Source organism: Leucoraja erinacea, chromosome 32 (assembly GCF_028641065.1).
Source record: "Leucoraja erinacea ecotype New England chromosome 32, Leri_hhj_1, whole genome shotgun sequence".
NCBI lineage: Eukaryota > Metazoa > Chordata > Chondrichthyes > Rajiformes > Rajidae > Leucoraja > Leucoraja erinaceus.
In genome coordinates, this window is record NC_073408.1 from 13,857,997 (window position 1) to 14,428,019 (window position 570,023).

General features: G+C 40.9%; 8 protein-coding genes and 1 long non-coding RNA gene across 13 annotated transcripts; 5 read left to right on the plus strand and 4 right to left on the minus strand.

Annotated features, from left to right (window-relative positions):
* The first annotated feature begins 51,887 nt into the window (after positions 1 to 51,887).
* LOC129712396 (galactosylgalactosylxylosylprotein 3-beta-glucuronosyltransferase 1-like) lies at positions 51,888 to 208,068 on the plus strand. Its single transcript, XM_055660794.1, has 6 exons — positions 51,888 to 52,263; positions 170,379 to 170,520; positions 172,076 to 172,590; positions 185,489 to 185,785; positions 199,576 to 199,670; positions 202,086 to 208,068. Exons 2-5 carry the CDS (start codon positions 170,409 to 170,411, stop codon positions 199,660 to 199,662), a joined length of 1,011 nt encoding a protein of 336 aa, XP_055516769.1. The 5' UTR covers positions 51,888 to 52,263; positions 170,379 to 170,408; the 3' UTR covers positions 199,663 to 199,670; positions 202,086 to 208,068.
* Positions 208,069 to 215,383: 7,315 nt separating this feature from the next.
* LOC129712398 (beta-galactosidase-1-like protein 2) lies at positions 215,384 to 255,620 on the minus strand. Its single transcript, XM_055660795.1, has 19 exons — positions 255,365 to 255,620; positions 242,679 to 242,876; positions 241,790 to 241,858; positions 239,529 to 239,624; positions 237,787 to 237,895; positions 236,450 to 236,542; positions 234,820 to 234,901; positions 234,065 to 234,126; positions 232,856 to 232,937; positions 231,029 to 231,166; positions 230,333 to 230,413; positions 228,743 to 228,849; positions 225,969 to 226,115; positions 224,992 to 225,063; positions 223,378 to 223,456; positions 222,091 to 222,178; positions 220,274 to 220,385; positions 217,661 to 217,777; positions 215,384 to 216,072 (listed from the first exon to the last, which is right to left on the minus strand). Exons 1-19 carry the CDS (start codon positions 255,487 to 255,489, stop codon positions 215,989 to 215,991), a joined length of 1,941 nt encoding a protein of 646 aa, XP_055516770.1. The 5' UTR covers positions 255,490 to 255,620; the 3' UTR covers positions 215,384 to 215,988.
* Positions 255,621 to 271,393: 15,773 nt separating this feature from the next.
* Positions 271,394 to 313,601, plus strand: jhy (junctional cadherin complex regulator). 5 transcript variants are annotated; one of them, XM_055660798.1, is made up of 10 exons: positions 271,394 to 271,495; positions 273,320 to 273,571; positions 275,184 to 275,727; positions 282,876 to 283,944; positions 298,498 to 298,617; positions 299,680 to 300,473; positions 303,995 to 304,286; positions 311,397 to 311,487; positions 312,163 to 312,299; positions 313,214 to 313,601. In XM_055660798.1, exons 3-10 carry the CDS (start codon positions 275,363 to 275,365, stop codon positions 313,424 to 313,426), a joined length of 3,081 nt encoding a protein of 1,026 aa, XP_055516773.1. In that variant the 5' UTR covers positions 271,394 to 271,495; positions 273,320 to 273,571; positions 275,184 to 275,362; the 3' UTR covers positions 313,427 to 313,601. The 5 variants fall into 5 exon arrangements, with proteins under 5 accessions (XP_055516773.1, XP_055516771.1, XP_055516772.1 ...); XM_055660796.1 differs by having other exon boundaries at positions 271,452 to 271,559; XM_055660797.1 differs by lacking the exon at positions 271,394 to 271,495 and adding an exon at positions 271,497 to 271,522.
* A 14,253-nt stretch (positions 313,602 to 327,854) lies between these two features.
* Positions 327,855 to 335,378, minus strand: bsx (brain-specific homeobox). The gene is made up of 3 exons (XM_055660463.1): positions 334,092 to 335,378; positions 330,580 to 330,773; positions 327,855 to 328,625 (listed from the first exon to the last, which is right to left on the minus strand). Exons 1-3 carry the CDS (start codon positions 334,351 to 334,353, stop codon positions 328,368 to 328,370), a joined length of 714 nt encoding a protein of 237 aa, XP_055516438.1. The 5' UTR covers positions 334,354 to 335,378; the 3' UTR covers positions 327,855 to 328,367.
* Positions 335,379 to 345,350: 9,972 nt separating this feature from the next.
* Positions 345,351 to 356,069, minus strand: lim2.1 (lens intrinsic membrane protein 2.1). The gene is made up of 4 exons (XM_055660802.1): positions 353,261 to 356,069; positions 351,136 to 351,285; positions 350,907 to 351,041; positions 345,351 to 347,963 (listed from the first exon to the last, which is right to left on the minus strand). Exons 1-4 carry the CDS (start codon positions 353,433 to 353,435, stop codon positions 347,902 to 347,904), a joined length of 522 nt encoding a protein of 173 aa, XP_055516777.1. The 5' UTR covers positions 353,436 to 356,069; the 3' UTR covers positions 345,351 to 347,901.
* Positions 356,070 to 418,531: 62,462 nt separating this feature from the next.
* LOC129712401 (cystathionine beta-synthase-like) lies at positions 418,532 to 430,971 on the plus strand. The gene is made up of 6 exons (XM_055660803.1): positions 418,532 to 422,535; positions 423,164 to 423,233; positions 425,639 to 425,730; positions 427,569 to 427,694; positions 428,561 to 428,645; positions 430,061 to 430,971. Exons 1-6 carry the CDS (start codon positions 422,395 to 422,397, stop codon positions 430,198 to 430,200), a joined length of 654 nt encoding a protein of 217 aa, XP_055516778.1. The 5' UTR covers positions 418,532 to 422,394; the 3' UTR covers positions 430,201 to 430,971.
* A 631-nt stretch (positions 430,972 to 431,602) lies between these two features.
* Positions 431,603 to 435,018, plus strand: LOC129712221 (cystathionine beta-synthase-like). Its single transcript, XM_055660478.1, has 5 exons — positions 431,603 to 431,652; positions 431,950 to 432,018; positions 433,056 to 433,190; positions 434,297 to 434,450; positions 434,992 to 435,018. The coding sequence occupies exons 1-5, from the start codon at positions 431,603 to 431,605 to the stop codon at positions 435,016 to 435,018; spliced, it is 435 nt and encodes a 144-aa protein (XP_055516453.1).
* A 14,679-nt stretch (positions 435,019 to 449,697) lies between these two features.
* Positions 449,698 to 496,520, minus strand: LOC129712402 (sialic acid-binding Ig-like lectin 13). The gene is made up of 10 exons (XM_055660804.1): positions 496,118 to 496,520; positions 494,274 to 494,621; positions 492,377 to 492,667; positions 490,173 to 490,490; positions 469,584 to 469,682; positions 460,604 to 460,631; positions 459,224 to 459,267; positions 454,224 to 454,283; positions 454,048 to 454,145; positions 449,698 to 450,539 (listed from the first exon to the last, which is right to left on the minus strand). The coding sequence occupies exons 1-10, from the start codon at positions 496,164 to 496,166 to the stop codon at positions 450,402 to 450,404; spliced, it is 1,473 nt and encodes a 490-aa protein (XP_055516779.1). The 5' UTR covers positions 496,167 to 496,520; the 3' UTR covers positions 449,698 to 450,401.
* Positions 496,521 to 518,561: 22,041 nt separating this feature from the next.
* LOC129712207 (uncharacterized) lies at positions 518,562 to 526,132 on the plus strand. The gene is made up of 3 exons (XR_008726012.1): positions 518,562 to 522,072; positions 523,156 to 523,180; positions 524,822 to 526,132. It is a non-coding gene; the product is annotated as an uncharacterized LOC129712207 (long non-coding RNA).
* Positions 526,133 to 570,023: the final 43,891 nt, after the last annotated feature.

Genomic DNA, 570,023 nt, shown 5'->3' on the forward strand with positions numbered 1-570,023 from the left:
GAGTCTCTTGTCTCTTTTCACACAAAGGAAGTGATGTCAGTGTAAAGTTAAGACTTCATCTACCAAGCCACTGTTACTCTAAACAGAGCCATGCACTGATATATCAGAAACAGGCGAATTGATGCAGATGAGGCTCTTGTCTTGTGTTTATATCTCACCGTCTACTTGAGGCACAGCCTAGTAGTTATATCGTACAGAAATTAGCCAGCTTTGTCAATGATGTTACCAATACCACTCGAGTCCGGAAGTGGCGGCGCTGGGAACGGCTGCGGCTCACCTGCAGTCCGTTTGTCTTTTACTTTTTTGTGTTGTTTTTTTTCGTTTTGTCTAGTTATGTTTTTGGTTTTTAGGCTGTGTTTATGTGGGGGTGGGCGGGGGGGTGAAACGGGGGCTGCTGTCACTCCCTTCGGGGGAATACGACCTTTTTGTTGTATCCCCCTTCTCTGCCTCCGTCTACGCTGAGGCCTAGCGGAGCCGGCGACCTCGGGACTCTGGAGGCAGCTGACAGGACTCGTCCTGGGCTCGCTACCGGCCCAGCCCGAGATGGAACGGTGCTCCTGTGAGAGCGGCATGGTGAGGGGCTGGAGTGGCCCAGCCCGAGGGAGGAACGGCACTCCCGCTGGAGTGGCCCAGCCCGAGGGAGGAACGGCACTCCCGCTGGAGTGGCCCAGCCTGAGGGAGGAACGGCACTCCCGCTGGAGTGGCCCAGCCCGAGGGAGGAATGGCACTCCCGTCGGAGTGGCCCAGCCGGAGGGTGGAACGGTACTCACGTGAGGGCGATCCGGTCCGGGGGCTGGGACGGTGCTCCGGTGGCTGGGGCGACGTTCTGGCGGCGATGTCCAGAGTCCTGGGTTCAGCCGCGGGCCGGCGGCTGCGTGTGCTGGACTGGAGGTGCGGCGGCTTCGACCACCCCGGGCCGCAGTGTTTGAACCGGCCCGTTCGCAGGGTTCGGTGAGCTGCGGGACTGTTTGTACCATCGCCCGGTGGGGTATCGCCTCAGCGCAGAGGGAGAAGAGGGAAGAGACTGCAGCCCTAAGATTTTTGCCTCCACCACAGTGAGGAGGTGTTTGGAGGACTCACTGTGGTGGATGTTAATTTGTGTTTATTGTTGTTTATTATTGTATCATTGTATGTATGACTGCAGGCACGAAATTTCGTTCAGACCATAAGGTCTGAATGACAATAAAGGAATTCAATCAATCAATCAATCAATTGTAGTAATGAGCACAGAAGACTTCCACTCAAGAGAACATACTTTCAATTGTTCAAAATGCTGAATCATAAGCAGAAGGGGGGTAATAGGTGATAATCAGTAAGGAGTTTCCTTATTTGTATATCCTGATGCCATTTGACTTTATGCAAGGATTATAATCAATGATGAGGACTCTCAAGCTTACTCCCTCTCAACTCTATGCAATCACTCTTAGCCCTCTTAATGACCGGTCATAATCAGGGATTGCAGTGGAGATGGTCTGAGTGGTGGCTGAAAGGTAGTATCTGTATCTGATTATATCAGGCTGTTATTTTCTAGTTCATGAGTTACAGTCCCTCATTCTGGTCAGAATGATTTTGATGGAATTGCAAGCATAGTCATCGTCTAGTCATAGAGTCATAGACTAATCATAGTCACACAGCATGGAAACAGACCCTTCAGCCCAACATCCCCATGCCGAACAAGATGCATCATCTTAGCTAGTCCCACCTGACAGATTTTGGCCCATATCCCTCTAAACCTTTCCGATCCATATACCCGTCCAAGTTGGACGGGTATGTTGTTATGTAACTGCCTCAACTACTTCCTCTGGCAGCTCATTCCACATATCCACCACCCTTTAGGTGAAAAGGTTGCCTCTCAGGTTTCCACTAAATCTTTCCCCTCACCTTAAAATCTATGTCCTCTGATATGATTCCCCTACTCTGGGAAAAGACTCTGCATTCACCCTATCTATTCCTCTCATGATTTTATTAACTTCTATAAAATTAATCATCGGCCTCCTGTTCAAACTCTCCCTATAGCTCAGGCCCTCAAGTCCTAGCGACATCTTTGCAAATCTTCTCTGCACTTTTTCCAGTTAATCAATATCCTTCCTGTAGCAGGGAGGCCAAAACTGAGCACAATACCCCACAAGCAGCTCACCAACGCCATGTACAATCAACCCGAAACGCGAGTCTGAAGAAGGGTCGCAACCCATTCCTTCTCTCCAGAGATGCTGCCTGTCCCACAGAGTTACTTCAGCATTTTGTATCTACCTTTGATTTAAACTAGCATCTGCAGTTCTTTCCTACAACATTCTGTTGTGTCTCTGTTTTGTTCAACTGACATGTTTAGCTTAATTCTGCATCCGATTTTATTCTTGTTGTAGATTATTGTAGCAGCTGAATAATCTATTACCACTGAACATCGACACCACTGAACATCTTGTTCATCATTCAGGTTACAGTTAATGGTGTGTAAATTACTGTGATCATGGAGCTAAAAACAGGCCAGTCTGAGTACGACCAGTAGAGATAAAAGATGATTATGGCCTGGATGGGTCCTGATCACAGCAGAGAGGTTTATAAGTTATTATCATTTTTTTTCCATTTATTTTAACTAAAAATAATTGAAATTCTACATCCACCACTATGGCATTAGAATGCATTAGAATGCGTGTCTTTGGATTATTAGCGATTACATCATTTGTGTATAAATCCAATAATATTATCATGATACCACTTTATCCCCCTTTTGAAGTTAACTCCTTTACAGCACTGTAGATACGTACTCTGCCAGCAACATAGAATGAAATATTCAAGCAACAAATTAGAGTTATACTGCAGGCTGCTTTTGAAAACCAACTGAAGATGAAATAACTCATTTGGCAGAGTTAGGGCTCTTTAATGTGGATAGAGTGCTACAGAAGCAAAGTTCATTTCATGCCATTAAAATTCCTCTTTGATTCATTGAAATAATTTTAAGCTTGGCTCTATTATAGACAATAGGCAACAGACAATAGACAATAGGTACAGGAGTAGGCCATTCGGCTCTTTGAGCCATTCACTGTGATCATGGCTGATCATCCACAATCAGTACCCCATTCCTGCCTTCTCCCCATACCCCTTGACTCCGCTATCTTTCAGAGCTCTATCTAACTCTCTCTTTAAAGCATCCAGAGAATCGGCCTCCACTGCCTTCTGAGGCAGAGAATTCCACAGATTCACAACTCTCTGGGTGAGAAGGTTTTTCCTCATCTCCATTCTAAAACGGCCTACCCCTTATTATCAGTCTGCAGCTATTAAAAGCTTGTATCCAAGACTATATGTTAAAGTAGATGTCAGAGCACACTGTTTAGACCTTTAATTGTTGGATATATGTCAGCTTTAGCAACATTTCCAGAATATTGCATTCACCTTTGCTGGGATGTTGAAATCACTAATAATGTCCAAAAGATTTGTCAAGAATGAATTACTCTAATGGTCATTTCTGTCAATGCAGTTTTCATACTGGCTGCATTCAGCCAATTGAAAACACTGGGTGTTGCCAAGTAGACACATAATAAATGTTCAAGGGCATTAAAAGACAGATTACTCCCCTGTGCCAGTAAGTTGTCTCTAATGTTAACAGCAAAATAAACACTAACATCGGTACAGGACCTGAAAAATACCATATTGTACAGCAGCCAAAGTAATTTTCATGCCATTAATGGTAATGTACCACACAATAGAGATTATAATCTAGCTGAGTTGACAACATCCATCTGCATGAGATGATGGTGCGGCTTTGATGTTGTCCTGCTTGAAGAGGGGAATGTTCCATCTGTGGTTGCATTTCTTGCTGTGGATGACTAGACCTATCCTTGGCAGCAGACCAACAGCTGCCACAGGTGAAGTTGTCTCTGCCTTGGCTTGGTTGGATTGGAGAGTGTATTGCTGTTGCCATTGATCATTTTGTGGCGTTGGCACCAGGCGTCCAGGCTCTTGAACCATATGCTGTTGTGGTGCTTCAAACCCACCTGGAGGTCTTTTCATGTGGACAAGCTTACATGATTCATTTCATCACAGATGTTAAGAGCAGCAGGGCTGCGTGTGCTGCAGGGGATTGCAAGTAATGATGGCACATTGGCACAACAGGAGATGTTGGTGCAGCACACTTCAATCTGGCTTCCAGTGCTGCCTCGGTGGAGTTTGCCCATTCTCCCTCTAACCGTACAGATTTCCTCCAGGTGTCTGGTTTCCTCCAGCATCACAAGATGTTCCGGTTGGTACACTAATTGGCTGCTGAAAATAAATCCTACTGTTGGTGAGTGGCAGGAAAATCACAGTGAGATAATAGGCTTGTGAAGAAGGATAGGGTACTGGGATTTAAGTGTAGATTAGGACTGATGATATTGCTCTGAGATATTATTGTTGGGCAAGTTGCCCTCTTGATCTATCTTAAGAATATGCTGTTGTGCAGATCCCAACAGCTAGCAATAAAAGTTTTGCTATTCAAGTAAATTTACAAAAGCGAACTAAATACTAAATGTAACAATATGATCAATATAAACCATGGAACACACAGAATAATTGATACTGGCTTCACATACTGAAACTCTGCTATAATTACCCCAGATTTCACGAGCAAAGAAAAGCAGGTGTGTACTTTCCTAGACTGAATTATGCATAATTGCATGTCTTTCTCAAGATATACGATGGTCGATAATTTTGCTGGGGTATGTGGCTTCTCTTTCTACTAATCATTCTACTACACTGGGAGAAAAGAGCACAGGGTCACAGTTATCAGGAATTGAAGTTGAAGACAGACTTGCACCAGTCACTCTTGTTTCTTTGCAGATGTTGGTGCAATTGCTAAATACGGTATTTTTCTACTATTTTCAGTTTTAATGTTATAGTAACTGAGTTGTTCTGCAACTGAACAAATCCTTGATTAATAAAAGGATTAAACCACACTTGTAGTTCCAGTTGGCGTATCATAAAAATGTATATAGACATTGGAAAGGCTGTCAATTAACTGTTTATTTAGTCACAATGAAAGTGTTGTGTTTATCAACCTAGCAGCAATTTACCAATTTCTAAAAGAACACCAAGGGGGGTTAACACTTTGAAATGGTAACCACCATGATCTTAATCCTTTGAAACCACGTTTTTTAATTTAAAATGTTACAAAAAATGTTTATCTTGAAGCTTAATGGCACACATTATGCTTCTTATATCTTTATTTGTTTGCGTGTGTTTGAGTGCTTTTCCAAAAGCAAATAGATTTTAATCTCTGTCCACATTCTCTAACAAACTCAAATCAAATTTGTGAGCCACGTTTCCCACCCACAGTCATGCTGACTATCCCTAATCATTTCTGGCCTTTCCACATGCTGTGGATTTTATCCCCTTCAGTACCTTTGCCACCAATGATGTTGAGCTTACTGACCTGTAGTTCCCCCCTTGTTCTTAGAGCCTATTGTAAATAGTGGCACAGCAATAATCACCTTCCAGCACCTCAACCATGGCTAAAGATGATGGAAGTATCTCTGTCAGGGCTCCTGCAATGTCTTCCTTAGTTTCCCACAATATCTCAGGATATTCAGGGATTTATCCACCTTTATATACAAAGGATATAAAGGTGGATAAGACTATTAGCACCTCTTCTTTTGTGCAGAAAAGAACTGTAGATGCTGGTTTAAGGACAGGCAGCATCTCTGGAGAGAAAGCACGAGTGACGTTTCGGGTCACCCATTCCTTCTCTCCAGAGATGCTGCCTGACCCGCTGAGTTACTCCAGCATTTTGTAACTACCCTCTCCTTATGTTATGTGCAAATGTTCCAAGACATTACTACTCCTTACGTTTAATTCCTTAACCAGAAAATACAGGCAATGAATATTCATTTAAAACCTTGCCCATCTCCTGTGGCTCCACATATAGTTAACCACATTAATACTTAAAAAGCTCTTCCCCCGCCCCCCCCTTGTCAGCTTTTTGCTCTTAATATACTTGTAGAATCTTTTAGGATTCTTCTTTACTTTAATTAGCCAAACCCAAATCTCATATCCTCCTTCTGTCCTCTTAATTTCAGGTATCTGAATTTAAAATCTAGCAAAATCCTTTGAGGACTACAGAAGTTGTAGGAATACATTTAAGAGGGAATATCGAGCTAGCTACCATAGAGAGTGGTTGAAGTGAATTGCAAAAGATGCTTTTTAGGAGAGGCTGCAGAGTCAAAATAGATTTAGACGAGGCCAGATAGTAGGAGGTTCATGGAACATGAAAGCTGATATTGACTGAACGGAGTGGTTTGGCACCATGCACCCTCACTGTTTCACTCATTTTTAGACTGCGTGTGTTGAATTTGCAGCTCTGCACTATCTCAGGTGATCCTCAGTTGAATTCCTCTTTTGAGCCTTCTTCAAACAGGCTATCTTTAGCATTATGTGAGGTGGCTGATGTACTAAAGGTGTGATCTGCTCCAGCACTAATGTCAGTGAGTGAAAGCTCTTTCTTTCATTCCCTGAAAGGCGCGCTCAATGCCTGTGCACTCTCAGTGCTTTCTTCAATCTCCAGAACACTATTAGTCATGACAAATATCCCCATTCTCCCCATGTGAGGCATAAATGATTCACAGGCCTCGTTTTACACTCCAGGCTGAATTCTGCTCCTGTGCAAATTGCCATTTTCTTTATTTGTTGAACTAAAAATATGCATTTATACTCTGGCCTCTAAGTTTAAATTTGACAACCATTACGTCCCACAATGTGGCTGTTGTTGTCTTGGCTTTTTTTTAAATTCTACTTCAAAACCAGTACGGTTTTAAGAGTGTTCAAGAAGGAACTGCAGATGCTGGAAGATTGAAGGTACACAAAATTGCTGGAGAAACTCAGCGGGTGCAGCAGCATCTATGGAGCGAAGAAAATAGGCGACGTTTCGGGCCGAAACCCTTCTTCAGACTGATGGGGGGTGGGAGGGGAGAAGGAAGGAAAAAGGGGAGGAGGAGGAGCCCGAGGGCGGGGGGATGGGAGGAGACAGCTCGAGGGTTAAGGAAGGGGAGGAGACAGCAAGGGCTAGCAAAATTGGGAGAATTCAACATTCATGCCATCAGGATGCAAGCTGCTCAGGCGGAATATGAGGTGCTGTTCCTCCAATTTCCGGTGTTGCTCACTCTGGCAATGGAGGAGACCCAGGACAGAGAGGTCGGATTGGGAATGGGAGGGGGAGTTGAAGTGCTGAGCCACCGGGAGTTCAGGTAGGTTATTGCGGACTGAGCGGAGGTGTTCGGCGAAACGATCGCCCAACCGCCGCTTAGTCAGTCGGGGTTGTTGAAGCTCCTGTGGTTGGAGCTCCCGAAGTCGGTCCCTAACCAGGGACCGCAAGCTCCACGATGTTAAGTCTGCAGGCTCCTGCTCTTGGAGCTCCTGAGGTCGATCCCCAGCCAAAGGCCGCCAACTCCACGACGTTAGGCCGCAGTGCGGACGGAGACACGATACGGAAAAAAGTTGCATCTCTGTCGAGGAAAGAGATTTAAAAGGTTTCCCCCATGCTCCACATAATACAAAACTAAATGTATACTAAAACATACATTTAACAGCAGATTAAAAACAACAAAGAGAGACGAGGCAGCCATTGTTCGGCGCCACCTCTTGTCACTTTATCTAAAGCAGCTCCACTGTTGATTAGCTCTTTCTTTTTCTTTTTACGTGAAACAGTCTGCTGTGTTGTACACCAACATCCATTTTTATCTTTCATTCCTGTATTTATTGAGGTGTTCTACTTCCAATTTCCATGAAACCTGTGCTATCATTTTCTGATGTTACAGATCAAACAGCATTTTCTTCCAGGAATGAGCAACATAATATTCCTTTTCACCTCAAGTTTTTGAAATGTCTGATCCTTCTGACACTATGCATAATAAAAATGTCTGAGAGACTCCAGTGGTTTTTAGCTGCCAGGTTCACCTTTCTGATCCTTTCTGATTTTAAGGTAAACAAAAATGCTGGAGAAACTCAGGGGGTGAGGCAGCATCTGAGGAGCGAAGGAATAGGTGACGTTTCGGGTTGAGACCCTTCTTCAGACTGTGGGTGGGGGGGGCGGGGGGGGGGGGGAGAAGAAGAAACGAAGAGGCGGAGGCTTTGGGAAAGCTGGGAATGGGAGCGGAAAGAGAGAGAAAGCAAGGGCTACCTGAAATTGGAGAAGTCAATGTTCATACCGCTGGGGTGTAAACTACCCAAGTGAAATATGATGTGCTGCTCCTCCAATTTGTGGTGGGACTCAATCTGACCATGGAGGGGGCTAGGGACAGAAAGGTCGGATTTGAAATGGGAGGGGGAGTTGAAGTGCTGAGCCACCGGGAGATCACGTTGGTTATTGCGAACTGAGCGGAGGTGTTGGCTGAAACGACCGCCAAGCCTATGCTTGGTCTCACAGATGTAGAGCAGCTGACACCTAGAGCACCGGATGCAATAGATGAGGTTGGAGGAGGTGCAGGTGAACCTCTGCCGCACCTGGAAAGAATGCTTAGGTCCTTGGATGGAGTCAAGGGGGGTAAAGCACCAAGTATAGCATTTCCTGCAGTTTCAAAGGAAAATACCAGGTGGTTTAGATGGGAAGGGACGAATTGACCAGGGAGTTATGGAGGGAGCGATCTCTGCGGAAAGCCAAAGGAGGCGGAGATGGAAAGATGTGGCCAGTGGTGGGATCCTGTTGGAGGTGGCGAAAATTTTGGAGGATTATCTGTTGTGGATTTTAAGGTATCAATAAATGCAATTATAGAACGTTGCTTTCATCGCCTGCATATCTGGTGTGTAAGCATGATATCTTTGTAGGCCTTTCTGTAAGTTCATAATAAAGTACACAGCCTTGTTTGAAGCTTCAGTAAAGTTCTTGTTATCCTATGGACTTTATTGTACGTACCAGCATTACAAATATGGTCCAAGATTCAGCCCAAAATACTAATGATGACAAGGATAGTCCTCAGCTCCACCATGAATCAGCATTGTTGGGGGGGAAATCTTGAGTGAAGCCAATGCTGTTGCATCTCCAGATGATCTTTTCTTCATTGTGCTCATCATAGGACTGCAGATAAACTTCATGCCTGCAAGGTAGAAGTAGCAGAAATAGCAAAAGAGCAGCCACAGTGTGGAAACTGCTGAGAACAGGTTCAGTGGGTGGATTTGAGTACCCCTGTAGTAGGCCAGCTCAGGGAGTAAGGAGAATTACAGGCATCAGCAGTCACTCTTAAAACCGGGGGGATGGGAGGAGACAGCTCGGGGGTTAAGGAAGGGGAGGAGACAGCAAGGGCTAGCAAAATTGGGAGAATTCAACATTCATGCCATAACTAAGTGGTGCTGAATCTATTTCTCATCTAATTTGACCAACGCAATGTTCTCCAGAAAGGGTTCCCATATTCCACCGACTATTCACAGGAATCCTTTCAACTGGTTATGACCTGAATTTCACTAAGTTCTGCTTAGACATAACACTTGTACTTGCTAATAGTTCAGCAATGTTTCCCATTAAAACACACATTTGTTTCCAATCCCTTTATCAACCTCCTTCCCTCTCTCTTAACTTCTTCCAGTCTCACACCCAACCCTCAACAATATCCATGCTCCACAATTTCTGCCATCTTGCTGATCCCAAATTTTCATTGTTCCACCATTGATAGATGTGCCTTCAAGTCACAAGATCAGCCCCAAGATAAGATCAGCGTTTAGCTTTTGGATAGGCATATGGATTTGCAATGAATGGAGGAATATGCATTACACAAGTAGATAAGAGATGGCCTTGGTGTCATGTTCGGCACAGACAAAGTGGGTAACAGGGTCTGTTGTGGTGCTCTACTGTTCTATGTTAAATCAGAAATTTCACATTAATGCCTTATCAACTGTTAACTTTACACATCTCATCTCAATGGTTTTGGCCTTCCCAATATCTATTTCTATTGTATTATTTTCTTTCCGTACTAATGTTTTTGTGAAGTGTTTTGGATCATTTCATCATGCTGAAAGTGCAATATAAATATTTGATATTGTGTTACCTAAACTTGTCATTTTTTATCTCTGCTAGCATCGCAGTTAATTGTTGGCAGGTTCAGGACATACGCCGCTTGTGGTAGAAAACATGAGAATTGTTAACAAAGACTAGACTTTGATTAGCGGAGATTTTATGCTGAGTATTATTTTACAAACAACTGCCAGTCCATTTTAGCCGCATCATGACTCAAAAGAAGCAACAAAGTGGATCTTGTTTGTAAACGTGAATGTCCATCATTGGCACAAGAAGCCATGCCCTCAAAATAGCGTAAAAGTTCAAATTAAAATAGAACAAATCAAACTTCAACAGATGAAGATAAAAGAGAAACAAAAAGTGTTCCCAGGAAATTACTGTGCAGGCATTCAAAATGTCCTTTTTAGAATTGGGAAACGATTGAATAATTTCCATGTAGTTTCAATTTCTGAGTATACATTCTCTTTGCAGAGGATTACAGTCATGGGTTTGAGTAAAAAAGTCTTCAATAAACAAAGTACTGTGGTAATTATAATGGGCATTTGACCCACTGAATCATGAGTCGGATATCTTTAAATGGTGTGATGACAATTGCAGAAAAGAAATGAATAGCAATGTCTGGCAATAATTCTGAAGACAAAAGCCCATCCACTATATCTGGTTAAATTTAACTGCAACTTGCATAGCTGTCAGAAGCAATCTGTTTAGCAGGAGTAATGCTGAGCGGACTAACGGAAGCCACATCGATTTATGCCAGGGGCTGCACATCCACGTTCAGAGATAATCAGAGATTAGATACCAGAAATAACCTCCTGAGAGTTTTGAAGATTCTCTGGCAATGGATGCCTGCATGGAAAGCACCTTGTGCCTAAATCAGTCTGCAGAAGGCAACTATCTGAATTCACATTCAATTATGTTTGGTGAAAAGAAATGACCATATTGTGGAGAAAAAAATGCTATGCTAAGAATATTGCAGTGATCATGTGAAGTTGTATTTCTAGAAGCACCGGCATTGAGGAAGAAGATGAGACACTAAATTAGGCCAAAATGCAAATAGTAATAACAAGATCATCAAGTTCTATAGTGTTCCCTTTATGCAATGAAAGGTGCAATTAAATTACTAATTCACGTTCTCACATTTAAAAAAATCCATATAGCTATTAAAACTTTACATAATTAAGAAATTGCAAACGCTGTTTAAACCAAGCTTTCATGTCGTCTTTAAATTATTTTTTATTATTATTTTCATCAGGTACTGAAAGTCTCTGAAGTTTTATCTGTGTTTAAAAAGAATATGTAGAGCAGTGGATGAGAGATTGTCATATCAACTGAGATCTCCAGTCAGGCTGATGCCTTAATGGGTCTTGGGTTCAATAAAAAGTCTGGATAATTGCAATCCAAGTTCCCAGTGGCTTGGGCCGACAGCACAAACCTGACACTAAATGGCTATCACACTCAGAGGCCGCAAGATGACGGGTAAGGGAAATGAAAAACAGGAAACCTTTGCTATAACTGACCTAGAAATGCTTGATGCTAATACTAAGTGACATTCCATAGCACAGCCATAGGCTCAAGGGGATAAAAAGTCACTTTTTTTTTTTGCAAGTGGAATCTCAGACCAGATTGTCAGGAAAATGGTCATTAGAAAAGAAATATCACGTTTAAAGATTTCTTTAAACAACCAAAAAATGGTTTAGCTTGATCATCAATTTCAATTCCTTGCCAATCCACATTATGGAAACTTGCTCAGCTAAAATAAAAATAAACACCTCTTCATCCTCATAATAATATTGGCTCCAATTAACAAACTAAATTTCACAAGTGAAGCAAATTGATAATCTTAATTATTGCTCCAATTTGCCATAATGTCTCTCCAATTGCATAAGTATAAAAGATAAGCACGAGTAAAAACTGGAGCGTATCAAGCAATTGGCAGAATAGGCAGATGAAACTATCTTTGGTGTAGAAGGCAGCGCAATGGAGCATAACCTTGAACCTCATTCTTCACACCAGGCATAATGGAAATCTAATTAACTACAATCTAAATTGAATGGTGGAATAGGCCTGAGGTGCTAATGGACTCCTCCCCTTCTTATGTTTCCAAATTCTAAAAATAAGCCATGCCTAATCGTTGAGACTTTTTAAATATTGACAACTGAAAGCAATGGAAGAGAAATATGAAAATAATATGGTGCAGTCTGCTGTATTCACTTGGAATAGTCTAGAGGATCTACAGTATTCCCACATTGCCTCACAGCGCCAGAGACCCAGTTCGATTCTAAGCTCAGGTGCTTGTCTGTCAGGAGTTTGCACATTTTCCCTGTGACTGCATGGGTTTCCTCGGGGTGCATCAGTTCCCTCCTACATCCCAAATGCGTGAGGGTTTTTGATTCATTGGCATTTGTAAGTTCCCCCAAAAGTGCAGAGAATGGATGAGAAGGTGTGAAAATGCAGAACTAGTGTGAACAGGTTATCGATGGTCAAATGCTGTATCATTCAATCAATTAATCAATCAAAGTTAATTATCACATTAATCTCAGTCTTCAGATCAACATACAAAGCTTTGCAGGATTTATTTATTTTCTCCAGCTTCTCTGGATGGTTGGTAGCCACTGCCATTTGCTGCATTCACGTTAATTGTCAGTTCAATACATTTCAACATGTGGCATGGGTAAATGTTGATTTGAACTAAACTGAGAAAACAAAGTTGAAACGCAAACTCAACATGCTCTCTATGTGGGAAAAACAGGAAACTAAGTTCAAGGTCAGATCAGTCCCGTGAGGAAGACTCTGAAGATGATTGTTCCTGCAGGATCTTTGGAGTGAATGAAACAGGAAAAATGTATTAAAATAGCACTGATCTGCATGAGGTCATTTCAAACCTAATCACGGAAATAAACAGCAGAAGAAAAGTTTACTGGATAGACAAACGACAAAATCGGAATTATAGTAAACCCTTGTTTTAACAGAGCCCTTCATAATGGATTTGGTTTATAGCAGCAAGACCTGCCGACGCCACACCCAGATCGTACTGCTTACAGCCCTGGTTTCTGACACCACCCCAAGATCATTTATCTCTTTGTGTAGGAAAGAACTGCAGATGATGATTTAAATCAAAGGTAGACACAAAATGCTGGAGTAATTCAGCAGGTGAGGCAGCATCTATGGAGAGAAGGAATGGGAGACTTTTTGGATCGAGACCCTTCTTCAGACTGATAGGGGTGGGGGGGAGAAGGAAGGAAAAAGGTAGGAGGAGGAGCCCGAGGGCGGGGGGATGGGGGGAGACAGCTCGAGGGTTAAGGAAGGGGAGGAACAGCATCTCATATTCCGCCTGGGCAGCTTGCGTCCTGATGGCATGAACGTTGAATTCTCCCAATTTTGCTAGCCCTTGCTGTCTCCTCCCCTTCCTTAACCCTCGAGCTGTCTCCTCCCATCCCCCCACCCTCGGGCTCCTCCTCCTCCCTTTTTTTCCTTCCTTCTCCCCCCCACCCCCCATCAGTCTGAAGAAGGGTTTCAGCCCGAAACGTCGCCTATTTCCTTCACTCTATAGATGCTGCTGCACCCGCTGAGTTTCTCCAGCAATTTTGTGTACCTTCGATCTTCCAGCATCTGTAGTTCCTTCTTGAACACGTGGATAGGACAGGTTTGGAGGGATATGGACCAAGCGCAGGCAGGTGGGACTACTGTAGCTGGGACATGTTGGCCAGTGTGGACAAGTTGGGCTGAAGGGCCTGTTTCCACACTTACTCTATGAATCCATGATACTGTGAGGAAAGCCACGCAAACAGCCAGTACCCGTTGTCAGTATCAAACTCGAGTGCCTGGCACTGTAAGGCAGCAGCTCTACCATTACACCACAGTGCCACCATTGTGCAGTCAACGATTGCGATTTCAATGTTTTGCCAGGCCCGATTGTAAAGGCATGCCACATAATTGTGAGGCTACAGATGTGAGAACGTCTCCACTCCCTATGTAATGAATAAAAAAAAACAAGCAACAAAAATTTGTGGCTACATTCTCAAAATATACTACCAGTGTGCAAAGCATTTTCTCATGAGCACTAGAATGTAAAGTCTACTCATTGTGATTAATGGCAAATTTCTGCATGTAAATAATATACGCATGCACAACTTTAACCTCTAAACTGGGATGGAAAGAGCCTGCAGAGTATGCATGATTATTGACAAAAACTCCATTAGTTGGTGTCATGACTACTAAACTGTGATAATTACGTGAAAGATCTGTTTATTTTTCATTCATTTCTACCTCAAATAGGTAGATGCGTATCTTGATGTTCATATCACACTGTTAATGCAAAGTCCTAATATCTTTCCTTCTGTTAGAATAATATATCTGGTAAGTATACATTTGTTAACCATTCATTACAAGAACTATTATTTCTTGCTATTTTCTGCATTATGCCCTGTCCCACTTAGGAAACCTGAACGGAAACCTCTGGAGACTTTGCGCCCCAGCCAAGGTTTCCGTGCGGTTCCTGGAGGTTTTTGTCAGTCTCCCTACCTGCTTCCACTACCTGCAACCTCTGGCAATCACCTGCAACCTCCGGGAACCGCACGGAACCCCTGGGTGGGGCGCAAAGTCTCCAGAGGTTTCCGTTCAGGTTTCCTAAGTGGGACAGGGGCATTATACTTTAGAGTAAACTTGAGCAATGCCAAAGTTACCAATGATGTGTGTTGCCCAAGATATTCCATGGGCATGTTTCCTCAGCTTATAATTTAGGTCGAGTTTTAAATCCAGCAGATTTTACTTGAAAATTGCTTCTGGCTCTGGTTGTCCCCAAAATTGACGATATTTGTACTTGCTCCCACATATTGAGCTTCTTTTATCACGTGTTTGAAGTGAAGACATGACAACTCTGCACGTTAAAATTCAGCTGTTGTACAGCCATCGCAATATGCATCCTCAAAGTCATATGTTGCATTCTGATATGGGGCAGGAAGAGATCAATGATCCCTTGCTCCAGCAACACCACTCAGTCATGCTTTGAAGCTTAGTTTTAGATTAGTTTAGAGATACCGCGTGGAAACAGGCCCTTCAGCCCACCGAGTCCGCACCGACCAGCGATCCCTGCACACTAACGCTGCCCAACACACACTAGGGCCAATTTACACTTATACCTATCCAATTTACCTACATACCTGTATGTTTTTGGAGTGTGGGAGGAAACCGAAGATCTCGGAGAAAACCCACACAGGTCATGGGGAGAACGTACAAACTCTGTACAGACAGCACCCGTAGTCGGAATCAAACCCAGGTCTACGGCAGTGCAAGCACTGTAAGGCAGCAACTGTACCACTGCGCCACCATGCCGGAAAGCCTGGAAACAAACGGAGGTGTTACTGCACTGAATGTCAAGTTTACAAGTGAGTTTGGCCCAAGTGTGATCAATGAACCCACCATTGTAAATAGAAAAGTAAAAGGTGAGCATTTCTTCAAACGACAGTGATAATTCCCTATTAGTTGCAATGGATTCCATCTGAAAAATTAATGTTAAGGAATTGTTAATATTTTCTTACTGTTTTGAATGGACCAAATAAATTCCTGATGTCATCCAAACCCGACCACCGCATTTCACCGTGATCTATGTTTCCATCCTCTTATGAATGCACAGTTGAGGGTATGAACTTTGAAAAAACAAAACTGACGATTTATTGGAGGGACTATTGACAACATTTGTAATGAGTGAACACTTCTTTTAACTTGCAGACACAGAATGGTCCACAATTACACAAATCATTTACTCATTGGAATCAATAACAGTAATGTGGCGGTTATGGTAAGTAGAACTTTAGCAAGGTTGGCAGGGTATCTTTAGAATGAGACATCCTTACTGTCTTTCTGCTATATTGAGATTAGCTAAAATATAATTGGAAGCATAATCTGTGTTTATGATTACCCTAGTTAAATTTTCCTGCCAAAAAGTCTCAAAGAGCATTTGAAGAAAATACAGCCAAGCAGGGAGCATTAGGGGGTTTTTTGTGTAATAATTAAGATGACAAATTGAAGAGGTGGAATTAATTTCCCAGCAATTATAACCAATGCAAATGTTCTGTTCATTCTGTCTTAGTAAGGTTGATTTACAGTGTCAAATAACAATGCTGCTAGTCATGCACACTACTTATTAAAATGCATGAATATTAAAGGAAGAAAAACTACTTGCTGTAGCTCAAATTACAGTAGAGTCAGTTCTACCATCACTTCTGCTACTGTTCTCTATTGCAAATGCTGTGACTCCCTGCAAATCCAATTATTTGCATTCTACATACCACTGGCTTGCTTTGTTTCTATAAACTGTTTTCGCTGAACACGATATATTCTCCTCGACATCACGAGTCCATTTTGCAAAATGCATCTGATCAGACCACAAGCATAACCTTGGGCTTCTGGTTTCTTGTCACTTTAATCCCCACTTTGAAGCTGAATTTCTAACCAGTTCCAATGAAGCTCAGCGTAAGCTCGCGGAGCAGCACCGTGTCTTTCATCTGATGCAGTACTGTGTCCAACAATTTCAGATCAGTTTCCTGCTATTCCCATTGACAGTTCCTCCAGCCCCATCCGATGTTTCTCTTCTGTCCGGTTTTCTTTGCAGTATCATTTCTATTAGACAGAAGCAGAAAAAAATGACAGACTAGACAGCATTCTATGACAACAGAAGCAAAGTTTCCTTTTAGGGTGATGGCCTTTCAACTGACTGTCACTGATTTATAACACTAACTCCATCTTTCATTCCATTGATGATGCCTGAGCAGTTATTGCCAACATCATAATTTCATCTTTGAATCGCCATAAACATTGCCTTTTTGCTCTTTCCTCTCCCCTCTCTTTCTCAGAACCTTAATACCTATTTTACTTTCAGCTATTCACCCAGTCCTGATGTCCTTTCATCTATCAGAAATATTAAGTCTTTTTTTCCTTCCTAATCCTGATCTGATCTGATCTGATCTGATCTAGTCACAGCATTTTCTGGTGTCAGTTTATGGATTATTCTGATGCAATGATAATACTGGCAAACTGGGCGTCATACCTGTAGACATTTTTCCAACAAAAATGCACAATTGTTTTCTCTTAATTCCATAATTTGTATTAATTGCCACACACCTTATTTTAAAACATTCGAGAGAATCAGTTGCACGGTTATGGAGAAATAAGAAGGGAGTGTTGGCGCGGACGTGTTTGCACAAGAGGGAGATTACATAGTCTCTTGGCATGACTGTATGGCATCTCTCTCTGTTATAATAAGTCAGTTAGTCAGCATACATTCACTTTCAACTAAATGGTGCCATTTACCCAATACTTTACCAACATTCTGAATTTTATGTTTTTTTGAGATGAAGAATTAAAAATGCAAAGTGTAAAAATAAGACTTTACGGAAAAAAGGACACTAAGTTTTGGAGTAACTCAGCGGGTCAGTTAGCATCCCTGGCAAACATGGGCTGGTGACGTTTCGGGTTGGGACCCTTCCTCAGACCGGGTAAGTGTTGCGTAAACGCACGTAGTTGTGGTCCGAGTCAGAACATGGTCATCGAACAGGAAAGCAGCAGGAATCACACAGGGGGAAGGGTTTTGGGGGGGGGGGGGGGGGGGTAAGGGAGGGTCTCACAGAACTCTCCTGTTGGAGAGAGAGAGAATAACTTTTTCAAAGTAGGCATGCCTTGAGGAGATTTCACAGTGGAGCAGTCAAAATAATAGAAACAAGGAACTGCAAGTGCTACTTTATTAGAAAAAGATACAATATGTCAGTAGGTCAGTAGGTCAGGCAGCATCCCTTGGAGACCATGGATAGATGATGTTTCAGTTTGGGACCCTTCCTCAGATTAAAAATACCATCTTCTTTATATTTTCGTTATGAATGCAAGCTAGAGAGTTCAACGGTTAGAGTCAGTGATGGTGTTAATAAAGTCACCAAAATGTTTTTAAAAAATAACAAGGGCGGCACACTGGTGGGGCGCTAGATTTGTTGCCTTACACCGCCAGACACACGGATTCGATCTTGATTACGGGCGCTGTCTGTAGAGCTTGTGCCTTCTCCTTGTGACTACACAGGTTTTCTCTGGGTGCTTCAGTTTTCTACTACATTCCAAAGACATACAGGTCGGTAGATCAATTGGCTTCTGTGGATTGTAAATTGTCCTTGGTGCACGGGGTGATTGCTGCTCAGCGCGTAGTTGGCAGGCCGAAGGGTCTGTTTCCATGCTGTATCTCTCATCTAAAGTTTCTGATATCCACCAGGGAAGAAAATCTGTCTTCTACTCCAGCTGGTCTATGAGTGACTCTCCACCTATCAATGTATTCAGGTTTTAACCAACCACTGAATAACGTGGAAACGCAATTAGGGATAGATAGTCATTTTTATTCCTTCTGACTTAAATCTACATCTCGCCTACAATTAAATAAAATAAAAATAATGTAAAATTGGATGGCAATGACCACTGATATTCTGCACCACTTTCGTAGAGGAAAGGAATCTTGATGTTTATGTTCCAGTTCCAGTTTCTTCCAGCACAGGACTCAAAAGCAGGAATTTAGGAAGAATGCCAAACTTTCGTGTATATGGTCTCGATCTGGGAAATAAGATCAGCAAGTGAAAAGAACGGTTAATTCATTTTTGAATTTTTGTTCAATTCAAAGTGATCTTTATTCAGTAAAAAAGCTTTGACTCTGCCCTCCGGTATTATACAGGCGAAGAAACTTTCTGCAGTTGAAAGTAAAATAATATCAAATTATCTGCACAAGTCAGCAATATTCAATGCCTAATGAGGCATAATAAGATAAATATTCTTAAAAGATTCCCTTGAGCCATTGATTTTTTTTAATTCTTCATCTCTTAAGAAAAACATAAAATTCAGAATATTGATGTGGGATTAAGTAATTAGGTGAATGGCCGGCATTAGTTAAAAGTGAATATATAATGTCTAGCTTATTTATTATGCCAAGGGGCTGTGCCAACTTCCTCTCGAGCGATCGTGTCAGTGCCATCCAGCGACTCCCTACCCACCCTTCTCCTTATTTCGCCACCACTGTGAACTTATTCTCACTCACCTTTCGAAATAAGGCGTATGGTCAGTAATACAAATGACAGAGTATTTGACAGAAATACAATTTAGAGTATTGTATTCAGCTCTGGGCACCATGTTATAGGAAAGATGGTGTCAAGTTGGAAATGGTACAGAGAAGGTAGACACAAAATGCTGGAGTAACGCAGCACGACAGGCAGCATCTTTGGAGAGAAGGAATGGGTGACGTTTCAGGTTGAGACCCTTCTTCAGACAGACAAGGGTCAGAGAAGATATACGAAGATGTTGTCAGGACTTGAGGGTCTGAGCTATAGGGGGAGTTTGAGCAGGCTGGGACTCTTATTCCTTGGAACACAAAATTATGAGAGGTGATCATATAAAAATGTATAAAATCATGAGAGGAATAGATCGGGTAAATGCACAGAGTGTCTTGCCAAGAGTAGGGGAATTGAGAACCAAGGGACATAAGCTTAAGGAAAGGGCAAAATATTTAATAGGTATTTGACGGGTAACTTTTTCACACACCCTGGTGGATGTATGGGACAGGCTGCCAGAGGAGGTAGTTGAGAATGGGAATATTGGAATGTTTAAGACAGGTACCTGATAGGATAGGTTTAGAGGGATACGGGCCAAACGCAGGCAGGTGGAACTAGTGTGACTGGGACATGTTGGTCAAGTTGGGCTGTTTCCATGCTGTATGTGTCGATTACTCCATGACAGGATTTAAAAACTGCATTTGTGGATTTTAACTTTGTTTCTGAATTCAGCTCCATTGCTTTCACAGTGTAGTATAATTTTGGAAGGGAAGTACAAGGCTCAGAGCTGCTAAATCAACCATTTAGCAAAAGTGACAGAGGATACAAATTCTACCCCATTTGCTTAGCCCTTGATTTCCATTCATTAATATGACAGACTCTGTAATCTCTAGATACATTCCCAACCAGCCATGCTGTCTCCCAAAATTGTCCCTTTAAATGTGATTAGGATTATTTGGGGATTTGAACTCATCTGGAAATGAACCTGATTTATGAACTATCCTATCATTGTGCACATGGTTATTAATAAGGAAGGAGAGTTTTCTACTGCACATTAAGTGTAGCAATGAGGAACTACATTGACCATATTTTTGTGTCTTGTGAGCAGAGGAATTCATAGTCCACTTTGTTAAACTATTAATAATTTTTATGTTTCCTTGCTCTTTTGGATAATCTCGCTTTCAGTTTTTTTTAATCATTTATTGCAACATTTCAAATATATATTCAGCCACGATCTTCTTGAATTGTGGAGCAATGCAAGAGGCTGTATGGGCTATTTCATCTATTTTTGTGTTCTGTTGAACTTGAAACTTGCTACACAAGGTGAAGAAGGGTCCTGACCTGAAACATCGCATATCCATGTTCTCCAGGGATGCTGCGTGACCCACTGGGTTATTCCAGCACTTTACATCTTCTTTTGTAAACCTGCAAATCTTTGTTTTCACGTGAGGTGAACGCTATAGATTCATTTTAGGTGAAGCGTGGATGGTACTTCATGAACCTAAAGATATGCAGACAGACTGAGATTGGGAAGGGAGATAGACAAGAGTGCTGGAGAAACTCAGCGGGTGAGGCAGCATCTATGGAGCAAAGGAAATAGGCAACATTTCGGGCCAAAACCCTCCTTCAGACATGGGATCACAATGAATGGTATGGACCAGTGGGACAAATGGCCTTCCTCTATTTTGTAAATTACATATCACCTCACTAACCCATGATGTGCAAACACTCAGTTGCAAGTAATTAACATTGCTTATCTGATTAAAGCTGGTATCAGAAACCCAGCCCAGAGAGCTTCAACTGTACAGACCTTAGATTCTAATTGTTTTAATCTTGTCATAGACACAGAAAATAGAAAGGAGTAGGCCATTGGCCCTTCGAGCCAGCACCACAATTCAATATGATCATGGCTGATCATCCAAAATCAGTACCCTGTTCCTACTTTCTCCCCATATCCCTTGATTCCGTTAGCCCTAAGAGCCACATCCAACTCTCTATTGAAAACATCCAGTGAATTGGCCTCCACTGCCTTCTGTGGCAGATCATTGCACAGATTCACAACTCTCAGGGTGAAAAAGTTTTTCCTCATCTCAGTCCTAAATGGCCTACCCCTTATTCTTAAACTGTGACCCCTGGTTCTGGACTCTCCCAACATAGGGAACATTTTTCCTGTATCTAGCCTGTCTAATTCCTTAAGAATTTTATATAATCATTTATTCCAGAGAGATTTTTCAAAGACCACTGTCTTCTGGAGTCCACCCATGGGACGATTTCTATAATGGAATGGAATAGAATGGAATTGAATACTTTATTGTCACAGGTGACAAGGCACAGTGAAATTATTTGCTTGCATACCCAAGGTTACAAATAGTGGCCACCTACTGCACTGACAATAATGTAGTCCAGGTATCCCTGAATCACAGATTCTAATCTCAGCCCTTACCCACCCTTCAGTGGGAGTGCAGAGACGGTTCACCAGACTGATTCCTGGGATGTCAGGACTGTCTTATGAAGAAAGACTTGGATTATACTCTCTAGAATTTAGGAGATTGAGAGGGGATCTTATAGAAACTTACAAAATTCTTAAGGGGTTGGACAGGCTAGATGCAGGAAGATTGTTCCCGATGTTAGGGAAGTCCAGGACAAGGGGTCACAGCTTAAGGATAAGGGGGAAATCCTTTAAAACCGAGATGAGAAGAACTTTTTTCACACAGAGAGTGGTGAATCTCTGCAACTCTCTGCCACAGAGGGTAGTTGAGGCCAGTTCATTGGCTATATTTAAGAGGGAGTTAGATGTGGCCCTTGTGGCTAAGGGGATCAGGGGGTATGGAGAGAAGGCAGGTACGGGATACTGAGTTGGATGATCAGCCATGATCATATTGAATGGCGGTGCAGGCTCGAAGGGCCGAATGGCCTACTCCTGCACCTAATTTCTATGTTTCTATGTTTCTATGTTTCATCCCTCACCCTCCCAAAGAAGGGTTTTACATTTGCCGGCAAGGATAATTGCTTTCCTTTTGTCTTCCGGAGGGAAAAAGGTAACAACTCTCATCTGTTTGTTTGAATTTTATAAAATTTGCATTTCAATGGTTCGATCAAATGGCTCAACACAGCAGAGGACTGAAGATGGTGATTTTTCCTGACCTGATCCATTAGCTGTAAAAAGGGCAGTTGTGTTGTACTGAGGCCTTTTAAAACAGAGTGACCCATGAGACACTGGCTTTGTCTTCTGACGATCATTGAACGATAGGTTAATTATGGTTCTTTTCTTCATTGATCACATCATTTATCATTATCAAAAAAGTTAACCAAAGATGACTGATCTGTGGTTGGAAATGTGGCAATTAATTCTCACAGTGTTCATTATCCGAGTGATGTGTTTTTTTTGGTTTGGAGATACAGCGTGGAAACAGGCACTTTGGCACATCGAGTCTACACTGTCCAGCGATCCCCTCACATTAACACTATAAGGACACAAACTAGGGACAATTTACATTTACACCAAGCCAATTAACCTACAAACCTGTGGGTCTTTGGAGTGTGGGAGGAAACTGTAGCACCCGGAGAAAACCCACGCAGTTCATGGGGAGAATATACAAACTCTGTACAGACAGCAGCCAGATCAAACCCGGGTCTCTGGTGCTGTAAAGCAGCAACACTACTGCTGTGCCACCGTGCTGCCCCTGGCACCAATTGTTCTTGACTAAGGGTTACAATAATCTTTCCTGTTATCCTTCTACTCATTCAATTATTGGGATCTCTCTTTCATTCTCTTTCCACCTTCCTGATTGACTCACATGTAATCTGGCAAAATAGAAAGAGTCATGCCTGAGTTGGTTTTGTGAAAAAGTATGCAGCCAGCGATTCTTCTGCTCCTGGCTACTGTGTTGAAGCCAATCTTTCCTCAACCCTCCCACCAATAAGATCTAAATGCTCATGTATAGTGACACTTGTACTGAACTGTATACACAAATGAAGGTCACTGTACCTCAGTACATGTGACAAATAAAGTACCACACCATACCATGAAGTACCATATGATACCATAAAATACCATACCATAGAAACATAGAAATTAGGTGCAGGAGTAGGCCATTCGGCCCTTCGAGCCTCCACCGCCATTCAATATGATCATGGCTGATCATCCAACTCAGTATCCTGTACCTGCCTTCTCTCCATACCCCCTGATCCCTTTAGCCACAAGGGCCACATCTAACTCCCTCTTAAATATAGCCAATGAACTGGCCTCGACTACACTCTGCGGAAGAGAGTTCCAGAGATTCACCACTCTCTGTGTGATAAAAGTTCATACCATACCATAAAGTACCACACCATACCATAAAATATTATACCATACCATAAAGTACCACACCATACCTTCAGCGGCTTAAGCCCTGCTACATGGAATTCACTTTTTGTTCGAATCTTCGATGGGTGGCACAGTGATGCGGTGGTAGTGTTGCTGCCTTACAGCACCAGAGACCCAGTTTCAATCCTGACTACAGATGCAGTCTGCACAGAGTTTACATGTTCTCCCTGTAACCGTGTGGGTTTTCTCCGAGTGCTCCGGTTTCCTCCCACATTCCAAAGGTGTACAGGTTTATAGGTTAATGGGATATAGTCAAATTTTAAAATTGTCCCTAGTGTGTAGGATCGCTGGTCAGCGTGGACTCGGTGAGCCAAAGGGCCTGTTTCCACGCAGCATCTCTAAACTAAACTAAGCTAAACTCTCCCGAAATCACTCATCACATTGTAATACATTTGATTGCAAATGAGGATGTTTGTGTGAATCAAGTTGGAAACAAAATTGAGTTCAGTTGCGAAAGGCAACATAGCTAAATAGTCTCAAGAAACATGTGTTGCTAATTGACAGCAGAAACACCACCACAAATAGTACAGCCTTGACTGTTGAAATGTGTCATTAAAGTGACATTCCATGCTGGGTTCAGTACCATGATAAAATATACTCTTTCTCAAAAATCTGCACAAAGTTTAGCTAGTTGGGAGGGAGCCTAAAGGCATTACCTGACCTGCAGTCACTATGACAACAAGAAATGGGACACTGCCTTCCACGTGGTATGTTAATTGTGATGGTAGATCAGAAGCAAAAATGAAACGGTTTTGCCTCTGATAAATTCTCTGTTGGATTTATTAATACTGTGCACGAAAGAAGAGAGGGATTTTATTTTAAATTGTTAGCTACTTTAGTTTAGTTTAGAGATACAGCACGGAAACAAGCCCTTCGGCCCACCGGCTCCATGCCGACCAGCGATCCCCACATATTAACGCTATCCTACACACACTAGGATCAATTTTTACATTTACCAAGCCAATTTACCTACATAACTGTACATCTTTGGAGAGTGGGTGAAAACTGAAGATCTCGGAGAAAACCCACGCAGGTCACGGGGAAAACGTACAAACTCCGTACAGACAGCACCCGTAGTCAGGATCGAACCCAGGTCTGTGCCGCTGCAAGTTCTGCAAGGCAGCAACTCTACCGCTGCACCACCGTGCTGCCCTTCTCTGGGCTCCGTGCAATGTAATCCAGTGTGCATCTACATCTATGAGACAAGCTAGGCTTGAAAGTGTCTCTTAAATGAAAAATCATTTTTGCTAATCTGTGCGCCAGCATTCCTAATCGATGCCTGAAAAAATGGTTGACGTCCGCAAATTTTTGGCATATTAGAGAGGCTAGATATATTGAAATTATTTCTCAGACAGTGGTTATCCAACAAGTCAAAGATTCCCCAGTGATTAAAATCCTGCAGACTTTTCAGTCATAGATCTGATTGTCAGTTGTATCAGAGGTAGAGTGGTTAGTTACTTCTGCAAGAAAATGTGTGATTCATTTGATCTACAGTTCCATGGCCAGCAATCTATTTTCCAGTCTTATATTTGGGTGCTAATTAGCAGTTGCATGATAAGTTATATCCATGTTCAAAAGTAATAAAAAGTGTTACAGTGCTTTTACACAGAGGTGGAGTACAAAAATATCTTTGTGTAGGAAGAAACTGAAGATGCGGGTTTAAACTGAAGCTAGACACAAAATGCTGGAGTAACTCAGCATACTCCAGCATTTTGTGTCTAACAAAAATATCTTTGTTCCATAACATTTTCCAGCTTTTGATATTATCAGTTTTACAAAATACTGTCCTTTTACTTATTATGTTATTATATTTTTTTCCTATTCCATTAGTGTACATTGTACTTTTGTTTATATCATTTCAGATTCTACCACAATCTTGCACCATTCTGCTGTTTTGCACTTGTTGTGGTATTTAGTGTGTTTATCATTACTCAGTGAAGTTAATGTGAACAAGAAATTTCATTGCATCTTGGTGTATATAGAAACAAAGAAAAATAGGTGCAGGAGTAGGCCATTCGGCTCTTCGAACCAGCACCGCCATTCAATATAATCATGGCTGATCATCTAAAATCAGTACCATGTTCCTGTTTTTACCCCATATCCCTTGACTCCTTTAGCCCAAAGAAGTAAACCTAACTCTCTCTTGAAAACACCAATGAATTGGCCTCCACTGCCTTCTGTGGTACAGTTCCCAGTCTCAGCTCCAGTCCAGGGGGGTGGCCGGAGACGTCAGGACCAACGGGCCAGCGACCCCCAGGCCCACTGCAAGCACGGAGATCCCAGAGACCCACAGCCAGCAGCAACTCCAGCCCAGCCCCGCTCCAACTCCAGGGGAACACGTAGGGGCAGAAGCGGATGGTGTGCAAGGTACGTCTTTCTTGTTCTTGGGGTGGCGCAGCTCGGGCTGTGGGCAAACTGCCACTTGTCGCCGTAGCGGCCCATCGGGGAGAGGATTCCTCTGGAGTTGGAGGGGGAGGGGGGTATTGTGCTGTTTGATCGCCACCTACTATCCCAGGGACAGGGAGACACAGCGGCTTTTTAGACTGGTGGGCAATCACTTCCAAAGTTCTGCCCACACAGTCAGTACACCTCTCCTACACTGCATTTCATACAAACATTTATTCTGCAAGAAAAAAACTACATTGAAGACTCAAACTCGCGACCGAGTAACTGCCGGGATCAAGGCGCAAACTCGCGACCTTGCGGATATGAGCCGAGCTCTCTACCATTTAGCCAGCCATTAAAATCTACGCGAAAAAATTTCCATTCCGAAGACCGACAAATTCTGAATTACGAAAAGTGTCTGGTCCCAAGACTTTCGGATAAAAGGTTGTGCACCTGTATTTATACTTATGCATTTTAAATATGTATGTCATGTTTTATACTTTAGCAATATAACAGTGTATTTTATCATGCCAAGAAAGTTTTTTAATTGAAATTGATTGACAGTAGAGAGAGGGAGAGAGAGAGAGAGAGAGAGAAGGGGGGCGGTGGAGAGAGAGAGAGAGATAAGGACATTAAGGGCAAATAGAATGGAGATAAGGACATTTTCTATAGCCAGAGGTTGGTGAATCTGTGAATGGGGATTTAGGGGAGGGCACCAGTAAATGGGGAATTTGTGGGAGGGCACCAGTAAATGGGGAATTAAGGGAGGGCACCAGTAAATGGGGAATTAGGGGAGGGCACCAGTAAATGGGGAATTAGGGGAGGGCACCAGTAAATGGGGAATTAGGGGAGGGCACCAGTAAATGGGGAATTAGAGGGAGGGCACCAGTAAATGGGGAATTAGGGGAGGGCACCAGTAAATGGGGATTTCGGGAGGGGCACCAGTAAAAAAGAGGTTGGGCAGACTTTATTGTGGAAGTGGTGTGCCTCAATCAGTATATGAAACTGAGAATAAACGTTGTGGGGTGTATAAAATCACAAGGGGAATAGGGTAAATATATATAGGCTTTTTCAAACATTGGGGAATCAAGAAACGGAGATCATTGTTTGAAGAGGAAAAAAAAACTTTATAAATCAGAGTATTGAGTATAGAAGCTGGGATGTAATGCTTAAATTGTACAAGGCATTGATGAGACCAAATCTGGAGTATGGTGTACAATTTTGGTCGCCCAATTATAGGAAGGATGTCAACAAAATAGAGAGAGTACAGAGGAGATTTACTAGAATGTTGCCTGGGTTTCAACAACTAAGTTACAGAGATAGGTTGAATAAGTTAGGTCTTTATTCTCTGGAGCGCAGAAGGTTAAGGTTAACTTGATAGAGGTCTTTAAAATGATGAGAGGGATAGACAGAGTTGATGTGGACAAGCTTTTCCCTTTGAGAATAGGGAAGATTCAAACAAGAGGACATGACTTCAGAATTAAGGGACAGAAGTTTAGGGGTAATATGAGGGGGAACTTCTTTACTCAGAGAGTGGTAGCGATGTGGAATGAGCTTCCAGTGGAAGTGGTGGAGGCAGGTTCGTTGGTATCATTTAAAAATAAATTGGATAGGCATATGGATGAGAAGGGAATGGAGGGTTATGGTATGAGTGCAGGCAGGTGGGACTAAGGGGGAAAAAGTTGTTCGGCACGGACTTGTAGGGCCGAGATGGCCTGTTTCCGTGCTGTAATTGTTATATAGTTATATAGTTATAATATATGGCAATAAATTCATCTGAATCTTAGGATTCAGTAACTTTGTTTTGTGGCCTTCTGAGGTTATGTTGCCAATTTGACTTATTGAGGTTTCAGAAGATTAGTTAAGCAAGATTTCCCCTTCGTAAATCCATGCTGACTTGGACCGATCCTGTTACTGCTATTCCATTGCGCTGATATTACATCTTTAATGATTGACTCTAGCATCTTCCCCACCACCGATGTTAGGCTAACTGGTCTATAATTACCTGCTTTCCCTCTCTCTCCCTTTTTAAAAAGTGGGACAACATTAGCTACCCTTCAATCCGCAGGAACTGACCCAGTATCTATAGAACATTGGAAAATTATCTCCAATGCATCCACGATTTCTAGAGCCACCTCCTTGAGTACCCTTAATACATCTGGGAGATTGTTTCTGTTTTCCTTAGTGAAGACAGAACCAAAGTACCCGTTCAACTCGTCTGCCATTTCCTTGTTCCCCATAATAAATTCACCTGTTTCTGTCTAGAAGGGCTCCAAATGTGTCTTAAATAATCTTTTCCTTTTCACATACCTAAAGAAGCTTTTACTCTCCTCCTTCATATTCTTGGCTAGCTTCGTACTTCATTTTCTCTCCCCCTATTGCCATTTTAGTTACCTTCTGTTGTTCTTTAAAAATTATCCAATCCTCTGGCTTCCCGCTCATCTTTGCTATGTTATACGTCTTCTCTTTTAGTTTTATAATGTCCGTGACTTGTCTTGTCAGCCACGGTCGCCTCTTACTCCCCTTATAATATTTCCTCCTCTTTGGAATGAAATGATCCTGGATCTTCTAGGTTATTCCCAGAAATTCCTGCCATTGCTGTTCCACCATCATCCCTGCTAGGGTCCGTTTCCAGTCAACTTTGGCCAGCTCCTCCCTTATGCCTCCATAATCCCCTTTGTTCAACTGCAATACTGACACTTGTGATTTACCTTCTCCCTCTCAAATTGCAGATTAAAATGTATCATATTATGGTCACTACCTCCAAATGTTTCCTTTACCTTGAATTCCCTGATCAAATCCAGTTCATTACACAACATTAAATCCAGAATTGCCTACTTCCTGGTAGGCTCCAGCACAAGCTGCTCTAAGAATCCTTCTCGGAGGCACTCTACAAACTCCCTTTCTTGGGGTCCATTATCACCCTGATTTTCCAAGTCTACCTGCATATTGAAATCTCCCAAACCACCATAGCATTACCTTAGTTACATACCAATTTTAACTCCTTATGCAACTTGCACCCTATATCCAGGGTGGGGGCCTGTAAATAACTCCCATTAGGGTCTTTTTGTCCTTACAATTTCTCAGTTCTATCCACAATGACTACATCATCTGATTCTAAGTCACCACTCGCTAAGGACTGAATTTCATGCCTTACCAACAGAGCTACCCCACCCCCACTGCATTTGATGTCACTACCAGAACTGATCTTAGAAATCAGTAAATACTGTTCATCTGAGATAGGGCTATTAGAAATATGGATGCTGCATAGAGCCTTCACAAGATGATATCATGTTTAAACTGTGATTTAACTCTAAATCTGTATCATCACTTTTATCTCTTGCAACACACTCAGCACTCCTTATCTTTGCAAAATGATAGTGCTTGAATTGTTAATTATACAAGTCAACTGCTTTTCTAAGAGATTCTCCACACTTAATCCTTCAGGAACTTCGTGTCCTAAATTCTCTAATCAACAACTTCAGAAAGCTATTGTGGATCCTGCTGAGAATATTGTGATTTTCAAAGACAATTCTGCAGGATTCCTTGTAAATCAAATCTTTATCTCAAAACCATAAACTTGTCCATTCAATGCAGTAGCTAGAATGCTATATCATTTATATTAGTTAGTATAATTAGTAGGCCAGCATAGTGATCAATCTTTAAGTCTCATAATTGCAATAAAATGCTTCGTACAATGTAAGTAGCACATCCAACATAACTCGACAATATCATAGCTAAAGCAAGCTGACTTTGACATCAGGTGCCAACTGAGGAAGCAAGCAAGCAAGTTTATTTATATAGCACATTTGAGCAACAAGGAAATTCAAAGTGCTTTACACAAAGCATTAAAGAGCAATTAAAAGCAATTAAAACAGTCATTAAAAAGAATAGCAAATAAAAACAAGCTAAAATAGAATAAGACAAGTATAAAATACAAGAATAAAAGTTACGGTGCCGTGTAAGAAATGAATAAATATTTAATTTAATTAAAGGCAGCGTCAACCAGAACAGTCTTCAGCCCTGATTTAAATGAACTGAGAGTTGGAGCGGACCTGCATTTTTCTGGAAGTTTGTTCCATATATGTGGTGCATAAAAACTAAATGCTGCTTCTCCATGTTTAGTTCTGACTCCGGGGACCGAAAGCAGACTTGTCACAGATGATCTCAGAGGTGTGGATGGTTCACATTGTAGCAGAAGATCAGAAATGTATTTTGCCCCGAGACCATTCAGTGTTTTATAAACCAACAGTAATATTTTGAAATCAATTATTTGATAGACTGGAAGCCTTTGTAAAGACCTCAAAACTGGAGTGATGTGATCCACTTTCTTGGTCTTAGAGAGGACTCGGGCAACAGCATTCTGAATCAGCTGCAGCTGTCTAATCGATTTATTAGGGAGACCAGTGAAGACAGCATTACATTAGTCAAGTCTACTGAGGATAAATGCATGGACAACTTTTTCCAAATCCTGCTGAACCATAAGTCCTTTAACCCTTGATATATTCTTATGTTGATAGTAGGCTGACTCTGTAATTGTCTTAAAGTGGCTGTTGAAGTTCTGGTCTGTTCATGACTACACCAAGAGTTCTGGCTTTGTCCGTGGTTTTTAACATTGCCGATTGAAGCTGAGCACTGACTTTTAATCGTTCTTCTTTGGCTCCAAAAACAACGACCTCAATTTTGTTTTTGTTTAATTGAAGAAGGTTTTGGCACATCCAATCGTTGAATTGTTCGATGCACTTACTCCATAGTCGTATTGGACCATAGTCCCCTGGTGATATGGTTATGTAAATTTGTGTGTCGTCTGCATAATTATGGTAACTTATTTTGTTGTTTTCCATGTTTAAGAAAGAACTGCAGATGATCTCGACCTGAAACGTCACCTATTCCTTCGCCCATCAGTCTGAAGAAGGGTCTCGACCCAAAAATGTCACCTATTCCTTCGCTCCATAGATGCTGCCTCAACCACTGAGTTTCTCCAGCGTTTTTGTCTACCTTTGTTGTTTTCCATAATCTGAGCCAGTACGAGCATGTAGATGTTAAACAGAAGAAGCTCCACCCTGGGGAACTCCGCGTGTCATATTTGTCCGCTGTGATGTGTAATTACCTATAGACACAAAGTAGTCGCTGTTCTTTAAGTAGGATTCAAACCAGTTTAGTACTGTGCCAGAAAGTCCAACCCAGTTTTCCAATCGATCTAGTAATATTGTGTCCAACGCAGCACTGAGATCCAGTAATACTAAAGACTGAAATGTTGCCACTGTTTGTATTTAAGTGGATGTCATTGAAGACATTAACAAGAGCAGTCTCAGTGCTGTGGTGTGGTCGAAAACCTGACTGGAAGACATCAAAACAGTTGTTTAGTGAAAAGAAGTTGTTATGTTGTTGAAAAACAGCTTGTTCAATGATTTTACTCAAAAATGGAAGGTTTGATATGGGCCTGTAATTGCACATTAGTGACGTGTCTAGATTGTTCTTTTTTAAGAGTGGCTTGATGACTGCAGTTTTCAGGGCCTTTGGGAAGACACTTGAGAGAAGAGACGTGTTTACGATTTGTAGAAGATCTGAGGCCAAATAATTAAAAACATTTTTGAAAAAGCCTGTTGGCAGCAGAAGGACGCCTCACATGCATTGTGCAAATCACCTTATGTGATTGTGTTTTTTTTTGCATTGTTGCTATTTTTAAGCTATAGTTTAGTAATATTGTCTGCTAATAATATGTGGACCATATGATTTGTGTGATCTCAGCTCCATTCTGTGAAATCATAACTTAATAAATCTATCCTATGACATTTGGGTCTTAGCTAGGTTTCTATTTACACACATAAACCATCCATAAGCCATAACAAAATGCCTAAAGGTCAAAAAGTGGAGACACTTTTAAGAAGTCAGACAACGTTTAATAAAGTTTAGCGGGCATTTTACCTACCGGTCAGTTTTCCTTGGTCCTGAAAACTCCAGCGAGCCAATTAAAATGCCCGGTCAATGAAGGAGATTGCTTACGGCTGCCCTCAACTGCCTGTAACTATGTAGCGACCCCACTCCACTGCACTACGAGTTAAAAAGAACCAGGCCGACCAACTTTTACTCAGGGAAAATGTTTCAACATGCTGAAAGATTTTCCGCGACCTAGCTGAGGCCCGGGTATTTGGGAACTTCCCTCGGGCATGAAGGAGAGTTCCAGTGACCTCATAGGACCTCCGAGGACCACGTGTCGACCATGTTGCGAGTTTGAGTCAAGGGCAAACTCGTCAAAACTCGCAAATTAGGTCACCGCAGTGGGACAGCCCTTAAAAGTGCAACATATAGAGTGGTCAGCTTTGGGCTGAGAAAGACTATCAGTAAGATGATTTTGTTCCTTACGGATTTGTGTATAAAGGACAGAATTTTAATAGATCGTTGAGGGAAGATTTCTTCTCGTGTCTATTTTATCTGCATTGATTTTTTTTTTAAAGATGATCTTTTCAGCTTTCTTCTGCTGGAACTGGTATTGTTAAACTCTTTGTGTTTTTAAGGTTATTACCTGAAGAAGGACAATTAGAGGTTTTGCAATAGAAATGTCTTCTTTTGTAGCACATTTGATGTGAAAAAGATATCCAAAATTCTTCATAGCAACATTATTGGACTAAAGGTGCACTAAGAGATATTATTATCTCCTACACAAGGAGATACCAGAGCAAATCATAAGAGGTTTGGTCAAAGCGGCTGGTACTAAAGGCTGCTTTGATGTGAAATAAATCTCGAAGCAGATAGCAACTGAACAAAAATTCATCCATTGGTTAGTTCAAGTAAAAAATAAACATTTTCAGGCTTAAACTACTTGTCTTCAAAAGAGCAACAATAATGCCTTAAAGGAAGGCAATACTGGATGAAAGTGAAGATTAAGTACCAAAGGGTACTTATTCCATTGCCAAGAAATATAAATTATATTTATGTGTGAATGTTAATCCTGGCTAAATTGGAGAGGCTTGGACTTCAAAATGGGGTAAAAGCTTCAGGGCTGCTGGGAGATTTGGTCAATTTGGAATTGCTCTCTGCAGAGCTGGGACAAACTGGGGAGTGGTGCCAGTGCGTCTAGAGCTTAGATACAATTTGCAAGCAAAGAATAAGAACATCTGTAGACCCTGTCGATTAGGTGCAAAATGCATAGAATGGATTGGATGGCTGCAAACCATGTAAATAATTGTAAATAATGTTGCAAAGTTTAACTTTGCCAAGTGTTGATTGGATGGGGTATTGAGCATTGTCTGGGTTTCCTGTAGATCAGGGTTTTTATGGTGGCTTCCTTGAGAAATCATGTTTAAATACAATGTAGCAATGTTGCAAAATTTTGAGATTTAAAAAATCAAGTCTGCAATTTATCTCATCAGATAAAGCATAACAATAAGTTTAATTTGACACCTAATTCACTTTCATATCTCAAGTAATAAAAAAGTTATGGCCATTTTCATACTCGGAAATTAGCATCTTGTTCCCTATTGATTTTCTATGGACATAACAAAAAAGCTGTGATCGAGGACAGTCAAAAGCCCATAACCTTCTTAAAAATTAAGAGAACTGAATGAAATTTTCAGTTATCATAGATTGAACCATTCTGAAACAAATATAAAATAATCTTACTTGGAGGACCTGAAATTAAAGCATATAATTAGTTAGTTACCCAATTGTAACTAATTTCAAACTTCAATTACTAGATCTAAACATCTATCAATTTCTTAATAAATGATTAACATTTTAAAATAGCCTAAGTGTCCAAATAATATTCACAAATAATTCACAATAAAACATGATTTTTAAATCTCATTTACATCAATTTATAGGCCAAATGGAAGGAATTTAGTGTTCAATTGCTGTAAATTAAAGTCAATTTAAATCGGCTTACTAGTGGGTTCCTGTGAACGCGCTGGTTTAGAACGTTCACATTGCGCTAGATTTGTGCCCTCAAATGCCCAGAAAAATACTGCGGGATATAAAGAGCCCAAAATGAGCTACTCGCTATAGTAAACTTTATATACAGGGTTCTTAAGAAGCCCCTTTTAATGTAAAAATAAGGTACATACCTTTAATTGTTTGCTTTATAAAACCCTGGGGCTGCGAGAGGTTGCGGGTTGAGAGAGTGGTTTTTAAACTACTATAACTATTATACAAGGCCATAAAAACTAATAATACCTTTTGCGACGGGGTCTTCCAGCGATTTTCCGTTAATGATTTACTAGGCTGAACATTTTCGATTGCAACAGCCTAGTAAAAATCGCGTTTTAAACCCGCCCCCTCTAAACAGCGCCAAAATCACGCACACGGGGTGGGGCAGATACTCAGACACGATTCAGGTAGGTTTTGTAACATACCTATACAATGTATTGAGCTGTTGTATTATTGGGTTAGGGAAATGTCTGTTATGTATGGGGTTAATTGATATTTGTAATTGGGTTATTAAGAGACCATTCCCATGTGGTTCGGTCTCTCGAGGTCCCGGGACATATAAAAGTCTGCTACTATGAGGTTCAGCGTCGATGTTCTGGGAGAGCGCTTGGGACTGCATAAACTGCTGGAGTGTCTCTGTCTGAGTGAGCCCTGGGGGGCTTGAACAGGCAGATACGAGGATCGAACCCGCGGTGGGATAGGTACAGTAGTTGAACTGTAATGCGCTTTTGTTAAAATAAAATGTAGTTGTTTCAAGTGCTTGATTCAGTATTTTTACTGTAACTAGACTGGGGGGAAGCTTAGAAACAAGCAATTTACATGTTGAATTTAGAGATTAGTGCTCGACAGAGCAGAATGTAAAGGTCTAGGGCTCAACGGAAGGGCAAGGATAATCATTCTACTCTAATAGAAATAGGAAAAAATGTTGTTCTGACAATGGACGCAAGAATTGAATTCTGCATCTTTGTGATCTAATCAGGCCCCTTTAATGCTATTATCTTCATATCTTTTGGAGATCTAATATTGGCGAGATTAATGGACATATGAGCTTTAAAAACTGATTGAATGCCATTATGAACCTTGGAATAAGGGTAAATATCCACCCCTACCTCTACAGTAGTTTTGTAAAATTGGATTGCTTATCCTTAATGAAATGACTGATAATAATACTACTCAAAATTGTTATGATGAAAATCAACTCCTGCAGATTGCTACCTAGCTGTTGAAATTAAAAATCCCTCCAACCAACTGGGAACTAAACCAACGGAGAAATGCAATTGAAACACATTCGTACTTAGTTGAGAGACACAGGCAGCAAAATCAAATTATCTAGAGGTGGAAATGGCAATTAAGTAACTTGACAAAATATCAAAGGAAACCAGCAGGTTGGGAGTTCCTCAGAGAAAGCCATGCACCATTTACTTGGATTCTTCATTCGAAAATAATTGTAATTCAATTGCCTAAATGCTGCAGAGCCATGTTGCCCTATAACCTAACTGCACAGGAGTCTATCTGCAGACAATTATGCTGGGGGCTGGCATTCTAATCCTTTGCCATGTCGGCCTGATATAAGATCTGAGAACACAATAACTAAAAAATAGAAGCTGGTATAGGCTTACAAGACTGTGTGCCTGCTCTATCGTTCAATAAGATTATATTACCTCAGCACTACCCATATTCATTAATTTCCTTAGTTTATAGAAATCTATCCATCTCTGCCTTTAATATGTGCAATGACTAATGCCCCTGTCCCACTTAGGAAACCTGAACGGAAACCTCTGGAGACTTTGCGCCTCACCCAAGGTTTCCGTGTGGTTGCCGGAGGTTACAGGTGGTTGCCGGTAGTGGAAGCAGGTAGGGAGACTGACAAAAACCTCAGGGAACCTCCAGGAACCGCACAGAAACCTTGGGTGGGGCACAAAGTCTCCAGAGGTTTCAGTTCAGGTTTCCTAAGTGGGACAGGGGCATAAATCCTCTTATATAGTGTTCCAAAGGTTCAACACTCCTTGAGTGAAGAAAGTCCTCTATATCTGTCCTTATTGGTAGGCCGCATTATTTTGAAACTGAGATCCCTGGTTCTTGAATCTCAGCTGAAGGGTGCACTATTCCCACATCTGTGCTGCCAAGCCCTATTTGAATTTTGCCTTTTTTGAGGATTATTTCCACTCATTCTTCTAAGCTGCCAAGAGTACAGATCCCATCTATTTTCTTCTCCTCAGACAACACACTTGCTCTCCCAGGAATAATCTTGATCACATTTTCAGCAGTCAAGTAAGCAGACAAGGGGAAGGCAAATTATTGTAATTTTAATGCTTTTAGTTATTGCTTTGATTTTACTGTGCTGCAATTAACATTGAAGTAAATAACTTGAAAAAATACTCAATTAAGTAATCATTATTTGCATCAAAAGGATTTTAAATACATCCAGTTTTCAGGAGTCAATGACAATAGTTATAATCCCTCAGAGACATGACTAGTTGTAAGTGTGTCCCTAAGTATTACCAAGTTGATATTTTGGGCTGGAGCCCCTTTTCTCCAGTATCTGAGACATGAGATACTGGGCAGATTAAGGCAGGCAGCACGGTGGTGCAATGGTAGAGTTACAGCCATACAGCGCCAGAGTCCCAGGTTCGATCCTGACTATGGGTGCTGTCTTCCCATGACCTGCACGGGTATTCTTCGGGAGCTCCGGTTTCCTCCCACACTCCAAAAATGCAGGTTAATTGGCTTGGTGGAGGATAGTGTTAGTGTGCGCAGATCGCTGGTCGGTGTGGACTCGGTGGGCTGAAGGGCTTGTTTTCAGGCTGTATTTCTAAACCAAATTAAACATGCTCACCATCTAGAGCTCACCACCTGAATAGAGGGTGTGATGAGCCAACACTATGTGCTCTCTGTGTCCACCCCAGGTATGTGGAGGCCTGCAGGACTCTCAGGCGGTGATTCCCGAAAGCAGACCTGGTCCAGGAAGGTTAATCCCACCAGTTAGCATTTAGGAATATGCATTCATGTGAACAATTCTCTCAATTTTACTGATTGGAGTCTTTCAGAAAATGTGTTGTGAAATATAAAAAAGTAGAGGAAAAGTTGCTGAACTACTTTATATACAAAGTATAAACCTCTTCCATTGGAATTAACTCAATTGTTTAATAGCACTTCTTAAGCAGCAGGACTTTGATCCAAAATATTGATCATTCATTTTCTTCCACATTTGCTGCTTGACCTGCTGAGTTCCTCCAACAGATTGTTTATTGTTCCAATTCCAATTATAGCTAATTTGATTTAAAATATTATGGGATAATGATAGTGGACGACAGATAGCACAATGGGCTAAGAGTTCGGCTGGCAACCGGAAGGTAGCCGGTTCAAATCCCGCTTGGAGTGCATACTGTCGTTGTGTCCTTGGGCAAGACACTTCACCCACCTTTGCCTGTAATGGAATGTTACGGCGGCAGGCGCGGGCACACCGCGACGCCCTGTGTCTCCCTTTCAAGGGAGATGCTAAAATGCATTTCGTTGTCTCTGTACTGTACACTGACAATGACAATAAATTGAATCATCATCATATTGCAAGACCATTGTTGTTTGAATATTCTCATGCATTTGTTTAAATATCTCCTTGGCCCTACCCTTGATAAAGTCCACATAACATGCTCTAGCGCACATCTCTGAGAACTCTGAGCCCACTCTGCTCACTTGCACTTATTCAATTGTCACCACTCTACCACAGGGCACCAGGTCTTCAGCTGCCTGAGCTCTCAATCTCTAACACAATGATACTAAAACTGAACACTGGAGAACCAGAGGACATAGGCTTAAGGTGAGGGGGGAAGATTTAACAGGAACCTGAGAGATAAGCTTTTTACACAAAGGGTGAAGGGTGTATGGAATGAGCTGCTGGAGGAGGTAGTTGAAGCAGGTACTATCGTAACATTTAAGAAACATTTACACAGGTACATGGATAGAACAGGTTGAAAGGAATGTGGGCCAAACGCAGGCAGGTGGAACTAGTGTAGATGGCACATGTTGGTCGGTGTATGCAAGTCTGGCCGACGGTCCTGTTTCCACACTATATGATTCTATGACACTGGACACAGAAAGAGAACAAGTTAAGGGCCTGTCCCACTTGGCCGTCATTTACACGACAGGCCGGTAGTGACTGTCGCGCGTGTCATCATGCATTCGCACAGCCGTCTGGAGTGCGTGACGTCATCTGAATACCTAGTTTATGATATTTACCCAGTTTATGATATTTATGGTGATTTACTAAAATGTTCCAGTTTCTTGAGTGGTGACAGCAATTGGAAAAACTGCAGATGTAATGCCCCCTATTCAAAAAAAGAGCTGAATGGAAAGTAGCAAGCTGCAGGCCAAATTAATCTGTGGAAAGGAACTACAGATGCTGGTTTAAATTGAAGATAGACACAAAATGCAGGAGTAACTCAGCAGGACCGGCAGCATCTCTGGAGAGAAGGAATGGATGATGTTTCAGTCTGAAGTAGGGTCTCGACCCGAAACGTCACCCACTCGACCCGAAACGTCACCCTGTCCCACTTGGCCATCATATACGCAACAGGCCGGTGGCGCGCAAAGATTTCGTGCAGCATGAAATCCTGGCTCGCTGCGCGATACCGCGTGTAGCTCCACACTCCTCCACGCCGCTCCATGCGCCCGTCCCGTGCTACCCACATGCTACCCACACGCTACCAGGTTGCGTAAATGGCGCACAAATGACGGCCAAGTGGGACAGGCCCTTTAATGGTTTAAGATGGTTCATCAGAACTCCTAAATCACTCTCTTCCTTGTCTTCCAGCAATAACTTGCCCTATGAAGATACTTCTTAAAACTAATGAAGCATATTAAACTCTGTTTCTTTCTCTACAATGTTGCCTGTACTGCTGAATATTTGTAGCATTTCCTTTATTATCTCTTCAACATCATTTCTAGTCATTTTGTGCTAGAAAATGAAATTCACCTCTCTTTGGTAGGCTAAATGCGTATAATGTGTAGCACATGTCCAATTGAATAACCTTAAATTCCAGTCGGAAATTATAGTTTTCACTCCTATTCATTTGTTAATCTCAGCTTGTGCATTTCCTCATAGCAGCAGCTTGCAAAGTTTCCAATGGCTATATCATTACCAAAGATCCTGTAGCAAGCAAGGTAGCCCACTCGACGAAAAAGACGTAGTACGGTCATGGGCAGATTCATGGGTAATTTTCGGCCCCATTTCCGTAACCGGCTTCCGTCTCCGCACCAAAGATCCCATAGCGGAGCAAAGATACTAGTGCGGAGATGGAAGCCAGTTACGGAAACATCCTCGTAAAAATAAAAGTTCTTTGGTAAAAATCTTCTCCTCATTTTCAGAATTATAATCTATTAACACAAACTGTTCCCCCGCAACGTTGATTACACTGCGAGTCGGGTCGGGTCGGGTCGGGTCGGGTCGGGTCGGGTCGGGTCGGGTCGGGTCGGGTCACTGAAATGGATGAAAAAAAGGCCCACTTTCCGCTCCGTTGCGTACTACATGTCAGCCCATTGCATTTAGCAGGAGTGGTCTATATTGCTCCACTATAGGATCTTTGATCATTACTGCAATGCTTGCTAGGAAGTTAGTCAGATCTTTATCTATGCTCAAATGGAGTCACAATGAACTGCCGATACTGGAATCTTGAGCAAAACACAAAGTGCTGGAGTAAAGCAACAGGCCAGGCAGCACATTTGTGGAGGGAATACATTGGCAACGTTTCAGATTAGGTCTCTTCTTCAGGACCCTCCTCAGATGCTGCCTGACCCGCTGAGTACTGCAGCATTTTGCGTTTCACTTTTCGTGTCTCTCGTTGATGGCAGTGCAGTAGTGTAGAATTTGCCATGGAAGTCAATTTGCTGCAGGGTTCGTCATTAGTTTTTATTATTAATTCAGAAAACGTCAGGAGTTCATGCTTTTCCTCCAGTTTCTGGTGCTCAGGCAGATGTGAGCATTGTGCACGTTAATGATATCACGTTGGTAAGCAATGCTGTGGAAATGGTTGCTGTGCTGAGGTGCACCAGGAAGTATCCGGTCCATTTTCACAAGAGGTGGGATATTCATCAGTAATCAGCTTTATTGTGTCAAAAAAAGATGCTGATGGGCCCAGTGTGTCGGACACTTTTCCTTGGATCAAATCTGACTGTGAATTGTCCAGTGATATTTTACTTCCTCAGAAACACTTGGTAAATGGAATTGCCTTCAGATTTTTAATCCTCTATTAGTTTTATGTCAGTATCCCACTAATCATGTTTCATTTTTGTTCTAATTGCAGACATAGTGATAGAACCTAATTGTGATTATACACCTCTACCTTTGGAGGTGTATAAAATCACCTGAAGCGTAGTAGGGTTGAATACACATGGCCTTTTTTCCCTGGGTTAGAAAGTCAAGATCTAAAGGTCATAGCTTTAAGATGAGAGGGGTATGATTTAATAGGAGTCTAGGGGGCAGCATTCAAAACATTTAATAGAATGCTTCAATCAAGTCGTATGGTTTAGAATTCCCTCAGTCTCCCCTACATCTTCTTTAAATCAGAGCTTGAATATTCAGCAGTATACTAAGAGAGGAGTCCATTGAACAAGCTTTGAACACCGAATTAATATTGCTTGGTTGCAAATTGTGCTTGTAAGGCATCTGTGCCATTATGCGGAACATTTTTGCAATGTTAAAGGCATTATCAGGATTAAATATGCCATTCTTATTTTATTGTGAACGTGTGCCTTCGAGGCATTCTTCGAGCTTTCTTCTCCCACTACAATCAGTCTGAAGAAGCATTCCGACCCAAAACATCATTTGTTCATGTTCTCCAGCAATGCTACCTGACCCGGGTGTCGGGGATGATGCCGGGTTTGGTGGTGACCACACTAGCACTCGCAGTAGGGTGAACTCACATGATATGTTTTATTCATGGTAACAAGAAAGTCCAACTCCACATGAGGGCGCTGTCCCTTATCGTCAGGGTGCATGCGCTGTGGTGCTGGCGATCTCAGGCTTGTCCTGGCAGTCCAGTCCTGGTCTTGAATGAGGAGGCGTGGTGATCCCAGGCATCTCCCTACAGTTAACCCTTGCCTCGAGTGGAGGTGCTGGCTGTCCCAGGCATATCCTGGCAGCTCAGCTTTGGGGTTTGAAGTGTTGACGCTCTGGGTTATCTGGGTGGCTGAGTCTTTGACCTCTATGTGTGAGAGCAGTCCCATGTCATCCGTGAGCAGGAAGAGGCACTGGCATGTCAGGCTTACCCCGGCCAATTAGTCTCTGGCTCACAATATCTGTGCCAAACATGATGCTCAAGTAAATTATTCCCTTCTGCCTGCACATGATCCATATCCCTCCATCCTTGCATCTTAATGTGCCTATCTGAAAAAACTCTTAATCACCACTATCATATCTGCCTCCACCACCACTCCTGGCAGCATATTCCAGGTACCTACCACTTTCTGTGTAAAAATAATACCATATGTATCTCCTGTAAATAATGATCAAAGCAACTGGGAACAACATTGCATTTCTCCCCCCAGTCTACTATCAATCAGTTGATCCATTGGTGAAATTTTAACTGGGAAGAAATAGGACCATGCAGAATAATTACATTGACTACTCCAACAAGACCTTAATCTGCCTCATACCTCCTTCTGCCCCCTTGAGATATGAATGGAGATGGGATGAAAGGTTGAAGACCCATCAGCTCTCTGGATGTAGTTCAGTTGTTGAAGCCTTTTTTGTGGAGGCCCTGTATCTTGCCTTATCTTTGCGAGGTTTCTATTTTTGCCTGGGCCTCTCGAACCTCAGGAAGCTCAGCGTCTTGGACAATACAACTCACCCCCTCCATGACACACTCGTCACCCTGAGGAGCACCTTCAGCATCAGACTGGTTCCACCAAGGTGTAGTGCAGAATGCCACAGGAGCTCCTTCTTCCCTGTAGCTATCAAACTGTACACCTCCTCCCCCTTTTGTCGTGGGGTAGACTGACTCCCATACCCACAAATCTTTGCACATCCCCTGTCCTTTGCATCATCACTTTAATCACATTTCATGTATCTTGTGTTTTATGACTGTTGGCATATCAATTTCCCTCCTGGGATCAATAAAGTTCTACTGTATCATATCGTATCATACCATACTGTATTGTATCGTATCGGTATCGTCTCATATCGTAGCATATCGTATTGTATCGTGGAAGAGTGGAATCACTTGAATCTGTAAGGAAAGGGCTTTAATACCACCGCCTGGTGATTAGTAAGAAACAATGTATTTTCCATCCCATCTCCACCTAATGTCCTCCATCCGAACCTCAGCTCCTTCCATCCGAAATGTTTCTCTGACCATGGTCTATTCTGTGGTCTATTCCAGTGCCTTCTCTTGCCCAACAAGCAACCCAGCCTATCAGTCTGGTTCTCTGGGTGGAAACTAACAGAAAAGTGATTGAGAGCAAAAAAAATCTGTGTCTACAAAAAGATCATCTTTGGTCATAACTTCTCCAAACCACGCTCGTTGTTTGCTGGCAATGTTGTGGGTTTAATTGTTGCAGAGCACTTCTGTAGCTCAATGCCTGTCTGCCTGTGTAAATTCAGGTTCCCAAATGGCAGCACTCAAGCAAAGCATGCAGTTTGATGATTTAGGTGCTCACCTTCACACTCCTGATCCTTTTACATGAAAGCAAGATCTCTGAATCCTTGAATCCTCATTCTTTTCCATTGTACCAGCTGTAATGAACACAGCAGAAGCTTGCATCTTACAGTCCCTTTTAGAACAGGTGAGAACCTGTAATTCATGTCAACTATACAAGAACTTTGTTTGTTTCACAAAGAATATTTTGATACTGATGCAAGGACTGAATTTTTAAATAAGTATATCCAGAAAATTCAAGGACGTGTGCAGAAAAAAGAAGAAACATTCAGGCTCAAGACTGCAATTTGCAAAATATGGGATAAAAATGTTCATTAAAATATCTCTCCACTGAAAAGCCATTCTTAATTTTAATTCTTTAGCATTGCATTCTTTTATTGAAGTCAATAATGATGGCAAAGTGGCGCAACTAGTAGAATTGTTGCCTCGCAGTGCCCGAGACACCCGGGTTCGATCCTGACTCAGGCGTTATCTGCGTGGAGTTTCCTGCGGGTCACACATTCGCAAAGATGTGCGGGTTTGCAGGTTAATTGGCCTCAGTAAATTGCCCCTAATGTGTGGATGAGGAAGTGGGATAACATGATACTGGTGTGAACCACTGATTGTTGATCGGCGTGGACTCGTGGAGCCAAAGGGCCTGTTTCGATGCTGTAACTTACACTGCTGTTTCAACTTATTCCAACTTCATTTCCAACTTATGAACTCAAATGGGCACCAAAGCATCTTTTGTGCATACTTCATTGATTGCTTGGTACGTGTACCCATTTTCATGCCTTTTCTAGCTTTATTATCTGATTACCTGTCAGGGTCCACCACAGGTGACAATCAACCAACTTATCTTCACATCATACATACCCATAAGGCCACGAGAGATAGGAGCAGACTTAGGCCATTCAGTCTATCAAGTCTACACCAACATTCAATTATGGATGATCTATTTTTGTATCTCAACCTCTTTTTCCTCCCTTCTCCCCATAATCTTTGATGCTGTTCCTAACCAAGAATCAACCTCTGCCATACTAATGTCCAATGCAATGGCCTCCACAGCCATCTGTGGCCATGAGTTGCATGGATTCCCCACCTTCATTGGAGTGAGCGTTTGGGTGATCAGCAGGAAGGATTGGGATGGATTTGATAATAATAATAATAATACATTTTATTTATTGGGCGCCTTTCAGACATCTCAATGACACCTTACATAGGTTAACAGGAATATAAACATATAATCAGAATAAAATAAATAATAAAGACATCACAGAAACACAAATTAAAAACAGAATTCAGTCCAAAAACAAAAAATCAAATGTGAAGAGAGAGCAGCGGCAACTAAAGCGCGCCAGCGTCCACTCTCCCTTCACGGCAGCCATCTTGGACAAAGACTAACAGGATTACCATACAGACAAAAAATCATCCCCCCAACAATGCATACCACTGTGGGGGAAGGCACAATGTCCAGTCCCCAACCCCAAGTTCACCCCAAAGTTAGGCCTATTGAGGCCACCGTAATTGCCTCTACAGAGGCCCGATGTTCCTGGCCGTTCTCACCGGATGGTGTTGCCCTGGCGTCGGGAGAGTCCTCTCAGTGGCTGGGCCACCTGGAACGGCCGCTTTCTAGCTGGAGACCGCGGCTTCCGAAGCCGACAAGGCCGCGCCGGTCTGGAGCTCCCAGGCTCCCTGTTGAAATCGGCGCCGCCCGCTCCGCTCCGCAGACCCGCAGCCCGGAGGTGTTGAACACGGCGGTCACAGCTCACCGGAGCTCCAGCGCGTCGATCCAGCGCGGTGACCCAGGCAAGGCATCGCCCGCTCCACTCCACGATAGCGCTCCAGCGCTGTGCCACCACCGAGGCCGAGGTGCTGGGCGGTCCCCGCCAGGAAACGGCGCTCCAAGCCCGCTGGTAGGCCGCGAGGACGGGTCGACGGGCAGCCCGGAGAAAAAGCTGCCTCACCGACCAGGTAGGGACCTAGAAGTAAAATTGACCCCTGCCCCCCATATTAAAAAGTCCATATCTCCAAACATCACTAAACAGGACTCACTAAAAACTTTTTAAAAAAGCGAATTAAAACGGACGACTGCTGGCTAGCAGCCGTTCCCCAAGATGGCTCCTCCTCTCAAGATGGCTCCTCCTCTCAAGATGGCTCCTCCGCTGCTATTGGGCTGCAGGCATCTTCCGCTGGGTGGAAACACGGCATTTCCCTATACCTTCATAAATTCATAAGTGATAGTGGCAGAATTAGGCTATTCGGCCCATCAAGTATACTCCGCCATTCAATCACAGCTGATCTATCTTTTTCTCTCAACTTCCCATTCTCCTGCCTCTCCCCAAAACCCCTGACACCCATACTATTCGAGAATCTATCAATCTCTGGCTTAAAAAAATATCAATTGATTTGGACTCCACAAACTTCTGTGACAATGACTTCCACTGATTCACCTCTAACTAAATAAATTCCTCCTCATCTCCTAATGAAAGGTATGTCCTTTTATTCTGAGGCTATGGCCTCTGGTCTTAGTATCTCCCACTAGTGGAAACATCCTCCTCACATTCACTCTTTCCAGGCCTTTCACTGTTCAACTTATTTTGCTACCCTCAGCTGTAACAATCAAGGTCTGTGTCAAGCCTGGTAGACTCATTCACTGAATACGGAATCAAAGGATATGGGGAGAAAGCAGGAACGGGGTACTGTATTAGGATGATCAGTCATGATCATATTGAACGGTGCTGGCTCAAAGGGCCGAATGACCTGCTCTTGCATATATTTTCTATGGTTCTATGTGTCTATTAATCAGTAAGGCTGGCTACCAACCCCTCTTCCCACCCTTCTCGCTCTCCTGTCGCTGCTGTTTCTGTGCTCCTCTTGCACACACTGTTTTTTGTTCATTTCCAAACACCCCGTTAATGAACTGTTCTCAGGGGGAACAGCACCCTGCCCTAACCTGGAGACCTGCAGTATACTGATATTTCCATTAATGCCGTTCTGACAACTTTTATTCCAAACTAGTGAAATCAATTGCTGTGCAATTTTGTTGCAAACAGAGGCATTAAATTGCGCACTAAATGAAACAGCTTAATCAAAAACAATAGGATGCAAATGTAGAGTGTGCTTGTTTCAACTAATTGACTGTAGCCATTTCAATCAAGCATTTTATCCATAACATGGGTCCTAATTTTATACTACTACAGATTAAGAAAAAATGGCTACAAGCCAATTCAATAATTATCAATTTTACATTTCATTTGGTTACAGGTAGAAAAATCACAGCATATGCAATGTCACCTAGAAAAATCTCAACAGATGCTTCTTATATTAGTAAAGATTATAATCATGCAGAGATACAGCATGGAAACAGGCCCTTTGGCCCATTGAGTCCATGTTGACCATCAACCACCCATTCACATTTATCCTGCACTAATCTCATTTTTTTTTAAAAATATCATTGGATTTAATTAGTGTTATCTGGAGACATTCTAACTTAAACATTAAATGGTTTGGCTATTAAGAAAATTATGTTCACTTTCCAGCAAATTTATTATCCAGAGATGTAAGAGACTGCAGATGCTGGAAAGTGGAGCAAAACAAATTGCTGGAGGATGCAGGGTCTTAACACAAAACGTTGACTATTCATTTGCCTCCATAGATGATGCATAATCCACAAAATTCCTCCAGAGGTTTGTATTTAGCTCCATACTTATTTTTCAAATAGTATTAGTGATATTGTTTATTTGAATTATTGGACAAATATGTTTCCAGAAGAATAATAGGAACCTGAGGGTGGAGGGGTGGGGGGTGCATGGAACGAGCTGCAGGAGGAGGTAGTTGAGGCAGCTACTATCACAACGTCTAATCAACATTTGTACAGATGCAGGACATGCCCCTGTTCCTATACCTCCTCCATCATCCCATCCAGGACCCCAGCAGCCCTCCCAGGTGAGGCAGAGGATCACTTGCACTTCCTCTAACTTAATCTACTGCATCCTGTGTTCCCAATGTGACCTCCTGCACAACAGCGAGATCAAATGTAGACTTGACAACCATTTCACTGAATATTTGAGCTCAGTCCTCCAAAGCTCACTGGTTCTCCAGTTGTTAACCATTTAAACTCTGCTTCCTATTCCCACATGGATCTTTCTGTCCTGGGCCTCCTCCATTGCCAGAGTGAGGCCATTTGTACTCTAAAGGAACAGCACCTCCTATTCTACCTGGGTAGCCAACAACCAAATGGTATGACCAATTTTATGTAACTAAACCTCCCTCCCCTCCCATCCCTTGTTCCCCACATCTTTTCACCTCCAATCCCCACTCTCCCATCTGCCCCACCAGGACTTGAACCTATTTTGCTCCTACACCTCCCCTTCGACTTACATTCTTTCCTCTAACTTCACAATTTGCATCTCTTCAATCCTTTTGTCTCTTTTAAACTCTGACATTTGTCCAACCATCTGTCAACCTATAACCTGCCAGGCTTTGTCTTGCTCCTCCTCTCTTCAGCTTCCCCGGCCATAGAATCAGTCTGAAGATGGGTCCAGACTAGAAAGGTCACCTATCCATGTCCTCTAAAGATGCAGCCGGACACATTGAGTTAATCCAGCACTTTTTGTCCTTTTTAAAAATGTTATGTTAAGATTCATTTTTACTTAATAATAATAATAATAATAAACTTTATTACGGACTTGAAATCCAGACAAGGGGCAACATTACATAAAAAATGCATTGCATATTAAATATCATAAACTACATATAAAATCTTGGTATATCACTTATAAAAACATCATAATTTATATATTTTTTAAAACACAATACATGTTAAAAATCCAGATTAAAAGAATGATCAATGTCCTACAACGAGACAACGATACCAGTGTCTCCACAGCTGGGATTCGTAGCGTGTAGTGCTAACCCTTATGTTTGACAAGGCCACAATAAGCACATTTTAGAGTCAAAGTACTGACTCCTGCAGCCACAAACATATTACTGGCACTACACCATCTAGGTTGCCTTAGCAGTGTTCTCATGGCATCGTTATATGCCACCTTTAGTCTCTGCATACTTGTCTTTCCATAGTTCGACCACAGGTGCGCAGTGTAGAGTGGTGTGCAGTATGCTCTAAATAACGACACCTTCACCACATCTGCACACGCACCAAATTTACTTAGAGAATGCGGAGAAGATTTATGAGGATGTTGCCAACAGTTGAGGGCCTGAGCCAGAAGGAGTGGTTGGGCAGGCTAAGACTTTATTCCTTGGAGCACAGGAGGATGAGGGGTGATCTGATAAGGTGCGTGTGATCATGAGGGGAATAGATAGGGTAGAGTCATTTACCAAGAGTAGGGAAACAACAACCAGTGGACATTGATTGAAGATGAGAGACAAAAGATTTAATAGGAATCTAGGTGCAACTTTTCCACGTAGAGTGTGGTGGGTTTTGGAACAAGCTGCCAGAGAAAGTAGTTGCAGTGGGTATAATAACACCATTTAAAATATATTTGGACAGGTACATTGATAGGAAAGGTTTAGAGGGATATGGACCCAAATGCGAGCTGATGGGACTACTGCAGTGGGGCATCTTGGTTGTCATGGGCAAGTATGGCCAAAGGGCCTGTTTCTATGCTGTTTGATTCTATGAATCCATGACTCTTTTCCTTTCCTGCTTTCCCTCATACCTTTTCCCTTGAGGTGTTTATGTAATTCACTCCTAAATGAAAAAAAAAATAATTCCAATCCCTCTTTTCTGAGTTGATAAACAATTATAAATTGACAAAAATACTACAGAAATAAACATTTGTGATTTAGCCTCTTATAACTTTGCATGTCTTTGTCAAAATCCCCTTGACCTTTCCTGAACCTCTAACACAGCTCCAATTATTTAAATCGCACATCATAACTATATCCTCTTATTCCTGATATCATCTTAATTAATCCTTGCTACAGCTTTTTCATGGCACCATTGTCCGTTCTACAAAAGGGTGCACAAATCTAGCCACCTAACTATCAACTATTCTGGACAGGTTTATCGTCACCTTCAAACATTTGTATTAATTATTCCTATCTGTAAGCACAGGAGCACATTTGCACTTTGCTGGGCCATAATATGAGACAAAGGTGGCATTATTCTCAATGAGGCTAAATCATGATGTAGAAATGAAGCTTTGACAGCCTCAGTGGAGGCTAATTTATAGATTATTGGGTCCTTGCATAATGCTATCAGGGTGACACACAGCATAATGACAATGCTGGAAGCATCAAATAGCCAAACTTAATTAAAAAAACAACAGCATAAACATTGGCAAAGCATTTCTGTTACCTGATGTGGAACCAAATCTTTTAGGCCAAGCATCTTCTGAATTCATTCTCCAGTCTGAATTGCTTGTGTTTGTATTAGTTAGGCAAACAAGAAGGGTTCACAGGTAAATACAAAGTGCTAGAGAACTCAGCGGGTCAGGCAGCATCTCTGGAGAGATACTCTGTAGATCCCTGGAGAGATCTTCTCCAGAGACGCTGCCTCACCCACTGATTACTCTGGCACTTTGTGTCTATCTGTGGTATAAACCAGCCTTGTTTCTACAAGATGGGTCCACAGCCCTGATTATCCTGTGATTTCAGTCTCTGAGGCTGATGTCAAACCTTGGTTCAAGTGGGTGAATTCACACAAAGCATCTGGGCAAAACGGCATACCTGATTGAATAATGAAGATCAGTGTAGACCTACTGTTTGGAGTCCTCAATGACATCGTGAACTTCTTGTGTAGGATGGAACTGCAGATACTGGTTTAAATCGAAGGTAGACACAAAATGCTGGATGGGACAGGTAGCATCTCCAGAGAGAAGGAATGGGTGATGTTTCGGGTTGAAACCCTTCTTCAGACCTCTTAACCTCATTAACCTCTTGCTCCTGCAGTCTGAGTTCCCAGCTCATCAGAAGGACATGTTTTATACCAGTGCCCATGAAAAGCAGGGTGATCTGCCTCAATGATTGTTATCTGGTAGTGCTTACATCCACTGTAATGAGGTGCTTTGAGAGGATGGTTATGGCATGAACCAACTCCCACCTCAGAAAAGACCTGGATCCGCTTCATGTTATTATCATCATAGCAGGTCAACAGCAGATGCTACATCACTGACTTTCCACTGGTATATTGGATAACATTTGGATAACAGGAAGATGTTCGTCAGGCTGCTGTTCATCAATTATGGCTCGGAATTCCACTCAACCATCCCCTTCGAAGTCATCGTCAAGCTCCAAGACCTGGACCTCGGTACCCCTCTTTGCAGCTGGAAATGGATCCTTGACATCCTCGCCAGCAGACCACAATTAGTGCAGATCAAACACAACATCTCCTTCTCACTGGCCATCAACACAGGCGAACCTCAGGGCTGTATGTTCAGCCCTCTGCTCTACTCTCTTTCCATCAATGACTACGTGACAAAGCCCAGCTCCAGTGCCATCTGACAACAACACCGATTTTGGCCAAATCACAGGTGGTAAAGAGACACCATACAGCAGGGAAATAGAACATTTGGTCACGTGTTGCCACAACAACAAACTCTTGCCCCACAGTGCCGGCTAAAACTATTTGTTGACTTTCAATGGGGAATCTGGAGACCATGATGTGGTTTTCACTGGTGGGTCAGCGGTGGAGAGGGGTAATCAAATTCTTGGATGATTTGACGTCTTAAATGTGATCATGAATAAATGCTTTTATAGCCCAAGGAGTTTGAAGAGATGCAGCATGTCCCTGAAAACTCTAACAAACCTCGAGGGATGCACAAACCTCGAGAATGTATCCTGACTGGTTGTATCATGAACCGGTGTGGCAATTCCAATTCACAGAAACTCAAGAGGTTGTAGAGAGTGTAGGAAGGAACTACAGATGCTGGTTTAATCCGAAGATAGACAAAAGATGCTGGAGTATCTCAGCGGGACAGTACTGCCTCTCTAGCTGAGTTACTCTAGCATTTTGCGCCTATTTGTAGAGAGTGGTGGATTCGGCCCGGTCCATCATGGGCACAGCCCTCTCCATAATTGTAAGCATCTATGTGAGGCACTGCCTTAAGAAGGCAGCATCTATAATCATGCTTGTGTATTGTACATGGCAAGATCTTCACTACATCTTTACTTCACTGTACTTGTGCATATGACAACAAACTCAACTTGGCCTGGCCTTGCCCTCTTTTCGTTGCTACCACTGGGCAGGAGGTACACCACCTGGTGTCACCAACCAGCAGGTTCAGGAACAGCTACTTCCTAAAACCATCAGGATCTTGAACTGACCTGCACAAGCCTATCCCTCCCTCAGCAACGGAACACCACAGACCGCCTCTTGCACTACCATGCACTGGTTTTTTTAATTATGTTTTTGCACTAAAGTCTTGTTTGCGCACAATCTTTTTATTTTCACTGTCTTGTAACATTTATGGGTAATTTATGTTTATGTATTATCTGAGTCAATGTGCCTGCAATGATGCTGAAAGCACGATTTTCATTATACCTGTATCCCACCGTACTCTTGTAGATGACAATGAACTGAACTCAACTTGACTTGACTTGGATTTCAGCATCCGAATCTGGAAATAATTCATTTGGGTTCCTGTGCAGAGCACTATCCAATGACCCCTACTGGCCAGAATGTGAGCGAGATAGACTACGCACTGGTTTCAGGTGGAATATTCCTTTGTGTCCTAAACTTCACACATCGCCACATAAACACACATGAAAAATTTACTCCCTCTCCCACTAACTGTCGTATACACACCCTACGTACATCATTATCCAGAGCAGCTGAGATGATTGATTCATATGATGCCAGGAGATTGTCATATCAGCGACTTCAGGAAAGGAAAGAAGAAAATTGAACCAAATATATTAAAATTTTACTGACTGTGAGAAAAACCACGGAATCAATTCCATGCATGAGGTAGGGAGAAATAAAGAGAGAGAGAGAGAGAGAGAGAGAGAGAGAGAGAGAGAGAGAGAGAGAGAGAGAGAGAGAGAGAGAGAGAGAGAGAGAGAGAGAGAGAGAGAGAGAGAGAGAGAGAGAGAGAGAGAGAGAGAGAGACAGAGAGAGAGAGACACAAGAGAGAAAGCCTGAGATTGTTAGATCTATTAGAGTTTAAGTTTTATTATCTTAAAAGTGTGAATCAAACTCATCTATGGCATTGTGAGCATTCCTAATGTTCAGATTTTATATGCTGTTACAGCTAATCTCAAATATCTGTATCGATGTAATTTAGTACATAAGCATTGAAAGCAATTATGTGCATAAAGCATTTTCCTTTATTCATTTATTTTCAATTTATCTTAAATTTACGCCATTTAAGAAAAATCAAAAGCAGTTAAGCAGCAGCATCAGACATCTCATTGTTGCCTCTATAAGAATGAAGCACATTTTGTGGATTTATATTGTAACTAGCTGGACTATTTCCTGTTAGGTGGCAGAAACCATTCTTTCTCGGGGATAATTGAGAAAGACTTCCAGTGATTTGCATGCAGCTGTTACGGCGAGGGTACCAGCAACCCACCCTGGGTAGCTGTATCCTGTGGTACGGACCGTTCGCAGTACAAGTCCCAAGCCCCCGTGGGGGTGGGCTCACAGGGTACCAGGACTAGCTTCTCCATTCAAAAACACACAGATGTTACTCCACGCTTCAGATCATTTTGCTGCTACTGGGCAGGCTCATTTGCAGAGCTGGCTGGAAGGAACTGTAGGTTGGTTGGGTTTATGTAGAGCTGTTACTCATGGGCTGCATTAACTTGGGGGACTGACAGCAGCTGCAGGATTAGATAAAGGGATGCTTTGAATTCTGCTTCTATGCTTAAAGAAAGGATTATGACTGAATGGAAGTCAGCTAACAGCATGTGGAGGAAATCTCAGACCATTCACTCTCCAGACCTAAGGTAACTCAATCTCTTTCAAAGTCTGCATGATTTGTTTACTCCTTGTGTAGCTTCAGAGCAGTGCTATTAGATGCTTAAATAACTCTTTCAGTCAAATGTCTGCTGTATATATTGCTACAGATATGTATTTTGTGCGTACAGAGCTCAGCGCTAATCCTTAACTCTTTGAGGACAGAATGCCGATGTCTCATTTTTATTTTAGAAGCAGAGAACACACCTTTGAGACATTGCTCATGTTGAGATCTGTGTAAAATTTACCGTGTTCCTTAATATAGAACAAAGAAAAAATAAACGTGGAGTGTACCTTGGAGGGACCCTCTGATTACAATTGATGCTTGAACACAGTGGGAAAATTGCTACTTGTGGATATTAAAATATTCCAGCGTCTATTTTAGACAAGGCACCGAAACAAGTGCTAATTCTGCCATTCCTGGCTTTCATGTGGGATTGCAAACTTGAAATGTACTGAGAATTAAGCCTCAGTGTGAGCCGCAGTGTCTTGTTTAGTATGGAAAGGCACACAGACTGAAAACAAGAGCTTCCTTTCAGCTGGAGATCCCTTCTATTCACTGATTTTAATGGGCAGCAAGGGATTTGCCATGGTTTCCTCATGCTAAAGCCACGAATACCCAAGTTGCAGCACCAAATATCTTTGACTTATTGTTTTATGTCTTCTCTCCGTTAGAAGCCTTTCTCAAGACCGATTGAAATGATTAACAGCAGGTTTAACCGTTTCAGCACCATATTTTCTGCTGCAACTTTCCGAAACAGATATGGATCAATCTGGAAATTACCGGCAACCTGGGGGCGCTTTGTGATTCTCCTGTGTTAAAAATCGATCCAAAATCGTCAGTGTGATTTTCGAGGTTATTTTCTGCACCTTTTTTGGTTTAACCCTCTGAATGGGGAAACCAATGCACTTAGTTGCTTCAAAGCATCTGCATCGTGAACAGATTAAAGCAGTGATTGAGATATATTGTGGTATGAGGGTGCAAAGCATCTGGATAGTCTTAATTGCCAGTAGCCAGTGACACAATTATCAGCCTTGACCTGATATGTGGTGTAATGGAGACATTATGGGCAGCTGCCACCCATAATGTTCAAGTCATGGTTGAATATCTATTTGTTGAATTTTGCTGCTGCATCTTGAGTTTTTTTTCAGTGCAGCGGTAGTACTTCCCAATTGATCAACTTTGCCCATAGGATGCTGTGTGTATAATAACAAGACACATAAGGTGTCACTGTGAGGTTAGGTTCTCATTGTTCCGTTGATTATTTTTGCATTAGGCACACTGCACACTGAACATTGTTTAAACAATAAAGGTATTTTTATTTGATTAAGGAATGAATGAACCAGTAATGGCTTGGCACATATCCTGTGGTGTTTGGTTCATTGAAAGTTGATAGCAGGGTAAGTAAGAAGATACATAGGCAGAAGTCTCTGGCAATATTTAATAACTATAGAGATACATAACAGCTAAAACAATATTGTCTTTGTACTAGGGACTCTGGACAATTAGCTCAATCAGCACAGCAGCAGACACAGTTATTATGCAGCGTATATTGTGTCTACATTAAGCATTTCATTTGTGTTCCGTGACTAACATACACCTGAAGTTACAATAAATGATTTTAACAACAATAACTATTTTTATAACTAGTGATAAAAGATTGCTACATTCTTGATTCATTTTTAAGAAATACCATTCATAAAATAATTGGTCACAAGTCATTTTCTACCAACATATTAACAATCGATTGAATTTTTACACAATGCATTGAATAGCAATGAATGAAAAACATCTAATATAAATGCATAATATTACCACGTCAAAATCTCAAGAGACACAAGCATCTTTCTCTATATAGGAAAGAACTGCAGATGCTGATTTAAATCGAAGGTAGACACAAAATGCTGGAGTAACTCACCGGGACAGGCAGCATCTCGGGATGGCCTTTCGGGTCGAGACCCTTCTTCAGAGATTATTCTTCTGAAGAAGGGTCGCCACCCGAAATGTCACCCATTTCTTCTTTCCCGAAATGCTGCCTGTCCCGGTGAGTTCCTCCAGCATTTTGTGTCTACCAAGAATTTTTTTTCTGCAGTTGAATATTGAATTGCAAATGTAACCCATAAATTGCAATTAAAGATATTTAAGTGTTTAAAATGAAGGAAAAAAGTATTGCCAGTTCTTGGAGCTACCAAAGTTAAACAGTTCAGAGACATCAGCACACAAATATCAGTTTCCTGTTTTTACTTTGTTACTCTTTTATGTGTATTATTGGTCAAGAAGGTTCTATTAGTTCGCTTGCAAAGGAGGAATAAGTTCAGAAACAATGACTTTAAATATAATACAATATACCTCCTGGACATCCCAGAGATGCATAGCCTTCTATAATTATAAACTATGTATGGCTCAGTGATGTTATATAGATTTAAAGAAAATCTACATCAAAGAAATCTTCAGCTGTGAGCGTACAGGCATCATAGTAGCATCTCATCATTTTATCGTAGAAATTTATGGCAAATAGCCAGTGATCAGTTTGTTCTTTTGTTGCATAGTTACAATTCCACAAGCCTAGTCAGATACTCAATGCAGACTATGCTGCATTTTGTTAATGCTGGAAATTACCGTAATTACCTTGAACTGTTCATTGATCCTTAGTTCTTCAGGTCAAGGATTTAAACCTTGGTTTGAAGAATATTATTAACTTTGATTCAACTTCCATTGCTACGCAATGTAATGTTTCCATTAATTTTCCATTTCATGCTATTTTACTTCAGACGTTGCGGCATGTTTACAGATATCACCGCACTTCCTCTCATTGTATTCTTTACTAAGCCTTACAAGCTGCTGTTGCTCTCCTCTTATGATGCTACTGGCATGTGCTGTCTCCAGCTCGATGTGAATGGGTGGACCCACACCTCATCCAGATGGACATTCTGGGCACATGCACCCTGTCTGCAAGACAACAAATTTGATCAACACTGGCAGTGCACCATGGGCTGCTTTGGAGATAAATTAGAGTTCCGTTTTACACTGTTACTTGTGACATCAATGTAAAGGAACATTGAGAAAAGTGTGATGCCACCCCATAGTCAACGTCAGAGAAGATAGGCACAAAATGCTGTTGTAATTCAGTGGGACAGGCAGCATCTCTGGATAGAACGAATAGGTGACATTTTGGGTCGAGACCCTACAACATCAGGATGGAGTTGGGTCCAGTCTATTGATCAGATTCATTCCCCTATATAGTCTTAAGTCATAGAGTCATGAGAGGGTCACAATATGAACCCAGATCCATCCCTAATTAACTGTGAGCCATGCACCTATTTTTAAATGATGCTCTGCACTGTGAAGAAGTGCCAAAAAATGTTGCTAATTTTCCACTCCATAGTTTTGAACAACATTTACTGAAATCAATTAAAATATTGGTAAAAGTTGTATTTAATTTGCAAAATACTCAGCAATGCTTCCTTTACTATGTCAAGATTTGGAAGTAGAATAATGTATTGGCTTCCTTCTTCACGAACGTGTTCTACCAATTTGTTTCGCTAAATTACTGATAAAGTAAGAATGGGCGTTGGTTCCATTTTTGCAAGATCTGATTTGCAAATTATTTAATATGTAGCGATGATTTGCTTGGCATAAAGTTTTGATTGCTTCTGGCTGTTCTACTTAGTTTTAGATCATGTAATGGAGTTAATAGAATAATTTACTGAATAATCTTGCATTGTACATTTCTTATTTTCTCATTTTTTATCACCAGATTTCCTCCATTTTTTTCATTTGCTGACGCCATTGAACGCTTGCTTTCAGCAAGTGTGTGATCTCAAGCATTCAGATCATTGCTACTCAAGAGTTGGGTGACACCTCTCACATAATAAACTGAAGTGAACCGTTTCTTCAACCCACTACAAACCATTGCGTCTTGTGTACTCCCAGTGATGGTGCAATTTTTATCTCCCTGCTGCTCTGTTTGAGCAGGTCTGCTTTATCCAAGCATATCTCACATGCCAAGCAAACTCCATTTAGTGTAGGAAGGAACTGCAGATGCAGGTTTAAACCAAATGTCCTTGAGGTGGAGTGTCACCTTTTGGACCTCTGCAGTTCCTCTAGTGCAGGTAATCCCATTGTGCTGTAGCAGTTTCAGGAATTAGACCCAACAAACTATGTATTTCAAGTAACAATGGTATGGAGCTTGAAGGGAAACCAAAGATAGACACAAAAAGATGGAGTAACTCAACGGGTCAGACAGCATCTCTGGGGAAAAGGAATAGGTGACGTTTCTGGTTGGAACCCTTCTTCTGACCATGTTTACCATGACCTGACTACCTTTATCCTTCTTGGTGGTTGAGGTTGAGGGTGTGAGATTACCTGTAGGAGTAACAACAGTGCAAATTGTAGATTTCTTTAGACAGAGAGTTCAGTTTCTGACCTGATTGTGACCTTCACGTGAAAAGTTGAGTGCCTATTCATAACCAAAGGCAATAACAAATTTGCACTCTTCACACCATCTCCTTTTAAAATGCATACCTTTTAAAAATATCTATCTCCTGTGAGCATGGTGGCATCCTTGTGAAGTTATTGGGCCAGCATCTAGACGCATAAACTATTGATCCATGATGTGAGTTTAAATAATTTGCAGCTGGGGAATTTAAACTCAATTAATTTAAGCTCAATTAATTAAATAAACAGTTAGATTCGGTAATAGTGACCATGAAAATGCAGGATTATAGAAACTCATCTGGTTCACCCATCCTCATCAGGTAAGGAAAACTACCATCCTTACCTGATCTTGCCTATGTTATATGTTTAGTTTAGAGATACAATATGGAAACAACCCTTCAGCCCATCGAGTCCACGGCAACCATTTCTCATCAGTTCTATCATATCGTACATTTTCATCCACTCCCTGCACATAACGGGCAGTTTTACAGCAGCCAATTGAACCATAAACCCACATGTTTTGGAATGTGTGAGGAGACCGGAACCTCTGGAGGAAACCCATGCGGTCTCAGGGAAAACGTGCATACTCCACACAGACTGCTGGTGAGGTCAGAATCAAACCAGGGTCTCTAGGTCAGCTGTTCTACCAGCTATGCCACTGCGATTGTAGATCTACTGACATGGTTGAAATGATCTGACAATTCATTCAGTTCTGGCGGGCAACTAGGAAAGTCCGAATAAAGGTCTCAACCCAAAGCATCACCTGTCCCTTTTCTCCAGAGATGATGCCTGACCCATTACTCCAGCACTTTGTGTCTATCTTAGGAGAGATTAATAATTGATGATTTTGCTGATGTGAACAAATAACAGATTCATTGGAGTGTTGCTGAGACTATAGTCACAAACCTGAAACCAGTCAGAGCCAAGTAGTTCTATTTATCTTCCTATTTGTTAGGACATTGTTCTGAATCGACAACAGGATAAGAGTTGTCTGAGGGTGAGATTTACATCCCTTGGTACTTGGTAAGGTCCACAACTGGTTCAATACTTAACATTTGTTGCTGGTTACTAATCAGCATAGCTTAAGGACAAAAATCCATATATGTCCCACCACTAGAAGTTAAGGGATTTGGTGCAGAAACAGGCCCTTCGGCCCACCGAGTCCATGCCGACCAGTGATTACCCCGTATATTTGCACTATCCTGCACACTAGGGATAATTTACCAAAGCCCGTTAATCTGCAATCCTGTACATCTTTGGAATGTGGGAGGAAACCAGAGCACACTGGGAAACCCCACACGGTCACGGGGAGAACATACAAACTCCGTACAGGCAGCAACCCTAGTCAGGATGAAACCCGGATCTCTGGCGCTGTAAAGGGCCTGTCCCACTTGGGCATTATTTGCGCATCATTTACGTGATATCATTTACGCGTCATGCGCACGTCGTAGCGTGCATTACGCGCGCATGGCGCGTGGTGAGACGTGGTGGCACAGACAGTACCGCGCCGTCACTCGCGGCGCCCCAGGATTTTGGGATTCACAAAATCTTCGCACGCCACCTGCGTGATGCGCAAATGACGCCCAAGTGGGACAGGCCCTTAAGGTAGCAACTCTACCGCTGTGCCACTGTCCCGCCCAATTAGCCAAAGCACCAGCTGGAAAGGTTGGATGTTGCTGAATGACAACTCGGGTTTGAATGGAGCAAGGTTCCTCCCACAGTCAAATACTTTGGAAACAACAATTGTTTGTATTGTTGGCTGTTTTTATTGCTGTAATACACAGGGTATTTCTCACTTTGGCACTGAAGCTTTTAAGAAGATAGTCTGGAAATTTAGTCAAAGAGAACATTTTAGGGCATTTTAAAGGAGGAACTAGATGCAGGGGCAAAGACATTCCTGAGCTTGGGTGCATTGTAGCATGGCCACTAATGGAGTGGTTAAAATTGGTGGTGAGCAAGGAATGGAAAAAAGGAAGAGTGCTAATATGTCATAGGGTAATTGATCTAGAGAAGGTAAGAAAGATGAGAGTATACAAAGCCAGGAAGGACTTGAAAGGTATTACTCAACAAGGAGCTAGCAATCAGTGTACATGTGTCTAAGTGGGTGAATTAAATGGTGATAGAGAATGGAAGTTGATCAGGAGAACACTGGAATGATCAACTCTTAACGTGATGATGGAGAAAGGCAGTCTTAGTAACACCACCAAATACATGCTCAAACCTTACCTCAGGGATAAAAATGAAATAATTTGGTGTGGCGGACATTAACCAAGGGATAATGGGTCATGGACAAAGTTTCTCCCTCTCGATCTTAATTGGGAAGAAAGACTTGTTTATTCAACAATGGATGTCAGAGAAAATATCTGGCGATACCAAGATACAAAGAGGTGACCATGCAGTGGAGCCATGTGCAATCAGCATACATATTGAGACTATGTGTTTTCAAGCAATCTTTTCAATGAGAAGAGGACTGGGTCAAGTATAAAGTCCTGAAAGATTGGGAGGGGAAGATAGACCATTGCAGATGATTCACTGAACAACAATGCGGATAGCTAAGGTGCACATGGACAATAGGGGAGAAGAATGAAATGGATAATATGATCATTGATGACAAAGGTTGCTACAGACAACTTGGCATGGACAAAACTAGATTGCTTCCTCCTGTCTTAGTCTCACAAGCTATAACTTATGACTTTGGCAATAGGTTTTTTAGGGGTTTAGCCAGGGCGGAAATCTGACTGGGTTGAAGGGATGAACCATTTATGAATAGCTTTACCTATCTTCTTGCTTCACTATTTCCCCAACTACTTTTGTGGTTTTTTGTTTAGTTTAGAGGAACAGCGTGGAAAGAGGCCCTTCAGCCCACCGAGTCCACGCCGACCAGCGATCCCCATACACTCATGCTATTCTACACATATTAGGGACAATTTACAATTATACCAAGCAAATCAACCTTTAAACCCGTATGTCTTAGGAGTGTGGGAGGAAACCGGAGATCCTGGGAAAAACCCACACAAATCACGGGGAGAATGTACAAACTCCTGTAGTCAGGATCAAACCGGCGTCTCTGGCACTGTAAGGCGGCAATTCTACCACTGTGCCACGCTGTGATGTCTCGCATAGGGTAAATCGGTGTAGATCTGGGAAGCTCCAGTACGCTCCGACCTAGTAATTATAGTTGGCAACAAATGTGTAATTAATTTAGGCACTATATTCAACAGTGACTACTCTTTTAATGAATTCATTAGATATAAAGCACATTAGGAACTCCTGAGGTTACAAAAGAAGATGATATATGAATGCATATCTTTATGCTCTTGATTTTTGCAATTGTCTTCCTGCCACCAATATGATATATGCAGCCAGTCTTCAATAACACCACAAAGATTGCATGGAGGACTTTGGCTAAAATTGGAAATGTGTTTGATCCAGAAGCTGCCAGGTTCAAATCCCACTCAAGAGACTTGAATACAAAAATTTAGGTGGGTACTCTAATGTAGCACTGTCTAAGGAAGTGCATATTATAACGATACTACTTTGGTTGAAGGGATCAAGTGTTGTTCTGAAAAGCTGCATTTTTTTTCTCATTTTATCTACAAAAATGGTAAGGCAGATTAGTGTTTTGAACAGGATCAATAAAAGAAAAACAAAGTTGGAATGAAAAGGAAAATATACAAGTTGGTTTAATTATTACAATGCCATTGTCACTTTCCAGGTCTTATCAATTGTAAGAAGGATACTTGTAACAAAATTGTATTGTAAATGGTTCTCTCTGAGTGTCTCAGGAGAATTAGCGCAGAGAGGAAATTCATCTTATTGTAATTGTAATGCCCTTTGTAAGACCTCCCACTACCTGCAACCTCCATCAACCACCTGCAACCTCCGGCAACCACCTTCAACTAGCATCGCAACCGGCTTCGACTAAAAAATTACCGATTTTTAAAACGGCAAACTATTTTTAGTCGCGGCCGGTTTTGAATTTTTTGAAATAATCGCCGGAACACAGAAGAAGCAGAAACCACTTTCGACCATTAGGGAGACTGACAAAAATCTCCGGGAACCACACGGAAACCTTGGGTGGAGCGCAAAGTCTCCAGAGGTTTCCATTCAGGTTTCCTAAGTGGGACAGGGGCATAATAAGGATAGCTTAATTAGTTGAATTACTTTTTCAAGTATTCCTTTAACTTAAATCTCTTAAAATAACATATAATGTGGATGTACGAATTTAAGTGAAAGTATTGAGCGACACAGCATTGAGAAGTAGCTGCTGTTATCCATTCGTGTAACCAAAACCTGGAAATCAAACCTAATTTCAATGTTTTATTGCAAACCTCTGACAGATTGAGTGTCGTGCAGTGTAATACAGAGCTTCTTTGCAGAAGAGAAAGGATATTGTCAAGAAATGTAATATGTGGGCATCTGAAAATATTCCTGTGGGAGTTTGCACTGCTTCTGAACGTAATTGATGATAATGTCGAATTTAGCCTATCCCCACATTAGAACAAAGAACACTGCAAACTGCACAATTCCATCACCAGGCAGAATTTCAAGTGGGTCTACAGAGCAGAAAGATCACCGTGACGTGTGGTGAATTTTGTTACGGAGATCATGACAGGACTCCAAAATTCATTCATTCTAAGTTTCTTTTGGCTTCAAAAATAAAAATACTAGAACAACTGCTTTCAGTATTTAGCCCATGCACTGAGATCAATGCTTTATTTTACCAGCTAAACTGTTGTAAACAGTACCATTTAATATTTAGTTGCTTGTAATACCAAAAAGTGCATCTTATAAAACGTTCATACTGCATGTGGCCTTGGTTTCAACAATTAAAATGTTCATGTGATGCTTAGAAATTTGTGCATAGCTTTATTCACGTTGGAACAATAACAGTGCGGTTCTGTAATTGTAACAGACAAGTTGCTTATATTAGACTTGCTTGCAACAGAAGGGACTTTAGCAGAACTGATTAAGTCTATGTCACCAGCAAATGAGAACCAGACATCAGCAACTCCAGCAGAGCAGAAAGGAATTCAAAGGCACGGTTCCCACAATATGAAAACAGTTTCCAGGTATGGTTAATTATATCAATTCGCAGAGTGGTGAATCTCTGGAACTCTCTGCCACAGAGGGTAGTTGAGGCCAGTTCATTGGCTATATTTAAGAGGGAGTTAGATGTGGCCCTTGTGGCCAAGGGGATCAGAGGGTATGGAGAGAAGGCAGGTACGGGATACTGAGTTGATGATCAGCCATGATCATATTGAATGGCGGTGCAGGCTCGAAGGACCGAATGGCCTACTCCTGCACCTAATTTCTATGTTTCTATGCAACTGTTTGCATCTCTGTCACGAGTCAGTAAGACTGTTGACCCAATTATTAGAAATTATCTTTGCTCCTTTGGATAATGCTTTGGATAGGTGATTAAGGTTTGCCAACCCAAAACTTACAGATTGTTTATTGTCATTTAGCATCTTAGTGGCCATACAATAAAGTTAGTGTATTTAATATTGAGTAGTATTTGTCTTTACTCATTCAGTAGTCAATAGCCGATAGGTGCAGGGGTAGGCCATTCAGCCCTTCGAGCCAGCACCGCCATTCAATGTGATCATGGCCGATCATTCCCAATCAATACCCCGTTCCTGCCTTCTTCCCATATCCCCAGACTTTTTAAATATTTATTTTATTAGAAGCAATTGTACAAAGTGAAAGTAATCGACATCACAGTTATACAATTTTCGCTTCCATTTTAACATTTTATAAACTAATAACTAAATCGGAAAAAAAGGAAAAGGAAAAAAGGGAAAGAAAGAAGAAAAGAAAAAGAAAAGAAAGAATTTCGAGAAAGACACGAAAAAGAAAAAAGGAAAACCCCAGAACTAACGGAGAAGTGAAAGAAATGGAGATATAATAATAATAATAATAATAATAAATTTTATTTATGGGCGCCTTTCAAGAGTCTCAAGGACACCTTATGGACACCTCAAGGACACCTAAAGGATATATCTCACTACCCTTCCATACGCCCGCTCACCCGATCCTAGTGTCGGTTTTGATTCCGCTATCTTTAAGAGCCCTATCTAGCTCTCTCTTGAAAGCATCCAGAGAACCTGCCTCCACCGCCCTCTGAGGCAGAGAATTCCACAGACTCTTGCCCGGAGTCAAATATATATGGTTTTGAATTTGATCACCAAGACGTTCAGATAAAATCCAGATGGATGTAGTGTTGGGGGAGCGCTGCATGATCAGAGATGCTGCCTTTCAGATGAAGAGTTAAGCTCAGATCCCATCTGAAGAGAGGACATGAAAGATTCACGGTTTTGATAAAGAGCATGAGAGTTCTTCCTCACTTCCTAGCCAATGTTCATCACTCAATCGGCATCATTAAATCAGAAGACCTGATTATTTTCCTGTCACCTTTGACAGATTCCTCCATTTAGTATAGTCATACAGCATAGAAACAGGCCCTTCGGCCCAACTTGCCCATGCCGGCTGAAATGCCTCATCTACACTAGTCCGGCCATTTCACCCATATCCCTCTAAACCTTTCCTACCCATGTACCTGTCTTTTAAATGTTTAAATCTTTCTCAACTACCCCTTCTGGTAGCTCATTCCATATACTCACCACCCTCTGTGTGAAAGCATTGCCCCTCAAGTTCTCATTAAATATTTCCGCTTTCACTTTAAACCTTTGTCCTCTGGTTCTTGATTTCTCTACTCTGAGTATCTGCCCTATCTATTCCCATGTGATCTTAAGGGCCTGGGCCACTTGGGCTTCATTTGCGCATCACTCAGGCGGCACGCGAAGATTTTGTGAATCCCAAAATCCTGGGGCGCTGCATGCGACCGTGCGTCACTGCCTACGCCACCACGTCTCACCATGCAGGCGTACCGCACGCCATGCGCACGTCACGACGCGTAAATGATGTCGCTTCTTGCGTCATGATGCGTAAATGATGTTGCGTAAATGACGCGCAAATAACGCCCAAGTGGGACAGGCCCTTAACACACCTCTGCAGGATCACCCATCATCCTCCTGGGCTCCAAGGAATAAAGTCCTTCCTTTCCCAATCTCTCCCTGTAGCTCAGACCCTCAAGTCCTGGCAACATCCTCGTAAATCTTCTCTGCACTCTTTCCAACTTACTGTTCTGTTTCCTTCATTATAACAGTACAAAGGAGAAGTACTTCCTGTGGTCATGAAAGACACGACATATGTGAATGTCTTTCTTTTTTTAATAGCATGCTGGCCAGTGAGCTGAGGGGCCAGGCTCATCAGAAAGGCACAGGTTTGATCCTCATTGTGTTGTGACTCATCTGTCCCAGCATGGATAGAACTAGGCACTATTCAATTAGCCATCTTGCCCCAGGAAAGAAATGGTTCATTCATCCATGAGTTACTCTCAGGATCTATTATATTAATGGATTTTATTGCTGCAGGGGAATTAATGATGAAGGCAGGATGCTGCTTTGATAATACTTCTGATCCTTTATTTGGGGAATATTGCGACCATATCTTAAGAAGAGGATCTTTTGGAGTGGGAGACTGATGGATGTCATCTTTCAGAGCATTTGACTGATGGGTGTTCGTGTTACACGGAGAGATGTGGGATCCGTCATGTTAGACTGGAAGGCCAGGGTTTTCTCAGACTGTTACAAGAGAGACACATGGTCTTTTGAGGTGTGCAGGGAGGAACTGCGGATGGTGGTTTGTACCGATGATAGACACAGTTCTGCCGTAAAGGGGCTGTCCCACTTTCACGACCTAATTCACAACCTTTTTTACTCGTGGACATTTTTCATCAGTCTAGAAAAAGCCGCGACCTACTTGATGCCACGAGTACTTACGACTAGCGTCACGACCTGCTACGACCTACCTACGACCTTCTACGACCCCGTGTCGACCATGCTGCGAGTGTGAGTCAAGGGCAAACTCGGCAGAGGTCGTGAATTTAGGTCGTGAAGTGGGACAGGCCCTTTACTCAGTGGGTCAGGCAGCAGCTATGAAGAAAAAGGATGGGTGACATTTTGGATCGGAACCCTTCTTCAGATCGAAGACCTTCTTCAGGTCTTTTAAAATGTTAGATTATTGGGGGGTTTGGCCATCAGTGTTACACTGAGAGAGATGTTGTCAATCAGTGTGTAGTACAGGGAGAGAGGTCCTTCGGAGTGTTTCACTCCAAAGATATTGCACTTCACGGTGAAAGATAAAAGTTAGCTCCTTAAAAGTGGCCAAACAGGTGGTAAGGGCATTGAGTACAGAAGTTGAAAACTCATGTTACCGCTGGACAAAACTTTGTTTTGGCCACATTTGGAAGATTGTGTGCAGTACTGATCACTGCATTGCAGGATGGATGAGGAGGCTTCAGTGGAGATACTGGATGCTGTCTGGATGAGAGAGCATTAGCTATCAAGATAGGTAGGACAAACTTGGATTGTTTTCTATGGAGTATTGGAGTCTAAGGATTGACCCAATAGGAAAAAATAAAATTCTGAGAGGTACAGATAGGATAGGAAAATATGGAGGGCGTAGCTTTAAGGTGAAAGGGAGAAAAGTTGATGGGGATTTACAAGACAAGTTTTTTTACTCAGAGAATGGTGGGTGCCTGGAATGTGCATCAGGGGTGGTGGTGGAAGCGGGTGAAATAGCATCATTTTTTAGTCATTTAGACAAGGAAAGATGTTGATATTTTTCAGGCAGATGGGGTTAGTGTAATTTGGCGTTATGGTCAGCAACATACATCAAGGGCCAAAGGGCATGTTCCTTTGCAATATCTCAGTATTATAAAGGACTGGTATGAGGTAACATGTATTTGAGGGTTTTGTCAGATTTTATTACAGTTAAATGGTATAAGGGAATTAATTTAGTTTCTCTTTAAGTGTATGGAATATATCAGGGTGGTGTATTGAGGGAAATAGGTACAGTGCCCTCCATAATGTTTGGGACAAAGACCCATCATTTATTTATTTGCCTCTGTACTCCACAATTTGCGATTGGTAATAGAAAAAAAAAATCACATGTGGTTAAAGTGCACATTGTCAGATTTTGTTAAGGCCATTTTTATACATTTTGGTTTCACTGTGTAGAAATTACAGCTGTGTTTATACATAGTCCCCCAATTTCAGGATACCATAGGCGTCAGCTTCACAGATTTTAATGATAATTTTGATTAAGTTACACATTTAATGATTGCATCCATTCACCCAAAATGTTGGCGATAATTAACCATCCCTGTTACACTGGGTGAGAATGGAAAATAGGATTTTTTTTAATGATTATTGTTACATGCTGTTGAATTTACTGGGGGGGGAATCTGATTCCCACTATACGGTGTTTCAATATTTAAAAAAATCAGTATGATATTAATTGAAAACATCAGGATAGAGGGCAGTCATAGCAGACTGGAGCAGGTGTAACTACCCTTGGTTTCATTAACAGGGCTGTATTTGAATGATAATATGATGAAAAGCTAGTCTGTCCTTGTTCAGATGCAGCAGAAGTAACTGCTGAGAGACAAAGGGCTGCTCTGTCTATTCCCATTGTTTCAAGTCACTTAATAGACCTTTTGGTGCACTTGCTTTTCTCCAAATAGCTTTCAATCCCTTCCCTCCCACAAAATCCATCCGACCACCCCCCCCCCCCCCCTTCCCCCTCCCCCCTTCCCCCTCCCCACCCACACCCTCTTGCTCACGCGCTTCTTCTGCTGAGGTAACGACTATGGCTGAGATCCTTGTGAGATGACTACTGATATCCTTTCTCAGCCTTGCAACCGTGATTATGCCTTTATCGATGCCACGATGGATGAGAACTGAAAAGCCTACAAAGCCATACACACTCTCTGCAGCTCTGTTATTATATGCTGCATTCGGGTTTCCTAATATTATCAGGGGAATGGTTAGTTATTTATGTAATTTATCCCCTTTAATGCCAAAATTACGATAGCAAGGGTAATGCTACCACGAATCAGCAATCCATTTCTTCCCAACTGGGAATTAATGCCACAGATTTCATATAGTTTATACACAAGAACACACAACATTGACAGGCTGGTAGAAAACTCATCAGACCTGCCCCACAGCATGAATGATGCATCATCAATATACTCCCCCCCCCCCCCCCCCCCCCCCCCCCCCCCCCCCCCCCCCCCTCCCTGCAGCTATCCCAGGAGAGATAAGGAATGAAATAATAAAAAAAGGCTGACAATTGAAAATAAAATCTGCAAGATCCACGTTGTGTTTATGTTGCTACTGTAATTTCAAAGGGGGTTGGATGATATTGAAAATGACTTCTAGAAAACCCAAAGCCATCTTTCTGGTGTAATAGAGCTTCATCCAATCTATTACATAATCTATTGACAAAGATTCACACTGAGTAGAAAATGAAAACTCAGGACATCACATCTATAATTTCTCCATCTGTAATCCAATGGCAGATTTGATTTTGATTTATTCTAACATTTACATGAAATACACTCATCTTCTGAACAATGGACACGTAATCTGAGAATTTAAAAGGAACACATGAAGGTAGTAGCGGTCAGATAGACTTGAGGTTTGTCAGTATCGGTGCCGAACTAATTGTTATCGCCCGACGTTACTGAGGGGCAATGTGCAGATGAACAAAAGGACAGTACCAAGGATGGATGAATTGAGAGGCCACATGCAAACTGGAGGAACAGCACCACATGCTATGCTAGGGTAGTTTATAACCCAACATTAAATTTGAATATCAAATGTTCCATTTTTAGGTTCCCCTATCTTCCCTGTGTCCCACTTGGATCAGTACCCATTTCTCCTTTTCCCCTTCCCCCATCGCTTTCCACATATATTCCTTCCTCTGTCTTCACTTTTTCTGAGCCTCCTATCCTTATCTTCTTCTCACACATTTGTTGTCTTTTCATCCCTGGCCTTTCTCCAACCATCTGCCAATCAAACATCCCCCTTGACTGTATCCATCTGACTCATAGATAGACACAAAATGCTGGAATAACTCAGCGAGACAGGTAGCATCTCTGGAGGGAAGGAATGGGTGACGTTTTGGGAAGAGACCCTTCTTCAGACATCTGTCTCGTGCTAGGCTTTGCCTTGCTCCACCTCTCTACCAGCTTTCTCCTCCCTACTACAATCAGTCTGAAAAAGAGTCCTGACCCAAAACGTCACCTAGCCATGGTCTCCTGAGATGCTGCCTGGCCTGCTGAGATTCCAGCAATGTGGGTCTTTTTTGGGAATACCAGATATATTGCTGGAAGAGGAAAAAGAGAAGCATCACAAGACGATTGAAAATGGAAACGGGTATGTACTAGAAATATTTGGGGAAAATGTCTTCCAAAGGACATGGGAGGTGATGAGATCCCATAAATGCCTTTACCTTTCTTTACATAGAGAATATGGCTTTGGAACTTGCCTTTGGCAAAGACTTGATGCATTGCTGCTGTGCAATTTCCGTGTTATACACCCTGCAGCCACATTTTCTAATTGACATTTTTATTAAAATTGCTCCAAGTCCTCAGTTCTATTGCACTACCACAGGTCCTCCACCCAGTACCGAGCATCTCCATGCATTGTCTCTGAACATAGTTATAGCAAGAGAATGTACTGTACCACTGTCATGAAATTTCTTCGACAGAATATGTATTAGTATTTGTGAATTATCAGTTTCGCATTAGTTGGCTTGGGATGTACATTCAATAGAGCCACTGGACGTCTGGGGCTGTATAGACTGAGCTGTGGAATGAATTAAGTATGGCATATGTATGTGATTAAAGTTGGAAGTACCTTGAGTTCTGGAATGATTTTAATGTTGGACAGGAATATAAAGTCACACCAGGATGAGATTTTTTACACTATTATATTGATGGATTTGGGGACCAAGAACATCAATGAGCTTGGTGTGATTGGTATGTGGGCCAACATTGAGGAAGCAATGGCTTCGATATTATTAGTACATTTGTGGGAAGATGCTGGAAAATTAATCTGCATGCACAGTATGACTTAAATCTGGAGGGTGAAAAGAAGTTGGCTGTTTAGCAAATAAATAGCGAGACACAGTGGTGGTAAAAATGTATTTTCTAGCTGGTCTTCGGAGCAGTTGGAATTAGTAGATAGGCTTAGGATCAACTGGCCTGAGATGGTATCGGAGGTGGGATCACCACTGATCAGAAACGTATCAGGACCAGACATACTCTACTGTTGTTACCAGAGCAGATCAAAAGCTTAGTATCCCCATGGAAACTGACTCGCCTTCTGATGGCCAAACGTTTTTCTACCTATTATAAGATACAAATATGGAGCAAGATGAAATATTCCTCACTTGCCCGAATGGGTGCAGCTCTAAAGATTTGAGGCTTAACACTATCCACTAAAACAAAGCAAACCAATGAAAGTATCAACTACTCAAAGGTTCATTTCCTCCACCATCAAGGCATACAGGTTGCAGTGTGTTCCATCTACAATTTGCATTGTAGTTACTCCTACTGCCTCCACTTCTACCACCGAGAAGGATAAAGGTAGTTGGGTCATGGGAATCAGGGTCTGATGATGGGTTCCAATCTGAAACGTCATCTGTTCCTTTTCTCCAAAGATGCTGCCTGACCAGCTATGTTACTACAGCATTTAGTGTCTATCTTAGGTTTACCTTCAAGCTTCATACCATTCTAATTTGAAATACATCTGTTTGTTGGGTCTAATTCCTGAAACTCCCTTTCCCACAGCACAATGGGAGTACCTACACTAAAGGAACTGCAGAGGTCCGATAGATGACACACCATCTTCTCCTCCAGGACATTCATCGATGGCCGTTAAATGCTGGCCTAGCCAACAACATCCAAATTCAGAGAAAAGATTTTTAAAAAGAACACAAAGTCAAGATAATTGAGTTTGAAGCTGTGATTCTTGAAGAGTTTGGGATGATTGTTTAATTAGAGTGGCTGCAGAAGGATTAGAATTTGATATAGAATTAAGAGCTAGTCATAGAATAGTGAGGAAATAGGCCCTTCAGCCCAACTTGCCCACACCAGCCAACATGTCCCAGCGACACAAGTCCCACCTGATGGTCTGAAGAAGGGATTCGGCCTGAAACGTTGCCTATTTCCTTCGCTCCATAGATGCTGCCTCACCAGCTGAGTTTCTCCAGCACTTTTGTATACCTTCGATTTTCCAGCATCTGCAGTTCCTTCTTAAACACGTCCCACCTGTCTGCGTTTGATCAAAATCCTTCCAAACCTCCAATCCATCTACCCGTCTAAGTTGTGAGAAAGTGTTTGAAATAGCCTCGTTTGGTGTCACAGTTCTGTTTAGTTTAATTTGGAGATACAGCATGAAAACAGGCCCTTCGGCCCACTGAGTCCGCACCTACCGACGATCACCCATACACTGGTTCTAGTCCTATACACTAGGCGCAGTTTACAGAAGCCAGTTAACCTACACACCTGCACATCTCTGGGATGTGGGAGGAAACTGGAACACCCAGAGAAAACCCACGTGGTCACAGGGCGAATGTACAAGCTCCATCCCGACAGCGCCCATCATGGTAATCCCACGTAAGACTGCAAAGTCAGGATGATTATAGTTAGAAGAGTTTCTATCGAATTAAAAGTTAAAGGATGGCACGAGGTTGATGTTAGAGGACAAGACGAAAGGAGATGGAGTTTGATTCCAGGTGGTTTTAATCAGTGCAGATGTTGAACAGGCAAATCAGTACAAACGTGTATTTTCCATATTATTGTCGAACCTCTAATTTCACAGATGTGTGACATAAACGGATTGCTGGATTTCAATGTTTCAAGAAGAATTATTAAAGGACTGACCAGGATATTTCTTGGGATTATTGTAGGATGTGCGATGTGGGACGTTTGGCATAAATCTTGTTCATTTGTGGAGAACGAACTGCCACATTTCCCAAGGTGTAGTTCCAACAGGCAGGAGCAACTCTGAGGAAAATACCAATTGATGATAAATAGAAATATTAGTTATCACTCTTCTTGAGGTACAACCCAATAGTTTTACTTTTGTAGCAAATACCACAAAGGTTTGAGTCGATAATATCTGAAAAATGAAATTATTTTGTTTCCCTCGAAGAATAGAATTTCAATAGATTTGATTCAGCAGCAAATCACAGAATCTCAACAAGAAATTCTGACATAAGATCATTGAAAAATGCATTAATTGGACACTTACCAAGTTCCTATGGGATCCTTGCCAATTTTCAGCTGAAAATATGGCATTAGATTCAAAAAATCGTAACAAAATTCCAGACGTCTGTGTTTTTGGCATATTAATGAGTTTATAGCCTTTTTCCTTCTTTATGTCCTGTTGAGAGATATTATATTTCCAAGTTGGGAATGATAAGCAGATACTCTGTAATACTGGTAAATCCTTGCATTGCCCACTATGAAGAGTCTGAGAGCTAACTGAAAATGTAAGCAGAAGGCACAGAACTGAGAACTATTCATGCCTCATCAAATATTGACACTGGTGTAACACTGCAAAATGTGGCATTGGATGCAGAGGCAGAGGGTGACACACTCGCAGTGTATTCCCATTATCTGTATTGCATTTTGCAAGATTAGAAACTTTTCTGCCAACAGTGATAATTTTATGGTACACAAAAATGCTGGAGAAACTCAGCGGGTGCAGCAGCATCTATGGAGCGAAGGAAATAGGCGACGTTTCGGGCCGAAACCCTTCTTCAGACTGAATAGATAATATAACAGCTTCATAACATAGACATGTGGGCAACATCAGGCCATTCATACCTGCTCCAACACTCAACACAAACATGCCCATCTCATATTTTCTCACTCTCCCTGGAGGCCTTTTGAATCTGGATGAATGTATCTCTCCTTCCTAAATATGTTCATGACTCAGGGCAGAGAATGCCAAAGGCCCATCACTCTCTGAATGAAGAAATGTTAGTCCTAAATTTCTCAAAGCCATTATTCTTTTTTTTTTCCCCACTTGAGTTAGAAAAAAATAATCGCATGCATCCAATCCGTATAGTCCTGTAGCCCTGTAAAAATCTTGTAAGTTTAACTTTTTAGATCCACTATTATTCATCTTCACTCCAGTAAATGCAGACCTAGCCAACCAATCATTCCTTATGCCACCACAGGAATAACTAACAGTTACTGGGTGCTAGATTTGCCACTGATGTAACATGCTTCAAATAGTATCTTATCCTCCACCTTCACCTCATTAAATATCAATGACGTAAACAGCGCTGCCATCTGAGACAACAACAATCTTCCAAATTCAAAAACAGCAATCTTCCAATTCCTCTCAAAACTCCACCTTAGAAAGCTCACACTTTGGCAAATATGTTCTCGATTGCTCAATCTTTTCCATTTGATAATTCTAACATTGAGAAGCAACTATAAGGTGTCAGCTGTGTCTATGAATTACAACAATAGTGATTGTCACCCATTCTTGATTATGACTACCTGTGATAGTGGAATCAATGGACACACACAAGGCAAGGTGTTGCTTTTGCTTGTCCGAAGCTGGCGAAGGTGCTGCAATGATATTCTGTTGACCATACTGCTTCTTTCATGGCAGAAAACCAAGTTTGCTTATCGTGGAGTGTACCTTTCTGCTTTTTTTTAATAAGCCTGGCAGTATGTTTATTCTGCTTGAATCACTTATTGCAGTGGAGTTGGCCAATTCTCCTGCCAGCTTTCTCCAGTTCACTGTATAGTTCTGCCTTAGCCAGTCGATTATTGTCTGTATGTAATGGCTGACCCAGATTATTTGCCTCCATGCTAGAATGGCTTTCAGACTTGGCATGGTGGCTGCACCATTGTTGCTGAATATGTTTGACCAGTTCATTTGCATTGTATGCTACATGGTGCTAGCGACGGCAGTTATGTTTCTTGCTATAGCAGTAATAGAGGGGGCATGTTACTACTGAGCACCACAGGTGACTCTTCCACAAGATTGAGCATTAAACTCATGCAATATGAAGCGAGTACCACATTGTTGAGCATTTTGGACTAGATATACATCTGTGCTCTATCGTGAATATTAAAAAAATTCAACACTATTTCAAAGATCAGCAAAGCAGTAATCCCTAGTCAAAAGTCATCCACTCACTATTATTAAAAGCTGATCATGTCATGTTCACTGTTATCTGTAGTGACTTGCTACGCACAAATTGGCCTCTTCACTTTCTATACTTCAATAGTCTCTATCCTTAAAAAGAGTGTATCATTGACTGAAAAATGCTCTGACATCATAAAAGGGACATGAAACATGCTATATAAATGCTCTTCTATGAGGGGGATAGTAAAGGCCTTGAACAAATGAGGTATTGTACCAGTTCACAAATAAACTGGCTATCAATCTCCCAAAGGAAACACTCTTCAAACTTTTTATCTAGGTGAAATTGGATGTCTATGGTGAATTGACAGCACATCACGTTACAACTTGCAGCAAGTTGTTCAGACAGCTCTCTGTGGAAATAATATAGATAACTCACACAAGGAGGACAATAAGTTGCTTAAGATTCTAACTAGCTTTGAATTGCAGGAATCCGGATTGATTGAGTAGCCATTAGATTCCCTGACACAATTTCTGCGCCCTCTATATTCTTCATTGGAAATAAATCCACAAGTCACTGGTGAAAGATGAGTCTGACCCCTGACTTTTATTGCAATCATCTGCATCAAAGTTGAACCCTATGGGGGTAAATTTCTCCAGAGGCTGTACTGTCCTTCCACTGTACACTATATTCCTTTTTCTTATGAACTTCAACGGCACCTCCATTAAAATGAAGGAATTTCCTGTGGAAATACAACCCTTTTGACTTTGCCAACATCCAAATGCCCAGCATACATTAAGTCGATATCCAAACTGAGTAGAGATATGTATTTGATTTTCAAATGAAAGAAGCATACCATGAAAACGTGCCACTTTGATTTTGCAAATATACTAATGTCTAACATGTCGTTAACCCAAGCCCCAACCAAGTCAGGATAGATATTCTACCTTCAGATGAATGGAGCCAAACCATCTGTCCCTAATACCACGTCCATTTCTACATACAAAATATGTCAATATTTGCCTCCTAACAAAGACAATGAAGCAGCAACACACTCGGCAATAATCTGCAGTGCCCCAATGTATCAACTGGAGCTTTCAGTGTTATCTGTCTGAAAGCATGAATACGAGATAATTTCAGAACATTCCTAATCGCCAGTATAAAATGGAAATGGAAGAATTTCCAGGGCAGCACAACGGGTCTTCATTGACACTGACTGCAATCTTCTTTCTTATAGTATTTCATTCTGAATGTAGCCTCTAAAGGTCAGTATTGTTCAGTGGTGAAGGCTTTGCAAGTGTAAATGCAGATAACATCATCAAAACAGGCTGTCGCACTAGAAACCCCAAACAGAATCTAGTTCTCCAAGGACCCCTCAGACTATATTAGATTTCTTTCTGCCACGTTCTGCTGGTTTGACTCATTTCAGTGCTGAATCATTAAACAGCACAGAGAGATTCAGCCGCATAAACCCACCAGAATGAGAGCCCTGAGAACATTACAAATTGTCCTAATCTTTGACAAGTCCCATCTGTGGATTTAAAATCCTTGAGCAGATGCTGGATAAATTACACTGTCATCTGGCTGGAAGCCTGAGAATGCACCGAACAGTGTGCACATTAACCATGACACAGGCTGTATCTGAAGGCCACTGACATGGAGCTGTACTTCAGAACAGCTTTGCACAGTCAATGGCAAGATGGTCGTGTCCTGGGGGACACATTTAACCTCAAAACCATAGCTACCGTCAACCAACAATGAAGCAATGTCCCAAGTGTAAATGTTCCAATTGAATTTGCCAAGCAGTGAGGTGAGGTCTTCTACTTTTGCATTAGTAATGACACCAAGCTATGCAAAAGCTGTCGTCATTTGAAGAATTTAAGAAAAAGCTCTGCTATCACAGCTGAGGAAGAAGATAAATTAAACTGTTCTGTTTCCTCCATCACTGCACTTGTGTCAACCGTTAGATACATCCCTAACAAGACCAACTTCCTTGAAGTATGAAAGCAAATGAGGTGGCACACAGTGGTGCAGCTGGTGGAGCTGCTGCCTCATGGCACCAGAGACCCAGTTCAATTCTGACCTCGGGTGTTGCCTGCGTGGAGTTTGCACCTTCTCCCCTGCGACTGGCTGCATTTCCTCCGAATGCACCAGCTTCCACTCATTTCCCAAAGACATGCAGGTTTGTAGGTTAATTGCCCCTAACGTGTGGTGCATTTAAGAGAAAGTGGTATAACACAGAACTGGTCAGAACGGGTGACCGATGGTCAGCTTGTCCTCTATGGGCCGAAGGGCCTGTTTCCATGCTGTACCTAGAAATCTAAATCAATCAATCAATTTGCAATACATTTATGGAAATCTATGGACCACTGTGGGACAACTATATATTTTAACTGTTTATAACGTGGTTATTGGGTTTTAAGTTGTTATTTACAGTATAATTTTAAATTGAATTGGCTGGACGAGCAAAGACAATTGGAAATGCAGAAAATGCTCATTACAGCATTAATCATTCGACACGCACTGTCATATTCAGTCTTTCCCACGTTCCTTGTCTGAAACATGGACAAATAACACTGCCTTTAGGCTTCAGCCTGAGTTAGATTTAGGTGGAATTGAATAATATTCTAAACCTTAATCCAATCTAGAGTCATCCAGCCATTCTCAACCATAAATAAAATATTTGTTATATTTTATTCACCTGGTCACACAATCATTGAATTATGTTAAAATGTATTTTGTGAGACTCAAATACAGAGTAAAATATTTTAGATTAAATTTTATTTTGAAACATTTTCTGTCACATTGTTTCATAATGTGTAAAATTTCTTAATTTTTTTAATATTACTGTTTCTATAATGTTATACATTGGGATATATTTTAGAGGGTATGTAGATGGCTGCAACAGCAGTCAAACCCAAATCTATAGCGAGCTCAAGAGGAAGATTTTAATTTCATATTACAATATATTCTGAAACGTGGGCTGGGTGTTATTTATATCTGTGTCTGTGCTTGTGTTGTGATGCAAATGGTTTGTACAGTCATAAGGCATGTTAACTTTACAAGCAATGTAACACTTGTATTGACATTTAAGCTGCAACAGTTTTGAGAATTGACATTAAAATAGTAGGTGGACTAACTGTTTATTTTTTTTTAATGTACAAGTAAAGGAAAAGTGCATTAGGTTCAAACCAGCCCCATGTCTGTTCAAGAGGTGTGCAGATGGTAGAGCTGCTGCCTCACAGTGCCAAAGACCTGGGTTCAATTCTGACCTTGTGTGCTGTCTGTGTGGAGTTTGCACATTCTTCCTGTGACCAGGTGGGTTTAATGCCGGTGCTCCGGTTTCCACCCACGTCCCAAATGATGTGCGGGTTTTGTAAATTAATTGATTACAGTAAATTCCCCCTATTGAGTTGGGTTAGTAAGTGAAAACTGGATAACATAGAACTAGTTTGAACATGCGAATGATGGTCAGCATGTATTCAGTGGGCCGATGGACCTGTTTCCATCTTTCAATTTAATTTCATTCAACGTGGATTAACTCCATCTACCATCCTTCCGCAAATCCTTCAATTCAATCTCTGTCTGAGGAAAAAAACATCTAATTGCTTTATTTCTGTGACGTGTCCTACTGCCTTTTCATTAGAATCCCACTGTCTGAGAGGGTTTCACTTGACTTTCTTCTTGACCTTGTGATATAATTTGTCATATCATTTAACTCATGAGTTTTCCAGTGTGTACAGCTCAGCATGATCAAAGTTGTTCATAATTTAATCAAAATGTTCAGCAAATCGTTGTGTTCCAAGGATGATGAGGTAGGAATTTGCATTAGACATGAATGCAAGGTGCTTCCGATCAAAGTCACATTCTGACTGGTGATCAATTTCATTGATTCCACTGCATATTGAACAAGATGTACAATGGAGACATGTAATATTGCTCACTTAGTGCAATAGTTCCAGTTTAATTCCTATTCTAGTAAGTCCAATTTCATTAAATGTCTCTCATATTTTAGTTATTCATGCCCTGAATAATTTTGCATTCTCTAAGAAGTACATACTGTGCAATCCTTCCCAATAATTTTGACAGTTCACTTGTACCATCCCAAAGTTGACATAATTCTTCCTGACGATAAAGAAATCTGGAATTTTTCACGGTTCTCCAGATGAGGTTGCCTGATGTTAAAGAAAATACAAATGGTTTGAATATATATTTAATCACTCTGCTAATACAACCTTGTTTCTGGATAAATACACAGCTAAAGATCTTCCATATTTATCTCTTGTAATCCCTAGATCTATTTTGGAATCTGTTAACTGTATTATATTATCTTTTAACTTGAATTCCATTTCATTCCACATACTCCCACATACTGATTAAATTAGTTATTTGCCTTGCATTGCATTTCCCTTTCTCTGGTAATCCTCGTTTCAAAATTAACTTTCTCTCTCAAGCTCCGTGATTCACTTCCTATGGTCTAGTCTAGATATTCCTTTGCACAACTCCACACTGGCAGAGACAAAGAGTTTTTCTTCTGCCCACAGGAGCAGGTGGAATGTGGAATGGGATTTGCCTACATTGCAAGCTTTCACAAAGTACGTTCCTTCATGGACAGTACTAACATGGTGTAACTTCTTACACCCCCTTCCTGGGCAACCTCCTACTAGGAGCTCCAGCCAGCTTATACAAAGAACATGTACAAGCTTCCTGCAAGATCACTGACCTTCTACACCCAGACCCTATGACCACAAACCATCATTGCAGCACCCACCTATAAAATAGCAGTTAGACTCATACTGCATTGAAACAGGCTCTTCAGCCCAATTTGCCCATGCCGACCAAGATGCCCATCTGCACTAGTCCCACCTGCCTGCGTTTGGCTAATGTCCCTCTAAAACATACCTATCCATAGCTGTCTAAATGTCTCTTAAATCTTGTTATAGTACTTGATCTCGAGCGGCCGACAGCAGAACTGGCCGCCACTTCAGCGTCTTCTGCCGGCCCGCTCCCCTCTGGCAGTGCTCTCCGCCTGAACACCTCTAACCTGCCGCTCGCCGCCTTCGCTCATGTCAGCTGCTACCTGCAAATCCTTAAATCCCACAGCCGAGTAACCTCAATCGCGCTGTCGGAATTTAAGGATATGCGGGAAGCGGCTGACATGAGTGAGGCCAGCAAGCGGCAGGAGAGAGGTTTTTAGACCAAGAGCTGCCAGAGGTGAGTGGAGGCCGGCAGAAGGAGCTGAGGTGGCGGTCGGTTCCGCTGTCCGGCCCGGCGGCCGATCAAAGCCACCCGAGCTACTTCTACCCCCCACCCCCGCCTCAATGCGGTGGCTCCGTGCAAGGAGCGTCGCAAGTGGCATGATCCTGACCCCCTCCTTCACAAACCTCGTGCCCTCCCTGCAACTTTACCCCAGGCCAGACTCCCCAAACACTGTGAAAGGAGCTCTCTCCCCACCCCCAACCCCGGGAAATACGGTATTTAAAAACCAAGAAATGTACTTACCACATTATTGGTACACAAACTCCATTCTTCTCTCTTTGTTTCCAAAGATACACTTCAGATAATGGCAATCCATATTTGAAAAACCCGCCAAGAAGCTAGCACTGTATATGCACAGTAGGCTGCTGCGCCTGCACAGTGCAGCAAAGGCAGAATTTCAGCTGCCTTCAGCCCCACTTGTCATTGATGGCTTGAAGCAGCGCTGACGGCACGTGGGCTGCACAGACCTTCGTGTGTTGCGTGCTGCAGATGAAAGGCACGGAGAATTATGCCTATCTAAGAGATCGATCTCTTAGATAGGCATAATTCTCCCATGCCTTTACTATTTATATTTAGTAATTACCATTTTTTAATTTTAGCCTGGGTAGGCAGTGCCTACCATACCTACCCTGACGGCACGTGCCTGCTTTACACCTATGACCTTGTTAATTGCCCTACACTGGGTAAAAAACTTTGCATCTACCCAATCTATTTCCCCATTATCATATTCACCTCTATTAGGTTACTCCACATCCTCCTGTGCTCCAAGGAAAAAAATCCTAGTCTACCTAACCTCTCCCTAACGCTCAGGCCCTCAACTCCTGGCATCATCTTTGTTCATCCTTGTCAAATAACTGGAGGGCTTGTATTGTCAATTGAGCCGATTGTGCAGATTGGAGAAAACGTGATAGCTTCAAAAACCTGCAATAGGCAAATCTACGCCAAAGCTAACAAACGTGGAGATACACAGGAGGAACCTGACAGTGTTTTTTATGAACCTCACAATTAATGATTTTGATCTGGATGCAACTTTGGCAAGACAGCATTCAGGAGACACATGATGTTGTTATGAAGGGAAGAAGCAATGTCTCGGATGGTGGCCCTTTTTCTTAATAAAACAACATAAAATGTATAATTCTGACACCTTCTGTCTGCCAGTGTGGTTGAATATCATGTCCTGATTTCCCTCACTTCAGTCTGACCATCCTTAAAAAGTCACTTTAACTTGGACTCTTAATCCACAAAATGCATCTTCAAAACTGGACACCCAAATTCACAAAGGTTAAGGTGCATTTAAGTTTCATAATTGAGTTATCCCCAGGACTAGTTTTCAAGGCTTGTTTTAGGTCCCTGCTTTTTTTTACCTGCCTGTGTGCAATTTGTATCACTTACTTTCCTCTAATTGAAGAAAGTAGGCTTGGGCTGTTCATTTTACATTTGACAGGTAATATTGCTTGTTTGATGATGAAGAATATGTGGTCATTAATTCATAGCATCAGGAATGAAAATTAAAAATATCCCTGCCATCATTTTTCACAACAAATTTCCCTGCAAAGCGAGCGGTTAATTAATGTTTGCCTCTTTAATTCGCTTAAAGATGAAGAGTGAATATATTTTAATTTTTTTATCACATTTTGCAATTAATTCTGAAAGAAGGGGAGAAGTTTATTTAGCCAATATTTAGCAGTTCACCCGGATAGCTAGCTGGTAAATATGTGGCACAGCCTTATACATCATGGCCCACTGAGTCCACACCGACCAGTGATCTCCCAGCATTATCCTACACACTGGGGACAATTTACAATCTTTACCAAAGCCAATTAGCCTACAAATGTGTATGTCTTTGGAGTCAAGTCAAGTCAAGTTTATTTGTCACCTACACATACGAGATGTGCAGTGAAATGAAAGTGGCAATGCTCGCGGACTTTTGTGCAAAAGACAAACAACAAAACAACCAAACAAATTATAAACACAATCAGAACACACATATTCTTTTACATAATAAATAGTGGAAGGAAAAACGTTCTGTAGAGTTAGTCCCTGGTGAGATAGGCGTTTACAGTCCGAATGGCCTCTGGGAAGAAACTCCTTCTCAACCTCTCTGTTCTCACCGCATGGCAACGGAGGCGTTTGCCTGACCGTTGCAGCTGGAACAGTCCGTTGCAGGGGTGGAAGGGGTCTCCCATCATTTTGTTTGCTCTGGAGTTGCACCTCCTGTTGTATAGAGTCATAAGGTCATAAGTGATAGGAGTAGAATTAGGCAATTTAGCCCATCAAGTCTACTCCGCCAATCAATCATGGCCGATCTATCTCTCCCTCCTAACCCCATTCTCCTGCCTTCTTCCCATGTGGGAGGAAACTGGAGCATCGGTGGAAAACCCGCATGGTCACGGAGCAGAACGTACAAACAATATACAGACAGCATCAGCAGACAGGATTGAGCCCAGCTCACTGGTGCTGGAAGGAAGCAACTCTACTGCCTCACCACCCTGCCACCCTTATGCACCAATATGGTCCTGTATGTAGCATCATCAGCTTGGCACCCGACTGTTAAGTATTTGAAACCAATAGTGAAATATAACAATATTATCCCAATTATTATAACGTAGAAAATCCTAATATATGATATACATAGCAGCAATTTAACATTGGCTGACTGCAATGCTGCTCATTGTATCCATTCTCTGTTTTTTTAATCATTAGTTCATTGGTTGATTATATCACATTTCACTAAATCAAACAAAATCCTGGGAATATCCTTCAGAATGGAATTCTATTTCCATCCAAACTGCTACGATATCAATGTGTCTTTGTCAGCTGCACTGTGCCTCTCCCCCAACTTCATCCTTAATTTGGTAATAGAAGATTTGGAACAGGAGTGACTGAGGAAATTAGAGTAACTTCAAATGGATCAAGGACACGTATGAAACTGTGGCCAGCAAAAGAAACTGGTCCTTGGAGGGTGAAATAAAAGCTAGAGCTAGTTCTGTTGTGTAGTGCAGGCTAAATGTCTCATTATAAGAGATGAACAGTGATTTGATTTTGCTCTTCAGTTCAGTGAGTTTTACCAAGTAAAAGAAACTAAACATCAATAGAGTGATTAACACCAGTGCAGATGATATCAAATAATCTCGGTAAAAAGATAAGAGCCAACAATACTTTTAATTATTCAATTATTATAGCTGGCTTGCTTTTTAATTACAATATGAATTCTATCCCAAATCTCTTCAGATTTTGCCGTAATGAAACCAGAAAAAATGCTGTATTGTCTCAGTAAGTCAGGTTGCATCATTGGAAAGAGAAACAGTTAATGTTTCAAGTCAAAGACCATTCCCATAAAGGCAGCTTGTCTTGCTGAGTACATCCATCATTTCCTGGTTTTATTTCAGATTTCCAATGTCTGCACAGTTTTTTTTATTTGTTTTGTTTTATTCTCTGGGTCTCTCACTTTTGGACAATGAACCATAAACTTGATTAAATTTTACCTAATTTAACCCTTACTTTGAGGTTAAAAAGTTGTAAATCTTTCAGTCTCTGTCTCTCTATCTGTGTCTCTCTCTCTATCTGTATGTCTCTCTCTATCTGTGTGTCTCTCTCTGTCTGTATGTGTGTGTGTCTCTCTGTCTCTCTCTCTCTCTCTCTTTTCTCTCTCTCTCTCTCTCTCTATGTTTCTCTCTCTCTCTCTGTTTCTCTCTCTCTCTCTCTCTCTCTCTCTCTCTCTGTGTGTCTCTCTCTCTCTCTGTGTCTCTCTCTCTCTCTCTGTGTCTCTCTCTGTCTCTCTCTCTGTGTGTCTCTCTCTCTCTGTGTGTCTCTCTCTCTCTCCGTGTGTCTCTCTCTGTGTCTCTCTCTCGGTCTCTCTTTCTATCTGTCTCTCTCACTATTTGTGTCTCTCTCTCTCTCTATCTGTCTCTCTCTCTCTCCCTCTCAGTCTCTCTCTCTCTCTCTCTCTCTCTCTCTGTCTCTCTCTCTCTCTCTCCCTCTCTCTCTCTCTCTCTCTCTCTCTCTCTCTCTCTCTCTCTCTATCTATATATATATATGTGTGTCTCCCTCTATCTGTGTCTCTCTCTATCTGTGTGTCTCCCTCTATCTGTGTCTCTCTATCTGTGTGTATCTCTTTATCTGCATCTCCCTCTATCTGTGTGTCTCTTTTCCCAAATAAAATTGAATCCTGTATAATTGTGGTATTCCAGATTTCCACACATAATAATGTTACATAAATGATCTATAAGCCAGGAAGGTCATTTCTATGGATCTGTGCTTTTTTCTGTGCTCTGTAAGCACACAAGAAAACCGTATTAGACCTAACAAAATATTGTAACACCAACACCTTGAGTCTGGATGGAGTAATGTTTTTGTTTCCTTCCAAGGGTCTCAGCACAGTCAAATTTTAGCAACCTTTGACACAGTGCAAAAATAAAGGTCACCTAAGTATTTAAAAAAGCAACTTGGCCATCTGCGCAAGGACAGAGTTGCAGAACTAGGCTGACATATACCTTTTTCGTGTGGACAAGGGCAATTTCAGGGCAACAGAAGTAGAATATTAAAATTCCAAGAAAAACATTTGAAGGTCATGGCAATTTAGAAAAGATGTTTACCTCATATACCTTATGCATGATAGTTCTAAAATATACCAAAATGTTTCAGAACTAAGAGTTGCAAAACAACTTTTCTATCAGTTAACATATCTTCCAAGAATATAAAGTAAATCAAATGGCTTAGAAAGTCACACAAACTATGATGGTGGCTTTGAGGCCATTTAATCCTAAACAGCACAAATCCAAAACTAAAATATAACATTGTGATAAATTAGAGAAATACCCTTAACTCTCTGATTTCTTATGTACTGTAATCATTAAAGTTGAATCAATAAATATTATAAGGTTGGACGGTGTATTAAAAGTTGTTTAAAAGAGTGGTGACAAATCTTACATATACCTGTTCCAGTTTAACAATCCACTCTCTTGGTTGACTTGTGGATGTACTTTGTGAAACATAGACCATTTAGAAGGAAATTTAGGAATGAAATTAGGAGGGGAAAAAATGAAATATGAAATCTAAAGTAAATTGGTCAATTGGATCAAAAATGACCTTGATGACATGATACAAAGGGTAGTAGTGGAAAATTACTTTTCTGGTTGGAACTCTCTGACCAGTGGTGTCCCACAGGGATTAATGCAAGGACTTTGTTGTTCGTTATATTAACTTGGTTGTGAATGTACGTTTTCAGATGAGACAAGAATGGGAGGTTTTGTGGAAAGCAAAGAAGTTTGTATAAGGCCACAGTAGTATATAGATCAGATGGGAAATTGGATAGAGTATTAGCAGATGGAATTTAATCCTGACAAGTGCAAGATGTTGCATTATGTTAAGTTAAATAAGGGTAGGGCAACCACAGTAAATGAAGGACACTAATGAATTCTGATGAACATAGAAACCCAGGAGTTCATGTTCATAGTTCCCTGAAAATGGTAAGCAGTTGGTTGGAGAATGAAGAAGCACCTGACAATTTAAGGGATTAATGATTTTTACAAAGACAGTAGTTGATACCTGGAATTTGCAGCCAGAGGCTGAGGAGTTAGATACAATCACCATGTTTAAGACACATTCAGATAAGGACAAAATATGTAAGGCTTAGAAGGTTATGGATCTAATGCAGGAAAATTAGATTAATGTAGACGGACAAAAAGATTGACATGAACATGATGAGACAATAGACGTGTTTGTGTAAACAAAAAGGACATAAAGTGCTGGAGTAACTTAACAGTTCAGGCAGCATCATCTCTGGAGAAAATGGATAGGTAATCTATCCATGTTCTCCAAAGATACTATCTGACCTGCTGAGTTACTCCAGCACTTTGTGTCCTTTTGTGCATTAACCAGCATCTGCAGCTCTTTGTTTCTAGACCTGCTGCCGTCTTGTACATATATATATGATTCCATTATCATTTCAACCTTCTTTGCATTTAATCTATTTTATTGCAACCATCAGATTCAGATTCAGATTCAGATTCAAATTTATTGTCATTGTGCAGTGTACAGTACATAGACAACGACATCGCAGCCATGGAGCGATGCATAGAAATAAAGAATGTAAATGGTGAAAATTGATTTCAAAACCTTTCATTTCATTCCAGGATTTGGATTTGTTTGTAATGTCATTTAATTATTAGTGAATGATAACTTTATTTTTCACTCATAACCATCCATAGCTACATGCAATTGGAACAATTGTGCCAGTGACATGAAATGTGATAACATGCAGCGAAAGTGACATTGACGGAAGACGCAGAGAAACTTTGTGCCGAATAATGTCACAGGAGGATTCCACATGGAGACAGATGTGTGTTTGATATGAGTAACAGGGTCATCATTTAATCAACAGCTCTGAGATACTTTATAAGAGATCTTGAGCTGTTTGTGTTTGTTCCATAATCCAGGGATTAAATTGCAACAAGCAATGGCTGTGTTACCCCTTGTAAGTTTCTGCCGATATCATTCAATAAATCTGTCCTGATCTTATTACAATCATTAATCCTCGAGGACAGACCTTGTCATACATCAGCTCCACGGACAGCCCTGGCTCCTGACATCTGTCTTAATATTGGAATTTGACTGAAATAAAAGGGAGGGAAAAAAATCAAAGAAATTAGTCTCAGTTTATGCACAGTGTGTTCTGTGGAATTAGTGGAACTGAGAATAACCTACAGATATTAATTTTTATCTTGAGCATGAAAGACTAGCATTGTATCTTTTAATCACATCTTTTACCAGCACAAGGTGGAACTTAATAATGTAGAGGAGGTGCTTATAAAACTGTGGCCACAGTGCAAAAGAACAAGTAACAAGAGCCAAGGATCATTAGATCATGGTCTAAATAAGCAAGATGCATTCTCAGAGGATGTAATCCATCAGAGTTATATTGTAAAATCCATTCCGACCATAATTAACTACGTTGATGTGCAGGAAATGTTCATATCTATCCAGACATGGCTGTTACATTAAGGTCTTGCTAATAGTATTACACAGCTACATCTCTTCACCAGATAAAAGTTGTCCAGGGTCTGACCTTCCCAGAGGAGCACGGGTGAAGCTCAACAGACTTCGTACTGGAGTTGGGCGTTTCAATGCCAGCATGTGGAGATGGGAACTCTGCCAGAGCCCAGCATGTGAATGCGGAGCAGAACAACAGACAGCCAACCATGTCATATCTTGGTGCCCGCTCTACCACCTACCAAATGGAGCTCAGGGCCTGGCAGACATTGACGCAGAGACAACAACCTGGCTGCTCAACACCCGGCTTGAGATCTAACTGTTCCTTTGGTTTATGGTTCATTCGCAAGAAGAAGAAGAAGATATCGTATTGAGAGCATTGTCCAGTTGGTTATGTGTCTGCAAGTTTCATTTGGCATAGCTTATCTTGGTTTGGACTCCCTTGTACATTGCATGATTGGGTGGAGTGGGCAAAATGTTCTGATGGAGACACTTAAAATGTTAGAAAAATAATTAGGATTGATATGGAAGGAAAAATAGGTTTCCTCAAATGAAGGAATAAAGGACAAGATAATACTACGCTTACATTACATTACAGAATGCATTTCGTTGTCTCTGTACTGTACACTGACAATGACAATTAAAATTGAATTTGAATCTGAATCTGAATCTGATACTACTCTTACAAATTAGATAGATATAATTAGATATAATTTATTGCCCCACAACCAGGGTCGGTGGAATTTGGGTTGTCAGCAGCAGTACAATAGTGCAAGGTCATTCAGTAACAAATGCAGCAAATAAATCTTCAGACAAAGCATAGTGGAAGTCTCGAACTCACTTCTGAAACATTACAGCCTCTGGCTCATCTTAAATATTCGGGCTGATAGATTTTTCTTCATTAAGGGTGGCACAGTGGTGCAGCGGTGGACCTGCAGCCTCACATCGCCAGAGACCTGGGTTCGATCCTGACCACGGGTGCTGTCTGCGGGGAGTTTGTGCGTTCTCCCTGTGGCTGCGTGGGTTTTCTTGGGGTGCTTTGGTATCTTCCCACACATAAAGACATGCAGGTTTGTAGATTAATTGGCTGCTATAAATTGCCCCTAGTGAGTAGGATGCAGAAGTGAGATAACATAGAACTAGTGTACGGGTGATCATTGGTCAGTGTGGACTCAGTTGGGCCCTGGTGCTTGTTTCCATGTTGTATCTCTAAACTAATGTATATCAAAAGGTATTGATAAAGGGTAGGATGGTTGAGATGGGGATGAGCAATTGGCTAAATGAACGATGAGGTAGGCTTAAGGAACTTACTGATCTATTCCAGCTCCCAATATAGACTTGAAAGAAATGTGTTCACTAGAATACCATGAACAACAGTCAAAACTTTATTCTTATCGGCTGTGATGCCAAAATTCTTCTCAAGGTTGGTGGTTGGCAATGGCTCATTTTGGTCAACACACATTAGGGTTAGGTGTTTGTCTTTAAGACATATATTTCAAACTGACTTTTCCCACAAATATTTTCTAGTCATAGGTTTCTAGAAGTTTTGAGTGGATTCACGAAAATGAGTTGTTCATTTGTCAGGTGGTTATATAATTAAATAGTTAAACGGCTTTATTGCAGTGGTTCTTATTTTGCAGCTGTAAAGAAATATTATTCAGAATGTTAGAAATTCAACATATTTCACATGCCACTAATAGAGAACATTGAAAACCGCAGAGGTACAATATTCTAAAAGCATCAGCTTCCAGTTATGCAAACCCACACCATGAATTATTACTGTTTGATGTGATATATGAGTGTTTCACTCGCATTAATATGAAGCAGGGGCATTAACATTTTATTGAGAGCCATATTAATATGGGACAACTTAAACAGCTGCACACTCAAGGCAAGATTTAAATATGATGCCTATATATATTTTCCCAATGGCCCAGTTAAATTCGACCCCATCCTTTGGAAGAGGGCTTGACATTTTCTTCTTTCTCATACATTTAGTTGAAGATGTGGGTTTCCCTCACAGTTCTACTGCCTGCAGAAGATGGACATGTGTTTAGAAAATGAAGCAATTCACTTTCTAGCAACATAATTGCAGGACTGGCAATGTCCATATTTCTGCACTAAGTCTAGGCTTTGTAAATCTTTGCCCAACACAGAGGCACAGCGACACAGTGATAGAGTTGCTGCCTCACAGCGCCAGAGACTTGAAGATAGACAAAAAAGGCTGGAGCAACTCAGCGGGCCAGACAGCATCCCTGGAGAAAAGATAATAGGTGACGTTTTGGACCTGGGTTTGACCCTCTAGAGACCTGGGTTTGATCCTGATTATGGGTGCTGTCTGGACAGAATTTCTACGTTCTCACTTTAAACCACATGAGTTTTCTCCAGGTGCCCAGGTTTTCTTCCACATTCCAAAGATGTGTAGATTTGTAGATGTCCCCGGTGTGTTGGATAGAACTAGTGTCTGGGTGATGGTTGGTTGACTTGAACTTGGTGGACCGAATGGTCTGTTTCCACGATGTATCTCTAAACTAAACTAAAAACTAAAACAGTATAGCTTGAGTATCTTCATCAAAAAGATTGCTACAGTTCAAGGGTGATTAGGGATGAATATTGTGCAGGCTGGTTAGTAAATGCTGAGCTTACCAGCAGTGCTCACACATTGCAAAGGTACAGGTGTGGTATTTGTTGTGCTGCTGCAAGTAAGAACTTCATCGTTCTATCTGGGACACATGACAATAAAACATGCTTGACTCTTATTATTGCAAAGAGCCAGGAAAGACAAAGGGCTGAGTTGCTGAAATTGTGCTGTTATCACTCTGATTCTTTGAAGAATTTGTGTTTATATAAGAATCATTCTTGAATTCCAGGTTCTATATAATTCATCAAGTGCCTAGTGGACACTAATGTGCAACATGGAATTGACCGATGTTTACTACAAATTGCCACTAAACAAGCAAGCTGTAGGTTCAGCCGAATACATGCCAGAAATAAAATAGACAAAGTACAAGTGGAGTGTGGAATGTAATTTGTGTACTTTTAGTTAAGCTATTTTTGAATGCAGGTTCAGTTAATCAGGTTGATGTAATCTATGTTATCCCAGGTTGCTATGAGAGTTGCAAGGGACAAGATAGCTGGGACCAAGAAGTAGAGTTTTGCATCTTTGTTAATGAGATTGGATTTTACCTAATATTATTATATTATGCAGGAAATGTGGCAGCGGTAACATTTATATACTATATCAATATAATGCATGTCGTAAATATGTATTTATGTATATTTACTATATTACTGAGGAATGTTGATGAACTGAGGAATCTTGGGGGTTCAAGTCTATAGTTGCTAGAAAATATTAACAAAGATTGATTGGGTGGTGAAGAAGACATTGTCATGCTTCTCTTCATAAGTCAAGGCATAGAATATAAAAGTAGGGACATTATCTTGCAACTTTACAGGTCATTAGTTAGACTGCACTTGGAGTATTGAGTGAAGTTCTGGTTACCACACTATATGAAGGATATGATTTTTTTTTCTCTTGAGAGTGCAGAGGAGATTCACTACAATGGGGCCTGGATCAGAGACCTTGAATTATGAGAAAAAGATTGGATAGGCTAGTCGTATCAGAACATTTTGCCTACAATGAAGGGGAGCAAAGTGCTTATGTGGACAGACACTGCAGTGCATTTGCTGGGTTGCTTGAAAAAGCAACTGGATAAAGTACTGTTTAATCTGATTTTGATGTTGTTGGTTGTGTGGAGAACATTAGCTAATCCACTGGGAAAACTCTTCACGCTCAAGATAGATGCATGCAGTAAGGCGTGAACCTATTACTTTTCTGAGTGCTACTATCCAATCTAGTTTAGATAAGATAATTTAAGGCATGCAATTGTGACATTATCAATATGTCTCATGGTAAGTAATAATCCAATATTAGTTATCATGATATGTATCACTGTTATTATCTGATAAAATTATGCTTCCTTGTCAATTTACTTCAAGCAGCCACAGCTAACCAAAATAAAATACATCTAACAGGGGTTACATTGGCTAACTCCATTATGCAGTGCAAGATTAGCCCATGTCCATTCATTACGATGCAGGATATTCACGGATAACATTTCCTCAGGAGTAAGGAGGAGGAAGCTCAAGGATCTCAAATGCGAATTTGCTCCCCGTGGATGAGATGAGCACCGTCAATAAGCAATGGGCCAAATACTTAACTGGTTAGCACTACCGCAAGATAATCCACACCTCTTAAAAGGGGAAATGTATTGTGAGTGCAAATAATAGCAGGAGTATTTTGAGTCTGGACTGCAATATAATAGAGGCATGGTTGAACCATAGAGGGGGCCAGGGCAACATTAAAAAATTTTGACCATGCGTTAGAGGTTGTGGTTCAAGACACAGGCAGAATATCCATGCGACTGCTGCAGGTTGTTGGGTGAGTGTTCTTGGACTGCTCTCGAAGGTGGTCAGGAATACTTTGACTTTATCTGGTCCCTCGGTCATCAGGAAACCTCAGAATAGTCAGAAGCAAAAGCTCACAGTGGACAGATACTGAGGACGGTCCCAAGATTAATTATATTTAATGTGCATTTATAATAATTGGATTTATGAAGACTGATTGGATTAGGTACTTTCTGGGGCTTTTTTTTCTGAATGTGACTTTGCAAAGGTTTTGGCGAGATTGAGAAAAGGTAAGTCATGCAGCGTTGATGGCGAATCAAAGGTTATGGGGGAGGTTGTTGGTTTTGCTTTTTAATTATTTGAGAATGGGATTAAAGAGGCTACGGCTTGCACTTCCCATCCCCTTCCCATGCTGCCACTTACTGTGTAAGAAAGAACTGCAGATGCTGGTTTAAATCGAAGGGAGCCACAAAATGCGGGAGTAACTCAGCGGGTGTGGCTGAGAGAGAAGGAATGGGCAACGTTTTGGGTCGAGAAGGTGGTTCTTGCTCAGAAACGTCACCCATTCCTTCTCTCCAGAGATGCTGCCATGCCCGCCACTTACTGTGATATTTTCTCCTACTCCATCAATTCCTTCTGCTCTTCTAACTTGTGCTAAGCAGCATTATGCCTGCCTGGTGGACAGCATACTGCTAGAGATCTTTGTACCTGTTGAGTTGAGGAGAATGATGCAGCCCGTGGAAGTGTTGTTTGTGGATGTCAGTAGCATATTGGCCCTTGTGGCAGCAAAACCTTCCTCGTTGGCCTGTTGTGCTCCTGTGAATCTGATTTAAGAGCTTTGTCAGTAAACTCTTATCAGCAGTCAGTCATCTAGTGGCTCGCTGCAATGGGTTTTTAATGGAAACAGGCCCTCAGCCCACCAAGTCTACATCAACCATCGATCACCCGTTATCCTTCTTTCTTATCCATTTCCTACACATTAGGGGCATTTTATAGAGGCCAATTAACCTACAAACTCGTACGTATTTGGGATATGGGAGGAAACCAGAGCACCTGGATGAAGTCAATGCAGTCATAGGGAGAACAAAATTTTAGTGAACAGCCTGGGGCTGATGTTAAACCATTTGGCAGCGCTCTATATTGCCAACGCTGTCCCATCCAGTTGAATTTTAAGTAAATAAGGAAAGCCAAGTACAATTATGCCACCAAAATAGAACAAGAAATCTCAACCAACAACACTAGCACTGTCTGGAAAAAACTTCAGGAAATCACCAACTACAAAACGAAATCCACCCCCATCCCTGATAATGATCACCAACTCCCAGATAAACTGAACACTTTCTATGGCAGGTTTGAACAGTCTCCAGTCCCTCCACCATCGTCCCCCTCTTCTCTTCCTCCCCCTCCATTCCACATCCAGGAGGCCGAGGTGAGGACTACCTTCAGGAGACAGAAGAAAAACAAATCTGCAGGCCCAGACAACATCAGCCCAGCAGTGCTCCATCATTGTGCAGCAGATTTCTATCATTGATGAACAGTTTCTATCCACATGCATTTCGAATTCTGAACACTCTATGACAACATCTGGGACAACAGATGGCACAATGGGCTAAGTGTTCGGCTGGCGACCGGAAGGTAGCCGGTTCGAATCCCGCTTGGAGTGCATACTGTCGTTGTGTCCTTGGGGCAAGACACTTCACCCACCTTTGCCTGTGTGTAAATGTAATGTAATTATGTGAAGCACTTTGGGGTCAATGCAAGTTGACTAAAAATGTGCTATATAAATAAGATTAAAAAAAAAAAAAAAAAAAAAAAAACATCACATAGCCACCTCATGCATGTACTGTATACTGTATGTTGTTGTGTTTTATGTTATGTTTGACGGGAATCAGCCTATTGTGTAACATCCTGTACTGAACCTGAATTCCACCAGCTTGACTGTGTGGTCATTAAATAATCTAGATCTGGATCGGAAGTAACATCTGTGGTCACCTCGTATAGGCACTGAATAGTAAGCATTTTTTAATCGATGCTAGCCATGAAGTAACCTTTGGAAATCAATTGTTTAGCAGTAACAAAGGTTTCCATTTTAAAATGAATATATTGTACAAATGTATTCAATTTGGTCAGATCTATGATGATGCGACAACCACCATCTTTTTTGATTTTGGTAAAGATATTGGACACGAATTCTAGCGGTTCGTGTTGGGATTTTTCAATTACCCCTTTTGCGTAAGGCCGCTCCAGTTCAGTCTGCGCTTCTGATTTTTCTTTAGCGGAAAGTACGAACATTCGGTTCGGTATATGTTGAACTGGAGGGCTGTACTTGTGTATAATTCTATTGTATATCCCTGGATACTGCTTAAATATAAGTATCGGTAGTTAACATACTCCATGCATCCAGAAAGGAGAGTAATCTCCCCCCCCAACCTCCATGCTCCCTGCAATTTATAGGGAACCAGACCCACCTACCTCCATAGTTACCAGTGGCAGGTTTACCTCTTTTTGTAAATCCTTCGTTGATGTTGAGGCGTCGGTGTCTGGGTTTGTGGTTTGGTTGATGTTGGAGGTTTGCGTATCTTACAAGAAGGCTGGTCTGGGCCATGGCCTAAGAAAGACTCATGTTTGGTGTACCGGACCTTCGAGCTTTCACCAGTCGGTCTTGTTCGACTGGTGGGTGCGTAAGGGTGCTGTCTATGGCCGTGTGTTGCAAATAAGTGCCAGTGCATCCTGTTGGTCCTGCGACATGTCCTTCTCATCCACTGTGCGGGTGAAAGCTGTTATCCCCGCTGTTTAGGAGTTTCCATATACAATTATTTACTACAGGAAACATTCTGGGATATACAGTTACCCGGGGGCAGGTGTCCTCCAGGTTTTGGCCAGTCTGGTCTGGCTGTATGAAGTTGGACCCCATGTCTAGTAGATTTTCACGTTCCTGCACCCCCTGCACACTTGATTTCTGTTCTGCAAAGCCCTCTTCAGGATCAGCCCAGAACTGACCCCCAGTACTCCCCTCTGACAAGGGAGAAGCACTGTGCAGCCCTACAAGAGGTGCTGCTGTGGGTTTTACATAGAGCCCACAGTGACTCGACTCCATCTCCCGGAGCCTGTCATGTTGGAGCAAATGCTCCACACACCGCTCCATCCGGCTCCAGTGCTCACGGTCGCTGGCCGCCCGCGGCTGCTCAAAGTCGGACTCCTCTGAGTCCACGACTTTGATGGATTTTTTCTCTTGCCTTACCGCCCGACCGCGGAGTGGATCTGGCCGGTGCGGAGGCGACATCGGGCACAGCTGATCCCATTATAGGTGATTCAAGTGCCGCTGGCCGCTGCTAGCCCACCAACCAGCTTTGTCGCAGCCCGTTGGTTTCTCCACCTGTAATCAGCATGGGAAAACACAAAAAGACCGCAGCTCTTACCTGTAGGTCCAGGTTTAAATTGTCGCTATGGGGAAACGTCGTTCCACCCCGCCTCCTGCCGTTTTCGACTTGTCAAAAGTCGACAGCCCCATCTGAATAGTCTCCCGCCCGGCCATGGTGTTCTGGCCGGCGCGGGACCAAAAGTCGGCACAGCTGATCCCTTACGGGGCTTGTGCCTTCAGCTACTGCTGGCTCCCGAAACTTTGCGGTCCTCCCCAGCCAGCTTCACTCGCAGCACTTGTGGACACTTTTGTCCACCTTCCCCCCCTGTGTAAAACAGCGCGGGGACAAACATTACCGCAGAGTAAATCACTTACCTGCAGGTCGCGGTTTCAAACTTACCGCTACGGGGGAACGCTCCACTCCGCCTGTCGTTTTGCAAGCGTGAAAGCGATATGACACGCATGCGTCCTGGCGGGGTTCTTCACATAGTCACTCACATGACTCCGAAGTAAAATGGGGAGATATCTAGGACCTGTTTGCAAGGAACTGCAATATTCATGCAATATTCATGAGAGATTTTAATCCACATATTGACTGGATGAATCAAATTGCCATGGGTATCATAGAAGAAAGTGAAGGGTTGATCTTATGGAGGTGAGTAAAATCTTGAGCGGAGTAGATTGTGTAGACACAAGAGTCTCTTGCCCAGAGAAGGGAAATCGAGAGCCAACGGGCATAGGTTTAAGGTGAAGGAGCAAAGATTCTATAAGCATCTGAGGGGTAACTTTTTCATACAAGGTCACAAAGGGTGGTGGGTGTATGGAACGAGCTGCCAGAGGAGGTAGTTGAGGTGGGGACTATTGCAATGTTTAAGAAGCAATTAGACAGGTACATAGATAGTGTAGGAAAGAACTGCAGATACTGGTTTAAATCGAAGGTAGACACAAAATACTGGAGTAACTCAGCGGGACAGGCAGCATCTCTGGAGAGAAAGAATGGGTAACGTTTCAGGTCGAGACCCTTCTTCAGATTGAATACATAGATAGGACAGGTTTAGAGGGATATGGGCCAAACCCAGGCAAGTGGGACTACTGTGGATAGGACATGTTGGTTGGTGTGGGCTGGTTGGGTGGAAGGGCCTGTTTCCACACCATATGACTCAATGACTCTATTACCAAGTGTGTCTGAGATAAAAAATCTCAGACACAATGCTGGGAATAACTCAGCGGGACAGGCAGCATCTCTGGATAGAAGGAATAGGCGACGTTTTGGGTTGAGACCCTTCTTCAGACTGGTAAAGGTCCTGTCAATGAAAGGTTGCACCCAAGTCCAAGATATCAGGAGGCAGCACCAATATATTGCCTGCAACTGAAGTAAAGACAATGGATTAATCATGAACCCTAACCACTACAGCATTTGTTTTGCAACATTAAATGTATTTAACTCTACTTCAATCCCATTTTGGGATTGTAAAGATCTCCATCTTAGTAACTTACATGAGGGGATATTGTATCTATTACTTTCACCTAAGAACTTGGACTGTCCAGTCCGCTGGTATTCACTTCACTGTGACAATCCTATGTCCTGGGCGCAGACCAAGGAAAATTTTCCCCCAGATCAGATGAAATGTTTTTTCATCTTTTTTCCAAAGGCCAGCGGTCTATATTTCTCAATCCTTTACCTTATCCTCTCGTAGTCTATTTGTTTCCCAGCTTCTTTGGTTGCTTCAACTTACCTCTTTACATTTATTTTTCCCTGGCACACGTCTGGAACTGAAAGCTGGTTCTGATGACAGTCTGGTTTCTATGTTGGCTAAGGGAGAAATTTGCAAATGTAATTCTGATACGGACCAGATTCAAATTCCTTTGAGAACACGAACGCTTCTTTTCTCTTCTTCACTGTCATAAAGAGCTTTACTCATTAAATTCAGCATCAGCAGAATACAAAATAGCAGGGACCAGATGACTGAATATTCACAAATAGACTCTGGCTTCAGTCCTTACTTCCTATATTTATTTGACTACACTCTAGCCCAATTACAATTAAATTTCAAAATCTCAGGGGACAGAGCAAATCTTTAAATTAATACCTGGCGTATCTTCTTCACCTTTGCATGAACACTGTATTCCTAGTCTACAAAGCCCATTATGTAGGTATGTTACAAAACCTACCTGAATCGTGTCTGAGTATCTGCCCCCACCCCGTGTGTGCGATTTTGGCGCTGTTTAGAGGGGGCGGGTTTAAAACGCGATTTTTACTAGGCTGTTGCAATCGAAAATGTTCAGCCTAGTAAATCATTAACGGAAAATCGCTGGAAGACCCCGTCGCAAAAGGTATTATTAGTTTTTATGGCCTTGTATAATAGTTATAGTAGTTTAAAAATCACTCTCTCAACCCGCGATCTCTCGCAGCCCCAGGGTTTTATAAAGCAAACAATTAAAGGTATGTACCTTATTTTTACATTAAAAGGGGCTTCTTAAGAACCCTGTATATATAAAGTTTTCTATAGCGAATAGTTCATTTTGGGCTCTTTATATCCCGCAGTATTTTTCTGGGCATTTGAGGGCACAAATCCAGCGCAATGTGAACGTTCTAAACCAGCGCGTTCACAGGAACCCACTAGAAAGCTGATTTAAATTGATTTTAATTTACAGCAATTGAACACTAAATTCCTTCCATTTGGCCTATAAATTGATGTAAATGAGATTTAAAAATCATGTTTTATTGTGAATTATTTGTGAATATTATTTGGACACAGGCTATTTAAAAATGTTAATCATTTATTAAGAAATTGATAGATGTTTAGATCTAGTCAATTGGGTAACTAATTAATTATATGCTTTAATTTCAGGTCCTCCAAGTAAGATTATTTTATATTTGTTTCAGAATGGTTCAATCTATGATAACTGAAAATTTCATTCAGTTCTCTTAATTTTTAAGAAGGTTATGGGCTTTTGACTGTCCTCGATCACAGCTTTTTTGTTATGTCCATAGAAAATCAATAGGGAACAAGATGCTAATTTCCGAGTATGAAAATGGCCATAACTTTTTTATTACTTGAGATATGAAAGTGAATTAGGTGTCAAATTAAACTTATTGTTATGCTTTATCTGATGGGATAAATTGCAGACTTGATTTTTAAAATCTCAAAATTTTGTAACATTGCTACATTATGAAAAGTACATGAGCGTGACAATGTACAAAAGAGAACTGGCAAAATTCCCATGTTTCATACTGGTTGCAAATTACATTTGCCACTTTAATATTGCATTATGCTAATTGAGATTTTTGCAACAATTCTGAAATAATGATTAAAAACAGAAACATTTCTGGAAGGACAATATTTATTGGGAAGAAGGTATAAGAGCCTAAAAACTGTATTGTTAGGTTCAGGAGCAGCTTTTTCCTAACAACCATCGGGCTATTAAACACTACAGCCTTCAAGTAGGCTCTGAATATCATAGACTTGGTGGCATTATTTTTTACTTTGCAGTATTTTTGTTTGTTTGATTGTTTTATAATTATATATTTATATACTGAGCTTTTTTTTGTAATTTATTATGGGTGCTATGTTTATATGTCTTAAGTGATAGTAACAAAATTGGGTCATTCGGCCCATCAAGTCTACTCTGCCTCTCTGTCCTAATCCCATTCTCCTGTCTACTCCCCATAACCCCTGACATTAGTTGTGCTGCTGCAAGTGAGAAGTTCATTGTTCCATTTCTGGACATATGACAATAAAACACTTTTGATTCATCTTGACTCTTGAGTGTTTATTGCCTTTAATCTGACAGTCCCTCACTGACATCAAAGCCAAATAGTAACTTGCAAACAAGCACAATCAGGGGATCTGGCAAAATAATGTTTGAGATGAACTCCCTGGGTGCTCTTGATGTTTGGACCTTCAACTTATGACACATAATGAGTCATTTTTTGAATCCATATCCCTAGTAGGGACCTTAGCCTAACAATGAGAAATCAGAGACTCTGGCAATGATTCACCATTCCCATCAATGAGTGTATGCTGGACATCAAGCTGGTCTCTGTAAATTATCTCAAATTGTGTGGGTGATATTTATATTACACTCTTTTGGTAATTTATCACTTTAAATACATTTTCTCTTAACACTTATTTTAATCATGAAATGAACTGCAAATTTACCTGTATATATCTTATTCTCAAATTACACAATAGATTTACAATCAGTAAATCTGTATTACATCTGTTCCGGCAGTGGGTGGTAAGCTTGACAAAGGACAAAAAAAACCCTTAAAGCAGAAATTTCAAAGGGTTGTGTCAACAAATCATGCATTTTGCAATATCATTGAATTTCACCAGATGTGCCATCAGTTGCTGTTCACCTATTATTCACCTCATTATCGGTTTCATTTTATATTTTTTCTTGTTAATTGCTACCTTCCATATTATATTCCAATATCTGCTTTGATAGCTACATGTAATAAAATATTCAGTGTTTTAATAACTTTTCATCCTAAAATTTCCTCAGGCTTCTGTTTCCTTTTGGATGTCATTCAGATTATTTGCTATCTCTGCAAATATCCCTCTGATATTTACCCTTGCAAAACGTTTTTATATTTGAAAACCTAACTTAACCTTTTCTGTTTCAGTGCAATGAGAAATAATTTTATCATCTGTGCTTCATTTGCTGTGTATCTTTGCTGTGTCCTTTCCTTGCTCCTGGATCTTTTCTCTCAAGGGTTCATGCAATGTTAATCAATAATTGTAGCAATGTTCCAGCCAGTGTTTTCAGACTCTAGCTGTCCCACTTTTTGGCCTAATTTCCAGGTTCGTCAGCTCCATTTACAACCATTGTGTTTGCCATATCTCTTCTCAACTTTCTGGACCACAATTAATTGAATTTCAATGTTTCTACAAAAGCCTGGCATCAGTATCGATGACACATTTGGGCCTCCAGTGCCTATCCCTCGACAATATAGCAGTCTTCTCCTGGAGCTATTTGCATCTTCCCTTCCTCCTGAAGAAAGTATTTCTATTCAGTAGGGATGTGAGAAGATCACCAAAGATTGGGTTTGCCTGTGAGAGATGGCAATGTGGAAAAGATCATATCACACTTCAATTTGCAAGAGAATGTTGGTACTAATTGAATTGATCCTTAAAGGCCAAATGTTACTGGTCTCCTGTGCCTTCTCAGTTACATACATTTTTGGTAACAGGATGATTTTGTGTGAGGCAGACAATATTGCGTCTGTTTTTCTGACTGTCAGGAAACTCGCTGTTACCCGAGGAGAGCAGCTACAATTTCACTGCACAGTTCTTTGGAAATTTCAACCTAGAAAAAAAAAAATCAGCACTTATTTCTTATTTTTCCATTGAGAGCTCTTTAGGTTTTTCAAATGTTTTAACTCCTGAGTTTTCTGTTTTCTTTGAAATAAAGCACTATGCATACTTTCCACGAACTAAATTCACAGGTGGTTCAGATAAAAGCCCCATGTGTTGGTGAACCGATCAAATCAGGAATGTCCCCAGTTCACTTCTTGTCAGCATGACTCGACCTTCAGCTTTCGTGTTCACTTCTGGGTCAAATTTTATGGTTAATTCCCAGCCGTGAGATTTGCACTCATCATCCAGGCTGACATTCTGGTACAGTATTGAGACATTCTGCACTGTCATATGGTTGAGATATAAATCTCTGGTCTGTTCTATCACCTAAGGAGATATGAAATATCCTAAGGTGACAAAATGAACCACAGATGCTACAGAGTCTACACAAAAAAAAACACAAAGTGCTGGAGTAACTCGGCAGATGAAGCAGCATCTCTGGAGGACATGGATTGTTGATGTTTTGAGTCTGAAGACGATGCCCAACCTGAAATGTCCCTATCCAGGTTCTCCAGAGTTGCTGTCTGATCTGCTGAGTTTTTCCAGAACTTTGTTTTGTTTTTTTTTTATCCTAAAACACTGTTTGGGAAAATTAAGTAGGGTGTTCACTTTGGTGTTATCACCCAAAATACATCCTTCATCTATCACTGTTAAATACAAATAATCTGATCATCATAAGAACATAGAATATAGAAATATACAGAACAGGAACATGCTCTTCAGCCCACAATATCTGTGCCAAAACAGATGCTAAATTCAACTAATCTCGTCAGCATGCACATGATCCATATCCCTCCATTCCCTGCTGTTTTTACTGTTAATTCACTGATTTCACTGAAGCATTTTCTTATAAATTATCCACCTCCTGTGAATGTACTTCATTAGCTACCTAATACCTAAAAACTGAATTTTAGCATGTTAAACCATCTTTGCATTTCAGGGTACACTGAACTGGGTCCCATGTGAAGTATAGAGCAAGTAACCAAAAACAAAATGAAAAATATTGGCGCAGTCTCTGCCTAGTAGCGTCTACTAAAATGGAACCTTTAATTCCGTGGTTCCGAACAGGATGGGGATCATTTAAACAGCTTCCAATAACCTACTACATAGCAGCCTAAGACAGGCATCAACCCTAGATGGCACATTTATCTTTCCAGCCTGATACCAACAACTAGCACTAAAACTGCCACGGAGCAGAGAGAGAGAGAGAGTTTTCATGGGAAGAGGCATTGATGTCTAAAGAACTGAGATGCATGTCCTGAGGGAGAGTCTGTGCACCAAGACGATCCAGTGGGAAGTTCCTGGCAGGAAATGGTTCCAGATGTTCTCTCCAGCTGTGAGAATCCAAACTCATTTAAACAAAGCAAAAATAGATTGCTAATCCTCACAAGAAATATCATGATCATCTCACACCACCAATGATGATTGTAGCATATGATTAGATTAGGAATTCATTGACTGGTGTGTTAGGACCAATGCAGGTGAATGTGCAAAGGAGTTGGAGTATATGCATCATCTGGTCTCACTCTCTGACTATTGATGAGCTATGTGGTTATTAAGGACTGCATTATGGATTTGGTTCATTTGTCTGGATTGAAGACAATGATTTAGCAGGGTCTTCTCTCTGGGAGTTCCTTAATGCCCATGTCATCATTGCCTCTCTCCTCGGGAGTACAGGAGATGAGGCTGATCTTCTGCAATGACTTTGCCTGGTAGTTTTCTCCATCCTCTTGCTCCTGTACCTCTTCCTGCTCTTCGGACACAGACTTGTGTCCCTGCTGTTCCATGCTGTTCTTCTGAAGAACTGCAGCTCAGTCTAAAAAAAGGTCTTGACCCATTCCTTCTCTCCCGAGATGCTGCCTGTCCCACTGAGTCACTCCAAGATTTTGTGTCCATGCTGTTCTTCATCTGGCAATATGTGTAATCTGGACTTGGCAAACAGAGCATTGCACAACAGATAGTCATGGAAACTCTGTGGCTGCAGGATGTAAAACTCCAGGACATTCCTGCCTGATTCATTGCAGAACCTTATTTTGACACAACAGCAGGACTACCATTATAATGTTTAAGAAAGAACTGCAGATGCTGGAAAAATCGAAGATAGATAAAAATGCTGGAGAAACTCAGCGGGTGAGGCAGCGTCTATGGAGTCTGAAGAAGGGTCTCGACCTGATGCATCACCTATTCCTTTGCTCCATAGATGCTGCCTCACCCGCTGAGTTTCTCCAGCATTTTTATCTACCATTATAATGTTGGTACTCTTGGGATGTGGCCCTTGTGGCTAAGGGGATCAGAGGGTATGGAGAGAAGGCAGGTACGGGATACTGAGTTGGATGATCAGCCATGATCATATTGAATGGCGGTGCAGGCTCGAAGGGCCAAATGGCCTACTCCTGCACCTAATTTCTATGTTTCTAACAGATGCATTTGGAAAGTGCATTAGATTGAGGACTATGGACTTGGACTTGGAAGTAGACTTTATCCCCCAGGATTCATCCATATGGGCAAGGCTGGCAGTTTGGTGTTCCTGACCACAAAGGTACCCATGCATTCACCAAAAATGGGACATAAATGATCAAGGAACTCTTCTCATGATTCATATCAGAAAAGGCAGGGGGCAGTAATGATTCCTGTTAAGGAAAGATTTGGGTTATTTGGGGGAAATTTTATATGCGCATGACAGGGGTCAATGATTGTTGGCACTCATGGAAAGTCTGCAGGCTGGCCCACTCTAGTGCCCGCAATGCCACCAGCACCTCAAAGTAGAGAGGCTCAGTTGTGCCACCTGTGGTTGAGCTGGTTCTTAGCTCCAGTGACTTGGCATTAATTCTGACCTCAAATGCTCTCTGTGAACAGTTTGCAGGTTGTACTTGTCGTTGCTTAAATTGTGATCCAGTTTTGTCCTCATCCCATTGACATCCTGGTTGTGAGGGCTAATTGGGATTGGAAATGATCCCACATGTGGGTGGGTGATAGGTGATCCAGGAGGGAAAAGATGGGAAAATGTGAGAGGGAATGGTTTGCAAGGAATTAACGGTGGAAATGGGATTGATAAGATAACATAATTCCCTTACTTCCATATCCTTCTCACTGGTAAATACAGATGAGAAATATACACTCCATCTCCTTTTACTGCACACATTAATGCCACACTGATTCTTAAGGATAATATACTATATCTTAGCAAGGAAGTGAAGATATTTGGAAGCATAGCAAATTCTTCAGTTAAATTCTTTAACGTGGAATAGTGTCTGGTAAAGATCAGGTTGATTCTTCAAGAAGACACAATCTGTCACCCAATCACACTGAAATAATGCTTTTGAAGTAAAATTGGAGATCTTGAAACAGATTCCCAGATAACCCTCTATGAGTCAGCTGGAAAAGTAACATCAGAGAGAGAAACATTTGCACATTTATATTCTCCAAACAAATCAAATAATTTCCAAGTAAAACAAAAAAAAGTCTCAACATTATTCAACACTCATTGCTCCCATGCCAGTAGAGGGACAGAAGCAAACAAACTACTTTGGAAAATCCTTTGCGTGTTTGATAAAAATGGTTCCACTTAAGCTGTTGCAAAGATAATTCTGTCAATCTTCCATTCATCGGACCACTCAAAAAGCATTATAAGCACAGATCACGTTGAATAGTTGAGTTTCCATGATAGAATAATTGCTCAGAGCACTTGTGTAATTCTATATCTGAAATAGAATATTTCAAGGGTTTTTTTGTCGCTTAGGAAGTAACTTATTACATGCTGCCTGTTGTAACTGAGAAGAGTGTCTTAATCTGGCCTGCTTTCCTAATATTTTGTATTCGTAGCTCCAGATTCTGACAATGTTATTTATACAGAGCTTTTGCTGTTTGATCTCAGTGCACCCATTTCTTTTCTCCATGTAGTTTTACCATCAGAATTATTTTTTTAACCTTCATCTGACCACTGGGTGCCTGTTAAAACATCGATCCTCTCTGAAAGCATTCTATTCTTTACCACTTGTCCTGGCAGACATGTCCTTGAATCATATGAGAGAACTGTCTGGGATCCTTGATTACTGACTTTCTTGCCATTGTTGTGTTCACTGGGGTGACATTAGGTCTTGGAGAATGGATAATTACATAGCTAGTGTCAGACAAATGTGCAAGTACATCACAGTTAGAATTGATTGCTCCACCTCTCCTTCAACAATATTCTTCAACCTCGTTATTCAAAATTTCTCTCTCTTCTCACAGGTTCTATTTTCACTTTCCTCACTCCGACCATGCCTTGGTCTTCATTGTGAGATGTCCTTCACTGAAGGACACCTATGAAACACTTCTTTTTTTTTTAAAATAATCTAATGGTTTTTGTTAGAGATATTTAAAAGCATGTTCCCCTAGTGTTAAAGCAGAATTGCTGAACTAAACTATATTGTGATTGTGATCAATGAGAAAGAGGATGAAATTGACATGTGAAAACTTGACAATGTTGCTATATAATGATATTAACAGTTTGAAGCAAGTTTGTTTCCAATCACACTTAAAGTTATCTAATTCCACTTACAGTCAGATGATCTTCAAAGTATGCGTGTGAGTGTTAATATTTTGTACCTAAGATAGATCCAAAGTGCTGGAGTAACTCAGCTTCTTGTTCTTCAGACTAAAGAAGAGTCCCGTCCCAAACCGTTACCCATCCTTTTCCTCCAGCGATCCTGTTTGTCCCACTAAGTTATCGTGGGTATAAAGTTTTGGTATAAACCAGCATTTGCAGTTCTTTGTTTCTCCATTTTCTCTGTGAATATCTTGTGTTTCTTCTAAAAATATATTGAAATTGTGAAGGAAGGAACTACAGATTCTGGTTTAAACCGAAGATATAGACACAAAATGCTGGAGTAACTCAGAGGGTCAGACAGCATCCCTCAATTGAAATTGTAACTTACATTTTAGTATATTGAAAATGAACAAAAATTGGTACATTTTGTAGTTTAATCTTATTATGATCCTACAATATTCAGTATACATTTTCTAGGGTAAATCCTGATAACATCCGCTATTTGTCATCTGAGCTTCGGACAATTTGTAAATGTGATGCCCAAGTCAGTGGGGTTTAGACTTGGACCCAAGAGCTTGTCAGGACAAGGTCACCAACATGAGGAAGGGCAGGAAAGTAGCAAATTGGGCTTCAACCCATCCTAATGCCACAATGTACTAACTCATTTGTTTGATGGTAATTGTAGCCCTCATACTAGATGGCTAAAACAATTCTCATCTTCAATATTCCTAGTCAGAGTAATTTGTTCTGATACATTCCAAACTCTTGTCTAAACTGCTATACCTAAAACAGGAAAGAACAAAAAAAACATTTGAAAATAATGATTGGTAAATTATAATTTCTGGAAAAGATGCTGCCTGATATTTGAGTCATATCAGCCTCATTTGTTCTAATTTCATCCTTCCTTCTATGGCAATCAGCATATACTAATGATTGTGTACATACATTTCATGGAGATCTAAGGACTTTGAATAATCTATGTAATTCCTTTGAATAGTCTATGTAATCGAGTGCAGTAATATATGTATTGTTTATTCATTAAACTGTGAAAGTATTCCCTGGAAAAGAGAAGTGACCTGATGCAGGTGTTTGCAAAGATTAAGGCAACGACAATGCTTCACATGTAAGAAAAAGTCCAAAAACAGGGCTCATGAATGTAAGGTAGCCATTGATAAAAACCAATAGGGTATTCTGCTTGAGATGTGGAATTTGTTACCAGCATGTAAAACAGCTTTGATTCATTCAAGCTGGTTAAGCACATGATAGAAAATAGAATGGTAAAGAAGAAGTTTAATGAGAAAGGAACAATGCTAATATTGAGAAGGGAATTGACCTGAAATGTCATCTGTCCATTTCTTTCAGCAGATGTTGCCTCACCCGCTGAGTTCCTCCAGCACTCCACATACTCCACATTTGCAATCTATCATATCTCCATTATTAATGGCATCTTCTTTTGGATAGCCTATTCCCACATTATAGCAAATTCTGTGCATTTATCAAAATTCACCCAGTCATAGTGGAACATTTGAATATTGAGTAAATATTTGAAAGCTAAAATAACTGTAGTAGTGACAACAAAGGTTTGTGTTATATTGAGCTTTTAGGCCCTATTCATAACATACATCATGGCATTATAAGATCTTATGATGCAAGAAAGCAAATTGAAATTAATTAGAGTGATACACTGAGAATAATTTAATTCGCTCCAAACTAATTTTAATTTCAAATCTGAAGCTTTTTGTTCACCCACGCTATCTCACAAACCTGTGATTGATCTTTACGGTGAGAATTGATTTGTCTCAGCTCTGCTGTGACCACTGTACATTGGTTGGACTTTATACCATGCACAATCATTTGCTCAGTATATGGTATTAACTCCACATCATTGCATTTGTACATGCTCAATGCTCTTATACTAACATTGCATTTACCCCTGAAAAAGCCATTCAACAGGCTTTTGTGTTTGCTCAGGAACTTTCGTCTGCTTTACTCTCACTTGGTATTACTTTCAGCTTTATCACCTAACCGACATAGCTCGTTGATGGTCTCCGCATTCCACTATATGAAACATCTACAACTATTCATATCCATTTATGTAATAATCATATTTGATTCAGAGATCAGGATGTGAGGACCCTGCCTTTTTGGCTCTAGAATTTCTGAAGTTTCTATGCATGGATAAGAAGGATAAATGGAGGGGGAGAGGCCTGTACCTTTGGTCAAGTTACACAATAAATCAGTTGTGTATTCAACCCAGCTCTATCACGCCTTCAAATACTAAATATATTGGAGGAACTCAGCAAATCATTCAGCATCAGTGGATCCTCCAGCACTTTGTGTTTTGCACAAGATTCCAGCATTGCAGTTCCTTGTGTTTCTATAACACCTTCTCTGGATAAATGGATGACTACTTTCAGGCAATATCGAAGGTCTGAAGACTGAGATTCAGACTTTTTTCATTTCCAAGGGATATTTAGACTTCAGGACCTCCAGCCAATATACCTCAGCAGGTATGGAGCGAAGGAAATAGGCAACGTTTCGGGCCAAAACCCTTCTTCAGACTGAAGAAAGGTTTCGGCCCGAAACGTTGCCTATTTCCTTCGCTCCATAGATGCTGCTGCACCCGCTGAGTTTCTCCAGCTTTTTTGTGTACCTTCGATTTTCCAGCATCTGCAGTTCCTTCTTAAATACCTCAGCAGGTGTTTGAGGTTCCATTCCAGACTGGGAGTAACTTGGCCAGCAACAAGCCTAATGCTACACTTGCATTTCCTTGTCATGTCACATTGGATGGTTCAGCCAGGAGATGTCCTACACAAAAAAAAGTCCTGAGGCTAGAAAATCTGCAGCTCTGAGCCTGTTGAAGTGTCATAATCTTTCTGCTTCTGTGCAACACAGAGAGGGAGGTATCTGTAGGAATGAAGAAAATGATGCAACTAAGGTGTATTATTTTATGCCCTGCACTGATATGATTCAGTGAGTTCTAATTGATTCTCCATAGCAATGGAAACAATTTGAACTCACTAAATCAGAGTCTCATGACAACTTCATAAAATTCACAAACATTACTGCATTTGTTGAACTTTATGAAGTTATGAAGGCAAAGTTTTGACATTACTATTTGTTAGCATCTTCATTTATTGAAAAAAATAAGATCATCAGAACATTAATTGGAACAAAGTCAATATATTTAATCAACATCATTGCAATTTCCTTGTTAGAACTGAAACTGTATTTTGTAAATGTGCAGTCATTGCCTAAATACCAGAGAATTGAAGAATATTTAAACAAAATAACTGGAAATCTCAACCTTTTTGATGTACAGTTTTATCATGTAATGAGTGCAGCTTCTTGATTGCTTTAGGTATCAGTAGGCATGCACAGAAATCAATACTAATCTGCTGATTTGATCAGGGTTTCTATGAGAGTAAGTTGTCTCTCATTGATTGCTGAATCAAGGTGAAAGTGCATGACAGATATGGTTATTAAGACACTCCTAGAAGTGTTGAGACTCTGTAATTGTGAGCAAAAACCTGCTGCTTGTGGCCAGTGGTTCTACATGAAGCCACCGTCGTTCAGCGTCAAACTGGTTATTCCTGGGCTGATACACGCATGTTGGCAGATGTATATGTCCAGGAGATGCTGACAGTTGGGGGGGGGGTCAATAGCCAGACCCAGTTTTGTTGAAATTCCCGAATATTACCCTACAGAATTCGCACTTCAATTCTTTGCCAGGTCAGATCTGTTTTTAATGGGGTTGCAGGCAACTGATTATGGGCACAGAGGCAACATCATTATGTTTTAATTATTTAGTTTTAATTTAGTTTTTTTTTTTTTATTACTTCGAGAAACTTTTATATCTTTCAATTCATTTACCAATTAAAAAATATATATTTGTTTTATTTCCTTCAGCTCCAATGGATTTTACATTTTCTGATATATTTACTGTTAAAATCTAATGGAGACAGGAGTCCAGCCCAGCTTTACCTTCCATCAGGGTTGTTTGAGGGCTATTTAATTTAGCTTCAGGTGATATCAGAAATGCTGCAGTGATCTCTGGTGGGCATTTGGGCATAGCCTGGCCCATGTAACTAAGTTTAAATGTTTGTGTTCCAAATTTAGGGAAAGTGCTTACAATGACTTAATTCAGGGTGCACAACAGTTGTTGAAGATAGAAAGCTCACACAGCTATGTCAAATATGTAACATTTCAAAGTGCCAAAAATAAAAGATGTTGTTCTGAAAGAACTGAGTTGGGAGAACCAAGAAACAGAATTTGAACAGATATGTGTTTCAAAGTACAAGAAAGGTTTATTTGTTTTATTGTATCCCGAATTATTCAGCTAAAAGGTTCACTTGTTTCAGACAGCATGGGGCCCGTCAGTAGTGTTAATTGGGAGCAGTTTATATGTGTGTAGAGCTCTTGTGTTTTCTGTTCCTTGGCACCAAGTAGTGAGCAAAGTAGAAATGTAAGATGGAAACCTAAGTGCCATGATGGCATTGTAGCCTCAAAGAAGGAACTGCTTCAGGTATTAAGATGCTCTAGTGTTGTATAGCCCAGCTTCCATTTCCTATTCAATAGCAAAGAACATTTCCAAAATATCAGCAACCTGAAACCAAACACATTGAAGCTTGTAACCATTGAAATCAATAAGCCTGCAATGGGTAGATAAAAACAATTGCAAGGTTTGAAGCCTTAATGGGACAGATCTCATGAACAACACACAGTTCCATTCTTTCTTAACTGGAAGGGAAGAAAAATAGTAATGCTGTTCTCTTGAACAATTGAGGTTTTTATGCACACTGAGGTAGTGAGGGTGCCATAAGTAATTAGAGGAAAATGAATGATTGGCAGAGAGTTATCAGACCATAAGCTATTGAACTGAAATGATCTGTGAATACTATAGGTTGATTATTTATGATCAACAGTGGAACGGTGAAATATTAAATTACTGCTCTGATCATTTTATTATTTATTTTGTCTAGATTATATGTTTTTATTAAAAAATGGTTAATTTCCCAATGGAAGTGCAGCCATGGTACAAAAGGGTGTTTGATTGGGGAGTAATTATCAAGTTCTCAATCAAGGCCAGAGGTATGCCTGAGTTGAGAAATAGAATTTTTCTCAAAAGGCAGTTATTCATCATGGACGATGTGAAGTTTTATATGCCAATTATCAGCATAATATTTAATTTTGGCAGTAATACATTGACTATCTGTTATATGAATCACCTGATTTGCCTCTCCGGTGAAATCAATGATGAGGAACATTGTGCAGACTGTATTACAGTGACAGTCTGTGCCATTTCACAGTTGAATGTTACTCCCATTAAATACATCCATGTGAATTCACATGCACTTCTAGCTGTAGAACTTGACAGCCTCTGACATCCTTCTTCAGAGTTTATCCACCAATGAATCAATGAATCAATCATCCTAAAAATAACAATTTTCAAGCCTTCAGTTTCCCCTGTCATAAGCTGTGGTTTGGATTAGAATTCCCTTGAAGATACAGTCCATATGCAGGGTAGTTAGATCAGCCAGTCAATATTATTGTTGTTACTCCAAGCAAATTCCCTCTAGCCGTTGGTGCTAGTGTCTTGCAGTGTTCAAGCCTGACCTCCAGTCCTGATTGTGTGCAATTTGTTCATTCTCCCTAGAAGTTGTTTCTTCCCACATCCCAATAATGTTAATTGGCTGCTATGAATTATTGGAAGCATATTGCAAAAGAACCAAAGAAAAAAATATAGGTGAAACATAAGGAATAAGTTGCAGAGTTACAGTGTGAATGGGACAGTTGTGATTACTCTGGGATCCTATTGCCAATGGGATCCTATTGTCTAAAGCTAGATATGTATAACCATATCGTTCCTGTATTGCTCTTTTGCTTCTCTAGCTTCCTTTGATGCATACATGTCATTCACATCAATTAATCCATGGTGGTGTGTCCCACTCTCTGATCACTCTCCTGAATTCCTTTACCATGTTCTGTTGAGGAGGATGTGTAACAATGGAATGGAATGGAATACTTTATTGCCACATGTGACTAGGCACAGTGAAATTCTTTGCTTGCATACCGAATGTATACAAATAGCAGCCACCTACTGCGCTGACAAAGTGACAAAGCACTCCGACTCTTCCTTTTGTTCTCCCCCCGCCCCCCTCACGGCGGTCCTCCCATGCCAGGTCAACTAACTGCAGATGCTGGTTTAAACCAAAGATAGACAGAAAAATGTGGAGTAACCCAGCTGGACAGGCAGCATCTCTGGAAAGAAGGAATGGGTGACGTTGTGGATCAAGGCGGGTCTGAAGAAAGGTCTCAACCCAGAACGTCAACCATTCCTTCTCTCCAGAGATGCTGCCTGTCCAGCTGGGTTACTCCAGTTTTTTGTGTCTACCTTCTGTTGAGGAGGATGGTGTGCTGAGGCATGGGTTAGCATCTTTAGTTGGAACTATGTAAAGGAACTTTGATTTTTCTTTTACATTCCAGAACCCGTGAATACTGCAGTGATGAGACGAGGTGATAAATTGACCAACGTTTTCCAGTTCCAACACTGACGTTCATTACTATAGCGATCGCAAAGTTCACCCTTAGATATGAGCAAATGTGACAGACATTTTGGGATCAATTTTCAAATCTATCTAACAAATATGAAGTGCTGTACCATAGTTGTTAATTTCCAAATATTGATCTAACTGATGATTTTTTTTTTAATGCATTTACAGAATACCTTTCAAAACCTTTGTACATTCAAAAGAAAGTTATGGTTGATGAACTGTTCTTCTTGTTGTTGTCATTTAGGAAACACTGCAAGTTCCCACAAACAGCAATGTGCTTACAATCAGATAATCTGATTTTTATTGATAAAGACACAAGAGATTGTACATGCTGGAATCTGGAGCATCTGGAGCTGGTAGAACTCAGTAGGTCAGGTAACATCTGTGGAGAGAAATGGACAGATGCCATTTCTGGTCAGGAACCTCCTTCAGACTCAAAATGTCCTTATCCCTCTACAGATGCTATCTGGATAGCTGAGTTGCTTAAGCGGTTTTTTTTTGGTTCTCAAAAATCTTCTTATCGAGTCGACACACAACATTAGAAGTTGTTCAGCCAGAGCATCTGCATACAATGGTGTCTATCTTGTCCCTTCTTGTGCAGGGTGATGAAAAGATCGGTTGAAACGGGCCACAACGTGGACATTCTTTCCATGACCCCTCCTCAAAAATAGTGTGGGATTATTTACATCCATATTAGAGAGGTGGCAAAGCCTTTAGTTTCACCTCACAAATAAATTCACCCCCTGTCAATGCAGCATTCACTAGAGTTATATTGCAGTTCCAGCCTGGATTTATCAATTTAAGTCTCTGGTGCAGATTTTTGAGCAGCCTTACATGGATTAATTTAGGATAAATGATACAACAAAAAAAATTATTTGGATCATGAAGTATCATGAAGAGAAATTACAGAAGTGGCCATTGCATGTTTCCTTGGTAATATTTAAGCAAGATACTATAAGTATTACAATTAAATGCTATTGACCTACCAGTCCATTTCCTTGTGTTATTCATGACCACAAAGCGGTTCATTTAGGTGTTCATTGAAAAATGGGTTTGGTTCCGTACTGAATTATACAAACTTTGTCCTTTATAATACGCGAAGAGTGATAAAACCTGGAGGAGGTAGCAGTGACATACAATTAGGGAAGGAAAATCTGACATAATCTACAGTTCTGATGTCTGGAGTAAAACAATCAAGCAGTCTACAGTATAACAAGGAGCCTCAATGATACTGAACTACAGTGACAGGGGATGGTATATCTTGGAGATATGAATCTGGAAGTAAAGATATCAAGAACCAGAAAGGAAAACAAGACATTGTGAATGAAGTGCCTTCCATTGATAGGACTTCAAACTCAAGCCTTTAAAAGATAAAGGCAATTGGCTTTCTATTTAATGGTATTACAAGATTAGAAACAATGAAATTGCAGATGCTGGTTTACAAAAGTAGACACAAAGTGCTGGATAACTTGTACATTAACTTGGGCGTCAGACAGCAATTCTGGAGAACATGGATAGGTGAAGTTTCGGTTTGGGACTGTCTTGAGTCTGAAGAAGGGCCCCAACCAAAAACATCACCTATCCATGTTTTCCAGAGATGCTGGCTGACCAGTTGAATCACTCCAGCACTTTGGGTCTACTTATGTTATTACACATTTGATTTGGGGCCGTCCTTGCTATGGTCAGCAATTGCTGATTTGCAATCCATGAACTCTTTCAGTTCTACGACATTGCACATTACAGAATACATGCAGTTTAAATTAAGTATTTAAGTTAAATGCATAGGCTGATGTATCATCTTACAATGTAAAAAGATAAACAAATTTCATCATTTTACTGCCACCATTTAGAGTTGAATTAATGGTAATAATTCCAATGGAATATTTTGGCAGTATGGAAATAATATTTTTAAATAACACTAATACAGAGTGAGTGCACATTCTTAAATCATTTTTAATGATCAATGAGTTGCTGCAAATATCCTGCAGTTTTGTAGGTCTTTGGAGGTAATACTCAAGATGTGTTTTATAGAACAGAGCCCATGCATTTGCAATAGAAGCTATATCTATAAATAGTTTAATCAATACTTGAAGTGTAATTTTTCTTTTTGTTTGTACTTCATTGTTGTTGGAACAAAGAACTGCAGGAACAGAAGGCTATTTGGCTCATTGGGACTGTTCCACCAGTCAATGGGAACAGTACTATTCTGTGGCCTTACTATAAATGTACATGTCATATCCCTTGATTCCCCAAATTAAGAACAAGAAAAATCAATAAATCCAAGAGTTAAAATTAATGGAGACACAGACTGGAGATGCTGGAATCTGGACTCAGTGGGTCAAGCAGCATTTGTGAAAGCAAAAAAACATAGAAACATAGAAGATAGGTGCAGGAGTAGGCCATTTGGCCCTTCGAGCCAGCACTGCCATTCAATATGATTATGGCTGATCATCGAAAATCAGTATCCCGTTCCTGCTTTCTCCCCATAACCTTTGATTCCGTTAGACCTAAAGGCTACATCTAACTCTTTCTTGAAAACATCCAGTGAATTGGCCTCCACTGTGGCAGAGAATTCCACAGATATGATTGATCACAGAAATGATTGGCATTTCAGGCCAGGTTCCTATCAGTCAAAATTAATTGTCAGTCAAAATCAATTGCCTTAATATTTATAGTTATTTGATGACGAGAGCTCTATTTTTGTTTACCAGCCCCTGTGGGTACATATATTTCTAACAACCGGAGCACCCGGTGAAAACCCATATGGTCACAGAAAGAACGTGAAAACTCCATACATCCAGCAGCAGTAGTCAGGATTGAACTCTGGTCTCTGGCAGGCTAAGGCAGCAACCCTACAGCTGCACCACTGTGCCGCACACAGGTCTCCCAAATCTCCTTTATCATTGTTATTTCTAGTTTTTAATAATTTAAAATACTCCAGAATACCCATTTTATAACCAAAGTGGATGGCCTCACATTTAATCACATTGAAATTTATTTGCTACACTTTAACCAAATCATTGTAACCATTTCTTCAATAGTATTCCAGTGGTTTGACTTCTAGGGTGACATTTCAAGTGAACCAGATGGATTAAGCTGGATCAGATGGTAATCTACATCTCAATGTTTTTTTGTTCTATACTTATCAACATCTTAAGGACCCATCCCAGGCACAAAGTTCAACAAAAGGAACAAATGGAGATGAGCGTTTCTTGTAATTTAGCTCTTCAAACAAATGCTTGTGAAATAAAATGTAATATTAATGTTGAACTTTGATTTTTTTTAATACGAGAAAAATAGTGTAATATGAATTAATTGATAACGATTTACAAAAGTATAATTCAGCTATTAATTATTAGATATTCAATTGCGATATGTAACCAGAATAAGCAGCATGGAGGCCTCCCGGAATGTATGTAAAAAGTTAGTTAATTATCATTTAATCTTCAAATCATTTAATCTCCACTCATTAACCTCTATCAACTGTTGTCTGTTTCAATAGTTCTCATTTTGGATACATTTTTGATTTCTGAATGAGCTTACTGACCTTTAGAGGCTGGAAAATGTCTTCCATTTCCATCATCACCAATCCAGCTACCTTTTGACTGAAGGAACCCACTCCTTGGCCTCCTGAGGTGATTCTCTGTAACTGGCTGGGAGGCGATGCAGAGAGGAATGTGACGTAAAGTTACTAGTTAACTGCCCAATTATCATAAGAATGTAAGCACAGCTCACTGTGTGAATAATGGGGACAGCTCCATGTGGTGCTCAGTCAGTGGTTTTCAGAACGGCATAGACAACCTCAAGTCCATGTGTTGGGAATACATAGAAGTCCAGGGTAAATGATGGAGGCAAGGAAGATGGAGGGAGGGGAGGGGGGGGGGGGGGGGGTGGCGGTGGGGGTGGAGGTTGCACCACCCCTCAATCTACACACCCACCGGCCCCATGAAGCACCGTGTGTAGGAAGGAACTGCTGATGCTGGTTTGTACTGAAAATAGACACAAAATGCTGCGGGTCAGGCAGCATCACTGGAGAAAAGGAATAGGTGGCATTTCAAGTTGAAACCCGTCTTCGTACTAAGAGTCTGGGGGGCTGGTAAACTAGAGGTATGAAAAGGTTCTAATCAAATCCGAGCCACCACGGATGACCAAGAAAAGGTGGTTATCCTTTTCATACCTCTAGATTGCCTGACCCTTTGAGTTACTCCAGCATTTGGTGTTTATTCTCTATGTAGCACCATAATGACAGCAGCAAGGGAATGTTTTTTTGTTCTTCCTTTCAATTAACATCCCATGTTAAAATGCATGCAGGATTAATATAAATGTGCAACAGATAATTATTGTTGAGGTGATGGGCATTTAGAAAGATAGTTCACGATGACCCATATCAAAACTGTTTTGAAAGAAAATACTGCTAGTTTAATGAACATCATCATCACACTGTTGAATGTCTCCTCCCATTCCACTTAGTTTTCTCTCTATTTAAAAAAAAAAGCATTTTCCTGGTAAATGAGATGTTCATGCGATTAATAGATTTTGAAGATAAAATTAAAATTTTGAAGCCACATTAATATAAAGGCAATTTCCATGTCTATTCTCAACTTTGAAGTTATGAGTGTGATAATCTCAACATATTGTGAATTTTATATTAGGGGGGAAAAAATTAAATGAGAAGGGATTCTACTCCACCTACTGGCTTCAAATTGGCCTATTTTGATATTAGCATTTAAATACTAAAATGCTGGCGAAAGTTTCAATTCGAGTTTCAAGGCATTTAAACTTTCAAACATATAATTTAGAACAAGAGTAAGCCATTTGGTCCATCGACCCTGTTCCATCATTCAATTAGATCGTGGCTGAACAGATCTCCACTCCTCATTCCTGTTGACTTCTGGTAAACCTTAATTCCCTTCTCTTAAGGAGACTTTATCTCTAGAAGATAGACGCAAAATGCTGGAGTAACTCAGCGGGTCAGGCAGCATTTCTGGAGAAAATAAATAGGTGATGTTTCGGGTCAAGGCCCGTCACCTATTTCCTTTCTCCAGAGATACTGCCTGTCCCGCTGAGTTACTCAAACATTATGTGTCTATCGTCAGTGTAAACCAGCATCTGCTACTCCTTTCAAGACTTTATCCAGTTTTGCCTTAAAGTACTCCAGAAAATCTACTTCAGACACCATTTGAAGAAGAGAGTTTCAAAGATGCATGAGCCTCTGACAGAAACATTTTCATGGCATCTCTTTTTTTAAATGGACATCCTCTTTTATGTAAAGGGTTTGGGGTTAGCACGAGGATCGGTGACTCTTGGCTCCAGATTCACCCACAAAAGGAAACATCCTCACAATATCAAACTCTGCCAAAACCACAGATTAAAAAGAGCTTGCATTTACAGCAATTATCTTTCATGCCCTTGCACGTGGCATATCAATTAATCACCACACAACTGCTCATGATAATTAGTTCATACGATGGACGTTTAGAAGGACAACTCATGACTGACCCACATCAAAACTGTTTTGAAACGAAGTGCTGCTGATTTAATTAAGATAATATGTTTTGTCATTCTGTTGAATATCTCATGTTCAAATGTTTTTTGCCATTGTTTGTCAGTATAGACCTGTAATTAATTTATACACAGATTAGATTAGATTAGATTCATTTATTGTCATTCAGACCTTTCGGTCTGAACGAAATTCTGTTTCCCTGCAGTCATACATATAATTAAAAAAATGACAAAAACACACAATCAACACAAATTTAACATCAAATTTAACATCCACCACAGTGAGTTCACCAAACACCTCCTCACTGTGGTGGAAGGCAAAATCTTAAAGTCTCTGGCTCTTCCCTCTTTGTTCTCCCTCTGCACCGAGGCGACGGTTCAAACTCCGCGGGTGGTCGCTGCCTCGCCACAGTTCAGAGGCCGAGTCAGGTCTCCGCTGCTGCCGCTGCTGCCGCTGCTGCCTCGGTGCCGAGCCAGGTCTCCGCCGCTGCTGCCGCCGCCGTCGCCACAGCCTCGGTGCCGGGTCAGGTCTCCGCCGCCGCCGCCGATACAGCTTCGGTGCCGCCAGCTCCGCCATTAGGCCTCGGCGCAGATGGAGACGGAGGATACACAGCAAACCCTCGCAAGCAGCATGAGATAAATGTCCTGTGTTAAGTGGTGTTGAGAGGTTCATCGAGGAATATTGGAAACACGCCTCAAGTCGGCACGTCACGGATCTTTAACCTCCATCCCAGCAGCATCAGCATCTCTGACCATGAAACAGCTCCTCAATACCACGATGAAGTAAACCAAAAGCAAAATGGTGCAGATGCTGAAAGTCCACAATGGAAAAAGAGAAATCTGGATATATTCATTAGGTCAGGCAGCATATACGGAGAGGGAAACAGATATAACACTTCACACTGGCTACCTTTCATCAGTAGTAGTAAATGATGCCACTTTAAATTGGCTATAATGTCATTTTGATTTCAATAGTTCTTGATGATCCTGGTGACATGTCTGAAGAAGGGTCTTGACCCGAAGCATCACCCATACCTTCTCTCCAGTGATGCTGTCTGTCCAGCTGAGTTACTCCAGCATTTTGTGTCCACCTTCGATCCTGGTGACATCGTGGAAACAGGATGTTATGGACATACTCACATATTTGTTATTGTCCCATCAACACACGTTTTCTATTTGATCACAACCAAATGACCAAATGACCCTCTATCACCATTAGCCTAATGCACAATACCCAGGGCCACCTCGTCTACCCCCTATCTCGCTTAAGTTATCTCTCTTATCCAAACCCATCCCCGCCATGTGCAGATAAGCCCAACAACATATGTCAAACAAGGGCACAAAGTGTTGGAGTAAGTCAGCAGATCAGGCAGATCTCTGGAAAATATGGATAGGTGACTTTTCAGGTCGGGATTCTTTTTCAGAATTTTTGTTAACCAGTTTCTGCAGTTACTTGTGTCACCAATAAGGCAGAAACCTCCCATGAACCCACTTCCTACCATCCTCCTGAATCATCTGAACATCTCAACCAAACATCCTGGGAATCTCATCAAATGGTTTAATCAACATCTCTCCAATCACATGCCAAGTGCCCAGGACCCTCTGATCAGCACAAATGCCACAAATGTCAAGTCAAGTCAAGTCAAGTCAAGTTTATTTGTCACATACACATACGAGATGTGCAGTGAAATGAAAGTGGCAATGCTCGCGGACATTTGTGCAAAAGACAAACAACAAAACAACCAAACAAATTATAAACACAATCATAACACACATATTCTTTTACATAATAAATAATAGAAGGAAAAACGTTCTGTAGAGTTAGTCCCTGGTGAGAAAGGCGTTTACAGTCCGAATTGCCTCTGGGAAGAAACTCCTTCTCAACCTCTCCGTTCTCACTGCATGGCAACGGAGGCGTTTGCCTGACCGTAGCGGCTGGAACAGTCCGTTGCAGGGGTGGAAGAGGTCTCTCATGATTTTGTTTGCTCTGAGTTGCACCTCCTGTTGGATAGTTCCTGCAGGGGGGTGAGTGAAGTTCTCATAGTGCGTTCGGCCGAACGCACTACTCTGTGCAGAGCCTTCTTGTCCTTGGCAGAGCAATTCCCAAACCAGATGGTAATGTTCCCGGACAAGATGCTTTCCACCGCCGCTGCGTAAAAGCACTGTAGGATCCTTGGAGACACTCTGAATTTCCTCAATTGCCTGAGGTGGTAAAGGCGCTGCCTTGCCTTCCTCACCAGTGCTGAGGCGTGTGATGACCATGTCATATCCTCAGAGATGTGGACTCCCAGATATTTAAAACAGTTCACCCTATCCACAGGATCCCCATTTATACTCAATGGAGTGTAAGTCCTCGTATGATGTGCCCTCCAAAATGTCTGACCACCTACCCACTCCCATCATCTGTCTTTCCTCCATCTCGATAACTTGCCTGACCATCACTTTGCCAACCATCTCCCTGGCCCCACCCCTGTTGATCAACCCACCTCAGTCTGCAGTCAATTCCCCCAGTCAATCGATCAACCACTGCTCCTAATAAAATCCACACCAACCCCTCCATCGTTGCTCGAATCCTAGCTCCCCATCTCCCTGATTCCACAAGACCACCTGCCTGATTTGTGCAATGAATCACCAAACAATCTGCATAAGCATCTCAATTGACATTACCCTCCCTTGATCATCAGCTCAACACTCCCCCAACCACCCAGAACCCACACAACATGCAGCCATCCACCTCCACCTTCTCTGATGATCTGGTCTATATTCTGTACTGACTATCCCTTCTCTTCTTACTCACTGGGGATGAATCTTGAAATTGTTTGGGTCGGCCACTGGTACCAAATCAGGGCCTTTTCTTTAGCCTTACGAGTCGATGCATAGGTATGAATTGTGCTGCGAATAATCAGAAAGCCATTTTCTGATGCACATTTTTAAAATGATTTTCACTGCCCTTGAGTTATATCTGTGGTTGGTTTTGAGCCAAAGGTTGACATAATGCTTATTACATACTTTAAGCAGACTTGAGTTTTGTGAAGGTCAAGAAAATGTTCTTCGTCTGGGAATGTTGCCAAACTTGGGCATTGGAGATGGAGCAGCCGAGAGCAGGAGATGCTTGTTAGAAGATGGTGATGGAAGCAAGGCTGCAGGAGGCCTGACATTCTGTGGTCATCAGGAACAGAATATCGAGCATGAACCTCAGGGAGGTGCAGTGTGTGAAACCTGCTTTTCAATACGCAGGCTCAGAAACCTGCATCACCTGTCGAAATGGGAACTAATGCTCACAGCAGGGAAATTATGGCACTGTGAATAGACAATAGGTGCAGGAATAGGCCATCCAGCCCTTCGTGCCAGCACCGTCATTCAATATGATCATGGCTGATCATCCACAATCTGTACCCCGTTCCTGCCTTCACACCATATCCCCTGACTCCACCATCTTTAAGAGCTCTATCTAACTCTCTCTTGAAGGCATCGAGAGTATTGGCCTCCATTGCCTTCTGAGGCAGAGAATTCCACAGATTCACAACTCTCTGGGTGAAAAAGTTTTTCCTCATCTCCGTTCTAAATGGTCTACCCCTTATTCTTAAACTGTGGCCCCTGGTTCTGGATTCCCCCAACATCGGGAACATGTTTCCTGCCTCTAGCATGTCCAATCCCTTAATAATCTTATGGTTCAATAACATCCTCTCATCCTTCTAAATTTCAGAGTATAAAAGCCCAGCCGCTCCATTCTATCAACATATGACAGTCCCGCCATCCCGGGAATTAACCTTGTGAACCTACGCTGTGCTCCCCCATTAGCAAGAATGTCCTTCCTCAAATTTGGACACCAAAACTGCACACAATACTCCAGGTGTGGTCTCACCAGGGCCCTGTACAACTGCAGAAGGACCTCCTTGCTCCTATACTCAGCTCCTCTTGTTATGAAGGCCAACATGCCATTAGCTTTCTTCACTGCCTGCTGTACTTGCATGCTTACTTTCAGTGACTGATGAACAAGGACCCCAAGATCTAATGATAATAAGGGTGGCATGGTGGCACAGTGGTAGAGCTGCTGCCTTGTAGTGCCAGAGACCAGGGATCGATCCTATCCACAGGTGCAGTCTGTGCGGAGTTTGTACATTCTCCCCGTGACCAATGTGTTTTTTCTCCGGGAGCTCCGGTTTCGTCCCATACCTCAAAAGCACCCAGGTTTGTAGCCTAATTGGCTTGGTGTAATTTTAAATTGTCCCTAGTGTGTGTAGGATAGTGTTAGTGTGCGGGGATCGCTGGTCGGGTTGGACTCGATGGGCCGGAGGACCTGTTTCTGCGGTATCACTGAAACTAAAAAACTAAATACCATGGCTACAAAGTGCTTCCATACTGGCTCGAGCATCATCAGTCAGTTTGCAGTGCAGGATTGATCTGGCACTCTATTCATGCCCAATTTACAAATGTATCTCTTTTCCCGAGTAGAAACAAGAGGAGTGAGTATTGTGATTTGACCCTAATGTGAGGCCATGCTCATGGTTGGATGTACACATCTTCACATCAAACAATCCAGCATTCTATTCCCTTGGAGTGTGACTTGTTCAGTACAGGAGGCAGCAGTGATGTGGGCCTGTGCCTTGTTTCCTTTCAACAGTGGTGCTGCTCACTTACTATGCATTCCTCAATCTCCCTTTATGTCATCCAGATATAATGTGACCAATGTTGCAAAAGAGGTTCAGGACGAGGAAACCTCTGGTACCCTTAGTGAATCATTCTGCTACCTGGTCAGCTCAGTAAGAGACTTTCAGTATGCACCCATGTGCTAAGATTTAGAACCTTTTATTACTCAGCTCACAATCTTACTCTCTTATTGTGTAATTACTCAAAGACACCTTTATCTACCTAGATTTCATAGTGATGCAACATGGAAACAGGCCCGTTGACCCAATTTGCCCATGCTGCCCAAGATAACCCACCTACGCTAGTACCACCTGCCCACATTTGGCCCATTTTCCACCAATCCTATCCTTTCCATGTAGCTGTCCAATTCTCCCCATTTATATTTTCAATTCAGATCAGCTAAATACATAATCAGTTGAACACGGTGGGTGAGGCAGCATCTATGGAGCGAAGGAATAGGTGACAGCCTGAAGAAGGGTCTCGACCCAAAATGTGACCTATTCAGTCGCTCCATAGATGCTGCCTCACCCGCTGAGTTTCTCCAGCAATTGTGTTTACCATCGATTATTCCAGCATCTGCAGTTCTTTCTTAAAACATTAGTTGAACACAGATCTTGTATCTCTATAGTGTTGTAGCGCATGGTATTTGCATTACAGCCGACATCATGTGAGAGTCAGGAAATTAAACAGCAAATCAAAGACCAGTGGAATATTGAGTAGTGTACAGAATGACTACAAACTAAAGAGATACAGTGATGTATCCACTGGTTATATCACTCTGAAGAGATAAGGAACTGCAGATGCTAGTTTACAAAAGGAGAATCAAAGAGCCGGACACCCTGGTGGGGACTGATGTTGTAAAGGGACTGGGCATCCATGGTAAAAATTAAGAAATGGAGCCTTGGAATTGGAAATTATTCAAGTGTAGAAGAGCACTTGAGCTGTCCCAACCATAAACATTACCTATCCAGTCCTTTAGAGAAGCTGTGTAATCCATTGAGCTACTCCAGCACTGTTTGTGATCTATGACACTATCACTCTGACAGATAATTTATTGACATCTGCCATGAACATCTTGAAGGGAATAACATCGGTTGAAGATAATAGTCACTAAACAAATATAAACCAGCCAAACAAAATAAAATGTTTTCGGACACGTAGTTTTAGTTTTAGGGATACAGTGCAGAAACGAGCTCTTTGGCCCACAGAGTCCACTCTGACCTGCAATTCCTACACATTAATGCTATCCTACACACACTAGGGACAATTTACAACTTTTTCAAGCCAATTTGCCTGCAAACCTGTACGTCTTCGGAGTGTGGAAGGAAACCAGAGGGCTTGGAGAAAACCCACACAGGTCACGGAAGAACGTACAAACTCTGTACAGACAGCACCTGTAGTGAGGATCGGAGCTGGGTCTCTGGCATTGTAAGGCAGCAACTCTACCGCTGCACCACTCATATGGTTGACCGACATAAATAAATTATGTGAAATGTATCGTGGGGTCCTTGACTGTTACATTGGAAAGACATAACTCATGTGAATGAGATCAGTGGAGAAAGCTGATGGACTGGATATCATACAGAGGGAGATCTTTGTTTTTCTAGAGGGGAGAGGTCAGTTATTGTGGATTCCACACAATTCCCACATGTGACACTGACAGACAGACTGGAAATGCACTCCGTGAGATCATAATCTTCCTTCCCCGCTGATGCTTTTTGTTGTCTTGCACTAGTTTTTTTTCAAAAGAGCTGGATGTTGCCTGTATGACAAATGACAATGGTAGACACAAAATGCTGGGGTAACTCAGAGGGACAGGCAGCATCTCTGGAGAGAAGGAATGGGTGACGTTTCAGGTCAAGACCCTTCTTGAGACTGACAAATGACAATGATTGACCATTGGCTGAGGTTAATCACACAAAGGGTTTGTGAAACAATTAGTGACATAAATGAAAACAGGTCTAAGCTGGTATTTGAAGTTCCAATTTACATGCTAATCTAAAATCAATATTATATTACCACAATGGCACTGTGATGACTGCAATAATAACATAGGATGAGAATTTACTGCAACTAGTGAGACTTAATCTTGCCATTTAATTTCCATCTTAAATTGCTGCAAGTTGTATACAATGAAGATTTAGCACCTTCAAAGCACCACATATCTCCTCTGTTAAATAGACTGAAGATTCGTTCATGAGCAGCAAAGAATCTGAACCTTGATGGAGAAGCAAATTCATTGCCAAATCATGTTCTCAGGAAATGTAATGGAGGGGACAAAAACATTGATTCAGAAAAAAGGAAAACAAGAAAAACTAACGTAAAGCAATTAAAATCAGAAGAAAGGCAATTCCGTGGAGATAAAAGTTTTGTTTTAATGCTGGAGAGGTTGTTTGGCAGTAATCATGGCATTACGCTAATTGGGATGGACATGCAATGTAGGAAGGAACTGCAGATACTCCGAAGATAGACACAAAATGCTGGAGTAATTCAGCGGGTCAGGCAGCATCTCTGGAGGAAAGGAATAGGTGATGTTTTGGGTCGTGACTCTTTTTCAAACAAAGAGTACATTTCAGACAAAGAGTACATTAATTAATTGATGAGTTTAGTCCATATCTATAGCTTCTGATCAGAGGACCTGGACACCCTTGTAACAATAGATTGGGGTGAGATGCTATTTTTCATAGTTTAATGTTGAGCAACACATCTCCGCAGTTACTTCCAGATTGGCACATTTAGCTATGCAAATATGTTCACCAGAAGTTGCAATGTCATTTGAGTATAAACAATGATAAGCTGCTTATGAAATATCATTAATTTTAAACTAAATCCATTTGTTTTAATTCAGAATTCCCAATATAATATGCCGGTTGGCACTAGCGTTGGCTGCCCTGCCAACAGTCTGCCAGTCCTTTCCTTCTTTGTGCTTTAATAGTATGTGTTGAATGTATGGTTTTAGTATTTTTATCTTGTTTTATGTGAGGGTGGGGGGGGGAGGTGTGGGGGGGGGGGGGGGGGGGGGGGGGGGGGGGGGGGGGGTGGCAGGGGGGGGGGGGGGCGTTGGGGGAAACATTTTCTAATCTCTCACCTCAACGGATATATCATCACAGCGAGTAATGTGGGGAATCCACTGTGGTGGATGTTTATGTTACCTTTAATGTTGTTGTGTGTCTTGTTGCTTTTTTTCGTATGACAATTCACATACCACTGAACCTTAATTGGTACATGTGACAATAAAATACCTATGAAACCTTTGAGATTAAAAACCTAGTTGCAAGAAAGTCTAATATTTGTAATTGCTGATGTTTGTACTCGTTTAATCTCTTATTTTATGATGTTGTAGAACAGCTTTTATCTTTAACCAATACATTTAACCTGGAATATTCAATGTGTAGCAGAGTGCGGCACAGTGACGCAGCAGTAGGGTTACTGCCTCACAGCGCCAGTGGCCAGGGTTCGATCCTGACCTCAGGTGCTGTAGGTGTGGAGTTTGCACATTCTCCATATGATCATGTAGCTTTTATCCAGGTACTCCGGGTTCCACCCACAACCCAAAGACATACAGGTTTGTAGGTTAATGGGCCTCTGTAAATTGTTCCTGGTGTGTAGGAAGTGGGTGGGAAAGTGGGATAACATAGAACTGGGGTGATTGGGGAATCGATCATCAGCATTGATTCGATGGACCGAAGGGCCTGTTTTCATGCTGTACCTCTAAACTAAAATCTTATGAAAGGAAACACAATAATCATTTTCTAAGCCATACTTACTACAGGGTCTTTGTACTGCAAATACATACAGCAGCACATTAGAAAATCTGCCTCATTGTTATTGCACAAATTTTACAACACGATAATTTATTGCCTTGCATTATGCACCCCTCCCCCATTTGCTTGTTGTGAACCAAAGCATGCTGAATGTGAGGATTTTCAGGTCTCATTAGTTGCAAAGCGTCGAAGAGGAATTGGATTTTAGATTTCAATCCAAATCTGAGCTGGTAATCGATCTGAAACTCTCTGACCCACTTGAATATGTTTCAGTTCCTAATCTGCTCTGTCAGACATAAAGACAACAGATGCTTGCAATGATTCTGCAAGGGATAGCAGCTTTACACTCTGTACAAGGACTATAAATCTTCCCTTATATTGAATGCCTAGCTGTTCCTCATGATAATACCACCGGAGAAACAAAACTTCAGCTGAAATCATTTGGTCGGATGCCAAACGGAGCCAAAACTGGAGATATAAAATTGCTCAAGTGTGGTGGCAATATGAGTTTCTGATAGATGGGGGTGGGGGGAGATGAGAAGAAGGTATAATTCTTCCTGAAAGAACCCATTAAGCGCTAGCCCAAACTAAGTGGTTTGTTTTGTACTTTCATACACACAACCTTGTTTTTTTATTCATACATTTAACAGCAGGATTTCTTTTTTTCTTTGTTTTATGCATCAAAAGGCAAGCTTTAAAGTAAAATATGTTCTGCTTCGTTTAGCTCAGGAGAAAAAAACACAACAGCGGGGTGATGTGAAGGGAATGCACCAGTGATCACTCTCAAGCAATCAATAGCTGCGTTCAGTGACTGACGGGCAAATACTCTGAACTGTTTTTGATCTCTCTATGCAAATAACACTAGCAAATTAATTCAAAGACCAAAGCGATTCCTTTATGGGCCAATCCCACTTAGGCGATGTTTTAGGCAACTACAGGCGACTAATTTGGCGCCACATGTTTGCCGGTGGCCGCCGGGAGTAGCCTCTGCAGTCGCTCAAAAAGTCGTGGCGCCTTTCTGGTCTCCGCTAAATTTTCAACATGTTGAAAATCTTTCGACGACAGTGGGTTGGACTCCAATGAGCGTAGCTTGACTTCTCCTGACGTAGTAGCTGTTGTAGGTTGTTGCTGGTTTTTCGGCAACCAGCTATGATTATGACAGTCGCCGGCAGTTGCCTAAAAAATAACCAACTGGGATAGGCCCATAGGTTTAGGTTTCTGCTGCAAGTAGAGAACAAAGGATCCTAAGTGGAGACATTGGTTTGGGATATTATCCTTTAGCTGCTTTCCTACATGCAAGAAGGAACTGCAGTTGCTGGTTTACACCAAAGATAGGCACAAAAGGCTGGAGTAACTCATCAGGTCATAAGTAATAGGAGCAGAATTAGGCCATTCGACCCAACTCTGCCATTCAATCATGGCTGATGTATCTTCCCTTCCTAACCCCATTCTTCTGCCTTCTCCCTATAACCCCTGACACCCATACTAATCTATTCAACAGGTCAGACAACATCTCTGGTGACACACCAGACTAAGACCTATTGTAGCCTGATAAAAGGCCTCAACCCAAAACATCACCTATTCCTTTTCTCCAGAGATGCAGCCTGACTGCTGCTGAGATGCTGCCTGACCTGTTGAGTTACTCTGGTTTTTTTGTGTCTATCGTTGGGATGAAGTACACTGCACTATCCAATCAAAAATGTTGTTTTTAACTCTTGAAAATATTATTTTTTGTCAATTGATGTTGGCCTGAAGGTTTTGGTCTGTTAAGTGGAACTGCTACTGCATTCTGTGTTTTCTTTCTTCAAGCATGTTGGAGTGAAGTACACAAAGAACAGAGTAAATCATCTTTCTGGCATGGGTGCTGGTCATCAAAATATTTGGGCAAGATAATAACAATATGAAGAACAATTTAGATGTTAACATTTTTTTCCAAGTGTTTTTCAGCCATTTTACGTAATAGAATCTGCATAGTTATAGAGTCAAAGATAAACACAAAATGCTGGATAACTGAGCGGGGCAGGCAGTATCTCTGGAGAAAAGGAATGGATGGCATTTCGGGTTAAGATCCATTCTCAGACTGAGAATCAGGGGAGAGGGAGACATAGAGACATGAAGGGTAAGGTGTTAAAACACTGATCAAAGAAATGTAGAATGCTACATTGTTCACTGAAGGAAGGTGACAACAAGTCATACAATCAGTAATATTTAATCACAAGGACAATGAAACAAGTCAAAGAACAAGGATGGGAGAGAGTCAAAGTCGTACAATGTGGAAACAGGCTTTTCGGCCCAACATGCAGGCCTTTGCTTCCACTTACAGCTGTTTAAGAAAATAAATGCATTTAATGTGTGAAATTATTCAAAATGATCACCCTCGAGACTGAATGCATCCTTAAGGAAGGCTCCCAACTGCCTCCATGGCAGAACCTGTGCTGAACAAATGGCATTTGCCGACAATTTAGAAAAATAAACAGCCAGAGAGGCAGTGCTTTCGTTCATTCAAGAAATAGCACATAGCAGCTGCTGAAATACAATACTATATGATAAAACTTTATTCATCTCCAGAGGGAAATTGGGAAAGATGTATTATATTCTAAGATTCCAAAACAGGTTAAATAGCAAAAGTCTGGAGATACTCAGCAGGTGAGGCAGCATCTATGGAGCAAAGGAAATAGGCAATGTTTCGGGCCAAAACTTTGCCTATTTCCTTCACTCCATAGATGCTGCCTCACCCGCTGAGTTTCTCCAGCATTTTTGTCTCCCTTCAATTTTCCAGCATCTGCAGTTCCTTCTTTAACAAATAGCAAAAGTCGATTCCCTTTGATGGAGCAATAATAAGTAGGGCACAGCCTGAAGTTAATTTGTAGAAGGAATACCAAAAACTCTAAATTCCTGAGCGAACATATCTCTGAAGACTCAGAACATGAAGCCATCATAAAGAAAGCACATCAATGCTTCTACGACCTTAGAAACTTGAGAAGGTTTGGAATGTCAAAGAATACCCCCTTGAACTTCTACATGTGTACATTAGAGAGCATGTGGACTGGTTGCATCACGGCCTGGTTCAGCAACTCCAACACTCAGGAATGAAGAAGTTTCAAAAAATGGTGCATACTTGTCATCAGTCCATGAAGAGGAACTGGTCTCCCCACCATCGAAGAGATCTACATGAGTCTTGGTTTCTTGGTCCTCCAAAATATTCCAAATGGAATTTAAACTGGAGGTGGTACCTCAAAAAGGCAGCCAGCTTCATCAGAGGCCCACATCATCCTGGCCACACTCTCATTTACCCCTGCCATCGTGAAGAAGGTATAGGAACCTGAAAACTAACTTCCAGGTTCAGGAACAGCTTCATCCTTACAACTATCAGGCTATTAAACACTTCAACCTTCAAATAAGATCCGAATTACATAGACTTATTTGGAGGTTGTAGTGTTTACTATACAGACTGAAAAACAGTCTCCACCCAAAACAACACTTATTCCTTTTCTCCAAAGATGTTGCCTGACCCGTTAATTTACTCCAGCTTTTTGTGTCCATCTCTGACTTGTGAACTGTTTTGTTTACAGACCATTCACACTAATGGAACCTTGCCATAACCTGGGGGACAACCCACAAAGGGATAAAAACAACAAGATTACTGAGGTGAAAATTATGGAAAATTATGGAAAGAATAATAAAAATAAGATAAAATTAAAGTTGGGGTAATAAATATAAAATTGTTAAATTGCCACCATGGCAATAAACAATGTATCAGCACCTAAACGGAATGATTTGACATGATAGACACAAAATGCAGGACAGGCAGCATCTCTGGGGAAAAAGAATGGGTGACTTTTCGGGTCGAGAACCTTCTTTAGACTTTTAATTTGACACAATGGTAAAGAGGAGTTAATAATGCATAATTAATAACAAAAGCATGGCAGGATATTTCTTAGACACTCTATTCGAGTTCTGTAATAGGGATGGGATGATCAGCACAACAGAGGAAAAGATTCATGGATCAAAACAAAACTTGCTTGAAGAAATGCAGCCTGCAATGACTCCTGGAAAGTTGTGGTCCATGACTAGTCTAAATGGAGAAGGAGCCGTTGAGAAGGCCTGGAGCTATTGGAAATTGGGCTGATGGGCTAGGATTGGGTTATAGTGGAGTCTCAGTGGGAACAATCAATGCTGGACCAACAGGAATGAGGAGAGGGGAAGGAAATCAGAGCTGCGGGGGCATGTGTCAGAGCACAGGGAAGCTTTTTATCAGGAGCATGGAGAAGCCTTGTGTAAGCAGTGGAAGGAGTGGACCACCTCACAACCCTGTAAGGCATCTCCTGCCCCTTCTGTGGAAGAGTCTGTGGATCACACATTGCTCTCATTAATCAGCTTGGAACTTAGAGAGACAGATTGAATGTAAGTCATCCTCATTCCCCAGGGAGTGTCTGACAAAAAGATGAAGATTAAGTTCAGGAAGGACAGTGAAATATGATATTTTTAAAAAATGATAGGAAAGGAAGAAAAGGAAACGGACTGGGCATGTTAATGAGAAAAGTAGATTGATGGTCGTAAGACTGGACATAATTAGTAAAATAGAGCTAGAATCTGCATGTGCCACAATAAAGGATAGGAAGGATTTGGTCACAGTTGTGAATATACTATAAATCGTTAAGTCTTAGAGGGCTCATAAAGGTGAATAAAGCACATGGACCTGGAAATCTAATTGTGAAGCACTTACTTCCAGCATTACTCAATTGAACAAGCACTTTGGATAAAGAGAGTTGAAGGAACAACCATTTCCAGGCAGTTTCAGTTCACTCTGTAAATTCAACTCGGCACTTCCCTCCTTGAGTTGCGATTACATCTGATCCAATTTCAGTGCTAAACACATCAACAAATCAGTCCAAAGCTCCTTAAACTATTTTATATTTTATTACTCCTGGGTTTTTTTTTAAGTTTGTCAGGTATCTTTGTTCTTCCTTCAAACAAACCTTACTTTTCCCAGAATACTCATAACACGATTATTGTTATCCCGGTACGCTAACCTTCGATGGTCGCTCCAAGATCAATCATGTTTTTATTGCTGAACTGGGATTCCAAGAACAACGTTTCAAAGTTTCAAAGTCAGCTTCTTTCTTCTGGACAGCTGACTCAACCCCACTCTCCACAACTTTCCTGAATCCACCACAGACCAACCAGTCTCAACCCCCTCAATCGCCTCACCTGATCAGTTGCTCAACTCACCAAGAATCTGAAACTTTGATGGCCTGATCCCATGATGGCTTCACCCAATTAAGGCTGCACTCTTCTGATTTCCACAAGCACACATACACACATGCGCACACACGTGCGCACACTCACAAACGCGCACATGCAACACCCCATGCAAGACACAAACACCAACATTTCTAAGTCATTGGATCATAATAATGGGGGATTTCAGTTACCTTAAAGAATGGTCTAACAGGGGATGTAGAATCAGTTGAGCTATTTGCAATGTGCACTGAAGTCTGCTTGTAGAATAGAATTGTCCAATGGATTTGGAAACAGGATCAACAGGGACGTTGCACTGGATGTGGCTTATATGGACTTCCAGAAACTGTTCAATAAGATAACACACACCAAAAAAAAACATGAGAACCAAAGATAAAGGTGTGTGGAGTCAGAATAGATAACAGAGCAGTTTAACTGATTGATACAAATTAGAAAATGCACAGCATAAGCTAAAGAGACATTTCAGGCTAATTGATAGAGAAGTTTTGTTCTGCAGGGATGCTTGCTTATCACACAAATAAATTTATTGGTAACTGGAGATATGGTGATATTTACAATTAATACGATTTTGTACGTGGGAAATGGCAGATCGGATGCAACCATTGCAGAGGACCCACATCATGATATAGTAGTGATTATCGAAACTTCAGAAGTTCAATTGTAAAGTGAATTATTTTAGTTAAAGGAGTAAGGAGATTAGAAGCTAAATTAAATAAAAGATCAAAGATTTTTACAAAACTACATGGATCTTTAAAAACTTCAACAAAACTTAGTACGCTCATCAATAATGTAAACTGAGTACTGGTGTTTATTTCCAAAGGAATAGAATGGTAGATAATGTCAAGTTGATACATTTTACTTTGACAAATCACAGAGAATATCTTGTGCAGTTTCGGACTATAAAAAGAATGATCAACCTGAGATTGTGCAGAAAGATTTATAGAGATTGAAGCGCCCAACATCATAAAATGATGAGAGAGTGGTTTCTTTACTTTGATTAAATAAAGAAAGAGAAAAAAAAATCGGATACCTGGTAATTGTTTTTACAATTATAAAAGATTTTCAATGGGAGTTTTGCAGACTGGAAAACCCTGCAAGATGTAACCAAATGCAGACACCCTAAATTGGCTTTGCAATTGCGGACACAGCATCTGTCTGTCGAAACTGAACTCCAAATGGTCTCCAGTTAGAACAACTCACTTTTGCTGAAGTTCCTCATTATTCTCGATGGAGACTTGGCTTCTTCTGCTTGCGTTTGGGGGCGCACACCCTAAAGTTGTAGGACAACTTGCTCTATTAGATCTTAATAGATTATGCACACCGGGTTGATTGCAGGGCGGACCACGTGAAGTTGCAATCTTCCACCCCGAGAATTGGCTCTTAGATCCTATGCCCAGCTATACAAGGGGTGACGGATCTGTGACTCCATTAATTTTAATGGAATTTGTAGGACAATCAGGATGAGGCAAAGGAGCTGGCAACTGCCTTTTATCATTTGAGCAAGTTCACAGTTTTTAATTTTTCATAATATTTGAACTATTTTATGCACCTGCTTAAAACATGCTTTATGTTGCAATTCCACGTTAATCCTGACCCGCTGAGAATAATCAGCATTTTGTCATTTCAGGTTTTCAGTAACTCCAAATCTTTCAAATCAATATTTACGTAATTTATTCTGAACAGTGTCAAAACTATGATCTTTCTACAAAAGCATTTCAATTGAGGTCACTTTTCAATTTTAAACAGGATCAATTTGACGAACCTAACCCTCCCTGGTTAGACGTTGTGTAAAATAACTTTGTGTGTATTTTTGCCAGCACTTGGTTTGATAACTACTACGGCCATAGAACAAAGGACAATTAATCATATTGTCTACCATTTTGTGATCTTCAATCCATAATCCTACAGCACAAATTAAAACCAAGCAACTTCAAACTATCTTCTGAATGGGGAGCTGAGTTGTTTTCAGCTGCTGATTCAGACAAGAAGTGGGTATCTGAAAAGTGACCATCCCTTCGTTTTATCCAGTGACACACTGATCTAGTGTCTACTTACAAAGGACTGTAAACATGGCTAGAACTGACTACCATCCATTCCACCAACTTTTTTCTCCCTCCTGCTATAATTTTGTCTCTTCTCTGCAGAATTTGTTGCTTCATGTTGAGTTATAACTTTTCTTTCGGGCATGTTATGAATATATTGCTGCACAATGTGAGGCATAACCATTAGGAATCATATCATCACACAAATATTAATGCTTTGCTAATGCATTCTGATCACACTTCCTTGGGAAATGTTAATGGTTCTGCTCAGAGCTTATGGTAAAAGCATAATTAGCTGAGGTGTTATTTTACTTCAATAGCGCACAAGGTTACCTCTAAATGATCATGCTGTGTATAAGTATCACCTATGTAATTTGAAGTTTTGTTTTGTATCTCTTTAGAGCTATATTTTACCACCACTCAGACTGTCTTTGCTTGGCTAAATCAAAAGGTAAAGTCCAATAGGATATTATATAAGCATTGCATCCTTATTGAAAGTAAAAGGGGGGATATGGATCATGTGCAGGCAGATAAGAGTTGGTCTTGGCATCTTGTTCAGCACAGACTTTGTGGGCTTAAAGGCCTGTTCTTGTGCTGTACTTTTCTAAGTTCTATGAAAATCAATAAGCTCCTAATGCTGGAACTAATTTACACCAGGAATGTTTGCAATTAAAATGTTAACACATTTTTTTCTTCAGATGCTGCCTGACTTGCTGAGTGTTTCCCGTAATATCCGTTTTATTACATATTTATGTACACATAATAATACAGTTTGTATGTGATGAATAATGCCTTAAGCCCTGTCCCACTTTCACGACCTAATTGGTGACCTCTGCTGAGTTTGCCCTTGACTCATACTCACAGCATGGCCACCACAGCCTTCTATGGCAAAGAATTCCACAGATTCACCACCCTCTGACTAAAGAAATTCCTCTTCATCTCCTTCCTTAAGTAACGTCCTTTAATCCTGAGGTTATGACCTCGTCCTAGACTCTCCCACTAGTGGAAACATCCTCTCCACATCCACTCTATCCAAGACTTTCACAATTCGGTGTGTTTCAATAACATCCCCCCATCATTCTTCTAAACTCCAGCGTGTACAGGCCCAGTGCCAATAAAAGTTCAATAATCATTGAATATTATGCAATCATTCTCTTGGCAATCTCTTCACATGATATCTCCATGTTTTGGAGATCTTTTCAGTCATCATGCAAGAAATTATGCCAAGGTTAGATACTAGTGTTAGCCTTTCATACACTACAAAAAGGAAATATAACATGGAAATTGAAGTAACATTAAATGAAGATCTAATGCAAGTTCCCTTTTCCTATCTTCCCTACCTGGTTCCATCTGCCCATTGTACTCTCCCCATCTGGTTCCCCCTACCACCCACCAGTATCTGTCTCACCCCTCCCTCTTGCTTCTATATATAGATAGCCCTTGTTATAAAGGACCTCAAAGTAGTGGGCGGGAGGGGGGGGGAGATGGTGTGCACTATTGCTGATTGACCACCATAAGTATTCACTCCATCCAACAGTGGTTGCTCTCTGAAGCAACGAGTAGTTTTCAAATACAAGATTATTTCCAACAGCTAAAGATGTATGATAAGGGCCTGTCCCACTTAGGTGATTTTTTAGGTGACTGCCGGCCACTGTCATAGTCGTAGCATGTCGCCGAAAAACTGGCGACTGGGCCCCCCGCCCCCTACAACAATGTCTATGACAAGCTACAACATCCTGCCACCTAGTCGACTTCAAGCTACGGCAAGCTACTGACAACCGGCAACCCATTAGTAAGTCCACCTACGACCACACACCTACGACAACCTAGGACCACACAGGCGTCAACCTACAACAACCGGTCAACCTACATCCACCCGCGACAAGCTACGACAAGCTACAACCCTGTTGGCGATACTGAAGACAACGGAAGACAATTTAGTCGCCGGTACCTGTCGCTGGTTGACGTAGGTCGACGTAGGTTGACGTAGGTAGTCACCAATGGAATTAACCGGTCAGCACCGGAGACAACCTACGTCCAGCTGGCGACAACCTACGACAGCACCTACGTCTGGAGAAGTCAAGCTCCGCTCAATGGCATCAACCCACTGTCGCCGACAATTTTTGACCATGTTGAAAATCCAGCAGCGATCAGAAAGACGCTACAACTCTTTGGGCGACTGTGGAGACCACTCACGACCAAACAGGTAACACCCCGGAGACCATATGGCGACAGCCTAGTCGCCTGTAGTCGCCTAAAAAACAGCCTCAGTGGGACAGACCCTTTACTGCAATCTAAAAATACTAAAGTATGTTTGTTATATTGTTTAATAGAGAATGAAGCAATTGCTTGTCATTTCAATGTCCTCCTGCAGTGTAACTAGCATCCTGTGTTCTTAAAGAGACAGTGGTGTCTGGATAGTGTGGGGACACTCCGTCCGCTATAACCAAAATCCGTTATAAAGAGGTCCATAATAACAATGATGGATTGCATGGCTAACTCACCTCTACCGTCTCAGACCTGATGCAGCGTCTTGACCTGAAATGTCGACCATCACTTTCCCCCAACACTATCTTTCCGAGTTCTCCCAGCATTTTTGATTTTTGCTCCAGATTACAGTCTCGAGTCTCCAGCATAATAGGAATACAGTTTTCCTAAAATGAACCAAAGCTTTTGCACAAAGGAGGATTAGCTTGATGAGAAGAAAAGATATGAAGGGAAATGTTTAAAAGATCATCTGCTATGAGATGAGAAAATCAGAAAGTTCCATTACCCCATGCACCAGCGCTTGGAACAATGAAAGAAAGATCCAGGCCATTATTGCCCCTAAAAGCTCATTAATCAGAGAAAGTGAAGATTTGACCCTGGCATGATTGTGTGCCGGAGAATTAGCTGCTGAAGGATTACTTTTGATGAGCGTAGCATAATTAAAATCTAACGGACGCTGCATTCATCATATTAACTTGCACTTACAGCTTGTTGTCATGGTCTCATTAAAATGTGGGAAGAAGTGCATTATCCCAACATCTTGTCCGCTTGCCATCTTTCAACAAGATGGATGGGCCCATTCTGGCTGCTGAGCTTCGGTGCTGCCCTGAAACCAGTCTGCAGGAATCCTTACCTCTTACAAAGCTATAAGAAGAAACATATATACATTTACACTTTTATACATATATATTCAAACAAAGCTGTACCATTTAGATGTGCTTTGAGGGATCTTTTCCAGATGGTACCTTGAAGATATATACGGGACCTTTATATGTAGATTTCAATTCCCCCTTTAAAGTCTCTCTGTACGGAGCTTATTCGTTCTCCCTGTGACCACACAAGTTTACTCCGGGTGCTCCAGTTTCCTCCCGCATTCCAAAGGCGTACTGGTTTGTAGGTTAATTGGCTTCAGTAAAATTGTAAATTATCCCATGTGTGTAGGATAGTGCTCATGTACGGGGTGATTGATGGTCGGGGCGGAATCGATGGGCCAAAGGGCCTGCTTCCAACGCTGTAACTCTGAAGTCTAAAAGTAAAAATATTAGGATGTTTAAGACATTGTTTTTGTCCCTGTAAATCATTTCATGATTGTCAGTAAATGCAATTAGTAGCAGCCTAAATGCTATGGTTCACCGTTGTGGCATTTCTCATTTACTGAAATGGGAGAATGCAGTCTTGCAATTTATCCTAACTGGGGGATAATCATTGTATCTAGGCTTGTATCAGTAGCAAGGGAATAATTAACAATTGCTTAATGTATTAAAATATATAAACACCTTAAATATTCGCTTGATAGTGATTTGATCAAATAAACATCAAATGTGTTGACAAAAGAAAAAGAACCAGGCAGAACAAAGACCGGTCTGGTATTACAAAGTACGATCTGCAGTATTCTATCTCACTGAAAACGTTTGATCTGAAAGTACAAATATGTCTTTGATTCTCACAGTATTTTCTAAAGCATCGATCAATACTTCCATTTCTTTTAACCCTTCCCTTTTAGGGGTGGATTTTACAGTTGTTACTATATTGAAGTAGGATACGGTCACGGATATGTGAAAATCTTCTCTAAATAGTTAAAAATGTACTCAGCAGATCACCACTTTGGTCAATTTCTGGCAATATCAAGAAGGAACTAATATCAGGATGGGTTATATAATGTGCTGCTGCATAATGTGTTTTTTTGTTGTTGTGAGTTGAAAGGTTAGAGAATATAAAGATCTCACGGTGATGCTTCATCAGGGACCTAAAAGACTGTTCTTCATTGACTGAAGTCTCAACCAACTGATACATTGCACTTTCCTGTCACAGATGGAACAAATATTTTGAATATTTTTATCATGTTTTTACGTTGAATTAATGTAATAAATAATAATGTTCATCTAATTGCCATTTTTTTCCTTGAAGGTCATGGATCTTCTTACATTTAAGATATTTTTCAGAACTTGTAGGCATTTGCTATAAATAAATAATGACATGGAGATGGAATCAGAGAGACACAGTCCTGATGTCCTGCCCCAATCATAAATGCTGACCATCTCTTTACTTCTACAGATGCTGACTGACCCATTGAGATCCTCCAGCAGTTTGGCCTATGCTTCAATTTCCTAGATGGATACTTTTAAAATGTAACAGTAAAGGGCCTGTCCCACAAGCATGCGACTGTATGCGGCAAGCGCGACCTAACATGGTTGCGTGAGCCGTACGTCCTCGCAGGGCTGGTCCCACTTCGATCGCCGGAGTTGTGCGGAGCTGGTCCCGGCATCGCGCGGGGCTCCGAAAAACTGACCCTGTTCAAAAATTCCACACGGCAATGGCCTGCCGGCCCGCAGCTGCATTGTACGCACCACCTCGAAGGGCGCACGTACCGTCTCGACGCCTTACGCGGTATCTTGACGGCGTACGCCTAGCGCAAACTTCCTGTAGACTTTGCTCAAACTTCACGTCAACACGTACGGGATCACCCGACCTCCGCGCGGCCCCCGCTTCCGGTTTGGTCGCGCTCGCCGCATGCAGTCGCATGCTGGTGGGACAGGCCCAGTACGGGGATCACTCGATCTCCGCGTGGCCCCTGCACGGCCTCCGCATCCGGTTTGGTCGCGCTTGCCGCATGCAGTCGCATGCTCGTGGGACAGGCCCTTTAACGTTCTTCTGTGACATCTGCTGTTAAGAAACTGTTGGCTTATGGCTCAATGTCTCTCGCAATACAGACATTATATGAAGCCATGAAGTATATTATAGTTTCAAAATTCCCTTATAACAATGAAATATTGTAATGCTTGAATATGTAAGTTTATATTTTAGTTTTATTTCAAGGCTTATTGCCAGTACTTACAGAACAATGACAATCAGCAATGGTGATAGTGCTTTTTTAAGGACATCTGCTAAATTAAAAAGACAGAAATAAAATTGATCAATTGGACAGGCACATGCAATACTGTATAGAAGAAGAAAGAATCAGAAGAAAATTGTGAACTACCTAAGTCAATATAACCTAAGGTTAAATAATATATTTTCACTTTGTTGAAACTCTCTTAGAATATAAACGGATAGCCAGAGGAAGTAATTAAAATGCAAGTAGATCAGAGATCTTGTAATATCCTCCTTCATAAATTAACCTACATATTTATTGCATTCATTTTGGGTTTCTGATTTAACACGATTCATAAGTATTGTGAATGTTTCCTTTTATTTTGGCTGGGATGTGGTTAATTTAGGGAAATATTATCTGTCCATTCTCGACTGGGGTGGCAGAGGGGTGCAGCAATTGAGTTGCAGCCTTAGAGAGCAAGGGACCCGGGTTTGATCCTGACTACGGATGCTGTACGGAGTTTGTATCGTCTCCCTGTGAGTGTGTGGGTTTTGTCCAATGCACTCCACTTTCCTCCCACATCCCAAAGTGATGCAGGTTTGTAGGTTAATTAGCTTCTGTAAATTATCCAGTGTGTGTAGGATAGAACTAGCGTACAATTAGTCAGTATGGACTTGGTAGGCCACAATGTATCTCTAAACTAAACCATACTAAATTAGAATTTGAATATTTTTAGCTCCAGAAGATTGAGTTGACTTCGTTTGGAAAAACAAATGCTAGTGAGATCAGGAAATGTTAAATACCAGTCTCTGCATTCATGCATGACATTGTAATCCTTGTATTAATCCTAAGATTTATCTTAATTGAAGTAAATAAACCAAACTTTAAAAAAATAACAAGTACAGTGACCAAACACCACTATAGGGGCACAAGAATAGAGGCAGGATAGGCCATTTGGTCACATATGCTTGCTCTGCCATTCAATAAGATCGTGGTTAATCCTTTCTTTCTTACCACATTCCTGCATTGGCTTCACATCACTTGATTCCCCTTGTGTCTGTATTGCTCAGTTAACCTACTAGCATGTTCCAAAGACATGCTAGTTAGTTAATATGCTACCATGAATTATATATTTTGCAGTTAAGTTGCAAAAAGATTCAAATGAGAATATGTGGGTATGTAAGAGAGAATAAGTTGGAACGCCACAGACAAATGAGCAGGAATTAGATTGAAAGGGTTGCTCTATTGGGAGCTGGCATAGACTCAATAGGCTGAATGAACCCCTTCTGTCTCATACTGTAAGTAAATAATATCATCTTAAACTGAATGGAACTGGACTGCAAACTATTTTTGCAAAAATTAGTCTTTCTCATACACATGTTGGGAAAGTATTCCTTGTGCAAATTAGGTTTCCTGAATGCCACAATGAACTAACAATAAAACTGTACTTAGCCTATTCATCCCAATCGTAGGGAGGTCCTTTTTTTTATATTCTCTGCAGATCTTTGACTTGTTTAGGAAGCATACTTTACCTGTCATAACTGCAAATACATTTTCTTCATGCCTGTCTTCGGGAAGCCAGTATTAAGGGGCCCTCTGCAAACCCAATTTAATCTCTTAAGGCCCTGTCCCATTTATGTGATTTTGTCGTCGACTTGCCGGCACCCGTCATAATCTCAGCAGGTCGCCGAAAATTTTCAAAATGTTGAAAACCCAACGGCGACCAGAAAAAGATCCGACTCTTTGGGTGACTACTCACGACCAAACAGGCCTCACCCTGTGATATATCTGTATGGTTTTGAGTAGTTGCCCAAATAGTCGTATCTTTTTCTGGTCGCAGCTGGATTTTCAACATTTTGAAAATTTTTGGCGACCTGCTGCAACTATGACGGCTGCCGCCAAGTCGCGGAAAAAATCGCGAAAGTGGGACTAACCCCTTACAGAGATTCTACTAAATCACCATAGTGACACCACTGAACTACATTAGAATCACTGTAGAAGCATTGCAAAAATACTGTAGTGTCACCATAGAAACGCTGGCAGTGATACAGCTTTCCAGAAATATGTTCTTTGTTCCTTCAGTACCCACTCATGATCAAACCACTGCCACGGAATATGCTTCAGAAATACGTTTAATCCGACGTTATAATCGATGTTTGAATAAATCTGCAAATTCTTTGGCAGAATTGCTGGGTAATGATTGAGCTGATGGCAAAGACTTGGTTGTAAACGGAACCTACACAACCATCCATCTAATCCTGAAACTACAACTCGTTCAGCCGTCGTAGAATTGAATTTGTTATTCCTGCTCTTCTCAGAGAAAGATCTACTAAATTATATTCTAAGCTTTATTATACTTCAGCTTTCTTTATTTAGGAATCTTAGAAACAGATTCTGGTCATAAAGCATAGGAAATGCAAAACAATAACACTTGCCCAATACCACCATGTTAACTGAAGTTATTAAATTCAGTATACAGCAATTATAGTTTTTATATATTCTTCCAGAAAGTAATCGCATATTTTTTCTCGTCTGTACATAATTGCATTGGTTCCTTCCCATTCTATTTCGGTTTTGTATTCATGAGCTTAGACCATTGGGAGGAAGCCAGCACTTACAGTATTGTCCAAAACTGAAGAACACAAGGATTCAAGTAAATAAGAACAAGAGTAAGCCACCTGGCCTCTCAAATATGCCCTGCCTCTCCATGTCATCATGGTTAATTTATCCCAGGGTTTCAATGGCACTTGTGAAGCTTTTGTGATAATCCAAACATTTCATAACAGCCATGATGATTGGCAGTTTATTATTCCAAAATGATTTAATTTTCAATTCTAAAGCAGAGCACCCGGAGAAAACGGCAAGAAGTAGTCACTCATGCACATTGGAATCACAGTGAATTCACCCAAATTATAGAATGCCAATGTATTTACCCTGATTAAGTTATTTGCAAATTAACTCAATATACCAAACTGATTTGGAATCAAAAAATGCCATCTGTGTTTTGTTTAATGAAACTAAGAACAGAATATATGTGCATCAGGAGCAGTGAGAATGATGTCAATTGTCAATTGTAGATGTGGGTTCCTCTGATGAAGGCTTTTTGAATGTAGTCCTCCTGTCCAAGGCAAATTCTAGACCAACAATATAACAAATATCAAGCGTTGTAATACTTGCAATGTGGATAGCGCCCTTCCAATGAGTGTTTGAGTGTAGTATTTGCTAAAGACAAAATTACAATTTATAAAACATCTTTCACATTCTCAAGTCATTAAAAATTGCATAAGCAATGAAATACCTTGGCATGACTGTCACTATTGTAGGGAAACGGGGCATTCAATTTACATACATCAAGATTCCCCCAAGCTTTACTCAGATTAACCATCTTTCGTTACTGCATAATAGGCATTGCCCAGGGAAAAGGTATGGAAAATCGACCCAATTAATCTTTCTATGGAACAACTCAACTGAGCAAAATAGTTTTATTCTTTGCAGGAAAGATTACCTGAGCCCTCTGTTTCAGTAGGGAGAATGAGTCCGGCTGTGTTCAATGGTTCAACGGATCTTTATTGTCACGTATGCACAGCACAGTGACTTTTTTTGCACAACCCACAAAGACACAGGTACCATATTTTGGCCCCGTTTACAAAGCATAAGTCCAAGGTCATAAGTGATAAGAGTAGAATTAGGCCATTCGGCCCATCAAGCCTACTCCGCTATTCAATCATGGCTGATCTATTGTTCAGTCCTAACCCCATTCTCCTGCCTTCTCCCCATAACCTCTGACACCCGTACTAATCAAAAATCTTTCTATCTCTGCCTTAGAAATATCCACTGACTTGGCCTCCACAGCCTTCTGTGGCAAATAATTCCACAGATTCACCACCCTCTGACTAAAGACATTTCCACTTCCTCTCCTTCCTAAATAAATACCCTTTGATTCTGAGGCTATGACCTCTAGTCCTAGACTCTCCCACTTGTGGAAACATCCTCTCCAACGGTCCAATGTCCAAGGTCCAAGGTCCGGAAGTATTGGAGCGTCCCCGATCTAGGGGGGGCCCAGGCTGCTTCAGCCCACGACCCAACGTCCCTCTACCGCCCGACTGTCTCTGTGTCCCGGGTGCTGAGATATACCAACATATTGGTGAATCTCATAACTTCCTATGACTTTACTACATCATCACCACGTTACTGAGCATAATTCTTTTAGCGCCATTATGCGACAAATGCCAAATTGTTGTTACTCCCTGAAAGTGATTAGCTTATAAACTCCGAGTGTCATTCAGTCATGAAACATGCAAATCGTCCTCTCCACCCACTGATGTACAGTAATATGAATCTTCAGTGTATGGATTAACAAAATACGAAAGCATCCAAATAGTTTTAGAAACTGGCCCATCTGTGTCTATTACATGCATAAATTGTACTAAAAGCCCAGCAGCAGTCTGACCTGGGCATTCCATGTGCTGTTCATTTTAGCTCGCAAGATGTTTTCCCAGTGTTAGGTGTAAATTGCATCATATGTTATACCTGCTGTTTCCTCCCACACAAATTAAAATTGTAGCTTCTGGGTGCAATCTAGAAACTTGACCGAACTGACGCAAAATAAAAACGACCACATGGACACAGGGAACTGCAGATGTTGCTTTACATTTAAAAAAAAACTAAATGCTGGAGTAACTCAGCGAGTCAGGGCATTTGAAGAAGAGTCCTGACCTGAAACATCACCCATCCATGTCCTCCAGAGATGCTGCCTGACCTACTGAGTTACTCCAGTGCTTTGTGGTTTTTTTACACAGGAAGAACACTATTTTTATCTTTTACACTAGCTATTTACCCTCTCCACTCTCAGTCCTGATAAAAGGTCTTGATGTGAAAGGTTAACAATTCCTTTTGTCCCACAGAAGCTCCAACAACCCTTATCTATACACTGTGGACGGCTTGATTGTAATAATGTAGTCTTTCCACTGACCAGATAGCACGCAACAAATAACACTTTTCACTGTACCTCTATATATGTGACAATAAACTAAACTAAACTAGGTGTTTGGTTGTACATGACACCTAGATCCTCAATAAGACATCAAATGACATTGATCCTTGCACTCAGCATCTGCCACCACCAGTGTCCAATCCTTACAAGGTTTAACATTTATTCTCTGGTCATTCCACAAAGAAGATAGCAGCCTTCTTGTATTCACCACAGCAGAGCTACATGCTGTGACCTTTGCCTCACTCAGTACCCAGCTCATTGCAATGGCTCAGGGTAGATGGCCACATCGGTACACACATGCTACCAAGGGATCATTTTATCCCACCTCCCCTGCATTTCGTCCACCTCTGCAGCCATTTCTGCAGGCTGTTCTGTGCCTGCTATGAGAAGCGTTCATTTAAGATCGAGCAATCTTTCCAGCAAAGACAAGGAGGTCAAGGGTTGTTTATCTAAGACTTATTGCAAACAGTTCAGGTCTATTTTAGTGCATGATTTTAGGTGCAAACAACTATAGACATGGTTGTAATGTAGATCACAATTTGATCATGGGAGATCGATCGGACATTCACACTACTGTAGTATCTTAGCGCATCTTTAGTGCAACCAAGTAAATGTGAACCCAGTTTATCACTCCCAAGGAAGCCAAGTCAATGGATATTTTTAATGCAGAGATTGACAGATTCTTGATTAGCAAGGGGAGCTTATGGGGAGAAGGTAGGAGAATGGGGTTGAGAGGGGAAAATAGATCAGCCATGATTGAATGGCGGAGCAGACTTGATAGGCCGAATGGCCTCATTCTGCTCCTTTGATTTAAGAACTTATGAACCGCTACAATTTTGTGGCTCCTGAGGCTACTGGTTATATCAATGTGAAAACCACAGACTCATCCACTAATGTGGCAGTGATCCCTGCCAAGGCCAATGGGTGGGAGTTTGTGGGAGAGCCATTTGCAAAGGACTTCTGTGCACTCCTGATGCACAAAATCGAATTTTAGCAAGACCACCATCAGTGCTCATTTACCATTTTGAGAAGTTCCCAATAATCGGAAGGATCAACATTTTTACCTGGAGGCTTCAGTATACCTTTATTTTTAGTTTAGTTTAGAGCATGAAAACTGGCCCTTCAGTCCAACGAGTCAATGCTTACCATTGATCACCCATTTACACTAGTTTAATGTTATCTCACTTTCAAATATGTTCCCTACACACTAGACACACTTTTTTTTTTGCAGAGGGACAATTAATCTACAAATGCATGAGTCTTTGGGATGTGAGAGAAAACTGGAGAACCCAGAGGAGGCATATGGATTCACAGGGTGAACGTGCAAACTTCACACAAACAGCACCCTAGTTCAGCGGCTCTACAATCTGTGTCGCTCTGCCACCTTCTTCTCTGCTAACCATTTCTTGTGAGACTGCTTGGAATAGAACGCTCATTTTGTGAGTGTGGTGACAAGCACGGGAACAACCTCTCAGCAAAGGATCCATCAATGATGAAATTCATATGTGTAGCTTTGGTCAATGAGGAAATAGGTATCAGTTCACTTGAGAAGTGGCTCAGACCTCATGGTCTGTCAGACTCCAGTGATCCCTGATGCCCCATCTACTTCTCAAACATAGACTACTTATGTCAGCACCTCATCGCTCTAGAAAGTCATCACCAAATCATCTGCAAAACCATCCAAACTAGGAAATCCATAAACACAAATTCCATCAAATCCTGGACTGCAAATGCTGATTTATACCAAAGATAGACACTTCAGTCTGAAGAAGGCTCCAAACCCAAAATGTCACAATCTTTTTTCCCCAGACATGCTGCTTGACCTGTTGAGTTTATGCCCCTGTCCCACTTAGGAAACCTGAACGGAAACCTCTGGAGACTTTGCGCCCCACCCAAAGTTTCCGTGCGGTTACCGGAGGTTGCAGGTGGTTGCAGGTAGTGGAAGCAGGTAGGGAGACTGACAAAAACCTCCGGGAACCGCACGGAAACCTTGGGTGGGGCGCAAAGTCTCCAGAGGTTTCCATTCAGGTTTCCTAAGTGGGACAGGGGCATAACTCCAGCACTTTGTGTCTAAACCCCACTGTAGGATTTCCTGAAGACACATTTCCACTGTTGCTGCAAGTGACACATGTCCATTATTTCAATCTGGATTCCTCCATTTATTTCATGTTAAAACTCCATTTGAAACCAAATGTTAAAAACAAAATTGCCAAATGTGTTATTAAGAGCACAATTCTCTTTAAAGTTTCTGGCATTTTGATGATTAAATAACATTTATATAAACTACTCAGATGCTAATTCAAAATGACAAAATACAAACCCATCAGGGAAATTGCAATTATTCAGTAAAGCTCAGCATCTCCAATAATTATGTTTAATGTTGTTTCTCATGCTATCATGCTCTGTAGATTACGTACTTTGTCAATGTGCAATGTGCTACTTTCACATAATCAACCATGAAAATTAGTTCCTTTAATGTGTCGAATGTAAGATACCTTGCCAGCTTCAAATATGCATTTGGCTCTATCACATTCCACCAGCATCAGGATATTTTGAATGACACCAGTTATTAAAATGGGGGTCCCAAATGATTCATTAGGTCCCGCCTCAAAATGTTGCCAATCGTGTCCTCCAGAGATGTTGTGTGACCCTTTGGGTTACTCCAGCACTTTGTGTATTTTTTTGTATTATTTCATTATTGGGTCTTTTAATGTTTCTTCAAATTTCCTTTTGACTAATTAGCTACGTTATGTGCTTACATAGAGATAAGGACCAGACTTATAAGTAAATATATTGAGCTTCCTTTCAATATTCTGACAGTTTGAGATTGGCAGCGTGTATGCATCTGTTCCCATTTAGACAAAATACTGTCTATCCCTGGCTAAAGAAAGGGAGATAAACCCTTGCACCAAACTGCTAAACTGTTGCTGAAGAGCCCACATAATAACAAGCTGAGAAAAGTCCAGAATCTCCGATAATACCCTCCATAGTTGTTGAAATTTATCATGTTGCTTACTGGGGCTCAGCTGGTTATAGACCTGGGATTAAACATACATGGCAAAAGAACAACTAACTAGTCATGTTGATCTGAAGAAGGGTCTCAACCCGAAACGTCACCTATTTCTTCTCTCCAGAGATGCTGTGTGACCTGTCGAGTTACTCCAACTTTTTGTGTCTATCTTTGGTTTAAACCAGCATCTGCAGTTCCTTCCTATACAACTAGTCATGTAGTTTTGCACTATTTTATTTTCCTGTTCATCCTGTATTTCTGGCCAAGATAAATTTTGTTTGATAAATTTTGGCACAGTGGTAGAGCTGCTGCCTTACAGCATCAGAGATCGGGTTCAATCCTGACTATGGGTGATGTCTGTATGGAGTTTGTATGTTCTCCCTGTGACTGCTTGGGTTTTCTCTTACAAATAATCTTCCCTTGATTATTTGTTTCACTTAAAGTAGTAGAATCTTTCACATGGTGCATCAAATTTCTTCTGAAGTTTAGGAGCGTCAAAATTATTCCAATATAGATAATATCACGCAACAACTTTTCACTCATTCGCTCAACTTATGCATTCTCCTTCTCTCTCCTAACCTCTCCCTCTGTCTCTCTCTCGCACTCCCTAATATCTATATATCTACATCTACATCTACATCTCCCTCCCCCTCCTCCTCCTCCTCCTCATCAGGGTGGAAACTGGAGCACAGACGGAATCCATCGCAGGGAGAATGGGCAAACTCCATGCAGATAGCAGTTGAAGCCACAATGCTAGACCTACTGAGGAAATTAGTATGAGATTTACAGACATTTTCCTCTACCAACCAGATCCATACAACATGTTTTAAATTGAATTTAATTAGTTTAGTATAGTAATACAGTGCGGAAACAGGCCCTTCAGCCCACCATGTCAGCTCCGACCAATGATCGCAAGTACACAAGCACTATCCAACACACTAGGAATAATTTACAATCTTTACTAAAGCCAATTAACCTACAAACCTGTACGTCTTTGGAGCGTGGGAGCAAACCAGAGCACCCGGGGAAAAGTCACGTGGTCACGAGGAGAATGTACAAACTCTGTACAGACAGCACCCATAGTCGAACCGAGGTCTCTGGCACTGTAAGGCAGCAATTCTACCACTGCACCACTGTGCCATACCATAAATCTATGTATTTACACTGACTAGATTGCCAATCAGTAGCAGTCTTGAGTGCAAAGTTTCCTGGGGGTGAATTGCATTTAGTGCATATCCAATGATAAGGAAATTGCAATCAGAATGTCCACAGCCTGGTTTGTGTATACATCTACTCTATTCACATCTGTCTCAGAATGAAGTTTCTGTGATCCACCCCAACCAGCCTTGCCCTGTGTCAACCAACTACCACTACCCTATTCCACATCTAATCCTGCTGGAGTGGATATGGAAAGAATAATCAGTGAAGATCAGACTAGATTCATCTCTGGTGCATTTCCTGACCATTGTCATTCTGCTTGCACATATCTTTAGGGAACACTTGAGTTGAAAAGTAATCCATTTGAATCAGACCTTATTTCTTCCAGAATCTCTTCTTCTCATTCCCAAAATTCAATGAACAAATGAACAAGTTGTAATCTATCACATTTTAATACATTTAATGGTTCTACAAATGTTGTCATAACCTCCAGTTCCTTTAGAATTAAGAAAAACACAATACTCTATTGATAAGATTCCCATGAGGAAGGATAGACAAGGACAAGGATAAAAGCTCTGTATTAGATCTTTAGATCTATACCGTATCTATTTCCAATAAAGTGCTGAAATCAGAATTCACTCTCGGTTTCAAATGGGCTGAGAAACTCCATTATATTATTTAATTCCCTGTAATTTATACAGCAAGATCATTTAAAAAATGCTGAAGGCTAAGAAATCCAAAGACTGGAAATGGCATTGCAAGGAATTATATTGCTGACACATTACAAATATTCATAGTGTATAAATTCAACGCAATTACCATTGGCAGAACAGGGTCTGTATCTCCCTGGAGGCCTGGTGAATTGAAGCTAAAATAAAAATGAAATCTCTGTGCAAGTCCCACAAATAAATGCATTTGATTCACCAACATATATCATTTATAATCTAATTTTAAATGTTCATTGCGAGTTTGATAGAAGATAAAATGTTGGACTGATATCAAGTGGACATTTAATTATCCAAGCTTTGCATTGTATGTTCGGGCATTCCATTGTGTGCTGTGTGTTTAGAGACTATTAACTAATTACTTTTGTATTATATCAATTACATTGAATTCTATAAACTTTTGAAAACATTTTAATAATCTTATATATTAAATGCAACGTTCATCGGCTGATTCTTTATTAAATTAGCATATGAAAAATAATTATTTTTCAATTAAAAAAAGATTAATGTTTCCAAATACGACTGATTGCAAATGGGAAGCATATGCTTCACTATATTGCAAGCACTGCTTTGTCATTAGAAAGATTCAACCAGTGGATTTACTGACAACTGCACTGTACTGTGACAAAGTGGAGGTCTGAATATAGATAAATAAATATTTCCGAAGATAGGCACAAAAAGCTGGAGTTACTCAATGGTTAGACAGCATCTCTGGAGAAAAGGAATAGGTGACATATCAGGTCAAGATCCTTCCTCAGACTATAGAATAAATATGTCCACTTTCCAGTTAGAATATCAATAACACTTGGAATTTTAGAAAGGAAGAAATTCTCCTATTCATTCTTAATTATAAAATTTAAACTTTATTCAATTATATGATGTTAGATAAAATTATTCTCGAGATGTTTTACAGGGGTAACTTCCTTCTCAAAGCTCACACTTGTAGAGATTACCAACCTGACTGGAGCACTACTGTGCTGCATTTGGCAGAGATGCTACATAGTAACAGACTCACTGGAAAACAATTGCATTTGGAACTGATCCTTTTTGAGGGGAAGATGGAATTAATACTTTGCTTATCAAGGTGACACAAATATAATGGCATTTGTGTAAAGTTTGTTTACATGCAGGTTTAAATATTACCATGTAAAGGCCATACTTCCTAAGAAGCTGTCTCTACCCAAAACCTTACATGTTCAACAACAACAACCCAATTTAACCATTTCAAATACCTTGTGTGTATTACCATAGAAAATTTGCATATATTCAAATTTCAGAAAAATGAAAGAAAAACCTCATTGTGCCTGCTTCACCCTTGAATAATTTATCACATTTATACCCTAACCCATATTCCTTGATTCTTACTGATCTTTGTTTAGTTCAGAAATGCAGCACCGAAACAGGCCTTTTGGCCCACCGAGTCCTAGCTGGCGTCCGATCACCCATTCGCAATAGATCTACATTATCCCACATTCTCATCCACTTGCTGCACATTAGGAGCAATGTTACAAATGCCAATTAACCTACAAATCCACACATCAGTGGGAACCTACGCGGTCACAGGGAGCGCATTCAATACCCAAGGTCAGGATCGAGCCCTGGTCTCTGGCGCTGGGAGACAAAAGTTCTACCAGCTGCTCCACTTGGCTGCCCGGTCTCGAATAGACTCAAGGACTGAGTGTGAACAACCATCGTGGGTGAATCCAAAGATTCACTATCCTCTGGCAGAAGGAATTTCAGCTCACATCAAGGCTTGCTGAGTTGTTGCATCTTGTACAGCCTGTTTGGCACCTTGTGCAGCTTGTCTCTTACACCCACTTGTCACTTAGATAAGAGTGCTTGAATTTAAATGAATCAATTTATGATGTCTTTGGGAGTGATTCTTCACCTTAACCACTGCATTGCTGATAGAATACTTGAAATTTCAGATTTTTATTATCTCACAAATAACATATATTTATTCCACTATCTGAATTACAAGCATATGCCTTGTACTGATAATATACAATAATAATTTTATACTAATAGAAATGCAAATCTTTTTCAAGTAATCCCCATTTCCATTTCAGGAATATAATCCATGAACAGGTGAAATTGTGAATGAGATGGCATGATAAGCAATGTGAAATATGTGGGCTACAAGACTGTGAACAGGGAAAGAGACTGTTCAAAAACAAGACATGAGCACGAAACACAATTAGAAAACAGCTCCATAGAGTCACGATGCTTCAGAGAGGAGGACACAGCCCGACCCATCACTAAAACCCAAGAGCGTGGTATCTATTATCAGGGATTCCCACCATTTTGGCTATGACCTTTGCTCACTCTTAGCACTGGGCAGAAGATACAGAAGACTGAAGTCCCACACTAGCAGGTTCAGGAACAGCTACTTTCATACAACAAACAGGTTCATGAACAAACGTACATATCCCCAATCCTACCACAGCAACAAAACACTATGGACCACTCCTTGCATTACCTGTGGACTTGATTTCCAATTGTGTTTTGAACCAATGTCTTGTTTTGGACAGTATTTATTTTTATTTTCACTGTTTTGTATAATTTATGTATAATTGTGTACGTTGTCTGAGTTTGTGCACCTACGATGCGGTTACCAGCAAAATTTTCATCATATCTGTAACCTCATCGAACGTGCATTTGACAATAAACTGGACTTGACTCGATGTAGTAAAACTTGATCTCATACAGTGCCCTTATGACTTTTGCTTGTCCCTTAGCATTTGGCAGTCGAAGATATATTTATAGAGCCGATCCCTTTTGTAATGTAGGAAGCACGCCAGCAAGGTTTACACACTAGAGGGTCATCAAACAACAATTTATTAACAACCCGACAATCCATTGTATTGCTTTTGATTAAAGGATTCTAAGTCAGTGAGAACTGCTTGCCCCTTCAAATAGTGCAATGTAACTGTTGAGGTCCACCTGAGAATATAGAATGAGCCCACTGTTGACCAGAAGGGTACTTCCAACAAGGAAGTGCTCCTCCGCACTGCAGAATCACCTTGGATCATACTATCAGTATTCTCAAGTAGTGTCAAAGTGAGACATAAGAGTGCTTCAAGGGCTAAGCCAGGAATGACATTTTGGAAAAGGAACAATCTTTTTGAAAGGTTATTATCGGTGTGTAGAGCAGCAGCTGACAATTAAATGAATCGATCTTGGTTTTATGGTTTCAGAACTGCTTTAAACATTTAAACTGTCTCCCCATGATTGTTTCAATATTATCTTTTTCCTGTTTGGTTCAGTTGAATCTGCGGCCAAGGTGACGAGGGTAGGGATGGGGAAGTTGGTGGGGGTGGTATGTCTTCTTAGGCCTTAATTACTTAAAATTCAGCATGGATTTATTTTCTGAAAATCTATTTTAATAATGGTGAATTCAGTCTGTGCTAAGTACTGATATCACTCTTCCTCCCTCCAAATTTCTTTGCCAGCTATGCTGAAGGTTACCCCTGACTGCCCAGGTGATTTTTCTCCCTGCATGAGGAATAGAATTAAGCATCACAGATACCGAACCAGTATATGTAAGGCTTGATTCTATTTAGTTTAGTTTAGTTTAGAGATACAGTGCAGAAACAGTCCCTTCGGCCCACCGAGTCCATGCTGACCCACGATCCCTGCACACTAACACTATCCTACACGCCTTAGGGACAATTTACATCTTTATTGAAGCCAATTAACCTCCAAACCTGTACGTCTTTGGAGTGAGGGAGCACCTGGAGAAAACCCACACAGGTCATGGGGTGAACGTACAGACAGCAACCGTAGTCAGGATAGAACCCGGGTCTCTGGCACTATAAGGGGGCAAGTCTACTGCAGTGGTTCACCCCATGAACCAGTGCAGATATCAAACCCAGATGTGAGCCTGTCCGAATATCACATTGCATCATGATTCTGGACAAGAATCCTGCTCTGTATCCCTTGAAGGTGTGCTGAGGCATTTAGATCAGTTACGACGACCAAAGTCAGTTTTCCTGCCATAGCCCATCTCATTACGCACCAGCGATCCCAATGATCTGTAAGGCTTTCATATATCAAGGATGGAGACTTTGTCCAATGAGTATCAGTGAAGCAGTTAAACAGTGAACAGTAGCAGCCAGATAGTGCTTAACATTCTGGCATATGGCACTTCACAATAATTATCCCACTTTGTCAACTTCTGTTTCATGAATTCAAAATGGAGCTGCTGATAACTTAGTAGTCTACATATTTAACCAGTAAACATAACCTTTTGGCTCATTACTCCTGTAGGGTTTTTCAACATTACGATTATAGTTTGATTGTGATCTCACTTGTGTCACTTTGTTGCAATTTCATCCTGGAGATTTTCAGAACCAATAAATATGAATTTTATGTTCATGCAGATTTATTCTAGATAACGTTTGTTTAAAATGTTGTATTTTCAGCTACTTTTAATTGATGAGCCTTCCAGGTAACCTCAGTACAGTTTGAGCTGCCCACTAGTTGGCTAATTTAGAATTTTTCCAGGGATCAACTGAAAAAAAATGCATTATGGATACAAGAAACTGCAGATGCTGATTTACAAAGTAAACATTTCTAGAGTAACTGCGAATGAGGCAGAATCACAGGAGAACATGAATAGGTGATGTTTTGGGTTGGGACCATTCTTCAGACTGATAGTTATATCTTTAATCTTTGACTTTCAAAGGCAGGAGAATAAACAGTTTGCACCATGAGTTAAACAATAAATTGTGAACAAAATTACCTCACCTTCAAAATGACAAATAGTAGAGTGTAGACTGACAATGTCTCTTAAATGTCACTCTCATATCTGCTTCCACCACGGCCCTTGGCAGAGGGTTCCAAGCACCACCACTTTCTATGTAAAATAAAGTTGCCTCACACATCTCCTTTAAACTTTCCTTCTCTTGCTTAAACCGATGCCCTCTTGTCTTTGACCTTTCCACCTTGAGAAACATTAAAAAAAATAGAAAATAGATGTAGGAGTAGGAGTAGGCCATTCGACCCTTCAAGCCAGTACTGCCATTCAATGTGATCGTGGCTGATCATCCAAAATCAGTACTGCATTCTCCTCATATCCCCTTTTCTGAGAAAAAAAAGCTCTGACTGATTATCCTCATAGTTGTGCAACAAAATGTAAAGTGTTGAGAAAATAAGAAGAAACCATTTGTTTTGAATTAATTCCAAAAGAGGAATGTGGACTAAAAATCTATGAATGTAGTTTTAACATTTGCCTGGTGTTTACCATGTGTTTTGTCTGACATCCGAGATGGACAAGGGTCCATCTTCCACTCGGATCTTCAATCATCTAACTTGGGCTGGAAATATCCCACAAAATCCAATCCCACTCTCAAGAGTAATTGTAATTGCTCTACTATCACTAGCATCCCTACCACGCTAATTGCAAACCTTGCCCTATAATTAGCCAATTCTCACTTCAGTCAAACATTCGTCTTCCCCATTTCCAACATGCTGTTTTATGGCTCAGGATTATCTTCCTTCTCAGTTGCTCACTCCGTTGGATGGGTGATTAATCTTTAACTCCTGAGAACTCAAGGACAATCAACGAGGTCTGGCAAACCTTTTTTTATCAAGTGGAGATTTGAAGGTCCAGATCAATGTTATTGAACGGAAAATCCATTCTACACCTGAAAGCTCAACATGAGCTGATATAGCTTCAACCAGAACAGCTAAAACTAATGGCTGGAAGTTCCTACGGAATACATCCCTGAAGTTCTGCTGAGCAAGGTTTCCTACAAGGCAGCAAATCCAGCAAATCAAACTATTTCCTGAATTTAGTTTAGTTTAGTTTAGAGATACAGCATGGACACAAGCCCTTTGGCCTACCGCGTCTGCACAGACCAGAGATCCCCACACATTAACACTGTCCTACACACAATGGGGACAATTTGCACTTATACCAAGTCAATTAACCTACAAACCTGTACTTCTTTGGAGTGTGGGAGGAAACCGAAGATCTCGGAGAAAACCCCCTGCCGGTCACAGAGAGAACGTACAAACTCCGTACAGGCAGCACCCATAGTCGGGATCGAACCCAGGTCTCTGGTGCTGTAAGCGATGTAAGGCAGCAACTCTACCACTGTGCCAACATGCCGCCCAAATGACTGCCTCCTGCCTGATTCCACGAGTACAAAGTTCCCCGAAAAGATGTTAAATGATGTGAACTTAACAACATTAAAAAACAACGAAATAAGAAATAAATCCGTTCCTCTCATAGACGATGTTCAGACTCAACTTGGCATATTTAATCACCTCAGGAAAAATATAGGTCCCGCAGATCTGACCTCGAACTATTGTATTGTCATTTGCTTCATTCACTTGACATTTCCTGTCAAATTTGATACTGCTGTTTTTTTTCCCTGCAGCTTTAACTGCAAAATGCTAATTAAATTCAGCAAACAATACCAGAAATGTCAAAAATCAACACTGTTCAAAAATATTACATATAGTAGTGAATAATAAATTTACGCATTGTGTAACATGAATGTAATGTATATTCCTGCATTATAATACAGATTACACTTTGAAAATGTCAAAGCATCATAGTTATACAGTATGAAAATAGGAAGGGTCTCGACCAGAAACGTTACCCGTTCCTTCTCTCCAGAGATGCTGCCTGTCCCCCAGAGATATCCAGCTTTTTGTGGCTATCTTCGGTTTAAATCAGCATCTGCAGTTCCTTCCTACACATCAAAATAGGATCTTCAGCCCACCAAGTCTGCACTGATCATCAAGCACCCATTCACACGATTCCCACACCAATTTCATTATTTTCTAAATTATCGATAATAAATTATACATTATCGTTAATACCCCCCAAATTCTTCCACTGACCCACACCCCAGGAGTAATTTACAGTGACCATTTAACCTACCGTTCCTTGTGGGAAAATACCTGAGTACCTCGAGAAAACCCATACAGCATCAGGAGGGATGTGCAAACTCTAGATGGACAGCAACATTGGTCAGAATCAAACTCAAGTCGAGGGACCAGGGGGACAGTCGTGGCTGGTAGTTGTGCCTCCATGCTGCGGCCATTAAACTTTGCAAGATTTAATTTAGTTTAGTTTAATTTAGAGATACAGCACGGAAACAGGCCTTTTGGCCCACCGATCAATGCCGACCAGCAATCACTGCACACTAGCACTATCCTACACACACTAGGGATAATTTACAATTTTACCAAATCAATTGGCCTACAAACCTGTACGTCTTTGGAGTGTAGGAGGAAACCAGAGCACCCGGAGAAAACCCACGCAGATCACAGGGAGAACATACAAACCCCATACAGTCAGCACCCATGGTCAGAATCGAACCTGGGTCTCTGGCACTGTCAGGCAGCAACTCTACCGCTGCGCCACCGTGCACCCATAAAAATTCCTCAAAGAGATCTGACGGATGCTATATGTCTTCCTTTCTTCAGAAATATCCACCTTAACATGAAAGCTAAATCATGTCCTGAAATCAACTTTCATCTTGCAGATGTATTTTGCTACTTGCTGAATGAATGTGCTGTGTTTCCCTTCCCCCCACCCCAAAAGAAAAGAAAATTGGCTGCAGGCTAGTATGTAACAGTGATAGTGCAGTTTCCACATAAGAAATATGGTTCAAGTTGTGACCTGAATGAGCCCCGAAGGGACACTCCCAGTTATTACATCTGCCAATTTCCTGTGTAGCAATCAAAGGAGGGCATTGGCAGTAAAACATACTCCTTCTGACAGCCAGACAGCAGAAATACACATTATGATCATCGTGCAGGAGAGAGGGGCTGCAGGACAGAGCAATGAGGTTTTTTTAGTCAGACATTGATGCTCCAGTGAATGAGATACTACCAGGAGAAAACACGAGTGCACACTTGAACAATGGTGTAAAATACACAATGCGTCACGAGGTGACTTTGACAGCACTATAGATACTGTTGTTTAACGCATGCACATGCACACATGTATTCATATATACATCTACACTCTTGCCTATGTATTCACACACAGGCACACGCATGCACAAAGTGGCACACACGCACACACTATTACTCAGACACTACAAATTTTGCTTATCATTGCTGCATCAATCAAGCCGATGAACTTAGTACATTACCTCCCTTTGAGGGAGAAATTGCTATGAACTGAAGGGGAAAAGTAAATAAACTGGAAATCTGAAATAAAAAGCAAAGAAAGGCTAGAAATGCCAGAAGACCAGGCAGCATCTGTGGGGAACAAAACAGAGTTCATGTTTCAGCCGATGGCCTTTCATATAGACCTGACCAGAGGCGCCCGCTCCAATTCTACCATTTCCTCAATGTCACCAAGAAGACCACTGCATTATTCCTTCTGATTTCTGATTTCTGTGCATTTGTTTTCCATAGGTCAGTGATGTATTTATGTGATATATTTAGTGCAGTAAGCCAACTCTCACAAGAAGTGCTATGTTTTTCGCTGGGCTCTGTAATCTCAGATTTTATCCTATCACCCCTGAATGGAGCCTAAATATCAGTTTGAAATCACTGATTGAAAATCAATGGAAATCCACGATGAAAGCTTTAATATTCACAGAGAGAGAGTCCACCTCCACACTTTTAAAATTGTGACTACTACATGAGGGATCCTTTAACTGTAAACCAGCACAATGTCACCTATGGGATTCTGGAAGAGATAACTCTGGCTCAGTTCATAGCACCCACTTGTGTGTCAACATGGTATGGGTTCGTCCCTGCTTCTAAGATCTGCTGGGCATTCTAGTGCAAACTGAAGGAATCTTGCTGTTGTTGTTGCCTTTCAGATCCAAAATTTCTCAATTTCAGTCATTTCTGGAGTCTTAGCGAATGTTAATCAATCAATGATAGACACAAAATACTGGAGTAATTCAGTGGGTCAGGCAGCATCTCCGGAGAAAAGGAATAGGTAGCATTTCAGGTCAGAACCCTTCTTCCGATCAATAAATTATCACTGAATAACACATTACCTTTTATTATCACAATGTTAATGATGGGACATAAAGGGTGTAAATGGAGCTCCCTCTCCTATATTACAGCAATAAACACGTTTTAGAAGTACTTGACATAAAAATCTTTTGGGAATCCAGAGTTTGTAAAAGGTGTTATAAAAATGAAAGATTTTATGCTTCTGCCCCCAGAGGGAGATATGCAAAGAATCCTGTTTTACTGGAGCCCAAACAGTATTTGCCAGTGGAAGATGCCGTAGAATTACAGCCCTAATATAAAATAGGAATTCTAAAGCTTGGTATGAAATGTCATAGTTCCCTTCTCTAAACGTTATCCTGCTGTGTGCATGTGCCTGAATAAGGAATAGGTGATAGAAGAATTCTTATGGGCCTGTCCCATTTAGGTGATTTTTCAGGCGACTGCCGGAGACTGTCAAGGTGGAACACACACACACACACACACACACACACACACACACACACACACACACACACACACACACACACACACACACACACACACACACACACACACACACACACACACACACACACACACACACACACACACACACACACACACACACACACACACACACACACACACACACTGCTTCCTTCACCAGCCCGTTATGCAGGCGAGGGACAGGGCAAGCGGGGGGAGCGCTGTCTGAGTGAAATTCACATGGTGTAAAGCCAAGGTGATACAGACACACACACCGCGAAGAACAGGAAGGTTGGCATTGTAATTAAGAAGTTAAAAAGCACAGTGTACGGTAAGTCCTTTAAAAGACAGTGGGGGTGAGAGGGGGGAGAAGGGGGAGAGAGGGAGAGAGGGTGGAGAAGGGGGGGAGAAGGAGTGGAGACAACTTTTAAGAAGCCAGAGGTACACAGCTGTGAAGCTTGGCAGACATTAACATTACCGGTCGGTTATCCTTGGTTCTGAAAACTACTGCCTACCTTTTTTTCCCAATGAGCCAATGAATTTCTCTGGTCAGCACCGTCTACATCCTACGAGAACCTAAGAGAACCTTCAACCTCCTGGCGCCACTCCTACAGCACGAGAATAATTGCTACTCTCCATGGTGGCTTCATTCTAGTTGCTGCTAATTTTTCAACGTTGAAAAATTTGTGGCGACCATAATGAGGCCGCGACTAGTTCCCAGAATGCAGGAACTCCTCACGACTACGAAGGCAACTATCCGGCACCCACCCGCGAACATGTGGCGACTGCATAGCCTCCTGCAATCGACTAAAAAGTCGCCTAAATGGGACAGGGTGGTCCACTGCTTAAATTCCATTTGTTAAACATGATCTTTATAGAGAAGATAATTGTACACAAGAATAAACCAATGGCGCCTTTGGTTAAAAATGTAGCTGCCTTGTGTTGCAGAAATATATAGTCTTAGAGTCCCTTCTTATGTCTAAAGAAGGGTCCCAACCCAAAACATCACCTATCCATGTTTTCAATAGATGATGCCTGACCCACTGAGTTGCTCCAACACTTTGCGTCCATTCTTATTGCCGTCTTTGACAACTGAAAATAAGTTTGTGATGGTCATGGGCAAGTTTGAGAATGTTGATCTTCTCCATATTGTGAGGAACCTGGGTGGAATATATGTTGTACAAGAGATGTCATAGTATATCAGAATGTCAGAGTGAAAGAGCAGATATAGACCATCTGCTCATGAGAATTCAATCAATAATCCTTTCATAAACTAGTTAACTTTTGTCAGGATGCTACACTCTGAATATCATTGAAATGTGTGCTACGAATCTCCAATTTATGAGTCAAACGGTGAAGCAATTAGACAATAGGTGCAGGAGTAGGCCATTCGGCCCTTCGAGCCAGCACCGCCATTCAATGTGTTCATGGCTGATCATCCTCTTAGAATCATTGTAACATTCTTTACCACAGAAATTGCACTAAGATATACTGGACAATGTTTTAATTATCATTACAACTGATATAGTAAAGATTTTTTTAAAGCTTATTTATCCATTGCCTTAGGTCTGAACATGGGGCGGAAAGAGTAATATGTCTTGCAGTTTCATAGATTTACGTGTACTTGCTCATTTTACAAATCATCGTTCCCAGAATGGCCAGTTTATGTTTATTTGAATCATCCGACTCACAGTCCAAGTTGTGCTCAGCGGCTCCTGTATGCAGTGATCCAGATTTTTAGAGAAGAAGGCACAGAATATTTTACACGACCGCTGACACATTAAAAAGTGACTGATTATAGCTGGAGCTACACAATAATCATTACTCGCTTCTATTTGGGTAATATATAGCCAGGACCACGGTGCAGCCTATTAAACTGGCAAGTATTTTTTCATCAAAATAGCACCTTATTCATATCCTATAATGACACACAGATGGAAGCCATTCACCCTCTGTGTATACACCAGCTCCCGTGGGAGCAATCCTATCCATCCTATTTCCTCTCTGCTGAAGAAGGAACTGCAGATGCTGGAAAATCGAAGGTAGACAAAAATGCTGGAGAAACTCAGCGGGTGCAGCTGCATCTATGGAGCGAAGGAAGAAGGGTTGAAGTCTGAAGAAGGGTTTCGGCCCGAAACGTTGCCTATTTCCTTTGTTCCATGGATGTTGCTGCACCCGCTGAGTTTCTCCAGCATTTTTGTCTACCTTCGTCTCTGCTTATTTCCCTGTACCCGTGCTGGGCTCTCCTCACACATGCCCATCAACATCCCGTTGATTCTTTTTGACATTAACCTGCATTAAACAGCAATTTACCGTAGCAATTAACATACCAGCACATCTATGGGAAGTGGGAGGAAATCAGAGCACCCAATAGAAGCCCAAGCAATCAAGGAGAGAACATGGGGAGACAACTCCCTTGGTCAGTATCAGAGCAAGGTCCATGGTGTTGTTTCACAGCAGCTACATCTCCATGCTACACTATTTGTTAAAGATACAGAAACACCTTTTTTTCTGCATTCAACCCACAGTGTAGTGATGTATGAAAAAACAATCAGTTCCACAACATAGGCTTCATATATTTCCAGTCTGATGAAAGATCCTGACCCACGATGTTGTCTGCTCATTTCCTCCACAAATCCTACCTGACCCATTTAGTTTCTCCAGCAGTTTTTTTTTCCTCCAGTTTCCAGTGTCTGTGCAGATGCTGGTTTCTTGTTGAAAAAACAAAACTCTGAAGGGTCTCAATGGTCTGGTAGCATCGGTGAAGGGTAATGAATAGACGACCTCTTGGGTCAGAACTATTCTTCAGACTGGTAATGTATAAAATCTATGGAAGTAATTTTCAGGAGCAGAGTTCAAAATAGTGGACACAAAAGCACACTATTGGCCCTGACCCAAAACATCAGCTTTCCGTGCTCTCCAGAGATGCTGCCTGACCCATTGAGTTTGGTTTAGTTTAGATTAGAGATTAGAGATACAGAGGTTAGAGAAACAAGCCACTGATTCTGCATTGACTAATGATCACCCATACACTACACACCTGAGACAGTTTTACAGAGGTCAATTAACCGAGAAACCTGGGCATCTTTGGAGTGTGGGATGAAACCGGAGCACCCGGAGAAAACTCACATGGTCACAGGGAGAACGTGCAAGAGGGTACTGAGTTACTCCAGCACTTTGTGTCTTTCTTTGTAAAGCAGTATTTGAAGTTTCTTGTGTCTCCACTATACTTATTGTATACTTACAATGACACAGAAGGCCATTCTCTCATTTGAGTCTATCAGCTCCCAGGGTAGCAACCTATTTGCCCCGTTTCCTCTCTCCTATGTCCCTGTGTACCCGCAATGTATCCTTCTGTGCCACAATAAGAATTTTGACTGTGGCCTTTTCAGGCATTTGTCAGTTATGAAAGCGAGGAAACTACTGTATCTCAGAAACAATCAGCAAAACACTAAAAAACAAAACATGTCAGTCATTCAAGAGAAAAGACAGATTAACATTTATTGCATAGATTGGTTTGTCAAATTTGCTCAAGCATTTGCATGGCAGCTGTTATTTTTACTTTGTCAAAGATTCGGGCAAACCTGCTATGATTTTATGATATTTATGATTTTGTTCAGATCTGCACCATTTGTAGTTTATTAATGAAACTTCTTGAATATGATTACATGGTGCTCCGATGCAGTATATTAAAAGTAGATATCCAAAGGAAAGTTTCATCTTAGTTTAAAATAAGTAAAATGGCGATTAATGTAGTTTATTTAATAAATCTGAATCAATCAACTTTATCTTGCACAAATGTTGTCCTTTATTGGTACACTGTGGATGACTTGATTTCCTCCCTCATCCCAAAGATGTACAGGTAAAATCATCGTCTTTTGGTAGACAATCAGACTGAAGAAGGGTTTCGGACCGAAACGTTGCCTATTTCCTTCGCTCCATAGATGCTGCTGCACCCGCTGAGTTTCTCCAGCACTTTTGTCTACCTTCGATTTTCCAGCATCTGCAGTTCCTTCATAAACATGGATAGTCTTTTATTTGACCAGATAGTGCGCAAACAAAAGCTTTTCACTGTAGCTCGGTATATGTGACAATTATAAACTAAACTAATCAATGAGTTTTGTTTTCTAATACAACCAGTGTGAATGAGGTTTTCAGATGGATTTTCAGAGAAAAAGATCACCCCTTTATATGTTAGATCCATTTATTACTTTTATCTTGTCATTACTTATTCATGATTACATTGATTCAAAAATGAGCAGTGAGTAATGTGGTCATGTCAGTTATAGGTAATAAAAACATGTGTCAGATGATATCATAACTCTTCACCGGTCAGCAATGTGAAGAACATTATCAGCAGATGAAAAGAACTACATCGATGCTTGCTGCAAGGTCATTAAGCTGATATTCACTGCGGTCATTAACTGAATAAAGCTGTTTTTGTTTCCTTTAATTTTGTGGATGTAATATTGAGTTGCCTCAGCAGCTTGCCCAGTGTTTGGAACTGCTAAAGGAAAAGCATAAAAGGAAAATAATTAGACATCCACCTCACTTACAATTCAAATGCATTACATTTTGACAAAGATATGAGCATTTCTGTGACTTTTAATCTTCAAAAATAAAATTAATTCTTTACTTTTCCTTTCCAAAATAATACATTTCACTTTCCCTCTCCCTGCCTATTATTTTCATTGCATTGTTCTTTAAACTATTTAGAAACAAGGAACTTCTGATGCTGGTTTTCAAAAGAAGACACAAACTGCCGGAGTAACTCAGCGGGTCAGGCCGAATCTCTGGAGGACATGTCCAAGAGTCTGAAGAAGGGGCCTGACATGAAACATCACCTATCCATGTGCTCCAGAGATGTGGTCTGACACACTGGATTACTCCAGCAACGTGTGTCTTCTTCTATAAATTATTTATAGATTTATATCTATCAAAAGCTATCTTGGAAATGTAGATCTAAAAGCAACTGAGAGTAAATAGCAGTTTCCACATTATACCTGGTATTAGATTGTACCTCACAACTTTGCCACTTGGAGATCAGTACATCACACGTAATGATACATTAGAGAAAAAAAATTCAATCCATTATGCCTGCACTTTTCTCTGAGAGCACTTAAATTACCTGCATTTCGGTACACTTTCCTTACACCTAGGCAATGTTTTACCAAACAATCATGCAATTCTCTTCTGGAAGTTATTACTGAATTTGCTGTCACCACTCAGTTTCAACCATAGCTTTCAAGATCATAACACAGATCCAAGTGGGAAAAAGGCTCTCATCTTGCTGGGAAAATTGTGCACGTGCCCTGCAAGAAAAATCATTCTGGTGAAGAGTACCTTTCAACCTAAAATGCTAACTAATTTTATTTTTTATTGGATGTTGCCTGACCCACTGAGTGATTTAAGTATTTTTAGTTTTTATATCACATCACAAGCCAAAGAAAATCATTAATGGTTTCTAAATTGTAAACATGGTCTTTAATGAATCTCTGCAGAAATACTTGAGCCTCTTCTAGCCAAAGCTCTTGTTTAGTTTATTTGAGTTTATTATTGTCCCATGTACAGAGGTACAGTGATAATCTTTTATTTGCATGCTCTGCAGTCAAAGAAAAGACAATGCATGAATACAATCAAGTTGTCCACAATGCACAGATAAAGAATAAAGGGTACAACATTTGGTGCAAGATATAACATTGAAATCCGATAAAGTCCAATTAAATATAGTTCAAAGGTCTTTAGCAAGCTAGATGGGAGGTCAAGACCACTCTCTAGCTGATGCAATGCAGATACAAGGGATCTGTGGAAGATTCAAGTGGATTTTGCACCAAAACAAGAAAAAATTTAAAAGTGTAGATGGAAGAAATGAGAATTATTGAAATAACTCAAATATCAGGATAGTCAGGATTCTGAGTAACCCAGTATCAAGAGAGTCAAGAGTGTTTTATTGTCATGTGTCCCAGGTAGAACAATTAAATTCTTACTTGCAGCAGCACAACATAATAGGTAAGTAAGTAAGTAAGTAAGTAAGTAAGTAAGTAAGTAAGTAAGTAAGTAGTAGTACATTTTATTTATATAGCACGTTTAAATCAACTCGTGTTGAAACCAAAGTGCGTTACATAAAATAAATAATTAAGTTTCCGTACATCCATAGAAAAAGAAAAAAAAAAGAAAAAATGACACAACACATTATAGAATTCAACTTGAACGTCCCCCCACAACAGAATCAAAAATGTCCACAAAAGGCACAGAATGTTAATACCAGAAATGTAAACATAGTACACTGTAAACAATATAATGAATAAGAGGAATAATAAATGAATGTGAGGAAGCAGATAACCCTCTTGACTTGGGTGTGGATATTCAACATTGAATCATGATAAAAAAATGTATTGAAACTTTCCAGAAGATTCCTTCTTTCCTCTTTAGTTTGCAACATGGTTGACGAGCAGCTCTGCTTTCCCACCACAGATGCTAGAATAGTCCCTTGACCTTATTTAAGCAAAGGATTAGATTTTTATTCTCAGTAAAAAATATGAGAAAAGGATAAAGGAGAGAAATACCATGCCTTTGAACACTTGCAATATAGAATCGGTATGGAATCCAATTGGACTCCTCAGCCACACAATTTCAACCCCAAAAATAACTGCATACAATCCATTTCAAACAAGGATATTCAATATTGTTGACAGGTGCGCTACTGGAGGAGACGAGTATTTCAAAGTTTACATTTCAGAGACTGAACATTTGTCGAGCTGTACTCAAGAATATATTACTCGAAACCGCAGAATTGTTTGAAAATGTCAATGAAAACAAGACCTGGTTAAATATTTTGAAATATAATAAAATTAATTCTATTATCATTAAAACAAATCTTGATACTGAACATCATTTCATTGTGACCTGTCACACATGATAAGTACACAACGGAAGAGAATAAAATGGGGATTGAATTCCAATCATATCATGGCACAGGGAATATCAACATTGGCTGGCATTGTGCAATTATGCAAGTGCATAAGAAGTTTGTATCAATCCTCAGAGATGTCACAAAAGCACTCTATTATTGTGACTTGTGCGACACAAATGGTCACCAAGATGGCAAGGTTCAATGGAGTACCCAGTAGAGAAGCTGGAACTCTTTGATCTGATTGTTCTGTTTGCTGAGAAAAAGGTGCCCCCTTCAGGGTGGAATTTTATGTTGCACAGGAGTGTTGCCATGGGAACCAACACAGTCAAAACATTTTGGCAGAGTCAGCTTTGGCAGGACAAATGTGCAATTTTTTGATTCGCACACAGGATAATCAAATATGTCCGCATAACCCAGCTGTGGATGAAATGGCACAGAAGAAGGGTCTCGACCCAAAATATCACCCATTCCTTCTCTCCAGAGATGCTGCCAGTCCCGCTGAATTACTCCAGCTTTTTGTGTCTATCTCTGACAAAATCCATTTAGTATTTACTGAATATAGCCTATTCTGTTGGCTGCTGAGAGTTGCGTTCACTAATGGAAGATTAGATGTAGATTTAGAGGTACTGCATGGAAACAGGTCCCTTGGACCACCGAGTGTGTGCCAACCAGCCATCACCCGTTAACATTAGTTCTATGTTATCCCACATTATCATCCATTCCCTACACACTAGGAGCAATTTACAGCAGTTAATTAACCTACAAACCAGCACGTCTTTGGCATGTGGGAGGAAACCAGAACACCCGAAGTAAACTCACGCGGTCATCGGGAGAACGTGCAAACTCCACACAGAACAGTACTCGAGGTCAGGATCAAACTCAGGTCTCAGGCATTATGTGGCAGTAGCTCTACCTGTTGTACCACTGTGCTGCCCTTAATAAAAGGATGTTAATCTCCTGAGAGGTTTCCTTTGAGTATCATCGAGACTTTGGGCTTGTGCTCCAGATTCAAGTCCGTTCCTGTAGATGGTATAGGAATGGATGTCGTGTCTGTTTCAGCTTTTGAAAATGTTCCCAGTTAGCTCTATCCTCATCAAATCAGCAGCAGCAAATATTCTGACAGTGGTTTACTGCCCAGGAACTCAGTTTCTCTCTTGTCAGATCCTGCCTGATGTGATGAGTATTTTCAGCATTCTCTATTTCTGACCAAATTGATTTGTTTTGTAGCTCCTTTGTAAACAGAGATAATTTTCAGGACATCATGCGGCACTTTCACAATAAATCAATAGAATGCAGATAGGTCGTGCCCATCTGCAAGCAGAAGAACGATTTAATAGGAACCTGAGGGGCAACATTTTTACACAAATGGTGGTGGGTATATGGAACAAGCTGCCAGAGGAGGTAGTTGAGGCAGGAACTAGAGCATTTAAAATACATTTGGACAAACAAACCAAGTATCTTGGCATCAAATTGCAGAATGATCTGCGTTGGAATGGTCAGACTCATCATGCAACGGTGAAAGCAACAGGTGTCCTAAACTTTCTGAGGCGCAACTTTCATCATTGTTCAACTTCTGTCAAGGAGAAGCTATACTTTACCCTCGTTAGACCTCATTTGGGCTACGCAGTTGCAGCATGTGACCCATACACAAATAAAAACATTTCTTCCATCGAACGTGTCCAAAGACAGGCAGCTCGATTTGTTACTAACACCTATGAGAAAGAAGAGAGTGTCACCAAACCTCTGAATTCTCTGGGGTGGAACCCTCTCCAAGACAGACGTGAAGCTCACCGTTTGACCTGTTTTTACAAAATGTTAAATGGTCAGCTCGACATAGACTACAAGACCTACACCAAACCCAAACCAATTAGGAGCAGACGAGGGCATTCGATCTAATTTGTGATCCCAGCTACAAAGACAGATGTATACAGCAATTTGTTCTTCCCCTGCACAATTAAAGCATGGAATAATCTTCACCCAACTATAGTTACCCAACCAGATGCAACTAAATTTAAAGTAGCTCTTTCTTCCCAATAACCCTTTCTGGCTTAAATACTCCCTTCACCACCTCCAGTTTAAATTCCATTTGGAATATTTTGGAGGACCAAGAAACCAAGAACCAAGCCAAGTACATAAAAAGGGAAGGTTTAAAGGGATATGGGCAAAAAGTGAGCAGGTGTGGCTAGCTTAGATGGGCATCTTGGTCAGCATGGACAAGTTGGGCTGAGGGGCCAATTTCCATGTTGTATAGCTCTGTACGAACACTGAAATTCTTATAACATTGTAATAACAAGGGAGGCATGGTGGCGCCTTGACTACGGGTACTGTCTGTACGGAGTTTGTACGTTCTCCCCTTTTCCTCCAGGTACTCCAGTTTCTTCTCACATCCCAAAGATGTACAGGTAAAATTGTAAATTGTAAATTGTCCTTAATTAATGTACAAACCCAAATTATGTGATGATATATATATTAAAATGTGGTTTACAAGTTGAATTTTAGACTCTAGACTTTAGAGATACAATGCGGAATCTTGCACTTCAGCCCGGCGAGCCCACGCAGAAAAAAGATCCCCGAACACCAACACTATCTTACACACTAGGGACAATTTAACCAGTATGTCTTGGGGATGTGGGAGGAAACCGGAGTAACTGGAGGAAACACACGCGTCTTGCTGTTCTATTCTGTCATAATGTTTGTTAAAAGAGATTATGATAAATATTGGAAGCAGAAAGCTTCAAAGATCGACACTCTTACCTCAGTTTTCCCTTCCTTCAAAGGATGGACAGAGGGGAGAATGGCTATGTAACCTCTCCACCGTAGATAGGTTCCGTGTTACACTTAAAGTAGCACTTAAATACAGATTTGGAACACAGAATGAAACATTTATTCCTTTCCCTAATAGCGATGTATCTTATAAAGATTTTTTATTAAAAAGACCCAATTGTTACTCTCCGAGGACCATACAGAATACTAGTATTTCTGGGAGAGATGTGAAAAGTGATCTATTTTTGAACAGGATCAGTTGTGTATAATTGAGCACTAGTTTGATTGGGTTTCATCTATCATTGCAAATGAGAAGGATACAGATGAAATCTATTGAACTACTGAAACACAGGAGTGCTCTTATGGTAAGAAGCACATATTTAAAGCATTCATCTTGCTGTACTTACTTTGCAGTTATAAATCTAGAATCCTCAGCTCATTGCAAAATGCCTCTACATTCTTTCAGTTTTCAATGGGCTGTGGGAAAAGAGCACTTCTGCAGAAGGGTAATGTGATCCCACAGAACAGCCACCTACCCATCTGTGACACATATGGACTGCAGGCAGGAGGCCCAAGTAATGGCACTAGGGAGCTGAGGTGGGGGTTGGGTCGTTAGTGAGAGGCAAGGAAATGTTCCTGCTTTCTGCACTGATGTTTAGTTTAATTTAGAGATACAGCATGGAAACAAGACTTTCAGCCCATCGAGTCCATACCGACTATCCACCGCCTCTACACACAAGTTCTATGTTCTCCCACTCTCTCATCCACTCCCTGCACATTAGAAGCAATTAACAGAGGCTAATTAACCTACAAACCAGCACGTCTTTGGAATGTGTGAGGAAACTGGAGCACCTGGAAGAAATCCATGTGGTCACAGGGAAACATGCAAACTCCACACAGACAGGATCCGAAAGTCAGGATCGAACTCGGGTCTGTGGCGCTGTGAGGCAGCAGCACTACCAGCTGCACCACTATGCCACCCCATTGCCCTGAAGAACCTGTTATGCAAGATGGTGGGGTTGCTGAACTGATGACTCTGAAGATAGTGAGTTTCTTAATGCATGCTATGGTCACTCTGCTTTGTCTATCAGCTGTATGAGAAGGAGATACCAGACCTACTCCCCATCCATTAATTATAATGACCAATTTTTTTCCTAAATGTACTCCCACATGTTGAAATTCCTGATCTGGAATATGCGTTTGCAACATCCATCCATTGTGTTAACAGCAGCTCTGGGCAAAAGCTCAGAACTTATTGATGTCCTAGATTTCCCTCCAAACTGCTGTAAAACTCCACACATGGTTTCGTTGTTGGACCTCCATCCAGAGAAATAGATTGCATTTTGAACAATCACCAATGCTGATAAAATCCATCCTCCAGTGAACTGCCTGGAGTTGCCCATTTCCTAACCAACCCTACCCTAGGAGGCTGAGGCAGTGAATGTGTTTCTATTGTGAACCAGATTAAACTGGTGAATTGTAAACCTTGACTAAGCCATATCTGTTATACTGCTGCTCCATCATTTATGTATTGATTAAGTTGTTTCTGGTCTGCAGAAATAAATGTGACAGTCAAAATGTTATATTTACTTGCATGGTGTCTGGAACATAATGACATATTTCAGCAAGTGAGTCTGCTTGGTGCTCCCAGCTCTGGTCAGACCCACCCTGCCCCAGATTGTTGCCGTCTGAATAGGATGGGTTGCAGGGAGTGAGTGCTTGCAGAAAGAAATGCTCCTCTCACACCCATCAGATGATATGTGCAGCACCTGACAAATCCATTCCCCTTCACCCTGCTGGTGTCTGGATCAGTCAACCATGTCTACAGTATGTACATAAGGCACGGATTCATGACCAGTGAGGACTTGTAACTGACTTTCACAATTCATGACCTGTTCACTTTCAGTGTGTGTGTGCATGAGTGTGCACATGTGTGTGAGAAATTAATTATATGAATATGATTGTAAAATGTTTGTGTGTGTGTGTGTGTGTATGCAGCTATGTCTGTCCACACGTATTAATAAATGGGATATACATAAATTGGTGTGAATTGAGGAAATGGAGGACTTTACTTAATGTTTCTCCTCAATGACAAAATATGTAATTAATAGTAATTACCACACTTCTTCAAAAAGTATTCCAAAATATATGTGACTTGGGATAAAAATATCCTGCATTCGGATATAATTTTTCAGAATAATACACATCCTATCTGGAGTGCATTGGTGGAATTCTGCTGTTGGTGGAAATAATTCCTGTGTGTGTGGCCTGCAGTGTTACAATAATTTTTTTCTTTTTAATAAACACACACAGTGCACAGAGGGAACTCGCCATGGCAGAAAGCAACCGGCACTGGTCAGCTACACCAGAGTTGCATTGATGTAGCAGAAACGGCATGCTGCAATTATGCTGTAGATTCGCTCAATGAGTGCATTTGGACAAAATTTGGCAGAATTGTGAATTGAGAAGGAGATTCACCTCCAGCTATTAGTTTTTATCTCATTTTATAACTGCAGCCCATTGCAAAGTGAAAAGGTTTCCAGCTGGTTTTGTGAAAGCAATCTATTTGATCGTGTGGTGGTTGCAGCAAACAGGCAGCCCTGCTCATTATTATTTGAGCGTTAACAGGCAAAACTGCTGAATATCATTAAGTGGGATAGTGGCAGGTATTGTAAATGAGCCAACTGTTGCTTTGAGTTCCTATCTAATCACATCAAGCAGTAAAGTACATATGGACAGTATTCCTTTGAAACTCTGAATGGTAATTTTTTGAAAGTCAGCCTGATTAAATTCATCTGTGGTGTGGTGCTATTAAATATCTGTTTGTAATGCAATAACATCGTCGTCAGACATGAAAGAATAGTGTTCAGCTAATCAGCACATTACATTTTACTCCAACTAATTGACGCTGAAATTCTTTCCAACTAATTGACGCTGAAAAGAAGCAGAAATGAATAGATCTTGACCTTGAATTTTATCATAATTAAGCCCATTTATACACAGCTACAGTATGGCGACACCAGCTGTAATGCATTGTCTAATGAGATGTCATGCAGTTTAGTTTAGAGATACAGCACGGAAACAGGCCCTTCAGCCCACCCAGCCCGCACCGACCAGCAATCCCCGCACAGTAACACTATCCGACACACAAGAGGGACAATTTACATTTACACCAAGTCAATGAATCTACAACCTGTACTCCCTTGTGGAGTAAGGGAGGAAACCGAAGATCTTGGAGGAAACCCATGCGATCACGGGGAGAACGTACAAACTATGTACAGACAGCGCCCGTAGTCGGGATTGAAGGCAGCAAATCTACCGCTGCGCCACCGTGCTGCCCAATTTATGTAATTGATATAATACCACAATTACAACTTATTGGTCTCTGAATCTCACATCCATGCACCATATACAATAGGTATGTATGTTACTTTACACAACAATTAAGAAAAAATAATATTCAAGCAAACTTTTTAAAATGTAAGAATAACGTTGGCCTAATGGCAGCCTCCCGAGTTACCAATTCATGGCTGCTCTGATTTGGGGTTTGAATATTCAGAGGCTGAGTCTGCCTCATGATTCAGAATAACTCATGTTGCAGATAAAGGTTATTTAAGTCAATTTTTCCCCACACTAGTTAAAAAAAATTGCCCTGGGGCCTCCTCCACTATCAGAATGAGGCCTAATGCTAATTGGAGGAACAACACCTCATATTTCGCTTTAGGCAGCTTACAACCCAGTGGTATGAATTTTGATTTCTCCAACTTAAAGTAATCTTTGCTTTCCCTCTCTCTCAATCTCCCCTCCCACCCTAGTTCTCTGACTAATTTCACTGTCCTTCTGATTAATTTTACGGATTGTATGCCTCCTTGTCATCTTCCCCTCAGCTAACAATTAACCATTCTACATCTCCTAATTATCATCTGCTTTGATTTGTCATTTTCACACATTACCCTTCCATATCTTTAGATTCCCTCTCCCCTGACTTTCAGTCTGAAGAAGGGTCTTGACCAAAACGTCACCCATTCCTTCTCTCCAGTGATGGTGCCTGTTACGTTGATTTACTCCAGCATTTTGTGTCTATCTTCGGCTTGTACTCGCTAGAATTTAGAAGATTGAGGGGGGATCTTATAGAAACTTACACAATTCTTAGGGGGTTGGACAGGCTAGATGCAGGAAGATTGTTCCCGATGTCGGGGAAGTCCAGGACAAGGGGTCACAGTTTAAGGATCAAGGGGAAATCTTTTAGGACCGAGATGAGAAAAACATTTTTCAAGCGGAGAGCGGTGAGTCTCTGGAACTCTCTGCCACAGAAGGTAGTTGAGGCCAGTACATTGGCTATTTTTAAGAGGTAGTTAGATGTGGCCCTTGTGTCAAAAGGGATCAGGGGGTATGGAGAGAAGGCAGGTAAGGGATACTGAGTTGGATGATCAGCCATGATCATATTGAATGGTGGTGCAGGCTCGAAAGGCCGAATGGCCTACTCCTGCACCTAATGTCTATGTTTCTATGTTCTATATAACCAGCATCTGCAGTTCCTTCCTACACCTATTGATATTAATCCCACTTGTAGGCTCTTAGTCCATAGTTAGCAAGGCTTAGGGACTTCATGTGCTCATCCTAATACGTTGTGAAGGAGTTTCTAACCTCATTTCCCTTCACATAGTGTTTAACGGACCCCCTCCCTGCCACCACCCCCCACACTCATTGACTGAAAAAAAATCTTTCCTCAAATCTTTTTTTGCTTTAAATCGTTTCCTCTAAATTTATGATTTCCCTGCTAAAGAAAACTGGTTCATTTCAGTCTCACTTAATTTTAGTTGAGTTTGATTTATTATCACATGTATGGAGGTACAGTGAAAATCTTTTGTTGCGTGCTAACCAGTCAGCGGAAAGACAATACATGATTGCAATCGAGCCATCCAGAGTGTACGGGCATTTAAATAGACACCCAGCCATATAGCAAATTGAGCAACGTGGATCATGTGCAGACAGATGGCGGTAGTTTAATTTGATATCATAGTTGACACAGATTTCATGGGGAAAAAACATTTTATGTTCTATAATCTTAATTTTCCAGCTCTATGTCTCAGCAACTATCCAATATGCCTTTGTAACCACGCTATCTGCTTTCAGGGATCCATGGAGAACGGTCTCGACCTGAAACGTCACCCATTCCTTCTCTCCAGAGATGCCGCGTGCCAGCTGAGTTACTCTAGCATTTTGTGTCTATCCGAGGATGTGCACTCCTTACCATTTATTTTCTATCCCCTCGTTTTGACCTCACCCAATCAATTCTCCCACTTTGCACGACTGAAATCCATGTATCAGCTTTCTGCCGACCTGATAATAGTTGGCTAAACATCTAACTAGCAGACAAGAATATGACAGTGAACAATCACTGGCTTTTTCAGTAAACACAAAGTTTCTTTATGCTCGCTTGCTTGGTTGACACAAAGCACCCAAAATCAATCATTTAACAAAAGGAAGAGTGGGTGGAATATATTCCCAAATCCCATTACACTGCCGCTCTTTGTCTCTAAGCTCAAGGAAATGGTATTTCACCACCCAGGTAGACAGTCGGATCTTGTGTCTAACTGTGTCTCACAATACATGTATGAAATAGGAATATCTTGCGTGCAATATCTATTGAATGTCATGTGCCTCTGACCCATTGTTTTTTGTGGTAGGTGATTAGAAATGTTGGACTAGCCCTGGAGATGCCGAAGAGACGAGACATCCTCGCAATTGTGTTGATTGTTTTACCATGGACTCTGCTAATTACCGTCTGGCACCAGAACACCATCTCACCGCTGCTGACTCTGCGAAAGGGTAAGTGTTGACCTGACCAAAATGGACAAAGCGATTTTAAAAGGATGCTTGAGAATGTAATTTTCCACAATGACCTGCAAATACAGGGACCTTAGAAGCTAGGATCTCTGATTCCAGAGATTTGATATGAAAATGAATTAATGCCTTGTAGCATTTCACTGCGCACCATTTTAAAGGATGGGTGTCTAAATATAACAGCTGTATCTATATATGGACATAGTAACCTGCTTGATATCCACTATGCACCATAACTGGATCGATTGTAATCATGTATTGTCTTTCTGCTGACTGGTTAGCAAGCAACAAAAGCTTTTCACTGTACCTCTGTACACGTGGCAATAAACTAAACTAAACCCACACCTGCAGCTTGCACATTAAAGCTGAGTAACTTATAATTGTCTGAGTGCACTGGATAGTTGACAACTGGTGTTTATGTTGAATGAGCAGCTGTATCTTCTGGACACATACTGTATAACACGTGCAGAAATGCTTTTTGTTTTTCGTAGAATTAGGGCAAACAGGATACACCATAAGTTTTTACATTTTGAACGTATTTGTGCTTTAAGAAACAAGTATTTTTCTTACTCTGTTTTCAGCTTACTCGTGTTCTGAGGTCAAAACTTGTTCCTGAGTGTTGTTAAATTATGCTCTGTAATTAGTCTCTGTGAGATGCACGCAGCCCAAGTTCCCAAGTTGATGGCCCATATCTTCAATCCTTTTATAAACACAAAAAGCTGGAGTAACTCTGCGGGACAGGCAGCATCCCTGGAAAGAAGGAATGGGTGACGTTTCGGGTTGAGACCCTTCTTCGAATCAATCATTTTACTCATTTAGGGTATTTCTCAATCTCAAGTTAATCCCCTTGCCTGTAAAGTAAAACTGTCAGAAATGAGCTCTGATTGCAAAACGGTGACAGTGAATCCATGCTGAATTTTCTGGCTGAATATAACTTTTATTTCATTGGGCTGTGAGTGCATTAGACGCTTCACTGAATGTCAGCATGGCTCAGCTGCTAACTTTCCTGCTTCTGGGTCAGATAATTATGCCTTCAGCCCTGCACCCATGTTGAGCTCGTCATCTCAGCTAACACTGCACCATAATATTGACAGCACACTGCAGTTAGGAGTACTGTCCTTGATATGTTATTAAGAAAAGATCTAGACAAATTGGCTGGGTAGACGTTACAGATCCTATGGAAGTGTGAAAAAGACAGCATGGATTTTCCCAGTGTTACTGGAGTCATCACCGTATCAAAATGTTTTCCTTTGTACACAATAGGAACTTCCATGGGTAATTGGATATTGATAATAATCAACTGGATGTAGTACCGTGATAGATTTTGCTCAGTTAAATGCCATATAAATCCAATTGTATTCAATACTATCATATTATCTGCACAATGGCCTGCCATAGTTTTTAGATACAATGGAACAGTATGGAGTGCCATCTAGTGCTAAAGTGAGAGCTCCATTTCATTAGCAAAGAACGTTGAAGCCAAGAGCAGAGTTACCCACTGTAAATTTATTTTGCTGAACTTTTGTCATTTTTCTTGCAGACGATGGGAGTGAGGTTGGCAACCGTCGAGATTTTGGACAGTCGACAGACTCCAAGGAGTATTGCCCGCCAGATAAGGATATTGTGGAGGTGATCAGGACAGAGTATGTTTACACACGACCCCCTCCATGGTCGGACATCCTGCCCACAATTCACGTCATCACTCCAACTTACAGCAGGCCTGTACAGAAGGCAGAACTGACGAGAGTTGCCAACACCCTGCTCCATGTGCCCAACCTCCACTGGATAGTGGTGGAGGACGCCCAGAGAAGAACCACACTGGTGACCCGGCTCCTCAAAGAGATGGGCCTGAACTACACACACTTGAATGTAGAGACACCTCGCAGTTACAAGCTGAGAGGGGACATTCGCGATCCTCGGTTTCCACGTGGCACCATGCAGAGAAACCTAGCGCTGAGGTGGCTGAGGGAAATGTTCAACATGAACAACACCCAACAAGGAATCGTGTATTTTGCAGATGACGACAACACCTATAGTTTAGAGTTGTTTGAAGAGGTAGGTCGTATCTAAAATGGGTGACAAGTAATAAGATTGCTACCTGAATTTGCACTGTTACGCTTGGTCATCATTGGTGATGCACGTTACTTGTATTGTGAGAATATTGATGATGTTATTAGTAAACACAGCTTAGATAACTCTTGCTCTAGATAGCCCTTCAATATTAAATTGATAGATTCATTTCCCAAAGACCAATTGTTTGTGCCACTGGACCCTAATGGGGATGGTTAAATGTTGCATTGATCAGGAGTTATTTTTATGACACTTGGTTGCCAAGTTGATGACATTAGTTGTGATGTTCACATAATTGGGTGTATAATGAGACAGCCGTCATCCTCCATCAAGATTGTTCACTGACCAATGCGTTCATATTGAGGGTCAGAAATATTCAGAAACACTATATGAACTCTCCAAATATGGGCTTGAACACCTTGCTTGTATTCTCTAACATAACCTACAAAGTTTGTATTTTGAGATCTCTATTTGTTTACCCGCTTTCCAGGGGCGCCGCACGATAAGTAGCCCCGCCAACAGTCTGTCTGTTTTTTCATCTTTTTTTTAGTGTGTGTTAAAAGTCTGTGTAAATGTTCTCCGGTTGTTTTATGTGGGGGTAGAGGAGGTGGGCGGGGGCGGGGGGACGGGGTAAACTTTTTTTCAGTTTCTTACCTTGCTGGAGATGCGATTGTTTTCTAGGTCGCATCTCTGGCCATGGCCGATCTGTGGCTGACCCTCAATATAGCTGGAGGCCTCCTTGTACTGACTTTGTGCCCCACCGCGGGGCATGGACTTAACATCGGAGCCGATCCTTTGCCTGGGATTACTCCAACCCTGCCCTGCGGACTTACTATCAAGGGCTTGCAGTCTCCGGAGAGGGTAGTCGGGAGCTCCAATGACGCAGAGTCTCGACCAGCCCCGATGTGGGGTCTGATCGCAGGCAAGGGGGAGCTGGCATCCCCCCAATGTGGGAGCTGATTGACCCGATGTGGAGGGCCCAAATGCCACCGGCTACGGGAGTCAAGATCCGTCAATGGAGGGTTCGAGGCCCCCGACCATGGGAGAGCTAAAACATACTTGGCTAATAAAGTATAATTGTGATTGTGGTTCTTGCATGTAAACATGAAGTCAACAACTACCAAGTGGGTATTGTGTTAATGTGGTATTTATCCTGCTGTGGTGCATTCATCTCTATGCACACTTAGCCTGGGGTGCTGGCCTCTGTGCAAACAAGGGTGGGACAGAGAACCTACTGAATTGAAGAAGGTTTCTCAATATGGGGCATGTTTCTGCAGTGAACACGCACACAGTGATACCCCGTCTAGCACTACCCTGCAAACGCTGATCCATTGTGACTTTACTGGTCCTGGAGACGGTGTACTCTCAGTTGCATTTCCTGCCATCGTTTAAAGAAGATATTGGCCCACTGTGCGCTATTGAGTGAAGATTCTGACACTCTGGCAACAATGAGGCAGTGGTTTCATCACTGGTCTCTCGGTTGAGCTAGTCAGCATGGATAAATCTCTGGTAGCTGTGCAGATAAAGGAAGAGAGGGGATAAGTTTTTCATCACACCAAGAGATAATGAGATGACCATAGGTCCAGGTGGTCTAATAACACATGGATTAGGTGGTACCTGTCCCCTTCAATGCCCACACTCACTGCCAGCCAGAGTGCATCTGTAAGCTTGGTATGTCAGTGCTCAACCACCACACTGTTCAATCCAGCGTATCCAACATCAGACTCCACAGTCAACCATTGCAAATTGGTTCACTTCATACTGAGCCAAGAGGTGATGAGATCATTTTAACCATGTCATGTGGTAGGAGTGTGTCAACGGAGGGCTGAGCCCTCGCCCCAAGTTCCTGGCACAGGTTCCTGTTCCAAGTTCCTGGACAGTGACGTACAGCAATAAGAAGGTAGGGGTTCACCACAGGTCCCCAGCACAGCAACACTGTTGGTAATACAGCTCTCTATATACAATACTGCAGCAGTGATTGCATTCGCATTGCATTTTCCGTGGCAATATCGAGCCAGTTATATGTATTTTAAAAATTACTCCACATTTTACATGTGATATTCCTCCCCAGTTTACATTGAAAGCACAGCACCCAATGATAACTGTATTGATTGCCAATGCTCATGCTAAATTATCGGGATGTGCTAAGAACTGGTTGACAATAATCAACAAAGACTGATACTAATTCATCAAAATGACTAATATGATGCCACAGGGAACTGCCCTTGTCCACAATATTAATATATGTTAAGGACCAAAGTAAGAAAGTAATATGTTAACGAAGGAACTGCAGATGCTGGAAAATTGAAGGTACACAAAAATGCCTGAGAAACTCAGCGGGTGCAGCAGCATCTATGGAGCGAAGGAGATAGGCAACGTTTGCGAGCCAAAACCCTTCTTCAGACTCATTAGGCAACGTTTCGGGCCAAACCACTTCTTCAGTCTGAAGAAGGGTTTCGGCCCGAAACATTGCCTATCCCCTTCGCTCCATAGATGCTGCTGCACCCGCTGAGTTTCTACAGCATTTTTGTGTACCTAAGAAAGTAATATTGCAGGTGATCCAAAATTATCTAAATTGGTAAGAAAGAGACAAATAAATGATTCTACGCAGAGAGACAAGCTGAAAAATATGATAAACTAGACAAAGTGCAACCCATCGGGTCCCTGTCACACAGGAGGGCTGGTCCCCAAAAGCAACATTTCACCACTCACCCATAGTCCGAAACTGCGCAGGCGCGGCTGACGGGTTCCCGTTGTGACGCCAGAGATCCCCGTTGTGATGCAAGTCATGGCAACCCTTCCCAAGTGCGCCTCGCCACCCCTCTTCCTACCCCTATCCTCCTCCATTCCCCCTCATCCCCCAGAATTTCCTCCCCCACCTATTCACCCACACTCTTCTTTCCCCTATCCTCCTCCCCTCCTCCACTCCCTCCCTCTCCTTTCCCCTATCCTCAGTCACTCCATCCCTCCATCCATAACCACTCTCCCCTCCCAAACCCCCTTGACGACATTGTGAGGTGGAAGCTGCTGTGCTTTTTAAAAATGGTTTTAATGTAAATGAGATCCCATTATGACGTCATTGTGGGGTGGAACATTGCTGGTGGGCAGTTTATGTAAATGAGATCCCATTGTGATGTCATACGCTGCTAACTGCCAGTGCAGATGAAAGAGATTTTTGTCAAAGTGGTTTTTGTAAAGTTTAAAATGTGAATAACTTGTTATATATACCATCAACCTGAACAAAACTTGATATACCACACCACAGGACAATGGTGAGTAAGGTGGGCCAAATTGTTGCACTATTGTATACCGTTTTGGCATAATTTCAGGATCACACTCATCACATACACGCACACACACACATACATCGAAACAAACAAGATCTTATATAGATAAGAACAATATAAATGTGAACAGAGAACGTTCATACTATGCACATCGAATAAACAATCTGCAAACAATCTGAAAATCTCTGGGGAGCCTGAAATAATTATCTATAAACTAGACTGGAATTTCAGCATTTCTGCAAGGCATTTTGTCGTTCAAGAAAATTAGTTATACCAATATTGTGCAGATCGATTGTGAAACTGGATCTGGAATATTGCATACAATTTTGATTACCTAAATTCATAAAGGATAGAGAATTTAAAAATTCCATTTACCGAAACATAAGAGGAAGGCATGATACATTTTTCAAAATGATAGAATATATGAGGTGTGAAACAGATGATGTAAGAATAATATTCATAATTGTTCGAAGAAAAAAAATATACCCCATTTTCCACTCCACAACTCCCAGTGTGTATTGGAATAATCAAATGGTTTGTGAACTTGCCAAGAGATACCTCATCTCGGTCCGGAATCTCACGTCCTTGTAAAATACTTGATGTTTTATGGGTTTTGTTATAATTAGGAAAGTTTATTGTAATAAAGATGAACGAATGAAACAGAGTAAAGAGCAAGTCATAAACATTAATGGAATGCATTACAACAATCAATTTTAATTGAGTACCTCAGTGGAATTAGATCATACTGAGTCTGTTCATTTAAGTGTGACACAACATGTGGTTAAGATTTGTTCATCACCAATTCACTCTTCAAAAGAATTGCTTGCCGTACCATAACCTCAAATCTTTACATCTTTTCTTCCCTTCAGGGGTACTTTTCAGTACGTTTTTAATGGTGGTAACCAAAGAACCAAAGGAGAATTTCACTTCAAAATGGAATTTGTAGTATGGGGTCTGGAGATGGAGGAAGTGCAGATGTTTTGTCTATAACACACAATAGAGGTTAAAGATTGCAGTAGTTCTTACTTGCACGTGTAATGTAATAAAGCATTCCAGAGTGTGCTGTAAAACTGAAATTCCCACCTAGTCAAAGAAACGAGTTGCAGGAAGTATCTGAAAGGATAAAAGAGTGGTGGAGTGGATCAGGGTAGGAATGCAAGGGCTTCGGGTCACCATAGTTGATGGCTCTCCTACTAATGATGGAATAATTAGTGTGGGAGATGTCCAAGACATTACTGTGAGAAGTGATGTGTAACAACGACAGGGATGAAGCTATTAAGGAATTTGAAAGTAAAAAGAAAAGCTTTAAAATATGGATTTGATTAACTGGGTAGCCCACTTTAAATCAGGATGAATAGTAATTACGGAGTAGTAGGATGTTGCAAATCAAATCTAGTCAGAATGAGATATTAAGGAGAACAATCAAGAAGGGAACTTATACATAGGGGTGACATTCATAAGATGTTGGATACTGCTGCAAAGGCCAGTATTCACTGCCTATCTCCATTACCCTTAAGAAGAAACTAACCACTCGCCTTCTTGAGACACCAGTGTTTGTGGTGGTGATGTTCCACAATGCTGGTGCCAATGGATATACATGACTTTATCCACCATCACTGAAGGCACAAATACACATGAAAAGGTCAAAATGGTGTACAGCTTGGAGCACATCTTGAAGAAAGCAGTGTTGCCATTTGCATGCTGCGGTTGTTTTTTACATGATAGCATTCTTAGGTGTGTGTGGTACTGTTCAGGAAACCTTGGTGAATTGCTGCAGAGCATCTTGTAGATATTTCATACTGCTGCTGGTGAACTGAGTGAATGGTTAAATTTGAGGATTGGGTTCTAATCCAAGGAGTTGCTTTGGCCTGGATAATTCTGGGCTTCCTGAATGACAATAGACAATAGACAATAGGTGCAGGAGCAGGCCATTCGCCCCTTCGAGCCAGTACCGCCATTCAATTTGAGCATGGCTGATCATCCCCAATCAGTACCCCGTTCCTGCCTTCTCCCCATATCCCCTGACTCCACTATCTTTAAGAGCCCTACCTAGCTCTCTCTTGAAAGCATCCAGAAAACCTGTCTCCACCTGCCCTCTGAGGCAGATAATGCCACAGACTCACCATTCTCTGTGAGGAAAAGTGTTTCCTCGTCTCCGTTCTAAATGGCTTACTCCTTATTCTTAAACTGTGGCCCCTGGTTCTGGTTTCCCCCAACATCAGGAACATGTTTCCTGCCTCTAGAGTGTCCAAGCCCTTAACAATCTTATATGTTTCAATGAGATACCCTGTCATCCTTCTAAACTCCAGAGTGCACAAGCCCAGCTGCTCCATTCTCTCAGCATATGACAGTCCCGCCGTCCCGGGAATTAACCTTGTAAACCTATGCTGCACTCCCTCAATAGCAAGAATGCTATCAGAGCTGCACTTGATACAAGAGGCAAGTTGATGTTATTCCATCATATTTTTTGTCTGCTGGTCAAAAACATTTGAGACACCGGGAAAAGGGTCAATGTCTGGACAGGACAGGTTTAGAGGGATATGGGCCAAACGCAGGAAGGTGGGACTAGTGTAGATGGGATAAGTTAGCCGGTGTGGGCAAGTTGTGCAGAAGGGCCTGTTTCATTGCTGTAAGACTATGACGTTTGCAGAATATGCAGAATACCCAAAACCTCTAACTGTAGTTAGACACAAAAAGCAGGCGTAACTCAGCGAGACAGGCAGCATCTCTGGAGAGAAGGAATGGGTGACGTTTCAGGTCGAGACCCTTCCTCCTCTAACTGTAGTACATTGTATTTCGTTCTGATCAATGAAACCACAGAGAATTCTGATTGTGAGTGACCCAGTGAAATAGTGAAATTCTTGCTTGCTGAACATGGTCTTCCTCTGGCACTTTTGTTATACAAGGGCACTTATTACTCAAATGTAAATGATGCATGGGTCTTCACTGCATGAACGTTTCATTACCTGTGGAGCTGCATCAGTAACATATCCATTTATAACCGAATGGTGGAAGGTAGGTCGCTGATGAACCAGCTGAAAGTGAATGAGCCTCACTAACTACCATAAAGAATGTGACTGGCTTCCAAACAACATATTGGATCTCCTTCTACTTCTAGTACTACTTCTTAAATTACCCTTTCACCTTAAAGCTATTCTCTAAAATATTAGACACGTCCACCTCTGGGAAAAAGACTGACCATCTAACCTGTCTCTGCCTCCAACCGTTTTATATACTTCCATCAATTTGTCCCTCAGCCTCTGAAGCTCCAGAAAAAAACAATACAAGTTGGCCGCACATTCAAGCAACCCTTGCTTTCCCTCTCTCTTCATCCCCTCCCCCTTCCCAGTTCTCCGACCAGTCTTGCTGTCTCTGACTTTTATCTCTGTACTGCCCATTTCACTGACATCAGTCTGAAGAAGGGTCTCAACCCGAAACGTCACCCATTCCTTCTCTCCGGAGATGCGGCCTGTCCCGCTGAGTTACGCCAGCATTTTGTGTCTATCTTCGATTTAACAAAGCATCTGCAGTTCTTTCCTATACGGGTTGGCCAAACCTATCCTCTCTAATCCAAGCAAACTTCATTGTGAACCTCTTCTGTATTCTCTCTACTCTGATATCAACATGCCCTAGAGCCTAAAATATCACCTAACCCTTCCTGATCTCACTATTTTCCATTCCTTCTCCTGAGTGAATACCAATACAAAAAACTATTTTATTACCTCACCCATTTCCTCTGACTCCAGGAATAAATTCCCATTTTTTTGTCTCAGATATTCTTGGCCATTATTATCCACCCAGATTTCTCCATGAAAGGACAAAATGTATACTGTTTTGGCGGCAGCCTTATGTAGCATCCACAGAAGGTCATGATAAAAAATGCATGTTCCAGCCCAATCCCGCACTCTGCCACATAAATCAATCTTCTGACTCCACGCTGCAATTGCAGCCTCCGTCAGCTAATTCTTGATTCAATGGTCATGTTTTGGTTCATTGCAGGCAACTTTTAAATGTCCCGAATTATGATGACTCCGAGCTCATTGGAAAGGTGGGACTCAGTGATATCACCCCAGGGCAATTTTTTCCCAAGTTGACTTTCACTCTTAACATGGCCCATTATGCCTCAACTTGAAAAACATTGTTCAGCCCATTAGAATTGTAACAGTATGTAACATAACTTGCATAAATCACAATGCCTGATAGCCCGCAGTGACAGATTAATGATAAATATGATAATGAGACAGTGACAGATGAAACACATTTCCCCCATTTATCTTTCTCAAGCTTTTCATTTAACTTTGCATCCCTGACAGTTATTCATGCTCCTTCAAGCATCATGGCAGCATGGTTATTTTTGGTGATCTATAATAACCTGGCAGATAGGATGTCATAAGGAATTCTGAACAACTGTACGTTGGAGACTCTTTGCTAAGATCTTAGAAAATATCTGCAAGTAGGAGGCCCTTCGCCCCATTGTGTCTGTGTTTGCAGAGAAAGAGCTCCCCAGCCTAACCTCGCCTTCACATGACCTGCAGCTCTTACATTGTACTCTACAAATGGGACTAGCTTAGATGGGTCAGTAGGGACGAGTTGGACCGAAAGGCTGGTTTCCGTGCTCTATGACTCTATATGTCCTTGCACTCTTTAATTAGGATGGAGCTTTCTGGCCTTATTACTCCTTCAGCCACTGTGCTCCAGAACCCTCTGGATTAAAAATATCTGCCACTCCCCTCGAATGGTTGGCAGAGCGGTGCAGCAGGAAGTGTGGCTGACTCAATTCTGAATGACCAGAGTTCAATTCTGACCACTGTGTGCAGTTTGCAAGTTCTCCCTGTGATTATGTGGCTTCCCCTTTGGTGATCCAATGGCCTGACAAATACATATGAATCCATAGGTTAAATGGTAGCTGCAAATTTCCCCCAGCATAGGTGGGTAACCGGAGATTGGTGGTGCATTTCATGGGCATGTGAAAGAGAACATGTTCTCGGGAAATAAGTGGATGGATGGGACTCTTATAAATGCCAATCTGATGTCGATGGGCCCAATGGCTTTTTTTAGTTTAGTTTAGTTTATAGATACAGCGTGGAAACAGTCCCTTTGGCCTACCGAGTCCGCGCAGACCAGCGATCCCTGCACATTAACGTACAAACTCCATACAGACAGCGTCCTTAGTCTGGATTGAACCAGGGTCTCTGGCGCTGTAAGGCAGCAACTCTACCACTGCGCCACCGTGCCACCCTATATCAATAGACAATATGGACGCAGGAGTAGGCCATTCGGCCCTTCGAGCCAACACCACCATTCACTGCGATCATGGCTGATCATCCACACTTAGTACCCCGTTCCTGCCTTTTCCCCATATCCCCTGACTCCGCTACCTTTAAGAGCTCTATCCAACTCTCTCTTGAAAGTATACTGGCCTCCACCGCCTTCTGAGGCAGAGAATTCCACAGATTCACGACCCTCTGTGTGAAAAGGTTTTTCCTCATCTCCGTTTTAAATGGCTTACCCCTTATTCTTAAACTGTGGCCCCTGGTTCTGGACTTCCCAACATCGGGAACATGTTTCCTGTGTCTAATGTGTACAAACCCTTAATAATCTTACATGTTTCAATAAGATGTCCTCTCATCCTTCTAAATTCCAGAGTATACAAGCCCAGCCGCTCCATTCTATCATAAGACATAAGACAACATAATCTTGCGAGCAAAAGTCTGCTTGTTTTTGACATTTCAACTAAGGGAAATAGGTTCTTCCTATTTTCTCTATGTAGACCTCCCGTAATTTTATAGACCTCGCTTCAATCCCCAAACAATCACAGCACATGCAAACTTTCCATTCTTGCCGCATCTTTGGAAATTCCTTGTGCATCCGCCCCAGCATAATCTTATCATTCTTGTAGTGTGGCGATTAGACTGTACACAGCAGTGTTCACTGTGTCAGTATTCTGGTGGCCTTGGCACTAATTTGCTTCCAGTTTAGATCGTGAAATTTTAAAGCGACATGTGCTATCTGGCAAATTGTTAAAAGCAACAATGAGCATTGCAGAGTTGGTAGGGACCAGTCTCCGTGCTGATTTGATGCCACCCTTGACAAATTAAGCTGTATTAATCCAGTTAATGCCGTGTGTTAATCACACATGGAAAGCCAGCCATTTAGCAGCAAGGTTTGCCTCTCCCCTCACCACCTCCATCAGTATCTCAATGATGAGAGACTGTTGGCAAGTTGCCAGTTTGTGAGAAACACACTTAAGACAGCTCACTGGCACAGGTAGCAGAGCTGCTGCCTCACTGAGCCACAGACACATACATGTTTAACCCTGACTCTGGGTGCTGTCTGTGTGGAATTTGCACATTCTCCATGTGACTATGTGAATTTCCTCTGGATGCTCAGTTTTCTCCCTCACATCCTCAAGACATGCTCCTCGGTAGGTTAATTGGCTTCTGTAAACTGCCTGTAATGCGTAGGTGAATGGTAGAATCTGGGAAGGTAAAATTACAGATTAGTGTGAGAATGATGAAAATATAAGAAAAATGATTAATGGGATGAATGTAAGATTAGCAAGAAAGGGTGGTTGATGATCAATGTGGACTCAGTGATCTGGAAGGCCTGTTTAGTTTAGTTCCTATTGGGAAACAGTGGCATTAAAGCTGCAAGAACATGCTGCTACTTGTACAAATAAATACTTTTGCAAAAGGCTCTGGAAAAAAGAGGAGAAATGGGCTGAACAACAACACATAGGAGCGGCAGGGAAATTGGAGGGGTAGGGTTGGTGAAAGAGTTTGGGGCCTATGCTTACAAACTGCCAAATGCTCCCATGAGATCTGATACAAGGAACAATACTTGCAAAGACTTGGGGTCCTATAAAAAGATAGTCAGAGATCTACTGAAGATAGAAACAAAAAGCTGGAGTAGTTAAACTCAGTGGGGCAGGCAGCATCTCTGGAGAGAAGGAATGGTCTATTTTTCCCCTCTCAACCCCATAGAGTCATAGATTCAGTCATAGAGTGATACTGTGTGGAAACAGGCCCTTCTGCCCATCTTGCCCACAACAGCCAACAAGTCCCAGCGACACTAGTCCCACCTTCCAGCGAGAAGGAATGACCAACGTTTTGGGTCGAGACCCTTCTTTAGACTAGTCAGGAGAAAGGGAAACGAGAGATTTAGACGATGTAGAGAGATAAAGAAAAATGAATGAAAGATATGCAAAAAAGTAACAATGATAAAGGAAACAGGCATTGTCAGCTGCTTGTTGGGTGAAAATGAGAAGCTGGTGCGATGGGTGGGGGAGGGATGGAGAGAGAGGGAATGTCGGGGTTACTTGAAGTTAGGTAAATCAATATTCATACCGTAAGCTGCCTAAGCGACCTATGAGATCTACCTCTTAAAGAAGCCAGTCCCAGAACCAACCTGGGATCCTGGAGCCCATTGCCTGTGGCTGGTAAGGTCTTCATTTATTGGGACCACTGGTAGGGACCACTGCAGATGGGAGATGACAAAACATTTTATTCACAAGAAGGGATTTTCTAGAGAACATAGTTGCCAGAGGAAGTGTTGGAGGCAGATACAATCACAGCATTTTAACGACATTTGGACATGTACATTTTGGGAAATGTGTAGAGGGGATACAGACCTAATGAGGGCAAATGGGAATAGCATGGATAGACACCATGTTGGCTTGGATGAACTGTGATGTTCAACTCTTGTGACGGTCTGAATAAAAATTTCAAAGCAGAAAATCATGCAAGTAATCAAACAAAAAATATTTCTGAAGGAAGCACACAGCAAATGTCATCGTCATCAAGTAAGAAGATGCAGAAGAAATACTTGTCACTTCTTATGTTCTCTTGATCTTGTTCCACCACTGAAGAAACAGTTTCCAATTACAAAATAATTCTCCCTAGTAATTAACACTTATGGATCACTTAACCAGCTTTGAACAGGAACTTTGTGACGATACCTTAGATGTTGGATGGAGAGAGGAAATAATTTAATATTCATGGAAGTTATTGATTTACCAGTAGATGGATCTTTAAAGAAACCACACATCTAGTAAATTATTACAATGCTTGTTCTATGAAAATCCACGTGCATGCAAGAGTATGAGCATGGAAGGAATGTGTGGATGTTCATGTAGTTAGCTGTTGTATGTGCATGTTTGTGAGTGGGTGAGGTAGAACATGCATAGGCCATGAAATGTATGTGATTTTAAGTTGCCAAAGGAGTCTCGCTGAACAGCAATTGTGAAAGAATTAAAGCGTTGTGATTCTGATGGATCCATGCCGTAGTCTACCTGGTCTCTTGTCGGTTCCACAAATGCAATACACGCTCTTAAAAACAGCTTTGTAAGACAGTCATTTAAGAACTTGAAGGAGGACTTGATCTTTCCATATAAAATGCTGAAATAAAGATGAGGGGAATAACATTAAGGGATAGAAATATTAAATATTAAAAATAAATCAAAAGTGCATTAATGCAAAGAAAATCAATCGTGTTACCTTATTTTTTTTCAAATTTCCATATCAATTTAGAGAAAATGCAACTGTGAATTTATCTTTTCAATAAAAGGAAATAATTGACCTGCCGAATGAGGAAAGTGCTCATGTTATAAATCTTTTACGCAAGAGAAAAACAAATAGGACATTAAAATTCAATATAATAACTGCTTTGTGCAGCAGTTGGAGGGACCTCAAATAAGTGATAGGAGAAGAATTAGGCCATTCGGCTCATCAAGTATGCTCTGCCATTCGATTATGGCTGATCTATCTTTCCCTCCTAACATTCAACTTCGCCCCATAAGCCCTGACACACAAATCTATCTATCTCTATCTCTGCCTTAAAATAATCAATTGACGGCCTCCGCAGCATTATGTGGCAGAATTCCATAGATTCACCACCCTCTGACTAAAGAAATTCCTCCCCATCTCCTTCCTAAAGGAAAGGCTTTTAATTCTGAGGCTATGACCTCCAGTCCTAGACTTTCCCACTAGTGGAAACATCCTCCCTACATCCACTCTATCCAAGCCTTTCAATATTCAGTAAGTTTCAATGAGGTCCCACCTCATCCTTCTAAACCCCAGCGTGTATCAGCCCAGTGCTGTCAAAGGTCACACAAAAATGTTTGCTGATTCTGCCACCTGAGTTTGCTAAGATCATTTTAGTGTAGCCTTCTTCACTGGAGAACCCAGCCTTTGTAGCTTTTAGTGTTTAGGTGAAAGAGATGGTGGATATCTAGATAGACACAAAATGCTGGAGCAACTCAGCGGGACAGGCAGCATCTCTGGATGGAAGGAATGGGTGACGTTTTGGGTCGAGACCCTTCTTCAGATTTCTGTTCAACACTTTGATGGAGAATAACTACTTCCATTGAATGGTCAGGCAGCCAGCTCCAATCACAAGAAGATCCAAATATGGCCTTTGGTTCACATTTTCTATCCATGTTGACTAAACAAACATGTCAAATATTAAGGAAGATTTTTTTGATAGTCTGTAAAATCCTTGTAAATTATAGATAGGATCAATCTTCGCGATGCAATTTTTTTCTGTTAATCGATTTATGGTTCAAAAGAATAAAACATTTTCTTTTCCACTCCCTTCAGATGCGGACTACAAGGAAAGTTTCGGTCTGGCCTGTTGCCTTTGTGGGTGGACTTCGATACGAATCCCCAAAAGTGAATGCAGCAGGAAAGGTCTACGGATGGAAAACGGTGTTTGATCCGCACAGACCATTTGCTATTGATATGGCTGGGTTTGCAATAAATCTCCGGTTAATTCTGCAGAGACCTCAAGCTTACTTTAAACTGCGTGGAGTCAAGGGAGGTTATCAAGAAAGCAGCCTCCTTCGAGAACTGGTGACACTCAATGACCTGGAACCTAAAGCTGCCAATTGCACTAAGGTAGATCTTTTTTTTTAATCCCAAACATGGCAACAATATTTATATTGGTAGGAAAGAACTGCAGATGCTGGTTTAAATCGAAGATAGATGCAAAATGCTGGAGTAACTCAGCGGGACAGGCAGCATCTCTGGAGAGAAGGTATAAGTGACGTTTCGTGTCGAGACCCTTCTTCAGACTGATGTCAGGGGAGTGGGCTGTACAGAGATAAAATGTAGTCGGGGACAGTAAGACTGGTCAGAGAACTGGAAAGGGGGCGGGGATGGAGAGAAAGGGAAAGCAAGCAACATCAAGTTACCCACCGAGTTACTCCAGTATTTTGTGTCTATCTAATATTTATATTGGACCTTTCTCATCCACAGGATGTTACCTTAGCCAATTGATGACTTCAAGAATGGTTATATGGACAAAAACAAATGTCAATTTATAACAAGTACTATATAAGATCACAAGATATAGGAGCAGAATTAGGACATTTGGCCCATCAAGACTACTCCACCATTCAATTATGGCTAAATGCATAAGAAAGAACAGTAGATGCTGGTTTAAATCGGTAGACACAAAATGCTGGAGTAACTCAGAGGGACTTGCAGCATCTCTGGAGAGAAGGAATGGTCTATTTTTCCCCTCTCATCCCCATAGAGTCATAGAGTGATACAGTATGGGAACAGGCCCTTCTGCCCATCTTGCCCACAACAGCCAACATGTCCCAGCGACACTAGTCCCACCTTCCAGCGCTTGGCCCATATCACTCCAAACCTGTCCTATCCATGTACCTGTCTAACTTTCTTAAACATTAGGATAGTCCCAGCCTCAACGACCTCTTCTGGCAGCTTGTTCCATATCCCCACCACCCTTTGTGTGAAAAAGTTGCTCTTTTAAGGTGAAGGGAAGTATTTTCCCTTCACCTTAAACGTATGTTCTCTGGTCCCCGATTCCCCTACTCTGGGCAAGAGACATTGCGCATCTACCCAATCTATTCCTCTCACAATTTTATACACCTCAAAAAGATCACCCCTCATCCTCCTGCGCTCCAAGGAATAGAGTCCCAGCCTACTCAACCTCAGACCCTCTAGTCCTGGCAACATCCTCATAAATCTTCTCTGTACACTTTCCAGCTTGAATTCTTATGCCTTCTCCCGAATAGCCTTTGACACCCTCACTAATTAAAACCTATCAATCTCTGCTTTAAACATAATGCTTTGGCCGTCTGTGGCAATGAATTCCACACATTCATCACCAACTGGCTAAATAAATTCCTCCTTGTCTCTATTCGAAATGTACTGTAAGTCCTGAAATAGAGAACACTATTGTAAATAACTAGTTAGCTCTGAATCTTGAAGTGTTGATAGAGGGACTAACCTTAGTCATGAGAGCAGTTTTGGGTTCCATATTCGAGGAGGGATGCACTGGCTTTGAGGGGATCCAGAGAAGGTTTACAAGAATGATTAGGTTAATGTATGAGGAGTGTTGGATGGTTCTGGGACTATACTCACTGGTGTATACAAAGATGTGGCGGATTTCATTGAGACCTACCAAGTAATGAAGGGCCGAGATCGAGTGGATGTGGAGAGGATGTTTCCAATAGTGGGCGAGTTTGGGAGCAGAGGACACAGCCACAGAATAAAAGGATGTACCTTTAGAATGGACATGGAGGAATTTCCTGAGTCAGAGGGTGGTGAATTTGTGGAATTCATCATCACAGATGGCTGTAGACACCATGTTATTAGCTGTTTTTAGAGCAGAGATTGCTAGGTTCTTGATTAGTAAAGGTGTTAAAGATTGCAGGAAGGCAGGAGATTGGGGTTGAGGCAAAAATAGACCAGTCATGATTAAATGGCAGAGCAGACTCGATGGGCTGAATGAACTAATTCTGCTCCAATGTCTTATGTCAATGGGAGAATATTCCTTCTTCTTTGGTCAGTGTCATGGGATTGTAATGCAGACTATGGAGAACAGACTGAAGTTTGATTTTACATTTGATCAAGAGGAAAATAGGGAAGAGTTTCCATTTTGTCCACAATCACCAACCCAGACACAGAATGCACTAATATTGGGAGACCAAATGGGGTCTTTCCTCTTCAGCCAGAGCCACTGGCTACTCCGCTCTGCCACCCATGATGTTTCTTTGATGGCCTGGCATAGGGCATGTCCGCTGATCCCCAGATCCTTCATCAGTGTTACGGTTGATGTTGCCACGAATCCTCGACATCCAACTTCTAAGATCTGCCCGGTGGAAGTTGGATGTCGAGGATTTGTGGCAATATCACGGGTGGCAGAGCGGAGTAGCCAGTGGCTCGAGCTGAAGAGGAAAGACCCCATTTGGTCTCCCAAATAACCAACTAGACAGATGCAGAGGGGGGGGTTCTGGGAACGCCAGAATGCACCGCTGAGCCGACTGGAGACATCGTGGGGCCAATCAGCGAAACGTCGATGAAAGTAGGTCCCCATTTGATAACCCCAATGACGTGTCTGCCTAGCCTTTCTCAACATCGGAGGAGCATAGGTGAGTGCATAAGGCTCCCATCAAGGGAGCAAGTTGACTTTTGGCACTTTGGATTTTTTAACATCTTGTCCTGTGTATTTGGAAACGTTAATTTTGAGGTGTTTTGTTTTTCTTTCATAAATTTTCAATCAGATTCATTCACATAGATAATAGACAATAGGTGCAGGAGTAGGTCATTCGGCCCTTCGAGCCAGCACCGCCATTCAATGTGATCATGGCTGATCATCCCCAATCAGTACTCCGTTCCTGCCTTCTCCCCATATCCCCTGACTCCGCTATTTTTAAGAGCCCTATCTAGCTCTCTCTTGAAAGCACCCACAGCACCTGCCTCCACCGCCCTTTGAGGCAGAGAATTCCACAGACTCACCACTATGTGTGAGAAAAAGTTTCCTCGTCTCTGTTCTAAATGGCTTACTCCTTATTCTTAAACTGTGGCCCCTGGTTCTGTACTCCCCCCAACATCGGGAACATGTTTCCTGCCTCTAGCCTGTCCAAACCCTTAAAAATCTTATATGAGATTGTTTCAATGAGATATCCTCTCATCCTTCTAAAGTCCAGATTGTACAAGCCCAGCTGCTCCATTCTCTCAGCATATGACAGTCCCGCCATCCTGGGAATTAACCTTGTAAACCTACGCTGCAGACCCTCAATAGCAAGAATGTCCTTCCTCAAATTAGGTGACCAAAACTGCACACAATACTCCAGGTGTGATCTCACTAGAGCTCTGTACAACTGTAAAAGGACCTCTTTGCTCCTAAATTCGATTATAGGCCAACATGCCATTCGCTTTCTTCACTGCCTGCTGTACCTGCACGCTTACTTTCATAGTCTGATGTACAAGGACCCCCAGATCCCGTTGTACTTCCCCTTTTCCCAACTTGACGCCATTTAGATAGTAATCTGCCTTCCTGTTTTTGCTACCAAAGTGGATAACCTCACATTAATCCACATTAAACTTCATCTGCCATGCATTTGCCCACTCCCTCAACCTGTCCAAGTCACCCTGCATTCTCATAGCATCCTCCTCACAGTTCACACTGCCACCCAGCTTTGTGTGATCTGAAAATTTGCTAATGTTACTTTGAATCCCTTCATCCCAATCATTGATGTATATTGTAAATAGCTGCAGTCCCAGCACCGAGCCTTGCGGTACCCCACTAGTCACTGCCTGCCATTCTGAAAGGGACCCGTTAATCCCTACTCTTTGTTTCCTGTCTGCCAACCATTTCTCTATCCATGTCAGCACTCTGCCCCCAATACCATGTGCCCTCATTTTGCCCACTAATCTTCTATGTGGGACCTTGTCAAATGCTTTCTAAAAGTCCAGGTACACTACATCCACTGGCAGTCCCTTATCCATTTCCCTAGTTACTTATCACTAAATCTGCCACAAACCATCACTGGTTAGAACATTTTACATCACAGTTCTTTTTTATTTCATGCTTTGGAGTAGTTCATAAATTTGCATTTTTTTTTTTTTTTTAAATACACACCAAAAGTAAGGTTTTGGTCAGAATAGCATGTGCAACTCTGGCCAATTGAAATGAAAACTCATTTATGTTGCTTTGGGTAAATGTTTCAGAACTTTGTGAGCGTGGGTTTTCTCCGAGATCTTCAGTTTTCTCCCACACTCCAAAGATGTATAGATTTGTAGGTTAATTGGCTTGGGACAAGTGAACATTGTCCCTAGTTTGTGTAGGATAGTGTTAATGTGCGGGGATTGCTGGCTGGTGCGGGCTCGTTGGGACTGAGGGCCCGTTTCCGCACTGTATCTCGAAAACTAAAACTTTAAAACTAAAACTATAACGTACCCTGGCAGAAAGCCCAGGCAAGTACTTTTAATAATAAGTAGTTATTTATTGATCTTTCAGAAAAGATCAGCTAAGGTTGTAGACCAGAATTTCAATCCATGTTCTTATAAAGAACAAAAGTGATAAGAAGCAAGTGACACCCTCTCCTCCACACAGAAAGCACCAAGGAGTTCATCCCAAGCGCTTGTAGAAATCGACTTTCTGTAACTTATATAGTGTGATATAATTGGATAGTGATTAATGTACCTCTGGTGCCTCATATCAATTTTATTAATATATTTCCTGTGGTTTTATCTAATAAATCTTTCATACAAATTAGTTAGTCTCACTATAATAAAAAGTCAATACACTCACATAAATTAAAGAGATTTTAACTATTATTATACATGTTTCCAAGCATGTGACTACAAAAAATGACTTTTGTTATGTGTAAATTGCAGAAATAACCAGTTTCCATTCTTGAACCATATTTTCCTCCTTTTCCCAAGTTAGATGCTAGATGGCCAAATTCTAATCTTTTTTCCCCCGTTTGCAAGGCAAGAAGGTCATAGTCATAGAGTGATACAGTGTGGAAATAGGCCATTCTGCCCAACTTGCCCACACCGGCCAACATGTCCCTGCTACACTAGTCCCACCTGCTTCCAAACCTGTCCTATCCAGGTACCTGTTTAACTGTTTCTTAAACGTTGGGATAGTCCCAGCCTCAACTACCTCATCTGACAGCTTGTTCCATACACCCACCTCCCTTAGTGTGAAAGAGTTACTCCGCAGATTCCTATTAATATTGTTCCCCTTCACCTTGAACCTATGTCCTCTGGTTCTCGATTCCCCTATTCTGGTCTAGAGACTGTGCATCTACCCGATCTATTCCTCTCATGATTTTATGCACGTCTTTGATTTCAAACATTCACTGTATTTGCAGGTAGGGAAAAATCAAAGAGCTGTCTGCCATTTTCTTTATAATTTACTTACAATCTTTGCATGCATTCTCATTGAAAGTGCCTCAGCAGTATACTTTTACTCAATTTAATCAATTGCATTGAATGAAGAAGGGGGTCTTGAAATGATAGCTTCCGTGCCAGGGTCCCTTGAAAAAACTAAAATGATAATGTACTTTTAAAAATAATGAAGAAATCTGCAGCAGGCTGTGGAAGGAGTAAAAAGAACTGCTGATAATCGTTCTGTAAATTTGGCATCAGAATCCCAAAACACTTCGCAAGATGGAAACTATGGAGCAAAATGCAAAAATCATAATTCAGAAAATACAATGAAAATTTGTTCGTTTTAGCAAAACCATGATAAGTCAGTTATCCATTGTTCCATTCTTCTCCTGAACCTGAAGGGAATGAATGCTGGAATTCCCTTTCTCCATATCATTTAATTTATTGAAAACCTTTATTACTGCAAAGCGCTTCCTATCAAGACAAGCTTATTTATATGTGTAGGAAAGAACTGCAGATGCTGATTTAAATTGAAGATAGACACAAAATGCTGGAGTAAATTAGCGGGTCAGGCAGCATCACTGGACATTGAATGTATGAGCATATTTATATAATGTGTTTTTTTTTAATTCACCTTGTAATCATTTTGCTTTGGCTCCATCTCATTACGTCTGTCAAATCTTTTTATTAAACAGAACAAGTGGAAGAATGGTCATGTTTATCGGCTGTATATGGGCGCTGGGCTACATATCAATAAATACTGTAAAAGCCTAAAACCAATAGGGGCTGAATCATTCGATCACTTGTACCAGCACATCTTGGCTCTTTGTTTCGACTGAGCATAATGTATGCTTGGAAGTCCAGGCATAGGCTACGGGTCCTACCAAATGGTTATTTCTGACATGGAGATCAGGAAGAAAAGTTTATTTAAGTCCCATTGACATCTTTTAATTTTTTTTTTGTTTAAAAATCTTTTTTTGAAAAATGGCTGATCATTTACAAAAAAATATCTGCAGCAGTTTGAATTGTTTTTAAGTCTCAATGTTATGTGGATTCATTTGCATGCAGCCATAACATTTGCAACGGGATAATATTGCAGAATATCTGAGGCGTTTAAATCCTGTGCTTCCGAGCTTTGTCAGGTGGTGACTGCCGCATGTTGGGCAGAAGACAATGGGAGGACATGGCCTCAGCAGTGCAGCGGTTGAGGCTTTGGCTTTGCTAAGACTCTGCTGTTCCTTACTGCCTGACTCCTGGGGAGAATGGTCAGCCTACTCAGTTATCCATTGTAAGTATCTTGAAGTGGCAAACAGCCAACGGGTAGACAGCCAAGTGCAACTGGCTTCAGACTAAGATGATGATAGAAATAGATTAGATTAGATTAGATTAGATTAGTTTATTGTCATTTAGGCCTTTCGGTCTGAACGAAATAACATTTGGTTTTGTGTGAAAATATATTGTTACCAGCAGACACAATGGATGACCTACACTGTCTTTTTTCATAAGAAGCCATTTACATTTCTAGACACGATACGTCACAGATGAGAGCTTCAAAATGCATTAGATGCCCCCTCTACTTGTGCAAAATGACAAATAAATCAAAACAAAAGCAACCCATGCCTGTGAATGTTCAAGTTCATAAGTTACAGAAACAGAATTCCTGTATTTGTGTATGTGACAAATAAACCTGACTTTTAGATTAGATTAGATTAGAATAGATTCAACTTTATTGTCATTGCACAAATACGAGTACAGGTACAACAAAATGCAGTTTAGCATCTAATCAAAGTGCAAAGTAGTAATAATACTGGTTAAAACAATATGTACAATGTGGATAAGTTGATCTAGTACATAGGAAAATAAATATATACAGATAAAATGGTATAAAAGATAGCTAGCGTTGACCTGTGAGTTCAGCAGGGTAATGGTATTTTGGAAGAAGCTGTTCCTTAGCCTGCTGGTGCGAGACCTGAGGGTCCTGTACCGCCTCCCTGATGGGAGGAGGGCAAATAGTCCATGGTTGGGGTGTGAGGGGTCCCTAATGATTTTCCCAGCCTGTCTCAGACACCGTGTGCGGTGGAGGGCATCCATAGCAGGGAGCGGGGCACCGATGATGTGCTGAGCGGTTTTCACCACCCGTTGTAGTGCCTTCCTGTCAGCTGTGGTGCAGCTGGTGTACCATACCGTGAAGCAGGTGGTCAGGATACTTTCAATGGTACAGCGGTAGAAGTTGCACAGGATCTGGAGGGACAGGTGAACTTTCTTAAGCCTCCTCAGAAAGTAGAGGCGCTGCTGCGCCTTTTTAATCAGTTTGGTGGTATTGAGGGACCAGGACAGATCCTCTGAGATATGTACCATGAGGAATTTGTAGTTGGAGACGTGCTCCACCTCAGTCCCGTTTATGTGGATGGGGGTATGTCTGCCACCTCTGGTCTTCCAGAAGTCTACGATGATTTCCTTCGTCTTTTTTGAATTGAGGACAAGGTTATTATTGGTACACCAGGCTGCCAGGTTCTGGACCTCCTCCCTGTAGGCTGATTCGTTATTGTCCCTGATCTGTCCTACCACCGTGGTGTCATCAGCGAATTTTATGATGGCGTTGGAGCCATACATAGGGACGCAGTCATGGATGAAGAGGGAGTAGAGGAGAGGGCTGAGCACACAGCCCTGAGGCATGCCGGTGTTCAGTGTCAGGGTGGAGGAGGTGAGGTTGTTGATCCTAACAGACTGAGGTCTGTTGGTGACTTGACTTGAGAATTAGGCCATGTGGCCCATCAACTCTACTCCGCCATTCAATCATAACTGATCTATCTTTCCCTCTCAACCCCATTCTCTTGCCTTCTCCCCATAATGCCCAACACCCTTACTAATCAAGAATCTGTCAATCTCTGCCTTAAAAATATCCATTGACTTGGCCTCCACAGCCATCTGTGGCAATGAATTCTACAATGGTAGAGCTTGTCCAAATTGTGTGGACCTGCAGTATTTATTACAAATTACCACAATAAAATATTAGCTGTATGCTGCTGCTTAATTTAGGAAGTGGTTTAGCCTACTGCCGACCTGCTCTGTGTTAGCTCCCCTTTGACAATTGGCTCCAGCAGATTAGACATTGGAAAGTTGGCTAGGATTTCCATTCCACGTCATTGTCCATTGGAATTTGTCAGAAGTTCACATTTGGGAAGGGTCAAGTCTGGCCGTGATGTTTCCTGTAGGTGAGGGCTCACCTATGAAGAATGACGTTTTGGAAAAAACGTACCCTGCTCAGCGAGAAGTTTCTGTGCCTTAAGGAGAAGTTTATGAAGCAGTTAAGACAGGTACATGTATAGGACGGGTCGAAGGATATCGACCAAATGCTGGCAGGTGGGACATGTGGGATGGGACATGTTGGTCGGTGTGGACAAGCTGGGTCGAAAGGACTGTTACCACACTGTATCACTCTATGACTCTACAAGTGAGAAGAAAACTGATTAGAAAATGGAGAGGAGGGTAGGAAGAAAAATTAAATATCCCAGTCCCCGTTGCTCAGGTAGCCTTCATTCTTATAGATCCCCATTTGATCAATTCAGTCAGAAAGCCTCCTTCTCCGACGGATGTAGTTTTAAAATCTCCGCTCACCTCACAGTTCTGAATGTACAATTCAGTACAATATAATAATATTGAAAGGAGGAGAGAGGCCACAGGAAATAAATGATGGTGGTCTTGCATAAAGATGAACTGTGGAAAATGTTATCTATTTTAAAGATTTATGTAAAGCATGGCAGTAAAATTCAATTTCTGCAGTTCACATCTGTGATATAAATCTTAACAGAACCCCAGTGATTCATGTTGCCAATTTAAAGTATTAAGTACACAATATAACTCACAGCATCATGGCTTCAGTACAATCCACAATCACTTCTCCGCATTGACTCATTTTTCAATAACAATGTTTCCCTCAAGGCATATGTGACTTTTCTATGCATTGACCTGCACCATCTCACACCCATTGGAACCCAGTCACCAAGGAGATTGTTACTAGCCTCACTCTATAATTTTCCAAACTGACAATTTAAGCACTTAGACACATGCTAGCATCGCTGGAGAAAAGGAATAGGTGACGTTTTGGGTCAAAACCTTTCATTGGATGAATGCATTTCCATTTGTGTTAGAGGGCGCCTGGTGACATCAGTGGAAATCTTTTTAATTAACTTTATATGTGCGAGTGTTCTTCCTGAAATATTAAGCATCAAGTTTCCCTCATCTATTATGGTGATTCTGTTTAAATGTATTTTAGTATAAAGTTCAATCTTATATAAGAAGATCTATGGATATTCAAAGCTTGTTAGAGGTAAATACTTGATAAGGTTACAGAGATTCTTTTTAATTGACTGTTCTGTTGGAATAATCTAGCAAATTGTGAACTCGTTAAAGACTGGTATGCCTTACATCCATGGCTTTTATTGTGTTCATTCATTTATCTCAACTATATGTTAACTTCCTACGGTTTTGTCTAATGAAATGAATCAGCTACACACAGGGCAAATCTATAATTCAGTTTTCAGGGATAAATGTGTGAGGAAGTGGAATATTGATGATTTTAAATTGGATGGATGTATCTTGGCTCAGTTCTGCAAGTGGAAGATCTGATCTAGCTTCTTATCAAAGCTTACCTAACGATTCTTCATGGATAAGAACAAAAATATTCCTTTATACTTAATTTTCGTATTATTTCCATCCCTTGACAATATATTTATAAATACAAATTTACTTTGGTGCATTACAAAACATTGGTGAGGTTGCATTTGGCATATTGTATTTAGCTTTGGTCACCGTGCTATTATAGGAAGGATGCCATTAGGCTTGAAAGAATGCAGAGATGTTGCCAGGACAAGGGCCTGAGATAGAGGGAGAGTTTGGGCAGGCTAGGAATTTATTCCTTGTAGCGTAGGAGGCTAAGGGGTGATCTTAGATCATGAAGAGAATAGTTAGGGTGAATTCCCAGGATAGAGGGGATAGGTTTAAGGTGAGAGGCGAAAGATCTAATAGGAGGTACACAAAAAAGCTGGAGAAACTCAGCGGGTGCAACAGCATCTATGGAGCGAAGGAAATAGGCAACGTTTCGGGCCGAAATCCTTCTTCAGACTTTTTGGCCCGAAACGTTGCCTATTTCCTTCGCTCCATAGATGCTGCTGCACCCGCTGAGTTTCTCCAGCTTTTTTGTGTACCTTCGATTTTCCAGCATCTGCAGTTCCTTCTTAAACAAGGTGTAATAGGAACCTGGGGACAACCTATTCACAGAGGGTGATGGTAATATATGGAATCAGATGAAGTAGTTGAGGCAGGTATAATAACATTTAAAAGACCTATGGATGGGTACATGAATAAGAAAGGCTTAAAGGGCCCAAGGCCGAAGGGCCCATTTCTGTGCTGCTTGAGACCATTTTGTTCCATTCTCAAGAAGATAATGAACCCAACAGAATGGTTCAAATTCCTGACCAGATAATGAATGGGAAAATCCAAATTAAAAATAAACAGTAGTAGCCTTTATTTGTTTTTGTAATTATAATGAATGAAACTTGAGTGCATTCAGACATTCAGCAGTTACTGATGTTCTTTGTAAACATTTGTAACTGAGTGCTTTAAGTGAACTGTTGAATGATGTACTTGTGCATAATCTGGTCACCAGGTGGCACTAGTGATGACTTGAAACATAGACAAGCCATTGGAAAGCAATCCTTGAGAACCAGAATTTCTCTTATTCCCCACCTTCCATCGCATAATCTAAAAAAATGGTTTAGGAACTGCAGATGCTGTTTTAAACCAAAGATAGACACAAATAGCTGGAGTAACTCAGCGGGTCAGAGAGCATCTCTGGAGAAAAGGAATAGGTGATGTTTTGGGTCAAGACCCTTCTTCAGACTGGTTTGTCCCGGACTTGTGGTAGTTAGTTAAGATCATTTTATGATTAATTTATCTGTTAAATGGTCCACTAAGTATGGATGACGTTCAAGCAACTTGAAAAATGTGGCTCTCATCTGTTGAAAACACGCAGTGGAGACAATAATTTGATCTAACCATCTCTTAATTAATTTATATCAACTTCTTTGAAGCTTACTGTTGCAGACAAAAGATTTTACAATGATCTGTTTTGTTAGCAGTGGCTGAGATGTGCTACACTCTTTGTTGCTTTAAATCATTAATTAAATTATTCCCACACTGGATCACAAAAGCAACTCAGATCAAAACAACATAACCACTTAAGAAACTTACTTGAAAACCTGCCATGAATCTCTGCATGTGACATTCTGTTATCAACTGCTTTAACATTTTTTCTTGGCTTTGATTCTCTGGCTGTCCAAGGCTGCAGAGGAAGTATGTGTAGGAAGGAACTGCAGATGCTGGTTTAAACCCGAGATTGTCGCAACAAGCTGGAGCAACTCAGCAGGACAGGCAGCATCTCTGGAGACAAGGAATGGGTGACATGTTGGGTCGAGACCCTTCTGCTGCCTGTCCCGCTGAGTTACTCCAGCTTTTGGTGTCTATCTGCGGAGAAAGGGACACCCTTCACAAGTTCTTCCATTGATGGCCCAGCCATGCAGATAAACCAATAACCTACCATTATGTAACATCATCGCATTAGTTCAGCAAGCAACTGCCCTCAACTATTAACAAATTAACACACAATGCGGGAAGCACTCAGTAAGTCAAGAAACTTCAATGGGGAGTGAAACAGCTGGTTCATGTCTTCAATCAAAATAGAAAAGAGGTGGGGGAGGTACGGAGAAGAGGGAGCATCTATGATAAGGTGCAAACCAATGGTGTCAAGGCAACAATTACTTTTAAAAAGCTAACATACAAAACCAACAGCACGGAAACAATTTGAAACAAAGTCCGCCCACATGTGTGAAGAAAAGGGATTTACCCCAGGTTTGAGGTTTGTAGCTTTTTCAGTCTGCATGATATAATCGATACTCTCTTTATCATCTACCACACCACCTCCCCTACCCCGCTTCTCACTTTTCCAGATCTGATAAAGCAAACTCAATGTCAATTTCGATCCTTTCCCCACAGATGCTACCTGACTTGCTAAGAACTTTTTTCTCTGTTTTTGTTACAGATTTCCACACTTTTTTTTGCTGCAAGATTCAATATTTGAATATTTCAATTTTGTAACATCATATCCAATCTTTAATAAATTTTTAAAAGTTCCAGATTTTGAACAATTCTATGCTTAAAATCACTTAATTGAGTCTATAAACCAGAGAACACAGATCTAACAATTAGCAAAAATTCACCAAACAAGTTGCAAAGAAAATCATAAAGAATATCGTTGAATAAGACAGCAGCAAACAGGCCCATTGGTCCAACTAGCATAGAATACCATCAACGCTAGCCCCATTTACCAGTTTTTGCCTCATATCCCTCTAAACATTTCCTATCCATATACCTGTCCCAATGTTCTTTAATTGTACCTAGCTCAAATGCTTCTTTTCACTAGTTGTTCCATATACGTACCAATCTTTGTGTGAAAATGTTGCCCTCATGATTTTGCACACCCCTATAAGATCACCCCTCAGTCTTCTGTGCTCCAAGGAATAAAGCCCTAGCCTGCCCAACCTCTCCCTATTACTCTGTTCCTTGGAATCCTCCTAAATCCTTTCTGCAAACCTTCCAGCTCAATGACATCATTTCTACAGTAGGGTGATCAAAACTGAACCCAGTACTCCAAGAGTGACCTCACCTATGTCTTGTACAACTGCAAATAATGTCCCAGCTTCTATACTCAATGCCCTATTGACCGTAACGCCACTTTCAGGGAACGTTGTACGTACATCAAGTCCCTCTATTCTACAACATTCATCCTGCCCCTACCAGGCAACACGTTATTACGATCTAGATTGTACTGCCTGAAATGATGGAAATGGCTTCAATTGTGAATTTCAAAAGAGAGTTGTGTACAAAAAAAAATGAGTTATGTGCGTGAAGGAGAGAAACAGTTGAGGCAATGAACAAAGTAGGGAAGAAACAAACTTTGATGCCTTTCGGGTGGCTCGGTGGTGCAGCTGTTGCGTTGCTGCATTAGAGTGCCAGAGGCCCGGGTCGATCCTGGCTACGGGTGCTTGTCTGTACAGAGTTTGTATGTTCTCTCCGTGACCTTCAGGGGTTTTCTCCAAGAACTTTGGTTTTCTCCCACACTCCAAAGACGTACAGGTCTGTAGGTTAATTGGCTTGGTACAAATGAAAAAATTGTTCCTAGTGTAGGATCGTGTTAATGAGCAGGGGTCGCTGGTTGGCGATCAGTGACCAAAATGTAACTAGAGTATTTAATTCCCATCATTTTCAATGGATCTTTGATGTTTAGTAACTTACACAATGTTTCATAAACAATTTAGTTAATGTAATCTGCCCACCCACCACATCTCAAATATTCTGCATGGGCTGTAATAAGAAGTGATTAAATAGTGCTTGGAAGATCAAATTCTTACTGAGTGTTGTGTTATAATGGAAGTTACTAGATTTTAAACTTTATGTTTTTCCTTTGCTGCTAACAGATATTAGCATGGCATACACGGACTGAGAAACCTGTGCTGGTGAATGAAGGGAAGAAAGGTTTCACCGATCCAAATGTCGAAATATAAATGCACAGGTAATAAAGACGGCACAAAGTACACAGTCACATCTTTCTTCCTTGGACCCAGAATTGTGAAAATATTAGAGTGAAATACACAGTGTATTTCTACAGTGACCTGAGCAGAGCAAAACATCTAAGAGATGCTATCAAACAAACTTTTAAGCCTTTCGGGTGGCATGGTGGTGCAGTTGTAGAGTTGCTGCCTAATGCCCCTGTCCCACTTAGGAAACCTGAACGGAAACCTCTGGAGACTTTGCGCCCCACCCAAGGTTTCCGTGCAGTTTCAGAAGGTTGCAGGTGGTTGCCGGAAGTGGAAGCAGGTAGGGAGACTGACAAAAACCTCCGGGAACCGCACGGAAACCTTGGGTTGGGCGCAAAGTCTCCAGAGGTTTCCGTTCAGATTTCCTAAGTGGGACAGGGACATTACAGTGCCAGAGGCCCGGGTTCGATCCTGGCTACGGGTGCTTGTCTGTACAGAGTTTCTATGTTCTCTCCGTGACCTTCAGGGGTTTTCTCCGAGAACTTTGTTTTTCTCCTACACTGCAAAGACGTAGGTTAATTGGCTTGGTACAAATGAACAAATTGTTCCTAGTGCAGGATCGTGTTAATGAGCAGGAGTCGCTGGTCAGCGATCAGTGACCAAAGGACCTGTATCTCTAAAATAAATAAACTAAGCCTAAATGCATACAGAAATATTAAGGAAGGTCAAAGGCTTGATCAGAGATGTTTTAAGGACATAAAAGATGGAGAGGCAGGGAGAGATTGCTGAATATTGTTCTTTTCATCTTGGTTAATAGATGAGATGGGGCTATTTTTTCATGAACCACCATACCAGAAACTTTGTACAGTTACTCCAATGGTGAGACTATTGATAACAGACAATTGTCTACTGGTTTAATGGCGTCCACGCTTATATGATGTACCGTCAACAACATTTGCAAATCACTCGTGCAATGTGGCATTTGGTTCCTGAACTGCAGCAAAAATCTTGAAATTCTCTTCCTAACACACAATTAATTCAATATCTCTCTTTACAAACTATTTAGCAGGAAACAATATTTCTTCTTTTCTGTGGCAGCCACATGCTGGTCACAGCAGTAGGCAGGAATGAATACCTCAAACACTTGGCTTGCTGGAAATGTTTGTGATACAGAGCTTCGATCAGCAGGCTCTATTACGAATGGTGTGTAGCCATTGAAACCAGTGGTGTCTGTAAGGCCAAACATTTAGAGTCTAAAAACTCAGATTCGTAAGACATGATCTCCCATGTACAAAACCATGCTAACTATCCTTAATCAGCCCGTCTATTCAAACGCATTTGCATCTTTTCCATCAAAATTCTCTCCTGTAACTTGCCTACAACAGTTGTTAGGCTCACTGGTCTATCGTTCCCAGACTTTTCCTTGCAGCCCTTCTTAAATACATATTATTTACATAACACTGGAGATGCTGTGCCACAATGGCAAAACAAATGGAAGTCTATCCCACATTCATACACAATTATCATAAGGTATCCCCAACTCAAGAGGGATACAGTAGACAAGTTCAACAATGCTTTGACTGAAGAAACAGGCTATTAAGGTTGCTAGCAGCAGGTTACAGAAGCTGCCAAAATGAGGGAAGTGTGGAGGAGGTCAGAACCAATGGAACAGGTGTTCAGGGGAATGAATACATGCATGATTGACCAAGTGAGATTAAAGGATTAAACAATGAACATAATTCTGTAGTTAATCCATTTCAGAATTTGATGAGAAATTTCTTTATACATGGCTTTGGTGATTCTATCGTTGCTTATGTTTTAGGGCAGGAAATGTTAGAAGGATCAAGGGATCTGAGATCGGCCAGCAAAATGGTGTTGAGAAGCAAGATCAGAAATAAAGAAAGGAAGAGCAAGCTTGAGGATTGACAGGCATATTTCAGCTTCAAGATCGTACTTTCTTATACAGTATAAGCTTGGATGCTGATATAGGTCGACAGAGACTGTTTATGGATGAGTAGCACTGCGGAAAACACAATGAGTGGCACAAAATGAATGCCTGCTGTTCACGATTTTGGTAACTTTATATGTAACTTTGTCATGAGATTAAATATTTTATGTATTTCATTCATGTCCTTACTCAGGGGGTAGTTAATCTGTGGAACTGATTACCACAGAGGGCTGTGGAGGCCAAGTCAGTAGATATTTAAGGCAGAGATAGACAAATTCTTGATTCGAAAGGATGTCAAGGGTTATGAGGAGAAGGCGGGAAAATGGGATTAGGAGGCAGAGATCAGCCATGATTGAATGGCAGAGTAGACTCGATGGGCCGAATGGCCTAATTCTACCCCTATAACATGAACTTAGATCAATAAATATCACAGAACTAAACCACAGAACTTCAATAATCACTATCAAATGCGTTCAACTTATTTGCCTTTATTTTCTTGCAGATGAATTGGCCTTAAACCTGGCTCAAACCTGATTGCCCCATTCCTTCACCACACATACAATGGATATAATGGTAGCGGTTTATTCTTAGCAAAAGCAAAAATTTCAGATGATGTACCTAATATGACTGGACAATTGAATAAAGCACAGAAGAGATCTCTGAGAAATGCTCAATGCCGGTTGAAGCGAGACTGTGATCCAGGATGTCATTCGGCAAGGCTCTATGACTTATGACCAAGGAAACTAGATTCCTTTGTATGTGTGAGTACATCCCTGTAAAGGTGGCTCTGTTGCAGTGCGTTCTGTTGCATGGAACGGGAGAATGCATGCACTCAGTGTGAATTCCAACCCAGAAATAAATATCAACCTTGAAAGGCTTCCATAAAGTACGGAAAAGCTGTGAAGAAGACTGGCTTGTAGGAGTGAGTTTCTCCAAGAAATCCTTTCTACCATTTACCCGAGGATGCTTAAGGAATGGAATGTTCTGGTTTACAGACCTCGTGAGCCTGCTACTGGTTGTTTATTCCTTACATGTGTACGTATTGTATTCCACCTTCATTCAGACCATGTCGACTCAAACTCAATAGTTTCCACGAGGTGTGTAAAGTTGACAAACTGTAGTGTCCATCTCCTTTTTAGCAAGGGCCCCCTTGAGACTTGGGATCTTATCTGTCACCAGAACCTTACTGAGAGAAAAAACACAAATTTCTTCACATTTAAACCTTTGCGTATTCGGAGGACCACTGCATTCTTAGTAGGCATGTAAGAACCAGGATGGTATTGATATTCTGTGCTGGTTAGCCAAGGAGAAAATGAGCACAGGAACAAAATGAGTGACTCAAGTAGTTCCTCAAGGAGTGCAATATTGAAATGAATGCAACAAAGATGCTCCATTTAAAGCTGAATATTAAACTTGGTGGATGTGACATTTGTACTAATACCCAAAGCAAAGCTATTTATTAAGTGCTCCCCGCCTTGGGTGATATCACCCCATTTTTACCATTCATTTAGGGTACTGATCTCCTTGCCATTTTTAGTTTTGTTTTTTTTTAAATGACCCAGACTTGGTTAACTGCATCTGATCTTTTGTAGGTTGATGGCACAAAACAAGCTTTTAGCAGAATCGGAACGTTTGATGATATCTTTTGAATATGCTGATGGGCGGATAAGATTGGAACCTGTAGGGTATATTTTGCTTTAGGAAAAAATGATTCAAATCTTGGCTTGCAGCATGCATTACCTTCTTTGCAAAATAACAATGCGGAAGATGTCTAAACCATGATTTAATAACTATGAAAAAATATCTAGAAATAGGAAGGTAATTAGAAACCGAAAATAAAGGTAAATTCTTGAGAAATTATACCAATTTGGAACTGGCTAGTATTTAATGATTTGTCCCACCTACAAAAAACAACCCTCTAATTTATCCACTGATGCCTTCTGGTTACAGCATTGATCAATTTGTATTCAGTTACTTCTGACTTCTGTAACGCGCTGAAATTAAAGGGTGGATGTCAACGAGAGAGGAACTGTTTTTCATCCCTTCCTCACTGATTCCGAAGCTTTCATGAGCTAACATCACATCCACATTTTACTTCTCTTTCCCTCTCAATCTTATTAAATGCAGAGTATCTGCTTCAAGAAACTCTTATTCTAAGCCACTACATCATGATTCAGTGGGACTGGCCCAACAAGATGGATATCAAAAATTAATTCAAGAGATTATGAGATGGTTAACTTAAGTCACATGCAGTAAAGTTTTTGTGTGTATTCATTCGGCAACTTAATTTAATTTAATTATGCAGCATTAAAAAACAGAAATGTTGGAAACAATAGCATGACAGGCAGTATCTGTGGAAAGAGTGACTGTGAATGTTTTGAAGGATCTCGACTTGAAGCACTAACTATTTCTCTTTCCCCACATGCTGCCTCACTCGCTAATTGCTTTCCGCATTTTCTGTTGTTATTTCAGATTCCAACGTCAGCAGTTATTTGACTTTCATAGACTGTACAGGAAGTGCCCCACAGAAAATGTGAGCAATAATGCACAGAGTAACGTTAATCTCGTCATATCATTTTGGTTTCCTGAGGTGCCCGTTCTGTACCAAAATCTACACAACACAAAAAAAATAAATAAAAATTATTTGGACCATATTAGTTAAATAATAAAATCTTTCTCCCCAATATTTTCCTTTCACTTCATTAGCGATGTCAGTGTTTGTGGCAGGTCTAAGCTGCAGCTAGCTCGGTGTGCAGATCTCCAGCCTGAGATCTGGGTAACCTGTGGAAATTCATAAGATAAACACAGAACTCTGGAGTAACTCAGCGAGTCAGGCAGCATCTCTGGAGAAAATGGATCGGTGACGTTTCGGGTTGGGACACTTCATCAGTCTGATTGTAGTAAGGAGAATGGGAAAAAAACAGTGAGGGAAAAACAAAAAAGACAAATCAGAGCCGGCTACAGATGATCTTCGCAAAGGAGGTCCCCTGATAGACTGATATTTGGATAGAGACATGGGTGAGCCCAAGTGAAATTCATTGTTGGGAACTGTGGAGCTGGTTAATGGACTTTTAGTGGTTAAAGGGAGTAAGGGAGGGGGGGAATGAAGGAGTGAGGTGTTTGTAGAAGTTACACAAAATTGGAGAATTTAACATCAATACCGTTGTTAACCATTTTAACTCCCCTTCCCATACTGACCTTTCTGTCCTGGGCCTCCTCCAATTGGAGGAACAGCACCTCATATTTTGCTTGGTTAGCTTTCAACCCAATGGAATAAACATTGAATTCTCCAATTTTGTTTAACTTCTACAGACACCTCCATTCCCACTCCCGCTCCCCTCTTCCTCCACTAAAATTCCAATAACTAGCCCTACAGTTTACAATAATGTATCCCTCTTGGGCTCACACTCTAGCCAACAAACAGCCTATAAGGGAACCCCCTTGCCTGAAGTTATTTGTTGCCAGCCCAGATTTATCCTGTTTTTCTTTTGCTTCCAGTTTTCCCCCCACTCTCTCAACCACAATCAGTCTGAAGAAAGGTCCCGACATGCAATAGCATCTGTCCATTTTCTCCAGAGAGGCTGCCAGACCTGCTGAGTCACTCCACCATTCCGTGTCTATCTTTGGTATTAACCAACATCTGCAGTTCCTTTTTATTACACTGTGAAGCTGTTCCATTTTAACCCCATATGGATTTCACAACTGCTATGCAGCAGCTGGAGAAATACCAGTGCTGACTTAAGTCCACACCATCTCTAGGTACCAGTGCTTCTGTGGAGAATTGTGGCAAGTCGTATCATTAGTGGAAATAGGCCATCCAAACTAACGTGGTTGGATATGTTTCCAAGGAAAATGTCAAGCATTTGTTCGACAAAGCAAGTTATGTTGAGTTCTTCCTTCTATTGAGACCACAGAGGATGATTTGATTCCATTCCAATATTGTCGTTCTAGAGCCTCCAACAGGGTCTGTCAGAATGCTACACATTACACATCATTTCCACACATAATTTCCACCACCGATTATAGCAATTGGCACTGTATTTGCAAGCTGTATTTCTGGCATTCCAGAACCCTCACTAGGAGTATAGAGTATGGATCTCTTAGAATGTAGTTAGATACCAGCTGCCGGTTACATTGAAAGAAAACATGCAATAATACAGAGAGAAATGAACATGTCTTAGTTTTGCCTTTGGCCGTCAGAGCAAAACTGATTTCCCTTAAAAAAGCCATTGTACGATATCTCTGGACTTTGATAAAATATTTACAATTCATATTAGTGCACAATTCCTGTGGGAACTAAACCTTCCAATGTCTAGTTGGCAGAATTCAATAACTGAAAGATATTCTTCTATATAAGGGTATCCTCGTATTAAGGCAAAGTCATTTAAACTAACTTGCTGAGCTCTGCTGTTATAGTAAAGATGATCAGAATAATCAGCTGCATGAACTCAACAGCACACAAAATCAAAAGTATGGGTATTTTAGTACTGACAAATCTTTAGTACACATAACTGAGGATCAAGACATCTCAGCTCTTCAGTCAATATAACAAATAAGATAGTTTTAACAAAATCTTTTAGCCAATTGCCGAAATCTCAGACATTTCTCAACGGTGCTGCTGGTAGAACCATTGCACATTCTTCTTCCCGTGACCGCATTGGGTTTTCCCCGAGATCTTCGGTTTCCTCCCACACAGGTATGCAGGCATGTAGGTTAATTGGCTTGGCGTATGTGTAAATAAATTGTCCCTGGTATGTGTAGGATAGTGTTAATGTGCGGGGATCACTAGTCAGCGGCCCGTTTCCACACAGTATCTCATAACTAAAGTTCAAACCTGACCTCTGCTGCTCTCTGTGGGGTTTGCACTTTCTCCCTGTGACTGCATAGGTTGCTCTCCAGTGTTCTGGTGTCCTCCCACGCCACATTTTTCATTAGACTTTCGAGAAGTAAAAGTGAAAACAAAGTTTAGAATTATTATTATTATTATTTAAAAAAAAAAATAGAATTGCGATCTCCACGAAGTTGTCTGTAAAAATGGCAACTGTAAAAATCCATTCCCCTACCGCCCTCTTCCTCAAGGTCACCAGTAGACAGTAAAGCAAGTAAAATTCAAACTGAATTAAATTGGAAGGATGAAGATTTAAACACTACGTTTATTAATTAAGGGGACAAACAACTACAACTCTTGTAATCATACCCATCCATCAGCAATAATCATCTAAAATGGTATTAGTATTGGCACTGGTTTATTACTATAAATGTGTATTGAGATACAATCCAAACTGTCTTGCATGTTACCCAGGCAGATCATACCACACATGAGATCATCAGGTAATGCAAAAGAGAAGAGTGCAGAATAGTGTTACATCTACAAGATGTGCAGATATTTTAAAAAGTTAAAGGGCCTCAACATAGTAGATTGGAAGATCAGGAATTCATATGGTGACAGATGAGCGAGTGTAAATTTTCCACATAATTTTGTCCCTCCTAAAGCTGATCAATTTAAATGTCTGTACATTCTTGCTTAGTCATATCCTACTAAGAAAATCCAAAAGGAAATAGGTGTGGGGCAGAAATCCATGAGGGTAGTGGTGGGGAAATTATAGAATTAAAACCTCAAAGGACATTAATTGTAAAATATCCTGCAGAATGGACAGGGAACCTTCTGTCTGTACGAGACCTGAATTGTGCGAGACCCCAGTCTTAGAGTAAGGCTGACTCTGACTGATGTCACTAAGGGCAACAAGCGATGATCACTAAATGCTGGCTTTAGCTGCAGCATTCACCTTCAAAGAGAATATTTTGAGTTCGACCAGAACAAGTTGCTCAATCTGAAGAAAATTCATCACAAATTCCTCCCCTCATCTTCTGATAGGAAACAATTTTATGAACATTTAGCATAAATATGTAAACCACTTATTTCCATCCTTAGTTGATACCTCATTGCCAACAGAAGAGATGGTCCCAATGCTGCCAGCAGCCTCTGTTGTCATCAGTTTTGCGCAGCAGGGTGCCCCTTCCTGGAGAAGCATTCTAACATCCCAATTGAAGGACAATCTTGGAAATGCTTTACATTGATTGAAGGGGCTGTGGATGACAGGAAATTAATTACATTGACCTCCCAGCTCTACGGATGAATTCTGCTAATAATGAAGACATCTTGTACCATAAGTGGAATGTGTCCATGGGTAGAGTTTGACATTACAGTGACTGAAGTTTACACACCTCCCGAGGAGCTAGAGCAGCAGAACCTGTTACAGTTAGTGCTGTGGTATCAAATCAAAAATGTGAAGCACAATTTTACTGGACATAATCCTCAGCACTTGAGAAATGACACTTTCTTTTCTATTCTCTTTGAACTGTTAGTACAGAGAATAATTCTCTCTTTTTATACTTTCTGTAGAATTATCTAACATGTGCTGTTTGCTACCCAGTTTAATTTATTTCTATTTATAATTTAAGAAAATTGATTAATGATTTTTTTTTTTAAAAGGGCAAATCGGAGAATGACACTATTTTACCTTGTGATTCTAATCTGTGCTTGAAAATACATTGGTCGAGATGATTTTGTTATTGACTGTTGCACTGTCATATAGAGAAATCAGAGATCGAGGCAACAGTAACCCGGCCAAAATCAAATGCCAACTTTTCACCTTTCTGCTTCATCGCTTCATCACTCTGGTTAAAACATGACTTGACGTATCCTGCAACTTTCAAAGAGACATCACTGGAAAACAACCTAACAACGGATAATGGAAATCAACAAGCTTTCAGTGCTTCATCCAAACAATTGAAGAAAACAGAAGGGAGAACTCATAGCATCATTTATAGCTTCTACTAAGATCTTTCTTTCCAATTGATTTGAAATGTATTTATATTAATGGAATCAGCTGAATGTTTAAAAGTAGCCTTCCAGTTTACAGTTGTTTTCGTGGTAACAAGATTCCTACATCATTTCTAATGTATTGGATTTGCCTTTGCAGTATGTTTAAGCACAAAGATCATGTTCACTAGAGCAGGGACAGAGCTAACTGGAACAGTGGGTACTTTACTGTAAAGTGACACTGTGATGGGGCTAGCTACTATTTGAAAAGTATAGGAGCCAATTTATCAGCACCTTTACCCAATGTTTGCTAATTTGTTTATTACCCTAGAGTGACGTTATCCAACATGTTTTCCTTGCTCTTTTTACAGCCATGATCAGACATTTAAGGCACAGACAAAAGCAGATTAAAATGAGATACAAGAAAATATTAATTATTACTACACGGTACATTGTGCATCAGGAAGTGTGAGAGGAACAGCAACTATCAACTACATTCAGCAGTACTGTACAGTCTATGTTATCAATCAAATTTCTAGATATAGATTGAAGGCACCTGATATAACAAGTACAAAGGCATTGGCAAATAAAGCTGAATCCAGAAACATAGAGCCCCAGCTAACAAAGAGAGGCTCACAAAACTGGGGGCTCCATTGGAATGAAGGGACTTCTGGCTAAAGCATTTCGAGCTGCCATTAGTGCAGATCAGGTGTGAGTGGGGGGGGGAAGGTCATAAATGAGCGGAAAACAATTCTGTTCCAAACTAAACAGGACTTGTCTCTGCACAGTGGTGGGTGTGAGCAATAGGCTCCCAGTGAATGACAAAAAGGGAGATTCCTGCTGGAATGTATTCATCGCAATATTGTTGCCGATGACCTTGGAAATAAAGAATATGTACGGCAGACAAACTAAAAAATTATACCACATGCGTCGAGGTGCACATCACACCTGCTAGTGCTGACTTTTTGACCAGGACCATTCTGACCCAATCGCATTTCCCCAATGCCTTGCTCCACAGGTAAAGGTCAATTAGATCTGGTGATTCTGATGTCTGTGACACAGAGTGGGTTATTATGGGGTTGATCTCATCAGATCGAAATGTGGCCTGTGAGACTGGATTACTTGCCTGGAAGATTATTTCAAAATGATCTGAAGGTTTGATCCATGCTTAGAAACTCAGTGGGTCAGACGATGGAGGTTTTGGGTTGGGATGCTTCAGAAGGGTCCCAAACAGAAAAGTAATTAGCCCATTTCGCTCCACAGATACTGCTCAAGTTCCTCCAGCACTTTGTTGTTTTGCTGAAGATTCCAGCATCCACAGCCACTTCGGTCTCCAAGTCGGATCCATTCACGGTGTTTCAATGCTTCACACCAGTCTTTATCAGCTTGCAAGAGATCTGGTACATGATACAAAACTGTAAAGTGCTCTGCAGTTAAACAACATGAACACTCCACTCCACCCACCGTTATCTGCTTACCCAGGGCCACTTAAAGTAAAGTCATATTTACACAGATACAACCGCATTAAATTAAATTCAATTCAATTCAACTTTATTGTCATTGCACAAATACAAGTATAGGTACAACGGAATGCAGTTTAACATCTGGTCATAGTCATAGTGCAAGATAGTAGAAGTAAAAATAAAAATACAAAGTTGGCATACAATAAAAGTTAAAAAAAATACTGGTTAACAATGTGTGGATTGTGGATGAATTAAAACTGATACATAGGCAGATAACTGTATACAAGTGGGAGAGTCTAGAGATGGCTAGCGTCGGGACCCCGAGTTCAGCAGTGTAATGGTGTTGTTGAAAAAGCTGTTCCTCAGCCTGCTTGTGCGAGACCTGAGGCTCCTCCCTGATGGGAGGAGGGCAAACAGTCCATGGTTAGGGTGAGAGGGGTCCTTGATGATTTTCCCAGCCCGTCTCAGACACCGTTTTCGGTGGAGGGCATCCATGGCAGGGAGCGGGGCACCGATGATGTGCTGAGCGGTTTTTACCACCCGTTGCAGTGCATTCCTGTCAGCTGCGGTGCAGCTGCTGTACCATACCGTGAAGCAGGTGGTCAGGATGCTTTCGATGGTACAGCGGTAAAAGTTGAACAGGATCTGGGGGGACAGGTGAGCTTTCTTGAGCCTCCTCCGAAAGTAAAGGTGCAGGGAATACATATTTTACCCGTTGCAGATTGTGTTTTGGGTGATTAACCTTATCAAGCATGGGTCTGACATTAGCAGAGCCTAGCCTGAAACCATACTTATATTTAATTAACCTCAATTTACAACTACACGGAGCTAAATAGGGCCAATACAACCTTGCACTGTCATTATCCTTGCCAGATAGCCCACCTTGACTGCAGTTCTCCATATTATGCACACTCACCCACCTCATCAAATGTGTAGGAATGGTGTAATGTAGGAACTGCAGATGCTGGTTTAAACCAAAGATAGACAAGATACTGGAGTAACAGTGGGACAGGCAGCATCCCTGGAGAGAAGGAATGAGTGACGTTTCAGGCTGAGACCCTTCTTAAGACTGAAAGTCACGGAAAAGGGAAAAGATACAAATGATGATGTAGAGACATATAGAACAAATTAATGAAATGTAACTTTATTGCAGATCTTTCATTCATTTGTTCTATATCTCTATACATCATCTCTCATTTCGGTGTCCCATGACTTTGTCTGAAGAAGGGGCTCGACCTGAAACGTTACCCATTCATTCTCTTCAGAGATGCTGCCTGTCCCGCTGAGTTAATCCAGCATAGTGTCTATCATCAAATTAGATAATAGACGACTGTAGTCAGCTCAGAAGTAAGAACACAAAAATACAGGATCAAGCTCACCACGTGTACCACTCTGTATCTGTGGAGAGAGATGAAAACCTCTGATGGAAAAGCATTGACCTGAAACCTTAAATCTAGTTTCTCCCTTCACGGGTGCTGTTGACTTACTGAACACCCCCCAAATGTTCTGGGGGTTTTTTCCCCCCATTTACAGCATCTGCAGTATTTTGAATTTTACTTTCAGATTACTGGAACCCAGACCATTTAATTTGCAGGTCCCTTATCAATGCCATGTTGTAATTTGGGGATCTGCTATACAAATTGACTGTGTGACTCTTCAGATTTACCCCCTCGAGCATGGCCACAATATTATGGGTCTCATGAATTAGTCCAACCATGGAAACATAGAAAGCAGGTGCAGGATTAGGTCATTTGGCCCTTCGAGCCGGCACCGCCATTCAATATGATCATGGCTGATCATCCAGAATCAGTACGCATTTCCTGCTTTTTCCCCCATATCCCTTTGATTCCATTAGCCCCCAAGAACTATATCCAACTCTCACTTGAATACATCCAGTGAATTGGCCTCCACTGCCTCTGTGGCAGAGAATTCCACAGATTCTCAACTCTCCGGGTGAAAGAGATTTTCTTCATCTCAGTCCTAAATGGCCTACCCCTTATTCTTAAACTGTGACCACAACATGGGGAACATTTTTCCTGCACCTAGCCTATTCAATCCCTTATGAATTTTATATGTTTCTATAAAATCCCCTCTCATCCATCTAAATTCGAGTGAATATAGCCTTATTAACCCCTACTGCGTTCCCTCATCACAAATCAATTCTAACACTCATTCTGAAACAAAATACTGCAGATGCTCGAAATCTGAACTCGAGACAGACAATGCTGGAATTCCTCAGCAGGTTAGACAACAACTGTGCAGAGAAACAAATCATCACTTGCAATTGAATAACTTCCATCACAACTGGGAGAAATTAAAGATAAATAGATTTCAAGGAGGTGAGAATGGGGAAGGGCATTTATAACACGCTATCTCTAGTTTGTTTTTTTCCAGATTTGTTTCCCTTTCCAGACTCTCAAAATATAGGTTATATCCTAGCTATCTTAAACGATGACACTTAATTTATATATCACATTCACAATCTGTACAGAACATGCTCACATTTACATTATGTAGACACACACTTCATTGCATTTTACAGGTTATGACAGTCAAGGGAACTCAGAGCCACAAACACCAGACTCTTAACTGCAATAAATCAGCACTCATTTAAATCAATAAATCATTTCCTGACATTTTCACCTTGACAAAAATTCAAACCAATATTTGATGAATTCTATAAGACACCTTTGCACTGTGATCACCAAGTGTTTTCCCCTTTTCATCAATTTTGTTGCAAAATCTTCAAGTGCTCACATTTTGATTTGTTGTTCATGTTGTATTTTTTTCTAACTTTAAGCCAGTAAGTGAACTTCCCTTTGTAAGAAAGCCCCTTGTGCAACAATTTTTCCCTCTCGGCATACTAACATTCTGATTCTGATAACTCATTTTTGCCAAGTCACAGGTTGGATAGCTAAGAGTACTTTTGCCAGGCTGGCTTGAAGTTATCCATGCTACATTTATTCTACATTTCTTAATATCTATCATTTATTGTTTTTACTTGTGTTATTTGCCCTCTCCAGATACATGGGGAATTGACACAATCAATTTGTATGGCCTCAAACTTCTTCAAAAGAGGCGATGGAAACCCATTGACTCATTCTTTCAAATAAGATCTGGGCAGGCTCCTGAATGGCAGTGACAGGGTGTTGGCTACAGCTCCAGTTAGCCAGAGGCAATCTTGAACCCCCCCCCCCCCTCCCCCTGTCTGTGTTGAGTTAGTGCATTCTCCCTGGGTTTATGTTCCCTTTAGCTGCTCAGAACGCTTAGAAAAGATGCACTACCTGGCCAAGTTAAATGGCTATTGTAAATTGTCTCCACTAACAGGAGAATAAGAGTTAATGGGCATGCAAGGAAGGAATAGAGGAATGTATTAATGGGATTTACAGAGTACCAGTATAGACTTGACTTGATAGGCTGAATGGACTCCATTTCATAAATGATTATTGAAAAAGATTTGCAGGTCTAAAGGGAAAATGGGACTAATGAGAGTACCCCATTGGAATTTTTCGACTTTATGGGCCAAATGACTTTTGCTACTGTGATAATTCTATGTTTCTGCAAGGGCTGAAAACTTTCTAAATTAAACAGAGGCTTATCCTGCCATTGGCTTCAACACCAGCAGGTGGCAGAGCAAGAATGCGGCTTTGGAGACGAGGCTAAATTAGAGCTGTAAATCTTCTTTTGAAGTACTGCGTAAAAGCTGCAGATTTCGTGAACATCAGCATTCTGTCGTGTCGAGAACTGCAAATGATGAGATTTGATCCATGCAGCAATTGTTTTAGTTGTACACAAAACCTCTATTAGCAAACGGCACAACCCTAGACTTCATCTAATCAAGTGAGTGTATAATTGAGATTTTTTTTTTTAAAGTTTCAAAATGCTCACATACAGACACTGAATGGCAACTTGGGACATTTTCACATGTCCCAATCACACAGTTGTCACTGCTAAATGTTTCCCCACACATTCCTCACACCCAGGCTGCCAAAACCGCTAGTTCCCAAACATTTTGGTAAAAATTCAATGGTGAGAAGGCTGTCCGAACATCAGAATGTGTTTTCTTTCTTGCTATGTAATAAATGTATTTGATTTCCTTTCTCCATAGATTGCAACATTATCCGTCTCTGTGGGGAATGCAATTTTTGTTTTGCATGTTAATGTACCGTTGATTGCACACAATTCCTCATCATGTCATTTTAGTTCAAAGGAGAACCCTAAATAAAAAGAAAACTGAAGAAAATGTACATTATCTTTGTAGTTGTTGGACAAACTAGATTTTAGGATCTTCTCTTTGAAGTGCACAACTTGGGATTAAACACAAGAACAAAATATGGGGTTGAGTTATCAGAATATTTTAACTGACTTGAATTGACTGTAGGTATTTTTTAAATTAAATTATATAAACTTGCATTCTATTCAATGGTTTTACTTTTCACCTTTGGAAGTTAAGGGCAGTGCAGTGGTGCTGCTGGTGGAGATGCTGTCTCACAGCTCCAGACACCACCATTTGATCTTGACGTCGAATGCTGTCTGTGTGGAATTTGGAGGTTCTCCCTGTGATCGCAAGGGTTCCCTCAGGTGCTCTGGTTTCCTCCCACATCATCTTATAACCAAAACCCGACAACACATCCCACGAGAAGAGAACTACTTACTTCCTTTCTGCCAAAGGAAGTAAGTAGTTTAATAACTTATTTGGTTCTACCTGCAGAATTTATGAAGAATGCTGATCTACAGAGACAACTTATTCATTTACACAGCTAACAGTCTGGACCGGACCCTTAACATTGCCTATCCATGATCTCCATAAAACACAGGAGCAGAACTAGGCCATTTGGTCCATCGAGTCTGCTCCATCATTCAATCGTGGCTGATTTATGTTTCTCTCTCAATCCAATTTTCCTGCCTTCTTCCCATAACCATTGACACCCTTTACTAATCAAGAACCTATCAACCTCTGCCTTGAGAAGACCCAATGACATGGCCTCCACCGCCATCTGTGGCCATGAATTCCAGAGATTCACCACACTCCGGCTAAAGAAATTCATTGTTTTCTCCATTGTAAAGGTGCATCCTTTTCGTCTGAGGCTGTACACTCTAGTTCTAGACTTTACCACTACTGGAAAAATCCTCTCCCTATCCACTCTACCTAGGCTTACCATTATTCGGTAATTTTCAATGAGATCTCCTCCACCCTCGCAAACTCCAGCGAGTACAAGTCTAGAGCTTTCAAACATTTCAATATATTAACCCAATCATCCTGGGGGTTATCATTCTCTGAACCCTCTCCAGCACCAGCATATTCTACCTCAGATATGGGCCCTGAAATGCTGCCTGACCCACTGAGTTACCCGTGCCTTGTGTCATTTTTGTAAACCAGCATCTGCAGTTCCTTGTGTCTTATTAGGAATCCCAAATCATTTATTTTAGCATCATGTCTCTTAGAGGTCCTGGAAGATTTGTTAATATCCAGCCTCTCAATGCAGCAAAACATTGACAACACAAACAAGCAGGGACAAAGGAAGAGCGAGGTTTAATTTTCTTTGACATCCAGGTTTTGTTCAATTGTACAATCTTCCATTAGTTACAATATTTTAAGAACATTATGGAATTTGCAGTTATAAATGTCACATCTTCACATCTTTAGTGCAATCTTCCCAGTTTACAAATTCATGTCCAGTGAATGAAAAATTGAGTTAAATGTAAAATTATTACGTCTGGGAGAATTAAAAGGCCCAACATACTAAATAGATTTATTTTCTTAAATACTGTACACAAATGAATAAATCTCATACTATTGTTCTTAGGGTTTCACCCTTTCATTCAGTGAATGAAATATTTATTAATTTCAAGCAAGTTAATGCCTTAATTAAATGTGGGCAGAGACATTTCGAAATGTAAAATGGCCATCTATATACTTACCCATAATGTAACACGTTTAAACTTTAAATATAGACAATTCTATATTTCAAATCAATTGATCCAAAACATTTCAAAGATGATTTAATTTCAGTATTCAAAAGGTAGTGTTGGTTAGTCACAGTACGACTGGCTGCTTTTCCTTCACCAGAATGTAAAAAGTCAATAGGAAAGTTTAAAAAAAGTCTTTGCTCTTATCTTCACACATGTTCAGCTTGTCCAAGGTCAGGCTGATTCATAAACTCAATTGTTTTTCCAGCTTTGCTCTCTTCAAATATTACAATCTAATTTGACAAGAAAAGGAAATGTGTAAGAAAGTCATACAAATGAGGGGGAAAGCATAGGCTGCGATGGCAATTTTAAAAATAGAAAATAATTAAAGCACATCACTTCTTAGTGAATAAGCACATTAGATTTTCTGTCCAACAGAATCCTGTGCATCTGGCTTCCTTCCCTCTGCCTTAGGAATGCCAAAGACATGGAGGAGCCGTGTATTTTCAACAGCAACCATTACTGGCTATGACTGATGGTTCTGACAATTGAGCAAAGGCCTAGAGAATTTGAACTTTTAAACTGCTCCTTCCTTCCTACTTGTCTTTGTTTGGATGCTGCAACCTTCTGAACACTACAGGAATTTGAACGTTCCCCCTGTGACCTGCGTGGGTTTTCGCCGAGATCTTCGGTTTCCTCCCACATTCCAAAGATGTACAGGTTTGTAGGTTAATTGGCTTGGTGTTGGTGTAAATTGTCCCGAGTGTGTGTTAATGTGTGGGGATGGTTAGTTGGTGCGGACTCGGTGGGTAGAAGGGCCTGTTTCCTAAACTATCTCTAAACTAAACTACACCATAGCCACAAAGTGCATTTCTGTTTCAACATTACTATGTGCACAATAAAGTCCCACAAGATACCAATAAATGATCAGTCCTTGGTGGGATTGGCTGAAGACAATGTATGTCAAGTCACCAAGAGACCATCAAATTCACTTGCTCAGCTAGTGTCTGTTACCTGAAAATATGTGGTTTAACAATGAACATGAAAAGCAGAGCAAGGATATACAGGAAGATTAGTTTACATTGTGTTCTTTAAGACTAGGCTGCAAAACTAAATAATAACCTTCTAACTCAAAAATGAGCAAGCTACGATTGAGCTAATGCTTCTGGCACGCAGTATTCTCTGCATTAGGTAAAAAAAGACAAAGTAAACTGCACCATGAATTTATGATCCATAATAGTAATTAATAATTAACCACAAAGCCTTTTTATTGCCCAAACAAAAACGTTCCATAGAAAACAAAATATAAGGAGGTGGTCTGAAATTATCTGAGGAGTTAGGGAATGGGGTTAGAAAATGATAAATTGGCAAAATAAAATATGTGGAAGCTTTTTAATTAAATGTTACTGCTTTAGTTTTGGTTAATATGACACCGGGACAGCTAATCTCTCAGAGAAAGATTAACCTGTTCATTGAATCCTGGGTGCACAAAAATGCTGGAGAAGGGTTTCGGCCCAAAACGTCGCCTATCTCCTGCACCCGCCGAGTTTCTCCAGCATTTTTGTGTACCTTCGATTTTCCAGCATCTGCAGTTCCTTTTTAATCCTGGCCTACTTTTCAACTCCATATTATTCAGCTCTGCCAGCTTAATCAAGGGATATGGGGAAAGCAGGAAAGGGGTACTGATTTGGGAATATTCAGCCATGATCATATTGAATGGCAGTGCTGGCTCAAAGCACTGAGTGGCCTGCTTCTGCACCTATTTCTATGTTTCTATATTTATTTAATGGTTGCCTAAAATAATGAAGTTAGAATTGTTTTGTGACAGACGCAGATTATCAATGCAATCTGTGGAGTTTTGTTAACATCGGTCTCTCTTACCTCATTGTTGCCATGTTGTATCCACGGAGCAGGTAAGTAAAGTGTCTTTTGTGGTCCTATATTCCAGTAACGGCCCAAATTCAATCCATTGATAAACACCACACCTTTCTCCCAGCCCTAAAAATTGCATAAAAACATAGTTACGTTTGTTTTGCATTTGCATTTGCAAACATACTCAGAACAAAGTGCCAAGTGGAAGGTGCATCTTGGATCCCTACCAAACTCCCACAACTCAGCAAAATCTTGAGCCAATTCAATTTACTCCATGCCATTTAAAGAAACGGCCAAGAGAACCGGACACAGAAAACACTCTAGAACCAGAAATCATCATGGCTCCACTACTGAAGACTTGCACTACATAACTAACTGTGTTTCCAGGAAGGAACTGTAGATGGTGGTTTAGATATAGATATAGATATGCCATTTATTGTCACTATACATGTACAGTGAAACTGAAAGCTGCTCGTACTCAGTGCATACATACAATTTAGCACAAAAAACAAGAAACAGAAAAAAAAACAAAAAACAGAAGGGAGATGGGGGGGGGGGGGGGGGGAAATAGGTTCACAAATTCTGCGGCGCTACATACATATATACATATATACAGATGGAAGTCCGTGTTGGGCGGTGTAGTCAGTGCATGTGTGAATTTGAATTTATAGTAGATATAATTCTCGGAAAGCAACTATTCCTGAGTCTGTTTGTCCTGGATTTGATGCATCTATAGCGCCTTCCAGAGGGCAGCGGGTCGAACAGTCCAAACGCAGGATGGGAGCTGTCTTTGATGATCTTCTTTGCCCTGCTAAGGCAGCGGGAGGTGTAGATGTCCATCAGGGAGGGGAGAGGGCAGCCAATGATCCTCTGCGCTGTCCTGGTTACCCTCTGAAGCCTCTCCGTCTGCCATGGTGCAGCTGCCATACCATGCTGTAATGCAGTATGTCAGCAGGCTCTCGATGGACGAGCGGTAGAAGGTCAGCAGCAGGTTAGAGTCCAGGTTGTGCTTCCTGAGGACCCTCAGGAAGTGCAGCCGCTGCTGAGCCTTCTTGATGACCGCTGTCGTGTTGTCCGTCCAGGAGATGTCAGCAGCGATATGGACGCCGAGAAACCGGAAGGTGTTGACCCTCTCCACACACTCGCCGTTGATGTGTAGGGGGGCTAAGTCGGTGCTGTGCCTCCTGAAGTCGACAATGAGCTCTTTTGTTTTCCTGGTGTTCAGAGCCAGATTGTTTTCTGAGCACCAGGTTGTCAACTTCAGGACTTCCTCTCTGTAGGCTGCCTCGTCTCCCTTCGAAATAAGTCCGACCACAGTAGTGTCGTCAGCAAATTTGACGATGCGGTTGTTGTTGTGGGCCGGACTACAGTCGTAGGTGTAGAGACAGTATAAGAGGGGGCTTAGCACACAGCCCTGTGGGGAACCGATACTCAACCTGCGAGTGGAGGAGAGGTGGGGGCCGAGTCTCACAGTCTGGGGCCGGTTGGTGAGGAAATCCTTTATCCAGGCACATGTGACAGTGGGGAGGCCGAGAGTGACCAGTTTACCAATGAGAATGTCCGGAATGATTGTATTAAAGGCTGAACTAAAATCCACAAAGAGCATCCGGACGTAGCTCTGCCCCTGCTCCAGATGGCTCAGCACAGAGTGGAGAGCTACGGTGATGGCGCCTTCTGTGGATCTGTTTTGGCGATAGGCGAATTGGTGGAGGTCGAGGTCTGGTGGTAGATAGTCCTTGATGTGCTGGAGGACCAACCTCTCGAAGCACTTTGTGATTACCGGAGTGAGGGCCACAGGACGGTAGTCATTAAGGCTGGTGATGGGAGACTTCTTCGGCACAGGGACGATTGTGGCTGATTTTAGGCAGGACGGAATAACTGCCTGGGCCAGGGAGAGGTTGAAAATTCTGGTGAAGATGGCAGTGAGCTGGTGGGCGCACGCTTTGAGCACCTTACCAGGGACTCCATCTGGGCCGGTAGCTTTCTTGGGGTTCACTGCCAGGAGCACCCGTCGGACATCGTGCTCCCTGACAGTGAGTGGGGTAGTACAGGAGCTAGGTGAGGGTGGAAACAGGGCTGTAGCAGGTGAGTGCTGCTGTTGTGATGTTTCAAAGCGGGAGAAGAAGCAATTTAGCTTTTCTGCCAGCGGCGCACTCAGGTCTTGTTGGTAATGTCTTGTATGCCCCGCCATACCTCCCGTGTATTATTGCTGGACAAGTGGGACTCTATGCTCCTCTTATGGTCCGCCTTGGCTTTTTTAATACCACTTTTCAGATCGGCTCGAGCAGCCCTGTACAGAGCTCTGTCACCTGACCTGAAGGCAGCATCGCGGGCTCTGAGGAGTGTGCGGGCCTGGCTGGACATCCAGGGTGTTTTTAAGTGCACAAGCACTTTGTGTCCATTATTACTTCTTGTGTTCATCTCCATTCTAAAAGGAGAAACATCAACATAAAAAGTTCAACGTTGTTCAATTTCCCCACTCATTACAGTTTGAGGTTTATGGATGGGTGCTTTTTCAACAGTCTCATTCAGTCCCACATCTCTGGATACAAATTATACCGTCAACGTAAAATGTACTGTCCCAAGCAGGAGGCGACAATGAATGAAACACATTTTCCTCACCTTAAGCATTATAAAAGTATCGTAGGGCATTGAATCCACATATAGTGAGCCGTAGAAGAAGGCAGGAAGAACGGGGTTTTCCCGAGTAGAATTCAGTTTGACAGCTGAGAAACTTCAGTCACAGGGAAACAAAAAAAAAATAACCAATGCTGATGATTAAATACCATTAAACAAATGTCATAATCTTTAATTCTCTGGCAGTGATTATCCTGTGCAGAGTAACAGTGGTTAATGCCTATCGAAGAAAATATATGAATGAAAATGGACCCGCAAATTCCTCTTATTTTCTTTGCATTCGAATTCATTAGAGTGATACAGTGTGGAAACAGTGCCTTCGGCCCAACTTGCCCACACCGGCCAACATGTCCCAGCTATACTAGTCCCACCTGCCTGCGTTTGGTCCGTATCCCGCCAAACTCGTCCTATCCATGTACCTGTCTAACTGTTTCTTAAACGTTGGGTTATTCACAGCTATCCAGTACCAGATAGTCCCAGCTTCAACTACCTCCTCTGGCAGCTTGTTCCGAACACCCACCTCCCTTTGTGTGGAAAAAGTTACTCTTCAGATTCCTGTTAAATCTTTTCCCTTTCACCCTGAGCCGACATTCTCTGGTCCTCGATTCCCCTACGCTGGGGAAGAGATTCTGTGCATCTGCCCGAATTATTCCTTTCATAATTTTATACACCTCTAATAACATCGCCCCTCATCCTCCTGCACTCCAAGAAATAGAGACCCAACCTACTCAACCTCTCCCTGTAGCTCAGACCCTCCAGAATTTAACTCGCAAATCAACATATTGGCTTGAAACTAGAGAGGCTAGTTAGAAAACTGGTAATCAATTTAACTAATGCGAGGACCACTGGCATGAGAAGATTAAAACAAATATTTACAGAGCCAGTGTACGGGAACAATGGTTGGTATTTATGAGGCTGTGCATTTCGAAGGACGCTGAGTGTTTTATGTTTACAGTGTGTAACCAAGGTAGAAAGAGATTCCCACTGTTGAATACAAAGTTAATCCACAATAGATCAGTGGCACAAGTGAATGAACTCTGATGCAACTCCATTGTAAAGACTGTAGCTTTGTTTGAAAAATTCCAGTTACTATCTGAACTACAATTACAATAACTCAGATATCTATTTAAAATGTATTGAATTTTGAGGTTTGTGAACTTTGTTTCAAATGCAATAATTGTCAAAAGCCATGACAATATTAATATCCAATCCATTTGGCCAGACATTGATATTTTAAATATTGGTTGTATTAACTGCTGGCCCATGATAACCCTAACGGGGAACAACTAATGTTTTGTTTAGTTTTGTTTAGAGATACAGCACGGAAGCAGTCCTTTCAGCCCCGAGTCCAGCCCGACCAGTGATTCACGCACTATAATTTTAATTTTTTTACATTTATATCAAGCCAATTAACCTACAAAACAGTACGTCTTTGTACTGTGGGAGGAAACTGAAGATCTCGGAGTAAACCCACGCAGGTCACGGGAAGAATGTACATACTCCGTACAGACACGCACCCTAATTCATGATCAAACCTTGGTCTCTTGGCTCTGTATGGCAGTATCTCTGCCACTGCGCCGCCCTAAATGTTCATTGTATTTGTTGGAATAAGGGGAGAAACCTCCCACTGAAAATGTTAACCTTCCCTGAGATAACAACTGGCCTCATTTGACCGTATACTAATATTTCATGATGTAACACAAACTCCTCCAAAAATATAAACCGACTTTAGTGTCTCGAAAGTAAATCAAGCAATCAGAGGCAGGACAGTTTATAAGCAATATGCACACATAGATCCTCACCTCTCAATGAAACTTGGTTTCATCTCTAATGGGTAAATTGTAAAGCCCTTCAAAGGCTGTTTATTCAGAAAGATATCTCCCAGGAGACCTGCAGAACCAAAACTCACAAGTGACTCCAAGGGAACAGAACATCCTCCACTGCAATCAATTGTTTTTGTTGCAAACTATAAAAAAGTGGCATTTATATAGCACCTTTAGCACAGAAACAACACCACAATATTCAAGACATCAAAAACTGGTTGCCAATCTAACGGTGATTTTAATAGCATAACTAAAAGCTTAGTAAAAGGAGGGAGCTGCGATTCGAAGAAAACACTGTCCACAAGGGGCCACAACGCGAGCCGCAACAACAGCTGTGTCACCAGAAGTTGCCGTGAGTGAAGAAGGGCTTGCTGGTGCACTTTGCGAGTCGGGAGCGGGGTTGGAAGCCGGGGCTCTAAACGGCCAGGGAAATGTGGAAGCGGGGGATGGGTCGGCAGGTCATTTCATTCATATTCAGTTTACATTTTATCATAAGGTCATAAGAGATAGGGGTAGAATTAGGTCATTCGGCCCATCATGTCTATTCCGCCATTCAATCATGGCTGATCTATCTCTCCCTTCTAACCTCATTCTCCTGCCTTCTCCCCATAGCTTCTGATAATCAAAAATCTATCTCTGCCTTAAATATATCCCCCGACTTTGCCTCTACTGCCTTCTGTGGCAAATAATTTCACAGATTCACAACCCTCTGACTAAATAATTTAGTTTATTTATGTTTGTGGCACTCCATGGTGCTTTCGAGACACGGGGGGGGGGGGGGGGGGGGGGGGGGGGGGGGGGGGGGGCGGAAGAGAAGGGGGGGGGGGGGGGGTCTTTAGCGGGCCAGGGGTTGTATTGTCATTTCATTATCGCTTGGCCTTGGTTGGTCCAGAAAAACAGATAATCCAGAAAGGCTCTGGAAGGAAGGAAGGAAGTAAGTGGGGGGGGGGGGGAAGGAATAAAAAGAAAAAGAAAATAAATGGGGAAAAATGGTGTATAACCTGTATTACCAGATTTTGCAAATTATCTTGTGAAATATTCTCTAAATTTGACCACCTTAACTGAAGGTGGAAAATAACTATTTTTCAGTTTAATACCATCCTGGGTAAGACATTTATAATCACAGGAAAATCCTTCTAACAACTGGAGTCTTATCTAGTAATTTAATAATCGAATAGCTTAAGCAATTTAATTGTTTGCAAGTACTAAGTAACCATGCATTGCACAACACTGACTATGTTGTCAATCACTATCGTATCAAATTACCTTTGCGCTGTTCATCGAGTTTGGTGCCATAGTTCACTCGACCGCGATTCTCCACTAAAAGGCTTAAATTTTGTTTACTCTACAAAAATAAATATTCCAGTTTCAATAAAGGGGAAACAGTGCCAGAGAACTCTGTAATAAGAAACTGGGTAACTTTTAGAATATTGTAGATACACAATTTAAAAAGTGGCAAGGTAAGGCAGGCACATCAGCAATTGTAAACCAGGGAATAGAAATGGTAACATAAACTCTCAGTGGCTCTCGTTTAGAGATACAGCACAGAAACAGGTCCTTCGGCCCACCAAGTCCATACCGACCAGCGATCCCCGCACATTAACACTATCCTACACACACTTGGGACAATTTACACGTACCAAGCCAATTAACCTACACACCTGTACGTCTTTGGAGTGGGGGAGGAAACCAGCACGGTCACGGGGAGGACGCACAAACTCCGTACAGACAACATCCGTGGTTGGGATCGAACCCGGGTCCCTGGTGCTGAAAGTGCTGCAAGGCAGCAACTCTACCGCTACACCACTGTGCCACCCTGCTGGAGACATTTAGGAGTGGAGACACTGGAGAAACCCTACTGGAGACATTTTTTAAGATCTCATGTTGCTGGAGCTTCACAACGCAGATGAACGAATCACTAAACAGTAGTTATAATGTCCACAATTTCACAATGGTGCAAAGAAATTGAAGAGTCTCCCAAAGGCCGCTGATAGTGTACAAGGCTCATTAGATTTTGGAGGCTTGAAAAAAAATTCTGAAAGCTATTAAGTAATGTACACATCCCAACTGGGTCGACTGCAAGACATCTAACTTCCACTAAGGTGGTCAAATTAAGGCAATGCAATAACAACCCTTTTGTAAAATTGGATGATGCGTTTATTACAAGTCATCAGAATCTTCAGGTTCAGATTCGACAATTCCATTCTTCCCCTTGTCGGCCTTCCATTTTGTTCGCTACATGAAGTATTGGGCAATTGTGGTATTTTAGGTTATTATAGTTTAAAACTCAAAGGTTGCTGAGGGTGCCACTAAAAACTTCACTGCGCCTATTCTTTCATTTCCAATTATCAAGCTATAATTAGAACAAAAATTCAGTTTTAAATTCACTTCTTTCAGATATCAAATACTCCATAAACTAAGTTTTAGATTTTTTTCAGTTTTGCTCCTGAAGAGATCAGCATGATTCCTTCTAAATAATAAATTGTGGTCCAAATCTTTCTCATGCCAGAGCAAATACTGGGCTAATGCTAAAGTGCAGTAAAGACAGGGAAACATCATTTAGTTTGTATAAATGTTTTGGTGGATTTGCTTGTAAAACATATAAAGCCATCAAACAGTTTTGCATGCCCACAAGGGATGAAAAGCACAATGTACCAACTGACATTACATTCTATCATAGTCATTATTTTCATAAAAGCATCGTGAAAAACATGGAGACAAGGTTGCAAGGGCAGGAATCTTGGGCAAAAAACAAAATGCTGCAGGAGCTCTATGGGTCAGGCAACTGATGGCAATAAAAACATGGTTGCAACCTTTAAAAGCACCAATGATAAATGTTTGCACGAATATCTACAAATTTGATATTTTAATGAAATTCACCTTAATATCTGGAATAGTCAATTCTATATTTTTATAGTCCAGAAATCCAATGGACTGACCCCCAACAAACACCTGAAATACAAGAGAGACTCAATTATGCAAATGTAAAAAAGCCAGGGAGCTGGGCATGAATGAGACACTCCCAACAGAAACAGCACAGAGCCACAAGCCAGCAAACTTGCAAACCCACGACCTGAAACAGCTAGAAGGATTGGGGCCACAAAAGCACAGGGAACACCACCACTTGGAAATTATCCTTCCGTGTCTCGCACAGTCCCGATTTGGAAATATATCACTGTTCCTTCACTGTTGCTGGGTCAAATTCCTGGAGCCCTCTGTCGAACAGCACAGTGGGAATACTCACGCCTCAGACTGTTGCCGTACAAGACAGCAGCTCACCAGCTCCTTCTCAAGGGCAGCTAGGGATGGACAATTAAATGCTGGCTCAGCCCGCAATTATAGGAGCAAGCTGAACATATTCAATTTCTCAAAGAGCATTCTAAAGCTGCAAACCCAGAATTACATTTTACTGCTCATGTTTTTACATGTGGCCCTTGTGGCTAAAGGGATCAGGGGGTATGGAGAGAAGGCAGGTACAGGATACCGAGTTGGATGATCAGCCATGATCATATTGAATGGCGGTGCAGGCACAAAGGGCCGAATGGCCTACTCCTGCACCTATTTTCTATGTTTCTATGTTTACTTGCAGGCTACTTTTTTGCACAGTTTTCATATTTCCTTCGGTCATTTAGCACAAAATCACAGTTCTAACGGTGCGATTTCATCTCTCCATTCCTCCAGTTATTTCCCCCTCCCGCATGTACTACTCCTGCTACCCGAGTCTCCTGCCACCCACCAACACTACATTGCAACTTTCACTGACCTATTAATCTCCCTACCTGCACATCTTTGGAATGCGAGAGGAATTTGGAGCACCCAAGGGAACAAATCCATATAACAAAAGACTTCTTGTTTACCTGTGCCCTGTCACGGACATTCTGCTCAGAACGAAGTACTCCACCACTATTTATCATTGTGTTGTATAACGTGTAGCCATAAGATTGTCCATTGTTATTGTTGATTGGCAGGTTCTCCATATTGATAGGTCTTTCACTCTCGATTATCTGGAACAGCCAAGTGAACATGTTACTCTTGCAATAGGTTTAATAACAGCACTCTGCATTTAAAACAATCACTACAACAAAATGAATTCTCCCAAGGATTGTAACTGATATATTATCAAACAAAAATATGATATCCAATATACAGAAAAGAGGCATATAATCAAAGGCAATGTAAAAATATGGCAGAGAATATTGTAAATATTTTTTTTAAAACTTAAGGAAAGTGATTCCAAAGCTCAGGGACATATTGATCTATAAACTCCAAATTCAAAGTGTAAACGGCTGGCGTACAAAACAATAGAACTTTATCCCAGGAGGGAAAATTGATCTGCCAACGGTCATTAAACACAAGATACATGAAACATGAAATTAAAGTGATGAGCAGAAAGGATTAGGGATGTGCAAAGATTTAGGATGGGGGGATGGGGAATTAGTCTACCCCACCACAGAAAGGGGAGGAGTTGTGCAGGGAAGAAGCATCATTGGAGATGCACAATCTTGAGAGCATATGAGTGTGTAAGAGGTTACAGGGATAGTTAAGATTGAGGTGGAGTGAGGTGTGGGGGGAAGAAACGATGAGGCGACACAACCACAGGGAGACATTGCAGCAACGAAAAAGCTTCAACTTGCGAAGTTCTGAACATTTGCACTCATCTCAAATCTGCCATCGATTATCTCACCACAGATGATCAGTAACTTCTAGATATGGGAATTTCATACCAAAAATTAGCATTCAGCATTTTTAACTCGGTGGTCTTGTACGTCAAGGTCCTTCATGCTATATGGCAGCAGGGTGGGCAGAATAGAATACATACAGTCGGGAAGCAAACAGAAATAACCTGAGGGTTGCAACCTCAGCAGGCTGCCAAAGCTCAAACACAGAATTTACAACAAATTGTTAAATCCTTAGGACTGGGGAAATGGCAATTGGCTGGGAATGTGCAGTAGATGATGATGATCCGTGAGTACTGAACAAGAGGGTCAAAAAGGCCTTCATGATCCAAGTCTGCTTCTATTTCTTATTATTAAAATGGATATCACACTTCCCTAGCAAATCATAGTAAATATTGACATCCCTTTGTAGCCTATGTGACCGCCTTACTTTCCCACCTAGCTTTCCGGAGTTGGCAAGTCTGGATGGATTGCAGGACCACTCCTTGAGACATTACAATGGAGGAGCTAATAAATCTATTGCTGGCATATGTATTGTGTTCTGATAAATCAAGTGAAACATTCACAAATCAAGGACTTTCAGTTGGGGAAACAAACCACAACATTACCACAATCTCCGTTATACCCACATATTCACTAACTTAAATCTTAATTTCCTAAAAACGTAAACCAATGTTGTCAATTAACTCTTTGTAGTTACATGCCACTGACTGGAACTGAAAATAACCAACCTCAAACTGGAGAAATCAACTACTTTGCTGCAAAGCTAAGTGAACATGTCCCAAGCTTTATAAAGCATTTGTTTTTACATTAGAAATCGTGGGCAGTAGAAGCCTGCAATGTTGATCAGATGGTCAGATTTTCTAAAGCATGATCTATGTGAGCTGGGAGTTACCTTGGTTCTCTCATTCAATTAACCTTTCTCCCAGATTTGGTATATTCTGCTCAAAGCATTCATTAATCCTTTGTCCTCTTTCATTGTTACATTTTTGCATATTTTTCATTCATTTGTTTTATATATTTCTATTTCACCGTCAGTATCTCTCATTTCCCTTTTCCGACTGTCAGAAGAAGGGTCTCGACCCGAAATATCACCTATTCCTTTTCTCCAGAGATGCTGTCTGACCCGCTGAATTACTCCAGCGTTTTGTGCCTATCTTCGGTTTAAGCCAGTATCTGTAGTTCCTTCCTCCACAACTAGTCATGTTGATTTACATTGTATTATTTTACCAGCTTCTGCAATATAGGTGAGTGCATCAAAATTACAAGCTTTCATACATTGGGACACTCCTCAGAAAGTCACGATTCAGCTGGGCACACCATCATCCTGATATCCGGATCTTGTTTAGGCAGAACTGATTGCTTAATGTAGGCATTCATTTTAAATCTGGCAAAGTATGTGTAACAACATTTACAGGAACACAATGCAGGTGTAATACATGTGGAAGTAGAAATTCTCATATTGAGCGTGCTACTTCATTACCCGAGAAACAGGTCAGAAGCAAACAAGTTGAAAATGATATACGCAAAAAGCTGGAGTAGCTCAACAGGTCAGGCAGCATCTCAGGAGAAAAGGAATAGGTGACATTTCCAGTCGAGACCCTTCTTCAGTGAGAGTTTCCCGACTCTCAGGTTTCCCTTTCACCTAACGCTCAGTCTGAAGAAGGGTCTCAATCCGAAATGTCATCCATTCCTTTTCTCCAGAGATGCTGCCTGACCCGCTGAGCTACTCCAGCTTTTTGTGTCTATCCTCAATTTAAACAAACATCTGCAGTTCCTTCCTACACAAGTTAAAAATAATGGTCACATCAGCCTGGAATATACTTTTTCTAAACTTCTGATCAGGTTTGGCTTTGCCAATCCGGATCTCCAACCAAGATAGATTAGCTTCACTCACCTTCCAAATCTAATTTTCCTGGATGAATGTGTACTAAACAGTAATTAATTAAATGTACCTTTTCTAACAAACTGAGTGCATCCCATAATGGAATGTATTCCTTTGGATGAATGGTAGCATATCGTGATTTATACAAATGCTGTGGTTTTTCAGGTAATTCCTCACCTGCAACAAGAGTGAGAATAATTTTTAGTTTTTTTTAATATAACGCAACTTGGGATCTAACAGCATCAATCAAAAGACATTCCGGAAAATGCTTGACTTCATCATCAAGGATGTGATAACATGGCTTGATTCTATTCAGTAAAACATTATTTACGTGAAAGACAATTGTGTGTTAATGGGGTTAAGGGGGAAAGAGATATCACCCATAATTGAATGATGGAGTAGACTTGATGGATTGAATGGCCTATCGCCATCCTGTCACTAATTAATACTGGGGATGTATTGAGCAGAGTCAAGAGACGGGGACTAGTGCCTGTAGTAGAATTTTCAAACAGCACGATGTAATATCATATGAACAAAGGCCCACAAAGATAGACACAAAAAGCTGGAGTAACTCAGCGAGACAGGCAGCATTTCTGGAGAGAAGGAATAGGTGACGATTCGGGTCGAGACCCTTCTTCAGGTCCACAAGGTCTGGAGTAATACAAAAGCATGGATTCAGGCTTGGTTAAAGGACGCAAAGCTGAAATAAAAGAATGGTACCACAGGAACCAGTATTGTGGCCTCAGCTTTTCACATTTACATCCATGAATAATAGTTTGAAGAGAAAACAAAATGTTATATGGACAACTTTGCAACTAATTTGAAGTGAAGTTTGGAGTAAAAGTGTGCAAAGGACATGGACCGACCAGTTAAGCAAGTTGGCACCAAAGCAGCAAATTAAGTGTATCGTAGGAAAACAAGTAACAGAATACATTTTAGACAATGAGAAATTAGCAAATGCTAGTGCACAAAATCATTCGAGCGAGCTGGGTCATGATGTGTAGAAAGTATACATGCAGTAAAACCCAGCAATTACAAACGCAAACGAACTACAAAGTAACTTTGTAGAAGGATTGAAAATCTTCCATGAGAATGATGCAGCATTCCCAATAAACCTGATCAGTGATATGAGCAAGATATGGGTGGATGAAGTTGGAGGGGGAATCATCAATTTTGCCAAAGATAGCTACAGCGCAGAATAATTGCAGCACAATTATTTCTCAAATCCAAATTTTCCCTCCCAAAAAAAACCCCCTTCTCATACATGTCCCACTGGAAGTCAAACAGCATTCACATATATTATAATTTATTGGCAGGTAACCCCCTACATGTTTGAGCATAATTTAGGTGCAGTCCCCAATCACTTTGCAATTCATATTGCAAGGAACAAATTGTACTCTTAAGTTAATGAACACTGGCAAAATAACAAATGTTTACGGGAATTGTCATGCGTTCAGGAAGGTTCTTCTTGGTAAAACATTGTCACCTCAAACTGTTTGTTCATTTTGAGTTATTTTCACCCAACATTGAATGGAGATGTTATTGTAGGAGGGGGTCTGAAGGATAACTTTAGTCTTTCAAATCAGTGTCCTGGACAAACAAATGTGAACTTAGTTTTCTCTACCAAAATGGCGCAAAATTCAGACAGTAGAGTATTTACCCAAGTAGCGGCTGTAGAGATTCTGAATTTGCATGTACTTCTCAGTGTAATCTCCTGCTTCCGACAAGGGTGCATCATAATCTAATATAGAACAAAATTATGCTAAATGAATAATTGTCAATGACAAGGTTATTAACCACTGATATTTACCAGTCAATGGTTCTATATTAATAACAATTAATGTTCTATTGTGCCGCGTAGCGCACAAGTAAAATTTGCTAAATATAGTTAGAACCTCTACATGTCGGAACACAATAGTTTAGTTTAGAGATACAGCTCAGAAACAGGCCCTTCAGTCAACCGAGTCCACACCGACCAATGATGCCCGCACATTAACACATTAGGGACAATTGACACTTATGTCAAGCCAATTTACCTACAAACCTACAAACCTGTTCGTCTTTGGAGTGTGGGAGGAAATAGAAGAATTCGGAGAAAACCCACAAAGTTACGGGGAGAATGTGCAAACTCCGTACAGTCAGCACCCGTGGTCAGGATCAAACTCGGTCCCAGGCACTGCAAGTGCTGTAAGACAGCAACTCTACCACTGCGCCACCGTCTTTATCACTTTAACTAATGAAGTTATGACTGAATTAATATCTGGAATTTTAAAATTCGATTTGATGGAGATTTTGATCACCAAAATGAACAATTACCACTCCGTTACGAAAATGGCAGCATCTTCAGTACACTCACCATAGCTGGTGACATCAGCAATATAGGTGCCAAAGTCTTGTGCCCCATTCATAAAGCCAAAGTTAGTCCCTCCATGGAACATGTAGAGATTGATGGAAATTCCTTTGCTTAAAAGAGCCGAAAGAGTATTCAGCAATCCTGCAGTAGGGAAAAAAAAGTCTAAAATCTCAGCAAACAATATAGAACAGAAACATATCTTAAGGCTCAAGTATAATATGCTCCTAATGTAGAGAGGTGTTTGGTACATATAACGTGCATAGGAATATTAACAGAAAAACTTACACTCAGCTACTGAATTATAGAGTGTACATTTGAAAAGAGGAAGTTTCTGCTGGAGGATAAGTGGTTGTTTGTGACAAGGTTTATCCACAGCAACCTTCCAACGTTGTGTGGTCCAGTGAGAATAATGCCTGACTTTACCCATTTTATCTATACCATCATGCTTGATGCCTCTCTTATCTTTCTTCTTTATTCCCCCAAAGTTATGTGAACATAGCAACTTCCAAGATTCAATGGAGATCTGCGCACACAAATCAGTCTTTCCTCTGTATTAAACCCATGCAATTGTTTGCTTTTCATCACTTCCATTTACAGCTGTCTTATTGTCCCTTGAAAGAACAGCCTTTTAAAACTCACATAGCAACAAAATTGTGATAGCAAATCCACTTCTTTGCAACCTAGTTTAAAGTTAACATTTGTAAAAAAAAAAAAATTTTTTTAAATGGCATGGAAGAATTCATACAGCACCAGAGACCTGGGTTCAATGCCAACCTTGAGCACTGTCTTATGGGGTTTGCATTTTCTCCCCATGATCACATGAGCTCATCTGGTTTATCTGGTTTCCACACACATTAACCACTGTAAATTGCCCCTAAGTGTACATGTGAGTGCAGAATCAGTGAAGGACAGGATGTGGGAAGAAGAGATGATGAGAATGTGGAGAGAATTGCAAATGGGATTAATAAAATATTAGTATGAATCGGCAGTTGATGGTTAGTGTGGACTTTGGCCAAATGCCCTGTTTCTGCGCTACTTTCCTCTATGACTTTTTACATTACATTAAAGACTGGATGTAAAGTGACTTGAAATGTCTCGTCTTTGTGAAAGATATTGCGTAAATAAAAATTATTGCCTGCTTATCATTTGTGACCACATCATCAGAAAATCTAAAAATGCTTCCTACAATCATATAGAACCAATGACTATTGTATTGATAGCTGTTCTCATCTGGAGTAGCCCTGGGCTGTCAGATTCGCTCTGGTGACTGAGCTTTCCATTGGGATACCATAAATCGTCATTCTTGTGCAGGTTGGGGCAAAAATCTTGTTATGAATTTGGTTTGGGCCGAGTGAATAACAGATTGGAAAAGAAGAGAAAAAAAATCACCAGTGAGCCAAGAGCAATTCCACGATTGGTCTTAAAATCTGCCCGTAACTTTTTGTTCAGGGCAGAGATATGCATGGACCTCATTCTTTTGACACATAGATTGTAGAAAATTACAAACGAATCGAACAATGAACAATCAGCAACTCCAACCTTTTATTGCAGAATAGGACCGCAAGTAGTTTGCCTGACCGTTCAAGACAGCCTCGCTATTCAGTGGCTGATAAGCTCGTGGCATCAACTATTCGTCTTTGTCAGTACAACAAGGCTCACAATTTAGAGATATTGTCAAATATTTATTTACATCCTTTAAATATCTCCAGTGATTTATCCTCCACAATCCCTCAGGAAGAGAATTCCAGAGAGAGGAGGCACGAATAAATCACTTGGCCAGTGAAAGAAAATGAAGCGCATGAAAAGATGGACTCCAACAATATCACGTACCTTCCCGATAGACATGGTGACCGCTACCCCAGTGGTCAAACCAGCCACTCCAGTATTCCATTACCAACTTAGGTTTGTCAGGCTAAACATTGAGGGAAAAAGAACAGATACAAGATTGCAGAGGAATATTGTCAATTAGCAAATTGTGTAAAATTTGCAAACTATAATACAGAGTTGTTCCCTAAAGAACAAGCATTAATGCTGAAGGTTAACTGGTCAGACCACCTTCTATTACCATGGTAATTATTCATATCAAATCTCCTTCTCTTTCCCTTCATTCTTGAAGGCACTAATTTCCTGCTAAGGTACTTTTCCACTATTCCGAATCTTTGTGGCAATTTGTCTCCCATTCTTCTTTTCTAACTTGTTAGCTATTCGACCTCCGAAGTCGAGACAAACTCCAAACTCTGTTCATCATGGACACACAGATAAACAAATAACACTACATTTTTTTTACTACTTGAGTTTTCGCTAAAATTCATATTAGCCCAAGGTACTGATGCCAATTGCTCCCCTCTTTCACAAGTGAGAACAAACAGACTTCAGTCAGGATTATTCAAACCCAGAGGAATAATAATGTTAAAACCTAAGCTCCTGCTGTCTCCTTGTTCATTGGGAAGAATGGAGTCTGAAGTTTGACATCCCTTGCTGAGAGAAAGGCACTTCAGACAACCCAACATATTGTAAACAAAGCATTATGTTCCCCTTCTACCACCCAAGCCCCTATTTATTTATCCATCAGATGACATTGTTTACAGCATATCCCGACGCAATCTTGGCCTCACCTTCTCAGTGATAGTCCCTTTATCCAGTTCACCCCGCTCCACCCTCCATGCAGTTTGAAACTAGTTTATTTGAGTCTGAAGGGGCCCCAACTTAAAAAAACACAGCAGCTACCCAAACCCTCCAGAAATGCTACATTTACTGCCGAGTTACTCCAGCACTTTGTAGTCCATTGTGCCGCTCCATTTTCTTTCCTTCCCAGGTTTGACAAAGAATCTTTACTGTAAAACATAAACTTTATTTCATCATCCACAGATGCTGCCTGACCTACTGAGTATTTCCACCTTTTTGTTTGCATTTCAAATTTCCACTTGCTGATTGTTTTTTTTTGATCTTCATATATCATACCAATGCCTATAACTAACCATGAGATCACTGCTCTGCAAACTATGATGTTACATGTCCAAAGATAAGAAAATTTCTTACTTCTAAATCTTTCATTAACATTAGTCCAGATTCCAGCTTCTGAAAGTTGAAAGTCGGTAAAACTGTAAACATGTCAAAATGCAATAGAAAAGCAGTCACACAAAGAGGAAGTCATGTTTTCAAATAACTTTGCAGGGAAACAATACTGAATGCTATAAATTCATTCTAAGCATATTACAGCAAAGGGAGATAAGCCTATCATTTGTAGTCCATTGTGGGTCGGGACAGTAGAGCAGCACTTAAGTTGCTGCCTTACAGCAGGGGTTCGATCCTGACTACGGGTCCTCTCTGTACGGAGTTTGTACGTTCTCACCGTGACCACATGAAATTTCCCCGCGTACTCTCGTTTCCACCCACATTCCAAATACGTGCAGGTTTGTAGGTTAATTTTCTTCGTTAAGAATTGTAAATTGTAAACTTCTAATAAAATATAATATTTTTTTAAAAAAAGAAAAGAATTGTAAATTGTCCCTAGTGTGTAGTGTGTGTGCTCGTGTAATGGAGATCGCAGGTCGGCGTAGATTCCGTGTGCCAAAGGGCCCGTTTCTGCATGGTATCTCTACACTATATTAACCTAGTCTACAAGTAACATATTTTCTAGCTTTCTATTGTGCGTGTAAGAAAAATTAGCCAATTACATTTTATGTATAACAGTGGAGGTATGATTTATTTTTCAGCTTGTAAATCCTGCACAATAATTATTAATTTTTTTTAATGAAATCATTCATTACGCTAATCCCCAAGTCAGTACTTACCTCCTGCAACGGATCCTTTAGTTAATCCGTCTTTGTTATCGGAAGTCATTAATAACTCCACTATCCCTCTGCTTAACAAGGCCTTTCAGGATTAAAACAGAAACAATTTTTAGACTGAATCTTCGTACTACTGACATTGTCTTGAAATGAATGGCCCTCAGTTTATGTGCAAAATAAAATAATCACTTGTTTCAATTCTAATTGGTCCAGATATTGACGCTGGCTCACAACTCCACATTGTATGGCTCCGACTAACATTTTATCCTTGAGAAATATGTGGAATATTGAATGTTTTCTTATATTATATGTTACATTAGCACAAGGTGGATGAAGAACAGACAGGTGAAGTAACTTAAAACAATTTCAGGAAAGATACATCAACACTTCTGATTGCTCGGGAATAACATTAACAATATATCCAGTACAGAAGTATTTAAATACCACTTTGAACCAAGCATCATTATCACTCACTGACTCTGCCACTATTCCACCAGTAACATTACATTTCTGTGAACATTTACAACTAGCTGGTTTGCACATATAAAGAAGCAAGTAGGGAGATGCTTTAATTTTGGTCAGACATCCTTGAGAAGTCACCAGTATTGGTAAAGTTAACCAACTGTCCAGGTCCAGGAATATCAGCACCCAAAAAAATGTGCTTCCACTTTCTCCTCTCCCCAACACACTCCTTAACCACAGATCCCCTCCAGAAGCGGAGAATTCACGTCTAGTCATTTAACCTTGAAATTTTTTAGGTCCGTAATAAATTTAAATCAACAGTGACTGCATGCAATAGTAATACAATCATGCAGTGCAAATCTGTGACATCACTTTGCTCACAATTTCAAGAGAAGCCTTCATCCACTTGACATTGTCTGGGAAACATTACAATTAATGAATCAATTCTTTATGCCGAAAAAATTGTTGTTCCCATAAAATGTAAAGTGCATTATTTCCAAGTATCCATGAACAGGTAACCAGAGTTTGATCATTTACAGAGGCAAGATCAAGATTTGTGCAACATTTCAAATGTAGCAAAATCCACAATGCCAACTAGAATCTTGCAGCTACAATAACATTTGGCCTCTGACCTCATTTTTCGCCAGTAATTACAGTACATAAGGCAGCACGGGGAACAATGGTACAGTTGCTGCCTTACAGCACCAGAGTCCCGGGTTCGATTCAGACTACGGATGCTGTCTATACGGAGTTTATATGCGCTCTACCCATGACCACGTGGGTTTTCTCAGAGATCTTCATTTCCTCCCACATTCCAATGACATACAGGTTTGTAGGCTAATTGGCTTGGTATACGTGTAAATTGTCCCTAGTGTGTGTAGGATAGTGTTAGTGTGTGGGGATCACTGGTCGGTGCGGAATCGTTGGGCTGAAGGGCCTGTTTCCGCGCTGTATCTGTAAACTAAACTGAAAAAGAGAACAGGTAAAAGAATACTAAATATCGCTTCGCATCTGTCCCAGAAAGATTTGCTAAAGGAGAGATATGCTATCACAAGCTTAGTGCCAGGTCACTTTGCCTGCCTAATTAGGAATGGAGTGAGGAAAAAAGGACCACTTAAAAACGACACCTGATTATTTTCTTTCCAAAACATTGAAAACAAAACCATATTACCTCTTTTACGTAAGCCATATAGTTGTCATCTTTGGCATAGCCACCATATTCGTTTTCAACTTGCACAGCAATAATTGGACCTCCATTTTTGTACTACAAATGAAGAACACAAGGTTAAAATATGATCTACTGTTTAAATGTCACATATAATATTACCACTTTATTTCATTTGTTTTTCCCAATTTTCTCCATTCCTGGAGGACTTGACCTCTCACTGGGGACACTTGTGCATTCAACTGACTGTCCTTCAATTGCATCAGTAAAATCTATTGCTTTGTTGTCACCATCATAATCAAGTGTGATTTAGTCTTCAACTAGGTAAACAACAACTTAAATGTCCTCATTCTTTTTAAACCTTTCACGGAATTTCTTAGTTTGGCTTTCTTCCCAACCAATTGTTCAAGCACTTTTGATTGCAACATGCGCCTTAATTTGGTTCAACAAAGAAACTGACAAAGAAACTAAACAAGTGTTGCCCGTCAAAGTTGCACTGAGAAATTGTGGAGCACCAACATTAGTCATTGGATACAATCGAGTGGTTCACTGAGCTATGTAAGGTGCCTGGAGTCAATTGTACGTTGGAACAGACAAGGTGTTTAATGTTATGATCTCGTCCTTAGAGAACATTTGTAAATCAACTCTGCATCTATTGTATTCCTCAATGTACATCAATAAAAATTAAATAAATGGGCATTAACTGAAGATGATGATATTGGGATGGTAGCTATAAACAGTATGTTCAAACACGGTGATGTAGGTGATGGATGTGGGTCGGGTGTTGGATGTTGACTTGTATGGATTTTAGAAAGGCATTTGATAAAATCCTCAATGGTAGGCTGATCTAGAAACATTCGGATGCATGGGATTAACAGTGACCATTATGCACAGGTAGATGAGAGATTGTCTTGGCATCAAGTTCGACAGACATTGTGGGCTGAAGGGCCTGCTCCTGTGCTGTACTGTTCCATGTGGGTTCCAAGATGGTCTTGCTATATGGGGAGGATAAAGGACTTCTGCCTCAGCATAATTCACTTTAAAAGGTAACGTTCTGTATAGACCCAATATAGATGCAGCCAATCAGCAAATCAGTTCAGTGATGTTCGGCATCTGCATTAAATGTTCTTTTATGATGTCTTCTGACCTGCAAGTTTGACATTGCAACTTTCTGGATCATATCAAATAGGTTACCAGAGGGTTAACTTGCCAAGATGAAATTTATTTGATAAATATCAAGCCATGACAAAAGAAGCTTTCCAACTAATGCAATATAAACTGTGCTTATTAGAGACACCGAACATCCATAGTGCAGCAAGATCTCGTGAATTGGCCTAACTCACCTGAAATTTGAGAACCTTAGGAATTAGCACATTGAAAAAGGCATTGACTGCATCAGTAAACCCAGCATATGTCGTGCGCAGTTTCATATTTCTGTCTCTCAACAGCCAACTAAAAAGGGAACGGATCAGATAATAAGTACAGTAAAATTAAATAACACTTCACCTAAAGATTATCATTTCTGATAGCCCATGCTCTTTGTTCCTGTAATCTATAGTTTCCGCTCTGTCAATTAACAGAATTAAACCAAATATAGTTATACCAATCAAAATAGAGACAGCAGTACATCACACTCTTCTGTAAGATTCCACCATTGGGAAAATGCTAATATTTTAAAGAAAGGTCTGTAATAATTATTTTGCAAACCCCCCCCACCCCAAAAAAAAAAAATGGTTTTAAGAGCTATGACTGACACATCTATTTGTATTTTACAAAGTGCCATGTCCGTGTCAACATCTGTAGGAAGGAATTGCAGATTCTGGTTTACACTGAAGATAGACACAAAATGCTGTAGTAACTCAGCGGGACAGGCAGCATCTCTAGATAGAAAGAATGGATGATGTTTCGGATCGCGCCTCAGTCCGAACGTCATCTATTCCTTCTATCCAGAGATGCTGCCTGTCCCATTGAGTTACTCCAGCATTTTGTGTCTATCTTCTATGAGGGTCAACATATCCATTTACCATGCATCCAAATCTATCATTCCAGTACTAAGCCATCTAATACTGGTCTCTTCCTAGACATTGATAAAACTAGTTCATGAGTCTGAAGATGGGTCCCAATTTGAAGCATCACCTATCCATGTTCTCCAGAGATGCTGCCTGACCTGCTGAGTTACACCTGCACTGATGCTTTGGAAATCAGGCATCTGCAGTGCCTTGTCTCTCAAGATCTGTTTGTTGTCAACCAAGGTGAGATGATAAGCACGCATAGCCCTTATGCATACACATCAATGACTTGCAAATCTACACACTAATTTGGTGAAACACAAAAGTGCTAGAGTAACTCAGCACGTCAGGTATCACAATGAGGGTCATGGATGACTGACCCATTGAGTTACCCCAGCACTTGGTGTCATGTTTTGAAAACCAGCATCTGCAGTTCCTTGCATATTGTTTCTGTATATAGAACAATACTCTCAAAGCATTGAGAGACACAGGACTACATACGGAAATTACAGTACTGGCATAGGACACCATAATAAATAATTATAGATGCAGAATTTCCATTCATCATTTGCAGAACAAAATGTAACCTTTTATACTTTGTCTGCTTTTAAGCATTCCTTGAATGAATGAATTTATGTAAGGAACAATAAACCATAAAAAGGAATGTTTGGAAATTCCATTCTAAAGTATTACTACATTAGTGATACATTTTAATTAAATTTAGTTAAGGTTTCTATTCTAGCTTTACAAGGTCATCTGAGAAAAATACTTAGATTCTTATTCGAGGACATACTGCAGCCTATATTTAGATTCAACTATTTACACCAACATTGATGGCAAGGCAACAGATCTATTATTAGCAAAGGAAACATTGCTCCCATGGGCATTGCTCAGAAAGATTTACCCTCAATTTGCACAACTAGTAAATTAAATCTGAAGGAGGGTTCCGACCCGAAACGTCACCTGCTCCATGTTATTCAGAGATGTTGCCTGACCTGCTGAGCTAGTCAGGCACTTTGTGTCTTTTTTAAAAGAAAACTATTTTGCTTTGTCCTGTAGAAGATTCTCAAATTTACCTGGGTAAACCTCCAAGGTCCCACTCCGCGCAGATATATGGTCCTGGGCGCAATATGACCCATAAATCCAAGTCATCGGCTAGTTTGAGATAGGCCCTAGAAAAGAAAGTTCAGCAAATGAACAAAATGGTGCCTTTCCAAGTGATATCCACATCCTTGCACTCACTGATGGCTTCTGATCATTGGTTGTTGTTCTCCAAGCTAAGGTCATAAATAATAGTAGAATTAGGTCATTCTGCCCATCAAGTCTATTCCGCCATGGATCTACCTCTCCCTCCTAACTCTATTCTCCGCCTTCTCCCCATTATCCCCGACACCCATAATAATCAAGAATCTATCTCTGCCCTAGAAATACCCATTGACTTGGCCTCCACAGCCTTCGGTGGCAAAGAATTCCACAGATTCACCACCATCTGACTAATTAAATTCCTTCTCATCTCCTCCTTCAAGGAACGTCCTTTAATTCTGATTATGGCCTCTAGTCCTAGACTCTCCCACTAATGGAAACATCCTCTCCACATCCACTCTTTCCAAGCCTTTCACTATTCTGTATGTTTCAATGAGGTCCCCCATCATTCTTCTAAACTCCAGCGAGTACAGGCGCAGTGCCGACAAGGGGATCATTCTTGTAAACCTCCTCTGGACCCTCTCCAGAGCCAACACATCCTCAGATATGGTGCCCAAAATTGCTTACAATACTCCAAATGTGGCCTGATCAGCACCATAGAGCCCACAGCATTACATCCCTGGTTTGTATTCTAGTCCTCTTGAAAAAGCTGTGATGCTTGGAGGATTACAGCAATGGAAACAGACCCCTCTGTCCTCCAGGACCATCAGACACCTATTTGCACTAATCACATTTTATTCTCCCCCATTCCTGTTAATTGCACTCTGGTTCTCCAAATCTCCTACACAATGGGAGCAAATTACAGTAGGCAATTAACCTATCAATAAACATGGCAATGGTACACAGAGAAAACGCATGTATCAGGGTAAGAATGTGTACACTGCACAAAGCCAGGATCAAATCAGTCTCAAAGCGCTGACGAACACCACAATGGTGCCTGAGGGAATTGTACTGCATTCTTACGCGAACCAGGGTCGGCCAGAGTGTGACATCTGAAGAAAAAACCATGGAGATCATCTCCCACTGTGTAATCTCCAGAGCTTTGAGGTATGTGCCGCACAAAATTACCCTATGGTGTGAAGTCAACAACAAAAAACTTGCAAGCTACAATGGACAAGATTCTGCAAGGAACATCACATTCTTGGAGCAATCAAGATGAAGATTGAATACATCTTATCAGCCATGTATACATACAAGGTGCTTTGCTCGCAATTAACAACACAAAATACAGTAAACAATTAAGAATAAAACATGATCATTTAAGCATGTGAAGAATGAAATAAAATACCAGAGCAAAAGGAGGCTACAGACTTTTGTTGAGTGGAGCTACTGCTCATCGAAAAAAGTCCAGAGTTGCCTTCCAGATGGAAGTGCTTCAAAGAGTTTGTGGCCAGGGTGAGAGGGTCAGAGATGATCTTACCCACTCGCTTCCTGGCCCTTGCTGTGTACAGTTTGCTGAAGGGGGGGGGGGGGCAGGTTGCGGCCAACCTTCTCGGCTGATCGAACGATGCAGTGCAGCCTCCAGATGTCATGCTTGGTGGAGAAGGTGAGGACAGACTCAATGATGGCAGTATAAAACTAGACCATCATTGCCTGTGGCAGATTATGTTTTCTCAGCTGCCGCAGGAAGCACATCCTCTGTTGGGCCTTTTTGACTGGAGTCAATGGCGGCCTCCCATTTAAGGAACTTAAATTACTCTACAGATGTGACTGTGGTGTTGATGGTGAGTAGGGGAGGGGACGGGGAGCTCTCCGAAAGTCTACAATCAATTCCACTGTCTGAAGAGCATTTATCTTCAGGTTTTTGCGATGGCACCAGGATGCCAGCTGTGTCACTTCATGTCTGTAGGCAGATTCCTCCCCATCCCGGATCAGACAAATCAGTTTATGGCGTCCGCAAATTTGAGAAGCTTGACAGAGGAGTATGTGGAGGTGCAGTCCTTGGTGTAGAGGGAGTAAATGAGAGGGGAGAGTACGCAGTCTTGCGGTGCTCCTATGCTGAAGGTCAGCGGGTCCGAGATGTGCTTTCCCTAGTGGGTGATTGATGCTCAGCAACTCTGCTTGTAAAGAAATGCTTTTAAGAAACATTGCAAAAAATAAAAACCACCAGGAAACACAAATGTTATCTACTCACTCAAGATCAATATCGTCTTTAAAATTAAACGTCCCCCTCTCTGGCTCATGAAGGTTCCATGGAACATACCTGTAATAAGAAAATGAACACTAATGCATTATACAAAATATCAAAAGTTCACTTAGACTGACTCCTCACTCTGAAATCATCGAACCTTTAAGCGTGTTAAGCCACATTGGAAGCATTCAATGCAGTTCTGGTCGCCCCATTACATGATGGGTGTGGAGGCTTTGGAGAGGTGAGGAAGAGGTTTACAAAACTGCTCACTGGAAAAGGAGGTATTAGCCACAAGAACAGGTTGGACAAGCTTGTATTGTTTTCTCTGGAACATTGGGAGGTTAAGGGGAGACCCAATAAAAGTATTTAAAATTATGAGAGGCATAGATAGGATAGAGAGTCAGAACCTTTTTCCCTCGGGATAGAAATATCAAAAAGAGGGCATAGTTTTAAGGTGAGAGGGACAAGTTGAAAAGAGATGTGCAGGGCAAGTTTTTTTCCTCAGACACAAAGTGAGTGGAGGGTGCCTGGAACACATTGGTGGTGATGGAAGAAGATACGATAGTGGCATTTAAGAGGCATTTAAATAAGCACATACATATGCAGAGAATGGAGGGACATGAATGACGTGCAGGCAGGAGATAAGTTTAACTTGGCACTATGCTTGGTACGAACTTTGTGGTCTGAAGGGCCTGTTCCTGCATGTTTTATGTAAAAGCTGCTGAGGGCCTGTTCATAACCTGCCTTTAAAACATCAGGAGAATACCTGCTATAAATTTATACAAAACTAGAAAAGCCAGCATGACAACTTCAGGGAACTAAATCATAAAAGGATTTTTTTTTTCAAAAGGCTCATTGTAATATATCTTTGCACACAATGAATATCACTTACGTTGTTAAAGTATTCAAACCCAAGGCTTTCATCTTCAACATGCGGTCAGACCAATACGCCCGTGGAATACGAAAATAGTGCATTGATCCGCCCAGAATTAAAAACTTATTTCCCTCCAATTGAAAATATTCTTTGTTGGCCTGCAATCCTAAATTTCTGCTGTGCATTCTTTTTGGAGTGAGGGATATCCAATGGAACCTAAAATCAGATGGAAAACATCTTAGTTTCAGGTACATACATAGCCAAGCAAACCATTTAGAGAGAAGGCACATGGTGTGCTAGTCCAAAAGACTAAGTGGCAGATAGATCAACAGCAGGCAAGTTGGCGGATCAAAATGCTTTCATTGTCTGCAACGCTGTGACTTAATGGTGTTCAGATATCATATGACCAAATCATTGGCCTGGTGATTGGTACGATGGGAATGACAATTGCTCACAAAACAAAAAGATTCCTTTTTACTACACACACACACCTTTCCAAAAGGAATTGTTAAAAATGATTGCGTGTATACTGCCATTTGTACATAGCTCAGCATTAGCACTCCAAACTAAATGAGCATCGAGCTTTCTGTCTTTTCACTGCATAATAAACTACACTCTGTATTGTTCTCAAATACAATCACTTGTACATCTGATGAATTCAATAAGCTTCAAAAGGGCTTTGTTACATCTTTGCCGTGACCAGAAGTTCACATAATTTTCAGATCGCCCGATGAGCTCTATTTATTTTGGAATCTATCCATTCAATTTAGCAACGGATAAGTAGCAATTCCTGAGGAGTGGGAAGGATCAACCCAACATGTGGCCAGGGAGAGGAGCATGGTGGTACGACTTGAATGTTGACTCTTGGATCAGGAGTGGGGAAGGTTAACTGGAATTGGTAATGCTGAATAAGACACAGGGTTGGCTGAAGATTGGTGGGTCTGGGACTTGAGTAGATGGGGCGGGCGAGACAATAAACCTACACACAGGAACGCCAGACCAGCTCTTTACTAGCAGGACCAGATTATCCCAATGATAGGAATCCCAATAATAACATTGTACCAATTCTACTTTCATTCTCCAAACACGCTACAGTGCAGAGAACGCCTGGAATTGCCAAAGGAGGCAGTTGAGGCAGGTGCAACAACATTTAATAGATACTTGGACTGGGACATGGATAGGAAAGGGCTAGAAGAATAAGCGCCAATCGGGACGAGATTAGATGGAGCATCATGATCCTTGCAGACAAGTAGGATGAAGGGCTCCGTTTCACGCTGAATGACTATAACATGAATTGAACAAAGCTTCTGAATTCTGATTTTTTTTACAATCTAGTCCAATGTGCATCATTTTACATTGCCTATTGATTACAATAGATTAAGCTTGATTTGTCTCTCCCCACTCTTTGACGATCAAGAGTTTCGGATTCCAGCTCATTGCAAAATGCAGAAGACATTAATAGCAAAATGATTAATATTTTCTGATTTGTAAGCAAACAGCACAGTGGCACAGTGGTAGAGTTGCTGCCTTACAGCGCTAGAGACAGTGTTCGATCTCGACTACGGGTGCTGTATGTACGGAATTTGTACCTTCTCCCTGTGACTGTGTGGATTTTCTTCAGGTGCTCCGGTTTCCTGCCACACTTTAAAGACGTAGATTAATTGGCTTCAGTAAAATTGTAAATTGTGTGTAGGATAGTGCTAGTATATGGGGTGATTGCTGGTTGGCACGGACTCAGTGGGCCGAAGGGCCTGTTTTCGTGCCGTTTGCCTAAAGTCTAAATAATTGTTGATGCTGAAAAAACAATCAATAAAGACTGAAAGTACAGCATCTGTTGTGAGAGTGACATTGTTTTAGAATGACAACCCTTTATCACACATGGCTGAGGGATAAATATTGCCTGGGGACAAGATAAATTGTCATGTACATTAATAGTTTCTCTCTTGACATATTATGCTTGATCAGTTGAATGTTCTTAGTATTTCCTAAAAACACCGATCTTCTTTAAATTAGTACACGGATTAATTTGCAACCAAACAAGAGTCAGTTTTCAGGTGACACCCAAGTAACTGTCTCCGTATATCTGCTTCAGATTAGCAGAGACTGGGTGGATTTTTCCCACTGGAGGGTGGGAGGCTGAGGGGGTGACCTAATAGAATTATATAGAATCACAAGGAACATACACAAGGTGAATAGTCACAGTCTTGTTCCCATGATAGAGGAATTTATAACTAAAGGGCACAGATTTAAGATTAGAGGGGAAAACTTAAGGGGATCTGGCAGTCAGGCCTTTCACACAAGAGGGTGATATGTATGTGGAACATGCTGCCAGAGGAAGTGGCATAGGCAGATGCAATAACAATGTTTAAAAGACATTTGAACAGATATGGATAGGAAGGATCTAGAGGGTTATGGGCTAAATTAAAGCAAACGGGATTAACTCAGTTCAGAAAACCATGCCTTCGGTGCTGTACACATCTTGGTTCGGGCCTATTCAACAACACTAACAATGCGCACATATATCAGTTGTCACATGATACATTTCTATAGGGGTTCATATCACAATATTACATCAACTCTCACGTGGCAGCAACAGCGACTCCAGCAGAGCGGCAGTGTCGACTGCAACGTCAGGCTGTACTTTTGGCCTTAAGGCTCGGGACATGGATTTGAGAAAGTAATCTGGACTTGATGTTGTCAAGCAAGTTACAGCCAAAAGCAAGAGATTTTTCTCTCTGCCGAGTATCATTAGTATTTCTTGTTTTCGTTTTACTTCTAATTCCCAGTACTTTACCTTTCAGATTATTCTATCTGCTTGATAACACATTACCTGACTGTTTCATGATACAGTACAGCATAATACAGGTTGCTGTTGCGAAGGAACTGCAGATGCTGGTTTACACCGAAGATAGACACAAAATGTCGTGGAGTAGCTCAACGGGACAGGCAGCATCTCTGGAGAAAAGGAATGGGTGACGTCTCGGGTCGGAATATTTCTTCAGTCTTAAAACTGTCCCGCTGAGTTACTCCAGAAAAGTCTATTTTTGTTGTGGTTGTGAATATGAATTATGTGTTTGTCCCCATCAAAAGGGAACAGCACTCAATTTTCATTTTGCAATTAAAGAGTGGCCATAAATGAAGCAATGCACTCATCAGAAATTAACTATAAAAAAACATGCGCTCACAGTAAACTGTCATGGGTTTAAAAGACATTTAAAACAGAACAAGTTAATTGGCATCCCAAGCAATTATTCCTCCTCAAAGAGGCAGCTCAGATCACTATAAAGCCCTTAAACTCCAGGTTGTTAGAGCAGTCTATGGAAAATTAAGATTTAAAGATTATGTTGACATGATTAGACCATAAGACACAATTTTCTTGAGAAAAAAAACGTTCAATATGTGCGTGGCTCAAGACTATGCCTGTTCTTTTGAAAATGTTTTGCTATTTAGTCTTGAACTATTGAACTATTGTTCTCCCTCCACCTATAAATTTCACCAGTATATATTTAACCTATAAATAAATCACAACAAATGGCAAACTGCATACAGGGAATGGAAGTTTGATGTTTTCCACTTCATGAGGTGATGCAAGATGATGTTGGCATAATGGGCATATTCTCCTGAATGATTAACTTTGTTTTGTTTGGGGTTCAAAGGATGGCATCAATCATCATGAAATAATCCATTTGAAATACGGCAGTGGAACTTGGACAAGCTCCCCTGGATGGTATTGGCCGTGGGAACTCCCAGGGCAACTTGGTCTTCCAAAAGTGAGTTACACTTATTTAACTTTCATCATTCACATCTACACAGAGAGGGTGCAACACCCCAGGCCGTCCAATCTCAACCATAAATACACTTCACCATCCCATCCCACCCCCACAACCTCAATCAACCCAAGTCCAGACCTCAAATGTTCATTTCCCAACCCCCTGAACTACCAACTCTGTTGTTTCCCCAAGAACCCTGGATGGCCAACATACCAACTTCCATCATTTCCAACTCCACCCAACTCTTCTCCTAGTTTGGGTTATTATAACCACATATACTCAGATATAATGAAAAATGTTGTTTTACATGCCATCCAGGCAAATCATACCATACATGATGAGTACAATCAAACCATACACGAGTACAACAGGTAGCGCAAAAGAGAAAATAAACAGTGCAGAATATCGTATTGCAGCTGCAGAGAAAGTGCAGGCAAAAGAAAAATCTACCTTGAGGTAGATGGAGAATTTAGCTTTAGCATTAGAGGCCCTTTAAATAATCTGAGAACAGCATGGAGGAAGCCATTCTTGAATCTGGTGGTACATGCTTTCGATCTTTTCTGGATAGAGGAGGTGAAAAGAAAATGACTGGGATGCAAGTGGTCCTTGATTATTTTGGTTGCTTTCCCCAAGACAATGCAAGATATAGATGGAGTTGTTGGAGAGAGAGGGATGTGGATGGAAGGAAGCTGGTTTGCACGATGGACTGGACACATCCACAACTCTGAGCAGGTTCTTGTGGTTTTGGGCAGAGCAGTTGCCCATCCTGCCAGGATGCTTTCTATTGCCCATCTGTAGAAATTGGTAGGTGTCATTGGAAATGTACCAAATTATCTTAATATTCTGAGATCTTGGTGTGCTTTCTTGGTCATAGAGTGACCATATTTAAACCAGGACAAATTGGTGGTGATATTTACACCTAGGAACTTGAAGCATGCAACCATCTAATGCAGACATGGGGCATATAATCCACTTTGCTTCCTGGGTGGCTCAGTGGGTCAGCTGTAGAGTTGCAGCCTAGAGTCCCGGGTTCAATCCTGACACTGGGTGCTGTCTGTACGGAGTTTGCACATTGCATCCCAGTGACCGCTTGTGTTTTCTCCGGGTGCTCCGGTTTCCTCCTGCACTCCAAAGACGTACAGGTTTGCAGGTTAATTGGCATCTAGAAATTGTAAATTGTCCATAGTGTGTAGGATAGTGCTCGCATACAGAGTGATCGCTGGTTGGTGCGGACTCGGTGGGCTGAGGGCCTGTTTCCATGCTGTATCTCTAAATTCTAAAATAAATGTTGATGAAACGGCAGACCCCAATGGCTCTCCCTCACCATTCCAAACACAGACCAGCTTCCCATGTTTCAGCCACTTCTCCCCCTACACACACTTTCATAACATAGTCCTATCTCAACCGTCTCTCCATTCTAGCTCAACCAACCACCACCCAAGCACCACTATCTCGCCCAACTACAACAAAAGGTACCTCACTCCAGCCCCAGTGCAGTTCCTAACCTCCTGTACCCAGTCTTAACACCAACTCTACTGGCAGCACATTTTTGCTTCTCTGTCACATCCGTCCAAAAAGAGCACTGGTGCTCCACTGCAACATCTCGCTATCCTTCGGGCACACTGGAATTTGCAGGACTAAACATCTGGTTATGATGTCCATGAATATAGATGGATTTCTTTAATCAGAGAGTGATGAATCTGTGGAATTCATTGCCACGGAAGGCTACGGAGGTCAAGTCAACAGATATTTGAATGGTGGAGATTGACAGATTCTTGATACGCAAGGGTGTCAGGGGTTACGGGGAGAAGGCAGGAGAATGGAGAATGGAGTTGAGAGGGAAATTATAGATCATCTATGATTGAATGGCGGAGTAGACTTGATGGGCCGAATGGCTTAATTCTGCTCCTAGAACTTATGAATAGAGACAGTCGGGTGACACACCAATTGCTCACTGGGTGATAAGCTCATGGCTTGTTAAAGAGCGACATGGCCAACATTTTCCCTCCACCAACAACCTCAAGCAGATCTCCTGCTCAATGTCACCTTGGGGAGGCACTCTGCATACTCAACTGCTTGTTCGATTCTCAATTTCATTTCAATGCTCACTTTGGAAAGTTCTAAGCCTTCAGGAAATGCACCATTTAAATTAGAAGTTCTTAAACAAAAGTAATTAGAGGCCTTGAAGGGTGTAGGACTGGTCAGCTTGCTCCAGGATGTCCTGACCTGGACTAATGGGGATGGTCACCTCCTCCTATGCTGCTCCATATGAAATTTTAGAAAGATGAGAGGGTATCTCATTGAAACATATATTGTTAAGGGCTTGGACATGCTAGAGGCAGGAAACATGTTCCCGATGTTGGGGGAGACCAGAAACAGGGGCCACAGTTTAAGAATAAGGATTAAGCCATTTAGAACGGAGATGAGGAAACACTTTTTCTCACAGAGAGTAGTGTGCCTGCGGAATTCTCTGCCCGGTGGAGGCAGGTTCTCTGGATGCTTTCAAGAGAGCAAGATAGGGCTCTTAAAAATAGCAGAGTCAGGGGATATAGGGAGATGGCAGGAACAGGGTACTGATTGGGGTTGATAAGCCCTGATCACATTGAATGGCGGTGCTGGCTCGAAGGGCCGAATGGCCTACTCCTGCACCTATTATCAATTGAAATACTAACTCATAAGCATGTTTCCCTAGCATTATAAAAATAAACTGCTGGAGGGAATCACATCAATCTCCACTTGTACAGGATCAAGGATGTGTACTGTGCTCCAAATGACTCCCCCAGAATGTCAGGCTTGCCACACATCCACAGAACTCTGACATGGGAGCAGGCTTCACGCTTTAGTCCATTAGCAAACAACTCAAACATTATTCATTATTCTCAGGATTATTAGTCGACGTCAGCTACTGTACCATTCCAGGATGTTGGGTAATAAATGGTTGCAATTGATGAATGCAAAACCAATTAAATGCTTTTGCAGTCACTGGTGGCTGGGGACCCAACTCAGTGCAAAATCACAGGTAGTCCCGGCAAAGGATCCTAAGCCAGCAGCCACTGGTCAAACACTTTAACTCCCATTCCCACACTGACCATTCAGGCCTGGGCCTCCTCCGTTGTCAGAGTGAGGCCAAGCGCAAATTAGAGGAACAGCACCTCATATTTCGCTTGGGTAGATAACATCCCAGTAGTATGAACATTGACTTCTCTAACTTCAAGTAGCCCTTGCTTTCCCCCTCTCTCTCTCCATCCCCTCCCCCTTCCCAGTTCTCTGACCAGTCGTACTGTCTCGGACTACATTTTATCTCTGTACCGCACACTCCGACATCAGACTGAGGAAGGGTCTCGATCCAAAAGGTCACAATTCATTCTCTCTAGAGATGCTGCCTGTCCCGCTGAGTTACTCCAGCATTTTGTGTCTAGCCACTGATCAAACACAGGCAGTGTCAAAAGAACCGGAACGCAGGGCAAAGTCGATGCTGCACGATTAAAAATAGGCAAGACCAGAGAGTGAAACCAGAATCTAATAAAGCACAGCAGCTGTCAGGGGAAATGTTGGAGGCCAGAATAATAGTGACATTTAAGAAGACATTTAGACAGGTATGTGGATAGGAAAGGGTTTACAGGGATATGGGCCTAACGCAGGAAAATGGGACTTGTTTTAAGCATCTTGTTTGGCAAGGAGAGTTGGGTCAAAAGATTTGCTTTATGACCCCATGACTCAAAGCTGCTGCCAGACAGTACAAATATTTAACTGAGGTTTTTAATTTCTAATGTGACTGGGATGTGGGGAGTACACTCTGCGGCAATCACACGGAGTATCAATCTGCCCCTCTGAAAATTAGCATAATGATTTTAGAAAATAAGCATTTAATTGGGAATGAAACTTGCCCCCCAAAATTATTTTAGTTAAAAATAATCCGACTCCATCCAAGGGCACCGACAGTCTGTTCAGGCGAGGCAGAGGTTCACTTGTACCTCCTCCAACCTCATCTACTGTATCCGCTGTTCCATGTGTTTATTTATTTATTTATTTGTTATTTATTTCGGACAGAATAAAAGAATAAAAAGCAAATGTGAAACAGCATACAAAAAACAAAAACAAAAATATTTATAAAGTGTCATAAACAATATCTATAAATAAATGAAATCGTATGTGTCCGAAAGGGAGCAGGAAGAAGCCAAAGCTTATTAATTCCCACCCCTTATTCAACTGCTTGTAATTATCTTATACAAATTTAGCAGTTATATGTACACCAGCCACTATATGTACACCAAATTATTTACATTTGAACACTAATCAAATATTTACAATGCCATACAAAAAAGAAAAAATGAAAAAGAAAAGAAAAGACCCGCATATACTATACAGTATCTTAGTCATATATACAATCCATCACTCTATAATCACCCTTCCCAATACAATCAGTATAACAAATATCACAATCACCTATCCTCATCCCATATCCTTTTAAACAAGTGTTTTGGTACATCTTTTTAAACTGAATTATGCTTGTGCTAAGTTTTATCTCCTGTTCCAGACCTTTCCACAAATTCACACCAGATTGCTATGCACATACTTTTAAGAGTTGTTCTGACATTGAGTTTTTTTAAATTATGTTCCCCTCTCAAATTATACCCACCCTCCCTTTCCATAAAGTTTTTGTATATTTCTTGGAAGTAAATTATTTCTTGCTTTGTACATGATTTGCGCAGTCTTAAATTTAACCAGATCAGTGAACTTCTGTTCATTGGCGAGACCATGCGCAGGCTCAGCGATTTCGCTGAACTGCCTTAACCTACCTGATCTCCCGGTTGCTCAGCACTTTAACTTCCCCCTTCCATTCTCAATCTCTCAATCTGACCTTTCTGTAGCTTACACCCCAGCTGTATGAACAATTACCTCTCTAACTAGCCCTTATTTTCCCTCGCTCTCTCTATCTCCATCCCCTGCCTCTTCCCAGTTCTCCCACCAGTCTTACTGTCTCCGACCACAGTCTATCTCTGTCCTACTAACTCCCCTGACATCAGTCAGAAGAAGGGCCTGGACACGAAACATCACCCATTCCTTATCTCCAGAGATGCTTTCTGTCCCGCTGAGATACTCCAGCATTTTGTGCCTATCTTCGATATTAACACAATTGTTGGCTGACCTCCAATTATTTGCTTCTGTTCCAGTGCTGTATTTTAGCATGTTCTAAATGCAGCGATGCAAACTGTGACCACCCCAGCCAGGGCACAAGGAGTAAACTTTCTCAATGCCTCACCCAAACACTGACTTTCCCTGCTATCCTCACATCACGAGCCACTCCTACCCCGAAAACAACTCCAGCATTTTCCAAAGATCAGCATTTTGACTTTATGACATCCTGCTTCATGAGAATACTTCATCTGGTTTCAGTTCAGTTAAAAATTACCGCTTTGATTCATCTAAATAATGAAGATAACCATATTTCCAGTTTTTGCAATATGCTTGTCACTTGCTATCATGTCAATGTGCAAATTCTTCTTTCATCACACACACTTTTACTATAGCCATTGATTTTTAAACTTCTATAACTCAACACAAGCCACAGCTTCTAATCAATGTTTGCATAGAATTGACTGCCGGGGGGGGGGGGGGGTCTCTCAATTCCACCCAATTCACGGAATGCTCAGGCAAGCTTCATTATTGGTCTTGAAGTACTTGCGTTTTTAAGAAACATGACAGAGAAACATAGAAAATAGGTGCAGGAGTAGGCAATTCGGCCCTTCGAGCCAGCACCGCCATTCAATATGATCATGGCTGATCATCCAGAGTCAGTACCCCGTTCCTGCTTTCTCAGAACATCCCTTGATTCCGTTAGCCCAAAGAGCTAAATCTAACTCTCCCTTGAAAACATCCAGTGAATTGGCCTCCACTGCCTTCTGTGGCTGTATGCAAACACAACATAGGGCTTTGGTGAAGGGGTCATCTCTGCCCGACTGTCAAGGGATTCACCTATTTCCACCCACATGATCTATACCTCTACAGACATCAGATTCCACATTCTGCTGGTGTTTGTTGCTTGATCTCAGAACGATCCACGTGAAACTGCTGGACATTCTCAGCCAGCTAGTTGCAATCCTGTATGCTCCCTTGAACATTAACCCGGTCAGCTTGAATTATTTTAACAACCGCAGGGAAAGGTTGGACAGACTTGGATTGTTTTCTCTGGAACACCGATGGTGGTGAGGACACCTGACAGAATTTTATTTAATTATGAGAGGCATAGATAGGATAAAGAATCAGAACCTTCCCCCCACCCCCCACCCACCCAAGATTGAAAAATCAAATACTACAGGGCTTACATTGAAGGTGAGTAAGGCAAAGTTTAAAGGAGATATTCATGACCAGTATTTTTGTTAAACCGAGGCTGGCAAATGGCTGGAACGCACTGCAGGGGGTGGTGTTTGAGGCAGATATGATAGTGATATTTAGGAGAATTTTGTATAGGCTCTGGGTATGCCAGGAATGGAAGAATATGTGGGCAGATAAGAGATGATCTTGACATCATGGTTGGCACAGACATTGTGTGCCAAAGGGACTGTTCTTGTGTTGTACTGTTCTATGTTCTAACTCCCAATGACGGCACATTGAATTGTCTTTTCAAGGTCTGCATTGTACTGTCATTTGATATCCCAGTAGTAACAAAATATTCTGAGCCACTAACGTGCCTCCCACCCTCACCAATATCACCTCCTTCCCCTTATGTATTGTTGAATTTAATTGTGCATATTACAGTTCCCTCCATAACGTTTGGGACAAAGACCCATCATTTATTTAATTGCCTTTGTACTCCACAATTTGAGATTTGCAATAGAAAAAAAAAATCACACATTGTCAGATTTTAATAAAGGGTATTTTTATACATTTTGGTTTCACCATGTAGAAATGACAGCAGTGTTTATACATAGTCCCCCCCCACCACCACCCATCCCATTTCAGGGCACCATAATGTTTGGGACACAGCATGTCATGTAAATGAAAGAAGTTATGTTTAGTATTTTGTTGCATATCCTTTGCATGCAATCACTGCTTGAAGTCTGCGATTCATGGACATCACCAGTTGCGGGTGTCTTCTCTGGTGATGCTCTGCCAGGCCTGTATTGCAGCCATCTTTAGCTTATGCTTGTTTTGGGGACTAGTCCCCTTCAGTTTTCTTTTCCGCATACAAAAGGCACGCTCAATTGGGTTCAGATCGGGTGATTGACGGGCTACTTAAGAATTGACAATTTGTTAGCTTTGAAAAAATCCTTTGATGCTTTAGCAATATGTTTGGGATCATTGTCTTGCTGTAGAATGAACCGCCAGCCAATGAGTTTTAAGGCATTTGCTTGAACTTGAGCAGATAGGATGTGTCTATACACTTCAGAATTCATTATGCTACTACCATCAGCATTTGTATCATCAATGAACATAAGTGAGCCAGTTCCTTCAGCAGCCATACATGCCCAGGCCATAACTCCCCACCACCGTTTTTCACAGATGAGGTGGTATATTTTGGATCTTGGGCAGTTCCTTCTCTCCTCCATACTTTGCTCTTGCCATCACTCTTCATCTCATCTGTCCACAAAACCTTTTTCCAGAAGTGTGGTTGCTCTTTTAAGTACTTCTTGGCAAACTGTAACCTGGCCATCCTATTTATGCAGCTAACCAGTGGTTTGCATCTTGCAGTGTAGCCTCAGTATTTCCATTCATGAAGTCTTCTGCGGACAGTGGTAATTGACAAATCGACACCTGACTCCTGAAGAGCGTTTCTGATCTGTCCGATAGGTGCTTGGGGATTTTTCTTTATTACAGAGAGAATTCTTCTGTCATCAGCTGTGGAGGTCTTTCTTGGTCTGCCAACCCCTTTGCGATTAGTAAGCTCACCAGTGTTCTCTTTCTTCTTAATGATGTTCCAAACAGTTAATTTTGGTAAACCTGGGGTTTGGCTGATGCCTCTAACAGTTTTATTCGTGTTCCTCACTCATAATGGCTTATTTGACTCATTGCCACAACTTTGGTCCTCATGTTGATTAACAGCAATAAAAATGTCCAAAGGTGATGGAAAGGCTGGAGGAAAGATTAGGTCTGAGAGTCGTCTTATACCTACATTAAGGAGGCATTTAAACGAACCTGAGCAATTACAAACACATGTAAAGCCCTGTGTGCCACACATTGTGGTGCCCTGAAATGAGGGGGCAATGTATAAACACAGCTGTAATTTCTACATGGTGAAACGAAAATGTATTAAAATACCCTTTAATAAAATCTGCCAATGTGCACTTTAACCACAAGTGCGTTTTATTTATATTACAAATCTCAAATTGTCTAGTACATAGGTAAATAAATGAAGGGTCTTTGTCCCAAACGTTATGGAGGGCATTGTAAATTACAGCTCCACACAATCTATACATACTGCAAAACTCTAATAATCCGCTATCGTACTATTCAACGTTTTTCCAAATCATACAAGTTTCACTGTACAATCATTTCGTGCGATTGTGACTCCCTCCGTTCTCTAATTTCAACCTGCTGGATCCCAGCCTCTCCTTACTACAACAAGTTGCAAAATGGCAAGTCTGGATTTATGTAATGCTGCTGCCAAGTATTATTTATCGGCCCAGCGCGGACATATTTCATCCACGACAGCCATTTCAAACACAAACAATAAATTATAACCAAGTGTCCAGATTATATCATGGGGGTCACTGAGTTCTGAAAGGTGCCGTCCTATGTATATTGCAACTCCAAAGCAGCTTGAGACGAGCATGCTACTGGCTAAGCACCTTTACAAAAAGTGTGCATGCAGCCTCTTGAGAGTGCTCCACAAAAGATTTGCAAGAAGTGTGTGTGTGTGTACCTGTTTGTCTGTGTGTGAGTTAAATAAACAGAGGCTGACACCAGCATTAGACAACCCTGCACACTCAGTACCTGAGTCTGTACAACAACAGAGCCACTGCAATCAGAAGCAGGAGTCCAATCCTCCGCACATGCTCCCTTCTCACTGCAATGATCTGCATGGGCGCCGATCCCTTCTGTTTGAACAACTTGAACATGAAGACCAGCGGCGTTGTTGGTGAGCAGCAGGAGCACTAGCTCTGTGCAGCAACAGTGTTGTTTGCAACAACACACCAGCCCAGTGCAGAGGATCTTTGGCCCAGTGCGCGAGCGGCGCTTCCGGCTTCCGGGCTCAGCCCCCCCCCTCCCCCTGGCCGCCGCCCATTGGCCGCCGCACACAATGGCCCAGTCATGTAGCGAGTCAAGTCCGCCAATCAGCGCGCTCGGCCCCTCATTGGCCAGGTAACAGCGGGGCCGTGTTCTGATTGGCGCGGGAAAGTTCTGATGCGGTTTTTTTTGTTGCCCCAATGAAAAGTTGGACAAAAGAGGAAAAGTTTTGTCAAAGTTTGAAGAAGGGTTTCGGCCCGAAATGATTTCCTTCGCTCCAAAGATGCTGCTGACAAAAGAGGAAAAGTTTTGTCAAAGATCCTTTGGTGGGAATTGTGTGGGACTGCAGAGATGCTGGTTTACACCGAAGATAGGCACGAAATGCTGCACTAACTGATCGGAACAGGCAGCATCTCTGGAGGGAAGGAATGGGCGACGTTTCAGGTGGAGACCCTTCTTCAGACTGAGAGTCAGGGGAGAGGGATACACAGAGATAAGGAAATGCAAGGCGTGAGAACGAGACATCAAAGGGGATGCGGGTCAAGGAAAATGTAAAATTGATACGGTGGGGGTGGGGAGGGAACATTAACACAGTGGAGCAGTTGGTGGAGCTGCTGCCTCACCGCGCCAGGGACCAGGGTTCGATCCTGACCTCGGCTGCTGTCTGTTTGGAGTTTGCACGATCTTCTTGTGGCCGCATGGGTTTTGCACCGGCTGCTACGGTTTCCTCCCACATCCCAAAGATGTGCGGGTTGTAAGTTAAGTGGCATTTGTATATTGCCCCTGGTGTGTAGTTCAAATTGTGCAGTAAGTGGGAGAGAAGGACAGATGTGGAGAAAGAAATTGAGCCAAAACATCACCCATTCCTTCTCTCCAGAGATGCTGCCGGTCCCGCTGAGTTACTCCAGTATTTTGTGTCTTGCAGTGATCTTACAGTGTTGCAGCAATAACAAACTACCTTGATTACACTAGGCGCTGTTTACGGAATTGTTTATGTAAGTGTGAGTATACGTAAGTTGCCTATGACATAATTCGGATGTCTATACGTGCGAAAGGATGTAGGAAGATGAGAAATCTCTTTAGTCGGAGAGTGGTGAATCTGTGGAAGTCTTTGCAACAGAAGGCTCTGCAGTCTAAGTCAGTGGATATTTTTAAGGCATAGATAGATAGATTCTTGATTAGTACAGGTGTCAGAGGTCATGGGGAGAAGGCAGGAGAATGGGGTTAGGAGGGAGAGATAGATCAGCCATGATTGAATGGCGGAGTGGATTTGATGGGCCGAATGGTCTAATTCTACTTCTATCACTTATGACTAAGAAACAAGGAAAATGAGTGAGTGTGAAGTACAGAGAGAAAGGTCAAATGTGGGCATAAAACTGGGAACAGTTTAAGCACGAGAGCGTGGGAGGAGATGAGAGGAGGTGGGTGAGTAAAGGCAAGTCAGGATGGAAAGTGGGTTGTTAGTGGGATGTGAAGCAAGGAAGTGGAATGTGGTAGAAGATGAGAAAAGGAAAGTGTAATGTTGAAAGAAAGGGGAGCCGAGGAGAGGTCAAGAATTTATTTGTCACATGAACCAGAACAATTATTTGCTGCATCTTTACAGAAACATTAGATACAACACCTATCCATCTATCTATCTATCTATCTATCTATCTATCTATCTATCTATCTATCTATCTATCTATCTATTACATAACTAAAACTTTGATCATGTTATCTTCCGGTTTGGCGGCCATTCTATTTGTACAAAAGCGGTTCGCGATAGCCAGTTCACTCTCCGTTTTCCTATGCTGTGATCGCACCAAGTTTCGTTCCGATCGGTTGAATGTCATAAAAGTTAGCAAGGTTTAAAAATCTTAAAAACCGCGCATGCACAGATCGAACTCTTCTCCTGCCTTCCAGCGGCGTGCAGATTAGTCTCTTCCCATGTCACTTCCCGGGACGGTCCGCCCCTTCATGCGCCATCGCATCTTTAGTGGATCTGAGCATGGCTGGCGGAGATTTCCAACCGGACTTTCGGAGGAACCCAAAGCAGCCCCGCCCCAAGCAGCAGCCCAGCCCCAAGCAGCAGCCCAACGTCAGATTCCCAACCCAACCCAGCCCAGCCCAGAGTCAGAGACACAGCCCAGCCCGGAGTCGGAGATGTCGTCAAACGGAAAGCGGAGACTCTGATCCCGTGGAGGAGAACGACCAGCTGTGAGTCCCCATCATGCCGTCAATTCCAGCCTTTACCCCTCTGGTCTCCCTCGCTGACTCCCTCCCCCCCCCTTGTGGGGGGGGGGGGAGAGTTGTGTGTGGGCGGGGATGTGCAGAGTCGTCCAAGAATCTGATGCAAGATTAAAACATAACCTGATTATGGTCAGCACAAGCCTCAGTAGAGTCCAAATACTTATAAGTGATTCCAAATCCAAAGTGACCTGACCACTGCTCTAAATATAACTATTTCAAACATGTTATTGATTTGTTTGATCAAGAATAAAGAACACATGTGGTAATATTTAAGCAAATCATCCTGACCTGGATTAGCTGCTGGGCAACAGTGCACACACGTTATGGCCCAACCCTAACCGATACCACTCTTTTAAATCAGTTTATGTACCCCACCCTAGAGACTCACTCGGAATAGCTAGACTCTACAGCTGCTGTTCCTGAAGGGAAGTGAAGCAGAGCTGGGGAATATTTTGGGCAAATGAAGGAAATTTGTGATGAAAGAGTGCAACAACCCTTCAACGAATAATAAATAGAGGGGATAAGGCAATGTGCTATTTATCAGGTTGTAGCCAAAAACGGGCCAGAAGGCTTCCTGACGGGCCGCGCGGCCAGAAGATTTCCCGACGGTGGGGCGGCGGCTGTGGACTGGGAACGCGGCCAGAGGCCTTTATTGAGGCGCTGCAGTCTCCTTGCCTCCTGGATCGCTGTGTAGCAGCCCGGGTCGGGGCCCGGCTGGGGCCTTGCCTGGGTTGGGCAAAGCTGCAGACGGAGCCTTTGGCTGGGACCCGGGTCCGCACCACAGAGGCGTGAAGTGGGATGTCGTCAGTGGTGAGGCCTCAGCGGCAGCAGCGGTGGAGCCTCGCGACGATGAGGCCTCGGCGGTGGTGATGCCTCGCAGCCACGGCAATACCTCGCAGGTCGACCAACGATCGACGGTTGATGAGAGCGTGGAGGACCACCGTGAGGGGGGAGAACAAGAGGAGGAGCCGGCGTGCTTTGTAATTTTGTCAGCATCGTAGGTGGCCGCTATATGTATACATTGTGTATGCAGCAAAAAACGAATTCACAACTCAATATACCACAACTCATCCACTTTGTTTTAAATAAGCTTTAACAAATGTTGCTTCTACTCTATATGAGTACTTCGACCAATGTCCATTTATGTGAGTTTTGCCCAGATGTTTTATACTTTCAAGGCAAACGAAAGGACACAAGTTTTCCAGCACTTTATGTCTTTCTTTTAGCTCAAACTGAATGTATGGCCCTGCCAGTTTTGACAAACTGGATATTCTTCTTGTCTAAGGTCAGCTTGGCCAACTTTCCAATGAATCCAAGATCCCCGTTCTAAGGAGCTGTTTGTCCACAACCCTTCCGCTTAGTCAGACCTAGCATAGACGTTGTCTTTCCTGGGGACAGCATCGGTGTCTCAGACTTATCATCTTATCATTTTAAACAATACTCAATAACTGAAAATACAACAATGAACAGTATTGCAGCATATTGTTGTACACACTTCCGGATGCAGTGTAAATACAGCTGACTTAAAAGTTCAATCTTTATGTGATAGCTGTTTGCGGTAAGCTTACCTTTGGAGGACACAGACAAACTGATCTCGGACGACATCGAGTAGTTGACCAAAATTCACAGGAGGTTGCCAAATGCTTCCATGCAAATAATGTCACAGCAAGATCTTTTAATTTCTCTCAATAACAGTCCTGAAAATTGAAACATTTTTCAACACAAGAGACTCCAGGCATTGGATCCTTGATCAAAAAGTTAGCTGCTGGAAGAACTCTACTCCAATATTGGAGAAGGGTTCCAACCCAAAATGTCACCTGCCCATTACCCTCCACCGATGCTGCCTGCCTGACCTGTCGGGTTCCGCTAGAAACTTGCTTTCTTGCTCATTGCAATGTAAATTAGATTGGGTTTAACATGATTTGAGTGTTTCAGTAACTCCTGTGTAAATCGTACCTGCACTGTTGTAATAGGCCCTACACAAGCATTAATTTGTGCATGTTGAACCCTTCAAGACTCAATAGAGAATTCTACAAAACCAGCAACTCATTTTCTCTGTATCAGAACTGTTCATTTCCATTCTAAGAGATCTGTCAGTCACAATGGCTGAGTTTTTCTCGGTCCATTAGCACAGCCTCGACTGCTGGGCATGTCCCACATCTTTACATTTTGCACCACTCAATAGTGAGTGGTTCCTTTGTCTGCATGATGATTCTCTAACTGGCATGGCTAACCAAACTACAAATTATCCCCATGGCAACCATGGCCAATGCTGAGCTTAACCTTTCATTACGATTTGCGCTTATCCATTACCATCATTTTTAATATATATTTAGTTCTGCAAAATAATTTCATCTTCTTGGGGTTAATTCGATTTTTAATCTGTGTTTAATTCTGAACACTCAGGTGTTCACGACATCCCTGCATCAAATACTTTAAAACTGTTATCTGTGTGGGGAAATCCTAGGGCGGCAGAGTTGCTGCCTTATTGTGAATGCTGCGCCGACGAACAGGGTTTGATCCCGACTACTGATGCTGTCTGTACGGAGTTTGCATGTTCTCCATGTGACCGCTTCAAGATCTTCGGTTTCCTCCCACACTCCAAAGACGTACAGGTTTGTAGGTTAATTGGCTTGGTAAATGTGAAAATTGTCCCTAGTGGGTGTACAATAGTGTTTATGTGTAGGGATCGCTGGTCAGCGTGGACCCGGTGGACCAAACGGCCTGTTTCCTCGCTGTATCTCTAAACTAAAAAAACTAAACTAAATGAACAAAGATGTTTCGGGTTGGGACCCTTCTTCAGACTAATAGTAATGGGGGGTGGAGGAGAGGTGGGAGCGGGACAAAAACCTACGAAGTGATAGTGGGATAGCAGGAGAGTAGCAGAAATCACAGAGAAGAATTGAGATCGTCCAGCATTCTGCTTTTGCTCAAGATCTCAACATATGCAATTCCTTGTGTCTTCATTGTATGTAAAAGAAAGCTGGCTGCTCCAATGTCTTGCACTCCACATTATACCTTCACCACCTTCTCTGCAACAGTAGACATCGCCCCAGCGCAGAGGGAGAAGAGGAGGGAAGAGACTGCAGACCTAAGACTTTTGCCTCCATCACAGTGAGGAGATGCTGGGTGGACTCACTGTGGTGGATGTTAATATGTGTTTATTGTTGTTTTATTGTATTGTATTATATGTATGACTGCTGCAATTTCGTTCAGACTTCGGTCTGAATGACAATAAAAGGCTATCTATCTATCTATCTATCTATCTATCTATCTATCTATCTATCTATCTATCTATCTATCTATGTGGCAATGATGTTATGTGTAAAGAAAAAGGAATGTGCTAACACTAGTGGGTATAACACTACTCATATTGGAAGTCTAATATCCAAAATATTTTTACTAATCTTTCAATTAATATCCAAAATCATTAATCGGACTTTACTGGACTTTATTTTGCACTAAACATTATTCCCTTATCATGTATCTGTACATTTTGGATGGCTCGATTGTAATCATGTACCGTCTTTCCGCTGACTGGTTAGCACGCAACAAAAGCTTTTCACTGTACCTCGGTACACATGACAATAAACTAAACTAAATATAGGCACTAAGAATGGATTTACAGTTTTGCCCAGTTTTAGTTTTGTATACAATTTTTATTACGAATAAAGTTTATTTTTGAAATAAAAAACGAACTAATTAGTTTTTCATTCTTCTAATTCTGATGAAAGCTCTACAATCTGAAATCAATTTTTTTTTTCTCTTTTCATTGATGCTACCTCTTACTGAATTTCAGACATTTTTTGTTTGTATTTTAGCAATACAATATTCTTAGAATGGGCACAAAATGTTTAAAGTATCTTACCTGGAATATATAAATATTTAATTATATTACTGGATAATAAACGAGCCATTTACCATATAACCATATAACAATTACAGCACGGAAACAGGCCATCTCGACCCTTCTAGTCCATGCAGAACACGTATTCTCCCCTAGTCCCATATACCTGCGCTCAGACCATAACCCTCCATTCCTTTCCCATCCATATAACTATCCAATTTATTTTTAAATGATAAAAATGAACCTGCCTCCACCACCTTCACTGGAAGCTCATTCCACACAGCCACCACTCTCTGAGTAAAGAAGTTCCCCCTCATGTTACCCCTAAACTTCTCCCTTAATTCTCAAGTCATGTCCCCTTGTTTGAATCTTCCCTACTCTCAGTGGGAAAAGCTTATCCACGTCAACTCTGTCTATCCCTCTCTTCATTTTAAAGACCTCTATCAAGTCCCCCCTTAACCTTCTGCACTCCAAAGAAGAAAGCCCTAACTTGTTCAACCTTTCTCTGTAACTTAGATGCTGAAACCCAGGCAACATTCTAGTAAATCTCCTCTGTACTCTCTCTATTTTGTTGACATCCGTCCTATAATTAGGCGACCAAAATTGTACACCATACTCCAGAATTGGCCTCACCAATGCCTTGTACAATTTTAACATTACATCCCAACTTCTATACTCAATGCTCCGATTTATAAAGGCCAGCACACCAAAAGCTTTCTTTACCACCCTATCTACATGAGATTCCACTTTCAGGGAACTGTGCACAGTTATTCCCAGATCCCTCTGTTCACCTGCATTCTTCAATTCCCTACCATTTACCATGTATCTCCTATTTTGATTTGTCCTGCCAAGATGCAGCACCTCACACTTATCAGCATTAAACTCCATCTGCCATCTTTCAGCCCACTCTTCCAACTGGCATAAATCTCTCTGTAGACTTTGAAAATCTACTTCATTATCCACAACCCCACCTATTTTAGTATCATCTGCATACTTACTAATCCAATTTACCACACCATCATCCAGATCATTGATGTACATGACAAACAACAGTGGACCAAACACAGGTCCCTGTGGCACCCCACTAGTCACTGGCCTCCAACCTGACAAACAACCATCCACCATTACTCTTAACCAACCTTCTGTGAGGCCTTACTGAAGTCCATATATACAACATCCACTGCTTTACCCTCATCAATTTCCCGAGTAACCTCTTCAGAAAATTCAAGAAGATTAGTCAAACATGACCTTCCAGGCACAAATCCATGTTGACTGTTCCTAATCAGACCCTGTTTATCCAGATGCTTATATATATTATCTCTAAGTATCCTTTCCATTAGCTTTGCCCACCACTGACATCAAACTAACTGGTCTATAATTGCTAGGTTTACTCTTAGACCCCTTTTTAAACAATGGAAGAACATGCGCAGTACGCCAATCCTCTGGCACTATTCCCATTTCTAATGACATTTGAAATATTTCTGTCATAGCCCCTGCTATTTCTACACTAACTTCCCTCAATGTCCTAGGGAATATCCTGCCCGGACCTGGAGACTTATCCACTTTTATATTTCTCAAAAAGTGTCAGTACTTCCTCTTCTTTGAATCTCATAGTTTCCATAGCTACTCTACTTGTTCTCCTTACCTCACATAATTCAATATCCTTCTCCTTGGTGAATAATCGAAGAAAAGAAATTGTTCACTATCTCCCCCATTTCTTTTGGCTCTGCAGATAGCAGATATTGTACCTAATCTTTCTAAATGTGCAACATATGACCTCAAAAACAGCTATACTTACAGTACCATAGACAATAGCCACTATTTAGCGAGTTGAGACAGTGAGAGAATTGAATTTTGGAACGTGAAAACAACAAATTTACTCGGATCGGTAAGACAGCCAAAAGCACGATGCTACTTCCACAAATGTGGCGCTACAATGCTACAACACCGTAAAAAGCCCGCGAATCTCACCCCCTGCGCCCACATGATCCGAGCAGCCAATCCGTGATCCGTACAGGAACCCCCCCCCGCCCAGAACCCGAGTTACGGAACCGAGCAGGGACCGGATACGGCGACTGGAATGCGTGGTAACTGGAAAAGGGGAGGGAGTAACAACGGGGACTGGCAGAACAAGGCCAGGGGACCAGAACGGAGCAGGAAGCAGGCCGTAGGGACGGCAAAATCCTGCACTGGGGCAGCACGCGCCGCTGGAACTTGGAGGTCTGACAGGGGAGACAGGCACGGGCTCAGGTCACCACCTGCATGCGGAGCCCATGCCAGACAAATGTGTCCGCTAACAATGCGGAGGTTGCCCGGATGGATGGGTGGGCCAAGCCGTGTATGGCGTTGAAGATCCGGCAGTGCCAACGTACGGGGACGATGGGGCGAGGTCGACCTGTGGAGACATCGCAGAGGACCATCGTGTCCGAGGGCCCGTACGGGACGTCGGCTAACCGGAGGCCAGAAACAGCAGTATGGTAGTCCGCCATCCCAGTATCCGCACGCTGCACTGCAGCCAGCTCCTTGTAGTCCACGCCGTGGTCTACGGCCGAGATGGACCTGCATGGGTTCGGTGAAATCGGCGCCGGCGAGCATGAGGCGGATGTCATCAGGCATCTGCTCCAGGAACGCTTGCTCAAAGAGCAGACATGGGCGGTGGCCGTCCATCAGGCCTAGCATCTCAGCCATTAGCATGGACGGCTTGCGGTCGCCCAAACCGTCCATGTTAAGAGGCGGGCGGCGTGGTCTCTGCAGCTGAGGCCCTCATGGGTCCTGCAGGAAGGGTAGCAACCGCAAGGCCGTCTCCTGCGTGAGAGCGCCGACGACGTGAAAATATTTTGTGTCGTCAGCGACAATGTTCCGGAGGCTTCCACACCATAACGGAGATGGCAGTAGCACCAACGTCGTCGATTGTACACCTCCGGCAGCGGCGATGCTTCTTCGGCGCTGTGCGGATTCTGACCGTCCCCCCGATGTCGTCTCGGTTGCACCGTGGCAGCGAGGCGGGTGAAAGAGCAAACATCCCGCCGTCTGTGGGTCCACAACTCATCGGCTCTCTCCGCGAGGAGCTGGGGATCGCCGAATTCAGCCCCGGCGAGCATCAGACAGATTTAGTCTGGCATCTGCTCCAAGAACGCCTGTTCGAAAAGCAGACACGGGTGGTGCCCGTCCATCAGGGCCAGCATCTTCGCCATGATGGTGGATGGACGGCCAATCGCCGACACTGTCCATGTGCAGGATCTTCGTCGCCCTGCCTCTACGACTGAGACTGAAGGTATGTAACAGCAGGGCCTTCAATCCTTCGTATTTGGCGATCGTTGGCAGGTCTCTAATGTACTGCAACAGCCTCGAGGCACAGTCCTGTGGCAGAGCTCCTACCACATGAAAGTACATCGTGTCGTCTGCAATTATCCGATGCAGGTGGAACTGTGCCTCAACGTTGGCGAACCACACCTGAGGTTGCCCTGGCCAAAAGGAAGATAGCTTGAAGGCCGGTGAGCCGGCCGATTCTGCGGGAACGTAGTCCACCTGCATGATCTTCTTGTCTAACGACGGCTAGACAGGTCGGTGTCACAAATCTGGCGGATGTAAAGACGGCAACCAAGTTTTGTGAACTTATTTATTCAGGAAATAGCTCTTTGGCTTGCAGGTCTTCACAAACACGTCTGACCACAACCGTGGTCAGCAACACAACTGTGGCGCGAAAGCGAAACCGCACAAAAACAGCAGCCCCTCCCGAGTCACGTGACCGCAGCTTCCTTACGCCGGGTTCGATACCTGCGTGCGCCAGCAGGCATCGCTACAATAGACACAAAAAGCTGTCTGCAGAGTGTGTGTATTGCTGCCTGTTTGAAGGGAGGGGGGGTTGGGTGCATTGTCATGTGTCTGCAGAGGAATGTGTGCATTGCTACCTGTCTGCAAATGAGTGTGCTGCCCAAAGATCTTAGAGCAGAGGATCTTTGGTGCTGCCTGACTGCATAGGAGTGCGTGCATTGCTCCCTGTCTGAAGGGGGATGTGTGTCCATTGCCATGAGCCGGCAGAAGGGTGGTGTGCATTGCCATGTGTCTGCAGAGGAGTGCGTGTGCATTTAGACTCTCCCATTTGTATACATTTATTTGCCTATGTAGCAGTTTAATTCATCCACAGTCCACACATTATTAACCAGTATTTTTATTTTTAGTTTGTATTTTTATTTTTACTATCTTGCACTATGACCAGACGCTAAACTGCATTCCGTTGTACCTGTACTCGTATTTGTGCAATGACAATAAAGTAGAATTGAATTGAATTGCTCCCTGTCTGCAGGGGGATGTGTATGCATTGCCATGTGTCTGCATGGGGGTGGGGTGGGTGTGCATTGTGTTGGCAGAGGTGCATTGTGCAGCGATTCTTGCAGCCTACCCAGTGCTAGACCAAAGATAATTCAGAGCAGTAAAAAACACAGTGGGGCATCCATCTTGTTCAAACTGGAAGAGAAACTTTATTTACACACTTGCTCACACATCAATTACAGTACCTCTCATTGGCTGTCATCATTGTCAGTTACTATTGGCTGCTATCATTGTCAGTCATTCACCACCTGCACCAAGATTGTCTGAGTAACAATACAACATTAAGATTAACTTCTTTACAATTGAGAGCATATTTTTCATATATGTCAACACCCCCACTTGCTCTCGCATTGTTATCTTGACTAAAAATAAAACATCCTAAGGTTGTCTACCTTACATCATGTAGACTTTTACATACATGGTTACTCTCCAAACATAAACTTTGCAAACTCCATCAACTTAAATTTTGTTGCAGGTTTTGTCATCACATCTGCTACCATCTGGTCTGTTGGGCAATACTCCAAACTTATTTTGCCATGATTCACAGTGGACCTCACGAAGTGATATTTTATGTCCACATGCTTACACCTCTGTCTACTTACAGGATTCTTTGCTAACGCAATTGTACCCTGGTTATCCTCATAAACCTTGGGTGTTGGGTACTGATGTCCATCAATACCTTCTAGTAATTGTACTAGGTACATACACTCTTGTAGTGTTGCGGCTAACGCCATATACTCAGCCTCACAAGTTGACAGTGCAACGGTGGGCTGCTTTTTGGTTTTCCATGAAATCAAAGGACCATTTTTGTTTAGGCTTACACAATAACCGGTTGTACTACGTCTGTCGGTTACATCAGCCGCCCAATCTGCATCACTGTACGCTTGTAACGCCAGTTTCTCGTCGTTACATTTCCTGTAACACAACTCTTTCTCAATTGTGCCTCTCAGATATCTCAGTACATGTTTTACAGTAGCCCATTGCTCTTCCGTCGGCTCAGTAAAGTACTGTTGACAGTTTACTTACTACAAAACTGAGATCGGGTCTCGTGCAAGTAGTCAGATAAATTAGGCTACCTACCACCTCTCTGTATTTTCTGACATCAGTCATCATTTCTGCATCATCAGTGTAGGTTAATTTTTGTTCACAAGGTGTTGCCCTCGGTTTACAATCTTGCATATCAACCCTTTCAAGTATTTTCTCCACATATTTCTTCTGTGACATTCTCACACAGTTATCACATTGGTCAAAATTAATGCCAAGAAAATGTTTCAGTTTGCCCATGTCTTTCATCTTGAATTTGGCTGTGAGCATCTCCTTCACAGCTTTCAGTTACTTTTCATCACTGGCAGCAATAATTAAGTCATCGACCCATATTATCATGATCACTTTCTCATTTTCTGTTTCCCTTGTGTAAACACAATGATCAGCTGGGTTTTGCACAAAGTCATTTTCAGTCAGATACTCATGTAGCATTTTGTTCCAATTTCTACCCGACTGTTTTAACCCATAAAGTGACTTTTTTAACTTATACACCAACTTTTCATTTGCGCTGGATTTTACATCGTAACCTTCTGGCTGTTCCATGTAAATCTCGTAATCTATTGGTGCATGTATGTAGGCAGTTTTGACATCCATCTGATGTAAAATCAGGTTTTCCTGTGCTGCTTTTTGCATCATCACTCTGATACTGGTCAGGTTAGCAGTAGGAGAAAATGTCTCCTCATAGTCTACACCCAATATTTGACTGTATCCTTTGGCTACATACCGTGCCTTGTATTTATCAGATCCATCCTCATTGTTCTTGATTGCATATACCCATCTACCCCCCACTGCTTTCTTACCCTCAGGCAAGTTGGTTAGGGTAAATGTGTCATTTTCTCTCAGCGACTGCATTTCCTCATGCATTGCGTTAACCCATTCCTTTGAGTTAGTTGAGGTTACAGCTTCCCTGAATGTTAGGGGGATGTTACACATCAATCTGTAGCAATAATCTATGTTAATCATTACATGATCATCACTCGCCTTGCCAGTTACATATTCACTTAAGTAACCTGGTTTCTTCCTCAATCTAGAAGGGTAACATGCAGGCTCATGCTTGGTTTCACCTGGCTGTGCTTGGCTATTCACCTCAGGCCTAGTTACTGGATCTTGGCCCTGAGTATGTCCTGGACTCTCATCAGTATTTTTTCTCATCCTACTGGCCCTATTCTGCACCTCAAAGTCATCGTCACTGGGGGTCATGTCAGTCTGTGTCTGCCTCTCTATAATTGTTTTGGTCACAAACTTCACCAGTCTGTGCTTCTTTACTTTCCCATTGTCAGGATAGTAAACCATGTAAGCTGGGCTATTCTTGTCGTACCCGACAAAGATTCCCTTCTCACACTTTGAGTCCAGTTTTCTCTTGTCCTGTTTATAGGCATAACACTCAGACCCAAACTTTTGCATCCTAGACAGGTTGGGCCGTTTTCTTGTCAGCATCAAGTAAGGAGTCTGCTTTGTGCGCTTGTTAAAGCATCTGTTCCTCACTACAGCTGCTGTCTGCACTGCATAGGTCCAAAACTGTTTAGGTAACTCACTCTCTATTAGCATACACCTGGCCATGTCAAACAGGGTGCGCCAATTTCGCTCAGCAGTACCATTCTGGTGTGGTGAGTATGGCGCTGATGTCTCATGTCTAATGCAATTTCTGCTGAGTAGTGCCTGGTAATTCTTTCCCATGAATTCAGTACCATTGTCAGACCTCATACATTTAATCTTCCCGTATGGGGCTGTGTCAGCAAGAAACCTCTCGGTGGCTTGCACTGTGTCACTCTTATTCTTTAGAAAGTACACAAACACTGCACTGGAATAATCATCAGTGAATGATAGCGCAAACCTGTACCCCTCTCTAGACTCTGGGTCTATCGGTCCCGCTAAATCTGTGTGTACCAACTTCAAAGCTGCTTTGGCTCTTACATCAGGGTCCCTGTTCCTAGTTTGGATAAACTTTCCCTGAGTACACACTTCACAGTGTAGAGCAGGTTTGGCTGTTTTGCCCTTAATTGCCATACCTTCAACAACATTCTGTAATTTTTGAATATCTTCATAATTACAGTGCCCTAGAATCTCATGCCATGTCTGGATATCATAACTGCTCTTACATTGGTCATCACATTCAACGTTTACCGTGTGCAAGTAGTACAGTCTGTTGTACTCATGAATGTGGAATTTTGTACCGTCCTTGTGTTGTAGGACGTCTTCCCCGTCCCTGAAGATTACGGTTGCTCCGCTGGAAGTAGCTGCTTTTACAGAGAAGATGTCCTGCGGGTATGAGGGGATGTACAATGCCTGCCTCAGTGTTGTGTTGTGGCGACGCCCTTGGCTGTCGACCAAGCAAACCTCCGCGTCTCCTCTGCGCTCTGCGACTCCATCACACCTTGTTCCGTCAGCCAACTCCACGCAGTGTGTCTCGGACTGGAACATAACGTCAAACTTCTTGAACCTTGCTATATCAGTGATGATATGCGAAGTTGCCCCCGTATCGACCATCAGCCCTTTCATCTCGACTCCACGCTCTGACTGGATCTTCGCGTCCCTTTCACTCACCAGGAATGCATATTCCTTGTTGTTAGTCTCCCCGGAAACTTGTCGTGCGTTGTCCCGCCGCTGTTTCCGTCTGCAGGTTGCGTCCCGATGTGTGGTGCTTTTACAGTGACTACACCACTGCTTGCGTTGACATGCTCTGGCTTTATGTCCTTTTAGGCCACACCTGAAGCACACAATGTCCGCTCTCTCCGCACTTGTACTTGTTGTGTCGGGTCTCACACTCGGTTGCACACGTGCCTTCATGACATTGTCGTCGGATGCTGCTGCACGCATCTTTTCCGTGTCTTCATAGCTCCGTAATTTAGTTTTAAATTCGGCAAAAGGCATTGCCTGCTCACTTTGCGTGACATGGATAGCAAATGGTTTGAAAGATTCAGGCAGTCCCTTCAGAATCATTGCAATTAACAGTCCGTCACTCAATACCTCACCAGCGTTTCTCAATGCTGTGATGGCTGTCTCTGCCCTTATAACATATTCAGTTACACTCTCGCTGCTCAACTTTTGAAGTGAAGTAAGTTCTGTATACAGACTTATTACACGTGGCTTTCCCTTACCCGCATAATAATCTCTCAAAATAGTTAGCGCTTTCCGCCCATCGTCTGCTGCTTCTCGCATTACCAGCGACAAACTCTTGTCATCCAGAAACTGGATTAGCTCAGCATATGCCTCTGCATTTTTGGCCTCGTCTCCTTCTTCATTGTCGGTAGGCTCTTCCAAGATAGTATCCTTTAGCCCTTGCAACCGAAGATGGCCCAAAAATTTTGTCTCCCACAGCTCATAGTTCTTTTCATCTCCGTCAAAAACTAGCCGAGACCAGCGGCTACTCGACTGGGCGCTCCGTCTACTCATGGTGCTAGCATAGCAAGTTAACTCTCAGCGGACGTTTCTCTCGGTGGTAAATCCCTGGGTAACTGTCTCTGGATAACTCTAGGTAAAGCTGGGTAAAGCTGGGCCCATAACCTGTTGGCAGAGGTGCATTGTGCAGCGATTCTTGCAGCCTACCCAGTGCTAGACCAAAGATAATTCAGAGCAGTAAAAAACACAGTGGGGCATCCATCTTGTTCAAACTGGAAGAGAAACTTTATTTACACACTTGCTCACACATCAATTACAGTACCTCTCATTGGCTGTCATCATTGTCAGTTACTATTGCTGCTATCATTGTCAGTCATTCACCACCTGCACCAAGATTGTCTGAGTAACAATACAACATTAAGATTAACTTCTTTACAATTGAGAGCATATGTTTCATATATGTCAACACATTGCCATGTATCTGCAGAGGAGTGTGTGTGCATTGCTATCTGGCTGCAGAGGAGTGTGTGTGCATTGCTATCTGGCTGCAGAGGAGTGTGTGTGCATTGCTATCTGGCTGCAGAGGAGTTGTGTGCATTGCTATCTGGCTGCAGAGGAGTGTGTGTGCATTGCTATCTGGCTGCAGAGGAGTGTGTGTGCATTGCTATCTGGCTGCAGAGGAGTGTGTGTGCATTGCTATCTGGCTGCAGAGGAGTGTGTGTGCATTGGTCCCTGTCTGAAGGGGGGACGTGTATGTTTTGCCATGTGTCTGCATGGATGGGGGGGGGGTGGTGTGCATTGCCATGTCTACTGAGGAGTGTTTGTGCATTGTCCCCTGTCTGAAGGAGGATGTGCATTGCTCCCTGTCTGAAGGAGGATGTGCATTGCCCCCTGTCTGAAGGAGGATGTGCATTGCTCCCTGTCTGAAGGAGGATGTGCATTGCTCCCTGTCTGAAGGAGGATGTGCATTGCCTCTACAGAGGCTGCCTGACCATCCGAGCTCTTTAGCTGGATCGTCAGACGCCAATGGTGCGCCCTGACGCGAACGACGACGTAATGACGCAGTTGCCATGGCGACGACGTTGTGTGTGGGCCCGAGCCTGTTGGTGAGTGTCATGGCGGCGGCGAGGAGGGTGAGCTGCGGTTGGGGAAGGGTTGACCGCGATATGAGTGAGTAATTAGTGCCGGGATAGCAAGTATTCAGATCGCCTGCGGCGGTTAAACCCGAACTCAAGCCGGGAGAATCCCAGAAACGACCCGCCACCGATGACAGACACAAAATGCTGCAGTAACTCAGCGGGAGAGAAGCAATATGGAAGTTCATGTCGAGACCCTTCTTCAGTCTGATTGTAGTGGAGGGGAGGGCAAAGCTGCAAGAGAGGTGGGGGCAGAATTACAGAAATGGTCCGCCACCTACGCCAACAAAAAATTAAAATCCATATTCCCATTGCAGTCCCAAAAGTTCACCATTGTCGGGGAAATTCCTTCATTGGCTACCAGAGGTTGCCTTGCCCAGATGGTTATATTTTGGGGAGTGGAGTGAACTGGACAAGGGAGAGTGGAGAGAGACACAAAATGCTGAATTCAGCAGGTCAGACAGCATCTCTGGAGAATAGGAATTGGTGAATTTTTCAAGTCAAGTCCCTTCTTCAGACTCCCTAGTTGCGTTGCTGATTTTCCTCTTGCTTTTGCTACTCCCTTGACCCCTTTTCACTGACCCCTCTAAGTCTGAAGAAGGGTCTCGACCCGAAACGCTGTCTATTCCTTCTCTCCAGAGATGCTGCCTGCCCCGCTGAGTTACTCCAGCTTTTTGTGTAGGTATCTTGGGTTTAAACCAGCATCTGCAGTTCCTTCCTACACAGAAGAAAATGTAGAATGGTTCATTGTTGGCTGAGGAGAAGGTGACAAGGAGACATACAATCAGTAAAATTAATCAAATTGACAGTGAGACTAGTCGGAGAACTAGGGTGGGGGAGGGATAGAAATCGAGGGAATACAAGGGTTACTTGAAGTTGGAGAAATCATGATTGATACCGCTGGGTTGTAAGCTGCCCAAGTGAAAGAGGCAAAAACAACAGGTAAGCCACCTGTCGTCTGGGCTGCCGCACCTGTGCACCAGCTGCTGGACCTGAACCACCAGAGGACCATGGTTGGGTTGTTGGGATAGAAGTTCCAAAGAAATCCTATTGATTTTAGTCGCAGCTTTTCAAGAACAGGTTAAGTATTGGCACTATGTCATATTCCAGTTAAAGGTCACAAAAAGCCTGCGCAGAAAACTAATGCAAAATTGGTTCAATGTTAAAAAGTTAATAAACATAGAAACATAGAAAATAGGTGCAGTAGTAGGCCATTCGGCCCTTTGATCTTGCACCGCCATTCAATATGATCATGGCTGATTATCCAACTCGATATCCTGTACCTGCCTTCTCTCCATACGCCCTGATCCCTTTAGCCATCTAACTCCCTCTTAAATATAGCCAATGAACTGGCCTCAACTACATTCGGTGGCAGAGAATTCCAGAGATATCCAGAGAATTCCAGAGAATAAAATTATCCCTCGTGAAATGGTGAACAAACTTGTGTAGAAGGAGCTGCAGATGGTTTACACCGAAGATAGACACAAAAAGCTGGAATAACCAGATATGCTGCCTGACCCGCTGAGTTTCCTCAGCATTGTGTTTCTATCTGGTGAACAAACCTGCTACAAGTAAGAATGTTATTGTTTTGTTTTGGGACATATGACAATAAAACATTCTTGACTCTTGTCTCTCCTGACAAAGTGTAAAATTTCCTTCCTGGAGTATTCCATTTTTGATTTTAGTTTTGTGGCTCTTTTGCATGCGGTGTTGTTTTTGCTTTTTAACTATTGACCTGAATTTACATTAAACCAAATTTACATTAAACCAGCTTCTCTTTTTTATGCCTAACAGCACGTGAGATATCCCATTTCTTCTACAACGGTACATCCAACATATCATGCACTGGATATTTCTACAGCAGTTTACTTTGAATAGGTCATTGGTCTGACCAAGAGAATGTACCGAGATTGGCGGGTGATCAGCATTTAACTCAATGAGCACAAGTATGCTACTCTTGTCAAAACTGAGTACTTTTGCGGGATGTCATCAACGTTTTTGGAGCATGACGTCATTGCTCTCAGGGCAAATTTAATCAACTGCAAGGTACACATTTCTAGTCTAAACTGAAGACGAATACAGTGGTGAAGGAGATTCCTTTTATGATGGTTGTTAAAGTACATTATGAGACTTGACTAGAGGGAACCCATCAATATCATACTTGTACAATTACGCATGTATGTTCATCATACATATGTAAAACATACTAAGGACATACATAAGTTGTTTAACTTCCCCAAATATGTCATCACATCACATCACATCAACAAATGTCAAGTTTGATAACAGAGTTTTTACTCTGATTTTGGTATTGTAAAAAGTTATGTTAAATTCTGTACCAGTAACAGAACTTCAGAATCTATTCTTAATCTTAAAATTATTGTGAAATTCAAGGAAATTAAACTGATTTGTTTTAATGGAAAGAAAAGCCAAATAAGGAAACAACAGGTCAATTGGAATCAATGAAGAAGGCAGACTAGCTTGCATCTTGTATAACCTTTGATAGAATTACCAGCTGTTTGTGCCGATGATTGGAACTTTACTGAATTAAACTATTTAGCAGCATAGTGGCATAGCTGGTAGAGCTACTGCCTCATCGCTTGAGACCCAGGTTTGATCCTGACAATGGGTGCTCTATTGGTGGAGTTTACACACTTAGTAACTGTGTGGGTTTCCTCTGGGTGCCCAATTTTCTTGCGGGTGCTCCATTCCAATCCCACATCCCAAAGACTTGTTGGTTTGTTGGTTATTTGGTCTCTGTAAATTATCGCTAGTGTGCAGGGCAGATGGGAAAGTGAAATGCAATTTCTTGGGCTGACTGAGCAGATGCATTTTATCTCCAGCCCCACAACTGTAGGCAGATCTGCCTTGAAACACTGTATTTTTTTTTTGCAGTGGCATTTACCCGTTGTCTCCATGGGAGTGATTGAACCACAGGACAAGGTGCTGCAATCATGTCATGAATCACAGTGGGTTGGAAGTACGGACAGATCCTGAGACCCATCTCCAGAAATTCCTGATAACATTTTTAGTAGCTCAAGGTTGACAATGACCTTTCACTTTTCTTGAATAATCAGAAATATTTAAAAACAGCTGAAATAGATGTAAATTATTCAAATATATTCTGGTTAATGGTTTTCTATTCCAGGTACATGTGCTCTGATATGAGGAGCACTCTAAAATCTATCAGTATCTCCTCTGCCTGACTTTTTTGTAAGCATCATATGTGACTCCATTTAAAAAAAAAATTATACCTTGAAAATAATCCTTGATTGGTAATGCTAAAAGTGCTAGAAGTCAATTCAGGAAATTTGGAGGCATAGTCGTCACAACTAGTCACAACTGACTGGGATGAATTTCTGACATTTTTACCACGCCAAGTTTATGTCAGTCATTTTTTATCCTAGTTTGAATACATTAGCAATTTAATCAAGGAAACACTCAACAGTTCAGGCGGCATCTATGGGAATAAATAGATTTAATGTTCCTGCTTGAAGTCCCTTTATTGAATCAAGGGTCTGACAGAAGGTCTTTCCACAGATGCTGCTTGTCCTGTTAAGTGTTTCCAGCAGTTTTTTATTTCATATTTATAGAATCTGTATTTTTTGTTTTGATTTTTCATAGTTTAAATTTATTTGGATTTTGCTCTGTTCAACAGTTGAAAACAGTTAACTAATTTGGCTGCAACATTAAACAAGATATGATTTTCCTATACATGTGATGAAATCAAGAAAATCCTTTTGATGCAGACATTTCTGATCCATTTCTGTGAATTAGTACTGTATCTTTACAAGGATCAATCAATTAAACCTCTTAGCACTCTAAAAAACGATAACAATGGATGAAAATAAGGATCCTACACAGAGAAGAGGAATACAGTTTAACTCAGGAGATTGCAACCAACTGAAAGAAGTGTCAAAGAGACCATTTTCACAGGAGCAAGGAGAACATTTTCACTTAAATTTATATGACTCATTGGAGTCTGATTCTGACAGTTTAATTCAAGAGAAACAATACCAACTGGAGCTGAAACATCGCATTCAGAATAATGAAGAAATGGTATTTCAAACTTTAGACACTGATATGCAGAATGGAGATGGTGAAGGCCAGGATTTCTACGATAGTCTTGAAGAAACAGAAGACGAAAATGAGTTTGACGGAAACAAATTTGAAGCTGAACACAAGCATAGTAAAAAAACAAGGTAATTGTTATTTTTGAAAATGCATTTGAACAATGTTTCTTTTATTAGTTGCCTCTCAGATTTCATTACTCGTTCTGGCATTGTGGACAAATCATACTGTAGGGGAAATGTAATGTCCTTATATAGTTTGTTCGCCACTATGTCAACAAGAAAGTTGAACCGATTATGAGTTACGGGGAAAAGTTCTCGTTGAAAAAGAGAAGAAGGAATAATCGAGAAACTTTCATGTTTTGGTTAAATAAATAGAAAAAGTTTCCGCTGAATGAGCGAATAATCAAAGGCCATACATTGAAATTGGAAGGATATCTAGAGAATGTTATTTTTGGGATCTAAAATATTCTACCGGAAAAGGTAATACCTTAAATATTCTTAATTTTAACATGAAATTTAGCAACTAGGTGAAGATGATTGATTTGCTGCATTAAAGTCAAAACAAAAGAATGGAAGTAAATGTGCATTTTATCTGAAAACATCTAATGAAGAAGTGATGCATCAAATGGTCTCAGTCTATAGATCTGTGCGATTCCAAGCATGAACTAAATTTAATACAGATGCACTTGGTCACTTAGGACCCTGATCCCTTTAGCCACAAGGGCCACATCTAACTCCCTCTTAAATATAGCCAATGAACTGTGGCAGAGAGTTCCAGAGATTCACTGCTCTCCGTGTGAAAAATGTTTTTCTCATCTCGGTCTTAAAGGATTTCCCCCTTATCCTTAAGCTGTGCCCCTTTGTCCTGGACTTCCCTAACATCGGGAACAATCTTCCTGCATCTAGCCTGTCCAACCCCTTAAGAATTTTGTAAGATTCTATAAGATCCCCCCTCAATCTCCTAAATTCTAGTGAGTATAAGCCGAGTCTATCCAGTCTCTCTTCATATGAAAGTCCTGACATCCCAGGAATCAGTCTGGTGAACCTTCTCTGCACTCCCTCTATGGCAATAATGTCCTTCCTCAGATTTGGAGACCAAAACTGTATGCAATACTCCAGGTGTGGTCTCACCAAGACAAGACCCTGTACAACTGCAGTAGAACCTCCCTGCTCCTATACTCAAATCCTTTTGCTATGAATGCTAACATACCATTTGCTTTCTTCACTGCCTGCTGCACCTGCATGCCTACTTTCAATGACTGATGTACCATGACACCCAGGTCCCGTTGCATCTCCCCTTTTCCTAATCGGCCACCATTTAGATAACAGTCTGCTTTCCTGTTTTTGCCACCAAAGTGGATAACCTCACATTTATCCACATTATACTGCATCTGCCATACATTTGTCCACTCACCCAGCCTATCCAAGTCACCTTGCAGCCTCCTAGCATCCTCCTCACAGCTAACACTGCCCCCCAGCTTAGTGTCATCCGCAAACTTGGAGATGTTGCATTCAATTCCCTCGTCCAAATCATTAATATATATTGTAAATAGCTGGGGTCCCAGCACTGAGCCTTGCGGTACCCCACTAGTAACTGCCTGCCATTGTGAAAAGGACCCGTTTACTCCTACTCTTTGCTTCCTGTTTGCCAGCCAGTTCTCTATCCACATCATTACTGAACCCCCAATACCGTGTGCTTTAAGTTTGTATACTAATCTCTTATGTGGGACCTTGTCGAAAGCCTTCTGAAAGTCCAGATACAACACATCCACTAGTTCTCCCCTGTCCACTCTACTAGTTACATCCTCGAAAAATTCTATAAGATTCGTCAGACATGATTTACCTTTCGTAAATCCATGCTGACTTTGTCCAATGATTTAGCCACTTTCCAAATGTGCTGCTATCCCATCTTTAATAACTGACTCTAGCAGTTTCCCCACTACCGATGTTAGACTAACTGGTCTGTAATTCCCCGTTTTCTCTCTTCCTCCCTTTTTAAAAAGTGGGGTTACATTAGCTACCCTCCAATCCTCAGGAACTACTCCAGAATCTAAAGATTTTTGAAAAATTACCACTAATGCATCCACTATTTCTGGAGCTACTTCCTTAAGTACTCTGGGATGCAGCCTATCTGGCCCTGGGGATTTATCGGCCTTTAATCCATTCAATTTACCGAACACCACTTCCCGACTAACCTGGATTTCACTCAGTTCCTCCATCTCCTTTGACCCCGCGGCCCCCTGCTATTTCCGGCAGATTATTTATGTCTTCCTTAGTGAAGACGGAACCAAAGTAGTTATTCAATTGGTCTGCCATATCCTTGTTCCCCATGATTACTTGCAGCAAACCAGCATGGATCTGATGGATTTTAATGCGTTCCTTTTATGCTTCTGATTCTTGCTGAGCTTTGGTGCTTGTGGCATGGTAGGGACTTCACTACTTAATCCAAGTAACCATTTAACAAGATGTCACATTGCCTAGGTACAGTCAGTTGCATAGCATTTAACTACCCCACCCAAAACTCTCCTTTTGCTATTACATGAACTGTACCTCCCTTTCTCATTATTTATGTGCTCACGGCATCTTGGCTTGTATTCAAAACCTTTCGTAGAACATGTTCTTTGTGTTTCTGGCCACTGGTTCCGAGTCATGTGACGCATGATCTCAACATTATGCCAATATGTCAACATATTTTGTCTAGAACAATGGATCATTTAATTTCCCTGCTCTTGGCTTGGCATACATCTTCTTAGTTCTGGGCGCAATTCCACTGCTTTCACCCTATTATTGTCTATGTTTATTTTTACCACTCTAGCTAACGATTACCTGAATGTAAAACTGGTTTGGGAAAACTGATTTTAAGCTTCATTCCTGTACATTCCTCACCACCACCTAAATTATTTAAATTTCCAAGTTCTTGCTCAACCTATAGTATGTCCACATCTTTTAACATTTCATTGTATTACTATCCAGACATATTTGGGTGGCCTCAGCCATTTCTTATCTTCATCAGTTATTCAATGATAATTTTATTCATTTTTACCAATTTAGAATAATTATTCCATAGTCGATCTGATAATCAGTTAGTCCAGTAGACCAAAAGATAAATTTCTCAGGCACGTTTTTCACTCATCATCAAGATTACAAGGAAGAATGAACTAAAAATGGAAGCATTACATAAGGTGGGATGTAAGTATGATTGCATACAAAATGGAATAGTACTTTTTTCTTTGTTTTTTTACTAGCTTCAACCCCATCTTCATCTCTAGTGTATTAATTTCATATTGTTTCACTTGTGATTTTGGATGAAATATATATGTACAGCAATTAATTCTAAACCAAACATTTAAGGCAGAGATATTGTAAGGAGAGGATGCAGTACCTCTTCCTCCCAGAAAATGGCAGAGGCAATCTGTTCTTCACAGGAGAGCAAATAAGTAGTTAGCAACAGAATTTGCAAACTAGGAATTCATTAAAACACCATTTTAATTTCCAGATCAGCATTTTCTTGCTGAAATAATGGTAAGATAATCCTAATTCAGTTCAATATCTTATTATCAAATATGGCAAATTAATATTTTTCCTGCAAATAAACATTTGCTATGCAAGGTCAGTAATTATATTTGAAAGCCAATAACACTGTTTCAGGACATCATTGAATGATGAAAAACACATTGTGCAAGTCTTTATTTCTAACTGTACAAAGTGTTCAAAACCATAAAAATATTAAAGGTTTTGAAAAACTTTGAAAATGAGAATAATACAGATTAAGTGAATATTATAGAATTTTGCAAGCTGAATCTTTTTACAGATTAGTTTATGCAGCAACTGCAATCTCAGTTTTTAGCAAAAATAATCTGATTTAGCTTTCATTTTAAATTGAGCCAAGTTCCACAAAAAAACATCCAAATAACTACGTGTGTGGAATCTAACTGCCAATATTCATCAAGTCACCATAGCCCTTAATTATTATGCCTTCAGTTCCTTCTGGGCTAATATATCAGACAATATTTTGTCCACGGTGATAATAAAGAGATGATTAGTGATTTATTTGAGAGAACTAATAACATGTCTTTTATTGCACTGACCAACAATTGCAGCAGAGCAAAGTTGCTCAATCCACTAGCATTGTTTCAACCTGTTAACACTTTTACCATCACAATATATTGTATGTGATGTTTCTCAAACATCAACATGTGTAAATGACTGAAAAAAGAGAAAACAAAACAAAAATGATATGGCATCAGCAGATCTGAGCTTTCTGATGAAGCTTTTAGGCATCTTGAAAAAATGCTGCATTTCTCCACAAGGTTTGCCATGAGGAATATTTTTGGGACATTTTCTTCATGGCAGCATTGCACAGCTTTGTTGTTTATTAATGATATAACACTAATAATTTATGTGTTGAGAGGGTATGCTTGGGAAAGTTACATTGACATTCAAAACTGTGATTTGATCCTGCTTTAACTGACTTTATTTCCCTGCACCTCCCCAAATAGGTTAAGTTGCACATGTTCTCCAGAGATTTGTTGAGTTATTCCAGCACTGCATCGTTAATTGTACGATAATTAGAAACTAAACTTTGTCAAACCGTAGCCTGACACGGTCATGTTCATAAATCATACCTTATAAGCAATGTGATTAATTCCTCCTTCCCAATCTTGAGATACATCCAAACTCACCAAAGCTGAGACACAGTGGAATGCAGGTGGGATGGATAGTTTTGGAACTCAAATAACATGAAGTCTCATAGATCAGTCAAATATGAGCAAGAAAACCCCCTCCTGATTACCAGCTACTGTCCTCAGTTGAGAAACCGGGCAAAAACACATAGGTAAAGCGCTGAAAGAACAGAGACAGGGATTGTACTGTGAGTGGGGAATATCGATGTGCATCTCCAGGAGTGAATTGGTAACATCAGAAATTTCAGAACTGGCTGAGGCTTGAAGGTCATATTTCTGTTTCTTTTAATTCAATCAATTCAAGTTTTGTTTATAGGGATATACTTTGCTGTGATTTAACATAGACAAACTTTAAGAAAACTTGGACCTAGAAATTAATTTGTGTAGCACAAATATTTAACGTGCTGCATGATTGCTTTATAGCTTAAAATTGATCTTGAGAAGCGATGGTGGTTAACATTGGTTTATTTTCTATGTGTTCATGTATGCAGCACACTCGTGACTGAAGTGTGTATAGCACAGTGGTTAAGTCAAATCTAAGCCAATGAGTGTTGCAATGACATTTCCCCAAATAACTGATTTATTCAAACACAATTTGCATTCATGCAAAGGAAGTCAGATCTAAATGGCAAAGTATGCCTGCATTATTTAAAGACATGTAGGAAGGAACTGCAGATGCAGGTTTAAACCAAAGATAGACACAAAATGCTGGAGTAACTCAGCGTCACGGGCAGCATCTCTGGAGAGAAGGAATGGGTGATGTGACGGTGACTCATGGGCGACATGAGTCTGAAGAAGGGTCTCGAGCCGAAATGTGACCCATTCCTTCTCTCCAAAGCTGCTCCATGTCCCAATGAGTTACTCCAACATTTTGTGTCTACCTTTCATTTAAATATGTCATCCTTGGAGAATTTGGGAGAGTTCGATGAAGAAGAACTCATTGTGATGAGGGCCCTCAGGATTTTACAGGATGACTTGAAATTATTTTTATGAATCTTAAAGCAAATGTTGCCTATTGTGAATTGGAAGATTGAAAGAGCAGTGCTCTTGCTGAATCTCCCCCGGAAGAACGAGAGGGGTCAGCCAGGAACATCCATCCCTCAAGAAACTTTTAGAAGCCTGACTCAAATGATCACCAGTCCAAGTAACAATGCTTCATTAAGTTGGCATTTTCAGAGCCAGTAGATGGTGTCATCTTCTGGAACTCCAGTCATGCACATGTTTTCTGTTGCTCAAAGAGAGAAGATCCAATTCACCTTGAGCATAGTATATAAGGACACATTTCATGTTTCCCAGTTTGCAGTGGGAAACATGGTGTGACCTTGTATATCTCTCCAAGCTGAGTTCAGGGTGTTATAACTACACTGAAGGAAAAAAAATCAAATTCAAAACAAGCCACAGGCATACGAGTCATTCAAAATTTCCTCGGTTGCAGATTTCTACGGGTGATAAAACTGTACCTACTTAATATGCCAGGATTCATATATGAACTTGGAATACTTTATAAATGACCAGATTGCGTATGGCCAGAAAAATAAAAATCATTGTCACAGCGATGCATCTGAGGTATATGCATGACATGTTTGCAATGCGCCCACCATAAACTTTAGCCTGTATGTGGGACAACCTGGGATTTATTCTTGACTGTTCACTCTGGTCATGGTGATGAGTGTAACGTTATCAGTAAATTCAAAACTAGGAGGAGCTTTGTGGGATCTTGTAGTTCCTCAGGTTGCATTTCCACTGTTTGGATTGTTCATACACACATAAAATTCTAAGTTCTACCAGAAAGTGGAATAGTGAAATTAATACCAGATGCTTGTCAATAATTTAACATCATTTTTATTCTTTTATTTTTAAACTATATAGAGAAAAGCTATGGTTTGGGTGCAGATTCTTTGAGTAGGGAAGTATACAATCTTTAAAGAAAATCCATACAATTTCCACATCTTCCAATAGCTTGGTTCCAAGCCCATGTGCGTGCCTTCTTTAATCCACCTCTAAATTTAGTAGTTGCATTCTAAAGGCCATTACTTTTGTGTCATTGTGCCAGAGTTCAAAATCAATTGTAATAAAAATTGGGCATTTATGTCATCTCAATATATAAATACTATGTTCCTCGTGTTCTTATCTTTTTATTCTTTTAATTGGTGTAATATGGCATGGGGCATTGCTTTGCCTGAAGAATGTATTAAAATTTTAATTTTTGTATTCAGCATCTCCACCACTAAGTGCATCCATCGTTGTCTCTGTACTGTACACTGACAATGACAATAAATTGAATCATTTCATTTCATTTCATCCTTAATTGGCCTTATGGAACAGTTACAAGAAGGATTTTTCACTTTTGACACCACTGCAATGTTAGCAGTCAGAGAATTTGCTGTATTGTTAATGTATGAATCTAATAATGTGGCAGTTTTAACCCACAAAAATGAGAGCCGCAATTCAGTCGCTTTCCCACTCTATCCTTAGATCCATTTTTCATACCCTACTATGTGATAATGCTTCTTTTAAACCCATTGGATTTTTTCCGTTCGATTGATGTCACAATTTGTTGGGCTTCAATTGACTTTTATTTAACTTTTTTTTCAGAAATCACCTGAGAGACAGATATGCCAGCCTAAGGTATAATCCTAATTGGAGGAATACCAGAGAGGGAGAAGAAATTCTATTGTCTAAGGAGGTGATTCAACAACAAAGCCCACATCTTAATGATTCGCTGATGACTTTGCTCCAAGAGTCAAATGACCTTTTGGAGAATAATGTTGCAAGGTCCCATGAATTTGAGCAACTAGATTTATCAGAACATAAAAGGCTATCATATAAATCTCAAGGAAGTAGATTTGGTTTCAAAGGAAATGTTAATAATGTAGAGAAACAACCTAAAAGAAAAAGACCTCCTTCTCCTTGTAAATTTGGTGGCAGCAGTCAAGAAGAATGTGACTCTTTAGATTCTTCTGCCTCTTATGATGAAAATAATACAACTGATTTGCATGACCACAGAAAAAGTGGATCAGAATATATTACAAAAACTGCGCTGTGGAATAAATACGGGAAAAATAAATGTCGCAATCGAACAAGTGACAATGAAATGTTGAAGGATCATAAATATAAACGCTTTGACTTATTGGAACAGAAGAAACAAATAGGTAGATCTCAAGGAGTTAGATTTCGTTTGAAAGAGAATGATAACAATGAAGAGAAATCGACTAAAAGGAAAAGACCACCTTCTCCTTATTGTAAAAATACTGAAAGCAGTCAAGAAGAATGTGACTCCCCCGATTCACTTGGATCTTATGAGACCAATAAGAGTGATTCACAAAAGGATAGAAAATTAGCACCAGATAGAATTACAGAAACAGAATCCCAGGAAAACCATGGGAAAAATAAATCACGCCACGAAGACAACGTTGAAAATTTGAACGATCACTATGAGAAAGAGTACACACGGTACCGGGAGCATGAATCAATGCATGGTGATGGAAACGTGCATAGGGTTAAAAACAGAAAGATCCCTGCAGTCTCTTATGACAGAAAATTACAAATGAAAGAAACATCACAGAATGATATTGTGGAACGTAATAAGCAAACTCTGGGAGCACGCAAATTAACCTCATATCAACAATTATACAATGAAAAGAAGACCAAAAGTACTCAGGAGGTAGGTGCGATGGTAATTTTATGGTGTTAACCATGTCCTTGACGAGGGCAGAAGCCATCTCATGTTACAGTGTTGAGGTGTTTGTATATGAAAATTAGTTAACATGTAGTAATTTAACTGATGAAAACATTGCATAATTGGAATTTGTTATGTGTGACTTGATATAATAAAAGGGCATTAGTCTGAAATGTTAATTGTGTTTGTCTGTCCTCAAATACTGTCTGATCCTATTGTGTATTTTCATCATTTCCGATTATTTCATCTGTAGAATTTAGCTTTCATTATCCCATTACACACAGTCAATCCAAACTGGATTTGGCCTTATCGTGGACAGCAGAATGGGCTGATCCTTGAGAACTGGGAGGTGTTCATTAGGGCAAACCAGGGAGATACTGTATCCTTAGGCAATATACAGTAGCTGGGACCTCATCCATGTAATGACCTGACAACCACTGACATGAGGCAAAGGTGTACCTTCCTGTCAAAGCAGCGATGCTAGGAGTAAGTGACAAAAGCTGGAGGTGAAAAAAAGACAGAGCAGTTGGAATGTACGTTTAAAAAAAATCCACAAACTCTTTGCTCTAAGAATATGTTAAGGAGAATGATGGCAAGTTGACATAATATAAATAGAATGATATGATTTGTACAGAGAATGGTAACAACTGAATGTACAATGTTATGTAAGTGTAAATATCATGAAAAATAATTTCTTTTTATGAAATTAGAAAAAATAAGCTTCCTGGATCTCTGTTTCTTTGAAAAGAGAAAGTTGAAGATTAAGTTTACAGGAGGTCTTGAAGGCTAAGAAGATTTTGATAGGTATAATTTTCATGTGAAGGAAGAAAAAGGACACAATGTTTTAGAGTCATCCAGAAATCTAATAAGAAATATTGAAAAAAATCACGTTATTCAAGGATTTGTGAAACTGGTACTTGCTACCACAGGATGCATTCAAAGGAATGCTATTTAAATAGTATGGCAGCCTTAAAGTGCAGAGAGTGCTATTAATTTTCTTCATTTTTAATCCATATCTGTAACAAACAATATATCTATATCTAACAAACATTTTCATTAAGTGTTTTCTCTGGGAAAAAAACCCAGCAGAAGGAACAGCCCTTCAGTCCAGTCAAAGAGATTTCATGCAAATACACAGAATAATTTGCTGTTTTCATTTGCCCCTGGTTGGCACTTACCCAAGGTTACGAAAATAATGAGCAACGATATTCTATCAATATAATTCTGCATGCATTTGATTGTTTGCATCCGATTTGTCAGAGTCTGATCACCAAATGGGAGTCATTTTGCCCGTATATGCTTCCTTCCTTAAGCATGGAGATCAATACAGTACTCCAGGTGTGGACTCACCAGCACCCAGTAAAGTCGTATCAAAACTTCACTACTTTTATATTCCATGCCCTTGCAGTAAGGACAATCAATCCATTGATTGTCCTTACATTGGCAGTGACTAGTGGGGTACCGCAAGGCTCAGTGCTGGGACTCCAGCTATTTACAATATATATTAATGATCTGGATGAGGGAATTGAAGGCAATATCTCCAAGTTTGCGGATGACACTAAGCTGGGGGGCAGTGTTAGCTGTGAGGAGGATGCTAGGAGACTGCAAGGTGACTTGGATAGGCTGGGTGAGTGGGCAAATGTTTGGCAGATGCAGTATAATGTGGATAAATGTGAGGTTATCCATTTTGGTGGCAAAAACGGGAAAGCAGACTATTATCTAAATGGTGGCCGATTGGGAAAGGGGGAGATGCAGCGAGACCTGGGTGTCATGGTACACCAGTCATTGAAGGTAGGCATGCAGGTGCAGCAGGCAGTAAAGAAAGCGAATGGTATGTTAGCTTTCATTGCAAAAGGATTTGAGTATAGGAGCAGGGAGATTCTACTGCAGTTGTACAGGGTCTTGGTGAGACCACACCTGGAGTATTGTGTACAGTTTTGGTCTCCAAATCTGAGGAAGGACATTATTGCCATAGAGGGAGTGCAGAGACGGTTCACCAGACTGATTCCTGGGATGTCAGGACTGTCTTATGAAGAAAGACTGGATAGACTTGGTTTATACTCTAGAATTTAGGAGATTGAGAGGGGATCTTATAGAAACTTACAAAATTCTTAAGGGGTTGGACAGGCTAGATGCAGGAAGATTGTTCCCGATGTTAGGGAAGTCCAGGACAAGGGGTCACAGCTTAAGGATAAGGGGGAAATCCTTTAAAACCGAGATGAGAAGAACTTTTTTCACACAGAGAGTGGTGAATCTCTGGAACTCTCTGCCACAGAGGGTAGTTGAGGCCAGTTCATTGGCTATATTAAGAGAGAGTTAGATGTGGCCCTTGTGGCTAAGGGGATCAGGGGGTATGGAGAGAAGGCAGGTACGGGATACTGAGTTGGATGATCAGCCATGATCATATTGAATGGCGGTGCAGGCTCGAAGGGCCGAATGGCCTACTCCTGCACCTAATTTCTATGTTTCTATGTTTCTATTAACTTTTGTAATTACTTTCTGCATCCATATACTAATATCTTTATATTTCTATTATCTTAGATCATTTTGCACTGCAACATTTACAGTTTCACTCCTCTTAAATAATAATTTTCTTTTTCATTCTTCCTGCCAAAGTGGATGACCTCACAATTTGCTGCGGTATACCCCATCTGGCAACTTCTTGATTACTCACTTAACCTATCTTTTTAGTCCATCTCAATATGCTCCTCATAATGTGCCAACCTATTTATTTTTGTATTATGAGCAAATTTGGCTGTGGTACACCCAGTCCCTTCATCCCAACCATCAACATAGATTACAAATGGTTGAGGCCTAGATCTGAAGATGGGTCCTGCTCCTCCACAGGACAATCCCAGTGTGGGACTTTTGGTCTCTGTGCTCCTGAACAATAACAAACAGCACAAGCGGTCTAGGGGGATGAAGCCAAAGCTGCTCATTGGGAATCTGTTCAATTTGTGTATAACTGATCAGGATTAGAGGGGCTGAGATAGTCAAAGACACAAAGTGCTGGAGTAACGCAGCGGGTCAGGCAGCATCTCTGGAGAAAAAGCATGGGTGACGTTTTGGCTGTTTTTTTCTCTGATAAGTTTTCAGTCTGAAGAAGGGTCCCAACCCTAAATATCACTCCTTTTTGTCCTAAGATGCTGCTTGACCTGCTGAGTTACTCCAGCACTGTGTCTATCTTTGGTATAAACCAGCATCCACAGTTCTTTGTTTCTACAAACGGATTCCTGGGATGCAAATTAAAAAAAACAAAACAGATGCTGGAAATATTCAGCAGGTCAGGCTGCATCTGCAGAAGGAGAAACAGTTAATATATCAGGTCTGAGGTGGGGTGGGAGATTGCAACCTTCACATGGTCCGCCCTGTTTCGACGAATGCAATCAACCCGGCGTGCACAATCAAATAAGATCAAATAGAACAAGTTGTCCTCCAACTTTAGGCTGTGCACGCCATACACAAGAAGAAGAAGGTCTGAGTTCCTTTGTCAGAACAGGATGACAAACAGTCTTGGAACTGAAATGTTAACTGTTTCTTTTTCCACAGATACTGTCTGACATTCTGAGTATTTCCATCATTTTATAGAAGGTAGACACGTCATTTTATATTTTGATTCATGGGATGGCAACTCCATGGGATGGCAAGTGTTTGCTTTGGGGGCTGTGCAGCATAGATTAAAGCTAGGATTCCAAATATTAAAATGTGAGAACTGACATTTTAAATGATGTTTGTTTAGTTTAGTTTAGTTTAGAGATACAGCATAATAACAGGCTCATCGAGTCAAGCTGACCATTGACCACCCGTTCAAACTAGTTCTATTATCCCACTTTCTCATCCATTCCCTGCATGCTAGGGACAATTTACAGAGGACAATTAGCCTACAAACCTGCATGTCTTTGGGATGTGGGGTGAAACCGGAGCACCCGGAGAAAATCAATGCAGTCGCAGGGAGAATGTGCTAACTCCACCCAGGCAGCAGCAGAGTTCAGAATCGAACCTGGGTCCCTGGCACTGTCAGGCAGCAGTTCCACCAGCTGCCCCACTCAGTTTGTGTTTCCTAGAATTTAGAATATTCAGGGTAATTTCATATTAAGACACTAACTTTGAAGATATTAAGAAGAACTGAAAGGGTAGATGGTAGAAGATACATTCTTGAGAGATCACTTTACTGAAGATAGAATAAATATTGGAACTAGGTAAATTATGCTACCTGAAATCAATCTTTTTTTTGTTAATAGAAGCATTATGGGATTTTGACCAAAGATGGATTGTAAGTTAGGCAACATTTCATTTTTGATGTAACTAGCTCAAAGGACTAATTGTTCCTACATTCCTAATGTTGAACATTGAAATGATTTTTTAAACTGCTAATGTTGCTGTTATCTCTTATTGTTTGTTTACAAGCAATATTGAAAGTTACAAGTACAGTGACAACTTTCAGACACTAGAGGGCAGAAGAGACTTCTAAATATCTCAATTGTAAAGATTTGTAGGAAGGAACTGCTCCAGCTTTTTGCGTCTATCTAAATTGAAGGGACTGCAAATAAAATCTACGATAAAAATCACAAAAAGGAAACTTTCTTTAATGTACTTTTTTAAAATGTTAAGCATTTTTTCTTTCTCCCTCTACCATTGCTGTCTGTCTGTCTATCCATTTCTACATGTGTCCCTCATTTGACAATGCATTTTAACTTTATAGGTGCTCAATTAAGAAAGAGATTAACTAAATCACATATATCTTCTGGACCTCCCACCGAAGCTAACTACATATGAGGCTAACTAGTCATTCTAACTTGTGGCTAATACTTGAATCCTCAATTTACTCTCACCCTGACTGGTCTCTGATACATTTTTCTAAGAAGCTCAATATGAACTTGAGGAATAGCATCTTCTTCTATTTAGTTCGACTAAATCCCTCAGGACTCAACAATAAATTCAACAATTTGATAAATAACCAGCTTTTCTCGTTTGTCTGAAAACTAGCCAACTTCGATGAAACTGGGCATGGTGGGGATGAGGACAGAATATAGTGGAATATAGTATAGCATTTGATAGGTTGGGTTTGTTTTCCCTGAAGTGGAGGAGGCCAAGAGGTGATCTGATAGAGATAATTAAAATTATTAGGGAAATAAATAGGATAGATAGTAAAATCTATTTCCCATGGAGGAGATTTCTAAGACTAGAAAGCGTAAGCTTAAGGTGAGAGGTAGAGTTATAGAGGATTGGAGGGGCAATATTTTCACACATAATATTAAATCTGAAATGCATTACCTGAAAAGCTGTGGAGGCAGATACTCTCATGACCTTTAAGAAGTATCTAGATAAGTATTTGAAACGCCAAGGCATAGATCGCTATGGATCTAATACAGGTAACATGATGGCTAAAAGGCCTTTTCTGTGCTGTATCGCTGTACTCTATGGATAATTTTTACCTTCAGTGGTCATCCCCTCTGTAATCTAGTTTATCTAATTTTAACTTCCTGTCATTTCCTCCACATATTTGTTGAAGAGATGACTTCATTAATGTAAAAATGTAATTTTTAGAAGTCTTGTTTCTCTCTCTTTTTGTTATCAGTGTTGAAATCATTATAGAATATAAAAGAATACGTGAATTTTCAGTTATTTGTGTTGTGAAAGAGCTAACATTATTGTTTCAGGCCTCCATCTGTTCCCAGCAGTGTGATAATGTCCCCTGTCACCAATATTTGCATATTCAAGTACCAATTATGGCTAATGTTGTAAGAAAACATTGCAGTGTGCCTGTGGTTTTGCACATATTAATTGGTAATCAATCCTCAGTTTCCTACCAAACTGCTACAATTCATGCTATTTAGCAAAGACTAAGCATTATCAAAGCTGCAGTATTTGTGGCAGTGAAAGCTACTTCACATTGTCATGGACAAATCATTTTGCACATTAATTACACTGCAATGTTGTAATAACTAATTGCTAATTGCTAGCTCAGTGAACTGCACAAAAGAAAACATCACATTGATTTCAGTAGATGTATATATGGTGCTGATTGGAATCTTCATGATAAAATGCACACACAGACAATTGTACTCTTTCAGATCACACACTCAGTTCATAAATTCTTTTTTTTATGGCAGAATGGTCCAAAATTCAGTATTGCTACTTTGCAGCTGGTTTTGAAAAATACTTCTTGAATCTCTACTTTAATTACCCGGCCTCTTGTTTTTTTAAAAGAAAGACAAAAATGGTTGCTTGCTGTGTAAGTTACAAAGCCAGAGGACAGCATAGTGAAATACAATAATATAGTTAGATAGCTACATTTAACTTCAATGTATATCAATAGAATATGTTTTTTGATTTTTTAAAGAAGATTATACTGGAGCTCCTATGTTATTAACGTTGATTAAGCATTGATTTTGTATTAATTATGCCCACTAAGCTTATTTTTTACCTAACCTTGCATGTAAATAATGCACTGTTCTTTGATAAACAAGAATGTTATTAAATTCATGCAAGGTTCATGCACACTATTATAATAATGCTTTGTATTTCTTGGTTTTATATCCAGGAAAGGCTAAATCAGCAAAACATGTTTCAATAAGTCTGTTATTAGTCTGTCGTGTTACTAGTCCAATAAGTATTATTGTATGTTTCAGGACAACAGACATGTGTTTGTAAATTTGGGCAGATGGTTACTTGCTGTTGCTTGCAGATACCATTTGACCCCCTCGAAGCCAGTCCGCCCTTCAAAGACCAATACTCGAGAAAAGTTTAAAGTATATCCGATGATAAACTGACAGCATCACCTCCAGTATAACTGCACTGCTCTGAAAATATTGCATTGGCAGTTGTCTTTAGATCCCTGGTTTCAGACTGCACTGAATCATTTAATTTTTACTTAAAATGTTATTACATTTTGATTATTATTTCCTGAATGCTCCATTAGTACCAGATGACCAATTGATTATTTTTGCATAACAAAGTACTAGAAATAGTCTATTTCTATTTCTCTATTTCTCGATCTGAAACGTCGTCTATTTCCTTCGCTCCATAGATGCTGCCTCACCTGCTGATTTTCTCCAGCATTTTTGTCTACCTTCGATTTTACAGCATCTACAGTTCCTTCTTAAACTAGAAATAGTCTGTTCCCTTGGTTCCCCAATATATTGATTTGGAACACCATCTCTTGTACACTTCACAACTTCATCTTCTGTATTGTTACTCAAAGTTTGGGTTATCCAGTCTATACATGGATCTAAGTCTTCTGTGGTTATTGAATTGTCTTTGTTAAATGTACCTAAACGAGCCTAGTTATGCTGTGCCCCTGCATTTCACATTAGGGGGCTGATATACAACTCCCAAACCAGCTTTCTATTTCTTACATAAACCAAACCAATTTTTGTTCTTGATATTTTTAACTAAAATTGTTCCTCTCTACTGCCTTTATCTCATTTAAAAAAAAAAATCAGGGCTACCCTATTTCCCTTCCAATTCTATAAGTTACCTTAATTGTGTAAAACTAAGAACGTATGGGGGAAAAGTATGGTGGCCCGTGAGGAGAAGGATTAGTATGTGACCACAGTCATCTTTTTAATGGTTTTATCCTCACCACGGTCAATGTCTATGCAACAACCATTTCAAACAAATGGCAACACCATTTTGTTCATGGGTGTTAGCAAGGATGAAGAAATATTTTAACTGCTATGTTTGTGTACTGCCTACATTTCAGTCAACCTACATAGATCAAAACTGCCATTTCTTGAGCTGATGGATTTAGCCACTGATTGTATTACCACATAGAGCCATTATTTTAGAGCTTGCTTTAATGAGCTCTCCCAGACAAAATCAACAGTAATTGTCAACTGCTGTCGAACTAACAAAAGTTATTAAAAAATAGTTTTCTGGCCTTTCAAATTTTTCTTTGAAGTTATCTATTCTAACTTTGGCATGTGATTGCTCATATTGCTTCAAGTAATGCGAGTTACTTTCATAAAAAAGACATTCAGTCTATAAAAAATAATTTGTGTTTGGCAAAATTTGCTGCTTTTTCAAAAATGTGATTCGGTAAGAACCTGTTGACTTATTTTGATAGTTGTAGTAGCTGCACTATCTACCTCAGCTGCACTTAAACTACTTCCTTTCCTTCCTGATAACCCTCACTTCAAAGTAGGAAGACATAATGTACAATTTATTAATAGTTCATTGGCTCGAGACCAAAGGGCTTGGGCACTCTGTGCAGCATGCTTCGCCTTAGTATGAACATCTAATCAAGATGGCCCAAGCTCCCACAATAACAACCAAATGCAATTCAACAAGCCAGAGTCTTTGAAGTCCTATTGCAGACTTTGTACCCTAGACCAGGATAATAACATTCCATGATTGCTACCTTTGTTGTATATTCTCTATAGAGAAGTAATTACAGGCTTGATTTAACAGAGAGAACCTAACACAGCTTATGATGCTTAAAATGTGATTTCATTTGATCATTTTCTCAATTTGATTGGTATTATTAGAATAGTTCATAAAAGATGTTGTGAGAAACATGGGCAGAGGTTGAGGCTTGCATCACAGTGAAAGAGATAATGAGGACGGTGTGGAGATCGTGTCTGAGCAATCAACACCTCTGCAGTACTTTCCTGCAATGTACTTATCGCAGTATTGTAACTGCACTGCATTTTGAAATCTGAACAAAGTGCATCTTTCATTCAATAGAACATATTGAATAGTTCAGTCATTCAGCTTCATTTTTGTCATTGAAAAAACTCACTGAGTGCAAAATAATGTTCAACAATGATATAATTACAAAAATACTTGCAATCATGCTTTCATATTTGTTATCGTGCCAAAAATGTATATAATAATAATAATAATAATATTACAACTTGCGATTTATTAACTCTGCAAAACTTTCTTAACGCCAGTATTTTTACGTTTTCCATGTTGATGGATTTTTTTAAATTATAATTTCCTGCAGAGATAATGGAGAAGAAATCAAACAGAATGGTGATGCAATGAAATGCAGATGCTGGAATCTTGAGTAAAACACAAAGTACTGGAGTAACTCAGCTGGTCAGTCAGTATTTGTAGAAGGAATGGATAGGCAACAGTCAAAACATGGTGGTGCTGTTTGCTGACTGGTGGTCAATTGGACAGGACATGCAAAATACATATTTTTTTGTTCCTAATGTGCACTTTGCCCTTCAGATAATGTCTGTGCTGAACATAATGCCGACCAACTCTGACTTGCCTGCACATAATATATATATACACCAGAGGTCCCAGCACAGATCGCTGCAGAGCACTGCTGGTCACAAACTTCAAGTCTAAATATACCACAACCCTCTAAGTCAGTTTGGAATCCATATGACCGAATAACTGTTAATCCTGTGCATATTAATCTCTGGCCTTTGTCACGTCTTTAAAAAAATCTTTATTAAGTTTGTAAGAGACAATCCGCCTTGTACAGAGACAAGCTGACTGTCCCTAATTAACCAATTCTCTTCCAAATGGGAGAAAATCCTATTGCGAAGATTCCTCTCCAATAGCTTCCCTACCAGTGATATGAGGCTCACTGGCCTATTATCCCCTGGATTCTGTCTACTTCCCTTCTTAAATGAAGGAACACCATTAGCTATTTTCTAGTCCTCTGGGATCTCGCCTGTAGCTAGAGAAGATGTAAAGATCTTTGTCAAGACTCCCACAAGCCTCTCTCAATAACATGGGATAGATCTCAACAGAGGGTGGGCTTTATCCAACTTGATGCTCGTCAAGAGCTCCAATGCCTCCTTAATCTCAAACTGCCCTTGCATATTAGCATTCTCCACACTGATCTCACTATCCTCCAAGTCCTTCTCCTTGGTGAAAACATACAATGTACTCGTTTAGTGCCTCACCTACATCCCCAGACTCAAAGCACACAATTCCCTCCTTTGCATGGATAGCACGCAACAAAAAAGCTTTTCGCTGTACCTCAGTACTGTGACAATAAACTAAACTAAACTTATCCTTGAGTGGTCGTACCTACTCCCTCGTTACAGGCTGTGTGCTCAGCCCCCTGCTCTACTCACTCTATACTCATGACTGTATAGCTGGACACAGTGCAAACTCCATCATCAAGTTTGCCGACTACACCACCATTGTTGGACGAATTATAGATGATGATGAGTCAAAGTATAGACGTGAGAACGATCGACTGACCAAATGGTGCCAGCACAAAATCCTGGTCTGTGTCAGTAAGACCAAGGAACTAATTGTGGGCTTTGGACGAGGAAGGATGAGGACCCACAAACCTATCTATATCGACGGGACAATGGTGGAGAGAGTCAAAAGCTTCAAATTCCTGGGAGCGCATATTTCTGAAAACCTTTCCTAGACCCAGCGCACTAATGTGATTATAAAGAAAGCCCATCAATGCCTCTACTTTCTGAGAAGATTGCCGAGATTAGGTATGTCAGAGAGGATTCGCTTGAACTTCAACAGATGTACAGTCGAGAGGTTTGACTGGTTGCATCACGGCCTGGTTCAGCAACTTGAGTGTGCAGGAGCGAAGAAGACTGCAAAAAGTTGTGAACACTGCCCAGTCCATCATGGGTTCCGATGTCCCTACCATCGATGGGATTTACCAGAATCGCCGTCTCTAAAAGGCAGACAGTATCATCAGAGACCCACACCACCCTGGCCACACACTCATTTCATCCCTGCCATCGGGAAGAAGGTACAGGAGCAAGAAAACTGTAACGTCCAGGTTCAGTATAGCTTCTTCCCTACAGCCATCAGGCTATTGAACACAACAACCTCTATTAAGCACTGAACTTCATAGACTATTATTGTTATTGCACTAATGTGTGCGTATATGTTTACATATTCTGTTGTGCTGGTGCACATAAGAATTTCATTGTGCTATCTGAGACGTATGACAATAAAACACTCTTGACACTTGACTTTTGGGTGCCCGTGTGATTATGCCCGGAGTCTAGCTTTATCCAGAAATCCCTCTTTGCATCCTTCATGGGTTTGCAAACGTCACACATAGATTTCTTGTGACACTCAGGATTGCCAGACTTGAATGCTACAGACTTGAACTTCACCTGAGAGTGGACCTCCGGTTGGTCCATGGTAACCGGGTGGGGAATACTCGTATTATCTTCTTTGACCTAGACCTTAATACACTGAGTGATGAAGTCTGTGACAGAAGTGGCATTCTCATTTGGCCGCAGAGACCTTGAATATAAACCAGTCCACTGACTAAAAACCAGTCACTTCTTAGCTAAGCGTCTCTTGACTCTTGCATCAATCAAATTAAAAGGATTAAATAAGAGAGAAAATTTGAGAAATGTTGTCAATTTTAATTAACTTTCCAGACAAACTTTCAGGTTTTAGCAGTTAATCAAAGGAGAAAATTAAGACACTTAGTTCAAGCAGCTAAGCAGGATTTGATTGCAAAAAATCCCATTTCAGTTGGTTAGCAGCAGATTATGTGAATGAATAACATATTACAGATTACTTTGGTAGAAAGTAGTATTAGTTGTCCACTGGACTGAGTGCTGTGTGGCCCTTACAATACCTAAACAGTTTCTTTTAAATAATGAAATTAATCCAGTAAATAACGGCAGAAAATGCTGGAAATGACAGTAGTTAATGTTTCATGTTAATGACATTTCATCAGAATAGAAACAATGTCAATTAATCCAGGTGCGTTCTTTTTCCGAAAGGACATTGGTTTTCTTTTCGCTAAATACCCCCAAAAGATATTTAGATTTTGATATATAAACTACATATTTAATTTTAAATAGCTTTGGGGCACAGTGGTAAAGCTGACTGCACCAGAGACCCGGATTTGATCCTGATTAAGGGTGCTGGATGTACGGAGTTTGTACATTCTCCCTGTGACCGCGTGGGTTTTCTCCGGGTGCTCTGGTTTTCTCCCACATTCCAAAGATGTACAGGCTTGTAGGTTAATTGGATTCAGTAAAATTGTTAATTGTCCCCAAGCTTAGGATAGTGTGCTAGTATAGGGGGTGGGGGTGACTGCCGGTTGGTGGGCCGAAAGGCCTGTTTTGACGCTGTACCTCTAAAGCCCAAAGTGTAGCAATGGATAATTTAGAAAATACTGTTAAATAGTGTAATATGTATTATTGTCTATTTATACTTAACGTTTAAGGGATATTTTTTAATGTTTCCTTCCCTGTTTTATAATTGTGTGATTTTGCTACATGCTGTATTAATTCCATTCTTTTACAGTGTGCAGGCAATTTTTATGATGAGGAATGAGAATCACATTCCTCGTCATTTTCTCTGTAATATATTTCCAAACACTCTACCCTTCGAAGAAAGAACTTCATTTCATGGCCCTCTCCCGAAATCACTAAATATATAGGGAGCTTTTGTATGCAAGCTATAGTTGAAATCTAATTCAGGTCCTCTGAACGCGAGTCCAGACATGTACACTGTGGACAACAGAATATTTTGTTGTCATTTCTTCGTCAGGGAAAATTTTAACCCACCGATCCGATGAAAATTGACCGAGTTATTGGCATTGAACTTGAGGCAAGTGGGTGGATGGGTGGTGGTAGTGACATTTTCCCCTATTCTTTTTCTGAAATTTATATATTGCATTATGCATATTATAGAATAAATTGAAATAAAAAGTGTCACAAGATCATATTGGCGTGACTTTTGTATTTGTATCTTCATTATAAACCAATATCTTTGCTTCAATTATACATCATTGTGATGTGCATTATTCATCTCTGTGAATGAGTGGGCTGATTAAGAGTACATCATTGTTGCTTCATGCCTGAAGTGCTTCACCTCTGCACTTTTTTTATCCTCCAAATTGAATGACCCTGTGACCATTCACATAATTAATTTGCTTTCTTGATTGTTGCATGTTGTGTATGTAATTTGGTCGTACAATTTTTAGGTCTTTATACTGATATAATTAACTCACAATAAGCTGTATTTTGCTGCGAGGCTCACCATTCTTTGAGCACAAATGGAACAACAGCATCTAGCAAACATGCATGCATAGTTGATGTGAAAATCCAGCTGTTGTTCATGAGGCTCTGCACTCCCATCAGTTTCATGAAAACATCACCTTATCACCTGGCTCTCTGTTCAAAAGAAAGATCCTGTGCTGACATTATGGAAACTGATTGAACCTGCAGTAGATAATTAGGGATTGGCCATTCATCCATTCCTATCTAAGTTCTTGTTTAAAGCACGTTAATTCTTTGGTAAGTATATGACCTTGATAGTAGGTGTTGTATAGCATAGCTGCAGTGCTTCATCGTCTGCAAGAAAGAAAAGTAATTAATAACGCGAAAAACGAGAAGCAAAGAACTACCGATTCTGGGAATCTGAAATAAAAATAGGGAATGGAGGAAGTATATAGCTAGTCTGCCAGCATCTGTGAAGAAGTACCAAATTAACATTTAAGATTGATAATGTTTCAACAAAACTGCTTGTTTTATTACTGCAGGGGCAAAGAATGAATGATCTCAGTCTTAGAAAGAAATATATAGTTTTTTTAATTTGTTGGAGGTATGGGGGAGGAGACTGAATATGGTTTACAAAGGTAGGTTATAGTAGTGAGTAGAAGCAGATGTAATATGAATTAATTTTATTTTAGCACGCATATCAAATGGCTGAAGAAAATTATCATGACTTTTCTCAGCTTGCTGACTACAGGTCAAAATTAACTACATGGCATTAGACCATTGCTAAAAGTAGTACAAAAATAGCCCAAGGTTTGCACGAATGGAGCATCTTCTGGAACACCATACTGAACTTTTGCCCGAGCCCTTTAAATTAAAGATTCTGTGTTGAGAGCTGCTGGAAACGAGTTGATAATGATTCAACAAGGTTAGTGGATCATGGGATTATTTGTCTGCTTCCTCAATCAATACAATTTAACAATTGAGAAAAAAGCCTTGAAATGGTAATTAAAATGGCATTAGCAGAAAATCACATACAGGTGGTGAAAGGAAGCGTTCATCGAAATGGAATGAGTTAAGGGACAGAAATGGATAATTTATATATTTTTAAACTCTATAAGCAACATGAATCTTGCGCCTCATTTCCACGACTTCAGCTAGCTGTAGTCAAAAGTCATAGATCACAGTGCAAGCCACTGACCCACACTTCATTAAATGTATTTAAGAAGGAACTGCAGGTGCTGGAAAATCGAAGGTACACAAAAATTCTGGAGAAACTCAGCGGGTGCAGCAGCATCTATGGAGCGAAGGAAATAGGCAACGTTTCGGCCTGAAACGTTGCCTATTTCCTTCGCTCCATAGATACTGCTGCACCTGCTGAGTTTCTCCAGCATTTTTGTGTACCTTCATTAAATGTAGCTGGATAGAAAAGGGTGCCAGTTTTCTGTTGACATAGTCTTAAGGAGGAATCTTATGAGAAATGTGTCTAGCTATGATGGTCCTCAAATTTAATACTGGTGTTATTGTAATTTACAATGAAAAGAACACATTTCAATGATTAAATAATCCTATTTTAATAATATGTAGATATTTGTTTTCCATCTTCAAATGTTGTTTACATCCATAGGTATCCACTGCCAAAAGTTCCAACACCATGACCATTGAGGAGTCCAAGCAAAATACTGTCGAGGATCAGGAGAACAACAGTATTGAGATGAAATGGAAGCAAAGAGCACAGAAGTTACAGGTTAGGTGGATTGTTTATAATTTATTTCACTTTTGTTTAGACAAAATGCTGGAGTAACTGGTTCCTTCTCTCAAGAGATGCTGCTTGATCCGCTGAGTTACTCCAGCATTTTGTGTCTACCAACAAAACTGACTGTTCAGTTATTAGATAACAAGAAAGTTCTTGTCTCACGAATCCGAATGAGTTATTTGCAGATGTAACCAAAAAGGTTGATGAGGACAGAGCTGTAGCTGTGGTCTATATTGATTTCAGCAAGGCATTAGAGGCATTACAAGGCATTATAAGACATGTACGGAGTTTGTACGTCCACACGTGAGCTGCGTGGGTTTTTTCCAGGTGCTCCGGTTTCCATTCACAATCCAAAGATGTATAGGTTTTTAGGTTAATTTACTTCAATAAAATTGTAAATTGTCCCTAGTGTGTGTAGTATAGTATTAGTATCTTGTGGATTGCTGGTCGGTGCAGACTCGGTGGGCCGAAGGGCCTGGTTCCACACCGTATCTGAACTAAACTAAAAATGCAACACTTCAAACTTATCAGTGTTCAATTCCATTTGACATTCCTTGTCCCACTGTTCCAATTGATTTGCAACTTGTTGTAATTGTACATAACCTTCTTCACTGTCCACTACACCACACATTTTGGTATCATCTGCAAATTTACTAATCATGCCACCTACATTATCATCCAAATTGTTAATACAGAATACGGTGGACTCAGCACCGATCCCTGCTGCTAGCACACAGCTGGTCTTAGACTTCCAATCTGAAAACCACCCAGTCACATCCCCCCTCTGATTCCCACTCTTAAGCCACATGAAGATCGAGAACTAGCATCCCCCATTTTCTTGTTTAACATGAACTCGTTCCCCATTTGCAGGCCCGACAAGAAATCACATCAGGTGACCCTAGAAATGATTGGTGCAACTAAGGTACCCAGTCCCTTTAATTTTTAATTGCCAACTGCTCATATATCAGGGGAAGAAGGACAGGTGATAATTATCCACAATATTTTTGTATTTATGTGTTGTGTTTTTATACTACTTGTGTTTTGTTTTTGCAGAACTGCAAGACAAAACAATTATCCACTAAGAAAAAAGGATTAACGAAAATAGTGAGAGAAAAACCTCCACGACCGCCTAATAAGCCTTTGCCTATCCAGCAAGTGCAGAAAACTCATCATGACGAGAAGCGGCGACATATAGAAGATGTGGAGGTTCATCAGAATAAAAATACATCTGAGTTGCTAATAATTGACAGAGATGATAACTGTGTTCCATTGACTCCCGGCAGTGATAATACATTTTCGTCAGTATCCCTCAGTCATGTTGGTCCAGCTGTTATTCCCAATTGTCAGCCAACAGTGAATCTCAACATTCATTTAAATACTTCTTCAGATTTTGTCCCAAGTATATCTGGTGATAATGCACAAACAACTGTTACGCTGGTTCCATCACGTCACCCAATGAACCATGGCTCTTCATATTACAAAACCCACAATATTTATAATGCTCTGCAGCCCCAAAATCCTGTTCCATATCTTCAAGACTATCAAAGGATCATTCGCAATCCAAACCAGCACAACAATGACCCATCAAAATTTTCAACAGCTTTCAATGCACAAGAAAAGGCACAGTATCAACTCATGTGTAATGCACAAGACCCTTTTCAAGCACTCTATACACAGGCTCATCATGATCTAATGGTCAATCCTAATTATCATCAGGCTGCATATCCTAGAGCATTAGCAGCAGTTCCTTACAATCATACCAGGTCAAATCCAATACCTTATTCAGTGAACCAGGAAAAAGTGATAAGAGAAGATAACCATCTTGGAAAGGAACATGGAAATTCGGGGTAAGCAGAAAATAACACCGTCGAATAAAGTTTTCCCAAATATTGATAGAATCAGTATTGATAGAAAATCATATTGGAGTTAATTAAATCAACATATTAGAAAGTTGATTATGGTGAGAAATTGTTCATAAAAGGTGTATTTACTCAAAGGGCACTTTGATATCTAATGCAGAATATTAACTCATTTGTTTTGAGTAAATATGATCCCTTAAGGTTAATGAAGTATATTGTCAAAGGAGAACAAATGCTTTGGATGTACCCACCCAACAATTTTCTCAGTGTTGCTGAAGATTGATCATCATATGCAACTATTAGTACATTTTGGTCTTTGAAGAGTCTCCTTTAAACCTAGTCATTTCCCTATGTTGTCGTGCTATCTCCTAACATATGATGGCATCAAAGTTTGGTTGATAAAACATTTTGTGTTGTGTCACCACAAAAATCCAAATTCAGGTTATTATTGGGTGGCAGTTTTGGTAAGAACAAAGTTACTGTGCAACTGTATGCAACCAGTTGGTAAATATAGAAGAAATATAGAAGTCAAGTCAAGGGATTCTGCTCTTATTTGATAATCGCAGAACGCAGGCACTGGAAATATCAAGTTTGTTTAGTGTATTTCTCCTGGCAATCAATAGGACTTCAGAATTATGAAGGGTTGTGGGTTTCACTAACAATAATGTCACTGCTCTCCAAGCACTGTCTGGTGGCCTTGAGATCTACAATTTTTCAAGATAACGATTAATTAATTTCATCCTTCCTGGTTTCCCCAGAGTACAAATTGGCATCATATCACTGTGCAGCTCCTCGTATTTGCCAACTAAATCTCATGGGATCTGATAGATATTTGCTCAAGTTATTGTTGAGGCAGTCAAGTGCTGACACAAGAAACTGCAGATGCTGCTATCTTGCTTAAAACACAAAGTGCTGGAGTAACTTAGCGAATCAGGCAGCATATCTTGAGGATATGAACATGTGAGTTTTCGGGTTGGTTGAGATCCTTTTTTCAGGCTTGTGCTATCAGACCACGGCTCAGATCAGTCATTGATAGGTGCCATTGGATAGGATTTGTGATTTATCCAGCAAAAACCATGGTACCATTGGCCAGCATTGCAGATTCATTGTTAATTTTTGCATTGTAGCGATGTCAATGGCTTATGTGAGCTTATTTTCCTTGATGAGGGAGAAATCCTTGCAAAATGAAGAATTCATAAGTGCTAATATGCTTTTTCAACATTTGATACAGAGAATTTGTGTCTCTAATTATTACCTAGTAACTGATTGTTTTGTTCAGTTACCACAAATTTTTGTGGCATCTTTAAGCAGAGACATCACATTAAGCTCAAAAACATGAATGACGTACTTAAATTCCATTTATTTTTAAATTAATTATATAGGTTAAGTAAATCACGTATTCATTTATTCATTTTTGTAATTATAACTAATATTTTAAAGATCCAGTTTTGTAAGTACTTACTAGAATGATTACTATAATATTTTGAAGAAACAACAAAATGAGATGAAAGTTTTTTCATGGCTACATTGCGGGCTGTTCGAACAGGTGTGAGTGTACTTAACAACTATTGCTATTAACTTGCTGACACTCAGTTTACATCTGCCAGATGGTTCCTATTCAGTAGCAAGGACTGAAAAAGATGTTGTTATGCCTTATCATAGGGGCTATTCATTGATAGGTCAGCTAGTGATTCCGATTAGGAAATTCATCTCTGGCTTTCAGACTTAAAGTGAATCCCATGGGTAATGAGTTTAAATGAGACATTTTGATACAACAATCTGTTATTTGACAGTAATTTACAATGTAAATTTCCTTTTACTAAAATAGTCGCTTTGTCCACAGTAGTGGAGAAATTCGACATTTTGCTATCTAAAGGGGGGTATTGGTCACAATTCCATTGCTTGTCGACATCCGATGTTGTCCTTCATGGCCCAGGAGCCAAATAATACCTATTCATTCAGGTGGAATGACATGTTACAAAGAGGTTCAACTGTCCCGACTGCAGGAGAATAAAGAGGAAGTATATTGGACTTTATTGCCTTCCATCACAATGAGAAACATGGGGAATCCGCTGTGGTGGATGTTTATGTTAACCTTTATGTAGTTGTGCGTCTTGTTGCTTTGTTTTTAGTATGGCGGTATGTTAAATTCGAATTTTACTGTACCTTAATTGGTACATGTGACAATAAACTTACCTTGAAACCTTGAACCTTGATATTTTTGACTTTGCACAGGATATAAATAGTTTGAGATGGGTACTGTGAGAAATAAAAATGTCAGACTTCAAGTAATCAATTTCCTATATGTAATAACGTTTTAAGATATGCAGTAAAATTAGAGAGCAGTAAGCACAAATCAAGTTTTTTTACAAATTCATATTTATTTATTAAACAATGCAATGGAAGAAAGCTTGTATTTTCCAGTGTTTGTGCTCAACTGGCATAGATGTCAATTGAAGAAATTTCAAAGGTTTCAAAGGTCTTTTATTGTCACGTGTACCAATTAAGGTACAGTAATATTCAAATTACCATACAGCCATAAAAGCAACAAGACACGCATTTACATAAAGGTTAACACAAACATACATCACAGTGGATTCCCCACATTCCTCACTGTGATGTAAGGCAATAAAGTTTAATCTTCCTCCCTCATTTTTCTCCCGCGGTCGGGGCAGTCGAACCATTGTCAGGGCAATCGAAGCCCCCATGTCAGGGCGATCGAACCTTCCGTGGCCTGGAGCTCCTGAAGTCGGTCTCTAACCAGGACTGCGAGCTCCACGATGGTAAGTCCGCAGGCTTCCACGGTTGGAGCTCCCGAAGTCGGCCTCCATCAAAGGCTGCCAACTCCTCGATGTTAGACTGCAGTGTGGAGGGAGATACGACACGGAAAAAAAGTTGAGGTTAAAAAAAAAGTTTCCTCCCCACCCCCCACATAAAACTAGCCAAAGAACACTAAAACATACATTTAACACATACTATAAAACAACAGAGAAGGAAGGGACAAACAGACTGTTGGCGAGGCAGCCAACAGTCTGAGTGTCATTTGAGTGTTGAGTGTTAAATTCGAATTAATCTAAACCAACGGTAGAGTCTGCTGTTTCTATACGTATTGCCTCCTCAGCCATATAACATCTAAATAAGACCAAGTTTCCACTATTATAACAGAGAAAACAGTCTCCAAATACATCAGGAAGTTTGTTATGAATACCATTGTGGCACTTGGACTTACTGACCCTTGTTTATCCATGTTGCAAGCAGAATTAATAGATGGGAACTCACACAGTCTATTTGGATTTCCAAAATGCATTTGGATAAAGGCATTCTGCATAAAAGGGCTGGTGTAGAGGACATAAGAAGAAGTATTTTAGCGTGGATTGAAGACTGGCATTTACATTAAAGAAAGATTTAGTATCATCACCAAAATGATTCCCATTTTTATAATAATGATGCAGGCTAATAACAGTCGGTTAAATTAAAGTAGTTTAATTTCCTATGTGTTATTTTCCAAGGTTTACTACACTACCCTTTCTAACTTCGCAACAACAGTATTTGGTTCAATCTCCAAGCACACGGCTCATTCAGCAAATGGAAAACATTTATAAAGACACGCCACGTCTGGCTCACACACATCCCAATTCCTGCCTGGTGCTACCATCCATTTATCCCATGGCGGGGAGTGACTCCGAACTGGACACTGGAAGAAACAATAAAATACCGACAACTATGACGCGCTGTAACTCAGATGGCTACTTGGCACAAATGGAGAAAGTTAATAAGCTCAAGGAAAATAAAGATTTCAAGGTAAAAATAGAAATGAACACATTCTTTGGCATTTTACATAATAATCTTGAGACCTCTTGAGAGTTTTTATTAAACATGGAAAAAAAATAATTGTAGTTGAAATCAAAGATTATAGAGCAGAGCAAGATAGACCACTCCTCCGAAATCCAATGGGCTGACGTGTAGTACGTAGCGGAATGTCACGGCCGCCATTAGTTTATGCCAAACGCGGCATCTTTGGTAGCGGGGACGGACTCCACAGTTATCAAATCTGTTCTTACATCAGGTCGCAGGGAAAAGCAAAGATACTAGAGGCTCCTCTAGTATCTTTGGGGAAGAGGACGTTTCCTGCACTCCTGAGTTGATCCAGGACTGATTCTCGGTCCCCCCGAAACCAGATGAAGGTGGCCGGCGGGAGAGCCTCAAGCGGTGCTCCCGAGGTAGCGGGCAATGCACCTCTAGTATCTTTGGTGTAATCCGTTCCAAAGATTGATCCGCTCTATCATCTTTGGCGTGATCCGTGTTGTAGGGAAAAGTGTGTTATGTATAATCGATCACTTCACATATTTAGTTAATACTAGACTAAATGGGACCCGTTGGGTCCCAGCTTCACATGGGAGGGCTGGTCCCCCAACGCAATATTCCACCTCAGTCACTCTGGCCGGGCAGCTCAGTCACTCTGGCCGGGCAGCTCAGTCACTCAGGCTGTTGTGCACTGAAGGAACTGGTTTCCAGAGGGCTAGTATGGACATTGTGGACTGAATGGATTTTTGGACTTGCAGTTCACTAAGTCATGGTTGGTGGGCTGGCAGTTCAGTCACTTACAGCTGGTGGTGGCAGTTCACTCAGTCACCCCTCGTCCCTTCTCCCCCCCCACTCTGCTCCATGCCATTCCCCTCCCCCACACACATTCAGTCTATCTCCCCTCAATCTCCCCCCCATGCACTCTTAGTGGCTCTCCGACAGCGCAACCATTCCTGCCTATTAGGTTACTATTGTGATGAAGAGCACGCGAGCATGGCAAGTGGAAAAAGGATTTATTAAAGTTTAAAATGTGAATGGCTTAAAATATAACAACAATTTAAACGTTAAAGATGAGATTTATTAAGTTATTTTTTGTTGTGTCTCTTGCTGTGTTCTGCTGCTCACTGCCTCTTGATATTTAAAAAAAAAGACAATTTTAATATAGAGAGATTAAGCGGTCAAATTTTAACAAAGACAATCTGAAAATTAACCTCAAAAGTCATCATGGCGTGCAGGCTGCAAGTCCAACCTCACAGCACTCCTAGCCAATTTCACAGCATTTCAAGCAGAACACACATGAACACACACACACATCCACAGAACCACAGCTACTCGTACGTACGCACGCACAGACAGAGGACGCACACACACACTTTAGAAGCAATAGAGATACTATTTGCAAGCATATTAGAACCAATAGAGAAACTTTTTGCAGGCATTTTAGAACCAATAGAGACACTTTTTTCAAGCATTGTAGAACCAATAGAGACACTTTTTGCAACCTTTAGAACCAATAGACTTTTTTTTGCAAGCTTTTGAACAAATAGACATTTTTTTGTAAGCATTTTAGAACCAAAAAAGACACATTCTGCAATCATCGTAGAACCAAAAGAGACACTTTTTGCAAACATTGTAGAACCAAAAAAGACACATTCTGCAAGCCTTGTAGAACCAAAAGAGACACTTTTTGCAAACGTTTTAGAACCAATGGACACTTTTTGCAAACATTTTAGAACCAATAGACACTTTTTGCATTAGCAGTTTAGAACCACTAAGGGCACTTACATTTGAGTAGTCATGTGTTTAGTGTTATTCACAGCTCAGATAAATGTGACCCTCTGCCTTCCTCCATCTTGAAGAGACTGAGGCACACCACTTCCGGGTTTTATAGTCTCTCCCCCTCCCACCTTTGCAAGCATTTTAGAACCAATAGACATTTTTTTGCAAGCTTTAGAACAAATAGACATGTTTTGCAAGCTTTAGAACCAATAGACATTTCTTTTGCAAGCTTTAGAACCAATAGTCATTTTTTGCAAGCTTTAGAACCAATAGACATTTTTTTTGCAAGCTTTAGAACCAATAGACATTTTGTTGCAAGCTTTAGAACCAATAGACATTTTTTTTGCAAGCTTTAGAACCAATAGACACTTTTTGTAAGCTTTAGAACCAATAGACATTTTTTGCAAGCTTTAGAACCAATAGAGACATTTTTTGCAAGCTTTAGAACCAATAGCCATTTTTTTTGCAAGCTTTAGAACCAATAGACATTTTTTTGCAAGCATTTTAGAACCACTAAGGGCACTTACATTTGAGTAGACATGTGTTTAGTGTTATTCACAGCTCAGAGAAACGTGACCCTCTGCCTTCCTCCATCTTGAAGAGACTGTGAGGCACACCACTTCCTGGTTTTATAGTCCCTCCCCCCCCTGCCGCCAGCGGGGGCAGCAGAGAGAATGGGGAATTTTGTAAAAACATTAATATCTCTGTCATTTGTCATCGACGGGAAAAATCCTCGGCACACATGCGGCGGAGGGGGGCTCTGAGCAAGGTGGCCAAAAATGACGGCCATAGGTGGCGGCGTTCTCTCGGAAATTGCAGCACAGATGGCCAAAAGCGGTCAAGAACAGAGATTTAGTAATATAAGATTATTGTAAATTTTATTAATATTATTGTAAATTGCAGCTCAATAAAATGGCATCATGTCATACCCATGTCATACTACGCTTTTTACGCAGAGTGGCGCTTCTTGCACTGCTCTATAATCTTTGGTTGAAATCATCAATACACTCCAGCAGAATGTGCATGCCCCAAATCTTAGCTTGCTTCTTTCAGTTGCCCGTGAGGAAATATGATGGAGATGTTCGGTTTAAAAGAGCAAAGCAGCAACCAACTGTTCAATAAAGCAGTGAATTGCAGACTAATAGATATCACTGATGGTTTCTCTTTGCATCCAAGAAGATGCTGGGCAAAGATGAGGACAATATTGATTTTGCCTGTGAGCAACAGTGCATTGACTGTGGATTGAATGCCTTGTAACTTTGTGTAGCTCCTTATGTATTGCTCCTCAGGGAAACTTACCTATGTTATCCTGACTGTAAATTCTGTTTGGGATGTAAAGACTCCTGTAAGCTTACTTCTTTCCAGCGGATCTTACTGCCATGGGTGCTCCAGGTGTTCTACCACATTTCCCCATCAGTCTTCTGCTTTTAGCTAGATATAAAAATGTTAGAAATGCAGATATGAAAGTGGCATTGAAGAGATTTTTAGGTAGGCATATATATTTATGCAAGGAATGGAGGGATATGAATTATGTGCAGGCAGAAGCAGTTGGTCTTGGCATCATGTTCAGTATAGATATTGTAGCAATGTTACAAAATTTTGAGATTTTAAAAATCAAGTCTGCAATTTATTCCATCAGATAAAGCATAAAAAGAAGTTTAATTTGACACCTAATTCACTTTCATATCTCAAGTATTTAAAAAGTTATGACAATTTTCATACTCGGAAATTAGCATCTTGTTCCCTATTGATTTTCTATGGACATAACAAAAAAGCTGTGATCGTGGACAGTCAAAAGCCCATAACTTTCTTAAAAATTAAGAGAACTGAATGAAATTTTCAGTTATCATAGATTGAAGCATTCTGAAACAAATATAAAATAATCTTACTTGGATGACCTGAAATTAAAGCATGTAATTAGTTAGTTACCCAATTGTAGCTAATTCCAAACTTCAATTACTAGATCTAAACATCTATCCATTTCTTAAGATATGATTAACATTTTTTAATAGCCTAAGTGTCCAAATAATATTCACAAAGAATTCACAATAAAACATGATTTTTAAATCTCATTTACATTAATTTATAGGACAAATGGAAGGAATTTAGTGTTCAATTGCTGTAAATTAATGGTCATTTAAATCAGCTTTCGAGTGGGATCCTGTGGAACGCGCTGGTTTAGAACGTTCACATTGCGGTAGATTTGTGCCCCAAATGCCCAGAAAAATACAACGGGATTTACTGGGGCACCAAATTAGCTACTCGCAACATAAAACTTTGTATAAAGGGATCTTAAGAAGCGCTTTTTAATGTAAAAATAAACAACCTACCTTTCGTTGTCCCCTGTATGAGATCCGACCTGTTGTCGGCGGTAGCGGGTATAGAGGCTAATTTTTAACTTACTATAATAATTAAATAAACCCGTAAAATGTAAAAATAGCTCCAGCGAGCGAAACTTCAAGCGACTTTTCGTCAGCAACTGATGTAGGCTGGAACAAGCTCGATTTGAACAGCCTAGGGAAAATCGCGTTTTAAACCCGCCCCCCTCTAAACGGCGCCATAATCACACACACGGGCTGGGACAGATCTGCAGCGACGCTTAAGGTAGGTTTTGCAACATACCTAGATATTGTGAGCTGAAGGCCCTTTTGCTGTGCTGTGCTATCCTTCCCCATTTTGAACAACCTGCTTCATTTAAGATTTCTTGATCTTGAACTCTCCTTAAGATTTAAAAACATCATTCAGGTATCGTACAGTAAATGCGTAAAAATAATAAAATATGCCAAAATGCACAATGAACTATCAGCAACGGGTGGCATAGCTGGTAGAACTGCTGCCTCACAGTATCAGGGACCCAGGTTCGATCCTGACATTGAGTGCTGTATGTGTGAAATTTGCACATTCTCCCTTTGACCGCGTGGGTTTCCTCCAGGAGCTCCGGTTTCCTCCCATATCCCTAAAATGTGTGGGCTTGTAGGCTAATTGGACTCTCAAAATTTCCCCTAGTGTGTAGAGAGTGGATGAGAAAGTAGAACTTAAACCAATTCAGCATTTCAATTGGGCACTGATGAGAGGCAAATTAAATAACAGTAAAAATTATAAGGTAACACCAAACATTTAACACTTATAAAACTGAACACCTTACCTGTAGATAGTCACTTTCTAAGCTGCAGTGCTCATTATTTATAGCTTTGTTAAAACATAATTTGCATTGACCACTGTGAAATTTATGTTAACATTTTTTTATCTGTCAATGCACAATGTTAACAAAAAATATTATCATTACACCAATGTTTAAGAAATGTTAGACAAAATCAAATCCACCATGCTTTGTGTGTATCTCTCAATTTCCCAATTACTGTGACTTATGTGAGTCTATACATTTTTGCTCTTGGATGCTAATTCGTGTTCAATTTTACCTCGTCACTTTCTTATTCAAAAAGGATATTCGTAATGTTGATTAAGGATTGAAATACACCAGTGAACACCAAAGCAACAAATAGTTAACGTGATTAACAAAACCATGACCAAACAGACTCTTAAAACGTTAGCGGAAAGCTCAGAAACAGACATGATAAACTTGGGTAAAACGGCTTTCATTTTTGATCTGGTTGTTTTCGGCTGCTTGCCCTGTCAACTGGCTTTGAGGATTAAGCACTGACCAAAGCACAGATCTGTCTGATTCATACATTCCCCCTGTGCTGTAATAATTGTTTCTCTTTGTATCTACTAATTCTGTCAGTCCCATGCCCCTTAGGTATTTCTTTACTCAAGAAAATGGTGTAATCTTGTTATTAAATGGTGCAACACAAGTAAAGGGCAGACATTTCACAGAACTGACTCTTGCTCTGATACTTATACCAGAAGCTGATGTCTGTCCAGGAACCTGCCCCACCCGCTCAAAATTTAGAAGCAGAAGCAAATGTAGCATCACACCCCCATCAAGTTAGCATTTATCATTTTCTTGCTTATCCCACTTTGCTGGCCACCAAATTTTGAAAATGATTGGCTGATATTCTCAATCCCAAATTGCAAGAACTTAAAATAAATGATACCATCCAGTAGAAAAGACTGGTGAGCATAGTGCTTGATTCTTGTGTTCTTTTCCCCTTCAGGTCAAATTAGGAATTCCTTTATCATGGAATGTAATTTAGTCACCTAGCTGAAAACATCACTTTTCTGAGAATTTAGGTTGGTTCTAAACCTTTTAAATCCTTTTAAAATGTATTGTGGTTTTCCTAATGCCTTATGAGATGATCAATATGATCTTTAACTAGTTCTAGATATAAAGTGACGGTAATGCTATATATAACATAGATTGTATTTGAGAGACCGGTAACAAGAAAAAAAACTTTCCTATTTCTATTATAACCGAATAGTTTTTTTTAAGTTATATGTTGTGCCCCAGAGCAACCTGTAAAGAAAATACCTTGACAAAATCTTTAGTTTAGTGTAGTTTAGAGATACAGCGCGGAAAAAGCCCATTTGATGCACCGATCAGCGATCCCCTCACAATAACACCATCCCACACACACTAAGGACAATTAAAATTTTAATACCAAGTCAATTAACCTCCAAAGCTTTATCTCCTTGGAGTGTGGGAGGAAACCGAAGATCTCGGAGAAAACCCATGCAGGTCATGAGGAGAATGTACAAACTCCATATAGACAAGCACCCATGGTCAGGATCGAACCTGGATATCTGGCACTGTAGCTCTACCACTACATCGCCATACCTCCCTTTTGTCTTTTAACAAACTGTTCACAACTTTTGTTACATTTTTGCTCAATTTGTAAACAAAACTTTAGGTAAAACTCAAAAGTTAAAATCAATGCCCTTATACTCAGCTCCTTACACAGCCTTACCCAACAGCAGTTTTATTTATCCCTTCCTCCAGCCTCACATCCTTCCCAGTTTCTTGGTTACTAATTGATAAGGCAAAAAAAAATGCAGATACAGGTACTACAAATCTGCAATAAAATAAAAGTGCTTGCAGTACTTAATAAGTCACCCAGCATCGCCAGAGAGCGAAAGAAACCAATGAAGAGTAATTTATGTGAAACATTAACCTTTTTTCTCTCTCCCAGATATACCACAACTTGTTGAGCATTTGCAGCACATCTTGGTTACTAACCCCAATTCTTTAAGCAATTCACCTTTGCCTCAATTCACCATCCCCTTCCCTCAAATCCTTTCTTTACATCCCTTTGATGATGAGTCTGATTCTTTTCCTAAACTATGTTTTTTTCTGCACTTTATGGATTGGAGTGTTTTCTCCATTACAGGTCAAAATATGTTAATCTTTCTTCTATTTGTCTTCCCCCGCAGCCTTTTACAGTCCACGACAACAAGGACCTAAAACAGGACGTGAAACTTGGAGGCTTGGGACCTGACTATACATCTTCTCAGGACAAAGCAAGTGTTTTTTAGATTTTCTCCATATGACAATGGCAGGGGGTTTGTTAAAATGGAACAAGAGTTAAGCCACTTGTTAAACTCAAGAATAACCCACATTGGTGAAATAATCTTGAAATTTGGAGGTTGGTTGATTTAATTGGACTCCAAACTACCATGAGTAGGAAAGCAACAATAATATTTTTCTGCCAGCTCGGACTTCCTAGAAAAAAACAGATAGAGCCCAGTATGTTTTTTGGATTTCTTTTGACTTTGGTGTGTTTCTTGGCCCACTTCCATCAGCATTAATTTCCAACCAGAATCCCCCTTCATTCCACCTGATTGCCTTCCACGAATCAAGCCAACACCCGCCCCTATGCTGGCAACTATCCCTACAGCCAAACCAACATCCACATTTTCCCCCTCACCCAGTGATCGGTTATTGATTCCTACAACTTCTGACTAGAGTCTGATGTTGCAAACTGTAGTTATGGACTTGATTCATTGCATAGTATTCTGTACCCGGCAGTGCTGAAAACTTGGTACAATACATCCAACATTATGGGACTGCCTGCGGTGAGAACGGAATAGTCAAACAAATTCCTTCCATTTTACTTTCATTACTTAAATTCAAAACTGTTTTTATTTTCCTTTCTTTCCTATGCCTAATATTTATTTGTGTGTTTATCTGATCAGGCAGAGAAAATGAAACGACAAAAGGAATATGCAAAGCAAGTTAACGAACAGAACCTGAAAGGCGGATGCAAATCATCTACCTCCCTGCCGAACCAATCACCAAGCATTGAAAATAAAAATATTACTTCAAGCCGGAAAGTGGTGTGTTTCAAATTAAATTTAGTTCATGTTGTATAGGTAATGATGCAAAATTGAAGGAATATTTTACAGTCAACCAGTAATTTGAAGGATTTCAGGTAACATTTCAAATATTAGTGGATAGTGATATGTTCAGGCAGATGTCAAATACTGTCAGACTGATTTGTTGCATTAAATATATTCTCTTTGGAAATCCTAGTGCAGGTAATTGGAATGTGTAGAATAACTTTGATCAGAAGCCGACTGATTGTTATGTTCATTGGCAATCGGAGGCCAACAGATGGCGTTGGGGTTAGATTGGGTTGGTGGGGCAAAGATAGGGATGCAGAGCATGACAGATTTATTCAGTTTATTTGGATGGAAGGTGTTGGGATTAACAGCAAAGATAAGGAGAGTGGTGTTCACAAGATCTGAGAATATTGAAGGGTTGTATAGAAATTCTAAGCTCAATATTTCAAGGAGCTACCTGGAAATCGGCAATGTTAGGAATGTTACAGTCTCAGTAGGGATTGGAGAAGGGGCATTGTTGGGATTGAGAATGAAAAAATGCTTCCAGTTTATCTTTGCAGTTTGAAGAAAGTTTTGTTACAGGAGTGTCCATTAATGGGTATCCAGAGAATAAATTAGCCAAACTTTCATGTGTTGTTCCAACAGGACTGGTGAATAACATCATCAGATGCTGATTTGGAAATCTCATCAAGGGTGCAAGAGTGACCAATCACATTAGAATACACTGCTAATTTTTCTGAATTATGCTAAATGACCTGAGAATGGTCATCATTGTGTTTCATTCTAGAGAAATGAATTTTATGATTAACAAAGCTGATAAAAATATACGTTGAATTGATATCAGAATACAATGAGTCATATTGTACATTAAAATGAACCTTTTCTTTGTTTCCCTCACACAATCCTAGGCAATAGAATATGCTAAAACGATTCAAAAACCAAAACCAGTTCCAGCTAATTCCAAGATGGCCAGTGAGTTGGAAGATCAGAATCAATTAACAAAACTTGATCACTGTGTACAACTGTGCCCACCTGAAAATACAATGCTTGAGATGCTGCAGGAACGACATGAAAAGGAGAAGCAAATTGTGGCAGCCTTTAAAGCAATGCATGTGACCTGATGACAAGAAATATTGAAACATTATATATTTATGGATAAATACTGAAAGACTTATAATGTCATGCTAATTACAATCTAAGTTTTTTTTAAATATTGCAATTGTATTTGTCATGTCATAGAGCAATCTATGACAAATGATGGAGTCTCTGCAGACTGCATGAAGATGGTGAAAGTGAAACTATTATTCTAAAAATATTTTTAAGTGCATTTCTTTGAAATTTTAAATGTGTATGAAATATCTGAATATCTAAACACAGTTAAATCAGATTCAAAATTTCCATTTAAATTTGTCCAAACTTAATCTTGGTGGGAGTTCACATTTTATAATCCTCCTCAATTTTGTTTTCACCAGGATTAAACTGATGTTTGCAACCTTTGAGCTGGTAATTTCTTGTGAGTGAGAAATTTGTTTGGGAACCAACGTATGTTAGTGGTTTCAACCCTGCCGCTCCCAGTTATATCATATTGGTTCTAAGAGGTGATAATTTCAACCTGCCAGAAGTTTTTTAAAAAAAGGTTAGTTCTAATATCGTAACAAAATGAAAGTAGTGTACATATATGACCTCAGTGGAGAATCTGCTAAACAATTCAGAAATATTTGGAAATTCTGAATAATGAGGATTGGCCTAACCATTTTGAATTAAAATGATGCATTCTGAAATTCATCTATTTTCTACAGTGCATATAATTATAGCATAGGGGTTATTTTGATGACTGAGCTCATTTTAACATACTAATGGAAAACTTTGAAGTGCATCATTCACAACTCAATATCATAGCCAAACATTATCTCCAGTCACAAAGCAAATGTTTACCAAATCCTGCAGAGGAACTTTCAAATATATTGCATATTTCCTTCTGATGCCCCGTGCAATGAATAGTCTGTAAAATAGATACAGTGTATTTTTGTGTCGCCTCCTTTTACAGTGCATAAGCAATGACTAATTAATGCTTTAAAATTTTTGAAAATTAATAAACTCTAGGATATGGAAGAAGAGCAGGGAGAGGGTCTAATTAGTTAACTTCTTTGAAGAAGGATCAGGTATAATGGGCCGACTGGCTTCTGTGCCACATGATCCTATGATTCTATGATAGGGTACAAAACCAAAACATGAAACGAATGAGGAAGATCTTATATTGAATAAATTACTTTGATTTTTTTTTTACAAACAATAGTCACATTAAATTTGCCAAATGGTTAAAAAAGTAATAATCTTCATTATCATTGATATCACTGTTAATAGAGATAAAGCCTGTCAAAGAGAACATGCACAGAAATAATGGTGGAGGCACAGGAATACTTGGAACTTATTTATACCTGAGCTCAAGCAACATTAAATTAAATAGTGGATTGATGAGAGAACCTACTATACAGCAAAGTTCATTGTATAATTCAATTACATTTAAAAACAAACTGGTAGATAGTTCTACACTTTTTCCAGGCCCATGTGGATGTATGTTTTCCATTGTTCATCTGAAAAAAAAACTAGGTTAGAATACATAATGTGTTCCTTAACAGTGTTACTTCTCTTATGATTATTTCATTGTAATAATTTTTAAATGTAATAATTTCACTTAATAAGGAAAAAGAAAATGATCAGATCGGATCAATTTTACATTTAACATTGTTGCTTTCAATCCTATTAATCCTTAAGACAGCTCTTCCCACTCAATAACTCAAATATCAAATGTGCATAGGTCAGAGAGCTGATACTTACATCTGTGGCCAACCAGGAAAAACATTGAATATGTTCACAAAGTGAGTACAATACATGTGGTCAGAGTATACATAAGCTATTTTTCATCCGCTGACCAAATAATATGAAAAATCACAAAAAATATCACTGCCCCATTATTGATTGTTTAGAACCATGAGCACTTAAAAAAAACTTGTGTGTGCGTGTGCACTATTGTAATTTTGATTCATAGTTTTAAGTTACTTTTAAAATCCTGACCAATTTCATAATCTTTAACTACATGGGATTATATATATATATATATATATATCTTTCAATTAACTATGACCAGTTTTGATCTTTGCAAACATCAATCGTTATTTTCAATGGGGAATAAAAAGATCCTTGTCATGTTGTAACCTCTGAATCACAGGGTTGTGATTCAGCCTAGAGAGAGTGCAATTCTGTCTTCTAGGGCGGGGCATTAGGGCAAAAGCTTTTCTGCACACAGCCAGTCCCCTGGCCAATACTTATTTCTCTATCAATACTAAAGCATTTGGTATGGTTACCATTCCATTGCTCTTTTGGGAGCTTTATGTGTGTTATCCCATTCCTGTGTTATAATGGTGGATACACTTTAAAAAGTATTTTATTGCTCTAATTTGTTTTAGGTTTGAAAGACCCAATATGGATGCAGTCCTTAAGCATTTTACTGAATTTGTGAAAATTAACATTTGATTGAAAACATTTTTTGGAATGTATGAATTGAAAGCACATCAACCTCATTGATTCAGACCAATGACCCATTACCCATACAAGACCATAAATTCATGGAATTACTGAACCACCACAAGGTTAATGCTTACTGTGGCTTGTTGAGACTAAATATAATATATTTGGAGAAAATAACAAATTCTGAGCAAGACATATCCATTATATTTCCAACTATTGTTAATGGTCTCTCAAGAGCAAATGTAATTTAAATGATTAAAGCAATCTCAATGTGCCAAAGCTTCTTTCTGATAAGTCTGTTTAAAGTAAAATCATAAAACTTTAAATTGACTGGAATGATTAAATTCTTAGTTTTATACATGATTTCTTGCACAGAGCTGAGTAAATATGATGAGCAGTGCTAATGTTTAGAAATATATTTTTATGAATTATTCGTCATTATATATGGGTTTTTTTTAATACCTTGCTAATTGTAATTAGTCCAACTGTGGTCAGATTGTGAAACCTTTCTTGGTTACCTGCCTGGATTTCAATTAAATGAAATGTACTCAGTTTTCAAAACTGATTCAAATTATATCTTTTTTCTTATTAATCTATTGTATGATTTAGTTCAATATGAACATCATTGATATTGACCATAGTATTTTAACGTACTTCTGTGAGGCTTCGGATGTAGCTCGGTGGAGTCAGAAAAGTCAGGAACTGTGGAGAATTACAGTTCCTTCATCCTCTTATCTTCGTCCCCTCTGGATCGATTAGTATTTTCAGAAATTTCTATATTTTTGTTCTTCTCATCCAAAGGGCAATCACATATATTTCAACACATATTGAAACATATATGGTTTAAACCACATTTGTGCTCATATTTTAAAGTAGTGAATAAAATGGTAAGTCAGAGAAGTCAGATACGTATATCAGGAATGTCATGCTCAATGAAAAGAGAGCTCACCTAAACCAAAGAGATATCCTGAAAAACTAAACCTGTTTATTTTGCCAGGAAGAAACTGTGTATTTTTTTTTTGTAAATTATAACAATCATAGATTCATGGTCACAAAAGCTATTTCAGATGTGAATATAGAACTGAGGGCATAAATTATAAATCATAATCTCAAGTAAAACTCTTTCTTGGATGTTTTTCTTGCAGTTATAGACACATAGAAAAGAAAAAAAAATGTTTAGTATTCTTCAATATAAGGGCAGTCACGGTGGCGCAGCGGTAGAGTTGCTGCCTTACAGCGAATGTAGCGGGGGAGACCCAGGTTCGATCCCGATTACGGGTGCTGTCTGTACGGAGTTTGTATGTTCTCCCCGTGACCTGCATCGATTTTCTCCGAGATCTTCGGTTTCCTTCCATATTCCAAAGTCGTACAGTTTTGTAGGTTAATTGGCTTGGTAAAATGTAACAAAAAATGTTCCCAAGTGGGTGTTGGATAGTGTTAATGTGCGGGGATCGCTGGTCGGCGCGGACCCGGTGTGCCGAAGGGCCTGTTTCCGTTCTGTATCTCTAAAACTAAAAACTAAAAATAAGAGTTAAAATCCAACCCAGAAGTGGCAACAATTATTGGAAAAGTTATAAGCATGGAATTTCTTAATTATTTTGTCACTTAATTATATAGTTGAAAAGGGCCATAATATGTTGAAAAGGCCTAATAAAAACCTAATTAGTAAATAAAGAAACTATAATGGATTACACTCTTTGTATCTTTCTGACATCTGGGGACTATTGTGTTTAATTTTGCAGGATTCCTCTTTGAAGATGTTCACATACAGCACTTTTTATACATTACATACTACATCTTTTTTTTAAGTTGTGCGTGCACACATACCGCTAAAGAAATGAAAAACAGAGATCAAGGCCGTACAGTAACATGAAATGATCCACCTTTCTGATACTTTGTTCTTAAAATAGTTTGTACGAGAAAGGAGGGGTGGTGGCCAACCCTGAGAGAACCTTGTGATGGCTTAAAAATAGACAATGCTTTATGAATCTGCAAGATACCTTTTGTGCAAGGACCCAAGCTAATTTTCTCCTTTTGTTCCAATGTGCAATCAGTTACTGAACAACAGCTGGCACATCACAAACGGAAACCAACTCGTTGTCTTCCCATTTCTGCATCGATATTGTTTTATAATTACATAAAGGGAATGTAGGTTGGTTGTTAATATGATGGTTTTCTTTAATGCTTTAATATTGTTCTGAGGTTTGTAAACTGAATGCTTTGAATTGTCCATGCAAGCTCATCCAAACGTTTTGAGGGAAGGCATCCTTGTTCTTGAGCAGAATTATTTTTGTTCAGTGTTGATGTTGATTGGCAGACAACCTAAATACATATAATCTTAATTTGAAGTCTGTTAAAATGAACAAATGACAAAATCAGATTGAGACCTTATCGGATCATCCCATTCTGAACCCAGTGTCAAATAATATGGACAAATAAAATTGAGAGATGACAAAATGAATCAAAAGTGGGCAGAGGTCCAGATAATAAAATGATGAAAAGAGCAAGCTTGTAGGATCAACCAATGGCCTTGCTATATGAATGGGTGGAATTGCGATGTATACGTACATAACTATATACATATTTATCCATTTGTGTATCAAATTCATCTTGCCCTTTCCAACTGTTGAATGATGCTGTCTTCCCTTGATCTGCCCTGTCTCCCATAGTTACCTCCCTCAACCTTCCATGATGTGTGCACCTGCCGCTATATTGCATCATTTCAAATGGTCTTTCTTAGCCCAAATATCAGCATATTTCCTCATTCTCGGCTGGTTCTGCAAATGGGTCACAAAAATGATGACACTTTGAAGCAGTTCTGATTAGGCACAAACTTGTTGTCCATACTTAAAAGTGATAATCCCCCCCATAATACAAATCTGAAGCACCTATTTCTTTAATGGAACCTTTAGATGAATATCAAAGAGCTATTTACCCATATGTAATATTTTAATTAGATTGCATTCCCTATTTAACCTATCACGGACCCTTTGATATCCTGTGTGTATTTAGTGTTTAGCCTCAGATGCGAGAGGTAATGAAAGCCGGACCTTTTGATTTAATGAGAAATCTGCCTTTCCAGTTCGACTCTGTTTGCATCCCTTTATTCTCTTACTATAGAATTCAGTTAATTGAAGGAGTCTCTTACCACCACACATTAAGGGGCTCAAATTAGCATCCCTTCTCTGATTAAATAGCACAGGCAGACATTGGGTCTTTGAAGTGAAGCCTGAACTGAAGTAGACAGCCATGTTCTGAAAATGAGCTGATGGCCTTGTTATTAGGAGAAAATGCAGATGCGCCCCATGTGCTGCAAAATGCTTAATCTCTTAATTGATCACCTTCCGCACTATCCGTACACCAACGCTTTTCTTTTAAATTGTCAGCATATCAAAGTCACATTTTCGGAAAATGAACTGGTTTAGCTTACAAGATCTCCAATGCGCTCCATTCTTTTGTTTTATGTATAATGTTTGCTTTAAATAATTGGCTTGCCAGGGCAATCATTTTTTAATTTGGACCTGAAATGTTAGCCATTTTGCACAATCAATGGTATTTAAAAAAATGCTGCTCTATACGCTATTAGTATTTGACAGTGAAAGGGGTTCTTTTCATATTTTACTGATAAATAATAATGCAAATGCTTTTCATGATTCAATATGTGTAAATTGCACAGATAAAACTATTGTGGGAAATGACTAACATGTAAGAAAAGTAAAGAAAACTAATAGACATCTTCCAGGATAGGTGAAGAACTCTGAACTTTGAACGTCCTGAGGTCTGCATGTGTAATTTATTGACAATTACAATATTTAGGGGAACTGGAATTTAAAACTAATTTATTTTTCTATCCTCATTTTGTCAATGTCTTCGACCTGAAACATGAACTATTTTTCTGGTCTCCACTAATACTATGTAATACTGTGTAATCTGATGAGAGTTTCTGTCATTTCCGGCTTCTCTTTCAGTGGTACCAAATTTACAATTTTCTGATTTTCATACAAACCTCTTTGTCATATCCTTATCATAATAGTGAACACATTAATTATCATAACTCATGACTAATTTGCAAGCAGTTAAATTACAAAAATCATTAAATTACTGGTGACAGTTGTAACAAAATTGCAGTCAATAGCAATTTGCACTCATGTGTTATCAACAAAGTAACCAAGAATTCAATACATTTGAACGGCATTCAGAAGTATAATGTGATTCTGGCTAAAAAAAAAGTGAATCCAAATATAATGTTGAAATTTAGTACTATAATGAAAAGATACCAAATAGCAAACAACCATAATAACAATTTACATTGCAAAGAAATGTATGTTCTAATAAAGAAATGCTTTGAAATTAAATTAGATATTTTTTTGTCACTTTATACGCATGAAGAAACACAATCTCAACCTGGTAATTAAGGTGTGTATAGGCCACACTTTGCTCAAAAGGTAATATTTATATTAATAGTGACCATATTTATCTGGCAAAGACATACCATCAAGTGTGGAGAATTTAAATGCCATTATCCAAAATTTGCAGTTTGACATGAGGAGCTAACTTTACAAAACTAAATTTCTACATCTTTCCTGTCAATAAATAGGATTGGATAGTTTGTTGTTTCTGTATTTGGAAGATAACTACCAACTAAATTGCAGAAAAATATGTTTTTTTATTTAAAATGTACGAACTATTTGATATCATTTTGGACATTAAAAAGTAATAATTATCACCCTTTAATTTTCCTCTCTCCCTGTTCTGTCTCGCCAATCATATGTTCTTCCTGAAGGTAGACACAGAATGCTGGAGTAACTCAGCTTCTCAGGCATCATATCTGGGTAGAAGGAATGGGTGATGTTTCGGGTCGAGACCCTACTTCAGACTGAATCAGGGGAGAGGGAGATATGGAGATAAGGAAATATAAGGTGTGAAGATGAGGCAAAGGGGATGAAGTTACCCAAAATGTAGAGTAGATCATTGTTAACAGGGAGAAGGCAACAACAAAGCTAACAGAGATAAAAAGTAAACGAGGACAGACAGACTAGTTGGAGAATTGGGAAGGTGGGAGGGATGTAGAGAGAGCGTAGGCTGTTACTTGAAGCTAGAGAAGTCAATATTCATACTGCTGGGGTGCAAGCTGCCCAAGCAAAATATGAGGTGTTGTTCCAATTTGCAGTGGGCCTCACTCTGATAATGGAGGAGGCCCAGGACAGATACAGTAGCTTGCAAAAGTTTTCATACCCACTTGAACTACAAATAAAAAACTGAAAAGTGTGGCGTGTAAAAGTATTCAGCCCCCCCCCCCCCCCAAATACTTTGTAGAACCACCTTTCACTGCAATTACAGCTGCAAGTCTTTCGGGGTATGTCTCTACCAGCTTTACACATCTAGAGACTGAAATTTTTGCCCATTCTTCTTTGCAAAATAGCTCAAGTTCAGATTGGATGGAGAGCGTCTGTGAACAGCAATTTTCAAGTCTTGCCTGAGATTCTCAATTGGATTTAGGTCTGGACTTTGATTGGGCCATTCTAACACATGAATATGCTTTGATCTAAACCATTCCATTGTAGCTCTGGCTGTATGTTTAGGTTCGTTGTCCTGCTGGAAGGTGAACCTCCGCCCCAGTCTCAAGTCTTTTGCAAACTCTAACAGGTTTTCTTCCAAGATTGCCCTGTATTTGGCTCCATTCATCTTCCCATCAACTCTGACCAGCTTCCCTGTCCCTGCTGAAGAAAAGCATCCCCACAGCATGATGCTGCCACCACCATTTTTCACAGTGGGGATGGTGTGTTCACTGTACAGTTAGTTTTAGACACATAGTGTTTTGCATTTAGCCAAAAACTTCATTTTGGCCTCATCTGACCAGAGCACCTTCCTCCACATGTTTGCTGTGTCCCCCACATGGCTTGTGGCAAACTGCAAACGGGACATCTTATGGATTTTTTTCAACAATGGCTTTCTTCTTGCCACTCTTCCATAAAGGCCCGATTTGTGGAGTGCATGACTAATAGTTGTCCTGTGGACAGATTCTCCAGAGTTACCATGGGCCTCTTGGCTGCTTCTCTGATCAATGCTCTCCTTGCCCGGCCTGTCAGTTTAGGTGGACGGCCATGTCTTGGTAGGTTTGCAGTTTCTTTTGCCATACTCTTTCCATTTTCGGATGATGGATTGAACAGTGCTCCGTGAGATGTTCAAAGCTTGGGATTTTTTTTATAATCTAACCCTGCTTTAAACTTCTCCACAACTTTATCCCTGACCTGTCTGGTGCGTTCCTTGGGTTTCATGATTCTGTTTGTTCACTAATATTCTCTAACAAACCTTTGAGGCCTTCACAGAACAGCTGTATTTATACTGAGATTAGATTACACACAAGTGGACTCTATTTACTAATTAGGTGACTTCTGAAGGCAATTGGTTGCACTGGATTTTATTTAGGGGTATCAGGGTAAAGGGGGCTGAATACTTTTGCACGCCACACTTTTCAGTTTTTTATTTGTAAAAAAATTTGAAAACCATGTATCATTTTCCTTCTACTTCACAATTATGCGCCACTTTGTGTTGGTCTATCACTTAAAATCCCAATAAAATACATTTACGTTTGTGGTTGTAACGTGACAAAATGTAGAAACGTTTAAGGGGTATGAAAACTTTTGCAAGCCACTGTCGGTCAGTGTAGGAATGGGAGGGAGATTTAAAGTGTTTATAAACCGGGAGATCAGTTAGGTTTGGGCGAACAGAGCGGTGTTCAGCAAAACGATCGCCGAGCCTGCGGTTGGTCTCGCCGGTATATAGGAGATATATTTGCATATTGACTTCTTTAACTTCAAGTAACCTTTGCCTTCCCTCTCCATCCCTTCCCCCTTCCCAGGTCTCCAACTGGTCTGACTCTCCGCGTTTACATTTTATCTCTGCTTTGTTGTTACTTTCTCCGAGCTAACAATGATCTATTCTACATTTTCCTTGATCTACATCACCTTTGTCTTGTTTTCACACCTTACATTTCCTTATCTCCCTCTTCCCTGATTCAATCTGAAGAAGGGTCTCGACCCGAAACGTCACCCATTTCTTCTATCCAGAGATGTTGCCTGAGTTACTCCAGCATTTTGTGTCTATCTTCAGTTTAAACCAGCATCTGCAGTTCCTTCCTACAACATATGTTCTTCCTCGTTTTCTTTCTCCTGATGAAGTTTTCAAATGTCCAACAGGTATAGAAAGACCATCGTGTGATTTGAATTTAAGGGCTACACTGTCATGTTGTGGTTTCAACAAAGTGCATTAAAAAATATAGGTAGCTAACTAGAGAGGTAAGAAGATTGCTAAATTTAAGTTTAAACCAGAATGTAAATATTAATGCAGTTATTAGCAACAGGATCTTTAATGTGAACGTCTTATTAATAGTGAATGTAGTGAATAGTGATATCCAGAGATGCGTGCTCCGCTGAGTTACTCCAGCATTTTGTGTCTATCTTCAGTACACTGGAGAATAGTGGTGTGGGGAGTACAGAGGAATACTTTGGATTTCCCCATAGGCATAAAGTTCAACCTGTAATACTTTGTTTCCATTATGATTTTAACAATTCAATGCAAAATTTGGGTTTTATAGATCTGAGATTCCAGATACAAAATTAGATAATGCAATTCCAGACCAGAGGTTAGAGAGTAGAATAGATCCCCAATGCCAAAAGTCCATTTGCTGATTTTGAAAACATATCACTAAAAGCCGTAAATCATATAAATGACCATTTTCTTGTCTTTTTGCTCTATGATAATTATAGTAACAGCAATTTATTGAAGGTTCAGATGCTATCCTTTTTATCCTTTGAATTCACATGGATAATTTACAGTTATTTTCTCCCCATACAGATGGTAGTGATAAATGTGGTCAAGAACTGATCTAATTGTGAAAGGCTTTTTCGGACTCAACGGTTATCTTTGTGTTTCTCTAATAAACAGCACTGACAACTCCTGGTCCTGTCTTTATTACAGGAGTGTAGAAAGCCATCAATTTACCATCAGGTGTTCATTGTTAGTTTAAAAAAATGGTGAATGATTCAAGCTTTAGGTAAAGCCATTAATAACAAATATGTATTGTAAGTGAGTTCAAGCAAAATATTAAACAAATAATTTTATTTTGGAACTTTCAAGATGCTTTAATATTGATTGTTTAATCAGTTTTATATAACAGTAATATTACAACATGACAGAAAAATATTTATGAAGAGACAGAATATAAGAAATTGGAAAAGTAGGCCACTCAGCCCCTTAAGCTTGCTATCCCATAAGATATGCATGATCTCCAACCACTATTACACTCTATGGTTATGGGGTTCAAAATTAATTTTGAGAACACCCAGGGAATTACATTACCTGTAAGGTCCTGTACGGGAGACTGGTGACTAAAATTAGAGCACATGGTATTGGGGGTAGGGTGTTGACATGGATAGAAAATTGGTTGGCAGACTGGAGGCGAAGAGTGGGAGTGAACGGGTCCTTTTCAGAATGGCAGGCAGTGGCGAGTGGAGTGCCGCAAGGCTCGGTGTTGGGGCCGCAACTGTTTACCATATATATTAATGATTTGGAAGAGGGAATTAGGAGCAACACTAGCAAGTTTGCGGATGACACAAAGCTGGGTGGCAGTGTGAACTGTGAAGAGGATGTTAGGAGGTTGCAGGGTGACCTGGACAGGTTGAGTGAGTGGGCAGATGCGTGGCAGATGCAGTATAATATAGATAAATGTGAGGTTATCCACTTTGGAGGCAAAAACAAGGGGGGTGATTATTATCTCAATGGGGTTAGGTTAGGTAAGGGGGAGGTGCAGCGAGACCTGGGCGTCCTTGTACACCGGTCACTGAAAGTTGGCTTACAGGTACAGCAGGCAGTGAAGAAAGCTAATGGAATGTTGGCCTTCATAACAAGAGGATTTCAGTATAGGAGTAAAGAGGTTCTTCTGCAGTTGTATAGGGCTCTGGTGAGACCACATCTGGAGTATTGTGTACAGTTTTGGTCTCCTAATTTGAGGAGGGACATCCTTGTGATTGAGGCAGTGCAGCGTAGGTTCACGAGATTGATCCCTGAGATGGCGGGACTGTCATATGAGGAAATATTGAAAAGACTAGGCTTGTATTCACTGGAGTTTAGAAGGATGAGGGGGATCTTATAGAAACATATAAAATTATAAAAGGCGTGGACAAGCTAGATGCAGGAAAAATGTTCCCAATGTTGGGCGAGTCCAGAACCAGGGGCCTCAGTCTTAGAATAAAGGGGAGGTCATTTAAGACTGAGGTGAGAAAAAAACTTTTTCACCAGAGAGTTGTGAATTTATGGAATTCCCTGCCACAGAGGGCAGTGGAGGCCAAATCACTGGATGGATTTAAGAAAGAGTTAGATAGAGCTCTAGGGGCTAGTGGAGTCATGGGATATGGGGAGAAGGCAGGCACGGGTTATTGATAGGGGACGAACAGCCATGATCACAATGAATGGCGGTGCTGGCTCGAAGGGCCGAATGGCCTCCTGCACCTATTTTCTACGTTTCTATGTTTATATACCCCATTCTACGTTTCTATGTTTATATACCCCATCTGGACATGCACACCTAGAGATGGTAATGGAAATGTCTACATTTCTATCGAGAATAATTCTATGAATATGGCAATGTCAGGCTCTTGGATGCCTAGTCAGTGTGAAAGATCCTGGAGTTGTTGTTCCTCCCCCCCCCCCCCCCCCCCCCCCCCCCCCCCCCCCCCCCCCCCCCGACCAGCTCTGTACAGTCCTCACCTCTGGGGTGCGCCCTTCAATTGCTGCCTTTAGGCATGAAGCAGCAGCACTGCAGTATGGTCGGATTTACCGAAGTTAGGGAGAGGGATTAACTCCAATTGCCCACCATAGTTCTTTATGTCTTTATACCCTAAACAAATAAAGATGGAATAATCTTTGTGTTGGATGTCCCAACAACTAGAACATTTTGGGGGGTGAGAATTTCAGTTTACGACTGTGCTTTTTAAAATTACCTAATTTTAAAATGACGGTTCCATGTCCACAATACCAGAACAGTGTGGGGGGCAGAGGAACAACTCCAGGACTGTTTGTTGCCTGTAGACTGGGCAATGTTCAGGGACTTGACAATGGACCTGAATTAATACGCCATGGTCGTTACAAACTTCATAAAGGAATGTGTGGTGGACTGTGTCCCAACAAAAACCTTCCGAGTTTTCCTAACCAGAAGCCTTGGATGAACTATGAGATCTGCACTCTTCTGTAGTCCAGATCCCGGGCATTCAGGTCTGGAGATGCAGAGGTTTACAAGGTCCAGATACAACCTGTGTTATCAGGTCTTTTTAATTTTCAAATTATGAGGGGAAAATGTCTGCCTGTATGTGTGAGATTAGCAGAGAGAACGTGCAGTGATTGGTTTGTGTAACCATTGGTGATTAAAATGAACTCAGTATGGCTTCCTGACTTCAATAAATGGCTTTAAATCCAGTTCATGGATACAGACTTGTGGTTGTAGAGGCGGATCTTTATGAAACTAAATAATGTGGCAGAATTTCTGTACTAAATCTACAAATAGCTGGAATATAACTTGATTATAGAAACATAGAAACATAGAAATTAGGTGCAGGAGTAGGCCATTCGGCCCTTCGAGCCTGCACCACCAATCAATATGATCATGGCTGATCATCCAACTCAGTATCCCGTACCTGCCTTCTCTCCATACCCCCTGATCCCCTTAGCCACAAGGGCCACATCTAACTCCCTCTTATCTGTTGAATTGCTAAGTGTGACGTATGGTCTGTTAGCTAAGAAGCAAGTCTAAGGCTTACTTACTGCTGTGGACTAAATAAATAGTTTATTGGGTATCTTCACTAATAATCATATCATAATTGTTCTAAATATATAGAAGACTAATACAAGTATATCTCATTGCAGTATGGAATTTCAATGTACCAAACCAATATGCTTTGAGTGAGTCCTGATGAAAGTGCTGTCAACATGTAGTGATCTATTTTAGTTTGGAAGACTATTGGGTATCACTTGTGAACTTAAAAGAATGGTGATTACATGATTTGATATTTGTAAAATCAGTCACTTTTTCAGGCTGACATACTTTGTCAAGATACTTTCAGTTTATAGGCCTGCTGAAATGATGTACAATTTATTTTGAAATTGAAAGTTAGAACTTTTAAGTTTTAACTAGTGTAATATGGTTTGTATACATTGATGCCTTGTTATGATTCTTGTTACCGCTGTTATAGAATGTTTCCTGGCCCTAGGCCCTGTTATTGCATGTTTCCTGGCCCTAGGTGCTTCATGTGCAATGTAGTGTAAGAGGATATGATAAATTTCAAACAATTACATTGAAAGTCAGGAATGAAATCCCACTTGATTCTCTATTGATATCAATCAACTGGATGAATTTTAAAACAAGTTCTATGGCCTGTTCTATGTTATAGCATAGATATGCTCTATAAATGACTGTCTATGTTCTGAGTCATAATTTGAGTTTTGTGATTAGAATACATTTACTGATATTATTCATGGACTGACTGCAGGGAGATATTATGCAGGTAGAGGAGATACGAAGGGTTGATTGTGTTGAAAATGTTTGCAAGCAATACATAAATATGAAAATACAGTTCCATATTCTCTAGCTTTGTGGCAAATAACACACGGACACAATATGTATGGTTCAGTACAACACATTGTATATGTTATGTAGAGAATGTTTCATAGTATATATTATACATAGGGTAACGCATTCAGTATAATTAAAAGTCATACACTATATAATTAAGATTACATTTACCATATATTATATAGAAAATATCATATGCAATATAAACTATAAAGAGAATAACACAATCTAAATTTTCTTCATGTTTGAAATTCTAGTTAGTGAAGTATTCAAACTTACTATGAACACTACAAATAATTTGCAATATTGTATAAATTTGTTTCTGTCTTTAACAAAATGCAATGAGTGTGTAATTAATAAGTACACGCTTTACACACAAATCCGACGTAGTGTTTATTTGTATAGGGTTCCGCTTAAAGCCGCATCATTGCGTTTTAAGGTTATGGTTACATAACATTGAAGGGAAATCGGCAGATCGTTTATAACAGATCTAATTCAGACAGACGGAGCAATAACGTTTAATTTGTATTTCTCTGTACTTTACTGTAGGAGTCCATGGTACAAATAGTATTTAGTTGTCAATTATGTTTATTAATATTTATATAACTTAAGTGGTTAACGATGTGAATTCTACAAGTGCTACCGAAGTGTCAGCGTCACGAACAGTTGTCATTGTACAGAGAGCATTTGACATAAATATTAAATTTTCCTTAGTTAACTATGTACAGGAAAGATCGTCCGTTGTATAGACTATCGGAAGGTACGGTCCGGGATTGGCGTGTCAGGTCGGCGGGGTTACTGCAATCTTCCGCCCGGCAGCCTGACAAATCCAACAGTCTCAAAGTATTTCCCGTGTGATCAGTAGCTCGTTCTGGTGTATTTCGGGATCTTAAGTTTTTAATCTTATTTTACGCTATATGCTCAGTAGAGCAAATATCATCGTCTTCAATAATATCCACATCTTCTTCGTGACCCTCTATCAGAAAGGTGTTCTGGCTGCCTAAAGACTTTATCTCCATGGAATTTGCCGGGGCTATTTCTGTCCCGCTGACGCTAGAGTCGAGGCGCTGCTCCTCGGTGGGTGAGTTTTTCTGACCGTGATCATCTCGAGACTTTCTTAACTGCTTTTTGTGTTTCATTCTTCGATTCTGGAACCACGTTTTCACCTGGATAACACATCAACCAGAAAAAAAAACCTAAGAATTTGACAGGAAGAGCACTTTTGACCCAACGAGTTTAGTGATAAAGCCCCAGCATACGATAGCGGGCGAGGGGTGAAATTAGCTGCTGTTGATCATTTTTTTAAAGTCTTTTAGAAATCGAGAGAAATTCGTTTTCAAATCAAAGGACTAATTCCCAACTACAATTTCCTAACCCAAAATCCAATGTGTTTCCACAGAATTTATAAAAAATATGTTGTCAATTATTTTATTTTTTTGTAGAAACATAACATAGAAACATAGAAAACAGGTGCAGGAGTAGGCCATTCTGCCCTTCGAGCCTGCACCGCCATTCATTGTGATCATGGCTGATCGTCCCCTATCAATAACCCGTGCCTGCCTTCTCCCCATATCCACTGACTCCACTAGCCCATAGAGCTCTATCTCACTCTCTCTTAAACCTAATAGAAACATAGAAATTATCACATAAATGTAATAATTCCTTAAAACTGAGAAGGAATATTTAATCATGTTTAAATAATGTATTGGACTCCGCGTCTTAAATCACAATCGAAGCAATATGATGGTTTAAAAAGCTAGCAGAAGTATTTCATGATGTGAAGATTGTGTCTCCATCTTCAGTTTAAACCGGCATCTGCAGTTCCTTCTTACATATTTCATGATGCGCTTCCTTTCACTTCGAATTTGAAAAAAAAATGCGATCACAATTCTCAGCATTAAAACAGGCATCGGTGAAAGATTGCCAAGTTCAATATTCCAAAGGGGACTCTTATATTTCTACAGGTGATTTGGTATTGGACCAGGTTTAATAAGCGAGTAGACATTTTTGACCAAGTTTCAAAATCGTTTGATCAAGGATTTATTTCACTCATTTCACGCACTGCATCATTTTCACTTGTTGGATAACATGCCGTTACTATTATAATGGGTGCTCACTGTGGAGTCTGCTCACTGATTTCGACGGTAAATTAGTTAGAGAAGTAATTCTCCTCTCTGGTCCCGGACATTTAGATGACGAAGTTAAACATGGTTTAAAGTTTCTATTATGGTGACCCGTTGTGCGTGCGCGCTTGGAGGTGGGGAGCGTGCGTAGCTGGTGGTAGTGTGGTTGGGGAATGTGAAGTTTCAGTGCTGTTTTTTTTTAATATATAAAGGGCTGGAGCCAAATACAACCAGGTGCCGTAGGGATGTAAATAGCGTAATGAGTGGAAACAGAAATTGTGAATTAAATTTCATTCGAGGCTTCACAGGTTTTCTTTTAACTCGCCTTCAAGGTCACCGGGAGGTGCGCCGACTCGGTTCAGTGGAAGTGACGGAGCTGATAATTGCTGTCAACAGTTAGTAACACAAACCGTAACTATGAACCAATAACCAGTTGCTCGCCCGTAACTCACTTCTTTGTAGAGAGGTCACATTCTCTCGGAATATTAATTATCATTTCTTGTCAAATTTTTATATCAGTTGATTTTGATTTGAAAACCTCAATGTTTTCACCACACTGCTAAATTGTTCTTCCATATATATATATATATATATATATATATATATATACATGTATATAACAATTGTTGTCTATATGTAAATGTATATATATATATATATATATATATATATATATATATATACATGTGTGTGTGTGTACGAATATTATATCTATATATGTGTGTATCTATATGTGTGTATATATGTGTGTGTGTGTATATATATATATATACACATATAGCAGCAATGAAAACACAATTAACTGAAGGATATTGGAATTGAAGGAAGGATACAAATATATGTATATATATATTGTATATTATTTGATATATGCATTATTTGGGTTGGTGTTGTGCAATGAGATTATTTTGAAAAACAGTCTAAAGAACAAATTATATCTACCAAAATGCAATTCAATCAACATAGTTTAATTCTGCAACCGCCCTCCCGGTTGTACCTGGGTCTCCGAGAGACTCAGTGCGGACGCCAGTTCCACTCTCTCTGGGGTTGACAGATAGCGCTGGATCTCGAATCGTTTCTCAAGCCCCGAGAGCTGTGAGTCGGAGAAGACGGTCCGGGCTTTCCGCCGCCTGCAGTGTTTACCTGGAAGCTCAGGGGGGTGTTGGAAGAGAGCCGGCATGTGCATCCCTACTGATAACAAGAACACAATGTTCAATATCAATTTTCTTCTCAAAATCAGCATTCATCCCTGTAAAAGATTATTTGTGCGACAAAATATCCCCTGTTCGCTGGATCTCCCGATGACAAGAGTTTTGTCCTCCTTCGTCACTGTTTGTCCAATAATTCTGGAGGTCAACCAAAGGATGATGTTCTGAATTGCCCCCGCTTAACCGCTCAAACAGCGGCTCAACAAATGTTACAACCCATTGAAATGTTCCGCGTGTTGGTCGAATGAAAATCTGTGACTGTCTAACTAGGCTTCAAGAACATACGAAAATAACAACACACGGCTGGCAATGTACATCTAACAATATTTGGTCATTTACTCGTTAAACGATTGTTTCTGCTAAAATGCCTTCTCGTTTCAAAATGTGAGCTGTCCTTTGATGCGATTTCTATTAACAGGTTAACATTCGACTTTGGGTTACCTCTTCAAAGAATTACCAGTTCGTTGCCGGTCAAAAACTCCCTATTCATTTTCGATTCCCCACTGAGATTTGGCATCTGATACCTTGTAATATAAGGTGGTTATTTGTATGTGAAGCTTCTTGCATCAGTTCGACTTAATGTAGTTGACACTTTAAGGAGTAGCTACCATGTCGGCCATTGCTGAATATACCTGATTAGTTTATGCCATTTCGTGTCTTTTTAACGAAATGAAACACCATATGGACACACTGAAATGAACAACAGTGACTTTGGTGAGAACATATCTAGTCCCCAGCAAAGATCCATTTTGAAGTTTAGAAAAGTTTAAATGTTTATTTTTCAAACGCTGGTTTTACTTCGGACCAGCAGGTAATCAAATATATTATGAGCGACCACATCTGACAGTAACGGCAATTGACTATTTGATGGTTTAAAACACCATGTGTTTTGCAAAGTTTACTGCGAAGACACGAAAGAGATTACAAATTATTCTGAAATGTTAGAATAGGATAAAGGCTGAAAGACACTTTGCAGTTCGCACTTTCTCCCTTAATGGTTGGCAAGAATAGTTAGGGCAAGAATCGGCATACAGATATTTAGTCTGAAGAAGGGTCCCGTCACGAAATGTGGAATTTCCATTTCCTCTCCAGATATTGCCTGTTCGGCTGTTACTCCAGTAAGTTGTGTTTTGCTCAAGATTCCAGCATTTGCAGTTTCTCGTGTCTATAGATATTTATATTTACTAACTCCCGAATGTACACCAGTATTCATTGTACTTCGGTTCAAAGATGGTCCGTTGATATACCCTTCATGATGTGTTTCTGAACAAACTTGTTCTCGTCAGCTGAACAGGTCTACGCTTATTCTGCGCTTTACTAAATATCGATTTCGAAGCCCGAAATGTCACCTATCTTTTTCCTCTAGAGGTGTAGTCTGACTCGCTGAGTTACTCGAGCACTTTATGTCTATCTTTGGTATTAACCAGCATCTGCAGTTCTTTGTTTCTGCATTAACATGATGTGCCATGTGTGTGATGAACATTAGCTTTCAACGTACCGGTTTGAACATGCTTCTGTCCATTTATCCTCACACATTCTTTAGTCAAGGGTCTTGTTATTGTTTTATAGCGCTCGCGAAGCATTATATTCTACTTTAAATGTGCTAAATAAACTAAGGTTGCCGAATTGTCCCGATTAATAAGCGGTAGAGTCATGAAATTATAGCCATTCAGCACAGAAACATGCCCTTCGGTCCACCACGTCATTGTCGACCTTTCTGTTCGTCTATACTGGTTCTATATGCCGGCATTAGGACGCACTCTTCAGTCCTATGTCAAATTATGTGTCTATCTAAATGTCTTAATAACTTCACGAAAGTACCTAATATTGGTACTAGTCTGACATTTACACGATATAACCACAGTTATTGGGAAAGCAATTCCATATACACATTTAATGCAGAACATGTATCAATGTGTTAAATGTGTAGGAAGGAATTGCAGATGCTGGCTTACACCGAAGATAGACAGAAGATGCTGGAGTAACTCAGCGGGACAAGCAGCATCTCTGGATAGATGGAATGGGTGAGATTTCGGGTCGAGACTGCGATGCTACCTGTCTCGCTGAGCCACTCCAACATTTTGTGTCTATCTTCTAATATGTTACATGTTTTGCCCTGGATGATTTCAATTTATTTAATGAACTTTTCGATATTCATGTCGAATAGAATCAAGGCACAGTTTTGATTCAGAGTTAAGTTTTGTTTTATGTTTCAATCTGGGGAGAAAATGCCGTTTACCTGCTGTAGGTGCTAATGTTACTTCAAGCCCGTGTTGGGTGTTTTATGTGTCAGGAAAAAAATGCACCTTTGGGCCGAGTGGGGGGAAAGGGCGTGGTACTAATAGGTACTTAAACCCTCAAAATAAATTGCAGACTAAACCAAGAAGGCTGTGCGGTGGCAAATTCTCACTTGAAGCTGATGATTAAAAAGATAACTAAGAGTTTGATCAATGTGATCGGTTAAAAATTACTGTAAGTGAATCTTATTCATTTGAATGATACTTTTTTAAAACAAATCCTTAAACATTCAAGAGCTCGATGAAATCAAATTTCTTTAAAAGATTTTGATAAGGCGACATATTCGTTTAAATTAGTATTTATTTTACGGGTTTGTACGAAACAAGCGATAGTTTGATGACTCATGCTCAAAATAAAATTGCTAAAGTCGGTGTCAGTTGTGTTTCCCTTGAATCACACGAGCTTGCAAAGACTTTAGCAACAAATCCACTTTGAAACATGGTCGAAAGAATTTTAATACTGGCATTCAATTTTAAATAAAAAGTTTAAAACTTAAGTCGTCAAGTCCCACTTTATAATATGAGAGACAGGCTCCATGTGGTTAATTTATTGAAAGCAATCGCATTCGCAAAATCAGTACAGCAAACGATCAACGTTTGACTGGTTTTTGGCTTGAAATCGCTTATTTTCTTATCACATTGAGCCTAGCGCAGGCGTTTTAAACTTTCACTGCTTTATATTCCAATGCGGTTTCATATAGATTCCCACAATCTGAGCATTTGGCACCTGACTCCTGTTGCCTGGAATACATGTCAGAAGAGTTGTATGCTGCAAACAATATATATACAATTCGCTCGATTAAATCTTGGGAAAACAGGTAACGAAACAAAAAAAGACAAGTGTGACTTTTTCACACTTTGTGTCGGCTTCATATATTCAGCGCAGACCGCCAACCGATGCTTGCAATTATTGAGAAATACACTTTAAAGTTTAAATTCGCCCCCTGCATTTCTTGTACTGATAAACCGTTTACTCCAACTTAATCATTAACAGATAGACTTACCAGGTGACGTTAGAAAATACGGGTGATGGTGCTCCGGCTTGTGGAGTGGGTGATGAGGATGAGGTGCCAGGATGGTCGGAGTTGGCATGAGAGGGTATCCATACTCCAGCAACGGGACGCGGGATGCCAAGGAACTGGCATAGGACACGGGAGGGGCATCTCTTACGGGCTTGGGTTTATGCAGTAAAATATCTTCGATGAAGAAAGAGGTCGGTCGCTGGGCAGAAACCTGGTGTAACGGGGACGTGAAATTCAGGTTCATCGCTCCGCGTCTCCGGCTGCCAGTCCAAAAGAGGTTTACTTTATTTTGTGTGTGTTTATGAGCGGAAACTCCACTGACTGGTCTTTTATTAGCGAGACTCAGCCGAAAGTCTTATTTTTGGATGTAACAGGTTTGCAGGAGGTTGAGAGACTATTTACTGAAGTGAAAGATTTGCACTTCGCCAGGGAATACGACCGCGATTAGCCAATGGGGAAGCTCTGGGCGGAGGATAGGAAGCAATCACTAAGCTTGCTGGGCATATTGGCGCAGGTAGCGTTGGTCATCGGGAGCTGGCCCAGGTACTGAACCAAGCGGGTCATGAAACGCGTCAATTAATAATAATTACTGCAAGCGCTTCGCGTCTCCTTTGAAAAAGAAAATGATGTTCCAGAACAAAATAATGTATCTTATTAACTTATAAATTACAGCATGGATTTTACTTGCTTAGTTTTATTTTTGTTTCAACATTCAAAGCAAGTGTAGTGTACGAGGGATCAGTTTTTATATTCTCAACAAGCTGGGCAGCATTCGTTTAGAAGTGGCGCCATATCAACATTTCCGTTCTCTGGACAAATGCTGACCATTTACGTTTGTGTCCGTTTCCCAGCATCTAAAATCGAAATACAACAGGGAATCCAGTCATTTCAGATAACCAGCCTTTCCAGTTTTTCTCAGCCCACTAATGCACATAACATGCTGGGCATTTCCAGCATTCGGCTCTATTTTAGATTCCCACCAACTGCCGTGTTTTGTATCCTACAGATTCAGCACTTTTTTCGCTCATTTGTTTTCTTCTACCTACGTATTAATGCGAGTAACGATTACAGAGCCTTCAACCCTCACAATAACAAACCAGTTTTTGTTCCCTCTAATCTATCCTGGTCTCCACTCGATCACAGAAATATCCTGTATTCAACTCTTCTTCACTTGTGTTACAGGTTTGGTTTTCCTATCTATGATCAAAGACCATCCACTAGAAGTGGTTACTCACCTGGGCACCTTCGACAAACTCAAGGGCCAGAAGTCAAACAAGGACAGGGGTTAAATAGCAGCAGCACCCCCCCCCCCCCCCCCCCCCAGCCCCCAAAGACTCACGTGTGGATATATGTGACCATTTCATCACCATCACTGGGTCCATATCCCAGAAACATCTACCCACTAGTATTGCGAGACCACCTTCACCAGGAAGACCGGTGTGTTTTAAGGCAGCAGTGGATCATCAAGGCCATTCAAGGCCACTCAACTCCAGATCCCAATCCACACATTGTAAAGAAAAATTATTCCCCTTCATGTGACCTTTAGTCTTCGACCCCCTGCTGGACTAACTCAGCGGGACAGGCAGCATCTCTGGAGAGAAGGAATGGGTGATGTTTCGGGTCGAGAGCCTTCTTCAGACTGAATCGATTCCGATTGATTTCTCATCGATTTCGATTGATTGACTGGTGCGGAGAGGACATTTTAAACTATTATTTTGAACTATTTTTTCTCCCTGGTTTATTTTGAGGGCATTGGGGTATTCCTCTGTATTTTGAGAAAGTATCAGACTTTTACTCTCGACCCGAAACGTCACCTATTCCTTTTCTCCAGAGATGTTGCCTGACCCGCTGAGTTACTCCAGCTTTTTGTGTCTATCTTCGCTTTAGACTTTAACTCTACACAGATCTCGCCAAGGCTACACTAAATGGACCCCGTCACCTCAACTCTTGTATTCATTTTACACCATGAAATGACAAGTTGACAGGTACCAGATGAATGATCAAAACCTGAGTCCAATGAAAGGGTGTGATGTTATTCCGTTGTAGCAGGGAGTTTCACACTGTAGTCCCATCGCGTGAAATCTACTATGTATTGCGTCGCCAGGCCTGGGTGTGCAGTGATGGCGCATGGGAACAACTGCATACTTTAAATTTGCACTCGAATTATATTAACGATAATGATATCGACAGAAAGAAAATCTAAGGGATATCCCTTTGTCACCACGAGTGAAAATATAGCGATCGAAATAACATCCAAAAGGGTACGTTATATAAGAAGATGAACTATCCTCCTCCTTCGGGGCGGGAGGTGGGAGCCAGGCAGCCCATCACATCATCAGCCTGGCCTCTTTATTTCTTGGCTCGGGCTGTGTGTTAGCTACATCCACACAGAAGAGTCGGTAAGTGCACTGTACAATCCGATAATGTCCCTTCGAACACCACCTTACAGGAAACATCTCAATAGATGCTTTCAAATTTATCGTTAGAAGATTCAGGGCCAATGTCTTTGATCACCTTAAAGACATTAACCTCGTTGGAACTAGATGGCAGTTTCTTTATACACATTTATTCAACTGCAAATGCATTTGAAGTAAAATACTGTTATTTTTCCATAAAGCCATTTCATTCGAACCTTCTTGGATCCCAACTATTCTAATTCTCTAATTATTTTTTTTTTTTAAACTGATTATTGTGGTTCCTTTAATTACGCCTCGTCCCGCCTCTACCCAGGTGCACCGATCAATGCACCAATCAATCTAGGTTCTTCTAAACCTCCAACGCGTAATTGAGACACTCCTACACTTAACCTAAAGGGACATATTTTGTTTCAATATACGATTTGTTTTCCTAGCCTATTCTAGCGATCCTCGCGCAGCTTAATTTCATTGAATCTATGTGTCTACTTCCTTTAATCCTTTCCACGGAACCACGCCGATCGCAGCGATGAGAAAATTATAAATTACTTTTTTCATCAAAAGCTTAACCCTGAACCGCACTGATTAATTGCACCTTCCTCTGCCAGATCCTCCCTTTATTTGCTCTTCTCTCTTTTACTCGTGTTTTTTTTTTAAATTCCGCCCTCCTTTGCGCTGAAGAGAGCGGCAGATAATTTCGACTCATTTCCCATCAAATTGCCGTAATTATTGACATTAAGGCTCGGGAAATTTACAAGAAGGCACTCCTGGTCCCTCTCCCGGTGCCAGCGCTAATTTGTTGAAATCGAGTTGCCATCACAGTTTCAATCTTTTTATATTAATGCGGAAAGTGGTTGAGCAGGGACCGAATTCTCGCAGCCCATGCTATTAGATAATTAGAGAGGGAAGAGCTAATCCTTCAGCACGAGGACAGACTTTCCATCCGATCAGGCAGGTAGAAGAAATTAATTTCTGGAATCAATTAGCGTTAAAAGAACATTACTTCGCCAAGTGCGAGTCGCGAGTTCCATATGTATGAGGCGTCGAATGGAGATCTAAGAGGCCATCGTGCTAGTAAACAAGACGTATTAATTAAGTATATAACAAGATGCCTGCAAAGCACTCTGCGGGCAACTTTTGAATGTTAAATGTAGGACGAACTTTAGGAGTCTGAATCTGAAAATCATCTTTGGTCTCATCATATCACACCCTATAATGTTTTCTGTAGGATTATTCATGTCGCCCTTCTAGGCTGTTGAGTGCACAGGCTGTGCTGACGTTGAATTGGGCACGGCCCGGGCTCATTAAAACGCACAACACGGTAACTAGTGGTTGTTAGGGGGCAAATGGGAACGTAAATGAATTAATGACGATGAAATGGTCCTAATACACAGCTTGTCGATGTCGTCAGAGCGGACAAGAAGAGGTAAGCTGCTTTTCTGTCCATCTCATCAAGTGAAACGTCTGCTGCAAGGCTTTCACAGTACAGCTCCTGTTCTCAGAAGCGCCACAAGCTTCTAAGAAGCTTCTAGGATTAAGCTGCCCATTCTTCCACTTCAGTAACACAGACCTGGTCAGAACTGCTTGCTCCATCCTTCCATGTGGAAATCCATTTTCCCGTCCAGATTTAAAGTGCTATAACGTGATATTGTGAAACCGACACAGCCCTATTATTGCAAGGTATTTCTCAATCTGGAGAGCAGAGCTGTGCGGCAAAATTACTCCAAATCGATGACAGTAACTTGTATGAAATAATCAGGCACACTTTTCCACATATTTCGTTCCGTTGTCCAAGTAAACCTATCGCTAATAGTTGTTGTATAGTCTGCCCATTACGTGTTGATTTAAGGTCTCTGCTACATGTTACACTGGAATTGATGAGTGGCTGGTTTACTGGAGGTCCACGCTTCTATCTGAAGTCTAAATATTCTAGTTAGCCATTTGACTCACGAGAGAAGGCACTTCAAGACTCGCAGCTGTTCACGATCCACACATTATACACTGATACTAATTGCAGCGGATTTGGTGGACAAAATATCTCCACACAATCGGAGCAAACGCGCTTAAAGGCAACAATACGAGAGGTCGCGACTCCATCTGGAAGGACTAAAAACATGATTATGTTTTGGGTAAAAGGCACTAACCGAATGACATTTATACATTGAATTTGAAGAGATCCCCTTAGCCTCTAATTGCTTTATTTCACAGTGAAAGCGACATTTGTCACTTGGGGCAAGAAAAGCTCCGTCATTATCGAAAGACCAGAATGAAACACTTGTCAGAATGTAAACGGTCCGAAAACCCGATAATGTTTCTCAATAATACTTCTGCGACTTGTATACACTCCCATGGCTTTCTGACATTTGAAACGGGTTGTCAGAGACAGACCTGGAGACTTGCCTTTGTCAGGCTTGCTGAGTGCTTTACACAGTCAACGCAACGTGTGATGTCTTGTTAGAGAGAAAGAACAGCATGGATTCAATAAAGGGGGACATATTCCCCCGGCCTCTGCTCTTGTACTTAACGTGCACCTCTTCCTTGATCTGAGAACCCCGAGAGCAAAATATTTTAGTATCTTGTTTTGTTTAAAGCCTATTCGGCTACAACTCTGAATACTACCATTCATTATCCCAGAACAGGCATATTGTATCTAAGCAATTGCAATCTTTTAAAAAATGTGCACTTTTCTTGTCATCCTCTGAAATGTAAATTGATTTGTTAGTAAATTCAGTATTTAAAATTGCAAGGTTATTTGTTCAAACGTAAATGATGTTGTTCCCGCACTAACTACCTGCTAAATGAACGATTTCTGCCTTCATAACGCTTGATATTATGTAATGTTCGTATCATGTTAAATACAATTGGAAAGTATAGACAAGAGCGGCGCGGTGACGTAGCGGCAGAGCTACCGCCTACAGCGCCAGAGACGCAGGTTCGATCCCGACTAAGGGTGCTGTCTGTACGGAGTTTGTACCGTCTTCCCGAAATTTATTTCGATTTCCTCCCGCACTCCAGAGACGTACAGGTTTGTCGGTTAATTGGCTTGGTATAATTATATAAATGTAGAAATTGTCCCGTGTTGATGTGCGGGGATCGCTGGTCGGGGTGGTCCGCGTTGTGTCTTTAAACTAAACTAATTATTTCCTATATTACAACGATGACTGTATTAGAGAAGAATTTGGCTGACTTAAGCTTTGGCACCAGCCGAGGTTGTGAAAAACTCACACATTGGTGCAGCCAAAATTAAATATATTTCTGGAGATATCACAGGTATTCTCCATTGTTTCGAAGCAATGGCGTGGTCCACTGGCAATAAGACAAGCACAGGCTATGAAAGGGCTACTACCAACACAACATCTGCAGTGAAGGCTAGTTTACAAGACTGTGTGTGTGTGTGTGAAGATAGACACAACATGCTGGAGTAACTCAGCGGGACAGGCAGCATCTCTTGAGAGAAGGAACGAGTGACGTTTCAGGTCAAGACTATTCTTCAGACTCGTGAACTCTCGTCGGAGAGAGGAGAACTTCTTCAAAGTAGACATACCTTGAGGAGATTTCGCAATGGGGCAGACAAAATGTGTCGGAAAGAACTGCAGATGCTGGTTTAAATCGAAGATAGGCTCAAAATGCTCGAGTATCTCAGCGGGACAGGCGCTCAGAGCTGTTCTCCATTAATGCATAGAAAAGCAGAGTTACCAAGTATTGGATTAAGGAAGAAACAAAGCTGGCCTAATGTTCCCTGTTGTGACTCTGCTACAAATCAGACGGCAGTGCAAAGCACAACAAGACCACATCCACAACCAAGATGTGTGCCGAGGGGTTTTGTGTCATTACACTTTACTCCAAGTACAGGGGTTTTCAGGTTGAATCAAGTGGCAAATGAAGCTCTTGGGAATTTCGGGACTACTCAACATCTGCAAGAACACAAGAGGAAGGATGAAAATGATAAGGAAAATTAAAAATTAAATAAAGCAAACGATTCATCATTAATTGTAGTGCAGTGACATTTATTGATCAGATGACCAACAAAGCAATGCAGATATACATTAACTAAGCAAATCCCTGACCACACTTCTCAATCAGAAACACATGAAAATATCTTGACCAAAATTATGCACTGTTGCAGTTGAAAATTGTTATCAGAATTTCTCATCACCAACATTACAAACAAATCATTTGACACAGATTAACGAAAGGGTTTCAGTGTTTTTGTGTCTGTGCTCCCAATGTGGCTCTGAAGGTTACAGTACAACCTTGAAGATTCAGATTAAACAACTGAATATTTTCCCCTTCAAATACCTTCACCTATATTCTTTTAAATGTCATCTCCGTTGCTTTAAATATCTGTACCTTGTATCATTGTTGTGTTAAATGCTTTCACTACTTCTGACTGCCGAATCCTAACAATACAGATTTATTACATGGTCCTTTGTTTAAATCCACTTTTCCAGAACATAAGTGATTCTTATTGGTAACAAATCTTATTTTCTTTCTTTGAGAAGATTGATTCATAAATTGCCCATTTGTCATTTGTTTCAACATTTACTCATTACATGACTCCCAATTAAATTTTAAATCTACTCTCAGTGGAAATCGAACCTGATTGCCAATCTATTGTCAAAGTAATCCAATATAAATCATCTGAATTCCATTTAGTTTTCCAATATTTTGTAAACAATACATTCTATCCATGAGATTATATTGGTTTCCCTATTGACAGATTGATTCAGTATTTGAATATCTTCAACAACCTTGTGGACATACAAAGGTAGTGTCTGACTGCAGGATATGATTTGTACTCTGTGCATTTACAAGGGATGTTTTTAGTTCTGGTCTTCAGCATTTTTGGATTGTTGGTCGATACCATTTATTTGCCCAAAGAAAGCTGTTTATGGTGTTGGAGCGCAATTATTTCAGCTTCAAGGCACTGCAGCAGGAATTATTTAGGACAGTAACCAGGATTCAACCATTTTCAGCTCGTCATCAATGACGTTCCATCCCCCATAGAATGAGAAGTGGTCAGAGTAGCTAATTCCATTCGCAACTCACAAGTTCACAATAGGAGTAGACTTAGGCCATCGAGTCTACTCCGCCATTCAATCAAGGCTGATCTCTGCCTTCTACTACCATTTTCCTGCCTTCTCATAACCCTTGACCCCCGTTCTAATCATGAATTTTGGAAAATCTGACCAAGCTGCCATTTTCCTGCTGCCGGAGTATAAACAACGGATAGTACGGGAAGCGGCAGTGACGAGGGACGTAAAGCGCTGGCCTGACCATTCAGAGGCCATGCTGCAAGATGCACTTGGCGATGTCCACTGGAATATGTTCCAAGTAAGTTCCAGAGACGTCAGTGAGTTTGCGTGAAGCGGTCACGGACTTCATTGCAACAATAGCCGATAACATCGTCCCTACGGTAAGGGTTAGCATCTTTCCTAATCAAAAACCCTGGGTGGACAGGTCCATTCGCGTTGCCTTGAATGCTCACACTGCTGCTTATAACTCCAGCGTGGCATCCGGCAACATGGATGATTACAAGGCAGAGTCATACCGACTGCGAAGGGCGGTGAAGGACGCAAAAAGGAGGTACAGGGACAGGATGGAGTCGCAGATGGAGCAGCAGAACACCAAACGCCTTTGTCAGGGGCTACGGACTATAATTAACTACCTGAGCAGCCCCCCCTCAACTGGAGGTACCGGCACCTCCCTAGCTGATGACCTGAACTCCTTCTATACACAATTCGAGACGGGCAACATCACCCCTCGCTCGCCGTCTAAAAACAACACCGCCAGCACGCTGGCTAGCGAGGCTGGAGGGAGGTCCACCGCTGGGGATGTGCACACATTCTCGGTGTCCGAGCATGGCGTGAGGAGGGCTCTGACGTGTGTGAACCCGAGGAAAGCTGTAGGCCCAGATGGTATATCTGAGTGAGTACAAATGTTTTGTGCTACTCAGCATGCTCCAATGCTCACCACAATATTCAACCTCACCCTGGCCAAGTCCGTGGTCCCTGCCTGCTTCAAAAGATCCACCATTGTACCAGTGCCAAAGAATGCCTCTCCAGCTTGCTTGACTGACTACCGACCAGTGGTCCTCACCTCGGTGGTCATGAAATGCTTCGAGTGGCTGATCAAGAACCACATCTGCGCCTTCCTCCCTCGCAACATGGTCCCGCTGCAGTTCGCATACCATCCGAACAGATCCACGGATGAAGCGGTCTCCCAGGTTCTGGACACCGCTCTCTCTCACCTTGACAGCCAGAAGGGGGGGCTATGTGAGAATGCTGTTCATTGACATCAGTTCGGCTTTCAATACGATAGTTCGCACCAGACTTGCTGAGAAGCTACTGAAACTGGGGCTTAACACTCCCCTGTGTGCCTGGGTCCTGGACTTTCTCACCGCCAGGCCCCAGGTGGTCAAGATGGGGGAGACATACATCCAACCCCCTCACCCTGAACACAAGATCCCCCCAGGGTTGCGTCCTTAGCCCCCTACTGTACTCCCTGTACATACATGACTGCGTGGCTAGGTTCAGCTCCAGCTCCATCATCAAGTTTGCTGTTGACACTGTGGTGGTGGGCCTGATGTCTGATAACGATGAGAAGGCCTACTGGGAGGAGGTGGCTGAACTGGCACTCTGGTGTCAGCACAACAGCCTCCTCTTGAATGTCACAAAAATGTAGGAGCTGATTGTGGACTTTAGAAAGGTACAGTGAAAGGTTTTGTTTGTGTGCTATCCAGTCAGCAAAAAGATTATACATGATTACAATCAAGCCGTCCATAGTGTACTAACACAGGTTAATGGGAATAATGTTTAGTGCAAGATGAAGTTTGGTAAAGTCTGATTAAAGATAGTCTGAGTGTCTCCAGTGTGGTAGATGTTAGGTCAGGACCAGTCTCTAGTTGGTGATAGGATGTTTCAGTTGCCTGATAACAGCTGGGAAGAAAATGTCCCTGAAAATGTCCCTGTATGCATTTTCAAACTTTTGTAACTCTTGCCTGATGGGAGAAGGGAAAAGATGGCGTGACTGGGGTCAGACCGATCCTTGATTATGCTGGTGGCCTTATCCAGGCAGCGTGAAGTGTAGATGGTTAATGGAAGGGAAGCTGTTGTGATGGTCGAGGCCAAGTTCACATAGTGCCTGAGAATGACCATTTCCATCAGTTGACAACCCAGATATTTCCCCTTAATATTCAATGATAGTAGCAATGTAGATCCTTTCACCATTTGTCGGATATCTTTGACTAGGCAATTAAAATGAACTATCAACATAGTTTAGACTAGGCGAGGCAGCCATGACTAAATCTATATACAATTTCCAAATCTGTCTCGCATTGTGGTACCCGTGATTATTATTTACAGTTTTATGCTCTGATCCATGGACATTATGAAAACAAATGGGATCCTTCAGACTGAAGAAGGATCTCGACGCAAAACGCCAACTATTTCTTCTCTCCAGAGATGCTGCCTGTCCTGCTGAGTTACTCCAGAATTTTGTGTCTTACCTTTGATTTAAACCAACATCTGCAGTTCATTCCTACACTATTTTTGTCCTGTTTTGAATTGGTCCTTTATCCACTTTCCCTTTCCTGCTTTCTGACACCTATTTCCAAAGGCAGTCTCCATCACCTTTCTCCTCCCCAAACCCAATGCCTCTCCCTATTCCTTACTCACGACTCTTCCTCCCCCGACTCCCCCATGCAGCCCTGACTTCCTTTACCTACCCATTACTCAACCTCCCTCCACCCCAACCCCAACTTATCTCCCTATACCTCACTCACCCCCTTCCAACACTCCTAATGTATTTATTCCAGCTCGGGATCAGTTAGAATAATTTTAGTCTTTGAATTGCCACTTGTTAATTGGATTCAAATCATACTGCATACACACACCTAGGCTAGCGTTTTAGTGCAATATTGGGGACATGATACACGTCAGGGAAACAGCCCATGAGATGAAGTTTTAAACCCAAACCTCATTTACTTTTTCAGCTGAACATAAAATATCCATAGCATTATCCTTCAACATGTATCAGTCAAAAACAGACCTCCTAGTGCTTGTAATGTTGCAGAAGGTGGAAGCTTGCTATGTAAATCTAGTGCCTATGTTTCTACACTTCAAAATATGCATCATTGGCTGTAAACTACTTCATCCAGACAAAGGCATGATGGTTGTGATGCAAATCCAAGCCCTCATTGGCTTAATTGTTTTCCATTTTATTTGTCTCAACTTCTTGCTGGAAAACTCACTGAGGCATTGAAGAAGTTCAATCCTTAGACATGTTGACAGCAAGGAAGCCTGTTGAAGACAATAGTCTTGTTGAGGAATTGCATTGATCAGATTAACAGTCGGAGTCGAGGGGATTCTCCACGATCTCCTGGGTGTCACAAGGCTGCATAGTCATGCTTGTTACCTTTTGCATCCTTCACTTACGATGTCTTCTGTTGTAGCTTTGGAAGAATTACGTGTCAAGTGTTTGCCAGATACTTATACAAAATATTCCTCATTAATTAAGCAAAATATACACAAGCAAACTTCACGATCAATATATTTATTGACCAGTTGGCGAATAGTGATCTTTGAATTTCAGATCATATTTTTATGAGAACTATTTTTAAAGGAAATATTTTGCAAAACAAAATCATAATTTTGGCATCATAACCATTCCAATATTTCCTCGCATGTATTTTTCAAAGGATTAATTTGAAATTTCATATGCTGTTTTATGGACTGTAAAATATTGGGCCCGTTATTTAGAACATCTGGCTTTGCTATCACTTTCTTCAATGCCATGTAGCCAATTTTTTTTTTTTTTTTAAGTGAAGAAATGTTTCTATAACAATGGCCAGTGTTGTAATGTCACATTGATTATGCTTGAGGGTGCTATCACCCATTTAAAAAGAATCATTTCAGATTCAGTTCAGATTCAGATTCACATTTATTGTCACATGCACCAATTAAGGTATAGTGATATTTGAGTTACCGTGCAGCCATAAATCAACTTCATAAGTTTGAATAGCATTTGAGTATTTTGCAAGCAAGAAATAACACTCTGCTATAAAGGCGCAAAATCTATTTGATGTATTTTTACACTGTTTTGGATAATCATATTGTCAGTTATCTATTGCAAAAATTCAGAGAATGTACAATTGTTTTAGTTTTTTTCAAAATCATTTGTTATAACATCTGAGTTTTCTTCATGACAAAGTAATGAGTTGCAGAACTAGTGTGAGTTGAAAGCAAATCCCAAATGATAACCACTGTGTGTGTGTGTAAAAAAAAAATGCCTGCAATTCTCTTTGGTGACATATTAATCCATATTTCACCAATCTACAGAACAAGTGTATTGTTTTTTTTAATCTGTGCCCAGAGGTTTATAAATAGTGACTACCTATTTCTGTTTCTATTTCATCATCTAAACCAGTCTGATTAAGTTTAATGATGTCCTTTGAAATTGATACTACCATATAATACTGGCAAATTCAGGAAACCTGGAATGTGGCAACGACATCATGACTTGAACTTGCCCCTTGTAATCTTCACCGAGCAAGAGAAAGTGAGCTCCATCATCAGGTTGTTAGTGAGCATGCTGATGTTAACTGAAACTTCGAGGAATCAGCACAATCTAAATCAATATAAGGGACAATGATAAATGTAGTTGTGAATAATAATAATATGTTAGCATCAGAGGGTTCCAGTGAACAACATACGAATTTTCAGTGTCCAATATACAAATAACTTCACAGTTTATATTGAGACACTGATAACCTTTCAGTGATGGCATTGTAGAACAGTATATTAAAGTTGTCCCTGGGGAGCTGGTTAGATTTGGTTACCCTTTGCTCTTTGATGAGCTATTTTTGTTCCCTAATGGGTATTTCAGAGTATTGATCCTCATGTTTTTAGAAACTCACTGTGGCACAATACTGTAAGGATTTCTGAAAGCATTTTCTGCAGCCAGCCTGTAGAACCTAACATATTTAAGAAACAGGCTAGCTTTCTTTGGTGATTTTATTTTAATAACAACTCAGTCATTTGTTCAGCCTTTATAAAAACTGGTTCACACGAACTCTTGGGTTTTACAAAACAGTGCGGCGATGAATATGCTGAGTACTAACTTTGTGATGATCATAGAAAATGTTGTGCTTAGATTTGGATACTATTCACTGTGAATGGTTTAGGCCAATGCAATGCTTTAACGTTAGGAGAGAATAGCGAGAGCTTTAGTCTCCATGGGTATCATTATAATGGGGATGGATTGTAAGCAGTTGGGATCATCAAAATTCAATTAACTGTGGATGGTTGGAATTCAGTGTGGTGGAAAGTAGTTTGGTCTGCACAATTGGGACTGTGCAACTGGAATCAAAGGACAATAGGTGGATTCATTTGAAATCTAAATTATGCAAACTAATGAAAAATAAGTTTGAGCATTGTGCTTTTTCCCTTAATAAATGTGCCCAGCTAAAAATTGAAATTAAACCCTGTATTTTGAAATAATTTTGAAGCATTACTCTATCTCATGTGTGTAAAAATTAATTTGTGTGTGTATTGCAGAAAGAGATATGTTGTAAATCAAGAACCTGGAGGAGTAATCCAGTTGACATGAATACACGACACATCATCATGGGTGTCTGAGAATTCAAATTATGTTTTAAGCAAGCTCTTTAAAAGTGACATTGAACTAGTTGAAATCTTACTAGTTTATCTATGTTGTTCAGGGAATTAAACTTGCATTCCTTACCTGGTTTGATCTTTGTGTGACTCCAGTTCAACAGACACTATTAAAGGTCTGAAGTGATCTTGCAAGCCACTCATTTGTATCAAAGCATTTTGACACAAACTTTCAGAGCAACTAGGAATGTACAATAAATGTCAGGCTTCACAATGAATTACCAACTTTGAAAAAACTGCAATTAATATGAAAATAATTCCCTTACCAAACATTAATGAATAACAAAGCAGTCAAAGTTTGGGTTTGCTTAATGTCAGTCGATGTTCAAGGAAACTTTATTAGATAAAATAAGGTGGATGCACTGAGTTCAATTTAGTTTCAGTTTTATCATTTTCCATATATTAAAGTAAGCTTATATATAATACTACCATTGTTCCGTTATTTTACTAGCTTGTGGAAAACTCATGCAACATTAATGAAAGTTTTGTCTTATTTATAACTCTATTTCACGAATGAAGTGATAAAAAAAAAACCCCTGCAGCCAAGCCTTGAAAGTACAGCTGTAATTTGTTTCAATTTCTACCTACATTTCACTAACTTGTTTTCTAAAGAGATCAAAAGAAAATACCACTTCATAACATGCGAGTTGACGCAAAGTGATGGTTCTGTATGTTATTCCATTTCTTAAGGCGTGGTGTCGGTTGCTAGCGTGGGTTTGAATTTTGTGGGCTTTCATGCAAACGATGGGCACACATGTAGAAGATACCTAAGAAAGAAATTAGATGTTATATCTGTATTATCAAATCATCGCAGCATGACTGAACGATCAATTGAAATAAACATTGAACTCAACAGTGAACCAAAATCATCTACAGTTTGATACTGGGGCAAAGTAACACCAACAGAGAAGCCATAATGTCACCACAATCAATTGAATTCAATAAATCTGACAGATAAAAAAAACATGAACGCAATTGTGGTTGCTTTTAAAATGCAGTGAGTTCATTGGCGTTCTTCAAGATAACTCTAACTTGCACTGTGCGTGGACTGTGCCTGTAGTCAGGCATTGGATTGTAGGAGAGTTTAATGGAAACACTTTGTTTCTTCAAAGGAGATCTGATGACTGAAAGAAATGATTGACCTGGGGCGGTTGTTTAGTGTGTTTATGCCAGCGGTGATAACCATTAGGAAATAAACCCTAACCTTTCGAATGAAACCCATCTTCTCAGCACCCACATGTGATCATCCTTCTCAGCTGTCACCTCTGACCATCCATTGCACGGGAAATGAAGATTTTCTGACAACATATAAGGAATCGGATTTCCCTCATTTGGTGATAACTTGTATGTTACATATTTCAGTATTCGTTGGAACTATGGGGAAATATAGGACGCTTTTTGGTGTTTTCCATGATTTGTGACATTTCAGCATAATGCACAGCAGATCAAGAGGCAACTGCTTGGCTAAAGGACTTTGCATTCGCTAAATAAAAATAAGCATAATGCAGACACTCAGAATTTCTGTGCCATGTGATACTATATAATAGCAAAATGGTTTCTTTAGAACATAAGATCACAAGTGATAGGAGTAGAATTAGGCATTCAGCCCATCATGTCTACTCCTCCATTCAATCATGGCTAATCTATCTCTCCTTCCTAACCCCATTCTCCTGTCTTCTTCCGATAACTTCTGACCCATTTAGCTCAGCTGTAGATGGTGGAAGGCTGGTACAGCCAGTAATTGCTGCCTAGTTGCTGTGTGCAAGGTTGTGCACATACCAATGGAAAATAAAGCAGCCTACATTGTCCTTTACATGTTTCATGGGTTTACAACTGTCTAACCAGTTCTTTAGCAAGTCGGTCAACAACTGAGATGAAGATAATTGAACTAGTGATTTGGGTTCTGTTTAACATTAGGCTACTGCTGAGAATTAAGTGATGGATACACTGAGACATCAAACTGCCTAGTTCTATTTCCATTGATATTTCCAGCATTTCATATTTCTATCATTTTCAAATTTGTGCATTTTATTTACCAATTCCCTCTAGCATTCCTGCAGTGACATTAATTGGCTGGATAGTTGTATTCCCACTATCGCAGAAGAACCCATTCAGTAAAACCTTTCCGGGTGAAATGCAGCCAAGCTCGATCTGCACATTAACTGATATTATCAGCAACAATTCTAAACTGAAGCCACCATTAATTTCAGCAAATGATATATAACCTATGATGATTTCAAAGCAATGGAGTGCCAACCTTGGTCGCCTTACTACAAGCTACAGCTGTGATATCCTTAATGTATAATTTCATCCAGTTTCATAATCTCCTCATATATTTCTATTCCATTGATCCTTGCATCCTGTACTTCCTCCGTTTTCATAACTTAACCATTATGCTTGCAGTTGGTGAGATCCTACATTATAGAACCATAACATAACATTCTCTGCCTCACTATAGTCTCTTCCTTTAAGATGCTCCTCACATTTAAACTTTTGGTCATTTGCACTCGTATCATCTCTCATTGCTCTTTGAAATATTTTGTTGGATAACATGAAGCACTTTAAGAAGAATCATTATAGTTACAAAATAACTACAACAAATCAGTTTAATCATATTGTTAGTGTTGGGGTGCCATACAGCACAGAGCAGGCTCTTTGTCCCACCATGTCCATGCTGACCATCAAATATCTTTCATATCTCTCATTTATCAGCGCTTGAAGTGTAGTCTACTATGCAGCATCAATTCAAGTTATTGCGCGGATGTTTATTAAATGTTTTGACAGCACTTGCCTCCTTTCTCAGTTAATGCATTCAGCTTGCAACCATCCTCAATGTGGATGAAAAAAAAAATATTTCTAAGATTGCTTTGGAACTATTCCCTCCCCACCTTAAACATCAGGTCTCAGACACCACTGCCATTGGGATGCATTACTTATTCTGCACCTTCTCTATGTGTGACCTTGTTATTTTACAGTTCCAAACTAACTTACATTTCAGAAATATTCATTTTTATAAAGAGTGGAACATGCTTGGATTTAGTATTTTTGGGCAACATTTTCTAATGGGCATTAATTAGGTCTACAGAATTGAAAGACGCAGGATTGTCCCATAGACTCCTAAGATCAATTTATGGTATTGACACTGCCTTACAGTCATTATCTTTACTATTGGATGATAAAAGGCAGCCTAAAAAAATAGCAGGATAGGAAAGCTAAATCAGTAGTAAAATGTATTTATATTTCTTTGAAAATGGCAATCTGATGGAATCATTTATCTCAATGCTTTGCCAGCTAAGCTACTGGGACCCAACTGAGCAATACACATTAGGAACACTGTAACATCAATTTTTATTAAGCTGATTTATCTCTGCTGGTTCATCATAATTGATCTTAGCCCCTCTGTGCTTGGGGAAGAAAGATGACCGAGTCCCTGCTCCTAATTACTCTCCTGCAGCGTGTATGCATGTGTTTGTTTGTATTGATGAGAAGGTGATTAGATGTGGCAGTGATGGCCTTGGTAGGAGAAATCATTTGTCGGCATTCACCATTACAGTACATGTTTGAAAATGCTTGCCACTGCAGTCACAATAAACAACTGTAACCTGCCATTTTCTTGCATGAAATGTGCTAACCAATGGAAATGCCCATTGTATGGTAACAAATACTACAAAGATCAGGGAAGAATTCTCTTGTTTGACACAATATTTTACCTGCAAAGAATGTGAGCACCACAGCCACCCATCCAATGATGTAGGACCAGGAGAAGCGCCAATCGCCATAACGTTTACCGTAAGAATTTATCGTGACGGCTGTATAAATAGCCATGGCAAGCAACACAAATAAACCTGCGGGACAAAAAGTACATAACTATGGTCACAAGAGGAAAGACATTTCGGGAAATAAAGTAGTGGAATGGTTGAAATTATTCTTAAGACTTACATGAAATAAAGTACAAGATTCCTGCGGCAAAGGTTCTGTCAAATTTGGTGAAGGAAGAGTATTGCATGAATGCCAGGAAGCCAATAATGATGCCAATGAAGCATGCCAACAAGGAGAGGATCATGAATACTCGAGTGGCATCCCAGTAGGCTGGAATAAAAAGAGATGCATGTTACCATTATATGCCAGCAAAAAGACAATTTAATTTCTGTTACAAAAGGGGAATAAAGGACAAATGAGAAATACAGCATTCCTTTCCCATTTTGGCTTCAAATCAATTCAGTCATCTCCTCTTCCCTTACCCAAACGTTAGGTATGTTCGTGACCTTTGCTGTTCAGATGAGAAAACCTATCATACAGACACTATTGTGTGCCTCGCACAGGATAGACAGCAAGAGCAAGGCAATCCTGTTAATACCAATGCTTCAATTTGTTGCATTTATGTTGATGGAAATTTAAGAGTCCTTGACTGCGCCAAGCACCATTGCAGAACAAGTGACTGTCTATTCTAAGCATAATTTACAGGTGATTTATTTCTCCAGAATGTTATTAATGTGGGGATACAAGTTTACTAATTTATTATTATGACTTTTATCATAAGCAGAATAAAGTGATTTTGCTATGTAAATTGTTTATTTGGTATACATGTATTTGCTCGATATATTTTCCATGTATTGAAATAAGCTAAAATACTAGCATTTTTCCATTATTCTGCTCGCTTGTGGATAATAATATTAATTTTTGTGTCCTTTCAGTCGTTAAACTGTTACAACCCATATTATGATATTATTTTATGTTTATTTTCCCTTTATGACAAAGGAGGAGGCTATTTGGGCCAGCGAGTCCACACCAGCACTTGGAATATTCCCATTGTTACCAAGCCCACATTGTAAGCTGTTTTCTGACACATGCTCATTAATCCCTGATTTTCCTACCACCTTCAACGCCAGCAATAATTTATAGCAGCAACTTCGACTAACAGTTAGAATGGCTGTGGCATGTGGGAGGAAGTTAACATACAAAACCTGCGCATCTTGGAATGTGGGAGGAAACCAGTGCACCCAGAGAAAACTCACGAGGTCACAGGGAGAAAGTACAACCATGGTCAGGATTGAACCCGGGTTTCTGCTTCTGCTTCTCTTTGTCCTTGCCTTCAACTATTAACTTTCCACTGTGGTTTTCCTCCATCTGTTCATTACCGAGTGCCACCCTGTGAGCGCTCATCAGTATTGAGGTCTTTTTATCTTCTAAACTATTTTGTTGCTCATGTGTTGGTGTTTCTATATGCTTGTGCTGTCTCTCACTTGTTAATTGCACCTCGTATTCGGGGGCTGCTTTTCAAATACATTTTGAAAATAAAACCTAAATTACTGCCTCATGTAGGATCAGCTCAGTCAGCAGAATTTAGCAACTGTATTGAGGACAATGGGACTTTGTGGTCAAGTTGAGACTAACATTTAATAAAACAATTTTAACCTAAAGCATACAAGATAGTGTGTATTCTTGTGTATAGACTAAGTGTGGCCTACCATCTTACACTCTTATATCAGTATGATTGTGCTGAATTCATAGTAGGATTGTCACTGAACTGTATGCAAAAAAAGAATTTCACTGCACACATGACTTCTTCTTGCATATGGCGTGCACAGCCTTGGACAACGTGTTCTATTTGATTGTGCACGCTAGGTTGATTGCATTCGTCGAAACAGGGTGGACCACATGAAGGTTCCAATCTTCCACCCCGGGTACACATGACAATAAAATACCATTGAGAGATTATTCTGGGTTCTGGCATTGTCAACTGGACCATTGGCAAATCACTGAAGATGGACACAAATTGCTGGAGTAACTCAGCGGGTCAGGCAGCTCTCTGGACAAAAAAGGAATAGGTGACATTTCTGGCTGGAATCTTTCTTCAGACTTGGAAACGTCACCTATTCCTTTTCTTCACAGATGCTGCCTGACCCGCTGAGTTGCTCCAGCATTTTGTGTCTGTCCTTGGTATAAACCAGCATCTGCAGTTCCTTCCAACAGACATTGGCAAATCACTGCTGGGCCATATTAAACAATTCAGTTCCGTGTTGTTATTATGAACTGCAACAAAACCTTCATTTGATTTCCTTACCAACACTGTCAGTGTGCAGGTAGCATTTTCCTGGCACACAATATCTCCACAGGCCCTGGTGCATAAAATTGCCAGAACGGCGATACTGCATCCAATAATCTGTTGCTGTGGAAACAACAAGCAGGATGTTGCCTATACCAGCACAGAACAAACCTCCACCCATAAAGCTGTACATCTTCCTGGAGATACAATCTGTAGAAAGAAACACACAAATAAGCTATTATTCATTTCAGATACTTTGAGCTCCAACACTCACTAATAAATCAAAATCTATTTGTAAAACTGAGTGCTTTATACAACAATATATGTTTAAAAGAAAGTTGTTCTGGATCATATGGAATATATTCTTGGTTTCCTCATTTTCTGACTGTTGGAACACCGATAATTGATTGTTAATATGAGGAAGGTTTTCAGTGATTTTCAAAGGACATAGTGGCAGATGTGTGACCATGGATTGAGACAAATCACCTATTTCATAGCTTTTACTTAAATGCCTTCCCTCAAGTTACTTGGGGAAACCCTATGAACATCAGCTGCAAAATCTTGGGTTGAATGAATTGAATAAACAATATTGTTCTTTGGGAAGCATCCTTTATATAATTAAAGGCCTGTACAAAATCTCAGAAGTCCTTCCCAATGGAAATTGAATGAAATTCCAAAATGTAAGTGATCAGATTGTCGCAATCAAATATAATGCTCATGGTGGTTCTTTGATAGATCTTTCCATTTAATTTAATTTCCCTTAATCTTTACCCATGGTTCTGTTATTTTGTTCTTTAAAAATATTTAGTCCATTCGCTTGTCTCTGTTTTCCACTATCCTTTCATGTTGTGCATTGTAATTTATTGTGTGAAATGAAGTATCATCCCTTCTGGTTCATTTGCCAATCAACTCAAAAATGCTTTCCCTGTTACTGACATCTATAAGTACAAGGACTTGCACCTCAATCAGCAAAAGTGTTTGGATAATTGTACACCTTTCTCAAACTTCTCAAGAACAACCCATCTTCTCCACTTCTTTGTGGAGTTGATTCATTACATCTCTTCTGCAAACTCCTTTTGACCTATCTGTCCTCACAAATGCCACAAAAGTGTTATTTGTTACACACCGTTCTCCTCATTACCTTCGTATCCTCAAAATTCAGATGGGTATTGGACCATATCATGTATCTTAAACTGTCGTAGGCTTCCTCTTTTTCTGCCCCATGTCGACTGATCTAGATTTAGTCATCAAAAAACTAATTTTATATCCACTTTTTAACTTTTTTTCACAGGAAGGGATTCCAATTTCTCCTCCAAACAGAAGTTTTCAAGAGAAGTCACCAAGAGTACGCTAATATATTTAGGATAATGACAAAGACATTTTCCACAGGAAAATCAAAGGTAAACTTAATAATTTGCAGTACATTTGTGAAGTTTATGCCAGACATCAATAAACAATGATAGAGAAGTGATGTCATTCTGACATTTAAAGTAACTATGGATCAACTTGATTGACCTGTTACTTTCTAAAAAATATTGATTAAAATAAATTCACTCCATTACACCTCATTACTCTGTTACAGAGCACGTTTGCTCCAGTAATACAGTAAATATGCTTTTTTGTAACGTTTGATGTTTTTAAAGTATTTTTGAAAGCGCAGTCAATGGCTGAAACATTTTGACTATGTAAGTTTCAAAGAACAAACATTAGAACAATTAATAATCAATCTTCATTAAACAGATTATAGCTCTATTGCATTCTGAAGATTATATCTGGCCAAAGGGCTCCTTTTGTGCTGCATTAATTACATGACTATGTAACAACATTTTGAAACATTATGTATCATCCTCCGCATTCAATAGAGATATGGTGAACAGAGCTGATGTAAAACTTTTTCTTAAATAGATATTTTTGGCAGTAGTACACAGATGGATTTAACGATATCATTCTTGCAACTGCAGGTATGTAGATTGCAGTAATAGCACTATGTGTTACATATATCTTGCTCCAATGCTATACTTGATTTGTCATGGCGTACTGGATATGTGCGCGACAGAATCAAGGTTAAATGATACATTCGGATTTTAAATATTTTCTTTGCCATTCAAAGGATTGGAAAAAAATAAATGACATTATAAATCTATACTTAAAAACAATATATTCTATGTCATTAACTTAATTTGAAAATGCAAGAAAAGCTCCTACCTGTAGTTCTGCCACTTGTGTTGACCTGGTCTCTGACACAATTCTGCAACCGCACAGGCAGATAGCACAAGCCCAGAACAGGCGGGTTTGTGGAATTACTCCTCAGCACAACTTTGTCTGTTGAGCTAGAAAAATAAACATAGAGAAACGCATCACATGAAACGATTGTGTCCATGACAATAAGTTCCATAAAACAGACGATTAGCGAGAGCTGGGTTTGTAAAGGCAGGAATTTGCTGAATACACAGTGACATTGAGTATTGAGAAGTAGATGACGGGTGCAAATTTCACATTCAAACCCGTTCATTGTCCAATTGCAGATAAAATGGAGTATATGCTTTGGAAATATTGCTCATGGTGCCATTTCATAATGTCATGCAAAACCATTGCAATCAACACATTATGTTTCTAGTTTGAATCTAAAAACTGATATTCCCCATTGACTTTGTTGAATTCGATCCACAATAACTAACTGCCTGCAGCATAGATTCTCTCTTAGTGAGGCAGAGCTTCACTTGCATTGATTCCAGGCTCATCTATTGCATTCAGTGCTCCTGATGTGACCTCCTCTACATCAGTGATACTAAGCATAGACTAGGCAACCATTTTGTTCAACACTTGATCTCTGGGTCTTCTGCTTGCTAACCATTTTAGCTCCCCTTCCCATTGCGACCTTTCTGTCCATTGCCAGAGTGAGGGCACACGCAAACTGGAAGAACAAAGCTCAATCTGAGATTTACAGATTCTTGATTAGTACGTGTGGCAGGGGGTTATGGGGAGAAGGCAGAGAAAGATAGTTGAGAGGAAAAGATAGATCAGCCATGCTTGATGGACCAAATGGCCTAATTCTACTCCTATAACATGAACTTCTGAACTATCCTGCTTGGATAACCTACAATCCAATGGTATGAACAATGAATTATCCAATTTAAAGTATATTCCATGACCTCTCTCATCCAGAGGCAGTATCAGTCACCACTGATCTCGGGTAGGTGAATCTGTTGACAGTTTCCAGCGGAGTGATATTTAACATGATTTCAAGGGGGAGTGGAGTGTCCTGACCCATAACAACAGTCTTCTTGACGCTGATTGTTAGTTGATAATCATTGCAATCATGAGACCGTCTGTCCAAAAACCTCTGAAGTCCTCCTTCCATTGGGACGGTGAGTGCAGCATCATCAGCTTCCAGGAGTCGCCTTGTAAGCATAGTTCTCACCTTCATCTTGACTTCCAACCGTGCGTGTTTGAAGAGTTTCCCATTGCTCCTTGTGAAGATACACTACTTCCATGCATGTTGGGGAGGCAAAGGACAGAAAGGCAGATAGGAAGATGACAAACAGAGTAGGAACTATGATGACGCAGTCTTGCTTCACTCCACTTCTCATGGAGAAACTGTCCGATGTAGCGGCATCAAATTACTCTGTACCATGCATTTTCTCATGGAAGGACTGAATGAGGTTTAGAAGATGTGGTGGACTTTCAATCTCCAGTATATGGTAGAGGCTGTGTCTGCTGACAGAATTGATAGCTTTTGTAAGATGTACAATGGGGTTTGCTGCTTCTGCATTTTTCTTGGATGTAACGCAGAGAGAAGATGGTATCTACTGTGGATCTACCTCCACGGAAACCATATTGTTGCTCAAGGAATATCTGATCAGGGATTTGGGTTGTGGCTGATTCATAAGTGATTTTGTCACCGATGGTTGGGACCCTTCTTTCATGGAGCTGTCTCTATTGTTAAAATAATATTTATAGAAGTAAATACAGTGAACCTCATCTTAACTGATAACTGATTGGCTTGATGAAAATGAGATGACAATTTGGATATTGGAAATCAGTTTATTAAATGCCAATGCTTTGCTATTTACATGTCTTCATTTTTAATTGTAATTATCATGTAAAACACAATTTCTTTGCATTGGCATCCCAGGCACACTCTGAGTAATCATTGCTTACATTTATACTTGTATACTTGTAATTTAAATTTAATTCGTTCATTTGGTGACTAGTGGAAAAATAGATATTGAACTTAATTTGGAGATTGAACTTAATTTCAGCATTGCACATTTTAGGTACTTGGTTTGCAAATGTTTCGGTAAGGTGCTTCCAAAATGCACAGCAATCAAATTGTGCAGATTCAAGAGGGAAATGTATTCAAAGGTTACATATAAAAGCCATAAAGATATATATTAATCCTGTAAATAAGCAGCAAATTGGACAAATCATGTCGAGTTTGGCATGTTTTGATAACACCATTAGTAATTGGACACAGATGTCCTTGTTCCTTATTTCAGTAAAGACACAAATGGACACTAATTGTCAGCTGAATAGACATGGAGATGAGGCAGGGACAAGAGAGGCTGCATACATTAGAATGTGAACAATAGAACTACTTGCTAAATGCAGTTGATTCCTACTGAGGCTGCAGTTCCATTGAAAGGAGTCGGTTTTACTTACTCGAAAATATCAATTACGGTTACACAAAGACAAAAAGGTTTTGCAAACACCGAATAAAACAGAAACAGATAATCTGTGCCGCATTATGCGATGCAAATAAACTTGTATTGTGCAAGTGCATCACGTATGTGGAGTTAAAGAACAGGAACATTTTTTTTTTAGTTACGAGGGATCTATTTTGAAAATTAACTTTTGATCCAGGTGCTGAGTATTGGGCAGCAGTAATTTTCATTGGAGTGAGAAAATGCCCAAGTCTGAGGCTTATTATCACTAAATAGGTTTGAATATTAAATTTAATTTAGAACCATTGTTATGTGTATGGGTGAAGGTTAGAGCCTTTATCTCTTTAAGGCTCCTTTTATCAACACTCTAAAAAGCTTATGATATTGTATAAGATTGTATAAGATATGATATTGTATTGAAAATGCTGTAGTTGTGGGGAATTATATTAGGCCAAGATGTCATACCATGAATTAAAATTGAAACATTCTTAATTCCTTGTATTAAATGGCAAATTTAGTCATGTGCATATGTTCCATTAAATAGCTATGTGCATATATTTTATATATATGTTATACTAGAGTCATACAGCGTGGAAACAGGCCCTTCGGTCCAACTTGCCCACACCGTCCAACATGTCCCATCTACACTTGTCCCACCTGCCTGATTTGGCTCGTATCTCTCCAAAGCTGTCCTATCCATTACTACGAGATCAAAATGATTTTAGATATTAAAGCTGCAATCACAATCAGTAATGGAGAACTAATTGTACTATTAGTGTTGCATTATTTTTCAAACTATGATAGTTTGATTCGTATTCATTGCATACACTTGGAGTTGGCAATCATGGAAGGGAGTGGAGCTAACGTTTCTCTGATTATGCAGCTGATCTTCATAGTTCGTAAAGCCAATATCAATAATCTATTTCCTTCTAAACTCTAGCATGACAACTGTTAACTAATTACCAAGGTGAGAATGAACTCTCTGGATGGTGCCATGTTAAGTTCATAGCCCTGTTGTGAATTTGTAAAGCTGGCAACAATCAAAAACAATCCTTTGTTCAAGGTTATGCCCAGTCATTAAAACAACACTAATTACAGTAGCCATGCTGTGTTATAACCTTAAATTTATGAGAAGATTTAACATGGACATTAACTTTTTTGGTAGAGTAGGGGTTGTTTCCAGAGAAACATGCAGAGGTTGTGCGCTGTGGAAATGCATACGGCTGTTGCAGTGAGAATCCATGACTTAGAACAAGTCCAACATGGTGTTTGGATTTAACTCATCAATCTTAACTGCAAATTTGAAGAGAGGATCACTTACAAATGATCTTTGTTTGAGAAATTAAGTGTTTCATTTTATTTTAGTGTATCATAAACCATTTCCGCAGCTTTCTTGTGATGGTCGAAAGAAAGACTTTGTAACCGTGTCATTTTCACTGCATTGCTGATCACTTTACAGGATTCCCCATTCTTTCTTATACACTTATTTGTTGTCTGAGTCTTTGATAGGATTTGGAGACACAAGGAACTGTAGATACAGGAATTTTCTGCAAGACACACAGTGCTGGAAGAACTTAACAGGTCAGGTAGCATCTGTGGATGGAATGGACTGGTGGAATTTACGGGTTTAGACCCTTCTATACTCTCATTTCAGGCTGAGAAAGAATCTCCATCCAAAACATTGCTGTCCATTCTCTCCACAGATGCTGCCTGTCCTGATGAGTTACTCCAGCACTTTGTGTTTTGCGGAAAGAAATTCCTCATCTCACTTGCCACCAAATACCACCTTTTATCTCTTAACATCTCAATACCTACTCAAGCATCACACGGCTCTCTGCATATGCATGTATACAGAAGTCAGTTGAGCAAATACTGGGAAGATTAGTATTTGCCAGTATTTTGAAAATACTGAAAAACACAAGTGTTTCCCCACATTTAACTGACGGTGATATTTTAATGTGGAATGTTACACAGTTTTATGAGTGTGACACTGTTATAAAAGCAAAATAATGAAACATTCAATGAAATCAGAATGAAAATAGAAGCAGATGGTCCGTCTTGCTGAGTTGATCCATTCACATTCCATATTACAACAGTGTGTAGCGAGAGAAAATACATTTGTAGATACACCTGCTACACAAACTTTGGGATGTCCAAAATATACCTGGCAGATATTTCCCCTTTGAAATTATATGGATGCAACTACAAACGGTTCCACTGTCATTTGTGATTTTACACTTTGTGTGATCCCTTCTCAGGTCCTTAGTCAGGATCAAGTATGGTTATAGAACATAGAATAATACAGCACAGGAACTGGCCCTTTGGTCTACAATGTTTGTGCCGAATATGTATGGATAGGGACCCTAGCCATGCATATCAGCCCTCATCGGCCTGTACATGATCCATATCCCTCCATTCTTTGCACTTCCATATGTGTATCGAAAAGCTTCTTAAATACCACTATCATATCTGCCTCCGCCATCAGGCATGGCAATGGATTTCAGGCCCCCACTACTCTCTGTGTAAAAACACTTACCACGCATATCTCCATTAAACATTCCCCCTCTCACCTTAGAGCTATGCCCTCTAGTGTTGGGCATTTCCACTCTGGGGGAAAAAGGTTCTGACTGCCCTGACTGTCCACCCATTCTATGCCTCTCATAATTGAAAATACCTCCATCTACTCTCCGCTCAATGTCCAACATTGCAGAGAAAACAATTCAAGTCTACCCAACCTCTCCCTATAATCCAGGCATCATTCTGGTAAACTCTGCACCTTCTCCAAAGTCCCCACCCCCTTCCTGTAAAGGGGAGACCAGAACCGCCCGCAATATTTCAAATGTGGCCTAATCAAAGTCATATAGAGCTGTATCATGACATCCTGACTCTTATATTTAATGCCCCTAGCATTGAAAAGACAGCACACCATACTCGTTCTTTACCACCCTATTGACTAGTGTTGCCACATTCAGTGAGCTATGAGCTTTAACTGCAAGATCCCTCCGCACATCAATCCTGATAGGGTGTTGCCATTAACTGTGTAATCTCCCTTTACATTCAACCGACCAAAATGCAACACCTCCGACTTGCTCAGATGAAGCCCCACCTGCCATTTCTCCACCCATTTCTTCAGCTGATCTACATCTCACTGTATTTTCTGACAACCTTCCTCACCGTCTGCAACTCCTCCAATTTTGATGTTGTCAGCAAACGTACTCACCAACCCTTCTACGTTGACGTCCAGGTCATTTATTTAAATCGCCAACTCGTCCAAGTCATTTAAATACATCAACTGATCAATGTTAAATTTAATCCAGTATTTAAATACCGTGGCCAAAAAAATGTAAGAACTGCAGCAAAATGGTCTCAGTGGTAAGTCACTTAATATTCCTTTTACTTTGTAACATGTTTCCCTTTGGCTCCAAAACCACGATGAAATTTAGCATCTCTTCAAAATGATGAACACAGCTTTGTACAGGAAATCTATCTTCCCCTTACATCAAAGGCTAACAAGAGCACTTGTGGTCTTTCTCCTCTGTATCTTGTGCCCCAGAAGAATACAATGAACTACATCATGTATTAACCTTCACATGTTGCATTATTTTATTAAACTAATTAGTGACAACTTTTTCAGCCTTCAAAGGTGTGCTGACAGGAGGTGACTGAAAATAAAAGTAAATATATACCTTCTAATGCCGCTGATTACATTTGTAAATTGGATTCTATAAAATAACATGCTTTTCAGATGGAGCAGAAAATATGACAAGTGAGAGATTATTGCAATATGTGATGTATTTTATTCATGCTGCTAACATATTAAAAGTGTAATTATTCAATATTCCTTTTTATTTGCTTTTATCACCCAATTAAAATGGTCCATTCAACTAAATAGGAAGTAAGATCACCATGCAGTGTAATATCATTAAAACCTTTCATGCCAGATAAGACACTGCTAAAATGAGCAAAGAGCTAAATGCGACGGTTATTGATTAAACAGATGATAATGAACACCTGCACTGGGTTTACACAATGATAAACCCATTATAGAGGAGAGTGGGAATATTACGAGTCGCTGTGAATCTGCACAGTTAACCTGAGTGAGGCGACTGAAGTGAGGAAGAACCTCCATTTATGGCTGACCTGGAGTCAAAACAACACTAGTTTTGGCAGCTGGCGGGATGCTGGTGTTTCATGATGTACATACATTCCCGAATTTACGGAGACGTCAGGAACTGCAGAAGCTGGTTAACCAAAAAAGACACAAAGTGCTGGAGCAACTTTTCGGGTCAGAAGAATACAATGAACTACATACATCACTTATTAATCTTCACATGTTGCAGATCCCTGAACTTGTATCTATTTTGAGTAAACTTGTCAGGAAGCTGGTTGGGTTCTGTGGTGTAAATCGTATGCCCTGAAATTCAACCTTGATGAGTTGTGCTAAACCTGTTCTATAAGAGCACCAGAATATTATAGACTGCCTGAGAAGTTCATTGACTTCAATGGAACACATTTCGAAGCAGAACACTTTGTACTGATGCCACACATTTGGCATGATCAAAAGACGATGAAATATTAAATGATGATGTTTCAAAGGAAAGTATTCATCATGCCAAATGAGTTGAGGTACCCCTTTGGGTCCTACAAGGGAAGTCTGGATATCTTGGCCTGAACATTGGTCACATTTCTATGGCTAGGGACCATAACCATGCACATCAGCTCTCATTGCTCCATTAATTATCAGTCCTGATCCATTTCTGATCTGTCCACTGCCTCCTCCACTGCCATGGTGATGCTCAATGTAAACTAGAACAACATCTTATCTTCCATCCAGGCATCTTGCAATCTTCTGGAATGAACAGTAAATTCTACAATTTCAGGTAAACTGCTCTCTCATTGTTTTTCTATTATCATGCTCCAGTCCCTTTTCACCTCGTTTCTTTAAAATGCCTCCCTAATGGTCAATACTCATGATCCTTATCACCAGATCTGTCTTGATATGTCTCTGCTTGATCTTTCATCTTGTATCTCATTCTTTCACACCCCAGCCAATTGTAGATCCCACCCACCTTAGCTCTGAAGATGGATCGCGAACCTGAAACTTTGACTGCTTGTTGTTTCCATGAATGATGCTTGACTGGCTGAGTTCTTCCTCATTTCTACTCTTGATTCCCAGCAATAGTTCCACTTAAAGAGTTGAAAGTATTTTAATTTTCATAGGCGCTGGGAACAAAACAATGAAAATCTAGTAGTATACATTTCCGACTATGGAGACATTCAAACGTAATTTGTCATAACATAACGTAATTACTTTGCAAATATCCATCAATAAGTTTATCAAGAAAATCAATATTACATTTCAATTAGTTAGATTACAGGTTCAGCTGATAATGTGTAAGAAGGAACTGCAGATGCAGGTTTAAACCGAAGATAGACACAAAAAGCTGGAGTAATTCAGCGCTACAGGCAGCATCTCTGGAGAGAAGGAATGGGTGACGTTTTGGGTCGAGACCCTTCTTCAGTCTTGACCCGAAACGTCACCCATTCCTTCTCTCCAGAGATGCTGCCTGTCCTGCTGAGTTACTCCAGCTTTTTGTGTCTATCTTCAGCTGATAATATTAAGTATATGCCTGATAGCTGGTCAGAGAATCAATGTGACATTTTTTTCTTATGTTTTCTTCAGTTTCAATTCTTTCAGAAAGTTAAGGAGATGCCGTGCTGATGCTACCTTCCAGTTAGCTATGGGAGGTTCAAAATCAATGGCTATTCCTGCTTTTCTTTCCAATTACATAAATAGTTTGGCTTAATCGCAGCTTCTTTGCATGTCAGCCTGGCTCTTTATTCTTGCATTATAAACTTCTGGTGTGGATAATCGTTAGATTAAATTGCCTTCAAGCATATTTATAACTGTTGGCTTTTTGAACAGTGTCTGCTCATTGATTTGTCAATCCATCTAAATTAGAGGATTTAGCAAAGATACTAAAATGAGAAAGAAGCTATTCTGGAGGAAGTTTGCAATTGCTGCTATGAGATACTACCTCCCTCTATGCCCCCCAAATCACACTTGTTTCCATTTAGCTGAACATTGCAAGCTTCATGCCTGCTCATTGTATGATTACCAAATCACACGTCAAGTGGTGGCAGCAGACACTTGAATATAGTTGCCTCTTCTTTTGAACTGGGAAAATAAGTGAGGAATGAGCTTTCTCATCCACACCCTGAGTCAGAAGAAGCATAAATCGAATGTAAGCAGGCAATGGGTGAACCAAGCAATCCAAAAATGTCCCCACAAGTGGCACTGTGTAAATCTATCCGTAGACGTTGTGCAGATTGAAAGTTTAGCTTTGTGATTTCTGCCGCCTCTTATGTGTTTAAGCCATCACAGGAATGAGACTGAAGCAGAACAATGGCAGAATTTGTATTTAATGGTCAATCTAGCTGATATTGTCCCCTGCCATAAAGTGCACCTGTGATCACTCCATCCATCCACACCCATACTTAACTGGCCTGGATGTGGACTTCAGACCTACTGCTCTGAAGAATTCCACACTGCATTATATGGCCTCACTGTCAACAGTGCCTTTGGTGGTTCATTGTAAAGGTCCTCTCTCCAAACAGTTCAGGCCATCCACAAAACACACACTCCAAGTTGGTCACCTGTAAATAAAGTAATTAGTTGTCTCTGGTGTTCATACTAAATCAAATTCGAATTCTACAATTACAATATACGTATTAAAAGAAAAATATGTGGTTAAAATCATTTACATCAATAACACTTGAAAATAATTAAATCAAAAGTTAAGATATTTTTGTAAAAATGACCTACCTTCTCAAGCAGACAGTGGCACGGCTGGTAGAACCGCTGCCTCTCAATGCCAGAGACCCGGTTTCGGTCCTGACTTTGGGTGCTGTCTGAGTGGAGTTTGCACGTTCTCCCTATAACCAGGTGGGTTTTCTCTGGTTTTCTGGCTTCCTCCCACATTCCAAAGATATTAGACAATTGGTGCAGGAGTAGGCTGTTCAGTCCTTCGAGCCATTCACTATGATCATGGCTGATCATCCACAATAGGTTATTTGGCCTCTGTAAATTACCCCTAGTGTGTAGGAGTGGGTACAAAAGTGGGATAATATAGAACTAGTGTGAATGGGCGATTGCTGGTCAGTGTGGGCTCAGTGGGCTGAAGGGCCTGTTTACATGCTATATCTCCAAACGACACTTCCCCAACCTGATCTCCCGGTTGCTGGACACTTTAATTCTCCCTCCCATTCCTACACAGACCTTTCTCGGCCTCCTCCATAGTCAGAGTGAGGCTAAACGCCAATTGGATGAACAGCATCTCATATTTTGCTTGGGCGGCTTACAGCTCCCTCCCCCTCCCCCCCCCCTCCCCTCTCCCCCCCCCCCCCCCCCTCCCCTCCCCCCCCCCCCCCCCCCCCCTCCCCCCCCCCCCCTCCCCCTCCCCCCCTCTCTCTCCCTCTCCCCCTCTTCATCTCCCCCTCTCCCATCACACTAGCTACTCAATTTCACCCTACAAACAGCTGCTGTTTCCTTTATCATCGTTACGTTTTTGCATATCTTTCATTCATTGTTCTTTATCTCTTCACATCACCGTCTATATCTCTCGTTTCCCTTATCCCTAACCAGCCTGAAGAAGGTTCGACCTGAAACGTCACCCATTCCTTCTCTCCAGAGATGTTGCCTGTCTCACTGAGTTACTCCAGCTCTCCATCTTCATTCCAAATAGACCCATTGGCATTAGCCATTAAGATTCTGGAATAAAAGTTAACTAGACACCAGCCTTGCTGTTGCCTCATTTACACCATTGTTTAGTCAAGATCAAACTAATTTGACTTAACACTTAAATGACATCAACATTCTCAAACGTACTTACACCAATCAACGTATAGATTGCTTTGAGTAAATGAAAAGCTCAGATCCAATGGATGTAGAAACTCTCAACCCCTCCGATTCAGCCACATTAAAACGTCAGCTACTGGAGGTTAAAAGCCTGCCTCTTGTGAACTGTGGTGCCCAGAGACTTTGCAGATTTTTTCTTTTATTACTCATGTTTTAAAACACGCACGGAATTTAACTGAAGGTGTACAGCTCCAATCAAGGAAAAATTAACATCAAAACAGCTAATCTGAGAGTTTTTTATTTAAAAGCTAAAATGAACCAGATGGTGCTGTGTGAAACTCACTAGGAGTTGAGGACGATGTCAAGTGGGGGAGCCAAATACATTTGTGCCTATTTGTAAAGATAATAAAATGTTGCACTGTAAAATTAGAAAGGATTGTCCTGTTTCCTTCTATATTTGTGTTTTAGTTTCTAGTTTTTGTGATACAGTGTGGAAATAGGCCTTTCGGCCGACTGTCCATACCGACCTGCAATTCCTGCACACTAACACTATCCTACACACACCAGGGACAATTTTACATTTAAAATGTAAAGCCAATTAAACTACAGACCTCTAAGTCTTTAGAGTGTGGGAGGAAACAAAAGATCTCGGAGAAAACCCACGCAGGTCATGGGAGGAGGTACGGACAAGCACCCATAGTCAGGATCGAACCTGGATCTCTGGCACTGTTAAGCAGTAGCTCTAACGCTATGCCACCGTGCCACCCCTGTGTTCTTGGGCTTCTATTACTAGATGGATATTTACTTTTTGTCATCAGTAACTATCATGAAGATCAAAGTGAAGAAAGAGGTTCATTGCATGAAATCTGCAGAAATCAATGGAAGGTTTGAAAAAAAGTTACCAGAAAATAAAATGTGAAATAGTCAGTGAACGCATGCTTTAAACATTTTATATTCAATTGCTTTTCTTTTTATTTATTTTGATTTTAGACGATATTTAGTTTAGGCAGCTTGAAATTGCAACACACTTCGACATTGCAAAAGGAATTGTCATTCTTTAACTACTTCATAAAATAAATATATATTTAATGCTTTGAAGTTGAAAGTCCCTCTTTTTAAGTCAGTATTCTTGGCCATTATAGGAAACTTCGTCAAACTGTATGGGAGAGAAACTGGGTTCCATTGTCCTTTTTTATGATGGCATTTGACTTCAAATATAGCATCTAAGGGCATGAGTATGCATCTGATGGATTGTTAAGCCTTTTAGGTCACCCATCTAACCATCACTGATGGAATCCAGAAAGGGCGGACCATGACACCAATTCAAATGCTGCTTTGATTTGATGTCCGTGCTGTCATTTTCCATGCCATGCTCCAAACTTTGCCCTGACTCACATTCAGACTGCTGCAGATGACAATAAATCACATGATGGAAACTCCCCATCTTTCCTCATCGTCAGCTCCAAGTGCTTGTGTAACTTAAAAGAATCACAAACAGTCTAGAGGTGTTTCTGCTTCATTAGATGTGTGTGCAATTTGATAAATTGTTGAAGATCTTTTATGCATTGGTTTGTTTGTCTGTCTGTCTGTCTGTCTGTCTGTCTGTCTGTCTGTCTGTCTGTCTGTCTATCTATCATTAAAACTCTGTGGCTGCTGGCTGGCTGGCTGGCTGTGTTTCTGCCTGACTTGTTGTTGCCAGCCTTTGATTCGTTGTTACGCCAACGCCAGACCCAGAAACGCCGACATTTTTTCCATTTCGGTAGAGATTTCACAGTTCATTCCAGGTATCCACTTCTCATTAAATTTCGTCATGTTTATGTACACAAGCAGCCGCACTGCTGACTGCGGAAACGGCTTGACTTGGAGGACCACGTCTCCCGTGGAGGCTACGGGTAGGGAACGGCTGCGTTGGGGGAGCAGACCCAACTGGTCTGCCCTTGGTCTAGTATATTTTAAAAGGCAAAGTTTGACTTCATGTGTTTTTTTTTAACTCAGTTATTTCCAATGAGGTGGCCAGTTTGACTTTCCTGCTGCAATCAAACATTACTGGTAGAATGTGGAAAGCTATCAGAAGTATGGTGTCCCTGATGACTACACCTGTGGAGATTGCGGCTAGGTGCAGCTCCTCAAAGACCACATTAGGGAACCGGAGCTGCAGCTGGATGACCTCAGGACCATGCGGGAGAATGAGAGCTTCTTGGACAAGATGTATAGCACGGTTGTCACGCCCAAGGTCCAGGAAGAAAGAAGGAAGGAAGGTGACCATGAGGAAGGAAATAGACATGGAGTGCAGGTAACAGTTGGTTAACCCCCCCATCAGAATAGTTTGTGTGGTGTCAGGGGGGTATGACAAATCGAGCTTGGGCAGAAGTACCAGGCAGGGCATTGGCATCGAGCCTGACTCTGAGGCTCAGCAGGGATGGATAACGTCAGGCAGAGCCATAGTGGTAGGTGACCTTTTAGTGAGGGGTTGCAGGCGGGAGATTCGGTGGCACCAGTCGAAACTCCAGGAAAGTGTGCTGCCTCCCTGGTGCCAGGGTCCTGTCTGTTTCAGAGCAGCTGCAAGACATTCTCAAGAGGATGAGCTGCTGGAAGTTGTCGTGCATGTTGGCACAAATGATATAGGTAGAAAAAGGAATGATGAATTGCAATATGCGTATAGAGAGTTGGGCAAAAGGCTAAAAAGCCTTATCTCCCCACCTTGGGCAGCCATCTGATAATCAACCCCCCCATGTGTCCACCAATCACTTGCCTGGCTTTGACTTGCCCCACCTCTCTTCCAGCTTTTCCACCCCCTAGTACAATCAGGCTGAAGAAGGGACCAACCTGAAATGTCGCCTACCCATGTTCTCCATAGATGCTGCCCTGCTGAGTTACTCTGCTACTTTGTGTTTTGCTCAAGATTCCAGCATCTGTAGTTCCTTGTGTTTTCAATCTTCTCCTGTAGTCTGAGCCCCCCAGGCAAGAAAGCCCCATAAAAATCCCACCTAGGTATTCAGGGCACAAAAATATCCTGAATAGATAAAAGATAATAGTAGGCCATTCGGCCCTTCGAGCCAGCACAGCCATTTAATGTGATCATGGCTGATCATCCCCAATCAGTACCCCGTTCCTGCCTTCTCCCCATATCCCCTGACTCCGCTATTTTTAAGAGCCCTATCTAGCTTTCTCTTGAAAGCATCCAGAGAACCTGCCTCCACCGCCCTCTGAGGCAGATAATTCCACAGAACCATCTCCCCAAACGTCTGATGTAGATGCAGTGCCGGTAGCTGAGCCAGTGGTTCAGTATGAGGCTGAATTATGTTAAATGTTCAGGCAGGTTCCAATGTTGGGTACTTGAAGAGTGACAAAAGGACTTGAGTCAGGCTGTTGTGAGGCAGAGGAGAATGCAGGAGCTGTTTGCTCCCACAGTTTCCACAGTTTTTCACTGAGAAGTGGTGTAAGACAAGGAGGAGGATTAGGTGTGAAGAGATTGGTCGTGTCATTCCCTTCAATCCTGCCAGTGCCCCAACCACAATGGACTGCTCCTTGGTACAGGTGAAAATAAATTTCCTCTTCCAGTTTAAAGCTTCATTTTCTCTGGCAAGAAATGCAACAAAATCAGTGCACACCGACTACAAACATTGTTAATTTCGAATCATGGGATGTCAGGACTTTCATATGAAGAAAGACTGGATAGACTCGGCTTGTACGCGCTAGAATTTAGAAGATTGAGAGGGGATCTTATAGAAACTTACAAAATTCTTAAGGGGTTGGACAGGCTAGATGCAGGAAGATTGTTCCTGATGTTGGGGAAGTCCAGAACAAGGGGGTCATAGTTTAAGGATAAGGGGGAAATCTTTTAGGACCGAGATGAGGAAAACATTTTTCACACAGAGAGTAGTGAATCTCTGGAATTCTCTGCCACAGAAGGTAGTTGAGGCCAATTCATTGGCTATATTTAAGAGGGAGTTAGATGTGGCCCTTATGGCTAAAGGGATCAGGGGGTATGGAGAGAAGGCAGGTACGGGATACTGAGTTGGATGATCAGCCATGATCATATTGAATGGCGGAGTAGGCTCGAAGGGCCGAATGGCCTACTCCTGCACCTATTTTCTATGTTTCTATTATTACAACAAAACAAATAACTATTACCAACTGCAGACGATTGATATCAAATTTTATTTGGGGCATCAATTTTCTTTTTAACAATGTTTATCGTTGATTTTTGGTGGTGGCGTCCTAATAGCAAAAGAGTTTTTAAGTTGGTTTAGGGGGAATATAATTAGGTAAGATTCTGCAGCTTCCTCTTTTATCTGGGTTCGTTTTAGATAATGGGTCCTAATCAGCAGGTGTGGGGAGTTGCCAGAATCACTGCATTCTGCATCAGCTGTACTATATTGCACTACTCGTTGAATGAAATGGATTAGCTGCAAAATCAATACCCAAATTTTAAACATACAGCTGCTACTCCATGCTCCCCTGCTTTACAAGATGTTTCATTTGTGCATCAGAGTTTTTAACCTTTTAGTTTTATTCTGTCTGCACCACAATGAACAAAGGGCAGATTAAGGTAGATAGAATAACTTGAATTAATTTGGACACATTTAAAAGAAAAACTTGCATTGATGTCAGTGCCCTAAAGCACCTTGCATCTCGAGAAGAACTGAACCACTGTCGAGGCATTATCACTATTGTAATTTGGAAAGCAGTACGGGGAGGCTTGTTAAGCAGTAATGTTTCTGCAAAGAAAGATGGTTGCTTCGGATACTAATCACCTCGGTGTCAGGACATTGGATAGAACTCCTCAAGGCAGTGTAACAGCAATAACTTGCCGTTGTAGCTCTACTTTTCAAACTCTCTCCACCCTTCACCTGACACTGAATCCACCGATTGTGAATGATCAGCCATGATCATATTGAATGGCGGTGCTAGCTCGAAGGAACAAATGGCCTACTCCTGCACCTATTGTCTTTTGACGCTAGAGATTTACTGATATGAGTACAACAACGCTCCAATAATCCAGACTATGATAATTTGGAAATCTCAATTATTTGGTATTTGGCTCACTCAATAGTTCACTCACTCAATAGAGCTGAGGGTCTGGAGTGCGTGAGAGGCCAGTGTCCAAAACATGGGCTGGGTGTGTGCCTGAAGCTGTGGTTGAGGTCTGGAACAGCAGAGCTAATGAACGCAGGTAGTTTTGTAGGATGGAGCTGGGGTCCAAATTACTGATTTATACCCGCACCCTATATACTCATTGGATTCATTATAAAATATATTATACTAGTATTTAATGTGCAATAAAGGAGAAATAAAAGTGTGTTTGAGTACTAATAGAAATAACATTTAATAATCTAGAAAATTATTCACCTTGACGGATTGCGTTGCTTTTTTCCTTGCTGCTGTTAATGGACCTGCTTTACATTTTCAACTTTTTCAATAGACAGTAGGTGCAGGAGTAGGCCATTCGGCCCTTCGAGCCAGCACCGCCATTCAATGTGATCATGGCTGATCATCCCCAATATATATTTTCTGTATATATTCCAGCTTAAATTCTGAATAACAACCTAGTAAACTTCCCTCATCCCCAAATATTGATCCCTATGCTATAATAGATCTATATATCTGATTAGAAACATATATGAGGAAAAAATATAGCATGATCAATTAGTCTGGTAAATCTGACTCGCATACAATGTTGACTAGAGCATCTTCATCCAACATCTCCCAGGCTTGAGAGACATGAAAAGCTGGAGTAACTCAGCAGGACAGGCAACATCTCTGAAGAGAAGGAACGGGTGACGTTTCGGGTCGAGACCCTTCTTCAGACTGGTTAGGGATAAGGGAAACAAGAGACATGGACGGTGATGTGGAGAGATAAAGAACAATGAATGAAAGATATGCAAAAAAGTAACGATGATAAAGGAAATAGGCTATTGTTAGCTGTTTGTCGGATGAATGCATGAAGCTAGTGCAACTTGGTTGGGGGAAGGATAGAGAGAGAGGGAATGTTGGGGCTACCTGAAGTGAGAGAAATCAATATACCACTGGGCTGTAAGCTGCCTAAGCAAAATATGAGATGTTGTTCCTCCAATTTGTGTTTAGATTCACTCTGACAATGGAGGAGACCTAGGATAGAAAGGTCTGATTAGGAATGGGAAGGATAATTAAAGTGTCCAGCAACAGGGAGATCAGGAAATTCTGAAGATGGGTCTCGACCCGAAACATCACCCATTCCTTCACTCCAGAGATGCTGCCTGTCCCGCTGAGTTACTCCAGCTTAGGATCAGGTAGATTCAGGCAGGCTGAGCAAAGGTGTTCCGCGAAAGGATCGCCCAGTCTGTGTTTGGTCTCACTGATGTTTAAGAGTGCACGTCTTGAACAACGGAGACAGTAGATGAGGTTGGAGGAGGTACAAGTGAACCTCTGCGTAACCTGAAAGGACTGTCGGGGTCCCTGGATAGAGTCGAGGGAGGAGGTATGGGGACAGTTGTTGCATCTTCTGTGGTTGCAGGAGAAGGTATCTAGGGTGGGGGTGGTTTGGGTGGGAAGGAATGAGTTAACTTGGGAGTTGCGGAGGGAACGGCCTCCGTGGAAGGCGGAAAAGGGAGGAGATGGGAAAATGCGGTTAGTGGTGGGATCCAGTTGGAGGTGGTGGAAATTTTGGAGGATTCTGTGTTGTATGCAACGGGTGATGGGGTGGAAGATAAGGACCAGGGGGACTCTGTCTGTTGTGACAAGGGGGAGCAAGGGCAAAATAGCGGGGTACCAAGGAGACTCGAGTGAGGGCCTCATCTATGATGGGAGAGTGGAACCTCCCTTCCCTAAAGAATGAGAACAGTTAATTCCCTCAGATATCAGAAACCGTTCCCCGTTTCTATAAGGAAAACTTGCTCTTTATGCTGAAGAAAGATCTTTGAAACGAGAGTCAAGAAGGTGTGTATTGGTGGGAAGAAGGAGGGTTGAGTTGGTGAAATCAGCGTTTAAATGAGGACACTGCTTATTGCGAAGCAAGGACGTGAGCCACTGGTACCTGCACTGACAACATCTGAACTGCTGTAGACCATGGAGAACAACGGTAATGAAAGAAAAGGTACCATTAATGAATTGAGTCGAAGTGATGACAAAACTGAGCTGATTAGCAATGCAGTCGCTTCAGTCTACTTTTGGACTCTCCAAAGTCTGCGCTGTAGCCAGATTGGAGAATATTATTTTAAATTACGATCTGAATAGATAAAGTGATACGCTAATACCATAGCCAGGTCATTATAATTTATCATTGAGAGAAAACAATTTAATCTTTAACAAGTGTGTACAGATTTAAGCTTTTTAAAAATATTTATCACAAAACAGTCACTGCTTTATTCGTGAGGCAGTGCTCTAAGATAGTCACTTCTGAGTTTTTGTATGCTTTAACAGTGGAAAATGCATTTTCAATTACGTCTGCTTTGCTAGCAGAGTTTGATGTGACCCAGTTCTTGTAACATTAATTTACTGCTGATATGGAGAAAAGGAAACAATTTCAATATTTCCCCTGCAGAACTAATGGAAAGGGCTTGCAGACAAGACTTACTGCCATGTCTTTCTACTACATTAGGAATAAAACCTTCCACTTAAATACTTAAATGAATATATCAAGAAACTAATTCATCATTTGTGATCCCACAATTTAAGTAGAAGCCTCTTTAATTTTCTCCATACTTTGCCTCATTTCCAATTTGAGCACACATTAGATTGCGCTGTGCGATAGCGACTGCAATTGCAACACTTAAGTCCTTTCATTTGCTTAGTAATTAAATAATTGAAATTCTTGTCAGTGCCAGTGTTTTAAAGATGATAAAATATTGCCTTTTTATTTTGTTTCGAGAGAGGCCGAGATTCTTGTTGTCAAGGCCTGTAAGAAATGGATCAACATTCCACTCATCTGGTCCTGAAACATGTCCTGGAGTCATTAACTGCAAAAAAAATGATGGCAAGCATCTCTCACTGCTCCTCGGGTGTGATTGCTTTGCCTAATGTTTTGCAGAAAAAGAACCACCCACTTGTGTTCCATTGTCTTCCACCACAGGGCAGTGCATTAACACCGCACCTTTCAAATTTCCCATTACCTCCCTCTTAAAAAGACTCACCTTACACAATTTTTATTTCTTCTTTTGGTCCGCACTTATAACTTAAACTGATTGAACTGAGCTTGCTTTTTATAGACGATTATTGTTGCCATAACAATGTGGAAAACAATTGTGAGCGATGCTTCCAGTTTCTTTAAAGGTGAGTAAACCATTTATTGGTAATCTGTAAAGAGTTTTGAGGCTCACCCCAACTCTGAAGAAACAAAAGGATTGGGCACCTCATGATTTATAGAATGAAAGGGCCAGACAGCGCAGATAACAAGCCCCTCGATGAACTGAGCCGGCGCTAACCATTTAACACCCATTTAACGGCACAGTGGCACAGCTGGTAGAGCTGCTGCCCTACAGCCCCACAGATCGGTTCGATCCTGACCTCGGGTGCTCTCTGTTTGGAATTTGTAGTCGTTTCCCTAATAGGAAGTAAGAGAATTTTTTTCTTTTCAGGATGGCACAGGGGCGCAGAGGTAGATTGCTGCCTCACAGCACCAGAGACCCAGTTTTGGTATTGACTATGGGTGTTGTCTGTGTGGAGTTTGTATGTTCTCCCTGTAAAGGGCCTGTCCCACTTTCATGACCTAATTCACAACCATTTTTACTCGTGGACATTTTTCATCAGGCTAGAAAAACGCCCCGACCTACTTGATGCCATGAGTACCTACGACTAGCGTCATGGCCTGATACGACCAACCTATGACTTCTTACAACCTCCTACGACCTTGTGACAACCATGCTGCGAGTATGAGTCAAGGGCAAACTTGGCAGAGGTCGTAAATTAGGTCGTGACTGCCTGGGTTTTCTCCAGGTGCTCCGGTTTCCTCACACATTCCAAAGATGTGCAGGCTTCTAGGTTATTTGGCTTCTGAAAAATTACCCCTAATGGGTGGGACATAGAATTCGTACACAGGTGATCGATGGTTGTCGTTGACACAATTGTCAAAAGTGCCTTTTTAAAAATTATATTTCTAAACTAAACTGACCTACAAAATCCTGTATTATTTCCATTTTATACCACTCAACTTGAGCAAAATGGTATCACTCACATACACCACAGGAAATTTATAATGGCCAATAAACTAGATGAAAAAATGAGCATTTAATTTTCCATTGCGTCATAATAAATACCCGCACTTCAAGATTTGATTAGGTATTATAAATGATTGTTCTCAGCTTGATTATAGGACAACTTATTTGGTTCAAATTGCTCCTCCACATGGGCTATTCATGAGAGATTATTGTCCTGGGAATCACATTGGAATCACTTTAACAACTCACTGGAAAGAATGGGATTTCCTCGTGTTGCCCTGACTTTTAAAATCATGAACATAGTTCCCTAAGAGAAGCCTATTCATAGAACTACAAAGTGGAGACGTCTTGACAAATGTATTAACAATGTATCTGCCTCTCTTTGTGTATTTATATAGAGAAGCAGGGGGTCACCTTCCATGTGTAGGAAGGAACTGCAGATGCTGGTTTAAACAGAAGATAGACACAAACATCTGGGTCGTTGGAAGAAATATGGGAGAGCTCTGCCCTGGATCACACAATATTAACTAAACTGTATTCATTCAATGTGGCAACATCTCTTAGTCACAGTTAATGATTTATTTTTAAAATAAGAAACTTTCAAAAAGGAAGAAATTCTCATCACTAATTTTTCCTTTGAGAGTGTGAATTCCTTTACGAATCTAAACGGCCAATTTAAGCAGCACAGCGGCAATGTTTCATGAGAAAGACGTGGCATCCAATCCCCTGCAAAACCCCAATGTGGCAAGGACTTGAATCTCTCCCCTATCCCTCACACAAAAATATAAAGATTACAGATATGATTAACACTACTGCATGTTTAGTGAGCAAGGATGCAGCTGAGTTTGATATTCAGTGACTTGTATGGTTAAACACATAAGACATGCAGTAATCAAAATCCATTACTCTTACACAGGTGCTGTTCATGGCAAGCTCTACAGTGCAAGTGAATGGTTGACATGTCTTCACACCAGGCTAGGCTCAACTTGCAAGTTGCTTAATTTAGTTATTGCTGTTAATTTTCTGCTCCTAAGTGAACAAGAAAAATGACAGCTTTGAGTCTCATCTGCTTAGGCAGTGAGGGGGAAATGTTCTCAGAGCAGGAAGTGAGCAATCCAATCCAGCGGGAATACCTTGGGTTTTTGTTCTATGAGATGGGACGCCGTGGAGGTCAATACTACTTAGCCCAATCAGTTATGTTTGATTGCAATGAAAACACCTATGTTCAGTCTTAAAAAGTTGCAATAGTTCATTTTCCATTCATTTGATTTTATTTAAACATATTGGTGCATATATGAGGATAAATAAGAGGATAATCTTAATCTAATATCCCATTGGGAAACAAGAGATCAGGAGTGACACCATGTTTACAGCAGTAAGGAGGTGTGTAAAATCGATGCTCCATCGGAACTTGAGGGGTAATTTTCCAGTGAGTTAGTTATTCCAATTTACCATAAGAGTGTTACTTTACTAAACCCTCACCTGCCATCTGCATATTGCAGCAATTTTCTGATAAGCACAGATCCAAAGGAATGCAATATTAAATGTATTTCTCTGTGATAAGCAAATGCTAAACATTATTCTCATGTTAAAATGTCTACTATTGCAAAACTGCAGTGAACTTTTAATATTAAATGTGGCTTAAAACATTGGAAAGATAGTACACAACAGAAAGATCCCACCAGAATACCTAGAGTCCGGCTGCAAACAATTTAGTTTAGTTTATACTGTCACGTGTATCGAGCAACAGTGAAAAGCTTTTTTGATGCACGCTATCCAGTCAGCAGAAAGACTACACATGATTACAATGTAGATATAACTTACCGCTGACAACACCACCCCTCCTTCTCATGGCCAATCATCGGTTCACGAGTTGGATGGGGTGCCGGACTTTGTGCGCGAAGTCGCGCGGCCTGGGCCAAAACGTGGCACGTTGGCTGGGCTTTGTGTGCAGTCCGGCACCTGGGCCAACTCGCCATTCACCCAGCCATGGCCGAGTCGGTCAACGAATTGCTGTCGGGAATTTGTCCCTTATTTTGACTTTTGTCCCTTATTTGGGAATGAGAAAGTTGGCAACCCTAGCTCTGACCCATTAGAAATTTGAGGTTTTGTGTATAGCTGTTGTAAACATCGCTTGACGTGCTACCTCACAAACTCATCAGCGTGTTTTCACATTTCATGGATGTTTCAAATCCATGTCTTTTAAACCTAAACTTGACGTTTTAAGCACTCTGATTAACAATATATCATTTTTGTCTGATACTGGACAAATGACAAGCTTCTGTGTGAAGAACGGTTTCACAATATATTATGTGACAGTAATGGAAATCGATAGTAATTATGTGAACCAGGATATTGTTCAACATACGTTTTTCTATTTTTTAATATATTTGAAAGGAAATCCTTTAAAAAAAAAGTCCCTCACCTCCCGAGAGAGAATTATTCAAATTTAAATGTATATCAAAGTTCATAGTACTTAAATGGGAGACCAACCAAAGAAATCGATTGAAGTACTGAGATGTCATTGTTGAGTTTCTTTGTATAAATGAATTAAAGAAGTATTATCTTTTCCAACCCACTGCACCGTTCCCTTCATCAGTATATAAGTGACAAAAAGGCAGCTGGTAGGGTTCCTATTGATCCAATCACACTATCACTGTAGTTGAACAGAAGGGGAGCTTCTGGGTCACCAGCGATGTACTGAATGGCACGTTGATCTTACAGAACCCTCACAGCCACTGCTCAGTGGAACTGAAGCCACCCGGCTATGCCTAACTATGCTCCTGCCGCCTGCATTCAAGTAGAGAATCTCTGAGGAACAAAGCTTCCTGCTGTGGGGATCAGGCCCCACTGATGGGAAATCCATGTGGAAGTCAAACGCCCAGCACTCTCTCCCTTACGCTCCTCCATCCCTTTATTTGTAACTAATTCTACCGACGACACATGACAGGGTTTGAACAAGAACGCTGTGTTGGAGGTATCTGAAGTTGTCGAGCCTCAGGAAATGGATGTGCATTTTTAAAGCTTTATTGAAAGTTTGTACTTTGAAGATATAAATTGAAAATAAGGTTCTTTTGGCTGACGTGAATCTAATATCTGATTATTAAACATACTGAGCGAAAGTGGCCACAAAATAAATCGATAGAATAATATTTAGTTCACATTCATCTCACTTGCCCTTGGTCTGGTGTTAGATTTACATCTCAGAGTAAGCAGAGATTAATAGGGTGATGAACCACATATCAAAAGAAATAGGCTTTTCTGTGAATAGTAATTCTTAAAATGAAGAAAGTACGAATAAGGTTGGATCTTTGGAGAGAGATGGAAGAGAGAGACGAATGGAATATGTGTCTACAATGAGATGGAGAGCAGAAAATATTAAACATCATAGAGTCATAGAGCCATGGAGCGTGGAAACAGGCCCTTCGGCCCAACTTGCCCACATGGGCCAACATGTCCCAGCTACACTAGTCCCACCTGCTCTCACTAGCACTTTCAGGCTGGGCTGAGATGTGTGGCCACATTGCACATATTCTCCCAATTTTGTTAGCCCTTGCTGTCTCCTCCCCTTCCTCAGCCCTCGGGCTCTCCTCCCATCCCTCAACCCTTGGGCTCCTCCTCCTTTTTCCTTTCTTTTCCCCGCCACCCCCCATTAATCTGAAGAAGGGTTTTGGCCCAAAATGTTGCCTATTTCCTTCGCTCCATAGATGCTGCTGCACCCGCTGAGTTTCTCCAGCATTTTTGTGTACCTTGCACATATGTTTGTGGCTCTGGGCTGCCCCCTGCTGGTTCGGGTGTGTGGCTGCCATGACTGGTCCATGTGTTGACGGACCTCTCTCTCTCTCGCCTTCTCATCACCTGTTGGATGTGATGGGAGTTGTTGCCACCCCTCCCCTTATTTGACTGCACAGCTCATCTCAGCCCAGTTATCTTTTCATTTGTAGCAAACGTGGATGTAGTCATCAGCAAGATACCAGTGTATTTGTATTGCAAAGTTTAAGCAAACTGCTGCTGATTTAGATGCAATGACTCAGCATCGATTGCTCGAGATATCACAGATTGTAACCCATGCTGTCCATCATTACGACCAAATGAAGGTTAATGTACAAGCTCAAACCATACTAGAATACCACAGTATCCTCACAATCTACATCGAACGAATGATGAAACTATATTGGGAAAGACTCTGGTGCATAAAATGCTTTGGTATTTGTAGCAGAAAGTTTATTGAACTTTCCGGTTCCCCACCAAGCTCACAAACCATTGTCATACAGTCATATTGCATGGAAACAGGCCCTTCAGCCCAACTTGTCCATGTTAACTCCAATGCCCCACCTATGCTATCCTATTTGCCTATGTTTGACCTATATCCTTCTGAATCTCCCCTATCTATATTCCTGTATTTGAACTCTTGTTATTGTACCTTCCTCAATCACCTCCTCTGGCAGCTTGTTCCGTATACATACCACCCTCCATTTGGAAAAATGCACCACTGGATCTTATTAGATGTTTCCCTTCTTGCCTTAAACCTATGCCCTTTAGTTCTTGATTGCCCAAACTTGGGGGATTTTTTTATATACCTCTATAAGTTACCCCTAATGTATCACAATGTATTTTGACACTTTAAAAAAAGCTTGTAATTGATCTTGCTGAGTATCCTCATTTCTGCTGACCATGCTTTGGTCAGTAAATTAAAAGCCCACAGTAATAGAATCCAAATCTGCCTGTTGTGCATGGGATCCAATGCGAGTATCTCCGAGGTGACCTTCTGCAACAATGAAGACATTTGTTATCCAAAATGATGCTCTTGTATCACTCGACCATCAGACATCTTTGGTGTAAATTTGCAGCGAAGAAAAGTAATAGTGATTGAGTATGGGAAGTTGGGAACTCATTGCATAATGGAGGCAGAAATCTTCATCCCATTTAAAAAGTACTTGGATTTACTCTTGGTTCTCTAGGGAGGCAGCAGGCCAAGAAGTGGGGATTGGAATTGGTCTGAATTGTGTTTTTTCCTGCCTTTCTGTACTATCCATTTTCATGGATATTTACCCAATGAATGCCTCAGGAAGAGATGGAGATGAGATAATTGGAGCATAATTGATTAAAAAGTGACCATGATAAAACAGTTTAGTATCTCAATTTAAGGATCTGTTTTACTTTGCAGATAAAGCATCATCTTCATTTATCTATAGTTTTTATTCATATCATACTTTGTAGCCATTAGGAATCCAACAGAATGGCCCAAAGAACAATTAGGCTTTGATTTATACTAAAGTGATGCAGTGGGCAGCCATGTTGAGTGACTACTACTGATTCAGAAGTTGACAGACTGATTTCCCCATTTTCATGGATGATTGCAGGTAGAAATGACAAAACAGAGGAAGACTTATCACTTCTTCCTCTCCCAATTCTTTCTGTTTTCTGTCTTCATGTAATTGTTTTAGTCTGTACCATATTGTAAACTGCTATCACATTCTGCCTCATGGGTATAAAGTACAACCAAAATATTAACTTGTGACTTCAACAGGGAGGGAAGATAAATTGATAATAATAATCTGTAACAGTGGTAAATTGCTAAAGAGCATATCATTTGTTTTCTATAATATATAATCACCTTTTTGTTATAGCAAAATTGTTTTGTACAAATTTGGTTCCAAGTAAAAACGTTACAACATCTTGGATCATCTAAACCGGGGAGAAAAATCTTTTCCTGCACAGAACACATTTCAATAGAAGTTAGTTGAAAAGGCATTTACATTAGTCCCTGAAGCCACTAACATGCTGCCGGGGGTCCCTGAACAATGGGGCATCCAATTAATGCTGGCAGCTAGAGGGAAGGCAGGTGCAAGTGGTTGCCCCTTGTGCTTGCTTCTTGGAGCCATTTTACAAAGGTAAAAGCCTACCCATTACTGGATTGCAGCAGCTGATAAAATCCTCGGTCTGGCCAGCTTTCCATTAATTGCTTCGGAAACCAGCAAACTCTTTTATTTGTCAGCTAACATCTCCAGGTGAGTTATTTCATCAGAAATAGTATAAAGAGCAGACTGCTTGAATAGAGACTAAAGGGTTTTATTGATCACACATGTGGCTGCCATTTATGCTGCAGAAGAGAATTTAGTGAGACGTTATTCCTAACCCATTGCAATGATGTTAAGGAGGAGTGAACTCAATTTGATGTGCAGGATTTATTCATTAAAATTTGCTGTACAACTGTAACGATTTACTGTATGTCAATGTACATTTGTAATCTGTATTACAGACATATATTAAACATGTAAGATAATGAATGATTGACCGAAAGAGATTAACTCTTATAAACATCTCAATTTGCATTTAAAATAGATCAGTGGATAATTATGTTGAATTAGACCCATCCGATTTAAGACTGCAGTTCTCACAAAACAGAAACTAAAGTGTCCTAGAAATTCTTTGATGACTTTAAAAAGGTGCTGGCTCATTGACAACAGATCATGATTTATTGAACAGGAGCTTTGGACTAAATGGGAGGTGAGAGGATGGGGAAGTAAATTGCAGAGGTGGCCTTTTGCGATTAAAGAAAAATCATGAAATTATGTTGTGGGAAGTGAGGTTTGGAGAAAAGGATGTCAGCATTTTATCGTGAAGAACGCAGATATACAGATTAGTCTGAAGAATGGTCTTACCCCGAAACATCACCCATCCTTCTCTCCGGAGATGCTGTCTGTCCGGCTGAGTTACTCCAGCTTTTTGTGTGTGTCTTTGGTTTAAACCAGCATCTGCAGTTCCTTCATACACAGATTATACTTGTTCACTGCGATATGTAATACAGTATGGCTAAGTCAACGGGGGAGGGGGGGCGGCTGAAATCAATTTGATTGTCACGTACAAGGGGATGAATGATCATTGAGCTTGATTTTAATGACAAAGGCAACATGATTTCTGAGAGATGTCAAGCCAATAGAGATCAGGGTTCCTTGCTGTCGATGAATACACAGAAGTGAAACTTTACCTGTAAACTTCTGAATGTCACCCTGGCAGAAGCCTTGGTATAAAGCAAACGAGAAATCAACTAACCTTGAGTCCGCCTTTTCCCACCCCCCATCAGTCTGAAGAAGGGTTTTGGCCTGAAACGTTGCCTATTTCCTTCGCTCCATATATGCTGCTGCACCCGCTGAGTTTCTCCAGCATTTTTGTGTACCTAACCTTATCTTAGGTGGACAAAAGTGCTGGAGAAACCCAGCGGGTGAGGCAGCATCTATCGAGAGAAGGAAAGAGGCAACGTTTCAGGCCGAAAAGAAGGGTTTTGGCCCGAAACATTGCCTATTTCCTTCGCTTCATAGATGCAGCCTCACCCGCTGAGTTTCACCAGCACTTTTGTCTACCTTCAATTTTCCAGCATCTGCAGTTCCTTCTTTAACCTTATCTTATATTGGTACGATTCATTCACGACCTTAAATTCAAGTTGCTGGTTTATATTTAACAGATTCTTATAGCAACCTAAATATAAATTATGACATTATATTAACATGTCATTAGTTTTAAGTATGCAATAACACAGTTATATTATGAAATTATGTCGTTGGGTGAGTGTTGTAGAGAAGAATATAGGCATTGTGATCATGTAGAACAAGGATGTGTAGTGTGCTTGTTCTTAGTTATGAGGGGAATATTTTAAACAACATTTAAAATATATTATCATCTCATGAACAGAAAAATTGCAACATCTGAAGTTCGCTGTTCTAGACTCCTGCAAATTATTTCTCCTTTTATCAATGGTGTTGTTCCCAAATGTTTTCTTCTACATCAGTCGTATTATTTAATGGAAATGAGTTCCCTGTTGCTTTGTCTGTCGTACTGCTTTTGAATATGATGCACTACAACTCCAGGCGTTGAGTGGAAAATTGATGCCTATTCCTCTCCCATGACTGTAATTGGGCTTCCAATTTTAGTGCCCTTTGGTAGCCAGTTTAATTTCCTGTGAATAGTATGTATATAATACTTAACAATTATGCCCACATTAACTGTAATTTGCTCCTATTTGTCACGGTAACCTGTTGTTAATTTATAATTGGCTTGATATTTGCTCTCATACCAAACTCAACCCTCTGTCATAACTGCAATTGCCTGGGCAAAGCATAAATTACCACTTCAGTGATAATCAGAGGCCAACAGCCAGTAATTATTGCACTTATAGTTCAGACTTTTCAATCAAACCCTATAGAGCCCCATGCACTTTACCTGGACTTTCTGATTACAAGCTCACTGAATCTGAATTGCAATTGCTTGTTGTATTACAACAATGCCTAATTGAGGCTGCATATATATATATATATATATAGTTAATGCATATTTACGTTTAGCTCTGTGATCTGAATTTTATTTAGCAAAATAGATTTTAACATTCCCTGATCTTACTCATTCTCGTTAACCTTAGCCAAAACTTCACTGAAAGCTGGGAGTCTTAACTTGTCAAGGCCAACATTGATAGTTACCATCTATAAACACACACAAATTAGTCTTTAATTCACTGGACAACAAAATGTACTTTTTATGAAAGATATATAATTGTTCACATTAAATTAAAAACCAGACGGATTGAATGCATCTCTCTTAATCATTTCCTCCTTTCGGCTTTCAATCTTCATATACTGGCTTCACTCCAAAGTAACCTTCATTTTAGACTGTTGAACGTAGATATCAATTTCCCTCCTGGGATATCGAAAGTTCTATCGTATCGAATCGTTTCGTAATAAGGAGACTGTTTGGGAATGGGGAGGATGGGGGAGTAGAGGGGGGTTGCAAGATTGGAGGGCAATAGATTGTGGGATTGATTGGGTGGGGAAGTGGAGGTGATGAAGATTGTATGTGGAAAGAAGATATTTCATGGATTATGAGAAGAACAAAATGTGTACATAGGGGAGGGGAAGGAGATTTATAGCTTGAGTATTGAGAAATACATTTTTAAATATAGTAATTCTTTCCAATGCGATCTGTGGTTTAGTTAGTTGTACACTTGAAAAGATTGGGTTACTCCTCAAAAGCATGTGTGCCCTTGGTTTTAAGATTTCGGTGAATTTCTGTCCCATTTAACTCGTATGTTTTCCCAGACTAAATTATTATTGTAAAGGTTATTTGTGTTTTGGAGAACAAATAGCGCCATTCACAGTGTTCAAGTGGTACTGCAAGTAAACAGCTTTCTTGCCTGAAGAAGCCAGATTTCTCCACTGGATGGACTTAGGAGAAAATGCCACCCTTTCCATTAGTTTAATGATCAACTGGAAATCAATTTGGTTACATATTTTCAATGGACTGCTTCTAAATAAAATCTTTTTACGTTAAGTAATTTTTCTGAACACTCCCAAATCAGCCAACAGATTACTGAAAGGGTCCCGACCCAAAACATCATCTATTCATGTTCTCCGGAGATGCTGCCTGACTCACTGAGTCACTTTGTGTCCTTCTGAGTTTTATTAAGTTCCTCTAAGGTCCAATAATCCATTGTCCAGCTATTCGTAAATAAATAAATCCAGTTGTTTCAGCATCTGGCTCACGAGGTCTTGATTTCCATGAATTAGTCCAGCACTTTGTGCTCTTTGGTGTGAACTAGCATCTGCAGTTCCTTGATTTTAGCAACTAATAAAACACAGCTTCATGTGAAACTTGAATTGGTACCTACAAAGCTTAAGTTGACAAGAGCCCACAGGGTTGCAAACTCTAACTCATTTCTTCACGAAATTGTTGTTTTGTTTAATACTCTCCTCATATTCCTCTGTCCTCAGATGCCAATTCAGTCTGAACTCGTACCTAAGTCACTCCTTGAACAGCATCTCATCTCATCCTTCCAGAAGCTACAGAATGTTTGTTCCCCAGCTTCAAGATTTAAATGCCTCCCAGCAAGTTCTTTGCAATCTTGTGCCATTATTTCCAATTTCTTGGCAACAATTTATACTATTCTCATTCTGCAATGCAATTTTCTTCTTTCCTCTATTCACTCCAAATTCAGGCGCTGTGTAAAATAATAAAATTGTACAAGGCGGAGGGGAGAATGAGGTCAAAAGATAACAGAACATCTGTTTAGCTGCTGGGGGAGTTGGTTTTGAAGAAATCTTGAGCATGCTATTGTGTCTGTCGGAGGTGCCTGATTTACACCTGTTGCTGGAGTATTGCGATAACTGAGGTATGCTGGAGAGCCTGTGTGAAATCTGAAGCTTGTTATGGGTTAATAAGTGTGTTCAAATAACAAAGAGAAAAAACTATAAAAAACCACATGAATCTTTGATTGTGGAACTGTCTATATTAAGGGCTCTTATATAAAGTAAATCCTTGATTGCCTTTCCCGATCCTTGTGTGTGTTTTAATGTTTTCATTAACAATCTGTTTTCTTCAGTCACTCAAAAAATGATCTTGGCAAAACCTGACCAAAACAACGTCTCTGCATTGCTGTCATAACCTCTCAAATTTGTTTAATTGGGATTTTCGGCTCAGGTTAAGGTTTTATCCTCAACATTGACCTCCCTCTGTAAACTTATCAACAAATTAAATGGTTTAAAGTACACTTCCCATGCCCCTTTCTTACTGATCAACATGCTACACCAGCAGGAATATGATGGAAAGCATTCAATATTCGGCTAAATGCAATTCCTGTCTCAGCTTTTACGAGAAATGTTCCTCGCGTTTGTTTGTTCCAACACAATAGAACCGTCGAGGGAGTTTTAGGTTTAAAAAAAAGTCAAGCTACCTCTTAACTCAAGACTCCTTGCTGTTCAGACTGAAACCGGTGTCAATTAGCATACTTGAACTGTTCCAAATAAAGATTAGAAGAAAGACCAAACACGGCGACAAAACAAATTCGGAAAAAGGTGCGGAATGTCACAGCATGGCAGCAATTAAGAGATGATAGAAAACTAGAAAGCAGAGGTCAAATCGAGCATCTCTACGGGCTTTAATCAGTTTGTAGGTGAGTTCAAGGGGCTAATTGAGTGGCACTGTTAAAAGAGTCAATTTTTATCTGGCTGCTGAAGAACAGGACAATTGAAATGAACAGGTGATTTCCAAATACGGATCTATATTAAACTGTTAGAAATGTGTTGGCTGACAGAAAAATCAATAAAACTACTATTGGCCATGGAGTAGTGTTAAATCAAATCCATTAAAACTTCAGGCAGTTAGCCAAGATTGACTTCTTTGGCAACCAATCAAGGTGAACAACTCGGAGTTCAAATGATAACTCAATCTGGCGGCTAATTTTGATGGAATGCAGAATGGAACAGAGAGAACAGCAAAATATTACACCCATGGCTGGCCAGTTATCCCAGACTATTAGGTTATGACAGAGCTATCGTTATAAGGTGGCTATCTAGAAATCTAATGGTGAATACAGGGGAAACTACGAGACACAAGAGACCCCGTATTGAAGACATGCCTTCAATCAAATTTTTTGAAGGCTAATTTGCAGTAGCAATGGCACGGTGCTACACTACGGTGGCACAGCGGTAGAGTTGCTGCATTACAGCGCTTGCAGCGTCGCAGATCCGGGTTCGATCCCGACTACGGGTGTTGTCTGTGCAGAGTTTGTACGTTCTCCCCGTGACCTGCGTGGGTTTTCTCAGAGATCTTCGGTTTCTTCCCACACTCCAAAGACGTACAGGTATGTAGATAAATTGGCTTGGTAAATGTAAAAATTGTTCCTAGTGTGTGCAGGGTAGTGTTAATATGTGGGGATCGCTGGTCGGCGTGGTCTCTGTGGGCTGAAGGGCATGTTTCCACGTTGCATCTCTAAACTAAAAAAAGCTACAACTTTCAATTATATAATTTATGGCAATACAATTAATTATAATTGATAGCAATATTAATATTTAATTTTTGTAAATCCCAAAATTGTTGGCAGTGACTCATCCCTTTTCCAAATGCTGCAGTGTTTATAACCTTCTCTATTCCAATCCAGGGAAGTCTCAAGAACTATAGAAACAAGGAACTGCAAATACTGGTTTACTAAAAAAGGCACAAAGTGCTGAGTAAGTCAACAGGAGAACATGGATAGGTGATGTTTTGGGTCAGGACCTTTCTTCAGATTGAAGTCTGAAGTCTCTGGTGACTGACCCAAGCCTTGCGAACGAACAGACAAATCATCAGATCAATGACCTATATTTAGGAAGGCATTTTTAGTTCTGATGAAAGACCCTAGACTTGAAAATCAATGGACGCTTTAATTGCTTTCCATGATGCTGCCTGACCTATAGAGAATGTCAGGCAATTTCTGTTTATATTTCAATCTTCCAGCATGGAATAGAAACAAAGAACATTGATACCGAGAAAGCCATGTAGCCCAACATGTCCATGCCATTTAATAAAGAACCATCCATCTTAATTGTACCTTCCACACTTGGGCTTTAACTCTGCAGATCGAGGTTTGCTGAGACCGCATTTGGCCGCTACTTAAATCTCTTGAGGGTTTTTTGCTTCATGCAGAGGACTATAGGTTGCTAGGAGCCACTGGGTGAAAAAGCAATCTCTCTTCTCGATCCAAGAATTCTATAAAATAGGAGCAGTGGCAGTTCACCAGGCCATTCAAACATGCCCATGCCATCCAATCTAATCGTAGATGATTTATTAACTCTCTTGACTCTGCCAGTTTCATCTTCCTCTTCTACCCCAGATTGCCATAACCCTCCTTCTTCTCATATTACAAATATCTAACTCGCTCCACCTTAAATACATCTATTGATGTGGCTTCCAACACCCTCAAGGGCGGGGGAAAAGCAGGGAAAGAATTCTAAAGATATTTTTCCCTCCAACAGAAGGACTCTCTCCGCACCTCAGGTTTAAATGCCTGGCTTCTTATTTTGCAGCCACACCCCACGGGTCGTGATTATTGATTCTTACATTGTTGTTTGTGAAACGTTTCTTAGCATCTTTGACGAATGTGTTGGGATCCTAAATATAAGTGAAGTACCGGACAAATGATGAGTTAAAATATCTGACCACTTGTCCCACCTCAGTTAAGACTTTAGATCATTGAAACGAGTGCAGATGTACTGACAATAGTATTCAGATGCTTACAAAGTAAAAAGTTGATAAAACAGCTGGCATGTTGTTCAGTGCACTCATTCAAAACTATTTGCAAGTGAAACATGATTCATTTGTAACCTTGTTATAGGTTAATGATGAAGAAAAGAAAGTATAGGGCATTACAAAAACAAGGCACATATTCATCTAATATTATTGTCTCAGTATAAAGCCACTCAAATAGTTAGCACTGATGCATCAAACATAATGGAAATGCCACCGTCTCTCAACCAACTGTGATCTGGAGTGCCAGCCTTGTAAATGAAGCAATGATTTAGCATTTTAGTGAGTGTGTTAGTGCTAATAAGGGACAGGGGCACTATAATGCCTGAAATATTTGTCATATCACAAGTAGGCAGGCTGCAGCAGGAGAGAGTAATAAAACTAATTTCGACCATATCTCTGCCATTTTCTGGAGGAAAATGGGGGTCAGCATAGGTTGAGACAACACAAAATGAGCAGCTGTCTCTTCGCTTCTGGGAATACAGATGCAGGGCTTTGGGAAAGTGGAGTGATTTCCCCAGTAGTACAAATGCTAATGTTTGTTTATAAATTGAAAATCTATATCTATATATAAATAACACTGAGTCTTTATTTAATTTTTCCATTTCGTGAATCCCCTACCAATATTTTGCCTCCATATTGAATTTTGAGCACAGTAAATTACTTTTGATCCTAGTTATAATCAATTTCATTTTACTGGCTACTGTTTAACTAAGAATTGACACAAAGTGAGGATATTGATTATCGCTTCAATAAATATTTAAGTGTGCATTTCTAAGTGGCAGGGAAGCATTGTGGATGGCCAAGGATGTGGCTTTTCTTGCTGAAGAAAATATTGATTGCTCAGTTCTTCAGAGTTTTATTAAGCAACTTAAAAGTTGTGGTGATCTCGCTGAGATGGCCATTAACCCAGGCTAGCTGTTACTTCTTATTGTATTATAAGAAGAACTTGCAATTATATGGCAACTTCTATATGGCAAAACATCACAACCTATTCCAGAGGAGAGAATTCAGCCATTAAAATCCTCAACACCACTCTGAAGATCCTGTTTTCAGTCATTTTAACAGACCTTTGTTACTATTGGGATAATATATTTATGGAGAGCAATTAATGTAAGCTGATGAAACATCAATAGACTCACCCAGCAATTTATTAAATGATCTCAAACAAAAGCAGATGACTGGAAGAACTCAGTGGCATATGTGGAGACAAAAAGTGTAAGTTGATGTTTCAGGTCATGAATGAGAGGAAACAGGAAAGATTGCGAGTATATAGCAGAGCAAAGGGGGTGGGTTTGGATTAAGGCTACTAGGTGATAGGTGCTGTGGTTATGTTGATAGAAATGCATTTCGTTGTCTCTGTACTGTACACTGACAATGACAATTAAAATTGAATCTGAATCTGAATCTGAGGGGCATGGATAATGGGCAGACGGAGGGAAGGAGAATGTGTGGGACAAAGGCATCTATGTGATAGGTAGAATCAAAAAGGGTGCATAAAATTACCTAATTTGTTGAATGATCTAATTTGTTTAACAGGGTATAAATATATATTACACATTTTTATACACACACACACACACACACACACACACACACACACACACACACACACACACACACACACACACACACACACACACACACACACACACACACACACACACACACACACACACACACACACACAGAGTTGGTCATTTGATGTTGTAAATTGCTATAGTTTATCTCGATAATAGAGACTACTAGCATAGATACTTTTCAATAATATCTTCCTTCCAGCACTGTCGGTGTTGGGAGAGTGCTAATACAATGTGACAAGTATATAAGTATACAAGTCCAAACAAACTTTCAGAATGGAGATTTAAAAATACAAATTAAATTCATGTCCTTCATTTGGGAAATGCCTTACATGTGTACACTTTGGTTTAATTAACCCTGGCCTCTGACACCCACCTCTCCTGAAGACCACAATTGATGTTGACTTCCCTTGAGTACATTACTTTTTAAATCTTGTATATGCATCCATTAAATGTCCATTTTCCACTCCACACTGGTATATCAGTGTTTAACATTATTAATGACTATCGTATATAATTGCATTTATGCATCCCGCTGATATTTTAGTTTTCGACTGTGCCCACCAGATGGAATTTTGGTTCCACTGTATCATATCACTGTACCCAAATGTCAAGAATCAAGTTTAATTGTTATATGTACCAGGGCTAGAACTTTGAACTTCTGACTTGCTGCAGCCTTATATGTACATTAACACTATAGCACAACAATAAATACAGTATACAATAAATATTAATACAATCTTATTGATTATGATGGTGTCCTTACAGAGTACTCATTTGGTGAACAGCACCTCATATTCCGTTTGGGGAGTCAGCATCCTCATGAATTCGAAATTCTCCCAATTTTGTTAGTCACCCTGTGTCTCCTCCATGGCCACAGCGAGCAGCACCGGAAATTGGAGGAACAGCTCCTCATATTCCGTTTGGGGAGTCTGCATCCTGGGGGCATGAACATCGAATTCTCCCAATTTTGTTAGTCCTTGCTGTCTCCTCCTCTTCCTCAGTCCCCCTGCTGTCTCCTCCCATCCCCCAGCCTTCGGGCTCCTCCTCCTTTTTCCTTTCTTGTCCCCGCCCACCCCCGCCCCCGATCAGTCTGAAGACGGGTTTCGGCCCGAAACGTTGCCTGTTTCCTTCGCTCCATAGATGCTGCTGCACCCGCTGAGTTTCTCCAGCTTTTGTGTGTAACCCTTAATACAATCTTATTGATTATGATGGGTTTACAGAGTACTCATTTTGTGTGTCTAGTGTGATGCTGCAAATAAGAATTTCATTGTTCCGTTTCAGGTTATAAGGTCATATGGTCATGAGGAATAGGAGTAACATTAGGCCTATCAGCCCATCAAGTCTACTCCGCCATTCAATCATAACTGATCTATCTCTCCCTCCTAACCCTATTCTCCTGCCTTCTCTCCATCATGTCTGACACCTATACTAATCAAGAATCTATCTATCTCCACCTTAAATATATCCTCTGAGGCAATGATGTCGAGTCCTAGACTCTCCCACGAGGGGAAACATCATAACAAGCCAATAAAACACTGTTGACACTTGATTAAGTCAACAATGGTATTTACGGGAACACATGGAATTTACATTAAAAAAATCAAACTTTTTCACCAAAGTTAATTATATCCATGAGGATGCAGAAGCAGGTGACTGCTTCATCTTTCCAGTTTTCTACCCGCGTAATGATATTGGTGGGGGAGGGGTGGAAGCGAGGCGAGGGCAGGACAGAGCCTGGCAAATAATAGGTGGATACAGGTGATTGGGGGAGGGGGGTAATAGGTAAATGGTTGGACAAAGGCCAAGAGATGAAGAGACAAAAAGTGTGAGATAAGGATAGAAGAGGTCCTAATTGAGAACTTGGGGAGGACTATAGGCGTAAGGGGTCAAGGGGATGGGGAGTGAATCCAGGTGGGCCACAGGGAAGAAAGAGGGAAAGGGAGGGCTTGTTAGTATGTTAGTTACCTGAAATTGGAGAATTCAATGTCCATATTCCCGAGTTACAAGGACTGCCATCAAGCCTGGCACAACTACCACCTAGCTACCCCTGTTAAAAAACAATCATGTTACAATGCAGAAGGATGTAAATCGTGTTTTTCAATGACTTGGTACTTGATTTATGCTTACACACGGGTGTTAGAAAATATATATTAGCATTCAAGCACTGCTGGGCTTGGCACAATGTGCAAAACAGGAGGAAGAAGAGAGATGCAAATGCAATTGACACTAAAGTTGCACTAAAGCTCCCCATCAAGGGCAATAATGGATTAAAGGCCGCTGCGGAGCTAGTTTTCCCGTCAATATTCTTTATTTCCTCCATGACCCCTATTTCATCTTCTTCACATACCATTAGAAGGAGTCGATTTGCTGTCAATTGCCATCTCAGGCAGAGGCATTAATGCAGGCTCACAAAAAGACTACACACTGTATTATCACTTCACTCCCTTTCAAATTAGAACATAATGCTGTCTCCTCACAGCTTGTGACATGCTAACACAATCCGCTATTTGTTGTGATTGGGCTTAATACATTGTGTCTAAAGATTTTATCAGAGGTTTGATGATAGAAATAAACCAGTGCCCACTGGGAAATTGAACTGATTAATAGAATTAGATATTGTGTGGAATCAATAAAAACGAGGTGGCCATGTGAGGCCCTTGGAGATTCAAAGCTTCAAGGAGACTTCTGTCAACGTTCGAGAGCTGCCAGCCGCTGTAGTAACCTGAACTCGCGCGCGTGTGTTCAGCTAACGGAAACCTCATTTCTCCTCTACTTGTAAAAGCTAGGATTAGGCTTCTGAGAACAAAATGTCACAAGCATCCTGCAATATTTCCTCAGGCACACAATAGTGATTCATTATCATCAATGCTAAGAAATTGCTTTAAGTTCCATTCTATTTCTTTTTTCCAAGTCAGTCTTTTTTTTTTAAAACGTGGTCTTTTAGTTGACCCAGGAGTGCTGACTTAATTTGGATTCCAATTCATTTTGTTTCAATGTCCGTTACTTTGATTTTTCAGCTGCACTGGAAAATCGATTTGGGAGCCTCTGTTGAAAATACCGTTAAAATATGTTGAGAGGTTTCAACATTTAAACTGTTTGGCAATGATCTGTAACTTAAACCTGAAACTGGATTGTGAAAAATGTTTATGAAAACGTGGCATCCAGGAAGCGCTGAAATCACCCACCAGGTTAGATGGCGTCACTGGTTAGAGAAATAACCATGTTTCAAGTCTGCGATGCTACAACACACCTGTATTTCATTAGACACAAAATGCGGGAATAACTCAATGGGTCAGACTGCATCTCGGGAGGAAAAAGTCTGAAGGAGGGTCTCAACCCAAAACGTCACCTATTCCTTTTCTCCGAAGGAATGCTGCCTGACCCGCTGAGTTACTCCAGCATTTTGTGTCTATCTTCAGTGTAAACCAGCATCTGCAGTTCCTTCCTACACAAACTGAATTTCATTACTTGCCCTCAATTTAACTCATCCGAGAGTCTTTACAATTAAAATTTTCTTTACAACTAATATTCACTATTATGTACAGGGTAAGCAAATCTCATTCTGGAAGGCCTGACAAATGGGGAATTAAATCAATGAATGGTCAGTAAAACAAAAAGAAAAATAGCAGTGTCTGTGAAGAGAGAAGATGGTTGATGTTTACAGTTGATGACCTGTCATCAGAAGCACTGAAACTTTAACTCCCTCCCTACAGATGCTGGTTAAACTCCTGTCAATCACTTTGTAGTTTCAATCCATACTTCCAGCATCTGTGGTATTTTTTTACCTTAAATTATTAGTTTTGATCATTAATACTGAAAAGTAATTTTGTTCTGATTGTCACCTCAGCACCTCATCTTCTGCTTGGGTAGGGTAGCCTAACGCTGAATGACATGAACAATGAATTATTCAATCCAGGTCACCCTCACCCACTTTTCATCTATCCAGTCTCTCCTCCACCTCCACACACACCTTTTTTTCTACTAACCCTGCCCCCGTCACCAAGTTCCTATCCCTTCCTTCACCTACCCGTCTCCTACTTTCCCCCCTTTCCCTTCCCTCCCTCCAATTCCCTTCCACCCACCATCCCTCCCTCTGCTTCTTCATTTCACTCCCCACCTTCTTTCCTTGTCAGGTCTGTGCCCATTTGTCTTCTCCACATCACCTCCAGCATTGCTTTCTATCTCCACCCATCTCTCCCCCACCTGACCAATCTGACAATCAACATCTCCCCAACTGAATACACCCATCACTTGCTAGTTCTTGTCCCATCCCTACCCCTCGCCCCCCTCTCTACCAGGTTTCTCCTCTCTACTCCATCACTCCAAAGGAGAGTCCCAACCAAAAACATCGTCTGGTCATTTCCCTCCATAAATTCTGTCTGACCTGCTGAGTTGTTCCAGCAGTTTGTTTCTTTTTACTCAGGCTTCCAGTATCTATAGTCTCTTGTCTCTGATTATCTCATTGTTCCTCTTTGAGTATTGTTATGATTTATGTCTACTTAAACACAATCTAATTTTAGTCTAACAGATAACCACAAAATAACCATGAATGTGGAAGCCTCTTTAAGAACCCAGGGAAATTTAAAATCCCACTTGCAACATATAATTGCTGTTAATATTATTTGATGATTTATTCCTCTCAAGGCCCATCTGGAAAGCTGTTTCCACATATTCATTGTTTCAATACAAATTCTAAATTTATTGTGATTCAACTCCTATAGTTAGGTATCAAGTCCCAGTCCAAGGTAATGATTTCCCTTCCTCAATCTTGCACATTTGCATTAGATTATTTTTCCTCCAGCCTCATTTTAGAACAAACATAAAACCTGACTCTTTCACACTTCTAATTACATCTCAGACGATGGGAATCGGTTTCTTCCCTTCACGATATAGCGTTTAGTGCTTCAAAGTCTTGCTTTTGAGAAATTAATACAGTATTCAAAATGTTGTCTTAATAGAGCATTATTACATTACGTTGACTATTATTTGACTAATTTGGCTTAACAATGTATTGCATTTGAAATTAAAGTTTAAACGCTGTAGATACTAAACGTCTAAGACACCAGGCAGAAATTATGGAAACACTGGTCAGATCAGGCAGCATCGATGCAATGTAAAAAGACAAGTCCACGCCAACCAGCAATCGCACTGTGACTAACACTCTCCTACACATACTAGGGATAATTTACAATTTACAATTTACAAATATGTTGGTGACACTTAGAAGACTTTTGGATATGCAGGGAATAGAAGGAAATGGGTTAAGTGCAGGCCGATAAGTGATGGTCCTAGCAACATGTTCGGCACAGGCATCTGGGCTGAATGGTCGGTTCTTGTATTGTACTGTTCTATTTTCTATGTTCTAACAAACAAAAAATGCTGGATTAACTCTGCAGGTCAGACTGGATCTCTAGAGAACAAAGATAGGTGATGTTTCGTGCCTGGACCCTTGATTTTGTATCATCTACAAACTAATCCATTGTCCGTTCTGGATCTAGTCTACCATTAGTTTAGTTTAGTTTAGAGATACAGCATGGAAAAAGGAAGTTTGGCCCATCAGGTCTGTGCCAACCAACAATCGTCCATACACTAGTTCAATCCCACATACTAAGAAGAATTTTCAGAAGCCAATTAACCTACTGACCTGTGTAGGAAGGAACTGCAGATGCTGGTTTAAATCGAAGATACACACAAAAAGCTGGAGTAACTCAGCGGGACAGACAGCATCTCTGGAGAGAAGGAATGGGTGACGTTTCAGGTGAGAACCTTCTTCATGTCTTTGGAATATGGAAGAAAACCCACATGGTCACAGGGAGAACGTGCAAGCTCTGTATAGACGGCACCCTTAGTCAGGATCAAACCTGGATCTCTTGCACTGTAAGCCTGCAATTCTACCACTGCACCACCCTATATAATTATGAAATATAATTTTGGATGGAATGGTAACTGCAATAAAGTAATAATTGGGACTAAAATGCCAGTGTTGCATATTTGAATTCTTGTTCTAAAAGAAACACCTATAAAATATAATTATTTAGTATCCATTGCACTCTCTCAGCATTTGTTGTTTAAAGAATAATATGCAATATCTTGTTTTGTAATTTGAATTTGTAAGTTGATGTTCAACATTCTTGGAGAGGATGTTTCCTGACGTGGAATCTGAATCTGAATCTGATCTAGGACCAGAGGGCATAGCATCAGAATAAATGGACGTACCTTTAGAAAGGAGATAGGGAGGAATTTCTTTAGTCAGAGAGTGGCGATCAATGAAATTCATTTCCACAGAATGCATTGGAGGCCAAGTCATTGGGTTTTTTTAAAGGCAAAGATTGGAAAATAATTAGTAAGTGTATCAAGGGTTATGGTGAGAATGCATGAGAATGGGATTGGGAGGAAAAGATAGATCAGCCATGATTGAATGGTGGAGTAGACTTGATGGTCTGAATAGCCTAATTCTGCCTCAATGACTTACAGTATGAACCTGCACGGGTTTGACCAGCCAGAAAGGGTGTGTGTTTGAGGTTAGTGTTAAAGGATATTCTTAAAACAGAAAGAATAAAAATACACCCCTGCTCTGCAGTGCTAAGTGGGAAAATTGGATATAATGCAAATTAATAATTGATGATTTCATATTGAAAATTATTGAAAAGTCACAATTATACTGTGTTTTGTAACTATTTTGTAACTATCCAGTTACTTCAGAATTTCTTTAAATATGCAATACTCTGTACATTGCTCTTCTTGGTTTGTTCCTATTGCATATATTCTGAAAGATTGATTATTTCTTCATATTAAATATACAATTTATATCACTGAGAAACTTCCTGCTGATTGTGAATAAAATATAAAATGTTTACATTTGAAAATCTTAACCATGAAATATAATTCATCATATACGATCTCTGTTATTAATAGCTGATTTCCATTGACTTTAACAAGTTTCTTGAAAAAAACAAACACAGACCAGGCAAATGACAGTACCATTGGGTAAAGATAGCTAAAGTGATGCATAGTTAGTGAGGGTGTTGAGTTTTAGCTTGGAATTATAGCATGAAAACAGGACCTTCGCCCCACTGGGTCTATACCAACCATTGATCACCTATTCACGTTAGTTCTATGTTATCCCACGTTCTCATCCACTCCCCACATACTAGAGGCAGGTTACAGAGGCCTATTAACCTATAAACCTGCACATTATGAGTGAACACGTGAAGAGGGTATCTACATTCAATCACTTACCAATATTCAATATTCAGGTACTTATTTAGATGGATCGAACTGCATACCATGTTTGTACACATGAAAAGATTATATTTTGCAATGCAGTTCAGCATATTCTCACTAATTAAGCATTATTCATAGTGATATAGTGTCCTCTGCAGTTCTTATCGTGTAATAACATGTCCTTAAAAAGGAAGAAACTGTCAGTTGCACAGTTCTACAGCAAGTAGATGTCCTGGATATTTGCAGGAAGTGTGAGTGTCTGGAATTACTTCAAGAGGTCTTGGAGATGTAAAGTAACCAGAAAGTTTGATATACCAGCATATTCCCAGAGTCACAGGATTGCACTTTGTTAAAACAGACCATTCAGCCCACCACGTCCATGCAGACCAGTGTGCACCCTTCTGTATTAATCTCATCTTCCAGCATTTGAACCGGAAACTTTTATGCTTAGCGATTCAGGTAGTTGCATGGATACATCCTAAATGCTGTCAGTTACTCTGCGTCCATTTCTCTCTCTGTCAATATTGCAGTTTCTAGGTGAAAATAGACCCCAGATCCTTTCTAAATCTTACCCTAAAGCCATATCCACTAGTTTTATCTGCCCCTGAGAGAAACAGAGAATCTGTAAAGTCTATAAATGCTGAGGGGAGGGGGAGAAAGAGGGCGAGGGAGTGAAAGACCTGCACTGATCTGTTTTAACTACATGGTTTTCTTTCTGCACCCAGCACCCACCACCCCCCCCCCCCCCCCCCCCACCACCACCACCACTTCATTTTAAACAATCAATGGGGTTGTATGTTCACACAGTAAAGTCAAAAATATAGGTTCCATATTTCTGGTTTCCATGCCTGGTACCTTTAAAAATATTAACATAGTTAGAAGCTGTTGAAAATTATCAGAAATAGTAATCAGGCCAAGCAAAGTTAAGAGTTTAATTGGAAACTCTGCTGTGTGTTATTTCATGTCAAGATACTGATTTCAACAACAGACACACAGGTGACAACAATTTCAATATTGTATATTCCCGCGTAAAATGTAACTGCATTGTGAGTTGAAGTTGTGTTTGACCATCTGTAATGTACTTCAAAGTCTTATTTGGTAACGTTAACATTATCTTAAACAGATGGCAAAGAGTGCAGATAGGAGAGGGGGGGTTGAAGGTCAGTGAGGAGAATAAAGTGCAAAAGTTAATGTTAATCAAAGGGCTAACTGCAGTTTCCACTGTTAGTGGCCTGTGGGGTTTACACTGATATATCGCCTGGGTAGGAAGATCCCAACAACTCTGATTCAGTGCCACTGCCAGGACCATGGGCCAAGTTAAGACTCTAACATCTTTAAAAAAACTTTGGACTTGAATGATACAAGGTGGCACCTAAAACATGGTGCCTCTTGTGTCTGGACCCAGTATGGCCTACTATCTTACTCTCTTATATTTGAGTACTAATGATTGTGCCTAATGTATGGTAGGATTGTCCCTGAACTATATGACAAAATAAATCACTGTACATGCGACATTAAAATACCATTGAACCATTAAAAATGTCAGCTCAGCCAAGACTAGAGTCGCTGAGAAAGACTGACAATGGACAGTTGCAGGAAGTCACACTTCATCAGATCGTCAGTGGATTGACTCTTCTAACATTTCTCTGAAATCTCACCTGCCCATGTTTTCCAAAGATGCTGCCTGACCTGCTAACCTGCTGAGTTAGTCCAGCACTTTGCTTCTTTATTTGTAAACCAGCATCTACAGTTCCCTTGCGTCACCTAAACTACCTCCTCGGCAGAGGAGTGGCAGGTGAAGGAGTGAAAGTGGGGATTGGCTGAGAAGGTAATCTCCTGGGGAGTTTCTCAGTGGTTTTTCAGGAGCGGGTGATTTAACAACTGGTTGGGGCCAACCTGCAACACACACCCTCAAAAATGCTGGAGAAACTCAGTGGGTGAGGCAGCATCTATGGAGAGAAGGAAGGGGCGACGTTTCGGGTTGAGACCCTTCTTCAGAGTGAGGTCTGAATCACACTGAACTATGCTGCTAAATTATGCTGCTGCTGCTTGGATTGGAGGGTAGTAGCTATAAAGAGAGGTTGAACAAACTTGGAGTTTTTTTTCCTGCAGCATCAGAACCTAAGGGGAGACCTGGTGGAAGTATAAAATAATGAGAGGCACAAACAGGTCAGAACCTTTTACCCATGTGGGAATGTCAAAGACCAAAGGGCATAGTTTTAAGGTGATGTTCAGCACCCTCCGATTCTGCTTGGGTAGCTTACGATCTAACGGTATGAACATTATATTCTCCAGTTTCAGGCTTATTTTCAGTATCTTAGTCTTTTATCTTCTTCCTATCTGGCCTTTGTCCACCCATCTGCAAATCAAAATTCCCTTCAAATTTTTGCACTTGCCAAGCTTTGTCCCGCCCCAACCACTCTTCCAGCTTTCTCCCCTCGATTACAATCAGTCTGAAGAATGGTCCCGATCCGAAAGGCCGCCTATTCACGTTCTCCACAGATCTGCCTGACCCGCTGAGTTACTCCAGCACTGCTTAGTTTGGTTTAGTTAAGAGACACAGTGCACCCAGTCACGAACGTGCAAACTCTGTATAGACTGTACTCGTAGTCAGGATCGAACGCAGATCTCTGGCACAGCAAGACAGCAACTCTACCACTATGTCACTGTGGCATCCCAAATCTATGGTTCTATCTTCTATGGTGGTTGCTCAAATGTTCCTCTGATGCTGAATCTTTTTGCTCAATAGTATGTCATTGTTGTTATTCAGTCATAGAAAATGCAAAATTGTTTTTCTTAACTAGTATTTCTCAGGATGTGGTCAACATGCAGAAGGTAATACTTATCTTGTATACATCTGGTGGTGCGTAACGTGTCTGGCCCTCAAAAACTATGATGTTTAACTACGTCAGGTTGAACTGAAATCACATACACTCTAGAACTAGGGCTGACTGAATTTTTTTTTGAATTAAATTAAAGTACAATTGAGTTCCAATGACAATATTGCAGATATAGTAATCTTCATTATTTCTATTGTGGTTACAGAATTTAATAAATCTCTATCACTGTGAAGTTTGGACAAGCTTCAACACTGAAAATTGGTTACTGAGCCCATTATATCTCGACTGGCATCCATTGGTAGATCAGAATATAGGACAAGCCAAAATCAAGCACTCACAGTAAGAATGTACTTTCTCCCTATGGTGTAATATGGTGTTAAGTTCCACATTTTGTTCTGCATTTGCTTCTCGCCTGAAAAAAAGACTGATGCATTTGAGCAGCAGCTTTAGAGATGAGAGTGGCGGGCGGTCAAGGTGGTGCAGCAGTAGTGTTGTTGCCTTACAGCGAATGCAGCGCTGGAGACCCGGGTTCGATCCCAGCTATGGGTTCTGTCTGTACGGAGTTTGTATGTTCTCCCCGTGACCTGTGTGGGTTTTCTCCGAGATCTTTAGTTTCCTCCCACACTCCAAAGATGTACAGGTGTGCAGGTCAATTGGCTCGGTGAATGTGAAAATTGTCCCTAGTGTGTGTAGGATGGTGTTAATGTGCGGGGATGGCGGGTTGGCACAGACCCGGTGGGCCGAAGGGCCTGTTTCTGCGCTGTATCTCTAAACTAAACTAAAAAAAGTAGCCTGCCAACTTTGAGGAAGCGTGAGGCATTTTACTTCATTGAAGGGAGTATTTCAATGCTTTAAATACATCTCTCCTGATCGGACAACCTTTTGTCTCATTTTCACCACTAACCTTTGTCATTTACTCCATCCATCTGCCAATGATTCCCTTCTCTCTCATCTGTATCCACCTATCACGTGCCAGGCTTTGTACCGGCCCCACCTTCCTTTGTAAGTTTTCTGCCCTCGACTACAATCAGTCTGAAACATCATCTCTCCACCTTCTCCACAGATGCTGACTGACCCGTTGAGTTACTCCGGCACTTGTTGTTCGCTCAAGCTGTCGGGTGCTTGTGAATTTCCACAGACTGATTGACTATCAATCAGTGTTTAACTCAAAGTAACTGTTTGTTCCAGCAGGATGTTGATATGGATGAAGTATCTCCCTGGTATGGTTGCCTCATGGGCTAGAGGCCAAACAGAATGGATGAGAAGTCCCAGATAATGATTTGCTCTGAAATCACATTAACTGCTCCCTATCCAATTGGGCAACGGACTAGTGAACTAAACTGCTGTTTGTTTTCCTAACCCTGTCAAAAGGAAAATTACACCTCTGAACAATACCTCCCCTGTTAGCCCCGACTGAATCTGGTTGGGCCTTATCGCATGAAGAATTCTGGTATAGAATCCTTATCTGACTTTTTGTTGAACAAGACATTAGTGTTTAACAGAATGTTTAGCCTTGAAAGAGAATGCTACAGAAGTTCACGTCATTTAATTGCAAGCATTTGATGCTCCTGTTAAACATAACTCCCAATGAGGTCATCTCATTTATAATCTGTAAGCTTCTGTCTCCACTGAACTGAGAGATACACAAGCTACTTTTCCATGTCTAATGAATAAAAGAGGCCCTTTGTCCCCCCCACTGTGAAGAATCAGCAAACAACTAATCCCCATCTTCCTTTCTTCAGTGGCAATCAAAGGGATGAGAAGGGTCTCAATGTTTTATCCAAATCCGGCTTCAATTAATTTCAGTTGTGCACATCTAATATTGCAGAACACTGAAAGCTGAGCTTTGGCTAATGATGGTTTGGCATCAGATGGCTTCCAAAATCCGTTGCTCATTTGTTTCCGCAGGGATGAAGAAAGTATGAATCTAATTCTGCTCTGTTTTAATGGTGGAGAAAGGTTGATGAAAACATGCACTTCATTCAGTTGTATATTACTATTTGCTGCTAACTTTAATAACCAGATCAATGTGAGTGAAAGGTTCTGCAAAGTTTAGAATTCTGTACAGATTATGGATGTGTCTTTACTCTGAAATGGATGACTGAGTATATCTTACCCATCTTTCCTGCCTCTCACCCCCCCCCCCTTTCTCCATCCTTTCTCTCTCTCCCCCCCCCCCCCCCCCCCCCCCCCCTCTCTCTCTCTTTCTCACTACCTTCCCCTCTCCTCTGTCTCGTAATCCTCCCCTCACTTCCTGGCTCGCTCCCCCTATCTTTCGTATTTTTATCTCCTCCTTTCATTCTTTTCTCTCCATTATCCACTTCTCACTTCTCCCTGTGTAACCCCTTGTTAATGTGAGCCAATATGTACATCAGGACATCTCGAGGCATGAAATGTAGATAGAGTAGATTGTGGGGAGGCTGGCCTGTGCATTAGACAGGACTACCTACATTCACAACTCTCTGCAATATCAGGTGGTCTTGGGCAGAGCTGTTGCCAAATTAACTTTCGATGCATCCAAATGGGATGCTTTCTTTGGTACATTTGTAGAAGTTGGTAAGAGTCGTGAAGACGTGCTGAATTTTCTTGATCTTCCGAGGTGGTAGAGCTGCGAGCGTACTCTCTTGGTCATAGCTGCAACGTGGTTGATCCAGGACAAATTGTTGGTGATATTTACACCTTGGAACTTGAAGTTCTCATCCAACTTCTCTTCAGCATGAAGATAGACACAAAAAGCTGGAGTAACTCAGCGGGTTAGGCAGTATCTCTGGAGAGAAGGAACGAGTGATTTTTCAGGTTGAGACTCTTCTTCAGACACCAGTCTGAAGAAGGGTCTTGACCCCAAATCTCACCCATTCCTTCTCTCCATGGATGTTCCCTGTCCCGCTGAGTTACTCCAGCTTTTCGTATCTATTGTTGGTTTAAACCAGCATCTGCAGTTCCTTCCTACATTTCTCTTCAGTACCATTGGTTTTGATTGGGGTGTGTACTTGAACCTTATCACATGAACCCCTGATGAATGAATGTGCCTAGATATTACTGGTCACATTTGAAGATGACAGACTTGCCTGGTTACGAGCCTTTCACTCCCAACTATTTTTTCTGCCATGTTATTGAACTTTCTAAAAGATTTTCAAAAGAGAATGCAGTGCCACTTGCCTGAATTATGACTGCTTCAACAAGTCTGGAATGAATGGTCATATTCTCAGCAGAAACAGAAAACTTCATTGTGTGGATTCTCAGAAGATGGAAGAAAGAATGTTGCTACGACTTAATTGCTTAAGATTTATTCCTTTTTATCTTTCCATGGAGCTTACCAACATATGTTCAGATGGTCTCATTGAGAGGAGACAAGTGAAGCATATTTTAAGCAAAGAAAGCAATTATAAAGTCTTTGGTTCATAGGTAATTTGTTTTAGTGTAAACAATGAATCTAACGATGGAAATTATTATTATATTTGTGTTATTAAATAATGGTTATTAATGGTCAGACTTGCTTTTTGATTACTTAATTGTAACATGATTATCTACACCAATTACGTTAAGTATCTGCGAGCTTCAGGGCTAGGCAGTATGATATTACACAAACAATTTTCCAATTTCTTAATAGCAAAGACCTGCTTCTGGTGTGCTGTGTCCACATCCACTGTCTGTAAAAGGTAGAACGGTGGGCAAAGCACAAACATGCCACCGTGAATGTGAGTATATTTAGCCTCAGTGGTATTTATTCCATGTGGAAAGAGCTGCCACCATTTGGTAGCACCAGAGTTGAGGTCTCTGGTGACATTGAAATTTTAAATGCATTCTGAGACAGCACATTCACCACGTTGCTCAAAATGATAATTTTAGACGATGTTGGCAATGCATTAACAATACTACTTCACAATTATTGGAGGTGTTCTTATTTCAGTGAGTCCCTCCTCCATTCCGACACCTTCAAATATATCCTCTGCACACTTTAGGTCCGAAAACAATTTCTTTGTCCCAAGAACTCAAAAGTTGATTTTCTCACTTTGATAACACTTTTGCCCGATTCATAATTGGCCAAGCATGGATCTTGATCAAAATGATGATGGCTTAAGAATGTGACATTATGTTCCACACCGTTATCTCATTATGCCAATCCAGTTTCCGACTGAAAGTGCGGATGGAAATCATCTCTGCTACATTGTCATCATTGGCGGCAAGTCTGAACAAAGGAAAATTGGTGCTTGTATATTAAATATATTCTGAGAAAGCATAGTCACCTTGTTGCTTGAAATATTAATCTAAAACAATCTTGGCACTCAATTCATGATACTGTTTCCCAGTTGAAAATAATGAAGAGACTGATATGTAGAGCTAACTCTACATAGGTAAAGCATCCGCTTCATTGTAATGTATCACTGTCCAACATAGACCTATTGCACATTTGTCATTGCTGGTTGCATCATTACAGTCTTTATTTATAAATGATAAAGCCTTAAATAATTTGACTGTATACCTTTAAATAATTGGCACATAATTATCTAATCTTATGATGCATCAGTGACAATCAGGGATTTTAAACATTCATTTTTTCTGTTGTGTTTGGATGTATGCTCTCACCCAGATAGTCCCCAGATAACGCTGCATAAGTAAATTATTCCATTACCCAATTATTAATATTGCTCTGAAGAATTCAGTTGAATGCTATTTTACTTTAAAGCATTATCAATCGATCAAAGCAACTTAATTGGAACAAAACATTTCCTGGAAGATGTTCTGCTTGATATTGAACAAACAATTCTGAGCCTTTCATACATCTTAAAGACAATTCTAAGAATTTCACAACTACCAAGTTACATTAGGGTAAAAGAGCTGCCAGGTAAAAAAGAGCTGCCAGCTTGTAAACAACAATTCCCTATAAACAAGAATAAATGCCAGATAATTTATTCTTCTGATGTTGGTTGAGAGGGAGGAATATTAATCACTACACAAAATTAATGTCCCTGTTCCAAAAGTTGTGCCAAGAAATCTTTGATATTCACCTGAACAGGTTTATTGAGTAGAAGTCAACAAGAGATGCAGATGGAAACATCTTTCAACCTATAAAGTCCCCATCCAATCATCAAACAGATAGACGCAAAATGCTGGAGTAACTCAGCAGGACAGGCAGCATCTCTGGAGAGAAGGAATGGGTGATGTTTCGAGTCGAGACCCTAGTTCAGTCTGAAGAAGGGTCTTGACCCGAAAAGTCACCCATTCCTCCTCTGCAGATGCTGCCTGTCCCACTGAGTTACTCCAGCATTTTGTGTCTGTCTTCGATTTAAACCAGTATCTGCAGTTCTTCCATATACATCAAACATTTGTAGTCACACTAACCCTACATTAACCCCATTTGTTCTCCCCATATTCCAACTCCCTTCCTGATTCTACCACTCACTTACACACAAGGTGGTTTATAATAGCCAATTAACCCACCAAACTAGATATCCTTCAGATGTGGATGGATATCAGAATATTCAGAGGAAACTCACGTGGTCACAGGAAGAGTGTGTAAACTCCACACAAACAGCACCTGATGTCAGAATTAATCATCGTATCCATTCCTTTGAATTTCTAACAATGCTGAAGAGAGATCAACCCAAAATAACTTTTTTTCCCCCAGGATGGAAATCTTAAACAGTAGAGGGTATAGCATTAAGGTGGGAGGGGCAAAATTTAAAGGTGATGTATGGGGAAGTCTTTTTTACATAGTATAGTAGGTGTCTAGAATGCGCTGCCAGGGGTGATGGTGGCGACAGATGTGATAATGGTGTTGAGGAGACATTTGGATATGCACATAGATATCCAGGAAAGCATATATGTAGGCAGAAAAGAGTTTGGCTTGGCATTAAGTTTGGCATAGACATTGTGAGCCAGAGCCTGTTCCTGTACTGTACTGTTCTATGTTCTATATCTGTTAAAGATATTGACTATTGAAACATAAACATATGCAATAATTTCTCGTTGAATTGTGAAATTAAAGAAAATGCGATAATAACAAATTGGCAAAAAAAAATTGATGAGTGGAAAAAGTCTGTTTTGAATCATTTAAAATTAGACATCATTACATCTTTCCTGTTTTATCTAATTCTTCAATAAGACATTCTATGCGAGCAGAATGAGCATGTCTTTTCAAAAGCAATCACTTTAACTTGCCTGGGGTTAAAGTTCATTGTGCATTGATAGACCATCTGTTTTAAACAAATAAGTTCTGATTATTCTAAATGCTATTGAGCTTGTCTTGTGTCTTCAAAATACAATATCTCCAACACAGCCTGCTTTGAGCGACAATGAATTCCTTGTCGTGTATTCATTTATTTTCAGTGAAACATTACTGACTGTTTCCTGTAATATCTGATCTTTTTTTGCAGAAAATTGAAGAGCACGAAAGTTGTCAAATATGCTCCATATTCAATCCTATTCTGCGGTGTAATCATACGCAAAGATTGAATAATTGAAGAGGTTAAGGAGAAAGCAGGAAGAGAGAGTTTTCAGTATTTTTGTAAAGGAAGTTAGTTTGCTTCAAAAAGTGCACAGTAAATTTCCTTAAATAGGAAAAGCAAGTTTGTGTGCAGTTGGAAGATTTTCTGAATACATCATAGATACCATAGGAATTGGTAGGTGGAATTCTTTCTTGAATAGTTTTACAAAACCCTTTAATTAAGAGCGATTCCAATATTTATTCTTTGCTATTTCAATCGGGTTTGTGAAGAAATCGGTCTTGATACTGATAGTTTGAGGTATAGAAATGGATTACCTTTAATAGATTTTCTAAAAAGTGAAAACCATCAATAGAAAGATGCTGCCAGGACTCGACAGGTAGAGGTGGACAGGCTAGGACTTTATTCCTTTGCGTGCAGGAGCCTGAAGGCTGATCTTTGTTCAGCATCTTGGGATAAATTTAATCTAACTTTAGGGATTTATCCACCATTATGCATCCCAAGACACACACACCTCCACTTTCTTAATACTGACCTGCTCCAGACTTTCTCCCTGAATTCACTATTGTCCAACCCCTTGTCCCTGGTGAATATAGATGAGAAATATTCATTGCCCACGTTGACTGACTCCACACATGGATTCCTCCTTTCAACTCCAAAGGGATCCATTCTTTCCCTGGTAATCCTCTTGCTCCTAATATTCTTAGACGATGTCTAGGGATTTTCCTCAATCTTGCTTCTTTTCTCTTACACACTCCATATTTCTCAACAAACTCACTCAATTTCAGTTGCTTATACTTGTCATATATTTCCACTTTTTTTCCTGATCAAATCTTCAATATCTAATACATGTATGTTATATTCATTACCCATAAACCTTTTAGAGATGGTTTGGGCTGATTTGCTGAAGACACAGAAAAAAATAATGCCCTTTTACTGATTAGATGGTTGAATGGAGAAAAGTTTGATTTAAAGGTAGTCTAAAAGTTGTTAACTAGTACTCGGGTTTGAATCAGTACATGTCTTGAAGTAACTGGACATGGACTGTGCTCAGAATTATATATCTGACAAACAAACACAGTTGTTGCAATATAAACACAAGGTACGGACCATCTTTACCTCACCATAATAGACAATAGACAATAGGTGCACGAGAAGGCCATTCGGCCCTTCAAGCCAGCACCGCCATTCTGATCATCCCCAATCATTTTTAAGAACCCTAGCGGGTTCTTAACGGGGGCGCTGTCCTGTGCACGGCTGCCCTGCCAGCAGTTGTCTGTCATTTCACCATTTTATTTTTATTTTTAGTTAGTTAAAGTGTCTAGAAACTGCCTTTCAGGGTCCCTACCTGGTCGGAGAGGCAGCATTTCTCCGGGCTACAGCTTCGACCCGTCCTCGCGGCCTACCGCCAGCCTGGAGTGGCGTTTCCTGTCGCAGACCGCCCAGAACCTTGGCTTCAGTGGTGGCACAGCGCTGGAGCACTATCGTGGAGCGGGCGATGCCTTGCCTGGGTCACTGCTCTGGAGCTCCGGTGAGCTGAGACCGCCGGAAACAACATCGCAGAGCTGCGGGACAGTGGAGCGGCCAGCTGCGGGCGGTGGCGCCGAACTTTACACCGGGAGCCTGGGATCTCGCGACGAGATCGCCAGTTGTGGAGCTCCAACCAGTGCGGTCTTGTCAGCTTCGGAAGCCGCGGCCTCCAGTACGGAGGTGGCCGTTCCAGGGTTCCCATGCCGCCGTGAGGACTCTCCCGACGCCGGTGCAACATCACCCGGTGAGAACGGCCAGGAACATCGGGCCTCCGTAGAGGCAACTGTGGAGGCCTCAATAGGCCCAACTATGGGTGAACTGGGGTTGGGGACTGGACTTTGTGCCTTCCCTCATGGTGGGAGCCATTGTGGGGGGATGTTCTTTGTGTTTAATACTCTCATTGGTGTTATGTCTGTATTCTTTTTTTGTGTGCTGCAAAATGGCAAAAAGCATTTCACTTCATTGCACCTCGGTGTATGTGAATGTGACCAATAAAATATCTTTGATACCTTTGAGCTAGCTCTCTCTTGAAAGCATCCAGAAAACCTGCCTCCACCGCCCTCTGAGGCAGAGAATTCCACAGACTCACCACTCTTTGTGAGAAAAAGTGTTTACTCGTCTCCATTCTAAATGGCTTACTATTCTTAAACTGTGGCCCCTGGTTCTGGCCTCCCCCAACATCGAGAACATGTTTCCTGCCTCTAGCCCGTCCAAGCCCTTAACAATCTTATATGTTCCAATGTTTCAATATAATATTCAAAGTCATTACAGAATACCCCATCACCTCAAATTCTGGGGACCATTATTAACACAAAGCAACTGGGCTGAGGCACAAATACTGTATTTACAAGATTAGTTGAGAACCTGGTTATGCTGCAATTTTTTTTACTCCCTTTGACTCCCTAAAAACATACTTGCCATCTTTGAGGAAAGGAAATGGGATTGGATTTTTTCCATTAGCCTGTCTGACTGGTGCATTCTACTGCTGATCAAAATTAGGGGCGGCATGTTGGTGTAGCGATAAGGTTGCTGCCTAACAGCGCTTGCAGTGCCAGAGACCCGGATTCGAACCCGACTATGTGTGCTGTCTGTACGGAGTTTGTACGTTCTCCCCGTGACTTGCATGGGTTTTCTCTGAGATCTCCGGTTTGCTCGATGTTCAGGTTTGTAGATAAACTGGCTTGGTAAATGTAAAAATTATCCCTAGTGTGTGTAGGATAGTTAATATGCGGGGATCGGTGGTCAGTGCGGACTCGGTGGGCCGAAAGGTCTGTTTCTGCACTGTATCTCTAATCTAAACTAAACTAAACAAGGGGCTGGTAACCGAATTACCAGCTGGAGAATGTCAGCAACTACTCTCCACAGATGATGCCTGAACCGTTGAGTTCCTCTCGCAATTTGTTTTTTGCTCCAGATTCCAGTATCTGCAGTCATTTATGTCTCCATTCATCTCTTAGTTTGCCAAGATGTCACTTACGTAATTCTTTAGTTTCACAATTTCCAAACCCACTCCCTGTACTACCCAGTCTATTTGAGCCTGGACTGATTCCACTGCAGCGGCTCCTTCTGAATCTCGGCCTCACTGTCTCTTTCTTCAGTGGATGATCTCCGAATTCACTGCTGCCAGTAATCTCGTAAGTCGTCTTTTTACATATTTCTTTGCACACCTAACAGATATTGCTTAGCGCTTCATTGCCAGTCATACAATGACAAGACCGGTCCTAATCAATATGAACCTGTGTTTTTTTAGTTCTTCAAATTTCTGCTGATGTTATTCCACAGCGATCTCAGCCAGTAGTTCCTTATTTATCAGAGTGTCTGTTAGTACTTTTGCAATTTATCTAACTGTCCTTTTCACAAACCATCAGTTCCTCCAGTGACACATTGGCTTCTTCTATTCTATGGAGGGTCGACGGTGGAATTTGTAGTTGTCTCAGGTGTGTAATTCACGTGGATACCATCCTTATGTCGATTACGTGACATTCCTTCCCTTCACTGCACTGTTCCGTAATCCCAGTAACTCTCCTTCTAGACAGCAGTATCCTCCCAGAACCTGATGGCATTTGGCAAACCAGTGTTGAATTGGTGAACTAGTGTTGGATATATTTCCATTGAAGTGGAGACAGTATTGGGTACCATCGTCAAAGTGAAGGGGAATCCTGCTTTCTAGCTGGAATCATGCTGTCAAACTGCATTTCATATTAATTATTTTAGTGTTGTTCATGTGTTCAGTAATAATGCTAGACTGGGGATGATGAGCATCATGAAAATACTGCCTGATTCCGAACAAAGGAATAGAGAGTTGCATAACCTTGACTGTAAGAAGGGTGCCCTGTTCAGAATCACGAGCATTGGGTGAAAATCTGGATGACCATAATTTGTATGGCTGCATGGTCATTCAAATCTCACTGTACCAATTGGTGCATGTCATAATAAATGTCACAAACTCTCTCTTGAACTCTTGAACGCTGTTACTTTAGCTGTGTTCAATCTTGTGGGAAAAGTTTCAGCAAATTTAGGGAAGGTATCCACAACTATTTGTACCACTCTTTGCAAGGTGTGGGTCCAAGATAATCGATCCAGAATGCAGTCATCAGCCAGGGCACTGAGTACAGGGGTTGTCATGTAACAGCTATGTAAGACATTGATTTTTAAAAATATTAGATATACACCATGGAAACTGTCCCATCGAGTCTGCACTGACCAGTGATCCTGCACACTAACACTATCCTGCACACAATAGGAACAATTTACATTTATCCCAAGCTAATTAACTTTGGAGTGTGGGAAGACACCAAATAGCTCAGAGAAAACCCACACAGGTCACGGGAGAACGTACAAACTCCATACAGACAAGTGCCCGTAGTCAGGATCGAACCAGGTCTCTGGCATTGTAAGGCAGTAGTTCTACCACTAGGCCACCATGGGTAATTGTGTGTTGTTTCCGTTGTGCAGCTATAGACTGTGCCTCATTGTGGCTCCCTTACAATCAGTATTATCACAAGCGTGGACTTCAGTTACACATGCGACTAAAATACAGATCCAGAATGGCCTCTTTACCTTAGATAGGTTTTATCTATTGGGCATGAAGCATAAGCAGTTTGCAAATACTGTGGGGTATTCCTCTTATCATTGTTCACCCGACCCCATTTAAATCCCACATATACTAAACTTTTATCATGTTGTGCAAGGAACATTTCCTGTTGTGTAAGGAACCTCCAGCCACATTTGGCGGGTGAAGGCACATCGGTATTAATTCATTAGCAATTTTACTTCTGCAAAATAATTTAACCTATAGAGTTTTAACCAAACCCTTGGGTCCATCATTGCCTGATGCGTGTGGCCTTTTTTCAGGCCTGCAGCAAAATGGTGGGGTCTGAACAGTTTAAAAGTTAGTTTGCAGGTAAGAGTTTGCTGGTTTATTGCTCAACAGCTTTAGTAGCAAGTTAAAGGGAGTTAGGCTCAGGGGAGCAGCCATTTTTGGAGGGACTTTGAGGTGGAAATGATGCAGGTTGGTCAAAGTGCAGGCTTTGGTGAAGAGGCAGGCTGAATCAAGGCGAGGAGTATGAGTTTTACATCTTCTTAAATCCGCTCAATGAAAAATGCAAAACTGCAAAATGGTGTAATGTTTATACTGCAATCTGAAGTCGTGCAAAAATATGTGATTATGTGACACTCTATGAGTACAATAACAGAATAACTATGAGATATGGAGTATGCAGCACTGCCTCTGGGAAGGAGGTGATCGGTTCCTGCCTTTAGTACAAACTTAGATAATGACAGCATGGGATAATTTAAAATCACCTCATCAAAATCCACTCAAATGTTGTCAATTAAATGCAGCTGTTGCCAATTAAAATAATAATTAGTCAAAACAATCCAAAAGTTATCTTGCAATTCCAACAATTACTTAACTATTTAATTTAATGACTTCTGAGTTCAACCACTCTTTAATTTACTTTTACAATTATCTAAACTCTTTACAGTACTTGTATCTAGATATTATATGTTTTTGATGAAGCCAGCCTTGCTTTGATGCAGTGAATTATTCTCTGAGTTCCTGATTCGGGGTGTTCTTTGAGAGTGGTTGGTCTCCAAGGATCTTTATTGGCAATTACACAGGTTTAAGTCCAGTCATTGTCCATAGGAGTATGTGCCTCTTTAACACGAATTTCTGCTGGCAACATTTCACCATCACCTCACCTATCGGTTCCTTAATTATCAGAGTGCATGTTTGTGCTTTTGTAATCATCCGGGACTGCTCCTTTCACGAGCAGTCTGTTCTCAAAGCAATCCATGTACTTGTTCTGTTCTCCAGCTTGTTCATGGTGTGACGTGAAGCTATCTCAGCTATGTCCTTATGTTGAACATCAAAACGTGCTAGAGGAACCCAGCTGGCTTTATTGTTTACTTCCCCTTCCATTCCCATACCGACCTTTCTGTTTTCGGCCTCCTTCATTACTAGAGTGTGGTCAGGTGCAAACAGAGCAGCACCTCATATTCTACTTGGACAGCCTACAACCTCAGGGCATAATGATTGATTTATCCAATTTCAGATAAGCCCAACTTAGTTCCAACCACCCCCCTCCCTCCCAGTTCCTTTCTCCCCATTATCCCTCCTGCTGTTTATTATTGTTTCTGTCTGCACACCAGTTAATTATAAACTATTGCCTTCTATCTTATCTCTCCAAACCCAAATTGCTCAACCAAATCTTTCCCTGTGTCAGCAGAAATTCATGTTTTGCAAAAGGTATTCACTTATGGTATTTAAGAAGGAACTGCAGATGCTGGAAAATCGAAGGTAGACAAATGTGTTGGATAAACTCAGCAGGTGCAGCAGCATCTATGGAGGAAAGGAAATAGGCAACGTTTCGGGCCGAAACCCTTCTTCAGAGTCTGAAGAAGGGTTTTGGCCCGAAACGTTGCCTATTTCCTTTGCTTTGTATACCTTCACTTACGGTATGTTCTCTTCCCTCACCCATAATTTAATTGTCATTAATTTTTTTGTTTTTCTAAGTGCAAAACCCACCAGTCTGTGGATTCCAAAGGAGCCAAAGGGACATTGATTCCTGTGAATAGGGTACCCAGCTTTAATTGTAAACAGTGGTCCTTGCAGTGCAGTGGTCTTCAAACTGTGAGCTTTGGCAAGTCTATGGGCTTCAGGGTGTAGGATCTGTAGGAGTCTGTGCAGACTCTCAAAACGCTGGGTATTGGGTCAGTGGTGAGGCATTATTGCCTGGCATGTATGTCAGTGCTGAATCTTTCGATGGTTTGATTGCAATGCAGGAACAGAGATCCACAAAGTTTCTAGTTGGTACAGTGACACAATTGGTAGAGCTGCTGCCTCACAGCACCAGAGATCTGAGTTCAACCCTGATCTTGGGTGTTGTCTGTGTGAAATTTGCATGATCCTCCTGTGACCGCGCAGGTTTCCTCTGTGTGCTTTGGTTTCCTCTCATGTCCCACAGACATGTTGGTTTATGTTAATCACCCTGTGTAAATTGCCTCTTGTGTAGAAGGAGCAGATGCAAAAGTATGATAGTATAGAACTAATGTGAACAGGTGGTTGATGATCAACATGGACTTGGTGGGCCAAAAGGTCAGTTTCCATGCTGTATCTTTCAATCAAATCAAAGCACAGAGACACAAAATTGCAGATTCTGTCAGCACAAGATAACTGGCCTGAGGGAGTGTTTGTTACAAATGTTGGGTTGGGTAGATATTAAAATGGCAACTAGACATTGGAAGAGGAAACTAAGGACAGGAAGGGAAAAAGAAAATAATAGAACAGTGAAAAATCAAAGAATGAAAAGGAGCATCACCACAGTGGAAAATAGTGAAGAAAATAAAATTCAATTATTGAATTGAATTCACACAAAAGGTGGTGGGTGTATGGAATGAACTGCCAGAGGAGGTGGTTGAGGCAGGGGCTATTGCATAGTTTCAGAAATAATGAGACAGGTACAGGGCTAGGGCAGGTTTATAGGGATATGGGCCAAACTCAGGCAGGTCGGGCATGTTGGTCGGTGTGGGCAAGTTGGGCCGAAGGGCCTGTTTCCACGGTTTATAGCTCTATGACACTATAAAACCAAGTTGCCTCATTAACATCCCTCATAAAATAAATCTGCAGTCTTTGCCTAGTCTTTCCTGCATGCTATCTCCAGACCTATCAATGTTGGTAGCTCTTAACCACCCCCTGAATTAGCCTAGGTAAACTGCTCTCGGTCAAATAGAGAATTGGGGAAACTGTGCTCTAGACTGTGAATCCCATATTCTCTGTGAGCTAATACTGACAAAACAAAACTCCCACCATCCATTTATACAGCTCATTCCAGATTCTAAAACAAAATGGAATACTTAAAGTATTTCCTTCTGATTTAAAAAAAAAATAATAATAATTTCAAACAATAAAAATTAAAGAGAAGTTGGTTAGAATTTTTTTCCAGCAAATTGTAAACAAAATGGAAATGTACAAAGTAGGAGGTTCCAGGGGCCTAGTCATAGCACTAAAGATAGGATCTAAGTCCTATCTGCCAGTGTATTGTTGAAATACCGCAGAACAAATCTTTCTCTTTCACATCCAAAGACCTGTGGTTTCTTCAGAAGAAACACAGCAGTTTTCAACAGCTCAACAGGTAAGCTTTAATAATTTTTTTCTTGATCTAATTCCTTATGACTTTTTTTTAACTTGCTGCCACAAGAGCCCTCCGCAGTAAGTATAGGAGTGACTGTATGGAGCAAATAGGAATTGTATTGGGCAAACAAAAGTCAGTTCTTGCAATGCCTGCCATGACATGATCAAGCTGGATATTGCGATCAGTTGTGGATTGAGACAGTGATTGTCCTTTTTGACATAAACAGTACAGGAAAAACTGCTCAGTACTGCTCACTTTGTCAAAAGACATCGAGGCAGAATTAGACCATTCAGCCTATCAAATCTACCTCACCATTCAATCATGGCAGACCTATTTTTCTCTCTCAGCCCCATTCTCCTGCCTTCTCCCCATAACCTTTGGCACCCGTACTAATCAAGAGCGTGTTAATCTCCATGCTAAAAATACCCACCGCTGTCTGGGGCAATGATTTCCACATATTCACGACCCCCAGGCTAAAGAAATGCCTTCCCATCTCCGTTCTAAACGTATGTTCTTTTATTCTGAGGCTGTGCCCTCTGGTTCTGGACTCTCCCATTACTAGCAACATCCTTTCCACCTCCATTCCATTTAGGCCTTTTGTTGTCTGGTAGGTTTCAATAAGATCCCTCCTCTTTCTTCTAAATCTCAGTGAGTACAGGCCCAGAGCCTTCAAATGCTCCTCGTATGTTAATCCAATCATCCCCGGGATCATTCTCATAAACCGACTCTGGACCCTCTCCAAAGCCAGCACATCTTTCCTCAGATTTGGGGCCATAACTGCCAACAATATTAAAAAATCTCCTCACCATAGAGTCAAACAGCATGGAAATAGACCCTTGTGCCCACCTTCCATATGCTGATAAACCTCCCCCGTCTACATTGGCCCCACCTGCCGGAATATGGCCCACATCCTACTCAACATGTAGCTGTCTAGTTGTCTTTGTGTTCATCTCAACATAAATTGATCTTTGTGTTTCTGAATTTGTTTAATGTATTTGCAAAGAAAATTTACGGCAGTTCCTGAGGTTCCTGAATCATCAAATTCTGTGGAAGATCTTTAAAACAGGAGCTACTTTTATTTTTGATATCCTCGGGACTTTTAAAATTGTATGCATCTTGTACTTCATCTTGCATCTAGGTGGTGTGGCTCAGGAGGAAGATAATAAAATTCCTCAAAGCTTGCCCACTTGTTTATGCATGTATTTATTTTCAAATTTTGACAAAATGGGACCAGGACTGGTTGAAATCATGGACATTGCTTTATTCTGTTTTTGCTGCTCAAATTTCCAGAATCTGCAATATTTTGTGAACATTAGGTTTGATGAAATTTTATGTAAAAGGAACATCAAAAATAATATATAACAATACTTAATTTACTCTAACATGAGTCATTAGTTTTTTTTTCACTGTACTGGATTTTGCTATGTGAGACAATATTACAGATATTGATTAACATGTTTCATTGGATTTTTCCTTTTTTTCAAAAATAAACTTTATTCAAAATAAAAATATATGCAAACCAAAAACTGTGCAAAAAAACTCTTCCGCATTCTCAGCGTCTATCCACTCATTAGTGTCATATTCAGTAGTGTCGCTCATATCTTTAAATGTGCCTTTTTTACTTAATAAAATTAACTTTATTCAGAATAACAAATATATACACAAAACCAGAATTGTGCAAAAACACCAGACATTCTCAGCATATCTCAGCACCCATCAGTGTCCTATTCAGTAGGTAAGAACTTTAAAAAGCTCTTATTTTAAGTAACTTCATTTCATACTCCAACCACCCCCTTGCTCCCTTCCTATCAGTGCCACAGATGCCACAGTGCCACCAGTGCGCAGATCTCCACCTTTTTTCTCTTGAGATCACACCTTCCCTAGTCCTGATCTTTTCTTGCCAGCAGCTCTTCATCCCCCTCCCTATATATCCTGCCTGACCCCCTGAGTCACACCTGCATTTTAGGTGTATCTTTAATTATTTGGGCATCTGCAGTTCTTTGTTTCTAACTCCTGTTCAGTAGTGTTTGCAATTGTGCATAAATCAAGCACCCTTCCACTCTCTTTACATTTTGAATACTAAGTTGTTATGTCTCACCTATATCTCCTGGTTGGGAAACCTGGTCTAGTCTTTAGCAATCTGTTTTTCAACTGTTATCTCTGTTTTAATGATGTACGGTGTACCAACATGCGTTGTACCAACATAATGGTACAAAGGTGTTTTTTCTGATTTTCTGATAAGCCAATGAATCATTTATTGCTTTGAGTTTGGGATGGAATCAATATTTATTTAGAGTATTCATCACATTTCATTTATATGCATTTGCATTTGAGTTTGCAATTTGAGTGAAATGGGGAGTTGGCGGCCTAGTGGAGAACCCACACAAAGCATTGCAATCATCGTAGACATTCCCATGGTGGAAATGCAAAGCTCCTTAACACATTTCCATGTCCAACAACACTGCTATTCCAATCACACCCCACACCAAGATCCATGGGCAAGGATTATAGTACTGTCAGGAAAAATAAAAATCATTTACTAAAATATATTTAAAAAATAGACTTTGTTCAGAATATAATTCAAGTGGTACACATTTTGCTCTTTTTGGATCAATTGAATACCTTCTGTTCCAATGAACAATTCACCGATGAAGTGTTTGAGAGGCTCACACAGTGCCCATCCCCTTTATGTCCTGTGTCCAGTAGTCTAGACTGCGGACCTTACAGTCCATCACATTCAAGTAGGGATTGTAGGGTAAGGAGCGTGGACCCGTAAGAATCCCCTCTTAAACCAGGGAACTCAAGTTCATTATATTATGGAGACGCATGAGACTGCAGATGCTGGAATCTTGAGCAAAAAAGCATAAGCTGCTAGAATCTGAAGAAGGACCCCAATGCGAAATGCCACTTTTCAAGTCTGAAGAAGGGTCCAAACCTGAAACTTAATTTCCCTCCACTGAGGCTGCCCGACCCGTTGAGTTCCTCCAGCACTTTGTTTCTTTTTCCTCTGTTATGTTATAATTACCTATGCCTAGATATTACTGACTAATGAGGTGAATGCAGTCAATTGAACTGAGAACCTGATGGAGCTCAGTCCATCATGGACGGTGAATGTATCATTCATTGAATTTGGAAGCATAAGAATAAAATTACAATCCTATTTGATTTATTCTTATCTCTACAGTTGATAAGGCAACATCTGAATGATGGAAGAGCTGGAGGCAAAGGGAAAGGTGGAGCCAAACCACCCATCCCAGTGCATTGGGAGTCTGGGAACACCACCATCTAAATGTTTACACAGCAAAGATCTGATGTGAGTAACACATACAATGAAGGCCATAGTATCAGAAGAACGATATTCAAAATTGCATAAATTCAAACATTGCTTTGTAGTTTCTGGGAAAGCTTATGAAGGATTTCTTACTGATGTTTTGGTAGATTGCATTCATCTAAATCTAACAGCTAGTGGGCTTGATAAACAGTGACATGATGGTTCGATTTGAACGATTAAGGTCCAACAGCATTTAGATTACCCTGGAGTAACTTCAAGATTTTTTATATGTGAAGGACACTGGATTAACAATCCATGTTGTTTATCCTTTTATTCACCAACTCTCTGGAAGATAACCGATTATCTACAGCTGCTTCAACAAGCGGAATCCTTACTAACACTCATAGATACAGAATGGCTTGCTAGACTGGAATATCATCTGATTGTCTAGCAGGCACTAAACATAAAACTCTGCTGAATATTTTGTAGGAATATTCCATACAAGGACCGAGCTGCTCTGGTTTGTAGAAACCCACCAAAATTAATGTTTATCCATGCAGATATTTCTGTCTCAGTTAATATTTATTCCAAATCACCTAGCAATTTGAGAATGTGACAGAGAAGAACTTTCTGAAACTGCTGCTGTCCAGGTGGATGGTGTCATGTCAGGAGGTTCAGGACTTTCTTCCAGTAGAGATAAAGGAATGGAGATTCCTGCAATGGAGATGTGTACGGCAAGTTATTAAACACAAACAATAGCAGTGCAAAATTCTCACTTTCCATCTGCTGACACAGCAACTCAAACCGATTGGGAATCATCCTGCCAGCCAGCCAAGACCCGTCATCCAAAACTAGCCACCAGCCAAAAACAGCCACAGATGGCTGTGGAGGCCAAATCAATGGATATTTTAAAGGCAGATTCTTGACCAGTAAGGGTGTTAAGGGGAGAAGGCAGGAAAATGGGTGTTCTTCTTCCTGCGCATGGCGTGCACAGCCTAAAGTTGTAGGGCAACTTGTTCTATTTGATCGTATTTGATTGTGCACGCCGGGTTGTTTGCATTCGGTGAAACAGGGCGGACAACATGAAGGTTGCAATCTTCTACCCTGAAAATGGGGTTGAGAGGGAACTTTAGATCAGCTATGATTGAATGGTGGTGTAGTCTTGGTGGGCTGAATGGCCTAATTCTGCTCCTAGAATCTATTAATTTATGAATAGCAGATCAAAACATATCCCAGTGCATTTTCCCCCACAGAGATGAACTAAAGAGTAATTTAGTAAAAGAGCAATGATTCCAATCCAAATGGCTCAATGAAATGACTAGCTGCTAGCTTTTCTTGACATTGTCGAGGGGAAGGTATTAGCCTGGACTTTGGAAGAACTCCCAATTTACTGTTGTAGAATGTTTGACTGGAGACAATGAAATCAACAAAAAAGTTTGTCATGTGCTTTGAAGGCCTGCAACTTTACAAACAGGATTGATAAATCACCCAAAGAAACTCTTGTCGAAACGAAGATATATAGTGATTTCTGGTAGGATGAAAATGAATATAAAAAAACTACAGATTGAGAAATAAAGAGAAAATGCTGGTCAGGCAGCATCAATGGAACGAGAAGCAGAGTTAACACTTTGGATATTCTGAGATTCCAAGAGCATCCAGCACAGAAACACACTGCACCAACTATCGGCTACCCATTTATATTAAATTGACATCAATCTCATTTAGGCACAGAAAGCTGGAGTATCTCAGCAGGCCAGGCAGCCTTTCTGGAGAAAATAAATAGGTGATGTTTCGGGTCGTTCAGTATCGTCATGTCTGAAGAAGGTTCTCGACCCGAAGCATCACCTATTCCTTTTCTCCAGTGATGCTGCCTGACCCGCTGAGTCAATCCAGCTTTTTATATCTATCTGGTTCAAACCAGCATTTGCAGTTCCTCCCTACACTTAACCTCATTTAGTTCTCCCTACACTCTATTAAACGCACCATAGATTCTACCACTCGCTTACGCACCAGGGGTTAAGGGACAGTTAGCCTTGGCTAATTAACCCATTGGCGGACTAGCCAATGAAATTCTCCATTGCTTGGAATGATCATGGCTAACCACCAATCCTGCATATCTCGAGGGTGTGGGAGGAAACCGGAGATCTGTGAGTGGTCAAAGGGGAATCCTGCACACTCCACACAGGCAACGCCTACAGTCAGGTTTGAACCTAGTTTATGATGCTGCAAGACAGCATCAGCGCAGCCAGCTGTGTGTTGTCATCTCTAGATGGTCTATGTGAGTTTAATTAATTCATCACGGACTACAGATCAAATCATAAATCTCACTGTTGAAATATATATTTCAGGAGAGTTTTTATTGTGCATTACAGCACTGAGCTAAACTGTATATCATTGATCTTCTTTCCAGCAGGAATTCACCCAAGATTTTGCCAAATGTCCTTGGTCAAATTGGTAAAACTCCCCTTATTCGAATCAATAATATTGCAAAAGAGTATGGAATTAAATGTGAACTATGTAAGTAATGTGGTCACTATCTCTCATGAATGAATGTAAACTCTTCCATGTGATGTTTCTACATATTAGCCTTGGCAATGAATGGTGTAAGCACTGCACATCAGTATGCATGCACCTTCACTGTGTATACCACTGCAAACTTTCTAGGATGTTGGCCATTGGATGCATAACATTTGTTAGATTATATTTACATTGTCTCTAGTTCAACTACTTTGCCTATATCTCTTTATTTTCTTTATTCTCCGCTCTTCATTTCCTTTATCTATCCTTACATTTTCCTGATCTTTCATTGTAGAGACATGCAGAATATTTTACCTTTGTTCAATGCCTCTTTCAAACTTATTCTCATGACAATTTCTTAAATTCTTCAGGTGAATTTTAAATTTCTTTTAACACTCAGACTGGTTCGGTCATTTTTGGAATATTATAAATATTTTCATTCAATTTCATAGCTAAATCCCTTTCTCATTCATGGTTGAACTACTTTTCTTGTGCGAGTTTCTTAAGAAAATAAATATTTATTTTGAATTACAATTTCATTCTTTAAATATTTGTCAATATCTATCTTTTTGTCTTTTCATCTCTTTAAGTGCTCTTTATGTGGCGACTATTGCATACCTTGGGTGCAAAGAATATCACTGTGACTAGTCGCATGTGACAATAAAGTATTCATTCATTCCTTCATGTTTGATACAACTTGCCCCGTGTGCTTATCAAGACATACATAACCCAATTTCCATGTTGACCAAGATGTTTTCCTGGGCTAGTCCCATGTGCTTTCCTGTTGATGCAGTCACATAGTTGTGCTAATAACTGTTCTAGTGGCGAAGTGTGAGTTCTTCAGCGCTGCTGGGAGCATTAAGGACCGCATTGCTTTACGGATGATTGAAGATGCCGAACAGCAAGGCATTCTGAAACCAGGTGTTGTCATTATCGAACCGACCTCAGGTAACACAGGTACGGCGTCATCTTACAGTGAGCTTCTGGCCAATTTTCAAGGTTTTATTCTGAAGAATCGTTTTCTTTTGCTCCTTCTCCACTGCACCCATGGATACCAGCCAGTTCTGTTGCAAGAAACGTCACGTTTAGCTGATTAGATCTTCGTCAATTTTTAAGAATGTTAGTACACCAGGAGTTAAAGTGCATTCTTGCTATAGATCTGTAGAACTGTAAGTCTCGAATTAAATGACTCCCACTTTGGGAAACACATACTTCTCTTTACGCTTCCATACCAGTCAATCAGGGAAAATCATGGTGAGGAGTCAAAAGGTCAAACCCATACCTAACGTTCCAGAAAAATGTAGTGAGATTAAAAGGGGTCATGGGTTGGAGGGTTTTAGGACATGTCACTGTAAAATGCTTTAACTATTTTCATTTTTCCACAGGACTTGGACTGGGGTTAGTAGCTGCGGTGAAAGGATATCGCTGCATTATTGTCATGCCAGAAAAGATGAGTTTAGAAAAGGTAAAGGTACCGGGGGGGGAATTTTAAAAAAGGTTCATTTATTATGCTAAGCTTCAATTTATTTGAGGCAGCAACTCTTGGGGTTGTGAATCAATGTTAAAGCATATGCCAAACTATAGATAGTCACAAAATGCTGGAGTAACACAGCAGGTCAGGCAGCATCTCTGGAGAAAAGGAGTGAGTCTTGTTTTGACTGCACAAAGCGTCAGTGAAACTATAGCTAGAACACCCAAAAAGGATTTCCCGTCAGCATTAAAATTTAAATGGCATGGAATTTCCTGCCCATTAGTGTGTCTTGCTACACCAGCAAGCTTTTATAGAAAAAGCTGTGCCTCTTCAAACATCTGGCTTTTATACAATAGACAATAGGTGCATGAGTAGGGCATTCGGTCCTTTGAGCCAGCACTGCCATTCACTGTGATCATGGCTGATCATTCACAATCAGTACCCATTCCTGCCTTCTCTCCATAATCCCTTGACTCCACTATCTTCATGAGCTCTATCTAACTCTCTCTTGAAAGCATCCAGAGAATCAGCCTCCACCGCCTCTGAGGCAGAGAATTCCACAGATTCACAACTTTCTAATGTGAAAAAGATTTCCTAATCTCCATTCTAAATGGCCTACCACTTATTCTTAAACTGTGACCCCTGCTTCTGGATTCCCCCAACATCGGGAACGTTTCCTGCCTCTAGCGTGTCCAATCCCTTAATAATCTTATCTGTTTCAATAAGATCCACTCTCATCCTTCCAAATTCTTGGACCTTCATTCCTTTAGCTCCATTTACTCAAGTCTTCTTCTTGCGTATGGCGTACACAGCCTAAAGTTGTAGGTCAACTTGTTCTATTTGATCTTGTTTGCTAGCATTAGTCGAAACAGGGTGGACCACGCGAAGGTTGCAATCTCCCACCCCATTTACTCAGGTGCTTTCATTTTATGCAGGTTGATATGTTGAAATCATTGGGGGTGGAAATTGTGAGAACACCAGATACAGCAAACTGTACTGGCCCCGACTCACATATTGAAATGGCCTGGAGATTGAAGAAAGAGATTCCAAACTCTCTTGTGTTTGATCAGGTGAACACTCATCTCTCAGTATAACTACAGACATCATACACATTACATCAACATATTGTAAGACATATATTTTAAACTGAACCCCGGGGGCAGATGACTTAATTTCAAATAAAGTACAGTGGCATTTTCACAGAACATACAAAAGTACAGCACAGGAGCAGGCCCTTTGGCCCATAATGTCCGCACCAAAAATGATGCCAAGTTCAACTAATCTTCTCTGCCTCAACGTGATTCCAATCCCTGTATATCCATGTGCCCCTCTTAAATGCCACTATTGTGTCTGCCTCCACCACCGCCCAGGCACTCACCACTCTGTGTAACGGAAAACAAAAAATCTGCCCTCGTATCTCCTTGAAACTTTATCCCTCTTACCTTAAAACTATACCCTCTAGTCTTTGATATTTCCACCCTGGGAATAAAAATTGCAACTGCCTATGCCTCTCATAATTTTATAAATGTTTATCAGGTTTCCCCTCAGCCTCCCGTGTTCCAGAGAAAACAAGTTTCCGAGAGCTCCAATTCACATATTTAAGACATTCGCCAATATTTCCCAGTAAATCTGTGCCGCCTGACAACGTGTTGCTTTTAAATAAACGAAAACTTCATGTAAATTTTCTTTTGTCCTCAGTATCAAAACCAAGGCAATCCACTTGCACATTATGACACAACGGCAGAGGAAATTCTGGATCAATGTGATGGTATGTGCAATGGTTAAGAATTTTTTTGCAGAAGATATCCATGACTGAGCTAAGAATGCAAATAGAATACAGAGCAAGGTACTGGTAATGTGACTGGAAATGTGCAGTTAAAGGCCATTGTGCAACCAACCCACATTAATATCTCCTGGGACTGAGAGCAGGGGCATTCACACAACCACAATTCCCATAGATACACAATTTCAAGAGTAACACAGAAAAATACCGACCTAATTCAACCAGGTTTGGTTCAAGTAGTGAGTTCAGTTCAGTAGTCGGGTTGATTTCAGTGACGTAACAGGAGCAGCAGGAAAGACACCTTATTTCTCCGAAGGACAATTTGATATTGTGATGGTGGAGGAATTGGACGTGTTTGGAAAGTATCAGCTAACAAAAGCACCCGTTCCATTGCCTCAGTAAGGAGAAAGACATCTACACCTGGAAATCCTGAAGCATTTGGTGCAGCAGGGATTTCATGGTTATATTCTGTGACAGACTCAGAGCAGTAATTTGGGTAGGAAGTGACTCTGTAACCTATGCACCAACGAGCATTCATTATCTGTCTGAGGAATTCACTCTTAATTGAGGCTCTGCTGTTTCTGTGTTCTCTGTGCAGGGTTCAGAGTAAAATCAATCTCTGAACATATGTTATCTAATCTTGGCCCAGACCTTTGCTTCTGGATTCAGATTCTCATCTATTTACTTGCCTCTATAGCCTTGATGCATCCAAACATTCCATAGTCCTGTGGCAGTCCCCATGGATTGTTCCTCTGGTTCTAGATTGTCTTCCATCCGATCAATTCACCATCGGTATCTTATTTCCACCCCTACACTACAGGCCCCTGTACTCTCTGCTTTAATTATTGGTTCGTTAATTACTTTCAGAGAACAACTTACAGAGGCCATGCCCTTAGTCCATTCTTACCCTTTACATTATTTTCCCTGCGATGTTTCATATGGTTAAATCAATGATGGTAGCACCGTTACCATGGACAAAAATAATCCTTCTAAGAGCCACAGTTTACCTATGATGTTGACGTCAATCATACAGTTCTAAAAAATCTCATGGAGGTTTAATTTTGTTAATAATGCTGCAAATATTTAGTCAGGTAAGCCAGCCCTATGTTTCAAGAGATGGGAATTAAAACATGCCTTTCATCCCAACCTGCCCATGTTGACCAAGATATCTATCTGAGCTAGTCTCATCTGCTTGCATTTGGCCCTTATTCCCGCTAAACAGTTGCTATTCATGTATCTGTCCAAATGTCTTTTTTAACATCAGAATTGAACCAATCTTTCCAGCTTCCTCTTAAACCTCAGTCCATATACTCACAAAACTCCACCTACAAAAAATTGTCCCTTAGATTCCTTTTAAATCTTTCCCCTCTCACTTTATATCTAGACTTTCTAATTTTAGATTCCCCTACTGTGGGGAAATGACTGTGACCTTTCACTTTGTCCATGCCCCTCATGATTTTATATACCAAGTTAAGGTCACCCCTCAACCTCCTTTTGCACCAGAGATAAAGGTCCAGCAATTCCTTGATTCAAGCCCTCAGTCTCAGTTACATCCCCGTGAATCTCTTCTGCACCCTTTCCATCCTAATGACATTCTTTCATTAGCTGGTTGACCAGAACTGCACACAATACTGCAAGTGTGTTTTCACCATAACATTCCAGCTAAGTACTAATGCAATTACCGATGAAGACAAGTATGACAAATGCTTTCTTCACCACCCTGTCAACCTATGTCACCACTTTCAGGAAACAATATACCTGTACCCTTGTGTCTCTGTGCTCTACAACATTCTCCAGCACCCTACCATAGTCAAAGTCAATGTTATTCATCACATGCACCCAAAGGTGCAGTGAAATGAAATTGCCAGCTGTGATACACTTAAAAAGAACACACAATACATAATAAAATTTAACACGAGCATCCACCACAGCATTCTTCACTGTAGTGGAAGACAACAAAGTTCAGCCAGTCCGCCTCCTTGTTCACCCGTGGTCGGGACCATAAACCCTCCATAGTCACTGCTACAGACGGCCCGATGTACAGGCCCTCTCATCGGGATGCTTGAAACTCCGAGGTCGGGACGGTTCAACACACTCTGGTTCAACACACACAACTTGGAGGTCCCGAAGTGGCACTTTCCTACTGGAGACGCGGCTTCAGGATGTTATATCATGTCACCATTTACCGTGTCAGTCCTGGCCTGGTTTAGGTTATCAAAATGCAACACATCATACTTGAGTTAAATTCTATCTGCCAGCTCTTGGCCCAATTCTCCAGATCATCGAGATAATCGTCGATGGAGCAGTTCCAACAAAATCATTGAATCAATTCTAAATAACCCAGCATCTGAGAGATTGCAACACTGAAAGACATTATTTTATTCCCTTAGGTCACGTTGATGCTTTGGTAGCAGGATCTGGAACTGGCGGTACCATCACTGGCATTGCATGGAAATTCAAGGAGAAATGTCCCACCTGCCAGGTATGTCATGAGGTGGAAACCAGACAACAAATGATTAATGTCTTCTCATTGTAGACCATTATCCTTCAAGGTGAAAGAAATCCATGGAAAAAAAAAATACTTCCTGTAGACTTCAAATCTATTAACTAATATGTTAGGTGGCACTTTGTTAAATGCTTTCTAAAATGCTGTGGAGAAAACATCAAGCACATTCCTCTCATCAAGCTCACCATTACTTCAACCAAACGTTCAATCAGGTTAAACCAATCAAGCTATTTTTATTACTTTTAGTTCATCTTGAATAACATCGGACTAGAATTTGTGAAACATAAGTAACTGTGATTAGGAAAGTTGTGAGCTGCTGTATATACAACCAAACATATGATCAGGGGAGAGCTTGTCCCTGGTGCTCTATCAGAAATATACCACTGATCGAGAAATGTCCATATTACAGTTAAGCCCCTTTCCCGAGTTACACACAAATTCTCCCGAGTTTTCCCTTTGATTCAAACTCGGAGAATTATGGTAATAGCCAGCCATAGGTACTCGGGGCTATTTTTTTACTCGTGGACATTTTTCAACATGCTGAAAAAACATCCCGACTTACCGGATGCCCCGAGTACCTACGGCTGGCATTACGAGCCGCTACGAAATATCTACGGCCTCCTACGGACTCGCTACGGACATTCTCTGAGTTTGAAGCAAGGGGAAAACTCGGGAGAATTCATGACTAACACAGAAAGTGGGACGGGGGCTTTAGAGAGGACAGGCACTATTGCAGGAGCCAAATTGATTTACAATGTATTTTGTAATTAAAATGAACTACAGATGCTGGTTTATACTAAAGATAGATGCAAAATGCTGGAGTAACTCATACAATATATTTTCCTCATTGTCACCTGGTGTGCTTTTCTCTAGAAAATAGATTATTGGTGACCTAATAGTGATCCATGAAATTAAGGGCTTTGAGTAAAAGTAGAGAGAATGTTTCTATTTGGAGGAACATCACAACTAAGATCCATAAATCTAAGGATGTCACAATAGAAAATCAAGGCAACATTCCTCTCTGTAAAATATGGACAATGCGGATCTTGGAATCCAAGAGAGGTTGTGGAGATTAAATGCCACAAAAAAAGTGGAAACATTTAAACATTTAGTTTATTTTAGTTTGGAGATACAGTGTGGTTACAGGCCCTTAGGCCCACAGAGTCCGCACCAACTAGTGATCTCTGCACATTAACACTATCGCACACACACTAGGAACAATTTACACTTATACCAAGCCTGTACATGCCTGTACACCTTTGGAGTGTGGGATGAAACCAAAGACCTCGGAGAAATCCCACGCAGGTCACGGGGAGAACGTACAAACTCCAAACAGACAGCGCCCATAATCATTGCAACTCTAGCATTGTGCCATCTTGCCGCCCAATATTAATGATGCACTGACTGGGCTAACTGAAGTAGGGAGAGAGGAGGCTCATGCTGTCATGACCTCTTGACTTGAGCAACCTGTTGCTTAGCTGATAGGACAATGAAGTGAGAATATTTCCATAGATCGCATTCACTGTCAGATCTCTGGTTTCGAGAATTGCTCTGAACTTAAAAAAAAACACTTCAAAAACATTTGCAAAGAAACATTGGTATAAAATATGCGGTGAAATTGTCATAAATAAAGTACAGTAAAACTCGGGGTTATCTGAGAGATCGTTATTCCAATTTTCTAGTAAGAGTGGAGGAAGCTAGTTCTTGACTGGCAACCTGCTGTAAGGCAATCATTTTATTTTAAATAGACAGATTCAAAAAGTCATGAAAATATATTTGGAAAATGTGACATTTTTTCTTATCATCATTATTAGATCATTGCTGTTGACCCCGAAGGTTCAAATGTGGCTGAACCGAAAGAACTTAACAAAACGAGTGTGACTTCATTTGAAGTGGAAGGGATTGGTCATAATTTTACACCTGCAGTACTGGACAGAAAAGTATGAATTTTCATTTCAGTGTTGTGATTATCACTATAACTTTTCAATAGCCCAATGCTGAGTTTCAAGATAGAGTGACATTTAGGTTGGTTCCTTTTGAACCCTTTACACTGTATTTTAGGCTCAATTCAACTTTAAAGCTTGTTCCTGTTTTGTATAAGTTGGCGATGAAGCATTCTACATGGGTTGAATCCTTTCACTTTGATGTAGCTGGTCTCAAGTCTCAATCTATTAAAGCTGACTGGTATGAAATATTAGTAGGATGGATGCTAGTTTATATCGAAGATAGACACAAAATGCTGGAGTAACTCAGCGGGTCAGGCAGCACTTCTGGAGGAAATGACTAGGTGACATTTCAGTTTGGAATCCTTCTTCAGACCAACATTTCAGGTCGATACCCGAAAAGTCACCTATTCTTTTACTCCGGAGATGCTGCCTGACACGCTGAGTTACTCCAGCACTTTGTGCCTATCTTCTGGTATGAAATATTTTTGGAAAGGGTTCCCAGTACAGTGAGTTTGCTCCTTCCAACTGGCAATAATAATTTCATAATTCAAGGTCAGGAAAAGTGAGCAGTTGTGCAATATCTGCTTCTGCTTTGTGACAAATGCAGAATATGTAAGAAAATAACTGGTGTGTCTATTGGAACACAGTGCTATTAAGTGAAAGTGTCAACCCAATTCGCTGCCCGAGTACATCATAACATTTAAAGATACAGTGAATGATAGCCTATATTTGCTTTTTAGTAAAACTTCCTTGAAAATTTCTCTGATTAGATTATAAAAGTTAAGAACATTATAATATTTAGCTTAAAGGCTCAAAGCAAAATTATCCTGCACAATTTTATAAAAAATATTCTTTCTCAGGTGATTGACAAATGGATAAAGACTAATGATGAGGAAGCTTTTGCAATGGCACGGAAGCTAATCAGGAAAGAAGGATTGCTTTGTGGTAAACAGTGTATAGATTTCCTAATTGTTCTTATATTGTATTATCTCAATGTCACCCTTCAAACGGTACCTTTCCAGAGTAGCAGTGCTGACATTATTGATTTGAAAAATATTTAATATGCATTGACATTAACAATGGGTGTAACATGTCTAATAATAATGCTCTGATACCAGTCGTAAGTAGAATTGGGAAGGTGGATATGTAACAATTTTGTCCCAAATGGTTCTTTGATAGTTACTGGTGATATTTATGTTATTTATCAAGTGTAAGAGTGTATGCCATTGATACAGTGATGGGAGAAATAATATGGACATAAGAGTGTAGCTGAACCATTAAACAAATGCAGAAGATACAATAAATGTAGCAACAAGAGGGAGAAAACATAGTTTCTGAGACTGAACAAGGTTAAGGCAATTTACATCACCATGTATTGGAGATAGGGCATTAAGATGGGACACATTTCTGGTCCATGTATTGGAGAGAGTCAGGGCATTAAAACTAGAACAAAGTCTGATCTGTTGTTGAGAGATTGCTTCTCAAACACTAAAAGAGATGGTTGCAGAGACAACACATTTATTAAAGATCCATTTTTCCTTGTTTTCCACATCCTCCTTACATAAATAATTGTTACATTTGCTAAGTACAAATCTGCTGAGATTTTAATCTCCATATTATTGAGATTTTAATCTCAGCAGATTTGTATTTAGCAAATGAAATAATTATTTAAGTAAGGAGGATGTGGAAAACAAGGAAAAATGGATCAGCTCAATTAACATTTGTTGCAAGCAAAATGAAGAAACCTATTGTGAAGAAATTTGGTTAAATGCAGAAAATCATGGATAAAAAAGTGCTTGAAACTTCTAGCACGTCAGACTGCACCTTTGGGGTTTCCTCTGGGTTCTCCGGTTTCCTTCCACATGCCAAAGACGTGCAGGTTTGTAGGTTAATTGGCTTTGGTAAAATTGTAAAATGTCCTTCATTTGCAGGATAGCGCTAGTGTACACGGTGATCCCTGTCCAGCGCGGACTCCGTGGGCTGAAGGGCCTGTTTCCACGCTGTATATCTAACGTCTATGTTGCCGTTTGACTATTCAAATGAGGAAGTCCTGATTTGAATTTTTGTAGTTTACCAGTCTTCCAACAGGACCCATTCCTCTCAGCACACAGTCCCAGATGTTGGCCAATCACCCTTGCCCATCATGCTTCTTTGAACTTTGTCCCCCAATTATCTCCTGACAACATGAAATACTAATTGCTTAATTGCAGCCTTGCATTAAAATCTAGGATCTAGAGCAGCCCTTTGCTGGAGTGAACTGAAGAATATGTCATTATTTTACCTTCGTGCAAATTGAAGTCAATGTATGATTGACGCAAGACCGTGAGTAACCCTTAGCTTCCATCTTTCTTGTTGTGCAGGTGGAAGTTCTGGCAGTGCCATGTGTGCAGGTATTGCAGTAGCAAAAGATTTGAAAGAAGGCCAACGCTGTGTTGTGATACTCCCAGACACCATCCGGAATTACATGCAAGTCTTTAAAATGATTTATTCCTTACATTGACCGGTTGTAAAGAATGTGATCTTTACTCAAACACTCGAGTTCCTGAAGGGCTCAGTATAGAGTTCCACTGATGCTAGATCTGCCGAGAGATTTTGGAGATAAGTAATGGGCCAGGACTTCCTGGATAATGCCAGTAGTTCCAAGGCGCTGTGTTTAAAATACCAGGACGTTCAGTACCTGCATGTGTCAAGGGCCAAACCTCGCATTGAATTAGTGACTCCTCTTCCTCACTGGCGTGGAATATAATGCGAAGAACAAACTGACCTCTGTCCACCAAGGTCTGTTGGATCTCTCGGTTGTTACCTTGTTAACTCCACTTCCATGTTCAAACCAACTTTTCTGTCCTTGTCCACTTCCATTACCAGAGTGTGGCCACATGCAAAATGGAGGACCAGCACCTCTTATTCCGCTTGGTAGCTTACAACCCAATGGTATGAACATGGAATTCTCCAACGTAATGTGTTTCCAGCCCCCCATCCCAGTGTGCTTGGTGTACTTCCATTTCTCCCATCTTCACTCATTTCACTCCACCCCATCATCCAGCCCCATTCCTATCATTGGATACTCATGCTGAAAAAACATAGATGACACAAGGTTCCCTGACATTCCATGAGCTCAGGTCCACCTGCATTCATCAATAAAGGTAGCCTTGCTCCACTGATTTAAGCAGCCGACTATTTGAAACATCTCTCTATCTGTTTCCTGATGTGGCACCTTCCTTAAATAAGCCAGAACCTCACATAGAACTGTGGGGTCCTCGCTCCGCAGGTGTAGACACTGGTCTGCCGTTCACCGTGACATTCTCTCCGCATTGCTGCATGGCGCAGGGATTGCCCCTCTTGGTAGCTGGTGATTGTTGCCACCTACTGCACGGCTTGTCTTCTGGTGAATGTGCCGGGTCTCTTCACCAGGACTTGCATGTCCCTTTTGATTGAATGTGGGAGCTGTCTTCCTTCCTCTTCTCACTCCTAAAAGCCAAGGAGTGTTGTAGGAGTGCCTTTAAGGGCTGTAGCCCTTCTCTAATTCCCATGTAATACACGGTAATACATAATATTGTGAGGTCAATGAAGCTGGCGAGGTCCTGCTGAAAATCTAGCAATCCCAATTTTAATGCTTCTTTGTGACTGGATTTAAGTTAGTTGCAGTACTTTTTTAGGTCATGTAATTATGATTGCTAAACTCTTACTGTTTTAATCACACAAATCAGGTACAATCCAATTTCTAGTCATTCAACCTTTAGTGCAATCTCATAAGTTTAAAGGAAGTTTATTGTTTCCATTGCTCTCCATGTCATGAACATTCAGAAACATTCAGAGTGCTCAGCTTTGACAGCCAGTAAAGCCTCGGGGCACGGCTTAGCCAGCTAGTTCCTTTCAGCCATTTTGACAGTGCAGGCTTGCTGATGCCCAATCCTCCATTCCCAGTGCTTTTGGAGCAGAGCAATATCTACCAGTAAGTCAACAAATGAAAGTGCGCTCATACATTACTCTGCGTTAGTGGATAGAGTGAGTGGGTGATGCACTAGTGTTTCAACATTAACATCAAACACTTACCCAGTGTTGAATAATGGAACATTTGCAAAGGTTGACAAAACTATTAACGTTTAAAGTCAGCCTAATTTTCATATAGATTTTAGATTACAGTTTATAATTGAACTAACATAAGGATTCAGGATTCAATATATCTGAATGTTTAAAGTTTTGTATTTAAGCTGAGCATTTGTTTCATCTTTGATGTACTCTGATGTAGGTCAAAATTTCTTAGTGACAATTGGATGGAAAAGAAAGGATTTCCATATCTGGAGAATAACCAAAAAAGGTATGGCTTCAAAGTTTTCTGAGATCTTAATTAATAACAGGATTCTGTGTAATGAAGGTGATAGTTGTATGTCAGATGTCTGCTCTTGTGCGGGAAATCTACAACTAGTTTGGTTTAGTTTATTATTATCATGTGTACTGAGGTACAGAAGGATGCTTATTCTGAATTTATACTCTCTTGTTATGGACTTTAGAAATACAGTGTGGAAACAGGCCCTTTGGCCCACCAAATCAATCCTTGTACACTAGGGACAATTTACAATTTTACTGAGACCATTAACCTACAAGCCTGCACGTCTTTGGAGTGTGGGAGGAAACCGGAGATCCCAGAGAAAACCCTATGCGGTCACAGGGAGAACTTACAAAATTCATACAGACAGCGCCCTTGGTCAGGATTGAACCCGGGTCTCTGACAGCGTTGGGTAGCAACTCTACCACTGCACCACTGTGCCGTCTTAATACAAAATATACAAAAGAGATGAGAAGGAATCTCAGATGGAGAAAGTTTGGATCTATCCTTGAGTGTGGAAATTCAATCCGTGACATTCAAGAACAAGTTAAGCAGAACATTGGCCTATAAGGGGATCAAGGGTTATAGAGAACCTAAAGGAAACTGGATCTGAGGGCAAGATCACGTCAGTCATCAGATTATTGAATGGTGCCATGGGCTGCAGGGAAGAACAATCTTTTTTTTTGTTTGTATGCAATACTTCTTCGAATGTTACACCAATGCGTTAAAAGGTGCAGAAATTATTAAAATAATGAGTCTGGAAAGCAAGAGATGGCTATGGGATATATACCTTGGGTTTCTGGAAGTCAATTTCACTGGTGTGAAAATCCGAATGTTAAGTAATAATGGAGGTTAGACATAGGGAATAGGGACATATTTAGTTCCTAGAAAGGCAATGAAGATTCGTATGACCACAATGAAAAACGTTACCATGCACCATAGCAATCACTAAAACAGCAAGCTCAAGGTATCAGGAAGAACTTCATCTAATGTTTTGATTATTGATTAATTTATTTTATCCTTTGTAGTTGGTGGGATACACCAATAAATCAGCTTAAGCTTCCCACAGTTCAGACTGTCGATTCCACTGTTTCCTGCGAGGATGTTATCCAGACGCTTAAACTGAAGAGCGCGGCCAATGCAGTAGTCGTTGACTCCTGTGGGTACGTATGTTTGGTTTCAAATGTTGATTTGGTGAAAGCAGCAACAGCATCTCTAAAACATTGAACATTAATATTTTGGCTTCCGGCCACATAATATGGTTGTTTATTAGACGTACGTATGTATCATCACCTTCATGTCTAAAACAAAGCATTCGTTTTTCCTATTACCTTTCATTGGTCCAAGCTGTTTAAAACTGGAGACCTGATAAAATTGTTCATCTTCTTTGTAGCATGTGGGCAACAATATATTTTTCAGCAAAAATCACACAGTTGGAGGAACTCAATGGGCTAGGAAAGATCTATGGAGGGAAAACCTCAAGGAAAATATGTGATCATTATTTAGAGGTCAGATGTGGAACAGGGGAACCAGCATAAATTTGGTTGAAACACATTTCATTTGACAACACTGACTGGATTTCTTCTTAAGCTCTTCTTCCTGCGAATGAAACATAAGCCAAAGGAATAGTTAGATCTCAAGACGGGTGTTGAGCAGCCAGGCTGTTGTTCTTAAGCTAATAGATAGGGTTGATGAGGGTAATGTAGTTTTCTTAAGGTGTTTAATAATATCCAAGATATAATATCAGTCAACAATATAGAAACCTGTAAAATAAAATGGGCTGCGAAGGAAGACAGGCTCAGAACTTATTGGAAGAAGGAGACCTGTGCAATCGAAATGAAAAAAGCATATGAACCTTTGGGCTCCATAAATAGAACCAACCATTCCCAAACACAGAGCTTATGTGCTTCACAAAACTGACTGTGTTGCAGCTGGGGTGTAAGGCCCGGAGTGGGAGCAAGTAAAAAACTAGAATGGTTCTATGATTTAATTCCTCCATCCAGTCATGATCAAATGATTCTATGACACATGCCCAGTGGGTGAAAGTGCAAGAAGTTTCAATGGACTTAATTTGATGACTAGATGTTTTGGCAGCTTTAAGCTTCTACTTCCACCCACAAAGCGCGTTAGACACAATTTGAAACCTCCTTTACCCCTTTAAATAAATCTGAAGTGCCAATGGATAATTGCTGGAGCACAAGCTGATAAACAGACTACCATGATATTTTGATATGTAAGAGAATAAATATTCTATCTGATTTATATGCAGCATGATACAAGGTATAGCCACATTAGGGAACATGGAGTCTTTAATTCACGATGGGAAGCTGCAGCTCACTGACCCTGTTATGAAAACTATTTACAACCGCTTCAGTAAGGTAAGACCATTTCCTCTTGTGCATTCTGTAAGCTTGACTTTAGAGGTACAGCGCGGAAACAGGCCACTCGGCCCCCCGAGTCCGTGCCACCCAGCGATCACCCCATACACTAGCACTATCCTACACACTAGTGTGTAAAAATTTACAATTTTGCCGAAGCCAATTAACCTACAAACCTGTACATCTTTGGAGTGTAGGAAGAAACCAGAACACCTGGAGAAAACCCAAGCGGTCACAACGAGAACGTACGAATCCCGTATAGACAGCACCTGTAGTCAGGATCAAACCGAGTCTCTGGGGCAGTAAGGCAGCATCTTTGCTGCTGTGCCACTATGCTGCCTCGCAATGAACTTAAATATATATATATTTAAAGTAAAAAAAATATTTGATGATTATTTTAAAAGGTCTATAGATTCTTAAATAAATATATATATCAAATCAAACATAATTTAAAAAATAAAAACAATCGAGATTGTTTAGGAAGATAATTTCAAAGTGTGTAAAGCTATATATATATATAAGAATCTATAGACCTTTTAAATAATCATCAAATATTTTTGAGTAATAATTTACCTATCATTGATAGCATTTAGGAAAGGAAATTAGGATGTAAAACCTAGTATATTAAAAAACTCAAGGTAGAAGTAAATTAAATATCTTAATTGAAAGGAAAGCAGGATTAAAAAGATTAATTGAGTGAAACTTTAGCATAAAATGTCTTCATTATTTTTGGCCTTATAGTGATTACAGTGGATTACAAATTTGCATTTTTGAAATAATTCGACACAAAGTCAAATTTACTTTAGAGGGCTAAGCGATTTCTTGAATGTCGTTTCACATTGTGTTGCGAATGCAACACCTTCCTGTTTCATACTTTAACACAACAGCATCAGTACCATGTTTGCGTTGTTAAATCATTTCTGTTGTTATACCACCAGGTGGAGTTTATAAACAGGGGTTGGGAATTCAGTGACACTACATACAGTGAGATGCTTTGTTTTGCATTCAATCTAGTGGAAATCATGTTGCAGACCTCACTTCGGCAGTACACAAATCTCGCCACGTTTTGGCTCCGACAAAGTTACACAAAATAATTCTATCCTATGGTCCTCATTTTAATTTTGATAATGTGGTCCAAACAAGATATGTTAAATATCAATATACAGTCACTTTATCAACTTTTCTATTCCCTCAATAGGTGAGTTTAAATGACACCCTTGGAAAAATCACCCAGGCTCTGGCACTGAATCACTTTGTGTTAATCATTCACAAACAAATTCACGGTAAGTCAAGCTTGGTTTCATTGTATTATTTGCAAATTGAAGTGCAGGGGATATTACATAACTGAAGGCCTGAAGTTTACGGAATTCAGGCCATTTGTTTTTGGTATATCTGTGCCATCCAGGTGGCCATTCTTCATGATGGTAATTGTCCATTGTTTAAAAATTCACCAACCTGCTGGGTTGTGATAATGGGTTGGAACGGCAGAGTGATTAAGAGATGCATTGCTCACAATTCTGTTTCTCTCACTGCATTCCCACATATCTCCTGTCTCCATCCTTCCCTTTCTCTTTCACTTGTTCTTCCTACTGTCATTCATCCTTGTCCTCGTCAGAATCTTGCTGCCTCATCCTCACTACCACTCTCTCTCTATTATTATTTATTTTCCTCTCTGACAACTATCATTGTTGAGTAATCATGTTGTAGGAACTGCAGATGCTGGCTTAAACCGAAGATATACACAGATCTGGAGTAACAGTGTGTCAGACAGCATCTCTGCAGAGTAGAAATGGGTGATGCTTCAGGTAGAGACCCTTCTTCAAGTGTGACTCAGTTTTGGTCTCCAAATCTGAGGAAGGACATTATTGCCATAGAGGGAGTCCAGAGAAGGTTCACCAGACTGATTCCTGGGATGTCAGGACTGTCTTATGAAGAAAGACTGGATAGACTTGGTTTATACTCTCTAGAATTTAGGAGATTGAGAGGGGATCTTATAGAAACTTACAAAATTCTTAAGGGGTTGGACAGGCTAGATGCAGGAAGATTGTTCCCGATGTTGGGGAAGTCCAGGATAAGGGGTCACAGCTTAAGGATAAGGGGGAAATCCTTTAAAACCGAGATGAGAAGAACTTTTTTCACACAGAGAGTGGTGAATCTGCCACAGAGGGTAGTTGAGGCCAGTTCATTGGCTATATTTAAGAAGGAGTTAGATGTGGCCCTTGTGGCCAAGGGGATCAGAGGGTATGGAGAGAAGGCAGGTACGGGATACTGAGTTGGATGATCAGCCATGATCATATTAAATGGCGGTGCAGGCTCGAAGGGCCGAATGGCCTACTCCTGCACCTAATTTCTATGTTTCTATATTTTAAACTGGTGCATGTCTGGAGAAAGGGAATAGGTGGCGTTTCAGGTCGAGACCCTTCTTCATTCTGAGCCTTGACTTTCAGTCTGAGGAAGGGTCTCGACCGGAAACGTCACCTATTCCTTTTCTCCAAAGACGCTGTCTGACACGCTGAGTTACTCCAGCTTTTTGCATCTCTCATTGTTGAGTGATCTTTGGTTCATCGCTGCCGACATCGTCACTAGTCTCCTGGAGCATTCTAACATCTCCTCTTTTGTGGTTTTTGTTTTAGATAAAGCCAGCGATGAATGTGGAAGGAGAGAAGAGGTGCACAGCGTTGTCACGTTTATGGATGTGATAACCCAAATCACAGCCTAATCGGCGGAAGAAAAGCAAGGCGCAGGCTAAAGACACAAAACAACAAAGCATTGTTAATATCGTTTGTTTGGAGTTGATGATATCTAGGTTGGGCTGGGTTGATGTGGGCAGGTCAGGGCAGGGCATTGTGTGACCATATGCCAAGACTATGGAGAGTGCTGCAAGAGCTAAACTCAGCGACCGTCGCTCCCCCATCTATTAAAGTCACACAGACTCCCGTGCTTTCCTCTTCCCCTGATGCAAGTGAAGTTAGCTGCTTCAGAACCTGCAATTGTATTAATATGTACATAGCAGTACCTAAAATTGTGGTAACACATGTTCTCCTGAGACGTGACAAGCTCTACAAAATCCAGCAGATGCCCCCTACACTAACAATTCCATTCCTTAATCGTATCGACAAGGCCTGAGTTAATAGCTTTCTTGTTATTTCTCTTCTTATTTTCTATAGATATTATTGAAAAAAAGAATGAGGTTAACAGGTTGACTTGTTGGCTCACAGTGAGGATGTGCTGATGATTTTGAGGTTAGCAAGGTGACCACCTTCACTAACCAACACCTTTAATGTGACACATCTGCCTGGTTTTGAGATAAGCATCAATTTCCATAGTGTGAATCTCTAATAGAAAGAATTTTCTTTCAATTTCACAAATGGCCAATAGTAGATTAATAGAAAACAAGTTAAATGTTTACAATGCAACATACTGCGTTGGATAGTCACAACTAATATATAACTTGCATCTTGTATCATTCCATTTGATCATCAGTGAAGTTTCAATCATTGACTCCAACAGTCCTAGCAATTATTCCTGGTTGCTGAAAGGTGACAGGTTAGAAATATTCTTGCAGGCAGACACAACTTCCATAGAATCTAGACAAAAGCTGTAGATACAAGATTCGTCCATAAAACTCAGCCAAGTTAGGAGACAAATTTCTCAAGTGGCTGGGATCAAAATCTAAAACTTCAATGACACAACTGTACTTTCATTTCTCAAATATACCTGGGGGATTGTCACGTGAAGTGTGGCACTTTGGTCTCAGTGTGCCTATCACAAGAGATAGGAACAGAATTAGGCCATTCATCCCATTGAGTCTGCTCTGCCATTCCATCATGGCTGATATATCTCTCCCTCTCAACCCCATTCTATTTCTCCCCATAATCTTTGATGTTCTTATTCATCAACAACCCCTTGTTTGAAAATACCCAATGACTTGGCCTCCACAGCCATCAGTGCCAATGAATTCCACAGATTCATCATCCTCGGACTAAATTAATTCCTCCTCATCTCCTTCTTCTTCTTGCGTATGGTGTGCACAGCCTAAAGTTGTAGGACAACTTGTTGTATTTGATTGTGTGCGCCGGGTTGATTGCATTCGTCGAAACAGGGCGGGCCATGTGAAGGTTGCAATCTTCCACCCCCTCCTCATCTCCTTTCTAATGGTACATCCTTTTGTTCTAAGGCTGTGTTCTCTAGTCCTAGACTCTCCCATTACTGGAAACATCCTTTCCATGTCCACTTCATTATCCAGTAGGTTTCATTGAAATCCTCCTCTTTCTTCTAAACGCCAGTGAGTACAGGCCCAGAGCCATCAAACACTCTTCGTATATTAACTCAATCATCCCCAGGATCATTCACATAAACCTCTTCTGGGCCCTCTTCAACAGCAGCCCATCCCTCCTCGGATATGGGATTCGAAATTGCTCACAAAATTGAAAATGTGGTCTGACCAGCACTTTACAAAGCCTCAGCATTACTTCCATTCTTTCAGATTCCTGTCCTCTTTAAATGAATGCTAACATCATTTTTGTTTTCTTTACTACTGATTCAACTTGCAAATTAATCTTTTGGGGATCCTGCACCAGCACTCCCAAATCCCTTTGTACCTTCGATTTCTCAATTCCCCCCACCCCCCCTTATTTAGAAAATAGTCTATGCCTTTATTCCTTCTCCTAACGTGAATGATTGTATACTTTGCTGTGCTGTATTCTAGTTGGAAATAAAGAAAACTTGAGAAACAACAATAATAATGGAAAGAACTTGCCAAGATGAAACAGGAGCCTGTAAAGCCACAGAAAGGATGGATATGACCAACAAGATCCACAACATGCTTTTGTTTACATTAAGTGCTCTGACAAACAAGGGAAGGAGTTTGGGTAGTGTTTGAGATGCCCACATGGGCTGCATTACAAGTCAAACAGAAGAAAACTCCCAAGTGTATGCTGAAGGGATCTGATGCACATCACCACATATACCGTATTGGGCATAACGACAATTCACCTCTCCTCTCGCTTTTCCACTGTTCACATCTTTGTATCCCTCTCATTAGCGCATCTTCACCAGCCAACAATGGGCTATTATGGCCTCCACCCTTAGTGAGGTCATCTGTTGTCAGTCCTGATTTGTTCTGGCATTTTCTAGCCTCCAGTTTACCCCTTCCATTATACAGTCTGAAGAAGGATCCTGACCAGAAACATCACCCATTCCTTTTCTCCAGAAATGCCCCCTAATCCACTGAGTTACTGCAGCTTTTCGTGTCTACCTTCAGTATAAACCAGCATCTGCAGTTCTCTCCTAAACAAAACATTTATCAAATTCTTTACACCATAGCTGGAGACTTGCTATTCCCTTGGTTTCCAAATGGCTACTTTTCAAACACTTTAGTCTGAGCCTCTCACTTGCTGTGTTGTGCTTAATATCTGAACTAGGGCAATGGGAGGAGGTTACTGTTGACTTGATCATGAACATAAGCACCTCATAACATTGTAGGTTTCTGTGCTGTAAGCTCAGGGGTTGGGATTTGGTATCAATTGGGCATCTACCTGGCTATAAATTCATTATAAATATTGAAAAATGGCAGAGCTGGTAGATCTGTTGCCCCACAGCACCAGAGACCCTGGCTATGCTTCATCTCACCAATGTATAGGAAGCCACATTGGGAACACCAAATGCAGTAAATAAAGTTAGAGAAGGCTCACGTTGATCTCTGTCTCATCTAGAAGGACTGTTGGGGCCCCTGGATGTGAGGGAGGAGGTAGTGACACAGATTCAACTCAGGCACATAGGAACACCTCCTGCAGTTGAAGGGGAAAGTACCTGGGGACGGGGTGCTTTGATTGGGAAGTGACTAGTGAGCCAAGGAGATGCAAGAAGGAGTGGTCACTGTGGAAGGCAGGAGAGGGAATGGGAACATGTGACTAGTGGCTGGATCAGGTTGCAGGTAGTATAAATGTCAGAGAATGATATGTTGGATGTGGAGACTGCTGGGGTGAAAGGGGATGACTAAGGGAAGTCTATCCTTGGATTTGGGGGTAGGGGGAGCAACAGCAGAACTAATAAGGACGAGTCACAACCAGACCACTCCTTCTTCTCCCGTCTCCCGTCCAGCAAAAGGTATAGAAGTGTGAAAACACATGCCACCAGATTCAGGGACAGTTTCATCCCAGCTGTTATCAGGTCATCCTACCACAACCAGAGAGCAGTGCTGAACTATCTACCTCTTTGATTACCTTCTGACTATCCTTGACTGGGCTTTGCTGTCTTTTCCTTACCCTGGTGTTAAGGATAGCCTTAATGAGTTGTGCAAATTAATATCTGCGTGGGTGCCTGTACGGACTGACATGAACCATGCAAGGGTGAGAAACATACAGGCAAATAATTGCAATCTCACAGTTCGGGATGCACATCAGTTTCATATGTGATACTGGCTTCAAAATAAATGGTTTACTTATAGAAAATACCCACTTATTGAAGCCAAGTTTCCAAAATATGTGAAAAATCATGATGACACCTTTCACTAGGTGTCAGATTTATTTTCTTGACAACGCCAACTTCAGTTGATGTATGATTTCTCACTGTTTCTAAATAAGGCTTAGACACCTGCCGATTTTTCAGAGACCAGCCCTGAATGGCATTAATTTTATGTAAGTTTTATAATGCGTGATTGCATATCCACTTCTGTGACCAGCCCACAAAGAGTCGACAGGCTTGGACGTTATCTTGGATCCTTTTCCTCAAGTCTTTCCTGCACCATTGACTGCAATTACAGATCTAGTTACCCGCATTCAATCCTAATCTTGTGCGCAGTCTGTGCAGAGTTTGAGGATTTGCTGGAAACAAGTACAATAACAACATTTGCAGGACAGTTGGACAGATACTTGGATAGGACAGGATTAGAGAGATATGGGCCAAAAACGGGCAAATGGGATTAGCCTAAATAAGCAGGTTGGAGAGGACAGATAAATTGTTGAAAGGGCTGTTTCAATGCTATGCTTAGTAGTCTATAATAGACACAAAGGCCTGGAGTAACTCAGTGGGTCAGGTAACATCTCTGGAGAAAAAGGATATGTGACGTTTCAGGTTGGGACCCTTCTTCAGATGCTGAAGTCTGAAGACGGAGTCTGAAGAATGGGCCTAACCCGAAACATCACCTATCCTTTTTCTCCAAAGATGCTGCCTGTCCTGCTGAGTTGCTCCAGCATCTTTGTAATAAACCAACAGCTGCAGTTCTTTGTTTCTACATCTTAATCTAGATTCCCCGTGATACTGCACAGGTTTTCTCCCACACACCAAAGATCTGCGGGTTTGTGGATTAATTGACATTTGTGATTTGCCCCCAAGTTGAAGTGATTGTGGAAGTATTGATAATTGCTCATTTCTACGCTTCCGCCCAGTCTAGTTTCAGTAAAAAAACGGAATCATATGAAACTACTAAATTTTATCTTACCAAAAGTGCGTCACAGATCACACACTGTACCTATCCCACCGCGGGTTCAATCATCGTGAGTGCCTGTTCAAGCCCTCTAGGCCTCGCTCAGACAGAGGCACTCCAGATGTTTACACGGTCCTGAGCGCTCTCCCAGAAGATCGACGCCGAGCCTCGTGACCGCGGACTTTTGTATGTCCCGGGACCTCGAGAGGTCGAACCACATGGGGGTGGTCTCTTAATCACCCAATTACAGATATCAAATAACCCCATACATAACAGGCATTTCCCTAACCCAATGATACAACAGTTCAATACATTGTATTCACAACTGACTTCGAGAGGAAGTCAACTTGGAAACATTTACCCTGATTAACAGAAAACTCAGACAAGACTCAACACCTCATCCAATCAACACTTAGCAAAGTCAAACTCTGCAACATTATTTACAACTATTTACAAGGTGTATGTCTGGTTTGCAGCCATTCAATCCGTTCTATGCATTTTGCACCAGATTGACAGGGTTTGCAGAACCTCCCATTCTTTGCTTGCAAGTTGTACCTAAGCTCCAGACACACTGGTACCTCTCCGCAGCTTGTCCCAGCTCTGCAGAGAAAAATTCCAATTTGACCAAATCTCCCAGCATCCCTGAAACTTAACCCCATTTTGAAGTCCCAGCTGGGGCAATTTAGCCAGGTTAACGGTATTGGGGGTTGTTCGTTGTTGAAAGTAAGTCAACTGATGGGAATCCTCTGTCAGCCCGCACATTGGGCCAGTTGGCCTCCTTCTATGCCACATAAAAGTATGAAATAAGAGAGTACTGCACTCTCACAATGAGTAGCACCAACTAACTGAGCAGAATACAGGAAACCGACCTGTGTTATACAAGGGGGAGCATCCAGTTAAGGGCTGAACCATCATGTGATTCAGTAGAGCACATTGCAAACTGAAGAAAGACTCAAGTTATTTGCTGCACAGTTGACAGTTCTCATGTAATACAAACATTCTACCATCGGCTCAGCTGAGCACGGATACAGAATATTTTAAATTCGAGGTGGTGCCATCCGGTCAAGGCACAATTCATAATGTAGTTACTTGTGCTTCGGAATAACCAACATTTCCTGCATCTGTACCATTGCACCACATCCTGTGTTTTGGATTACACGTTACTTATAGTATCTGCTTCATCACAATGTGTTCATTGATCGCTCATGCAGGAAACTGAGGAAATTGAAAGCTTTTCATTGCGATGATTTTATATTTTACATTGAAATGCAGGGTTCAAATTTGGTGGCAAACTTGTTGAATTGCAAACCTACTACAATGTAAATAATTTCACAGATGGCCTCCAGTCAGGTTCTTGTGTATACTGATAGCGGCAGATCCGCTTCTAAATCGCATTCATTGGGTTACTTGCTTATGCCTTCACCTTGAAGTTATCAATCCACACCAACACAAGAGGCTCTCGTGAGATTTTTAGATTTCCATTGGCCTTTGAGAAGAAAATTACATTGCTCTTCCTCGTTCAATCCTTGTAGCGAATTGAGACCACCTAAGAGCACAATTTTCTGCAATACCATTTATGGTGATAGAAATGTTTGCAAGTAATAAGAGAGAGATAAGATCTAAACTAAACTTTATAGAATCAACAAGTTTTAAAGTGTGTCTTTTGTGGAACTATTGAAACTAGTTTATAAAATATTCTCTTAAAGGTCAGAAATTCTGACGGGGTTTTAATGCCTGACATTTGACAATGAAGACATGAATCATAAAATAATATGAACTAAACAACATTTGCATACTGATAATGATCAAGCCAGTGGGCTGAAACTTATCTGTAGCAAAGTATCAAATCGAGCAGAGAGCAAGAGACTGCTTGCTGGATAAATTTATGCTGATGTTAAACTAGGTCTTTGCCAACGGCAAAGATCAAAAGCAAGTAGAGACTAAGGGGAATTTACCATAACGTCTTTATTTTACGCAAATTTAATACAATCTGGTCACCGTTGTTATTTTCATTTATAATATAAAAGTTATTTTTCAGGCAGCAGGCAATATAACGTGACTCCTGCAAATTCTTTGACGGTCTCAAAAAAATATAAATAAAAATGAATATGAACAAAAGTAACACTAAAATGAGGAAGCAAAATTCATGCTCTGACAACAGTTGTCATTTCATTTATGTGTTGCTACTGGGAGGCAATGTCTGAGAGATGATTGTCAGTTTCCAAACAAATTATTTTGATTTTGAGCTCCAATTCACCAACATCTCTTCTGACCTTGCTACTGTTTCCAAGCTCTTAAACCTCCTGGTCTCTAGCACTGAATGAACAGAAATGTCTACAACTATTGAATAATAGACATTGTCTTGCCATAAACAATGTTTCCTATCTATTGATTCAATTTGTTTCCTGAACCAAAGACCTAAACCAAATTAGGCCACATGTAACCTTGTGGTGATATTTGACCACAGGTTAAGATTAGGATTGTATCCATTTTTTTTAATGACAATAGATCATTTTGACCTCAATAGTGGATAAAAGGACGCTGAGGGATGACATGATAGAAGTAGATAAAATAATACGTACCACAGATAGACAATGAATGTTTCCCATGGTAAATGTGTCTAAAATTGAAAAGGTTTTAGTTTAGTTTTTAGCATAGTTGAAGGGGGTCAAGGCAAGAGTGTTCATGTCGCGGTCCTGTTTTCACCAATCTTTCCACCACCACACACAAGAAGCACAAGAAACGCAAAACGTACACCATTATATGCAGATGCCGAGAAGTGTGATCAGCTCTGGCTGAACAACTTTTAATCTTGCGTGTGAACTCGATAAGAAGAAGAAGTATAGTTGATTATTGTCACGTATACCAAGGTACAGCAAAAAGCTTTGGTTTGCGTGCTATCCAGTTAAAGATAAAGGGCCTGTCCCACTTGGGCGTCATTTGCGCATCATTTACGCAACATTATTTATGCATCATGATGCATGACACGTGTGTCGTGATGTGCGCATTGCGAGCATTATGCGCGCATGGCGCGTGGTGAGGCGCGGTGGTGTAGGCAGTGACGCGCGGTCACGCGCAGCGCCCCAGGACAGGCCCTTAAGTCTATATATGATTACAATCAAGACGACCACAGTGCACAGAGAAAGGATAAAGGATACAATATTTAAGGTGAGAGGGAAGAGACTCGAAGGGGCTCTGAGGGGTAAATGCTCACATAAGGCCTTGTTGGTATCTGACATGAGCTACCAGGGAAGGTGGTGGAGGTTGGAACCGTTGCAATATTTAAGAGGCATCTGTTTAGGTACTTCACAGAGAGATGCGGAATCAGTGTAGGCATCATGGCCAGCATAGACCTGGTTGGCCACAGTGCCTGTTTCTATGCTGTACATATATGCTATGCGTTGAAACACTGTCCTGCATTTGTATTATCTCAAGATTTGACCAAGATACTCTTTATTCCTTGGACACACAAGGAAGTACAGATGCTGCTATACTAACAAAAGGACCAGGCACTGTGGTAAATGAGCAGGTCAGGCAGCATCTCGGGAGGACAGGGATAGGTGACATTTCGGGTCAGTACCACAAAATACTCTCCCACTGTTACTGGATGAATGCAGATATCTGGGAGAGATTTATGGGGCTGAATGGGTTGAATTTGTCTCTGGATACAACTCAAGATCAGTCCTTTCAGCCTTAAAATATCTTTCCAAGTTATTGCAATTCATCCAATAACAATGGGAGATGATGTTTTCAGCAATGAGCACGGTTAGCATAATAGTGGAAACGATGAAAGATGAAACAGAAGCTGTTGCTGCAAACTGAGTGATAGCAAATTTCACTCAGCTGAGATGTTTTAGTAAAATGTTCAGATACTTGAAGGTAAATTATAATGAGAGGAATGGGAGACCTTCAGGAAAGTGATAAAAATAAAAACAGGATGCACGCGTTCCCGTAAGATTGCCTGCAATCTCCTTGGACAATAAAAAAACGGTAAGATAAGGCAAAAAGGAAAGCTTATGACAGACATCATGAACTCGAGATCAGTGAGACAGGACATCTAATATAGAATGAATGGATCTGGGCAAGGCCACACTTGGTATTGGTCACAATAGCAAGTTCCATGGGTTATGGGGAGAAGGCAGGAGAATGGGGTTGCGAGGGAAAGATTGAATGGCAGAACAGACTGATGGGCCGAATGGCCTAATTCTGCTCCCACAACTTATGAACAATAAAAACATCTAAGAGAGAGCTCCAGCTTGGATAGGCTGGATTTGTGCTCTTTTGTAGTGTGAGGGGAGATTTATATGAGGTGTATGCAATTACAAGGTACCTGGACAGCAAATAGGATGAGCTACGGTATTTCTGTTCGTACAAGTGTCAAACATTAGGGGCATAAAATTGAAGAAATTGATATAAGGTTTGGAGTTCACTACTCCATGGTGTGATTAAGCCAACAATCACACTTAAAGAGGACATGGATGTGCACTGGAAGATAGATCCTAGGGGCAATGGTCCAAATACGGGAAAATGGATTAAGCCAATAGCTCTTTTTCAACCAACATGAACATAGTGTAAAGGACTAAACAATCTCCTTCTGTTAAAATATTTTGCATGATTTTATCTCATTTCTAATCCTGACTTTTTCAGCATCTCAATTTTAATTCCCTTTTCTTCAAACAAGACTTTACCTCTCATCAGTGGCGGACTGGGTCTGAAAATATTGGTTGCCAGGTGCAGGGACGGAAAACGGGGGGGGGGGGGGGGGCAGAGGGGACACGTCCCCCCCCCCCATGTTTTGAGAGGTGGGGCACATCCCCCCCAAGTTTTTGTGATCCTGATTTAAAAATTGCCGTTTTTAGCGCTGTATTGAGCCTCCGAAGCCTCGCGCATGTGTGTGAGTGTGTGCGTGCGTGCGTGGCCGCCAAACATTTGTGTCCCCCGTCCCCTCCATGTTTTGAAAGTGAGTTCCGTTCTTGGCCAGGAGACAAAGTGGGCCTACATCATCAGGGGCCCACGATATAGGGGGCCCACTTCATCAGGGGCCCACTTCATCAGGGGCCCACTTGCCATCGGGCAAGCTGACACCCTGGCCAGTCCGCCACTGCCTCTCATACCTCCTTAAGAATGTTCCTGATCTCCTACCTCTTTGAGCAAAATTTTGGTCATCCACTGTGATATCTACAAATGTAGTTTCATGCAGAAACAAAGAACTGAGGATGCTGGTTAATACACAAAAGGACCCGTAGTGCTGGAGTCTGAAGATGGGTCTCGACCCGAAACATCACCTATCCATGTTATCCAGGGATGCTGCCTGACACGCTGAGTTACTCCAACATTTTGTATCCTTTAATGTAGTTTCATATTTGGCAACACACCTATGAAAGGCTTGGAAATGTTTGACTATGTTATAATTCTATTTTTCTCTGTTATAATTCACTGTTATAATTCTATGCCTATAATTTAATATCATTAAATGTGTTACTTTACCAATTTTTAAAAAGAATTATGAAATGTAAATGTGTGCTAATTTTAATTTTATCTCCTTTCTACTGGGGCTGTTAAAATCTTAAAATCTATTCTAACATGATAAAAGCATGGAACAACTTTCATCTGTATGCAAGTTCATGCGTCTGATTATAGAACCAGTTGATATCTTAAATTTGAGTGCTCAATCTCATTTCTAAAACTGGAAGTAACAGCACATTTTATTTCAAATGCCCGAGATATAACAACATTTATCAGCATTTTCCATGTTCTATATTTAAACTAGAAGCTGGTTTGTAGCTATAAGCATAAAGTCTTAGGTTCTAATTTCACAATCAAACTAGCTGAGGATTTACGTGGTTCAAAGGAAATGGAAACAAATGTTAATGTTGGGTTGGGAGGCTGTGGCAGGTACATGACCTAGGGCTTGCTATTGGGCTCCTGCTCTGCACATTCTGAACTTGCGCACACCAACTTCTCCTTTGATTTACCCTCAACAACTTCTCCTTTGACTCCCATTTCCTACAAATCCGAGATATAGCTATGGGCACTCGCATGGGCCCTAGCCATGCCTGCCTCTTTGTAGGGTACGTCGAACATTCCCTGTTCCAGGCATACACTGGCCCTATCCCCAAACTCTACCTCCGCAACATTGACAATTGCATTGGTGCTACCTCCTGAACCCATACAGAACTCAGTGACATCATCAACTTCACCACTAATTTCCATCCGGTATTCAAATTCACTTGGACCATCTCCAACATCCCCCTACCGTTTCTAGATCTCACCATCTCCATCACAGGAAACAGACTATTGACTAACATTTACGACAAACCTACCTACTCATTTAGCTATCTTGACTACACTTCTTCCCACCCTGCTTCCTGTAAAGACTCTATCCCCTTCTCCCAATTACTCCGTCTATGCCGCATCTGCATCCAGGCTGAGGTGTTCCACACCAGGGCATCGGAGATGTCCTCATTCTTTAAGAAATGGGGGTTCCCCACTTCCATTATAGATGAGGCTCTCACTAGGGTCTCCTCAATATCCTGCAGCTCCGCTCTTACTACCCCTTCCCCCATTCATAACAAGGACAGTCCCCCTTGTCCTCACCTTCCACCCCATCATCGCATACAGCATATAATCCTCCAATATTTTTGCCACCTCCAACAGGATCCCTTTACTGGCCACATTTTCCCATCTCCACCCCTTTCTGCTTTCCACAGTGACTGTTCCCTCCGAAACTCCCTGGTCAACTTGTCCCTTCCCACCCAAACCACCCCTCCCCGGGTACTTTCCCCTGCAACCGCTGGAGATACAACACCTGTCCATTTACCTCCCCCCGCGACTCCATCCATAAACCCAAACAGTCTTTCCAGGTGAGGCAGAGGTTCACCTGCATCTACTGTAGGGTCATCTACTGTATCCGCTGTTCCAGGTGTCAACTGCTCTACATCGGTGAGACCAAGCACAGACTCGGCGATTGTTTCGCTGAACACCTCCGCACAGTCCGCTTTAACCTACCTGATCTCCCAGTGGCTCAGCACTTCAACTTCCCCTCCTATTCCCAATCTGTCCTTTCTGTCCTGGGCCTCCTCCATTATCAGAGTGAGGCCCAATGCAAATTGAAGGAACAGCACCTTGTCACTTGGGCAGTTTACACCATAGCGGTATGAACGTTGACTTCTCTAACCAGATAGCCCTTGTTTTCTCTCTCCATCCCCTTCCCCTTCCCAGTTCTCTAACTAGTCTTACTGTCGCCACCTACTTTCTATCCTTGTCACGCCCTCTCACCTGACATCAGTCTGAAGAAGGGTCGCAACCCGAAACGACGCCCATTCCTTCCGCCAGATATGCTGCCTCACCTGCTGAGTTACTCTAGCATTTCTACATTCTATCTTTTCTTTGGATGAAGCTGTCAGATGTAATGGAGCCAGACTTCTGGATGGAAGTGTGTGTTGTGAGAAAATTGTCCATCTGAGCTAGTTCAATTTACCCGTGTTAAGCACACATCCCTCTAGTCTCATTATTTCCCAGCCATATATCCATTCAAACTTCCTCAACCCCTTTCTCTGGCAGCTTGATCCATATATATGCCACCTTCTGTGTAAAGAGGTTGCTCCTTAAGTCTCTCTCATCTTAATCCTATGCTCATTTGTTTTTGATTCCCCTTCCTTGGGGAAAAAAACTGTGTGCGCTCAACTTATCTATGACCCTCTTGATTTTATGTGCCTCTATAAGGTCTCCACTCAGTCTCCTATGGTAGGACAATTTTAAATCCAATTTTAATTGGGGCAGTATTACAAAATTCAGTCTGATTTCATAAAAGCAATGCAGCAAAAAAAAAAGAATTTTCACAGTGCACTCTACATAGAATTCAAGTTTCTGTTCACAATTTTAATGTATAGACTTGTACATTCAAACAGAAGAATATATGCAAATAATTTTACTGTTCACTACAGCAGCTTGGCTGCGTTAATCAGCTCAATGATATTTCAGTGTGAGCTCAGAGTCCAGCCTGGAGCTGAAGTATAAGGATTGCAGTAGTCCTGTACTGATCTCTGCAGGATGGGAGGTCAGCAACTGTTGTTTTTGTGCCCAGGCCTGGACTGCATGCAAACGTCAGATGAATGTCCAATACCTCTTCATGTAAACGCCACATGTGATGGGCAAAGACAGTTTACAGTTGTCTCCGGTCAACGGAACATCTCGATTTAAGCACCAGAGAAATTGCATTTTTAGACCCTTGAGAAAATGGTCAACTTATTGAGTTACTCCTGGAGCTGCCAGCTCCTAAAGAAGTTCAGCCACCAAATAATTTTGTCTTTTGCAAGAGAAAAACAAAACTGGGACTAAAATATTGACAAAACGTTTGACTCCTTAAGGATATCTAACACCTAATAAAAGTGAACAATTAACTCTTGTCCATAGGAAGAATTATAAAGCGATGAAGTCTATTGCTGAGCACGGTAGTCTTGGTGTTGGCCACTCAGTTCCCAGAGGCTCGTCCTCCATGTCGCTCTGTGAAACTACTTGTGAGTAGTTCATTCCTGAGGCTACAAAGTAGCTGAGAACTAATTTCAAGGTCACACAGTCCTCAAGTCTTGACGTGAAACTCGCACCACAGAATATTCAGATGTATCATCAACATGATGGCGAGGAGATGAGCTGTAAACATACGGTAACGGTTTTTTGGCATTTTTCTCCATCACGTCGCAAATTTGCTGAATGAACATAAAAAAGAAGAATAATCACTATCACGTGCCGAGGGCAAGTGGAATAAAACCAAGATTACCGGAAATGTTTAGGTCGGGCAGTAACTGTGGATAGAGGAAACTAACAAAATGTACCTTGTGGAATGGAAATTGAATTATCCACTCATTTGAGCCAACTAGTACTGGTTTAAATCAAAGCAGCAATTTTATATTCATGTACAATTAATATTATATTATATTTAGATTTGTGAAAAACACAGTGGTTGGCACATGAGCACAGAACTTTCCATATTATCTGTGCTATTTCTGATGATTCACACATTACCTGCAAATGTCTATAAACAATGCCTGCGTGGATGTTAGCAAAGGCTATCAGAGTAATAGAAGGGTCATCTTATAATATTTTGAAAAAGACTTACTATTTTACAATATTTTCTAGTTTAAAAAATGATAGTAGTTGAGGGATATTTTTCCATTTTTCAGTGGTGAATGGCATTGTAAATGACTTGGATGAGAAAGTAATAAAAATGAACTGCAGATGCTGGTTTGTATCAAAGATAGACACAGAATGCTGGAGGAACTCAGCATGTCAGGCAGCATCTCTGGAGAAAATGGATGTGATGTTTCAGGTCGGGATCCTTCTTCAGACTGATTGTATGGGGGTGGTGGGGGTGGGGAGAGCAGGAAGCAAGAAAAGACTAAAAGACAAATCAGGGCCAGCAACAGATGACCTCAGGCAGGATGGTTCCTGATAGACCAATTGTTGGCTTGGGACAGAGTGATCCCAAAAGATGTTGCTTGATCCACCGAGTTACCCCAGCATTTTGTGGGTATCTTTAAATGAGAAAGTAGGTGGACTGATTAGTAAACTTGTTGACGACACAAAAATTAATGGAATAATAGATAGTGACGAGGGTTGTGAAAGAAACCAGAACAACATTGATTAGTTCAAAAATTGGGCAGAGGAGTGGAAGATGGGTTTAATACAGACGGGTATTAATGTATTTTGAAATGTCAAATACTACCAGGACATATCCGGTAAATGGCATGGAGACTATCTAATTTACTTTCAGTTAAAAATAAACAGATTTTTATTCAAATCAGTTAAATTTGAACTGTTAGGAATGTTACGATGATTTGAGATCATTATGTGGAGAACTATATACAGGTTCTCTATTAGAAACGAGACTAGCATTAAATATGTTAGCGGCATTTAGCAGATACAATAGTCGCAGTTAGATAGGCACATGGTTTTGCATGGAATTGAGAGATATGGATGATGTGCAGGCAAGGGAGATTTGATAAACTTAACATCGTGCTTGGCAAGTACTTTGTGGGCCGACGCGCCTGTCCCTGAGCAGTACTGTTCTATGTACAAATGGAAAAATATGATCAAAATGACGATACTTGACTGAAGGCACTGACATCCGTTTCCACTTCAGCTCAAAACTAAATTTGGAGCATCAAAGATAAATGATGGGAAATATTCTGCGTATTAAACCTTTACGTTAGGATGGCATAGTGGCACTGTAGTCAATACAGCTGTCTCACAGCTCCAATGACCTGGTTCAAATCTGAACTGTGGTCTTTGACTGGGTGGAATCTGTTAATACTCCATGTGACCATGAGGATTCCTACATCTGCTCTGGTTTCTCCCCGCATCCTAAAGATATAATGTTATTGGATCCTGTGCAGTGCATCTGACACAGTTGTGAGGTGGTGGAAGGGGGAGGGGGTTAATTTACCAGAGAATAGGTTGCAGAAAATGAATGGGGTAGTGAATGATTGGATTATGCTGAGAACTGGCAGAGACATGATGGGTTGAACGGCCTTCTTCTTTGTTTTAAAAAAATATGAAAACATTTTTTGAAGTTTGAAGGATCAGGTGCTATCTGCCAGGGAATGTGTTTACGATCAGTACATCGATGAATATGAATATATCCGAGTCCAAGCCCAGCCATGTCTCTAACCACACAGCAAACACTCTGGACTGACTATTTACACTTCTGTTTGTATTGTCCAACATGGCCTTTGCCTCAGTTCATCTGTTACCGATGCTTTACCACTATAGACACTCAGGTCTCATCTCCCACAATCTCATCCCTGTATGCCCAAAACAACTCGCTACTGAAACTCACATTTTAACTTGCACCAATTGCTGTTCAGCCATTATACACATTCTTGCTGCATACCAATAACTCTTGGTTAAGCAGCGGCTGAATAGTCACCTTTTAAATAGTCACCTTTGTTTTGATGCCACACCCTCTCCTCAAAGCCTCAACCTGCCCTATTCCTTTCCATCTCTGCCAGCCCTGCAGACCACAGATGTAGTAAAAAAAACTGCAAATGCTGGAAAACTAAAGTAAAAACAGGAACTGTGTGAGGAGGAACTGCGGATGCTAGTTCAAACCGACGATAGACACAAAAAGCTGGAGTAATTCAGTAGGACAGGCAGCATCTCTGGAGAGAAGGAATGGGTGACGTTTTGGGTCGAGACCCTTCCCTCAGTCGGTCAGGCAACATTTGAGAAAATGGAAACTGTTCTGCTTGAAAACTTTCCAATGACCCACTTTGAGGCATTTTACTGGGCTAAGGGAGCTTTGTAAAGTTGTTCTGTGGGTTACGAAGCGGGATGGTGGTGCTGCTAAAGTAATGCTACTAGTAATCAATCTTACAACCGTTCTGACATGAGGTCTCTGACCTGAAACTTTGACGGTTTCTCTTTCCGCAGATGCTGCATGTTCTGCTGAATATTTCCAGCATTATCTGTTTTGAACCCACATCACTATCTGCTCACATCTAACGTTTATCTGGGTTATTTTTTTCCATTAATGCCTGCTGTATTTTTCAGCTGATTAAACCGTAAGAACAATTATCCACTCACTAAATAGACAATAGACAATAGATGCAGGAGTAGGCCATTTGGCGCTTCGAGTCAGCACTGCCATTCAATGTGATCATGGCAATCTTTTTATTTTTTATTTTTATATAAATCTTTTTGTTTTCCTACTTCACCTTCCTTAATCCGACTTCTTTGACCAAATTTGGCGATCTGTTTTAACATAATTTTGGTGTTCAGTGGAAAATCCTGTTTGATAATGAACCACCTTGGAACATTTTATTATGCTAAAGGAGCTTTCTAAAGTTGTAATGTCGATTATGGGGTAGGATAGTGCTGTCACTAAAACAAGGCAATGGGAATCAATCTACTTTTTTTACATCTATGCCGAAAGCAAAAGGATTTAGTTTAGTTTAGAGATATAGTGTGGAAACAGGCCCTTCGGCATATCGAGTCTCTGCTGACCTATGATGCATCGTACACTAGTTCTATCAAACACACGAGGGACAAACCTGAAACAAACAGAGAAACCCTATGCGGCCGCAGGGAAATGTGTACTTGGTTGGATATCATTCCTCTCCGGGGATATAGCTATGAGTGTCCTGCAATTGCTGATGTATTTAAGATACATCAAGGATAAATAAACAAGGAGACTTTCTCTGATGCAATTATCAATACCTTGGCTTTTTGGTTGTAGCGTTGTTTTGGACTGTGGATAACAATGTCCGCATAGGAGACTTCTTCTTCACTGTTCCCTTCATTAACAAAGGCAACCTCTGTGGGGAAAAGAACGAACATGTGAAGCATTTATTGCAATATATGGAAGAAACTTAAGTCCCTGAATTTTATCTTACCGGTTGAATACGGTCTGCTGATTGGTGGGCCATTCTTCCTGACCACTGCATATATTGTATCTGCCAAATAAATCAGAATGCATGAATATCAGAAGCAGTAATAAATTCATCTAACATCTGGATAGTTTAGTTAAGGATGGGAGGAGCTAAGTATGAGGAATAAATACTAGCAAAGATCGGTAAGGCTCTTTCAGTGCTTTAAACTTTACGCAGGGGTTACACTCCTGAAATGGAGCATGTAATTCAAAGATACATAAATTAAATAAATACATTTATACATGTGTAACTTTGAGCGCAATATTTCAAAAATACAGCGCATAAATTTGATATTTGGTAATTAATTAAACACGTGCGTTATTTCCAAAACACATATGTCAAACATGCATAAAACGTGAGGTGCCTGTACTTCTATAATCTGTTTTGATTGCTACCAACTGAAACAATATGACTACCATTAATATTCCCTGGCACAAGTTCACACAGTACAAGTTGATCAGTCTCAGCCATGCTTGGATATTGGCCGATGCTGTTCTAGTTTTGACCCAGTACCTGAACTTACTGCCAAAGGTTCTCACCTGTCCACACTAACCTTTAGATACATTTTAGAGGACATTTCAAGCTGATTCTCAATGCCCCTGAGAACATGAAAAGCTCCTTGATGTTTTAGACATGGTAAATAAAGAAAAATAAGTGAACCACATACTAGCAATTTCATTTATATTCAGTGGCAGTGGCCACATTAATATGAATGTGGATGTTTTAGTAACAACAGTCAAGCATTTCACCACCAGTTGATTATTCCATTGTGGAAAGGAGGTTTAAATGTTTTGGTATCTGACCTCTGATTTGTTTCTGAGATCAGCTGAACTATAAGGAGGTTGTCTTTGGAAGTTTTCTACCAAACTACAAAAAAAAGCAGAGCGTGGTTTGGCTCAAAGTTTTGTCGTGGTAATACTTTCATATGTACAATGTTGACATGTTTTGTGGCTTTGTTCCTGATTCCACCTTACTTTCGTTAACATCTTTTGTTTTTATTCCGAATAAAAATACAGATTGAATGCGAGCAAATGGGGCTAAGTATAGACAAGTACAATGGTCTGAATGGTCTGAATGGTCTGTGCAGGCAAAAGGCCTGTTTCTGTGCTATATAATTCTATAAATATTTAGTAGTTAGGATCATAAGTACTGAGTATTTCATTTTTTCCCTCTTGACCATAGCTGCAGTAAGTTGATCCACACTCTGCCAGCCCCTATAACCATATAACAATTACAGCACGGAAACAGGCCATCTCGGCCCTTCTAGTCCATGCCAAACACTTACTCTCACCTAGTCCCATCAACCTGCATTCAGACCGTAAGAACTATCAGCATCAAGCACAGAGCTTCATTGTCATATCCTCCCCTTGACCTAAAATTGCAGCATCACATGCTTTTTTAACCACAAATGATATACAGAATTGAATGTAGCTCTGCCACCACTACTGGGATGTAGTAATAGCCATTGTGCCTTAACGTTTGTTAGCGTGCCTCAAGGCTTATCTTACTGATTCTCCGAATAAAGTCTCAACGGTGCTGTTTACATTGGTTTATGGCTGGCATTACAAAAAAGCAGGTGGTTGCATATGTGGTGCCTTGTAATGCATACTTAGAAATGTAAGTAACTACTTCACTATAAAGCATGCTGTAGTGTTCTCAGTAAAGAGATTCTGGCAACTCATTTAATAAACTGTTCTGTGAAAAATACAAGGCCGAGCGGCTTTGTAGCCTCAACACGTGCAAGATAGACTTGTACATGTGTTGCAGATGTGAATATTCTATTGCTGATGATGCTGAATGTGCAAATAGGAACCCTCTTGAAAATATGTTGCAAAGAAGGGATGAGCAAACTTTTGGGGGGATTTTAATGATTTAATCTGGTCGCAGGCTTCACCATGCCATTCATCCCACTCTGCCTTTGCAGGAAGCACAGAGCTGCAGCAGCTTTTATCCTTGTGATTATTTGAGCTTCCCAGCGAGGACTTTCACTGCACTCACTTTGCTCAGAGATGCAAATTCAAGATAAATCAAGATGGAATAGACAGGGTAGATGCACAGAATTTTTTTTTACCCAAGAAGTAGGGGAATCAAGAACCAGAGGACATAGATTTAAGGCGAGAGGGAAAGATTTAATAGGAATCTGAGGGGCAATGTTTTCACACAGAGGCTGGTGAGTAAATGGAACAAGCTGCCAGAGAAGATAGTTGAGGCAGATACAACAACAACATTTAAGAGACATACATAGTTACATAGAAAATAGGTGCAGGTGTAGGCCATTTGGCCCTTCGAGCCAGCACTGCCATTCAATGTGATCGCGGCTGATCATCCACATTCAGTACCCCATTCCTGCCTTCTCCCCATATCCCTTGATTCTGCTAGCCCTAAGAGTTCTATCTAACTCTCTTTTGAATGCATCCAGTGAGTCGGCTTCCACTGCCTTCTGAGGCAGAGAATTCCACAAATTCACAACTCTCTGGTTGAAAATGTGTTTCCTCATCTCAGTTCTAAATGGCCCACCCCTTCTTAAACTGTAGCCCCTGGTTCTGGACTCCCCCAACATCGGGACCATGTTGCCTGCATCTAGCGTGCCCAATCCCTTAATAATTTTATATGTTTCTATAAGATCACCTCTCATCCTAAATTCCAGTGAATACAAGCCCAGTCGTTCCATTCTTTCATCATATGACAGTCCTGCCATCCGTGTGAATTTACGCTGCACTTCCTCAATAGCAAGAATGTCCTTCCTCAAAATTGTAGACCAAAACTGCACGCAATACTTCAAGTGTGGTCTCACCAGGGCCCTATACAACTGCAGAAGTACCTCTTTGCTCATATACTCAAATCCTCTCATTATGAAGGCCAACATGCCATTCACATTCTTCACTGCCTGCTACAACTGAATGCTTACTTTCATTGACTGATGAACAAGGACACCCAGGTCTCATTGCACTTCCCCTTTACCTAATCTGACACCATTCAGATAATGATCTGCCTTCTTGTTCTTGCCACCAAAGTGGATATCCTCACATGTATCCACATTATACTGCATCTGCCCACTCACCCAACCTATCCAAGTCATCCTGCATCCTCATAGCATCCTCTTCACAGTCACACTGCCACCCAGCTTTGTGTCATCTGCAAATTTGCTAATGCTACTTTTAATACCTTCATCTAAATCATGAATCCTTTGAACTTGTACATGGACATATGCATGCTAGATGCTATCACCCAACCTATCCAAGTCATCCTGCATCCTCATAGCATCCTCTTCACAGTCACACTGCCACCCAGCTTTGTGTCATCTGCAAATTTGCTAATGCTACTTTTAATACCTTCATCTAAATCATGAATAGGTATTTGAACTTGTACATGGACAGGGAAGGTAGAGGTATATGGGGCAAATGCCAGCAGGTGGGACTAGTGTAGCTGGGGCACTTCAGTTGTCATGGGCAAGTAGGGTCAAAGGGTAGTCACCATGCTATATGTCACTGTGACTATATTTCAGACCACATAGTAGACCACATTTATGCATCCACCTACTGCGAAAAGAACCCAAAATCAATGAACGTGCATCTGCTTAATACCTATCTTCCCCATACGTGTTCAAGTACTCCTCTGCAGCTCTCCCCAGTGTCCACAGTGTGATGGTTTTTAATTTAGTTTTAGTTTTCGGGATGCAGCATGCAAACAGGCCCTTTGGCCCACCGAGGCCAGGCTGATTATTGCTCTCCCATTCCCACTAGTTCTAGGTTATCCCACTCTCTTCCTCGCTCTTTAAACATTTGGGGCAATTTACAGAAGTCACCTAGCCTACAAACCTGCACGTCTCTGGGATGTGGGAGGAAACCTACATGCTTCCAATTGAAGAGAATCCCATTTTCCTGAAGGACCCTCAGGGTTAGCCCTTACTAGCTGTTATACATCAGCTTCTCAGGATGATAAGCATTGCCAGGAGGTATAAGACCAAGGCCCACCTTATTAGCCTTTTACCAATCTGTAAACTGCCTCATACAACGCTGTTGACTGATCAGAGAAATAAATTCCAATTACAAGTCAAGAAATGTTTTGAGGAAAATTATTGAAATGTAGGAGAGCCAAATGTCAAGAGTCACCCACATTGTCTGAAGCATGCTACACTTACCACATAGAACACAGGACCGCACAAGAACAGGCCTTGTGGCCCATGATGTCTGTGCCGACATGATGGCAGACCATCTCTTCTCTACCTCCATGTAATCCATATCTCTCCATTCCCTACTGTTTTGCCTAGTAACTTGCATAATAACCACAATCTTCCATCAGTTTAATGCTTGTATTATGTTATCTACCAATGTCACGTTTTGCTGTAATTTATGTCCTGTTTCATATTATCTGCCAGGCTGTTGTTTTAGATGGGTGGTGGTGCTAGGACGGGGTAGGAGTCGAGGCTCTGGGCTGATGATCAGGATTGAGGTGGATGGTTTTGAGGAAAGCTGGGCATGGGGGTTGAGATAATGGAAAATGACAAGTGCTTGGACTCTCAGACACTGGTCCAAATAAAGTTGTATCCTTTAGAACTGCTGAAGAAGCGTTAACCCGCTGATTACATTTTAGTTCAATGCTCTTTTGGTCTCACATGTACAGTTGAACTTTTCACAATTGACATTGAATAGTTAGTGTACTCTGTCTGATACAACACCAGACACACTGGTTCGATCCTGACCACGGGTGCTGTTTGTATGGAGTTTGGACATTCACCCTGTGACCACTTTGGTTACGTCCAGTTGCTCCGGTTTGCTCACACATTCCAAAGACGTGCAGGTTTGTAGGTTAATTGGCTTCTGTAAATTGTCCTTCATGTGTAGAGTAGAACTTGTGTACAGGTGTTTGTTGGTCTGTGCAGGCTCAGTGGGCCTAAGGTCCTGTTTCCATGCTGTATCTCTAAACTAAACTAAACTAAACACAGTTGCATATAATATACATACCTAACTCCTTGTTGCAGTTTGCATCCCTGTGCATGTTTTCAGGACTTGAACAGATAGAAATAAAAAAGACAAAATCAATACCAGGTAGAAAGAATTTTAAAAGAGAATACTATTAGCCTTATTTCATTCTTCTATTGTCTAATGACATTGTATACGTGGTAAAAAAGTGACAGTCTTATGCATTTTAATAACTTGCACAATTCCCACAACCATGTTGTGCTTTATGGCTTGAACGATGTTACCAGCCAATGTCATAATGCACAGTCTGTCACCTTTGTCCAGACTTCCTTTCCATACAGAGTAATTCATCATCTTTTTAAATAAGTATTCAATTACATCCAGAGCACTTACCATGGTTATGTCACCCATTTGAAATGAGTAAATGGTGTTTAATGTAAAGCCATTGAAGAATAACATTTATTAATGGGAATGGGATATAAGGATTTTCCTCTCTTGAAAGTATTAAATCCCATCATTTGAACAAATTAGTGTTGTTAAAATTAGCAACGAATAAAAAAACTACAAGTTGCTGATGAGCTGACTGAATGTTCGAGGGGAATTACTGATCGTCCAACAAAAACCTTGACCAGGCACAGTTTAGAGTCATCATCGGGTAGTGCAGCTAACAGTGATAGCAGTTGTGACATTTCTAATCATTGTTCATCTTAGGTATTTTGGACTCTGGTGCAACAGGGGTTGAGAGAATGAAAAAAATACACTAAGCCTGAAAGACACCTAATGCTTGGACTCTCAGATGGGAAATATTCTCAGGGATTAAAGTGTAGTAAGATGTTTGGAAGAAAACTGTTGGACACCTCAGCAATGCATACAGAGTTGCATATGGAGACTGGTGATAGTGAAAGTGAAATATTCTGAGCTACCAGTGTTTTGTCAGTGCAATTAATGCCTTTACATTGTCTTTAGTTCTTCCTCTAATTCCAATTGAAAGCATTAATTCTATCACCCACTGGGAAACACCCATCTCATTGTCACGCATTTGGGTTAGCCGTTGTTCCCTTTGGAGGTTTTCAATTACATTTTCTTATATTTTCTGTGGATAACAAACATAAGAATTGGGCGTGTAGAATAAACATGGACAAATGAAGCTTTTCATAGACCCCTACACTGATTTATGTTGTTACACATCAACTTTTACTTCTGAGATATGTTAAATCATGAAGGTTTGCAGTCATTTTCTGACACTGTTAGCATCAACTTCTCATTTACTGCATTTCAGTAGAATTTGGGGTTCTGGGAATGATATAAATTAGTACTTGAGTGATCTGGTGGAATGTGAAATAATTAAACAAACTGTACAATATTATAAATATATTAATCAAATGTTTTCACATAATGTTAAAATTAAATCAAAGTTCTTACCTCAGCTCAATGGTTACATTGACTGGATCTGGGGAAAGGGAAAGAAAACATGTATTTGACAATCGAATGCTAATTTCAACACATAGCTTGTCAGTTGTGATTATTAGATCAGTCACTCCTGAGGTATCATTAGCATTGGCTTTTTGCTCCCTCAGTAGAAAGCATCACTTTGGTAACACTTTGTCAGAAGGCTGTGGGCTTGCATCCTACTCTGGAGACGTTCAACACGAAGGGCAATGTCAACCTGCATCTTCCACAGTTTTAATTAATTCAGTACTAGTTTGCTCACTCGCTTCTCGTTAAAATTGGGAAATCCAGATTCCATTCCGATAAAGTTACACAGATTCACATCTCAGGATGAAGTGTGTATATTATTGACAATGAACAATATTTGTTACTTTAGACTACCAAAGTTGTGCCATGTGATTAACTGCTCTCTGGGCTGTAATGATATCCAGAGTGGATTCCAGAGAGGAATTCCTTGAGAAACCTTGAATCAAAAGTTTGCACCTTGGTCTTCTTGTGCACCAAGAGTATTTGTCCGTATATTCTGCAAATGGACATTGTTGGGCATAAAGAATCAATAACGATCTTGTACGTCGCAGAGGGCAATTTAGGAGTGTTCCGCAAAACTGCCCATTGTACTTCTGCAGATCAGTCATCAATGCAAGTATATAACTGAGGTATAACTTTCGGATAAGACTGTGGATGATTCGATTGTAATCACGTATTGTCTTTCCGCTGACTGGTTAGCAGGCAACATGAGCTTTTCACTGTACCTCGGTACACATGATAATAAACAATAAACTAAGCTGCTACCTCAATGGCCTCTAGATCTAAAAATCCGTATCCAATAACTTTTTGGATTACTCCTATAACATGATTGAAACAATAGAATGAATACGTAATCCCAACTTTCTTGGAGCTTTTCACTGAAGAAAGTTCTCTGTTCTAGGTCATTCAGATCGAAAACAAAGGCTTTATCATAGTATGCATTGAAAGCCATTTGCCAGTTTCAAGGTATAATAATCTCCAACACAGGTGCTCATGCAGCTAGGCTGAATATTGGGAACAAACACTAAAACAAAAATGAGGCCAACAAACTGAAAAAAATATTCAACCAGACCTATATTTTAAATTATTAAAATATTAGGTTCAAATGTACTTTAATTACCATAGTAATCATATTTTAGCTTTACAGTCCATCTTTTCCATCGCTTTTCTTTAAAGTTCTGTTTATTACCAGAATGCATTTTGTCAATAGAGCATCAATTTGTTACAATTCCTACTAAAGGCTGCTTTAGACCACAATAATATAACCATGCTTCTAAAAATAGTCTTCACTGCTATCCTGCTAGACGATTGTGCTTGATAATAGCTTTTGTGTATCATAAAGTATCTGTTCATGAAGCCCGGGTCTCTTGACTCATTGCTGGGGCCACTGTCTTAACTGACTCAAATCCATGCGTCCTCTATGTTTGACTGAATATGTAGATGTGGAGCATCACATGGGTTCAGCAAACACGGGGAAACACTTGCACAGTTGAATTGTCACAAAGCGACTCCTACAACTCATTGTAGCTGAGTCTTCGCTGGTTTAAGAGGGAAGTGAAACCAGAATATGATGGTTGACTACACCCATGAAGGTATTATAAAATTATGAAGACAATAGATAAGATGTAATCAAAAATGAATGAATTTGAAAGTACTTTTCCCTAGAGACTTATCCGGCCGTCTTTCATGCTTTGGTTGTAACTAGAATAATATACTCGGAGAATTCAGGAGTTTTCATTTAATGAACATGTTAAGAACCATAATACTGTGGCCAATTCTCTGACAAACCTATTGCACCCAAACTTGGGAGTGTCATAAACATGTTGTATAGATTATGCAGCAAACTGCTACAATGATTTAATGTTCTTAATAAGAGATTAAGTAAAGTAAGTATAATTTCACACAGAACAAGATAATGCATGATTATATGTTCTTTAGTCCACCAGAAGGCTGTTTGATAAGTTATTATTATTTCGATGCACTGCCAGGAAATCGTACGATTATTCATTGTAGTATAAAATGTTGAAAGGCACTTCACAATATCTGTAAGCAATTAGCCCAACAAGCAGAGGTGATTGCTCAGAGAGTGAGTAATGTTTCTACCATCTTCAGAACCTAACGCAAACTAGAACAAGTATTCCACTCAAGCAACTTTGTTAACTACAGTATCTGTTTGTATTGACAGTCACTCAGCTGCCCTCTGCTTCCCACATCAGCCTTTCTACTGTATCTTGGGTCCTTCCAAGTCCAGTCCAGCAGAATTCTCAGTGTAAAAACAAGGGATTGCAGATGTTGGTTTACACAAAAGGACACAAAGTGCTGGAGTAACTCACAGGAATGCTTAAGACAAACCAAGACACTCATCCAATAACACTTATGGTGTCAATGATAGTGAACACACAGAACACACAGCAAATATGTACATGGATAGGAAAGGTTTAGAGAGCCAAACATGGGCAGGTGGGACTTGTGAAGATGGAGCATCTTGGTTAGCATGGGCAAGTTGGGCCGAAGGGTCTGTTTCCATTCTGCATGACTCTTTAACACTTTAAAATAGGATTACCAAATCTTTAATGCTGTCTGAGCTTGTGGAATGGGCAGGCCAATGGGAGCTTGTGCGATGGGCAGGCCAATGGGAGCTTGTGGAATGGGCAGGCCAATGGGAGCTTGTGGAATGGGCAGGCCAATGGGAGCTTGTGGAATGGGCAGACCAATGGGAGCTTGGGGAATGGGCAGGCCAATGGGAGCTTGGGGAATGGGCAGGCCAATGGGAGCTTGTGGAATGGGCAGGCCAATGGGAGCTTGTGGAATGGGCAGCCCAATGGGAGCTTGTGGAATGGGCAGACCATTATTTGCGTATTATCTCCAGCAATAGCATGTGTACTTCCTTGTTAATTATTTGTAAAGTCATAATTGGCCTGCTTGATAATAATATCATCCTTATAACACAATGTGAGAAGTCCTTCTGCAGACCCAAGTGCCGCTTGATACTTCAGTGTAACTGTGCATGCTGCCTTGTTGCCATAAGCAGAGGAAACATTACATAAAGACTTCCTGCTGAGATGAATTCACAAAACCATGTGGTACAAACTAACTAACAGCAAAAGGTTTTGTTTCCTCATTCAATCATCAGTAGCAAATCAGATTATGCAGTCATCCATTGTACAATTGAATATATCTTGAAAACTAATTATCATCATGCTTCCATGCTGAACACCAGTGGCAACAATTCAGGAAAAAAACCCGACCATTGTAAAAATGTTATAAAATACACTGAGAATATCATAGAGGCTTTTCAAATGCTTAATATACCGGGAGTATTAGCCCTGTCCCACAGTGCGAGTTCATTTCAAGAGCTCTCCCGAGTTTAAAAAAAAATCGAACTCGTGGTAAGCATGGAGAATGAACGTAGCGGGTATGTCGGAGCTCGGGGGCGTCTCTTAGTGCTAACGGCAAGTACTCGGGAAGACTTCTAACAGCAGGTAAGCATGGGAAGACTTGTGAAGATTTTTCAACATGATGAAAAATGTCCACGAGAGCCCCGAGTACCGACGAGTGGCCATTACTATAAATCTCCACGTTCGAATCAGGTTACAGGTATAAATTCACCATTTCAGTGAATAAAGTAATTGATAAATTGTGGCATTGCACATAGTAAATTCATCTTATTTTCAAAGAATAAAAATAAGAAGAGCACTGTTCCGTAGCCTTCATGCAGTAAATTGTATCTGTGGTAACTTGTGATGGGTCGCAACAAGAACCTCTCAAAAAGATTCTTCTCAAAATTTGGAAAATGTTATATCCTGTTTACTTTGAATCCATCCTAATTTATTTTAGATCTTCTTTGAATAATTTTAATAATTCATATTAGAATTATCAAGCTTTTTTTTGTCACAAAGCTTTTGTTGCATGATATTTATCTGTGATAATAGGTAACAAATTGAAATGATTCGAAAAAAGGCCAAGCAACATTTAGTATTTAAGTAAAAAATATTATCCCAAATTAATTTGTTTAAAATATAAATTGCGATACTTAAATTTTGGAAAAATACAACCACACCAACTGTTAAAATGTGGATTAGGAATATGATGGACATAGCACGCCTTGAAGAAATGAGACTCCGACTAATAGATAAATATGACCAATTCTTAAGGAGTTGGTCTCCTTTCATCGACTTTTTGGAATCATGTGATGCAGCGGTACCGTAAGGATTGCTGATTTCAGTTCATGACGCGGATAGATCTACATCTCCGAATACAGATTTGAAAAATTCTCTTTTAAGGGGCCTTCTCTTCTATTTCTACTTTCCACTTTCTCTCTTCCTTTTTTTATTTTTTATATACACACTTCACGTTTTTCTACTCTCTACCATCTATTTTTCCACTTTTTCCCCTTTCTATTATTTTCTTTTTCTTGTCCTGCTTACTTCCTTCTTATAACATAAAACTAGAGGTTGTACATAGAATGGATTACGGTATTACATAGTTGGCACCTAAAATTAGGTTCCACTGTACTGTTTTGTGCTGTATTAACTTCTAATAAAATAAACACAAAAAAAATAAAAATAAAAATAAAATATAAATTGCACACTATGCAAAGGATTTCTCTGATTGTATATCTCACTCCAAACCCAAAATGTTATGATATTTTATTTATAGTTGAGATAAAATGATTAAAATTTAAAAATAGACAATTTGTAGTGAACTACTATTTTTTATTGTGGTCACCAGAGCTATACAAAAGGCACATCCAGCTGCATACCACACAATGCTCTCACTTACAAATGCTGCAGTTAACCACATTGTACAACTGTAGCTCCAAACCAGGCCAAGCATAAGAACTGCAAGCGTAAAGCCACTGTCCCTTCCAATCTTTGCAAATTTCTTTTTTACTTTGGTTTCTTGTAACAGTTCACTGCACAAGCAAGCTGAAATGCGATTTCTTGTATGAAGGCTGCTATTGTTCCATCCACTTTTTATTTCCTCTGTTCTTTGACAAGAACAACTTAGAGCGTAGAACACTGGGACTTTTCAAATCCTGCCCTATTACACCATTTAATCTCTTTAAGATGGAAGAAATGATGTATCAATGGACCAATGCTATATTTCTGTGATTAAAATCCAATTTATTTGCTTCAGTGACTAGCAGGAAAAGCCAAAATCTGAATTAGCAGGATTACTTTAATCATAATTTCAAGATATTTTAAAATTCAAATCAATAACAAATATTTGTAAATTGTTTTATTCATTTTTTAATTGCTACATAATTTTCTTTTATTTAAAATTTGGGACCTAGAATGCATGTAGGATTTTGATACTCAGCTATTTTTTAATAATTGATTTTTCACTGAGTATCATCATTATTGGTGTAGAAATGCGACTTGATGTTTCAGTGCAAAATGGGTAGTATAGCATGAGATCGTCCCCAAACCAACCAAGATAATCTGACCAATATTCAGTATATGTGTAGCTGATACATTAGCTCCCTTTTTTTGCTATTTCAGTGCAATTTTCTACTTTTGCATGTAAATAGTGTCAGATTTGCTGATTTAAAACCTGTTGTGGCCATCCGCTGGCTGTTAGTCAAATTGCCCTCCAAATAAACAATACACCAAACCATAAAGGGTGGAACAGATAAGGTCATTGCCAGAGAATACAGGTTTTTACTAAATCCTAGTTGAGTTAGGAAACTCATCCAATGAGGAATGCAGAGCAGAAAGATGAAACCCAGTCAAGAAAACCATACAATTTTCAGGGAGAAATGCGAAAAACCGAAATCTGGACCATCCTGTCAAAGATTGGAAAGTAAACCTGCTTTGATTTAGAGTAAGGACAATACAATGGCAGGCGATCTTTTGTCTTCTCTGAAGGCATTTATTAAACTCAGTTTATATTCACTTTTTGTAGGTGCAAGATATTGTAAATTTTAAAAGAAAATACTGCAACTGGATAAGCAGTGAAGGAGCAGAATTAGGCCAGTCTACCATTCAATCATGGCTGATTCATCTAACCCCATGCTTCCTAACCCCATTCTCCTGCCTTCTTCCAATAACTCCTGACACCCATACTAATCAAGAATATATCTATCTCTGCCTTAAAAATATCCACTGACCCGGCCTCCACAGTCCTCTGTGGGAATAAATTCCGCAGATTCACCACGCTCTGACAAATGAAATTTCTCCTCATCTCCTTCCTAAAGGACCATCATTTAATTCTGAGGCTATAACCACTAGTCCTAGATTCTCCCACTAGTGGACACCTCCTCTCCACATCCACTCTATCCAGGCCCAAGTCAAACTTGCAGCTATGAACAAAATTTCCAAAATACATATGCTAAATATTCTCTCTTGCACGTTGCCCAGAATGAATTAGCATCGATAGATTCCTTCCCACATCAAGGTGGATGTATTTTGGACCCAATTTCCTCTAACCCTGGCCTGGTTTTGTAAAGCAGCATTTCATTTTTTCAGAAATCTGCGTGTTTAAATTTTCAGATCTATAGTTGTGGTGAAGTAATACTGTACATTTATGTTGAAACGATCTGGGTGATGAGAAATGTGGAGAACGAGTGGTCAGAACACATCACGCTTTGGTTAACAAAGGCCTGTTCATTGCACTCTAAATGTGCTGCAGTGGAAGGCAAGGCATTCTGCTGTCTTGAGGATTTTTTTTTTTGGGTGATTCCAATGCACTCTTGAACAGGAAATGCATGGGGGATGGCGTATTTAGCCTTGAGTGAAGCAAGTGAAAAGAAATAGCAAAGCAGTGACAATAAAGAAACGCCAGTGATAAGATTCACAGCAGGAAAAATATTCCAATGGCATTGATGGCATTCAAGCTTCAATTTCACATATTCATTTAATAAACTGGGGGGCAGATAAACTGTCACGCAGCCTAATATCGAGAATCATATACGACTTGAAAAAGTCCAATCAAATCCAATCAACCCAATTAAATCAAATTGACTCCACACATGTATTATCAGTCTGAAGAAGGGTCTTGACCCGAAACGTCGCCTATGCATTCTCTCCATAGATGCTGCCTCACCTGCTGAGTTTCTCCAGCTTTTTTGTCTACCTGCTGTATTTAAAGGTCTCTTTTTTCCAAACAACTAAATTATTTTCAAAGTCATCATAAACTGTTAATAGCAAACAGAGAATTAGACTTTTTTTTTCTAAATTTAATCTAATCGAATTTCACTTCAAAACTTTCTTGCTGCTCCCCTTGTGAAATGTTATGTCACTCTCTCATAATTCAACTTGCCCTTTCATCCTTTTAACCGTTGCAGAGTTAACTAAATAAAAGGGCTTTTCCTTTCCAGTCTCTTAATGAACAATTCCACGTCCGGATGGCTTTGTGGAGAATTCATGCTGCACTTTTTCCAGAAATGAATGTCCTCTACAGAATTCCTCCCTAAGTTCAGTAGGTCAAACAAGTTCAAGATCACTGCAGAGAAGTTCAAGATCATTTCCTTTTCTATTATAATGGTCAATAATTTTGAAAGACTCGTAGAGACTCAAAGAATTGTAGAAACCCCCCCCCCCCAATGTCTCTAGAATGCAAAACAGAACATAGTTGCACTACTTGTTTTTCCACTTTGTTGTGCATCTCTTTACCTTAATTTAAATATTTCCCATAAAAAGTCTTAATTTTTATTTCCAAAAGGTGCTCACTCAAAATTTCTGCACTACTCCAACATACTAATCATATTTTAAAAATTTGCCTGTAATGTAGTTCCTGATTCCAATTTTGAAAATGGCTTGCCAAGTTTTGTGTTTGTCTATGAATTAATAAATAATATTATTTTCAATTAGGACAGCACAGTGGCACAGCCATAGAATTACTGACCAGAGACCCGGGTTTAATCCTGACTACAGGTGCTATCTACAGTATATAGAGTTTGTACCTTACAGGGACTCGAAAGAGGGAGCACATATCGCCAATTCTGGCCTCCCTACACTGGCTCCCGGTGCACTTTCGAGTTCATTTTAAGATACTGTTATTTGTTTTTAAATCTCTGAATGGGCTTGCCCCGCCTTACCTCTCTGAGCTGCTCCACCCATACGCTCCTGCCCGGTCCCTCAGGTCAGCTGGTCAGCTGCTCCTGGAGGTACCAAGGTCTAGTCGGAGGCTCAGAGGGGATAGAGCCTTCTCTGTTGCTGCTCCGGCACTCTGGAACACCCTGCCGTTGCACATCAGACAGGCCCCCTCTCTGTCCATCTTCAAATCCAGTGTTAAAACACATTTGTACTCCCTGGCTTTTGACCATGCCTGAGGCTTTGCTTCTGTGTGTGGTGTTTTTGATGTTTCTTTATTTTACATGTCTTTTCCTACTATTTCCTTTGATTGTTATTTTCGGTGTGTATTAACTTTTTTTTGTAAATGATTAGTGATGTACAGCACTTTGTTGCAGCTATGTTTGTTTTTAAAGTGCTCTATAAATAAAATTATTATTATTATTATTATTACCTTCTCCCTGTTACCGCATGGGTTTTCTCCTGGTGCTCTGGTTTCTTCCCACATTCCAAAGACGTAGGTTAATTGGCCTCTGTAATTTCCCCCCAGTGTGTAGGATGCAAAAGTGGGATAACAGGACTAGTGTAAGGGTGATCATTGCCCGGTGCTGTCTCGATGGGCTGACGAGCCTGTTTCCACGCTGTATCTCTAAACTAAACTAAATTCATTTTTGAAACCAGTGCATTGCTGCAAAATATTGAACAAGATCTTTCATGATCTTCTAACTTGAAATGTAACACTTATTTAACCAAAGAGAGGCTTAGCCATGAAATTAACCCAACAAGCAACACACGGGATATCAAAACGGATTGTGAAATAACACGATTGATTGAAAACCACATTATTTTTCAGCTGCTATTGTTGTCGATTTGGTTAACACCTACAACCAACGATTTATTTTAAGTTTTACCTTTCCGTTGCCTCTTGCAGTTCAGACAAACGTATATTATTGCCAAAATCATGGCAGCAGTTAGGGGGATCAGGACCAGAGCATAAAGAAAAGGATAATCTGTGAAAGAAAATTCAAGATGTCAACTAAATGTAATGTTTCAGCTCTGAGAGACATAAAAAGTTTTTAAAAAGCACTGCAATCGTTTTACTTTATTTGACAGCAGCGTACATATTTCTTTCAATTCCAGAAGAGATATACTGCCATTAATAAACAAAAATGCAGCACTCTAATGTTTAATTTTGTTAAATCTACAATGGAAAAACACTATAAAATCAAAGCATTTGAAGATGACAACGTTACATACATAGACATAGAAAATAGGTGCATTAGTAGGCCATTCAGCCTTTCGAGCCTCCGTCATTCAATATGATCATGGCTGATCATCCAACTCAGTATCCTGTACCTGCCTTCTTCCATACCCCCTGACTCCTTTAGCCACAAGGGCCACATCTAACTCCCTCTTAAATATAGCCAATGAACTGGCTTCAACTACATTCTGTGGTTGATAATTCCAGAGATTCACCATTGGCTGTGTTAAAAATGTTTTTCTCATCTCAGTCCTAAAAGATTTCCCCTTTATCCTTAAACTGTGACCCCTTGTTCTGGACTTCCCCAACATCGGGAACAATCTTCCTGCATCTAGCCTATCCAACCCCTTAAGAATTTTGTAAGTTTCTATAAGATCCCTCCTCAATCTTCTAAATTCTAGCGAGTACAAGCCAAGTCTATCCAGCCTTTCTTCATATGAAAGTCCTGACATCCCAGGAATCAGCCTGGTGAACCTTCTCTGTACTCCCTCTATGGCAAGAATGTCCTTCCTCAGATTAGGAGACCAAAACTGTACGCAATACTCCAGGTGTGGTCTCACCAAGACTCTGTACAACTTTAATATATATGATTTGTAAAATAAATAAAATATTACAATTGATCAATCACTAAGATCAATAAAAAAGACATTGAACTAATTAAGCTGAGGTCTAAGAATGATTCTACCTCAATGAACATTGTTAGCTGTGCACATGTATAATTACATTTCTATTTACCTTTCTGTTTTGTGTTTATCGAGATACTTCTGTTTCTCCAGCCGTAGTCGTTTTTTGCCATGCACCAATACATTCCTTCATCTTTACGCTGGAAACGTGTCCATTCTTTTGAACTGTTGAACCCGACTCCAGTTTGCAACGTTACATTATGATTCTCCGTGGCATTTGTCCAGAAAACAGTAGACACCGGATTACTATCTACGCGACAATTCAGTTCCAGGAATGAATCAGCAGCAACAAAGATGATGCTATCATTGATCAGTCGAAAAGTATCCACTGCTTTCAACCTGTATGTTATTAATAGATCTTGTGGTCCATCTAACGGTAAAGATAATGTACACTTTATTGTAGATTAAAGCAATGTGAAAAGAATTAACATGCAAGTAGACACAGAACAGCTATTCACAATCAAACTTTGCACTTCTGAAAGCTAATCATTCTCAAGGGACCTCAGTATAACTCGGACTGCCACTGAAGCCAAGTTGGAAAGAATCCGATACGTAACAAAAAGCTAAGATTGTTCTTGTCTATGGAGAGTGAGGGATTGATGCGGAGAGGAAAGTGAATGCTAGAGTGAATGCTAGAGCTTAATGAACCATTTGCATGATGAAAGTTGAGATTCTTCGACATTACGACTGGAGAAATGTAGCATTGTTCGAGGGTTATACAGCTGGTAGTAGAGAAATGAAGTGTTTGGTAAACGTAGCAAATGGAGGTCCAAATTCCTAGGGAATATTGTTGGTGTGGCCATGAATAGAGGAGTTGATATTGAAAACAAAGTTAATGTAGGACAGAGGGCTATGAACTCAAAGACCTAAGGTTAATACAGGTACATAAGACGGGCATTGAAAATAGCGAGAAGAAGATACCACTCATTGCAAAAGCTTGCAGAGAAGAATCAACTTTTGTTGGTAGAGAAAGAGAGATATGAAGTCTAAACAAGCAGAGATGCAAACGGGTGAAGTGTTACAGGAGATGGTGGTGGTGAAAGGTTTGGTGAAAGGGAGCCTAGAACCTCTGTGAGACCGTAGCCAAGAAGTTTGGAGAAGGAGCAATTAGTTATACTTGAAATACTTGAAATACTTTTATCAATGCACACACGCACAATGAGGACTTAGATGGCAAAAGTCCAATTCTAAAATAAATAGGATAGAACATGAATATGGAAGGGAGAGGGATGATGAATATTGATCCACCCTGTAAATGTCATAAACTCTGATTGCGAAGGAAGGTTAGCAGGATTAGCTTTTAAGATTGCCTCAGTGGAGATGGGGAGACACACACATAGGATTACCAAGAGATATCTATAAATAAGCTTCAAACTGAACTGAGAATGATTCAAATCTGGGAAATAATCATCATAGTTAGAAGACAATTAGGGGCAGATTAATTAAAAGCAATTGAGAAAGGTGCATTGAAAGTTTGGGTCTGAGTAACAGGACAAGAGAGGAAGGCAAAATAGAAGAAACCAAGAACAATACAAATGAGAGAAAATGTAAGTGATAAAACTAATGGAATGGGTCAATGAGCAGGTAATGTAGATGCAGAAGATGTTCAGTTACACTGGTATAGATGGTGATGTACAGTGCATTTCAGTTATAACACAACGATGTGCATACAATAAGAATTCAAAGATTAGCAATACAGTGAATACCACTTCAAAAGTTATAGATGATACTTACACATAATATTTAGTTTGATCGTATTTACAGCTGGCCGTCTAAAAATGGAATGATTAATCTGACAACTGCAAACAGTTCCATTGTCTTCCACTCTTGGGACAATCTTGTAATGACTGGTGGCAACTAGTGTGCCATTCCTGTCTCTTTCAAAAGTTGGTGCAGTGATAATTGTAGAAGTGCATGTCCATGTAAAGGAGATATCCTTGTCGTACAATCCCTTGCCAGTGCAGGTTAGAGTGGATTCATGACCAGCAACCAAAGTATCACTCCGTATATACATTTCTGGAAGATCTGAGAGAAGATAAAGCATAAAGTATTAAACTATATATCACACATTTCAATGTTAGTGAAACTTACTGACACAGTAAGTTGTCCAAAATTCTGCTCTATATTCATAGAATATATGTTAAATTAATGATGTAGAATTATAAAATAATATAGCCCTTCTTTAGCTGAGACGCATCAAGGATCAAATATATGCTGGACCATTATAATATTACTCCATGGTCCTGGCAAAATGAGATCATGTATATCCAACAGACTCACAGTCTTTTGGTTAGTATTGGCGATACTCGTAATGCACAATAATGCACAGTAAAACATTTCAGTGAGAGACTAGTGGTAACTTGAGTTAATGATAATCACTGTAGAAAGTTATGGTGTAGAACAAGAGATCCCAACCTGGGATAAATTTACCCCAGAGGGTAAATTTCGCCTACCCAGGGAGTAAATTTGTTGAGTCTGGATTTTGTACATATTTTTTCTCATTGACTGACTGTGTTTGGTTCTGGCATACCGGTATTTGTTCATCATTAGTTGTTCATATATAAGTGAAATAACATTGTTATGTGCTATTAAAGTTGCCAGTGGTAATCGGGATGAAAATGGTTGAGAACCCCTGGTGTAGGAGATTTATTGAATACATGCTGCTCTAAAACATACGTTAAATTTACTCTCACTTCTCAAGTTCAAAGCCCTGTAAGTGATGCACTTCAAGTGCTCATTCAGGTACATGAAATTTGGTGAAAATTTCTACTTCTTTTACCCATTCTGGTGATGAGTTCCAGTCACTGCCACTGATTAAGTGAATTTATTTGTTTAAGAATGAATTGCAGATGCTGGAAAATCAAAGGTGCACATAAATGCTGGAGAAACTCAGCGGGTGCAGCAGCATCTAGGAGCGAAGGAAGCTTCATAGATGCTGCTGCACCCACTGAGTTTCTCCAGCATTTTTGTGTACCTCCGAGTGAATTTATTTGTTCACAACATCAACCCAATTCTTCTACCAGCTAAATTACATCTATGCTTCTAAGTTACTCCAGGCAACAAGATCCAAGTCCTTTCTGGTTTGTGTGTTGAGACCTCACGTAATTTAATGCACTGCAATTTAATTGCTCCTCAGACTAAATTGGTGCAAACAAAGGTGACCAAGGCAGTCATATAATTTCCAACCGCTTAGCACCCTGCTCTACTCTTTTCTCACCCATAGCTATGTGGCTAAGCATAGCTCCAATGCCATCTATCAACTCAACCATTGTGGTTAGCTGAATTATGGGTGGTGATCAGTCAGTGTGCAAGAGAGAGAGATGGAACAACTGGTTGAGTGGTGCTGCAACAACAAACTCTCACTCAAGGTCAACAAAACAAAGTAGCAAACCATTGACTTTGGAACGGTGAAGTCGGGCGACAACATGCAGTTTTTAAGATTGGGTCAATGGTGGAATGAGTTAGCAACTTCAAATTCCTGGATGATAACATCTCAGATGACCTCTCTTAAGCAGAGCACATAGCTGTAATCATGAAAAAGATCTACCACTGCCTCTACTTTGTTAGAAGTTTAAAAAGATTTGGCAGGTTATGCAACATGCAAAGAAACTTCTACTGATGTACTGTAGGAAGTATTCTGACTGGTTGCATCTTGGGCTGCTATGGAAATTTCAATGCATAGGAACTCAAGAGGCTAGACTCAGCTCAGGCAATCACAACCACAGGCCTCCCCACCTACATGCCTCAAGATGGTGGCATCTATTATCTCTCCATCCAAGCCTTGCCCTCTTCACACTGTTACCATAGGGCAAGGTATAAAAGCCTAGAGTATCACACCACCAGGTTCAGAAACCACTACTTTCCTACAACTTTTTTGAACCAACCCACACGACCCCAATCCTTCCACGACAATGGAACACCATGGACTTGTTTGTTTTACTTATTGTGTTTTACAGTCTTCTTCCATTTTTTAGTCTTGTAGAATTTTATGTGATTAAATGTGATTATGTAATAAATTTACTTATAATTTATGTTTCTGTGTGCAGATTTTTGTTGCACCTATACCTCACCGTTCTTGTGCCAATGACAATAAACAGCTTGACTTGGCTGAGCTCTGTTTCCATTAATTCTTAGTACAAGAAGTGAACTCCCCTTAAAATGTTCCCTTCCATGCACCATCCCTATCTACCCACCATTGCTCACTCTGGGAAAGAGCTGCCAATTGCTATCCATTTCAATTTGCTTTTCCATTCCCATACTGACCTGTCATCCCTTCCTCCATTGGCAGATTGAGATCTATCACAAACTGAATCCTAACTGAATGCAGTCAAGCAAACTATCTCAAAGAGTTATTTTTTTAACTGTTGTAAAACCAGCTCATCCTTTGGTATGGACAGAATAGAATGTGAAAAGAAAGAGAAATGGAGCAATATTGTCACTGTTGGTATTCATATACGATTTAAGATCAAATGAGACAACGCAACAGAATCACAAGCCGTGTATTACTAAAAAAAGCTGAAAACACCAACCTTGAAGTACCTCTGTGAAACATGGAACTGCAGATTCTGGTTTACAAAAGAAAGAGTGCTGGAGTAACTCAGCGGGTCAGTCAACGTCTCAGGGGAACATGGTCTGAAGAAGGTCTAGACCAGATATGTTCTCCTGGAATGCTGCCTGACCCATTGAATTGCTCCAGCCCTTTGTGTCGTCATATGCCTTATTAATTTAGTTGAAACGAAAAGTGTTCATGTCATCTTATTTCTAATTGGGTCTGCTTGGTATTATGTCTGTTAAAGTATCTGTAAATGGCTTGGTTCAAATGTCACTGCGTTTAACATTATTGATTTCATAAACATAAAGTGGCGAGACTGGAGATCATCATAGTATTACAAATACTTTACCATAAACCTGTATTCGTGTTCCTTGGCCCTTTTCATGAACTGGAGGGAAGACATTTGGTACCTTCACCTCACAAATGTAGTCGTAAACAGATTGATCAAACGATACATTTTCAATCTTCAGTGATACTGTACAGTTGTTGAAACCACGCCAGAGGGGGTGAGGAATGCAGACCGAGTTGTTCGTGTTGTAAGTAACATCATCCTCTCTAGGCGATTTCCGATACCATGAAACGCGGAGCCAGGCATTCACACTTCCATTATAACTAAACGTACAGTTTAACGTGACGGACTCGCCTCTCCACACCTTGACCAGACGTGGCTGGATCAAATTTGCGATTAGCGGAACTCCTGGTGGAAAATAAATACATTTGTCAATGATACTCCCGTTAGTAGTTCAATAAACATTCACTTTACACACTGAACGAGGGATTGGTTTTCTAACGGAAACAATACTTAAAAGAAACGCATTCAAATCTGACGTTTTCAAACAACGATTCTCGATTCCATGATGGTTGCAAATGCCTTCTCTCAGCAGATTCGGTGGCAGGTGGCACCGTGATATTTGGACGCTAGAAAAGACACAAGTGGCTGGAGTAACTCGGCGGGTCAGGAAGCATCTCAGGAGCACATGGATGAGATGATTTTTCAAAGTCTGGAAAAGGGTCCCGACCCGAAACGCCTCCTATCCATGTTCTCCTGGGATGCTGCCTGCCTGACCCGCTGAGTTGCTCCAGCACTCTGTGTCTTCACTTGCAAACCAGAATCTGCTGTTCTTCGTTTCTACACCTTCGTAAGATTCTTGCTTTGTGCTCTCTGATGGAGTTGTAGTGACCGAATTATATCTCAAATGTTTTAACTATTTGAATCTTTGCAGGCAATCGCAGTCAATGAAGATGCAAAACTTGTATTCCAACATTAAACATATAGATTAAATGGAGACTAAATATTTTGAAGGGTTTCTCGGCCTTTGAGCAGAGATATTAATCGACTTGCTGTTTTAATAACAGACTCGCTCCTGAACTACCTATCGATTCAATATGCCACATAATGTAGATCCTCATCACGGCTCCTTGGTCCACAGATTGTCCGATCAACATAACTTGCCTTGTGTTCCTGCATGCAGGATGAAAAGCAGCTTCAGGAGGAGTTGCATCTTTGCCCGGTTCTGACCGGCCCTGGAAATGTTAAACTCTCCGCCCGCGGGGTCAGCTCCAATCGTGCAAATGTTAAGTGAGGATGATCCGTCCGCTGTGAACTCGCATCGCAGACGGAGAATATCAGAGACTGTGAAATGCCAGAGGGTGTACTGAGCAGAGGAAGTTACGTTCGAGCCGAAGGAAGTTTTCACTTTCCCTAGATTAATATCACTGCCTTTGTTCAAGCAAACACTGAGGATCTGTGTCAATGAAATCCACAGAGTGCGTGTTGGAAGAGAACGGAATCAAAAACAATGTCACAGCATCTAAAACAGCTACCCCAGTCAATGCGCCGTCAGAGGGACTTCAGTGCCTTTTATAATTCGCTGCAGCAAGGTTGTCTTACTTCAAATACGTTTCTTTCACCCATTGAAGCATTTTGATAAAGTTTAACTCTCACTTCCTGCACTGGCACTACTGAAAAATGTTTTTTCCGCCCTTGTTCAACCTATAGCACATAGGTTTAAAGTGAAGGGGGAGTTAATAGGAATCTGACGGGCAACTTTTTTTACACAATGACAAAAATGAGAGAAAAGGGAGCACAGGATTACCTGAAATTGCAGCACATGTATGAATCTGTTTTTCATTGTTCATACTAAATTGTAGATTACCCAGATGAGATCTGAAGTGCTGTTCTTCCAATCTGGATTAGACCTCACCATGGTCATGCGAAGGCCTAGGACAGACTGGTCAGTGTGAGTAGGAAGGGGAGATGAAAGGTCTGGCAAATGGGAAGACAGAATAGCCATTAGGGACAGAGCACTTCCACGAGGCAGCTGCTTGATCTACAGCTGGTCTCGCCGATGTAGAGGAGATCACATCAGGAATACAAATTGAGTAGACAAAGTTGTAGCAGATTGTGAATCTACATCTGACCTGGAAATACTGTTTAGGTCACTGGATGGTAGTGAGGACATAGGTGTAGGAACAAGTGTAGCATCTCTTACAGTTGCAGTAGAAAGAGCTAGGGGGGCAGGGAGAGGTGGGTGGGAATGTATAAGTGAATTAGTGAGTGGCAGAGGGAAAGCAGGAAGAGATGGGGTGGGGAAGATGTGACTGCTGGTGGGATCCCATCGCAGCTGGTGGCAAGGTAAAGACCAAGGGAATAGTATCTTTGTTAAATGGAGGAAATGTGAACGGGAGGTCCATCGACCACAGCAGAGGAGAAATCACATTTTGTGGAGGACATTTGAGATGTTATAGAGTCATAGGGTCATACAGCATGGAAACAGGCCCATTGGCCCACCTTGCCAACATGTCCCAGCTACACTAGTCCCTCCTGTCTGCTTTTGGTCCATATCCCACTAAACCTGTCCTATCCACATACCTGTTTAAATGTTTCTTAAACACTGCAAGAGATAGTACCTGCCTCAATTACCTCCTCTGGCAGCTCGTTCCATGCACCCTCCACCCTATCAGGTTCCTATTAAGCCTTTCCCCTTAAACCTTATTACCTTAAACCTATGATGAAAATAACTTTACCAGAGCCTGTGTTCTGGAAAGGAAAGTCTCTTCTTGAGAGTAGATGCAACAGAAAAGGTGACACTGAGAGAAAGGGAAAGAGAGGTGGACTTACAGCACTGTGGTGCTGGCTCGAAGGACCAAATGACCTCGACTTGCACCTATTTTCTTTGTTTACAAGAGACCATGTGGGAGGAAGTCTTGTCAAGATCATTGTGCGAGTCAGTTGGACTATGTTAAATGTCAGTAGATTGTTAGTCTCCTGAGACAGTGACAGAGAGATACAGAAAAAGGGAGAGATGCAAGAAATGGCCCAACTGAATTTTAGATTCATAGATAGAAGATCATAGTGAAGGTGATAAACAGAGGCATTAAACTGTTTACTTGATTTTGACTCTACTCTTCTGTATTATATTCTGTGGTCAGATTGTGAATTAACCTCTTATATGGCATATGTGGAACTGCCCTGCATCTGTACACGGCCATATCATAACCAGACCTATTGGCACAGTAGATGCCGTTCCTATCTTTTCTACCAGTGCGCCACCTTGTGCATAAATTTAACATAGCAGTTACATGCTTAAAATACATTTGGTTTGGTGCATTAAATGTAATATAACATGGGTATAATGATAAAATATAATGTAAGTTGGCACAGATTTGGTGGGTCAAAGTGTCTGTTTTCACGCTGAATCTCTCCATTACGGTGACTACCTTTTGCACCCTATTTGGTGAAAAATCTAGGCCTTTCCCAGTGGTGATCAGTTGTGAGAAATCAATGTACTCAAGTACGATGGCTCATGTGATAAATTGGCCCATTATTTGGTTGTCTTCTCTCACTGCTTTGCAGATGAAGAAGAAAGGCATTTATGTGGAGAAGCTAGATAGTCAGCAAGTAAGAACAATTCTACTTTGGAAAAATAAGGGTATCAAGCAAGAACCAATTACTTTGTTGAGGTAGCTAAAGTAAATACTATTTAAGAATTTAAGAAATAATTTAAGACTAAGGGCATTTAGAATGGAGACGCCGAAACACTTTTTCTCACAGAGAGTTGTGAGTCTGTGGAATTCTCTGCCTCAGAGGGCGGTGGAGGCCGGTTCTCTGGATACTTTCAAGAGAGAGCTAGATAGGGCTCTTAAAGATCAACCAACTTCCAACAATCAACCAACTTCCAAATTCGCAAGTGTGTCGGATAATCAGACTTTTACTTAGCTCCATATTTGTAGTTTTCTTACTTTCAGAAAAACTGTTGCTACAGTTGCTGCAGTTATCTGCACTTTGATTTATGTACTGAATCCTAGTGTAGTTCTTGCACCATCTGCTGGTCAAATATAAAACTGGATGTAGTTCAGAGAAGATTTACGAGGATGTCTGTGAAATTCTCTGCTTTAGGCAGAGGCAGGTTCTCTGGATGTTTTCAAGAGAGAGCTAGATAGGGCTCTTAAAAATAGTGGAGTCAGGGGATATGGGGAGTAGGCAGGAACGTGGTACTGATTGGGGATGATCGGCCATGATCACATTGAATGGCGGTGCTGGCTCGAAGGGCTGAATGGCCTACTCCTGCACCTATTGTCTATTGTCTGTTGTCTTGATGTTGCTGGGACTTGAGCTAAAGGGAGATGCTATTTATTTTTATTTTTTATATGACTGTAAGGGTAAGAGAATGTCGTTGTCTCTTAATTGAAGACAATGACAATAAATTCAAATCAAAACAAGGCTGGACAGGCTGGAACTTTATTCCTTGGAGCGTATGAGGATGATGGATGCTGTGATAGATGTATATACGATCATGTGGGGAATAGATAGCGTAAATGGACAGGATATTTTACCCACAGTAGGGGAATCAAGAGCCAGTGGACATATGTATAAAGTGAGAGAGAAAAGATTTTAACAGGAACCCGAGAGGCTACTTATTCACACACAGGGTAGTGAGTTTCTGGAAGAAGCTGCCAGAGGAGGTAGTTGAAGCAGGTACGACAAAAGTATTTGAAAGACATTTGGACAGGTACATGGTTGAAAAGGTTCAGAGGGATATGGGCCAACATGGGCAGGTGGGACCAGTAAAGGTGGGTCATCTTGCTCGGCATGGGCCAGTTGAGGTGACGGGCCTATTTCTGTGCTGTATGACTCCACGGCTCTAGAAATAATGCAAACTTAGCAAACTCGCCCGTTATTGAGTTTAAGTTGAGAAAGAAATAGCCATAAACCTCCTTATATGGGCCTGGACTGTTTGTAATGGCAAAATGTTTCTTTAATAATGTTGGATTTGAGAAGGTTGTCCAAAGCATTGATAAATAAATTCCTCATTTGTCTTTATTTTATTGCCTCAGAAAATTGGTAACAAAATCAACTGGACATACGCACATGTAAGAGCTCTCCATGTAAGAGCTATCATTGGAAATAATTCTACCTAAATCGGACCCTTACAAATGCATCAGTAATGAAGCCATTGCCTGAGATGTGCGACTGTGGATTATCTTACTATTCTATCCACGTCTGCTGTGGGAGGCCAACCTCCTGTGCAAATATGGAAATAGGTTTGATTTTGGGTCACCTTCTTGTCGTCTCGGACAGTTCCAGAGTTGGTGGGCGATGATCTCAGGCAGGGTGTGTGCCTGATGAGAAGCATTTCATTCTTACATCGTAACAATTGGGGCAATGGATTCTGCATGATAACTCTAATTTTTTGCTAGATGGAGGGGAACTACAATTCTTTACTCAAGTCCAGCATTTAATTAGAATTTACACATAATATCTGCAATGGGAACGTAAAAATCAATGATAGCAATACATAATTGCTGGCCAACTACATGATTCAGTCTTTATAAAACCGCGAGCCATTCTACATTTTCCTCATGGTATCAAAAGTTATTGCTGTGCACGTTTGGCGATATTTTATGTAAACCACATGTAATATTTGAAGAATCACTGGATTCAAGATTCAAGATTCATGATTCAAGAGAGTTTATTGTCATGTGTTCCTGATAGGACAATGAAATTCTTGCTTTGCTTCAGCACAACAGAACATAGTAGGCATGACTACAGAACAGATCAGTGTGTCCATATAGAATTATATAAATATATACACACATGAATAAATAAACTGATAATGGGCTATTAATGTTCAGAGTTTTGTCCGAGCCAAGTTTAATAGCCTGATGGCTGTGGGGAAGTAGCTATTCCTGAACTTGGTCGTTGCAGTGTTCAGGCTCCTGTACCTTCTACCCAAAGGTAGCGGGGAGATGAGTGTGTGGCCAGGTTGGTGTGGGTCCTTGATGATACTGCCAGCCTTTTTGAGGCAGCGATTGTGATAGATCCCCTCGATGGAAGGGAGGTCAGAGCCGATGACGGACCGGGCAGTGCTTACTACTTTTTGTAGTCTTTTCTGCTCCAGGGCGCTCAAGTTGCTGAACCAAGCCATGATGCAACCGGTCAGCATGCTCTCAACTGTGCACCTGTAGAAGTTAGAGAGAGTCCTCCTTGACAAACCGACTCCCTGTAATCTTCTCAGGAAGTAGAGGTGCTAATGTGCTTTCTTAATAGTTACATCAGTGTTCTCGGACCAGGAAAGATCTTCAGAGATGTGCACGGTCAGGAATTTGAAGTTCTTGACCCTTTCAACCATCGACCCGTTGATATAAACGGGACTGTGGGTCCCCATCCTACTTTTTCCAAAGTCCACAATCAGTTCCTTGGTTTTGCTGGTGTTGAGGGCCAGGTTATTGTGCTGGCACCATATGGACAGTCGCTCAATCTCTCTTCTATACTCTTATTCATCCCCATCAGTGATACGTCCCACAATAATGGTACCATCAGCGAGCTTGATGATGGAGTTCGCACTATGACAGGCTACGCAGTCATGAGTATAGAGTGAGTACAGCAGGGGGATGATCACGCAGCCTTGAGGTGCTCCGTGCTGATTGTTTTCGAGGCTGACACAATTCCACCAATATGAACAGACTGTGGTCTGTGAATGAGTAAGTCGAGGATCCAGTTGCAGAGGGATGCGCAGAGACCCAGTTCTGCGAGTTTGGTAACCAGCTTGGAGGGGACGATTGTATTAAATGCCGAGCTGTAATCAATGAATAACAGCCTGACATATGAGCTTTTGTTGTCCAAGTGGTCCAGAGCAGAGTGGAGGGACAGCGAGATCGCATCCACCGCTGATCTGTTGTGGCGGTCAGCGAACTGCAGTGGGTCCAGGTTTTTGTCGAGGTAGGACTAGATTTGCGCCATGATCAACCTCTCAAAGCACTTCATCACCACAGGCGATAGTGCCGCTGGTCGATAGTCATTGAGGCACGTCACCTTGCTCTTCTTGGGCACTGGTATAATTGATGCCCTTTTAAAGCAGGTGGGAACCTCAGACCTCAGAAGTGAGAGGTTGAAAATGTCCGTAAAAACTCTAGCCAGTTGGTCCGCAAAGGTTTTTAGAACACGACCGGGTATACCATCAGGACCAGGTGCTTTTCGAGGGTTCACCCCTCTGAAGGATTTTCTGACGTCGGCCTCTGTGACTGAGACTGAAATACCATCACAGTGAAATGGGGGCTTGGGAAGGCACATCAGTATTCTCCCCATCAAAGCGTGCATAAAATGCATTGAGCTCGTCAGGGAGTGATGTTTCGCAGACATTCGAGCTGCCTCCTTATTTCGCCTTGTTGGAGGTGATTGCATTCAGGCCCCGCTTGGAAGGTTTTTGTAAGGATGCAGTCCTCCACACATTTCTTTATGAACAGAAACAGGATTCAGTTATCAGAGTTTGATTCACTAAGTCATTTATTATACTACTAAATAAGGTACATACACTCACGTATCCCCGAATATCCCCGAATGCACATACAGACCCAGAATACACAGCAGAGCACACCGCAGGGTGTTCAAAATCACCAGACACCGTTCGCGACACGGTCCAAGGCTGAGGTTCTCTCTCCAAAAGGGCGCCCAACACCAATATTTATGGCATTTCCTATCAGAGCAGATCGCGCCACTGCCCCCTCCCTGAGCCAATTATAAGCCCCCCTTGTCTGCAACGTTTCTGCGCCACAAGCGACTGGGGGCGTGGGTGATCTACCAAACTATGGCAGTTGTGTTTTGTTCGGCAACACCACGCTTTCCCACTACGCTTTCCCCCTCCCACACCCTCCCCCCAGTTAGTCACTCCACACCCTCGCTGGGTAACCCCAAGGCCAGTGATCGCTCTCATTGCCATCCGAAGGGGGGCTACAATGGGTGCGGTCGCACCCCCCCTTTTTCCCCCCAAAAAAAGTCCAGAGTGAAAAAAACAAATTGAGGCGCAATATTTTTTAATTCTACACCAGGCGAGAGGGAGCCTTGCCTTTGGGCTCCTTGGCCCTCTTGTAGCCGTACAGCAACTGGATAAATCCTGGCATTGCGCTCAAAGACAGAGAGGGCATATGCTTTTTCTTCCCCCAGAGCGGCTCGTCGCCACTATCGCTGCTGCTCTCTGAGCCTTGGCAGCTCATACTGTTAAGCCTGAGGACAAGGCTTTCGAAGGCGGAATAAGAGAGGGGGGAGAGAAAGAGGGGGGAGAGAGAGGGGGGGAAGAGAGAGAGGGGGGGGGAGAGAGGGGGAGAGAGAGAGAGGGGGGAAGAGAGAGGTGAGGGAGAGAGAGGGGAGGGAGAGAGAGGGGAGGGAGGGAGGGAGGGGAGAGGGAGAGAGGGGAAGGGGACAGACCCAAGCCGAGGCGCGAGCGGGTGGGGGAGCGAATGAGCATGGACCAAAGGAGCGCAGGTTGTGCCGACGCAGTCTTCGGCTATGATCTTTGGTCTTCAGTCGACAGGGCGACTTTTGAACAACGGGGGGAGGAGGGAGTGGTAGTAGGTGATGTCAGTCGCAGCGCGAGCAGATGGCAGGCAGATTCATTGTCACGTCATCAGCGAAAAACAGGCATTTGATTTCAAAGTTTGATTGGATTTGTGAACATTTTTATTAATAACTCAAGAAATAAAGCACAACGTTTTCAGGTAAGTCGAATTTTGACTCCAGGGGGGAAATCTCTACCAGAATATGTACAAAATTTCCCGTTTGCGCGTCATCTTTTCAAGAAGATGTGAAAACACATAAACAAATAAATAAATACACACGTACACACACACATCCAAGATCTGAGTTTTATCGTTATAAGGATATGATAGAATCAAAATCAAGAATTATAAATTCACATTTCAAAAATGGTTTCACAATTCAGTAGTACAGTGTACTGATTTTCAGTATTCCATACTGATATTTGTGAAAACATGAGGTTGCATGCAAAATACTCATTTTCAAAAATCCAGTTTTTGCATAGTACTTTCTATTGCATTTATGTGAGAAATACAGATTTCCCCAACAAAATACTGCATTTATTCACAATCACATTGTGTTTGGGAATTCAAAATGTGATTTGTGATCTTGTTTGTGAATAAATGGAACTAGGATCTGTTATAATAGTATGAGAGTAAATAGGTTAGTTTGAAAGTGATCATAGTAATGTAAATGCACCATTTAGTTTGACTTCAATTTTCATGATGGAAATTGAAGCCAAACTAAATGTTGTATTCTCATCACCATTCCATGTTAAAATTGAATTTGGAGCAGCCTCAGTGTAAGAGTCCCGGGCCGTCGGAGGCGTCGGAAGCATGGTGCCGTTGCCGTGAATGTCTCTGCGCCGAATTCGCCCTGGTGACCGGCATGGACCAGGCTGCAGCTCGGTGCATCCTAGAGGACAACCAGTGGCTGCTGGAAGTAGGTACCAAGCACTGAGTAGATGCGGTGGAAGATAGTGGCCTTCAAATGGGGGTGGTTGGAGAAAGCATCCTGCTTGCCTGCTAGATTTTCTGTAACTGCAGGAAAAAGGGGTTAAAAATAACTTGCACGCTGTATGCAAAGGATTTCTCTGATCATACATCTCACTCCAAATACTTCCCAAAATGTTATGACATTTTATCTGTAGTTGAGATAAAATGATTAAAATTGAAAAATAGACAATTTGTAGGGGACTACTATTTTTTACTGTGGTCACCAGAGCTATACAAAAAGGCACATCCAGCTGCATACCACACAATGCTCCACACAAATGCTGCAGTTAACCACATTGTACAAATGTAGCTCCAAACCAAGCCAAGCATAAGAACTGCAAGCGTAAAGCCACTGTCCCTTCCAATCTTTACACATTTCCTTTTTACTTTGTCTTCTTGTAACAGTTCATTGTACAAGCAAGCTGAAATGCATGTATGCAGGCTGCTATTGTACCATCCACTTTTTATTTCCTCTGTTCTTTGAAAAGAACAACTTAGAGCAGAGAACACTGGAACTTTTCAAATCCTGCCTTATTACACCATCTTTGAGATGGAAGAAATTATGTATCAGTGGACCAATGTTAAATCCAATTTATTTGCTTCAGTGACTAACAGGAAAAGCCAAAATATGAAATAGTAGGATTACTTTAATCATAACTTAAGATGTTTTAAAATTCAAATTATTCATTTTTTAATTGTTATATAATTCTAAGTAATTTTAAGTTTGGGACCAAAAGTCCGCGAGCATTGCCAATTTCATTTCACTGCACATCTCGTATGTGTATGTGACAAATAAACTTGACTTGACTTGACTTGACTAAAAACCATGTGGGATTTTAATACTCAGCTATTTTTTAATGTGATTTTCAATGAGTATCATCATTATTAGTGTAGAAATGAGCCTTGTTTTTTCAGTGCAAAATGGGTAATTGTAAACATAGAAAATAGGTGCAGGAGGAGGCCATTCGGCCCTTCGAGCCAGCACCGCCATTCATTGTGATCATGGCTGATCGTCCCCTATCAATAACCCATGCCTGCCTTCAACCCATAACCCCTTGACTCCACTAGCCCCTAGAGCTCCATCTAACTCTCTCTTAAATCCATCCTGTGGCAGGGAATTCCATAAATTCACAACTCTCTGGGTGAAATTTTTTTTCTCACCTCAGTCTTAAATGACCTCCCCTTTATTCTAAGACTGTGGCCCCTGGTTCTGGACTCGCCCAATATTGGGAACTTTTTTCCTGCATCTAGCTTGTCCAGTCCTTTTATAATTTTATATGTTTCTATAAGAACCCCTTCATCCTTCTAATCTCCAGTGAATACAAGCCTAGTCTTTTCAATCTGTCCTCATATGACAGTCCCGCCATCCCAGGGATCAATCTCGTGAACCTACTCTGCACTGCCTCAATCACAAGGATGTCCTTCCTCAAATTAGGAGACCAAAACTGTACACAATACTCCAGATGTGGTCTCACCAGAGCCCTATACAACTGATGCATGAGATCTTCCCCAAACCAACCAAGATAATTCTGGCCAATATTTAGTATATGTGTAGCTGATACATTAGCTCCCATTTTTTTTGCCACTTCACTGCAATTGTCTATTTTTGCATTTAAATAGTGTCTGAATTGCTGATTTAAAACCTGTTGTGGCCATTCACTAGCTGTTAATCAATCTGCCCTCCAAATAAGCATACAACAAGCCATAAATGTGGAACGGAAAAGGCAATTGCCATATGAATACATGTTTTTACTAAATCTTAGTGTGGAGTTAGGAAACTCATCCATGAGGAATGCTGAGCAGAAAGATCAAGTCAAATCAAAGCAAATCAAATTCACATTTATTGTCACATGCACCAATTAAGGTACAGTGATATTTGAGTTACCATGCAGCTATACAATTAAAAGAACACAACACAATTAAAAGAACGATAAAACTTAACATAAACATCCACCACAGTGATCACTGTGATGGAAGGCAATAGAGTTCAGTCAGTCTTCCTCCTTTTGTTCATCTGTGTATGGGACCTTGACCCTCCATAGTCGCCGCTGCCGACGGTTCGATCCATCTCTCCTTCCTAACCCCATTCTCCTGCCTTCTTCCAATAATTCCTGACACCCGTACTAATCAGGAATATATTTATTTTTGCCTTAAATATATCCACTGACCAGGCCTCCATAGCCCTCTGTGAGAATAAATTCGACAAATTCATCATGTCCTTACAAATGAAATTCCTCCTCATCACCTTCCTAAAGGAACATCCTTTAATTCTGAGGCTATAACCTCTGGGCCTAGACTCTCCCACTAGTGGAAACATCATCTCCACATCCACTCTATCCAGGCTCGTTAAACTTGGAGCTAGAAACAAAATTCCCAAAATACATATGCTAAATATTCTCTCTTGCACAGAGCTAAGAATGGATTAGCATCGATAGATTCCTTCCTACATCAAGGAGGATGTATTTCAGACCCAATTTCCTCGAATCTTGGCCTGGTTTTGTAAAGCAGCATGTCATTTTTTCTGAAATCTGCATGTATAAATTTTCAGGTGTTGATATAGCTCCATAGTTGTGGTGAAATAATACTATACATTCATGTTGAAAAGGTCTGGGTGATGAGAAATATGGAGATGTAGTGGTCAGAACACATCACGCTTTGGTTAACAAAGGCCTGTACATTGCACTAGAAATGCGTTCCGCAGTCTTGAGGTTTTTTTGGGTGATTCCAATGCACTCTTGAACAGGAAATGCATGGGGGATGGTGTACTTTAGCCTTAAGTGAAGCAATTGAAAAGAAATAGCAAAGCATTGACAATAAAGAAATGCCAGTGATAAGATTCACAGCAGGAAAAATATTCCAATGGCATTGATGGCATTCAAGCTTCAATTTTACATATTGGTTTATTAAGCTAAGATAAGCTGTCACGCAGCCTAATAGTGAGAATCATATACGACATGGAAAAGTCCAATCAAATCCAATCAATCCAATTAAATCAAATTGACTCCATATTATCCAGTCTCACTCTGCTGTCTCTTCTTTTTCAAAGCCACCATAAACTGTTAACAGCAAACAGGGAATTAGATTTTTTTTTCAAAATTTACTCTCAGTGAGTTTCATTTCAAAACTTTCTTGCTGCTCCCCTTGTGAAATGTTATGTCACTCTCTCATTATTCAACTTTCCCTTTCATCCTTTTAACCTTTGCAAAGTTGACTAAATAAAAGGGCTTTTCCTTTCAAGTCTCTTCATGAATAATTCCACGTCTTGGTGGCTTTGTGGAGAGTTGATGCTGCACTTTTTCCAGAAATGAATTTCCTCTCCAAACTTCCTCCCTAACTTCAGTAGGTCTATCTATCATCTATATATCATCTATATAATTAAAAGTGTCATCTTGACCACTGCCTGTCTGTGCTGTATATTGATTTTAGAAAAAAACGCTGTCATATATCGCTATGATTTTTGGCCATCTTACTCACAGTCCTCCTCTGCTGAGCAGGTCCTGAGGATTTTTCCCATCAATGAAAAATGAAAAAGTTATGAGTGTTTAAAAAACCATGAGATACTCTCGCCTTTCAATCACCGCGATGAAGGTAATGCCCTTTCTGGGGGTGGGGGGGCAGGACTATAAAACCCCGGATGCCTGGACGTGACTCAGTCACTCTGCAAGATCGTGAGGGAGAGAGCATGACTCTCATTCTAAGCTGTGAGTCGGCATTTCTATTGCCATTGCCAACTGAACTGTGAGTCTGCATTGTACTTGCAATAAATGATTTGTTAGCCCTTAATGAAAATAAAATGAGTTGTTTGGCCTGCCTTGTGCTTGAAACTGCAATGGCAATGGAAGTGAAATGAAAATGCAATGAGTTGTTTGGCCTGCCCTGTGCTTAAACCTGCAATGGAAATGGAAATGAAATGAAAATGCAATGAGCTGTTTGGCCTGCCCTGTGCTTGAAAATGCAATGAGCTGTTTGCCCTGCTCTGTACTTGAAATGGAAATAAAATGAAATGAGTTGTTTGGCCTGCTTGAAACCACTAATTTCAGTCCACAAGGCCCCTAATAGCCGAGTCACCAGCCGAGATATTCTCTCTCTCTCTCCCCCTCTCTCCCTCTCTCCCTCTCTCCCCCCCTCCCCCCCATGGATTGGTCTTTTCTCCTGTCACTCTCCGGGATGGTCCGCCACTTCCTGCGCCATCACGTCTTTACTGGAGCTGAGGATGGCCATCGGAGGTCTCCAAACGGACAATTTTCGGACGGCCCGGAAGCGGACCGGCCCACCCCAGCCTGGCGCGGAGTCGGAGATGTCGCCAAATGGAGAGCAGGGACTCTGATCCTGGCGGAGGAGAACAACCATCAACTAGCACCCGCTGTGAATCCCCATCGCACCGCCAGCTCCCTTGCTGGCTCCTGTCCCCCTCACCCGTGATACCCCCTCTTCACCATGGCTCTTCCCTCTTTTCTCTGAGCTCTCTCCCCCCCACAACCCCTCCCGCCCAAAACACCCCCCCCACAACCCCAGTTCGTCCGCACCTCCCTCCCCCACCTCCCCAGCCCACACTACCCCCCCACCTTCACAAGCCCCGCCGCCTACCCACAAACCTCGCCAACAGCCCCCTCCCCGCACAACCACCCCAACTCACACCACCCCTTACCACCCCCCCCCCCCCCCTCCACAATCCCCCCACCGAACACCCTCTTTTACCTTTTTGTTACCTATTTCGGAACAGGCAAAAATATATTATTGCCAAAATGATGGCAGTAGTTAGGGGGACCAGGACCAGGGCATAAAGCCAAGGATAATCTGTGAAAGAAAATTCAAGGTTTCAACTAAATGTAATGTTTCAGCTCTGAGAAACATAAAAAGTATAAAAAAAATACACTGCAATCGTTTTACTATATTTGACAGCAGGGTACATATTTCTTTCAAAGAGACACACTGCCATTTATAAACAAAACTACAGCACTCTAATGTTTAAATGTTCCAATTCTTCAATGGAAACACTATAAAATCAAAGCATTTGAAGATGACAGCAGTAAATCGTCTTTACTACATATGATTTGTAAAATAAATAAAATATTACAATTGATCAATCACTAAGATCAATAAAAAAGACATTGAACTAATTAAGCTGAGGTGTTATTTGCTAAGAATGATTCCACCTCAATTACCTAGGCACATGTATAATTACATTTCTATTTACCTTTCCGTTTTGTGTTTATCGAGATACTTCTGTTTCTCCAGCCGTAGTCGTTTTTTGCCATGCACCAATACATTCCTTCATCTTTACGCTGGAAACGTATCCATTCTTTTGAACTGTTGAACCCGACTCCAGTTTGCAACGTTACATTATGATTCTCCGTAGCATTTGTCCAGAAAACAGTGGGCACCGGATTACTATCTACGCGACAATTCAGTTCCAGGAATGAATCAGCAGCAACAAAGATGATGCTATCATTGATCAGTCGAAAAGTATCCACTGCTTTCAACCTGTATGTTATTAATAGATCTTGTGGTCCATCTAACGGTAAAGATAATGTACACTTTATTGTAGATTAAAGCAATGTGAAAAGAATTAACATGCAAGTAGACACAGAACAGCTATTTACAATCAAATTTTGCACTTCTGAAAGCTAATCATTCTCAAGGGGCCTCAGTACAACACGGACTGCCACTGAAGCCAAGTTGGAAAGAATCGAATACGTAACAAAAAGCTAAGCTTGTTCTTGTCTATGGAGAGTGAGGGATTGATGCGGAGAGGAAAGGGGAGTGAATGCTAGAGCTTAATGAACCATTTGCACGATGAAAGTTGAGAATCTTCGACATTACGACTGGAGAAATGTAGAATTGTTCGATGGTTATACAGCTGGTAGTAACGAGATGAAGTGTTTGGTAAACGTAGCAAATGGAGGTCCAAATGCCTAACCGTTTGAAGAGTCAACCCAGTAATATAATTCTTAGGTGATTTCCTTCACCTGTCGGAACACAGGTGGGTGTGGGGTTGTAAGTGATTTATACGGCTACCACAAATGATCACAGATACCCCTGCATATGGTGAGAGTACTAGGGCCACCTGTGAAGGGAATGCTAGAGTAACTCAGCGGGCCAGGCAGCATCTCTGAAGAGGGAATGGGTGACGCTTTGGGTCGAGACCCTACTCCCGCTGAGTTACTCCAACTATCTTCTTTTTAAACCAGCATCTGCAGTTTCATCCTACACATGATAAGGGAATATTGTTGGTGTGGCCATGAATAGAGGAATTGATATTGAAAACAAAGTTATTGCAGGACAGAGGGCTATGAACTCAAAGACCTAAGGTTAAGACAAGTACATAAGACGGGCATTGAAAATAGCGAGAAGAAGATACCACTCATTGCAATGAAGTACAAAACAAGCAGAGATGCAAAATACAATACAATACTATACAAAACAATACAATTTATTGTCAACGAAATTCTGTTTCCACAGCCATACAAACAAAGACAATTTCCTACAGACATACACACAATTTAATTCACACAAACAAGTCCCCCCCCCCCCCCCCCCTGCTCCCCACATATACCACATTTAAAACTAGTATTAAAAAAAACACCAACACTACATTTAACTAGACAAAAAATAAAAAAAAGACAGAAAGGCTGTAGGGGGCGCTGCAACGGGTGAGTCGCGCCACCAACCAAAGGGTGAAGTGTTGCAGGAGATGGATAAGGACAGAAGAAAGTGAGTTTTGGTGAAAGGGAACATAGAACCTCTGTGAGGCCGTAGCCAAGAAGTTTGGAGAAGGAGCAATTAGTTATATTTGAAATACTTTTATCAATGCACACACGCACAATGAGGACTTAGATGGCAAAAGTCCAATTCTAAAATAAATAGGATAGAACATGAATATGGAAGGGAGAGGGATGATGAATAATGATCCACCCTGTAAGTGTCATAAACTCTGATTGCGAAGGAAGGTTAGCTGGATTAGCTTTTAAGATTGCCTCAGTGGAGGTGGGGAGACACACACATAGGATTACCAAGAGATATCTATAAATAAGCTTCAAACTGAACTGAGAATGATTCAAATCTGGGAAATAATCATCATAGTTAGAAGACAATTAGGGGCAGATTAATTAAAAGCAATTGAGAAAGGTGAATTGAAACTTTGGGTCTGAGTAACAGGACAAGAGAGGAAGGCAAAATAGAAGAAACCAAGAACAATATAAATTAGAGAAAATGTAAGTGATAAAACTAATGGAACTGGGTCAATGAACAGGTAAAGTAGATGCAGAAGACATTCAGTTAGACTGGTATAGATGGTGATGTACAGTGCATATCAGTTATAACACAACAATGTGCATACAATAAGAATTCAAAGATTAGCAACCATTGAATACCACTTCAAAAGTTATAGATGATACTTACACATAATATTCAGTTTGATCGTATTTACAGCTGGCCGTCTAAAAACGGAATGATTAATCTGACAACTGCAAACAGTTCCATTGTCTTCCACTCTTGGGACAATCTTGTAATGACTGGTGGCAACTAGTGTGCCATTCCTGTCTGTTTCAAAAGTTGGTGCAGTGATATTTGTAGAAGTGCATGTCCATGTAAAGGAGATATCCTTGTCATGCAATCCCTTGCCAGTGCAGGTTAGAGTGGATTCATGACCAGCAACCAAAGTATCACTCCGTATATACATTTCTGGAAGATCTGAGAGAAGATAAAGCATAAAGTATTAAACTATATATCACACATTTCAATGTTAGTGAAACTTACTGACAGAGTAAGTTGTCCAAAATTCTGCTCTATTTTCATAGAGAATATGTTAAATTAATGATGTAGAATTATAAAAAAAATATAGCCCTTCTTTAGCTGAGACGCATCAAGGATCAAATATATGCTGGACCATTATAATATTACTCCATGGTCCTGGCAAAATGAGATCATGTATATCCAACAGACTCACAGTCTTTTGGTTAGTATTGGCGATACTTGTAATGCACAGTAATGCACAGTAAAACATTTCAGTGAGAGAATAGTGGTAACTTGAGTTAATAATAATCACTGTAGAAATTTATGGTATAGAACAAGAGATCCCAACCTGGGATAAATTTACCCCCAGAGGGTAAATTTCGCCTACCTAGGGGGTAAATTTGTTGAGTCTGGATTTTGTACATATTTTTTCTCATTGACTGACTGTGTTTGGTTCTGGCATACCGGTATCTGTTCATCATTAGTTGTTCATATATAAGTGAAATAACATTGTTATGTGCTATTAAAGTTGCCAGTGGTAATCGGGACGAAAATGGTTGAGAACCCCTGGTGTAGGAGATACATGCTGCTCTAAAACATACGTTAAATTTACTCTCACTTCTCAAGTTCAAAGCCCTGTAAGTGATGCACTTCAAGTGCTTATTCAGGTACATGAAATTTGGTGAAGATTTCTACTTCTTTTACCCATTCTGGTGATGAATTCCAGTCACTGCCACTGATTAAGTGAATTTATTTGTTTAATAAGGAATTGCAGATGCTGGAAAATCGAAGGTACACAAAAATGCTGGAGAAACTCAGCGGGTGCAGCAGCATCTATGGAGCGAAGGAAGCTTCATAGATGCTGCTGCACCCGCTGAGTTTCTCCAGCATTTTTGTGTACGTCCAAGTGAATTTATTTGTTCACAACATCAACCCAATTTTGTCTACCAGCTAAATTACATCTATGCTTCTAAGTTACTCCGGGCAACGAGATCCAAGTCCTTTCTGGTTTGTTTGTTGAGACCTCACATAATTTAATGCACTGCAATTTAATTGCTCCTCAGACTTAATTGTTGCAAACAAAGGAGACCAACCCTGCTCTGCTCTTTTCTCACCCATAGCTATGTGGCTAAGCATAGCTCCAACGCCATCTATCAACTCAACAATGACACCATAGTGGTTAGCTGAATTAGGGGTGGTGATCAGTCAGTCCGCAAGAGAGAGATGGAACAACTGGTTGATTGGTGCTGCAACAACAAACTCTCACTCAAGGTCAACAAAACAAAGTAGCAAATCATTAACTTTGGAATGGTGAAGTCGGGCGACAACATGCAGTTTTTAAGATTGGGTCAATGGTGGAATGAGTTAGCAACTTCAAATTCCTGGATGATAACATCTCAGATGACCTCGCTTAAGCAGAGCACATAGCTGTAATCATGAAAAAGATCTACCACTGCCTCTACTTTGTTAGAAGTTTAAAAATTAATTGGGTCAATAATATTATTGATTTCATAAACATAAAGTGGCGAGACTGGAGATCATCATGGTATTACAAATACTTTACCATAAACCTGTATTCGTGTTCCTTGGCCCGTTTCATAAATTGGAGGGAAGACATTTGGTACCTTCACCGCACAGATGTAGTCGTAAACAGAGTGACCAAACGATACATTTTCAATCATCAGTGATACTGTACAGTTGTTGAAACCACCCCAGAGGGGGTGAGGAATGCAGAGCGAGTTGTTCGTGTTGTAAGTAATATCAGCCCCTCCAGGCGATTTCCGATACCATGAAACGCGGAGCCAGGCATTCACACTTCCATTATAACTAAACGTACAGTTTAACGTGACGGACTCGCCTCTGCACACTTTGACCAGACGTGGCTGGATCAAATTTGTGATTAGCGGAACTCCTGGTGGAAAATAAATACATTTGTCAATGATACTCCCGTTAGTAGTTCAATAGGGTGATTTCACCTAAGGTCAAATGAGCGTAGATCCCCCCTCACGTGACCGAAAATTTTTACTGGAGGACATCTCTCAGTTTGGTACATGTAAGTGAATGGGGAAACACGCACTTTCCCACCCGTTAAAAACATGGAAAACGGCCGATTTTTGAGCTGAAATTTTCTGTGCTAGTCGGGGTGACCGTAAAGCACAGCGACCTAAAATTTCAGGCAAAAAAAAAGATAGAAAGTAAGGTAATTACAAGAGGGAACTGAAGGTAGAAAGCAGTGGAAGTGAACAGCTGACATTTGCCGTGGTGATTTTAAGATCCAAAATATCGGGAATTATCGCGTTTGCTCGCTGAATTTCATCAAAAGGAAGGCATTATTAACTTACTTTTGATGAAATTTAGCGAGCAAACGCGATAATTCCCGATATTTTGGATCTTAAAATCTCCACGGCAAATGTTTGCTGTTCAATTCCGCTGTGTTCCACCTTCAGTTCCCTCTTGTATTTACCTTACTTTCTATCTTTTATTTTGCCTGAAATTTTAGGTCGCTGTGCTTCACGGTCACCCCGACTAGCACAGAAAATTTCAGCTCAAAAATCGGCCGTTTTCCATGTTTTTAACGGGTGGGAAAGTGCGTGTTTCCCCATTCACTTACATGTACCGAACTGAGAGATGTCCTCCAGTTAAAATTTTCGATCACGTGAGGGGGGGTCTACGCTCATTTGACCTTTGGTGAAATCACCCTATAAACATCCACTTTACACACTGAACGAGGGATTGGTTTTCTAACGGAAACAATACTTAAAAGAAACGCATTCAAATCTGACGATTTCAAACACCGATTCTCGCTTCCATGATGGTTGCAAATGCCTTCTCTCAGCAGATTCGGTGGCAGGTGGCACCGTGATATTTGGACGCTAGAAAAGACACAAGTGGCTGGAGTAACTCGGCGGGTCAGGAAGCATCTCAGGAGCACATGGATGAGATGATTTTTCAAAGTTTGGAAAAGGGTCCCGACCCGAAACGCCTCCTATCCATGTTCTCCAGGGATGCTGCCTGCCTGACCCGCTGAGTTGCTCCAGCACTCTGTGTCTTCACTTGCAAACCAGAATCTGCTGTTCTTCGTTTCTACACCTTCGTAAGATTCTTGCTTTGTGCTCTCTGATGGAGTTGTAGTGACCGAATTATATCTCAAATGTTTTAACTATTTGAATCTTTGCAGGCAATCGCAGTCAATGAAGATGCAAAACTTTTATTCCAACATTAAAAATATAGATTAAATGGAGACTAAATATTTTGAAGGGTTTCTCGGCCTTTGAGCAGAGATATTAATCGACTTGCTGTTTTAATAACAGACTAGCTCCTGAACTACCTATCGATGCAATATGCCACATAATGAAGATCCTCATCACGGCTCCTTGGTCCACAGATTGTCCGATCAACATAACTTGCCTTGTGTTCCTGCATGCAGGAGGAAAAGCAGCTTCAGGAGGAGTTGCATCTTTACCCGATTCTGACCGGCCCTGGAAATGTTAAACTCTCCGCCCGCGGTCAGCTCCAATCGTGCAAATGTCAAGTGAGGATGATCCGTCCGCTGTGAACTCGCATCTCAGACGGAGAATATCAGAGACTGTGAAATGCCAGAGGGTGTACTGAGCAGAGGAAGTTACGTTCGAGCCGAAGGAAGTTTTCACTTTCCCTAGATTAATATCACTGCCTTTGTTCAAGCAAACACTGAGGATCTGTGTCAATGAAATCCACAGAGTGCGTGTTGGAAGAGAACGGAATCAAACACAATGTCACAGCATCTAAAACAGCTACCCCAGTCAATGCGCCGTCAGAGTGACTTCAGTGCCTTTTATAATTCGCTGCAGCAAGGTTGTCTTACTTCAAATAAGTTTCTTTCACCCATTGAAGCATTTTGATAAAGTTTAACTCTCACTTCCTGCACTGGCACCACTGAAAAATGCTTTTTCCGCCCTTGTTCAACCTATAGCATTAGGTTTAAAGTGAAGGGGGAGTTAATAGGAATCTGACGGGCAACTTTTTTTACACAATGACAAAAATGAGAGAAAAGGGAGCACAGGATTACCTGAAATTGCAGCACATGTAATAATCTAATTTTCATTGTTCATACTAAATTGTAGATTACCCAGATGAGATCTGAAGTGCTGTTCTTCCAATCTGGATTAGACCTCACCATGGTCATGTGAAGGCCTAGGACAGACTGGTCAGTGTGAGTAGGAAGGGGAGATGAAAGGTCTGGCAACTGGGAAGACAGAATAGCCATTAGGGACAGAGCACTTCCACGAGGCAGCTGCTTGAACTACAGCTGGTCTCGCCGATGTAGAGGAGATCACATCAGGAATACAAATTGAGTAGACAAAGTTGTAGCAGATCGTGAATCTACATCTGACCTGGAAATACTGTTTAGGTCACTGGATGGTAGTGAGGACATAGATGTAGGAACAAGTGTAGCATCTCTTACGGTTGCAGTAGAAAGAGCTAGGGGGCAGGGAGAGGTGGGTGGGAATGTATAAGTGAATTAGTGAGTGGCAGAGGGAAAGCAGGAAGAGATGGGGTGGGGAAGATGTGACTGCTGGTGGGATCCCATCGCAGCTGGTGGAAAGGTAAAGACCAAGGGAATAGTATCTTTGTTAAATGGAGGAAATGTGAACGGGAGGTCCATCGACCACAGCAGAGGAGAAATCACATTTTGTGGAGGACATCTGAGATGTTATAGAGTCATAGGGTCATACAGCATGGAAACAGGCCCATTGGCCCACCTTGCAAACATGTCCCAGCTACACTAGTCCCTCCTGTCTGCTTTTGGTCCATAACCCACTAAACCTGTCCTATCCACGTACCTGTCTAAATGTTTCTTAAACACTGTAAGAGATAGTACCTGCCTCAATTATCTCCTCTGGCAGCTCGTTCCATGCACCCTCCACCCTATCAGGTTCCTATTAAGCCTTTCCCCATAAACCTTATTACCTTAAACCTATGATGAATATAACTTCACCAGAGCCTATGTTCTGGAAAGGAAAGTCTCTTCTTGAGAGTAGATGCAACAGAAAAGGTGACACTGAGAGAAAGGGAAAGAAAGGTGGACTTACAGCACTGTGGTGCTGGCTCGAAGTACCAAATGACCTCGACTTGCACCTATTTTCTTTGTTTACAAGAGACCATGTGGGAGGAAGACTTGTCAAGATCATTGTGGGGGTTAGTTGGACTATGTTAAATGTCAGTAGATTGTTAGTCTCCTGAGACAGTGACAGAGAGATACAGAAAAAGGGAGAGATGCAAGAAATGGCCCAACTGAATTTTAGATTCATAGGGAGAAGATCATAGTGAAGGTGATGAACAGAGTCATTAAAGTGTTTACTTGATTTTGACTCTACTCTTCTGTATTATATTCTTGGGTCAGATTGTGAACTAACCTCTTATATGGCATATGTGGAACTGCTCTGCATCTGTACACGGCCATATCATAACCAGACCTATTGGCACAGTAGATGCCATTCCTATCTTTTCTACCAGTGCGCCACCTTGTGCATAAATTTAACATAGCAGTTATATGCTTAAAATACATTTGGTTTGGTGCATTAAATGTAATATAACATGGGTATAATGATAAAATATAATGTAAGTTGGCACAGATTTGGTGGGTCAAAGTGTCTGTTTTCACGCTGAATCTCTCCATGACGGTGACTACCTTTTGCACCCTATTTGGTGAAATATCTAGGCCTTTCCCAGTGGTGATCAGTTGTGAGAAATCAATGTACTCAAGTACGATGGCTCATGTGATAAATTGGCCCATTATTTGGTTGTCTTCTCTCACTGCTTTGCAGATGAAGAAGAAAGGCATTTATGTGGAGAAGCTAGATAGTCAGCAAGGAAGAACAATTCTACTTTGGAAAAATAAGGGTATCAAGCAAGAACCAATTACTTTCTTGAGGTAGCTAAAGTAAATACTATTTAAGAATTTAAGAAATAATTTAAGAATAAGGGCTAAGCCATTTAGAACAGAGACGACAAAACACTTTTTCTCACAGAGAGTTGTGAGTCTGTGGAATTCTCTGCCTCGGTGGAAGGCAGTGGAGGCCAGTTCTCTGGATGCTTTCAAGAGAGCGCTAGATAGGGCTCTTAAAGATAGCGGAGTCAGGAGATGTGGGGAGAAGGCAGGAACGGGGATACTGATTGGGGATGATCAGCCATGATCACATTGAATAGCAGTGCTGGCTCGAAGGGCCGAATGGCCTACCCCTGCACCTAGTGTCTATTGTCTATTTATGAAATAGCTCCAGTGTTGAATTTGTTTTTTTATATTATAGACCATAGAAAATATAGCACAGCAATACTATATAATATTTTTTCATATGAATTGAAAATGTGTAGGGTGTGAATAGGAACAACATTCAATAATCTGGAAAAGTTGACAATCAACCAACTTTCAAATTCCCAAGTGTGTCGGATAATCAGACTTTTACTTGGCTCCATATTTGTAGTTTTCTTGCTTTCAGAAAAACTGTTGCTACAGATGCTGCAGTTATCTGCACTTTGATTTATGTTCTGAATCCTAGTGTAGTTCTTGCACCATCTGCTGGTCAAATATAAAACTGGATGGAGTTCAGAGAAGATTTACGAGGATGCTGCCGGGACTTGAGGTCCTCAGCTCGAGGGAGAGGTTGGAACTTTATTCCTTGGCTAGGAGCGTATATGGATGATAGATGATCTGATAGATAGATCGTATATACGATCATGAGAGGAATAGATATGGTGAATGGACAGGATCTTTTACCCACAGTTGGGGAATCAAGAACCAGAGAACATATGTATAAGGTGAGAGAGAAAAGATTTTAATAGGAACCCGAGAGGCTACTTATTCACACACATGGTAGTGCGTTTCTGGAAGAAGCTGCCAGAGGAGGTAGTTGAAGCAGGTACGACAACAGTATTTGAAAGACATTTGGACAGGTACATGGTTGAAATGGTTTAGAGGGATATGGGCCAACATGGGCAGGTGAGACCAGTATAGATGGGGCATCTTCGTCGGCATGGGTCAGTTGAGGTGAAGGGCCTGTTTCCGTGCTGTATGACTCCACGGCTCCACGGAAATTATGTCAATTTAGTAAACTCACCGGTATTGAGTTTAAGTTGAGAAACAAATAGCCAAAAACCTCCTTATATGGGCCTGGGATTGTTTGTAATGGAAAAATGTTTCTTAAGAATGTTGGATTTGAGAAGGTTGTCCAAAGCATGAATAAATAAATTCCTCATTTGTCTTTATTTTAATGCCTCAGAAAATTGGTATCGAAATCAACTGGACATACGCACAAGCAGAAGAACACATTGCTCTCCATGTAAGAGCTATAATTGGAAATAATTCTACCGAAATAAGACCCTTACAAATGCATCAGTGATGGCTCCTGCATCCAGTGCCAATATGGAAATAGGTTTGATTTTGGGTCACCTTGAGTCGCCTTGGACAGTTCCAGAGTTGGTGGGCGATGACCTCAGGCAGGGTGTGTGCTTGATGAGAAGCATCTGATTCTTACATGGTTACAATTGGGTTACAATTGGGGCCATGGATTCAGCGTGTAATGTTCACAGAGGCCACATAAGTGGAAGCTCACAACCGGAAACGTCGCTTGTCCATTACCACAGAGCTGCTGCCTGACCCGTTGAGTTATTCCATCACTTTGCGTTTTACTTAATTGGGATTGGTTCTCTGTAGATGAAATGTATTAATTTATTGACACAGTGAATGTATTGGATCTGATGACACCATGAATTCAAGTAAAGAATGGATGAATCAAGGTATATGGGGAGAAGGCAAGCACGAGTTACTGATTGTGGATGATCAGACACGATCATAATGAATGGCAGTGCAGGCACGAAGGGCCAAATGGCCTCCTCCTACACCTATTTTTTTATGTTTCTATGTTTTCTCATGAGGCAATTCACGATGGATATTAAAAATGTGTATCATCAAAGCAGTTTGCCTCAATTTCCGTACAATAGCTGGCTGTGCATTTTTCAACTCAATTTTTAAATCAACACATCAAGGATGAGTCAATGAGCAAACCTTGAAACCACACACCTGACACCAGCTCAATGAACCATCTGTTACAGCTTTTTATCTTTAGAAAACAAACACCTCTTAAGTAAAGCACAAAATGCAGGAGTAACTCGACAGTTCAGACAGCAGCTCTGGAGGGAATGGACTAGCAATCTTTTGGGTTAGGAACATTCAATCATGTCTCAAAACTATATTTGATCTAAGGTAAGTAACAGATCAGATGTAATTTACAGCAGAGAAACAGACTCATGCATATTGGAGACAGAAGCAACAAAGGCTATACAAATGAATTAGTTCCTACCAAAGAAGTCCCAGTTGTATAATGTGGGAAAGTCTAACCTTGACCAGCCGACTCCTACTGACATGTGCAATTTACCCAGGATTTATTGAGACTGTTAACATGACATTTAATATTGCTGATCACTGATTTCCACAATTCGGCATGGTGCAAAATAAGTCAATGCTCCTTTTAATCTGCTTAAGAGCAGCAATCAATAAATGCATTGTATATCACACACTCCTATGTACGTCAATCATTCCCTGCTTTATTATCCAGCTGTCGTGAGATTTCCAGTGCAAGCAAAATGCTGAGGACTCTTACGCAACCTGAAAGGCCAATTTAGCTTTTCTATGCAGATATTGCATGACTTGCCGAGTATTCCCAGCATTAGCTGGTTTTATTTCAGGTTACGAAATAAGTGGCAGGGTAATTATTTTAGAGTCATTCACAGGCCAATATTTTGAAAGTTTTTCTTGGAAGCTGCTAAATGATCTAAAGGAAATTGACCTCCCATAAACTGGACACCGTTTTATGGGAAGTCGTTATGAATTTCCTTCAGATCATTTAGCAGCATCCAAGGAGCAAATCTTTCATTGCTGGAGGCCCCAGCCCAGTTGGTAAGTTGCAATATCTCTCAATATTTAGTAGTTCCAGAAATGAGAATTATGGAGGCAGTTGAAACACACAGAATACTGTGCCTTTGAATGATTTAAGTGACAAAAAGTACATTTCACTGACTGTTCTGACTCTTGTGTGAATTGAAACTGCTCGCTTCTCAGAACAGATGTTTCAGGTTGACATTCAAATATAACAAAACAATCCCACGCTGAACAATTCCCCAAAGAACATTTCAACTGCATTCAACCTGGGAGGCTATCAGGTTACCGACTTCAAATATCACTTCTAAAACCCACACCAGAAGCGCCTTGGCAGCTCAGGTTCTCGCTCTGAAACACTGTAAAATAACGAGTGATTCAAGGAAACAAGACTACCTTATTAGAAAATAGAAAAGTTTACGTAGGGACAGGAATCTTCTTGTGGCATTCTACGTCCAGCCATTAGTCACATGATGCAATTTGTAAAGGGGTGCGTACCTGATATAGCATGGGATTCATCATCATGGCAGTTCAAGCCTGTAACCTGCAGTGGTCTCAAGTTCAGGCAAACATGCATGGATTCAAGTATAACTCCTGGAATAAGGATGGTTGGAGTTAATGACAGAGTCCCTGAAATCCAATCATTTTCCTCATGATTGCAGATGCCAGCTCTGACACTAAGGTTTTTTTCAGGTGTGTACTGTTTATTGTGAGTGAAGGAGAGACACTACTGTACAGTGTTACCGATATTAGCAGGACATTTCCTCAGAGGTCTTTTCAAGTAATTTCCCACTTCTCAATTTTTTTCATAACCAGTGAGGTAATCTAAAAGAAAAAGTTTTTTTTTCCAGTCATATATATTTCCTCAACTTCCAATACAGCAAAGTGTACAATGTCAATTTTTAATGTATGTTGACTCCAGGGCAATATTGGTGGACTGGTGAGTCTCCAAGTATTCTCCTTCTTAAGGAGATTCTTCAAATCTCCCTCTTAAGTTAAGAACAATTAAAGACTTTCAAAAGCAATAGGAATGACACCAAGAAGTCCCAAAATAACAATACTATGAAAACTGTGTTCTCTACTGACATCATTACATAGAAACATAGAAATTAGGTGCAGGAGTAGGCCATTCGGCCCTTCAAGCCTGCACCGCCATTCAATATGATCATGGCTGATCATCCAACTCAGTATCCCGTACCTGCCTTCTCTCCATACCCTCTGATCCCCTTAGCCACAAGGGCCACATCTAACTCCCTCTTAAATATAGCCAATGAACTGGCCTCGACTACCCTCTGTGGCAGAGAGTTACAGAGATTCACCTCTGTGTGAAAACTCTCTGCAAGGGACCCACAAAACAAATAGAATCTGACCAATAATTTCCAGCCAATTTTGAGAAATACTTTTCATGACGTACTGTTCTGCTGGCATGGTTGTTGTTGGTGTGGACAGGAAACCACTGATTTGAGCTGATACCTAAACATCTCGAGTTGAATATGTTTCACATCATTGTTATTTTTGATCACACTGCAATCCAGCGCTTCAAGGGCTTCCTCCAGTTGTTCCACCACATTAAACAAAAGAATGAATGTTAATTAAAATAGTTCATACTTTTGCCAACATGCTACAGTAGGAACAAAGCAACTTACGCTCCAATTGCATTCCAAGAAAGCCATCTGAAAGCACTTCACAAATCAGCAACAAATTGCTTTTGTGGAGTCGTCAATGATCATCAGCAGTGGTTGCTTCTTCTCTGTAGATGACAAGGCTCTCATCCACACTGGCTACATTTACAACACTGTTGTTCCCATGCTGTGTCCTCCCTCAAACATGGATAGAGTTCTCCTTGACTTCACCAAATAAATGTTATTGTTTTGTTTACTGGTGAGATGATGGAGAACTGTGCAGAGAAGGGTGGCCAGAAGCAGAATCATGCCATCCCATGTGGTTCAGCTTCTTAGTCAGACAGGAAGAAGAGTGAGAGACTGATAGTAATCAGGGATTCAACTGTCCATGGCAACCATTTGGAGGAAGTTGAGCAATCAGAAGTTGTGGTCTTCTGAAGCAAGGAGGGTGAATTCCATTGTCCTATCTGGGACACATGACAATAAACTCTCTTGACTTGAAGTTGCAATGCATCAGAATAACGATCAATACCCTTGATGGGGAGATTTCTGTTGGGGTGGGTTTGAATATGCTTGGCAGGGGGATGGGAACCTTGGAGAGAATTCTGAAAGGAGAGAAACAAAACAGGACATGCAAGTTAGACAAGTATAAGTGAAATAAACAGGTACTGAAGCAAAGGCAATCAGCAAATTGGTTCAAAGTGAAAAAATATTCAAAAGATAAAATTAAAGGAGATATATCTCAATGCACACAGTATTTAGGTTTAGATTTAGGTTTATTATTGTCAGGTGTGCTGAGGTACAGTGAAAAGATTTGTTTTGCATGCTATCCAATCAGATCAAATAATAGTATTCATAAATATAATCAAGCCAAATTCAGAAATAATAGGTCGAGCAAATGGGAAGATAGAGACAGCGAATATAGTTCCCAGCATTGTAGTGCATCAGTTCTAGAGACAACGTCCAATGTCTGAAATAGGGTCGAGGGGAATGGGCAGTATTCATGGATGACACAGAAGCCTGATAACAGAGAAGTGGATGAACCGAATATTGGTTTGGTAATTGCCGATATGGAATTGTGATTTCTGGTTGATAAAAGTTGCCAGCTTAAGTGTGCAAGGATATGCAGTAGGTAGAAGAGACAGCAAAAGATTTCCGCTTGTATTTCTGATTGCCTGAACCCAATTATTTTGCTTTTGATGGAAAATATGCGGTATTTCTGGAAATAGGCTAATGTTTATAGGGATGGTCGTGATGAAGAGTCTGCAACCTGAAACGCTAACTTGTCCAAATATTCAAGAGACTGTAGATACAGAAATATTGGGCAAAGTACTGGAGGAACTTAACAGGTCTGGTATGGGCATGGACTGGTGACTTTCATTTCAGGACCATTCCACCAAAGAAAGTGTCCTGACCTGAAAAGTTGCCTGGCCATTCCCTCTCAAGGTCTGCCTGAGACGCTGAGTTTCTCCAGCACATTTTGTTTTGTGTGGAGATAAGAGGAACTGCAGATGCTGGTTTATTGAAAAAGAAAGACAAAAAGTGCTGGAGTGACTCAGTGGGCCAGGCAGCATCACTGGAGAACATGAATAGGTGACAATTTGCGTTGGGACTCTTCTTCCCGAAACAGCATCTCCAGTGTTCTCCAGTGATGCTGTCTGACCTCCTGAGTTACTCAAGCACTTTGTGTCTTTTTTTGGTGTTTTACTTCAACTGGTTGCTCTTTCCACAGACATTGTCCATGGAGCCACGTGCTTCCTGCATTTCTGTTAATGTTTATACAAAATCATGCTACACAGCTGTGTTTATTTTATAGGTGCCAGTTTGGAAAAGGCTTACTCATTACTTCCATTCACCGCCTTCAGCAGCCACAGACATCTCTCCAGTACAAGCCTCTCCCACAATAGATTAAACTGAATGTACGTCACTAGCATATTACAAATGTGTTAATAGCCTGTAAGCATGAACATAATAGGGTTAAACATTGGTATAAACCAGTATCTGCAGTTCCTTATTGTTACAGAATGACAGGGTGTGGAAGTGAGTGAACAGCTGTCAACTTAATTTGGAACACCCTCCAATTGCATTGACAAATTTAAATAAATAATATCTTTATTGGTGATCTTCCGTGCAGCTTTGTTTTATTAGGACTATACTAATAGCCAATATTTATTTCATTAGAAAAAGCTAGAATAATACTAAAATAGAGAATCGGATGTGGTGCAGTATTAAAAACTTTAATTGAAGGGAAGATTAAAAAAATAAGCAGATGGAAATAAAGTGGTCAATAAAAGGGTGGTTTGTGAATGAAATGTGTTGGCAATCAGTTGTTGCTTTAGAAAATGAAAAGCAGATTGAGATGACATATTTCAGTTAAAACCAGATACTCTGTTGATAAATGAGGCATCATAGAAACAGAGAAAATAGGTGCAGGAGTAGGCCATTCGGCCCTTCGAGCCAACACCACCATTCAATATGAACATGGCTGATCATCCAAAATCAGTACCCCCGTTCCTGCTTTCTCCCCACATCCCTTGATTCCATTAGCCTTGAGCTATATCTAACTCTCTATTGAAAACATCCAGTGAATTGGCCTCCACTGCCTTCTGTGGCAGAGAAGTATACAGATTCACAACTCTGGAATCTGCCCTCAAGTAAATTACATCGCGACAATGTTTCGAAAGGGAGCAGTAGAAGTCTCTCGATAAAGGGGCTGTCCCACTTGGGCGACCTAATTCGTGAGTTCTGGCGAGTTTGCCCTCGACTCATACTCTCAGCATGGTCGACACGAGGTCGTAGGAGATCTTTGTAACTCTCCTTCATGCACGAGAGTAGTCCCCGTGTACTCGAGGCCTCAGCTGGGTCAGGGCATATTTTTCAACATTGAAAAATGCCCGCGAGTATAAAAAGGTCGCCATAGAAAAAATCAATACTTTTTTTACTGGTAGGTTTAGTCGTAGTAGGTCGTAGTAGGTCGGCATGTTATTCATAGGTAATCTAGGGTAGTCGAAGGTAATCGAAGGTAGTCGAAAGTAGTTGTTGATAGACTTCATCATAGTCGAAGGGAGGTCGAAGGAGGTCGTCTTCACTCTCCACTATTCGGTGTCCAATTTTCCCGAAGTTAGTTGTAGCTAGTTGAAGCTGGTCTTCAACATAGTCGAAGGAGGTCGAAGGAGGTCTTCTACATAGTCAAAGGAGGTCTTCAGCATGACATTTTTTCAAACTCTCCTAATCTCTTCTAAACTCATCAATTAGGTCGCAGCAGTGGGACAGCCCCTTAACGCTGCCGCACACTAATCTTTTAACAACAGATTCGTTCTTGACTCACTGGGACCCCACTCCATGCAACTTGGATTTCCACAATTTCTGCATCACAATACGACTCCACTTCAAAGGTGTGCGGCACATCGGAGAGTCCTGAAATCAAATTATACTTTTTACAGTCTTATTACGGAGGATATATAAACACAGGTATTGGACAAGCAGGTAGCAGATTCAATTTACATTAGAATGTGCAGTTTGCACTTAAATCGGAAAGTAGGTTTTGCATAACTCTTCCTCATTGACCTTTAGCAAACGGTACTTCAACTCTCTTCTTACATCCTGTCTGTGTCCAGGTCACCCATTTGATAAATGTTTTGGTCACTCGATGCCATAATGTTGACCTACTTTCCTTCTGTAATTAAAATAATTGTAATTATAATTGCAATGAATTTATTAGCCAAGTAAGTAAGCATACAAGGATTTTGATTTGCCAACAGTCATACACAAAAGCACCAAGATACATATAACTACATAAAAATTAAACATAAACAGCCACCACAATAGCATATGAGAATCCGCAGGGCACACAGTAGAAGTGGAGACCCACAGCCATCAGTTCAATGTTCGAGTCACACACATCCGCTCCTTCACCGTGATGTGACCAGAGTTATTCAGACTGCTGTCACTCTCTCTACAGTCCCTGTCCGCCTGAACAGTCAGAAAGCCGACCGCACTCACACCAGGCTCCGGGATGTCCTCATGGAGCCATGTCCCCGCAAATCACAGAGATCACGACACTCCCTCCGAGTTCCCACCAGTGCAGGCAGCAGGTCCATCTTGTATTTTTGGCAACCTCACAGTCCCCACTGTGATGGAAGGCAAATAGCTTATACCTTCTTTCTTCCTTTTCTCCAATGGTCGGGGCGATCGTAGCTCCCTCAATCGGGGCAGTCAAAGCTCCTACAGTTGGAGCTCTCCCAGTCGATCCCTAACAAAGGGACTGCCAGCTCCATGATGTTTATGCGCAGTGTATGTAGATTTTAATTCAGAGGGTCTTCATTTTGAAGTCAGTTCAGGGGAAGTATGCATCTATAATGTTAGAACAATAAACGTCAATAACTTCTTAGTGTGTGCTCTCTGTTATCGAACTAAGTTAACTACATGCCGAGTATAAACAAAATACTGCTTCAAGTCCATATTTCTAAAAGCTTTTTAAAATTGAGTTTAATTACTATTTCCATATGTATAAGTATAAGAGTTAAAGAATCCTTACAGCCTCAAAAAATTTGTTTTTGGTCAATTTCTTTTACAGTTGACCATCTTTATTAATGAAAGCACAGTCTGCCCAAAGACATTGCTGCAATGTGAATGGTAAATAAAATTAATCTTAGGTTCCTGATATGACAATGAGCAGAAGCAATCACAAACTCACTCTGTGGCAGTCTGGAAAATAAATCAGATGCTGCGTGTGTTACCTACCTGCCTGCCATGTTGTGATAATCCCATAACTTTATATATCATTGGCATAATCACAACTGATCTAGACCAAGAACGGATTCAATGAGTTAAAGAATCCTTACAGCCTCACTGGACCTTCGAAAGCTGATTCCATCACTACACCTTATTCTTAAGGGGCAATATCTCATAGTGGGTGATGGAAATTGATCCACAGTTAAAGTCAAGAGCGTTTATTTATCATCTCAACCACTTATGAACTGGAACAATGAAAATCTTACTTGTGGCTGCATTACAGGCACATTACATACAATAAAAAATTATTGGCCTGCAGATTTTTGTGTCACCATTTTCCCACCCACCACTGATGCTCACATCCACCCTCATGTAGTGTATCATGGAAACACAAGAGACTGGGGATGCTGGCATCTGGAGCAATAAACAAACTGCTGGAGGAATTCAATGGGTCAGGCAGCATCTGTGGAAGCAAAAGGATGGTCGACATTGCGGGTTTAGACTTTGCTGGTGTAACGTAATGTCTTTCCTTTGCAGTCAGTCGTAAAAAGCATTATTTAGTTATTGAAGGAATACATTCCTCCATTGCATGCGGTCATAATTATCTTCCTTCTGACGTTGTGGAAGGCAGCGCAAAGTTCCATGGAGAACTGAAGAATCAGAAATCAACATGTAGCCATTTGTATTGGGGAGAAGGCAAATTTAAATGGACCTTGGGCTATTCTTACTAGACAATTCATGTACTTTTTTTTTTAACGGAAAATGTTGAAAATATGTTTATTTTGTTCAAAATTTCATATCATAGAAATACATGATAAAAGTTCACCAATTTAATGAACAAAACAACTGGCATTCACATCAATATTTTCTGTCTTAAAATCTGTTCTAAGCGTTGCCACCACACCAAGGAACATGCTTAAAAACCAGCATTTACAGTGCATTCAGAAAGTAGTCAGACTTTTATTTTCAGTATTCAGTATTTTATTATGGGGTATTGTGTGTAGATTGATGATAAAAAAAAAAAAAAATAATCAATTTTTGAATAAGGATGTAACGTAACAAGATGTGGAAAAAATGAAGGGTTCTGAATACTTTCCGAATGCACTGTGCATCCTTTCTAATTGTACGTGGTCAGATGTGTCTCTTCAACCACTGTGACCACGATGAAACTGAACTGATCACGCGAGGATATAATGCACAAGAGAATTCTGTGACAGTTGGATATTGTGAAGTTTGAAAGAAATGTACCAAATTAAGGGAATGTTGGCAGGAAACACTTTATTGCAACTGATGGTGTTCCTACTGGAGCACAGATACTCAACAGGTCAGTGTCTTGGTTAATATCCTTCTTTCAGCTTGTGTATTGTGGAATCAGCTCATAGATTGAAATGATCACAAAAAATTAACAAAAGCCAAAGTGTTAGGTGTGTGATTTAATCAGTCTGTGGGGAGATTTACAGAAGCTGATGATGGCTAGAAGCAGCTTAGATCTCCGGAGCAGGGATCTGAGCAGCTTGCCTCTATCTTGGCTGAGGCATCATGGCAGGACAGTTGGAGAAGGTAGGTTGCCATTTTGTAAATTCTTTACCTGTGGCTGCGTGACTAAGATAATTTGCAATGCAAAATGTCTGAATTTTAATGAAAAGCTGGTAGGATTTTATTTACTTGGTTGAACCTCAGAATTAATTAAAGGTTTGAATTTAATTAAAAACATTCAGATTATCCTGCTTTGAACAGAGAAAGCTAAAACATGAGCTGTTCAATAATTGTGGGGGGAGTTTACAGATTTTACAGATTAAATGGCAAATAATTAATTAGGGTATTAATAATTAAATTAGTGAGCTATTATGATGCATTTCTATGGAATTAATTTTTAACCAAAACATTATTAATTTTAAACAATTTCACTGCGATATTGAGAACATGCAAAAACCATTCACCAATAACTGACTGCTTCAAAAACCAGCACAGGAAATGTCTAATAAGAACAGCCTAAGGTTTCTGAAGAAGGGTCTCGACCCGAAACGGGTCACCCATTCCTTCTCTGCAGATGTGCTGCCTGTCTCGCTGAGTTACTCCAGCATTTTGTGTCCACCTTCGATTTAAACCAGCATCTGCAGTTCTTTCCAACACACCTAAGGTCCATTTAGCTTGCCTTCTACCCAATCCAAATGGCTGCAGGTTCATTTCTGATTCTTCAGTTCTCCACAAAGTTGTGTGCTGTCTTCCACAAGGAAGAAGAAAGTGGCTTTCCCTGAAGATTGAGATTTCAGAACATCGATCAGAGGTGATGATGCAATGTGAGTTTTACTTGTTATAATGTTGAGTGAAACAACATGGAAACAAACCCTTCACTTCATCGGGTCCACCCCAATAATAAAGATCCTATTCCTAAAATGATCCTCCTGTAAACCACTTTATTTGCCATATCAGCTACCCAGTCCCCACTCTATATTCTACCATTCATCTACACCCAGGGGACAAGGTGTAGATTAGTGGTGGAATCATCTACCACTGATCTATATCCTGTGACCATTTAACCAAGTAATCCACACTAATATAAAAACAAGATGCCCATTGAGTCAGGCTGTATCCCGTGGAAAGTGAAACGGTCAATGTTTTGGGCCTGCAACTCTTTTATTAAAACTGCAAAAAGTTTCCAATGAAACATTGCCTTTATTTTCGCTGATGCTGCCTGACCTGCTGAGTTTTTCAAACACTTTTTATTTCAGATGTTCAAGAACTTACATGCAAATTCCAGACTCAAGAGGCTTTTATTTGTCGTGTGAACAATTTATGAATGGAACAATGACATTTTTACTTCAACAGGCACATTAAATGCAATTAAAAAATAAATAAATGTACCATTAATTATTAGTGATTGAACTGATAATTAAAGTGGATCATAGTCATCTAAACAAATCATCCATAATCATGCAAAGTCCGTTGTAGGAAGGAACTGTAGATGCTAGATTAAACCAAAGATAGACACAAAATGCTGGAGTAACTCAACAGGACAGGCAGCATCTATGGAGAGAAGGAATAGGTGATGTGTTTTGGCTGAGAGTTTAATTAGCACCAGGGACATTCAGAACCAGAGAAGGATTCAACTCCTGCTGCAAGAGAGTACAATGATTAGATATTTTAAGTTATAATGTACATTTTTTCAAAAAATATTATGGCATTTATTAAAAGCTACAATAAAAGTTAGAAGTGGATATTTTTAAGGAGGTGATTGACAGATTCTTGATTAAAATGTGTGTCAGGCGTTATATGCAGAAGGCAGGAGAAAGAGGTTGAGGGAGAGAGATAGAGCAGCCATGATTGAATGGCAGTGGTGGGCTGAATGGCCTTAATCTACTATTACTTACGAATTTATGATGTTAGCAGTCACTTCAGAACTTGAAGTAATTATCAGCCAAGGATCATAATAGCAACATTCGGATACCTCTGATGGTGTCACAAATGAAACAAATTCAGGCAGAATATTGCATCACAAACCAACATAACATTAAATCTGAAAAAGGTAAATATATTATTTAAGAAAAATAATTGATACAATGGAAAGCCAATCTTCAATTCAGACCCTCCTACCCTATCTGGTTTGATCTCCCCATCATCCACACCTTTGCCCATTGTACCATCTATCACTTGGTCTGAAGAAGGGTTTCGGCCCTTCGTTGCCTATTTCCTTTGCTCCATAGATTTAAAAATAATTGATGCAATGGGAAGCCAATGTTAAAGTGGCGGCTGAGCCGCTGAAGGAGTGCCTAGAGATGAGAGGGAAATGAGCAGCAAACGTGCAATGTCAAGCACGGGATCTGGGGGCTATGCGTGATGTGCTTTTTATGGTTGCAATATGACTGAGGGTAGGGGAAAGGAGAGGGAGGGAAAGGTGAGGGAGGGTTGGGGGGACGGGATTTTGGGGGAACGGTGAGTGGTGCGCAGGTTGGGGGCTATGAGTGAGTGGTGCAATTTGTGTTGGGGGGCGGGATGCATTGGGGTAACGGGTGAGTGGTGGAATATTGCATTGGGGAACATGTTATTTTGGGGGACCAGGCCTCCCATGTAACAGGTACCAAACAGGTCCCGCTTAGTCTAGGTATTAAAATACAACTCTCAAATATTCAGATTGCCTTATAGTTCAATATTTGTTTAGGTTACTTTTATATTCAGTTATGTAATGAATACTCTATACCTCATTTCATGCATCCCTATTCAATATTCCAAATAATTAAAAATGGCTTCATTTCAATAAATGTTCATCAAAAATTAATAATCCAATAAAATAAAAATACACCATAAATTAAAAAAATGCACAATCATATATATTTTAAAAATAATTGATGCAATGGGAAGCCAATGTTAAACTTAGGCCCTCTACTCCCATCTGCTTTCATCTGCTCATCATCTGCCCCTCCCCTGGATCCATTTGCACATTCTCTGCTCCCCATCTGGTTCTACGGGTTGCCAACTAATCCCCATCCCATTCTCCCACATCCAACTACATACTGGTTATCTTTTCCAATCCCCCCAACGTCCTGTTGCATGGACTCACCCAAAACATATAATACCTTCAGCCTCCCGACATTCTGCTTGACCCACTGAGTTCTTCCAGCATTCTGTTTTTGTCTCCAGTTCAGCATTGCTTTTAGTCTAGTTTTGTTTAGTTTAGAGATACAGTTTGGAAACAGGCCCTTTGGCCCACCAAGTTCACGCTGATCAATGATCCCCTGGTGTTGTTTAAAGTGAGCTTCCGTGGGACTATTAATGGATGTAAAAATAACAAATTTATTTATGTTCCATCAGGAGTTCCGTTGATCACAGAGTTGACCCAGCCACGTCTGGTCAGTGTGTGGCGGAGCCAATCCGTCACGTTAAACTGTACATTTACCTATAATGCAAGTGTGAATGCCTGGCTCCGTGTTTCCTGGTATCGGACATCGCCTGAAGGGGCTGATGCTACTTACAAAATGGACAACTTGCTCTGCATTCCTCACCCCCTCTGGGATGGTTTCAACAACTGTACGGTATCACTGAAGATTGAAAATGTATCGTTTGGTCACTCTGTTTACGATTACATTTGTGAGGTGAAGTTACCAAATGTCTTCCCTCCAATTCATGAAAAGGGCCAAGGAACAAGAATACAGGTTTATGGTAAAGTATTTCCAATACTATGATAATCTCCAGTCTCTGCACTCTATACAGGTTTATGATAAAGTATTTATATAATTCTGCAGAAATGCAGTTCCTATAGTATATATATTGATTATACTTACATATCATACCACATTTAGATACATTGACATAGATTAATAACACACACCATGGGAAGTCAGGCTAATTAATTGTAATTCATTCCAACCAAGAAGAATAATAAGTAATTTACCAATGTTGATTGTGGAATTTTCAGTCAAATGTAGTCTGTGCAGTTATGTAGCCAAGGCAAAGGGATCATAAAATAAAGTTGGGGAAAGGTAGAAACATTGAGCAGTATAGGTTACAACTGTGTTAAGAGAAACAATTAAAGTTTATTTTTCCACAAATTCTGCCTGAGAGCTTGCAATAGTTTTTATTTTCAACTCAGATCTCCAGCATCTGCAGTTTTAATGCAAAGAATCATAGGTTAGGTATGAAGACTATCACTGAAATTAATTTTGTGCGTCTTTCATTGTTATTATCTGCTCCAAGTGTTGGCAGGATGGATACAATGGGTTTAGAGGGTTAATGGCCAGGCGCAGGCAGGTGGTACGAGTGTAGATGGGGAATATAGGTTAGCGTGGGCAAGTTGGGCCGAAGGGCCTGTTTCCATGCTGTATGACTCTATTAGCTGGTTTTACAATTGTTAAAATATTCCAAATATTTGGATTGCCTATACTTCAATACATGTTTAGGTTAAATTTATATTCAGTAATCTACTTGATAATTTAGTAGTTTGTATGTTAGATACCTATGTGCACTTACACTTAGGTTGTAAGCTGCAGGCAAATGGGTCTAGATCCTAATCCTAACATTGTGGGGAATGGGTATGGTGGGCCAAAGGGCTTATTTCCATTCTGTACAGCACTATAACTCTATAACCACCTCCAAAATTCTCCGTCATCACTGCTTAATCTACAAAGTTTGAAAGATTATTACCATGGTCTTTACATTTTTCTCTTCTCTTTGGCGGATTATTCTCTCTCTCCTGCAATGCACTGACCCCCTTCATCAATACTGCCACGTCCCTTCTTGTCTTCCCTTCCCCATCCTTCTGCAGTATCTTCATCCAAGAATGTTACACTTTCTTTTTGGACATATCTCTGGTTTTCTTGTCACATTCTAATCCTGGGTGTTCAGTTGGTCTTTCAGGTCACCAACAATTGTTAAATCCATATCTGATGTTAAATGCAGCTCTGTTTAACCTGTTCACTGCCAATTTTTTTTTCACTTTTGGCCAATGACCCAAGTATACTCGGGGGTGGCACTAAACAGGTTAAATGTGTAACGTACTCTGTCTATTCCTGCGTAACAACTCTCTATTATTTGTTCTGGAAAAATGGATCACTGTCAATTTGTTCTGCTTCCTATAGAGATCCCGACAATTATTCCTTCCTTGACCCTAACTCTACTCCCCCTCTCCTGAACAGTTGACCGACCCAGGACGTAAAGGATCTTGGCTCTGTTTGCTTCTCCCCTCAGTACACACAACTGAATGGTGAATAGGGTAAGATGTCCTGAGAGGTCAAGGCCCGAAATGTCACCTGTACCTTCTCCAGAGATGCTGTCTGACCCACTGAGTTACCCCAGCTTTTTGTGTCTATCTTCAGTTTAAACCAGCATTTGCAGTTCTACATTTGCTACATATGCCCTGAGAGGTCTTTGGCTTAATATCGATAATATCAAAAACAAAAGAGCAATCCAACCAAGACCTCAACAGTGGAACAGGCGGAGAATGATGGCTGTCCTTTGTGGAGTGTCACAACGGCTGGGAAGGTGGATGAAGGCTGCAGTAGGAAAGGGTCTCCGGTCATCTTAGATTCCATGCCACTGGATCCTGACCCAGATCTGTCAAGGACTGTGGGGTGGCTGTCTGTGCACCAGCCTCCCCACGTTAAACAAAGTCACGCACAGGTGTCCTCCATATAGGGAATAACATTCTGGAGACACCCATAGTCAGCCATGACCGAAGGGGGCCTAAGCAGAGTAGGTCATGCAAACTTTGTCAACATTTATCCAAGTTAACAATTAACAATACAATTTATAACACTCATGGGAATACCTTTGTGTGGGTCTACAAGACATTGGTTATCACCAGGAAAAAATAATATTTCTGATTCACATTTACTGAAGTGGAATTGTTGTTAACATTAAAGATAGACACACAATGCTGATGTAACACAATGGGACAGGCAGCATCTCTGGAGAGAAGGAATGGGTGATGTTTCAGGTCAAGACCCTTCTTCAGACCTATATAGATTGTGGATAAATGCTAACTAACATGCTTTGTTCTTTTTATTTAGCATGTAAGTATATAGCACAACATATAACTTTGTTTCATGTTATTTGTTCCAGTCCCAGAATCTACACCAAAAATTCTAATGACTCAGGGAGATTTAATAGCAGAGAAAGCATCTGTTTTGTACTGCCATGCATGGGGATTTTATCCTGAGAACATCACAATGCAATGGCAACATCCTCACAAAACTCAAGCTACAAAATCAGATGTTATTATTACCACAAAACTCTCCCCTTCCAGGAACTCTGATGGCACATTTAATGCAACAAGTCAAATTAGTTTTACTCCCACCTTGCAAGACCACAGGACAGTCTGTACTTGTCAGGTTCTTCATACAACAAGCAAAGAGTGGATAATGCAACACATAACACTCAACGTTAATTGTAAGTATGTTCATTTTATGCTCTTTCATTACAATTTACAATTACGTACCATGGATCTACCCGACGTGGGCTAAGTTCTAAGTATTTAACTTTTAGCCTTTTAAATAACTAGGTAATGTCAGAAATGGATACATCAGTAAACTGTCCTCTCACCTTGATGTTTCAGTCTCAAATTGACTGTGGTGAAGGTCTTCTTGATCTTGTAGTCTTATTCAATTTGGCCAGGATGTGGTGTAAATGAAGTGGTTCTCTCAAAATCCAAACTAAGCACTAGGGTGTAGGCTACAAGTGAGCACGTTCCACTGGATAACAATGCCAACATTGCTTTTCATGGACATTGCTGATGATTGAGAGTTAACAGTCTATATTTAATTGACTTTTTGAATGGGACCTGCCTGGTGAGTAATCCATGCTGATAGCTATGCAATGTTGTAAATGTACCGAAACAGCATGGCTGGAGACAATGGGATAGAACATCACCCAATGAGGCATGTTGTCTCTCCTATTGATTCCTGTGAAGATTTATAGCCCGTGGATCACATTGCAAACACTTCTAATTGGTAACAAATTTCAACAATGCTTTTCTCAATCTCAATTGTTGAGTTAGCTGGAACATAGTGGACATTTCTAGCTATCCATTTTAGCAAGGGTCTAGAGGAGAGATAAAACATTTGTAAGTGATAATTACAGTGATTTAGGAATGCAGAAAGATTGAAGAAGATGGAATTTTACCAAGTTGAATGGAGAAAGTCAAGGAAGTTAATCCATAAAACTACAGATGTTGAAACCTGAAACATGAACCAAAATGTTAGAAGAACTCACCCAGTCCAGATGAAAGAGAAATAATAATTTGATTCATTGACCCTTCCTTGGAAATGGAGAGGCTGGAGAGAGTTTAGTTTAGTTTTGTTTAGAAATACAGTATGGAAACAGGCCCTTCGACCCACCAAGTCCGCGCCTACCAGCTATTCCCACACATTAACACTATGCTACACACATTAGGGACAGTTTACATATATATAATTTACATTTATACCAAGCCAACCTACAAATCTGTACATCTTTGGAGCGTGGGAGGAAACGGAAGATCTCGGAGAAAACCCACGCAGGTCACGGGGAGGACGTACAAATTCAGTATAGAGCACGCTATGTCAGGATCTAACCTGGATCTCTGCCATTGTAAGGCAGCAACACGACTGCTGCAGTAACTCTACTGGAGTGCAGGGTTTACAGTTTTCAAAGCAGAGCTGGAGGGAGGAATAAGAGCCAAGACAATGGAGATAATTTAAGACAGATCAGATATTAAGGAGCATGACTGTTCAAATAAGCTGTTTGTGAAAGGAACATAAGGACACATTAGGAGATCAGTATCTGAAGTTGGAAAACATAGAAACATAGAAAATAGGTGCAGGAGAAGGCCATTCGGCCCTTCGAGCCAGCACTGCCATTCAATATGATCATGGTTGATCATCCAACTCAGGATCCTGCACCTGCCTTCTCTCCATACCCCCTGATCCCTTTAGCCACAAGGGCCACATCTAACTCCCTCTTAAATATAGCCAATGAACTGGCATCAACTACCTTCTGTGGCAGAGAATTCGAGAGATTCACCACTCTCTGCGTGAAAAATGTTTTTCTCATCTCGGTCCTAAAAGATTTCCCCCTTATCCTTAAACTGTGACCCCTTGTTCTGGACTTCCCCAACATCGGGATCAATCTACCTGCATCTAGCCTGTCCAACCCCTTAAGAATTTTGTAAGTTTCTATAAGATCCCCCCTCAATCTTCTAAATTCGAGCGAGTACAAACCGAGTCTATCCAGTCTTTCTTCACATGAAAGTCCTGACATCCCAGGAATCAGTCTGGTGAACCTTCTCTGTACTCCCTCTATGGCAATAATGCGTAATATTAATTCCGGAAGATTGCAAAAGTACCTCAACAGATGATAAGATGTTGTTCTAGTTTATGTTGGGCATCACTACTGGGAGTGGAGCGGCCACTGATGCACAGGTCAGAATAGAAGTAGAATTGAGAAATAAATTGGGAAATACTAGGAAGCTGGGGATCACTACTAGACCTAGGTGCAGGTGCTCATCAAAACTACCATTATATCTGCATTTGTTTCCTCCATGTAGTGGAGACCAAATTGAGATAATCATATCCAGTACATTACATTGGACAAAGCCTCATCTGCCTCTTAATGAGTAATTCTCTTGATTAATGAATGGTTTTGAAAGGGAAAATTGAGAAAGGTTATTGGCCAAAAGTTAACCTGCACATTGCTAAAATCTAACAGGGATGTTCAAATGACACAAACTCACACAGTACTGTATACAATTGCACTTCTTATCAGTCAACTATTGCTTGCATCTTAAGCAGGTCTCCTTCCTCACCACCACTGATCCAGTTCAACAGAACCATCGAATAATCTTGAAAAACTTTCAGGGGCTAACTTTCTGCCTCTTTCTTTTTTATTTTTTATATTTGCCAGTTTTTCTGATCTTACTATCTATTTTTACTTTTTCCTCTTCTCATTGTTTTCTTTTTCTTGTCTTGCCTTTTAACATTGGTTCTGGATTACGGTATTACCACCCATTAGGTTCCACTGTACTGTTTTGTACTGTATTAACTTCTAATAAATAAAATAATTTAAAAAAAAAACAAAAAAAAAAAACTATTAAGCTTGCAGCCTTCCTCACCACCACTGATCCAAACAAACCATCAAATCTTGAACTTTCATGGCAACTCTTTGATTAATTGCCAGTCTGATTTGCATTTACTTCTCATGGCCTTTGTTGGTTCTGAAGCCACCCATTAGGCCAAATGGTGTAGGAAAAGTATAACCGTGAATTCAATGTCATGCCATTGGGGTGTAAGCTACCCAAGCAGAACATTAGGTGCTGTTCTTTCACTTAGTACGTGGCCTCACTCTTGTGATGGAGGAATGTATGGGCAAAATCTGGACTCTTGTTTTATGCCAACACTGGAGTAATTGGCCAAATAACCTCCACAATTTTATGAAACATTCAGTACTGTTAATCAAAATGGTATTTCAAATATGCAAAATCTATTTTAAATAACAGGCTAAAAATGAGGCGCAAATAACAAAGGGGTGACAGGTGGTACTTTCGAAGCTTTGTTGAAGCTGCCCTTGTGACTAATGCCGTTTCTTTTTCACTGTTCTGATTGAGATGGTCCACAGCCAGCAATACATTACAGGAATTCTATTGCGCATCAATTGCAGCCTCTGCTCCAAGACATCATCTATGTTGAACCTCAGTCGTATCTTCAACTAAATTGTACCACGGACAGTAATCCAATATCCACGGTCATCTGGATGAAATCGGGAGAGCAAACTGAAAGGATACAATTGACTATTGGATTAAGTCATTCAAATCTGCAGAAAGAGAAGATCGATGATTCCTTCAATGGAAAGTATATCTGCAGAGCTTACAATTCATATGGCGCCAAAGAATCTTCTGTGAGAGTATACGTGACATCAGATTGGAAAAGTAAGTACCGTTATATCGGTCAAATACACAATATTTTTCTAATTTGTTAATTTATAGAGGGGTGATGTGCAAAATCAGGCTCCTGTAACAACTGAGGCTCCTGCCAAATCATTGATATTCTACACTACGGTCTTTCCAGTAAGCAGAATGACAATACATGATTACAATCGAGCCATCCACACTGTACAGATAGATGCATGATAAAGGGAATAGTGTGAATATATTTAGTGCAAGATTAAGTCCAGTAAAGTCTGATAAAAAATAGTCCAAGGGCACAGCACATTTGGAAGAAATGAGACTCCTCCTAATAGACAAACAAGACCAATTCTTAATGAGTTGGTCCCCATTTAATGGTTTCTTGGATTCATGTGGAGCTACAGTATCGTGAAAATTAAAAGTTTCAGGTATGGGTGAAAGACGATCGAGAACATAAAAAATCATCTCCTTGTGGCGATTGAATAAACTCCCTCCTGCTTTCTCTCCTCACTTATTTATTTTCTTCACTATTTTCTTTATCTGCCTTTTACTCACGCACACTAGCCTATCCTTCACTCTTCACTACCTCTTTTTCCTTTTTTCTCTTCTTACTTTTCTCTTTAAAAAAAAAGGAAGTTGTACAGAGAATGTAATATGTTAACATAATTTTGGGTACCTGTAGAGAGGTACCACTGTATTGTACTTACTTCTAATAAATAAAATTATATATAAAAAAAAAAAAAAATTGTCCAAGGGTCTCCAATGAGGTAGATGGTAGCTTAGGATTGCTACCTAGTTGTTGATACGAAGGCTCAGTTGCCTGATTTTGCCTTTGTGAATCATACATGAAGCAGCCTGAATTGCATTCATCTATATGACCATCCACATTTCAGAGGGTAAGCACATTGTGGATGGAATGAATTAAATTCAATGAGAACAATCGAACATTGAAATTACAAATTAACATGTCTAGCCTAACGTGTTAGTGAGAACACAATTAATGGTATTTTTTAAAATATTCTAACGTGGTCAGATACGTCAGCTATTAAAAAAGAGTATATCACAATGTCTGTGCCAAACATGATGCCAAGTTAAACTGATCTCATCTGTCTGTACAAGATCCATATCCCTCCATCCCCTGCATATCCACGTGCCTATCCAAAAGCCTCTATCGTAGCTGCCTCCACCACAAGCCCTGGCAGTGTGTTCCAGGCCCCCGCCACCACCATCACATTGTGCCAAAAAAAACTTGCCCCTCGCTTCTCCAATAAACTTTCCCCCTCTCACTTTATGCCAACATTATACAACAAGTATACGGGGCTTAACTGCAATTTGAATGGATTGGAGTAAATCAATAACATTTGGATTCTTCCAATGAGTCTTGATTTTCTGATGCCCAGACCACAATCTGACAGCACCTCCTTCACAATAATTGTCAATATCAGTGCCCTGCAAGGATGCTTTCTCAGACCCTTACTGTACTCCCGATACACTAATGACTGTACGGCCAAATTCGGTTCAAAGTCCATCCACAAATTTGCAGATGACACCAGTGTGGTGGGCTGGATCATGAACAATGATAAGAAAGAAAGGAAATAGAGTACTTAGTAAAATTGTGTTAGGAAAATATGGACAGAAGTCTACACATATTGACAATAACTTCTCCCTCAATGTTTGCAAGATGAGCGAGCTAGTTATCAATGTCTGAAAGTGTGGTGCAAAACATGGCCCGAATCACCATCAATGAAGTAGAAATGGTTGAGATCTTAAATTGTCTTGCCTTTAATATTATTAATTCAATGACTCTGATAATATAATATTATTTAATGACTCTTACAAACTTCCACAAAAGCACCATAGAAAGCCTACTGTTGGGTTGCAACACAGCTTGGTTTGGGAGCAGTTCTACCCAAGGCTGCAAGAAATTGCAGAGAATAGTAGATGTAGCCCAGACCATCATACAGTCCAGACTTCCCACCATTGATCCCATCTACACTACACTCTGCCTCAGAAAAGCAGCCAAAATAATGTAAACTTTGGCATCCTTCTTCACAGTCCGTGACCCCAGCAATCTTGATATCATCTGCAAACTAACTATAACCATATAACAATGACAGCACGGAAACAGGCCATCTCGACCCTTCTAGTCCGTGCCGAACACGTATTCTCCCCTAGTCCCATGTACCTGCGCTCAGACCATAACCCTCCATTCCTTTCTCGTCTATATAACTATCCAATTCCAACTATCATGGGCTTTGTTTATGAAACTGATGTGCTACATTGCTGAGAACTATATTCTGCACTTTGCATCTTCTCCTTTGCTTTATTTACTGTGCTTGAGTTTGATGTGATTGTATTTATGTGCAGCATATCGGATCTGGTTTGATATCATCCAAAACAAAGCTTTTCACTGGACATTGGTAAACATGGCAATAAGAGATCTAACCCTAGATGGGCTGGTACAATCCTATCTCACAAATTATGGCATGGAGAATCTACAGCAGCATAAATGAGAAATGAATTTGCAATTCATGATATAAATACTGTACTGAATCGGTACGCAAGGAAGGCAATTTAACTGATATTTGCTAGCGTTCTTTTATACTGATGCAAACCATAAGAAACCCTATTTTTTGTTGTCTTACAGGTCATTTCCCTGTCCGATTTGTAACGGTGCCCATCTTCGTGACGACTGTGATTTTGTTACTGCTCTGCTGCAGGAAAGGTAAATTAACTGGTAACCAAACTAATGTGAAGCAGAAGTTTTAATAGCTGTTAACATTCACCACTTAGGTAGACACAAAATGCTGGAGTAACTTGGCGGGACAGGCAGCATCTCTGGAGAGAATGAATGGATAACATTTCAGGTCGAGACCCTTCTTCAGACTGTTCATCAGCATTTTATGTCTCCAGAGATGCTGCCTGTCCCGCTGAGCTACTCCAGTATTTTGTGTATACCTACGATTTAAATCAGCATCTGCAGTTATTTCATACCATTCCCTGCTTGATGTGATTATTTATTTAAGTAAAATAATTTGGAATGACAAAATAATTCAAGGTACGATACCTATGGAATAAAGTATTCCTGCGATGGTGAGCACCATTATTATAGTTGAATAGAGTGTGGCAACATGCAATACTCAGAGAGATGGCCCTACAAAAATGATGGATGAGCATTCTACTCAGTGTAGAACAGTTGTCAAATTAAGTGATAATTTGAAAGGTTGATGGTAAAATTAAATATTAATCATGCAGAAAGTTGCAGATAATGGGCTGATTTTTGAAATGCAGAGATTTAAACTAGAAAATTATGATTGAAAGAAGGAAATTGAAATCAACAAGCTGATCTTGCATGACATTGAAAAGTCACTAAGAGGAAGGATTCTTAAATGGAATTTCCCTGGTGAAAATTTGGAACAATCAGCAAGGTTATACAAATAGCAGCAGTCAGCAGGATTGTGAAGGTGAAGGATTCTGGTGTGTTATTGCATCACTGTAAACAAAAAGCACCACACATGTACTTGTCCAAATGCATTTTATAGCAACATTTCAAAAACATTTGAACAGGTAAAGAGGTTGGAAATGTTTAGAGGAATCTGGGCCAGGCAATTGGGACTACCTTGATGGGACATCTTGGTCAGCATTGATAGGTCGGGCTGAAGAGCCTGTTTCCATGTTTTACGACTATCAATAAATGTGTCAAAGCATTGAATAAAACAAATGTTCTATATAATGAAAATCAGATTCCAGATGAAAAAAATGACGTATGGGAGAATTTCCCTAATAATATGTCCTTTTTATTGTATAGATCGGGACTGCTTGTGCAAATGGAGGTAAGCCTTAAAATAGCATTTTATCCTTTTTATATAAATGATGGATGAACAATTTTTCTCCAATAATATGCATTAAGTAGTAAGCAAGTTTTCAACAGCAAGGAGGTAATCTGCAATGTGGATTTGAGGAACTCAGACTCAGGCTACAGTGAAAAGCTAACTAGTGAGCAGAAAGACAATACATGATTACTATCAAGCCATCCACAGTGTATAGATACACAATAAGGTGAATAAGGTTTAGTGTAAGACAAAATGCTTTTAACAGCAGGTTTTGGCTGAACCACAGGTGAGAGAAGCCCATGGGGCTGGACAGAGAACATTGCAACAGCCCCATCTGAAAATAAAAAAGATTCAGATGAGAGATTTGTCAGATCACGGGCTAAGGTCAGCAGCGGCAGGTGCAAATAGCGAGTAATTATTTTACGGCCTTGATGATGGACAGCAGATGGAATTCAGAAAATGTACCAAAAGTTGCAAGCATTCACATTCACACAAGCTGCACATTACACAAGAACACATGCAGGCCATTGGTCCCTTGCACCAGTTCAACTCTTCAATACGATCATTGACTTGATCTTTTATCTCAATACAACTTTCCTGCATATCCCTTATTATCCCCAAAATCTCCCCATCTCTCTCTCAACTGGCTGAGCCTCCACCCAGGTAAGAATTCCAAAGACCTCTATCCTCAAGGTGAAGGAATTTCTTCTCCTTCCTGTCCAGAAAGGTGACCTCTTTATTGTGGTTCAGAACATGCTCGTCTTGGGAAACATCATCCTCACTTTCCCATGATAATAACTTTTAAATTCCTCATGATAATAGGTTTTCTTTTCAGAAGTTCCTCAATGCATTGGTATCACAATGCAGGGTTATGGTATGATGCAGGCATACTAGGAAAAAAAAGTTGTTACGGACTTGTGGGGCCGAGAGTTTCCGTGCTGTAATTGTTATATGGTTATATGGTTATAGGTATAGGCCCAGTCTGCTTAATGTCTCCTCATGACAATGCCACCATTCCATGAATCAATTACTCTCCCTTCATCACGCAAATCCTTTCTTGGATTGGGAAACCAGACCAGTACATAATATTTCAGATGCAGTCCCACCAGACTCGTATGCAATTGGAACCAAATGTGTCTAATCTGGTTGTACTCAGATTCCCTTGCAATTAAAGCATTTTGTAATTGCATTTAACTTCCGATGTTTCATTTATATACACATCCGGGTCATGCTGAGAAAACTGGAGGTAAACTGGGAGTAACATGGCCAGATGTGCATAGCAGATAAAAAGAATGATAAAATGGAGATAAACTGGATATCTTCACAGTGTCCAAAATTGATCCTGAGGAATCACTTGAAAGAAGTTTCAGAAGATAAATCATAGAATATGGGCTTGCCTTTGTCATTCTTTATAGTTGAAAATGCATTAAACTTTGAGTAAAATTTGCTTGTACTGATGTTCAAATTGGTAAATAACCTAAAAAAGTAAATGGATTGTGTGGAGTGACAGAGTGGGTTGTGTTTGAGGAAGAAGCTGAGAATAATCACTGGATTTATATTCCTGGGTGCTTCTTAATTGAGAATCACAGAATAATTTTGGAACTTATTCCTCACAACTTTGCTATTTTTCTTTCTCATTAGGAACTCAAAGCAACACAGGAACCAACGCCGATTGGCCAAAAGTGACTCTTCGGAAAATGTTAACAGCCAAAAAGAGATCATAGCTATTTCTGAATTCTGAGCACATGATAGTTTTACAGAGGCCAGTTGGATCTTTCTGCTAAGCTCTCTTGTAGAAACCCAATTTCGTGGTGTATCCTTGAAAAAATTATTTATATCTTGAGGAACAAGAGGATTTCTCTTTACACTTCCATCCCCCACCAGGTCTCATGGCCCCCACTTTTTCCTTGAACAGAGCCCAATCCATTTCCCCTCCACTAACATTCCTCTCCACCTGGTAGAATCTTTCCATTCTTAATTACATCTTTTTTGAATCCTTGCACTTTCTTCAAGTTAAATTTGTCGCCATGTGCTCCACCAATGCCTGCCCTTTTGTTGGTTACATCGAACAGTCTTTGTTCTCTGGCACCCCAACTCATTCTCGGCAATCTGAGAATTGTCCACACCCAAAATGTTGCCTATCCATCTTCTCCAGTGATGATGCCTGACCTGTTGGGGTGCTCCAACACTTTGTGTCTTTTTTTTTAACAAGTGGATTTCATTTTCTTTACTAAATGTAACTTATCCATTCACCCCAATCTATTGGTCCCCCACAAATAAATAATTTTCTCATGAGCTTGTGCTCTCAGCTGAAAGGTAATAAAGCAATGGCTTATTCTTCATGGATAGCTTTAGCTAATTTTTTTTAAACTTTATATCAAGAGCCAATAAACTTCCAAGAGGTGATGGATCTAAATGAGCTGACATTTTGTGTTTGAAGTTATTACCACAGATTGGCTAAAAAGTACTTGCAACAGACCTTCAGACGTTGATATCTGAAATTGACATTTGGTATATTTGTTTGACCATTTTCCTGATCTCTCCCACCCCCTGCTCCTTCTCACTGAGATGGTTCCATTAGGTCTATCTGCATTGGCTGGAATTGTTTACAAAGGTTAACAAGCTTCCATTGCATTCAACAGCCTGTGTCTGCTTCCTGCGATTAAAAGAAACCATAACATTTACCAGGTTTTCTTTGTTTCCAGCTTAATATTTGACCCAGACAAATTAATCCGTTACTTCCTTATCGTTACTTGTTCCAGGACATTAATTATCCTGAAACTGTTAGATACAAATGGGAAGATACTGGGCTGTGTTGCTGAGTAAAAAAGCCAATTATTCCCATTATCAGTTTACAAAGCAAAGTGACAAACAAAATCAACTAAATTGTTATACGACTAGTTTTGGCGAGTCGAGACTTTTGGGTGCATGAAAAGTTCTTTATTTTAGAACACAAACAATGAGTCACGCGAGTCGAATAAGACAGCCAAAAATAATGTTGCTTCCACAAGTGTAGACACCAGACTGGCAGTTACTGACAGTTAAATCAAAAAAACAAACTTCCAATAGAACACCCGCTGACGGAGATCCGCCAACACCGCCGGGGTGTCTTCTGGGTGCCCTCGAACCGCATGGAGTAAATCCCCGGGCACGCGCAAAGCCGAGTCGTGGACCAATTCGGCGGACGATGCATCCAAATCTGCCTTGGGGGCCGTGCAAATGCCTAAGAGGACCCAAGGCAACAGGTCTACCCAGTCTGGACTCGTGAACCATGCCTTCAGGGCCGCTTTCAAGTGGCGGTGGAACCACTCCATGAGTCCGTTTGCCTGGGGGTGATAGGCGGTGGAGTGGTGCAACTGTGCCACCACTGGGAGGGCCGGGCGGAACATGGTGTCAGCCAGTACTTCCTGGCCACGTGGGTGCACCAGCATGGTGGCTCCAGCGAACGCCGCTTTTGCACCCTTGAGGCACTGGAAAAGGGGGCACATGATTCTGGCCGCCGCCAGCATGAAACGGTGGTAGAAGTTTACCATACCGACAAACTCCTATAGGCCTTTCACAGTTGGCAGCCTGGGGAACTGCCGGATGGCCTCCACCTTAGAGGGCAATGGGGTGGCGCCCTGCGAGGTGACGTTGTGGCCCAGGAATGAAATCATGCAGAGTCCAAACTGGCACTTGGCGGGATGACAGAGTAGTGGAGCCGCTGGAAAAGCATCCGCAGGTGTACGAGGTGCTCCTGTTGGGAGCGGTTCATGACCAGGATGAGTATAAATGGGGATCCTGTGGATAGGGTGAACTGTTTTAAATATCTGGGAGTCCACATCTCTGAGGATATGACATGGTCATCACACGCCTCAGCACTGGTGAGTAAGGCAAGGCAGCGCCTTTACCACCTCAGGCAATTGCGGAAATTCAGAGTGTCTCTGAGGATCCTCCAGTGCTTCTACGCAGCAGCAGTGGAAAGCATCTTGTCCGGGAACATTACAATCTGGTTCGGGAATTGCTCTGCCAAGGACAAGAAGGCTCTGCAGAGAGTAGTGCGTTCGGCCGAACGCACTATGGGAACTTCACTCACCCCCCTGCAGGAACTATACAACAAGAGGTGCAACTCCAGAGCAAATAAAATCATGAGAGACCTCTTCCACCCCTGCAACAGACTGTTCCAGCCGCTGCGGTCAGGCAAACGCCTCCGTTGCCATGCAGTGAGAACGAAGAGGTTGAGAAGGAGTTTCTTCCCAGAGGCAATTCGGACTGTAAACGCCTTTCTCACCAGGGACTAACTGTACAGAACGTTTTTCCTTCTATTATTTATTACGTAAAATAATATGTGTGATTGTGTTTAGAATTTGTTTGGTTGTTTTTGTTGTTCCGCGAGCATTGCCACTTTCATTTCACTGCACATCTCGTATGTGTATGCGACAAATAAACTTGACTTGACTTGACTTGACTTGGATGTCATCGAGGTAAATGTAGATAAAGTTCAATCCCTGACCGACTATGTCCATTAGGCGCCGGAACACCCGAGCTGCGTTCTTCAAACCGAAGGGCATGCGGAGCCACTCAAACAGCCTGAACGGGGTGATGGTGGCAGTTTTGGGCACGTCTACCGGGCGCACAGGGATCTGGTGATAACACTGGACCAGGTCCACCTTGCAGAAAAAGATGGTGCCCTCCAGATGGGCCGAAAAGTCCTGTCGATGTGGGACCGGGTAGCAGTCCACGGTTGTAATGGCGTTCAGGCGCCTGTAATCCCCGCGCCTGCAATTACATGCGTACGCACAGCCGTCTGGAGCGTGTGACATCATTTGAAGATGGACACAAAGCTGGAGTAACTCAGCAGGACCGGCAGCATCTCTGGAGAGAAGCAATGGGTGATGTTTCAGGTCGAGACTCTTCTTCAGTCTGAAAAGAAGGGTCTTGACCCGAAACGTCACCCATTGCTTCTCTCCAGAGATGCTGCCAGTCCCGCTGAGTTACTCCTGCATTTTCTGTCCATCTCCATTTTTCTTGGCCCCGCTCTGGCAGTAGAAGCGGGTGCGGATCCGGACCGCAATAGCCGCGAGCCCCAGGCTGAGTTCGGCGATCATTTGCCTGCTTCTGCTGCTGTTGAAGGTGAGATGTTGCGTCACACCAGGGTCTTGGGTCTGTCCCACTTTGGCCTTCAGTTCCACGACAGGCCGCTGGCGCGCGAAGATTTCGTTCACTGCAAGAATTTTGGAGCCTCGCGCGATGTCGGGACCGGCTCCGTACAACTCCATACCCCTCCGCGCTTCTAAGTGGGACCGGCCCCGCGCGGCCATACAGTGCAACCACAGGCCCTTAATTGTGGAATCTAATTGACTATGATACTGCCTTGAATGCTGATTTGGAATAAGGTGTAGAAACAAGGAACTGCAGATGCTGGTTAATACACTAAAGGACACAAAGTGCTGGAGTAATGCAACAGGTCAGGCAGCATCTCTGGGGAACATGGATAGGTGACATTTCAGGTCGACACCCTTCTTCAGACACATCACCCTTTCATGACTTTATGGTAATGGAGTGAACCCAAGACTATTTGCATGTCACATTAACTTTTGCAGGTAATTAAAGTCCCAAGTCTGTGGCACATTGGGAAGGTTAGGTTTTTACCTGCCAAAGAACAAAACATGTTTTTGCCTTGATCTTGAGCCAGATTTGGCAGTAAACATCATTACATGAAAAACGAGTTCTTGATTATCTATGTCAGTGTCACGGGCTCAGTAATCACTCCGTGCTGTGGAATGGATATTTTTCCCTTGCAGCTGTGCAAACCTTCTATTACTCAGATTATCTGGATGACCTTCCTTTTAAATTGGGAGCCTTTTTGCCATTTTTCTTTTTGCTTTCCAATACCCTTAAGCAAATCATCCGACTTTAGATATCCAATGTGAAAATAGGCACTTCAGCCCACGCCGACCAACAATCACCCCGTACACCAACACTATTTTACATACTAGGGACAATTTACAATTTTACTGAAGCCAATTAACCTACAAACCTACACATCTTTGGAGCATAGGAGGAAACCGGAGCACCTAGAGAAAACCCACACGGTCACAGGAGAACCTACAAACTCCGCACAAACAACACCCAGTCAAGATCAAACGTGGGACTCTGGCGCTGTAACGTAGCAACTCTACCGTCACGCCACTCTGCCGCCCTTCTGCTACATAAGAAAATAAAACGACTGGTTCATTAATGTCTTTTGGAGGAGGAATTCCCATCTGGCCAATGGAGCTCCATACCCATAGCAATATGATTCAATATTAATTGCCTTCTGAAAACATCCAGCAAGCCAATCAGTTCAACGGCTCAGATATGGCTGCTTTAGTGACACGCGTCACCACTGACCATTGGCAGTGAATGCCACTTCCTGTAGATGCATAAATAAAGGTTATGTAAATAAACATCATGGAGATGCAATACCAAAGTGACTGAATTAATAAGTAATTATTCATACATAGAATTGGAGATGCAATTCTTCTTGAAAGCAAAAAACTGCAGCTGCAGGAAATCAGAAGTAAACATGGAAAACATTGGAGATGCTCATTAGGTCAGGTTCTTCTTCTTATCGAGTCCACACACAAGATTAGAAGTTGTTCAGCCAGAGCTCGGCATCTGCATATAATGGTGTCTGTCTTGTCATTTCTTGTGCGTGATGGTGGAAAGATTGGTGGAAACAGGGCCGAGATGTGAATGCCTTTTCCTTGACCCCGTAGGTCAGGTAGAAGCCACGGATCAAGAAACTGAACTTAAGTTTCAACGTAATGAACTCAGCATTCAACAGCAGCTGTGGAGGGAGGAACAGAGGTCTTGGATTCTGAGCACTTCCAGCATTTCTTGTGTATCAATTTGAAATTGCACTTACCAGATCTACAAGTGAATTGCCATCGTATTTTAGCTGTTTAATTTTAGTTGAGCTGGATTTGGAAAATGATGACCAGTGTTAAAGACTGCTATTTACAGTCAGACTGAAAGCAATTTACGAAAACCGTACAAAAGCAATACAAAAAGCAAATGGTGTTTTATCTTTAATTTGGTAAATGACTAACATTGCCTGCCTAGATCGAGTAAAGGAGCAGGTATGCATTTCACTCTAGAAATTCATTTTCATTAATTAATCTGATGTTTTCATTAGATTTGGGGCTAGACATTGTGAGCTCAAACTGCAAAGGCTCGGACACCAGTCATTCAGTTCAATCGCAAAATTGAAACTGCACAGATGAACAGGGATACAGAACTCGTGAGATTTCGTCCAATTGTCTGCGTCAAAATCGAAACCACATTTCTTCAAGAAAATTATTTTTAATTTAATCATAATTTGAGCAGAAGAAACATTTCAAACCTTTCCTACCGTGTGATTTGAGAAGGGAATAACATACATGCGGGGTAGCATCTTTAATTACTTTCAGAAAAAGTTGAGAACTTTATCTGCCTTCAAGGAAACAATCAGTGTGTGTATAATGGAAAAGCTGCTGTGGTTATTTTCAAAGCATCATTTATTTTGCCCCCCAAAAAATTACATTTCACTGACTATCCAACACATGTTCGTGGGAATTCAACCTTTTTTGGCCTTTCTTTTCAATAAACAGGATGCAACTTGAAACATGTTGTGCCTCTTTTAGATTGCTCTCATTTCCTCTTTATGATCATTCCATTAGCACTTTCTGTCAAGATTGACTTCAATGCATCCATCATGTCTCACTTGTGAAATAATTTCTGGTCATAACTTACAATATTTGTAAAGAAAACACAACAAAATGAGGATTATATCATGATGCAATAGTCAACTGTCCATGAAATAATGTGACCCACAGGTCATCTATAAGAGATCGAGAGGTCTATGAACTGGTAACCATGATAGAGCTACAATCTCTGGACTTAGTGCTGCCATTGAGCTCAGGTACTCGGGGCCACTGTGAACATAGGCACCAATTTTCCCACTCCATAGTTGGGAAATCAATGAACCTTCCTTATCCTCGATTCTGCCAACCTCATTTTCCGTAACCTCAAACATTTCTCTATCACCTCCATGGCAGCCACAGTTCTCGTGGAGAGATCTCTTTAGTGCCGACTGTCACTACAACAGAGATGAGAGGGAATTGGAGGGATTGTGGAGAATGGATGGGGTGCCAGTTCTTAACTACAAAGGATTCAGATTAAGTTTATCAACATGAATGAGTGCAAATCATAAATAACAAGTTCTTAAAAGGCATTACCAATTGCATTTTTTTGGGGCACCATATTTGGCCTAAGTACTATGCATAATACCAAAAACAGCACACTAATAATTACATCTCATTTCCTGGTATTGAAGTACCAATTATAAACTGTTGGTTTACAAAGAGTACATTTAAGAATGCATTTAATAGGGGTTGATGCATCAACATTACACATAATTGAATTAATAGCCTAAATGTCTTTTGCATGTGACATTAATCACCATCTAATTCAAAAGTAAATTATTATTAATTCCTTTATCATTTACGATTCTTAATTGAAATTATCAAGGATTAGACGATAAACCATGTGGAAGGAATTGTAGATGTTGGTTTGTTCCGAAGATAGACACAAAATGCTGGAGTAACAAAATGCTGGGTCAGGCAGCATCATTGGAGAAAAGGAATAGGTGACGTTTAGGGTTAGAACCCTTCTTCAGAGCAATTAAAGAGTTACTCAATTCAGACAAAAGAAGGTAAGATGTTATAACATGACGTGTTCCAATTTTTAATTGAAAGTAGTAATTGAGCAGATGTGAATCTGTAGGAATAGCAAGAAATGTACTAAACTTGTGGGCTGCGTTCAGTATCTATATAATTTCTCTGGTTAGCCATGGATTCCAACATGGCTAGACCCAGTTAGCATGTGGTCTTTTAATGTAAAGTTTACTCGTGGCTTACTTTGCAAGACATTTTAAATACCAAATTGTCCCCAAGTGTACAAATTCTCCATTAATTAAAAGCAAAATACTATGCATAGAATGTAAATCACACAGTTCATTCTTAGGTCAAAAACATTTACAGGTAAAAGAAAAAATATGAAATGCCATCTCAGGTCCTCTCTCCATAGACATTGTTCAAACTCCATCAATTTTGTTTACTACCAAGTTATCTTTTCAGCATCAGTTATATTTTACTTTTGCGATCTTATGTGCAAATTTAAAAGGCTTCATAGGAAAACTGCACTAAGTCTATTTCAGCAGAAATTCTACAAATTTCAAATTTACTTCAGCAGGTTTTCCAAAGTTAAAGATGACAGCAGTCTTTGTATGGTCAAAAAGAAAAACAAACTTGTCCCACTTACGCGACTTTTTCGGCGACTGCCGGCACCCGTCATAGGTCGTTCTAGATCGCTGAAAATTTTAAACTCGTTGAAAATCCAGCGGCCACCAGAACAAGGTACGACTCTTTGGGTGACTACTCACGACCATACAGGCTTTACCCCGTGACACGTCGCCAGGGTCTCGCCTGTATGGTCGTGAGTAGTCTCCTAGTCACCCAAAGAGTCGTAGCATCTTTCTGGTCGCCACTGCATTTTCAACATGTTGACAATTTTCGACGACCTATGACGGGTGCCGGCAGTCGCCAAAAAAGTTGCGTAAGTGGGACAGGCCCTTTAGTGTTCCTCGCTGGGAAAGGCTGTGAGCTAAAATACTTTAAGCACCATAGCACACATTTATATTCAATCATACCACTGCATCGTCTGAAACAATTCATATTAGCTCTCAAATGTTTTTAAGTTTCTAAGCACAAAAGTTAATATCAACAATGTTCAAAACATGCAAATTGTGCACATAGTTTAACAGTAATAAGTAAAGTACAAGTATTTAATTAAATACATATTATGCTTTTTTGGAAAACTGGAGAATAAAAGATTAATTTTCCAATTTATAATTTTAAATTTGAAGAACAGACATTAGGAAAGAATAAAAATTGCATCGGGTACAAAACCAAAGCTTGTTTTGGTACCAGTCTGTCTCTTGGTGCTAATGGAAAATAGGTGCAGGAGAGGCTCTTGGCCCTGCACTGCAGGATCAAATGAAAGAGAGAAAAAAAAAATCCACATCTGGTCAGATCTAAACAATTTTTATTCACCAGATGTGGATTTTGATTCAGATTGGCAATCTGATTGTCAGGCTAAAGAAATGTGCACATCTGTTTGTAAACCATCACAATATTTTAAGCAAAAAAACAACGTTCATAATTTGGTCGGGGCAAAGTAAATAGCAACCTGCTGAAATAAAAAAGGCAGTCATCCTATTGATATTTACATTGATGTTGGTTTATTAATGCCATGTGTACCAAGGTACAGTAAACATCTTTGATTTGGTGCTATCTAGGCAAATCACACCATACATGAGTGCATCAGGTAATGCAAAAGAGAACATAAACAGAGTGGTGTATATTGTGTTACAATTACAGAGAAATTGCAGATTAAAGGAAGTACATGAGCTGTAACAAGTAGATTGGAAGTGGTCCTTTCAAATGTTTGATAAAATTGATGAAGAAGCTTTGTCAATCTGGTGAATCATGCTTTTAAACGTTTGTATCTTCTGCCCAGGTGCAAATCTGCTAGGTGTAGTACATGAACACCCAAGGGGGTGGGTGACATAATTCCACTGATCTGGTGTTCGTCTGAAAGGGGAATGTCATTGCTAGTGATTCTGGCTGGTAGTCCATTATAGCATGCAAGGTTTGGCAGAATCAAGTCTCTTTGTGGTTTCGTCTCTTGGGATTCCTGATGTCTTTGTGATGGTGCTACCTAGATTTCTTGTACACAGTTCATCCATTGTTTCCAGTTGGGGAACACCCAGATTGACATCTGTGACATGCAGTCCTTTAAACACTTATTGATGAACCCTGTGACAAAACCAGTGTACCCACTTAGGGGCGAGTGCTTGAACATGGACCAGTCCACCGACTCAAACAGTAACGTAGGAGCTCATGTTTCAAGGGCGATCTCACGGTGCGACCTGAAGCAAGACCTAACAAGAGTGTAACATCGTGGGAACCTTCTGCGATAGCTGTACGGCATTCGTGGACCACCGAGGACCTCCGTGGCGCTGACGGCAGGCAGTCGTGTGACTTGGTAAGGTCGGGAGAAAATTCAAACATTTTTGAATTTCTCCAAGAGTGTCTTGAGCAGCGTTGCAACATTGTATGAGTGCAGATGCCAGTGCGATATCCTTGCGATATCCGTGCAATATCCGTAATGACTCTTACGAGTACCGTGGGAACTCCTGCAAACGGCAAACCCGGAAGCTTGACAGAAGGGGCATAAGGTGAGGTTAAATACATATATTTTTTACTATCAGATTGATGTCTGCAACTCTTCATTAACACATCACTACAAGAGGAATGTCTCTAATGTTATAATCCCTCTCATGCTGAAACACAAAAATAGTTGAAGGGAGGTTAAATAATCACATTTTTATTCTTTTTCATTTTTGAGTGTTGCTGAGCGATTGTACTCTCACTTGTTGAGCTATTGTACTCCAGCAGTTTGTGTCTCTTTTTGTCTGAAAGCAGTTTCTAACTGGAGGAACTCCGTGGGCCAGGCAGCATCTACGGAGGGAAATTGACAGGCGAGCCTTTCCTCAGGCTGCCTTATCTCTCTCTACCCCCCCCCCCCCCCCTCCTCCCCCCCCTCCCCCCAACTGCCACCCACACACACAAATGCTGGAGAAACTCAGCGGGTGCAGCAGGATCTATGGAACGAAGGAAATAGGCAACGTTTCGGCCCGAAAAGTTGCCTATTTCTTGTGCATATGTCGGAAGGAACAGCAGATGCCGGTTTAAAGAGAATGAGTAACTCGACGGCAGGCAGCATCTTTTGGGAGAAGGAATGGGTGACATTTCGGGTCGAGACCCTTCTGATATGCTGCTTGTCCCGCTGAGCTACATGTTGTGTCTATCTTCGTTTTAATCCAGCATCTGCAGATCCCTCCTGGCCGAACCCGATTGAAAGATGAGAGGCTGGGCGATAGAAATCATTAATTGAATTAAATAACTAGATACCTGTCTAATCGTATCTACAGGATTGTACAGGCTAGATGGAGGAAGAATGTTCCCGATGTTGGGGGAGTCCAGAACCAGGGTCCCAGTTTTACAGTCTACCATGGGAACTCTTTAATTACAGCGGGAAACCTTCAGTTTCCCAGGGGGTCGGGACGGGACTGGAGTTGGGAGGGAAAGGTGGGGGAGTCGAGGGAGAGGAGGGGGAGACAGATGGGGGTGTCTTCATTTAGTGGCGGTGGGTGTCTGTCACTGAAACAGGCAGGTGAGATTTCACATTCACCTTGTGTGTGCCTCTCTCTCTCTCTCTCTCTCTCTCTCCCTCCCTTCCTCTCACACAGGCATGAATGGATGAACTCCACGGGCCAGGCAGCATCTACGGAGGGAAATGGACAGGCGACCCATTCTTCAGGCTGCCTTATGTCTCTCTCCCCCCCCCAACTCCCACCCACACACGCGAATGCTGGAGAAACTCAGCGGGTGCAGCAGCATCTATGGAACAAAGGAAATAGACAACGTTTTGGCCCCGCTGCACCCGCTGATTTTCTCCAGAGAGAGTGTGTGTGTGGGTGGGAGGAGAGAGAGTGTGTCCAGGTCAGTCCTTTGAAGATCTTGGAGCAACTCAGCGGGACAGGCAGCATCTCTGGAGAGAAGGAACGGGTGGCGTTTCGGGTCAAGAGCCTTCTTCAGACTGAAAGTTTCACCTCTCAGTAGATCATAAAATAACACAATCATCACGGTCAATGTGAGATACAGTGTTTATTCATATTTGACAAAATAAAAAGACGACTTCTTGCACATTGAGAGAAGGTGCATCATACAAAACAACATTTGTCTAAAAAAAGACAGATTATTCTTCAGCTCATTAAAGGGCTCCGGTGAAAAAAACCTATAATAGTGTGTGACAACAAAGTAACATCATTTGTGCCACGTGATTAACTACACTACAGACCACGATGTTCATTCACGATTAACGGGAAAGATCGGGAGACGGACAAGTCACTCGCAAAAATGACAGAATTGCAGAGTACCGTGGGAACTCTTTATCTACCTCCCGCTATATCGTGCGGAACTCTTGCGGAACTCTTACTGGACCACGACCACTTCACTCGGGAGAGATCTTGCATCAGGTCGCACCGTGAGATCTAGCCATTATTCAGACAAATACTGTTCTACTTTCAATACCAAATCCTATTGATTCAGTTTCTTCTTGTATGCAGGAAGGAAGAGCAGAGTCTGTAAGTCAGATGTGTCGCAGTGTTCGAGGGCATTTGAGCCTCTGGTGGGGCAGGACACGTGCTGATAGTATCTTGGTAGCTCACAGGTCGGCCTGGTCTAGCCCAAACATTGAAGAACAAGTCCTTAGGGTATTTCGTTTCAAGGCTATTGGTTGTGGATCACACTACGGTGATTGATTTGCAGAGAACCAGACAAAATATATTCATTTTTTGAATTTGCTTTGACCTGCAACTTTATCACAAAAAATGTAATTCCACAGATTTTAAATATTAATGCAAGAGTCTGTTCAGCTTCTGAAGATACATTGATTACATGTTGAGAATGCAACAGGAGTGATTAGATCCCCAAAATCTCTATGTACATATTTCCAAGCATCTGTCCCAAGGAACATTACATGCAACACGACATTAGAACTATTCTTAAATTCACCCGTGACAAATGCACAATTCACAAGACACAGATACAGACATATACGAAACATGATGTCACAAATGTCGTTGTTACTGTTACAATTGGAATCTGAGATTAAAACGTCACAACCATTATGAATTATCCATCACTTATCTCCAGCAAGATGAGATAAGATTATTTCTTCATACTTATTTTCTGATGGTGTAGTGTATAAATAGGCCATCCCCAGCTTAGAACCACCATTTGCTGCAACTGGGAATACGATCATTAGACTAGGTACTCCGATTCAATAGTGTGCTTGGAAAATGTTGATTATTTATATGATTCATTTGTATGAACTTTTAATTTTAAATAACAATCAGATCGGCACTTCAATGTTATCACATGATTTGATCAGTACAACTGCTGCATGTGAGCAAACTAGCATCCTTTACAGAAGATTAGTTTCATCACCATAACTTGCTTGTCCAGCCCCATTCCCAGAGTACCATAGTTATTTGCTCTCACAGTTAGCACAGATACACTTAATCCAAGAGCAAAAATTACCGAATTTAGTTCACAAAAATATTTTCATTCGTATATTTAGAATGATGGACAGGAAATAATGTCAATTCCAAATTAGAAATGACCTGAATTATTTTGGTTCTGTACTGTTTGAATAAATGTTAAACAGGTCTGTATACAGGACTTCAAATTTCCTTGTTGTAATTGGATAAATGTGAAGGCCGTAATCGCAGCACAATATTGAAGCAGAGAGATGGGGTGATGTCCCTACTTACCCTTCTCCAAACTTGCAATATACCTCTGACTTGTGAGTTCAAAGAGTCAACATTTTTAATTTTAATTTTTACCTGCTTTGTTAAAAATAATGAAATTAATTGTACTAATTACAGTTTCATCTTTTAAAACAGAATGTCAAAAGACAAAGTTCGCCTCAAGGGGAAGTAGGAGAAGTAGTTTACCACAAACTAAATATTGCTGTATTGGCATTGACTGAACCAAAAAACACATTCAGTGGAGAGGCTTGGAAGGACTTTTTAATGACCAATACCACTAACTATTGTCACTAACCATTGTTTTTGTAATTTGTATTTTTATATCCAGTACTGCATTTGTATATGGCCCTCTGAAGCCTCACAAAATCAGAACTATTTTAAAAGATATTTTAAATTATTTGATAATGTAAAAATAAATCTATCTCGTTAGTATACAATAAATTTCAAAACACTGTTCGCAGTATATGGCTTGTAACTTTAGGTAGTCATGGATGCTTAACAGTTAAATGCACAGAAGCATTACAAATCATAATTCATATCCAGCTGAAATGCCCTCTTATCACAATAGACAAAGGAATGTTCAATATATGGCCCAAAATGTCATGCATACAAGCTGAAAGTGTTACGTATTATTGCAACTTTTCAGGATTGTTCCTCAGATGACCATAATTGAAATGTTGCTGGAGCACGTTTTGCAAATATCCTCTTTATATTGCACATTACTTGAATGGGAAATGACCTTTCAAGAACTGCAGGTTTTCAGAACTCGGTATCTCGCAACATTTGCGTTTCTACAAGAGGAATGGAAAATTCCAAATGACCACAGCAAGTGGGAGTAGCAGCAAGAACGGACCTGAAAAGAATAGAAGTTTTGCATGAATTACACAAATTATTTTTCAAAGCATCTAAAGCACGTCAATGATACAAATTGATCTGATGGTCGAATTCTTTACAATTTAATCATCATAAGGACAAATTCAATCGTGCATTTTCAGAGGATGAGTTGGGCAATTGATCATTCCTGTTGTATGAGGTGCTTAGAGATTCGGCCTTGTGTTGCAATATTAATCATTTATTTATGTGAAGTGGACATCACTGTTATTCAATGACCACCCCATTTGTCTCTCAGGATCCAGAAATGCTGCCTGCCCAACTGAGTTACTCCAACATTTTGTGTCTATCTTAGATTTAAATCAGCATCTGCAGTTCTTCCCTACACACTAGAATTATTTCAATCCTTCTCGTGAATGGAATTACATAGTTACATAGACAATAGGTGCAGGAGTAGGCCCTTCAGCCCTTCGAGCCAGAACCACCATTCAATGTGGTTATGGCTGATCATCCACAATTAGTACCCCGTTCCTGCCTTCTCCCCATATCCCATGATTCAACTAGCCCCAAGAGCTCTATCTAAGTCTCTTTTGAATGCATCCAGTGAATCAGCCCCCACTGCCTTCTGAGGCAGAGAATTCCACAAATTTACAACTCTCTGGGTGAAAATGTTTTTCCTCATCTCAGTTCTAAATGGCCTACCCCTTATTCTTAAACTGTGGTCCCTGGTTCTGGACTCCCACTACATCGGGAACACGTTTCCCGCATCTAGCATATGTCCTTCCTCAAATTAGGAGGCCAAATCGGCACACAATACTTCAGGTGTGGTCTCACCAGGGTCATGTACAACCGCAGAAGGACCTCTTTGCTCCTTTACTCAACTCCTCTTGTTATAAAGGCCAGCATGCCATTAGCTTTCTTCACTGCCTGCTGTGTCTGTATGCTTACTTCCAAGAAATGATCAGGAATTTCCAGGAATTCAATCTTTGATGATAAAGGCTCTGTGAAATATTTCCAAGTCAAATTGGTGCTTGACGTAGAATGATAATATCAAACACTAGAGGGCATAGCTCTAACGAGAGGGGCAAAGTTTAAAGGAGATGTGCTGGGCAAGTTGTTTTTGTACACAGAGGGTAGTGAGAACACACTGCCAATGATGATGATAGATGCAGGTTGCTAGTGGCATTAAAGAGACTTTAGAATAACATCATGGATATGGAGGGATACAGATGATGTGCAGGCAGATAAGGGTTGGACTTAGCATTATGTTCAGCACAGACATTGCAGGCTGAAGGGCCTGTTCCTGTGTTCAACTGTTCTATGGAACCACAGGTGGCAGTGTCCACCATGGCCTGTTGCCCTCATTTTTTGTTTTGTTTGATGAGGTCAAGTGTTGACGCAACCTTGGTGAGGATTGCAGTGCATTTGTGAATCGCTTATGTTTCCGTTTTGGTGCATGCCAATAAGCAGGCGGATTTGTCCTGAATATTATTGGACAGGTGGAGCTGTGTTCTGGCAAATGAATGATGTTAAATCAGAATCTTGACTTGTGGGTTCCAGATGGTGGAAAGTCAAAATATTGGTTAGATTGCAATAAGGGTGTACAGTTCTGGTCAGCATATGGCAGGAAAAATGTAATAGCTATAAAGCACGCACAGGATTCATTAGCATTGCTTGGAACCGAGTTATGTTGGTATATGGACGGATTAGATAGGCTGGGTTTATTATTACTGAAATTATCACATGAGGTTGAGACATGACCTTAATAACAATTATCAATTATCAGAGGCACATATATACGATAGATAATCGGAAAATTTAACCCAGTGGAGCCCACAACTAGAGGGCACAGGTTTACGGTGAAAACTTTAAAGGAGATCTGAGGGGAAAGTTTTTTTACAGTAGTGCTGAAAATATGGAAGAGCTGCCAGGACATGTAATGGAGATGGATGCAATTACAATGTTGAAAAGGCGTTTGGACAGAGGAAACATATGAAGGAATATGAGCCTAATGCAGGCAAATGGGGTTAGCCAAGCAACATGGTTGGTGTGGACGGGGTAGGCTGGAAGGGCCAACATCTGTGCTGTATCTTTATACAATTCCACAATACCATGAGAGGAGGCGAGAGTTCTGGAGTTGAATTACATCAAAGTAATTTGTAATTTCCCACATTCAACAATGCTTTTTGTTTTGCGTGTTGAATGATTAGCTAAGCCCTTACATTCATACCTGCTGTTGTACAAATGCCATGTGAACCAGGTAACATTCTGCTGCCTGTAATAAAATAGAAGACATCAATCAGACAAGAATACTTGAAAGACATCAGTTGAATTTCCAAAATACCAGTTCAGATTTCATAGAGGGAACATCGAAGTATGAAACACATTATTTATGTTGGCAGAAAAGTCCATCACAGCCCTTGCTGAGCAAAAATTGTGCTATTCAATTGCCTTGAGCTTTTTGAAGATATGAAATCTGTTTCAATCCAGTGCAATTGGCAGTGTTTTTGCTTTTCAAAATATCCTTTATTTGCAGAATGATTATATAATATTTTTTAATTGATTCAGCTGAAAATAGATTGGGCAGATAGCTGGAAATACATGTAGGTGGTGGATAAATCAGTTGTCTTAAAATGGACACAAGATGCTAGCGTAACTCAGCATTTCTACGGATGCCGTTTGGGTTACAGAACGCAGGGCAATCGTTCCAGCGTTACATGGACCACGTACTCTCCGGCCTCGATTCAGTCTACGCATACATCAATGACATGTTGGTAGCGAGCTCCAGCGAAGAAGAACACAAGAAACACCTCGGATTATTGTTTCGGCGTCTCAAACTTGAACATTGTGCAATCACGAGCACCGATACGCACTCGCAACCTACTGACGGAAGGAAGGTCGTTGATGAAAATGCTGATGATGATTGGGCTCAGGGCATCTTCTTGAGGATCCAATGGAGCGTTTTGGCACCGGCACGATGGAAGTGGTTTTAAGGCACGTGGGGACAACTGCTTGGGCAAGTGACAGGTTGAAGATGTCAGTCCAGACGTCTGTCAGCTGTGCAGCACAGGCCCCGAGGACGTGCCCGGGGATGCCGTCAGGGCCAGCAGCCTTACGTGCATTAGTCCTACTCAGTGCCAGATACACGTCGTAGGGGGTGAGTGTGAGGGGTTGGTGGTCAGCAGGGAGCACAGCCTTGATGGCTGTCTCTAGATTGTCCTTGTCGAAGCGGCCATAGAAGTGGTTAAGCTCCTCAAGGAAGGAGGCATCGCTGGATGTGGGGGTGATGTTGGTGGGTCTATAGTCTGTGATGGCCTGGATGCCTTGCCACATGCGTCGGGAGTCGGGGTTGTTGTTGAAGTGCTCCTCAATCCTGAGCTTATGGCAGTGCTTGGCCTTCCTGATGCCCCTCTTCAGGTTATCCCTGGATGAACTGTAGGCTCGAGCATCGCCTGACCTGAAAGCGGTGTCCCGTGCTTTCAGCAGTAGTCTACCTCGCTGTTCATCCATGGCTTCTGATTCGGGAACATGGTCACCTGTTTGAGGGAGGTGACACTATTGATGGTGGAGTTTATAAAGTCCAGAACAGAGCATGTGTAGGAATCAATGTCTGTGTGGGAGTCAAGGGTGGCCTGGGCTGCAAACGCCTTCCAGTCAGTGTTTCCAAAACACTGCTGAAGTGTGGAGTCCGCTTCCTCTGACCAGACTTTAACTGTCCTCACAGTGGGTTTAACCCGTCTGATGAGTGGGGAGTACCTAGGGAGCAGGAACAATGAGAGGTGATCAGACTGATCAAGGTGGGGGAGGGGGACGGCTTTGTAAGCTTCAGCCATGTTAGTGTCGACTTTGTCCAGTGTCTTGCCTACTCTACTGGCGAAGGAGACATGTTGGTGGAGTTTGGGGAGTACAGTCTTCAGGTTGGAGTGATTGAAGTCACCCGCAACAATGAAGGCTGCCTCGGGGTTGTGTTTTCATTCTGGGTCGGAGTGGAAAAATCTTTCTGGGCAGCAGAGGTTTTTGTGCCAAATCATTAACATGCATCTAAACTAAATCTGCAGAAGAATCACAATATTACTCCCTAGTTCTAGCGCCTCAGAAGTTGCAAGGAGACCTGATACGGTATATAAAATTATGAGGCACAGAAAGGGTAGACAGTCAGGACCGTTTTCCTCAGAGTGTAAACATTAAAGCCAGTGGGCATTGTTTTAAAGTGAGTGGGACAAAGTTTAAAGATGTGCAGGGTGAGAGGGCATCTCATCTGCCTCCAGTATTTTTTAACATCAGAAATGCAATCTCAAACAATTATTTGAATTTTGCTGACTGTGGTAGTGGGACTCATGTGCTTTACTTGATCCAGTCAGCACTGATGACTCCTCTCCGCACTGGGAAGTTTACGCAATGAGCCCCCTCCTTTTACCACATTGATTTCCAGCTGTTAAAATAGAATGTGAAATATAAACCCTGCTTTATATGGCTGACTAAATGAACTGTTTTCAAGAGTGCATTTTCACAAACTGAAACTGTATTATAGGAATTTAAATTTAAAAGAAACAGGAAGGCAGACAGATTTCAGTTTCCAAAAACTTCCTCAATTTAACTTTACAAAATCTACAAAAGCTAGTCAAACTAAAACCCTTTCAAAACAATTAGGCTTTGGACTGATCTCTTGCAAATTAGGATGGTTTAAATTAAAAATGAATATACTGGATGCCAACTATGATTAGTAGTTATGAGTTAATGGAATAATTATTTCTCAGTTGCTTTTTGTTTGAAAAAATATGAATAGCAAGAAGCAAGTAGGGCAAAACATTTGTTTTGTGGCAAATTAGTAATGCAAATGTTCTATTTATCATGATCCTAACAAGTACTTCCTGCATTTTTCTGGAGGTTAGAGTTATATTCTGTTTTTTACTATCTCTCTCAATTACCACCATGCAAGGGGTATGAAGAAGGGTCTCAACCCGAAATGTCACCTATTCCTTTTCCCCAGGCATGTTGCTTGACCCGCTGAGTCACTGTAACATTTTGTGTCTATCTTTGGTGTAAACCAGCATCTGCTACATGTTCCATCCTGCATGTATGGTTATGGGATTTGGTGTGTGGGGAGGAATATAAACTTTCAGATATTATGAAGATTCACTTCCAATTTGGAACTGTAGGTGAATCTTCACGAGTGTGATACAGGCCAAATTTTGACAATAGGCCACAGCGTTTGAAATTGTCACTTGGAGAAGAAATATCAGCTCTTGATATTAATAGTAGTGTAATAAGGCTTCACCATACATTTCATCTGATCTAGTGCAGAGTGTAAAATGAGACATAAAAAAATAGAACAGTTCAGCACATTGGCCCACAATGTCCATTTTTCAAGAGAGTTTGATTTAGCCCTTAGGGCTAAAGGAATTAAGGGATAAGGGGGAAAAAGCAGGAACATGGTACTGATTTTGGATGATCAGCTTTGATCATATTGAATGGCAGTGATAGCTCAAAGGGCCGAATGGCCTATTCCAGCACCTATTTTCTATGTTTCAATGTTTTTATGTATCCATGCCAAGTTAAATTAATCTCCTCTACGTCCACATGATCCATGCCCCGCATATCCATATCCCTAGCTAACAGCCTCTTAAACGCCACAATTATATTTGCCTCCACCACCACCCATGGCAGCACATTAGAGACACCCAACACTCTGTGTTAAAACACTTGCCCCATGCTTCTCTTTTATTTCTTGCCCCACTCACAGCACTATGCTCTCCAGGCTTTGAAATTTCCACTGAAAAAATGTTCTGGCTGTCTACCCGAGCAAGGCTTTTCACAAATGTATACACTTCTATCTGGTGCCCCCTCAACCTCCAACACTCCAGGGAAATCAATTCAAGTCTGTCCACCCTCTCTCCCACACTCTAATCCAGGCAGAAAATTTGCACTTTAGGCAAATCAATCTGAAACACAACTACAAAGTACACAATTGCACAGAGATGTTGGTGTTATAAATAACTTAAGGATTATACACTGAACAACAAAGAAAAGTGTCCACTTTGGACCGGTGGCCATTTAAATGGTGGTGAGATAGAAATGCTACCTCAGAAAAATGTTTAATTGTAGATATAAAGCAGGTGATGTTCTCTGCATATTTACTTAAGATGACTTTCTGACACAAAGATCAAGGAAGTAAACCGTAAATATCACCTCCCCTCCCCCCCTGTGGTCTCACTGACTGTAAGTCACAGATTCACATGAATATCAGCTGATTTCTATTTGAATTTCACGAGAAACATCCTTCCGTAAACAAAGTTCAGTGTATTATATTTAACTGTAATCACTCACTCTTTTGGCTGCTGCAGATTTTTTTTTTAACTGGGCGAAGCTGTTAGAGCTGCCGGAGAGCTGGGTTCAATCACGACTTGGGTAACGTTAGTGTGGAGCTTACACACTCTCCCCGTGACCGTGTGGGTTTAATCCGGTTGGGTTTCCCCCTTGTGTGTAGGCAGTGGATGAGAAAGTGGAATAACATGGAACTATTGGGATAACATAGAACATATATGGGCTCTATCTGTGGAAAGATGTGCTGCCACTGGAAAGGGTCCAGAGGTGGATTTCGAGAATGATCCCTGGAATGATTGGGTCAACATGTGATCAGTGTTTGATGGTAGTGGGCCTGTACAAGCTGGAGTTTAGATGAATGGGAACCTCATTGAAACTTAGCCAACAGTGAAAAGCCTGGATAGAGTGGATGTAGAGAGGATGTTTCCACTAGTGGTAGAGTTTGCATAACCTTTGAAAGGAGACGAGGAGGAATTTCTTCAGTCAGTGTATGGTGAATCGATGGAATTTATCACCACAGAAGGCTGTGCAGGCCACCAATGGACATTTTGAAGGTGGAAATTGACAGATTGTTGATTAATACGGGAGTCAGGAGTTATGGAGAGAAGGCAGGAGAATGGGGTTGAGAGGGAAAGATAGATCATCCATGATTGAATGGCAGAGTAAGCTTGATGGGCCGAATGGCCTAATTCTGCTCCTACAACTGATGAACTTATGAACTAGTGTGATCGGGTGATCGATCGTCGGCATAGACTCGGTGGGCTAAAGGACCTGTTGCCATGCTGTACCTCTAAACAGCTGTGTAAGAATGTGTCAGCTAAAATTAAACTAAACGTCCTTACAATACAGAGGACTTCCAGCCCATCAAGTCAATAGCAGCTAGCAATCCTGTTGGTTCCATTTCCTCTACTTGTCCCCTGCAATCTGTTCTCTCTCAGATGCGTTTTCCCTCCTCACTGCTACTACTACTTCCCCCCTACACCAGCAGAAATATATGGTGGCCAATTGACTCTCCAGCTCATATTTGAGCTGCCCAGAAAACAGAAGCACTTGGGGAAAGTCCATACAGTGAGAGATTGAAATGCCACAGAGTTGGTGCCAGAGATTAGACTCTTGAGTACAACAGCCTGGAATTCATGATGCAGCTTTGTATGACTTTAGTTAGGCCACATTTGGAGTATAGAATGTAGTTTTAGTTGCTCCAATACAAGGATGTGGAGGGTTTTGAAGGTTTACCTGAACGATGCCTGGATTAGACAGTATTAGCTACAGGGGACTCGGATTGGACAAACTTGGATTGTTTTCTCTGGAACACCGGAGGTTGCGGGGGGAACTAACAGAAGTATATAAAATTATGAGAGGCATAGATCAGGAAGACAGTCAGAACCTCCCCCCCCCCCCCCCCACCTCACCAGGGTGGAAATGCACACTAGAGGCCATAGCTATAAAGTTACACATAGCGCATAACAATACAGCTAGAAATCTTTTTCCCAAGATCGAAAAGTCAAATACTAGAGAACGCATCTTTATGGTGAGAGGGGAAAAGTTTAAAGGAGATGTGTGGGGCGCGTTTTTTGTCTTTACACAGAGGGTGGTGAGTGCCTGGAGTGCACTGCTGGGATTTGTGGTTGAGGCAGATGTTCGTTAATGGCATTTAATAGACTTTTGGATATGGCAACAAATTGGTCTGCAACTGAGGAAACATCAGCACAAACTTTTCAGTCCTGGAATCCAGCTATACTCCAGCCAATGCATAGATGACACATGAAATTGATTTACTGCCACATATAAATCCCAACTTATGAATTGATTTTGTCATAATATTTGACTTGAAAGTACCTTAAAGCCACACCAATTTTTAAAACACCCACCTTGTGTTACAAGCAAGCTAACTTTGCATTCAAAAGTGTTATCTTTTGTGTACAAGTAGGCAGTATAATTTCCAGAATCTGAGTATTTCACTTCTATAACAGTTAAGGTAATTTCTTCTTTGTCTACGTGAAGTTGAAATCCAGTACACCTTGGTTCGGGTTCCTCGTTTAAATTCTCATAGCAAATTGTTTCAGCTTTTTTCTGCCAGTATGCAATATAACTTTTATCTGTGATCTTTAATGAGTGTGGACACTTCAGCGATCCCGGTCTGCCGGCTATCAGGGTGACTTTTAAATCTTTAATGCCTGTTTAAAAACAAATACAAAAAGAAAACATTCAGCATTTTGAAAACACCCATATTTAATCTCAGTCTGAAGAAGGGTTTCGACCCGAAACATTGCCTATTTCCTTCGCTCCATAGATGCTGCCTCAGCCGCTGAGTTTCTGCAGTATTTTTGTCTACCTTCGATTTTCCAGCATCTGCAGTTCTTTCTTAAACATATTTCATTTATGTCTTGACCTAAGCAACTAATGTATAAGGAATGAAAGTTGGAATTTTATGTCCATCAGTTATTATTAGCCCAAATCTGGAAGTAAAAAATTGTGCTTTGGGCAGGTGCAAAATGTATGCACCCAATTCCTGTTTCATCCGACCAATTAGAAACATGGAGCAGCATTTCTTGCTGTGTTCAGCTAAGATGGATTTGAGTTCTCACATGCTTTAGAAAAACTGGGTTGTGAAGTCACTTTGTGCAACTAAGATGAGACAGGAGAAATAATCCAAGCAATTCTTGTGCAAAGCAATCATGGACAAAACTATGTCTCCAGTACAGCAATGTTTTAGTGTGTGCTTTCACTTATCATACAATTTAGACCACATGAGGTCAAATTCTGTGACATCAAATCATGTAATTGAATTGATTAAGGTATGTTAATTGTGGCTGGTCACACGCTGACCTTCAGTCACTTTAATCAAATGCTCAGCAATTTCTAGAGGGTTGTAAACTAAAAGAACCGGGTAGGCCAGGAAAAAGCTAGCCAGCGAGAGCAAGCAGAGAGGGAGAGGGAGAGAGGGATGAGGAGGAGAGTGACAAGAGAGCTTGGGGGAATGATAGAAGGTGAGAAGTGAGAGATGGCACAAGGAAGGATGCAAAAAGGGTGAGAGAGATAGATCAGCCAGACAACAGAGGAGCTGGGTTTTGTCGGGAAAAAGTTATAATTAGAACTAGATTCAAGTCAACCACATACTGAAATATAAACCCATTTAAATTTTTGAATGTGCGCCAATGGAACTGAATTACTGGAGCACAGTTCCTTGCAAATATGTTATTGCCAAATTGTGCCGACATTTATTCCTGGAAAAATCTTTGACAGTTTCCAGTGCTGAGCCTGCGTCATTTTGTTGGACTTCACTCTGCATTGAACATGGTATAAAATAGTTTGGATGGAACTGTGTGAAAATAGAACTGGAAGTAATCCATTCTCCCACTTACGCCAAACACAACAATGAAGTTTAAAATAATTTAACTTCAACAGATTGGGATAGAAAACTGCCCTCTCTTTTACATGTAAAATGTGCAAACAGGAACATATTTGCAAAGAACTCCGCTCCAATAATTCTGTTCCTTTGACTTACATTTCAAATTTCTACTCAATTATTTATAAATATTTTGCAATATTCTGAATGTTCTTCTGTTCCCACAAATAGCAAATTAAATAAATGAATTGCCTGTTGGTAAGTGTAACCAAGTTCCCATCATTTAAATAGTTTGTAAACCGAGCATATTCCAGGAACCCAACAAATGCAAAGTTCTCCCTTTGAAACCCAAAATAGAAGTGTTGTGTTTTCCGTATATATCTCCTGAGAATTTTTTTTAAATTATACCATAATAGCCTCCTTCATTTAGCAATAACAAATAATAATTTTCTACAATATCAAATAAAGTTACATTAACATCTTGCACTGAAATAACCCATTTGCAACTATAATTACATTGTTATCCAACGTACTATTTCTCATAATTATAAAAAAATAATTCTACCCAAATATACAGGGACAGATTCACAACAAGAAAATATTAAATTGCATTGACGCAGATGATGTTGTGGGCACAGAAACTATCTCATCGGAATACTCCTCTTCATTGCATCAATAGCATTGGATCACAATGGGTGCCAGTGAGGTAGGATTTTGTGTTTACAGCTGCCCTACTGTGGCCTTCCACACATCTTAAAACAATTTCACTGCTCATTTGAAATCCTGCAATTGCTCCAAAGCTGGAAAATTTAGTACCCAGTTTGTTCCCAACATCAAAGAGCAATTTAATCTGTTGTCATGGTGCAGGTTCAGTGATTCAGAGCTGAAATCTAGCATCTCGTGCACTGAAGCGCTAATTTAGATAATACAAGGAGGGTAATTCCAAACCATGGTAACTGACCAGAGGCAAGCCAAGCTGCCGCACTGCTATGGAAACATTAGATATCGTTTGTGTTGCTTCCTCATTTAGTGGATTATTTATAAATAAGGATTTAACTAGAATCTTGACACAGCAAAGATACGTTGAGTAAGTAAGCAGCCAGCCTCATAACTGAGGAAATACACAAAATGCTTGAATAACTCAGCAAATCAGGCAGATTCCCTGGAGAACATGGATAGGCGATGAGTCGGAAGAAGGGTCTCAACCCAAAAGGGCACTTGTCTATGTTCTCCATGGCCATTGCCTGACCCGCTGAGTTAATCCAGCATTGTGTGCCTTTCCTTGGTAAACCAGCATCTGTGGTATCTTGTATCTGTGGCCTCATAACTATATTGATCGGAAATGATTACCTGTGACTGTAGGTACAACAACTTAAACTAAGAATATTTATCTGTCCACTTTGTTCCATCAGTTGCATCAATTCAATACTTACTCTCAGAATTTACTTCCAGTATGAATGTTAATAAGATAACGTGGATGATACTTGGTAATCCACCCATTTCTGTGGAAATCTGCAAAGAAAGGGAATGGTTAAACAATGAAAGAATGCATCCTTGCCATTCTATATTCTGTAACACAGTGGCTGAAAATCAACAATGTGGGAACAATGGGTAGGAAGGAACTGCAGATGCTGGTTTAAACTGTAGATAGACACAAAATGCTTGAGTAACTCAGCGGGACAGGCAGCATCTCTGAATAGAAGAAATGGGTAACATTTCAGGTCGAGACCCTTCTTCAGACTGAATCAGAGTAGAAGGAGATATAGAGATAAGGAAGTATAAAATGAGACAAAGGTGATATCAAGGGTCTCTTTTCTACATTTCTTAATCTCTGTCTCATTTTCATACCTTGCACTTCCTTATCTCTGTATGCCCCTCTCCCCTTATGTCTCTGGTACACCAAAATTAGACTCCTATTTATTGACTAAAGCTCTGCCTTCAATGCCATAAGCACACACACACACACGCACACGCACATGCACATGCAGCCAATTCGGCTCTAACTCCATCCACAAGTTCACAGAAGACACCACTACAGAGTTACCGAGCAATCACGAGCAATGATGAGCTCGAGAGCTTAGTAACATGGAGTCAAGCCAACACCCTCTCCCTCAACAAAACCAAGTTGATAGTTATCGATTTCAGGAACTGTGGTGGAATACATTTCACAATCAGCATCAATGGTGCCAAAGTGGAAATGGTTGAGAACTTCAAGTTTCTAGGCATGAATATTATCAACAATCTGTTGTGGAATAATCCACATTGAAGCAACAGTATAAAACACACATCAACACTTCTACTTCCTTAGGCGACTGCGGAATTTGGCACATCTCCAACGAGACTTACATACTTCTACAGATGCACCTCACACTATTGAGTTGCACCACAACTTGGTTTAGGAATTGCTCTGACCAAGTACACAAGATATTGAAGATATGAAGATGTAGCTCAGACCATCACACTGATCAGACTTCCCAACATTAACTCCATCTACATTTAACTGAGTTGGGAAAGCAGCCAACATAATAAAGGATCTTTTCCACCTCGGTCATTTCTTCTTCCCCCCCACTTCCAATTGGCAGAAGTTATGAAACTTAAAAACACACGCCATTAGACTCAAGAAATTCTTCCCCTCTATTATCAGCCTTTTGAACAGTGCATCCATAAGCTAGGATACAATCTCCAACCTTTCTCATTGTGGACATTGGACTTTTTCCTCTAAACTGTTGCATTATACTTCTGATCCAGAAGATTAAGATATATGGGATTCACGATGACTTGGTCGTATGGAATCAGAACTAGTTTATTCATAGCAGTTAGAGGGTTGTGGTGAAAGGTAGATATTCTGGCTGGACGCCTGTGATCAGTGGAGTTCTGCAGGGATCTCTGTAGTTTGCGAGACATATAAATGACTCGGACGTAAATGTAGATGGGTTGGTGAGCAAGTTTGCTGATGACACCAAAACTGGAGGAACTACAAACAGTGAGGAAGGCTGTCAGAAGATACAGAGGGATATAGATCAGCTGCAGAAATGCCAGAGGAAATTTAACCTAAGTAGGAGGTGCTCCACTTCAGGAGGTTCAGTGGAAGGGGAAAGTAGTTTTGTTTTTACATAAAGAGTAATGGGGGGTTTGAATTGAATAACCTTTAATAATCCTTTACAGGAAATTACAGTGCCACAACAGCTTCAAGACAGACATAATACCACACATTTCCACAGATAGCTTCAATACGTACAAAAAAAATGGTTTAACTTGGTATCATGCTTGGCACAGATATAGAGAGCCGAAGAGCCCATTCCTGTGGTGTACCATTCTATGTACAATGCTGTGAACTATATTCTGCACCTGGTATCATTTGCTGCATTTTATCTTTTGTACCGTGGGTGTTGCCAGATCGCAGAATGCCAGACTAGAGACTTGGTTTGGTATTCTTTCAACATTTACTCTAAAATATGGACAGCAAAATAATAACAAAAGCCACCTCTTTCCAGTATTTTCATTTCTTCATTGCCTCAACTCTTTGCCTTGTTATTTTGAAATGTCTCCACAAAAGCTAACTTACATACATACTGTTGGATGCACACTAATCAGGCAAAGTCCTGACCTGGCTTTTGAGCGAGTGGACAGCTACGAGCTCACGGCAGGAGGTCGACTCGCATCCTTTCGAACTTCTGTAGGATAGAGAAAAACCAGTGTGGAAATAACTGTGCATCAGGCACCTAAATTCCAGAATATTAATTAACAATGCAAGGAGGATAAGTATTAAAAAAGTAAAATGAACACCGTTCAGTGTGCAGTCAGAATCCAATCATCATTATCAACGGTGAGTCAACACATTTTCAGTGCCATATGTACTGTCAGTTGGGTTGCATGTGTGTCCAGAATGAAAGGAGGTCATCTAACAATAGTTCCTAAATATTAAGTCTCTTTCATTCTCTCTCCAGTTACACTCTGATCTGCTGAGTATTTTTAGAATTCTTTAGTTTAGAGATACTGTGCGGAAACAGGCCCTTCAGCCCACCGAGTCCGCACTGATTAGTTATCCCTGCATACTAACACTATACTACATACACTAGGGACAATTTACAATTTTACCAAAGCCAATTAACCTACAAACCTGTGGGAGGAAACCTGGACACCAGGAGAAAACCCACACAGGTCACGGAGAGAATTTACATACTCTGTACAGCCAGCACCCATAGTCAGGATGCAACCCGAGTCTCTGGTGCTGTAAGGCAGCAACTCTACCACTGCACTGCCCATAATTCTCCTGATAGTATTTTCATATATACAACCACTGCAAAATTCACTTTCAAATAATTAATTCCGAGAACCAAAATGCAACTAATTTAATCACAGTTCAGATCATAGGAAGTCTGCATTATCTTTCATTTTCACTATTGCTGACTGCTTTCAGAAATCAGTCTGCAACAGGTTCGATTCTGAGGTCCACATTTACAGTTACAGTTTGTCATTTCCTGCTATTTTCCCAAATTAGATAAAAACAGCACAAGGGTAAAAGTACAGAAGATGAAATGGGGGAGGGATTGGGCTGCAATGGGAACTTGATGGGAAATGTGAACTTGAATCCAAAGTTGCAGCCAGAATGTGTATTGAAAATGTGGAAGCAAAGAACTGCAGTTGCTGGTTAATACACTAACGTGCTGCCAAGAAGGGTCTTGACCTGAAATGTCGCCTATCCATGTTCTCCAAAGATACAGCATGCCCACTGTGTTACTCCAGTACACATTGTGTCCTTTTGGGTATTAGCCAGCGTCTGCATTTCTTTATCTCTACAGCACTGTGTTCTTTTGTTCATTCAACCCTGATTTGTGGCTGTAATCCGTTACTAGACTAAAATATGCAACTTGTAGCAGGCCAGATAAGATTAGCCGGTCCACTTCTTCATGGTCACCAACAGGCAGGAAGATACAAGATACAAGATACATTTAATTGTCATTTGGACCCCTTGAGGTCCAAACGAAATGCCGTTTCTGCAGCCATACATTACAAACAAATAGACCCAAGACACAACATAATTTACATAAACATCCATCACATTGCTGTGATGGAAGGCCAAATAAACTTATCTCTCCACTGCACTCTCTCCCCCCCCCCCCCCATATGTCAGAGTCAAAGTGAAAGCCCCCGGCTGGCGAGGGCGAGTGTCCCGCGGCCATTAAAGCCACGCCGGGTGGTGCGAGGTCGCACACCGGGTCTTGGTGTTAGAGCCCCCGGCGTGCGCTCGCAGAGTCCCGCGGCCATTCCAAGCCGTGCGGGGCGGTGATGTCAGGCCCCGCTCCAGGAGCTCTTCGACCCCGCAACTCGGGCGGGAGAAGTCGCCGTTGCGAGAGCCCTGAAAAGCGGTCTCCCTCCAGGGACCCGCGGGCTCCCGGTGCCGCCGTCCGCAGACCCGCAGTAGCAGCCTCCGACTCTCCGGTCGGGCCGCAGCAGCAGCAGCGCTCCTCCACCGCTCCACCCTCTCCGGACTCGGCCAGCTCTGCGACGGTGAGTCGTCGGCACCAGAGTCCCCGGTCTCTTCCATAGACAGAAAACAATGCAAAATATGGTGAAGTCGAACACATCAACACTTCTTGCTGTAAAGTGTTAAAAAATCGTACAAATAAAACACAATTTGACGTTGCCAGCATGACTTTAGTATCGTCTCATCCAGCTATGATTTAATATAAACATCATTCATTCCTATTGGAACCATTCCAAGATTTTAATTTGCAATTCAAGTTGGAGATCATTTCTGGGAAATCGGTTTGCAGGCCATTAAAGAAAATCAAGCTTTCAAAAACGTACATTTGAGTCTTAGAGTCAAATAGAGTCATACAGAGATATAGAACACACCTACCACAGATGGCAGCACCTTGCACAGGAAGCATTTTGAGAATGCAGTGAAAGAGACTAACTCACTGGCTGAATAAGACAAGTAATCATTGCAACAGTTCCACCAGGCGAGCGGTTATGCCGAGAGAAAAGTTGGAGTTTAGTTTAGTTTAGAGGTACAGCGCGGAAACAAACCTTTTGCACCAACCAGCGCTCCCCACACATTATCAAGCCAATTAATCTACAAACCTGTACGTCTTTGGAATGAGGGAGGAAACCGAAGATCTCGGAGAAAACCCACACAGGTCATGGGGAGAACATACAAAATACCATACAGCCAAGCCCCCGTAGTCAGGATCGAACCCGGGTCTCTGCCGTTATAAAGCAGTAGCTCAACTGCTGCGCCACCGTGCCACCCTAGAGTTTATGGACATCGCCTATGCTGTTTTGCCACACCATAGCCCAAGGCTTTATCCAACTCCATCCTGGCCATGAACAGGTTGGTTAATAGTCAGTAAAGCTGTCAGAAGCTTTGTTTCTGAGTAGTGATGATATGTTGTCTCTGCCAAAACTGAGTATTGGCAATGTGGTCAGAAAGTGCTGAGATACTACAGTTTGTTTAGGAAAGTACTGAATGTAATCAGTGACATCTGATGAAGACTGGGGATGAAGTAGATGCAGTAATGTCAAGGTCTACAAATGAGACAACAGCAAGGAAAGAAGCTTCAGTTCTTAAGTTTGAAAGAGACATATTCATCTATAATAGCTCTCTGCAAAGATTCTACCAACTATTATAATGTTGTTGTGATAAATCGCAAGAAGAATGTAGACTTTTTTCTCAAAAGTACACGGATCTGCCAGTATCGCCAGAACACTATGCACTTAGAAGACTTCTGCAAAGATGTGTACAGTAGCTTGACAACATTGCAGATGGGGAGTAACACTGCTGGCTAACGCTCGGCTCCTATAAATTATAGAGTCATACAGGACAGAAACAGGCTCTTCAGCCCAACTCATCCATGCAACCAAATTATCCCATCTCAGCTCGTCCTATTTGACTGCATTTGATCCATATCTCGTCTAAAGCTTTCCTATCCATCTGTCTTTCAAATGTTGTTATAGCAAATGTCCTCCTCCTGAGCATTAAACCCATGCCTATCTTTCTGGCCTCGCCTGTCTTGGTTGCCTCTATGCAATTTTGCAGAGTGCAATCTTTCATTTATGTGAACATGGCCGATGGCAAGGAATTACAAGAGTTCCAAGCTGGTGTCAGAAACATTAGTGAAAGCTAATTTCAGCGGAACCACAAGGTGTTGGACCATCACAAAGTTGGAAGGAACAGTTTGTGTGAATAATGCCCAGCTATTCAAGATGATGAGATCTCTGATGCTAAAAATCACAATGAAGCCAACCCGTAACTCAATGAAGCTCTTTGAATGTACAACTTCCTCCACCATCTGACCTTACTGTTCAGTTTGTTTTCTAGTTACTCTAAATAGAAGTCATGCTCGCAAGCATAGCAGATCAATATCTATTTCTCAATCACACATTCTCCAGCAACAAATGCTCTTAACCAAACAAATGCTCTTTCAGGATATAACTTTTTGCTAAAAATTGCGCCTCAGGTCCCACTGATAAAGAGGTGTTATAAGGCAAGCAGCAACAGCTTACAGTTCAGAAATATTTTAGATCACATGCCTTGTGGGTCGTTTTCAAAGGAAATGCTTCAGCTGATGTTTGACTGAGGAAAATGCAAGTTAATCACAAAATTAAGTGTTGTTCATCCTCACTGTTGATACATGAAGAGGACGTGCATGCTTATTATATGGCTGGCAAATGAAAATGCTGAGAGGTAGGCAGCGTAAACTTGATACCAGCTTTTGTACGCTGAAGTTCTTCAAACAACATGCCCAAGGGAGCCAGGAAATGTAGAGATTCAAGCATGGAATTCAAGCAAGGCCCTTCAGCCCACATCGACCATTGATAACCTGTTCACACTAGTTCCATGTTATCTCTCTTTCTCGTTCACTCCCAAGCATCAGTCAATTTTACCAATGCCAATTAACCAACAAACCTGCACGTCCTTGGGATGGAGGAAGAAACTGGAGCATCTGGAGGGAACACACATAGTCACAGGGAGACTATGCAAAACTCCACATAGACAGCAACCGTGGACGGAATCGAACCTGGGTCTCTGGCACTGTGAGGCAGCAACTCTACCGGCTGCACCATCCTCCACTCTTCTCCAATGCTCTGGAATTTTGCACTAACCCTCACCAACTGCTAAGCTCTTACCCCCCCCCCCCCCCCCCCCCCCCCTTATACAGAGAAAGACAAACCAAGAAGAAAGTTCCTTATTTCAAGTATTAAGCTGTAATAACTGCAAGAGCCAGACTGATTGCAAAACAAAAATCATACGGTACTGGAAAATAAGAGGTGTAGAAAGAATTCATGAGAAAACATTAACTGGAGATAAAATGTTCAAGAAGGAACTGCAGATGTTGGAGTTAAACAAAATTGCTGGAGAAACTCAGCGGGTGCGGCAACTGAGCGGGCGGTCTGAAGAAGGGGTTTGTCCCGAAACGTTGCCTCTTTCCTTCGCTCCATAGATGCTGTTGCACCCGCTGAGTTCCTTCAGCAATTTTGTTTACCTATGTAGGGGGGAATGAGAAGAGCCAAATAGAATAACATATACTGTTCTGATAAGAGTGGAACATCATAAAGATCTCTGGGTGTACAAGTCATTGAAAGTGAAAGTAACAAAACAAACTGAGGATACTGAGCAGGATGTTTATCACCTGCTGAGTTCATCCAGCAGTTTGTTTTTTTTGCACAAGATTCCAGCAACTGCAATCTCTTGTGTCTCCACTGAATGTGTAGGGATTGGTTTATAACTGTAAATGCATTCACAATTCTGAGTTCCATGAAGAGAGTATAAAAGCAGAGATATTAATTCTGAACCTCGAGAAGACACTGACTTGGCCTCAACTGAATTAAAATCGTGTCACTTCATCATCAGAAGAATCCGAGGGCTTTACAGAGGGTCCGGAAAAATCTCACGAGAATGTTCCTGGGACGAGTTGACAATTATGAGGATAAATTGGAGACATCTACAGAGAAAGACGAGGGAAGACTTGATCAAAGTGCATAAAATGTCAAAGGATTCAGTCAGTGTGGATAGTCGGAGGCTGTCCCCTTTGCCCTGAAGAAGGATTAAAGGTCACAGTTTTAACATAAATAAGAGGAGAATTAAGAGTAACTAAGGAAAAACTTTTTTCCACAGTGAGAGGTTGGAATCTGAAACCCAGCAAGGTCATCCACAAGGTAAACTCCTTTATATGATGTTTCCTAATAACAGGGCAATGCTTTCAGTAAACATATGGTCACGGTAAACTCTGGGCACAACAGATAAAGTCTCTTTTCAAATGTAATGGATGGGGAGGGAGAGAGGGATGGGGGAGTGAGGGAGTGGTGGAGGAAGGAGGGAGGGGGGTAGGGAGGAGGAGGGTGAGAGCAGGTTGCCCCTTTCCGATCAAAAGTTCTCAAGTTGTATGATAGTTTGTCCAACCGATGCGAGAAATATTAGATCAAAAGCATTCTACAAAGCTGCAACATATGGAACAAGGTGAGGTTTGTCAGCGCAATGGAAAAAAGTCGTTGTCGCACAGATCAGTAAAGATCTTCGCAAGTGACGGAATGAGCTGAATGAGATACTATTGCTACGAGCCATAAAGGTTAAAGACAGCATTCTGAGAATGAATACTAATGAAAGATAGATATAACGCAGGTATATAAACAGAAATATGCCAAGAATCACAAAAGTTACATTGGTACCTGAACAAAATGGAAAATGCTGGAGGAACTCAGTGAGTCAGGCAGCATCTGTGGAAGGGAATAGACAGCCAATTCTTTGGGTCGGGACTCTTCTCCACTCTGATGGAGTAGGGACGAGAGAGCTGGTAAAGAGAGATGTGGGGGCGGCAGGGCTCAGTGAGCGATAGCCGTATACAGGCGAGGGAGGGGTGTGATATGCAAATATATGGAGGTAGTGACAAAGCCTATAGGTGAAAATAAAACCAAAAGGATGCCAGATCAGGAAAGAAGTGGGGGTGTGAAATCTAATATCAGAGAAAAGGACAAGGATGGAATGGGACAGGGAGGAGTGGAAAGACAGGGGATAAATGGGAATTATGGGACTCGTGGATGGGAGATGGGCTTGTAGAGAAGGGAAAGGAGCAGAATGACTTGGATGCTGGAAGAAGGCAGAAGTGTGTGCACGCCAGTGTGCAGGTGTGGACTTGGGATATTATTTGAAATTGGAGAATTCAATGTTCATACCATTGGGTTGCAAGCTACCCAAGTGGAATATGTGCGCTGTTATTTCAGTTTGTTCGACTACTGCTTCGGTACAGCCCAGAGAGGATGTTGTCTAATGCTGGCAACAATCTGGTGTGAATTATTAATTCAAAGTTGGGTGTTACTTTCATCATAACGTAACTTAGATGTGACCTTTGCTTTTCATGAGCCTTAACCATACAACATACAGTGAATGCAGGCGTGAAGCAGCAGCCTTCGAAATTATAGTTATTCAAGTAGAGCAAGTATGTAAATTTATGGCAAAATGTTTCAAAATATTTTAAAGCCATTTACTGCATATGGTTCAATGATCCTTTATTGTCCTGTGTACCATTTAAGGTACAGTGAAATTTGATTTACCACGCAGTCATAGCAGAAAAAGTTAACATAAACACCCACCAGAGCGGCTCCCCCACATTCTTCAAGGTAATGGAAGGCAATAAAGTCTTATCTTCTTTCCTATGCTCCCGCGGAGGAGGCAGTCGAACCATCCACAGTCGGGGCGATCAAAGCTCCCGCAGCCGGTAATTGAACCTCCTGCTTTGGGGCGATGGAAGCTCCCGCGTCCGGGCAATCGGAGCTCCCAAGGCCGATCCCTGACAAAGGGACCGCCAGCTCCTTGATGTTAAGTTCTGCAGACTCCCTTGGTTGAAGCTTCCAAAGTCCATCCCCAGCAAGATGTTCGGTCGCAGCGCGGACGGAGATACGATACGGAAAAAAATTGCATCTCCGTCGAGATGCAATTTAAAAAAAATGAAAAAAAAATAAATGTTTTTTAAAGTTTCCCCCAACCACCCTCCACATAATACAAAGCTAAGGATACACTAAAACATACATTTTACAACATACTAAAAACAACAAAGAAATAAATGGTGGAGACACCCTGTGTGCGTGGCTGCCATTGTACGTCATATCCCCACCTTATGTAAATTCCACCTTTAACCTGATGCCCAGTATCATTCTGTCCAAACAGGCTCCACGTAGCAGAGTTGACGATGTCAGAACAACATTTCACCAGGTGAACTCAATAATACACACATATCTAATCTGTTTTGAACGGCAATTTATGGAATTATCTCTGGGCTTGTAGTGTCTATAGAACAATTTCATTGTCTGTTGACCTGAATTTTTGGTTCTCTAGAATGCGCTCATTCCCCTTCCCCAAACAAGCGTACTGCTATTCACGCAAACAAAAGATAACGTACCTCACATTAAATGAGCAATGTATAAAATACAAGCAAAATGCAACTCAACCTCAATGTGCATCAATCTCCGGAGGCAGGAGAAACTTAACAGATATTTCACTCAGTTGTCGACAAGAAACATCTTCCCCCAGATCACATTTCCCAACACAAGAAGTCATATTGAATGCTTGCTTTTATAGGTTGGGGCATTGAGTAATAGAGACATGAAGTCATGATGCTGCTTTATAGGATTTGTTAGACCATATTTGGGGTATTTTGTGCCGTTCTGGTTGCTCCATTACAAGTAGGATGGGGAGGCTTGGTGGTTTACCAGTATGATGCCTGAATTAGGAAGCACTAGCTACAGGGAGAGGTTGGATAGACTTGGGTTGTTTTCTCTGGAATGCCAGAAGTTGCAGGGACACTTGATAAAAGTATATAACATTATGAAAGGCTGGGATAGAGAAGGCAGTCAGAACCTTTTTCGCAGGATGGGAAAAAAAAAGAATATTAGAGAGCATAATTTTAAGGAGTGAAGGGCAACATTTAGGGTGTTTTCTTTTTAAAACAGAAGGTGGTGTGTGCCTGGAATGTGTAGCCAGGAATCGTGGTTGAGGCAGAAATGATAGGGACATTTAACAGTCTTTTGGACGAGCATATGGATGCAAACAGTGGAACTAGCAGGATGACTGGGGTGGGGAAGGTGGAGGGCAGGAGGGAAGGAATGCAAGGGTTACTTGAAATTAGAGATACTGAATCTATAATGGTGTAAACTAACATCTGCAGTTCCTTCTTACACAATCTGCCATTCCAGTCTTGCATTTCCAAAAGCCCAGTATTCAATTAGTCATAATGTTTCTCTCACTCCTACTCTTGCATTATCTAGGTAATATCTCTTCCCACCTTTATCTCCACCAGACATACTTTTACCACCCACTCCCCACCAACACTGGGCTCATTCAATGTCTGTTGCTCTCTTCCCCCACAAACATTAGCTTGATCTCTGAACCATGACTCAAACCATGCGCAATGGAAGACGCGTGTGGTTGTTGGAAGTCAACCATCCTCAACTGAAGATTCACACAGCGCAATTTCTCAGACTCAACCATCTTCAACTGCTCCTTCAAATTGATCAGCCGCCCACCGACGACGGGGCTTAAAGCAGCCAGATTAAAACTGCGCTTCAGTTTGCTACTCGATTATAATTAGCAGGAATATGACATTCACACCAGACCTCACGATACAATTCACGATACAACTCCTGATACACCCTCGTTCCAGGCTAAGCCAGAAAACCCAGTGCCTCTCAGGATCTTCTATGTAACTGTTAGCACATCGCTCAATCAATCTAGTCACTAGTTTTGACCTCTAAATTGCCCTGTGCTAATGAAGATTTCCATCATTCCGAGCATTTATGTCTCACAAGGACATCTCACTCGCCCTCTAGAATGAACCCTCATGGAATTTAATATTTTCTTCACACGAGGAAGGTAACCTTGAAAATGTTACTTACATTAAACAACTGTTACATTTCACACAGATAGTGCGTCATCATTTGCTGATAGTGTGGTTTTTGTTTTTGTGGAAAACATGACATTACATAATCATGATAATACTTTATTAACAGTATATTTTGCAACATATAGGGAATTTAATTTGCCGTACAGTCATACCAATAAAAAGCAATGGAACACACAAAATACATTGTAACATGAACATCCACCAGTGACTCCTCCACATTCCTTACTGTGATGGAAGGCAAAAAAATAAGTTCAATCTCTTCCCTTCTTTGTCCTTGGGGGGCCTCCCATTAGTGTAGGGAGATTTAAAGTGAAATTACTTTGTCATTATTCTTGGTTAAGATGAAGAAGAGACGTTTACCTTTGCATTCCACACTTAAAGAGTTTATCTCATTGAATAAAGCAAATGTTAATAGCTCAATAGTATTATGAACACAATTTCCTATCATAAAATGATAAATATTGTATGAAGAGTATCAATAGTGTATATTTGTTATATGTACCAACAACAGCAATGAAACTCATACTTGCTGCAGCTAGCATGCCTGTAAACATAATAACACGCAGATAAGTATAAAATAGTAATACAATAAATTAATAACCATAATACTGTGTGAGGAACCATAAGATGCAAAACTGAAGTTCATACTGCAACCAAAGATACAGCCTACAGAAGATTATAGTTGTAAATGTTAGGGTTATGTAGTGTTCAAGAGCCTCATGGTTTCTGGGGAGAAGCTGTTTGTTAACTGAGTGATCAGTATTTTACGGTTCCTGTTCTTTCTTCCCGATGGTCAGAGCAAGATGAGAGTCATCTACTTCAACCTCCTGGTTATGTATATCTCTGTTGGTCTGCTCTGGATCAGACACATCGATGCAATCTCAAATAAAAGAAAGCTCATCAACACCTCTATTTCCTTAGAAGATTGAGGAGCTTTGCATTGAGGGATACTCTATTGAACTTCTGAAGTGTACGGATTGGCTGCAACTCAAATGTCCAGGAACGAAGGAGACTATAGAGAGTGGTAGACAGTGCCTGGTCCATCGCAGGTTTCGGATTTCCACCTGTGTAGTGTGTGCCCCAAAGCCCACTGCCTTACACACTCACTCCACGCTCCTTTTCCAAGGTGCAGAGTAAATGAAAGTAAAATCATAGTCACACAGCACGAAAACAGGAACAGGCCCTTGGGTACAAATGTCCATGCCAAACAAGATGCCCATCTGCACTAGTCGAACCTGCCCGCATTTGGCTTACAGTCTTCTAAATATTGCTATCCATGTCCCTGCCCAAATTTATATGAATTGTTGTCATAATACCCATTTCAACTACCTCCTCCGGAAGTTCATTCCATATACCCACCACCTAGTGTGTGCAAAAGCTACCCTTCAGGTTCCTATTAAATCTTTCCCTTCTTGCCTTAAACTTATTCCCTCTGGTTCTTGGTTGCGCTGCATTGGGTTAAAAAAAACTGTGCATTCATCCTGTCTTCCACTCATGATTTTATACATCTTGATCTGAACATGCCTTATCCTCCTATATTCTAAAGAATAAAGTCCTAGCTCGCCCAACCTCTCCCAAGAGCTCAAATCCTCAAGTCCTGGCAAAGTTGAGCAGGAACGGACCAACTAACCCTGTAGACCTGCCCACGCAATGCTGATTTGATCGTCATACCTGGTTACAACTCTGCGCCCTTAGTTACCATCACCTAATAAGCCAATGAGATTAAAATGAACAGGCAATGTTTAACCAACAAGGGGACACTCTGGTCAACATTTTTTATCTCTTTGAAAAACCCACAAATCTGAAGATGCTGGGAATCTGAAATAAATTGAGATATTCAGCAGGTCAGGAGGGAGAGAAATGATTATAGCTTGTTTTCCAGGTCACACAAATTCTATCTACTCTCTCCACAGGTGTTGTCTAACCTGCCAACTGTCTCCCGAAAAGTGTGTTTCTTTCAGTTTTTAATTAAATAGAATAAAGAATGCAACCCGTGTGTATTTTAATATACCGAACCTACATTGCAACTACCTCAGTGGTTGAGGTAGTATATTGCAACTACCTATTGCATTTAAGCAATGTTATAAATGAAAGTGGAGGTCTTGGTGTGTCCACCAGCAAAATATTGACACCCCAGTTAGAACAGTGAGGAAAGAGATTTTATGAGTACATGGGAACTGCTGAGATCAAGAGAGAAAAAAAATGTTAGTAAAAAATGGAGAACCGGCTAGAAATCTTGACACGAGCCTTTCTCAATTATTAATATTATGTCTGAGGTTCATTGGTTCTGGTTAGCAGTGAGAAAGAAAACGTATGCATAATTAGCTCTCAAAATCAATTATGGGGTATCAGTTACACAATGAGTACAAGTTACGTGTCTTGGTTACAGTATGATAATTTTCCGAAGTGCAAACTTAGTTTAGTTTGGAGATGCAACAAGGAAACAGACCCTTCAGCCTGAGTCCACACTGACCATCGATCGCCCATTCATGCTCGTTCTATGTTACCCCACATTCCTCATCCACTCCCTATATACTAGGGACAATTACAGAGGCAATTGACCTACAAACTCTACCACCAATAAATCCTACTCTTGTTAACAATGTCAAGATCCTAAACAATAAGTAAAAGCATTCTCCTCAGAATTTCTATGCACAATTTTGGTGGTGTGGTGTTAATGCTTCACTTTCATTTAGAATTTATTGAACTTAAGTTATATCCGTTTTAAACTTCCTTTGGGAAACAAAAGTATTCATCCTGAAAGTTGAAGAGATAGTTTTACTGCCTTCTATATTAATAGGTTGGAAATTCCCATCATGAACTCCCTAAGATAATTGCTAATGACATGGTTATATCAGGTAGCAATAAAGCACAAACTGTAACACTGCTTCTTAATCTAAAGGGCAACCACAGAATTTAATACCGCATCAAATGCATAGCCTAGACAAGTATCATATTAGCAAAGGAGAGAAAGAGTAGGTGGTTCTGTGGCAATTTTCCATGGATGTTCCCCATCCACAAACAGGTGGTTTTTTTTTAAACTCAATGAAGATTGCTTCTTTGAACAAACATTTCAAAAGATTGATGCAACACAGTGAATAAGTTGTAGACAGTGCTGGCAAAATAAATAAATCGCACAGAAAACATACAGCCCTACACAGTGGTTTTCCTTCATGTGGTTTCAGAGTCAATAGTTTTCAAAGTTATCTGTTCAAGATGTCTACAAATGTACACGAGGTCCAAAGACACTGACACGAATTTAGAGGAACTCAAGAGAGGATCGCAAAACCTCATTAGATATAAATAAAACTTAAACCCTGCAATGTTTATTTGAAATCATTCCAGCTACGATAAATCCAATTATATCAGAGATGCTAATGAGACAAAAAAATATTTCACTTGGAACAAAGTTACTGACCAGCTCACAATTGGTTTATGCACAAGTTCTTGAGAAAGTCCGACAGTTTCAAAAATTCTCTCTAAGTTTTAGTGTTTGGACACAGCTTCAGAATCATGACCCATTACTCTTCTGCGTCTTCAAGATTTAAAAAAAATTGTACGAGCAAGAAAGTAAACAGTAAAAATTAGTTCCCCGCTTGAATAGGTATCTATTCCAATGCCATGACTTGTTAAAGTTTTGCACCTTTTTAAAGCAGAGTATTATGTAAAAGAAACAAGGAAACAGCCTGAAGTTTCTAAATATAAGCATGGACAAAAATGGACTTATTTTACTTTAAATACTGCTGTAGAGGGCATCAGGCTGCAGCCATGGCCAATGCCTCATCTATCTATCTATACATCTATATATAACTAAAACTCTGATCTTGTGCTCTTCCGGTTAGCGTGGTTTTTCTATTTGCGCACAAAATGGTACACAATTTTTCGCCAGCTTACGCACCGTTCTCCTGTGCTGCGAGTGCAACACATTTCATTCTAATCGACGGTATACTGTAAAAGTTTTCGAGGTTTAAAAATCGTAAAAACCGTTGTCAATGGCCGCCTCACAGATTGGTCTCCTCTCCTGTCAGTCAGGAAGGGGCGTTGCCAGGACCATCCTGGCACCATCGCCACACTGATTGGCTGCTTCCGCTGTCAATCGACTGCAGGTCGCCATGGTTGAACGAGTGACACCTCTGCCCAAGGAGCTTTGGCCGTGCGGTACCTGGTGGGGAGGGACACGCCCGGGGGCTGGGCCTGGACTGGAGCCAAGGACGAGCCTGGGTCCGGGTTCAGGGACGAGCCCAGACATGAAGTCGGGGGCTGGACTGGAGCCCAGGCTGTGGCTGAGCTGAGGGTTGGAGTCGTGCCCAAGCCCGGGGCCAAGGGATGGGGGAGGGGGGAGGAGAGGGATGGCGGAGGGAGCGGAGAGAGAGGGATGAGGGAGGGAGGGGGGAGAGAGTGAGGGAGGGAGGGGGAATGAGAGGGGAATGAGAGGGAGGGGTGTTGGAGTGCAGGGAGGTATGTAGGGGGTTAGAAGAGGTCCGGGGTGATGGGCACGGTGGGATAGATTGGGGGGGGGGGAATTAGAGGGAGAGGGGGACGGGAGGGGGGACTATGGGAGGTGGATAGGTGTGAATGGTGGAATATTGCGTTGGGGAACGGGTTTCGTTGGGGGACCAGGCCTCCCGTGTGACAAGGACTTAGTCTAGTCAGTAAATAAACACAGAGCACAATAAATAACTAAAGCTATCAGTAGAAAAAAAGGCATGCAACCGATGCCAAGCTATAAACACGAGATTCAAGTCAAGGCAAGTTGAATCAAGTCAAGTTTATTATCATGAGCGCAGGTACAGTAATGTACAGATACAGTGAAAATCTTGCTTGAAATTCACAGGCATATACTCAGACTACACTCTAAAACATAAATCACACATAGTTTATAAGATAGCAAAGAGAAATAGGCAGCAAAAACAAGACATTTGTACAAAAAGACACATCGAGCAAACGAGTCCATGTTAATGCAAGAGATGGTCCATTGTGTTCCGCTGAGGTAGGGTATGGGCTGTACAGGTCGGTTCAAGAACCTGATAACTGTAGCACAGTAGCTATTGCTGAAACTGGTTGGCCTTGAGGCATCTGTACCTTCAGCCCAGTGGAGAGAGCTGATGATGAAGGGTGTGAGAAGCAAGGCCGGTAGGGATGTGAACTTGGCTTCCACACCCTCAAGGTTGGCTGCGGGAGGCACCCCTGGGGCACAAAGGTGGATGGGCGAAGAGAAGGACGTCAGTTCGCTGGGCGATCAGACAAAGGAGATGGCTGGAGGCTCGCAGCAGCTTGGGACTTACTTGGATTGGGCTCCACTCCACAAGACGAAGTGCACAGACCTGGAATGGCACCAAAACCTGGCACCACTTGCATGCGGTCTCAGTGAACTATTTCTGTACACTTTGCTAATTGGGGATTGTGCTTGGGTGTGGCAATAGTTTACTGAAGTGCATGCACAAAAAAAAAAAGGAATTTCACTGCGTGGCTAGAAGGCTTCCCGACGAGGGGGCCGGAGATGTGGACTGCGAATGCAGAGGAGGCCTTTATTGAGGCACCGCGATCTCCCAGATCGCCGCGGGTAAAAGCCCGGATCGGGCGAAGTGGCCGATGGAGCGAGCGGCTGGGGCCCGGGTCGGCACCACGGAGGCATGAAGTGGGTCGTCGGCAGCGGTGAGGCCTCACGACGATGGGGCCTCGAGGCGGCGGCGGCGACTCCTCGTGGGTCAACCCACGGTCGACTGCCGATGAGAGCATGGAGGAGCTGTGAGGGGGCGGGAGAAGAACAATGGAGACTCGGCAAGGGGGGGGGGGGGACCATCGTGAGGGAGAACAAAGGACAAAGGGGGAGAACAAAGGACAATGAGGGAGAGGAACAATGGGGGGAGGGGGGGGGGGGCAAAGGGGGGGGGGGGGGGGGGGGGGGGCAATGAGGGCCTGGCGTGGGGGAACCACTGTAGGGGGGGGGGGGGGGGGGGGTGGAACAAAAGGGGGAGCCAGCGGGCTTTGTAACTGTCAGCGCCATAGGTATCTGCTATTTGTAAACTTTGTGTGTGCAAGCAAACAAGCTCACTGTGCCTGGTCACTTGTGACAATAATGTATTCCTTCCTAATGTAGCAAGGCATGGCCACCTTGACCTTAAAGCATCTTACTCCTGAAATCCTTGATACCTTTGTTAACATATGATGATGTAATTCATTTCTGGAAAGGCTCCCAACTCATCTATACTACTGTTTTTAAGAGGGAACTGCAGATGCTGGAGAATCGAAGGTTACACAGAAAAGCTGGAGAAACTCAGCGGGTGCAGCAGCATCTATGGAGCGAAGGAAATAGGCAACGTTTCGGGCCGAAACCCTTCTTCAGACTGATCGGGGGGGGGGGTGGGTGGGGACAAGAAAGGGAAAAGGAGGAGTAGCCAGAAGGCTGGAGGGTGGGAGGAGACAGCAGGGGAGCTGAGGAAGGGGAGGAGACAGCAAGGACTAACAGAATTGGGAGAATTCGATGTTCATGCCCCGGGGGTGTAGACTCCCCAAACGGAATATGAGGTGCTGTTCCTCCAATTTCCGGTGCTGCTCGCTGTGGCCATGGAGGAGACCCAGGACAGAGAGGTCGGAGGCGGAGTGGGAGGGGGAGTTGAAGTGCTGAGCCACCGGGAGGTCAGCTTGGTTATTGTGGACCGAGCGGAGGTGTTCGGCGAAACGATCGCCCAACCTCCGCTTGGTCTCACCGATATAGATCTGCTGGCATCTAGAGCAGTGGACGCAATAGATGAGGTTGGAAGAGATGCAGGTAAACCTCTGTCGCACCTGGAACGACTGCTTGGGTCCTCTATACTACTGTTTAAGAAGGAACTGCAGATGCTGGAGAATCGAAGGTTACACAAAAAAGCTGGAGAAACTCAGCGGGTGCAGCAGCATCTATGGAGCGAAGGAAATAGGCAATGTTTCGGGCCGAAACCCTTCTTCATCTATACTACTGTTGGTCATGGCCTAGCTCACAGTAGCTTACATTCAAACTTTTATAGGCTTCTCTTTAAGTTTATTATTGTTACAAGTATAAAAGGTGCACTGCAAAGCTTTGTTTTGTATGCCATCTATTCAAAACAGTTAATACTGTACAATCAGGTCAAACTCAAGTACAACAGAGAGAGCAAAGGGAATGATACAGTGCAGGATATAGTTCTGAGCATTGTAGAACACCAGCTCAACAAAGTACAATGACCGCAATGGGGTTGAGGTGGATTGGACAATACCTTTGCATTACCCAAAACATCACCTCTGTGGTTTAATCTATGATTTAACATTCCCATCTCATTTGCAAGATCAAATTGAACCCAACAACCTTTTGTGATAGCTCTGCTCTCATCTGACCTTGATCGCCTCGAATTTAAAGTTTGGCCACAAACACTCAAGTCTTCCTATGACAAGCTTCTGAACGCTGAAATGTTCTGTCTGCAATAACTCTCTTTTCCCCTTTAAGTCATTCTTATCACATTTGATTTTATTATTAATTTTCATGTGCTCCTCCATTAAAAAAAATACATATTTTACAGATAAGGTGCAAAGTTATACTTGTGCATTTGAGAAATTTGCACGTGGTCTGCCTCTTGCAGCAATGCTAGTCTCATGTGACATAGCATAACCTCACCTTATCTCATCCGCTCTAGGCAGCTGACAGATGATATAGGCACAAAAGGCTGGAGTAACTCAGCGGGACTGGCAGCATCTCTGGAGAGAAGGAGTGGGTGACATTTCGGGTCGAGACCCTTCTTCAGACTGGATTATAGAGGTGATGTTATGTCTTGCTGAGCTATCCATTTCTCCTCTGCCCTGATAATCACACTAATGCCTATGCTCACCCCACTGGTGAAGTCAGAGAGCTTTCAAACACTTAGCATTGTTTAGAAATACAGTATGGGAACATGCCCTTGGGCCCCACCGACTATTGATAGTAGTTATTCATACTAGTTCTATGTTATCTCACTTTCGCATCCACTCCCTGCAAACTGGGGATAATTTAGTTGCCAATTAACCTATAAACCCACAAATTTTTGGGATACGAGAGGAAACTGAAGCACCCAGGGGGAACCTGCATGGTGACAATGAGAATGTACAAAGTCAACACAGACAGCACCCGAAGTCAGGATTGAACCTGGGTCTCTGGCACCGAAGCAGCAGCTCAACCATGTGTTGTACTTCTCCTTGTGGATTAAGGACACCAGTAATGACACCACAGTGCCACTACTCCTTATGGCTGCATATTACATTCTGTTTGATGACCTCCCATCCCTACCCTGTAACACAAAACTGGCACTCCAAGACCTCACCATCACAAAGAGTTAAAAATAAATAACACATTAAATAAATTATTTAAGGCTCCAGTTTCTTTCAGACCCATTTCAATCCTTTGTCGCATTCATTGCTATTAACAATAGAATTGCACATAATGTTTAAAAACACATTCCAATCCGTATAACGTGGCATTAGTGATGGAAGTAAGCACAACAACCACGTTACGTCCATGGCCAACTGAAAAACACATTGCTTGGCATCAGAGACAGGGGCTTTCAATTCGAAATGGATACAAGCAATAGGTCAAAAAACAATATGAACAAGATTTGAATATTTAGAAATGACAAGCTCAAAGGCAAAGAGCCAACAGAGGAATATGATGCAAATTGTGTATCCGATGGAAGAATCGTGAAGATGTTTAAAGGCAGAAAGAGGGGGGTGATTGTTGGGAAAGTGGGGGCAGTATTGGGAAGTGAGCAGTGGACGCCCCCTGTTCCGATAGGAACGAACAGATATACACAAAATGCTGGAGAAACTCAGTGGGTCAGGCATCATCTCTGGAGAGAAGGAATAGGTAAGCAGTCTGAAGAAGTATCTCGACCCGAAATGTCACCCATTCCTCCTCTCCAGAGATGCCGCCTGTCCCGCTGAGTTACTCCAGCATTTTTTTGTGTCTATCTTCGGTTTAAACCAGCATCTGCAGTT

Excerpts from the sequence above, each read along its gene's own strand:
- LOC129712396 (XM_055660794.1), top strand. The coding sequence starts at position 170,409 with ATGCCGAAGAGACGAGACATCCTCGCAATTGTGTTGATTGTTTTACCA. Across the intron at positions 170,521-172,075 it reads GCTGCTGACTCTGCGAAAGG|ACGATGGGAGTGAGGTTGGC; the intron begins GTAAGTGTTGAC and ends TTTTTCTTGCAG. Across the intron at positions 185,786-199,575 it reads AAGCTGCCAATTGCACTAAG|ATATTAGCATGGCATACACG; the intron begins GTAGATCTTTTT and ends TGCTGCTAACAG.
- LOC129712398 (XM_055660795.1), bottom strand. The coding sequence starts at position 255,489 with ATGTTCAAGTTGTTCAAACAGAAGGGATCGGCGCCCATGCAGATCATT. Across the intron at positions 217,778-220,273 it reads ATACTTTTATAATGCTTAAG|GGCTGGGAGAAAGGTGTGGT; the intron begins GTGAGGAAAATG and ends TGCAATTTTTAG. Across the intron at positions 216,073-217,660 it reads TACAACATGGCAACAATGAG|ATTGTAATATTTGAAGAGAG; the intron begins GTAAGAGAGACC and ends TTGTCAAATTAG.
- jhy (XM_055660798.1), top strand. The coding sequence starts at position 275,363 with ATGGATGAAAATAAGGATCCTACACAGAGAAGAGGAATACAGTTTAAC. Across the intron at positions 298,618-299,679 it reads AAAGAGCACAGAAGTTACAG|AACTGCAAGACAAAACAATT; the intron begins GTTAGGTGGATT and ends TTGTTTTTGCAG. Across the intron at positions 304,287-311,396 it reads AGGAAAATAAAGATTTCAAG|CCTTTTACAGTCCACGACAA; the intron begins GTAAAAATAGAA and ends CTTCCCCCGCAG.
- bsx (XM_055660463.1), bottom strand. The coding sequence starts at position 334,353 with ATGAACCTGAATTTCACGTCCCCGTTACACCAGGTTTCTGCCCAGCGA. Across the intron at positions 330,774-334,091 it reads GTATTTTCTAACGTCACCTG|TAGGGATGCACATGCCGGCT; the intron begins GTAAGTCTATCT and ends TCTTGTTATCAG. Across the intron at positions 328,626-330,579 it reads TGAGTCTCTCGGAGACCCAG|GTGAAAACGTGGTTCCAGAA; the intron begins GTACAACCGGGA and ends TGTGTTATCCAG.
- lim2.1 (XM_055660802.1), bottom strand. The coding sequence starts at position 353,435 with ATGTACAGCTTTATGGGTGGAGGTTTGTTCTGTGCTGGTATAGGCAAC. Across the intron at positions 351,286-353,260 it reads CCTGCACACTGACAGTGTTG|CCTACTGGGATGCCACTCGA; the intron begins GTAAGGAAATCA and ends TTTTTATTCCAG. Across the intron at positions 351,042-351,135 it reads AATCTTGTACTTTATTTCAT|GTTTATTTGTGTTGCTTGCC; the intron begins GTAAGTCTTAAG and ends TTTGTCCCGCAG.
- LOC129712401 (XM_055660803.1), top strand. The coding sequence starts at position 422,395 with ATGCAGGTTGATATGTTGAAATCATTGGGGGTGGAAATTGTGAGAACA. Across the intron at positions 425,731-427,568 it reads AGAAATGTCCCACCTGCCAG|ATCATTGCTGTTGACCCCGA; the intron begins GTATGTCATGAG and ends CATCATTATTAG. Across the intron at positions 427,695-428,560 it reads CTGCAGTACTGGACAGAAAA|GTGATTGACAAATGGATAAA; the intron begins GTATGAATTTTC and ends ATTCTTTCTCAG.
- LOC129712221 (XM_055660478.1), top strand. The coding sequence starts at position 431,603 with ATGCCCAATCCTCCATTCCCAGTGCTTTTGGAGCAGAGCAATATCTAC. Across the intron at positions 431,653-431,949 it reads GAGCAGAGCAATATCTACCA|GTCAAAATTTCTTAGTGACA; the intron begins GTAAGTCAACAA and ends ACTCTGATGTAG. Across the intron at positions 432,019-433,055 it reads CTGGAGAATAACCAAAAAAG|TTGGTGGGATACACCAATAA; the intron begins GTATGGCTTCAA and ends TATCCTTTGTAG.
- LOC129712402 (XM_055660804.1), bottom strand. The coding sequence starts at position 496,166 with ATGCAACTCCTCCTGAAGCTGCTTTTCCTCCTGCATGCAGGAACACAA. Across the intron at positions 460,632-469,583 it reads CTGCAAGAGGCAACGGAAAG|ATCCAGTCAATGTAACCATT; the intron begins GTAAAACTTAAA and ends CCCTTTCCCCAG. Across the intron at positions 450,540-454,047 it reads GCTACAACCAAAAAGCCAAG|CAAATTTGCGACGTGATGGA; the intron begins GTATTGATAATT and ends ATGTTCATTCAG.